The sequence below is a fragment of the Callithrix jacchus genome, chromosome 17, assembly GCF_049354715.1.
Source record: "Callithrix jacchus isolate 240 chromosome 17, calJac240_pri, whole genome shotgun sequence".
NCBI classification, from domain to species: Eukaryota; Metazoa; Chordata; class Mammalia; order Primates; family Cebidae; genus Callithrix; species Callithrix jacchus.
The window spans coordinates 20944464-21521179 of NC_133518.1; the positions used below are offsets into that span (position 1 = coordinate 20944464).

The 576716-nt window shown below is 34.0% G+C and overlaps 2 protein-coding genes, 2 long non-coding RNA genes and 2 pseudogenes across 19 annotated transcripts; 2 read left to right on the forward strand and 4 right to left on the reverse strand.

The window, feature by feature from the left end:
- Nucleotides 1-77067: 77067 nt before the first annotated feature.
- Nucleotides 77068-326516, reverse strand: LOC118148977 (uncharacterized). 12 transcript variants are annotated; one of them, XR_013528880.1, is made up of 7 exons: nucleotides 326301-326516; nucleotides 279039-279134; nucleotides 261986-262065; nucleotides 254791-254871; nucleotides 252024-252177; nucleotides 184693-184835; nucleotides 174813-177277 (listed from the first exon to the last, which is right to left on the reverse strand). It is a non-coding gene; the product is annotated as an uncharacterized LOC118148977 (long non-coding RNA). The 12 variants fall into 12 exon arrangements; XR_013528876.1 differs by lacking the exons at nucleotides 174813-177277; nucleotides 184693-184835 and adding an exon at nucleotides 133393-135532; XR_008477516.2 differs by lacking the exon at nucleotides 174813-177277 and having other exon boundaries at nucleotides 182511-184835.
- LOC144580031 (RING finger protein 214 pseudogene) lies at nucleotides 195267-199550 on the reverse strand (annotated as a pseudogene).
- A 10551-nt stretch (nucleotides 326517-337067) lies between the features above and the next one.
- On the forward strand, nucleotides 337068-347189 carry SLITRK3 (SLIT and NTRK like family member 3). 5 transcript variants are annotated; one of them, XM_002759420.7, is made up of 2 exons: nucleotides 337068-337323; nucleotides 343067-347189. In XM_002759420.7, the coding sequence occupies exon 2, from the start codon at nucleotides 343088-343090 to the stop codon at nucleotides 346025-346027; it is 2940 nt and encodes a 979-aa protein (XP_002759466.1). In that variant the 5' UTR covers nucleotides 337068-337323; nucleotides 343067-343087; the 3' UTR covers nucleotides 346028-347189. The 5 variants fall into 5 exon arrangements, with proteins under 5 accessions (XP_002759466.1, XP_035133730.1, XP_002759465.1 ...); XM_035277839.3 differs by lacking the exon at nucleotides 337068-337323 and adding an exon at nucleotides 337489-338387; XM_002759419.7 differs by lacking the exon at nucleotides 337068-337323 and adding an exon at nucleotides 337489-338336.
- Nucleotides 347190-373072: 25883 nt separating this feature from the next.
- On the reverse strand, nucleotides 373073-398865 carry LOC118148907 (uncharacterized). The gene is made up of 4 exons (XR_004735971.3): nucleotides 398822-398865; nucleotides 397329-397453; nucleotides 376145-376236; nucleotides 373073-373170 (listed from the first exon to the last, which is right to left on the reverse strand). It is a non-coding gene; the product is annotated as an uncharacterized LOC118148907 (long non-coding RNA).
- Nucleotides 398866-416827: 17962 nt separating this feature from the next.
- LOC118149083 (U2 spliceosomal RNA) lies at nucleotides 416828-416975 on the reverse strand (annotated as a pseudogene).
- A 9992-nt stretch (nucleotides 416976-426967) lies between these two features.
- Nucleotides 426968-520436, forward strand: SI (sucrase-isomaltase). The gene is made up of 48 exons (XM_035278127.3): nucleotides 426968-427031; nucleotides 429375-429492; nucleotides 430701-430837; nucleotides 435805-435922; nucleotides 436188-436297; nucleotides 437259-437410; nucleotides 439325-439496; nucleotides 440476-440575; nucleotides 441530-441642; nucleotides 443896-444021; nucleotides 444620-444751; nucleotides 444841-444960; nucleotides 448647-448760; nucleotides 453417-453501; nucleotides 454052-454169; nucleotides 456816-456987; nucleotides 460954-461070; nucleotides 463035-463189; nucleotides 464172-464256; nucleotides 465024-465080; nucleotides 466309-466433; nucleotides 467906-467994; nucleotides 470901-470950; nucleotides 471677-471847; nucleotides 473450-473605; nucleotides 481383-481586; nucleotides 483514-483668; nucleotides 485102-485270; nucleotides 487205-487301; nucleotides 487398-487510; nucleotides 487598-487723; nucleotides 489147-489275; nucleotides 490082-490192; nucleotides 491960-492022; nucleotides 495120-495236; nucleotides 496306-496393; nucleotides 497324-497462; nucleotides 500189-500322; nucleotides 502312-502346; nucleotides 502433-502549; nucleotides 504812-504960; nucleotides 507057-507141; nucleotides 507221-507277; nucleotides 508031-508155; nucleotides 511829-511917; nucleotides 516377-516426; nucleotides 516939-517106; nucleotides 519896-520436. Exons 2-48 carry the CDS (start codon nucleotides 429375-429377, stop codon nucleotides 519962-519964), a joined length of 5481 nt encoding a protein of 1826 aa, XP_035134018.2. The 5' UTR covers nucleotides 426968-427031; the 3' UTR covers nucleotides 519965-520436.
- Nucleotides 520437-576716: the final 56280 nt, after the last annotated feature.

Sequence of the window (576716 nt, forward strand, 5' to 3'; positions counted from 1 at the left end):
ACTATTGTTCCTTGCTAACAAGGTGAGCTAGGCAATGAGAACAAAAACTGTGTGAACTGCGATGGTACCTGCATCACAGTTCCCCTGCACCAACTTTCCACATGTGAAAATATTATATCTGTCACTCCTCTCTGCCTTTCAGAGCTCATTTCAAAGATCTCTTGTATCCATTACTAATTTGGAACTAAGGCAAGGAAAAGGATTCTGAGAAATGTGATTGCCACTTATCTAAATTGGCACAATAATAAATTACCACACTTGTCAGGCAAGAAGTAAGGAATAGCGGATTCCAGGAATTGACACTATGTGTGAAATCCCTGAGGCATGATAGTATTTGGCATGTTTGATGAATTGATAATTAAAGTGACTGGACAATAATAAAGGGGTGGGAGAAGAGCATGAAATGATATTAAGGAGATAAGCCAGGTAGAGATTGCACAGTGTCACAGAGGTTATGCAGATGGCAGATTGTCAATGTTTCCTTCAAAGTCCTCTGCTTTTTCTCACATTAAGTTCAAGTTTCTTGACTTTGGACCCTAGCTGCAAGTGGAGTTATAACAACTCAAACAGTGGCTCTCAACACAGAGTGCTCATTCTTGTCACCTGGAGAGGTGCTTAAAATCCCATTCTTGGGCTAGAGATTGTATTTTCAATTGCTCTGAGCTATGTTTCTTGTATCTATTGAACTAGAGATGAGCTCACATCAGGGTACTTGTGTTTATTTGAGTGTTTTCATAAGCCATACTTTCCCTTGGATCCTAGAAGATGGAAATATAAGACAGTAAACATAGATCTAATTAACTAAAGATAAACTATTGAGTGTTTTGTGTGGTAAGACACTACAATTTTGCTAGCACCTGCTTGTATTCTTAATAGATAAAATATCTTTAGATGATCACTTCAATTTGATATGAATTACTATGTAGACGGATTTGCAAGTACATTTTGTTTTATCACCTCTTCCTTATTCCAATTTTTTGTATAATATAATCATTCCTTACTCTTCCACTCACACCCCACCTTCTAAGAAAACTTTTAAAAGATTGAATGTGAACTGTGTGGAGAATTAAGAATTGTATTTTACTCTCTACTGGAGTCCTTAGATATGCCTAATATTTAAATAGAAAGACTTCGGTAAGTAACAGATTATTCCTTCCTACTGTTCACCACGATAAGTATAGCCAAGATGTGCTAAAAATATGATATTAGAAAGAAGTAGAATTCTTAGAAACCAAGGGTTAGTTTTTAGTTTTTAAGTTTTAAAGTTTTTGTAGAAACTAATTGCCTCCAGCATTTTCTACCCCCTTTTTACTACCCAATGCAACATTACATTTTGTTAACTTTAATAATTTTATAGTAGATTCATATGTAAGAAGTAGATATTCAGTATGTTGATTTATGAGATACATTTATATGGCAATATAAAAACAATCAATAATATAAGAGTAATGTCACTGCAGGCAAATTGCTTCCTCAATCCCTTTACTGTGTGCCTGTGTCACTTCATGGGTCTCAGATTTCTCATCTATAAAATGGGGATAATGATGTCTTCTTATAATTTGCAGTTATGCTTATGAATTGTGAAGATTAAATGAGTTACCATATGAAGTATGAATTGTTTAGAACAATAGTGGAAACTATAAACTGTCATTTACATGTGTATACATTCATGCATATACGTATTTACTGCATATATGTGCCTTTAATGTTGTACATGTATGCATTTATATGTATATGTATATATATATATAACCTTTCATGTAAAAGTTCTTGGAAAATAGGCAAAATTGAAAATTTTTTAATTTACCAAATAATATCATGGCACATTACTCCTGAGGATCTGAACGATTGAGATATATTAGCTGGGTCAGAGAAGGGAAGATAAAACTGCAGGTATGAAGCTTATTTATTCATCATGTCACTGAGAGATTTTGAGGTCTTATGTGGAATAGAAGGGAAAGTGAGATTCTCTCAATTGCCATGCAGCAAGACAGCATTTCAATTATTATGCGAAATGCTGTTTGGGAAAGGTTATGGTCTCAAAAGGTAATTTTTATGCAGCATTATTACAGGGTACGCAACTGATTCCATTCATTTCAGCACAGGGAATCAGAATCAAAGATGATGAATATCTTTTCAAAGAAAAACACTTTCAGCTTTAGAAAGTAATTTATGAGGCTACATTCATGTCATGAACAGAATAAAGAATGGTAAGAGATAGTAGGGCTGCCCCATTATTTATCAATGATCCCCTTTTCTTTTCTTTGGTATCCATTACTCTAAGAAGTGGTGTTTATTGGTCCTTATTTTTCTCTCTCATGTGAACAGCACAATTGCTGTGCTCCTCTTTACAAGGTCGTGTTGGCTTTCCTCCTTCCCTTACTGCTTTTTTTCTGCTGCAATAAATTACACACACACCACTGAACCTCAGCCAAAAGCAAAGATCAGGATAACTGCTTCAACAAGGAATAATCTTTACTGTTGCTTAATTTCAAAAGATACTGTATAGTCAGCAAAAATAATAGTTACCTCTGATGCCCCCAGTTGTTGCAGTGAGAACATAGAGCATAGATCTGTGGAGTGAGATTTTAAAGTCAAAGAATTTAGCTAATCATGTCTCATTTTACAGTTGAAGTAATACAGGTCTAGAGAAGTAACATACACAGGGCTGAGTTTAAGCCTCTTTCTAGGAAACCAGCTTACTATAATCATGAGTGAAAAAGACCAAATATTTTACCTAAATAGGCCAAGTAATTATAATAGGAAATGGAGGATTCTAACAACCAATATTAATAAATAGTGAAAATAAAAAGAACTGGGGGCAAAGAGACACATCGAACACCTTATTCTAAAGAGAGCCATCAGCAAACATGACCAGACATTTCAAGATCTTACTAAGAGTTTTAAATCCATTTCTGCTACAAGATAAAAATATTACTAATACTTTTATTTCTCTTCCTCAAATGGCCAAATATCTAGAAACTATGCCATATGAGATACAGTTGAAGAACTTGATGATGCTTTTATTTAATATATACTTTTAGTTGGTGTATATCTATGCATTTATACTAAGTCTATAAAACAAAGGACTTTGTAAATACAAGAGTAGTACCTGAAAGTTTTGAAAGGCTATTGAATGAAAAGGGTACCAAATAGTTTATGCAAACTGTAGAGAAATCTAGGAGAAATAAATGATAATTACTTTTTGCTAAATACAAAAGAAGGCAGATAGTAAGCAACCCCATCACTGGCAGTGTTCAAACAGAAAAGGAAGACCAAGCTTTAGAAACCAAATGACAGCAGTGCTTCCTGGACAGTAAATAATGGAAAGCTTATTCAAATAAGATTTGAGACTTTTCTCACTAAGATTCTTTGAATCATGACACAAAATAAAGGACATGCATAGTTCATTTGGCAGATGGTTAGTCAAAATGGAGAATTCAACGTAAAAAAAAATTAAAATATCCAATGACATCATCCCTTTCATCTACTTAAATAAGTATAATACCATTCTTTAAAAGCTATTCTAAATTCATTGATGATATTTATTACCACTTGACTTGCAAATATCTTTTTTTTTTTTTTTTGACTTGGAGTTTTGCTTTTGTTGTCCAGGCTGGAGTGCAATGGTGACATCTCAATTCACTGCAAACTCCGACTCTGGGTTCAAGTGATTCTCTTGCCTCAGTCTCCCAAGCAGCTGGGATTACAGGTGCACACCACCACGCCTGGCTAATTTTTATATTTTTAGTTTCACCATGTTGGCCAGGCTGGTCTCAAACTCCTGATCTCAGGTGATCCAGCTGCCTTGTCCTCCCAAACTGGTGGCATTACAAGTGTGAGCCACTACACCCAGCCAACTTGCAATTATCTTAATATCATTTATTGTAATCTACAGTTTAGGCTTTAGAAACATCTCTCAAGATACTTAATTTTCCCATCTGTGAACTCCTACCAAACACATTACCAGTCATGTTCAATTTTTACTATGATCGATCACATTCTGTTCCACCTCATTCTTATAAGACTTAAAACATTTCATTTAATCAGCCATTTAGATGCCTATCTTCTCTGAGACCTCGATCACATCAGGGTCACCACCAGAGACATTGATCATCACCTGTGGAGGTCTGTCCTGCAGACCCTGACTAAATGATGAATGCACTCTCACACCCAGTACATTGATTTTGAGTGGGCTAGGGATGGTCAACTGCTTTCAGAGGGAGACTGCAGCTAAGTAACCATGACTCCCTGTACCTCCTCACATTTATTCAGTATAGATTTAATAACAGAGGTTCTAAGTCAACGTATTTGTAGATAATTAACATGATTAAAAGAGTGGTTTTACGAATAATAACAGGTCTTGGTTCTGGGGCCCAGAATAAACACCATTAATGGGCAAATCCCCTTAGACCTCCGCTGAGAGGACCATCCAGCACAAAGTTTACAAGAGTAAACAGAGTAGAGACAAAGAGATGTGGTGTAAACGGACTTAACTAGGGAAGCTTTTATTGCCCCTATCTTTTTCCCTGTAACTTAAAATTCTAGCGTAATAAACTGGCTGCCTTCAGTCCGTTCCATTAAAATCTGTTGGCCTTCCAAAAGGTTTGAGACTATAATCTCCTAATTTTCCCTGATATTTTCTTAGCATTTTGAAAGCCACTCCGAGTGAATTCCAACACTCCTCCACAAGAGTAGAAGTTCCTTGAAAGCAAAAACATTGTTTTGTTATTACTGTATACTCTGTGCCTAGCAATGTGCTGGCACATCGCAAATTTCTAGTAAATTTGTAAATTAATGTATATACAAATGACTAACAAAAAATATTATAGTGTAGCTTCGAGGGGCACTCTGAAGGGCTAAGCTCATGTCTTATATTTTAAGCTACCCCACGGTTCTTGTGGAATTTCATAGCACATAGCAAATGCTTAATGTTACTACATGTTATAATTTAACTGAGTTAATCTTTAGCTTACATCCACTATGTTGTTCTTCAGTACCATGATATGTTACATTATGTTTGGATTTATATGCTTTACAGATACGCCTATGTAAAGTGAAATAACTTTAGAATTTGCCATTTATAAAATTTATTATAATTTATGGTCTTCCACCATCTTGAAATCTATTGTTTTGCATACTGCTATGTAAGGAACTCTAGGCATGCAAACCTACAGGAGGAAGAATTTACAAATCAAATAACCCTGCCTCTAATGCATGCTTACTGTGATTGGAATATCTCACTAAAACCAGAAAAGGCAACGTGCCAACTGGTATTTATTCTAAGTTGTTATTCATTCAACAAACATTTATCAAATATTCACTCTGAAAAAAATTCTATAGCAGCCACTAAGGTTAGAAAGATAAGACTCTCACTTTTCCTTTTTCTTATGTAAAAATAGCAATAGTAAAAACTAACATTTATTTAGTACTTTTTTTCAGTCATTATGCCAAGCCTTAAATATAAATCATGTTCAATTTCCCTAGCTTTGAATAAAGAGAATCATTACAGTTCTACTGCAACTCAGAGAGATTCAGTGCCCTCCCAATGTCCCACACAGAAGAAAGGCTCTACTTTGAGTTCATGCCTTATAGAACTGCCTAGTGATCGTAGGTCACATCTGCATTCACAGAGAAACTCTGTATCCAGAGCACTCATTTTCCCCAAACAACTTGCATAACTAAGCCATGCTTAAATATATTTCACATGGTATTTTTTTAATTGGACATCTGAAGTTTTATTTTTAGAATTATAAGGAACAAAATGTGACAAGCTTGAGTTGTAACAAAGACACTATCCCTTCTCTCCCCCATATCTGAACAGCGCTCCCCTCTTTCCCAAAGTTTCATTTGGATGTGGAGTTCTTATTCTAGATTCCCTTAGGGGGTCTTTTATTCTTCAGCAGAGATAGTTTAAAAAGCAGTGGGAGAAAGATGAATTCCTGTCCTGCCACCTGCTAGTTCTGTAAATTGTTATGTAACTTGACATACACTTTATGCTCTTATCTGTGAATAGAATAGAAAATGACTATCAAAAATAAGAGATATCAGCCTCATTGAGGGCATCTGGTGACAAGGTCAGGTAACAATATAACCACTAAAAAATTTTCTAATGGGCACATTTTGACAGTGTTGCTGAAGATATTCATTTAATCGAGGCCAGTATTCAGTCAGCATGTCAATGATAACTCAATACTGGCAATTCAAATATTGAAATATTTCCCTAAAATAAATCACTGCTACTCTTTATCCTGTGTGTCTTTTTACTTTCCAGGTTGTTGCCTTCACCCCCTTATCTTGATATCCCAAACTCTCTCTTGTCCTGAAGATTAAAGGTCATGTATGGCCCAGCAGGACTTCTCCAGATCCTTGGTCCCAATCCACAGCTTACATCCTCTTAAACTAAACAGAACTCTTTCTAAAACTGTTGTAAAATTAAAAAAAAAAAAAAAAAAAAAAAACTCTTACTTTTAACTCTTTCTTGAGCATACTAAGTGCCTCTCACAACGATACAAGAATGGCCCTGTCAGAGAATTCATGGTTTTTACACAACCTTTTGGAAAAAAGAGCCCGTATCAAAGAAATGAGAAGTTCGCAGCTGTTTGGGAATATGATTATAGACTGATTTTAGGAAGTGCTGAGAGTAATCATTATGTTACACAGTTTTCTTAACTGTTTAAACTGCTCTCTCTACCACCTAAGTAGCTAAGGTTTAATGAGAATTGAAGATTTAAGCATTCAGTTTTATTCTCTACTATAAGGTATAAATTGTTTGTGTTCTTCTAATAAGTTTATAAACTCACAGGAAGGCATTGTGCCTGGATTCCCATTGACATTTGTTTCTTGTCGTTCTTGCCAAATGTTGCATGTGCTGCAAGTCCATTTATTACTTTACAGCCGTTTTTTCTTCACCTTAGTCACTAATGACTCATTACTAATCCATTATGGCCCAGCTATTCAGCTTCTTTATGGCATAAGCTTGTATTTCATTTTCAAAAAATCTGTACTTTCAATTTAAACCAGAGGAGCCATTCATGTACAGATGCAGAATATGCTTGAGTAAGCTTTCACATGGGAAACATTTTTCTGCAACATAAAACTCGATTCATTAAAAGAAGTGAAAATGTTGACACCCAGAAAGCAACTGATCAGATCTTAGTCATTAACAGATTACCATATCAAGTGTAAGTATACAAGAGAGAACAGTTTAAGTTGAAGAAAATATGAGTGCAAGACTTCTCATATTAATAGTGAAATATATTTTACAGCTTGTAGTATGTTCACTTAATGAATGATAAATTACACATTGAGAAATAAATTCTATTGATAACACCATGTAGGGGAGGAAAGACTTTCCCTCTACTCTCTTGGTTCAATACCTAAAGTATGAAATAAACTGACACCTGGCAGATTAACAGAAGAAAAGGCATACAGACTTGTCAATTTTTAATATTACATCCATGGCGGGGGGAAGTGAATATCCTTCAAATTGGTAAGATTTGACAGTACATGGACCATCTTAATAGGGGAAGGAGAGGAGGCTGTAGGTTACACAGGGAGAGCAAATGACTTTTAGAAAAGATCAGTGGGTCCTTAGCATAACAGATGGAAATTCTGATAGTTTGTGACAAAGTTTTTCTGGATGTGGTGTTAGCTTCTAATCTTTTCTCTGATAAGAGTCATTTTTTCCTGCAGATTAAACAATGGCCAGGCAAAGATTTAGGACAATTTAGACTTCTTTTATCTTCTTTTTTTTCATAGCTAACTTTAAACAGATAAGAGTCTTCACAGAAAGTCTCTCCCTACATTTATTATTTTGCAAGCACCTTCAGCTCAAAATAATCAAGGTGGCATGTTTTGGGGAAACATATTTCAAATGATTTTGTAGTAATATTTTGGGCTGATACATTTTGGTCTACAACTATGGAAACTACGTATTTGAACCTAGATATTGGGTCTCCTACTCATAGATGGGTTCATAGAAAATGAGAATGCTGATGTAATTATTAAAATTGATTAGTTCATTATAATCCTGCAAAGAATTTATAAAGGCAAGTCACCCCTAAGCCATGTTCTCTGCAGCTCAAAGAAGTTTCCAGCTTCAATTACTTTCACAAGATTTAGTAAATTAAATTAGTTATCTCTGTCAAATTTTGTAGTTACTTTGCATAATAATGAATCCTAAGTGGGAATTTAACTGTAGGACCTATATACAAGTAGGTGAATTTCTGTGTGTTACCTCAGAGGGCCTCATGTGGCTATGCAGTCATGTGGACACTGAAGTTGGATTAAACAAAGGGTTTCTTTTTTGATTCTAAATTAAATGTAGAAGAAATTTCAACATGATGCCAGTTATCAGTGTTACCTAAATATGCATTGGCTGTTTCCTGTGACTTTTCAATGAGAAAAGTACAAAATCAGAAATACCTCAGTGATATTATGAAGGTGAAAATAACAGATTGGTGAGAGCCCAGAAGGATATCTGACAGTCAAAAAAGAAAGAAGTATATAAGGGAGCACAGATTCAACTGAATTTATTCTAAAACCTACTGGAATTTGTCTCCACCTAACACTAAAGGAAACAAAGTTTACGCTTCTGATTCACACTTCTTAGGAAAGCTTCCTTCCTGAAAAGAGTGTGTATACAACTGTTAACTATTAGATGTTTGAAGATTGCTATTGTGTTAACATTTCATAAACCATCTCTCTCTTGAGTAATCAGTTGGCTTTTTTCACTTCTCCAAAGTTACTGAAAAATATTTACAATGTGATTTAAAGTATCCAAATATGGTTATTGAAAAAGATTATATAGACTAACAAAATTCAGAGAAAAGTAAAACTATACATAACAAATGATAGAAAAACAACTTGAAATCAATTAATTAATAAATTGATTCTAATTACTTTTCCAAGATTTATAAATTGAAATATTTTTCAAAAGTAAGCATTAAGTTCCAGCTCTACTACTTAATATGAAATGTTTACTCTCTTAGCATCTATTTTTAATGCCAGAAAAATGAAACAATAGACATTCATTGACTACTTATTGTAGGCTAGACACTGATAATTTCTAATGCAATTTGCTATAGTCAAATCTCATGACTGACTTTTGAAATGCTTAAAACATAAGTGACCAAAAAACACAATATGCAATAAATAATAATCTGAAATGTTGTAATTGATTTTGTTACAGGTAATTTATGATATTGGAGCTTTTATGAAAGGGAGAGCTTGAATTAGAAAGAAATACTCAAGGAAAACCAAGGAAAAATGTCATACAAACGGAAGGTAAAGAGATGGAATGAAGTCTGGAAAATTAGCATAATGTCCCTACATGGTAAACATGCAGGAATGGATAAATTCCTGGACACTCATGCCCTCCCAAAACTAAAACAAAAAGAAGTTGAGTTCCTGAATAGACAAAAAATGAAGTTTGAAGTTGTGGCAGCAATTAACAGCCTACCAACCAAAAAAAGGCCATGACCAGACCGGTTCACTGCTGAATTCTTCCAGAGATACAAAGAGGAGCTGGTACCTTTCCTTCTGAAACTAGTCCAAATAATACAAAAAGAGGGAATACTTTCTAATTCATTTTATGAAACCAACACCATCTTGATGCCAAAACCTGGCAAAGACACAACTAAAAAAGAAAATTTCAGGCCAATATCCATGATGAACCTTGATGCAAAATTCTTCAGTAAAATACTGGCAAACCAAATCCAACAGCACATCAAAAAAGCTTATTCATCATGATCAAGTCAGCTTCATCCAGGGCATGCAAGGCTGGTTCAACATACACAAATCTATAAACATAATCCATCACATAAACAGAACCAAAGACAAAAACCACATAATTATCTCAATAGATGCAGAGAAGGCCTTCAACAAAATTCAACAGCCCTCTATGCAAAAACCTTTCAATCAACTAGGTATCCATGGAATATATCTCAAAATAATAAAAGCTATTTATAACAAACCCAAGTCAATATCATACTGAATTAGCAAGAACTGGAAGCATTCCCTTTGAAAACTGACAAAAGACAACGATGCCCTCTCTCACCACTCCTATTCAACATAGTATTGGAAGTTGTGGGTAGGGCCATCAGGCAAGAGAAGGAAATAAAGTGTATTCCAATAGGAAGAGAGGAAGTCAAATTGTCTCTATTCACAGATGACATGATTGTATACTTTGAAAACCCTATAATCTCAGCCCCAAATCTCCTTAAACTGACAAGCAACTCAGCAAAGTCTCAGGATACAAAACCAATGTACAAAATTCTCAAGCATTCTTGTATACCAATAACAGACAAACAGCCAAATCATGAGTGAACTCCCATTCACAATTGCTACAAAGAGAATAAAATACCTAGAAATACAACTAACAAGGGATGTGAAGGACCTCTTTGAGGAGGACTACAAACCATTGCTCAAGGAAATAATAGAGGACACAAATAGGTAGAAAAAAACATTCCATGCTGATGGTTAGGAAGAACCAATATCGTGAAAATGGCCATACTGCCCAAAGTAATACGTAAATTCAATGCTATTCCCATCAAGCTACCAATGACTTTCTTCACAGAATTAGCAAAAACTACCTCAAACATCATATGGAACCAAAAAAAAAGAGCCTGCATAGCCAAGACAATGCTAAGCAAAAAATAAAAAAACAAAGCTGGAGGCATCAGGCTACCTGACTTCAATCTATATTACAAGGCTACTGTAATCAAAACAGCATAATACTAGGACCAAAACAGATATATAGACCAATGGAACGTAACAGAGGCCTCAGAAATAATGAAGACAACTACAACCATCTGATCTTCGGCAGACCTGACAAAAGCAAGCAATGGGGAAATGATTCCCTGTTTAAGAAATGGTGTTGGGAAAACTGGCTAGCTATATGCAGAATGCTGAAATTGGATCCCTTCCTTACACCTTATACAAAAATTAACTCCAGATGAATTAAAGATTTAAACTGGAGACCTAACACCATAAAAACTCAAGAAGAAAACCTAGGTAGTACCATTTAGGACATAGGCGTGGTCAAGGATTTCATGACTAAAACACCAAAAGCAATGGCAACAAAAGCCAAAATAGACAAATGGGATCTAATTAAACATAAGAGCTTCTGCACAGCAAAAGAAACTATCAATAGAGTGAATCAGCAATCAAGAGAATAGGAAAACATTTTTCCAATCTACCCATCTGACAAAGAGTTAATATTCAGAAACTACGGATAATTTAAATAATTTTACAAGAAAAGAACAAACAACCCCATCAAAAAGTGGGCAAAGGATATGAACAGACACTTTTCAATAGAAGACACTTATGCAGCTAACAAACAAATTGAGACACCACCTCACTTTAGTTAGAATGGTGATCATTAAAAACTCTAGAGACAACAGACGCTGGAGAGGACGTGGAGAAATAGGAAGACTTTTACACTGTTGGTGGTACTGTAAATTAATTCAACCATTGTGGAAGACAGTGTGGTGATTCCTCAAGGATCTAGAAATAGAAATACCATTTGACCCAGCAATCCCATTATTGGTTATATACCCAAAGGATTATAAATCATTCTATTATAAAGACACACGCACATGTATGTTTATTGCAGCACTGTTTACAATAGCAAAGACTTGAAACCAACCCAAAGATAAACTGGACCAGCCCTTCAAAGATAGACTGGACAAGGAAAGTGTGGCACATATACACCATGGTATACTATGCAAACCATAAAAAAGGATGAGTTCATGTCCTTTGCAGGGACTTGAATGAAACTGAAAACCATCATTCTCAGCAAACTGACACAAGAACAAAAAACCAAACACCACATATTATCACTCACAAGTGGGTGTTGAACAATGAGAACACAGGTGCATAGGAAGGGGACCATCACATATCGGGGCCTGGGGGGCGGGGAGCTAGGGGAGGAATAGCAGGGGGTGGGATATCTATCGAGGAGGGATAATTAGGAGAAATACCTAATGTAGATGATGGGGCGATGAATGCAGCAAACCACCACCATGGCAGGTGTATACATATGTAACAAACCTGTATGATCTGCACATGTACCCCAGAACTTAAAGTATAATAAAATTTTTAAAAAAGAAAATGTATGGGTTTGGTTAAATCAACAGAAAGCAACAAAATATTTGTAAACATTCAGAATATCAACTGAAAATTTCACTTTTCATCTAAATGTTTAGTATTGTAAAATACAGTTCCTCAATTTCTTTCAAATCTTGGGGGGATTCAGGTGGTTTAGGAGAAACTTGTATGATATCTATTTCACATTTTCATCAGGAAATTACAATTGCACTGTTAACACTTTTAGGATCACATTCTGAGTTTCTATTCTATCTCTACTCATTAATTATTCTCTGATGGAAAATAGTTTCTATATTCACATTTATTAAGAGTTTTCTAGGATATTCCATGTAGGTAATAAAAAAAAATCACATGAATAATTTTTATTTAAATTACTTTTTATTATGAGGTCAGTTTGTGCTATATAAATCTAGAGTATATCATTTTACCATTTATGTAATTGGTTGTGAAATATTCAGCTAAGAATGCTCATAGTAAAATCTCATCAGCTCTAAAAGTATTGAATATCAGATTCAGCCTGTGGGAATTAGTGTTTTCAATAAAATGTCCTCCAACATGAGCAGCTGTGTTTGTCAAGGAATTTCAAATCCGTAATATTCAGTTCCTTCTTCCTTTCTACATGCACACACATTCAGAGGCCAAAATATGTCTGAGAATGAAAAGGTGCAGAAAGTTAGAGAGTACTCAAGAAAGCAATAGAGATTAAGAGAGACAGAGAGAGGAAAACAAAATAGATTGCTGTCAAGTCAACAGTTTTCCTCGAGTTTTTTATAAACTATGTCTATGTAAGAGAACTAATTACAGCAGTAATTTTCATCCATGAGCTACCGTTTTTTTTTTTTTTTTTGAGATGGAGTCTCACTCTGCCACCCAGCCTGGAATGCAATGGTGCAATTTAGGCTCTCTGCAACCTACTCCTCCTGGGTTCAAGTGATTCTCCTTGAATCACTTTTCTTCCTCTAAGAAAATAACACTGCCATATATATAATAACACAGATAACAAAAAATAACTCTGAGAAATTAATAAGTAAAAGCAAGAAAGATAATGAAAGACTTTTCTAGAAAATAGAGCAGTCAAATATAAAAATTAGGAAAGTAAGAATAAAATTATTAAAGAACCATTTTGAATGATCCAAATAGGAATAACAAGAGTTCCAGAAAGATAAACTAAAACACAAGAGAGGAAAAAAAAAGTAGTCTAAAAATGTCCTAAGAAGTGAGAGCCGTGAGTTTCCAGATTACAAAGGACAACTGATTGCCCAGTAAAGCAAATGAAAAAAGACAAGCATCAACACCTGTCCTGAAATTTTTGAGCACATAGAACAGAGAAATTATTCTAAAAGCTTTCAAAGGTTAAAAAAAATTAGTTATTACTATAGAGAATCTATAGACAGAATTACATGGGACTTCTGAAAAAGTACACTGAAAGCTAAAGAAAATGAAGTAAAGCCTTTAAAATTCTGAGGGAAAATAACTTTCACTCAAAATTATATATCCTACCAAATTATTAGATATTAATGTGTGCCAAGGACATTGCAGGATGCCAGATCCCCCGAAAATTATCTATATCACTTTTCTAGACCCTGAGAAAATATCGTGAGAGTAAGTTGTTTAGGCTTAAGTTTTGTTTACCCAAAATCCTTTGTAACTGTAGAGAAAAATGAAGTCAGATTGATTCTATAAACACTTTTCCCTTATTCATAAGCTTAAACCAACACAATCAAGTATCATCATACAATTCAGAATTACCATTAAATGATGGAAAGAGCTGATCCATGTTGAAGAAAGTGACGTCCATGAAGTAGAAAAAGTAAAAACACTGGGGGGACAAGTGACATCAAAATTGTGAGACTTTTTGTTTAAAGTTAGGAAAAAATGAATTTTATGAGATTTAAAGAGTCCGCCATAATTTAGGGAAAAGCTAGTTTCAAAATCCTCTATGCTGAGATAAATAATTGAATTTCAAGGATGAAGAACTTATAAAACATTTAGCAGGAGAAATAATGGAATTCAAGCCTCTGTATTTGCTACAGATGATGATCCACAGTGAATCCTGGACAGCAGTGGAGCAATAATTTTAAACTTCTAAATGCCCAGGAAAGATGTAAATAGCTTTTAACTTTTATTCTATGCTTTTTGCACAATTGAATTTTTTTTAACATATGTATTTCTGGAAGTTTAACAAGTATTGGTATGTTTATTGGCACAAAATTTTGGACCTGTATTTGTTAGCATTAGGTTCAGCTATATGTAACAAAGCAAAACCAAAATGAAATCAATCAAACAAAATAAATACTTGCCTACCCAGCAAGTTCGTTGTCTATCTCTTGAGATACTTTAATCTAGGTTTTCTCTTCCAGAAACCAGGTTTATACTAGCTTGCTATTCCAAGCTGAGTTTCTCAAACTAGGCCATCATGTATAAATTCTAGATGAGAAAAATAATAAAGAAAAAATGAATGATTCATTTTTAAGGACACGTACCAGAAATAACATAATAAAGATCTTCTGACTGGCACAGTGACTCATTCTTATAATCCCAGCAATTTGTGAAGCTGAGGCAGGTGGATCACTTGTGCTCAGGAGTTTGAGACCAGCCTGGGCAACATGGTGTGACCCTGTCTCTCCAAAGATATTCAAACATAAAGTACCTGCTTGTGGTCATACACACTTACAGGCCCAGCAACTCAGGAGGTTGAGGTGGGAGGATCACTTGAGCCCAGAAGGTTAAGGCTGCAGTGAGCTGAGATCCCCCCACTGCACTCCAGCCTGGGCAACAGACCAAGACCCTGTGTCAAGAAAAAAGAAATCCTTACCTCTTACTATTAAAATTTAGTAACCCTTATTTTTAAGGAGACTGGGAAATAAAGGCCTTACAATTTTTTCATGGATTATAGATTCACAAGTATTCTATTAAATAAAATACAATACATAGAAAACTATTTCTATTTCTCAGTGAAAAGGAAAATGTATTAACTTTGTCTATAATAATATGTAAAAATCAAATCTGCAATTGGAAAATGACTCAAATGAAAACACAATAAAAGTAAAACTGCTAAAGTTCTTGAGGGTCATAAAATTGTAAATTTATTTTTCCTTTTGGTCAATTAAAGTTAGTGCTCTACTGTTTACAATAGCAAAGACCTGGAACCAACCCAAACGCCCATCGATGATAGACTGCATTGGGAAAATGGGGCACATATACACCATGGAATATTATGCAGCAATCAGAAATGATGAGTTCGTGTCATTTGTAGGGACATGGATGAATCTGGAGAACATCATTCTCAGCAAACTGACACAAGAACAGAAAATGAAATACCGCATATTCTCACTCATAGGCGGGTGATAAAAAATGAGAACACATGGACACAGGGAGGGAAGTACTAAACACTGGGGTCTACTGGGGGGAAAAGGGGAGGGCCAGCGGGGGCAGGGGAGCTGGGGAGGGATAGCCTGGGGAGAGGTGCCAAATGTGGGTGAAAGGGAGAAAGGAAGCAAAACACACTGCCATGTGTGTACCTATGCAACTGTCTTGCATGTTCTGCACATGTACCCCAAAACCTAAAATGCAATAAAAAATTTTAATAAATAAATAAATAAATATAGTTAGTGCTCTATAGTGAACTTTAAAAAATACTTCTTCAAGTGTAGTCGAAGAGAAAGAATGGATCTGGAAGTTTTATATTTTGACTTTCCTAAGTTATTGAATAAGTCCTTGGAGGTGTGGATGTTAGAGTACTTGGACCACTGAGGGTCTTTCTTTAAGTGAAACGAAGAGTATTACACAATGAACACTCCTCTTTGTTTTTTTAAAGTGTTGTCCTGTAGCTGTGAGCAGCTGATATTTTAGTAGAAGCGTGGATGGCATTATTAAAATCATTTTAGCTATTAAATTATTCTTGATTATTTATTTACTAAAATCAGTAAATTGAAGCTTTTTAAGCTATATGCACCGAATATATTTCTTCCTTTTTACTGTCACAGAAAGTTTTATGATTTTGAGATCCCCAGAATCTGCCTTTTCTATCATATAACTATGAAAGACATTGGCATTGTTCATCAATATCTGAACCCTGCCCCACCTTCCATATCGTGAGACAATATCACTGCCCCTCTTGAGATAAGAAATGGGCATAGAAATAGTTCAGATAAACGGTTTGTTGGTAGAACCCAGGTACTTCACTTTCTGATAGGCGAACTTAATTGGCAGAGATTCTATAGGCTCACTTTCCCTGTTTGGCTGATTGAGAAAGACTCATTACTAAATAACTCTGATGAGCAAAGCCCCTGTTAGCCATTTTGGGCATGTGTTCCCAGTAAGAAATAAACCTTTGTTGTGTTTAACCAGAAAGAAGAAACTGAGGGGACAATGTTTACTTTTCTGAATGTTAAATTTCAAATTTTCCATAAGCAGGTGTAAAATCAGAGTTGTGCTTTACTTTTTTTACATAGGAGAAATCATGAATGCTAGAATTTTAAGCACATTTGTAAATTCCCCTTCTTATAAAATTTTGAATTCCGCTTTAAATTCATAAATTATTTTCTATTGTACAAAATATTATTACAAAACAAGCTTAAAACTGAAAATGTCAACCATATTTGCAGTTCTGATCTTAATATTTTTCTTGAATGTTTGAATTTTCTCAACATGGAGTAAGAGGATCAACTGTATATTAAACAACTATTAATGAATAGGTACAAAAGTGTGTATATGCGATTGTATGTAATTTGGGTATAATTACCACTGTAAAAATATATTTGTTTTAAGTATTTGGTTTGTCGAGTTCTATAAAATTAAATTTGTTTTAGATATTTGGTTTATTGAGTTCTGACAGTTGTATAGCTGTGTAACCACCAGCCAAAACAAGATAAAAAATATTTTCATTACCCCAGAATATTATTTTTCTCCTTTCTGGTCAGTCTACCTCCCTTACTCTCCAGGAAATTACTTACTAATTTCTGACAGATTAATTTTTGTTTTCTGTTGTAACTTTTTTTAATATATGGAACCATAGAATGAAATGAACCGTAGAATGGAACACTTTTTTTGTTTAACAAAATGCATTTTGCATTAATTCACATTATTTCATTTAGTTCATTCATTTTAACTGATGAGAAACATTTCATTGTATGAATACACTATAGTTGGTGTTACCTTTTTTCAGTTGATGGATATTTGGAATTATTTTCCGTTTTTCCCTATAAGGCTGCTATAAACATTTTTGTGCATGTTCTTTTGGCAAAATATGATTTCACATATCTTAAGTATCTGATTGTGAAATTCATACTGTAGAAGAGCTATTTTGTGGTGATATGTGTATGTTAAACAGAATCAGAACAACATTTTCACCGTAAGTTTATTCTCAAATCTGCATATCTTGGGAGGAAATACTATTAAATCAGAAGCCAATGAAACCTTCTCCCTGTTTTGCTTCCTGTGGCTGGCTAGAGGGTGGATACTCAGACTCTGACAATTAAATGCTCATATCTCCAAGTTTTGAATCTTGAGAAAGTGATCAAATGATGTGAAGATATGCAGACAGTTTTCATTTTGGTATTGACATTTGACACTGTGAGAGTTCAGAAATGGAAACAGTGATAAGTACTCAGTGGTATTAGTGCCAGCAGTAATATACCAGTGAGACCATCAGTGAGGCATAACGTTGCCTTTCTTTCCTGCTACCTAGATATTTTTGATAGATGCCCATTCTGAGTTTATTTTTGCAGCTTTCTGTTAGTAGTATGAACTACCACACATCTCTCCAGCAAATTAATTTTCTACTTGAGTTCTAAAATATATTCAGAGAACCGTTGTAGTATTCTGTTGAAACAAGATGGATACCCACTTAAACTCTGGTTCTATGTCAAGACTGATGATACAACACAAAAATAAAAATATATAAAAATATTTATTACTCACATTATGAGGCATTCTGGGAAAAGCGGTACTGGCTTCCAAGCTGTTTGGAAAATGGCTTTAGAGAGTGGGATAAGGACACTGGCTTAGCATTCTTGGTGATTAGGAGTATAACTGAGTGAAGGTTCCCAGGTGTGATGACCTAGGTTACATGGTTTGACATTGCCACAAGAACCGGTGGAGGTCAGCTTCTGAGCTTTATATCAGTCTGGCCAGATGTGAGGCAAAAGGGGAACAGGAGTGGGGAGGCTCAAAAATGGTCAGTAGGCAAACATTAAAAAATAAAGTTAGACTCTTTGTTAGAGGAGTTACTAAAAATATTAGTTGACCAAGATCAAATCATGGAGACCAATATTGTAATAAATATCTTAAAAAGGAGTAAGATTGTTGCCTCATTAATAACTACTAAGTACATTTATCCAAAACATAGTAAATGGCAAGTTTAGTGCCTTTGGAATTAGATAAATATAACTTAAATTCTGGCTCTTCCCTATATTAACTATTAACTTGTGCAAGTTATCTTTTCTCAAGATTCATTTTTATCATCTGTAAGAATGGTATTCAGGATAGCAGCATCACCCAGTAATTAAGAATGCTATCTCAGGAGTCAGAGGGCCTTTGTTAACTACCATTCATTAATTCAATAACTTTGAGCAAATAATGAAACCTCTGAAAGAATCAGTTTCCTCATCTAAAGTGGGGAGAAGAGTAGTACTGTTAAAAATATTGGGAAATAAATGTAATCACAGATTTGGTTCAGAATAAGAATTCACTAAATCTCAGGTGTTAATGTTCTATTCATCAAGTGGATCCAACTCTACCATGTATTAACAAAAATTGTGTTGCTTACTGAAGATCCTCTGAGAATGTAGGTTGATGTTTCATGTTACATACCACAGAGCAAAAACTTTGTCAAACTGCTTATTTTGTGACTTCCTTCTTCTCCATTCAGGTCTTTTCTTTGCAAGCTACTTGTTTCCTCTCTATCCCTCCGCAGACCCCAACATCATCCCATGAATTGATTATTGTAATTAGTTCTTACCTTTATTTCAATACCCTAATCAGACACCTACAATCCCAGGAGTGATGATTGCATTAAGAAGGTATTATCTTTTAACAAGTTTATGGAAGAGGGTTTTATTCGCTGCCACACAATGAGTGACTTACCATATTATTAACTCAACAAAGCATGTCTCTGTGTAAAACAGGATATGTCTCTAAGAAAATGAGTATGTCTAAATAGTGCTATAAAGGAATTATACCTGCCTCATGAGCTTGTAGAGAGGATTAAAGTAGGTAATTTCTGTAAAGAAGTTACCTCAATACCTTGCTCATTAGAGCTGGAAAATTCACATTAGTAATTTATATCAATTACTCCCATTTGTGCTGTATGTAAGAATCCATTTTGTATTTTCTCAGGATAGTATTTAATCTTATAATGGATCTGACATTTTACAATTCTATTTATTAAAAATATTATCTTATTTATGATGCTAGTTTACTTACCAAACTGTAAATGCCAATTCAAATTTTATGCAGTTCAAGGCAAAGTGAGAGTAATTCATTTAAAATCATAGCAGCAAACCCTGGACTGATAAAATATACTATTACTCTGGGCTTTTAAAATCTTCATTAGTGTTTCAACTTTTCTTTTTCTCTTTAGACCTATGAAATATAAACTATTTTGGGAAAGAGTGAGAAAACTATCTGCTTTTGAACCACAGAAAATATCCTGAGATTATAAAATATTTAGTTTATTTATTTGTCCAATATACACTGTTTTTATGCTTTCCAAAGCCTCTAAGTCAAAACTGAAAACAAAATATTTAACTTGTTAGCCTTTAAATGCTTGGAGGGCTACTTTACTTACTTATTATTTTAAAATAAACTGAAGAATGTTTAGAAATATTTAAACATTAAAAAAATATAACCTATGGCAAACAGAACAAAACAATGTACAATTTCATTTCTGAAGGTTTAAAATCTCTACTGCTAGTGATGCTGAAACTGAACAATCCTAAATAAAATCTTATAGTCCCTTTCTCTTCCCAAAGTAAGAATTCAGGCCTAGGCTAAGTAGCAAAGAAAAAGGGAGCAAAAATGTTTGCATTAAGAACATAGAAAAATGCACTACTGTATCCACATCAGGAAGAAAAAAGAAAAGGACCAGGTTATATTTCAAAGGAGAAAATGTTCATAAGGACATAAAATGCTCTTAGGTCAATCTTGAGTTGAACATGCGGAAAGCCTAAAGTTTTGGCAAGAGGTGGGTAAGGCAAGATGTTTGGTGGGTGATTCTCACCCTGCAATCCATTTCTTCAACATCAGACAATTACTAATGCTACATATTTATGAACTAAGACTTTTGCATTTTTATCAAAAAGCACTCTGTTAAGAATATTGTTGAAGAGAAAATGTGTTTTCCAAGTCTGCTTAAATCTGGATTGAAAGATAATCTACAAACACAGGTAAAATCAAACAAAAAAACTATTTACTGAGCAAGCAATAAGCAAATGCATCGTATACATACATTAATGCAGTTCAAGTGAAGTATGTTAGTCATTGCCATTTGCTGAAACAGTATGTTTTTGACTCAGTGGTTACTTTAGTATATGTTAAATTTAGTTGGATAAATCCCTTCCTAGGTTGCGTTGTTCCTGATTTGGTAAATGAAATCTATTTCTCTACAAATAAGACAGGGAAGCAAAACTTTGGTATTATTAGTATGGGTATAGAATAGCTCATGGTTCTTCAATTATCTCATTAAAATATACTTAAAGAATTTTAGGTCTAATATAACATTAGCCTATAGCAGACAGTACTCTCTGAATTGTCAGATGGTTTCATGTCTTTGAAGACTTTTGAGACAGCTAAAATGTTTCCTTTACGAAGAAAACACCATTTTTACAGCAGAACCAGGGACTATGCACATCAGCCAAGGCATGCCTGTTTCATATTGTAGGGACCCATTGTGCTTGTTGAAACAGACATTCCAACCTCCATTTCACACAGCCTACATTGCAGCCATGACATTTTGGGAATTGACTCTTGTACAACACAATAGTGTGACTTGATTTTTCTGTGAATTTCTCTTGCCTGCATTTGTTTTAGATTTAAGCCACATTAAGCCAATAAGTGCCTAGAGACTCTTGCCAGTGGAGCTGTGGTAACATGTGAGCATCACAGTTTCACTGTCCTAGATGTGAACAGGGGCACGTGCTGCCTATATTGCTGCCAGTAGCCATCCTGCAACCATTCAGGAAGTTACCTGATAACACCAAACAAGCAAGAGAGTGAAACAAAGAGAATCTCAGTGTAATAATAAATGAATGCCAGAAAGACATGGTCCCAATAATTAGTCAAACCAGAAAACATGTTTACCTAAGAAAACCTTGGATACCAGAAGAATTTTCTAAATTGTCATAGATGATAGCATGCAAAATCGAACTAAGGTTCGTAAATAGGGAGAGAAGTGAAAACAATGATTAAACAGTGAGCGGCGTGTTTGGTGTTAGCTGATGAAGACAGAATCGAAGAGATCAGGCAGAATTCTGAGTTAAAGTGAAAAACAAGCTGCTTTCAACAACCCTGGGGCCAGAATGGTGGATTAAAATAATAGTTCAGCTCTGAACTCTATTTCAGATATCACTGAGTGTGTTTTACATTTACTTATGTATTTGTTCAACACAAAATGTTTGGGCATTTTTGCTGTGTGAAAAACCACATAAGACATAAAATGGAGAACCTACCCCTTAGGATGCATTTACTCAAATCGAAAATCTTTAATAACCCACAATGGGAGTAAGGTTTTTGTTTTCGATTTTTTTTAATGATTCAGAGCCAGAAGGGATAAACTGTGAATACCTAGTGAGTCAACCTAAAGATAGTTTCTAAATAGATTTGATGGACTTTAAGGTCCAGGACCATGGAGGGAATAAAACCGCCAAGTTGTTGTAGATGAAGAGGGAAATGAGGCTTTTTGATGAAGAAGAAAAAAAACCCTGACTCTCCTTTAGTATGAAAAGGACACAGTTTCAGATGGTGCATCACAGTTTCATGGAATGGAGGACTTCTAAGGAGATGGCAGTACCTTTAAAGACAGAAACTGGATGTTCCTTTGGTGGATAATCAGCAAGGTTTATGATTTTTAAGATATAAAAAGTCACTTGTAGCTGAACAGGGCAAGTGTCAGCACATAAACTAGCATAGCCCACTGGCTAAGGTGAAAAGTCAGGAACTAAAACCCACTTCAGTGACTTATTCTACTTCCTCCAGGTTTATCTATGTTGTAGCAAATTGCAAGATTTTCTTCTTTTTTAAGTCTGAATAATATTTCATTGCATGTAGCTACCACATTATCTTCATCTATTCATTCATCAAATGGACATTTAGGCTGTTTACATGTCGTGGCCTTGTGAATAATGCTGCAATTAACACAGAAGTACAAATATCTCTTTGAGATTCTGATTTCAATTATTTTGGATATCTACATAGAGATAGGGTTGCTAGATTACGTAATGGTCCTATGTTTAATGTTTTGAGGAATCTCCATACTGGTTTTCATAGAGGCTACGTTCTACAATCTCATTAACAGTGTACAAGTGTTTCGATTTCTCCATATCCTTGCCAGAACATCTTCTTCACTGTTTTTCTTTTTTAAATAACCACCATCCTAGCAGGTATGAAGTGACATCTCATTGTGGTTTTGATTTTCAGTTATCTGATTATTAGCCATGTTGAACATCTTTTCATATACCTGCTGGCCATTTATAAATATTTTTTGAAGAAATGGCTATTAAAGTTTTTTACCTGTTTTTTAATTGGGTTGTCCCGAAAGGACAAATATTGTATGATTCAACTTCTTTGAGATATCTAAAAATAGTCAAATTCATAGAAACAGAGTTAAATGATGGTCACTAGCAATTGAAGGGAGAAGGACATGGAAAATAGCTATTCAAATGGCATAAAGTTTCAGATACACAAGATGGTTAAGTTCTAGAGATTTGTGTAACTTTCTTCCTGTAGTTCACAGTACAATATTGCACACTTAAAAATTTGAGTACATCTTATGTTGTTAAATTAATAAAAACCAAACCAAAAGAAAAATACACTTCAACTGGGGCATCAGTGTCAGATTTTTTGATGGCAGTACTGCATGACTGCAAGGAAAAATTCAGCTTCCGTGACCACATCTGGTAAACCTTACTGCCTCCAAACAAGTCCCTTGTACAGACCTAAAGACAGGTCAAAGTAACTGACATTAGATTCCTCTTTGATTTTGAAGATGGATGCTTACGTTGGATTTAATCTGGTTTCAAACTAGACCTTCTCAACTGAGTTTGCATGACAGAATTTCCTTTCTGTACTAGGCGTCCATGTAATAAATTGATTGATCTCTTAAGGATCTAGAATGATCCTAGGTATGCATCTTCCATGGGATAAATGAAAATAATAATGGCCCTTAATTTCCTATGATCTGTGGCTAAAAAGGGCTCTTCTAGAGTTACAAATAAATATGATGTGCTACACAACGAGTTCATATGTGTAGCATATAATTAAATATGCAGAGGTAGCGAATATTAGACACTACATCAGGAACATGAATTCTTCCTTTTGACTTCATCATCATACAGCAAAACTGTTAAAAGACATTAAAGCTTTTAAAGTGAGTAAAATAAAATAGCCATTATTTAGGTAAGTAGAAACAGTTACGTTTTTGAGTAGAGTGTCAGGAGGCTCAGCTAGAGCAATAAGCTCCTAATTCTGTCTGTCTGCTTCTGTTTTCTCATTTTGGGCAGACTTTTCCATGTCCCCTTGCAAACTCTGCTATACGGCCACAGCAGATTCAATTACAAGAAGCATCTAACTTTGGAAAAGCCTCATGCTTGCTTTAATAATATATTGTAGAGGTTAACACAACTAGACACAATCAAAGTTATCTTGCCTAATCCAAAATCACTTATACAGACTCCTTGAGGTAACTACAAAACTATTTTCCTACATTTGACTAATTTTCTGCTCCATCACTTTAAGAAGGTGACAAGCTTGTCAGGGTATCCAACTGTGGACTTAGGCTGATGTCACTTGTATTGATCCATTGTTCATAGTTTATAGGTAGTAAAATGGCGTGAACTTTAGCTAGTACTCAAAAATAGGTTCTTCCCTATTTCACCCAGAAGAGGGAAGTAATGGGATCAGAGCTCCACTTTAAGGGAGACTACTGTAATGAAGGAAGGATAATTACATGTAGGAACAGTTAGGAGACATTTATACTCCAATCAGGGAGATGGGAGCCGGAATTATTAAAATATAAGAGAAGTGAATGCTTTTCAATGAGGAATTTATAATCAAGTTAAAGAAAAATGCATGTACAAACCAAGTAGTGAATACAATGACTTAAAATGTAACAGCTCACATATTTGATACTCTTTCAACAGCAGAAGTTTAATTCCACTAACTAAAATAAATAACCTAGAATTCACTTTCTTGATCTAAAATACAGTTTAAAGTGTTCTTGTTATATTTATTCTGTAAACCAGGAAAGAAAACAACTTCACTGTTGTAGTTAGCAAGGCTAAATTAATGAATGGATAGGATGTGAATTATTTTTCCTTATGAGAAAACATATCACTTGTCTTTATATCTCTTTTTCTGTTTGTTTTTTTTTTTAAATTTTCTTTCTCAAAAATGTTTTCTGGTGATAATCAAGAGTCAATGTTATTGCTAATTATGGTTAAATTTGACACAAATAGAAAAATAAGGAAGAAAATAGACTAGCTTTTCTATTTCTTTTCTTCTTTGAATTCATCTTTATTAGGTTAGACATGGTGCTGGAAATTTACAAGTTTCCCATATGCTGCAAGTACCCTGAAGGTCAGAGCACCAATACATTTTGGTTGGCATTAAATGTCACACTATCCCAGAACAGTGGGACCTCACATTTGTGTATTAACTCATTATCTGAAGGCCGTACTGATGTTGAATTTGCTCACAAACCATTTCATATTGTAATTAAAAAATATTTAAAGATTTAAAACCAAATTAAGCAGTGACTATTGAAAAAACATTCTAACTTGATCTATTTTAAATGAATAAAATTCCTCTATCTTAAATAAAATGGAATCTGAAGTTAAATAAGAAATTTGGTATAGAACTAACACGTTGAGGTAAACAACCTTGCTCACAGCTAACTAAATATATGCATGTGTCCCCAAAGGGAAACAAGTGAACAAGTGATTTAATTCAAAGCAAAGATAACTTTACACAAAAACTATTTACTTTAAATAGCCATCCAGTATTTCATTTCAGCTGGTGATATTCTGAGAATTCCATTATTCTGTAATTTTAATCTTGGATTCTAAAGTGCTGTGTAAATATAAGTAACAAGTTAATACTTGTTTGGTTGAAAGCCAAGAACCAGATTTAAAAGGGTTAGAGAGATTCAGCTTGAATCTTGCTGTTGTCAGAATAAGTACTGTGTTCTTTCCTCTGAAGCTCTAAACATAAAGAGATATAAGATTGCTGGCGGGACCCTTGGAAAACTGTGTAAGCATGATTATCCTCCTCAGAGGCCTTGGTGAGGGAGAGTGGGGTGACTGTCATTATGGGTTTCCTGAGCCCCAGAGATGGCTGGCTTTTGGGAGTTATAGCATTGTCTCTCTAATTACATTCACCTTAGCACCTACAAATTCTGTCTCTAAGAAACAGAAAAAACCTGAGCTTCCAAGTTAATTTCCTTAAAAATACCTTACAAATAGATTTGGGTGATTTTTCTTTTCAAATCTTATAACATTAATATATTTTTAGAAAATTCAACTCCAAGTAAAAGTTGCATCAGTGTTATAATTTAAATACATACTCACTATTTTAAAACAAAGATAACTTCGGACAAAAATTGTTTGCTTTAAATAGCCATCCACTATTTCCATTACAGTGGTGAAGTTTTGAGAATTCCATTGTTCTGTAAACTTACTCTGTAATCCTAGAGTGTCATGTAAATATAGATAACAAGTAAATACTTGCTTGGTTGAAAGTCAAGAACCAGATTAAAAGAGTACAAATTGGCCTGGCACAGTAGCTCAAGCCTGTAATCCCAGCATTTTGGGAGATCGAGGCAGGCGGATCACGAGGTCAATATATCGAGACCATCCCGGCCAACATGGTGAAACTCCATCTCTACTAAAAAATACAAACATTAGCTGGGCGTGGTGGTGTGCACCTGTAGTCCCAGCTACTCGGGAGGCTGAGGCAGGAGAATTGCTTGAACCTGGGAGGCGGAGGTTGCAGTGAGCCGAGATCACGCCACTGCACTCCAGCCTGAGTGAAACTCTGTCTCAAAACAAACAAAAATCCCAAACAAACAAACAGAGTACAAATTGATTAACTTACTAGAAAAGTAAAATATTTGAATCGGTCAATATTTTGTGTGAAAATCTGGCAGTCTTCAGGTAATATCCTCAACATTCACCATGGTTATATTCTCAATCATTTGTTAAATACATTGATTAAGAAAACACTTACAGTTTATGATTTTAATTTATTTTTCTAACTATTTGTTTCTGTAGGTGTTAATAGTCAATATTGAATTAATTCCTTATAAATGGCTTGTTATCGATCCAGAGACAAAATTTGTACATAAATATCATTGAATCAAAATGGTACACTAGCATTTTGCTTTTTAAATTCTCTCAAAAACATACACTTTTTGGACTTTTGGTTTAGTAGAATGAATTGGTAGTGCAACTACGGAAAACAGTTTTCTAAATATGAATAATGTATCCAAAGAATAATAAGCAATCAATATAATTTACAATTCTCTAATTGAAGTAAGCAATAGTAATTTAATTTGTTTTCCTTCAACATAAAATAAAAGCAAATCAAATTTTAATTTTGGACCACAAAATGAGTTATTTAATTGACATATAACTAGCAAAACTCTAGTAAATCAAAGTGTTTCATTATCTATAATCATAGTTTGCAAAAACTCTTATCTTGGCAACTTGGTAAAGTTACATGACTTCAAATTTTTATTTGAAAAGTGCTTTATTAGGATTATTTATATGATGTCTAATTCTTATTTCAAGATTTATATTGGGTAATAATATAGTACTATTATTCCCTGAAAGACAGTAAAGTCATATATTCTTGGAAGATTTTCACCCCTCCCACATCAATGAGGATGTCAACCATGTGTACTTTACATCTATTAGTTCATTGTAGGATGATTGCAAAAATGTATGCCTTTACCCTGCACTAAAAGATGTTGTAAAAAAGTATATATATATTTTTAGTATGTATAGTTACAGTAATTAAGCTATGGTATAATATGGTATAATATAATAATTATGGTATAATATATGGCATCTTTTTTGACAAATTATAGGAATCAATTCTCTAGATACTTGCTAGCAGAGAAAGTGTGATTCATCTTAAATGGTTTATGTTAATCATATATGCACTAAGAATCATTTCTCTACTGATTGTGCTTATCTCTGTATTTTAGCTTTAGTCATCTCAGGAAAGAATGCAGGGGTTTATGATACAGATTTTATGTATTAACTTTACCTTTGGCCTCATCATATGGTGATGTCATGTTAGTTTTTCCTAATCTCATCAAGTTATCACATTAGCTTTCTTAATTGAATGGAATTGTATAGTCACTCTAAACTGTTCCAAATCTTATGAATTTAATTACTATATATATATGTGTATATATAAATATTTAATTTCTACCTGCTTTACTGAGATACAATGGACATATAGTTAACAGCTCACAGCTAAAATACACAGTTTGATAGGTTTTATATTATGAAGTCTCACTCTGTTGCCCTGGCTGGAGGGTAGTGGCATGATCTGTGCTCACTGCAAACTCCACCTCCTGGGTTCAAGTGATTTTTCTGCTTCAGCCTCCAAAGCAGCTGTGACGACAGTCACATGCCACCATTATCTCCCTTTTTCCCTTTCTCTCTTCCTCCCTTCCTTTCTTCCTTCTCTTTCTTTTCTTACTTTCTTGAGACAGAGTTTTGCTCCTATTGCCCAGGCTGGAGTGTAATGGTGCATCTTGGCTCACTGCAACCTCTGCCTCCTGGGATTCTCTTGCCACAGTCTCCCAAGTAGCTGGCATTACCAGCATGTGCCACCATGCCCGCCGCTAATTTTTGTATGATTAGCAGAGACGGATTTCTCTATGTTGACCATGCTGGTCTCGATCTCTTGACCTCAGGTGATCCACCCACCCCCACTCCCTCGGTCTCCCAAAGCGTGGGGATTATAGTCATGAGCCATGGCACCTGGCTTACAGTTGGATAGGTTTTCACTTAAGCACAGACTTGTGAAAGTATGACCACAATAAAAAGAGTGAACATTTTCTTTCTTTTTTTTTTTTTTTTTGACAGAGTCTTGCTCTGTCTCCCAGGCTGGAGTAAAATGGTGCAACCTCTGCCTCCTGGGTTCAAGGGATTCTCCTGCCTCAGCCTTCAGAGCAGCTGGGATTACAGGCAGCTGCCACCACGTCTGGCTCTTTTGTTTGTTTTTCTTTTTGTTTTTTGTTTTTTTAGTAGAGACAGGGTTTTACCATGTTGGTCAGGCTGGTCTCAAATTCCCGACCTGATGATCCACCAGCCTCAGCCTCCTAAAGTTCTAGCACTACAGGTGTGAGCCACCGCGCCCGGCCACATATGCATCATTTTGAAAAGTTTTATGTGCATTTGTAATCCTGCCTTCCACCCTGACCTAATCCATCCACATCCCCAATCACTTCTCTGCATTCTGCCATTATACATTTTCCTAGAGTTTTATATAACTGTAATCCCACACTATATATTTTATATTGCATATTACATCTTTCACTAAACATTATTATATTGAGATTCATTCTTGTTGCTACACATATAAATAACTGCTTCATTTTATTGCTGAATAGTAATCCATTGTATGGGCATAGCACATTTTAAAATTTATTTATCTGTTGGGTATTTGGATTTTTTTCTTCAATTTGGAACTATCACAAATAAATTTTATGTAAATATCAATACAAAAATTTCCATTTAAAAAAGACTTTTCATTTCTTTTGGCTGATTACTTTTAAGTGAAATGGCTGGAATATAGAGAAGATCTAGGTTGGATTATTTTAAAAAGTGTCAAATTATTCCCACAGTGACTCTATCATTTTACATTCTCACCACCATGTATGAGAGTTTCAGTTCTTTCCATCCTTGTCAACAGTTGTTATGACCATATTTCTTAGTTTTAGTTATATATAAAATGGGTAGTAATACATAGATATGATTTAGTTTACATTTTCTTCATGACTAATGATGTTCAGCCTCATTTAATATATTTTTAATCTATATATTTTCTTTTGTGAAATATCTTTTCAAATATCATCTACTTAAAAAAGTTTATATGAATATATATACAAATGCACACACATATATACATATATATGCACATGCACATGTATACTCATACATCTGCATGAACACATATTTATACAAAGTATGTATATGTATGCATATGTGTTTGGGCGTGTATATATTATGCAGTACTGAACTTATCTAATATTTATTATGAGGGTGATTCCAAAATATCTCAATGGTGTTTGTAAAATAATTTTTCTAAATTTTCTTATGCTTTCTTTGTCACATCTTTATATAAAGGGTTATTTATCTTTTACATAATTTCAACTTTAATTTTAGATTCAGGGGTACATGTGCAGGTTTGTTACATCCTAGAAGATAACCTAGGAAATACCCTTGTCCACATTGGTCATGACAAAGAATTTTGCCAAAAGCAATTTCAACAAGAACAAAAATTGACATCTGTGACATAATTAAACTAAAGAGCTTCTGCACAGCAAAAAAGAATTTCAGCAGAGCAAACAACTTATAGAAAGGGAAAAAATATTTAGAAGCTATGCATATGACAAGTGTCTAATATTCAGAACCTATAAGAAAATTAAATCAACAAGCAATAAAACACAAATAACTTTATTAAAAAATAGTCAAAAGACATGAACAGACTCTTCTCAAAAGAAGACATACACGTAGCAAACAAACATAGAAAAAAATGCTTGTCATCACTAATCATCAGAGAAATGTAAATAAAAGTACAATGAAATACCTACATCCCACACCAGTCAGAATGGCGATTTTTTACAAGTCAAAGAAACAAGGTTGAGAAGAAGAAAACACTTTTACATGGCCAATGAGGATATAAATTAGTTCAACCACTGTGGAAAGCAGTCTAGAAATTTCTCAAAGAACTTAAAACAGAGCTACCATTTGACCCAGCAATCCCATTACTAGATATCCACCCAAAGAAAACAAATCCTTCAACCAAAAAGACACGTGCACTCATATGTTCAATGCAATGCTATTCACCCTAGCAAAGATATGGAATCAACCTAGTTATCCATCAGTGGTTGGTTGGATTTTTAAAAATGTGGTTCATATATACCATGAAATAATTCATAGCCATGACAAAAATCATGTCCTTTGCATCAACATGGATGTAACTGGAGGTCATAATCCTAAGCAAATCAACACAGGGCAGAAAACCAGATACTACATATTGTACATATAAGTGGGAGCTAAACACTGAGTACAGATGGACATAAAGGTGGGAACAATAGACACTTCAGACTACTAGAGTGAGGAGGCACAGCAACGGTCATGGGTTAAATACTACCTCTTGGGTATTATGCCTACAACCAGGGTGATGAGATCCATACCCAAAACCACAGCATCGTACAATATAACCACGTAACGACTCTCTTGCCTATTTTTAATGAGATTGTTTATTATCTTTTTATAGAGTCTTGAAACCTTTTTAAAAATACATGTTGTGACGGCTCATCCTTTATGAGACTTACGCATTGTAAATAGTTTCTTCCAACATATACGTTGTCTTTACATTCTCTTAACAATGTCTTTTGAAGAGCAGAAGTTTCTCACTGTTGTGAAAATCTGAATTATGAATTTTTTCCCTGTATGGATACTTTTGGTATAATGTGTAAGAAATATTTGCCTATCACACAGATTTTCTCTTGCTTTTATTTCTGAAAATATTATACTTTTGATTTTTACATTTTGACCTATGATTTATTTTGATAAAATATTTGTAAAAAGTGCAAGATATGAATAAAGTTTACATTTTGCATATTCACGTATGCAACTATCCAACTATCTCACCACCATATTTTAAAAAGGCTGTCATTTTTCTGCATAATTTTCTACTCTTTGTTGAAATCAACTGTCCATATATACCATAAACTGTTTATGTCCTCCTAAAATTCATGTTGAAACTTACAATGCCGTGGTATTAAAAGGTGGTGTCTTTGGGAAAATGACTAGGTCATGAGGACAAAGCCCTCATAAAGGGGGTTAATGCTCTTATAAAAGAAACCCTTGAGTTAGTGGTCCCTTGTCTGCTTCTGCCATGTGAGACGACAGCTGCAAGAAGACAGCTGTCTATGACCCAGGAAGCTGGCCCTCCAGACAACAGAGTCTCAGTTATGATTTTACCACTCTCCAAAACTGTACAAAATAAATTTCTGTTGCTTATAAACTGTTCAGTGCATAGTAGCTTCTCATGGCAACTCAAATCAACGAAGACAATATATATTTGAGTCTACTTCTAGATTCCGTTGTGTTACATTGATGTATTTTTCTGTCTTGATGCCAATACCACACAGGTTTGATTGTTGTAGCTCTATAATTCTCAAAATAAACTAGTGTTGGTTCTCCAATGTTGTTATATTTTTAAAGCAAATATCAGAAGCCTCTGGCTTCATCCATAACTGTTTGTTTTTAATATATAAAACCACTTTGTTTTGGGATTGATTTGACTCTCAACCACTTAATCTTTGATCCCATTTCTCGGTTTATGCTTGTTATTTTTGAACTGACAAGTCTCATTTCCTTAATTGCTAACATTATTAAATATGCATATTCCCTTTTCATTCGTTTTATGCCAGTATTTGACAGTAATGCATAGCAAACTTCTTGTTTCTGCTTTTTGTTGCTGTTCTTGTTGTTTGTTGTTTGTTTTCTTGGTTTGTTTTGTTTAGTTTCATTTTTACAGGGCCTACTTCTGCTCTTAAAAGGAAATATGAAAAATCTAACCCAACATAAAGACAAAAGAAGTGTTCTTCAATTTCTTACAACGTTAGTTGAACCTATTTATAAATTAATTATCCCTGGAATAATCTTCCTTTACTCACATGAACTGTTACCACCCAGAAAATGAAGGCAAATTTACATCAATACTTCCTGTGGCTTACCAGCATTACTCAGACCGATTCAGTAAACTACGCAGGTGTTCTCTTCCTAAGTACTGTTGAGCTTTTGTTCTGGAAATAGGTGATTGACCAACATTTCTAAACAGAAAACATTGATTTTTTTCTGTCACCCTGGGGAGCTAGTGGTAGGACTCAACAAAAATAAGTCCCAAAGAATAAGAAAAGTGAGAGAATGCTAGATGAAAGACCCAGAGAAGTATGAAAGTCAATAAGAAGCCATCTATTTGGAGAAAAGAAACCTAACTGCATATAAAATATCATGATTTATGCTGAACAGAGATATTATAACTCAAATCATACAGGAATTTAAGACCAAGAATGAATGTAAGAGTGGAAAGAGTGAGTGGAAGTCACGGTGGTTGAAGGTTAATCTGTGGGAAGTCATAGGCCTATACTCAAAGTTTCGTTATGAACATCAATATAATTGCTTTGAAGGTAAGTGCTTCCTTGATCTAAACTCATGGGTATATGTAAGTGGGCAAGGTAGATGGACATCATATATTTAAATAATTTAAGATTACTAGTTTTAAGTCTCCTAACAGTACTAATAGTCTACACACATATACACACACACACACACACACACATTGGTATATATTACATATACATGTATATAATATTTACACATATATACATATATACGCATACACATACAATGGTTTTCAGGACACTAGACACGGGATATCAAAGGACTATAGAGATACTGGAAACAAACAAGATAAATCCAATAATTACCCCAGTTTACTTGTTAGGACATTCTATAGACTGCATGCAGGACGGGGTAATCCAGCCAGGCTTGGTAGTCTCCCTGAGTTGAGTAGATATAGCTGGGAGCCCAGGATACCCAAAGGGGCTACAGTTCATGGAAAAATAATACCAAAAATTAGAAAGATGCGAGAGAACCTCAGAGATCTACAAGGAGCCCTCTCTAATATTCAGCTGAATATTTATTAGTGCATGAATTTAGGAAAATCATTAAAAGCAGTGAAATGGTGGGGCAGGGATGCAATCTAAAAGGCTTAGTGAGAACAACCTTGAAGCTTACACATGTTTTGGCATATTGCCTCTTTCTACTATCCTGAATGAAAAATCTAATTATGTTTGGGCACCAGGTTGCACATTCAAAAATGTCTTCCGATAGAAGTGGGCAAAATTAACCCTAGACTAAATATTGCTCTAGTCCTGTCTAAAAAGTTTAAAAGCATGACCTGAGAATATACATATATAAAAGATTTAACTTCGGATCAAATAAAATACAAAATATCTGCTATCTAATCAAAAATTACTGAAATAAAAAGAAGCAGGAAAATAATATCCATGTTTAGGAATAAAATAATCTACACCAACCTTGAAATTACATAAATAAAAGTATATACATAAAGACTTTCATTGTATTATAATTCACATAATTACCATTTTCTGGTTAAAATACTTAAGATCTACTCTTTCATCACATTTGAAATACACGTTATTATTTATTGTAGTCATCATGCTGTATATTAGATCTCCAGAACTTATTCATGTTATAACTGAAAAATTGTACTCTTTGACTAATATCTTCCCCATTTTCTCCACTGCCCAAACTCTGATAATCATCATTCTACTCTAGGATCCTATAAGTTTGACATTTTTTTAACTATACTTTAAGTTCTGGAGTACATGTGCAGAATGTGCAAGTTTGTTACATAGGTATACACGTGCCATGGTGGTTCATCCTCCCATCATAAACACTAGGTATTTCTCCTAATGTTATCCTTCCCCAATCCTCCCACCCCCTACTGCCCCTCTCCAACAGGCCCTGGTGTGTGATGTTCCCCTCCCTGTGTCCATGTGTCCTCATTGTTCAACTCTCACTTATGAGTGAGAACATGCAGTATTTGATTTTCTGTTCTTGTGTCAGTTTGCTGCAAATGATGGTATCCAGATTCATCCATGTCCCTGCAAAGACATGAACTCATCCTTTTCTTTACAGCTGCATAGTATTCCATGGTATATATGTGCCACATTTTCTTTATCCAGTCTGTCATTGATGGGCATTTGGGTTGGGTCCAAGTCTTTGCTATTGAATCACATGCATTCTAAGCAAATGCCACTGGATCACTTTAGTGAAGTCAGCTTTATTAAAGACAATATTAATTTACTATTTGAGATCAATCGATATAATTCATATTAGCACAATACAAAAAAAAAACAAAATGAACAAAAATATGCTAATTTCAATAGATATACAAAAAATGTTGAATCAAATCAGCACCAATTTCTGATAAAAGCTGTTAGCAGTGCACACACACACACACACACACACACACACACACACAGGGTCCTGCAGTTAACATCATACTTCATGATAAAATACTAAATGCTTTTGTCCTAAGATTAGGAACAAAGAAAGACTGTCTGCTCTTAGACATTCAACATTCTATTTGAGGTTCTACCCAGTGCAATAAGTCGAGACTAACAAATATAAGACATTCTAAAATGAAGGAAGAACTACATTATCTGTGAAGAAAATCTAGTGCAATCTCAATAAAAGCTACTAGAATCAGTAAGCTACCAAGATTACAAGGTACAAAAATCACTTGGATGTCCATATACTAACAAAAAATATTCAGAATTTCTTAAATAACTCATTAATAAGAAATACAGAGATAAATGTTATTAGTATTACCTATACCTCATAAACTACAAAATGTAGTACAAATAAATGGAGAAAACCTAAGTAAATTATGACATTTACTAAGTTTATGAATCAGCAAACCAAGGGTTACTGAGGTATCAATTCTTCCCAAATTGATATTTAGTTTCAATACAGTTACAATCAAATTCTCAAGATTAGAGATGTGCAAAAGCTAATTCTATAATTTATACAGAAATACAAAGGATCTAGAAGGGCCAAAACAACTTTAAAAAATAATAAATTTGCATCACTTAGAATACCTAACTAAAACATGTTGGAGAATTTGTACTACTTGACTTCAATACCATTATGAAGCTGCAGTTATAGAATGGCATGGCACTGGCATACAGAAAGACAAATAGGCTTGTATAACTCAATTGATCATCCAGACATAGAAGTACACATTGATTTTTGACATTGTGCAAAGTCAGCTTGGCTGTATATTAATCTTTTGAATAAAACCATGCTAGAATGATTGGATATAAGCATGTCAAAAACTAAGTTTGGTTTTTTTCCTGAGGTGATATACAAAACAAACAAACAAACAAACAAAAAACCCTCTCTAAATAGAATACTAAATGTAAACCTAAACTTGTAGAATTTATAATGGGAAATATAGAAGGAAGTCATTTTGCCCTTGTCTCTAAGTATTATTAGTGTAGTAGGCAGAATAATTAATTGCTTCTAAACTTGTTCATGACCTAATCCCTGGAACCTGTGAATATGTTACATGACAAAGGGGAATTAATGTTGCAGATAGAATGAATCAGTTGACCTTAAAATAGAGAGATTAGGTTAGATTATCCTAGTGTGCACAATGTAATCACAAAGGACATTAAATGTGGAAGAGAGAGGTAACTGAGTCTAAGTCACAGTGTATATAAGAATATATAAGAGAAATCCAGCCAGTCACTGATGACTTTGAAGGAGAAAGAAAACTCATTCTTCCCAAGAGTCTTCAGGAAAGAATGCAGCCCTGCCAATTTCTTGATTTCAGTCAGTTGAGATCTGTCCTGGACTTCCAGAGCTATAGATGATAAATTTATTTTGTTTTAAACCACTAATTTTGTGGTCATTTATTACAATGGTAATAAGAAACTATAATACAATTAGATATGACACTAAAAGCACAATCTTCAAAAAACATGATAAATTAGACCTCATCAAAATTCAGAATTTCTGCTCTTTAAAAATTATTTTTAAGAGAATGAATAGTCAAGAGCCATAGATTGGGAAAATATATAGATGCAGATTAAATGTCTAATAAAATGCTTGTATTCAGAATATATAAAGTACTCTCAAAACTCAACTATTAGAAAACATACAACCCAATTAAAAATAGGCAAGATATTCTATTCTTAAACAGAAAAGATCTATGAGTGTAAATTTGCACGTGAATAGGTGTACAATTTGATTTCTATGGAAATGCAAATTAAGATGACAGTATAATTATACCAAACACCTATTAGAATGTCTAAAATTAAAAAAAAATAAACACTTCAAGTGTTAGTGAGATGTGGGAGATCTGGGCATAAGATTTGAACAGACATTTGACCAAAGAAAATTTCTGAATGGCAAATAAACACAGAGAACAATGCTGAACATTATTAGAGGAATGCAAAATAAAGCCACAAAAATTTGCCTTTGTTTCTTTAATAGAATGGCTAAAATTACAGAGACCAGCCATAACATAAATTGCAAGGTCCTGAAGGAATTGAAATGCTCACATGCTGCTAGTGGAATATAAAATGGTATAGCCATTTTGAAAAATAATTTGGCATTTTCTTATGTAGTTAAACATATATCTATCATCTGATCTAGCTAGTCTATTCCTACGTATTTATTTAAGAAAAATCAAAGCCTATTCTATACATAGACTTCAATGTTCATAGCAACATTATATGTAATAACCCCAATCTGAAAACAACCTAAATGTCTTTGCTAGAAAATGAACAAACTGTGGTACATTCATATAATGACCATTTTACAACTGAAATTGAGGCAGCAGATGTTAAATAATTTTCTTAACTTACTTAAGCTTCTACTTCAAAGGATTATTATAAAAACTTAACACTATTAAGCATTAAGAACACATCTAGCATATAGTAGGCACTGTTGGTTTGTTAAACACGTGTGTCAGAAATTGCCACATTTTATTCTCAGGATTTTTATTAAAATATTATTTCCACATATTGTTCAAATAATTTTATTGCTGCTTTGTTTGAACATATCTAATGAATATATTTCTTGAAATACTATAAAAGGAAAATATAATCATTTGACTCTTAAAATGAACATTAATTAAGTATTATCATTTTGGGACAATCAACGAAGACAGAAGATGAACTGAAGAATAGAAAAATAATAATTTGGTTATCTATAAAATTTTTGTCTTTAGCCAGTAGATAGACCCTTAAAGACAATGCTCAAAATACTTTCCAAGTGAGAAGTAATAAAGAAACTGGATTGTGCAGAACAAAGATGAAAATATGAAGACCAGTGATGCTCACTTTCTTGCCTCATAAGTCTTCAGCAAGGTGTCTAGAATAGTTCTCATATTGGGAATGAATTAATATATTGTAAACTTTTTAATTCATGACAAATAAATATGAATAACCATCCAATGACCGTTAATGGGCAGAATGTAAATATCCATTATAGTAAATAATACCCAGATACCTTAAAAGTGAACCCCACAGTTGGGGAAACCTCAATCTGTGCAACTATAAAAATGAGTTTCAGATACTCCCTAAATTGATCCACAAATTCAATGCAACCCCTAGCACAATACCACCTGGCAGTTTACACACAAAAAGATGACAAGCTGGCTTTCAAATTCACAGAGATATGCAAGAGACCCAGGGTAGTCAAAGCAATCTCAAAAGATAAATTGAAAAATTCACATTTCCTGATCTTAAAATTTAGTACAAAGCGACAGTAATCAAAATAAGTATAATGATTGACACTGATAGATCAGTGGAAAAAAATTGAAAGTCCAGAAATGAATCTTTACCTGAGGTTAATTCATATTCAGTTTGGGTGCTAAGACATTATTTCAACAGGGAAAGAATATACTTTTCAACAAATGGTGCTGGGACACCTGGATAAGGAAATGCAAAAGATCAAATTTAGATTCCTACCTTACACTGTACACAAAGTTCATCACAAAATATGTTGTCACCTGACAGGTCTTCCTGACCACACAGATAAAACCAAGTCACCGAAATCATGGTATTGCAGTAAAAAAGAGTTCAATTAATGCAAAGCTAGCCACATGGAAGACAGAGTTTATTACTCAAATCAGACTCCCAAATGCAAAGTGATTAGGGTTTTACAAGGATACTGAAGGATACTTTGATTGGTAGAGAACTAGGGAATGGCTGTTCCTGATTGGTTGGGAATGCAATCATAGAGATGTGGAAAATGGTCCTTCTACACTGAGTTTCCCTCAGGGTGAGGGCCACAGAAACGTTTGTGTCGGGAGTAATGAAACCAGGTGGGGTCAGTTGGTTACCAAAATGAAAAAGTCTGAAAAACTCCTCAAAATACAAATCTTAGATTCGCCAGTGGTGATGCTACCTATAAGAGCAATTGAGGAAGTCATAAATCCTGTGACCTCTGGCCGCATGACCCCTGAGTAGCAAGGGATTATAGAAACTATGTTTACATTTTAGCAGAATGAGTGCCCCTCCCATAATCCTAATCTCATGGCCTGTCATTAATTTTACAAAGGAAGATTGTGGTGCCTGAATAAGGAAAGGGTTAGTTTTAGGAGAGACTATAATCATCCTGGCTTGTAAATTAAAATATAAACTAAATTTCTCCCATGTTCAGCTTGTCCTACACTCAGGAATGACAGAGGACAGCCAGTGTGTGAGGTTAGGAGCAAGATGGAGTCAGCCATTTTAGATTTCTCTTACAGTAATAATCTTTGCAAAGGCAGTTTCAAATGGATGGAAGATCTAAGTGTAGGAGCTAAAACTATAAAACTTTTAGATAAACACATAGTTATAATTCTTTGTGGCTTTAAATTAGGCAATGTTTTCTTATATTTGACATCAAAATCACAAGTAACAAAAGAAAATTATATTTGATATCAAAAGCACAAGTAAGAAAATAAAAAATAATAGACTTTATCAAAGTTAATGTTTGTGCTTAAAGGAAGCCATTATGTAATAAAATGTAACAATATTTTATTGTTATATTGTTTATATTGTTTATATTTATTCAAGAAAGATACACAAATGACCAATAAGCACATGAAAAAGTGTTCAGTATCACCAGTCACTTGGGAAATGCAAATTGAACTTATAGTGAGAAACCATGGGTGGCCGAAATAAAGAGTCAGAAATTTGGAACCCTTATGCATTGATGGTGGAAATGTAAAATAGCACAGCTGCTTTGAAAAACAATGTAGCATTTCCTCAAAGATGAAACATAGTTACTCTATGACCTATCCATTTTCACCCCTAGACAGAGAAAAGAAAATAATGATAAAATCACATGTCCATACAGAAATTTAGAAAAGAATTTTACAGCAACATTATTCATAATATCTAAAAGTTGGAAACTGCCCAAATAGCTTTCATCTTAATTGAATCATTGAATAATAATTAATGGTACTTCTATACAAGGCAATAATATTCAGCTATTTAAAGAACGATGTACTGATTCATGCTACAACATAAATAAATCTTGAAACCCCAGTACTCAGTTAAAGAGGCCAGATACAAGAGATCACATTTATGACCTCAAATTTAGATCTCAAATTATATACTGTTTTATAACTATATTTATATTTTATTTTATGCACCTTTATCACTAAAAACTTTCTAATTGGGTTACTCAAAATCTATTTATAAGTATGAGCTTATGAAAGAGATTTGGGCAGTTTCTACATTTTGCATATTACGAATAATGTTTCTGTGAACATTCTTATCCAAGTTTTTGTGTGAACATACACTTTTATAATTCTATTTTTATGAAATATTCAGAATAGGCACATCTAAAGATACAGAAAGTAGATTAGTGCTTTTTAGTGGCTGAGGAGACAGGTAGTTGGGAGAAAATGGGAAGCGACAGCTAATGAGTTTGGTGTTTCTTTTGGAGCTAATGAGAACATAGTAAACCTAGATGATGGTTAAGGTTGCATAACTCTGATTATGCTAAAAGCCATTGAATTGTATACTTTGAATAGGCTAATTGTATGCTATAGGAATTATCTCTCAATAAAAGCTATTTTTAAAAAGAAGAAATATGAAAACCAGTGTTTGTTTTCTTTTTTTTACTAGAGTTTGTTTTGTGTCATATATTTTTCCCACAATGTGGAAACTGCAAATATGCTTTTAAAAATTTTGCTCATTCTTATAACTAGATTTTGATTAACCCAATTACAAAATCTTTAGTGATAAAGGTATATAAAAAAGTGTAAAAATGAACTACTTATGAAAATTACTATATAATCTGAGGAAAAAAACAGATATTCAATTTAAGTTGAAATTTAATTAGTAAAAATGGAAAATAATAAAATAAATCCAACTCTTTTAATATGAAATGATTTCTTACTTTTTAGTTATTTGGAAATTAAAAAAATATTTTTCAAAATCTAATATATTAAAGCCAATAAAAATTGTCTGAATTCTCCTTCGTGGAGAAGCATGTAAAAATAACAGTCCTCATTTTAGACAATACGAATTTTCCCTTTTACTGCTTCATATGGTAATTTCTTTTCTTAATGATTTTACTCTTTATTTACTTAGAGGGTTTTCAGTAGGACTTTATTTTGACAATATATTTGGGAAGACTGACAAAATTAGATAAATATTTCTATCTATTATAATTAGAGACATTAAATCTACCAATACCTCAAACATTAAGAGTAGTAAAATAGGTCTTCTAAACTGCAGATGAGCTTTGTGTATTTAAAATATTCTATAATTTATACATTTTCACAAATAAACCTAGTTTTGTGTAAAATATTTCAATTTCAAAATATTAACCTATTAAATTTTTAAATAAATTATTAGATATTCATATTAGAATTATGAATACTAATATGAATTATGAATATATATTCAATACTATATATGAATGTATATAGGTCTTAAGTACAAATTTGTTATTTTATCTCTTGCTTTTGTGGCATTTTCATTTTTAAAGAAATGGAATAATTGTGTATAATTTTTAGAGTAACAAAAATAAAACATTAATACTAATCACACATTGCAAAATAAAAGTACTTAAATTAGACTATATATTACAGTTCTAAAAAAATGCTAAACTTTGAGTGATTCTAGTCTGGTTATTTGACTTTTAAAAAACTACCATGATTAAGATGAATCACTTTTTCTCTTGTTACACTGTTCAATAACTTACTAATATAGCAGATCCCCAAATGTTTAATGAAACACTCTGAATTTAATCAGCAATTGTACATAAGCCTCTTGCCCAGGAAATTCTTATTTCTGAGTTGACTCTTCCTGAAAATAGCAATTACACAGGCAGAAAATTGTGTTGACTTTATTTTTAACCTAACAATTTTCTACAATTCTCTAACAATTACTTGACAAATCCTGCTGATTGTATTTCTTCTATTTCATTGTCACTACTTTCATAAGATTCTATTCTAACAATTTGCACTATGAAATATGACCAGGTACATAGTCATGAAACCCTGTTTTAATAGTGTAGATTTTTCAATTATGCTTCTATATTAATGTGAGTCTTGCATTAAGGATTTTCCACAGTGTGATGTTCACCTATCTTTGCAATTTTAATTTCAAAGTTCCCCTGAGAAGAACCATATGTCCAACCAAATATATGCACATATATATATTTAGCTAGTGATGTATATGTATATATATATATATATATATATACACACACACACACACACACATATATATATCTCATTAAACCTGCTCTGCAAACGTCTTTCTCTCTTCTGTTGCCAATATTTCTCAAAGAAAATCTATGTAACAATAGGTTAAAATATTGGTCAATTACCAATTAATTCGCCATTTCTGCCTCACAGTTTTGGTATGGCTGTGTATATTTACAGTATAACTGGTTGCTCCAAGCCAAGCATGGCACAGGTGAAATATAATTCAAAAGAATTAGGACTCTTTAGCCAGGAGAAACAAGTCTACCTTTTCCCAGGCTCACCTTTATTCCTTTCTGGTCTCATTCCTCAAAAGAAAGATCTAGCAGAGAATTGTTGGGTTAGAGATCTAGGTTAGACCCACTGAAGACAAATAGACTTTCTTACTAAATATTTAAAAATCATTTTCACTTATGTTTAAAACTTTTTAAAAACATTAGTTTAATATTTGTATAAGAATCCATTTTATCTAAATTGTCTTTATCGATGAAAATGTGGAATATTTCCAAAACTTCAATATGATGACTATTCTAAATAATATCTTTGGAGCATAATGTTTTTACTGTATTTTCATTTATTTCACTAAAGTTAGGATAATAGAAGTGAAATGAATCAATAAAGAAATACAAATAATTTTATGACAGAGAAATCCTACAGAATATTCTTCTAAATAATCTAGTGACTTGAAAAATAACTGTTCCCATTCTGGAAAGTTTACATCAGTTATGCTGTGGAATTATTCTAACATAAATATGTTTACATTTTCTCTCTGTTTCTGTGAGATAACAGACAAGTATATTTCTTTAAAAAAAATCCTTGAAAGTATTTCCACCCTACTAGAGACTATTACAGAGGGGATATAGAAGAGGCCAATGGATGAGACAAAGCTGTGGTTCTTGGATATTAGCAATTTCACCAATGAATCAAAAAAAGAAATTAAAAAAGACAACCGTATTTTCTAGCACATTAAAAACAAAAACCCACTTTTCTCGAAACACTTATGGGTTTCAGCCATGGTCATATAAATTGATCATTTAAACACATTAAAATAGCACTAAAATAGCAATAGTGTAGCCAGGAGTAAATTTTATAGCTTTGAATTTAAAACATAAAAGAAATAATTCTTTCAGTAGCTAAAAATTACAGCAATGCTGCTGGATATACATTTTACTGCTACAACATACAGTAACTGCTATAGCACAAAAGCAATAAAAATTGTTGTATTAATGTTGAGTATCAAAAGTTAATGTGAAAAAACAAGTAAGTATGACAGTCAAGTTACAATTAATCAGGATTATTTTCAAGTGATGATCTGAAATGTAGAAGGCAATGTATTATGGATTATTCTTTTTGGAGCCATGAGTGATCAGGAGATGATAGTAAAAACTCAAGATGGGAAAGAGTGGAATAAAGAACAATGCACGGTGAGAAGCTGGCAACAGAAACCTAGGGAATAACACCTTTTAAGGAGGGGTGAGCGATGTAATAGCAGTAATAGAGGCTGACCATATACCTAAAAGTTAGAAAGCAAACCCAGACAGTATAGCAGAGAGAGTTGATATGCAATTATCTACATACAATTTACTTATCAGTTCTTTCTTCTTCTATCTAGTAATAATCTTTCCTTCCTGTGAAGCCCTTTGTCTTCAGGAGAATCTATGTCAAGCACAATCCTCAGGCATGGGCATTGGTTCTAACTGTTTTTTCTCTTCCTTGACTACCATCAGGATCACTTGGAACTTAGGGAAAAAGAAAAAAAGCAATTCCCAGGACCCATTCCAAAAGTTATGTTTTAATTGTAAGTGGAAATACAGAACATACTGTATTTTTAATCCCTCTCCTGCAAGAAGCTCTTAAAAAAACCGTTTGATACGTAGCACCAACTAAGTCCATTAGAATGCCTGAAATTGAAAACAAAACAGAGGATTTTTAAAAATGTCTCTAGGTGAATCTAAAATACAGAGAAGGTTAGAACAACTTTTCTAAAGTAGAATTTTATTCCCCTTAAAAAGGATCAAGTAAAAATGCATATATATGGCCCAAATTCACCAAAAACTACAAAGAGAAATTGCTGACAACTGGAAAAAAATAAAAGTTGTGTTTCAGGAGAAATATTTTTGCTGGAATCAGACTGTCCAATGTGGTAGCCCCTGGTCACATGTGGCTATTGTGTATTTGAAATGTAGCTGGCAAAGCTAATAAATTAAATTGTATTTCATTGAATAAAATAATTTAATTTGATAGAATAAAATTTTGTATAATTTTATTAGCCATAATTAAATGTATAATCTGATACTCAACTTCATTATTGGAAAACTTTTAAATGTTTGGAAAAAAACTAAAATATGAATTCACTTTTTCATCTACACATATTTCAAAATACACATTTTAATATGTATATTTAGATGACAAAGGGAATGCAAAATATCTCAATAATTTGATTGTGAAGATTATGGGTCAGAATAAGAGTGTTTTGACAATTTGGTTAAATAAAATATATTATTAAAATTAATTTTATCAGGTTCTATTTAATTTTTTAAGCATGTTGTCTAAGAACTTTTAAATTATACATGTGGCTTCTGTTATATTTTCACTGGACAGCATTGGCTAGATATAAATGACCTTAAAGGATGCAGCTGTCATAGTCATCTTACTACCAACCAGAGGATAAAGTCACAGAGTATGATAAAGCCAAGCTAAGTACAGAAAAATTGAACAAGAGCCCTGGTAAAAATTCACCAATTTCTCCAGGCTACCAAACATTTTCAGTGACTTCTCCAGCCTTCCTGCGTTAGTTATCTGTTGCTGCTTCAAAATTTACCCCAACACTTAGTGGTCTAAAATAATAGACACTCATTATTTTATGGTTTCTGTGGGGTGAGAATCTAAATATTCCTTGGCTAGGTACTGCTACCTCAAGTTCTCTAACGAGGCTGCAATCGAGGTGTCAGCCAGGCCTCTGGTCTCATCTGATTGCTGGACTAGCAGAGGATCTGCTTCCAAGCTAACTCATATGGTTGCTGCTAGGATTCATTTGCTTGTAGGCTTTTGGATAAGACCCTTAGTTCCTTGCTAGTTGAGGAATTAGCCTCTGGCCTTCCTCATCTCCTTGCCATATGGGCCACTCCATCGACCAGCTCACAACAGGCCAGCTGGTCTCTTCAGAGCAAGCTAGTAAGAGAGCAGGGAGGAAACTCAAGATGGAATTCACCATCTCTTTATAACCTAAATCCCTGAAATGATAGCCCATAACTTTTGTCATATTAAATTCATTAAAATGAGTCGTTAGGTCCAGTCGATAACCTGAAAAGAGTTATTACATAGGGGAATAAATATTAGAAGGTAAGAATTATCAGAACCATTGTAGAGGCTGCAATTCACTTTTCATGCACTTTATCTCCAACCTTAGAGGTGATTACTATCCTGAAAGTGGACAATAATGTTTATAGGCAAGTTTTCATACTTTTACCTCAGATTAGTGAATTCATAAGTAACATTCATTGTTTTGATTTTTAAGTTATATATATATAAACTTTATATATATATATTTACAACTTATTTCTTATTTTCCTCCCTCAAAATTATGTACATAAGTTATATCTATGTTGTAGTTGATGTTGATACTGGATAATGTAGTTTATATATGTTTATATAATGTTTTATTGAATGAATATGCCAGATTATGCAGTAAATATTAAGAAATATTAAGAAATATTTACTCCCATATTTATTCTATTACAAAAAGTGCTGCAATAGACAGTGTTCTAAATGGTCTCTGTGCATGTATGATCCTTGACCCAAGATTACTGGGATACAAAGTATACAAAACTTCAAATGTATTAGATATTGCAAAATTGCTTTCCAAAACATTATACTACTTTGTAAACTCACCAATAAAGTTACAAGTTTGTTTCTCTAGCACATAATTTTTTAAAAGAAATTATTATATTTTAATTCATTTTTCATCCTGTTGGCTATATGGTTCTAATTTGTGTTTCCCTGATTACTCAAGAGGTGTGGATATTCAACTCACTTTTATATGCAAATTTTGGCAGAGTTTTTTTGTCTGAGGCTTGTTTAAATACTTTGTCTCTATTCTCATCTGAACCTAACGTTTTTTTTTTTTTTCTTATTTAATCATTGGAGCTTTCTATTATTCTTGTTACAAATACTCTCATCCAATATATGGGTGAAAAATGTTTCTTTCCAGGATACAGTTTGTTTTTATTTTTTATGTTTCGTGTCTAAAATAATACAAAGTCTTAAATATTAATGTGCTAAACTTACAGTAATATCTCTTTTATGGTTTACATTTATTACATCTTGTTTAAGGAAATATTCCTACCCAAAAAGTATTAAAATATTCTGTCTTTTACTTTCCTCTTCTTACTAAATTATCCACTTGGATAACATCCACTTCCGTTTGCATTAGCATTTCTAGGAATGTGTTGGCAGGAGAATTTTCGGATTTACCTTTATCTTTTTGCCTGACAACTCATGTTAACTTTTAAACCAGCCTGTGATTTTTAAACTACATAAAATCTAAAGCATATTTAATTAAATAAAAGGGAAAAAAGCAAATAATTTAATAAAGAATATAGTATTCAACAACTTAAAGTGCAAAGGAGAGCTCAAGAAACATAAAGTTAAAATGTATTCGGTGACCTTGTTGATAACAGATTTAGCTAGTATTTTGGTTGGAAACTGGACATCAATGAGTTGAAAACCATACTAGTCTCACTAGGGCAATTCTCTGAATATTTTCACCTCTCAATCTTGAGAGACTGAGATTATGCTGTACCACTCATCTGACCACAATGAGGTCAGGAAATATAATGTAGGATATCATGTAGAATTATACTTCCTGGTTCCACTGTGGTTGGATGAGGTATGACTGCTTTTAGCTAATGAGTTGTGAGAGGTAGTCACATGGGCTGAATATTTTCTTGTAACTTCTAGAGCTTCCTCCCTCTGCCAGAGCCACAAGCAAATTTTAGGATGTGCTCCTTCACCAGAGCAAGTCCAGGAGTGAGGAGACCAGCATAAGGGAAAAATGAACCTTTCTCAATGCAACATTGAGATTTTGGAATTTATCATCACAGCATAACTTAGCCTGGTCTGATAACATATAAATGGATAAAAATGAAGTGCAAATTCACATCCATTAGAATAAGAATGGGCTACATTATGCTGTAGTAACGAATGATCTGATAATTTAGCCTCTTTTAAAAGGAAAACTTCATTTTTATTCTCATACAACATGTTCATTATAACTTAACTATGGGCTTTGCTTCATACTTTCCCCACTCTAGGCCTCTAGCCAACAGAGCAGTCACTGTTTGCAATATTGCCAATTGCCAGGGTAAAAGAAAATAGTAAGTAATGAATCACATGTGAGCTGAGCTCCTTAAGCCTGGTATGACACATATCAATTCCACACATTTGTGTGTGTGTGTGTGTGTGTGTGTGTATGTGTGTTTTGTTTTTTTTTTTAGTTTGGGTTCCCAGTTGATAGTTTATGTGAAAGTGATATCAATAGTAAATGTTTGCAGCTAAAACATGTAGGAAATTGAAGACATGGAACTAAAGAAAAAGCCAACTAGGGTAGCATTATCAAGCAGAGTTCCCTAAAGAGTACTTCCGGCTCTATCATCAGGGCAACTCAGGTGACGGGGTAAGTCAAACCTGAACGCTGTCCTGATCATGCAGCACAGAACCTGCATTATTCTATTCCATTATGTGTCAGTTAATTTTTAAGATTTTTAATGTGATTATGTAAAATGCTCAGTTTTTAACAACGTCTGTGGCCCAATAAGACACAGTCTGTATTTTGGCGGATAAAAACATGTAAGCAAGCCTCTGTATGCTAAAACAGCAAAGAGATCCTAGGGGTAAGGTGGTGGGTACACTGACAGCTCTGATGTGTGTTTCTATGGCTGGGTACAATATACTTACGTTTTAGGAAGCAAGCTAGTTAGGGAAAGGAAGGAAATCTCACAGTAATTAGTGAATGGCACTAATGACAACCACAACAAAATGGATGGTCAAAGAGAAAAAAACAAAGCACTCTTAGAAAAAAAATTACTGGACCACTAGCTGCTTCCAAGAAGGAGCAGAGGCAAGAAGGGAAGGAGAGGGGGGAATAAAAGAAGAAGAAAGACAAAATATGAGAAACCACAGGTTGAAGAAGGGTTTTTCTTTTCACTTAAAGTCCATCAGAATATGTAAAGGCTGTTATACCGTTTTAAACTGTCAATATGGAAGATGAGTTTGAAGATGTAGGCAAGAGGTGTTACATGAGAAAAAGCCTCAGGAAAGACAAGAAAATGAAATCAATTGTGTAGATGAAAACTTTATTTTCAAGATTGACAGAAACCATTTACTTAAGTAAGAAAAACAAACAGTAGGATTAGATGAACTGTTGTCGTCTGTTTTTGTCTCTGAAATAAAATCACCATCTCATCTCCTGAATGGGTGGAAAGGGAACCTGGGAGTAAGGATGAGTTTAGAGTGAATACTGAGGGGACTGTATAGGTGCGAAATAGCAATGATGGCCAAATGAGGACCCAAATCGTAAGTTTGGAGTGAAATCAACACGTGGGACTCCATACATTGAACAGATCCAGTGCTGTGTGGAGAAGGGTGTTGCAGGGTGGTGATAAAACATAGCAAGACAGAAACTAAATTCACACTTTTGGCCAAAGGGTGATTAAAATGAGTTCTTTTATGGCATCATCTTGAAAGAAAATGAAGGAAGCCAGAGGGAGTTGAAAGATGAAGAAAAGTATAGAAAGTTAGGGGCTCGATTTGAACAAAGATCAGCCAGAATAGAGCTAATGGAATTAAAAAACCTACAAGGAAAGAAATTGTATACATGTACAGGGTTAAGCTTCTGAATTTCAGAGATTCTGCCATGAAGAATGATAAGGAGATTTAGTGTATGGTATGAAATTATGTTAGAGAAATTATGAGGTTAAGGGATGGTGTTGGGCACTTCATTCACATGTACAATTTGGTTTAGATGATGAGGTGACCAAGAGATAAAATACAATGTTGTTGTAATTTTGGAGCACAATATTCTATAGCACAAAATGCAGAGTTTGTTTTTGAAACACGGCTGTTAGAACACAGATCTCTAAAAGAATGTCTAAAACTACAAAGTGTGATTAATACTATCTCTCTTACCTACGTAGCTAGTTATTATGACTAATTATATTCATTATCTTGATAATTAAACATCATAATCAATGTGATATCTAATGTGCAAAGTGCTGGGCAAATAGTGTGTTGCCCAACTGGGTTATATGTTTAAAATCTTACATAATGGCAAGCATAACGCGGTACATCAGAGCTGCCTAATGTGTGGTAAATTGAATTGAGCCAATATTTGAAAATGCCAGATATCTTTGTCCTTCCTTAAATGCAGTGTGATTAGGGGAAAAGAGGTAGCTGGCCTAAGATCATACTGTATTGATCAATGTTCTCCTTAGATAAACAAGTATAATTTGATGTAAGTTACTATCTGTCTTTGTCTAGGAAATACAATTGAGTAGTCAGCAGGAAAACCAAATTGCAACTCCACTTAAGTAATAAGACACAGCAGGAAATGGTATTGTAACATTAAACACTCCGAAGTGAGTTAATGTGTTATAATACGGTTTCTTTAAACAAACCAAATACAATATGCACAGGTAATAAATTATTATCACTATTAGAATGTAAAGCTAATTCTTTCATTTTCTGTATTTCTTATAGATGCACATTTAAAAATGCTTCTTCTTAAAACATGAATATTGTATTTTTACTGTCCTTAGTTTATCCAGCTAGATTTTACTTTTCATTCAATTATTTTTTTCATTCACTTAAATAAAACTATTTACAAATAAGGCTAGATATGGAATTTACATATAATACATGCTATACATACAGTGCATGTGTGTGTTTTAGTTATTTTGTTAAAAGAAGTCACATTATAACCACATTAACCCATGGGGAAGGAAGGATTGTAATATGACAATAGTAGAATCTGCTGTGTCCTAATATTTAAAAGATGGCAGCCTCAAGGAGTTTATAATATTCAGAACAGCAAGTAAACACCAGGAAAAGATGTTATAAGCTCTAAAGAGAAATAAAGCTGGAGCGTACACATGGAGATTTAGAGTAATAAATAATATTTCCTTAGAAGAATGAGGGAAAATTTTCTAGAGAAGATAATATCTTAAAAGAATTACAATGGATCAGCAAAATTTCTACAATCAGAAATGGGAAGAGTTGTCAAGAGAAGATTATACAGTTAAGCTCATTGTGAATAATTTTGGAAAGTAATTAGCATCCTCTTTAAAATTATTTTATTAATTAAAAATAAAATGGAAGTACCCTCACAGTCTTTTCATAAATCAACACGTACATAATTTTCAGTTGATTGTTGAAAAAATATTCACTGATCATTGATCCTCTTTCATGCAAATGGAGAGAACCTAAAGTAACTTAGTATATTAGTGCTGAAAAAAGAAAAATAATCAGATTTGTAATCTGTTTAGAGTTCTTAGGGACATTTTTTGTTAATGGGCTAAAAGGGTGTAAGTGAAATTAAGAATACTTACAAGGTTTTGATTTCACCAACTGAATGGATGGTGCAGCCAATTACTAAGAAGGAGGACTGAGATCAAGAATTTGTAGACCTGTTAGTCCAAGATACCTGTGACCCATTTCTTATATAAAATTCTATAATGAATATATTTCTGCCTAGAAATAGTTCTGCATTTAGGGAGCTGTCGACTTGAATAGATCTGGATCTATCTTTTTACCTCTGAGGAACTGGGAACTGAAGTGAGCTTGTTCTAGTACCTTGGCTGACTATTCCAACAATGCATCTCTCTCCAGTATCTGTCATTACTACATTAACAATGAAACAGGTCAGCATGCATCTTTTCTAGTATACATTAAATCACATAAAAAGTTATAGGCTAACTTCTCTAAATTCTCTTTCCTCAGATTTGAGTAGCAAAGTCAACCATATGCTTCCCTTCCTTAAACATCTATAGAAAGTGACATCCTGCTTCACTCAAGTTTTCCTGAGAGAGGTGACTTCCTTTCCCTCAGCAAATATCAAACCATTTGGCCACTGTTATACCTGGGGTAAAACTGGTATGGTACTCTTATTATGAGAAATCAGCCTCGAGAAAGTTAATAATTGTATTTTTCACATGAGGCTTTCTGTGTTGTAAACACTGCTCTATTCAACAATTCTAAAAGCCTGAAAATATTGCTTATAGTTTGTACCTGGGGTTTTTCCTCTGTTTTCAGAAAGTGTAAATACCTTTAAATAAGTGTTTATCCAAAATTTTGCATCATTAACTATTTTTTACTGGATAAATAAATAAATATCTATAGACTATATAATTAAGATAATTATTACTTACTGCTCACTCCTTCAGTACTAGAATTCACCGTTGCAACAATAGATGTGGTTTGGGCTTCCAATTCCACTTTTCTTTTCCACATTTAGAGTTGATTATTACCTTGGGTCATGATTATCTGATCTACTCAACACCTTACCCTCCCATGACATACACACACACACACCAAAATATAGAACAACAACAACAAAAATCTGTCACTGGTTTGATTGAAGCCTCCCAACTTAGTGTGATTTTATTTTTACAGTAATTGCTATTACATGTTCTCTTTAGAATCATGCTTTCTCATGGGTTGTAATTTTTCCTTTATATTATATCAATTTGGTTTCACAAATTTTTAGTCCTATTAAAAAGTTTGAACTTACTCCTCATAGTAATAGACAGTTATTGAGGAATGTTAAGCTAAGGAGTGACATGACATATTTTGTGTATTAGAAAAAGTAATTTTTCTAATACACAAAATACAGGTGAAGGGGAGGAAGGTAGTAAATCACACTGCCCTCTGTGTACCAATGCAACAATCTTGCATGTTCTTCACATGTGCCCCAAAACCTAAAATGCAATAAAAAAAAGAAAAATTACTTTAAGTCAACCTAGTGAAAGAATAGGTCTAGAGTTATAAACAAAAATTACTTAAGATTTTCTCAACATCTTATTGCAACCCAAACATTCCTTTCTATTGATCCCAAGTCTTTAGATAAACTCAACCAATTGTCAACCAGAAAATGTTTAAATTTACATTGTCCACTCCCACTTTCAGTTGCCCCACCTTTCTGGACCAAACCAATGTTTTTATTCAATGTACATGATTGATATCTCATGCCTCCCTAGAATGTATAAAACCAACCTGCACTCTGACCATTTTGGGCACACATCTTCAGGACTTCCTGAAGCTGTATCATGGGTGCACATCCTCAACTTTTGCAAAATAAACTTTCTAAATTAATTGAGACCTCTCTCAGGTTTTCTGGGTTTACAGGAAAAAAGGAAACAATGAGCCAAATACAAAGAAATTTTCAGGCTGCACTGCTGACTGCATCAAGTTTAAATAGCATAGATTTATAATTGTAAAATTGATTAGCATTTTCTCTTCCCTTTTCGTTCTTTCCTCTGAAATGAAATGCAAGATAGGCTACTTAATGGTTTGTCAGCCAGTTGAATTGATTTGGTGTTGGAGATTATCTAGGTTGTACTTAAAAAAGATTAATAAATAATAAGAAATGATATTGGACAGTGTCATGCAAGAGGAAATAAATTAGAGATAGTGTCTTGTTTGATAAAATAATGTCAGTGAAAAGAGTCAAACTCTGCAAAATATTTTAAGAGATTTATTATGAGCCAAATGTAAGTGACCATGACCCATAACACAGCCCTCAGGAGGTCCTAAGAACATGTGCTCAAGGTGGTCAGGGGCAGTTTAGTTTTATGCATTTTAGGGAGGGGTGAGACATCAAATACATTTAAGAAATACACTGCTTTGGTTCAGAAAGGTGAAAAAACTGAAAGGGGCCAGAGGAGCAGGGGTGGAACTTCGAGGCTGTAGGTAAATTGAAACATTTTCTAATTGACAATTGGTTGAGTTCCTCTAAAGACTTGGGATCAATAGAAAAAAAAAATGTTCGGGTTAAGATAAAAGACTGCGGAGACCAAGGTTCTTTTGAAGTTTTATAGTGGCTGCCCTTAGAGACAACAGAGAGCAAGTGTTCTCTATTAAAACCTTTAAAAGGTGCTAGACTCTTACCTAAATCTCATCAGGACTGGGAGGGCCTGGAAGAAAAAGATTTAGCTATGTTAATATTCTTTACATATGCACGTGAACCCTCACAAAGGAAGGCTTTGCAGGACCATTTTGAAATTTGGCAAAGAAGCACATTTTTGGGGTAAAATATTTTTGACTTTTTTCTTTGTCACATAATGTTATCCCGGAGTCAGATTGGAAAGTGAGTCATAATACATAGGGTTAAATGAAACCCAGATGATGAGAATTTATGGTTTGTAGGGTATGACTCCCTAGATCCCTTAGGTAGGAATTTGGACAAGATAAAAAAATCAGTTCTTAGTCCTCAGTAATAAAGGTGCCATGTTATCATGCAAGATAGCATTAATTTTACAAATATAAAATATTTTTATGCAAATATAAGATAGCTAAAAATATTGTAAAGTGTGATCTAATCTTGTTCTCTTGATCAAAAGTTATATATACATATATGTTATATATATGTATATATATATATATACAAAAAAATGCAGAAAGAGAGAGAGAGAAAGAGACAGTGTGTGTATTTCACTATATTGCACAGACTGGTTTCACTGTATTGCACAGGCTGGTCTTGAACTCCCAGTCTCAAGTGATACTTCTGCCTTGGCCTCTTAAAGTGCTGTGATTACAAGTGTAAACCACAATGCCTGGCCAGAAAAAAAACCAATTATTTAAAATATCACAATGTAATTGCAGTTTGTCTGAAAAAACAAGTAAAGGAATTACTTTCTGGTGTAACTGAATGATTACTTATAGATAAGTTTTGATAAATGTGTAATTATTTTTTTTTGCAAGATGCTAAGTGATATATTGTCATTTTAATGCTGGAGTTGAAATATAATACATTTTTTCTATAATTTGTGTAAAGTTAGGTACATTGATGTATTGTCCAATGGTGAAGTCCAGGCTTTAAGTACAACCATAACCCAATAGTGTACATTATGCACATGTAGCACGTTCTCATCCTTCATCCCCCTCTCACCCTTCCACTCTCTTCTGAGTCTGTGTCAAAGTAGGCACATTATTTAGCTACCCACTAAGAAGTGAGAACATAGGGTATTTGGCATTATGTTTCTGCACTATTTCACTTGGAATAATGGCCTCTAGTTCCACCCATGTCGGTGCAAAAGAAAATAGTTTCATTCTTTATTATGGCTGAGTAGTTCTATGTTATATCTAAAACACATTTTATTTATTCAATTACTCATTGATGGACTCTTAGATTGATTACGTAACTTGGCTATTGTATGTAGCACTGTAATAAACATACAAGTGTAAGTATCTTTTTGATATAATAATTTATTTTCCTTTAGCTATATATCCAGTACTAGGATTCCTGTATCAAACGGTAGTTCTTATTTTAGTTCTTTGAGAAATCTTCATACTATTTTCTATAGAAGTTGTACTGATTTACATTTCCATGAACAGTGTATAAGCATTCCCTTTTCTCTGCATCTTCACCAGCATCTGCTTTTTTTTTTTTTTTTTCTTTTTGATTTTCGAAAGATATCCATTCTGACTGGTCAAAGATTTATGTCACTACAGTTTTAATATGTACTTTTCTGACGGTTAGTGATGTTGAGCATGTTTTCATATTCTTGTTGGCCATTGTTGGGTTTATTGTTGTTGTTGAGTTGTTTGCGGTCCTTGTAGATTCTGGATGTTAGCCCATTGTCAGATGCATAGTTGTCACCTACTTTCTCCCATTCTGTAGATTATTCTTTTTGCTGCACAGGCTTTGCTTGTTTATTTTGTTTGTTTGTTTGTTTAGTGAGTTCCATTTGTCTACTTTTGTTTTTGTTGCATTTACTGTAGAGGTCATAGTCATGAATTTTTTGCCTAGGCCAATGTCCAGAAGAGTCTTTTTCTGTTTTCTTCTGGGACTTTTGAGGTCTTACACTTAAGTCCTTAATGCATCTTGAGTTAATTTTTATTTTTTAACATAGTGAGAGATAGGGGTCTAGTTTGAGTCTTCTGCATATAGCAAACCAAATTTAAAGCTAGCAAAAGAAAGAAAATAACAAAGATCAGAGGGGAATAAAATTGGAAAAAAAATGAATTAAAAGCTGGTTCTTTGAAAAGATAAACAGAATTGATAGTCCACTAGATAGATTAACCAAGAAAATAAGAAAAAAGATCCAAATAATCATAAGTAGTAATAAAAAAGGAGACATTACAACTAATACCACAGAAATAGAAAAGATCATCAGAGACTACAAACTAAAAAGCCTACATAAAATGTGTAAATACCTGGAAACATACAACCTTCCAAGATTGTACAAGGAAGAAATAGAAATTCTGAACAAATTAGTAACAAGTAGCGAGACTGAATAAGTAATAAAAAATTCTACCTACAAAAGAAAGTCCAGGACCAGAAGGATTCACAGGCAAATTCTACCAAACATGCAAGGAAGAATTGGTCCCAATCTTCCTGAAACTCTTCCAGAAATCAATGAGGACACAACAAGAAAAGAAAACTACATTGCAATATAAACATAGATGCAAAAATTCTAAAGAAAATACATTTTGGAACATACAAACATAAGCTTACATTTTTTGCTTCCAAATTATGCCATATCAAAGGTAGCAAAACTGAATATCTATATTCATGGATTAAAATAATTATTCGGAGGCCTTCTACTTCCCTAGAATTAGTGCATTTTGCTTAATCTAGTTTGCATTTCTTTTTTTGACATAAATAAGTTTATTTTTTATTCGTATTTATTTATTTGTTTTTGAGACAGGGTCTCGTTCTGTCACCCAGCTGGAGTGCAGCAGTGTGATTATGATTTTTAGAGGATGATGAGGGGTGAGTGACTTGTAGCAAAGATGGGGAGGTGGTGTCCTACACCCTAGGGATAAGGTAGGGGGACATAAGCGGAGGCATTGAAAGAGGTACAGGTTCAAGCAGGAGGGCGGCAATGAGGTGTGGCTCATCATATGCTTCATAGCTACTCTTGAAGTTCTTCCTGTAAAAAGTAATTGGTCAAAATTGCACTCTCATAAAGAGAAAAAAAGTAATAAATACATCTCATTCTAGCCTTTTGAGACATTACTATACTTAGATTTCAGGTTTTAATCAGGGGAAAAAATATTACAACTCTTGTATCCACCTTTCTTGGTGATGGTATTTAACCACGTGTGCCAGGTTTTGTTAGAAAATGAAAAATAAACATACAAGAAATAGAGTGGCAAGCTCTTTCTAGCTCTCTGAATTACAAGGTTGTTTTCTTTTTTGCCAAAACTTAAAAAAACCCAGAAAAATAAAAGAAAAACAAATGAAAGTATTAGATTTTCAGATAGGAAATAGATAAACCCAAGAACAAGAACATCTTTATCCTAGCCTAGACAAAGATGTCTGATAAAATTTTAAGGCAAAAGGGTAATGGAAGAAAACTTTTCCTATTTTAGCTAGAAAAACAGACTCCAGTCACAACTGCAAGGAAGTAGCTACTCATCTACCTACAATTTCTATTAACAAAAAATTTTTAAAAAGAGAGAGAGAGAAATTTCATGGATTTGCAAAACTGGATTATTCCATTTCTTGTTACTTCCCAGGGTTACACTCCCTACTATAAACCATGTGAACCTTCCGTTATTTCTGTTTTTAGAGTAACAAAGCTATTTTATTGTAGAAATCTGAGATACCATACAAACTCTAATTTTTTTCTTACTCAGTTTCTTTCTTTCTGGAACTGATCAATATACTTTCCTGTTTAGGGATTTTACTCCAATGAATTTGTAGGAACAAGATTTACTTGAAAATGAGGCGCCATTATAAAAGGTAAAGCAGATGACCTCATTCAGGAAATTCCAGGAGATTAATTCTGATCCATAGTTTTGTAAAAGATTGGATTGATCACTCACTCTGATGCCTTCCCTACCAACATCTCAGACCTTGAATCTGTTCCCAGTAGTCTTTCGGCTACAGATAGTTTATATCTAAAGCAAATGAAAGAGGCTGAAGCGATATAGTTCTTCATCAATCTATGTCTTACTGAAACCAACCTAATATCTATTAATAAATGAGGCTTTTGAAGACCCATCATATTACATACCTCCAAAAAGTACTCAAAAATTTCCTATATTATTATCCCTTCTTATGCCTCTTCTTCCCATCAAAAAGGCAAATGAATGTGGTTACCACCTTGTACAAGATTCATGGACTATTCATTAACAAGTTTGTACTTTCTCACTTCTTGCAATTTCCAACCATAATACAATTCAAAAATTCCTTACCCTCGAGGCAGATAACATCAGTGGTAAATCCATTTTCAGCATTTTGCTTTTAAGTATACTTTTCCATCCAATCTCATTATATATATGTTTTATATTTCAGCAGGAAAATAAACAATAGACATGATAGTTACATTCCACAGATTTACAGAAGTGTTCTATTAGCTTTTGCAAACCTGAGCCAGAACTCCACTCTTATATTATATATGAAAGGTCTTCTGTGCTTTAATTTGAAAGTCTTACGGAATTGATATATTCCATTTTCTGACAAAGCGTTTTTAGAAACTTCGATTTTGTTAGATACAAGTGCATTTTCTAGACCATGACAATATGCCAAATGGTTAATCTTGTTGCCTCAAAAATTGGAAGTTATTTATCATTTCCTCTGATCAACCACTAACAGAGAACTTAGAGGAGATCTTGTTCTCATAAGACACTGCAAAGAAATGCTAACATTTTTAAAATTTAATCACCATATATATGTAATATATATATATATATATTCAAATGAAAGCTGAAAAATATGAGCCTTTGGTTTGGATAGATTCACAAGAGACTGTCTTCAGTAACATTAAGCATTTCCTTCAAAATTCCTTTCTTTGGACTACATAAAAATCATAAAACTTTTCTTCTATTTGTATAGAAAACTTAGGACAAGTTAAGAAACTTTGATCTAAAGCAGACTGCTACACATGGCCTTCATCCAGAGCATTCAGATCAAGACACCTGAATGCAGAATGCCAAAAACTGCTGCAATTATCTTAGTCTCTTTCTCCTACAGATTTTAAATCCCTCTTTTAATTCCCTGTTAGTTTAGTGTTCCTGATTGCCAAGATGAGATTCTACAGGTTATTTTTTTAATCTTCTTTGTCTAAACACAAAAGATCAAACCTGTCATTTACATTACACTTAGCACCAATGAGTCCACACTCTAGTTAAAAGTTTAATTAATCAGATTGCTGAGTTTGTTCCATTTTCCCTAGGAAACTATATCCTTGTGCAAAATAACAATATCACTTTTCTTTCATTATATATGGCTAAAGAGACTTGAGAATAATAATTGTTTTTAAAAATCAAAATAAGTCAAAATCATTGTAGACTATTATTCCCCACAAAGAAGTTCTGTGTTTAAATCTAATGATTAAAGGTACCTGAAAACGGGTTTTACAAAAACACAAAAACTTCCTTCTCTTATCCTTCTGGACTAAATAAAATTTTTTCTCTGAAACTTAAGGACTAAATTTGACCATTCATTAGCTTCTACAACCTTATAAACTACATTCCCATTTGCCCTGTTGATAGACTCATAACCATCTCTACTAAATGTTCTGACACTTTAAAGTTTAGGAGGTATCTTGTTTACCTTTTCGATTTTATTCTTATTAAGTTTAGGAACAACTCTGATACCTGTCTACAACCGGAAATCCCCCAAAGTTCCTGCTTTTCATAAGAAACTAAATGTTTGTGACAAAGTAAGAAACAAAGCTAATCCATTAATTCTTCCTAGTACTTAAATATAGACTTGGGGTCACATTGTTTGAATATTTTCAATCTCTGAGGCCCAAGATTACTAGATAATTCCTACTAATTTGATAGCTATTAAAGACTTTTATAAGTATTTTGGTTTTTGTAATAATCTGACCTAATTCCTTTAAAGAATAAAAAATTCTTACTCTTTTTTTTTTGCAGGTACTCAGATCTTACATAACTATGGCCCCCATATAGAAAGGCATGGTAATAAGTTTCCAAGAGAATATTTACTGGAATTTGAAGAAGTTTAAGCCTGAATGAAGATGTAACAAAATATATCTACCAGTGAATACTGGATAGCTGTTTTGTCTCCTAGTATGCAGCTTTGACAGCCATGCAAAAGCTCAGAAACAGAATTTATTATGCCACAATGAAAACAACCATTAATAACTTAGGCAACCTAAGTGAGACTGTAAGACTTGGTAAAAATTCAACAAGCTGCGATGCAATAAAGAAAGTCTTTAAATATACTCAGCTCACAGAGAAGTACATGTGTTGACTTAGGGAAAGAAGAATACACACATCTATCAAGAGATGTATTGAATATTTTTCAATATAAAAAAAGGTTAGGAAAACAATAAGAAATTAGAGGGAAAAATAAGTGTTATGCAAACATATCAAATTTCTCTTCTCTACAGATTCAAAATAAGAATATATTTTATTCTCTTGGCTTAATTAAGACTATTGACTATAATACATTGTCCTAGGTATTCTGATAATCCTGATATTAATATGCATAATTGTTTGCTCTGTTCACAAAGAGTCTTAAATGCTTCTGCACAGAAACTAATTGATCAGATAATTTAAATTCAACTACAAAGACAAAAGTCACAAAAAACCCTGATGTCTACAATCCAGTCAATCTGGAACCATAATTAATATAAGTGGTATCAATCTAGAATTCTGAACAAATCTAAATGTGATGAAATTATCATACCCAGCAACCTGTTGAACAATAGGAGGGACTGTGAGGGACCTTGAAGACATAAAAATTATTCAACTGAAAGCCTTGTATATTAGCACTTACCTTTATTTGCTCCCATCCTTCTTGGTAGTCTCACGACTTCAACACCCAGGTGGCCGGACACACATTGCTCAAAAGGCTACTATTAACCTACAATTAACCGATGTTCCCTTTTCCAAAAATTGCTTTTGGCCAGTTATTCTCCTATCTAGCTGAATTAATTTTGCTTTTTTCTCTTGCTCAAGTGCTATTAAATTTTATGTCTTCTCTAATTTATACTATATCATTTTTAAAGAAGACGATTGATTTTCTTTCAGAGAATAATTAATATTTTTGTATTATTGATCTTGCCAATCCATGATTATAGTATATGCTTCTATTCAATTTAAGTCTTTAATTTATCTTAAAACGGGGTCGTGGGTTTTAGTGTTGAAATTTTCCACATTTTTCGTTTAGAATTTTTTTCTTACATCTGTCACTTACATCTATGTAAGAGGAAAATTTAATATTAGTAAATATGATGTTCGTTATAATTTTTTTCTAGTAGATGTTGTTCTAAAATTAAAGATCCTCTATTCTAATCCTACTTTGCTAAGAATTTTCATCATAAATTAACTTTCAATTTTCTGTCAAATGCTTTACTACATCTAACAAGATGTTCCAATAATTTATCTCCTTTTCTTTCTGTTAACATGGTAAATTTATAGGGTTTTCAGTATAAGCTACCATTATATACTTGGAATAATTCGGTTTACTTGTGAGGTATTAGCCATTCTACATAACACCAGACTTGATAAAATGTTCTTTACAATTTTTGCATCTATGTTTATGAGATAGATTGCCCATCTTTTTCTTTTTTTTAAGTTTTTGTGGGCTTTGATTTCAGATTTAAGTTGGATTCATAAGATAAGTTAGAATATATTTCCTCTTTTCTACACTCTAGAAAGGTCTGCATAAATCTAGTGTTATTTCTTTCTGTGAATATGAGGAAAAATTTAACTTTAAGACATTCAGGTTAATAAATTTTAATGAATTCCTTATTAACTTATTTAAATAGATAATTTTGTTCTATTTTATTTTACCTTTTTGATAAATTTTGTTTAAATTTTTATTTTAATTATATTTATTTGTTAAAAATAGTATTTTATCTAATATCTCTAGCATTATGGAATGTCTTTTTTTTTATTAGTTTCCTCCCCCTGACCAGTTTTACCAAATTATTATTAATTTTAACAGTCTTGTTAGAGAAAAATAACTTTCGTTTTTGTTGCTTCTCTCTAATTTTGTTTCGTTTGTATTTTGTTAGTTTTTTTCTTATTTTTCCTTCCACTTTATTTGGTGTTAATTGGCATTTTCCCCCAACTTCTTAGAATGCATTTATATATAATTTATTTCAAACTTTGTACTCTTAAAGGTTCATTTAAACTTTAAAAATCTCCTAATATGTACAGTTAAATTCTATTTCTTAAGTTTAGATGTTTTGCAATTTAATGAAAGTGGTGTGGTAATTTGTACTGTAAATACATCTTTCAGTCATGGGTTTTTAAAAGTATTGTTCAATTTCAAACATTATATGTGTGTTTAGTTACACTTTATTATTGTTGTTAATGTTGATTTTACCCTAATTCCTCTTAATCCTACATATGGTCAATTTTGGTAAGTATACAATAATAATTGAAAATAATATATGCTCGATAGGTATAAAATGCAGTGTTCTAAGTTTTCAAATTTGTTATAATTTGTTCATTGTGTTAATCAGATTAGTTCTGTAACAGTGAAATGTGAATGCTATGAATATAGCTTCCATTAAGGTTTTGGACTGTCTTTCTCTTCTTTTGTTCTGTCAAGCTTTGCTTTCTGTATTTTTAAGCAGTGTGACTCAGTGTTCATTTTTACAACCCTACTTGAAGGATTTATAGTTTACCATTATCAAACATCCCTTTTTATCTTTAGTAATTCTATTTGCCATGAGGTTTACTTTCTTAAAATTAATAGATACAGCAGCTTTATTTTAGTCAATGTTTTCATGGTATACTTTGTTCATTTTCATTTTTCTATGTACTTCTACATAATTAATTTACAGATTTTTTTGTTTTATAATGTAATATAACTAAATTTAAATTTAATTGTTACTACCTTTAATTCAGTTACTGATAGTTGTGTTAAAATCTAACATTTTATCCTGTTTTATATTCCTCAAAAATCTTTTAAATTACTTTTCTGTGCTCTATTTTTTCTCACAAATTAATAAAGTATATTTTTTTAACCTTCTCTGTTAGCTTTTTAAATACATCCTTTTATTGTGCACTTAGAGAATACATGGAGATACATTATTATTGAATAATCACTGTCAAATATAAATTGATATTTTTTAATTTTAGGCAACATTCTTTGCTTTAAAATTTTAATTTTATTTACCACTTCCTGACTTTTAAGTTTCTTCATATATTTAATATTAAACATATATGAAAGTTTGCAATTACTAAAATTGTCTTAAAGGTAAATATTTATATTTCTTATACTTAATACATTTTTAGGTTTCTCTATAGAATTATTTATTTTTGCCTAGTGACATTCCTTTAGTATTTCTTTTTGCATAGGACTGCTATTGACAAAAGTTAGCTCATCTTTGCTATTAAATGATGTTTTTTTCTATATATTAATTTTTTTTTTTTTTTTTTTTTTTTTTTTTAGGAGTGTTGCTCTGTGCCCACACTGATTTGCAGTGGGGTGATCTTACTGCAACCTCTGCCTTCTGGGTCCAAGTGATTCTCCTGCCTCAGCCTTCTGAGTAGCTGGGATTATAGGTGTCCACCACCATGCTTGGCTAATTTTACTTTTTTAGTAGAGACAGGGTTTCATGTTGTTCAAGCTGGTCTTGAACTCTTAACTTCAAATGATCCCCCTTTTTGGCCTCCCAGAGTGCTGGTGGGATTACAGGCCTGAGCCACAGCATCTGGCAAACAAGTATTTCTTTCACCACCATTCTAACAGGTAGAGATGAATACTGAAGTTAAAGAGAATTTGTAAATATTGAAGTTATTCAATGGTAAAAAACGTGAAAATAAAGAAAATTAATACTGAACCAAGAGTATTTAATCAAATCCATATGTGTAATAAACTATCCTAATTGTTTGCATTTAAAATTAATGAGTAACATTCCAACTTTAATTTGTTTATGTGATATCTTACCCTATTTGGATAGATCTTTAGACTACCTTTAATTAGCCTTTGGCATACTCAGGAGTCTCATAGGATTACACTATGTGTAGAAATTATAAATTTTAACATAAGTCAGAAACTAGGAAACATTATTTTAATTTTAATTTTTTTTAAACAGGGTCTCGCTCTGTACCCAGGCTGGAGTGTCATGATTTCGGCTCACTGCAACCTCCGCCTCCCGGGTTCCAGTGATTATTCTGCCTCACCCTCCAGAATAGCTGGGATTACAGGTTCCTGCCACTACACCCAGCTAATTTTTGTATTTCTAGTACAGACGGGGTTTCATTATGTTAGTCAGGCTGGTCTCAAACTCCTGACCTCAGTTGACCTACCCACCTCCGCCTCCCAAAGTGCTGGGATTACAGGTGTAAACCATTGCGCCCAGCCTATTTAAAAAATTTTAATTAGAACACTCCCTCTTTTCCCCAAAATTTCCTGTGAATATCTAGAGATGTGCTGAAAGTAGACCTTCACTTGTCTTTTATGACTGCAAACAATGCTAACTCTGAACTAAGAATGTCTTGTTATCTTTGTTTGAGTTTTTAATTCATAGAGACATAAAAGGATAATTTTGAGTTTCATTCAGAGGACCTCAAGTTATCTTTGCACTATTTCAGAATTCAACACATAGGGAATTAAACAGAATGTAAAACTCTGCCCATTTTTTTTCTTCAACTCCTGAATTCTCTCTCAATGTGATTTTTAACAAAGGTTTCAAACTGCCACGTTTAGAAAGAGACCAACCTTAATTTGGGTAGATGATAAAACACCTTGGAAATTTGAAAACCATTAAATTAAAATATTTAGGCAACTTCAAGTTACAGAAGATTGCCTAAATCTTGCCATGATTATTGTCAGATATAAATTGATGGAATCTTAGTTTCAAAAAATATTAATTATAGAAACTCAGAGTGATTATTTGGAAGTAATTTAAAAAACAACTACATCTCAGTTTCAACTGGTGAAAACATGAAATAAAAAATAAAAAAACTGAAGCTGCATTCTTCAATGATTTATCTACATTTATGCCGCCAAAGTTAGATCAACCTTATGCCTATATCCTGAGTCCACTCATGGCAAGTTATGCTCTTTAAAGGTATCTATTTTATTATATAGAAGTGTGGAATATTTCAGAGTTCCTTTAATATATGATTATTTTTAAGTTAAAGGAGTATAAGATCCCAATGCCTCTCAACAGAACCCGTAGAGTGAGTGATTGTGTCAAAGTAAGCCTGTTCACAAAGATTAGTTTTCTAAAACGTTAGAAAAATAGCATCAATCTTTGGAATATATATAATATATATATATATTAATGATGTGTTGGTCTTAAAGATAACAAGAAACAAAACACAAACAAATAGCATCAATTGTCCTAAAAGGTAACAAACAAATCAAGCTCCATAATTACTAGCTATTTCTTTAAATATATTTAAAAAACTGAGAGGTATGGAAAATAACAATATTAATCTACTATCCATAATTGAAAACTCATTGTTCATAATGTTTATAGAAGCTTCTTAAATAATGTATGACGTCACTCTCTTTTTTATGTTACTAGACCATCTACATTCATGGATGTACAAACCCCTACCTCAGGAAGGTTTAATGAAATATTTTAAAACATTTCAAATAAAGACTATCAAATGCCTTTATATCTCTCTATACAAATGGAAGGATGCATAAAAAGAGATGGAGATAACTAAAATCTATATTTTCAGACTTTGCTTTTTCCCAGTTCAAAACAACTCCATGTGATTATATTTTTAACCAGAACACCTAAAGCTTCCCTCAGATTAGTGCTCAATTATGCCAAAAGTGCACTGAGTACCCATTTTTAAATAGGTGTCTATTATAAGAGCTACAGGGACAACATGAGTAAATTGTTACAAAATAAAACACATCTCGAGATTTATTTGTATTGATATACAGAAGGAAAAAGGCTCAGAATCCAGCTGCATAGGATGTTCTTTTCTTCATGACAGCCAAACTCCTTGTTAAATATCTTGAATATAAAAGTCAAGCTGGTAAGTGCTAAAGATTCTTTCTGCCCTATAGCTACAACAACTAGTCAATTGTTAAAATTACAAATGATTTTTACATTTCCTCTTGAAATATAGTTCATATGGAGGAGTTATTGAAGTGGGATATACTAAATTCAAGTTTATGTTCAATGCCCTGTGAAGATGTAGGTTTTTAGCCTGTTTAAAAGTGGGGGTTACTGTGGTTGAGTTTGGTTACAAATGCTCTAGAAGTTTTTTATTACAATACTCTAAAGGGGAGCATTATCCTTGCAGGATTCTTTAATGTCACATACTGGAAGATTTATTCCACAGTGTTGTGCATAACTGCCAAATAACTAAACTGTTAAACCCTATTACCTTTCCTTAAGAAAGTAATCCTAGAGTAGCTAAATGATTTGTGGGTCTCATGGAGACTAAAGATAAAAACCAATTGGCCCAGAAAAATGCCTCTTTGAACGTGTTATAACAGAGTACTCAAACAATTCTCCCATAAATATATGGACTGTAATTAGGTTGGTAACATCTCCACAGAGGTATGAAATGCAATTCGATATTTTAGGTTAACACATCATAGAGATAACAAGTGAGACATAATATTGGACTTTATATGAACATGGGTCAGTATTAATTCACCGTTAGTTTAACAAAACAGGAGTTCCTTTGATAATCATTCTTGTTAAAATTATAACTTCAGGAACAATAATCTAGCAAAATTCCAGAAGATTTATAAAAATATTTTGGAAAAAGAGCAACATATTTTGTTTGTGGCTCTTATTTTTGTTTTTTAAACAATCCCTATAAAATAAAAGTAACCATTTAACCTAATTGTAATAAAATTCGCAAGGGATGTTATTTCATAATCAACAATTCCAAAGATGCTCTCGTTCTATCATTTTATACTATTGCATGGTTACTTCCTCTGTAGATATCTATTTTGTAGATGCCATAAAGTTTAAGTTTGCGATTTACAAACAAAAAAGCATATGTATAATGGTACATCCTCCAGATAGTTTCATTTATCAGACTAGAGAATGAGCATTCATTAAGCAGCTACTGTGTGCATAATCTGTGCTTGCTTTTAAAAATATTATCTCATTCAATTTTCCTTATAATTCCTATAAGTATTATGTAATAATATTCCCACTGTTTTAGATTGAACAACTAAACTTTGGGAGGTTATCTTGTTCAAACAAGTAAAAACGGATAGAGCCTAATTTTCATCTAAGAATTTCTATACCTACAATCATCGCAATTTTTCCTAAGAGAACAACGACCTCTTGGAAGTTGTGGCCTTCAAAGTGAGTCTGTAGCACCGCTCTCCTAGCAAAAGCAATTACTTGATAGAGTTTGATCCATATATAGAGCAAACCTAGAATAAGTTATTTATTTAAACTGATAAGTTTCTGTCTTAATTCACTTCCACAAATATGATATTATGAGTATTTGGCTTAAAAAAGAGTGCTGTCCATCTAACTCCAATTTTAGTTTATTCTTCTCTAAACATGGTCAATGTTTGCCACAGATTTCTTCCTAAGTAATTGAATCGAGGAAGGTAAATAATAAAGTGAGCTAAAAGAAAAAGTAGAGCAGATTAATCTCTTTAGAACTTTGTGTTCTGTTAACAGGGATTGATGAGATACCAGAATATTCTGAAGCAAATAATAAAGTTACAAAACACCTGAATGTTTAGGTGGGGTTGTGTGTGGGGGGGGTGGGGGTGGGGTCGGAAAGACACAAAGCTCAGTTTTTTAGCTTCCTCAGTTTTTATTTAATGTGGTAGCATATAGTGCCTGTATCTACTTAATAGACATAGATAAAGAATTTAATAAAATTCAGTACCCCTTCATGATTAAAAAAAAAAAAACTCAACAAACTAGGCATGAAAAGAATATAACTAGGTTGGGTGCGATGACTCATGCCTATAATCCTGGCACTTTGAGAGGCAAGGTGGGCAGACTGCTTGAGCCCAGGAGCTCAAGACCAGCCTAGGCAACATGGCAAGACTTTGTCTCTTAAAACAAAAAGGAAAAGAAAAGAAAAGAAAGATTATATTTCAAAATAATAAGAGCTATGTATGAGAACCAACTCACAGCCAAAGCATACTGAATGGTGAAAATTAAAAGCATTCCCTGGAGAAGGAAAAGAAGACAAGTATGGCCACTTTCACCACTTCCATTCAACATAGTACTGTAGGGTCTAGCCAGAGCAGTCAGGCAAGAAAAGGAAGTAAAGGAAATTCAAATTGGAAAGCAGAAAGTAAAACTATCAATGTTTGTTAATGATATGATTGTATACCTAGAAAATCCTAACTACTCTTCCAAAAGGCTTCTAGATTTAATCAATGAATTCGGTGAAGTCTCAGATTACAAAATCAATGTATGCAAGTAATTAGCACTGCTACCAGTAATGACCAAGCTGAGAATCAAATCAAGAACTCAATCCCTTTTACAACAGCTGGATAAAAACAGTAAACTACCTAGGAATATACAAATCCAGGTGTTGGGAAAAGCAGCAAAGGAGAAAGGACTTAGAGTGCCTGCATAAATTAGTTCTGAGTAACGTACAAACATGGAACAACACACTGCGCAAGGCCTCAGGAAGCCTCTGAGGAGGAAGGCCTCTCTATGCCTCATGTTCCAGTGCAGAGACCTCTGTTACCATAAACATTGTGCTCAAGGACATAAAACCCCTTCACAGCACTATGACATAGCCAGACTTGTAGGCTCCTTGTGAGGCCCACGTTCCACCAGTTGCACATAGATAATAAACTAAAGATAGCCACACGTTCTTGTTTTATGAAACTCCTAAACCACCACTGTTATCTATCTTTAGAATGACACACCAGTTCCAGCTCACTGATTCACTTCTGGCTCACAGATCCACTTCACCATCAAGTCACCCACTCCCCACCATTACTCCACCCCTACCCTGTGGATCAAAGTGATTGTAATCAATAAACAGTGTGGATGATCAGAGCTTGGGGCATTCACTGTTTCCTCCAAAGTAATAAGTGATGCCCCGCTGGCTGCACTGTCTCTCTTAATCTGTCTTTTTCTCATTCCTTTGTCGCCACTGAACTCAAGGTACCCACGGGTGATGTTGACCTGGCTCCCTACATTCTGGTGCCCAACGTGGAGCTCATGGATCCCTGTGTTCTGGCACCCAATATGTGAGGCTCATGGATTCCCTACAACCAAGGAAATAAAAAATTGCTGCAAGGAAAATTAAAAAACACTGCTGAAATAAATTGGGGGTGACACAAATAAGTGGAAACATATTCTATGCTCACAGATTGGGAAAACCAATGTTGTGCAAAAGATCATACTGGTCAAAGCAATGTACAGATTGAATGCAATTGTCATCAAAATGCCAACATTATTATTCACAGCATTACAAAAAAATCCTGAAATTAATATGGAACCAAAAAAGAGCCTGAATAATCAAGTTAATCCTAAGCAAAAAGAACAAACCTGGACACACAGCACATTACTGGATTTCAAATTATACTACATGACTATAAAGACACCAAAACAGCATGGTCCTGACATGAAAGTAGACACATAGGACAAATAGACCTTAATACTTTCAGAAAGGTTTCTGCTCAATTTAACCATTTTATCCTAGTTGTCCTTACACTATTGTTTTAATTTGCTATTCCATTATCCTTTGGTATCTATGTCCTTATTTTGTGAGTTGCTTTTTTCTTCTAGATTAAGTTTCAAAAATTCCAACACACTGAGTAGTCTGTAGCGCCTTCCGGTTTTAAGCCATTTTTTTATTTACTAACTTTTCCATGCTCCAACAGAGCGTTTAATAAAATGTTCTGAAAGACGAGAAGGAGTGAGGAGTGTCCCATTTTTACCAGAAAATTCCCCTCCCCACCCGTAATTTGTATTCATCCTTACAATATCCTTGAGCCACATATGATTCTTGCCAACAGAAATTTACAGTGAGTTTAGGGATATGTGAAAAATACTTGAAATAATCTCCTGTCTGATGCAGGATGAAGAATATTCTTTGGTTCTCCTTTACTTTATCGTCCATCTTTTAGGCATTTCCTTATGCCCTCCATCCTTTAGGCACTTCCTCATGTTTCACAATCTAAATGGTGGTTTTGTTTCTACTACGTTGTTTCTTTTTCTCTAAGCACTCTACTCTGGACAGAAGTTCTGCAATTTATTGCTGTTTTGTTTTTCATCTTTGAAGTTCAGTTAAATTTGGTATTAAACTAAAAGATAAAATGTGAATACAGAAAATCATGTGAATATAATTATTGGGTAGGATAAAATGTTTTCCTTTAAATATTGGTCACTTGCTTTGTTTATATTAATAATGTATCTTCATCCAATTGAAAAGTATGTTTATATTATTCACTACTGAGGAAATATAATTGAAAATAAAATTTCCTCTCAGCCTAGAAAACTGCTCCACAAAGACAGAAGAAAAAGAAAACAGTTTTTCTTTTCTTTTTCTCTTTTTAATTGAAGAAGCATTAAAGCAGAATACGGTGTGTATCACAGGAAATATCCTAGGAGATTATAACTAAACAAAATATCTCACTCTTTTATGTAGCTAAGCAGATTCAACCGATTGCATTCATGGTCTCAAGATAAATAATAACCAATCTTCAAATAAAAGGACTTGACAACACTATCACATATAGCGCATCATAAAATCATCTCATAATTAGGATAACCATTTATGTAGCTAATTGGTTTTGTTCAAAGGAAGAACAAATTCTCATGATTTTATGGCAGGAAGTTGTTTTGAAGCAAGGAACTCTTTTGAGTTAGTTTCCTATTCCCCTACAAAAAATGGGAGATAGTACCACTTTTCTTGATGATTACATTTCAGAAATGGTGCCCAGGTTCTTCAGAAAGACATTCTTGGTCTGTATAGCTAGCAACAAGCTTATTTAGGTGTTAAAAATATTTATATACATCTCAAAGGGACAGAGAAAGGATTTGTAATTGCAAGTATCTTTTAATAAAATGCTCTGAAAGAAAAGAGGAGAGAGGAGTCTCCTACTTTTACCAGAAAGTTTCCCTCCCGACCTCTAATTTGTATTCATCCTTACAATACCCTTGGGCTATATATGAATCCTGCCAACAATCATTTACACTGAGTTTAGAGATACGAGAAAAATATTTGAAATAATCTCCTGTCTGTAACAGGACGAAGAATATTCTTTGGTTCTCCTTTACATTTGCCTCCATTTGGATTTGTGGAATAAGAGATTCCTCCTGCATCTATTCCATATTTGGAAGGGAATGTCTGTTGAATAAATTGATGAAGACAACTTTAACAAGATTTTCATGCACACACTCAACTAGGATGAGTTCATTCAAAGGAAAGACATATTTATATACTTAACAACTATTTATAGAAATCATTTTAACAAATAAATTGTTCTAATTCTTCTAGGGTTTCTCTTCTACAAATAGTAACTAGAGCACTTTTTTTGTGCAAAGTATTATTCTAGATTGTAAGAACATAGTACTTCTTGCCTTTTTTAACTAAGGTATTACACGTACTTCAGAAGTTTGAAACAGACGTCTTTTTGAAAAGTCAAATAGACAAAAAAGAAAGAAATTTGTGTATACACAGTCTATTTTCAAGTTAGGAGTCAAGACAGATGATCTTTTACAAAGTTCTTAAGTAACTGAAACATAATTTTATTAATATGCTCATTGTGCAAGAGTTAATTTCTTGTCCCTGAGAACAATTTACCATTTGTTCTATTCCATTTTTTTTCTTTCTCTTTGGTAAAATTATACTTTTCAGTGACCAGTCAATGCCATCACCACTTCCAGATGAATTTGAGACATTTGGTGAAAAATATTTTACCATAATAGACGTTTTGATTTTGGCAATACATGTATGTGAGCCTTTAATTTACTCAGTCAAATCCCACCTGACAGAGACAATCCACATTGCACTGACATATTTATTGAGACACTCTACTACTGCAGCTTGGGGATATTTTAATTTTTGAAATTGATTGATTTATATAACTTAGATTATTCACTGGAAAATCTTATATTCAAACACTTTAAGTGTAAAATTTAATTATTCTATATGGTCACTCTTTTTTTTTTTTTTAATCTCACCTTTTTTCCTCTCTGCTTTCCCTATCTCACCCTTCCATTCTACCACTGAAACATTTAAAGATAAAACAAAACCTTAATGTATCAAGAAAAAACACAGGTTTTCCCTAGGTTATTTACGAGTAGTGTTCTGAAAGTTCTGAGTTCTATGTGGTTTTCTATTGACGCAGTTTGAGCTTTCATCATTACTTAATTCACAGATTTAAATGGATTTTATTTTCTTCGATCATCATTTTTAAAACGTATTACTTAATATTAATTGCATTTGCTTACCGAATTATGGAAAATATTTTTACTGTATTTATCTTACTAAAATGAGTCCATTTGGGTGATGCTGCCATTATTGTGATGACAGTGAAATTGATTGCAATAATCATTTCTCTAATTAGATATTAAAGTCTAGTGTTGAAAACCTTTAAAAGCACAGTACAAACTTTCATATTTAAAAATAGTAAGCCCTAGAAGTCTCAAGTAATTTATAAAATAATCCAGTTAGTTAATGAAAACAGTATGCTAAAATATAATTTAAAAATACATAGCAAGTCTCAAATCAGATTAAAATGATAATTTTTTAAATCCTTAGCTAAAGCCAATTGTTTTATTCTTCTTAAAGGAAGTACTAGCATGTTCTAAAACAAAACAAAAATATCATATTTAAATTCAACCTCTCTGTAGCAATATTTGCAAGATTATGGACTTTTTAAGTTAAGTGCATCAATCAATCACCAGAGAGTATTAGCTACCATTAACATGGGCTTTCATGAAATACATTCTCTCCTAAATTCACGGCAAACAAGCTAGGCAGAAAGAGATAGGCAATTTAATAAAAATATCAAATGTTTATGATTTAAAATTCCCATATTATCCAAGACTGTTAAGCTGATGCCTTTTAGTAAAAACTCATAAATTTTATTAGCCATCAAAATGTCTCTTCCTCTGGGATTTACAATCACAGGAGGTTTTATTTTTCCTTTCCTTTCTTTCGTCACTTGATGTTCATTAAAGTTCCTACTTTAGTGTACTCCTAAGTTAAATATTAAGCATAAAATTCTACTGTGGTTAATAATTGTATTTGATCACACAAAATAAAAAAAAGTATGAATTCTATATGACAAAACCAGAAAATATCCCATGTGACATTATCAATCAAGGAAGGTTTGAGAATTTCTATGCTTGTGATATTAAAGCAGTTGTTTTCAAAGTATACTTTGCATCAGAATCATTGGAAAATTATTAAAACATAGAATCCTGGACCTCATTCCCAGAGGTTCTAATTCAGTAGGTCTGGGCAGTAATTTGCTTTTCTGACAAGTTTCTAGGTGATGCTAATGCTACTGGTCTAGAAACCACTCTTTGAAGATCACCTATGACTAGAAACTAGGTGACTTATGTTAAAGTATCATTTGCATAATCTCATTATTAGTAATTAATGAAAAACATTTCATAAAATTTATTTTATTCATATTTTACATTAATTTTTAAAAGGCACTTGTTGATGTTAAGAATTTTATTGTTTTCATTTGATGTGGCTTTGTGCAAAATTTATAGAAAAAGATTGGGCAATAAAGCCTATTTTGGGGATAACTATGGATTTACATTATATGTTTCAGGCTGCTAAGTTGTATTAAGGTTTGTAGGAAAGAGAATTCATGTTTAACGCAGTAGATGGGTATGATATAAAAGGAAGGGAAGACTGTAAAGAGTTTAGTGAATAAGGCCGTTCCCAGGATTATAAAGCTTGATGTCTTGGAAGACAAGTGTCAACACACTCCTCACCTTTGTTTCTAGGATTTTTTTTCTTTTCCTTTTTTTCTGGAATGAAAATCATGGACTGCATTTGAAGGGACCTATGTGATATAAAAAAAGAACTGAATGAGAAATTTCAAAAGCCTTTTTGTTGTTGTTCCAAGGAAACTGTTTTAAACAAGAAATCACAATGTCATATTTAATGAACAATGAACAGAAAAGTTGCACAACTAGAACAAATAAAGAAATAATCTTGTTTAATGAAACCATTGATTCCCCTTCTTATGAACATAATATTTCTACAGACATTCCAAAGATTTCCTGGGCTTAGAAAGTAGAGTCAAAAAGCTAACAGTAATTTTTAAAGAACCAAACAACCCTTAAAAAAGACCTTTAAGTGGTTTCATTTCCCACTCTTCACCAAAGTGTCTGTATTTTTTTTACTAGCGTTCTAATTTTGACATTTTTTGGCATAACAGTTTGATAATAATTATTTAGAAATTTATCCATTTATAAAATTTCTAATATTGCTTTATAATAAAAAATCTTAAAAAATCCATGCATAAACTCTACATAATCTATTACATATAATGTGTGCTATGAAAAAGCACACAAAGAGATCCCTTATGAATTAACAACTTGTTTTCTTAACTTTAAAATTGCTTTCCCAGTTTGGCACAGTGGCTCACGTCTGTAATCCCAGTGCTTTGGGATGTCAAGGCAGACTGATCACTTCAGCTCAGGAGTTTGAGACCAGCTGGTCAACAAACGCTGCCACTACTAAAAATACAAAAATTAGCTCGGCATGGTGGTGCATACCTCTATTCCCAGCTACTCGGGAGGCTGAGGATAGAGAACAGCTTGAACCCAGGGGGCAGAGGTTGCAGTGAGTGGAGATTGCACCACTGCACTCTAGCCTGGGTGGCAAAGTGAGAATTTGCCTAAAATAAAAAAAGTCTTAATTTTAAAAATGATAAATACATGTTATTAGTGTCTTTGAGTCTATAGTTCAAAAGAATAAAATTAGTAAGCAAATTTGTGTTTGTTTGCAAAAAAACCATGGTACTAAATATGTGATAATTTAAATGATCTGATTAGCAAACTTGATGCTTACAAAATCCTCTGAAATTCACTTATTATTTAGAAATATTTGCCTTAGATTCTTTTGAACCAGAAAAATTTAAAATCAAACTATTAAAGCAATTTTTTTACTAATTTTCTACTTAAAACCTTGAAAATGAAATTTTACTAGAATTTTAAAAATAGATTTAGAAGAAAATTTAAAAACTGGTTAGACATCTTGAAATACGAATTATTTCTTTAACATCAAAGCATTCTGCATTCAAAAATATTTATTGTATATCAACTGTTTGGTAGGGGGAATTGTTCTACATATTGCGTCCATAAAAATAATATACAGCTTTTGTTCAGTACAATTTACAAGAAGATAAATCGCAATGATATTAGGCATAAAAGGTGTAGGGCTCAGGGAGAAAAAAACCTGTTCTAGACATTAACATGCTTTCTGCTTTTTCTATGAAACTCTACTTTGTTCCATTCATATTAGAGACCCCTTAATTGCAAGGATTTCCCCAAAGAATGATTGAAATTGAAATTTCTTTAACCCAGTATGGTTTTCTTTGACCAATAATGGTCTATATCTGGGTATATAACCCAGCTGGTACCAATGAGAGCTAAGTGGAAATAATCTAAGTGGGACTTCTAGGAAACTTTTGGTTTCCCAATTAAAGGAAAAATCAGCTGATATTGCTCCCTCTGTCTTTTGCCCATTACAGCAGCTTTGAAAAACAGTTGGCAATGATTAACAGTGTTGAAAATAGACATGTTCAATAAACCTGAAATTCCACTTCTGGGATATAATCTAGAGAAACTCTACTTGTGTACCGGAAGCATGCATAACAGTGCTTTTTACTGCTTTCTCTTCTTTCTCAGTATTCCACTGGGGCCCTGATGTTTAGGTTCTCAAATACTGCAAAGGTTTTGATAGAACTAAAATCATTACTATTTGTATCTCAATTTAAAACCCGCAGGCATCAATCCATTTCTAGTCTATGGTAATTTTAATCTCATTTTTTAATGTGTCTGTGTCTTTAAAAATCTTTAAGCCATTGTCATTGTCTTTCAAAAGCATGAATTTATAATATGCTATTTTGAATGGAAGTTCAATGGAAGTTCAGCTTTTATTTAATTCTAAGGAAGCAAGCCCTTTTAAAAATATTTGAGCTTTAGAATAGAATATATCACCTTGTAAATTAGTGAGACTTCTTTACTGATAGTATTCATGTAGAAATTATAAGATAATGTAATGGAATTTCATTCTTGTGTATGAAGTAAGTGTGAGTCTGACTGCAAGTAATGTAAAATTTGATTAATTTTAGTTTAATTAAGTAGACACGTTGTTATGTGATGCCAAGAATTCTAGAGAGCCAGGTGGTAAAATTGATATGGGGAGTAGTAAAAAATATTCATATTTTCTTTACAATTTCTTTTAAGAGATCATTTTTATTCTACATTTTCTAAAATATATATGTTATTTCAAGACTAGCAAGTAACTGTTTACTTCAGATGTTTGTCTGAACGGGAGTTTATTTTATGCCTAATAAGAGGTAACAGAGTGGTAGCAGTGGCTTACGCCAGTAATCCCAGCACATTGCAAGGTTAAGGTGGGCGAATCATTTGGGCTCAGAAGTTGAAGACCAGCCTGGCCAGCATGGCGAAACCCTGTTTCTACTAAAAATATAAAATTAGCCAGGTGTAGTGCTGCATGCCTGTAACTCCAACTACTCAGAAGCTGAAGCACAAGAATCACTTGAGCCCAGGAGGCGGAGGTTGCAGTGAGCCAAGATTGGGCCACTGCACTCTGGCCTGAGTGACAGAGCAAGATTCTAGCTCAAAAAGAAAAAAAAAGAGGTAGCAACTACTTTTCTCTCTTTCTAGAAGGCAGTTGCTTGAATGCGATTTGCTGAATAGTCCATCCTTTCTTCATTTATTATTTTCAATTTACCAAGAACACATAAATTTGGAAAACATGAGCAATGTTTAACAAAGTAGAAAACCATCCATACTCAATGATATATGGTAAAAACACAAAAGTTCTATTTGTTTTCTTTCACAGGACTGTCTCAGAAAATCCTAAATTTTTACAAATTTGAAATAATTTTATAATCAATTTATCATTTCTCCCATCAAAAAAAATTGGATTTTTAGATATAAATATATTATCTGCATATTTTAATTTAGAGAATTTAACATTTCCAAATTGAGCCTTAACACTAAAAAAAGACCATCTTTTCATTTATTCAAACATTATTTATGTCTTTTAATTATATTTTACAATTTTTTGTCTAGAACTCTTTTACTGAACAGTTCTAAATCATAATTATAGTACTTATTACGTTTTCTATACAGAAATAAATGTATAAACAAGATAGAAATTTCAAGGAACTATTTAGTGCTTTTTTGATCAATGAAGTATATAGTATTCATTTAGAATTAAAGTATTGGACATATATAGTTTGGGTTTACATCAAATATAATAATAGTGGCTGTCACTGGGGATAAAGGAAAAAATATGAGGTGAAGAGGAACACAGAGGACTACAGCTTTATCTATAAATTACTACTCTTAGAAGGACAGGATGGTCTGAAATAAATATATTGTTTCTACTTTTGAATAGTGAGCATACATTTAATAATTGTATACCTGTAATCATCTTTAATTTTTTAAGTAATTAAAAAGAAACATAACAAAGCAGAGCTTTAAAAGACTAACATAATTATATGAAATAAACAAATAAATTAAAAGTTAGCAATAGAATATGCCAACTGTGTATTAGCTGTTGTTGATTTATCTAAGAGATATATTTCCCAGTTACAAGAGGAAGAACCTATCAGGGTCAACAACACAGCTTTTCCATATTCTGCTTAAAATCCTAAAGAGATGCAGTACACTGCTGGTGTTGACAGTCTCTACTCGATCTGTCCTTGTGAGGCCAGTTAATAGCCCCATGCTTCACATCCTTGCACATCTTACATAACGGATGTTCTTACAACTCTGCTGCACTGTGCTTCTCCTCAACCATTTCCTCAACAATTAATGTTACCCCTGTTCATTAAAAAGAGATATGCCAGATACAGGTGATGGGGAGGAAGGCAGCAAACCACATTGCCCTGTATGTACCTACGCAACAATCCTGCATGTTCTTCCCATGTACCACAAAACCTAAAACACAATAAAATATATTTTTTAAAAAAGAGATCTTCCTTCAACCTGCAATTTTTCACAGAATTCTTCCTCTTTGTCCTTGTCTGAGGCTAGCACTTGTCCCTTTCAGTCTCTGAAGTTTTCTTAAGAGGAGGAAGGTATTCATTCTTCCATACTTCATGTACCCCTGGACAAAGAAGTAACTCCATTAGGATTCTTTCAGTGTTTCATTGTCACTTCTAGACAATTTTTTTAAATCCAAAAATAGCATAGACTCTGGGGCCTGAAATCTTAAAAATTTTTTAGCAATGACTTATTAGAGAATTAGCAATTCTTTATCTCCATGCCTTCATATTAAAAACAGAGAGATATAAAATAGTTAATTTGTTGTCAGAATTAAATGAGCTCATACACATAAAGGACATATAAAGTGGTTTCTAAAATGTAAGGTAAATTACAAGGTTTTCCTGTATAATTATTATTATAATATCTACTAGAGGAGCCCAATTTGAATGTTTTTTTTAATTTCCACCACTGATTTCATACAGAATCTCTGTAACAGCACAGAATCTTAAGCATTTTTTTCTCAAAAATAAAACTCTTTTTCCTTTTAGTGTCTTCCAAGGAAAATTCTAGTCATCTATTTCATGTATTCTCTTGTTATATAACTTCAGATAAACTACAAACTTATCTACCCCATATTTGAATGAGGATTTGCTACTGATTTACATCTAAATTTTATAAACTGTATGTAAACATCAAACTACTGATTGGTTATAAGTAGAACTAAGAAAAACTGCTCATGAAATAATCATTTAAACTAGAGTGCTACTAATTTTTAAGTGTAGAGAATGAAGAGGATTTTAAGGAAATGCATGAAACATGGTAAGAAGAAAAATACATTTTTTCTTACCTATAAATAAAAATAGCTTACATTAAGATGCAGATTTAGATATATTGTGCTATAGGTGAAGGCTCCATGACTCAAATGAACTAATTTATATTCTAGTCAACAGGACAAAAATCTCATCCTGTAGGAGCTATGGCATATTAAATAATTTTTGTGTTTTTCCCAGAGTCCACTATATCAGAATAAAGACCAAAACCAGTAAAAAATAATTTTGGGTCTAGAGATTTTTATCTATAAATTCATTCTCTACTATAAATTGAAGAAAACTTACCAGAAGTTGGAAAAAGTACTCATATATATTAAGATTAATAGGTTTAGTCTGAAGCTTTCTAGATTATTCCCCTTGAACGTATAATAAAGGTAAGGTACACATGCAACCATTATAGAGTTAAGACACTTGCACCAATATCTTCAAATATTCAAAGAAGAATTCCATGTTTATAGCAGTCCTAAACTGGCACTGAGTCTATGATAATTACTAAACCATAAAAAAAAATCAATGGGCTAATTTGATGTTTTACACTTGTTTTGTTAAGTCTGTTTCCAATATAAAAGTAAATTAGGAACCAGGTCTCAAAGGTCGCTCTGGGTATTTTTGTGACTGACTCTGCTAATAAAAATACTGTTTTCAACATTTCAATAACAAGATTCATCATCAAGTCTTGATAATTTTTAAATTAGAGTAAGCGTTTCTCAAAGTGTAGTCAGCAGACACCTATGTGTACTCAAAACTGTTCCAGGGTATCCATGAATGTAGGACAATTTTTCTATAATATTAAGACATAATTAGCCTTCTACACTGTGATTACATTTGCACTGATGGTTGTAAAGCAACGAAATATAAAGCTCTGGGTACTTAAGCATGAATTTAAGAAACCTAACTGTGCTAGTAATCATTAAATTCTTTACAGCAACAAATTTGAGATTTAAAAAAAAATCCAGTTTCACTTGATAATATCTTTAATGAAGCACTAAAAATTACTTATTTGATTAGATATAAATCACCTGGTACAATATTTTTCAATATTTTATGTGATAAAATAGAATGTACACACAAAACCTTTCTAATCAGATCTGAATTAATGTTGTCTGAAGGAAAAGTATTTTGCAGTTTGAACTGTGAGTGGAGCCAGCCACATTTATTGTGAAATAGCATTATACTTGAAAGAACTATAAAAAGACAAACTACAGTTGTTAAGTTTAGGATATTGAACAAACATGTTCTTCAGTATGAATTAAATGAGTCTACCTTTTCCAAAAAAAATAAATTTTTGCGTGATTCTTTAAGGGGTTTTTGTTTAGATTTGGTTTTTGACACAAGGTTTCGCTCTGTGCTCAAGTTGAAGTGCAGCTGAATGACCTTAGCTTACTGCAGCCTTGGACTTCTGGGTTCAAACAATCATCCCACGGCACCCTCCCAAGTAGCTGGGCCTATGAGCACCTGACACCACACTGGGCTAATTCATTTTATTTTTTGTAGAAAGGGATCTCACTGTTTCGCTGGCTGTTCTCAAACCCTTGGCCTCAAGCAATCTTCCCACCTCAGCCTACCAAATTGTTAAGATTATGGGAATAAGCCACTGCACCAGGCCTATTTGTGATTAATAATGAAATGTGAGCTTCCAAGTAACACATTGGAAATTTGGAAAATGCATTGTCATCATCATGAGCTTCATAGATTGCCAATACTTAGAGACTTTACTAATGAGATCAATAGTGCTAAAAATGAATGTGATTTTTAGCTTGAACAGTGAAGTATGTCAGCAGTTGGGAGATGTGCATAGTTCTGTGAAACTACATTTTTTAAATGACCAATTATGCATAAAAGGTACATTCAAAATGTAAGAGGAACCAATGAATTTTAATGTAATAAAGCGCACAAGGCCCAATGTTGTAGTTTCAGAGTTCACACTGCAACTAACTTTAAGAAACTAATATTTCTTTAGTTTTTCTACAGTAACAAAAAAATAGTCCTCAATCATGTGAAAAGTTCTTAAAATGCTCTTCACTTTCTAAAATGTATTTGAGCCTGGACTTTCTTCACATTTAAACCAAAGTAAAACACTGTGATAGAATAAATGCAAAACAGATAGCAGAAACCAACTGTTTATTAATCCCAATATTAAACAGGTTTGCAAAATTAGAAAATAATTCTAATCTCCATTTTTTTTTGCTTTGGAAAAGTATAGTCATTTTTGCTTAAAAAGCCTCCTTATGTTAATATTTGGCAGTTTGTTATTGTTATATTTAGATAAAATAGTAAATTTTAAAAATGATTGTGTCATTTAATACTGATAGATACAGTCTTTATATACAAAAGCATTTAAGGATTCTTAATTATTTCTAAGAGTATAAGGAAGTCATTCGAGCAAAACGCTTCAGAAACACTGGTTTAGATCAATGTCATGATCAGTCTGTTTCTCAGCCCTAACGCCTGTGGTTTTTCTGGACGTTTTACTGGTTCTCTGCAGTAACATCAGAAAAGACGGGTTTCCTTAGATTCTGCAGCATGCGATTTTGCTGTTTTCTCCAGAAGTGCGTCCTAGTGTCTTACTTATGGTTCAATGATATGATTACTCCAAACACTTTTTTTCCTCCATCCACAACAAGGCTGGCTCACCAAAATACTATATTACTTTTTCAGCCACATTTCTATAATAAAGTTGCTATTATAAAGCCAAAGAATTTTATATGCATTTTTATTACACCAATTTTTGATTTGGTTCATTGTTCAACTTCTTTCATCTTTTATCCATGGATTTGCTTTTATAATATTACTGTCCGCTAACATTATGTCATCTGAAAAATTTAATTTTAGACTCCTAAATTGTATTAATAAAAGCATTTAATAAAACATTAATAAGAGCAACATTTTTGTCACTCTGTTAGAGCCTATAAGATTGTCAGTAATTAATGTCACTGGTGAATTTTTAATCAACAGTGGAATCAACAATACTATTATTAATAGTATTCCAACATCTTACAAGAAGAAGAAAGAGGATAAGGAGGACGGAAGCAAGAGCAGGAAGAGGAAGATGAAAAAGAAGACTGTCAAACGTTTTTTTTCTCTGGATATCACGATATTACATATAATCTACCAGTCTAAGAGAAACCATTAAGTTTGCTCTGACAGCTCTTCAGTGAATCCATCACGAATCTTTGTGATGCTCATGCCATTATTTCTGAAGTTTTACAGAATTGTGAGATGCATTAATGTCAAACTTCTCCGTATGTCGCTTCCAGGAGATTTCTACACTCAATGAATACATTTTAACAATGTAACTTTTTTAATAGCCCATTTTCCAAAACCTCCTATTTTTACTACTAGTTCCTAAACATCACCAATATTATTAATATTTTTTTTCTGAGACAGAGTCTTGCTCTGTCACCCAGGCTGGAGTGCAGTGGCATAATCTCAGCTTACTGCAACCTCCGCCTCCTGAGTTCAAGTAATTCTCCTGCCTCAGCATCCCTAGTAGTTGAGGCTACAGGCACCCGCCACCATACGTGGCTAACTTTCATATTTTTAACAGAGAGGGGGTTTCACCATATTTACCAGGCTGGTCTTGAGCTCCTGACCTCGTGATCTGCCCACTTAGGCTTCCCAAAGTGCAGGGATTACAGGCATGAGCCACCATGCCCGACCACCAATAGTATTCTTTACTCACCTCTATAACACTTCCAGTGAACTTAAATATAATATTTAATAGAATTTATAATTTTTGTATTTGTGTTTTGTCCTATTCAGACATCCACAATTTCCTAATAGGACTTAGTATAATGTTATTCCAAGTCTTCCCTGAGATGTGAAAAGCACTTGGGCACACAGACTATAACACAGCCCCCGGTGATGCCTGTGTCATGCCCTCATAGACTTTCTTCCCCTTGGGTGTGGGCTACACTTACTGATTAACTTCTACTGAATAGAATATGATAGAGATGATGAAATGTCATTTCCAACTTGAAGTTATAAAAAGACTGTGATTTCTGTCTTGGGCATACTGTCTCACACTTCCTTTTGTATTGTTCAACCTGGAAAAGAATCAGCTATAATGTTGTATGGTATCCCTGTAGATAGATCCAGGTGGTGAAAGGTCAAATCCTAACAACAACCACATAAGTAAACTTGGAGGCAGATCTTCATTTCTGCACTGGATCTTTCAGAGAGGATTACAGCCACAGCTGAAAGCTCGAGAACAACATGGCGATATATCCGGAGCCAGTGGTTCTTGGTTAAGCCATATCCACGTGAGTACTTGACTAGCAAAAATTGTGAGACAATAAATATCTATAGGTTTAAAATGCAAAGTTTTGGGGGCAATTTGTTACAGATTGTCAATACAGGTACTTAAGTGGGTTTTCTAATTGTAGAATCTGAATTTTATATTGCCTTCATCATAGCTTTTCACAAGTTGTATCAACAATGAAAGAGCCAGCTAAAAAAGTCATAGAAAATCAAGTAGAAAATTCCAAATTATCTAGCCAGTATCTAGAGCATTTGTTGAAATCACATCTTAAGGCTTAGGTATAAGAGTATCAGTTAACAAGGTTAAGAGTAGTAAATCTTGAAGCACATACAAATGCTATAGATTATTTTGCTACAGTTTTATACAATTATTGAATTTTCAGTGGCAACTGCTCCTAATAGGTATAACAAGGAAATACTGATTGAATTAAATTTAATATTTAAAAAAATTTTTGATAAAGAAATAGGTTTTCCTTAGAGGTTTTTTATTATTTTATTTGACAAAACTGAGTCCTGAGGAAGTACATATTTATATTATATTGCTTGGTTTGTTTCATCATTTATAACAGAAATAACTAGGATATATAATAGGTCTCTTTTATTCTTTCACTCTAATATTTTGAAGCAGTTGTTAGGATGAATACTTTTAAAAAAGAGACATTGTGATTCAGGGAATTTTAGTAGATTTTGTGGCTGAAGTGTAAAAAAATACAGGAGTTTTCAAATCTCATTAAGACAATAAAAATTGCCATTCCTTAGATATGATGATCCTATTATGTTATTTATTTCCAAAGTGTTTCACAAAACACCTGTTTTGTCAGATGTTAAGATTTGTTGCGTTGAAGTAATAAATACTGAATGTTGGTACTAAATAACTTGGAAAAATACTGGGTTACATATATATTTAGTCTTTGTTGCTTCTGAAACTTTAAACCTGTTACAAATCTACATTGTGAATCATTTTTCTATGTAACGTTTTACATTATAACATACATCAAGAGGATTCTATTACAAATCTTGTGTATGGCATTATGAAAAGTTTACAAAATAGAATATCCATGGTACAGCATCCAGATCAAAAGATAGAATATTGCTAGTAACCCAGAAGTCCTCATTTTGCTGTTCCCATTCATAAAACCTCAAGCCCATGTCTAATAACCGTACTGATTTCTGATGTATTTTTTTAAATATCATTTTATAAATGCAATCATGTGTCTGTCTTTTTTGTTCAGCATTATACTTGTAAATTCATGCATTTTGTGTAGTTTCAGTTCATTCATTCTCACTGCTGCAAAATATTCTAGTTATGAGTATATCACAATTTATGAGTTAATTATTGCAATGGAAATGTGAATGTTTCTAAATAAAAACTATTATGAAATTACAGCTAATGAAAATTCTTGTATGTCTCTCTTTTTGTCAATGTTTGCTTATTATTTATTTTTGCATGTGTCTTTTGGTGGACACATTTTTGATTATCAGAGAGTTAGAATTCCACCTCATATTTATTGAGATGGTTTGAATTTTTATGTTCCCCCAAAATTCACACATTGAAAATTAATTCTCAACGAGACATCAAATCTGCCAGCAACTTGATCTTTGACTTCCCAGCCTCTTGAATAATGTGAAATACATTTCTCTTGTTCATAAGCTACCTAGTTTATGGTATTTTCTTGTAGCAGCCCAGATAGATGAAGTTAACTATGTTAATAGATAGCTGTGTTAATAGAAAGTCCAAAAGTTTTCCAAAATTGCCATACCAGTTTACATCCCAGTGCAGTGTATAAAGAGTTTCCCTTTGACTCATTCTCTTGCAAAACTTTATCTGTCTTTTCTATTTTTAACCTTCTTCTGGTACAGCCTGATATTGTGGTTCAATTTCTCAGGTAACAAATTAAGGTACAAAACTGTATTTTGTAAGTGGCCATTGGATATCATATTGCAGTATCTTTTGATGAACTTATACTTTATTTTTAATTCACCTAATTTGCTAATTTATCTTTGGTAGCAGTTTATGTCCTATTTTATTAAACTTTATTTAGTGTAATGTCATAAATATAGTTTCATCAGTTGTCTTCTAAAATTTACTACCTTTTACATTTCAATCTACAATCTATCTGGAATTGAGCTATGTATGATGTGAAGTAATTCTCAAAATGATTTTATTTCCATGTGGATGTACAATTTACCCAGTAGTAATTATATATTTTCAAAAATCCTGTCTCATTTCACTGCAGTCCGTCTTGTCTTAAATCAGGTGAATGTACATATGAGAGTCTGTTTCTTGAGTCTGTATTCTGTGTTATTAGCTTGTTTATATATCCTTGTTCTAATAATTCATGTACTGTTTTATTTCCTTATGTCCTTTTTATAAATCTTAATTTCAGGTATTCTATCAACTGTGATTATCTTCTTTAGCATTTAATGCCTTGCCTAGTCTAGTCAAGATTATTGCTTTGTCTTGTCTAGTCAAGGTTATTTGCATGTTCATATTATTTTTACAAACAGCTTGTCATTTAAAAAATATCTGCTGAGAATCTGATTGAGATTAAATCATATTTGTGAAATAATTTTTATATTAACAATATGGAGTCCTCTAGTAGACACAATTTGTCACATTGTTTACTTAAGTGTTTGAAGTCTTTTAATAATGTTTTGTTGTTTCCAATATAGAGGGCCTATGTAAGTTTTGCTAAATTTATGACTAGGTGTTTGACATTTTAATGCTATTATAAGTAATATCCTTTAAAACTTTTATTATTTATTATTGGCATATAAAAATATAAATTATTTTTATATATTAGCCTTGCAGTGAGCTAATATTTTCTATTCCCTTGTCAATTCTGATAGTATTTCTGTGGACATATTTGGATTTTCTACATAAATAACTGTAAGTGTTTCTTCTGCAAATAATTATAGTTTTATTTTTATTCTCATTTTTATGTATTCTTTCCTTATTAAATTTGCTAATTTTATCTCAAGGATAAAATTAAATAAAAATGGTAAGGGGCATTATTATCTCCTCAGCTATCTCAACTTTTAATAACACTGCAAAGTAGGATGTTTGCTGTAATATTTGAAAGGTATTTATTAAATTAAAACATTCCTGTTCTAATTCTAGATTACTAAGGGTCTTAATTATGAATTGAATAATATTTTTCTGGTTCTACAGATTTTGGTACATTTTTATACTTCCCCATTTAATTTAATTAAAACATAATATTTATTGTGTTTTAAATCTAAACCTCTCTCATTTTTCTGAAATAAAAACAATTTTGTAGTATTTTCTGAGTGTTTTAAAGTGCTGTTTTTCGTTTTATCTTAATAATATCCAAATTCTTGTGCTGTTCTGTCATGGATCATGTTTTGGTGGATGATTCTACTAATATGCAGCATGGTCACTTGCATTTTCTCTATGTTACATTTTAGAAATTTTACAGTTTTGCATGTTATATTTAGGTCTGCCATTCACTTTGAATTAAGCTTTTGAAACATATAAAGTCAGTGCCTAGATTCATACTTTTTGCATCTATCTTCATCTTCATATTTAAAGTAGGTTTCTTATATACACAGATGGTTAGCTCTTTCTTTCTTTCTCTTTCTTTCCTTCCTTCCTTCCTTCCTTCCTTCCTTCCTTCCTTCCTTCCTTCCTTTCTTTCTTTTCTTTCTTTCTTTCTTTCTTTCTTTCTTTCTTTCTTTCTTTCTTTCTTTCTTTCTTTCTTTCTCTTTGTTTCCTTCCTTCCTTCCTTCCTTCCTTCCTTCCTTCCTTCCTTCCTTCCTTCCTTCCTTCCTTCCTTCCTTCCTTCCTTCTTTCCTTCTTTCTTTCGTTCGTTCATTCTTTCTTTCTTTCTTTCTTCTTTTTTTTTGAGATGGGAGTTTCACTCTTTTTACCCAGGCTGGAGTGCAATGGCGCAATCTCGGCTCACGGCAACCTCTGCCTCCTGGGTTCAGGCAATTCTCCTGCCTCAGCCTCCTGAGTAGCTGGGATTACAGGCACGTGCCACCGTGCCCAGCTAATTTTTTTTTTTTTTTTTTTTTTTTTTTTTTTTTTTGTATTTTTAGTAGAGACGGGGTTTCACCATGTTGACCAGTATGGTCTCGATCTCTTGACTTCGTGATCCACCCACCTCGGCCTCCCAAAGTGCTGGGTTTCCAAATGTGAACCACCGCCCCCGGCATCATGATTAGCTTTATCTTTGTCTGATCTGGCATTCTCTGCCTTAATTTCATATGTAGAGCACTCATATTTAAAGTGAGTACTGATATAGTTGATATTCACCATATTTATTATTCCATTCTTTGCATTCGGTCCTTTATTTTTTAAATATTTTCCTCTTTTTTGTCTTCTTTGTCTTTGGTATAGTATATTATATGATTCCACTTCTCTCTTAGCATATTGATTATGCTTCCTTTTAAATTTTTAGTGATTTACTTATGATTTCTAGTGTCAATTTATGACTAATTCACTTTCAAGTAACAATGTTCCTCTTTATGGATAATGCAGGTTCCTTTTAACAGAATATTTCTGATTTATCCCTCCTGTAATTGCTGTTATTTATTTTACTTATAAATAAGCTATTTTCAATCAATGCATTATTAATGTCATTAATTTGAACAAATAGTTATATATTAGATTAATTAGCATGGCAATTATAAGCTTTTATTTACTTTTATTTATTTGTTTTTTAATGCTTTTTTTGTTGTTGTTTATGGAGATCTGAATTACTAACCCACATTATTTTCTTACTGTCTGAACTTTTAACATTTCTTCCAAGGCAGGTCTACTGGTGACAATTTTCCTGAGTTTTGGTTTGTCTGAGAAAGTATTTCTTCTATTTTGAAGGACAGTTTTACTGGGTAAATAATTTTAGGTTGGAAGTTTTTTCCTCTTTTAATAATAAATATTTATTCCATTCAGTTTCATAGTTTGTAAAGAAAAGACCAAAGACGTTTTTTCTTCTTCCCCTACAGATAAGGTGTTTTCTTTCTTATTTTCTTATGCCTTCTTTTAAGTTTTTCTCTGGCATTGATTTCTTGCAGTTTACATGCTTAAGTGTAGACTTTTTTATATTTATCCTGTTTGGTGTTATCTGAGCCTTCTGGATGTGTGGCTTAGGTTTGTAATTTATTTTGAAAAATTTTCTGCCATTATTACTTCAAATATTTCTTCTGCTAATCTCTCTCTTCCTTCTTCCCCTGATAATTTTATTATGGACATAGTATGTTTTGTGTGTTTGTCTCACAATTTTTTAATATTCCATTATTTTTCCTTATTTTTGCCTTGAATTTTTAGTTCAGAAAATTTCTATTGACATATCTTCAAGATGACTACTTTGCTCAGTTATCTGCCATGTATGACTATACCAATCTGAAACATTCTTTATTTCTCTATAGCATTTTTTTCTTAGCATTTTCTTTTGAATTTTTTCTTAGAGTTTCAATTTCTCTGCCTTTGCTACACATCTATTGTTGCATATTTTTCATATTTCTGTGATAAATTTTAGCATACATAGTTATGTAAGTATAGTTTTAATTACACAGTTGTTTTAAATTATCTGATAATTTCCATATCTTTCCAAGTCATATTCTAATGCTTTCTCTGTCACATCAGGCTCTTGTTTTCTGTCTTTTGGCATGTGTTATAGTTTTTTGCTTGTTTAAGCTCGGTTTGGTGCTCTAAAATAGATCTAGAGTAAATTAAACTTTAGTGTAAGTTATTATGTTTGTCTGCCTAGGAGTTAGGCTATATACTACCTGCAATAGCTGTGGGTATCAGAAACAAAAATTTCCTCTAATGTATTTGTTTTTGTTTTCTTTGTGGTCTTTGGGTGTCCCTAGAGAACTCTTCAAAAAAAAAAAAAAAAAAAAAGACTGAGACTTGTAGTTCTTTCAGTTGTAATAATCTGTTATTGTACAGAAACCTCATTTAAGTGGTTGTAAGTGTTAGATAAGGAAAGAATGCCATAGTCCTATGATTAAGCTTTAGCCTGATGGTGAGACTGTATCACTGATATAATTTTCTGTATCTCATTCATATATGTATGATATATAAGATATTATGTTATATATAAATGATATATGATATATGACATATATGTCATATGTTATATATTATATATAAAGGAGATATATATTATGTATATGAATATTATATATATGAATGAGATATATATTATATTTTGATATATTAAATAATTGTATTTTGATAAAAAATAATATATATCAAAAAACTTGATAAAAAATAATGTATATCAATATATAACATATATTGATATACATTATATATTGATATATATAATATATAATTATATATAATATATAATTATTATAATTATATATTATATATAATATTATATATTGATATAATTATATTTTATCAAGTTTTTTGATATATATTATATATTGATATATATATTTTTTGATTTTCTTATATATATTTTTTGATATATATGTTATATATTAATAAAATTATATATTATTAAATTTTATTTTTGATAAAATAATTATATTTTATCAAAATATAATTATAAATAATTATATTTTATCAAAATTTAATTATAAATAATTATATTTTATCAAAATTTAATTATAAATAATTATATTTTGATAATAAATAATATATATTATATATTGATATATATAATATTGATATATATTAAATATTATATATAAATATCATATATAATGCATATATAAATGAGATACAGAATTCTTGGTTTATATATATATTTTCTGTATCTCATTCATATATATATAATATATATGTGAATAATATATATATGAAGGAGATACAAAAAATTATATATATATAAACAAAGAATTTTCCTAGAATGTGGCTTGTATCTTCACCTTCTTAATAATGTCATTCAAAGACTAAAATATTTGTATTATCTTAATAATATCCAACTTCTCAAATTCTCCTTAGTGTTTTTACTACCCTGAAATGATACAAGAAGGCTAGATGGGACTACTATTCTTCATTTCAGGTAATGTTCCAGTAACGTAGTTTTCCTTGAGACCCATTTCCTTTTTTAAGTTTTAAGTAAATATCTTTACCTTTTAAATTATATTAGGAACACTTAACATGAGATCTACCCTCTTAATAAAATTTTTTTTAAATTTTGAATTGCATTTTAGGTTTTGGGGTACATGTGCAGAACGTACAAGACAGTTGCCTAGGTACACACATGGCAGTGTGTTTTGCTTCCTTTCTCCCCTTCACCCACATTTGTCATTTTTCCCCAGGCTATCCCTTCCCTTTTCCCACCAATAGACCCCAGTGTTTAGTACTCCCCTCCCTGTGTCCATGTGTTCTCATTCTTCATCACCCTCCTATGAGTGAGAATATGCTGTATTTCATTTTCTGTTCTTGTGTCAGTTTGCTGAGAATGATGTTCTCCAGATTCATCCATGTCCCTACAAATGACAGGAATTCATCATTTCTGACTGCTGCATAATATTGCATGGTGTATATGTGCCACATTTTCCCAATCCAGTCTACCATCAATGGGCATTTGGGTTGATTCCAGGTCTTTGCTATTGTAAACAGTGCTGCAATGAACATTCGTGTGCATGTGTCCTTATAGTAGAACGATTTATAGTCCTTTGGATATATACCCAGTAATGGGATTGCTGGGTCAAATGGAATTTCTATTTCTAAGGCCTTGAGGAATTGCCACACTGTCTTCCACAATGCTTGAACTAATTTACACTGCCACCAAAAGTGTAAAAGTGTTCCTTTTTCTCCACATCCTCTCCAGCATCTGTTGTCTCCAGATTTTTTAATGATCGCCATTCTAACTGGCGTGAGATGGTATCTCAATGTGGTTTTGATTTGCATCTCTCTGATGACCAGTGATGATGAGCATTTTTTCAAATGATTGTTGGCCTCATATATGTCTTCTTTTGTAAAGTGTCTGTTCATATCCTTTGCCCTATTTTGAATGGGCTTGTTTGTTTTCTTCCTGTAACTCTGTTTGAGTTCTTGGTAAATTCTGGATATTATCCCTTTGTCAGATGGGTAAACTGCAAAGATTTTTTCCCATTCTGTTGGTTGCCGATTCACTCTAGTGACTTTCTTTTGCCGTGCAGAAGCTGTGGAGTTTGATTAGGTCCCATTTGTCTATTTTGGCTTTTGTTGCCAATGCTTTTGGTGTTTTGTTCATGAAGTCCTTGCCTACTCCTATGTCCTGGATGGTTTTGCCTAGATTTTCTTCTAGGGCTTTTATGGTGCCAGGTCTTATGTTTAAGTCTTTAATTCACCTGAAGTTAATTTTAGTGTAAGGTGTCAGGAAGGGGTCCAGTTTCTGCTTTCTGCACATGGCTAGCCAGTTTTTCCAGCACCATTTATTAAACAGGGAATCCTTTCCCCATTGCTTGTTTTTATCAGGTTTATCAGAGGTTGTATGGTTGTAGATATGTTGTGTTGCCTCCGACGCCTCTGTTTTGTTCCATTGATCTATATCTCTGTTTTGGTACCAGTACCATGCTGTTTTGATTACTGTAGCCTTGTAGTATAGTTTGAAATCCAGTTGTGTGATGCTTCTTGCTGTGTTCTTTTTGCTTAGAATTGACTTGGCTATGCAGGCTCTCTTTTGGTTCCATATGAAGTTCATGGTGGTTTTTTCCAGTTCTGTGAAGAAAGTCCATGGTAGCTTGATGGGGATAGTGTTGATTCTGTAAATTACTTTGGGCAGTATAGCCATTTTCACGATATTAATTCTTCCTAACCATGAACATGAAATGTTTCTCGATATGTTTGTGTCCTCTCTTATTTCGTTGAGCAGTGGTTTGTAGTTTTCCTTGAAGAGGTCCCTTACATTCCTTGTGAGTTGTATTTCTAGGTATTTTATTCTTTTTGTAGTAATTGTGAATGGCAGTTCATTCTTGATTTGGCTTTCTTTAAGTCTGTTATTGGTGTAGAGGAATGCTTGTGGTTTTTGCACATTGATTTTATATCCTGAGACTTTGCTGAAGTTGCTTATCAGTTTCAGGAGGTTTTGGGCTGAGGCGATGGGGTCTTCTAGGTATACTATCATGTCATCTGCAAATAGAGACAATTTGGCTTCCACCTTTCCTATTTGAATACCCTTTATTTCTTTTTCTTGCCTGATTGCTCTGGCTAGAACTTCCAGTACTATATTGAATAGGAGTGGTGAAAGAGGGCATCCTTGTCTAGTGCCGGATTTCAAAGGGAATGCTTCCAGTTTTTGCCCATTCAGTATGATATTGGCTGTCGGTTTGTCATAAATAGCTTTTATTACTTTGAGATACGTTCCATCGATACCGAGTTTATTGAGAGTTTTTAGCATAAAGGGCTGTTGAATTTTGTCAAATGCCTTCTCTGCATCCATTGAGATAATCATGTGGTGTTTGTTTTTGGTTCTGTTTATGTGGTGAATTACGTTTATAGACTTGCATATGTTTAACCAGCCTTGCATCCCTGGGATGAATCCTACTTGATCATGATGGATAAGTTTTTTGATTTGCTGTTGCAATCGGCTTACCAATATTTTATTGAAGATTTTTGCATCTATGTTCATCATGGATATTGGCCTGAAGTATTCTTTTCTTGTTGGGTCTCTGCCGGGTTTTGGTATCAAGATGATGTTGGTCTCTTTTTGGATTATTTGGAATACTTTCATAAGGAGTGCTACCAGCTCCTCTTTGTGTGTCTGGTTGAATTCGGCTGTGAACCCATCTGGACCTGGGCTTTTTTTGTGTGGTAGGCTCTTAATTGCTGCCTCAACTTCAGCCCTTGTTATTGGTTTATTCATAGTTTCAGCTTCCTCCTGGTTTAGGCTTGGGAGGACACGGGAGTCCAGGAATTCATCCAATTCTTCCAGGTTTACTAGTTTATGTGCATAGAGTTGTTTGTAATATTCTCTGATGATGGTTTGAATTTCTGTGGAATCTGTGGTGATTTCCCCTTTATCATTTTTTATTGCATCTATTTTGTTGTTCTCCTCTTTTCTTTTTTATCAATCTGGCTAGTGGTTTGTCTATTTTGTTGATCTTTTCAAAAAACCAACTCTTGGATTTATTGATTTTTTGAAGGGTTGTTCATGTCTCTATCTCCTTCAGTTCTGCCCTGATCTTAGTTATTTCTTGTCTTCTGCTAGGTTTTGAGTTTTTTTTTTTTTTATCTTGCTCCTCTAGCGCTTTCAATTTTGACGATAGTGTGTCAATTTTGGATCTCTCCCTTCTCCTCACATGGGCACTTATTGCTATATATTTTTTTCTCTAGAGACTGCTTTAAATGTTTCCCAGAGATTCTGATATGTTGTGTCTTCATTCTCATTGGTTTCGAAGAACTTCTTTATTTCTTCTTTCATTTCATTGTTTATCCAGTCAACATTCAAGAGCCAGTTGTTCAGTTTCCATGAAGCTGTGCGGATCTGAGTTGGTTTCTGAATTCTGAGTTCTAACTTGATTGCACTATGGTCTGAGAGACTGTTTGTTATGATTTCAGTTGTTTTTCATTTGCTGAGCAGTGCTTTACTTCCAATTATGTGGTCCATTTTAGAGTAGGTGTGATGTGGTGCTGAGAAGAATGTATATTCTGTGGATTTGTGATGGAGAGTTCTGTAAATGTCTATCAGGTTTGCTTGTTCCAGGTCTGAGTTCAAGCCCTGGATATCCTTGTTAATTTTCTGTCTGGTTGATCTGTCTAATATTGACAGTGGAGTGTTAAAGTCTCCCACTATTATTGTGTGGGAGTCTAAGTCTCTTTGTAAGTCATTAAGAACTTGCCTTATGTATTTGGGTGCTCCTGTATTGGGTCCATATATGTTTATGATCGTTAGCTCTTCTTGTTGTATCGATCCTTTTACCATTATGTAATGACCTGCTTTGTCTCTTTTGATCTTTGTTGCTTTAAAGTCTATTTTATCAGAGATGAGAATTGCAACTCCTGCTTTTTTTTGCTCTCCATTTGCTTGGTAAATCTTCCTCCATCCCTTTATTTTGAGCCTTTGTGTATCCCTGCATGTGAGATGGATTTCCTGGATCCAGCACAGTGATGGGTTTTGGTTTTTTATCCAGTTTGCCAGTCTGTGTCTTTTGATTGGTGCATTTAGTCCATTTATATTTAGAGTTAATATTGTTATGTGTGAATTTGATACTGCCATTTTGATGCTAGCTGGCTGTTTTGCCCATTAGTTGATGTAGATTCTTTATTATGCTGATGCTCTTTTGCATTTAGTGTGATTTTGGAATGGCTGTTACTGGTTGTTCCTTTCTATGTGTAGTGACTCTTTCAGGAGCTCTTGTCAAGCAGGCCTGGTGGTGACAAAATCTCTGAGTACTTGCTTGTTCACAAAGGATTTTATTTTTCCTTCACTTACAAAGCCCAGTTTGGCTGGATAGAAAATTCTGGGTTGAAAGTTCTTTTCTTTGAGGAAGTTGAATATTGGCCCCCACACTCTTCTGGCTTGTAGAGTTTCTGCTGAGAGATCTGCTGTGAGTCTGATGGGCTTCCCTTTGTGGGTGACCCGACCTTTTTCTCTGGCTGCCCTTAGTATTTTTTCTTTTATTTCAACCCTGTTGAATATGACGATTATGTGCCTTGGGGTTGCTCTTCTTGTGGAATATCTTTGTGGTGTTCTCTGTATTTCCTGAATTTGAGAGTTGGCCTGCCTTGCTAGGTTGGGGAAATTTTCCTGGATAATATCCTGAAGAGTATTTTCCAGCTTCGATTCATTCTCTTCGTCCCCTTCTGGTATACCTATCAAACGTAGGTTAGGTCTCTTCACATAGTCCCACATTTCTTGGAGACTTTGTTCATTCCTTTTTGCACCTTTTTCTCTAATCTTGGTTTCTTGTTTTATTTCATTGAGTTGATCTTCGACTTCTGATATTTTTTCTTCTGCTTGGTCAATTCAGCTGTTGAAACTTGTGCATGCTTCACAAAGTTCTCGTATTGTGCTTTTCAGCTCCTTTCATTCATTCATATTCCTCTCTAAGTTATCCATTCTTGTTATCATTTCCTCAAATCTTTTTTCAAGGTTCTTAGTTTCTTTGCATTGATTTAGAACATGTTCTTTTAGCTCACAGAAGTTTCTCATTACCCACCTTCTGAAGTCTAATTCGGTCATTTCGTCACAGTCATTCTCCGTCCAGCTTTGTTCCCTTGCTGGTTTGGAGTTTTGGTTCTTTGTAGGAGGCGAGGTGTTCTGGTTCCAGGTGCTTTCCTCCTTTTTGCGCTGGTTTCTTCCCATCTTTGTGGATTTATCCACCTGCCGTCTGAGTAGTTGCTGACTTTTCGATTGGGTCTCTGAGTGGATGCCCGGATTGTTGATGATGAGGTCTTTCTGTTACTGGGTTTTCCTTCTACCAGTCTAGCCCCTCTCCTATACAACTGCTGAGATCCACTCCAGTCCCTGCTTCTCTGGGGTACACCTGTAGCAGCTGCAGAATGGTGAGGGATGCTACCTGTTTCTTCTTCTGCTATCTTTGTCCCAGAATTGTGCCCGCCTAATGTCAGTCTGATCAGTCTTTTTTGAGGTGACTCTGGATATACAGGGATCAGGGAGCTGCTTGAGGAGATGGTCTGTACTTTATAGGAGCTCAAGTGCTGTGCTGTGAGCTCCGTTGTTCATTCAGGGCTGTTAGGCAGGTGTGTTTAATTCTGCTGCAGCACAACTCGTAGAACCCCTTTTTTTCCTCAGATGCTCTGTCTCAGGGGAGTTGGGGCTTTCTTTATTAGTGTCCGTGGCACTATCTTGCCCAGCTAGGAGGCAGTCTAGTCACTATTTGCCTGCCGAGGCTCTCTGCCCCGCTGATGTGGTGTGGGCCCTGTTGCTGCGGGCTCTGCCCTGTAGCCACGGGCTCCACGGCAGGCTCTGCCCTGCTGCCACCAGCTTCACCCTGCAGCGAAGTCTCTCTGTTATGGCATGTTGCCTCAGCAACGGCAGGCTGCGTCAGCAATGGGAGTGTACCTCCGTAGGGGCGGATAGCCTCAGTAATGGTGAACGCCCCTCCCCCACTGAGCTGCACCATCCTGGGTTCAGCTGTGCTCGCAGTGAAACTCTCCACCCGGAGAGTTTTGAGTTGACATTTTGTTTGTCCCTTTGGGGGTGAAACCCGCCGAGCCTGCTTGTCTGGCTCCCTGCCTCAGAGTGCCTTTCTTTTTTTTTTTTTTTCAAGTTGAATGGATGGCTCTCTCCCAGGTGTTTTGGTCGCCCGCTGTTAGCACACTGGGATCTGAGTGATTTCCCGTGAAGCTAGCCACTGCGCTGGCTCAAACGCCACTTCCCAGAAATCTCCTGGTCTGGCTCACTGTCCAAGTCCCATTTAATTAGATGGATATGCTAATCTGCCCTCCCAAATCTCAGATTGCCATTTTAGCAGGGCACCCAGGCCCGTGGGTTTTGTGTGGATTGTTGGGTAGTGCCTGTGCTGCGGCGCCGGATGAAGCGGCTGCAACAGTTGAACCAGCTGCGCTTGCATCCCATGTCTTTCCTACACCTGGGACTTTCCTCCTTCTGTGGGCAACAAAGATCCGTCTGGAAATGCGGCTTTGACTCACCCTCTGAGCATTCCCTGAGAGCTGCTATCCCAAGTAGTTCTTACTGCACCATCTTCCAGGGTTCACCATAAATTTTTAACTATACTTTAACAATACAGTATTGTTAAGTATAACTCCAATGTGGTGCAGCAGTTATCTAGAACTTATTCATCTCGCATGACTGACATGTTTATTGAATAACTCCCAGTTTCCCCACCAGCCAGCCCCTAGCAGTCACTTTTCCACTTTCTGTTTCTGAGTTTGACTATTTAAGCACCTAAGCATAATCAAGCAGTAATTATGTTACTACCAATTTCACTTAGCATAATGTCCATCCATGGTTTTGAATATGCATATACAAAACTTCCTTCTTCTTAAAGGTTAAATTACATTCCTCATAAGTTACAATTTTCTGTAATCTCTACTTTGTTCAGACTACATGGCAGAAGCTGGGGGTTGGGGGGAGAGAGGGATCATGTTCATTATCAATAACAGAACCAAAAAATAATAATAATAATAATTCTCTGGACATATTTCAAAGTGGTGGCTTTGTGCTATGCCTGCTGTACATATGAGGATATTTTAATTCTGTCTTTAAGGTGAGAACCCAGTGAGTTTCTGGATATAAAACACATAGAAGTGTAGGGGCCCAGCTAAGACTGGACCCTCTGAACATTTTAACTCTTAAGCTGATTCAAACGATTCCTCCAGTAATTCATTAATTACACTTTAAGTGTTTCTTTACCACTGGCTCCAGTGTTGAACTTCGGTGTCCAGTAAGAAGTCATTCTCTGTGCACCTCTCTTACCAGGCTTGGGGGCAGTAGTTTGTGCCTTGATCTCAATTATCTGATGGACCTGAAAACAATTGTTGCTTTTTTTCTTCTGTCTTGAAAAAGATGAAACAAAAAAATTCCTCCTCATGCTGCAGAAATTTTAAATATTAAGTTTTCTCTTTCATCAAGAAAAGAGCTAGGTTTAAGGTTGTCAGTGTTTCCAAACTTGGGATTTAATACACCATAAATGTCTCTTGCCAGGAAAGAAGATATATTTTTAGAAGAGATAAGAGATGTGGTTCCTCTAGAGACAGCAATAAAAATGGAATAATTTCCCCTAGGAAATAAGCAGGTTAGCAGTTTTGGGGAAGAGTAACTGGCACCCACTCTCAAGCCCAGAAGTTGATCCTGACGTTTGATAATACTGAGTCTGGAAAGAGCTGCACGAGTGGACCGAGTGAACACTATAAAGACATAAGAAATCCCTACCAGGATGGACACATTGACCAAACACTTTTCAGACTTTAGAGAAAATAATCTCATGGTCCTACACCATAAAATTATTATCATTTCCAAGTGATCATTAGCAAGACCATTAAATAAAATATCCGCTTAATGCATATTTTCCAAATAGCTTAAATAATACATCTCTCCAGATTAAGAAAATGGTAAATGAAGAAATTAAATTAGGACATCTGGAACTTTCAAGAATATTGCCTAGAGATTATATGTAATAACCATTTATTCAGCACATTATTGCTTTTTCAAAGAACAATTAAGCTCATGGTCTTACTTACTGTCCATAATAAAAACTGACAGTATAATTGAAAAATTTGGCCTAAGACTCAGAAATCTCAGGACCAAATTTGGCTTTGTTTCTAAAGACACTTAACTTCTCTGTAAAAAGTCTCTGAATTTCAGTATGCCTTGAGAGCTGAAATGTGGTTTTATTGCTTTTGCCTGTCCAACATCCCACTTATTTTGCTAATAAAACATGACTTTTTTTTTTTTTTTTTGAGATGTACTCTTACTCTGTCACCCAGGCTAGAATGCAGTGGCGTGATCTTGGCTCACTGCAAACTCCTCCTCCATGTTCAAGCAATTCTCCTGCCTCAGCCTCCTGAGTAGCTAGGATGACAGGTTCTCGCCACCACACCCAGCTAATTTTTGTGTTTTTAGTACAGACAGGGTTTCATCATGTTGGTCAGGCTGGTCTTAAACTCATGACTTCATTATTGTTCCACCTCAGCCTCCCAAAGTGCTGAGATTACAGGCATGAGCCACTGCACCAGGCAAAAATGTGATTTTTCTTTGGGGAAAATGTTGTTTCCCCTGGGATAATTAAGCTAATAAAATATAACACTGAAGAAGTTTGAAATTTTGAATGTGGACAGCAGGTCAGCAAAGAAGGGCAATGCAAAGGAAAATATAACAGATATTGGGAAAGACAGGAAATTCTTGATTTAATATGAATTTCTATATTCAGGTATGTTTGCCTAACACATTCTTTTTTTAAAGCCTGTATTAGTTCAGATTCTGTCATTTGCAAGAGGACAAGTCATGACTTATGTACTATCTTTCACTATAAAATCATATAAGTAACTGGATAATAATTTCCAAAGTTAAACCACTATAATGCAAACCCTAAAGGGAGGCAGTTACATACAGAACCTAAACTCTCTAAGCGGAGAGATGTTTTTCCTCCAACTGCTGATTCATCAGCACCAAGAACAGTGTTAAGTGCTCAATATGCATGTGTTAAGTAAATAGATGGATTTTCATCTTAAGATGGGAGATCCTTTTATAATTTTTTCTTCTTTTAATTATCCTAGCAGGAAAAAAAATTCAATGTCATTTATTTACAATTGAGTGTGGTACTCAATTATGTCACATCTTTAATCGCCTGTCCAGCTCCCATAAGCAGCTGGGGATCATGGAAGTCTTTCTTGTCTTTATGAAACTGGCAACTCTCTATTGTTCTTACTGGTGAGGCTGACCAGGAATAAAGTTGTCATACTCTTGAAGCATCTATTTTAACATAATTAAATCTGTATATGAACACATATTTTTGCAGGTCTATATTATGCATGAATGATTCCATGATTGTGAAATATTTGTTGAGCACTTACTATGTGCCAAGAACTGTGCAATTACAATGTGTTTTAAGAGAAGCAGCAAAGTGACTCTTCAATTTCCTTATTTATTAGATATGAACAATATAATATTTACCTAATATGATTTATAAGGGATAAAATGTATAAATATAATAATATATTTGAAAATACTTTGTAAACTGCAAATTAATATGCACATCTAAGTATTTCTTTAAGCTAACCCACATTAGGACTTAAATTGCATCATTATTTATAGACATGAGCATTTTCACTGTTTCAGGTAGGACAATTTCTGAAAAATAGGACGTGAATGACTCCCACTGGAACACAACTCCAGAATGCATCATTCACTGGACTCATTCAAAGCTGTTGCCCTGGGCCCAATCAATAATAACAACTCATTTATCTCAATTGTCCCCTCACTTAGCTGTCACTGAGACCTCAGTCCCTGCTAAAGTTTCCTAAATCATATATATATTCCTAAAGGCTGCTTTATATATATTTATGAACACATGGATTCTGCCCTCCTTTTCATCTCTAGATTCAGCATTCCATAAAAATGTCTGCAGCTAAGATCACTCTGTTTTAAAACTGCAGGAAAGCATTTTAATTTATACCCCGTTCCCCATGGCTGTTACCACCAGACATTGGGATCACCTTTCCTAATTTCTACTGCTGCCACTGGCACTGTCACATCTTCCGTGGGTTTTCACTGTGTCCTCCTCTGCCAGGAGCTTCTGTCTTTGATCCAATGGATATCTCAGAGAGGCAACGTGGTTTTGTAAGAAAACAACAACAAAAGGCATTAGCTCACAACTTTTTTTACAACATGGAAATATGGGAATGGGTCATGACTATTTTGTGGAGAGCAAAAAGTTTAAAGGTTTTGTAAGCAAAATTGAAGATGGCCAGGAAAAGTCAATTTTTTCAGTGAGTTTTAACTATTCAAATTCCTAGAAGGTGTGATGAGATTGAGAATGTGTTAATCATGGGAGAGATGCAAGAACAGCATAGCTGAGTTCACAGTTAGCAGATATTTATAAACCAAATTTAGGAATATGTACAGGAAGAAACACTTGGGAGCAAGTTCTGCTGGTGTCAACAGAAAAGTTTTACTCCTCAGCATTTTGCTGTTGTTGAGACGAAGTCTCACTCTGTCCTTAGGCTGGAATGCAGTGGTGAGAACTAGGCTCACTACATTTTCCACCCCCTGGGTTCAAGCAATTCTCCTGCCTCAGCCACATGAATAGCTGGGAATACAGGCACCTGCCACCATGCCCAGCTAATTTTTGTATTCTTAGTAGACATGGGATTTCTCCATATCGGCCAGGATGGTCTCGAGCTCTTGACCTCTTGATCTGCCCTCGTTGTCCTCCCAAAGTGCTTACAGCCGTGAGACACCACGTCTGGACCCTTCAGCACTTTTAACTCTCAACCTAGTAGATTCTTCATGGGTAACTATGGTCAATGCAGATGTGAAGAATTCCTCCCACTTTTGCTATTAAGAGTTATCATACAGTTATTATATAACTTCATAGTCTACCTCCCTCAAGCCTTCCAGAGGAAATAGACATAAATGTATTGGCATTTGGCATAGTGGCTAATGTTTCTGTACATGCAATACTGTACTTAGAATCATTCTTTATGCCATGGGCTGAATTGTGTCCTGCCAAATTTCTATGTTTATGTTCTAGCCCCTGGTAGCTCAGATGTGACTATATTTGAAGATAGGACATGTAAAGGGATGATTAAGTTAAAATAAGGTCACTAGGGTGGGTTCTAATGCCATACGATTTGTGTCCTCACCAGAAGAGGAAGTTTTTTCATAGCAATGTAAAGAAGAAATATCCTATGAACAGACTGATCTCAGATTTCCAGCCTTCAGTATTGTGAGAAACTACATTTCTGTGGTATTAACCACCCAATTTATGGTACTTTATGCTGATGGCCCTAGCAGGCTAACACATCTTTCTTCTTAAGTCTAAATTATTGTTAATATAGGAGGCCTGTTCCCATGTCCTTCTCATTCTTTAAAATAAATTATCCCTCAAAAGGCATATGGAGTCTTCTGATACACAAATCCCCTTGAAATATCCAGTAGGTCTGAATCCCAGTGTTAGATGCAGCTTAAGTTTTAGATGAACCACATACTCTATTCTCAAACCAAACACTCTTTTGTATATTTAATGAACTGTCATGCCACTATTGCTGGCCCCATCATTATAACAGATGTTCCCATTAAAAATGTAAATATTACTTTGCTATAAGTCAGTTCATAATTAAGGTTCACAGGTAAAGGGAAAACTCCTAAAAAGAGAGAGTAATGAATTTGTTCAGTTGCTTCCACTCTATAATAGCATCTTTAGGAGAACCTCTCTACTGCTCTTCTGTGTGCAAGTTTTGGGCAATATCTGAAGTAATGGTGTTGTCATTAGGTTCCCTTAAACATAAAAGCTTTGAAGTGTCAGAAAGAACATTCATTGAAAAAGACATTGACTACATGGCACACTTGAATGTGCCTGTACTTCTAAAGGAATTTGTAAACTCATCCTGATTGATGACATAATGGGCAACACTTAGCAGACTTGGAGAAGAAAATTAAATACACATAGATTGCACACTGATAAAGGGCAAATGCTCTTTCTATTGCTCAGTGTGATTTAAAATTTTGTTATATGTTAGAATAATTTATTGTGCTCTCACTGTAAATAGACGATGAACATGGGAGTTCAATAGAAATTAATATATATACTAGCTCTCCTACTTAATACTGTCAGACTCCTGCCCCTTTGTTACAAGAATATATTAATCTACAAGCTGGAAATAATAATGTCAATTCTTCAGTAATTATAAGAATTATTAATGTATAGTGCTTAGAAATTTGTAAATGTTTAACAAGAGTTAGTTGCTTCCAATAATGTTGGTCAGCAAAGGCAAAAATACTGGCGTTACAATAAAACTAAACTGAATATAAAATGTCCTTATGTCGCACATTTTCTTTAAGGGTATGTGTTAGATTCCCAGGACTGCCATAACAAAATATCACAAACTGGGTGGATAACAACAACAGAAATTAATTTGTCACAGTTCTAGAGGCTAGAAGTCTGAAATCCAAGTGTCAGTAGGTTGGTTCTTTCTGGAGCCTCTGAGAGAGTAACCCACATGCATTCCTTCCGAGCTGCTGGTGGTTGCTGGCACTCTTTGGTATTCCTGGCTTCTGGAAACTTGTAGATCACTCTGATCTCTGCCTCCATCTTCACATGGACTTTTTTCTTGCATATCTACCCATGAACTTCTTGTAAGAGAAATATTCATTGGATTTAGGGATCTCCTCAATCTTAACTAATTACATCTGAAAAGGTCCTACTTCCAAATAAGGTGAGATTCTTGGGTTACCTGCAGACATGAATTTTGGTGAGACAATATTCAATCAAACATAGTTCATCCTCTTTTATTCCAAAATTCACATATTTCCATTTGCAAGAGTCACTCAATCCTGACATCCCTAAAACTCATTCCAGCATTAATTCTAATCCAAAATTACCAACTCAAAAGGTTCTGAATCTCATCATGTAAACGCAGCAATTTGGGAGGCCACAGCAGGCAAATTGCCTGAGGTCAGGAGTTTAAGACCAGCCTGGCCAATATGGTAAAACCCTGTCTTTACTAAAAATACAAAAATTATCCAGGTATGGTGGCATGCACCTATAATCTAAGCTACTCAGGAGTCTGAGGAGCTAGATTCACTTGAACCCAGGAAACCGAGATCACACCACTTCACTCCAGCTTGAGTTGCAGAGTGAGACTCTGTCTAAAAAATAAAAATAAATAAAAAATCACCTTAATCAAGTGAGGTTGAGACTCTAGGTATAATCTATTCTGAGGCAAAATTCCTGTGGATGTGTAAACCCAGAAAACAAGTTGTCTGTTTCCAAAATACAATGGTGGAACAGCCATACAATTGATCTTATGCTGGGAAAACTGGCTAGCCATATGCAGAAAGCTGAAATTGGATCCCTTCCTTAAACCTTATAGAAAAATTAACTCCAGATGGATTAAATATTTAAACATAAGACCTAACACCATAAAAACTCTAAAAGAAAATCTAGGCAATGACATCTAGGACATAGACCTAGGCAAGGACTTCCTGACTAAAACACCAAAAGCATTGGCAACAGAAGCCAAAATAGGCAAGTGGGATCAAATTAAACTTAAGAGCTTCTGCACAGCAAAAGAAACTATCATTATAGTGAATCAGCAGCAAACAGAATGGGAAAAAAAGATTAAAAAAAAGATCATCATCCCTGATCATTAGAGAAATGCAAATCAAAAACCACATTGAGATACCACCTCACACCAGTTAGAATGACAATCATTAAAAAATCTGGAGACAACAGATGCTGGAAAAGATGTGAAGAAATAGGAACACTCCTACACTGTTGGTGGGAGTGTAAATTAATTCAACCATTGTGGAAGACACTGTGGTTATTCCTCAAGGATTTAGAAATAGAAATACCATTAATCTAGCAATCCCATTACTGGATATATACCAAAGGATTATAAGTCATTCTATTATAAAGACACATGCACACATATGTTTACTATGGCATCTTTCACAATAGCAGAGATTTGTAACATACTCAAATGCCCATCAATGATAGACTGAATAAAAAAAATGTGGCACATGTATACCGTGGAATACTATGCAGCCATAAAAAAGATGAGTTCGTGTTCTTTGCAGGGACATGGATGAAACTGAAAAACCATCACTCTCAGCAAACTGACACAAGAAGAGAAAACCAAACACTACTTGTTCTCACTCATAAGTGGGTGTTGGATAATGAGAACACATGGACACATGGAGGGGAACATTACACAATGGGGCCTGCGGGGTGTGGGGGGTTATGGGAGGAATAGTAGGGGTGGGGGGGATTGGGGAGGGATAGCATTAGGAAAAATAGCGAATGTAGATGATGGGGCAATGGAAGCAGCCAACCACTACCATGGCACATGTATACCTGTGTAACAAACCTGCACGATCTGCACATGTATCCCAGAACTTAAAGTAGAATAAAAAAGAGATAAATAAAAAACAATTAATCTTACCATTCTGAAAGGAACAATACAGAGTAATAAAAGGACTACTGATATAAAGTGAGTTCACAACTCACCAGGGCAAATCTCAATAGGTATACCTATGTAACATATCTGCACATTTAGCACATGTATCCCAGAACTTAAGTAAAATAAAAAAGTCAAAAACAATTAGCTAATACATAGAATGAACCTAATGTATAGATGAATGGATAAATAAAATGTAGTGTCTATATACACAACAGAATACTATTCAGCCATAAAAAATGAAATTCTGTCATTTGCAGCAACATAGATGAGCCTGAAGGACATTATGTTAAGCCAAATAAGTCAGATACTGCAAATTCTCACTTATAGGTAGGAGACTAAAAAATGTACTTTTTTGAGCTCTTGAAGCAGAGAGATAATGTTGGGAAATGTTGGAGGGTGGGAAGATGGGGCCAGGTTGGTTAGTGGATGCAAAGTTATAGCTAGATAAAAGGATTAGCACTGGAGCTCTGCAGCACTGTGAGGTGAATATTGTTAATGATGAGTTACTATGTATTTTTTAGAGGATAGAAGACTGTATTTAATATTCACAACACGTAACAAGGATAAATGTTCGAGGTGGTGAATAGGCTAATTACTCTTATTTGATCATTATACATTGTATATACATATTAAAATATCACTTTGTAGCCCATAAATATGTACAATTTTTACATATCAACTAAAAATAGAACTGTTTTCAGAAGTAAAATAAGTAAATAAATAAATTAAAAAATAATCCTTTGTGGCTTGATGCTCTGTCTTTGTGGTGGAGGCTCCACTAGCTACATCTTCTATGTTACCTTCAAAGTTATTCTTCCTTCATTTCATCCCGCCTTTGTCCTTTTCAGTCTGGCTAGCAGTATTTCTGTTGGTCTAAAATTTTTAAAAAGTATGCCAGCCTTCTGTGTATATGAAGGAGATCCACACCATTAGGAGACAAATTTTCCACAGTTTTCACTGTGTATTTCTGGCCTTTGCTGAGATGATTAATTGGCTCTTTACCAAAAGATTGTCCAGCCATAATCTTAGAAATATATCAATAGCATGCTTTATCATATTTTGTAATGTGGATCAGCTGAGAATTTTCCAAACAATCAAGTTCTGGTTCCTTGGTGTCGAACAGTTCCTTCCTCATCTTTCCTCCTGCTTTTTACTACAAACGGCAAGAAGAAATCAGGTCACACTTTCCTTATTTTGCTTAGAAATCTTCTCAGCTAAATATTAAATTCCTTGCTTATAAATATCACTTTCTACCCAGCTATAGAACACAATTTGGCTAACTTTTCTGCCACCTTGTAATAAGAATCAAGAATTACTTTCTTCTAACGTTCAGTAATGTGATTTTCATGTTCCTCCAAGACCTCACTAGAAGCACCTTTAACATTAATATTTACCAACATTCTGTTTATGATGGTATGTATATTCTCTCAGATGATAGTTTTCTCTGCCTTACTCTTCGTTTGCATGTGAACCTTCACCAGAATCTTTTTCTTTTTTGTTTTTGAGATGGACTCTAGCTCTGTCACCAGGTAGGAGTTCAGTGGTATGATCTCGGCTCACTGCAACCTCTGTCTCTTGAATTCAAGTGATTCTCCTGCCTCAGCCTCCTGAGTAGCTGGAACTACAAGCATGCCACCCTGCCCAGCAAATTTTTGTATTTTTAGTACAGACAGGGTTTCACCATGTTGTCCAGGATGGTCTCAATCTCCTGACCTCATGATCTGCCCTCCCTGGCCTCCCAAAGTGCTGGGATAACAGGCATGAGCCACTGTACACCACCCAGAATCATTTTTAATATCTGTATTCCTATCAATCTTCTCTTCAAAGCAATCTAGGCTTTTTCTATCAAGTGCCTCTAGCCATACCCAGTTCTAAAGCCACTTTCACAATTTTAGATATTTTTCACAGTTGCACCCCAATCCCTAGTATCAAAACCTATATTGGATTTTTAGAGATGCCATAAAAATGTACCACAAACTTGGTTGTTTAAAACAATGAAAATGTATTATCTCACAGTTCTGGAGGCTAGCATTCCGAACCCAAGGTGTTGGTGGGCTTGGTTTCTTCTGGAGAAGCTGAAGGAAAAACTCTCTCATGACTCCTCTACTTTCTGAGAGTTGCCAGCAGCCCTTGGTATTCCTTAACTTAAAGATACATCACTCCTATCTCTGACTCGGTCTTCACATCTTTCTTCTCCATATGTCTTTAAATGACGTTTTTGTTTTTGTTTTTGTTTTTTTTAAATAAGGAAACCAATCATTGGATTTAGGTGCCACCCTAATCCAGTGGCACTCATCTTAATCAATTATATCTTCAAAGTTATTTTTTCCAAATAAGACCACATTCTGAGATTCTGGGTAGACAAGATCTTAGGGAGAAAAACATTCAACCTAGCAGCAGAAGGTCATGTGTTTCAAATCAGCACATGGGTCCAACAGTTAATATATTATCTATGTTAAATGGAGAGCAGTTATTAAAGCATTGATTCAGACAAAACACATCAAAACTACACATCATTCATTCTCCTTCCACTTGCTGCATAAAAGCATTATTTTTAATACAATATGGTCTGATAGAAAATTTAATCTTGTTCCAAAATATTTTCAGGGATTCAGTCTCTAGATAACTGATGTTTAAAATACAGCTACACATATGTGTTAAGTAATTACAAAATAACAAATATTAAAAACACTTTCTTTAATTCTAAGAGTGATAAATGCAGTAAATACTAAAAATATCTTGAAAATCCAAATTAACTATAGGCCAAATCCATCACCCCCTCTAATTCTTTATATGAAGCTTCAATTGCAATGTAACATTTACATGATAGAAAATTGATTTCAAGTTGTTTATTGTTTGATTTTCCTAATTAATAATAATCCTCCTAGGATACTTGTTTTAAGCCCAATAATATGCAGACTTGATGTGCAAAGGGAAGCTGACGGCACTGGTGGAATGTGCTATTTCCCGTGGTGCCAGCTGATTTGAAAAGATTCATCCAGCTGCTTGTCCTGTTCCTCCAGTGAGCAGCGGGACTGAGAAGGGCTCCAGTGGCACCTGGCAGCCACAGTCCCTGCAGCTGACGAAGGAAAAATGACTTTGAACAAGGACTCAGAAGAATAGTAGGACCGAAGCAAGGAGTATTGTGCTGGATTACAATGGTGAAGATGAAAGTAAAATGAAGCTGAAAAAGCCAGCAGGAATGTTGGATCTGATTAAACATTTAAGTGCCACCTGTTTCCTATCGCTCCCATTACTACTAGCTATCCCTTGCTTGGTGAAGGAAAGTTATTCAGAACCACTTGTTTCGAACTTACTCCTGAGCATTTGGTTAGAAGCAAGACTATCGTTAAGTTTTTTTGTTGCTTCCTTTGTTTGTAGAGGTCACTTTTAATTAATTATATTAAAATCTATTACTATCTGAGGACTTGGTCCCAAGCATGAGCACCTAGGTAATTCTGATATATCTTTTTTTTGGTTAAAAATTGCTAAAAATTATTTGTTCCTACTCATGCTGTAATTCTGTCTCCTGATAAAGTAGCTTGAGTTGCACAAGCATTAAACACTACATTTCAACTAGCTTTTGCAAAACCTCTAGTTTTCTGCCAAGTCTTCCCTGGATTCAGGGGCTTTCCAGGGTAAGATTGCAAAAGAATAACCCATATGCTCAGAAACAGGTCCTGACTAGCACTGAGGTGAGTCCAGCTGCTTACATTTTCCTGCTGGGACTTACCTTGTTTGTATCCACAGTTCTTTGCTTCCTGAATGAAGGTGCTCTGCCAGTATGTCCAGCATTCACCCATCAGCCTCCATTTAGACACCATTGCTTTCTCTGTAGGGTACTGACACCCTGCTACACATGCCATGAAGGAGCCTCGCTTCTCTACAGACCTCAGTGTGCCTGCACCCACTACCCACCATATGGAAGTGGAGATCTCTATTCCCTTTCATTTTTATTGTGTTATATTGTTTTTCTAAAGCAGCACTGCCCAATATTCCAATGCCTCCAATGACTTACAGAGTTGTTATTGGAACAAGCTCCCTTTTTCAATTCACTGGGGTGAAATGAGGGCTAATAGTTAATAAATGCACATTTCTGGGCAGAGTTCACAAGGGTTTTTACTTGGCTGATTGTGTCCTTTGCTGTGCAGAATAACAACTTAAAGAGCCTAATTAGATTGTTTGCAACTCAGTGGATAAATGCTTGAGATGATGGACACCCCATTCTTCACGATGTGCTTCACATTGCATGTTTCAAAAAATTTAGAGAACAAAAACAAGGGAAAACAAAGAGTTTTTAGTGAAAAGTACATCTCTCTAAACCATTTAGTTAACTTTAGTGGCAAAAATTTTTATACAGATTTTTTAATTGAAAACATATCCGTGTTTTCACAGTGAAATCACAACACAAAAATCACATTCCTGAAGAATCGTCTTTTTTAATTTAACATAATTGCCATAGTTGTCCTTACTAAGCCATGGTGTGGTTTACAATAGCTGCCTTTAGTATGTTTTTCACTGTATCGCGATAATGAATATTTCAAATGTCTTAATTCTTTGGTATTTCCAGAAAGAGCTAAAATTAATCACCTCATACATATATATTTGTCCACAATGGAAATACATCTGAAAAAACAAATTCTAGAATTATTTGGTTAAATCTCACATTTTAAAAATAATGATAAATATTGTCATATTGTGCTCTATGGAAGCTGTACCCAAATGAGCCTTAAAGTAATTGCTGTTTCGCCACATCTACATGCTTTTTGTATTTGCCCGTGTTTTAGGTGAAAAATAGGATTTTCATATAGGTTTAAGATGCATTTCTGGTTATTTGATTTGCATTGAGCTTATTTTCATGTGTTTTAAAGTTTTTTTGTATCATTTGATGTGAACCTTTTTCATACATGTTGTTTTTTCAAATTTTTTTTCTCATGAATTTGTTAAGGCTTTAAGGGATTTGGAATAATAGTATTTTGCCCATGATAAGTATTCAACATATTTTTTCATACTTTATCATTTTCCTCTTGATTTTGTAGATGTTTTCCACAACAAAGCTTTCAATGGCTTTGGACCATCAACCGTCTACAATAGACTGCCAGCAAAACTCACTGATCAAGCCAACTTGAATGTAATAAACTTAGTGTAGCATGGATAAAATCTTAGCAGTGTCTTAAAAGGAGGAAATTGTGCACTAGGTTTATAGGTTTAAGCTTAAATGGTTTTGGTCCTCAAGGTGATAAACTGTTTGGAATTGGGAAAGTTTATGACATAGTGATGTGGAATTAGTGAACACAGAGCACCAAGGAAGGGTATTGAATCGATTCTTCATGAGGAAATTGTCCGGATAAGTGAGCTGTTCATCCAGGTGAGAAAATTTTTGGCCTAGATGAACTGATTTGCAAAAAATTCCTGAAGTAAACAGAGTAGTTATTGATTTTTATTCTTAACTTTCTGTGCAAGAATTTTCTGGAGCAAAGAGTTACATTACATTGTCAAAGGTGGTCTCAGTTCTCAATCCTAACAATTATATTTATATATATATATATATATATATATAAAATTATAATATATTTATATATTTATATATAATTATAATATATTTATATTTATAATTATATTGATATCAGTGGTGTCAGTTCTTGTGGTTTTTATTAAGTATTTATATCAGTCATCTTCATTTTGAAATTATTTTTAGAAATATTTAAAAAATCTAATAATTTTATAGTTTCCTCTTTCCCTTCCTCTCCATTTTCTCCTGTTTTTTCCTCCCAATTTATTTGCTTGTGTATTAGTCAGGATTCTCTGGAGGGACAGGCTAATAGGATATACATGAAAATGGGAGTTTATTACGGAGAATTGACTCACAAGATCACAAGGTAAAGTCCCAAGATAGGCCCTCTGCAATTTCAGGAGCAAAGAAGCCAGTGGTAAGTCAGTCCAAGTCCCAAAACCTCAAAGGTGGGGAAGCCAACAGTGCAGCCCTCCGTCTGTAGCCAAAGGTCCAACACCTTCAGAGAGAGATTATTTACTTTTACTTCTCTTAGGTGAAATCTCTTATTTTACCTATTTGTAAGGAAAAGTTTATCACAGGTATATATAGACAGGGAAAAACATAGTGTACATAGGCTCTGGTACTATCAGTGTTCAGGCATCCACTAGGGATTTTGGAATGTATCCCCCATAGATAAGGGGACAATACTGTATTTATTTTTCCAACGTCTTCCTCCTCTTATGTATCTGCTGTGAGTTTCTAATTTAAATGGATATATTTTGAATGTCATTTTGTCAAAATTGTGTATCTTTTCCATAGTAGTATTTTTCTGCTATGTCTCCCTTACTTGTCATGTATATTTTTCCCATTATTTATTATGTACCTTATAGGATCTTTGTAGAGATTATAAGCCAAACATTTAAAAGTACTATTTACTGTGAATGAGGGAAGTTCTATCTTTGCCATTATCTTTTGGTAGAAGTGTTCTATGGTTTAAAAGTGAGAACAGACAGCCAGGATGTCTTCCTCATTTATAAAGAAATTTATCATGACACAAGGTTTTAGATTTGTGTGTATGTTGAAAAATCAAATCATTCAAATTTTAAAAATGTACAATCTTATTGTGAATATAAAACAATAGGTTTCAAACTGGGATTTCCCAAACCAAGTGTTAAAAAGCTCACCTTACAATAGCTATGACACAGCTTATAAAGCTTAAAAAGAAAGTGTTTTGGCCTTTTTAAAGATTGGCTGTTATACATGAACATTCACTTTAAGGCAAGATGAGCAGTTTAAGTTGATAGGTCTGTAGCTGATTGGTGCAATTTCACTGAATCATGATGACAAGAACATAAAGCTTATGTCTTCTTGGTTTATGATTACAGCTAGGATTTCAGGAAAATCAGGATAATTTAAGTTTTCCATAGTGCCCATTGTATGCAAAAAATATGTTCAAACAGTATGGCATGATACACATAGGTATCTATCTGCTCATCCAGCTTGCCTGCTTCGAGTCTGTACTGCAGTCGTACCTAAGGTCTCAAGTCTCTCCCAAAATATTGTGTGCTAAATACTGGTAAACTAAAACAGCTCACAACATGCTGTACACATGCTGTATAATTTCCTTCCCTTGAATATGAGTTGCTTTGACTCAATCAAGTGAGTCCTTTTGAAAGAGGATGTGAAGGACAGAGATAAAAGAAGTCTGAGATACTCAAAGCTGCACAGATGCCCTCTTGGCCGCAGGAGGCTTGAATCCTAGAACCGCAGGGCACTGAATTCATCAAACTATCTGAATAATTTTTGAAACAGATGCTAAACCCCAGATAAGAACACTAGACAGGCTGGTGTGTGTAAACACACAGTGAAAAACATGCTTTTCAGTTTCCAATATTGTGGGAATATCTGCAAATTATTAAGATGCAATAAAAGAATATCTATAAAATAATTTGTTGCAAGATGAATTTTGCCAACTAAAATTGAAAAAATAAAAGTACTATAAATGCCATGTTCATAGAGATGTACAGCCGATGTTTGTAAAATGGAAACAACAAATATATACTAAGACCTTGTTTTTTGTGATCACAATATAATGTTTTGTTTCAAATTATAAAAAAAATTGTGAATTTATTTATTCAGTGAATATTTGTTGAAAAACTACATATGCCAGACTTATTATAGGTACTGAACAAACATTTAGAAATTCTTGTTCACATTGAGTTTATATTCTAGTGAGGGAAGAAAAGCAACAACAAATATAAGAAACCCACAAAAATAAAGAAACCCCCAAGAACCAGAGAGAATATTCCTGTTCCTCAGGACAGGCACATTGCTTTTTTCTTGGCACTTTGCTATGCAAACAACATCTGACTTAGAACTTCATTCCAAGGTCACCTGGAGTGGATATTACAGTCACTCTGAATAGGTTTACATTCTACATCTAGGTTCAAAGCTTGTCACAAAAGCAGAGTGAAATTAAAGCTATTCTTTGGGTGATTAAGATCCTGTGCTCTAACCCTAATTCAATCAATGCTTCCAAACATTTTCAGCCACCACATTATTCATATTCACAAAACAGTTCTGTCAGTAAGTTCTTTCCATAGAATTTAATGATTCTCAACTAGGAGTGGATAGACGTCATCTCAATGCGGACAGAATAGGTGGAGGAGGAAAAGGACCTAGAATTTCCAGGGAGGTTTAGATAGAGGAAGTACTTATTTCCCATTCTTCATCTGATGTCACATTTTCACAGTTAAAAGTCAATAATTTAAAATAACAAGCATATCTATCTATTTCATTATTTAAGAATACCTACATAAATACCACAATAATAGCTGTTAATAATAGTGGTTACTATGTTTCAGGCACTGTTCTAAATAGATTTAATCCTCAAACCAACACCTGATTAGAAAACCAAGGAATGACCTTCATTTCTTTTTCTTGCCTGATTGCTCTGGCTAAAACTTCCAATACTTCATTGAATAGGAACGGTAAGAGAGGGCACCCTTGTCTAGTGCCAGTTTTCAAAGGGAATGCTTTCAGTTTTTGCCCATTCAGTATGATATTGGCTGCGGGTTTGTCATAAATAGTTCTTATTTTGAGATATGTTCCATAGATACTTAGTTTATTGAATGTTTTTAGTATTAGGACTGTGGAATTTTGGCAAAGGCCTTTTCTGTATCTATTGAGATAATCATGTAGTTTTGTCTTTGGTTCTGTTTATGTGATGGATTACATTTATAGATTTGTATATGTTGAACCAGCCTAGTATCCCTGGGATGAAGCCCACTTGATTGTGATGGATTACATTTATAGATTTGTATATGTTGAACCAGCCTAGTATCCCTTGGGTGAGGCCCACTTGATTGTGATGGATAAGCTTTTTGATGTGCTGTTGCATTGGGTTTGCCAGTATTTTACTGAAGATTTTTCCATTGATATTCATTTTAAAAAGACGGAGTCAAATTGTCTCTATTTGCAGATAAAAATAATTGTATATTTAGAAGACCAAATAGTCTCAGCCCAAATCTCCTTAAGATAATAAGCAACTTCAGCAAAGTCTCGGGATACAAAATTAATGTGAAAAAATCACAATAATTTCTATACATCAATAACAGACAGAGAGCCAAATCATGAGCGAACTCTCATTCATAATTGCCACAAAGAAAATAAAATACCTAAGAATATAACTAGCAAAGGATATGAAGGACCTCTTCAAGGAGAACTATAAACCACTGCTCAAGGAAATAAGAGAGGACACAAACAGATGGAAAAACATTTCATGCTCATGGTTAGGAAGAATCAGTATCATGAAAATGACCATGCTGCCTAAAGTAATTTATAAATTCAATGCTATCTCCATCAAGCTACCATCTACCTTCTTCACAGAACTGGAAAAAAACACCTTAAACTTCATATGAACCCAAAAAGGAGCCAGGTAGCCAAGACAATCCTAAGCAAAAAGAACAAAGCTGGTGGCATCACACTACCTGACCTCAAACTATATTACAAGGCTACAGTAATCAACACAGCATGGTACTGGTATCAAAACAGAGATATAAACTAATTAAACAGAAGAGAGGCTGTGGAAGTCACACCACACTTCTACAGCCATCTGATCTTTGACAAACCTAACAAAAATAAGCAATGGGGAAAGAATTCCCTGTTTAGTAAATGGAGTTGGGAAAACTGGCTAATCATGTACAGAAAGCAGAAAATGGACCCCTTCCTTAGACCAGATGGATTAAAGATTTAAACATAAGAACTAACACCATAAAAACCCTAGAAAAAACCTAGGCAATATCATTCAGAACATAGGCATAGGCAAGGACTTCATGACTAAAACACCAAAAGCAACAGCAAAATAGTCAAATGGGATCTAATTAAACTTAAGAGCTTCTACACAGCAAAAGAAACAATCATTAGAATGAACCAGCAACCAACAGAATGAGAAAAAATGTTTGCAATCTATCCATCTGACAAAGGGCTAATGTCCAGAATCTACAAAGAACAAAAACAGATTTACACGATAAAAAACAAACAACCCCATCAAAAAATTGGGCAAAGAATATGAACAGATACTTTTCAAAAGAAGACATTTATTCAGCCAACAAACATATAAAAATACTTATCATCAATGGTCATTAGAGAAATGCAAATCAAAACCACATTGAGACACTATCTCACACCAGTTAGAATGGCAATCATTAAAAAATCTGGAGACAACAGATGTTGTAGAGGATGTAAAGAAGGAGGAATGCTTTTACACTGTTTGTGGGAATGTAAATTAGTTCCACTGTTTTGGAAGACAGTGTGGCAATTCCTCAAGGATCTAGACATAGAAATACGATTTGTCCCTGCAATCCCATTACTGGGTATATACCTACAGGATTACAAATCATTCTATTATAAAGACACATACATATGTATATTCATTATGGCACTGTTTATAATAGCAAAGACCTGGAACCAACCTAAATGACCATCGATGATAGACTGGACAAGGAAAATGTGGCACATATACACCATGGAATACTATGCAACCATATAAAAAATGATGAGTTTGTGTCCTTTGTAGGGACATTGATGAATCTGGAAACCATCATTCTCAGTGAATTGACACAAGAATAGAAAAATCAACCATCACATGTTCTCACTCATAGGCGAGTGGTGAACAATGAGAACATGTAGACACAGGGAGGGTAGCATCACACACTGGGGTCTGCAGGGGGAGAATGTGAGGGACAAAGTGGGTAGGGAGATTGGAGACGAATAATGTGGGGAGAAATGCCAGATATAGGTGACGGGGGGGATGGAGGCAGCAAACCGCATTGCCATGTATGTACCTATGCAACAATCCTGCATGTTCTGCACATGTACCCCAGAACCTAAAGTGCAATAAAGTATATATGTATATATAAAAAAAAGAAAATGTGGCACATATACACCATAGAATACTATGCAGCCATAAAAAAGGATGAGTTAATGTCCTTTGCAGGGACATGGATAAAGCTGGAAACCATCATTCTCAGCAAACTGATGCAAGAACAAAAAACCAAACATTGCATGTTCTCACTCATAGGTGGGTGTTGAACAATGAGAACACATGGACACAGGGAGGGGAACGTCACAGGCTGGGGTCTGTTGGGGGTATGGGGCTGGGGTAGGGATAGCAGGGTGTGGGGTGATTGGGGTGCATACCTAATGTAGGTGACAGGTGGATGAATGCAGCAAACCACCATGGCATGTGAATACCTATGTAGCAATCCTGCAAGATCTGCTCATGTACCCTAGAACTTAAAGTATAATAATAAATATATATATATAACCAAAGGCATGGAGAAGTTAAGTGACTTATCTTAGGTCCTACAGCTCGTAAGTGCTCAGATTCAAAATCAGGCAGAAAAACCAAAGACTTTGATACTACTCTACAAAAAAACCACACTATATATAACCATAGTTAAAATATAACATTATTTAATTGTTCATGTATGAAAAATTTAATATATGTCTTATTTCTTTTTGGCATCAAAAACCTATTGTTGAATCTTTCTGATTATGTTAAAAAGAGATAGAGTAAATATGAATTTAGCCAGACCCTCAAGTTTCAATAGCTCTATTTAGTAACAGTGAGCTGTGTCCATACTTGTGAGTTTACTGAAATCTTTCAAGAAGTCTTGTATCAAACTGGGTTCTCATCCTTGAAGTGGCAACCCTTGTTCGGCACAATCTTATGAGAATATGGATCTGAAAGCCTGTTAGTTCTGGAAAATACCAATCACTACAACAAAAACAATACTGAGAGCATTATTCCTTTTCTTTTTTGTTTCTTGACTTGCATCAATGTACATCTGGGAAACATAATGATGGCATTCTTAGGTGCTGTTCTATGTCGTTGTGGAAGCTACTGGAGCTTGGTGTAACAGTTTCCTTGTCTATAAAAGCCAGATAGGCTGGGCACAGTGGCTCACGCCTGTATTCCCAGCATTTTGGGAGGCCAAAATGGGCAGATCATGAGGTCAGGAGTTCGAGACTAGCCGACCAACATGGTGAAACCCTTTCTCTACTGAAAATAAAAAAATTAGCCAGGCATGGTGGTGGGTGCCTGTAATCCCTGCCACTCAGGAGGCTGAGGCAGGAGAATCGCTTCAACTAGGAGGTGGAGGTTTCAGTGAGCCAAGATAGTGCCACTGCCCTCCAGCCTGGGTGACAGAGCAAGTATCCAGCTCAAAAAAAAAAAAAAGCCATATAAGAGTAAGTGAGAAATAAATTATAAACTATGAATGTGAAAACATTTGTCACAGTACCTAGAATAGACAAATGATAAATAAATGGTACATATCAGTTTTATTAATCTAAATGTTATCAGAAATAGGTTTTTTTCTTGCTGAATTATTATATTGAGTACTCCTTAGTAGAAAATCCTTATATTGAGATTAAATATTTATTATTTCAGTTTTTTTATCTTCTCTATTTTATTTATGTGACAAAACTTTTACATAACACATACTAGTGTGTTTATATACACACATTCACACCCTTGCATGTGAACACACATATATCCTTTCTCTCTCTCTCTCACACACACATACTCTCTCTCTCTCTCTCTCTCTCTCTAAATATATATATATATATGCAGGTGGATATATTTTGATATAGCTTGCCTTTCTGTATGTTTGATTATTATGATGCTATTTCCCAAGTCCTAGAAATAGATAATGGGTTTTTCCCCTTTTCCTACTGAAATTTCACTGTATTTCAACATTTTCTTTCTGAACAAAACTCTCCTCTCTGCTTTCAAAGTTGTTAGCTACCAAATCTGATGAAAATGTCCCTGTTAATAGTGCGATGGCAAAGTATTTTAGCACCTATTTCTGGATCCAGATAATACATAACAGTTCCAAATAATACATAGCATGTTCTTGGTAGCTTCCTGATGGCAATAATTTCATGTCCACTGTACTACCCAAAAGAGCTATTTCAATGGTGAGAATTTAAAGCAAGCAAAAAAGAAAATTATGACAAAGGAGGATGAAAAGGATGATTTGTATAGGTTGCTAAGATTCTCCAATTTTATTCTTATCATTTCTTTCATTTTAGCAATAATCACATTTTACATTAATTTAACAAAGTTACTTCCCTCACCCCAAGTATTGTCAATATAATATAGATTTTGAATTTTAAAGCAGAAAATAATAACAATATTTTAAGCACAAAAAGAAAACATGTAATTAGCATTTATTATGTACCCATTTACATGTTTATTCTTTGAGAAAATATCTTGTGAACACTGCAAGATATGAGACATGATAAATCACTCAAGTACAATGTATGCCCTGTGGATGAGTACACAGTCCAATTGAAAAAATAAAACCAAAACAATGAGAGTATTGATTTCTATAGGCAAGTATTAAATTATTAGATTCACATTACAATAACTCTGGATAGCTCTCAATACCTTAACTTTGACATTTCCAACTGCAAATGCCATTGCATGCTATTTAGACCTTTTTACCTGTACCCTACATTTCTGCTATTATCTGTGTTCTCTCAAGTGTCTTGCTTTTCTGCAATTATTTTTCTAACATTAACTTGTCAGTTAAAACAATGCCTAAATTCTACCTCACCTATTTGAATTTTTTTCTGATTTCTATGGTATTTTCAATCAAATCTCAAAAATTCACTAGTACTCCTTTATTACTAGGTATTTTAAGTATTAGTCTTGCTTCTTCAAATAGAGGCAAGCTCTTTGAAGGAAGGAGTCTGGTCTCTAGTTTTTGAAATGTAATTAAGAGTGTTTTAGCAAGTGCTCATACAACAAAATTTTGATAAACACATTAATTGAAGAGAAGAGATTAACAAGCAACATTTATTTCAGCATCCATCCTTTTTCTAATGACCATTAAGCTTTAATTAACTTTGAATCAACATGCTTTGACCACTTTTTTTCTGCTACTTTTGCCTGATTAGAAAATAAAATATTTATCATCATATTACCCCAAATTTACTAAAAATACTAAGGTTAGATACATTGTGTTCCTATGAATTATTCTTAAAGTCATATTACATTGTTTTTTGACTAAATGATACAAAATATATATAGCTTGAAGAATGTGACTATAAATAAAAGTGACTCACAACCACGAGAATAAACATTACTCAGTAGATAACCATGTGGTACCCTACTACCCACAGTTAATATTAATGGTCACGAAGCAACATTCATGTATCACACTTCAACGGAAATGATTGCAATTAGAATAACATGCAATTTAGATGGCTCTGATCTGATGATGACCGTGACTGGTTAAATTTCAACAGATTTCACTGTGTAGTCTTGGACAAAGGTTGGCACCACCCACATTTTTACATATAGCTAGAATATGTTCATGTTGTATAATATTTTCATTTTATGGCTTTTATCCCACAAATGGTATTTTAATAGAGGATTGTTCCATTAGTAAACAGACTAGTCTTGCTGACACATCTTTCCTTTTAAAATATACTTTGGCTGAGTTCTAACAAAATCATTTTGAATGCAAAGGGATGCTTTTCAAGCCAGATGGTTTATCTAATAGGAATGTTTTCTGATTAGAGAAACAGCAGTAGATTCATGATCACAGCAGGTGCCAAACTGGTTCTGTAGTTTACATGAATTTGCAACTGAACAAGTCATGAACTAAAGGGAATCTATTTTGAAATGTGCCACAGTCTATTCTGAGAAGAAGGGGAGTGTAAAAGATGGTATTGTATTAGAGAGGGTTCATATGGCATTTCTTCATATGAATGTGTTCATTATTGCACTTGTGATGAAAGTTATTTGTATACTAAATTTCCTGAGTATGTTGTAGAGAAGATTAATAAAACTTCAAAATAATAAAAGCTTACAGAGAATTTTATGATGGGATAATAATCTAAAGTGATATTTTGGGGGTCAAAATAATTTGGAATCTTTTAATTGGAAAAAAATATGTATTATTGTTTTTCTTTCTTGTTTTCCTTATCCCTTGTATGCGTACTTTGCTTTTGTTTCAATAAACAATCTTATATGTACTGATAATTAGGAAAACAGAGTATTATTGGTATGATAGACCCAGTCATGTCTGAGTATGCATAAAAGGAAACTTCCCAGGCACTGCAGAGTTGGCAACCCCACACAGATTCCTGAGTAATGGACTGTTGTCTTTGAATACAGTACAAGTTGCTTCTGGGTGCTGAGATGACTACTAGGCACAAAAGAAAGTGAGCCCATAGCTTCACACTGAGAATCAGTAGCTTCCCATTCTTCATGGTCCATCAATACCAACAAATTTTGATGTATCTTAATGACAAGCAAAATGAAAACTATGTGGTCTAGGATAATAGATGTACAGCCCTCTATGATAATAGTTAATACTGTCAACTTGATTAGATTGAAGGATGCAAAGTATTGATCCTGGGTGTGTCTATGAGGGTGTTGCCAAAGGAGATTAACATTTGAGTCAGGGGGCTGGGAAAGGCAGACATACCCTTAATCTAATCAGCTGCCAGCATGGCTAGAATATAAGCAGGCAGAAAAATGTGAAAAGAGAGACTGGCCTAGCCTCCCAGCCTACATCTTTCTCCCAGGCTGGATACTTCCTGCCCTTCCTTGAACATCAGACTCCAAGTTCTTCAGTTTTGGAACTTGACCTGCTCTCCTTGTTCCTCAGCCTGCAAACAGACTATTGTGGGACCTCGTGACCCTGTAAGTTAATGCTTAATAAACTCCCATATATACATTCCATTAGTTCTGCCCCTCTGGAGAACCCTGACTGATACAGGTTTTGGCAACAGAAGTGGTTCTAGAGGAACACAATATTAAGAATAGAGTTCTTTTATTGGTTTCAGGTTTTCTGGAGTTGGCTGCTTAACATGATTAAACACAAAAATGCTAAAGACTCTACTTCTAATTGTATGGAGACCACTGATAGTCTTGTCGTGAACTGCTTAGAGAGTTATACAAAATAAATGCATTTGACACTCCTGATTCATTGCTCATGAGACACAAAGAGTTTAGTGACTCTATACACAATACCTTTGACCATAGGTGGATAACCAAGAAATGTAATAATAAAGTTCGTTGGTTTTTCCTAAGTTCAGTGGACAAAGTGATGAAGAAAATGATAAACTCCGCCAGGCGCGGTGGCTCAAGCCTGCAATCCCAGCACTTTGGGAGGCCGAGGAGGGTGGATCACGAGGTCAAGAGATCGAGACCATCCTGGTCAACATGGTGAAACCCCGTCTCTATTAAAAATACAAAAAATTAGCTGGGCACGGTGGTGCGTGCGTGTAATCCCAGCTCCTTAGGAGGTGGAGGCAGGAGAATTGCCTGAACCCAGGAGGCGGAGGTTGTGGTGAGCCAAGACCGCGCCATTGCACTCCAGCCTGGGTAACAAGAGCGAAACTCCGTCTCAAAAAACAAAAAAAAAAAAAAAAAAAAAGAAAGAAAAGAAAATGATAAACTCAGGGATTCTATTTCCTGGCTTCGGAAGCAGATACTGAGCCTCAAATCTTCTAAGATTGCCCTGAATGAGAGTTTTATCTCCTGTGGTGAAAGAGCTGAAATTGTGGAAAAATAGACACAAGCTCTTATCACGTGAGTGGCTGACCTGCAACAAAATGTGCACGCACAGCCTCGCCAGGCATCTATTGCAAATGGGAGGGCATTGATTAGAAAAGAATGGGACCCTGTAACTTGGAATGCAGATGTGTGGGAGAATATCTCATATATAATATATATATGATAATATATTATATATATTCTAATGATATATATTCTGATATTCTTTATACATGTATCACATATAAAGGGGAGTTTATTAAGTATAACTCTCATGATCACAAGCCTTCACAATAGCCTGTCTGCAGGCTGAGGAGCAAGGAGAACCAGTCCACATTACAAAACTGAAAAACTTCGAGTCCAATGTTCAAAGGCAGGAGGTATCCAGCATGGGAGAAAGACATAGACTGGAGGGTAGGCCAGTCTCTCTTTTCACGTTTTCAGCATGCTTATGTTCTAGCCATGCTGGCAGCTGATTAGTTTGTGACCACCCAGATAAAGGGTGGGTCTGTCTTTCCCGGCCCACTGACTCAAATGTTCATCTCCTTTGGCAACACTGTTACAGACACATCTGGGACCAATATTTTGTATCCTTCAATCCAACCAAGTTGACCCTCAGCGTTAACCATCACAGGTTGTTAGTTCTGTTCCTCTAGAGAATCCTGACTGATTCACCCCCCACCTACTTTCTTATCTTATTTACATTACTCACTGACTTTCATTTTCATATCAGCTACTCTGTTTATTTACTACTTTGGAAGAAATCTAAAGTGAAAGTAACCTGGAATTAAGTCCAAGTCATCATTCTCACTCATTGTCACCCCAGGCAAATTTCATGGCCTGCTCTAGAACAGTTGGTTAAACTGTTGGTACCTGGAACATGTTTAAATCAGAGATACACTCCCTAGAAATATCATAATTTTGAAAGCTTTTGGTAGTTCAAAATGCAAATGAAACTAGATTTCTATAGTGATATAAGTGCAGTTATCTAAATCCTCTCCAAATGTGTTAAGTAAGCATCAAAATATGTCTAAATGTAAGTTAAAACTTGAGGTCTCATTTTTAAAGAAATATAATGATTTGGGCCAGTTTTCCATACATGGATTTGTCACTATAGGAATCAGAACTTTCTGTGATTCATTATTACAAGTATCTTTACTAAGTAAATTCCTATGCCTTATATCATTTCCTCTAACTAATCAAACTTCTTCAGAATTTTTAAAGTATTAATTTTGTTTTAGATCATTTTTCCAGTAGTTATTAATACAAATACTTAAAGCCCTATAATGCCTAGCCATTTGATGTAGTAAATTTTGGAAATTATTTAGGTTAGCTAAGAGTTTTTATGGCATATTAGACATTTATCTTCTATATTCTGTTTAATTCCTTCTTAACTCACAGTATGCAGAATAAAACATTAATGCACTTATTTCATTAAAATTATGAGATTGCTTACAGGAGTGTGAAATAGGGAACCTGGACTGAACTTTCTGCTTAAGTTATAATAATCTATAATGAAAGCTCTTCCAGCATTGCGCAATGTTAAGCATCATTCATCGTTGCCTAAATGACCATTAACCTGCTCTTCTTTAACTTTTACAATATTTCTACCATTGTTCTGGGTCAGTGTTTTGTGACTAGAATAGAGGTAAGACAATGTATACAGATAATCTGGAAGTTCTCAATGAGAACAGTTAAATTTCTCTGTCCATCTAAACAATATTGCTTGTGTGTGTGTGTGTGTGTGTGTGTGTGCATGCGCGCACGCACATGCGCGCATACATGCCTGTGCTTATGCATGTGTGTATATGCATACACATGAGCTCATGTCAGATAATCTGAGTGGTCATTATAAACAAGAACTTCCATGAGACTTTGGTTCTCATGCTGTGCATCAGTTTGAAAATGAACTGTTAAAGAACTTCAGTTATATGATCTTTCTGTATTCATCGTGTGCTCACTTGTTGGAGATTGATGGTTGGTGCCACAAAGAAAAATTAACACTGAGACAAAAGATATTTTAGCAAAGTAATTTTTACTTTTTGAACTGCAGGAAGCGTACCCTTGCTAGCCATTTTGCCACAGGAGTAGAATGAACAAAGGAAATCAGACCTATTTGTTTTTTACACATTTGGGGTTGTTTTTACTGCTGTGTTTGATTTTTGTTGGCTGAAGCCAGACTTTACAATTTAAACTAAAACCCGATTGGCTACTAACTTAAAATGTTTTTAAATAGGTAAAAGAAAAGAAGAGCTGGGACATTCCTGTGAGCACGTTTAGCACAAATATTTTCGTTAAAGTACAAGGACATAGAATGTACTATGTGCCTGTAAGCACATCATGTTAAGCAGCTAGATAGGATAGGGCTTAAAGAAGTTATTAGCACACACTTACTCCTTAACAAGAAAGAAAACTTTAAAAGGAACTTTTCTGCTTCCCACATCATTTAAGTCAAATCCAAATAATTCAACATTTTCTGTTCCAAGGGAGTTTTCATGGAAATTTGAACTCAGAAACATGTAGAAAGAACTCAGTCATCACACAGAGTGCAGTAAGAGCCATGTACCAAACTCAAAAGACCGTAGTCATATCAGTCAGCACCATTTTTATGCCTCAAGTACAGAGTCAGTTTGTGCAAAATAACATCAACATTTAATTTATTTAATGTTAATTTTATGTGTGTAATACTTCAAATATGTTTTGGGACAAACTAAGCTATAAAAAGTGTATACCTTAGACATGTATTTATTTGCATTTAAGAAACTATACAATAAAAGTAATTTAAGTCATTACTTGTGGTCGAGGAGAATACTTTGCATTCTTCCAAGGAAATATTTATATTTCTCAAGCCTGAGAAATGCTCCTATAGTCTATCTGTATTCTCTGTGGTTTCTTGGTTTGTTACAGTGATGGGGCAAGACACAGGGTCTATTTGTTCCATTTAGGAGTCAGCAAATATTTTTGTAAAAGGCCAAATGGTAAATATTTGGGGCTATGCAAATCAGAACCTCTGTTGCAACTACTCATATCTAGCAAAAATGCAGCCAGACAAATAAACAAATGAATGGGCATGCTGGTGTTCTAATAAGATTGTATTTACAAAAACAAGTACTGCACCAGATTAGATCTGTGAAGTATACTCTGTGGGATCCCTAAAACTAGCTGAGTGAAGTGTCAGGAAATGCACTAATAAAATATTTCAAAAGTCACCAATTACACCAGGTTCTACAAAGGGTATCCCAGTATTGCTAACGTAATATTCCAAAAGTACACAAGCATAAAACTATCCAGTTGTCTCTTACTTTAACTTAGAAATGGCTGATTATTTTAAAAGGTGAATAAAATCTACCAGAAGTAACAGAGATAATATTCTCAACACATGGAAAAGATAAATAGTAGAGATGATGGATATCCACATATGTATACATTCCATGAATGTAACACAATATCACATGTACTCCATAAATATCTACAAATATTGTCAGTGAAAAAAATTTAAAAATGTACATTTTATACACATCAAAAATTAAGTGACGCAAATTAGCCACCTTATTAAATATTTAAAGATAAACATTCACCACTCCTAAAGCCAGCATTTCATTTTTCTCCTTTAAACATAAATTTTCAGATACCTTTGTCATTATAGTCTTTATGAATGTGGCTACTTTTCCGGAAAAAAACCAGTATGTTAAGATAACACATTTTAGCAATGAGAGCAAATCACGTTTCTGATGTCAGCATGAATGTGTCTAATGCATTTTAAGTACCCTGGTTCTGAACCACAAGCTTCACATCTTTTGAGCAATGATTACCTTTAGAATGAATAAATGTAACATATCAGGTACTTTCTCTTCTTGCCAACTCAAAGGTATTAATTGAAAAGCAACACAGAAAACCAAATAAAGTGCATACTGTTTTTTTAAAAAAGGTTTTATATTAAATATGATTACTTGATACATTGTGAAAACCAGATAAATTCAATTCTTTCAGCAAAACAGCAATTCTTCTACTTAAAATATATTTACAGAATTGTGAGGAAATCCTGATGCTTAAAGAACCCTAATGAATGACATGTGTTATTACTATGTAAGCAATTTTACAGCAAAGCTAATTTGTTGTATCTAATGGCGTACATGATCATGTTTTATTTTGTTTGTAAAATAGACATAAAATCTATTTTACATAGATCATTTTAATTATCTATTTTAATAGATCATTTTTATCAATGCCTAATGGTTATTGCTTCCACTCAGTTAAATTTTGATGTTTAGCTTTCCATTTTATTTTTTAAATTCTTTATAGAGGACTGTAACTTTCTAATTTGCCATACTCATTTTTCTCCTTTACTTTCCCCACTGATATAATTCGGCTGTCTCTCCACTCAAATCTCTTCTTGAATTGTAGTTCCCAAAGTCTCCATGTGTCATGGGAGGGGCCTGGTTGGAGGTAATTGAATCACGGGACTGTTTCCCCCATGCTGTTCTCATGACAGTGAGTGAGTTCTCACTAGTTCTGATGGCTTTATAAGCATCTGGCCTTTACCCTGCTGACACTCATTTGTCTCTCCTGCTGCCCTGTGAAGAGGTGACTTTCACGATGATTATAGGTGTCCCATGACCTCCCCAGTCATTTGGAACTCTCAGTCAATTAATCCTCTTTTCTTTATAAGTTACCTAGTCTTGAGTATGTCTTCATAGCAGCATGACAATAGACTAATACAACTACTGTTACCTTATTATGTTTATACTTTTTTTTTCCACTGGTTAAATTATTTTTTATTTATGTCATTGGCAAATATTTATTGATTATTTTGCATTAAATTAACCATCAAAGGTATTTTGACTTCATAACATGCTTGGCATTTTACACTTGATGCTTACATAAAAAGCCGTAATGTACACAGTGATAAATAATAACAGCAAGAACATCTAGCCTTATTGGGGCAGGGCATAGAGGATGTCAAGCTTTTATTTTCACTGGCTATAATTTGAAGTAAATAATCTTAAAAGAAGTAAATGCTCATTGAAAATATTCAATAATAATTAAATATTAATATATAAGTGAAAAGTACATTTTTCATTCCTGTCTCCTAGCTCTTACACACTACTTGTAATCTGTCAACACATTGATATATTCAATGTACATTCTGCACATGCAAGTGAAAATGTTTATATATGTATCTGTGTCAAAAAATATACATGTGTAAAATATATAACAGTATATTTTTCGTAAAAAAAAAAAAGGTTTACGAAATGAAACCTGACTGTGTATACCACTCTTCGTTATTTTTTTCCCCCACTCATCAATCACAGTAGTGTGGGCATCTTTGTACAAAAGTACATCTCATTATTACATGAGACAGCTACTCCAAATTGAAGATATCGTTCTTCTGTTTTTTCTCATAGGCCAGGGTTCCACTGGAAATATCCAAATGGAAAATATCTTCCTTTGTTAAATTATCCTCCTATTGATGAAATATAAGGCAGCTGCATTTTTTTTTCCTAAAAATGATGAAACACTGAACAGCTATGTGGGGGAGTTTATATAGCTTTGAATTTTGCAAGCAGAATTTTTTAGTCAAAATGTTTGCACGTTCACATGTTGGCTGACAGGAGAAAGTATTTTGTCTTCCAATTTGCTTTCCACCAACTGTATATGTTTTACCACACTGCCACATTCACTAATTTTGAATTATATTTATTTCAAATCAAATACATAACCTAGTCACTAATGCGGTTTCACATTTTTACATGATTCTTGCTCTTATTTATTTCTTCCTCTATGGATTACCTTCATTTTCTTTATCTATTGGTCTGGAATGTTTAGATATTTTTCTCATTGATTTAATGTCGTTAATATATGTTGACCATTAAGCCATAATTTACTATATTGGTTTTCTTTTTGCAACTAAATTGTGGCTATAGTTAGCCATAAATCACTTTTAAAATAATTATATGTAATTTTATTTGTCATTGTTTTGTTTTCAAACCACATATCTTGAACAGAAACAAGTCTCTCAAGAAAATAAAAACATTTTATTTGATTTTATATTTCATTTTAATATATTATATGTAATCATTGAGACCTATTTAATGAGTTGAGTACATTCTTTTTCTCACTCTTCTTTTTCTTTTGTATTTGTTATGACTAGCTAAGCCACAATGATTAGAGTTGTGTTGGATGTATAAACTTATTTGACACACACCTGGTATATTTTTGTTTTTGTATGTCTTATTTAGTTCTTCAGTAAAGGTTTGTATTTTTCACCAAAAATCTTAACTATTTTATGTTTGAAATATATACAAATTTTGTAGTTGTTTTCTCATGAAGGAATTTTTTTTTCTTAATATTGCCTTACTAAGAATCAAAAGAAAACGATGTGAATGTGTTAGAACTTCAACTACTTATAATAATAGTTTATTTGAATATCTTATATTTTCTATGAATCAATCAAATAATCTACCATTTGCCATTGGTAGGGTTTTTTATTCCTTTATTTTAAATCTAGAGCTACTGATTGTATGAAATTTCCAATATACTTGATTAATTCTGGCATTTTTAAGTATTTTTAATAAAATTTCAAAATTTATTTACATTTTCAAATATTTAGAATAAAATTCACGAGAAAGCCATTTTGAAATAAACTCTGATTCTTTGGGGATGTCCCTTTTTTAGTACTAATTGATTCTTTCTCTGTTTTTAATCCGAATTATCTGATGTATTTCTCATTTATATAGGAAGTATACTTTATTTTGTTTCAATTTCATTTTTTTTATTTTAGAATATTACTACAACTAAATTCAAGGCTTATTTGCATTTCACCAGTTTTTCCATCAATATCCTCTTACTGACTTAGGATTTAATCTAGGCTACATCATTGCATATAATTGTTCCATTTCCACAATGTCCTAATATCTGATTGTTTATCTCTTCTTTCTAGTTTTCATGACCTTAAAAGGCATACTGGGCAGGTGTCCTGTTGAAGGTCCCCAATGGATTAGTGTTGTTTTTCCTCTCAGTTAGACCAGAATTATCAGCCATTTGAAATAATATCACAGAGGGAAGTGCCTTTCTCATCACATTGTACCAGGGAGGTAATGATTCCCACATGGAATCTGTGATGTTAATTCCATCATTTGGTTGAGGTAGAATGTACTGTTTCTTGCGCTAAAAAACACACTTTTTTTTTTCACTGCACTATTTTTTGAAAGATATCAGCAAATCTAGCCCAATGTCAATGGGGTGGTGTAAAGAAAGGACAAGAATTAATCTCCAACTCCTGGGAGCATAGTATCTCCATATGTGACTTGCAATTCTGTCAAAAAAAATGCCATTTCTTTTTTATTAAAATAATTGGTTTTAAAATATTTATTGATTTACTTATCTTCCATTTACTGTTAACTTCATGAAATATCTCCAGAAATATTGATCAAGACAGCTAAGATTGTTAGATCTACTGCAGGAAGGAAAACTATCACCTCGATAGAGTACAAGTATAATATGCTTTGCAAGAAGGAGCAGTCAGAGGGAAAGGGAGATGTTTATTAGAATCTTATACCTTCACTGAGTAATTTTAAAGCTAGTCTTGACAAGAGGGCAATTGGTGCATATTTAACAGAATCTAGGAAATAGTTTTTAGATTGATGGGCACCATGAAGCCAGGATCTTGAAATGAATATTGATGAATAGTTTTGTTAGTTTTGATTAAAAACTATTTTAGCTGGTTATTGGTCTTAATTTCAAAGAGCAAATATTTTCTAGAACAAATAATTGCTTTATTTTTTCTTGTTCTTGGTATTATTTAATGGAAGTTCAAAGAAATATTCTGGTTTCAGTTTTATTTAACAAACTGGCCAGAAGTTATGTTAATTTCAGTTCTTAATATTTTGTTGTTTCGCTAGCTTCTTGAGGTGAATGCAAATTTCATTTATCTAAGTTAAAAAATACATTTACAGCTACAAAATTTCTTTAGAGTATGATTTTGATATCATATGATTTGATACATAGTAAGATTCATTTTTAAGTAATATGTAATTTTAGTTTTGATTTCCCCTTTAACACAAATATTAAAATATTTTTTTCAAAGATTAATTTTGGCTATTCTGAATTTCAACTTTTAATTTTATTCCATTAATTCCATTAATATAACATATAAATTTTGTTTTCATTTTTTTTTACTAATATTATGGGTATTTACTAAATATAATATGGGTATTTAGGAAAAAACTATATTCTCTGTTTACGGGAAATTTAAAAATCTATTATTTTTTAAATAATTATATTTCTAGTATAGGTTCACTTTCTATGGTTTGTGGGTTTTGCATGCTTGCAAAGGCTGCATCTTTATGATAGTTTATACTTCTTTGCCTTTTTGTTCCAGCTATTCTCCATTTCTATCTCTCATCTTTATCTCCTAGATCACCAGAGGAAGAACAAGTCCTTCAGGGTCTTAAGACTCTTAGGAAAACAGTTCCTTTGCTTTTTCTCATTCAGCCTCTCATTTTCCATCAATTGTGAACAAGTACTCACCATTCTCCACAGCACAGGCTGTAGTTTTCTAGAACAGCCAAGTCTTATCCTATTAACAACAACAAAAAATAGATATCAGGCTGCAGAGATAGACCACAGTGACCAAATTTTCTCTTATTATATAGAGCATTTTTACTTATTCTAATGAAGAATCTGAAATAGCTTTTCTGATATCCGAGTCTGTCTTTTATTTGTTTAGTTATATCCAATTCAAGTAATTTTGCTAGAATAAAAGAGTCTGTCTTAAAAATATGTGTTACTTCTATTTTAAAATAGGAACCTGATATTTTCTCTAAAAAATCTCAAGAGATATTAGAAATTCTGCTCTCTTTAAAGATGTCAGAAATTCTTGGGGCCATGATGGAGCTCAATTTCAAAATAACCAGTCACGTACCTCCAGCAGTCTGCAAAATATTTCGCCAGGATTCTCCCATGCTCATGAGAGCAATTTAATGTAGTAAGTAGTCAGCCATTGGAAGCAGATGGTGCCTGTTGAATCTTCATTGTTCGACAACTTACTTGGAGGCCTTGTGCAATTTACTTAATTTCTTTACAATTATATTTATTTAAATAGAAAATGAGAATAATACCAGATTTTGCCTGGTACCACTGTTGCCGAGATTAAATGAGATAAAATCTGTGATGTGTTTTGCAAGGGCTTTGCACAGGGTAAGGACTCAAGACAAGAGGCCTATTATTAGTAATGCAAGCTCAATCCTAAGATAATAAATATCTACCCAACTTGTATATCTTGTTCCAAGGATCATTACCTTCTCCGTAGGCAGATATCATGATTATACCTAGAAGTGAAAGCCAAGAACCCATCAGTGTCTGAGACAGCACCTGGGGTAACAGAAGACAGGGTACAGAAAAAGCAGGTGCTGAGTGATCTACTTAATTTTGAACAATGGCATGTATCTGGCCCAGGGCTATTTTTAACAAGCTCAGGAAAACTACAGCAGATCATACTCTGTAGCCTCTTAAAGGCACTTGCAGCTCCTTTCAGGATTCAGGACCAATGGGAACTCTGTGCAAATGTATTTGTTATCATTTCTAGAGAAATATTTTCTTGAATTATGACTGGAATTTCTTGTCACATATTTTAATAACATTCCTACTGTCAGTCTATCCATAATAATTCAAACACTGAAACTAAACTCTACTACTAGATATTTGCCTTCTCTTTCACACTACCTAAATTTCTGAGAGTTACCTGGTTCCTCACACCAGCAAGTTGAGTCAGCAAGTAAGTGACCACATGCATATTGCTAAAGTACCTCTTTCCCTGCTACAAACCATAATTAGCTCTAACTGGATATCTTTTAAGCACCTCAAACTCAGCTCAGCATCTCCAGGCATAATCTCTTGATTCCTATTATCTTCTGCCCTCAAATTTTCTTGTCTTCCAAACCCATGTAGAAAATGGTATCACCATTCACCTAATTGCTCAGGGTTAGAACCTTGCAATCACCTGTCATCCCTCTTTCTCTCATACCTCATAACTGATCCCTCAGTGAACAGCTGTCAGACTAAAGGTAACAAGAGCTACCTTAACTGTATGTTCTTATTTCACCCTTCTTCTTACTTCTACCACCATTGAAGTCACCATCATTTATAATGCAGACAACTTCTGCAACCTCCTAACTTGCCTCATTGCTTCCTCTATTGTATCACTCAGTCTATTCTGAACATACCAGCAATTATAGAATTTATTGATTTCTAAATGACTTCTAAATGGCAAATCAGATAGTGTTACTATTGCTTAAAATCTTTCAGTGATTTCCTATCACACATTGAATGAATTTCTACATTGTTATTATGGCTTAGAAGAATGTCAGAATGGGGTTTTATCTCTAGCTTCCTCTGTGTCATCATTTCTTATCATACTACTTGTTGCCCACTTCACCCCAGCCACAGAGCCCCCTTGCTATTCCTTGAGCACTCTCAGCACACTGTTGTCTGAGGATATTTGCACTTGCTATTCCCCTGTCCCAGAATCCTAGTCCTTACATGGTAGGCTCACTTAATTCACTTCATTCTGATTTTAGTTCATATATCCTCTTATCAGAGTATCTGCTTTTCTGCTTATATGCCCATTTATATAATTTTTCCCCAAAACAGCATCCATGTCTACTTATTCTTTAATATTATAATGTTTTATTTTTCTTCATAGCATTTATTACTCTTCAAAATCTTGTTTTATTTGATTTGATTATTATCTGCCCCTATTCATACTAGAATGCAAGATCCAAGAGAGTGGGGCTGGCTCTTTTTATCCACTTTTGAGTTCACAACATTCATAACACACCTTGAACCTGCCTCATTGTAGATACTCATCAAATAAATCTTCTGTTTATTATTCATTTTAGTTTTGTTTTCTCTTTGCAGTAATTAGTGTATGCTCTGCTGAAGGTCCTAGTGAAAACTGTTATATGGAGCTGATGCTGGGTTATTAGATATATTTCGGCACCTTGTATACTTCAGAATGCTAGGGGCACCCTGTGGATTTGAATTACATAGAAACTCTGCAGCTCTACGCATTGGCCCTACAAGTAAGAATAAATAAGAAAATATTGAACAGGAATCCAACCTTGAGGCTGATAGAGAGAACCAGAGGAAACTGATAAATTTATAGCAAGCGGAGCCAACAGGATTCTTAAGTCTATTGTTGACGATATCATTGTGCAGGTGATGATACTAGAGATTACGATTCTATTGAAAGTCATTCCCCCTGTCCGTGGCCCCTACCTGAAAATAAGCAAGTATAATAAAAGCATAATTTAGGGCCAGTAAAATATATGATTAATGCTTAATAAACAGAATGTGTCAGCAGAATATGTTAGGTAGATGAGGTTAAATTACATGTGAAATTGAATTTATAAATGTACTTGAAGGGATGAAAAGAAATAGCAATAACTGATATCAAACTAAACTTGTCCACAGTGTTTTCCTTTCCCCATGTCTTAGAGACTCTATGAATTGGGGATACTTCAGGAAGAGATAAATGCTCTGTATGGTTTCTTTCCTTCGTCTCCATGCAATGAAGTGGTAGAGATTTCAAATTGAAATGCACTTTGAGGTTATTGGGACAGAAGAGTCATCAATTTTAAGGTCTTTTTCTCTTTTGCTTTCTACTGTTCCTCAGATCGTTTTATGCTCTGGACCATTTAACTTCCACTTTCTTAGGTCTCTATCACTCATGTCAACTTTCTCCACCTTCGCTATTCTGGCATTTCACCTTTGCTTTCCTCCTATTAAACCCACTAAAAGGCCCACAGATCACAGCCTGTGGTGAGACAGTTTTCTTCCATACTTCAGTTTCATCATCTATAAAATAAAAATACTAGCAATCTTTTATGCGTTTTACAAATATAGTATGGCATAAAGCAAAAAATATATGTGGAAAATGATGAAAGATGCTATGAGGTGATGAGAAGAAGGTAAGGAAAGTGGAGGAAGCCCGATCATCTAAAGAGTTGTCACAAACAGAGGAAGAAGATGAAGCAGGAGTCTAAAGAAAAAGATAAGGAGCATGTGGTGGACAGCAGGTGGTAGAGAAAGTGACTGCATCTAGTGGCCTAAGGGAACAGTATGAAAATAAAGGAAACATTCTGTGAAACGTCAAGATAAGCACCAGAAATTATATCATCTTTTGCTCTTCAGACAGAGCGAGGCACTGAGATATGCTAAATATGTGTTATTATTTATTTGCATTGGATATTGCTTAGTAAAAACATGAGCTGGCTTACTAACAGTGAGTTAGGAATTAAAATTAAGTCATGATTCCTATACCTGTGTTTGTACTTAAGTGAAATTGCACTATGATTAGGTTAATAGAATAAGATGTAAGTGCAAAATTTGTTAAAGTCATGGGCTTTCAACTCTTATCAAAGAGTAAGGGAATGAGTAAGAAATAACAGGCAATTAGAGTCTACCAACAACTAATCTCAGAAGATCCTTGTGCAAGAGCCAACAGTAGAGGTTGCTCAGAACAGGCAAAGGGATGACTCAGAGTAGAAGATGGTCTCTGGGCCCGAGGATTTATTTTCATGCTTCCCAAATCAGGAGTACTTTGCATACTTCTCTCAGTAAACTATATCCAAGGAACTCCCAAGGAAAATCAAAGCAGGCTGCAAATACTAGATTATGACATAAACGGATCCCCTGATTCTTTCAGAATTAGATACTACTGAGATTTTAGACTGCTGCCCCTCTTGAGAGAGAAAATCACTAGAGAATTTTCTTTCACTTACTTTGGGATTGATTCTCGTTGAAAAGTGTTATTCTAACTATTTTCGTGCACTTGATTTGTTACGCAGACTTTGGGGTGAAAACACCTAAACTCCAAGAAAATAAAATGAAACTATTTGTCTATCTTATACATCGATTAGATGAAAAGTTGTATCTCTATAATGCCAGGAATCCACATTCCATATTTCAAGACACTGGAGTCTTCTTTTAGTAAGTGCTACCAGTAAGTAAGTGCATCTTCTTTGGAATTTTTTTTTTTTTGACACTAAACTCAAAGCCTGACACTAAAAATTGAAAATTGGCCAAGCATGGTGGCTCACACCTATAATCCCAACACTTTGGGAGGTTGAGATGGAAGCTGAGGTGGAAGGATTAATTGAATCCAGCAGTTCCAGAAAAGCCTGGGTAATACAGCGAGACCTCTACAAAAATTACAAACTTATCCAGACATGGTGGTGTGCACCTGTAGTCACAGCTACTAGGGAGTTTGAGGTGAGCGAATCTTTTAGGCCTAGGAGGTTGAGCGTGAAGTGAGCCACCCTGCCTGGGAAATAACAAATACGTGAATTTTATGTAAAAATTTCATTTTATATGGTTTATTGGCAAAAACCATATAAAAAAAATTGTAGAAATAATCCAAGCAATATAGAAATCAATTTTGTTTTATAAAGTCACAAGATGGTGAACATTTTTCTATGTCAATTTAATGTATTTAATTTTTTAAAAGAAGGTATTGTTTTATGATATGAATTAGATTAAATCTTGGCTTTCTATTTTGCTCTATACAGTAAAGCTGAATTAATATTTATTTCCACTGATTCATTAACTCAACAAATATTTGTGGAGTGCCCACTCTCTGACTGTTCTAGGCACTCTTGTAAGTAATGGAGTTAGGGAAGAAAACAAGATGAACGATACTTCTGTCTCAACAGAGCTTGTGTACTAGTAGTGAAAAACAGGAAATTTAGATTAGATAAACAAATTGATGCAATTTAGATTAGATAGATATAAATTTCATGAGGAAAATAAATAGGAAGATGGGCTAGAGTTTGTGGTGGGTTACTTTAGGTTGAATGGTCAGAGACTCTATTTTTGACAATATTATCTATAAACTTTGATTTGAATTACAAGATTTGGAAAAAAATATTTTCAGCAGGGAGTGACAATGACAAAGCCTGAAGATAAGAATTAGCTAGTTTTAGAAAACAGGAGAAAAGTTAGTGAAACAAAGTAAGCACAGGAAGAATGGTATGACATGACTTTGGGGTGTTGATAGAAACTAAATCTCACAACACTTCATAGGAAAACATAAGAGGACATTCAGTGTTTTATCAATCATATTTTGCTGGGAGGCAAAACAGTCCAAAACTTAGGGCTTAAAAAGCAATATTGGGCTGAGTGTAGTGCCTCACACTTGTAATCCCAACAATTTAGGAGACTGAGGCAAGAGGATCACTTGAGACCAGGAGTTTACAACTGGCCTGGGCAACGTAGCAAGACTCCACTTCTATAAAAAAAAAAAAAAAAAAAATTAGCCAGACACAGTGGTGCATGCTGTAGTCCCAGGTACTGGGGAGGCTGAGGTGGGAGGATCTCCTGTGCCTAGGAATTTGAGGCTACAGTGATCTATGACTGAAGAGTACAGTGATCTACACTGCACTCCTACCTGGGTGATAAAGTGAGACCTTGTCCCAAAAAAAAAATTGTTTAAATAAAACAAAAAACTATATTAATTTATTTTGCTCACAAATCCAGTTATCCATGCAGCCTCAGCTGAAGTGTTTAAACTGAGTCCTGAAAGATTCAAGATGGTTTGCTCACAAGGCTCAAGTTCTTATAGTTTATCAGATAAGAGCTCAATCAAACTGTAGGCCAGGTGCCTACATTCTTCTTTACATGAGCCTTCCTACAATAGGTCTCTTAGACGGGTACAAGCATAGTGGCTAGGCGTTAACAGCAAGCATCCTAAATGAACTAGGAAAATGTATCACGTGTCATGGCCTACTCACAAAAGTCATACAGCATTAGTAGCCACAGTCTTGCCTATATTCATGGGAAATGAATACCTCTTAATGGGAAGAGTATCAAAGGCATATTGTAAGAAAAAGAAAGTAGCTGGGCATGGTGGCTCATGACTATAATCCCAGCACTTTTGGAGGTTGAGGCAGCAGGGTCTCTTGAAGCCAAAAATTCAAGATCAGTCTGAGCAACCAAGTGAGACCCCATCTCTACAAAAAGAAAAATTAAACAATTACCCAGGAATGGATGCATACCTGTTGTCCAAGCTACTTGGGAGGCTGAGGAAGGAGGATTGTTTGCATTCAGGAGTTTGAGCTACAGTCATCTATGAACAAGCCACAGCACTCGAGCCCAGGAAGGAGTCAGACCCTGTCAGAAAGATAGAAAAGAAAAAAAGAAGAAAAGGGAAGAAGGCAGGAAAGCAGGAAGGAAGGAAGCAAGCAAGGAAGGAAGGAAGGGAGAGAAAGAAAGAGAAAAAAGAAAAAAGTGTGATAGGTTGTCTTGTTAAAGCCATCTTTGAAAAATGCAATCTGCCACAGTCTCTCTTTAGGCCATGGTGATTTATATACCTCTCACATGTAAAATGTAGTCATTCCCTCAAGACTGAAAGGTCTCAATTTATAATTACATAAGCTCAAAGTTCAAAATCTTACAATCTTAATCCAATTTCAGTAAAAATAATTGCCATTGGGTGCAATTCCTCAAATACAGTTCATTGAGCACTCTTTTTTTTACAATGTGATACATGTCACACATCCAACCTAAAAAGAGAATTTTTCTAGTTTTCCAAATACTCAAAATCTAGTGGAGGGCCGACATTGAATAACTGCTATAGATACTCCTATGCAAAAGGGTGGTGAATGCTAAGGGGCACAGTAGTTGCCGGTCCATATCAATCCTGAAATGCCAGCCACATGCTGCCAATTCTTTGATTACAGTTCAGTCCTACTCCCTGGAAATTGTTCTCTCTCTGCTGCACTCCACGATCTCCTCATTCTACCCTCTGAGTCCACCTTCTGTTTTATACCTATTCCCTGCTTGTAAAGGTTGGAGGGCTTAGTCATATCACATTTTGTGCTGTTTATTTCCCTTTTTCTTACAAGTTGCTACACTTATTTTAGTATTTGTGAGATTTCTGTGTATTTGTGTACAATTCATTCCATCAAACAAAAGTCAAAACATAGATCTTGTCAAGACAGGTCATTCTCTTATTTGAGAATGAGACTTACCATGAGTCTGCCATGGGACACCATCCTTGAGATTCTTATGAGCTTTATTACATCATGGAGAGAATATTTATAGCACATTTTATGCCGCTTAGAGGGATGATTGTTTGCAAAATTATATAAAGGATAATCTTAGATCTCTCTGAGGTCTTAAGTATGAGTTTTACAGTAGAACTGATTTTCTCCCTTAAGCCAGTCCTTAATCTGAACATCATTTGCAATCTAGAAACATTAAGAAAGGGAAACTGATTTATTTTCAAACTAAGGAATTTCTAAATATTTTATATTTAAGAGTCAAGTTGTAGCTCTTTCCTCTCCTCTGACATGTTACCATAGGCAGTGAAAAGAATCCAGGTGAGACTTCCAATATTCTGCCTGAAAACTTCCTTAGTTTGGTCATTATGCTCATTGGTTTATCGCCCCTCTTGCCTGTTGCTTCAGGTAATAGTGTGTTGTCAAAGTTTCCACCACTACTAAACGTCTTCCAGTCACATTTTTCCTACTTTCCTTGAGCTGTCAGAGAGCTTCCTCAGCATTCTTTGGGCTCCTGGTAACAGTTTGCCAAGACTTTTCTGGCTTCCTTCTAAGGCCCATCTCCAAGTCAATGTTATATGTTTAAGAGTCTTTACAGCAACACCCCACTTTCCAGTACCAAAATTTATATTAGTTACTTGTTACTGCATTTAACAAAAAACTATACCAATACCTAGTGACTGAAAACAAAAACAAAAATTTCCTTTGCTCATAATTCCGCTGCTGGACAAAGCAGGGTGAGGAAAGCCGATCTCCGTTCCACCTGTCAAGATGGCTCAATTTCTTGGCTGGCAAATTAATACTGGCTACAGCCTGAAACTTAGCTGAAGCTGGAGGGGCTATATCTCTCCATATGGGCCTCTCCATAGGTGACATGAATTTATTCAGGCATGGAGACTGGGTTAGAAAGTGTCCTAATGGGATTAGGTATGACTTTATCTAATTTAATTACCTGTAGTGTCACTTCCACTGGAATCTTAGGGCCATCCACATTTAAAGGCAGTGAACATAGACTCTCACCTTCCAGTGGTAGGAATATCAAGTTGCATTCACAGAAGTAAATGTAAATGGGAAACTTTAAGTCTTCTTTGAAAATAAAAGTTGCTTAATGAAAGACATTGGATGGCTTCCAGCTAGATTAGTAATGTGATCTGACTTTTGTTGTGAAAGATTACTCTGGTTTTCTATGAGGAAGATGGATTAATGTGTATCAAGATGAAAATTAAGGATCTCATTAAAGAGGCTATTGCCAAAGTTTAGGAAAGAGATAATGGCAGCTCAAATGGGGAGAAGTAGAATGGGAGACAAGATTAGAGATATGTTGTAGAACTACAATCAGTGGAAATAAATTAGATGCAGTCATTGAGAGAAAGAGAGCAATCAAACATTACTTCTAAATTTTGCACTTGAGAAATTGTGTGAATTATAATTCTATTCACTGAAATGAGGAAGGCTAGGGAAGAAACAAGTTTTAATTGTGTCCTACAAGGAGATGAGATCAAGAGCTCTACACGGTCTGTGTTCAGTTTGAATTCTTTATTTAATATTCTACTGGAGATGGTAAGTAGGCCATTATGTTTACATGCCTAGAATACAAAAGATTCAAGAGGAGATGTCAGGGATAGAAATGCAGGGTGGTAGGGTAGAGGGAGATAACTTTCATTACCTATGTAAATGCCATGGGTTGTGATGAAATAAAGCAATGTAGACAATGTACGAACATAATGGGTAGCCCAGGATTCTGAAACACGCTAATATTAGAAGACTAGGGACAGAAGTAGGAGTCAGTGGAAAAGAATGAGACGGGGCAACAAGTGAAGGTGGGGCTATCCAAAATGCCTACTATTGTAGAAGCCAAGACAAGTGTTTTAGCTATTATGATGGTGTAGTAAAAACACTCCAAATCTTAAGTCATTTAAAAATGTACTTTTTTCTGTGAATTAGCAATTTCAGGTGGGCTCTTACTTTACTCTGCTCTAAGTATAAGCTGGAATAACATGAAGGCAACAGGCTGAAATCATGTGGAAACTTTCTCCAAGTGGCTGGAGCCTGTATTGTAAAGATCCACACCTGGAAGCTGGGACAGCTGGAGTTTCTAAATCCTCCTCTCTATCACTAGGCAGTATTTCCATGTAATTACTCCAGAACGGTGGCTTTAGGGTAGCTGTACTTCTTACATATCTGTTTAGGCTCCCAAGTTGTGTGATCCCGAGAGAGAGACAGGTGAGTACATATCACCCTTCATTACTTAGTCTTATAGGCTATACAACATCTGATTCACCACATTTTACAGGATAATACAATTTAAAGGGTCCAAAGAAGGTGAGAAGAGAAAACAAAGATCCATCACTCAATGGAGAAAACAGAGACCCCCATCTCTCAATAGTACTTTCTCGAGCTATGTTGGTGCAGTTATCTTTGTAAAATATATTCGACTACAACAAACAAAGAAGATCAAGTAAGGTCAGCAGGACTGGATTCCATTAAGACAGCTAGTAAGTGGAGCCTATCGGAATGAGTGCTGAATTTGCCAACTGTTAGAGCTCACTCATAACCCTAGCATGACCAAGGGGAAAGAATGAAAACAGCTTGGGGAAGAGTAAAAAGGAAGGGTGAAAATCTGCGATTATAAGAATAGTGACTATAGATGACATTTAAGAGAGTTTTCTGTGGAAGGGAACTAAGAAATACAGCAGCAGAAGAAAGATACACAAGTTTAAAGAAATTCATTTTTTAAAGAGGGAATATTTGCATGCTGATGGAAATCATTTAAGAGAGAGATAATGAGATGAAAAGAAAAAAGGAAGTGTGGTAGGCACAGAGCCTCAGAGCACTGCACAGTTTAAGATATTGGACTTTTATGCGAGAGTAGATCTGTTTTTTTACTTAAAAGCAGAAACAAACAAACAAAAAAACCTTATTTGTCTTTCTTTCTTCAAGTTTAGTAATTTGCCCAGAGAATGAACTCTATTGATAACCGCCTGAGGAAAGTTAGAGTTGAAAACAAAATGATGGTTTTGTGAGTGCACTGGAAGAAAATACAGCCCAAGACATTAGCAACGTTATTTCTGAGTCATGTATTTTTAAGTTAAAAATTAAGGTAACAGGCAACAACATTTTAATCATATTTCTACTTCTAATTATCTGAAAAAAAACTCTAACTCATCTTCACTCTACTATTTAGTTCTTGTATTTTGTTTTTCAAGTAGCTGAAAGAATACTAACGGGGAGTCAGGCAAATTAGATTTATAATAACAAAAAATTTGACAACATTTTTAGATACATCTCTTTTTGATCTAAATTATTAGGCTCTAAGAGAATGTGCAAATTTAAGGTACTAAATTGTGTTTTTCAATACTTTCTATTTCACTTCATATGCAATATACTTTTTACAATATTAACTTTTAATTAATCTTGTTGTTTATGTGTGAATGTTAAGTTTGATAAATCAAAAAAGTTTGCCTCTTCTTTATCTTTTTCTTTTTTTTACTCTAGAGTCTTGAAAGGCTGTAGCGGAAGCATGTGCTTAGTGATGTTACTAAAGACAACGCATCTATATATAATGTTTTATTTTTATAATGATTATGTCACTTTGTTTGTTCTGTTCACTACTTTCTTAGGTATTTGAAACCTGTTAAGTCATTTTATGTTGACAACAATATGTGATAGGTGCTATTTCTGCAGTGATTAAAACTGAGATGTAAAGAGGTTAACTAAGGCCAAACAGCTAGTAATTTTGGATGCAAAGTCTGATGTTAACCACTTATCTGAACTGTGTCTCTGATAATGATGAACTTATCAATGATAATGGTGAAGAAAATGATGTTGAGAATGGTGTAGCTGAGAGTTAATTAAATAAATGAGGCTTAATTCTAATAATAAAATGCTTAAAGCAAGGTAAAAGAGAACTATGCAGAGGAAATTAGCTTGCAAAGTGAACTAATGCCTGTAGAACACAGGGTGAGTGACAGAGGATGAGACTAAGTAACTAATTTTCTGAAGTAAAGATATAAAATACAATCTCTGTCATGCTATTTATGGTGTATAACTGATCAAAATTTGATTATTAAACAAAATCAACCTCTGAGTCTGAGTTCAAAGGCCAGAAAAAGTTCAATATCCCAGCTAAAGCAATCAGGGAAGGGGAGATTCTTCTCACTCAAGCATTTCATTCTATTAGGTCTTCAGTTGGTTGGATGAGGGCCACCCAAATTAGGGAAGGCAATCCACTTTACTCAGTCTACTCACTCAAATATTTCTCTCATCCAGAAACACCCTTGCAGGCACACAAAGAATAATGTTTGGTCAATTGAATGACCACCCATGCCTCAGTTAAGCTGATACACAAAATTAACCATTACAACAATATGCTGGCTTTGTTAAAAATTAGGAAGATTTTTGCTAATGATCATGCAAATATAAGACAAACATATGTAAATTCACAAATTTATTTTACCTACAGTTAAATGAATACATCTTGTGCCCAATTCAGTGTAGATACCTGTGAAACCATTATCCCAATTAAGAAAAAGAAAATTTTTGTCATTCCTGAGAGCCGACTGTTCAAGTCAATCTCCACACTCGTGGATAATCACTTCTCTCTTTTATTTTGTTACAGGTATGTTTAGCCTCTTCTTGAAAGTCATGTAATAGCACTATGCAATATGCAATTTTTGGTTAATGGCTTTTTTCATTTAACATAATAGATTCTTACAGATTTCACAATATATTAAATAATTCCTTTTTATTACTGAATAATATTCAATTGTAAGAACACTTGGCATTTTAAAAATCTATTTATCAGTTGACAGACATTTAGGTTGTTGCCACTTTGGGATTCTGATGAAGAAAAGCCTCTGTGAACCCTTTTGTACTTGTCTTCTTGAACACTTATGTTTACATTTATCTGGGTACGTACATAGAAGTGAAATTGCTAGGTCATAACTTACATATATGTTTAAAATGAAATGCAAATCAGCAAAGTAATTACTGCGCTTAAATGTCTATCAACAATATATGACAGTTAAAGACATTCTACATACAAAATTTGATGTTAACATTTTTAATGTTAGTCATTTGACCTAGGTGAAACAATGTCTCATTATAAACAATTATATTTTCAATAATCAGAACTGATGTGTTTATGTATTTGACTGACAAAAAGACCTTACAGTACTTGCAGTACCTAGTGGGAATTTTTTGAATTACTGATATGCTTTAGCTGTGTCCCCACCCAGATCTTATCTTGAATCGTAGCTCCCATAATTCTCATGTGTTGTGGGAGGGACCCAGTGGGAGGTAGTTGAATCATGGGGGTGGTTCCCCCATACTGTTCTGGTGATAGTGAATAAGTCTCACTTGTTAAGATGGTTATATAAGGGGAAAGCCCTTTCATTTTGCTCTCGTTCTCTTGTTGCTTGCTGCCATGTAAGACAAGTTATTTTGTCTTTCACCATGACTGTGAGGCTTCCCAGCCACATGGAACTGTAAGTTTATAAAATTTCTTTATAAACTACCCAGTCTTAGGTATATATTTATCAGCAGCTTGTCTTTTGAGTAAAGAATAGAGATAATGAAAATTTACACTATAAATATGAAATTTAGTAAATTAAGTCATCGATAACTCTGACTACATATTTGAGGACTTCAAAATAAAAAATAACTTATTTTTATCTATCTTCCCTCCTTCCTTTTTAGCTTTCTTTTCTCTTACTTTATTTGTAGAGTTTGCCATTAATTTTATGTTTGTCTCACCTCTGTGATTAGAAAAATAAAGTTGTTGAATTCCATTGTCTTTACTAATTGAAAGCAACTACCTTTGCAAGATTTTTCTTAAAGTTTAATTGGTACATTTTTCCGACTCAAATGCACCTTTTGATGACTTCTGATTAAAGGTGTCTTCCCACAAAAGAAAAAGCAAAGCAAAACAAAACAAAACCAAAAAAACATGAACACAAAAAACAAAAAATGTGGAAGGCTGTCGACTTTTAAACAAGGATGCACAATGGGGTCAGGATTCTGTCAGACAGGGGTAGGAAAAATCTGTATAAGTTTTAGATGATCTTTAGATTGATTTTCAGCTTTTCAAGTGCTAGGGGAGTGTTTACACAAAAAATGTTCGCTGATCAGAATAAAACAATTCAGTTGAAAACAAATAAAAAAGATGACAAGATTCTTACCTGTAGTTATGTAAAATGAGGAAAGATTTTGAGACTGATTTACTACAGACATGCAATATTTAATCTGCACAGCGTGTGTGTGTGTGTGTGTGTGTGTGTGTGTGTGTGTGTGTCCCGAGGCCATGGAAACCCAGTGTGTCCTGGATGTGAGACATAGAGGCAAAGGAGATTATTTCAGAGTGTTAAAATTTAATAAGTGTCCCACTGGATTTAGGATCTTTTGGGGCCTGCAGCCCCTTTGTTTTAGCCAATTTCTCCCATTCAGAATGAAAGCATTTACCCAATGTCTGTCTCCCATTTTATCTAGATAGTCAAATACTTGTTTTAGATTTTATGGGCTCTTAGGTAGGAGAGACTTGCCTTGTATCAGATGAAACTTTGGAGTTGGACTTTTCAGTTGGTACTGGAATGATTGGTTTTGAAATGTAAAAAAGAATGTGAGATTTGGAAGGGGCCGAGTGTAATAATATGCTTTGGTTCTGTGTTCCCACTGAAATCTCATCTTGAATTGTAATCTCCATAATCCCCACATGTGGAGAAAGGACCCTGGTGGGAGGTGACTGGATCATGGGGGCAGTTCCCTCATACCACCATTCTCATGAGAGTTAGTGAGTTCTAATGAAATCTGATGGTGTTATAAGTGTTTGACAATTTCTCCTTCACACTCTCACCTGCTACCAGGTAAGATATGCCTTCTTCACCTACCACCATAATTGTAAGTTTGCTGAGGCCTCCCAGTCAATGCATAACTGTGAGTTATGCATGTATATATATATATATACACATAGTCTATGTTAGCCCTCAAATTGACCCTATAAGGTTGTAACTTTATTACCACTGTTTTAAAGGTGAAAAACCTGACTGATAAACTGCTCAAGTGACTAGTCCAAGGTCTTACATTGAGTTTCTAATGAATTGGTACTGGGGCTTAGGTGTTAAAATATTCAGTCTACTAATTGTTCAATGACATTCTAGATGCAGTTTTGTGATTATTGATTTAGTCCTCAGAAAACAATACATTATGACCAGACACTTAAGCTGAGGTGGAAAAAGATGAAACCTAGGGGAATAGATTATTCAATAAAGCAATTTAAAAAGAAAAAGAATGTCCTAGGGAAAGATAAGTATACTGTTTTTTATTTGCTTGGAAAATTCTCCCATATCCCTTTTCTGATATCAGCACTGTCATTTCTTGTTACAACAGAAATGTTTACATGAGTCAGGCTTTTCGGTTTTAGTAAATAGCCCATCTATGATCACATAACCCAGAAGCCACATCCTCTACTGGGATCGATGTTTAGGTGATGGTGGACAGCAGCTTTCTTCTGCTTCCTCCTAAGATCCTAAATAGGCAAACTTGAATTTGGTGCTGACAGTACTCAGCTTTCCCTCAAAGTAAAGAAGCCCTGTCTGTAAGAGGTAACCAAACAACTACAGAGAAAAACGAAAATCTAGGAAGGTAGAAGTGGGGGTCAGGACTGTGGGTGAAAGGTCCAGCTATGGAAACCAGTATTTCTCTTTAATTTTGCTTATAGCAGGTCATTTGAGAATTCAGCCATTTGTCATTGCCATAATATTAGTTAAAACAGTGGAAAATCAGACAAGCTGAGACCCTTGGGAAAGGACTTGGCAGTCCTAAAGTTAAACTGATATAAGCATAAAAATCTAATTACCAACCAAGTACAGAGCCCTAAGAAAATCTAGTTCAGGAGATTCAGGACTGAGACGTAGATCCAGGAATTCAAAGCGGAATCACATAAACCCCAAATTCTGGATAGAATAGATGGAAAAGGATGCAGCCCCTGTAGCATTCACCAATATATTCCTGTGGTTTGACATTATAGTTAGCACTACCCTGAGACATTAGTTACCAAACAGTAGAAGGGAAAGCCTACAGACATTTAAAATTGGAAAGACAAGAGGCAATTTTTACATCCACCTAGCAATGCCACAGCAAATCAATCCCAAGGGAAGGAAGAAAGGCAGATTTAGAATTGCACAAGGCTACTACAATTCAACTAACTGTGAAGAGGAACTAGCCCTACCACGAAACACCTCTATGCCTTTCTGGGGAATAGCTGAAGCAGGTAACAGCATGCTCTGTATTAACATGTTCATGATGGTACATCATTAAAAAATATAAAATAAAGAAACCATCTTTGACCACCAACCTGATGTTAAAAAGTAATTCTCAAGAGTAATATGAAAGCGAATTTAAAATAAATATTAAATTTCCCTTAATTGGTTTCATTACAGCAAACATTGATTATAGATATGGTATAAAATATTCCAGACTCAATTGCTTGTAAGTTCATGGAATGCTTCCAAACTTACCTCTTTTCATGTATTTTAGCTTTTCCCACACATAGGTTTCCTATTAGCCTGGCTTTGCCTCTTACTGGCTTATACTGGCTTTGCTTTTTCTTACTGTGGCCTATTTAAATTTATGGCCAGTGTTTACTTTGGTTACTTTCCCTGTGGGTAGTAAATGCCAACTCCACAATGCTGTTTCTATTGAACCACCAGTAGTTCTGACTTTTTTTTTATTTTGCGAATTCTAGAGAAAACAGAGTGAATAAATATGAATGTAGAAAATTCCAAGCATAATGTAAAACTAGAAATGAAGATTTGCTAATAAGGCAGTATGTACTGTTACAGACAATAGCTGGAGAATTTGAGAAAGAAAAATCAAAAGCACACAAATGAGACTGTGCAGCGAAGAGGCCATAGAGACAATTCATACTGTCTTTTTGTATCACAATAAGCACAATAAGTAGAAATTTCAGCTGAGCATTATTCATTTAAATTTAAGATTTTAAATAATTAAAACAGACTATAAATTCATTCTTTCTAATGACTTATAATGCTTCCATTGGTGTTTTAAATTGTGTTCACTCTTATTCCTTCTTGGAGGTTATTGGGGAAAAAAATGTGTCTACAAGCTTTTAATAGAACAAAGAGTGTAATTGTCAGCTCTACCCACGAGTTTAGGCATTGGTGCCTCTGATCATCAATTTATTTTAGCTTTGCTCCTGACTCACAAGAATGTTAAGTACTCAAGGGATTAAATTCTAGTCCCTTGGGGTTCTGTACACAAATAGGCTGATTTGGTCTAGTAATCAAATGAGATTTGTTTTACAAGAAGATACAAGCACAATTACTGAAACTAAACACAAATAGAAAGAAGAGCTGGTTACTAAGCCAAAAAGAATGTCAATGTTTTAGAACACAGAGACAGGGTCTATCTACGATGTCATCCACTTTGAATTAGATAAATCTCTAACTATTTTCAGGAGAAAATCTTTGGCTAATCCTCTTTGTAAACACTAGTTATTTCATAAAATGCATTGGTACAACCCTGATTGAATTCCTCACTTCTTTTTCACTCCCTACAAACAAACATACTACAAATTAATTCATCAGTATAAGATTCCGCAGAAGAGTTTATAACTGAAAGAAAAACAATATACCCCCAAAGGTGGGAGGGATATTGGAGAAATATAAATAAGTCTTTTAATCTTGATCAGCTTTCCAATATCTTCTATTTTCCTTTTTTAAAAAAAATGTATTTCTTTCTGAGACAAAGTCTTGTTCTGTCACCCAGTCTGGAGTGCAGTGGTGCATTCTCAGTTCACTGGAAACTCACTGCTCAAGCAATCATCTCACCTCAGCCTCTCAAGTAGATAGGATTACAGATAAATGCCATGATGCCTGGCTAATTCTTTGTATCTGTTTGTTTGTTTGTGTTTAGAAACTGGGTCTCAATATGTTGCTCAGGCTGCAAACTTCTGGGCTCAAATGATCTCCCAACTCAACCTCCCAAAGTGCTGGGTTTACAATGCGTGACCTACTGTACCCAGGCCAATATTTTCTATTTTTGAAAAATATTTATATTTTTCTAAACTGTCTACTCTAGGAACTGTTAGCTTAAAAAAGATACAAGGTTTACACATAAAGCTCATAAGAAAGCTAGATAATTTAGTGTTAATTTACATCATATGTTAGCCTAGTGCAACATATATTGAAGGGTTTATAAAATAATATATTATGCTGTAATAGTGTGGTTTATAAATACAAAAAAACCATAAACAGTAACAAAAGCATAAGAGCATCAAAGTGATGTTTCCAAAGTAGAAACTAAGGATATTTAGATATTAATTGTTCTTGGTGTCTTCCTGAAATTCTTTTAGATTTGTTGTTATTGTCATTAGAAATGTACAAATCTATTTTAGAGCTTCATAAAGAGGGAAACTTTAAAGGATCATACCTCCTTTACTAAATTATCACCAATAACTACCCAAATATCTACAGATATTTGACTAGAAACTTTGTCTTCATTTATTTCAAATGGTTGTTCTAGCATAGAAATAGGTTTAATATTTTTATGCAGTATTGTTTTAAATCCACTTAACATTTTCTTTTAGATTACTTTAAAACAGTTTAGGAAATCTGAAATACTACAGTGTACTTGCTTTTTAATTTTAATTGTACGTACATTTTAATAAGTGACATGCTTGAATTTTTTCCAAAAAAATTACAATGTAGTAGAAAAAATTTCTAGACTTAGGTATTTGAAATTCTGTATAACACCAGTTTTTTTTTTTTTTTTTTTTAACAAATCCTTACTTTTGCACTCACTGTCAAAACTTCACTTTACTTTGAAGAAACCGATTGTGTTTACTTTTTGGCAAAAATATTCTAGTTTTTATACAACAAAATAAAACACTGTTGTAGAAAGATAAGTAGATAGAAAACACTTCCATTTATAAATTAGCATCTTGTCTGTAAACTCAAAAAACAAAATCTTATGATGCTTTTTTACCAGCAAACATCTATGTGTTCAGATGACTGTCACAGTCTTGATCTATCTCATTACTAAATATTGGAATATTTTGTGCTATTTAAGATTGTGAAATCTGTAAGTCTCTTTAATGGACACAATCTGATGAAAGCAAATCAGCTGTTTTTAATTGTGGAATACTCTGGCAGTTTCTCTTGCTTCTTACCCAAGGTCTTGATGCTTGATTATCTGATAAATGACCAAAGAAAGACCACTAATAAATTATAAATCTGTGTCTTTTTTTAACAAAAAATAAATTACTAAGATAATATTTTTAAACCTCAGTGGGTTTTCTCTGAACTTTAGCAAATTGGAAAAACATTCTAGGCCAATGGAAAAACATACTAGAGGAGAAAGATGTTTAATGAAGTATGCCTGAGCAGAAAGAAGGAAGGAGAAAAAAATAAATCCCAAATATAGGTGACATTCTCTTAGTTCAAGTTTCAATACAATATTCAACTGCAGAATGAAAAATTAGTACATCAATTTTGGAAATGATGTTTAAAATATAAGTAGAAGGCAGGGATAATCGTAGTGAAGGGGAAAAATATAGTGGATATTTTACTTTTTCACTTGGATTAGATTTGATCAGAATAAGGATCTCTGTGTACATATGCAAAATATAACACTCAATTTTATTCAGCAACAAGTTCTCTTTTACTTAATATGATGCTTTGAAGATTCATTTGCATTGCTGGATATATTAATTTCTTATTGCTGTTGTAATAAAATATCAAAAATTACTGGCATAAAACAACACAAATTTATTTATTTTTTACAGTTCTAGAGGTCAGAAATTTAAAATAGTTTTAAAGAGCTGAAATCAAGGTGTCACTAGAGTGGTTTCTTCTGGAGACTCCAGTAAAGTATCCATTCCTTATTGCCTTCAGATTCCAGATGCTTACAATATTCCTTGGCTCCTGGTTGTGTCATTCCCATCACTGTTTCTATTGTCATATATTTCTCCTCACCTTTTTCCTCTCTCTGATTTCCTGCCTCCCTTTTATAAAAACCTCTGTGATTACATCAGGCCCACCCAGATAATACAGGATGATGTACTCAGCTAAAAATAATTAATTTAACCACATCTACAAAATTTAATTTTTTAGATAAAGTAACATTTACAGGTTCTAGGAATTAGGCCATGGACATCTTTGGAAAGAAGGGAGGGCATTACTCAGTCTACCACATTTCCTGCATCCGTGGTGAGTTCCTTTTCTTTTCTTTTCTTTTTTTTTTTTTGAGGCGGAGTTTCACTCTTGTTACCCAGGCTGGAGTGCAATGGTGCAATCTCGGCTCGCCGCAACCTCCGCCTCCTGGGTTCAGGCAATTCTCCTGCCTCAGCCTCCTAAGTAGCTGGGATTACAAGCACGCGCCACCATGCCCAGCTAATTTTTTTTTTTTTTTTTTTGTATTTTTAGTAGAGACGGGGTTTCACCGGGTTGACCAGGATGGTCTCGATTTCTTGACCTCGTTATCCACCTGCCTCGGCCTCCCAAAGTGCTGGGATTACAGGCTTGAGCCACCGCGCCCGGCCCGTGGTGAGTTCCTTTACTTTGTTGAGTAATATGTATCATTGCATAGAGTTATCTCAATTTATCTATTCACTTGTAGGTAGATGTTTACATTAGTCTTTGTTTGGGGTTATTATGAAAAAAGCTACTGTGAAGATTAGTGTATAAGTCATTGTATAAACATAATGACTGGAATTTTATTAGGAAAACACCTAGGAATGAGATGCTTGGTTTGTAAGGTAAGTATGTATTTAGTTGTATACACAACAGTCAAACTGTTTTCCAAATTGCTTTTACCATTTTCCATTCCCTTCAGCAAAGTATCAGAGCTCCGCTTGCTCAACATCCTCACCAGCAATTCAAATTCTAAGGTTTGGTTTTCCTGTCATTTGTGTGTTCACGATTCTTTTAGGTGTACAGTGGTATCTCACTGGTTTTTTAACTGCATTTCTCTAATGGAATTCTCTGCACTTTGTCATGCAAGGTGATATATAAAGGAAGCCTGTCTGGAGAAAGCAGAATCAATAAAAAGGAAACTAGAAACACACAGAGCATAATAACCTCTGAGTTTCCTCTAGTCATCCCCATTGAAACCCATGCTTTAGGTTCTGAGGCATGTCAATTTACTGCCCTGATTTTGTGAAATTGTTAGCTTCAATCCCCATAAAGAACACAACTTTGTTTGTAAAAGTCAGTTTAGGGGGGTTCATAGATTTGCCCAAAAGTACATTTATTTCTATATGATACCAAAGACTATGCTTTTTCAACTTCACTAAGTCACCTCAAATAACTTTTCTGAGAATATTTATTTTGTCCTTCTTCATCTAATGTCTCTATTTTATACATTGCACTAACTCACAATTCTTTTTTTAAGAAAAAGGTTCTGTTGCTAGGAAAGGTAACACTTGAAGAAAAGAAGAGATATTTAGAGACCAAGAAATAGTGGAATACAAATACCAAAGATGTCCAAAAAGAGGAGATGGTGGGTTGAGGATTACTCATGGTCTAGAGGTGAGCTTACAAAATTATGGACTGGGATATTTTGATAGCAAGCTAACTTTATCTATGATAAAATTATATCATAGATAACATTTATATATTAAAACTGTATAAAGAAGTATATATTAAACTCAGCAGGTATAGAAATATAGTGGCAGAAGGTATAGATTGAAATGGCAGGTCTACACACCACTTTCTATGTGTTTCTTTTCCTTCCCTCCTTCCTTTCTTCCTTTCCTTCTCCTTCCTTTCCTCTCTTTCCTTTTCTTTCCCTTCCTTCCTTTCCCTCCCTCCCTCCCTTCCTTCCTCCCTTCCTTCCTCCTCTTTCTTTCTCTCTCTTTTCTTTCTTTCTTCCTGCCTGCCTTTCTCCCTCCCTCCCTTCCTTCCTCCTCTTTCTTTCTCTCTCTTTCTTTCTCTTTCTTTCTTTCTTCCTTCCTGCCTGCCTTTCTCCCTCCCTCCCTCCCTTCTTTCCTTCCTTCCTTCTTTCCTTCCTTCCTTCCTTCCCTCCTTCCTTTCTTCCTTCCTTCCCTCTCTCTTTATGCATCATTTCCTCAGTAATAAAATGGAGGTAATAGTGCTAATTACCTCTTAGAGCTGTTTTGATGATTAAATTTGTTAATATCTACCAAATATTTAGAATAACATCTACTGCATACTGAGTATTTTATATATGCTGAACAAATAAAGGTTTGTATAGGTAAACCTAACTGCTAATGGCGAGGCAGGAAAAAGTTTGAGGTGAAGGACTTTGTCTTATTCAGTGACTAAAATAGACTAGGCATAGAACAACTATTTGTTGACAGTAGAATTTTTCTTTAATACTTTTTTTATGAAAAAAGAAAATTATTTTTGCAATTTATTTTTTGAAATCATGATTTTAAAACTAAAAATTTTAAACTTTATTTTAAAACTTTAAAATCAAAATTATTTTAAAACTTTAAAAATATGGTTATATTTTATGGGTGAAAGGAATCATGCTGTATCTTTTGTTATTAATCTTCTGAATAAAATAACTGATCACATAGGCAGGAACAGGCTGTATGTTTTAAAAACTTTATTAATAATATAGATAAAGATACATTATTTCATAATCCAGCATACTAAATATTTCCCCAAATGGAATCTGGGAGGAAATTTGGAGCATATATCAAGGCTTTTAAGCAAATGGATTAAGATAAAAGACATTGAAATAATGCATTGCTGAATATAATTTTGAACAAAATTATGTTGATTTTTATTTAATTTCATATTTTCTGTGCTTTGTTGTTTTCAATAAACATTAATTTCATAATAAAAATATGCATGTAAAAATATACACCTATGGATACACACATACACACATATTAACTGGGCTATTATGCTGAAAAATCATTAACCATTATTACCTTTAACAAATTCTATTTCCAATGAGATAGTGATTGTTGAATCTATTGCTTATCAGTGCAGTTCACAATCAGCTCTGCAAATCTGAATATCTGCTTTTGTAACTTTGATCCATATTTCCAGCCATTATTTATTTTCTGTGTGCATAGTTTTTCTTTTTAGTTGAGGTATTGCTTACCATAAGTGAACTCTTTAACATATATATATATATATATATATATATATATACACACACATATATATTCATATGTTCTAATTATCCACCTACCACATTTTAGAATATTTCTAGCTTCCCAGCAGTCCCCCAGTCAATAATAACACAACACTCCTGAGATAATAGTCATGGAATTTTAATACAAATTGCCTTTTTCTCTCTGAGTATTAAAAACCTTCTCATAGCGACTCATGTTTAACTGCTCAATTGAATGGCTACCTTTGGAGGTAAGGTCATACTTCATGCTTCAAATGAATTCTGTATACTCTATGCATCACACTGTTCCAAACATATTCACTAATTTGATGAGAATTTAAGTTTATTTTTTAATGCTCATAAAATATAACTGCCTCCCTTTTTTAAGGATGATCCTTTGCTCCCAAAACAAAACTGAGGGATGCTAACAGCCAGTTATTATACTAGCTTATCCTAAACGTGTTCTTCAAACTTGGTAACAGTATATCTAGCTGATATCTGATGGTGATAAAAAATAAGCAGGGTGAAATTGACAGGCATGATTTATATTACTTGTATGCTATCTATAAAATAGTGGTTAATGTGCAAAAGATAACCATTTCTGATAAAAGTCAAAGACGGTAATGATGAGATAATAAAGTATAAAGGAAAGAGCTGAGGTATAACTTAATAATAATTTTGTAAATATGAAATATTATCAGTAGAAGATGGAAAAATTCTTTTCACTTTTTTACTGAAGTCAGAATCAAAATAATGTTGTTGATGATGATAATCTGAAACTGAAACATGAGCATATTAGATTAGAAATAGTTAAAACATCCCTCACAGTGAATATTGTTAAAAATACAGAACCTCTCATCAGAGATCTATAAATGCAAGAAAGATATCAATCTGTCAGAGGTAATTTAGTTGCAGTACTTCCTGGAAACTGAATAATGACCTCTAGAGATGTCTTTTATAACTAAGATGTTTCAGTTCCTGTTAGATAACGTGTGTTAAAATATTTTTAAAACATGGTTTTAAAAAGTTTACCTTCAGCATATTAATGTTTAAAATTCAGCTTACATATCAATCTTTCTTACCTTGTTAATAATGAATTTATAGAATATAAAACAATAGAATAAAAAATCATATTTACAGTAAGTCACAATTAGAAAGATCAAAGCTTCAGATTTTGCAAAACAAAAGAGATGCTTTTGTTTGTCATAAACTTAAAACCAACTTATCCTTCAAACAGCAAGTGTCATATATACTGTTAAAGTTAAGCAAAATTGAACTTGAAAATCTTTAGGAAAGTAAATACAATACTATTGGTTTTCCTTACCAAGAAATTTTACATAAAATAGCAAATTCCTAATCCAGTAGTAGATATAATGCTATAAACTAAATAGAAAATTGTGGTTGAGTTATATGTTTTGTAGCTGTAGGATAAAATAATCATTACAATACAAAAGTACTAAATATTTTAATAATCATTTTGATTATAACAGTAAGTTAGAAATTTGCTTTATGGAACAGATTGTGAAAAAAAATGAATGCATGAAAAAGTTTATAAGGCAGATTTCTCTAAAAAAATCAACAGAACTTATTACTCAAGTGTATTCTGGCAAAGATGCATGTGGAACTGTTATCATCAGTCCTGAAAACAACTGCAAGGCATCCTAACCCAAGAGATCAAAACCAGTTATGAAACTTTGCATCAAGGATTGGTATGGAAGAACTAAAAAATGTCAACCATGTAACCAAATTTTCAGACCACATACACAAAAAGAAATAACGTATACAGGCATCCCTATAGCCAGTAAAACCTAAAAATGTAGTAACTTCTTAGAGACATGCTATCAAAAACATGACTATAGTTGTGTCTAATAGAGGGATCTTTTTGTAAACTCATCAACCATGAGAACTCTGGACTGAATATGTGCATTTGAAATGAAATGCACATATTCACCTCCACATGAAATATGTGCATGTGGAAATGAAATTAAGAAAGAGATTTATACAATGGACCTCTAAAAACCAAAACTCTGTATCTATCCTTTCATTGTCCCTGGGGTTTAAAAAATAACAGTTTTTAAATTTAATAACTGATATGAATACAGGAATACTTAGATAAATAGCATTGTTTATGATGTTTCAATTGGATATAAAAATAGCGTGGCAGAATTCTGCTGGAGGTCTTTACTATTCTGTGAGGAAAAATTGTATGAAGGTAGCAAATTCTAATAATCATAGAATTTTCATGTACTGTCTGTGAATGATATATTTTTTCCTGGGTCATATTCTTTAGTTCTTTTTTCTACTAAATATATCCAACAATGAGTGGTTCAATTCGACAGGATAAAATTCTAGAACTAAATGTTTTTCATTAAATATTCTGGACTCAGTCAGTGGAGAGTCAGAAATGATGACAAGTGAATCTTTAAAGAAGATTGACTCATGTTCAGAATTAGCATTACTTAATTGGGTTAGAATATTTCAGATACTCAAAGAAGATAATAAAATAACCCAAAGTATTTGAAAACAGTGATATTTTTTTTTTGTATTAGAAACATCTTTAAGAATGATTTGATACTCAGTAAGTTCCACAATGTTGAAAAGTGGGGCCAGGGAACACGCAATGACCCTTAGAGCATATATCCCCAAATTCTGGGAGTAACATGGCCAGTGACAGATAACTTCAAAGAAAACCTAAAAGTTTCATACTTCATGTAATACAATAAAGCTAACCACAGGGAAATCCTTTCTAACTAATATTTATGCAGCAATCTCTGCAAGCACAATTCACTTTACCCTGAATGTAGGTGCAATTGTACTTTATAGACACTTTTCATCTCTTAACATTTTTTGTCCTAGTACAATTACAGTATCTCTCAATGGCTTAAAGTGCTGCTTTATACCCTATAAGCAATTGTATTCCCACATGATGAATTTAACTCACATCTGCAAAAACAATCTACCCCAGAAACAAAATATTTATTAGAAATGCCAAAAAATTTTAAAAACAAACACAATTATAAAACGTGGTACAGAAAGTTACATTTTTAATCCTATAACAACATGAATTTCTTTCATTTCATGACAGCTTGTAACATTGTTAACTTCTACAGAGACCCTAATACTGAAAATATTTAAAGTTGTAATACTCATTATCTAACAAAATTCTAAATATTTTTGAGTACATGATAAGAGTATATAAAAATTTATTATTTCTTCTTATGCAGTATTTTTTCAGTCTTAAAATATATTTTAAACGTTATATAATTCACAGTAACTAATTCACACTGACAAACTTGATATTACATTTTCCCTTACCATGCTTATCCTGAGATTTTCACACTAATAAGAGATTGCTTCACATTTATAACATCAAGTTTCTGTTCACTAATCACAAAAAGCAACTTAGTTGAAATGTTGCCGATAGAGTATAAATTATGATATAATCCTCAATTTAATAAATCTACATTTACTATAAATGTCAGTCAGTACATGACAAAATACATGAACCAACCCAATTTGCACATTTCACGCAATAAAAGGTCTTACAATTATCTTAAAAAAATAAAAATAAATAAAAAGAACAAAATCAAGACACCTCATGGTTACCATTATATCCTAGGCCTTTATTTTTAAGTAAAACTGGAAATTATATTTGACATAGAATAATTGCCTTTTAAATTTTTGTCAAAAAGCAGCCTATGAACAAATGCTAATACCAAAATTCTGTCATCTCTACCACTGACACTGCTACTCTACCATTCACCCAATCTTAATTGGCATCGTCCCTAGACATCAAAGTTTCTCAGATTGCATAAGGTGATGCTATTTCTGTGCTTAACAATAATATGAGAGGCAAGTCTATATTAATAATATGAGCAGAGGTTTACTATTTTGTTGATTCAGTCATTCAATTCAATTCAGCTCATTTTTTTTTTCCTGGTTGTAAAAGTAGTCTTCATACTTTCAAACTGTTCATCACAAACTTCTAAATCACAAACATACAGTTCCTGAAAGAATTTTTATTCTTACATTAAGCCTCATCTAGAAACTACAAATGTGAAAATTATTTCTACTCTGCTGAGTCAGCTCAAGAATAAAGTTGCATTTTTTTCTCCTCATATACTTGAAGTATTCTAAAGATGTGTTGAATCCTTCAGTGTGTACATTTGGCATGATTTATAAAATCTAATTTACCTTTTAAATCTTTCTAGCATAATGAACTGACAAGTCATGTAATTTTCTGTTTCATAATTTAATGTCCCTGAAATACACACCTATCGATACTTTCAGAAAGCTAACTTAGCAAACAGAAATCTTAGCAAAGAGTAATTGAACTATTTACTTTTCTGTAGAAACAGTCAGGTTTGTATAAACACTGGAAGCCCAGTTGAAATTTTTCAGTTATTCTGACTGGAAATAAACATGTATAGTTACTCCTGATCCCATGATAAAATCTTTTTGTGAGCAAGAATTGTATATTGTTATCAGAAAGACAAATGGCTTTTATCTTAGGTTATGTAAAAGTATATTACTGTTTATTGGTTTATCTGATAATTTGTTGTTTCTTTAAATCCTAATAAGAAATTGTGTGGTTTTTGTCTTTGAATTGTGGAGCCATTTCATTATGATTGATGTTAAATTCCCAGTCTCTTTGTCCCTTAATCGTCATTATAGCCTATTAAGTGGCTGGGGAAGGAGAACCTGCAAGGTATCTTTTTAATGCCTTGGCATCTAAGAAGTGGTGGAAATGAAGAAACACTTAAAATTAGGTAAAATAGGTATAGTGTTTCCTTAGCAAGTTTCTATCTTGAGACCTTCTCTAAATTATTGATTGTTAGTTTCCTTTACTTATTCTGACTTCTGAGGACAGAAGAATATCCTACTAACCACCCTACCCAAATCTATACTACTGAAGATGTTTCTATTGTACGTATTAGTTGTATAATACATTTTCTAAAATATCTTGGTTTAAAACAAAACATTTATTATCTCTCAGTTCTTTAGAGTCAGGAATCTTGTTTTGTTCAGTATGGTGGTTCTGGCTCAATGTCTCTCAGAAAATTGCACTCCAGTGTTGCAGTTATCTCAGAGCTCAACTGGGGAAAGATTTCTTCCTTACTCACTCATGTTGCTATTGGCTGACCTCAGGTCCTTGCTGGATTCTAGCTGAAAACGTCAGTTTTTTGACATCTGAGCACGTTAAAATACTTTAGCTTGATTTTCTCAGAACAAGTGAATGACAGCATAAGAGAAGGCACCCAAACCAGACCATAGTCTTTTGTAACCTAATCAGAAATGACAGACCATTACTTCTGTAATATTTTGTTTATTAGAAACAAGTCATTAAATCAGCTACTCTTGAGGGGAAAGAATTACATGAGAGTATAAATACTGAGAGGTAGAGATTATTAGGAGTGATTTTGGGGGCTTCCAACCATACCCATGTTCAAAAAAAAAGAAAAAGAATTTTCACTTCATTCCTTAATTAAATGTTCTCTTAGAATTCAAAGTAAAAATTGACCTTGTTTTTCTAGTTCCTGTATATGCTCTATCTAGGTTCTAGAAAACGATAGAATATGTTTGACTTTCATTGTAGAGTGGGGAGAAGAGAAAAATATCAAAAGACAACAATATAAGTTCCATGAAGAAAAAAAATAAGAGTGATAGAAGAACATGATGTGCTGATGGAGAGACTAATTATTTTGATTAGTTCCACAAGGTTTATATGAGAAAGTACTTTTAAAATGAGAACTGAATGATAACAAGGAATTAGCCTTATGTTTTCATAGGGGGTGTTGTCAGGAGTAGAATATTGCAGCAAGGGGAAGAATAAAGCAAAGATTTAAGGCATGAAAATCTTTGACAGGCAAATTATGGGAGTTTCCTAAGACTGATATAAAGTTAAGAGGATCGGATCTTCTAGAAACTTGTAGATCATGGTAAGGATTTAGAATTAGTAGAAGTGGAAAGCCACTGGATATTCTGAGTGGTTGAATATCTATTTATATTTATATCTATATATAACTATATTTATTTTATTGACTGAGTCTCTATCACTCAAGCTGAACTGCAGTGGCACAATTATAGCTCACTGCAGCCTCAACTCCTAGGCTTCAGTGATTCTCTTGCCTCAGCTTCCTGAGTGGCTAGGAATATAGTCACGCACAACCATACCCAGCTATTTTTAATTTTTGTTAGAAATGGGGCCCTGCTATGTCACCCATGTTGGTCTTGCCTCAAGTGATCCATGTACCTCAGCCTCCCCAGTAGCTGAGATTACAGGCACAAGCCACCACTCTGGCTAACGTCAACACACTTTTTAGAAGACCATTCTGGGACTGTGTGGAAATGTATAGAACAGGGGCAAATGTGGCCACAAAAGATCACATAGCTATATCAATATTCCACATAAAGGTCGAAGGTAGCGTGAACTAAGCAGTAAAGATAATGAGACACAGACAGATATAAAATACGTTTTGAAGGTAAAGCAGATCATCTTTACTAATAAATTAGATCTGAGAAAATATGGTGAATGTTTTTCATATTTTAGCCTCTAACATGTTTGGACATCTTTCTGTAATTTTCATAATGTCCCAACTATGAGTCTTCTCTAATTAAAAGGGATTTGAAAGTTTATTTTCCTACACCCCCTTGGAAGTGAAAAACAAAATTATGAACTAGATTATGTCTATCAGGCATACAGAAGACAGACTGGTACAAAACAGCAAAACCTGAGACAGCAAGTATAAGTGTCATCCTAAAAGCCAGGAGAATGTGTGTCAAGAAGTAGGGAATGTTCAATTATATTGAATACTGGTGAGGTTTGAATACAATGAGAATGTTCTTTGGTAACAAAAAAGTCACAAGAGACAAGTGGACAGGTGTAGGTGGAAGGCTGACTTGAGTAGCATATGGCATGGAAGAGACGTTAGGAAGAGGAAATAGTAATTATAAAGATACACATTTTAGAGTACATTTTGCTATTATAGGATCGGGGAAAATCAGTGGTAACCATGGGAAGATAAAGGTTTATAAAAGATTTTTGAAAAGGCGAGTAGTATTAGAATCATGTTTCTATGCTGATAGGAATGATCTAGAAAAGAAGAATATGCTGGTCATGCTAAAGAAAGAGGTTATATTCATTATGTACTTGTCAGCAACAATTTGCTGAGTAATAACTATGTGCCAGGCACTGTTCTACAAATAGAAAGTATGGAATTTACTTTCTACTTTTGGCTGAAAAAATAAACAAAGATTACTAAGTAAAATGCATGGTTTATATTTATTAAAGAGAAAATAACGCTGGCAATTTTAAATAGAGTGATCAGGTTAGATCTCACTGAGAAAATCAGCAAAGGCCTGAAAAAAAATAGAAATTACATCATGTGGACATCTGAGAGAATAACTTTCCAGGAAGAGGGAGCAGCAAATATAAAACTCCTAATTCAATAACATGGTTGATATTTTTTAAAGTTAATTATTATTTTCAATTGTTATGGGTACATAATACGTTCATGTACCCATGAGGTAGATGTGATATTCTGTTAAGACATACCATCTGTAATGACCACATCAAGGAGAAACATTAAGAAGGCCAATGTGCCTGAGGTCAAGTAAATCGGAACAAGATCACAACATCAAAGAAGTAACAGGCCATGCAAGGTGGCTCATATCTGTAACCCCAGTACTTTGGGAGGCTGAGACAGAAGGATTACTTGAATCAAGGAGTTTGAGGTTGCGGGGAGCCATCATCTGGCCTCTGCTCTCTAGCCTGGGTGGCAGGGGAGACTTTGACTAAAAAAAAACTTTAAAAAAAGAAAACCAGATCTTTGGAGCTTGGTAGATTATTTGAGAACTTAGAATGAGCATTTTTTTTATTGCATTTTAGGTTTTGGGGTACTTGAGCAGAACATGCAAGATAGTTGCATAGGTACACGCGTGGCAGTGTGATTTGCTGTCTTCCTCCCCTTCACCCACATCTGGCATTTCTCCCCATGCTATCCTTCCCCAGTTCCCCCCCACCAGCTGCTGTCCCTCCACTGTTCCCCCCAATAGACCCCAGTGTGTAGTGCTCCCCTCTCTGTGTCCATGTGTTCTCGTTCATCACCCGCCTATGAGTGAGAATATGCAGTATTTCATTTTCAGTTCTTGTGTCAGTTTGCTGAGAATGATGTTCTCCAGGTTCATCCATGTCCCTACAAAGGACTCAAACTCATCGTTTTTTATTGCTGCATAATATTCCATGGTGTATATGTGCCACATTTTCCCAGTCCAGTCAATCATAGATGGGCATTTGGGTTGGTTCCAGGTCTTTGCTATTGTAAACAGTGCTGCAATGAACATTTGTGTGCATATGTCCTTATAGTAGAATGATTTATAGTCCTTTGGATATATACCCAGTAATGGGATTGCTGGGTCAAATGGGATTTCCATTTCTAGGTTCTTGAGGAATCGCCACACTGTCTTCCACAATGGTTGAACTAATTTACATTCCCACCAGCAGTGTAAAAGTGTCCCTATTTCTCCACATCCTCTGCAGCATCTGTTGTCTCCAGATTTTTATGATCACCATTCTAAATGGCGTGAGATGGTATCTCAATGTAGTTTTGATTTGCATTTCTCTGATGACCAGTGATGATGAGCATTTTATCATATGTCTGTTGGCCTCATGTATGTCTTCTCTTTAAAGTGTCTGTTCATATCCTTTGTCCATTTTTGAATGGGCTTGTTTGTTTTTTTCTTGTAAATCTGTTTGAGTTCTTCGTAAATTCTGGATAACAGTCCTTTGTCAGATGGGTAAACTGCAAAACTTTTTTTCCATTCTGTTGGTTGCCGATTCACTCTAGTGACTGTTCTTTTGCTGTGTAGAAGCTGTGGAGTTTGATTAGGTCCCATTTGTCTATTTTGGCTTTTGCTGCCAATGCTTTTGGTGTTTTGTTCATGAAGTCCTTGCCTACTCCTATGTCCTGAATGGTTTTGCCCAGATTTTCTTCTGGGGTTTTTATGGTGCCAGGTCTTATATTTAAGTCTTTAATCCATCTGGAGTTAATTTTAGTTTAAGGTGTCAGGAAGGGGTCCAGTTTCTGCTTTCTGCACATGGCTAGCCAGTTTTCTATATACCATTTATTAAACAGGAAATCCTTTCCCCATTGCTTGTTTTTGTCAGGTTTATCAAAGATTGTATGGTTGTAGATATGCTGTGTTGCCTCCAATGCCTCTGTTCTGTTCCATTGGTTTATATCTCTGTTTTGGTACCAGTACCATGCTGTTTTGATTACTGTAGCCTTGTAGTATAGTTTGAAGTCTGGTAGTGTGATGCCTCCTGCTGTGTTCTTTTTGCTTAGAATTGACTTGGCTATGCGGGCTCTCTTTTGGTTCCATATGAAGTTCAAGGTGGGTTTTTACAGTTCAGTGAAGAAAGTCAATGGTAGCTTGATGGGGATAGCATTGAGTCTGTAAATTACATTGGGCAGTATGACCATTTTCACGATATTGATTCTTCCTAACCATGAGCATGGAATGTTTCTCCATCTGTTTGTGTCCTCTCTTATTTCGTTGAGCAGTGGTTTATTGTTCTCCTTGAAGAGGTCCTTTATGTTCCTTGTTAGTTGTATTCCTAGGTATTTTATTGTCTTTGTAGCAATTGTGAATGGCAGTTCATTCTTGATTTGGCTCTCTTTAAGTCTGTTATTGGTGTATAGGAATGCTTGTGATTTTTGCACATTGATTTTATATCCTGAGACTTTGCTGAAGGTGCTTATTAGTTTCAGGAGTTTTTTGGCTGAGATGATGGCGTCTTCTAGATATACAATCATGTCGTCTGCAAATAGAGATAATTTGGCTTCCTCCTTTCCTATTTGAATACCCGTTATTTCTTTTTCTTGCCTGATTGCTCTGGCTAGAACTTCCACTACTATATTGAATAGGAGTGGTGAGAGAGGGCATCCTTGTCTAGTGCCCGATTTCAAAGGGAATGCTTCCAGTTTTTGCCCATTCAGTATGATATTGGCTATTGGTTTGTCATAAATAGCTTTTATTATTTTGAGATACGTTCCATCAATACCGAGTTTATTGAGAATTTTTAGCATAAACGGCTGTTGAATTTTGTCAAAAGCCTTCTCTGCATCAGTTGAGATAATCATGTGGTTTTTGTGTTTGGTTCTGTTTATGTGGTGAATTACATTTATACACTTGTGTATGTTGAGCTAGCCTTGCATCCCTGGGATGAATCCTACTTGATCATGGTGGATAAGCTTTTAGATGTGCTGTTGCAATAGGCTTGCCAGTATTTTATTGAAGATTTTTGCATCTATGTTCATCATAGATATTGGCCTGAAGTTTTCTTTTCTTGTTGGGTCTCTGCCGGGTTTTGGTATCAGGATGATGTTGGTATCATAAAACGATTTGGGAAGGATTCCTTCTCTTTGGGTTGTTTGGAATAGTTTCAGAAGTAATGGTAACAGTTCCGCTTTGTGTGTCTGGTAGAATTTGGCTCTGAACCCACCTGGACCTGGGCTTTTTTTTGTGTGGTAGGCTCTTAATTGCTGCCTCAACTTCAGACCTTGTTATTGATCTATTCATAGTTTTGACTTCCTCCTGGTTTAGGCTTGGGAGGACACAAGTGTCCAGGAATTTATCCATTTCTTCCAGGTTTATTAGTTTATGTGCATAGAGTTGTTTGTAATATTCTCTGATGGTGGTTTGAATTTCTGTGGAATCTGTGGTGATTTCCTCTTTATCATTTTTTATTGCATCTATTAGGTTGTTCTCTCTTTTCTTTTTTATCAGTCTGGCTAGTGGTCTGTCTATTTTGTTGATCTTTTAAAAAAAACAGCTCTTAGATTTATTGATTTTTTGAAGGGTTTTTCGTGTCTCTATCTCCTTCAGTTCTGCTCTGATCTTAGTTATTTCTTGTCTTCTGCTAGGTTTTGAGTTTTTTTGATCTTGCTCCTCCAGCTCTTTCAATTTTGATGATGGGGTGTCAATTTTGGATCTCTCCACTCTTCCTATGTGGGTACTTATTGCTATATATTTTCCTCTAGAGACTGCTTTAAATGTGTCCCAGAGATTCTGATATGTTGTGTCTTCATTCTCGTTGGTTTCAAAGGACTTCTTTATTTCTGCCTTCATTTCATTGTTTATCCAGTCAACATTCAAGAGCCAGTTGTTCAGTTTCCATGAAGCTGTGCAGTTCTGAGTTAGTTTCTGAATTCTGAGTTCTAATTTGATTGCACTATGGTCTGAGAGACTGTTATGATTTCCATTCTTTTGCATTTGCTAAGGAGTGATTTACTTCCATTTATGTGGTCAATTTTAGAGTAGGTATGATGTGGTGCTGAGAAGAATGTATATTCTGTGGATTTGGGGTGAAGAGTTCTGTAAATGTCTATCAGGTTTGCTTGTTCCAGGTCTGAGTTCAAGTCTTGGATATCCTTGTTAATTTTCTGTCTGGTTGATCTGTCTAATATTGAGAGTGGAGTGTTAAAGTCTCCCACTATTATTGTGTGGGAGTCTAAGTCTCTTTGTAAGTCATTAAGAACTTCCCTTTTATATCTGGGTGCTCCTGTATTGGGTCCATGTATATTTAGGATCGTTAGCTCTTCTTGTTGTATCGATCCTTTTACCATTATGTCATGTCCTTCTTTGTCTCTTTTGATCTTTGTTGCTTTAAAGCCTATTTTATCAGAGACAAGAATTGTAACTCCTGCTTTTTTTTGCTCTCCATTTGCTTGGTAAATCTTCCTCCATCCCTTTATTTTGAGCCTTTGTGTATCCTTGCATGTGAGATGGGTTTCCTGGATACAGCACACCAATGGGTTTTGGCTTTCTATCCAATTTGCCAGTCTGTGTCTTTTGATTGGTGCATTTAGCCCATTTACATTTAGGGTTATTGTTATGTGTGAATTTGATACTGCCATTTTGATGCTAGCTGGCTGTTTTGCCCATTAGTTGATGCAGATTCTTCATTTTGTTGATGCTCTTTAGCATTTGGTATGTTTTGGGAATGGCTGGTACTGGTTGTTCCTTTCTATGTGTAGTGCCTCTTTCAGGAGCTCTTGTAAAGCAGGCCTGGTGGTGACAAAATCTCTGAGCACTTGCTTGTTCACAAAGGATTTTATTTTTCATTCACTTCTGAAGCTCAGTTTGGGTGGATATGAATTTCTGGGTTGAAAGTTCTTTTCTTTAAGCATGTTGAATGTTTGCCCCCACTCTCTTCTGGCTTGTAGGGTTTCTGCCGAGAGATCTGCTGTGAGTCTGATGGGCTTCCCTTTGTGGGTGACTGTCCTTAGCATTTTCTCCTTCATTTCAACCCTAGTGAATCTGACGATTATGTGCTTTGGGGTTGCTCTTTTTGCAGAATATCTTTGTGGTGTTCTCTGTATTTCGTGGACTTGAATATTGGCCTGCCTTCCTAGGTTGGGGAGAATGAGCATTTGTGATAGATTTTTGGAATAAAAGCCCACTTGAAGTAAGCTTATGAGGGAATGGTAAGAGATACACAGCAGACCGGGAAAAAAGTCTACTCTTTCAAGAAGTGTTGCTTTCAGAGATGAGGAAAATGTAATGAGAACTGGAAAAAATATGAAATCAGTATGAGTTTTTTAATGGAAGAAATATCAAAATATGTGTATGCTATTAGGAATGGCCCAGTAGCCCAATGTCTTTTTCCTATTTCTCTGATCACATCATGTCAGGCTCCTTTCTGTCTCCTCTATCAACTAGTTCTTATTAATTTTTTTAATTTTTAATTTTTGCTGGTACATTGTAGGTATATTTTTATGGGGTACATGAAACATTTTGATACAGGCATGCAATGTGACATAAGCACTTTTTGGGAAAGGGAGTATCCATCCCCTCAGGTATTTGCCCTTTGAGTTAGAAGCAATCCAATTAAACTTTTTAAGTTATTTAAAAATGTACAGTTAAGTTATTACTGATTATAATCATCCGATTGTGCTATCAAATAGTAGATCTTACTCATTCTTTCTATTTCAGGTCCCCATTAACCATTCCCACCTCCTTGGCTCCCAGACCCCTGCTACTCCTCCCAACATCTGGTAATGATCTTTCTACACTATATGATGTCCATGAGTTTTGTTTCATTTTTTAATTTTCTTTTAGATCCCACAAATAATTGAGAACATGTATTTCTGTGCTTGACTTATTTCACTTAACATATGTAGGAATGTAAATTTGTATAACCATTATGGAGAACAGTTAGGAGGTGCCTCAAAAAATTAAAAATTAAAATAGTATATAATTCAACTACTTAACTTCTAAAGTGGCCTGAGACCTTTAGAATCATATACTATTTTAATTTTTAATTTTTTGAAGCATTCTGTTCTTCTTTTTACTAACTTTTTAAGTGACTTGATCCAAACTTATGGTGTCCATATGTTAATGGCTCCCAAATGTATATCTCCAGCCCTAATTCTTCCCTGAACTCTAGACTCATACATGCAATTTTGTTTTTAGCAATACTTCTTGGATGTTTAAACAATTTCCTTAAACATAACATTTCAAATTCTGAACATCTAATCCATTCCCATCACCATCATAGTCATCCCCATCATTTAAGTGAGTAATCATTGAATCCTTTTGGCTCTTTAATCTTAGATATTCGAAGTTTTTGTTTCACAGTCTCACCCAGTGCACCACTGGATGAACTCCAGCAGCTTCTTACTACTTCCTTTGCTCCTCTTGGTCAAAACCACCATCTTTCATTGAAATTATTCTAATAACTTTCATCTGGGAACCCTTCATTTGCTCTTACCTCTTTGTAGTCTACCCTCAACCAATAGCCATATATAATCATATTAAGACATAAGGCATATAATTTTACTCCTCTTTGCAATACTTTTATTCAGAATAAAACTCAAATAACTTTCAAAAGCCTGAAAGACCTTACATGCTCTAGAACCCTACTATCATTCTATCCTGTCTCCTACTGCTCTTCTTTTCACCCACACTCATCTCCTTGCTAATGTTGAAACAGTTCACATGTCCATACAACACAAGACCTTTACACTTTGCTGTTTTTCCTTTTTTTCCAGATTTATGTATGGCTTATTTCTATGCCTCCTTTATCTCATTGCAAATGCCACCAATAGAGATGCAGCTCTGACTACCCTACATAGAAAAGTAATTCTTCTTGTCTTAGCATTACAGTTTCTCCTGCTTTATTTTTTTTATAGCACTGATCACCATACAAGCCATTATATATTTACCTTTTTATTGTTGTTATTCTTCCTCATTGAAATGTAGATTCTTTTTTCCCCTGTTCAAGTTACATTCTTAGTGGATAGACTAAAGCCTGACTTATGATAAGAAATCAACAAATAATTGATGAATAAATGAATACATTTCTCAAAACAATCTCTTTATTACCTTGTGTTAGTTGAAAATTGGCCTCTCAAAGTAATAAAAGCTATTTATGACAAACCAACAGCCAATATCATACTGAATGGGCAAAAACTGGAAGCATTCCCTTTGAAATCTGGTACTAGACAAGGATGCCCTCTCTCACCACTCCTATTCAATATAGTAGTGGAATTTCTAGCCAGAGCAATCAGGCAAGAAAAAGAAATAACGGGTATTCAAATAGGAAAGGAGGAAGCCAAATTATCTCTATTTGCAGACGACATGATAGTATACCTAGAAGACCCCATCGCCTCAGCCCAAAAACTCCTGAAACTAATAAGCACCTTCAGCAAAGTCTCAGGATATAAAATCAATGTGCAAAAATCACAAGCATTCCTATACACCAATAACAGACTTAAAGAGAGCCAAATCAAGAATGAACTGCCATTCGCAATTGCTACAAAGACAATAAAATACCTAGGAATACAACTAACAAGGAACGTAAAGGACCTCTTCAAGGAGAACAATAAACCACTGCTCAACGAAATCAGAGAGGACACAAACAGATGGAGAAACATTCCATGCTCATGGTTAGGAAGAATCAATATCGTGAAAATGGTCATACTGCCCAACGTAATTTACAGACTCAATGCTATCCCCATCAAGCTACCATTGACTTTCTTCACTGAACTGTAAAAACCCACCTTGAACTTCATATGGAACCAAAAGAGAGCCCGCATAGCCAAGTCAATTCTAAGCAAAAAGAACACAGCGGGGGGCATCACACTACCGGATTTCAAACTATACTACAAGGCTACAGTAATCAAAACAGCATGGTACTGGTACCAAAACAGAGATATAGACCAATGGAACAAAACAGAGGCACCGGAGGCAACACAACATACATACAACTATACAATCTTTGATAAACCTGACAAAAACAAGCAATGGTGCAAGGATTCCATGTTTAACAAATGGTGTTGGGAAAACTGGCTAGCCATGTGCAGAAAGCAGAAACTGGACCCCTTCCTGACACCTTACACTAAAATTAACTCCAGATGGATTAAAGACTTAAACATAAGACCTGGCACCATAAAAACCCTAGAAGGAAATCTAGGCAAAACTATCCAGGACATAGGAGTAGGCAAGGACTTCATGAACAAAACACCAAGAGCATTGGCAACAAAAGCCAAAATAGACAAATGGGACCTAATGAAACTCCACAGCTTCTGCATGACAAAAGAAACAGTCACTAGAGTGGATCGGCAACCAACAGAATGGGAAAAAATTTTCGCAGTCTACCCATCTGACAAAGGGCTGATATCCAGAATTTACAAACAACTCAAGCAGATTTACAGGAAAAAAACAAACAAGCCCATTCAAAAGTGGGCAAAGGATATGAACAGATACTTTACGAAAGAAGACATATATGAGGCCAACAATCATATGAAAAAATGCTCATCGTCACTGGTCATCAGAGAGATGCAAATCAAAACCACATTGAGATACCATCTCACGCCAGTTAGAATGGCGATCATTAAAAAATCTGGAGACAACAGATGCTGGAGAGGATGTGGAGAAAAAGGAACACTTTTACACTGTTGGTGGGAGTGTAAATTAGTTCAACCATTGTGGAAGACAGTGTGGCGATTCCTCAAGGCCTTAGAAATAGAAATTCCATTTGACCCAGCAATCCCATTACTGGGTATATATCCAAAAGACTATAAATCGTTCTACTATAAGGACACATGTACACGAATGTTCATTGCAGCACTGTTTACAATAGCAAAGACCTGGAATCAACCCAAATGCCCATTGATAATAGACTGGATTGGAAAAATGTGGCACATATACACCATGGAATATTATGCAGCAATCAGAAATGATGAGTTTGTGTCGTTTGTAGGGACATGGATGAATCTGGAAAACATCATCCTCAGCAAACTGACACAAGAACAGAAAATGAAACACCGCATATTCTCACTCATAGGTGGGTGATGAAAAATGAGAACACATGGACACAGAAAGGGGAGTACTAAACACTGGGGTCTATTGGGGGGAAAAGGGGAGGGCCAGTGGGAGGGGGAGGTGGGGAGGGATAGCCTGGGGAGAAATGCCAAATGTGGGTGAAGGGGAGAAGAAAAGCAAAGCACACTGCCATGTGTGTACCTACGCAACTGTCTTGCATGCTCTGCTCATGTACCCCAAAACCTATAATTCAATAAAAAATTAAAAAAAATAAAAAAAAATAAAAAAAAATAAAAAATTAATAAAAATGTAAGAGTGAATTAATTTTGGTACAGCATAGCCATCTTTCAGGAACTAGACCACCAACAGCCCTTGGAGAAAAGCATGTACTACACAGGCCAGTACCACTGCAAATATACACACACTCCCTAACTTTGATGAAGTGCTGAAAATTGCTTGCAAAATGTTTAACTGTCTCCTAACTGCTTCCTCTCCTATTCTGCTCAATGAAAATTTGCTTCATTTTTCTTATGCTCTTTAACAGTCCGTGGCACTTATTTTTAACATATAATTTAGTTTTCTCTTTCACACACACACACACACACACACACACAGAGAACTCTGAGCATGAAATGTCATACTAAAAATATATACACATACTCAACTGTACTACTTTGCCTTGATTTTCAAAGAAAAAGTTTCTGTCTTTCAGTAAAAAGTAGTGTTTGTCGACACCACTGCTGGAAAAATCTTTGCTTTTTCCATAACAAGCAATTCTTGAATTCTGTAACATCAACTAGATGTTCAACAATTCCATTTGATTCTAACACTATCTACAAATTCAGCTGATTACAAATTTGAGGGTTCCCACTATTTTCGTATATGTTCATTAATGATCTAGAATAACTCACAGATTCATTAAAAATATTATCTATGTTTACTCTTTTATTACAAATGTTTCAACTCAGAAACAGACAAATGGATGAGATGCACAGGGCAAGGTATAAAGGCAGAGGGAGGGATTGCAGCTGTGTTTCCTATGCCCTCTGAAGGCGCACTGCCCTTCTGCACTCGCATGTTTTCACCAACCCAACAGCTCCCAGGATCCTTTTTCCTGTTTAAATAAAGGTTTCATTATATAACTATGACTGATTAATCCTTGGGCATTGGTGATTGAACTCAGCCTACACTCCCTCTCCCCTCCCTGGAGGTTAGGGAATTATGCTAAAATTCCAAACCCTTTCATCTTGTCTTAGTCTTTTTGGTGACCAGATCCCATCCTGAAGCTATCTAGGGAATCTTACTAAATCTCATTAAAATAAAAACGACAGTAAATTCCCAGTGTTCTAGAAATTCTATACCAGAAAATTGAGACAAACACTGAATATTTATTTTTTGTTTAGCTACACAGTCTAACCCTATATTACAAACCTCCATTTAAATTATACTCTTGTACATAAAATATTCTCAATTATACCTGCTCTGATTTTTTCTGATAATTTTTTACCAAAATTATAATTCATAAACTTTTTACTATAAAAGTCACCCCATATTGCCATCTAACCATTATTTCCCTAACCCTATTTTCTCCTATCAGCATAAGCTTCTAAAAGGAATAGTCCGCATTTACTCTTTTTTACTTGTCTACCCAATGCATTGCTCAGTACTTTCCATTCTTATAGTTCCACTGAATTCTCTCTTATTGAAGTCAAAATCAACCTCTCAATATGATGGACTTATCTCAGGGAACATGTAATTAATAATAGTAGAAAAAAAAACTCTTTTCAAAACAAAAACTAAAGAAACGACCTCCTGTGCAGTTTCTTAATACAGTATTTAACCCAACTTTATGCTTGAAAGGGATGTGTGTAGAGTCATATTAGTACATGATGGTAGCTATGCAAATAGGGAGCTTTTGGAGTAAGAACAAATGTACTCTTAGTTCCAGTTTCATTTATTTTTATATCTTTCTTAGAAGTGATGAACTATCTTTATCACAGCAGCTCCTGCTCTAAAAAACAATATCATGGATACTTAGAGGTTTGAGATCTGCCTCACTTAAAAGCAGAGATGACTCACATTCTATCAGTGATCTCAAGCACCCTGATTTCTAGATCGTGCCATTTACTGAATTTCCACATGTGTATCTGCTTCTAATAATAGGCAACTTCCTAGAATGTTTTTGAAAACACCGCCCATCCCCAAAGTCAAATTTTCCTTCTCATCTTTGCAGTAAAATGACTGATTAAGGAATCATGGAAATCCAGGTTAAGAATAGAGGAAGCAAATTTGAAAGTGATGACAGTTTACCCATTAGTTAAAGAGACACAGTATTTGTGAGCAGAAGTATTAGCCAAAATTAGGTTCAGATAATTAATTCATATGAAATCATAAATACATCTTAACATATCAAGGGACCAGAGAAGCAAAGTATTTGATGGAAATTCCAGCTATAAATATTAAAGATGTTTGCAAATTTTATTTCTAGTTTTTTTCTATTTACAGATAATCCACAAGTTAAGATGAGATTATGTCACAGTAAATCCATTGTAATTTGAAAATATCAAAGTCTTCTTTTCTTTCTTTTTCTTCCTTTCTTTTTTCTCTTTCAAAAAAAAATTATCAAAATCAAAAATTCAATTAATGCACCCAAACTACTAAATATCATAGGTCAGCATAGCTTACATTAATTACGATCAGATTAGCCTAGACTTGGACAAAATCACCTGGTAACACACTACAGAAGGTTTTGATGTAAGGTAAAGGCAAACTGTCTCTGGACTAAAAGGTTTTCTTTGTTTTTCTTTTGCTTGTAATGTTTAAAACTATTCTGCTTCTTTATGGTCTAAAACTTTAATGGTCATTGTTTCAAACAATCTCTAGATGAAATTGTTCATCTGTTTTTAATTTTGCCTACATAGTTTTTTGTTTGACTTATATGTGTCATCTTGGGTAATTCAAAGACAGTTTGACTTCTTAGCAGTATTACCATTACTACAAACTCAACCCTTCACTCTTCACCTGACTGGATTAATTACTGTAATGAAAACTCAGAAAAATACACAGTTCTTTGTGGGGGAAACGCACACATATAGTTACTAGAAGCACTTTTTAGCATTTACTGGATTCTTGAATATTTAAGGTTAATATGTACTGAGAACTTTGGAATCCTGACCTGAAACTACATATTCTTATCAACATAAGTTTTGGTGGGAACAAAACATATTCAAATTATAGCAGTTTACTTTTCACTCTATTAATTGTGTCCTTTGATGAATGAAAATTTTTTATTTTGATGAAGTCCAATTTATGTTTTTCTTCTTTTTTGTCGTCTGTATTTTTTATGTCACATCTGTAAAATCATTGCCAGACTCAATGTCCTGAATTTTTTTAGCCTTATTTTCTCCTAACAGATTTACATTTTAGCTCTTATGTTTAGGTCTTTGATGCATTTTGAGTTAAATTTTGTACATGATGTAATATAAATATCCAACTTTTGCATTTAGATAAATGTTTTCCTAAGCAAAATTGTTAAAAAGACTGTTCTTTTCCCATTGAATAACTTTGGCACACTTGTAAAAAATAACTAGATTATGTATTCAGGGGTTGATTTCTGGACTGTCCATTATAGTCCATTAGTATTTATGCCAATATCACGCTGTTTTGATTACTGTAGCTTTGTAATAAATTTTGAAATTAAGGAGCATAAGATCTACAAGTATTTACTTTCTCAAGAATTGTTTTGGCTATTCATGTCCCTTGAGATTTCATGTGAGCTTTAGGATATATTTTTTTTATTTCTAAAAAAAAAACCCATTAAAATTTTGATAGGGATTTTCACTAAATCCCTAGATCTTTTTATGTAGTATTGACAGTTTAACATTATTCTAATCAATGAAGATGCATTTCCATTATTTACGTCTTCTTTAATTTTTGTCACCTTTGTTTCATAGTTTTTAGTGTACATGTCTTTATCTGGTTTGGTTACATTTATTTCTAAGTAAGTAAAATTGTTATTCATATTTTCTTTTCAGATTGTTCATTGTTAGTGTACAGTGAAATGCAGCTAAATTTCATGTGCTGATTTTGCATTCTGCAACATTGCTGAATTTAAATTAGAACTGAGCTCTACCAGGGTTTTGCCACATTTCTAGGATTTTCTATGTGTAAGGTCATGAATTTTAAAAGAAATAATTTTAGTTTTACTTTCCCAATGTCTGTATATTTCATTTATTTATTTTTTGCCTAATTTATCTGATGCAGAGTCTATTATGTTAAATAGTTGGGATGAAAGTGGGCATCCTTACATTGTTTGATTCTAAGTTTCTTTTTAAATTATAAACACAGAAACAAAAATGCTAAACGTATTTGTTTGATTTATGTAATTGAATTTTATGTTCTAAAGGTATATATTTTATGTTTATTTCAATTTGCAAAATAATTATAATTATCTTTATTGTGGGGATTTGGGATCAGTTAATCAAGTGATTGCTCAATTCTCTATTTTTACTTCTCTGAATAGCAATGGTATAACAGAAGGAGTTTGTCGAATGCTCATTAGGTTACAAACAGACTGGTAATTTAACAATTGACTGCCAATAGAACAATAAAGCTACACAGGCTTTATAGTCTTGACACAGCACACAATTTTTGACAGAAGCAATAGAGTTTTTTTAATCATTTTTCCGAAAAACTTGTTTTCAATATAATGTTTGTGTAGCTCTGTAGGAACAGACATAATCTGCTGAGAGGCATTCATAAAAATAAATAATGGGGGATTTCCCTTCAACCTCCATACACACTTTTTTTGAAAAGCAGTGACCATAACTGCACTTGGCTTTTTAAGTTGGCACTGTTTTCCTTTTTTGGCAAATGAAACTCAATTTTTCAAACAAGCCAGACTTCGTTGTCTAATCCTAAATATAGGGGCAGCTTTATCACTTACATTTGGCATGGAAGGCTATACAAATCTATTTGGCTGATTTAATTCACTGAAAGAGGTAATTTTCTAAATAACTTCTATTGGCCTAAAGGAGGTAAGTAGCTGCCAGGTGGCTAGTTTATCCTCATTGGCACAATCATATCAGGAAATAAATGGGATCCTTACTCTGGGTTTCTAGACACACAAACAAACAGAACATACAACTGAACAGAGGGATTTGTACTCTTCCTGTACTGGTAGGATTTTCTTAACCTTTGCTATATATATTTTGATATATATGTGATCCTTGAACAACACAGGTTTGAACTGCAAGGGTTCACTTATACACAGATTATTTTAAATCAATATATTTATTTATTAAGGTAGGTAGGAAGCAAATGCATAAAATACACATAGATACTAGTCTATTTATATGTTAATCTCTTACATTATCAGTCAGGCTTTCAGTCAATGGAAGGCTATGGTAGTTAAGTCTCAGGAGTCACAAGTTATGCATAAATTGTCAACTGCATGAGAATTGACATCCAACCCCTACACTATGCAACGGTCCACTATATATTAATATATACAAATGTATACTGTATGTACCATAATATTTATGTTATATTATGATTAGGATTTCTAAATGTTTGTATTTTGAAATATAACATATACACATAAAAATGAATAAAATTCCTTCTTCCATTCCTTCCTTTCCTTCCTTTCTTCCTTCCTTCCTTCCTTGCTTCCTTCCTTCCTTCCCTCCTTCCCTCCTTCCCTCCTTCCCTCCTAAGTTTTACAAGGTGTTTATCAACTGCAAAGACTGTCACAGATACAATTCTGGGGTTTGCTGATCACATTTTTATTTTTACATTCTTGAGTTGTAATCTTATATTGTTTCCTTGCAGATAACTTCTCTTAATTTGCTCCTTTTAAAGCTTATTGAGAAGGAAGCTTAGATCATTGATTTTCAGATGTTCTTTTTTAAGATTTCAATTTAAGCCTATAAATTTTCCAAAATTTTCATTCTGATTTTTCTTTTATTTAGGGTTACATGCAAGTATCTCAGTTCTATACATCTAGTGACTCGTGTTTGTATATAGATATAGAGATAGAGATGTAAAGTTATATATTTATGTCTAGCAGAAATATATCATGATCAAAGAATAGTCTGAATATAATTTCCATTTTTGTAAATGTCATCAAGTTTGAAGTTGCTGATCACAAAACTTAAGTCAATTAGGACAAATTTTTAGGTAAATTTTCGAAATCTTTCACAGTTTTACTATTTTTTTCTGTTTATGTAACCATTAGTAAGAAGTGATAAACTTTCTTTTCTTTATTTCAGTGCTGACATGTTTCAAGGTTTTATTATGGACTGCATTAAAAATTTGAAATTTTAAATATTTCTAGTGAATTATGTCTCTTCTTTAATGAGGTATATATTCTAATTCCTTGCTATGCATTCTGCATTAAAGTTTACTTTTTCAGCATAGTTACGTTAGTGTTCTTTGTCTAATAGTTCATGTTCTAAATTTTACTACCCATTTATTTCAATATTTCCATATTTTTTGATTTATCATGTATCTTCTGTACATTTTTTCTAATTTAGTTTGAGAATTTTTGTTCCTAATTAATTGGACAACTTGGTCCAGCTGATTTAACATAATCACCAATAAACTGAAATAAATCTATTACACTATTTGATTTTTATGTTTCACTTTCTCTCCTTTTTTGTCTGATTTAATATTAATTGTTTTTATATTATTTCATTTTTCTCTTCATTAAATTATCAGTGATGAAATCTTTTATTAACCTTTCATTACCCTAAAAATTATAAATATGCATTACCAATTTATCAATGTCAGTAGATAATGTTATCTGATAATTTTAAGCTTAAGATCAAACTTGGACATTAATACTCTTCAAATGCATTTAAACTCCTCCTGCTCTTTGTGGTATATTCTATTTTTTAATTTTCACAAGGTATTTTTATTGTTTCATGTACTCAATTCTTATTTAGATGTATTTGTAATTTTTACGTATTTTTATTGCTTTTAAAGTTTGCCTATAACTCCGGATTTTTATTTTGAATCATTTTCCTGCTAATTGAAGAAACTCATTTTGCATTTCCTTTATAATAGTATTGGTAAAGAATTTTTTAAAATATTTTTCTTGTCTGAGATTGTTTTTATTTCACTTTCATTGTAAAGTAAATTAAAAAAAAAAAATAAAGACTTACAGGTCTTATGTTGCTCTCTTTCAGAACTTCAAATCTATCACTTTTTTGTCCACTGACTTAAATTACTTCTATGAATAGTTAGCTCCAGGTTAGTTGTTGTTCCTTTAAAACCAATCTGTATTGTTTATCTAGCTGCTTTTTATTCTCTCTCTCTCTCTGTCAATCTCTTTCTGTCTCTGTCTCCCTCCTTCCTTCCTTCCTCAGAAATTTTACTGTGTGAACCTAAGAGTGTGTTTTTTTTTTTTCCCCACTTTTTATTTACTTATTTATTGCATTCTAAAAGTCTCTGTGATTGGTTGATTTGTTTGTTGGGGTCATTTTTGGAAAATTTGCAGAAATTTTATCTCTCAATATTGCTTCTTCCTCATTCTTTCTTCCCTTACTGGGAATCCTTACACATGTTTTTGATCTTCTCACTTTGTTTTTTTAGTCTTTTAAATACTGCCCTGTGTTTAACATACTTTATCTCCTCTTGTTTCATTCTGGAAATTTTCTTGTGATCTATTTCAAATTAACTAAATCTTTCTTTAGCTGTGTCTATTTTGTAGTTGAGCCAGGCTATTAAACTCCTCATGCATGTTCTTATTGTTTTAAGTTCTAGAATGTGTATTTAAGAAATGTAAATTCTTGTGCTCTGCCAAATATTCCAATCTTATCATTTTTCTCCCTGAATATAACAAGCAAAGATGTTTAAACTCTTAAACGTGGTTAGAGATAACTAGGAATCTGGGATTACCTTAATTTAGTTTCCAGCTTGAAATAATTTAAAACTAGGCATCAATGTGTGGGAGAACTACCCTGCTTGCTGTTTACGTAAGTTTTCTTCCTAGACTTGAGAGATTTTCAAAAGAATTGCTCAGCCTCTCAAACACTAAGCTACTTTTAAGAATCAGCTGAAGCTAGTTGAGAAAAATTAGCACAAAATAACAACCATCTTTGGATTTCTACCTTCAAATATTGACCTTGTAATTTTTTTACTGCTTTATCAGCTCTGCAATGCCTTTAGGCTATTGGTTTTTAACTTTATCCAGCTTTTTAAGATGTCTTCAATATGAGTATTGGTCCAAATTACAAAATTAACTGCCAATTTAAAAATTGCAAATCTGAATAATCTGGGTTTTTTTAATCTCTAAAGAATAATGACAAGGCTAAAGGTCTTCACATGTCTATATAATTTTCAAATGATATATTTCTAAAATATTTTTTAAATTCTGCAGAGCATAAATTATGCTTTTTAAAACTATAATATATGAGCACAAAAACGTCCACGTCCATAAATTGTGTCATATCATTTTTATGCATATTATTATAACACTAAATACTGTTCTTGAACATGCATGTCTCTTTCATCACTGTAATATTGACACATTGGATAGTGTCTTGTATATAGTAACTACTTAATACATCTTACAAGTTTAAGGTATTTGATGGAAGTAGAATTATTAAAATCTTTTGTGGCTTTTTTTTTTTAAATTTTTATTGCATTTTAGGTTTGGGGGTGCATGTGCAGAACATGCAAGACAGTTGAATAGGTACACACATGGCAGTGTGTTTTGCTTCCTTTCTCCCCTTCACCCACATTTGGCATTTCTCCCCAGGCTATCCCTCCCCACCTCCCCCTCCCACTGGCCCTTAGCCTTCTTAAAAATGCATATAAAAATAGACATAAATGTAAAATTATATTTTTAAATAGGTTCCAAGGCTTAAAAAAATCAATTTAACAACATTGTAAAGAAACTCACATTGTAAATAGTTATACTAAAAATGTTTTATGTATGTATCCAAATGCATCAGTAAAAATTATTTTTATAATATACAGATAATAAATATATTTAATACCAAATAAATGTGATATTTAGTAATAATTTTCCAGTCTCTCTGTGAGTTCCTGAAGCTCCAATAGCTACTCAAATTAGTGAAGTAATCCCTTTTAAGGGCTTTCATATTCAGATTCAAGGTCCTCTATAGCCTCAAGCATTGTTCTTCTTAAGATACTTGGTCTTGGGCTGGGTTTGGTGGCTCTCACCTGTAATCTCAGCACTTTGGGCGGATCAGGAGGTCAGGAGACCATTCTGGCCAACATAGTAAGGCCCCGTCTCTACTAAAAATACAAAATTAGCTGGGCAAGGTGGCATGCGTGTAATCCCTGCTACTTGGGACGCTGAGGCAGATGAATCACTTGAACCAGGGAGGTGGAGGTTGCAGTGAGCCAAGACAGCACCAGGACACTCCAGCCTGGAGACAGAGCAAGACTCCATCTAAAAAAAAAAAAAAAGATTCTTGGTGTTTCTCTGCTTTCTTTGGAGTTGAGAAGAAAATAGCAATTATCTTTGGCAGTGTATGCAATGCAGCTGTGGTTTATAGTGGAATAATCTCTGATTGTGTTTTGTTCCATTTTGGTCAACAATACACTGTTTAACTCCTTCAAACTATGTTCAAGATGTTCTTAATGGTTTAGGACTACTAGACAGAATTCTGTCTCTATTTGATGGGTAATAGAGTCCCTGTTTAGAGATATGTTATTGCTCAGCTCTTTTTGCTTGTGTTTCTAGCCCTTTAAAAGGAAGATGCTATTTACTCTTTTCTATTCAATGTTTAGTATCCCTTTATTTTTCCAGAGTTACTTATTCCCTGTCCGCCTTGAAATCTTCTATATACAGTTCCACTGTTGTCTGAAGCTACTGTTTAAGCACATAGTTGAATTTTTCTATCACCTATTTAAATGTGAGTGTTTGTTCACACTTTCCAACCCGCAAGATGAGCAGGGGGAGGAAAATGGCCTTTGAAAACAATGCTAAGAGGGTGAGAAAAAGAAGCAGAAAACATGCAGATTAAAATTTAGAGATATAATACTGGTACATACATTATCTTATTTATGTACTTAGAAGTCTGAAAAGAGAGAAAAATGCCTTTGTTTTATTCCTAGTATCTTCCAGACCACATGGAAAAGATGTTTATATGTCACAAGAATTATAATTTGTTTAAGGCACATGTTTATAGATGAGGAAACTAAACTTCAGAGTAGTTAAGTCGGTTTGCCAAATGTCACACAGTAAGACAAATGGTCAGAATTTAAACCCAGGTCCTGTTGGCTTCTAAACTAGGCCTGCAGATTTCTATTTCATGCTTATACTTATGTTGAAGATATAAAAATATACATACCTAAATCTATGTCTTTTCTCATTTTAGATTGTCTATATGACTTCATTTGCACAGAATAAAGTCATGTTCCACTGGGCTAAATATCCAGAGCTGAAGAATTTTTATAAGCAATGAATTAACATATATGAAAACTTAATGAATATTAGTTATTACCGTTAGATAAAACCTTCTTTTCTTATCCCATTTACTCTGCAGAGGAGACAAAGGAGGGACAAAAGAAAATGCTTAAGTCCCCTCCTGATTTACTGTAATTGCCATTTAAAATAATTAGTTGCACCAGAGTTCCCAAGTTGCTGTATAGATATTATTTAAATTGGATTGTTGGACAAGCAGGAAAAGGAAGGCTTGTGTAGAGGAACAGGTTGGTAAGAAATAGTACTGATCATATTTATATATATATATATTTTTTTCTTATTTTTTATTGCATTTTAGGTTTTGGGGTACATGTGCAGAGCATGCAATACAGTTGCGTAGGTACACACATGGCAGTTTGTTCTGTTTGCTTTCACCCCTTCACCCACATTTGGCGTTTCTCCCCAGGCTATCCCTCCTCACCTCCCCGTCCCACTAGCCCTCCCCTTTTCCCCCCAATAGACCCCAGTGTTTAGTACTCCCCTCCCTGTGTCCATGTGTTCTCATTTTTCATCACCCGCCTATGAGTGAGAATATGCGGTGTTTCATTTTCTGTTCTTGTGTCAGTTTGCTGAGAATGATGTTCTCCAGATTCATCCATGTCCCTACGAATGACACGAACTCATCATTTCTGATTGCTGCATAATATTCCATGGTGTATATGTGCCACATTTTCCCAATCCAGTCTATCATCAATGGGCATTTGGGTTGATTCCAGGTCTTTGCTATTGTAAACAGTGCTGCAACAAACATTCGTGTGAATATTTATATTTTATAAACACGTGTTACTGGCCACGTTGCAGAGAGCTTTGCATGTATTACCTAATTAATAATTTCATTATTCATTAAATTTTCACTTTAACCCTATGAAATAGTATAAGTGATAAAACAAAATGGAGAATGCCTAAGTTTAATATAGTGATAACTTGTACTGATTTTAAAATTTAATTTGGCTACCTTTCCAATTTTTGCTGTTCAAGCTTTCGATCAGTGCTTCCCAAACATTTGGCAGCAAAAAATCATTGGGTGAACTTGTTAAAAAGCAAATTCTAATTTCATAAGTGCCATGGCTTGGATATAGTTTACTTCCTCCTGCCAAAGCTCATATTGAAGTTTGATCCCCAGTGTGATGGTGTTGGGAGGTGGGGCATAGTGGCTGGTGTTTGGGCTGTGGGGATGAATCCCTCATTGATAGCTTGGTGCTATTTTCCTGGCATTGAGTGTGATTCTGGTTCTCATGAGACAGGATTAGTTATTTTGAGAGTGATTTGTTAGAAAGCCAGGACACCTCTCAGGTTTTCCCCTCTTTTCATGCGCCTGTTTCTAATCTGATCTCCTCAGCCATATTTTGATGCAGCACAAAAGCCCTCACCAGAAGCCAAGCAGTTATCAGCATCATGCTTCTTGTCCAGCCAGCAGAACTGCCAAATAAGCCTCTTTTCTTCATCAATTACCTAGCCACAGATACTCCTCTACAGCAACACAAATTAAGACAGTAAGTCTCAGGTGGCGTCAGAAACGCTGCACTCAAACAAGCTCCCACAAACCATTCTTTAAAATATAAGACTTTAGGTCACTGCTTTGTCCATCAAGCTAAGTCCAATTCTTAAAGGTCCTTATACTGATTTTACATTAATTAAAAATGAAGTAGGTATTAGTAATTAAATTAATTAAGTAATTCGGTAACCAGATACACACTTGTTACTTGATAACTTAGACTGTGCAATAATAGATGATTCTAAACTTTTTACCTTATGACTATGAGTCAGGGTCCATGTCCTATCAGTGTCTCCAGAAGTCGGTTCATCTTTTCTGGCTTTATACAAACGCTGTACGACACTACCATTTAGACACTGCTCCATGAGGTATTGAATTTGCTCCAGCCTTAAATTAGTTTTCTATAATCATAAATTTAGTGGCTTTAAACACTACAAATTTATTGTTTTAGAGTTCCATGGGTTAGAACTCCAGTGCGCTTTAGGAGAGGTTCTGTTTCCTTGCTTGTTCAGGTTGTTGGCAGAATGTTCCATCCAGCTGGTAGGACTGAGGTCGCTATTTCTGCTGGTTGTCAGCTGAGAGCTGTTACTAGCTCCTGGAGATTGCTTGCACTCTTCAGTTTGTGGCCCCCTTCCTCTATCTTCAAAGCCAGCAACAGCTAATGGAATCTTTCTCATGCCTAAAGTATGTCCTGCCTCTTCTGTCACATCTCTCTAACTCTCTCTTGCACACTCACCAGAAATGATTTCTGTTGCTAAGGATGTATATGAGTAGACTGGGCCTATTTAAGTAATTTAGGATAACCTTTCCATTTTGAAGTCTATAATCTTCATCAAATACGCCAAATCCCTTTCTAACATGAAAATTCATATTCAGATTTTCAGAATTCCCAGAATTGTCACATGCACATATTTGAGGGACTATTATTCTAACACACAAGCCTGTTGTGTGGGTTAGGCTTATTTTAGCTGGGTTTATTAGCTAAAATGAGAAAAACTAAGTGAAACAGAAGAGGAATATATTACAGGTTCTAAGATAGCCTTCAGAAATTCTAGGAGGACCAGAAAACTGGGTTTAGAGATTGTGCAGCCAGATTAATATCTAAGCCAACCACGAAACTATTCCCAGGCTTGATTTCAGTACAAGCATTGCAAACCACGAATATGGGACCCTAAGCCCAGCCCTTCTGCAACAGTTGTTTCTCAGTCTTAGTGTCTGTGCCAATCTCTGACATATTTACTAGCTATGAATTCCTCAAAAAGCCTGTTTCTTCTGTTTTTTCCCTGCAGAACACTGAAGTATTGTGGGGGTACATTTCACTGAGGAAAACAAGTAAATGTCTGTCTTGGTCACCAAGAAGGTGGCGAATTGAATTTTGGATTTTTCTTTAGTATCAGTTTTGCCAAATATAGGGAAAAAAAGAAGTTTTACAAAGTTGTGATCTATAAGTGTGATCTATAACCTATGTAATCCTTCTTAAAAAAAAGCTCTGAGGAGGCTAGTCCTCACCTGGCTCTTCCTCTCCTTCAGCACATAATAAGACTGCTTCTCCAAGACTCTCAGAAGGCCTAGGGAGTTCCACCTACACTATGTTAGTTAATATATTAATAGTCATGGTTGTATTTTGAAAAGATTATGACATTTAAAGACTCAATAACTCATAGAATCATAAAAGTAAAGTCTCACCTATTTCTTAAGAGTTCTTATAATACTGCAGCAGGGATAATTTAGGTTTGTTTGTTTTTTATGTTCATGGAATTTGATGTCAACTCAAGGTGTTTTTCTCTAGTCATAGGGCTCTGGTGCCTGGATTAAATGACCCTAACAATAACCTGTGTTGTATACATTATTTTTAGGTTATAAATCACATTAATACATTAATTTTTGCTCATGTCTAATATCTAGAAATTACTATGACCAGTAGTGCACTCGTATGTTGATATAGTTGGGGGTTGGTTTCAGGATGCTGCATAAACACGAAATTGGTGCATACTCAAATCCCACAGTCCACCCTGTGGAATATACGTATACTAAAAGTTGGCCCTACACATAGGTGGGTTTGCATCCCACAGAGATTTAATTTGCTTGGTTGAAAAAAAATCTGAGTATAAGTAGACTATATAATTGAAACCTGTGTTGCTTAAGGGTGATCTGTATATTTATAACTATCTTTATTTTACTGTAGAATAATCACTTGATTAAGTGTTTAAATTGGGATGACCTTGATCTGAATTCTATCTCTGTCTCATTTTCTGCTAATTGGGGTGCTAACATTTATCTCATGGAAATTTTCAGAAATAAAAGGGATAAAATGTATATCACTTGGTTGCTATTAATACAATGAAATTTTGAACCAAAAGTGTATTTCATATTTAAAAGAAGTTCTTAACAGTGACTCAGTTGATTATCTGATGATTCAGATTTTGAAATGGGAAACCCTCATGTCTGCTCATATTTCATCCAAGATTTTTCATTTAGAACAAGACAGGCATTTCTATCTAGACTTGAGGCTACAAAATGTGGGGGGGAAAGAAGGTTTTCCTGGAAAACCTAATTTTTCCTCTGAGAATTAAATCAGTGGCCCTAGCCATGAACTGTCTAGAATCATATGTAGTATAAACTATAACCTAAAGGCATTTCCATAAACAGCAAACCGTGAAATCATGCCACAAGAATGACTGACTTATTTGATCAAGCTACTCATTTCACACATAGTTTATTTAATAATAATGCTTGAGTTCGCTGAGAAATATATCCACGAATTTGATGCTTATTCCTACCATATTTCAGATTAGTCTTTGCACATGAAGTCAGCAGTTTGGTTTGAATTCCCTTTCTTCCCAGTCACTAGCTATGGACCTATGCATTTATTTAATTAATAAGCAATTCCTTACTGAGGGACTGTCTACCATGGAGGGAGGTGCTGGTGCTGTGGTTCACATGGCATTCACCATTCCCGTCTTCACAGAACTTTTAATCATGGGAATAGTCATTGCTGAATGACAGCCATTAAACAACCAATTACACAATTATTTCATTACAGTTTGAACGAGAGCTACTAAAAGAAAATAATATAACTTTCACAGCAAACAAATTCCTAACTGCAAAATTTTGAAAATATGATTGATTCAAAAGAAAATTATGCCCTATGTTACTCATTCTAAAAACAATAAAGTATACACTGTATTAAGTTTAGTGATGGTTAAACGATGCCCAGTAAAAGAGGTTGCTTTCTAGGATTTTTTGAGTAAGGACTTTTATTAAACATCACTTATAACTTGAATGTTGCTCCTTTCAATTTATTATAAGTAGTTAGAATTTATTCCAAGCCACATCAACACATAGTCTAAAATAATAACTTTATTGACAATGTGCTGTAACAATTGTCATCTGGTTATCATCAGTGATCTATGATGATTGGGCTGATAGTGTTAATGCTGATCTTTTAAAGTGAATGCATCAATACTAATATACTCCAAAAGAGTACTGGCCAATTAAACATTCAATGAATTTTATCCTAGTTTGGTGGCTCTGCATTTCACTATATTTTAATTTCTCAACTGTTAATAAATATAACTTCATCTTGTTGATCTACCTGTCATCAAATAGCACTGCAATTTGAGATGCCAGAATTTAGCTTCTTAAGTAAGTATCTTTAGGATGACCATCTCAATAACAAGATATATTTTTTTTTTTTTGCAGGAACGAAATATTACTTACACTCCACCTGGAGTAATTTCATCAACTCAAATCTATCTTATTGCTTATAAAAATAATCCTTACACCATGAAGAGTTTGTTTAAGAAAGCAACATTCTTTATCACTCTGTTGAGAAATTTTAGGTAAGTCCGTGAATCCCAGAATCTCTTTTCAAATTAAGTTGCTATTACAAAATCTAATTATTCATGTCATCACTCGTAGTGATTCAACACATTAAAACTATAAGCTCTCTGGCACTAACACCAAGAATCATATGCTTCCCTTTAACACCATAGCATCTTATTTTGAAGCTGTTACAATATTCCTGGAAATGGTTTAGTTTGTCTCTGTGATACATTTTCGTTAAAAATACCTCATGTAGAATAAGTCATACTGATTCAAATGATGTCTGCTAAAGACATTAACACACATAGCCAATAAGCTTTAATAGTCTTGTTAATACAGAGTGTTTCACTCAATATATTGGCATCACTTTACTGACAAAAATATTCTTTTGATATTGCAGAAAATATTCATCATCATTTAATGTCACTTAAATATTTTGCATAATTCAAGATGTTAAACAAATCTTTCTTTTAAAGGAAAGTAGCACTTGGCTTTTGTGATTTTTCTTAAGCATTCAAAATAAAATACTCTGACTTTAGGAAAAAACTATCCCTACCACTTCTATTTGACAGCATAACCATATTCATAAAATGATTAAGATTCAGGTCGGTCCAAAAGAACAGAATTAGCTTTATAAGGACATGTTTGGATAGTATTTTTTCCATCATGATATTGCACAAAACAAATACACATACTTCTTAAGTCATTGTAATAGGCATGAGAGAAAAGGGAGTTAAAATACCTATCTGTCATAGTAACTATTAATGATAAAATCTTAGTAATGGGATTCTGTCCAATGAGTTTTTGTGACTCTCAAGTTCTGCATACATTTGATAAAATTTGTTTGTTTGCATCTTGATTTTTCCGAGGCTTTCTTTCCTGGGCAAATCTCCAGATTGGCAAGCTCAAGCAGATTTTAAAATAGCCTTTCCATATATCACCCACACTTGTCCTGCTTGGGGATGGATTGACGTCTGAGCTTTGAGGGTTGTAACTAAGCTGATTTTCTCTGCAGAAAAGTTCATTTTACTTCAGGAGTTGCAGATACCTTCCTTACCTCCCACTAATTCAGTGTTTTCCAATTGTTCCAGCCTGCTTCCAACAGCTCAAGCACACTGTTCAAGGTTCACAGTAAGAGGATCCCATGAAGAGCATCTTTTCCAAACTCATTCTTCACTCTTGACATGTTATGTAACTTTCCTACATGGACAAAGTATAGGAATATATTTATTTTTCTTTCCAGTTCAGATAGAGAACTGTTAGACTGGTCAATTTGACTTTTGTTTCTAACATTTAAACATTTCGTTTATTTTTATTATTGAGGTTTAATCTTTATAATCTAATTTGTTACATAATTTAAAAATTCTTGAACAATCTCAATCCAATCCATGTGTTTTGTTCTTTTCTAAGAGCAAAGCTTTCTAAAAAAGCACAGAGAAGGTAGAAGAGGATCTCAAAATAGAAATTAAAAGTAGGAATCTAAAACCTGGCAGCACCTATCACATGCAAAATGCAACTTAATATATTTCATTTGGTCCTGATTAGCACACCACTAATAGCACACCACTAATGAGGCCTAGATCATAGACTCATAGAATGTTAGAATAGACCTATCAAGAATCTGTAAGCTGGTCTAGGTCAAAACTTCTATCTCTTCACTTTAAAGAAGAGGAAAATGATTCTCATAGAGTTAAATAACTTGGCTAAAGCCAAATAACCACTTACAGAACAAGTATTAAACCCAAGTTTTCCTAACTTCTGTGCCATTGCACTTCTTTCTAAAAATGTTAAGTATAGCTTATGCAACCCTTTATTAACAGCAAAAGCAGTCCCACATACATGCTCTTTGACAGTGTATCAAGATCATCATCTTCATATTAAACAGCAAGCTTTACTGCACGCTGATTAAGAGAAGGACTAAAGCACACGATTTTCCACTTGCTCATTAGGTTACATCTAATCATTTTTCACTGTTTTATTTCATGGCCAAAACAAGAAATGTGGTAAAATAGTATTTAGTTCATATACGTTTCCAGTAAATATGTATGAAAATGGTTTAAATGTGTATTCAAATGTTTCAAACAGTAGTTTCAGTGATGATAATTTGTTTGCTCTAGAAAATAATGTAGTGGTTGGTAAAGCAATTTTGTTTTGTTTTGTTTGTTTTTTTAAGAGGCAGGGTCTCGCTATGTTGCCCAGGCTGGAGTGCAGTGGCTATTCACAGGCGCCATTCACTACTGATCAGTATGGGAGTTTTGACCTGCTCCGTTTCCCACCTGGGCCGGTTCACCCCTCCTTAGGCAACCTGGTGGTCCCCTGCTCCTGGGAGATCACCATATTGGTGGCCAAAGTAGTGCAGACACTCAATCGGCATAGCGCACTGCAGCCCAGAACTCCTGGACTCAAGAGATCCTCTAGTCTCAGCCTCCCGAGTAGCTGGGCCTCCAGGCACGCGCCACGGCTCCTAGCGATAAGGCAATTTTGTGAGCCAGAATCACTGAGTTTAGATACCACAGCCTACTCATATGTTAATGAAAATAGGTTAATGAAAGTACTGACCTCACAGGGGTATTTGATGAAATGTGTTAATATGGCTATGTTGTTGATATTGTTATCAACCATCATTATTATTATTTTTTCAAAAGTTTGTAGTAATAAACCGTTTTTAAAAGATTGGCTACATTGTGTTCACAATAATCTGTTCTCTATAAAGGATACCCTTTTAAATAAAATATTTACTGGCAAATTGCATCTGAGGCATTTTTTGAGTTGAATTTAGAACCATGAGCAATAAGATTTCAACATTAAAAATGTATGGTATATAAATGACTTTATACTAAGCTGTATCTAAAAATAATTGCTGATCAAGGTATTAAAACTTAAAAATGTAAAGTAAAAAGTTTTCTCACAATATCCTCTATTGCTTACTTATTAGTATTCTCCCTCAGTTTACTTGTATGAAAAAAAAAATATTGAGCAAGATAATCTCTAAGACATTTTCAGTCCTAAAGTTTTCATTGCATTTCTTGATTTTATGTCTCATTTTCAAAGGAAACTTTTGCACTCTCAGAAATAGTTAACAAAGTAAATGTTTGCTAAAAAGCATTTTGGCTTTAAGCAATAGATAGATTTAAGTGTTTCAGCTTTAAGGAATAGATAGATCATCCTTTGGATTTTTCTAAATGTTAGGTTTCCAAAAAGAACACTGGTAATTTAGTATAAAGAATAGCTTTGTTGAAAGTGAATGATAGGGTATTTATACAACAATTTAGTGAAATTAGAATCCTGAAAATTATTTTAGATAGAGGAGAAGGTAAATATTGGCTTAAATCACAGGAAACATTTCAGTTTTCTTCTCTCTCTGTAAGACAAAAGATATATCCACACCTGAACAGACCTTGTTGTGAGGTAATGATTATCTCCAAGGATCATTTAAATTTCAAAGAGATTTACAGGTTAATTTATGTTTCCAGATCTATCATTTTCCCTAGTAACCATTTATTGCCCTCCAACAGAGCTCTTCTCCCCCTCCCATACATAACCTGTCTTTCTGCAACCTCATTTTTTCTATCATTTCAAGATAACATCGAAGCTTCTGTACTCCATTAGAAAGTTGGTCTTTCTGAAAGCTCTCTTGTATACACATTAAATACATTTCGATGTCTTTTCTATTAGTAATTAATTTGCCTCATGTCAGTGGTTTTTAGTGAAGCTTTAGGGAGCCAAAAGCCTTAACCCCTATAATAAAAAGTTGCAACACTAGTAGCTCAGAAATAAGCATACATGCAATATATAATTTTAGTAGGCTTTGAGTCCCTCGACTCAAATAAATTAATTATATATAAAGTTTTGGCATTAGATTTTTGAAACCAAAGTAATATCTTGAGGTAGAAAACTATCATATTTATATTTTAAAAATCCCTAGTTTGGGGATTTCAAACCATATAGATCAGGAACCTGAATAGAAATAAAAATAGTGAAGCAACCCAAGCAATTTTCTATTCTTTACCATATACATGTACACTTTATATATCCCATGTGAAAAATAAGTAGAAGAACCATAAAATTTACTGGGACACGTTGGTGGTGAAGAGGGATATGAATAGTTACAATACGATAATAAGTATAAAGCAGGACTATTACAAAAAAACAGGCACATATTATCATCCTAAGAGTTCATAAGGAAATTAGCTCTAATGATTTAAAACTCAATTTATTTTTTCTTTCTATGCTGTAAATACATAACCATGACAGTTCCAGTTGAAAAAGCATTTATTTTTCTACTTGTTTAACAAACATACATGTGTGTACTTTATGCCAAACACTGATCTACACAGGAAAGAGTATTAGTAATTTACTTTAGATGACTATTATTGAATGAAGTTACAGGTTTATAAACACAACTCTTAGTTAAGAAGCACTCAGCTGATATGTTCTGTGACGCCGAAACATAGCAGATGATGATTTCTTAACTAATTTTTATAGAAATCTCAAAAACAACTTATTTCAGTTTAAAAGTCTAAACTATTTTCAGTATAAATTTTAAACCAAGTATATACACATTTATATGTTTAAAATTAAAGTAAATATAAGCAAATTATATTTTTCTTTATGAGCCATGTCTCACTAAAAACTGTTTGATTGCCTTAACCTACTGAATTTAAAAATAAGAACCATGCAACGGAGGCAATTTCTTTAAAAAGCTTCATAATGGTACAGACATTTCATACACAAGCTTAAAATGTAATGTGAAGATTTCTAAGGTAGAATTTTCTAGCTCTACCATTTGTAGGGATCCTCTCTGACTTCCAGAGTTGGCATAACATTTATTTTAAAGTAAAAATATTTGAACTACAGGAGATGGAGAAGAAATCTTGTCAGAACTTCTCTTATCTGATAAAGTTTAAGTTCCTCGAAATCTAGCTGTTATTAACCATCCCCAAAGGGAGTCTCCTGTGAATTCAGCTGCCAAGAAGATAATCCATTTCTGTTACCATTAAACAACACAACAGAATCTCTCATACTCTCTCATTGAAGCCCTAAAAACTTTCCTTTTGTTAAATTGATATATAGAAACTTTTAATTCCAGCTATTCTATGTCTTTGCTCATTATTGGGAGTTCCTTCATAAGCACAAAAATCAACATTGTCTTTTCTCCTGTCAATATGTATATTGTCCTTCAATTTGCAGGCCATCAACCACTGGGCCCAAGTGAGAAGAGAAAAAAGCAATTTTTACAACACATTCTTAGGTCTGTGATATAGTTTTGTCTTTTTTCTTTGAAAAAGCAACATTTTTTCCTTAAATTATTTCTAAATGATTTCTAGATAAGATAATAAGCTGTACTGTGGTCCAAATGTATTTGGACCATCTCCAAGCCTTCCGATAGGTTTTAAATGTAGACATGTGGGGACACATTAATAAGATCCATGTACAAATGAGGATAAGAACCCTCTTTGGAACCTGAATCTGCCAATACCTTAGACTTCCCAGGTTTCAAACTATGACAAACAATTTTTTGTTTGTTTGTTTACAAGCTAACCAATCTACGGTATTTTGTTAGAGCTGTCCAAAGAAATGAAGACAAGGTAGTATTGTTTGAGGCAGTGAGTTTTAAATACATCCACATTACTCAATGTTAAAACTAGGAATATCAAAATTTTATTTAAAAATAGTTATGAGATTAGAAAGATTATATAATTTTAAAATGACATGGTAATTTGGAATGTACAGAGAGTTTATGTAAATGTTTGATGAATGAATTATTGTAATCACTAATTCAGTTGTAGTTGTGAAGAGATTTTTAAAGTTACTCTACAAATATAGCAAAGATAAATTAAGTAGAATTACACAGTTATTCCATAAGAAATAAATAATATACAGAACATAAAATATTCTACAAACTAAAATACAATAGCAGTAATGCTTGACTACCTTTCAAGAACTTTCTGCAACTGAGAAACTTGAAAGCAAGGGGCCTAGCCATTGAACACAAAACCACTAGCTGGTGATAGTCCCAAAGATAGAGCTTGCAGCTAGCTCTCAAGTAAATGTTAAATAACAAATGAGAAAATTCACCTCAGGAGAGTAACCAAGCCAAAAAGTGCCCTTTTATCTGAAAATTATTTTTTAATGTTATCCTAAGAGATATTCTAAAAGTATTTACGAACACTCACCAACGTGGTTTGAATAGCCAATGATAAGCAATCAGGAGAAAGTATTTTTTCCAGCGATAAAACGTCCATGAAGTGTGACAGAAAAGAGACATATGTCATGTCAGTCCAAAGTGTTAGTAGTGCACAACTGGGCAAAATATCAGACTAACTGGAGGTTAGTGACACAAGGAAGAAAATAGTAGGAAAGAAGAGAGGGGGAAAAAAGACTTTGTTCAGTAACTTATTGCAAAGAGGAAACAAAAGGAAGCTACAGATTTAGAGACTATGAACTTTAGAAAAAGATGCTGAAAGGATCTGATAAGAATGACAATAGTATATCTGTCAAGGACAGCAAATCCTACCTTTCAAAGTCATAATGGCACAGGAGAGAATGAATCTGAGAGTGATAAGGATCAATCTTCCTTTACAGTTGTAGGACAAGGTAAACCACAGAGGAAACAACCAATGAAGATACACAGAAACAGAAGAAAGTCACATGTTCTTTATCATTCAATTTCCTTCAGGTTGCATCATACTATCAAATATTTTCATCCTTTATCCAACACTTTCACATTCACATGCCCTTGAGTAAAATGAGCATTTTATTCTCCCTGGCAGCACTCTTCTCATTATTATAAATTTCAACTGAAATTTATAATAACTTTTACTGGGCACTAATTATCTGAGCAGAGTATGGGGGATGAATGGGGACTACTGCACATATGAGCACAGAAGCTACCAATGACAGTGTGGGCAGATGGAGAGGAGCAAGGTCTGAAAACCATGCTTGCTTTCTCAGTGGGGAAGCTTACAGCCTGAGGCAAGGTCTGAGAGAGGTACTCTGGGAGCGAGACCAGCCTCACCAACTGCCTAGGGCCTGGGTGAGGCTTTTTAACTACCATCTCACTCCCTATGGTGGCCATGAGAAACTCTACCTAAAGGGCGTCTTAGACCAGATCCACCTACTCCTTTGTTCCACCTCTCAATAAGTTCTTTATTTCCATCTGAGACCACATTATTATCAGAATTTTGGTCAAAATCATTCAACAAGTCTATAGGAAGCTCCAAATGTTCCCATATCTTTCTGTCTTCTTCTGAGCCCTCCAAACTGTTTCAACTTCTGCCCATTACCCAGTTCCAAAGTTGCTTCAACAGTTTCAGGTTGTCTTTATAGCAATGCCCCACTCCTGGTACCAATTTCCTATATTTGTCTGTTTTCATACAGGCATAAGAATACTACCAAGGACTGGGTAATTTGTGAAAACAAGAGGTTTAACTGACTCACAGTTTCACATGGCTGTGGAGGCCTCCGGAAACTTATAATCATGGCAGAAGGTGAAGTGAAAGGAAGGCATGTCTTAAATGGTGGTGAAAGAGAGTGAGAATGCAAGAGAAACTGCCACTTTTGAACCATCACATCTTATAAGAACCTCACACTATCATGAGGACAACATGGGGGAGACTACCCTTATGATCAAATCACCTCCCACCAGGTCCCTCCCTTGACACATTGGGATTACATTTTGAGATGAAATTTGGGTGGGGACGCAGAGCTAAACCATATAACTAGGGGAAGGAGGAGAGTAGCACATCAAGGAGTCACTCCTTGGGAGAAAAGAATCTGAACAGCAGATCTTAAGTTCCAGCCCATTTCGCTGAAATAGTTTACCCTAATGAAAAGAAATCAGAAAAGTAATTCTAGTAATATGACAAAACAGGATTCTATAACACCCAAAAAGAATACACTGTCTCCCCAACAGTTGATCCAAATCAAGTGTAAGTGTCTGAATGGCCAGATAAAGAATTCAGAAGGTTAATTATTCAGCTATTCAAGGAGATAACAGAGAAAGGGAAAGAACAATAAAAATAAATTTAAAAAACAATACAGGATATAGATTTAAAATGTTCCTGGGAAATAAATAATAAAAAGAAAACACAATCACAACTTCTTGAAACAAAAGACACACTTAGAGAAATACAAAATGCACTGGAAACATTCAACAATAGAACAAGTAGAAGAAAGATCTTCAGAGCTCAAAGACAAAGCTTTTCTTTTTCTGATTGGGTTACAGTCAGAAAAAGAAAAAGCAATAGAAACAAATAAACAAAGCCTCAAAGAAATTTGGGATTATGTTGAATGGCCAAACCTAAAAGTAATTTGTGTTCCAGGGAAAGAAGAGACATCTCAAAGTTTGGAAAATGTATTTCAGGAAATAATCAAGGAAAACTTCCCCTTCCTCATGAGAAATCTAGACATTTCCACACAAGAAGCTCAAAGAACCTGGGACACTAATCATAGTCATCAAAATATCTAATTCAAGATGAAGGAAAGAATTTTAAGAGCTGTGAGGAAAGCATCACAGCTTTGTAACCTATACAAAGAGATGGTTTAACAAACACAAGTCAATGAATGTGATACATCAAATAAACAGAATTAAAAACGAAAATCATGTGATATTCTCAATAGATGAAGAGAAAGCATTTGACAAAATCGAGCATTGCTTTATAGTTAAAATCCTCAGCAAAATTGTCATCAAAGGGAGATACTTTAAGGTAATAAAAACCTTCTATGACAAACCCACAGCCAACATTATACTGAACAGGGAAAAGTGGAAAGCATTCCTCATGAGAACTGGAACAAGACAAGGATGCCTACTTTCACCACTTCTATTTAACATAGTATTCAATTTTTAGTCAACAATTTTAATTTCCTCCTGAAAATTGTGTCATATTTGTCTATTAATTTTAATGGATAAATGTGATGCAGTCTATTCCAACCCAAATTCTTTTTCTCAGTTAAAGAAAAAGATTATCAACTGAACAGTAAAAATATGTTTACATAAGTTATAAACAAAATTATGGAAGTAAATAATACAGTTTGAACATGAAATTCATTGAAGAAGGAAGAATTCTATCTCAAGCAGAGGTTGGTAGAAGAGGACTGCAAAGGACTCATCTTTAGAAGGTAATAAAGAGTGATGGACTCTCTTGCAGACATCTAATATAAGAACCACATATACTTAAAAATAATAGAAATAACACTGGCATTATTAGTTTCTTACAGGTTTTTAGTAGAAAAAGTTATCCAATGCTAAATTTTATATCTGGGCTCCTGTTAAGAGACATCACAAAAAAAAAAAATTGAAAAAATAAATCTAAACAATTACATAGGCAAACATCTGTCAGGCATCTAAATGCCACATTCATAAGCATTACTGTAACTGAATTGACAATATTCTGCTATACATATTATTTAATTTCCACTATTGTATTGGGAAGAGTAGAATAAGCCTGATTGTGAATTTGATGTAATTTTTCCAAAGTGAAGATTATAAGGAGAAGAAAAAGAGACAAACAAAAAGCTAATGAAACAAAACAAAAAAAAATACTTATAGCTCCAGGGAATTTTTGATTCAATACAGATGTCTCTTAGGAATTGGTTCACACAGTACTTTGCCGAAATGGTTTGATGCATATTCTAAGCAGAACATTACATAAATTTTTAACTTCATCTTGTTGTTATGGCAATATCGATAGATAGAAGTAAGAAATTTTAGAAAGATATAATGTGTGTTTAATAATTACACTGAGAGACAAAGAGAGGAGTTTGCTCTTTGACATCCTTTCCTTCATCTAAGCAATGTTCATAATGAGATGGTTAGCTAGGCTGTAATAAAAGATATGGAAGAGGTAAAGAATCGGCTCCGGAATAAAACTTAGTTTTGTTCAAATAATTTCACTAACTGGCTGGACTAGAGAGAGCAAATAAGTGGTAGATAAAACAAAATAACAATTAAGTAACCTATCCAAGGTCATGGATAGTGGATATAAAATTTAAATTCAAGTTCCTATCAATAACCTCTCTCCTTCAGAGGCCTGGCACAGTGGTTCATTCCTGTAATCCCACCACTTTAGGAGGCTGAGGCAGGTGGATCAATCACCTGAGGTCAGGAGTGTGAGACCATCCTGGCTAACATGGCTAAACCCCTCCTCTACTAAAAATACAAAATTACCCAGGTGTGGTGATGCATGACTATAATTTCAGCAACTGGGGAGGCTGAGACAGGAGAATCACTCGAATCTGGGAGTTGGAAGTTGCAATGAGCGGAGATTGTGCCACTGCACTTCAGCCTGGCAACAGAACAGAGACACTGTCAAACATAAATGAATGAATGAATGAATGAATGAATGAATGAATGAATAAATAAATAAATAAATAAATAAAACCTCTTTTCTGCAGATGAAGTGGCTACTCTATATGCCTATGCTTCCAAGTCTATTAAATTGTGCCCATGAACATACATACACCACACACATTTGCATTCCCACACACACACCAATTTAACAATGGAAACCTACTTATATAAGTAATAAACACAGTTTGAAACTAAGTTGTTATATGTGTGTGTGTGTATATATATATATATATATATATATATATATATATATATACATTCACTTCTATTAAATCCTCCTGAGGTTTAGGAATTTTAATAAGCTTTCTCAGTGTCATGAAATTAAATATTAGCAGACAAATTTGAGCTCAGATATTTCTAACTCCAAAAAACCAGTGGCTCATTCTTTGCTATCTCTTTCTTTAGTCTTTAAAAATATAAACAATTGAGGATTTCATATCATAAAATTACATCCCCTTATTCTAAACAATCATTCCACCACATAAAACTGGGCCTAAATTGGGGTAGGCCAGAAGAGTTGCTTTTATATTTTAATTCTAAGTTATGTTGGAATGAACTTTTCTATAGATAAAGTGTCCTTGGACACTACAGAGAATTTTACAAGAAAAGAAATTGAAGTTAAAAGTTGTAAGGGAAAGGTGATTAAATGCTTCTCTCCACAGATATTCATCTCAAGGAAAGCATTACCAACTAATACCAACTATAGATGAATTTGCTTTTCTCTGTTTATGTAATAAAGGGAAAGTATGACTTTACACAAAAGCTAGAGTTGAAAGTTTATAATTTAATGTTATGTCACTTAAATAATTTCATCTGTGGAGAGGACCAACATTTACTATTTTCATATCTAATATTTTTCTCCTCATTAAAGGAATTCTAATATAAAAGTATTTGAGATTTTAACAAATCAGTTTTCTAGCCTAAAAAAGAAACATATTGGGCTACCCAGTCCTATTTATACTTTTAAATAACAGCAGTAGTTAGAGAAAGGTTAATTACCTAAATCTGTTTTTATAAGCATCAAAAACAAACATGATTGCATACTAATGGATATCATGCAAACTTTTAATAAGCAATTAATTTAAAAATGAATTGTAAAACTGGAATGATAAAGAAAAAATGGAGACAGAGAAAACATTCAATTTAGTTATTTTTTCATAGGAATTTATAGTTAAGAAGTAATTAAAAAACAAAAGAATTTATAATAATATTTATTGAATAACATTTACAATAGCAAAAAAGAACAGAAAAATCAGACACATCATAAATAATTCAAAATACCAAATAGCATAATTAAAAAGGATATTAAACAAAATTGTATAGTTAATACAAACTATATTTTTCAGAAATAATGACCTATAGGCAGAAGTTAAGGAGTCTCCTATAACAAAATCATGACAGTGGCTTAAAAACAAAAGAAATGTATTTTTCAAAGCTCTGGAAGCTGGCAGTCTGAGAGTGCCAGAGCTGTTGGGCCTTTGTGCAGTTACAGACTGTCAACTCATTGAATCCTCATATTACAGAAGGAATGCTAGAGAACTCTCTGAAATTTCTTGTTTTTTTTTTGTTTTGTTTTGTTTTGGTTTGGTTTGGTTTTTATATTATATTTGAAAACAGCCCTGGGCAGGGATATCATAATTTCAAAAGCAAACTAACCATCATCTTTCCTACAATCCGCATCCCCCAAAGGAATTTCAAGATGAGGGGGAACAGAGAGTTTCTGCATAATATTCATACTTTCATTTGTGAACATTGGAATACAGACTTTCCATATGCACATTACCTATATAATAGAAATGTACATGACATGAGTATATGTCACTGTAGTTTTAGAAATCTTGAACCCACGCTTCCTGTTCACATCAGTTTCTCCTCTTCTTCCTCCCTAGTGAGGTGCATCATTTAAGAGTTGGACAAATGCACAAGTGTCATTTGTTTTGGTCTGGGCCCAGAATTTGATATACTCCTTGTGTAATACATGGGTACACGCCATTGGATGCAGCTTACTGGGCTGGATGAGTTTCTGGTACATTAGACACAGCTTACAGTTGGTTGGAGTATGTGAAGACTTTCCAGGATATGAAACTTGGGCAGAAGGCAAAGAACATTGGGGTACTGATTTAGGCCAGTGGAGCAGGGAGTAAGACCCAGATACAAACCAGTAGCTGAGTACTTGCTGCCTCCTACTCATGTTCTGCCAGACATGTAGCAACCAACTGGGTAAGTCCCTCCATTGTCAGGCCTGCCATGGTGGTATGTGCTGTCTTGATCTGCTGAAGAATGTTGGTCATCTGGGCCTTATGGCACTGTGGGAACTGAGTCACAACTTCTCCAGGATCTTCTCTAATTTGTCCACTGGTTGGGGCCGGGGAGTTTCAGTAGAAGCCTTATCACCACCCAATCCTAGGGACGGTGGTATGGAGGAAGCAAGGGACATGTGTGGATCATGGGGGCTGACAAGAGAACTGAAGCCAGGGCTATTTCTGCCATGGGAGCCAGGAAGGGGTGAGGAAGGCTGGTTGGGCTGGGAAAGGGCACTCAGAAATTTCTAAGGGCACTAAATTCGTTCATGAAGGTTTTCTACCTAACCTAAATGAATTCTGAGGGAACGTAACCATTCAGTTAATAATAATAGAAAAAATTGTCATTTTTTTTTCCCATTTAACTTCCTTGGAATTTATTCTATGTGTTCCATACATTTCCAATTAATGAAAACATGAATGGCATCCTTTTTTTTCACCTTTAAGTTCAAGGGTAGATGCACAGGTTTGTTATTTAGGTAAACTTGTGTCATGGAGGATTGTAGTAAATAGATTATGTTATTACCCAGGTATTAAGGCTAGTACCCATTAGTTATTTTTCCTTATCCTCTCCCTCCTTTCATGCTCTACCCTCAAAATGAAAATCAAAACAAAAATGAGATACCATCTCACACCAGTCAGAGTAGTTATTATTAAAGAGTCAAAAGTTGCAGATGCTTTTGAGATTGTGGACAAAAAGGAACACTTTACACTGTTGGTGGGAATATACATTAGTTCAGCCATTGAGGAATACAGTATAGCAATTCCTCAAAGACCTAAAAACAGAAATACCATTTGACCCCACAATCCCATTACTGAGTTATAGAAATTACTCTATTGCAAATGCATGTGTATATTCATTACAACACTATTCACAACAACAAATACATAAAATAAAACAAAATTCCCATCAATAATTGGCTGGATATAGAAAACGTGGTACACATACATCATGAAATACTATTCATTACCAAGTTTTAATTTCAATAATTTTAATTTTCTGTGTCAATGTTAATATTTTGGGGTAATTTTATTTTATTTCCAACATAAAAAAGCTTTTAAAATGTTACTGAATAGAAAATACATATGAGAGGCCTAGAAAAAAATTTAAATAAATAAATTTAGAAAAACCATTCATGACACAATTCAATACCATGGTAGGACACTAAGATTGGCTTACAAGGTTGTTTAGTAAACGCTGAACTATTTCTGTAATTTAACTAATGATACACAGCAAAGAGAGAAAGTGTAAAGCTTTGTTTAAATGTGTATGTGAGTTTGTGTATATATACAAGCTGTAGTATATAACTTGTTATATTATGCTGGTTAAATAATACAGCTTGTTGGGATGTTAATAATAACCAATTTCAAATACACTTATATTTTATGCTTTTCTTAATTCTGTATCATGACTTTCGATCTACAAATATTTATGTTTTTATTTCCCTGAAAGCTTATCATTTTAGTCTTCAAGGTTAAAATTTTAACTATTCAGAATAATATTCAACAATTATCTGATATTTTACTGTAGAAAAATCAGCTTCTAAAAGTTTTACTTAGAGTTAATGAACTACATGAAAATATAACTACTATTGTGCTTAATAAAGCTTTCTGTTAGAAACAACTGTTGAAACTAATTTGAACCACACTTCATTTAACTGTTTGCAAAGTTGTTTTTTCGAAAATACCCCTATTCTATGAACAGTTTTCCCTATACTGTTTTCATGCACACAAGAAAACTTGAGACTGAAAAAAAAAGAAAAATAATTTAGAGTAGTCATTTTATCTAAACGAATAGTCACATTTCAGTGACAGCTGTTTTCCATGACTACCTGAATTAAACCAAGATCTATTAATACTGGGATGATTTTTTTTTTAAGTACTAATCATTAAACTCCATGCTGATATTTTTCTCTGAAAATTTATGAGCTGGTTTTTGTGTGGTTTACAATATTTCTATGGCCCTGCATATGCTAAATGACAAACATCAACAAATGTTTTGTAGAAGTTATCTGTTCATCATCAACAGTTATTACTGAATTTTTTATTCAGAGAGAGCAGAGATCCAGGAATTGTGAACATATGGAGGAAATTATTTAAAACAATAATTATCTTATTAGTTGCCTTGCAGAATAAACATTCAAATTTGAAAATTTCTTCAGTAAATACTAAAATCAGGCCAATCCGTTTCTACTAGAAACAAAGAGGTATATAAAATAGTCCAGAATATGAACAGTGTCATGAATATTAAGACTTTGTAGCCAAAACTATTCCATAAATTTAAAGTATTTAATTTTCATTTCTAAATGAGTTAAAATATCACATATGAGTTTTCTTTCAAATAATTTGCTTGAGAAACACTTTGTGGTTGGTACAAGTGTCAACCCACTAATTATTGACATCAAAATAGAGAAATACTCTGAATCCTGGGCTCATTTTACTGTATAAACAGTTAACAGTTTTTCAGTGGAGAAACCAGTATCAATCATATTATTAAATAATAGTTACCTATCTGCCAGGTTACTATGATTTTTTTGACATCATTGGCATACAGTGATATTTGACCAAATATTGTTTTTATTACTATCATTTCATTCCCAGAGGTATACTCTTTGGATTTCTAAATTAATCTGACATTTGAGTGCTTCTAGGAATGAGATTTAAAAATACAACAGTGATTCTGTGGATAGATATACAGAAATATGGGAATCCAAGTATATGCTTTTTTTTCCATTTGGGAGTTCTAATATATTCTCTATTGCAAACTTTTTAAATACACATTTTGCTCTTGATGTAAGCTTTAAAGCGAAGTATAGTCTAATGCTAAAAGTTCAAAGCACTACAGCCATATTGCTAAAATTTTATGTATCTGAAAATCAGATTTTTTGAGAAGTAGATTTTAAAATCTATTTCTTCACATTGTGTTAAATATAAATTTATGGATTTACTACTTTCCATTTAATCTTTTTTATCTCTCCCTTAACTTTAAACTTCTGGTTTTGCATCACTTTCCTATTTTATAACCAGAATATTCATGTTCATGTTATCCCCAGTCTTTCATAGACTTTCTAACACGTGAGTTTTATAATTATTATCACTTTCCTGGCTGCATTACTTGCTATTAATATTTTCTTAATATTACTCTTCTATATCTGGAGTTACTCAAAGGTATCATTATTTTTTTTCTTTTTACTATTGTTATTGTTTTATTGATTGTCAGTCTTGGTTACTTACCTGCTGTATACCAAATTTTCTCTTTAGCATGTTTTGTGCCAATATAGTTATTTCTAATTTACCCAAAATTCTCAAAAATAAATATATGTGTCTTATTTATTGGGACTTTATTTTAAACAACTCTAAAAGAAAATAATTATGTATGTTTTTCTCTTGTTACATTCATTCTTTTCTAAATTGGATATTGTATGAATTTAGTAAAGCATTTCTAAATGTTTTAATTTATGTTAAAAGGCAGAAAAAATTTCAAGGACCAACTAACTTTATGATTCATTTGATTAAATATCATTAAATAGGGATTTTTACTGCAAAAATTTAAATAATATTTTACAGGCTAATGAACTTAATAAATCTCTTAAAGAATCTTCCAAACTCATTTGCCCAAATAATGTTTTCCTGTCCCAGAATCCTATAGATTAGCATTTATGCAAACCCAGTTTAGTAGGATTGTGGATTACATGAAAATCACTTCAGTATTATATTAACCATAACCTCTGTCTCTCTCTCTCATGTGTTATCCTCCCATTCCAATATAAATACCTACTATGTTCTATTATTCTTCTAGCAGGTGGGAATAAAGCGATAAAAAGAATAGAAAAAGTCACACTTCTTAATATAGTACATAGTTAGAGGAAAGAAAAATAATATACAAATAAGATAAATTCAGATAGAGATTAGTACTACACCCTCAAGCACCATATAATACAGCGAAATAGAGAGAACTGAAGTAATTATTTAGATCTCAGGGCAATTCTCTCTGAGATGTCATTTGTGCTGAGACCTCAATAAAAAGAGTAAGTCAGACATGTGAGTATCAGAATGCAGAGAGTGCCAAGAAATGAAGAAAGCAGGCACAAAATTCTAAGGATGGATATAAGTTTAGTGCTTTCCAGGAATGTAGAGCATCTGAGTGTGGTTAGAACAAATAAGTGAGGCAAAAAAGATAGGCGCTGGAGAGTGAGGCAGTGACTGCATCATGGATAGACTGGTGTGGAGCTTTGATTTTATTCGAAGTGCAATGAGAAGCCATTGGAGGGTTTTTAGCAGAAGAATATGACATGAATTTTAAAAGATCACATTGGCAGCTGTGTGAAGAATGGCTAATTAGGGGGAAAAAAGTAGAAACAGACAAACCATTAAATAGACGATTGCAGTTTTTCAGATGAGGGAAGTTTTCTTGGGCAAGAGTAGTAGCAAAGCAAATGAGATGTACTTTGAAAAAAGATAACAGAATTTGCTGATGGCTAGAATGTTGGTGCTGCGAGGAAGAGAATAAATGATAATTCCTAGGCTAGATTAAACACAGAGTGAATGTGACACTATCTGTTAACACGAGAAAGACTGGAGGAGGAGGATGGAGAAAAACACAAGGATAAGAAGGTAATTATGTTTTGAGACCCAATTGGAGAAATCAAATAAACAGTTAAATAAATGTGAAGCTAAGAAGAGACAAAGCCTGGAGAGTGTTCAGCAGAGATGATTTTACCATTTAAGGGACTGGATAGGTGACTTAGAGAGATACAGTTCACAGAAAGAAAAGGATGACCTGTTACTAAGCCCTTGAAAATACGTGTATTTTGCAAATTTTAAGTTTATAAATTTTAAGCTTATGATAGATTATACATTTTATAAATATAATTTATATTTATATAATTTATATAAACTGTAGTATTTATATTTATACATAATTTATATTTATATAATTTATAATAAATCATATATTAAATCATATTTAAGGGAATATATTTTAAATATATAATTTAATCTAATTTAAAATATAATATATAAATATAATTTAATATCAATATAATATATAATTTATAGCAATTATAAATGTATAGCAATTTTAAAATTATAAATTAAAAAAATTACTCTGTAATGAGCAATGAGCATATTTCAAGATGTTTCATTTTCCTCACAAAATCTGCAGACCACAGTTCTGAGGAAATCAAAGTATAAAAGTACTAGATTAGATCCAAATCAGATATTAGAATTATATTCTCAACCAAAAGTTATAACTCTGTGAAGGTAAAAATCTGGAGCCATATCTTTCAGAAGTAATAAAACTGGTACATTTTCTACTTCCTTAATTTCTCAAAATACTACTATTTAATTTTCAATATTATATTAAGGCATAACAAGTTGATTTTCTGAGAGAATAATTGAAATATCATTAACACTGATCCAGACAGGGAAAATTTTCAAAGTCATTCAGGTAATTACTAAGGAAAACTTTACATTAAGAGCTCTACTATAATAGACACTTCATCACTATAGGATCTAGAGACTTCTTTTAAAATGTTGTCACTATTGCAATGCATTTCATATTTGATAAATTTCACCTGTTTCAGCAATTAAAGCAATTGCATAGAAAGCCAGTAAACTCACGATAATAAAATTGATCTGCATAGAAATATTTATCATGTATTTATTTTTCTATCACTTTGAATGCCCATATATTATCTATAATCAATTAGCCAGTTTATGTTGTCCTTCAGACATAATCCATAAATATGTTTTTATTTCTAGAAGAAAATTATTTTCTTGTTTCATTTCTACAAGAAAACATCCTAGTAATGTTATTACATTGCTCCCAAGACAATGAAAGACTGTGTCTGAACATCATAAAATGGGTATCTCCTCTCAAGAGCAAATTTCAACATTTCCTGAAGGTCTTGGTTTTAGACTTGTTTTTTTGGTAAACCTATGTGTTTGTAGAGATTCCAGGCATCTTCTGATTTCTTCTCACCTATATTTCCTGGCTAAGAGGTCTGGGGTAGTAAATGTTTCCTTAAGTTCCTTTCTAAACTTCCCATTGGTATGTAAATTCCGAATGGCAGATGCTGTCAATAATCTTGCCATTGATGACACTTGTATGTGTAGTCCTTCCACCTCATACAGGATAAGCCAATTTTAACCTTCTACAATGGGTGCCTCAGTTGTTTCATAATCTTCATGAAGTTGCATCCTTTGGCAACATCTTACAATTTATTTTCACCTCCAATGTAGCAATAAGATAATAAATATGATCATTAAAAAAATGATGAAATGATTCTATTTAAATATTTGCTTAAATTAGGATAGCTCTTGAGAACGTTGGAGATTGCATAATAAGAAACAAAGAACATAAATATTTATAGTCATTGAGTAATTAATTACTAGATACATAAGAGTATATATTATGTTTATGGCTATAAATGTATTCTACTAATACGTTTTTACTAGAAGACAACTAGTAGGTTTTGTGTCAGCAGTTCCCATGTTAAGAAATATGTATAACTACATTCTGACTTTAGCACACTATACATGGTGATAAACTGTACAATCCATAGGGCTGTATTTCTAAAACCAGGGAGTGCTTCCAAATTGTAGTCTCTTATTTCCAGTCTAAATTTGGTTTAGATCAGGTAAACTCAGTTGTGACTATTCTTTTGAACAATGATGCAGCATAGTGATGGTGAAGAATAGGGGAGTGGAGGAAAATAGTAATAAAACTAAAACTGAAATAGAAAAGGTTTGAATCATTGTAGCAGGTAAAAGGGAGGAAATAAGCTATCACCGAACATTGGCTGGATTTGGTATAAAAGCATGGAACATTTGAAAATCAGCAGCTGTATTAAACAGAAATTTTCCTGTACAGTTTTAAAAAGATATAAAGAAATACTTTCATAATTTCATCAATGTTTTCAAATACACCTCTGCATTATTTGCACATTTCCACGTTTTCTACTTTTGTCCTCTTTAATGAAATTCATATTTATTATTAAATATTTATCATAGCTAAATTATAATAAAAAGTACTAATAAACTGTTGTATCATTCTTAGCTATGAGCCAAACATAAATTTAATGCTTGTGCTTATACTTTTAAAACATTATACCTATATTTCTTTTAGTGTTTATAAATCAAGTGAGGTTAACGCATTTCAAAGACTTTATAAGGCATAGCATCAGCCAAAGTTACTTGTGGTTGTGAAGTATAATAAAAATACTCCTGACCACAAGCAGCTAGTAATTTGGATTGGAAAACAAATTAAAATTATATGAAAATGTAATAATAATAGAAGAATAATTATATTACTGTTCAAATAAATATTTTAAAACATCATTAATAAATAGCAAAACTATAAATATGTGAAAGCCACAAATCTTGACATATTTCACACACATAGAAAGGTTTAGGTGAAAATGGCGAAAAGAGAGATAGTTTTGTTTACCTACAGAAAAGTCAAAAGTTCTAATACTCGTTATTCGTGTTTATGGCTTTCTTTCATTATGAGGCAGCATAGCGAAATAGGTGAAGAAAAAGTAAATTCTACTAAGAAAATCGTTTTAACAAATCCATTTATTATTTAATTGAGGGAAGCTTCAAACTGATTACATTCAACAATTATGCATTTTGTGTCTACTACATGCAAGACAAAATGCTAGGTTTTTTGGATAACGTTCTGAATATACTTTCTTATTTTATTAACTCATAGGATCAAACAAATATAGCTTATTCAAACCATTAGAAAGCCAGACTGACTTAATCCAGAAAGGTCACTTATTTGTTACTCCCTATGAAAATGTTCAGCCTACTTTGCATACCGAACAGCTCCAAATTGAAAAGACTTCTTAATTCCATAGAAACTGAGTCAAAATGTGAATGTAATACAAATTGAAGCTCACCATCGTATTTTATGAAGACATATAAAGAGAATGCCTGTAATTTACAGAATAAGTACCTATTCTAAGGTGTAAGACATTTTGTTGAAATAAATAAAAATATGAATATACAAACTTACATAAAAAGTTTATATAAATTTATATAAAAAGGATCATAATATCACACTCCTATTTGATTTTACACTCTAGCACACTAAAACATATATGAACAATTCTTTTAAACAATTGAAATAATTATGTGTCTGTTTTTAAGAATATTTCTATTTCTTATGAATGTTTGTCTGCAGTCTTGCCCTGTCCAAAATGGTAGCAGCTTGCTACATGTGGATTGGAAAAGTGATTTCGACCAAATTGAAATATGCTATAAGAGCAAATTATACCCAAATTTCATAGACTAAGTACAAATAAAGAGTAAAAGAACCTCTCATAGATGTTATTTATATTGATTACATGTTGAAATAATATTCTCAACATATTGGTTAATAAAATATATTATTAAAATTAATATTACCTGTTTTATTTCCATTTTATAATGTAATTGCTAAAAATGTATGTGTTACACACGTGGCTCACATTATATTTTATTTGAACAATGTTGGATGATATGGTATTCACTTGTTACATTTAATGACCAAATAATATTCTTAAATGATAATTTATGGCAGTATTACTTATTAACATTCTAATATTGCACATTCTGTAGTTTTCAATTAAATTATTCCAACTCTGAAAAATACCACAATGAATAACAATATTTATAGTTTTCTATTAAATTATTTTATGAGAATAAAGTAGAAATGTATCAAGCAAAAGGTCATAGATATCCTTATGGATCTTGTTACATATAAATACATTGCATTTTATGGAAGGTTATATGCATTTATAATGCCTACAGCCAATTAATTAGTATACAAGGTTCATCAAAACCATCCTGAAGTTAGTTGTGTATAAAAAAAAAAGAAAAAGAAAAATATGCTACTTTAATGACTACAAAATTATCTCTCAAAAGTTACTTTAATTTACATTTTTAGTTTTTATAGATGATGAATAGTATATCACTGTATTTACTAATGCATCTTCTGCAGTATTTCTCCTCTTAACCTTTGCCTGTTTATTTGAATTTTTATGTTTCTTATAAATGTAAAGAAAATATGAGCATTTCAGTAAAAGAGCTGAAGATCTAAATTAGATCTGACAATTGTTGAATTCATACTCTTTTTCAGATCCGGTGCTAACAATAGTGACAGACAGAAGACAGACAAATTCCCAGGCAGCCAGTGACAGTCCCTGGTGAAACCTGACTTTCAGAAACGTTTTAAACCTGAAAACTGAGCTGCCACTTCAGGATAGAGACCAAGACTGGAGTGAGAACTTCTATCCCCATATTACCCACACTCCCTTGATTGGTTCCTTCTGAATGTTATCTCTTAACCAATTGAATGGTGCTTTCTATGAGACCACTTGCATTAGTCCATTTTAATACAGCTAATAAACATATACCTAAGACTGGGTAATTTGTAAAGAAAAAGAGGTTTAATGGACTCACAGTTCCACATGGCCGGGGAGGCCTCAAAATCGTGGTGGAAGGCGAATGAGGAGCAAAGGCACCTCTTATATGATGGCAGGCAAGAGAGCATATGTGCAGAAAAACTGCCCTTTATAAAACCATCAGCTCTCATGAGACTCATTCACTCTCACAAGAACAGCATGGGAAAACTCACCCCAATGATTCAATTACCTCCAACTGGGTCCCTTGCAAGACATGTGGGGATTATGTGAACTACAGTTCAAGATGAGATTTGGGTGGGCACCAAGCCAAATCATATCACCACACATGGACAAATCAGTATGCACTCCCCCATTCAAACCCATAATAACCCTGAACTCAGCCCCACAGATGGCTACCCGCTATTGGATTCCCTCTCATTGCTGAGAGCTTTCTTTCTGTCCCTCAATAAAATTTTACTTTGCCTTACTCTATGGTGTCCCTGTACCTTATCCCTCTTGGTCATGGAACAATAACCAGGAACTCAGCAAACTGTGTGAGTGAAAGAGCTGTAACACTCCTGATCACGCGTGACAAGAGTAAAAGAGCTGTAGCACTCCCTCCTACTCACTGAGCTGTAGCAATGAAGATGCCCTGAGCACCACTCCCTCCTGCTCACTGAACTACAGGCACCAAAAAGCCACAACACTAGTAACTTTACATGTTTATTTTACATTTAATTTTCACCTTATCCTTCAACTCAGATATTGCAAATCTCATTCAAGTAACTGAAATAGCAGTTTAAATAAATTTATGAAGAATCGCATATCTATTATGAGAAAAGACCTAGGCAGATTGTTTTCAGTCTTTATTCTTTCCATTATAGAACTTGGTCCCTACATAATAATTACTTTTGTCTATCACATATGACAGATTTTCTACTTTTTCCCTGCCGTTTAAATATCCATTTGCCATGTAAAAATAACACAAATAGGCAAAACAAAAACCCTCTCTAGTGGCAACATTTTTCTGGAAATTTTAATATGGTAAAGGGAGAAATTCTGGAAAATCAGAAAAAAAATGAGATTAAAAAGCTGGATTTGGGAAAATGTAAGAAAAATGGGACTTACATTTCAATTTTGATAAAAATATATAATGTAGGCATTTGTGGAAAGATTTTACTGCATTCATTCAGCAAACATTTGCTGAATATATAAAATAATCTAGCTGCCAAGGAGATGAGGCAGAGTAACATTTTACACAAGTGACAAAGAATTATAAGAACAAAACAAATGGTGCCTAAATCTGTCACTAATTCATGAAAATTCATTAAAAAGTGACATGTAATCTCTATAGATGAGAAACAATTTATTTAGTAATCAAGGTGGAAAAGGATATTCCAGGCAGAGGAAATAGCATGAACATATAGATATGAAAAGACTAGACATGTTTAAAAAAGCTGAAAATCTAGGTTTTATTAATGCTTTGACACCTGGATTAACTGAGAAGGGATGTATTAGAATGAATCTTAATTACTATTTTTTGAGTACCTCCCTTTTCCCCAACACAATGATTTTTTTTTCACATATTTCTTTAATTCTCACAATTTCTTTATGATCCCTTCTACAAATGAGGTCCTGTGCTTCGAAGAAATAAATGACTTAAGTTCACACCCTTGCGAAATGGTTGTGTCTGGTATCAAACCCACGTCTTACTGACTACAGTATCCTAGACTTTAGGTATCATGTTTTCAAGTTTGTGAGGAGAACCTTCTAGATATTGTTTTCCACAGGGTAGAGGAGAGGGGGTGGGCAACATTGAATTAAAATGAACTTTAAGACGAACCTAATTAAAGATGCTGCTTGTGGCCTAAAGACAGGAAAGAGCCAGTTAGAAGGCTACAGTGGGAGATCTGACAAGAATCAATGAACATTCCAAACAGAACCTAGATTGCACAAAATGGGGTAATTTCTAGTCTACATAAGAATTAGAATAATATACCTAGAGACTCCCTAATTTAAAAAATAAAAAGTAGCCAGGCGTGGTGGCTCACACCTGTAATCCCAGCACTTTGGGAGGCCGAGGCGGGTGGATCACGAGGTCAAGATATCGAGATCACCTGGTCAACATGGTGAAACCCCGTCTCTACTAAAAAGACAAAAAATTAACTGGGTGTGGTGGCGCGTGCCTGTAATCCCAGCTACTCAGGAGGCTGAGACAGGAGAATTACCTGAACCCAGGAGGCAGAGGTTGCGGTGAGCCGAGATCGCGCCATTGCACTCCAGCCTGGGTAACAAGAGCGAAACTCCGTCTCAAAAAAAAAAAAAAAAAAAAAAGAAATAAATAAAAAGTAAAGAAATTAAGAACGACTATTTTTCTAGCTTGAAAAATCAATTGCTGGCTATTATGCTATTAATGTGAGAAGGGAAGTAGGAAAGAAAAATTGAGTAAAGACAGTGCATGGATTAGAAGAACTGATGTTGTTAAAAGCTCCTACTACCCCAAGCAATCAGCATATTCAATATACTCTTCACCCAAATTCCAGTATCATCTTTGATAGAACTAGAAATGTCAATCTTAAAATGCTTACAAAACCTTAAAAATGCTGACTAACTATAGCAATCTTGAAGGAAAACAAACCAGACTGGAGGCATTACACACTCTGATTTAAAAATACATCATAATTCTATTGTAATCAAGACATTATGATACTGGCATTTTTTTAAAAAAGATATATCAGCCAATGGAACAGGATGAGAAGCCCAGAAGTAAATCCACACATTTGTGGATTTTGACTTTGTCAATTGACTTTTGACAAAGGAGCCAAGAACATGCAATAGGGAAAGATTAGGCTCTTCAATAAGTGGTGTCCAGAAAACTGTTATACACATGAAATGAATGAAATTGGATCCTTGCGTCACACCATACACAATAAAAGTAAACTCAAAATGGATTAAAGACTTAAAATAAGATCTGAAATTGTAAAACTATTAGAAAAGAATAGAGAAAAAGCTACATAACAATAAATTTTTTACATGACCTCAAAAGCTCAGGCAGTGAAAGTTAAAATACACAAATAGGATTTCATCAAATTAAAAAGCTCCTGTGCAGTAAAAAAACAACAGACAGAAGAGACAGCCCACACAGTGGGCAAAAATATTTACCTATCATACAACTGATAAGGGATTCATATCCAAAATATATAAATAATTCAAACAACTCAATAGCCAGAAAGCAAAGAATCCAATTAAAAGGTGGGCAGTGAACCTGAACAGTCATTGATCAATAGAAGATGTACGAATAGCCAAAAAGCACACGAAAAAATGTTCAATATCACTAATCATCAAGGAAATGTAAATTTAAAACAAAATGGTGTATCACCTCAGAGCTGTTATAGTAGTCATCAAAAGATGAAAGATAAGTGTTGGCAAGGATATGGAGAAAACGATTGTACGTTATTGATGGAAGTGTATATCAATATAGCCACTATAGAAAAGGGTATGGAGATTCCTCAAAAATTCTAAAAGTAGAATTACATATAATCTAGTAATCTCACTTTTGGTTATATATCCAGAGATGAAATTGAAATAACTATGCCGAGTCACTATGCTCACGTTCATTGCAGCACTAGTAAAAACAGCCAAATAATTAAATCAATGTCAGTTTTCATCAATGGATGAATGGAGAAAGAAAATGTTGTATGCATACAGTCTTAAAAGAGAAGGAAATGGTGTCTTTTGAGGCAATGTACACTGGTGGACATTAATGTAAACAAAATACATCAAGCATAGAAAGACAAATACTACATAATCTCACCTACCTGTGGAAACCAAAAAGTCAAACTCATAGAGTAGAGAGTAGAATGGTAGTTACCAGAGGCTGAGGGATGGAGGAAGGAATAGGGAAGTGTTGGTCAAAGAGTACAAAGTTTCAGTTGGGAGAAATAAGTTTTTTAAAATCTATTGCACAGTAGGGTGAGCATACACAATTAATAATAATATATTGTGTATTTCAAAATTTATAATAATTTCAAATGTCTACAACAAATGGTATGTAAGTTAAGTGTTATATATGTGAATTTGTTTGATTTAATCATTTAATCATTGTATACATATATTAAAACATCACCTTGTACCCCAAAAACATACAATTATAATGTCAATTAAAAATAAAAGTAATTTTAAAATTATTTCTTTATCTTGATAGTACTGTTCTTTTATGAGTTATATCTGATTTTGAAAATTAGTAAGGTCTTTTAATAAAAGGCTGTGGCAGAGACTATTTTCATGTGCTCTTCTAGTTACCATTGTAATTATGTTGGTCATGTGATGGCCAATATAATGTAGACAGAAGAAATATTTTAAAATGCACTGCTGTAGCCATTTAAAACACCCCACTGAGCCTATGGAACCTCTCCCTGTCATGTTAATTTTGACAACCATTTTCTTATGGGGGCGTGGAAGAAGATAGATGGAAATAGCTTAAATCCTGGAGTCAAAGCTTAGAAGAAAGTCACCTAACAGAGACACCTGGGGGGCATCACATATTGTCTCAATAAGAAATAAACATTTCAAGTATGAAGCATCTGGTATTTGGGTTTTATTTGATTCTTCAGCCTAATCTAACCTATTTTGAGCAACACAGATATTGAATCAGGAAATGAAGTGAGACTGTTTTCACCAATAGTAAAAACCAGCAATTTGTTCAGCAAATGAATGACAAGTAAGTTAGGAAGCTGCTAAAAGAGGCTGCAGAGATAAAAATACACATTTTGCACTATCGAAACCTTTAGTAATACTGTCTGTTTTAACTTGAAAAGCAGTTCTCATTTTACTAAATTTTATTTAAAGTCAGACTCCTGAAATCCAAAATCTCTATCATTTCTATCATAGTAAGTTATGATGGAGTTTTCACTTAGACATACAATTACATTCTGGAAAGCAGGTGTTCATCTGTAAAATGGGGATTTTAAAATTTATTTCTCAATGTTGAGGAAAATAAGAGCACTTTGAATAATTTGAAAGCACTTTGCACTATCAATATTTAGGTTTTCTTGAGTAACTTAAGTGAAAGTAGGGAAAAATTGAGAAGGAAACTGTGTGAGAAAAATATATTAATTCTAGGAACTATGATAACTCTAAAATATATTTGTTTCAATAATATAAAATTGGCTAATAGAACCAGTACTTCTAAATATACTTTCAATTTTTATCATTAGCAACTTATGTAATTAACATGAAAATGTATAATCATTGATATGGTTTTGCTATGTTTCCACCCAAATTTCATATTGAACTATAGATATTATGGGGGGGACCACACACGTCTTGAGAGAGACCCAGTGAAAGGTAATCAAATCATGGTATGGTTACCTCTGTGCTGTTCTCATAACAGTGAGTGAATTCTCACGAGATCTGGTGATTTTATAAGAGGCTTTTCATCCCTCTTCACTCTGCACTTCTCCTTGCTGAGGCCATGTGAAGAAGGACATGTTTGCTTCCCCTTCTGCCATGATTATAAGTTTACTGAGACCTCCCAGTTATGATGAACTGTGTGTCAAACCACATTCCTTTATAAATTATCCCATCTCAGGTGCATCCATATAGTAGTGTGAGAAGGGACTAATATAATTGTTTATTCGTTTTGTGTATATAAAGTACTACAAATGATGTTGTTTAAAAACACAGATTTTGGAGTCCCAAATATCTGAGTTTAAATTTGTTTCTGATTAAATTTCACTCAGTAACCTAACCCACCAAAGCTTCAATTTTATTTAGATAATTTAAATAATAAAATTACTTCATCTGTTGGTCAAACAATAGAGAATTATATACTAATTATTAATATATTTTCCGAATCATAGTGTTAAAACACTGACAGCTGGTTGGTTGTTGCATCAAACACTGTCATAATCATGATCGCCATCTTTATACATGCTCATATATCTTTCACCAAAAATATTAATAACTGATAAGCAGTTTACAATACTCAACAGGATCCTAGAATTTTTTAAAAATGGAGTTATCAGAAATTCTTATGTTGCACTGAAACATTTCCCCCAAAACTATAAAACAACCCCATCTTTTAGTAAAATGGTTGGCTTCATTGAAAATGGTAGAGGATTTTAAGGTGCTTAAAACAAAATTGTTTCAAAGTCTAGTATACTGGACAAAAAAAAATCTGTTGCCTCATTCTTGTTATTCAATATAAATGTAAAGTTTAAATAACCTGTTTATTGGAAATGGTGAATATAAAATCATACTTAAATAAATAAAATCAATTTTAGTATCTGATAAAGTTTCAGATAGCATTAGCTATCAGCAGTCTCTACATAATTCTCTTTCTTCAATTAAGATTTTAGATTTTAAAACATAAAACCCTTGCACTATTTAGTGAGGTTACAGTTTAGTTCTTTCTTTAATGTTGTTTTTTTTTTTTTTTTTTTTTTTTTTGAGACAGAGTTTCGCTCTTGTTACCCAGGCTAGAGTGCAATGGCGCGATCTCGGCTCACCGCAACCTCCGCCTCCTGGGTTCAGGCAATTCTCCCGCCTCAGCCTCCTGAGTAGCTGGGATTACAGGCATGCGCCACCATGCCCAGCTAATTTTTTGAATCTTTAGTAGAGACGGGGTTTCACCATGTTGACCAGGTGATTTCGATATCTTGACCTCGTGATCCACCCGCCTCGGCCTCCCGAAGTGCTGGGATTACAGACTTGAGCCACCGCACCTGGCCTCTTTCTTTAATTTCGACAGATTTTTTCCTACGGTTCTGAGTGAGTGTTCATTAATTTGAAGCAAGAAGTTGGTGATCTTTTTAATAACACAGGGGGAAATCATTTTGGCTCAATTTGTGATATCTTTTCACAGGATTTTTCATCTGGAGGGCTCCTCCAAATTTTAAACTCTATCATAATTTATTTAAAAGTTTTGTGGGAGGTTTTGAAAGTGCTCAGAAACCTCATGAGTTAACAGAGTGTAGTCTCAGAAAACCTGAGTAGTACTTGACAGGGTAACAATGTTGGGTAGGAAGCATTTTGCAACAGGCTATTACGGGTAGTGAACTTCAATAACCTCTTTGAAACTGGGTGTATTAACTCACACCCTTAATCCTAGGACTTTGGAAGCCCGAGATGGGTAGATCACTTGAGCCTAGGAGTTTGAAACCAGGCTGAGCTAATGGTGAAACCCCATCTCTAGAAAACGTACGAAAATTAGCAGGGCATGGTGGCATACGCCTGTGTTCCCAGCTACTTGGGGGCTGAGGTGGGAGGATCACCTGAACCCAGCAGGGTTAAGATGCAGTGAGCCAAAATCACATCACTGCACTCCAGCCTGGGGAGCAGAGTGAGACTCTGTCTCAAAGTAAATAAATAAATTAATTAAACAAATAGAAATAATTTTTTGATACTCAGAAGAACATTTGAACTACCCTGAATACAAACCCCTGATTTTCAACCCCATGACTGACAGTTTATACTGAATCATATAAAAATTCAAGAGGGAGGCTGGGCGCGGTGGCTCACGCCTGTAATCCCAGCACTTTGGGAGGCCGAGGAGGGTGGATCACGAGGTCAAGAGATCGAGACCATCCTGGTCAACATGGTAAAACCCCGTCTCTAATAAAAAAAATACCAAAAATTAGCTGGACATGGTGGCGCGTGCCTGTAATCCCAGCTACTCAGGAGGCTGAGTAAGGAGAATTGCCTGAACCCAGGAGGCGGAGGTTGCAGTGAGCCAAGATCGCGCCACTGCACTCCAGCCTGGGTAACGAGCAAAACTCCGTCTCAAAAAAGAAAAAAAAAATTCGAGAGGGAATATATATTTTTCCATGTGTGTGAATAGTATTCTTTCTCTGTTTTTCTCAAACGCATGTAAATTATTTATATTTTAAGTTGAGAGATAGTTGTGTAAAAAAAGATTCCTCCCTAAATTAAATTTTAATTATAACAATGCATAATTAATCAGAAAAAATATGTAAACAACCTTAAAAAATCAAAATGGATCTGAGGTCACAAGACCTGATTCTGTCTTGACTGAATATACTAAGATAGGTAGGAAAAGCAGATATTTTTAAGACAAATTAGCTAGTCATATAATAAATCTAAAATCATTGAGCACTTACTACATCCAGGTAATATTTGAACTTTTCAATTATCTTTCATTGAATTCTCAAACAAACACGATGACAAAAATATGCTTATTAACACATTAAAACTAGACACAGAGGAAAATGGACTTGCCCCTGATTACACAACTGGTTAAGTCCTGGAACCAATTTAGAAAAAGAGCTAGTGGCAAAACTACTCAGAGCTCATACTAGCACAGTTCAGAGTAAACATATTCCTGTCCAATGGACTTGGAGTGTTTTACTCCATAGGCAAAGCTATCCCTACTGTGGAAATGGTGGATCTGTTATCTGAATCTGTTTCCATTAGACTTTTCCTTTTTTAACTAATGAAATTCATTTTTTTGAAATCCATACTCACCAAGCAGTTTACAATTTGATTTTCCCATATACAAAAATAGAAAGAACTCATTATATTGAAGTAAGTGTTCTGATTTGATAGTTGTGTCTCTTTATAAATTTATCACATGCCATTTTAAATTTATACACCACTGTTTGTAACAGGCATATTTTAATCACAATGTAACAGGATACCAGACCAACAGTAGCTCTAACTCGGGTTAGTTTTCCCCCATACCAGGAGGACTGAAGGTAGCCATCTGCTGGTGTTGGTTTCACAGCTTTTATAATAATACCAGAATCAGAGTCTCTAAAATTGATTTAGCTTTCTCCTCCTGGTCACAAGATGGCTACCTCAGCTCAGGGCATCATGTCAGCCTTTAAGGGAAGAATTAAGAGGAGGAGTCTGTGTCTCTGATATCTGGATATGTTATCAAGGGAGAAAAGGAAAGGCTTTTCCAGAAATTTCTCAGCAGACATTGGCCAAAATTGTATAACACAACTACTCCTACAAGTATATTAAAAAAAGTGAACAACAGCAAGTCCAGCTTCTCCTAGCATCATGCGCAAAATGCATTTTTAGCAATTTTGAAATTTTAAAATTGCAATTAAAAATTGCAGTGTCAGCAGCCAATTGCAGCCACAGTAGAAACATTTGTCTTGTAATTATTCTAATGTTCTATCAAATACAGTTCTTCATGTCCAGGTATCTGTGGTCCTAGAATGAGTTCCTAAGAATAAAACACACAAGAAATCTGGGTAAGGTGACATTTGGTGGGCACCTAGATCAACCAAAATTTCATTTATATAAACACCAGTGAGTCCTATATGAAAGAGTGATGTGTTGTAGCACGTCATCAAAAATTCAGGGAAAAAAAAAAGACCCTTAATCACTATAACATAAATAGACTGAAAAGAAACTTCATCTGAGGCAGAAAATTACTGGTATGGGTTCCTAGGCTCAAGGTTTTGGTGGATGCCAGGAAGAAGGAATAATTTTGAGGTAGAAGTGGGTAGTGCCAAAATCTGTGGTCTGATAATTAATTCCCAGAAACAAGGGAGCTGTGAACAATCTAGAGAAACAATGAAATTAAAAAAAAAAAAAAAATCTCTGTGAATCGGGACCGTTCCATTCTCCTTTTTATTCTATTCCCAAACTGGAAATTTGCTGAAAAATCATAGTTAATTTACTTGAACAAATAAACAGGTGACTATAGCTAAAGTATTCTCAAACTGAAAGTACAAATTTTGAAAACACAGTTGAGTAGAGTGGCTTCATATATGTTGGAATTACTGTCTTTCCGTAGTCCTGAGGCATGCTTAGAGGAGGACTGTGAAAAAGAAGCTATGGTACTGCCAAAAGGAGCCACAGACTGAGGTTAGCAGCTTTCAGTTTACTGGGTGAGTTTCAGGATCTACAAAGGAGAGGAAGGTAAGGGATTTGTAGCACGGGGTAAAACAAAACAGTAAAAACAAGCCTTGGGTGATAAACATATCTGGTTATGATCCAGCAACCTTGTGATGAACATGGAGACTCTCAGCCTAGATCCTCCCTCAAGGAAAAATGTGCTGCTCCAGCTGTTGAAAGTGCTATTGGCAGAGAGCCTACAGCTTTTAGCCCTTTAGGGGTTATTTGAGCTGGAAAATTTCTCTTAATTCACACTCTTCCTGGGGGCTACATCTACTGACTGTTCAAGGCTGGGGTATAAAAGCTGAAGTATTTCCATTTCAGCTCAACCTAGGACAATTCTTTTTTTTTTTTTAACTTTTTATTTCATTTTAGGTTTTGGGGTATATGTGCAGAACATGCAAGACAGTTGCATAGGTACATACATGGCAGTGTGTTTTGCTTCCTTTCTCCCCTTCACCCACATTTGGCATTTCTCCCCAGGCTATCCCTCCCCACCTCCCCCTCCCACTGGCCCTCCGCTTTTCCCCCCAATAGACCCCAGTGTTTAGTACTCCCCTCTCTGTGTCAACCATTGTGGAAGACAGTGTGGTGATTCCTCAAGGCCTTAGAAATAGAAATTCCATTTGACCCAGCAATCCCATTACTGGGTATATATCCAAAGGACTATAAATTGTTCTACTATAAAGACACATGCACACGAATGTTCATTGCAGCACTGTTTACAATAGCAAAGACCTGGAATTAACCCAAATGCCCATTGATGATAGACTGGATTGGGAAAATGTGGCACATATACACCATGGAATATTATGCAACAATCAGAAATGATGAGTTTGTGTCGTTTGGAGGGACATGGATGAATCTGGAGAACATCATTCTCAGCAAACTGACACAAGAACAGAAAATGAAACACCGCATATTCTCACTCATAGGCGGGTGATGAAAAATGAGAACCTAGGACAATTCTTACAGGTTCACTTTAGCTCTGAAGCTCCCTGTTGTTTCTCCTAAGACTGTCCAGCCTACATTAAAACTGGAGCTCTCATCTACCTAATCTTACTTCATTCCCTTTTCTTCCACAGATGAGAGTTCCAAGGGCAAATTACTAACAAATGTGTTTCACTGTAAACTTTGTCTCAGAGTTGTCTTCCTGTGAACCCAAGTTTGACACACCTCACCTGAGGGGCCCTTCATTTTTTCTTATTTGAAAAATGGAGATAACGGTACCAGCTTCAGAGTTTGGGGTTTCATATTTTGTTTACAAATATAAGAAAGAACTATTGTTCTAATGTTATTTTGTACTCATATTTTGCTATTGCACCTGCAGTCCGGTTAGGTATGAAAGTGTGTGAATAAATAAACTATATAAATAAAAATTAGTCTAATATCACATGAACAAATAGCTCAATGTTTCCATTGACATAGCATAGATAACACTATGGTATAATATCAAATGTATGTGTTTGTTTTGCTTTAATAATTTTAAGTGAATATTAACACTTCTGTTTATGTATCTTGACATTTATAATAAGAAATTTTGTCAAGATTATGCTACCATGATATAAATTATTATGAAATATTTCTTTTGGAAATATTTTTTGTTGCAAGATCTTCCATTAAGCACTTTATTATAGGACCACTATTTATTGCAATTGATACTTTAGTTATTTTTAAATTTTAATTATATTATATCGTAATTGTTTATCTAAAGTGACATCTAAGAATATATTTTTTTAAACATCTGTGGAGCCAATTTTAAATTTGTGTGATTTGTAAAATATTTCTATTTGTTAAAGGAGACAGTAGGTCTTTAAGATCATTTAAGAGAGCATTACTTCAGGTTCTGTGAAGCTAACTACAACTACTACAACTTTTACTGCAATTCTTTCTGTCAAATATTGCAAGCAGTAGAAAAATTCAAAGGTAAGTTTATCAGTGAGTTAATATAACTACAGTCCAAACCAAAAACTATCTTTAGCATATGTAAAACCTTATTTCTAAAGCTACGGAGACCTAAAAAGAAAATGGATAACACTGTGTTAATTAATACATTGCAGAATACACAATATAATCTGAAAGATGATTTGGCTGAATAAACAAAAAGAAGACAGGATCAAATGAAAAACTATAGTCATGATAATAGCAAATCTTCAAACAAATATGTGTGCTTATTTTCTATAAAACTGCATGCTAAGCACTACAAGGATTACGAAGAGGAGTACATTTACAATTTAGTATGCACAGAAGAGAAGTACACAACATCCCAGCACTTTGGGAGGCCAAGGCAGGTGGATCACGAGGTCAAGATATCGAGACCATCCTGATCAACATGGTGAAAACCCGTCTCTACTAAAAATACAAAAAAAAAAAAAAATTAGCTGGGCATGGTGGTGTGTGCCTGTAATCCCAGCTACTCGGGAGGCTGAGGCAGGAGAATTGCCTGAACCCAGTAGGCGGAGGTTGCCGTGAGCCGAGATCGCGCCATTGCACTCTAGCCTGGGTAACAAGAGTGAAACTCTGTCTCAAAAAAAAAAGAAAAGTACACATCAATCAGGATATAGTAATTATAAGAAATAAAACATGTTAATATTAAAAATTACTAACAAATGCTAGTTAAGATCAAGAGAGGCAGGCATCATATGCATTTGGTTAAAGAATTAGAAAAGAATTGAGAAAATAACTTTCATTAAAGCATGGTTGATATCAATAACTAGGATGGAAGAGAGGCAGAACAGGAAGGCATATCAAACAGAAAGACAGCCATTGGTGAATGAAGACCATATAGATGTCTTACATTTTAAATTTAAGAATTTATAGTAATTCAACAAATATGCACAAGTTGGCCTGATTTTGTACGTAGGTATTTTAGAGCAAAATAACATGGAATGTAAAAGAATTTTTTAAAACTAATATTCCCATTGGCTCCAACATTATTTAGGAGACATACTGCTAAAGAAGATGAGAGGGAGGAAAAAGATAGATTTCCAAACTGCAAAGCAGTAATTTATTAACATTCGTCCTGTCTATTTTATCATATTTAAACCTATACTACTTCTTGTAAATTTGTGTGCTTACAAGTTTGCAAGCTCAGCCTTTCCTCTGCTGTCTCAAATTCAAATGGGATTATGATGATCCTTCTAGAAGTCTTATAAACCTTCTCATTTACCAAACACTGAAATTCTTCTAAAATGTGACACAAAATGAATACCTGAATTATTTGTTTTCTTTTTTCCTATTTCTCATCATCCTTTAATTCTATTTTTCCTACTACCAGTCCATCTTCTACCTAGTAACTCCTTTCCTTGACATCTGTTATGTTCTTCAAGATCTAGACGGCAATCCAGTCTGCATGGATATAACACAAATGCCTGAATTGGGTACTTCCTTTATATTAGAAATCCTTTACATTTTCTTTTTTTCAAGCTCACTAAATTTGCTCTTTTTATTCCCAGTATCAGCTCCTATTCTTCAGTGCTGCCAATATACACAGACCTTGAAGCTCTAATCAGAATGGACTCATCAAAAATTTTGTTTCCACCATGGCATCCATCAAAATTTCAGATTTTCCCAGAGTTTTATTTCCCTTTTCCTGTTTCCAGGCCAGGCTAGACCATGAATTATTGGGGATTAAAGACTTAAATGCACAAAGCCAAATTCCTCTAAAAGCAGCTCCATTGGTATTTATATTTCACTGGGAGCACACTATCGCAAAACAGTATTTAATTCATGTACTTTTCTTTTTACTTTTTAGCACACTCCCAAGAAAACACTATCAATATTTACAAATTCTTTTTGAAAACTCCAATTTACATATTATTTAATAATTTGCAGTGTGAACTTCCTCAAGTAAATTCCTCCCGAACTCAGTAGATTACTTTTTTCACACATATCTCTTATTCTATCACTTAGTCTCAGAGAAAAAGTATCTCTTCTGAATTTCAATGCTGACATTTATATTTTAAAAAGCTTGCCTTACTACTCTCGCCTTCCTTGCCAATGTCTGTTTCCCAAAAGTGACGTTTACTTGAATGTTCTGCAGTAAATTCTATCAGGTCAAAAATCTAATTTCCCTTGTCCTCCTTTCTTCTCTGGTACGCAACATAGTCAACCAAACTGTGGTATTTTTCACCTGGTCTCACATTAGTTGTCTACTTGCACTGTCTGTATATTATGATCCTGTTCCCCCACCTTTTTCAACCCCTCTGCCATAAGGAGAAAGAGGCAGGACTCATGATGTATCTTGACTTCAATATTGCAACTGTCTCTGGACTAGTTTAATTGATCCCATTCTTATTTATCTTCCATATATTGGAGCCAAATTAATCTTCTGAAAACAATGCAATGTTAATTTGTTTGTTTCCAAGAAAGCACTCATTTGCCAAGTAGTCTCAATTTATTAGTCTGACCCTTAACACTCTCCTTAACTAGTTGACTGTATTTTTACAGTTTTACCCTATTCCTCAGAAAGGGCATTATATTTGATTAAAACAGAAATAATCTACGCAATGTTAGGGTGGACTATTTTTTGGCCTGTTTTTGTTCTCTATAACCTTTTGAACATACTTCATGTGTCAGAAGAAATTCAGCTTTATGATTCCAGCTTGCATTGCTCTCAGGACACAGGCAATGTAAACTCAGTTTCCTAATCAGATATTATTGACTTGAAACATCAGAAAAGAAAGACAGAAAAAGAAAAAGAAAGACACAAAGAGGACGGATGCAGTGGCTCACCCTGTAATCCCAGCACTTTGGGATGCTGAGGTGGGAGGATCACCTGAGGTCAGGAGTTTCAGACTAGCCTGGCCAACATGGTGAAACCTCATTTCTACTAAAAATACAAAATTTAGCTCTGCGTGGTGGCAGGCGCCTGTAATCCCAGCTACTCTGGAGGCTGAGGCAAAAGAATCACTTCAACCCAGGAAGTGAAGTTTGCAGTGAGCCAAGATTGTACCATTGTGCTCTAGCCTGGGCGACAGAGCGAGACAGTACTCAAAGTAAAAAATATGAACATTTTTCCACAAAAATATCTATTTAGTGTTCTGTGCCAATTATTTTTTATTGTATAACCTTTTCCTCTTAATCTTCTCAATCTGGCTATTCACCCACAGCTGCATGAACATACCCTTTAAATATCAAATTACTTTCCTATGGACCAAATACGCACTTTTAGGATTTAGTTCTTGTAAATTTTACTACAGAATTCATTACCTCTGATCAACTCTTTATTCTTAAAAGTGATCCTTTTTTGTCTAAAATTTCATATTCTTAAACTTTCTTTGACCTGACTAGTCAAGGGGACCTCTGTGTCCCCTTGTATTCTCTCCTCACTAAACCCCCAAATATAGATATTTCCTGAAGCTCAAAGAAAAAATGATGCTCTTTCCCTCTATTTATTTGCTTATTGTTTTGATCCTCAATAATGGCTATATACTAGTGATGCTAAAATATATTTACCTCTGTCTTCTTTTATACATTTCTGTTATATGTCTCCAATCTTTTTGAGAATATTGATACTGAATGTCTCACCATAGTCCTTAATATTCTACAGCTAGAACTTTAAAAAAGCCTTCAATCCCCACTTTCTGTTTTCTATAAGTAATACTCTTATTCTTCCTATAGCACTACTTTAGAATATCTATCCTCTGGGATACTCTATAAGGCAGTCATAACAAAATTGGAACATAAACTTCATAAAATGGTCACATCATTCAGTGTCCAAATAACCAAATAGCAAGTTAATAGACTACTAAACATTCTCTTCTCAATAAGAGTTACTAGGGATAGAGTGATAAGAGCACTTAATATCAAACATGACATCTCATCATATGGGGAGTACAATAATTATATCCAGGGCTGAATGAAAGAGTAAGAAAGGTCTATGTAAATTTACATTATCTCTGCTTGTTTAATTTTTTTTAATATTATAAAACACAATTAAAATAAAGCTTCAAATAATAAAAAAGTCCCTTTATCAAATTTTTGATATATCCAACGTGCATGAGGCCTTGTACTCTTAACTGTTCCTCACAATGTAAAATTTACAATGTGTTTTAAAATTGCTTTCAGTAGGAGCATATAGAAAAATTCCATAATAGCTTTGTTCATTTTATGATTATAATAACTTCTATAAAATACTTTGATTTGGGGTAGCATACAATGTACAGTATTATATGAAAAATATCTATTTTTGGTGTCTGCTACTGACATTTAAAATTCAACATAAGAGGAGGCACAGCAGATGAAAAAGAAGAAGAAGAAAAAGTTCCCTGAATTGTTAGGGAGAAACATGAAGCTTATTGGGAGACATATGGGGGCATATTTGACATTTAACAAGAAAGGTAGAGCTCTAACAATATCTATAGAAAAATGGAGGCCCTTACCAAAGGATTAGTTTAGAAAGAGGAAGCTGTAAGCTTACTTAGAAATAATGGGATGAAGATAAATTCGCTTTGCTACCAATAGAGAAAATAAGTATAGCACTGAACCTCAAAGGATATGACATAGAATACCTTTTGGAATATATATAATCTCTTCTTCATAAAAGAGGAAAAGCCTCACAAGCATAAAAAGAAGTGTAAGTTACATTTCAAATCACCCACTTGTTAAGGCAGGATAAAAACTTATTCATTTCAGAAAGAAGCAGGTCATATTATCAGTACAAACATATTGTAGCATGCAAGGGCATTACATTTCTGACTCCATTGACATAAATTGTAGGAATTCCAAATTTCTAAGAATGTATTAAAATATGTATGCAATATTGGTGATCTTTGAAATTTGCCTCTCCAGTTATGTATAATGTTTAGGGCAGTAAAAACAGAATAATATAAAAACTAACAATGCATAAGAGATTATAATACTGTCTCATATTTTATTGCAATCTAATTATGTAAACATCCACAAATCAATTAAAGCATAAATAATGACCCATATCCATTTCTCTTATTCTTGTTAATGGGTCAGTGCACAATCTTAAGGATGTTGGAATCAGTCTCAAGTTTTAATATTGAAAATAGAATAGGCTGAGCATCGTGGCATACACCCGCAATCCTAGCTTCTGGAGAGGCTGAGGGGGGAGAATTGCTCAAACCCAGGAGTTTCAGGCCCAGGGAGCTGTGATTGCTCCACTACGCTGCAGTCTGAGTGACACAGTACAACCCTGTCTCAAAGAACAAATAATGAGTACATAAAATGTAGAATACTTTAAGAAAGAGAATTTTATTAAAATAAAATTAGCAATTCAAAATCCAGTGCTATTTATACTAAGATTTTGTTTACTTGATGGAAGATGTCTGTGGAAAATGTAGAAAATAAAATCGATGAATAGACATTGTAGTGGCTATGGCCATGAACTATTGAAATAGTTCGATGTTAAGGCCAAGCATGGTGGCTCACGCCTGTAATCCCAGCACATTGGGAGGTCGAGGCATTGGATCACGAGGTTAGGAGATCCAGACCATCCTGGCTAACACGGTGAAACCCTGTCTCTACTAAAAATACTAAAAATTAACCAGGCATGTTGGTGGGAGCTGGTAGTCCCAGCTACTTGGAAGGCTGAGGCAGGAGAATCCCTTGAAACCAGAGGCGGAGGTTGCAGTGGGTGGATATTATACCCCTGCACTCCAGCCTGGGTGACAGAGCAAGACTCCATCCATCGATCCATCCATCCATCCATCCATCCATCCATCCATCCATCCATCCATCCATTTATCCATAAATTAGTTTGATGTTTAATTGAAAATATATAGTTTATGCAAATTAAAACAATGTATTTCATTTTTATATCATGAAATCATCTCTCCTGCAAGCTGTATGATTGATTCACAGCTTCTGCCAAGCAGCAGTGAGTTCACACCCTCAGGTCCTTTTTGTGAGCTGCTTATCTCTTATGTTGGATTGTGTATTCTTTGGTTTTTCTGAGGTTGTATTTTCAAGTTAAGAGTTTTCCTTTTTAAAAAAAAAAAAACACATGGCAAGATGCCAGAAAAATAACTCAAGTGGTTTTTGGATGGCTGAAGTAATTTTTTTAGTATTTTGAATTTTTAAGTTTTCTATATGGGCTTCTCTGATTTTTATAATAAAACAATTTCACTAAAATGTGATAACCTTACTTAAAATCAGCAGGTAGCATCATTCATTGAGCCAAAGAATGAAATCCTGGACTTATTTAATGAAATTAGTACATGATACACCAAATAAATAAATAAATACAATACATACACCTAAAATGGTGTTCAAATATTAATCTTTTCACTCTATTTTATGACCCAACATAGATTAACTCCCAAATAAAATTATGGGCATGAAGACAATATGGTGATTTTAAGATTACTTGGGATCTTAAATGACCATCATCTTTCTGTCTTTCTCTGATTCAAAGATCACTCAGAAATAACTTGAAAATTTTTTAGTAATTTAAGGTTTCAGAAGGATTCTGTACTTTCACAGTGTAGTAAAGCATCAGCTATGCAAGTGCTCTTAGCTTGGATGCTATTAGGATGACATGTTGACCTTAACATCCAGATTCATAGAGTTCCCAACTTTGGCATCTGTTAACTGATTGGAGTCTCATTAAGGATGTAGAAGCAATCAATTAGACTGTCTCATGTACCTGTAGCCCTGAAATCTTGAAAATATATCTAACCTGTTCAGCCATGACTCTGTCACCGGTGTCCTTTCTGATCTTAGCTCAGAAAAATTTAAGATGCTTGGTTCAGCCTTATTAAAATTAGTATGAAATAACCCTTGCTGTTGGTCATTTATGTCTTTATTAAATAGCAATTTATAGAGAAATGACTGTGTGCCAGAAACTGCTAGGTGCTAGAGGTACAGACATCACTAAGACAAGCATAAGTATGGCATGCTATGTCAGTATATAGCTAGGGCCCTTGCCCCAGGTTGAGAGGTCAGGGGAGAATTCATCATTAAGACAATGCCACATGAGATGGGTTGCAAATAATGAGAGAGAATCACTAGGCACAAGATAGGAGGAAGACAGGAATCTGGTACCCCTCCCAAAAAAAGGCACTATGTGAAATAACCCTAAGGCAGGAAGAAAAATGACCCATTCCAAAAATCTGAAGCAGGTGAGGGGACAAATCAGCCCCCAGGGTTATCATTCTACTAGATATTAGAAACCACTCCAGGGATGTGAGCATAGTAGAGACATGTTTATGCCAATTATTTTTAAAAGATAACTCTGGCTAAAATGTGAAGATTCATTAGGCAAGACAAAAGAAGAAGAAAGACCAAAGATAAGGCCACAGTGGAATTCCTGAAGAGGGATGTCCTCTGCCATGGGAGATAGACATAAATAAACTACTGTTAAATAGGTCTTCCAGGTTGGATCAGGTAGACCTGATGGCTTAAAGACGGGTGCTAAGGGTAAGAGAGTTATCAAGAATGGCTGTGTTTCTTACTTAGATTTTTTCTTAGTTTATGTGCTGGCTTTTAAGCCTGGGTGTCAGCTGTATTAAGTGCTTATTTTGATAATTTTCCCCATACTGCAATCTTTTAGGAGTCAGTTGACAGACATCCTCAGGCTGACTACCTGATTGCTAACCGAGACCTTCAGTCGTAGCCTGTTTGTGGATTTTTCCATTGTCTGACTGTTTTAACACCTCATTTTCCATTTTCTAACATTGAGTGACTGCCTCAACAACTGCATTTATTCTTTTTTCTACTCTCTGTATTTTAAATGCTGTTTATTTGTTTATTTTACACAGCTTCATTTTAAAATAAGGATACTTTAAAAATACCTACAATACAACATAAAGTAAGCACTAAGGTGAAATCCAAAATCTAAGGAAAGCTGGGCCAGACTTGTGCAGGTCAATAAGGTGTGAAGCTATTTTTATAAAAAGATATGTAAATTTTAAATATCACATTTTGGTGGGCAAAGCAAAAAAATAAAGTATGATTTATTGCCACGGTCACATTATCTACCAACAAAATGTCAATTATTTGAGGAAAGCAATTGATTTCTTGGCACTTAGGAGTGACGCATTTCTCTTAAAAAAAAAAAAGAGGCTAAATAATGTAGTGATACAGCTCAACATCTCTGCACTAAGTAAAATGCTGACTTTCATATATTGTTTCTTTCTATTAGTCATTTTCCACCTTGTTATAAAGAACTACCTGAGACTGGGTAATTTATAAAGAAAAGAGATTAACTTTACTCACAGGTCCATAGGCTGTACAGCAAGCATGTCTGGGATGTCTTAGGAACCTTGTGACCATGATGGAAGATGAAAGGAAAGCAAGGCATATCTTACAGGGAAGCAGGGGAGGGAGAGAGAGCGCGCGCGCGCGCGCGCGCGCGAGAGAGAGAGAGAGAGAGAGAGAGAGAGAGAGAGAGAGAGAGAGAGAGGGAGAGAGAGAGAAGGGAGAGAGAGAGAGTGGGAGAGAGAGAGGGAGAAAAGGGGGTGAGAGAGAGAGAGAGAGAGAGGGAGAGAGAGAGAAGGGAGAGAGAGAGAGTGGGAGAGAGAGAGGGAGAAAAGGGGGTGAGAGAGAGAGAGAGAGAAGGGAGAGAGAGAGTGGGAGAGAGAGAGGGAGAAAAGGGAGGGAGGGAGGGGGGAGAGAGAGAAGGGAGAGAGAGAGAGTGGGAGAGAGAGAGGGAGAAAAGGGGGTGAGAGAGAGAGAGAGAGAAGGGAGAGAGAGAGTGGGAGAGAGAGAGGGAGAAAAGGGAGGGAGGGAGGGGGGAGAGAGAGAGAAGGGAGAGAGAGAGAGTGGAAGAGAGAGAGGGAGAAAAGGGAGGGAGGGAGAGGGGAGAGAGAGAGAGAGAGTGGGAGAGAGAGAGGGAGAAAAGGGAGGGGGGGAGAGAGAGAGAGAGAGGAAAAAACTGCCAGATGCCTTTAAACAATAGCTTTTCTTGAGAACTCACTCTATATCATGAGAAAAACATGGAAGAACCACCCCCATGATCCATCCAATCACCTTCCGGTGCCTGGCTTCTCCGAGGGAGCATCACATGTGTGCACCACAATTCAAACAAAGCCATACCAAACCATATCATTTTTTAAGTATCTGTTAACATGTTAATATGAAGAGGTAGTGCAGAGTAATGCTACAAATAATTCCAAATACTATCCAAATATGTTATTTGATCCAGGATTAAGTTCTAGGTTATAGAAAACATATTTGCATTGAAATGGAGAAAGCAGAATAAAAGGATGGTACATTTTACTTGGGAAGAATCTAATAATGGGGGATAAATTTCTTCCTATACGTAGTCTTCACCTTTGAGAATCTAGCATGTTCACCTAAGGGAGTATTATCTCTAGTATGTTGAAGTATGATGTACACTTCAGGCATGCTAGAGAGAGGAAAACAATTGAGAAACAATGATACTGGGGTATGGGTATAGGCTATGTCAAACACCACCCTTTTTCCACCACACACACAAATACACCTGCGTGCATCCAGTCACACACGCAAAATCTCTCATTCAGATGGAATTTTGATAAAAATTGTATACAAGGTGGGTCAGGGTCATATATGTGAATTAGCATGAGTGATGTGATTAAGAGCACCATAACTGGATAGAGGTTGTTTTGATGTAATCATCGGCAAATTACCAAATCTCCCTATCAACCAGGTTTCTCATCATGAAGCAAAAGAGATAAACCATATACGTACCTAGTAAGATTGTTGGGAGAGTTAAATAAATTAATTTGTATAAAATACTTAGAAATTGGTTGGCATATAATATGTACATTTATTAAAAAAAAAACCCTACAAGAAACCAGGTGGGCAGGGTGATTCACAACTATAATCCCAGTGCTTTGGGAGGTTGAGGCAGGAGGATCACTTGAGGCCAGGAGTTTGAAACAAGCCTGAGCAATACAGTGAAACTATCTCTATAAAAATAAAAATAAAATAAAATAGTCAGGCATTGTGATATGTTTCTATACTCCGAGCTACTTGGAAGGCTGAGGTGGGAAGATCCCAGGAACCCATGAGTTTGAGATTAAAGTGAGCTATGATCATACTCCATCCTGGGGGGCTCTAAAAGTAAATAAATAAATAATATTTGTTTAAAATTAAGAGACATCTTTGTAAGAATTTGAAGGGACATTATTTTGTATCATTCAATCTTTTTAAAAAATTCAGCATACATCTATTACCTATCTACTGTTCAGGCCCTATAGAAGGATACCTTAAGTCAACTGTAAGTATGGTATATTTTCTGCTGCCAAGCCCTAAGCTCCCTAGATATGTTGATGAAAAACTAACCTTTAAACATTTCTTTCTCTCTCATTTCCATTCTTCTTCTTCCTTTCTCTTCATTTTAAAAACTTTTCTCATAACTCTTCAAAGAAATACTATACATAAGACATAGTTTAGAAAAGCTTGCCTAGCCATACTGTTTGAATATACATAACTTTGCAGATAAACTGAAGAGATAAAAATGCTAAATCTTGTGCATGAATATTTAGGAGCCACATGTATGAACGCACCTTTATGTGGAGGTTGGCTTTTAAGTACTGAGTACTGTCTGCAGCTACAGAGTTAATCTAGAGCCCATAGCTAAATCTGTTCATTCATGGAGGAAGCTTCACTCTAGTCTACAGTTTGCCCCCATATTACTCTACCTCATCATGAAACAGAGTAACATACAACTACTGATAACTTCTATGGATCCAAAAACTAGGAATATGTGTCACAGGGCAAAACCCCACATCGGGATTCAGCCAGGCAGGCCAAGTAGGTTCTTAGCTTCATGCAGGAAGGAATTCAAGAGCAAAAGGACAGAACAAAATGAAAGCATGTTTGTTACAAAGTAAAGGAATAAAGGGTGGCAACTCCATAAGCACAGCAGCCCAAAGGACTGCTGTCAGCTACTGTTATGATTATTTCTTGATCATATGCTAAACAAAGGGTGGATTATTTATGAGATTTTCTGGGAAAGGCATGGAAAGTTCCCAGAACCAATGGCTCCTTTTTTTTTTTTAGACCAATATAGATTAAACTTCCTGGAGTTGCCATGGATTTGTAAACTGCGATGATTGCTGTGAAAGTGTCTTTTAGTATGCTAGTGTATGATAATCAGTGTATAATGCACAGTGAAGACAACCAGAAGTTACTTCCATTGCCGTTTTGGCATTGACTAGTTTTGGCCAGCTTCGTCACCACATTTTGTTTCATCAGCAGGGTTTTCAACCTGTGTCTTCTGAAACAAGTTGGCCAAATTTCTATCTCTTGTGTATATTCCTGGTAACATTTGAATGTGACCAAAACTAATACTATATTTCAGTTAACACAAGTCAGGTATACTTAAGTATTTGGAGACTGAAATCAAGGTATGTTAGCATGCATACTCACTGAGCTCTTAAAATTATATACCAGGATACATGCATATCCTGTATGCATATCTTGAATGCGTATTAGGAAGCTAAGACTTAAATACTGTCTTTGAAATTTGGGGGCCAGAAAAGCAAATTGTGAACTAAATTTTCTTCTAAAATTATTTGTGACATTGTTTTCTCCATTAAAGAAATGAAAATCCAAAAACACTCAGAATAAATGTCATCACTATTTTTCTTAAAGGAAAACATTTAATTTTATGTCAGAATTAAACTGTTAATACCTCATAGGAAAATGTTTTTACATATTGAGTATATGAAAAATTTTAAATATTCAGTTAATCAAAGGGAAGTATTCAAGAAGTTAAAATTGAATTAAAAAATTTTTTACACCAGACATGGTGAGGCTGAGGCAGAAGGATTGCTTGACCCCAGGAGTTTGAGGCTGCGGTGAGCTACTGCATGCCACTGCACTCCAGCCTGTTTGATAGAGCAAGACATCTTTTCAAAAAACACAACGTACAGTGGCTCACACCTGTAATCCCAGCACTTTGGGAGGCCGAGGCGGGTGGATCACGAGGTCAAGAGATCAAGACCGTTCTGGTCAACATGGTGAAACCCCGTTTCTACTAAAAATACAAAAAATTAGCTGGGCATGGTGGCGCGTGCCTGTAATCCCAGCTACTCAGGAGGCTGAGGCAGGAGAATTGCCTGAACCCAGGTGGTGGAAGTTGTGGTGAGCCAAGATCACGCCATTGCACTCCAGCCTGGGCAACAAAAAGAGAAACTCCGTCTCAAACACACACACACACACACACACACACACACACACAATAATTAATTATACTGTTTGTACCCACAATTAACTGAACTTCTTACATAAAATTAAGTGATGCTGCAGAATTAAACTTTTTTGCAAACTATTTGTGCAGAAAAATACATTCACTTTTTCACCTATAATATACTTTAAATAATCATTCTTCATAAAAACATAAAACTTTCTAAGATACTTATTCTGGTAGACATCTTCGTACCCAATACTTTACAAAGTCATCTTTTAATTTTGTTCTAAAGTATTAAAATATATTCTTAAAATTATAGAGAAACATTGGAATACAGTCAGTACTTCATATAGTTTAATATTTAAAAGTGCTTACAAACATATATGCATATCTCCATTTACTTATATCTTTGATATGAATGTAGATGGCAACATGGTAGCTATATGTTTAATTTAATAGGTGCCTGATTATAATAACAAAAAATAGGATTTCATATAGTTTCAAAGTCAGATAGTTTTAAAGAAAGGTAAATTTCATATCAGACACCCATATGGTTTCCCAACTGAGTAGCAGTCAGCCATAGAGGTAAGAGTTGCTCCTGGACACTACTGTGAGTTGCAACTCCATGATCTCAGTTTTGGGGAAAATGGCATAACTTGCTCCTGCGTAATATATCTAAAGCATTCAATAAATATTTTGGGGAGACTATCTAAACAATGAGCAAGCCTAAGAATCAGCTTCCTCATTTGCAAGGTACTTGATAAAGTAGGTAAACATAAAGGTAAAGATTATGTTTGTTTATAACTGTTTATATTATTATTGTTTATTAGATATTATGATTATGGCTTCAATTTATTATTTGATGTTATAAATATTTGATGTTATCATAAATATTAATTAGAAGCCATAATCTTAATAATATCTAACAAATAACAATAATATAAATAACAATAATAAAGAACTACAAGTTTTGCCAGGCCTTCCAATTGGTGGAGCAATGAAGATAGCTTAAGCAAAATTTCTACCTTTAACAGTTTACACTAATGCTATCAGAGTCCATTTTTAAATAAAGTAAAATATCAGAGACAGAATTAGAGCTCTTTAAAGAATGAGGTTAAAGTAACTTATTTTTTAAAATTCTTTGAAAACATTTTAACACCAGTATTCTATTAAAGCCTCCTTAATGTAAAATTCATGTCAATGGGATCTACATTCACAATATTTATAAATCAAATCAGTATTATTTTTAAATGCTAGCATTGAATAACAAAAGAAATTGTGAGAAAAGTAAACATTCACAAAAATGTAAAGAAGGAACATGAGGACTGTAATTTATAAGGAATACCTTTACTTATGATATTAATTATGGTACTTATACAATGTTTTTCCAGAGTGACATTTTTAAATTAAACTGATGGTATTTATGTTTTACCTATAAAAGGGTAGTAACGCTGTAATGCCAGATACATGATTGATTGATTGATTGATAGTTAGATAGATGGATAATGAAAACATGTTATCTTACATTGTAACACATGTCAATGGAACAATAAATGGCATGTGCCCTACAGACTTTATGAAAGAGTGACAACGGGTTTTAAATTTTGTAAGTATTAATTAAAAGTCATTTAGCATTTTTTGTAACCTTATAATATAGAGCAGGGATTGATAATCTACCACCTGGAAGCAAATCTGGTCCATAAGCTGTTTTTCTAAATAAAGTTGTATTGGAACAAAGCCACAATTTTCTTCACATATGGTCTACGGCTGGTATGTGCTATAGAGACAGTTCAGTAGGTACAACAGAAAACATGTGACCTGCAAAATGTAGAATATTTACTACCTGGCCTTTTACAGAAAAAAACTGCTGAACACAAATATAGATCATTGCTATAGTTACTCTATGGCTGCTGACAAGATGATGTAAAATGGCACCTTGAATACTTTTTGGTTTCAAACTTGCAGAAAATATTGCAGGATATTTTTCTTTTTCCAAAGCTTTATTTTCCTAACAATGAGTACAAAAGTTCCATTTTATAACATCCTCTGACATTTTAAGTTTTCCAGAATAAATCAGTTTTTTAAATTTAAAAATGTTTTAAATGTCTATTACAAAATTTCTTCATGTACATACAATTACCTGTGTTTTCACATTTGTTTAAACATGTGTACTAATTTACTTTTTTTTTAGCAAACTAAACATATGCTGTGATTACTATAAGTACATGATTTTATAAATCCTTCCTATATGCCTCAATATTTTTTGTAATTTTCTAAATTAGCAATTCTTCTCTCCTGGCAAACCATAAACTGTTTCAAGAATGTCACTTTCTGCTCTGCTACAGAGATATCTTTGTAAAGAGCATAATTTCTGATAATGTGGAGATTAACACAAGTGAGAGTCAATCATGTAGTCATTATTTAATTTAAATGTAACTTCTGCATAGTTACATTATAATGTAGTTTCCATTCATTGGCTTGGTAATCTTAATATAATGTAATCTCAAGGTAATCACTAACATAAGAGCAACCTCTGCTGGCAAACAGAGGTTGAGCTGCAAGCAGTTTTACAGTAGTTTTACAATGCTAGTTCACCATGCCACATTGACAAGTATACCCTAGAGAGGGCTTTAACATTTTAATTTTATACAGCAGTGTGAAAATTTATATAGTTTCAATTTAAAATGAAGGTAACCATAAATGTCTTTAAGATTATGCAAAAATCAGAAATTCTATGTTAAAAGTTTGATTTAAATTCTCAGTTTTGGAGTTTGAGGGTCATGTAGAAACTACAGTTAAATGGGGATAAGAGCTGAGATTTCACAGAACTCTTCAGAATATTGAATAGAAAATGTTTTATCAAAAAGTTTACTATAAAATATGAAGTACTACATGAATAAGTGAATTCTAAATTTTAAAGATGATTTTAATATAATGAACAAAATAGACATGATTAATGAATTTTTCCAGGTGGATATAATTGTAAATGAGAGGCCATATAGAAGTGACAGAAAAATACTTTTTTTAGAAGCATACAAAAAAAATGTCACCAAGACACAACTTTCAAACATTGCATCTATTAAATATATACTCACTCTTCCTGTATTTATGTTAATAAAGCACACACAGTTGAACCATAAGATGTGAGTTGCATTCTAGTCAATAAGTGCTCCGTGAATATATGAATTTCCTTGTCTTTTGGGCTAGATGCTATGGAATAATTTCATGTAACGTCATACACATCAAGTAGGATAAATTTAGATCCACAAAAATAACACACTTGAACAATAGTGAATAATTCAGATCCACAAAGACTCTATGACCATTTAACTATACATCCGATATCCATATGAATACTATATTTATTTTGTATAAAATTATCCCTCTATACTTCATCAGGACTTCATATGGCCTAGAAAACAGGTAATATTTTATGTCTAGTGACTCTAGTGTTTTATATATTTTCTGTCTGGTGACTCTAGTGATTTTATGTCTAGTAAGACTCAATCTGACTCTTACTTTTCAAATGAATTTCCTACCTGATTTGGTCATTCACATTTATCTAGTCTACCAATGTTTTGCACAAACCTTGACACTTTCTTCTTCATAGTAATAGTAGCTAACATGAAAACCTAGTGCGATAGTTCTCAAAGTGTGGTCAGGACTCCTAAAAGTCCCAAACACATCCATGGGATTTATGAGGTCAAAACCATTTTTGTAATGGTGAAGTGTAGTTTCCAGTTTTTACAGTGCATTCGGGGTGCGAAAGTACTGATGGAGAAAACTGATGGTTTTTGGGCACAAATTAAGGAAGCTGTATCATGCTGTGCTAATAGTCACTGTATTCTTCACCATCACACACTCATAGTTAAAAAAAAAAAGCCAGATTCATATAACGATGTTCCATGAAGCATTAAACATTGTACTAAATAACATGTGTTTAATATGTCCTTTTTACTCTTCCATGTGATAAAATGGAAAATGTATGTAAGTGCTTTTGCTGTATACTAAAGTTTGATGATCATCATGAGAAACAGCAGTTATTCAATTATGTAATTTTAGAGTTGAACTAGCTGCTTTTGCTTTTTACATGGAAAATCATTTTTACTTGAAAGAACAATTGACAGAATAACTACAATTATTCAGAGGATATTTGGCAGAAATGTTTTTTAAAATGAACAAAGTAAGCTTACACTTCAAATGAAACAACCGACATTGTTTGTTGCTAATAATAAAATTCAAGATTTCAAGCAAAAATAAGAAGTATAGAATACTTGCCTCTGTCAATATAAGCTTCAGATCTTTCTAAGAATTCAAGACCTCCCTAAAGCAATTGTTGGTAACAATAAATGTGATTTTCTGATATTGCCTAATAAAAATCTGTTTAACATTTGAAGATTGGCATAATTCAATTAACCAGCATTTCAAATGATCCTCACGTAATAATATAAAGTTATGCTTTAGTAGATGCATTCAGAGAATATAATCGCTGGATTTCAAGAGTTCAAAAAGTTAATGGATATGATTTCATATTTCACCTTGCAGTTAAATATTAAGAAACTACCATATGCCAAGTTTTGGTGTAGCATCAAATGAGAATAGCCACAATTACATGAAAAGCTTTTATTCGTTTCTTTTCCAACTATATATCTGTGTGAGACCAGAGTTTCTTTATTTAAGTCTACAAAAACAGCATTTCACGCCAGATTGCATGCAGAAGCAGACAGAATAATTCAGCTCCGTTTTATTAAGTCAAACAGTATAGAGACTTGCACAAATGTAAAAGAATGCTATTCGTATCAATTAATATTTTGGTCTGTAAAATATAATTTCTTTTTTCCTATAAAATGCTGGTTTAGCTTATAATTACAATTATTATAATGTTAAATTAACTAATAAAGAAATATTTTTAAATTCTTATATGTAAACATTGATAACTATAATCTACATAAATCCTTTAGGGTGTACAATAAGTTTTAAGTTTGTAAATGCTATCTAAAACCCCCAATTTTAGAACTGTTGGCTTAATATGTGCTAGATACTGGTCTAACAACTCTGCACATACTGTTTTGTTTAATTCTCAAAACAACCCTGTGAGTGAATAATATTCTTTTCATGATCTATAGATAAAAAGGAGGCACAGTAATTTGTCATAAGTCACATAGTTAAAACGAAGTAAAGCCAGGATCTGAATGCTAGGTCCCATGCATTTTTTTTTTGTTTTTTTTTTTGAGATGGAGTCTGCCTCAGCCTCCTGAATAGCTGGGACTTCTGGTGCGTGCCACAACGCCCAGCTAATCTTTTGCATTTTTAGTAGAGATGGGATTTCACCATGTTGGCCAAGATGGTCTTTATCTCTTGACCTCATGATCTGACCACCTTGGCCTCCCCAAGTGCTGGGATTACAGGAGTGAACCACTGCGCCTCCATGGTTTTGGTAATGTTTTCCATAAAAGGTCTACCTCATGCCCTAAGTACTCCACTGAATAACACTGTACCACAAATGGTAAAGTAATAAAACTGGGGCCTGAATTTGACTCCCAGCTTTACTATGAAATTCCTTGAGGATCAGTAGCTTAAAAATCAGCAAGTTAGTAATGTGCTTGTGGCATGGTTCTTGCAACAAGGAAATTAAATAATACGTATACAATTTTTGCATAACTGCAAAGCATGCAAAAAAATTACTATTACTGCCTTGGCTTTGTGTCCCATTTGCAGGCATTCCTGTCCACAGTCTTCTTAACTGTCAACTTCTTCTTTGTTTATTCTCTTTCTAAAGAATTATGGCACTTTTTTAGTGCACTCATTTACAACTCACTTTTATTTTATGTGTGTCTTCTACTCTCTACTTAAATTACAGGCTCTACTGGGAAGGGAACCTCTTATACCTAAGTGCATCCTCAGTTCCTTACCTCCAGCCCAATCTCCAGTAAGTTCCCAACAGACATTTTCTTATGAAGTCTCAATCTATTGCTCAGGTTTAGGATTAGCACCTACCAGTTCTTATTTATCTGACCTAGCTTTAATTCAAGGAAGAAAGCCAGGGAGTATCTTCTTACCAAATTAAATAAAAGCCATAGGTGAGTGATTTTAGAAAGGTGTCTTATCTATCTAAATAAATCAAGGGAGACAAAATAAAGCCACAATTAAAAGGAATGCATTTATGAGTTATGCTTATAATAATGTATCATGAAGGCCTATCAATATGCACGTTTTACTGTTTTGACTCGTACGCCCTTATTTATACAGGCTGTAACTATTTCATGCATTGCCTTTGAGGTATGCAAACCTTGAGATTGGATCTTTTGTTTCTGTTCCTACTAGCATTACAATACTTATACTGAATCTCTGTATACCATAGACATGACAGTAAAGGGTTGAAGAGTACACACAATGAAATAGTTTCTTCACAAATTTTATATTGCCAATGTTAATGTCTAGCAAACAAAAGCTGCCCCTTGTCCATGCAGGTGGAGATGTTTTCCATTCCAATAGCCACTCCTCCCTTTATTTTTATTTTATTTCGTTTTTCCTGCTGATACAATATTTTGTGGTATTTGCCAATCTCACCACCCTCCCTTATCTACTGTTTAATACAGTTTATTTTTAAACACTTCCCTAATAGAGATACATTCTCACATTCTTCTTTCTCTTGGATTCATGTCCTTTTATTTCTTCTTCCCAACACTATGAATTTAACACCCATGGTGATCTGATTTTCTCCGTGGGAATACTGTTAAGAGTTGTTTATCCCTTAAGCATCCTGTAAGCACTTGATGTTTGCATCTATATTAAAGAACAACGCATGGACACAGGGAGGGGAACATCACACACTGGGGCCTGTCAAGGAGTGGGGGTCTAGGGGAGGGATAGCATTAGGAGAAATATATAATGTAGATGATGGGGCGATGGATGCAGCAAACCACCATTGCGCATGTATACCTATGTAACAAACCTGCATGTTCTGCACATGTACCCCAGAACTTAAAGTAAAATAATAATTTCAAAAAAGAATAATACATGCTCGTTACACATGAAATGTTTGGATGTATCATTTTTATAACTTCCAAGATTTTTTTTTTTTTTTTGAGACAGTCTCTCTCTGTTACCCAGGCTGGAGTACAGTGGTGCTATTTTGGCTCACTGCAACCTCCACCTCCCGAGTTCAAGTGATTCTCTTGCTTCAGCCTCTCCAGTAGCTGGGATTACAGGCACCCACCACCATGCCCAGCTAATTTTTGTATTTTTAGTAGATATAAGGTTTCACCATGTTAACCATGCTAGTCTCGACTTCCTGACCTCAGGTGATCTGCCTGCCTTGGGCCTCCCAAAGTGTTAGGATTACAGGCATAAGCTACTGAACCTGGCCAACCTTCTGATAAGTTAAAAATGTCACCAATGTATTCAAAATAACTTTTTTTCTTACTTCACATTCTTTTGCAAATCTTTACCTTTAAGTAACATCAGACCTCTTTCAATGGAACATTTAATTGTTCATCTTCAGTTCACTGATGCATCAGAATGTCATTTTTGATAAAATATCAGCTCACTTACAGTATCAAAATAAAGTTATTGTGCAGTAATTTAATGACATAGCTCTTCCCTTTATGAGCTCGGAAAATATCTCATTAAGTGTTTCACAAATTACCACAATAACTTATGCTGACATGCTCATTTATTCTCATTTATGAATAAATCTGGTTGACAAGCCTAAGGACATATTGCAGGGAATTCCCGGCCTCTGATGTATGTTAGGCGTCATTAGAGAATCTCAAAATGGGTATTGTTTGAGCATAACCACTTCACAGTATAAAAGCAAAATATTAGATTTCACAAAAGTTTACACAAAAAAAGTACTTGTCAACTGACACTTGTCCATAGTACAATGTGGAGGTGTTCTTACTTCCCACTCATCAAGAATCACAGTGATCCTCCCCATCTGCCAAATGCCTCAGAAGAGAAAACGGTCCTGTAGTGTAGCATTTTTCTGCTTTAGAATATTATTATGTGATTTGTTTTACTTTTTAATTATGATAGGCCACTCTCAATGTTTATTTTTCAGAAAAGAAGAAATAAATGTAGAAAATTATTTGAAGATTGAGTCCAATACATTTTATAGACAAAAGGTAGATATTAACATTGTTGTGAAAGTATAGACAAAAAACTGTACTTGAATTTCTGGGATTTTTAAAAAGTTACTTTAATTGTTTAAGCAAATGAAGGTGAATGTTTAAAATATAATATGGGGTATATATTTTTATTTAATTAAATATCTATAAAGAGACATTACATACTTCAAAATTAATAAAAACTAATAAAATAATTTCTGTCTTTTAAGAGATTATGATCCAATACATGTTGAGTATATTTAAAGAAAGATTGACATTCACAAAACACCCAGTTTCTTTCCACATTTTAATAGGTCTCTTTCTTTTATAATGTCTTTTTTATTTTCTCCTTTACAAATTTGTTTCATAATTACAAAAGAGCAGTGTGCATCAACAGACTGTCTTCAGTAACAGTCTCCAGTTTTTTACAGCTTCAAACACATTTCATATATTTATGGTGTAAAAAGATTGTCTCTGATGTGGATACTAGTCTATACTGTGCTATATAATATATGAAAGTGCTTTGGCCATTATTAGATTCAAATATTTGAAGCTTATGAATCAAAATCTATTATTCAGTTTCCTTGTTTGTCCAGTGGTCATTACATAGCTAAGGCATATTAAATATAATATTTATATAAACATTACAATAATAGTAAAAATATATTATTTTTTCAGACAGAGTCTCATTCTTTCTTACTGAAGAACTTCTATTAATGACATAGTTAAGTATGGTTCTTGATTGTCCGTCCCATCTCATCGCTGGCTATGCTCCTCTACCTTTACTGTATTCTTGTCACACTGTACCTCTTTCCAGTCCTCCAAATAGCAAGCTCATTCTCACTGTTTGTACCTAGCATATGCCGTTTCCTCTGTCTGAAACTTTCTTCTCCTAGATCTTCAGAAGTAAAGATCATTCAGATCTCAGCTTAAGAGTCATATCCTCAAATATGCTTTTTCTAAACATTTTCCTTGATATAGACCAAATATGAAATCACTTTTTATTACCTTTCTGTTTTGTTTTCTATCACAACCTGGAATAAACTTATTTTTTCCACTTTTTTTTTGTCTCCTTCTCAATAAAAAGGAAAAAAAAGCAACAGGAAAGCATGACCTTTGTTTCTTTCACCAGTGTTATATCACACAAAATAGTATCTGATCTACAGAATGCCTCCATAAAATATTTACTGGATGAATGAATAAAGAAATGATTATATAATTTTGATATCTAAAAGCACATTTTCTAGAACAAAGGGCAGATGACAAAACAAAACACATTTTAAAACATGCTAGATGATGTAAAAAATGCTTTTTTAATGGCCATGGAAACATCAAGAAGGAAACAATGTCCTGCAAATGGAAACTTGTAGAAGCCCCACAAATGCACGAAATACATGAGCCACACCTTATTGCTAGGAAGATTATATAATTTTTCAACCACACCAAGATGTATTTAAAAGCAAAAGGAGTTAAACAATCATAAACTGGGAAATGACAATTTGGGGTGGGGGCAGTATGAAAGAGAGCAGAGAAGCTGAAAAGCAGACTATTTCTGCATAGCAGAGCATAATACAAATTATAAAATGTGTACAAAGAAATATAGATTTTATCCTAGAGGCAGTAGGTTCTATTAAAACATGTGAATGGCAAGGTGACATTTATAGTTTGAAGATTGAGGGTAAACATTTAATGTTTGTAAAACTCTCCTAAGTTCCTGTAAGCAGACTTGAGAGTGGAAAGAATGTAGCAGAGTAGGAAAATAGGGAAAGACATGGAAAATGAGACGGTAAGCATGTGCTTGTGAATTCACTTTTTTCACAAGAAAACTGGCTGCCTAAGTCATCTGGTTTTCACCTACATTCAAGGGTCTGCAGACTGCATGTAAATACAAACAGGTTAAAACAAAGATGTGAAAAGTATAAGGGAAGCAGGAAGAAAAAGAAAGGTAATAAAAAAAAGTCCGGAAGTTCAAATGAGATAGCACCTAAGAAAACATTTTTAAAAGAAAAAATTATTCTGAAAAGACAGAACACACAGAAATTCAGACTTCTCTAAACTTGTTTTAGAACCTCTGATGACAGATTGATATATGCACTGACGCATAAATACTCAATATGTTTTTATAGAACTATGAGTGTATATAATGTCTTTGCCTTTATCCAAAAAGAAAGAAGACAACTACAACAAAAACAGCAAAACAAGAGCAAATTCTCTGCATTTTTAGTTAGATCAGTGCAACATGCGAACATCTGACTCCTGAAATTGTGAATATCATGTTCTATTTTAAACATCTTTTACTGAAAGTTTCACTGGAATTGGTGAAGAAGAGCCATTATCAAGGATGTTTTTTGTTTTTTGTTTTTTGTTTTTGGGGGTTAAGATTCAGGATAACTAATCCATTTAAAGGTAAAACGAAAATAAATAACGAGCGTGTTGGAGGACCCTGTGCCCTATCTGGGAAGCGGGACTCTGTATTACTCTTTCATACTCCTAAGGAATGCTAGCCTCTTTACAAGCTGAGTATAAAGTGGTCCTCTCTCCCTCTTTTAAAATGCAGAGCTGTTCTGTTCTGCTCAAACAACTTCTGCAATAATGGCTTTACTAGTGAAAGTGAAGAATAATTCATCTAATTGAAACTTAGAATGCTATAGATAGGCAGAAAGCAATTACCTATGATACAAACTAGCCAGGTTCCTGGGAATAACATCCATATCTTTATGAGAAATGCTATGAAATTATTCAAGACCATGAACATCAGGACATCCATTTACATCTTATCTGCACTTCTCAGAGTTCTACAGGATGCATAAGTAGGAGTAGAGTAAATATGAACGGCAAGGTAATCCTCCCATTATATGCAGCACCAGTGAAATCCTACTGTGTCTAGTTTCACACCTCAGAACTTAAGAAGAAGGAAGTGAGCTCATGATAGAAGAAAAGAAACAAAGAAGGGTTAGAAAATAGGAAAATTCTAAGAAGGGTTAGAAGAACTTATATCATTTAGGCTTGAGAAGGAGTGATTAAAGGGACATTGTTAATAGTCTTCCATGAAGAGTTGTTCCACAGATTGTGGTGACCAGCTATTTCCCATTTTTGTTGAAAACACAAAAGAGAAAAATGAATTTTAATTGCAAAACAGGGAGGGAAGAAAGAATCTTTTGATAATGGAAAAGGCTGTTCAACACTAAGTGGGTTCCAGAGGATTTCAGAATATTGCAGTTGTGGAAATCTTTTAAAAATAGTTTTAAAACCATGAGGCCTGGAGGTCAAGAGAAGGACAAGGTGACCTTTTAAGATAATCTCTATGACTGCAATTCAAAGACTGTATTACAAAAGAGTACAGGATATCCATTAATCACTAAATAATTTCCCTTCTTGCAGTTATTTATTTAATTTGATTGTATAAAGGTTTTCATTATGTGAGAATGAAGGAAGCAGTTTATTCTTTATTTGTTTCATAAAACATACACATGTAAAAGCTCATTTTGTCCTCCTCTTGACCTCAAGATCCCATATATTTAAAAGCCTGTTTTAAACAGTTTTCCACAATTGTAATATTTTAAAATCCCTTGGGAATCCGCTGAGTGTTGAACACTGTTTTCCATTTTCAAAAGCTTTGATTTCATGTGAAATGAAATCTCCAACATTACATAGCAGAAATAAGCAAAGGAAAACTTTACATAGCTACTAACTTAAACTACCTCTAGCAGTGTGGGAAAGCTTTGGACTGAAAATATAGAGTAAGACTTCTCAAATTTAGCATGCATATAAATCAGTAAGAGTTGTGTTAAAAATGCAGATCCATGGATCAAGCCTTCAGAGATTCTGAATCAGTTGGTCTGAAGCAGATGCAAGAATCTGTATTTTCAGCAACATGCCATAGTGCAGATTAAAGACAATGATATCAGAAACAAGGATCTAGAAACTGGTTCTGGGTCACATGTATATTTGCTCAATATTTTTTTTCTAATAAATCATATAGATATGTAGACAGATAGACCTAACTAAACTATTCTATGAATATGGTCATAAAGTCATTACAGAAAAATTATTTATAATGAAAATTGTTCCTGAAGCTCTTTTAAATCACTCATAAAATACAGTATAATATTGTGGCATATGAAAACTTGTATAGTGATATATACACAACCAATGGCTTAAGAATTACTTTGATATATCAAGGTATATCTAAATACTAAAGGCACTCTTTTTTCAAAGCATTAGTATTCTGAGATTGTATCAAACTAAAAAGCTTCTGGATCCCACAAGAAACAATCAGCAGAGTGAAAAGACAACCTGTGACTTATGGAATGAGAGAAAATATTTGAAACCATTCATCTGGCTGGGTGCAGTGGCTCAGGCCTGTAATCCCTGCACTTTAGGAGGCCAAGGTGGTGTATTCCTTTAGCTCAGGAATTCAACCCCAGGCTGGCAACGTGGCAAAACCCTGTTCTCTACAAAAATGCAAAAATTATCTGGTTGTGGTGGCATGTGCCTGACATCCTAGCTACTGGGGAGGTTTTTAGGTGAGAGGATGACTTTACCCTGGGAGGTGGAGGTTGCAGTGAGATGAGATGGTGCCACTGCACTCCAGCTTAGGTTTCAGAGCCAGAACCTTCCCAAAATAAATAAATAAATAGAAAATAAAAGAAAACCATACATCTGATAAGAGGCTTGCTGTAGTCTGAATCCCCACATCACCTTTAAATTCATATGTTGAAACTTAATCCCCAATTTGATGGTATTAACACCTGGAGCCTTTGAAAATTAATTAGGTCACGAGGACCCCATCATCATGAATTAGATCAGTGCCCCTATAAAAGAGGTACTAGGGAGCTTGATTGTCCCTTTGCCCTTCCACCATGTTAGCATATGGCTAAAAGCCACCATGTATGAGCCTTCACCAGAAACTGAATCTGCTGGCGTCTTGATCTTAAACTTTCCAGCTACTAGAACTTCAGAAATACATTTCTATTGTTTACAAGTTACCCAGTCTAATGAATTAGTCTAATGATGGAGGCCTAAACTAAGACAGTGTTAATATCTTACATATACTGTAACGAATTCAAACAACTCAAAAGCAAAAAAATAACATTGTTTAATGGGAAAATGACTTCAACAAACACTTATCAAAAGAAAACATAGAAATGACCAATAGATATATGAAAACATGTTCAACATCACTAATCATCAAGGTACTGCACATCGAAAGTACAAGAAGATATCATCTCACACCTGTTAGGATGCCTATTTCCAAAAGAAAAAGGTAAGTCTTGCTGAGGATATATAGAAAAGTGAACATTTGTACACCATTGGTAAAAATGTAAATAGGTACAGCTGTTAAAGAAAACAGTATGAAAGTTTCTCTGATCATCAGAGAGATGCAAATCAAAACCACATTGAGATACCATCTCACGCCAGTTAGAATGGCGATCATTAAAAAATCTGGAGACAACAGATGCTGGAGAGGATGTGGAGAAAGAGGAACACTTTTACACTGTTGGTGGGAGTGTAAATTAGTTCAACCATTGTGGAAGACGGTGTGGCGATTCCTCAAGGCCTTAGAAATAGAAATTCCATTTGACCCAGCAATCCCATTACTGGGTATATATCCAAAAGACTATAAATCCTTCTACTATAAGGACACATGTACACGAATGTTCATTGCAGCACTGTTTACAATAGCAAAGACCTGGAATCAACCCAAATGCCCATGGATAATAGACTGGATTGGAAAAATGTGGCACATATACACCATGGAATATTATGCAGCAATCAGAAATGATGAGTTTGTGTCGTTTGTAGGGACATGGATGAATCTGGAGAACATCATCCTCAGCAAACTGACACAAGAACAGAAAATGAAACACCGCATATTCTCACTCATAGGTGGGTGATGAAAAATGAGAACACATGGACACAGAAAGGGGAGTACTAAACACTGGGGTCTATTGGGGGGAAAAGGGGAGGGCCAGTGGGAGGGGGAGGTGGGGAGGGATAGCCTGGGGAGAAAAGCCAAATGTGGGTGAAGGGGAGAAGAAAAGAAAGCACACTGCCATGTGTGTACCTACGCAACTGTCTTGCATGCTCTGCTCATGTACCCCAAAACCTATAATCCAATTAAAAAAAATAAATACATAAAAATAAAAAATAAAAATACATGCTCACAAAAAAAAAAAAAAAGAAAGTTTCTCAAAAAATTAAAAATAGAGTTACCAGGTATCCAGCAATTCCACTTCTGGGTTTATTTTCAAAGGAAATCATCAGTGTGTTGGAGAGATATCTGCACTCTCATGTTCACTGTGGCATTACACCATAGTGAAGACATGGAAACAGCTTAACTGTCCATTGAAAACACATAAATAAATAGAGAAAATTTGTGTGTGTGTACAAATATATATATATACACACACATGCATTTATACATATTTTCTTTATTCATTCATATGTTGTGTATGTATATATGTATGCATATATAAAGAGAGATGGAGAAAAAGAGAAAGTCTTGAGCTATATACACATAATTGCATAATGAAATTTTGGTCACTGATGAATCACATATATGACAGTGGTCCTACAAAATTTTAATACTATACTTTCACTATACCTTTTGTATATTTAGACATGTTTATATGTACAGATACCCCCATTGTGTTACAATTGCCCACAGTGTACAGTACAATAACATGCTGTACAAATTTGTAGCCTAGGAGCAACAGGCCTAGGAGTGTACCTACACAAGCCTAGAAACTTACTACTTATCTAGGCCATAGCTTCTGGGCTTGTGTAGGTACACTCTGATGCACACATAATGATAAAATCACCTACATGATGCATTTAGATTAGAAAGCTTAAGATCAGAAGGTATCCCTATTTCTAACTTATATGTGCATATATACTACACATATACATGTTACATCACACATATATTATATGTGTGCTATACATTACACACATTACATGCATGTGCATACACTGCATATATAGCATGCACACATAAATGTCACATATGTCACATGTGTGTATATCACCACACATTACATGTATGTATATACATGTGATATATATTGCATGAGTGTATATACATTACATATATTGCCTACATTTATGTACATTACATATATATCATGCATGCATATACATTTCATATATATTACATACATACAATGGAATGTTTTGCAGCCTTAGGAGGAAATTCTACCATTCGCAAGAGTATGGATGAAACTGGAGAACATTATACTATGTGAAAAAAGTCACACACAAAAAGACGAATGCTACATGATCTCACTTATATGTGAAATATGAAAAATAGCTGAATTCATAAAAGTAGAGAGTAAAGTGGTGGTAGCAATGGGCTAGGTATGGAAAGAAATGGGGAGATGTTGGTCAAAGGATACAAAATTTAAGTTATGCGAGAAGAATAAGCTGTAGTGATCTAATGCACAGAGCAGTGACTAGCATAAATAATACTTTATTGTATACTTAAAATGTGCTAATCTTCTTAAGTATTCTCATCACACACACAAAATAATGGTAACTGTGAGGTGATGGATATATTAACTAGCTTAATTCTTGGAAGCAAGGTACACATATATTAAATATCATGTACATTTTAAATATATATTATTTTTGTTTGTCAATTATATTTCAATAAAGCCAGGAGAAAAAAAGCTTTAGATTCACACTACACTGCTATTAAGGGAATTTGTAAATTTCAAACCATGAATGTGGAATTGGTGGATAATTCTAAAATGACTATTCTTGCCAACACAATTTAGTATTAATCCTATGTAACTGATCATGTAAATAGTTTCAATATGTTTGAATGCAATGAAATAATAAATGCAGCAACACCTAAAACAGGGGCTGGTGCTTTGAACATGCTCGATATATATATTTTTCTAAATAATAGAAATTTTATAAAGCCTAATTATAAAGACTAGCAGTTTTTATTTTGTTTTATTTTGTAAATGCTCCACAGAACTTGATGACTAGGTTCAAAATTCTCCATCATTGTCTTCTCATCAAAATCTCATCTCACCAAACATCTCTTTAATGAATTCAAGGACTGGTCTTATGACATTTTAGGCTGTCACTACAGAGTTAGACTATAAAATCAACTGTTGATAAATTAAATGCTTATTTGATGTGATCTGTCTGTAATGCCATTTGGCCATTTTCCATTTTGTGTCTCAGTGTTCTCAGTTAGAGGGTTTGGACCATCTGAACTCAACATTTTGTTGACAGCTTTAAATTTCTATGATTTAACACAATTTTTATATTCTTGTATGTTTTCTCCCAAGTTACAAACACCAGGTGACTACTTCCCGTGCCCAATCAGACTATTCATTTCTTCAGTGTGAATGAGACATCCAAAGGCAGTATGAAAAAGGGGTTAGGGTCATAGCTATTAAAATAATTAATATCTGAATCTGCAAATTGACAATAAAATTTGGTTACTGTATGATTTTGTGAACAATTATTAAGTCTTCTCAAAGTTATTCTCAATTTAAATGGGTAAAATGCTGCCTACTTCTCACAGGTGTTGAAAAAAATAGCCACTATAAAGAATTTATGATGCCTGAATTATAGTAAGCACTCACTGATTGATAGACGCTAGTTTAATTATCTTATCCTAAAATAGTCATTACCACCACTCCTTAAACTGACTTCTTTATAATTTTTGTTTATATGAGAATTAAAAGCACATCAGAACAAAATCATGAAAATCTCTGCAAAATTTGAATGCCAGCAATTCAGGAATTAGTTTATGCTTGCTAACAATAAAGACTGTTGGATTAAATGAAAGTCTTTCTACTAATAAAATAAATTATGCTTGTATTTTGAAAATATTTGAAATGCATACATCACATTTGTTTCCCATAGAAAGCAGGTTTTTAAAAAACATTCATCTTCTGTCAATAGTGATTATCTCTCAAAGTAATTTTATGCAAGAAATAAATTTGCTAATAGCCTGGTCATGACCTTATGTTAGCCCTGTTTTAATAAAATAGATTTTATTATTTACATTAATTGTAACAGAAATTATACTGCATAAATTATTATAAAATTCAAACATAAAAACAGTACAAGCCAGTGGCATTATATTTTTCATTTCGGGTTCATCAATTAATACCTTTTTAAATATGAAGTTTATTACAAAAAAATCTTCCTCTGAGTATAGCACAAAATATTCTTACAAGTTAGTTAAAATTTTAAAGATTGCATTTCTAGCAAAGAAAATTTCAAAAAATCAGAATTATATGAAGAAAATTTCTGTTCCAATATCCAGAGATTCACTAGTGGGTACAGAAATAACATACTAAATTAAAGATCCTTCAACAATAAATTTTAAGAACTTTTAAATTTTGTCTATGATTTTTTAAATTTTTGTGATTAGATAGTAGGTTCATACATTTATGGGGGCACATAAGATATTTTGGCACCGTTATAAAATATATAATTGCCACATTATGAAAACTTGGGTATCTCAAGCATTTATCCTTTGTGTAACAAGCATTCCGTTTATATTCTTTAGTTATACAATCTGATAATTCCACTGCTGGGTTATGTGCCCAAAAGAAAGGAAATGCGTATATCAAAGAGATATCTTCACTCTCATGTTTGCTGAAGCATTATGCACAATAGCCAAGATTTGGAAGCAACCTATGTGTCCAATTAATGGATGAATAAATAATATATTGTACTTATAAACAATGGAATACTATTCAGCCATAAAAAAGAATGATATTCTGTCATTAGTAAATACATGGATGGAGCTGGAGGTCATTATGTTAAGTGAAGAAACTTGTAATTTTAAGCATAGGTCAGCAGCCAGCACAACTTTCTTCCCCCAACTAGAGCCATTTGTATTCAAAAGTAAGTTTAAAGAAAGATTAATCTCAATTTTTTTGCTGCAAAATATAGTCATTTCCAATAGGGAGGAGCATAACAGGAGATTCTCAACTTACCTTGCCCTCAACACTCCAGCTCAAGTTTAGAAATGCCATTATAAGCACATATCTACAATTGGTGATTTAGAAGAAATAATGAAGTAAGTCCTACAATTTGGAAGCCTTGTACCACAAGAGATTATAATGGTCTGGAGAATTTATGATTTCCTAGGTTAGTAACTTCCTGCCAAAATTATTTTAGATATAGAAGGGAATAAATTCCTTTGTTTATTATAATAAACTACCCACACAATTTAAACTTATTCATCTCTTTAACTATATATATATATATATATATATACACACACACACACACATATGTATATGGTGTGTGTTTATATAATATATATCTATATTCTTTCTCTATTTTGTGCCAACTACTTGAAAATATGTACAAATATCTGTTTTATTTTCTTAAAATAGATTTTTGTCATCCTTCTTACATTTTCTATTAATGTAGATTTAAATTAGCATTACTAAATCTAATAATATGAATGCATTATATTGATAGTGCTAATAAAATATTGACATGAATGTAATGTATATCATTTCCTAAATTTGAGGAGTATCACTTAATATATGCGTTTTGATTTAAAGAGATTTATGACTGTATACAGATATCAGAACAGTTATGTTTTTGTTCTATTGTATAAATTTTGTCTTAACATTCTTTTGGTGAGTTACAATTCTTTGTATAAGGTATTAATATCTCAAATATGAAACACCATGTGATGATCCTTTGTGGAACTCAGCCTATTTCTTCACAGGAAAAATATAAAAATAGAGGAAAACTTCATATTTTTGTCAGTCCAGAAATGTCAAATGTGAAATTGGGTCCCAACTTTTCCTTGGAGAGGAAGTTCTGCTTCTGGGAAGGCATGGTTCAGGGATAAATAAGAACATCGCTGTTCTAGAGGACAGGCTATTCTCTGTCAGATATAAATGATCCAAGGAGAATGAAGGAGATAATTAAAGGGGAAAAATTGATCTGTCATGAGACTAAAGTAATGCTTCAGACCTCCTGCTGTTTAGATCCCACATTTATGCTCTGAGATTAAGTAGCCTTGACTAGCATCTCTCTGTAGAGTTTAGGTAACTAAGGAAGAAAAAGACTGAATATCAGAAGATAGAAAAGCAGGAAGGCCTCGGAGCAGAAAAGTTTCTGCTTTCAGTATATATATACAAAATGGGAAGATAGCATTTAAATTAATAGAGTCTTTTCTGTAGCAATTTTTTCTGTTTTTTCACAGGCTTCTATTCACCTATATTTCCTCCCTTTGGCAATTTTGAATTTTTGTTATTTTGTTCAGAAAGAAATCAATAAAAAATAAAAACAAAGTAGGCATTCATGAAGTATTCATCCCTTGGAAATAAATGAGCATCACCTTACTGTATACCTCCTAATGAATTCATCAACGTAGCTTACATTTCTATTGAAAATTGCAATATGTCAACTTGAAAAATGTCTTTTATTTATGAAATAAACTGTTTACATTACACACAGATTTTAAAAGGGAAACAATTCCACAACCTCAAAATCAATGTAATTAGAGATCCCACCATATCTTGGCAGCCTGAAAGCAAATTGCAACCAATTTTGCAGAAGCTTTATGTTTGAATACAATAATAGCAAAGTGCTGGATCGTACCTTCAGACCAACTTCAATGCAGCATTTAAAAATTCATGCTAAAAACTACAACAACCTGAATAAACAGAATTTGTTTTCTTTGTAAGATCTCAAGGTATTTCTCTTAAATTATCTCATTTATTCTAGTGACATATTTGTGTAGGGAGAGGAAATTAATTTTGTATAATTTTAGTCCACAATTGACTAGACAAATTTCAGAATATCCTGTGACATTCTGTCACTGAAAGGTGTAGCCAATGACTGTATGCTTGGTAGGCCAACAATAGCTGGGCTCTCTAATAGACACCTTTCAGTTTGGAGAATTGGTTTTATATGGAAGTAGGCTAGGTGATTGCCCAACAGTGTGTTTGAGGAATGCTTGGAATACATTATATTACGTATTACATATAATAATAATATTTTAGCATGTACTCTGGTTTGGTAGAGAGTGCTTTCATATACCAAGGTTAATATATGAATTTTATATAACAATACAGAAACATTTATAATATATTATTAGCATTAATACATGAAATCATGAAAAGACAGTCTTGAATTGCCAGCAGCCTGTCACCACCACCCCCCCGCCCCCAACCTCCTGCTGATCTCCCAGTAGTGACCACATGGTGTGGAGAGAGAATCTGTGGACTTGGCAGAGGGAGAGTGCAGCAGTTGTGAGACATTGCATTGAACTCAGTGCTGCCTTGTCATAGCAGAAAGCAAAATCAGGCTGAACTTAGCCGATGGAAGCCTATGGAAGGAGTATCTAAACCATCCCTAGCTAGAGGAGAATCGCCCATCAAAGCAACTGGAAGTTCCAGCAAGCATTGCCAGTGACGGCTGAAGCGCTCTTGGGGCTCTAAGTAAATTTGAGAGACAGTTTAGGTCACAACAACTGCAACTCCTAGGTGAGTCTTAGTGCTGAACGGGGCTCAGATCCAGTGTACTCGAGGGGCATGTAATCTACTGAGATACTGAGACACCATCTGGGCCAGCTAAAGGAATGCTTGTGTCATCTCTTCCTCAACCCCAGGCTGCACAGCTTGTGACTCCAAAAGAGATTCCTTCCTTCCACTTAAGGAGAGAGGAGAGTTAATGAGAGTTTCTCTTGCCTCTTGGACACCAGCTCAGCAGCAGCATCGGGCACCACAGCAATAAGGCCCCTTTCCAGGACTTGACTCCTGGAAGACATTTCCAGACAATCCTGAAGGGAACCAGCCAGAAGGGGACCAGCTGCCTTAAAGGAAAGGGCCAATTCCCAGCAGGATCCATCATCTACTGACTAAAAAAACCCTTGGACCCCAAATAACCAGCAGCAATACCCAGGTAGTAATGCCAAAGGCTTTGGGTGAGCCTCTGAGATTTGCTGGCTTCAGGTGAGACTCAGCACATTCCCAGATGTGGTGGCTAATGGAAGACACTGTTTGAGAAAAGTTGAAGAAAAAGTAAAGGGGACTTGGTCCTCCATGTCAGGTACCCACTCAGCCACAAGGGTTAGAGAACTAAGTGAGCTCCCAAAGCCCCAGTTCTAGACCTTGCCTCTTGGATGGCACTTCTAGGCCTGCCTTGGGACAGAGGGGAGCCCACTACCCTGAAGTGTGAGTCCAAGGCCAGGGAGCATTCACCACAAGCTGACTGAAGAGTCTGGGCTTTAAGGAACATTGGTGGTAGCCTTGGAGTACTTTCCATGAGCCTGTGCTGGTGGTGGCCATGGAGTGAAGCTCCTGTTCCTATTGAAAGAGGAAGAAAGAGTGGGAAGAACTGCAAATTGTGGTTTGAGTTCCAGCTCAGCAATAGTCAACAAAACATAAGGCAAACTTCTAAGCTCTTTGACTTCAGTTCCTGGCTTCCAGAAAGCACCTCTGAACCCGCCCAGAGCCTGGGTGAACTCACCACCTAGAGAGAAAAAAGCAATTCTGGCTGTCTTCACCACCTGCTGATTGCAGAGCCCCAGGGCCTTGAACAAACACAGATGGTAGCAAGGTAGTGGTTACAATGAGCCTTGGGTGAGACCCTGTGCATTAGGCCTTACCTAGTATGTTACCAGTTGTGGTGGCCACAGGGGTGTTTGTGTCACCCCACCCCCAGCTTCAGGTGGCTCCGAAGAGAGAAAGGGACTCTATTTGTCTGGGAGAAAGAAAGGGTGGAAACAAGAATCTCTGCCTAGTTGGTAGCTGTAAGGAGTAGAACCATCGCGTTACTGGGCTTGGAGTGCCCCCTAATGCAGATACAGCTTAGATCTCAACACCCAAGTATTCTCAAGTGAGTTGTTAGCCTTATAGAAGATGTGGAAAAAGAGATAGGAGCAGAAAGATTATTTCAAAGGATACTAACAGAGAACTTCCCAAACCTAAAGAAAAAAATCAATATCCAAGTTCAAGAAGGTCATAGAACACAAAGCAAATTTAACCCAAAGAAAACTACATCAAGGCATTTAGTAATCCAACTCCCAAAGGTCAAGGATAAAGAAAGGACCCTAAAAGCAGCAAGAGAAAAGAAACAACATGCAATGGAGCACCAATATATCTGACAGCAGACTTTTCAGTGAAAATCTTACAGGCCAGAGGCGAGTGGCATGACATATTTAAAGTGCTGATGAAAAAAAACCCTTTTACCTTATGCATTAGTCCATTCTTACATTGCTATAAAGACTTACCGGAGACGAAGTAATTTATAAAGTAAAGAGGTTTAATTGACTCACAGTTTTGCAGGCTGTACAGGAAGCATGTCTGCGGAGGCCTCAGGAAATGTACAATTATGGCAGAAGGTGAAAGGGAAGCAAGAACATCTCTCATGGCCGGAGAATGAGGAAGAGGGCAAGGTGGGAGGTGCTGCAGACTTTTAAACATCCAAAGCTTGTGAGAAGTTGCAAAATCAAGGGGACAAGATAGACAGAGTTTTAAGTTTAAAATGAGGAGAACAATATTTAAATACCAGATCCATCATTTAAGAGCTGTTAACCTCACGCATTTAAAATCCCTGAAGTTGTTTTTACGTAAAACATGGATAATACCTGTTTTATTTTCATTGTGATACTGTTGTAAGAAAAAAGTCATAGCGGGTTTGAGAGTATTTTAAAATATGCAGCATTACTGTTGTCTTATCATATACTAATTAATCTGCTGGGCATTTCTGAGGCTACAAATAGATAAAAGAATAGAGCATTGGTCTCTGTTTTCAAGGTCCTTAAAAGAAAGCCTCAAAAAAAGAGATTCGTTTGTGAGAAAAATGAGATAATCCAATGAGGTTAAAATGAAACTGTTAAAAAATTTATAAACTCTTGATCTCAGGGTAACAGTCAGCTAGCATCATCTTTTCTGGCATACACAATCTATTATAAAAGTATATGAATAGCACAGAATCATAAACCCTCTGTAGCTTTTGAAAATGACTTTCTCAAAAAAGAAATACTCTGCTTATATACATCTGTACTTCCTGTGCAAATGCTGTTTTTCCCTCAGTTACATAAAAATCTAGAAGTTATCTTTTTCACTTTGATACCTGGCTGTCAGTTTCTGGGACTCACTGTGCTGGAACAGTATCTCAGACTATCAACAAATGCTGCATTTCCAGATCTTTAGCATTTATTGTTCCTGACATCTCTTGGGGCCATTGCCTGTACTTGCTTTCAGCTGCTGTGAATTAAACTGCCCAAGCTTTCATTAGGAGCCAAAGCAGAGGTAGTGGCATTCTGTAGATATCATGAGGTCCCCATCTAGCTAAACATCTGTGCTGAATTTTTTTGCCACAGGGTCTTGCATTGATTATTAGCTGAGATAAATCCCCAAATACTGTGTTTTCTAATGAGAACCAGAACATGACTTTGAACCCGGCGTAGATGAGATAACAGAAATGTTGCATAATTATAATTCATCTGCAGAATAAATTCATCTACATTCATTTTGGGCAGAAAGACCATTCTGGTTTCTTTTATCATTTTCTTGTGCAGTGTGCAGCTTTATGAAGCATAAAGCCAAAGATCATTTGTTTCTGTAATATAAATAAATCGTCTGATTTTAACGAAGGTATCTTTTGGCTTATATATATATACCATTGAAATTATATCATAATATATACATATATTATGATTTGTTATAACATGCTTGCTTTAGGTTTCTTGGCAAATTTTCTTTATGATTTTTGTAATATATTTGTCTATTCAAATTACATGGTAGGATTCTTAAAATCAAAACACTTGAAAATCATTCCTTATTATTTTACAGAAGAAAGTGATCTACCCAAGATTACTCTTCTGGTTAGTAAAAATTTGTCTTCTCATGTTAACTCAATAGTTTTTACTGCAAAATGCTGCCTACCTTGAGGAAGGGAACAGTTTTTATTATTTCCTGAGGTTATTTTCTCTATTCCCTGTATTCTTCACCCTTTATCATGCCAATAAACAAAATATGCACGTTTTTGTGGTATATATTTAAGAGTGGTTAAAAATGGAAAGAAATTAAAAATGTGAGATTAATGGCAAAACTTCACATAGAATTTTAATAAAAATCTACTGCAGACAGACACAAGGACTACATTTTATATCAATGTTTATTCATGAATAGTAATCTATTTGAAATCTTCAATAACAATGTTTATTAACCAAGTACCCTTATAAATGCTTGATAATTTCATTTAGTATCAGGATAATTCTTTTGCTTGGGTTTTATTTTTATTATTTTAAAGTTTTATTTTTAACGATTGTGGGTATATAATAGTTGTATCTACTTATGGGGGTACATGTGATGTTTTGATACAGGGTTACAATGTTTAATGATCAAACCAGGGTAACTGGAGTATCTGTCACCTCAATCATTTATCATTTCTTTGTGTTAGGAACATTCCAATCTCACTCTTTTAGTTGCTTTAACATATACAAGAAGTTGTTGTTAACTATTGTCACCCTATTGGCTACTGAATACTGAATCTTAATCATTCTATCTAACTGTATGTTTGAGCCCATGAACCGTCCTTACTTTATCCTTCTCTTCCCACTACCCTTCCCAGCCTTTGGTAACCAGCATTCTGTATCTCTATGAGCTCAATTTATTTTGTTTTAGCTCTCACATATGAATAAGAACATGCAACATTTGTCATTCTGTGACTGGCTTATTGTACTTAACATAATGACTTCCCGTTCCATTCATTTTGTTGCAAATGACAAGATCTATTTAAAACCTTCAGTAACAATATTTATTAACCAAGTACCATTATGGCTGAATAATATCCCATTGTGCATATGTACCGTATTTTCTTTGTCCATTCATCTTTTGATGGACACCGGTTGGTTCCTTATATTGGCTTTACGAACAGTGCTGCAATAAATATGGGGGTTTAGATATCTCTTTACGTACTGTTTCCTTTCTTTTGAAAATGCACCTAGCACCAGGATTGCTGGATCATATAGCAGTTCTATATTTAGTTTTTGAGGAATCTTCTTACTGTTCTCCATACTGACTGTACTAGTTTACCTTCTCATCAATAGTGTATGAGGGTTCCCGTTTCTGCACATCCTCACCAGCATTTCTTATTGCCATGTTGTGGATAAAAACCTAGCAGGGGAAAGATGATATTTCATTGTAGGTTTGATTGAATTTATTTGATGATTAGTTATGTTGAACACTTTTTCATGTACCTTTTGGCCATTTGTATATCTTACTTTCAGAAATGTCTATTCAGATCGTTAGCCCATTTTTAAATTTATTTTTTATTTTTAATTGTGTTTGCAAATTGCTGAAAAATGTGCTAATAATTGGCTTTTATAGGAGAAAAGAGAAAGGGTAAGACAGAATATAAGACAGAATACAATTAACTGGAAAGAAATACAAATCAAACACTCTGGGTAGAGGCCTATTTGTCAGGCTAATGAATGCCGATTGTTCTTGAAGGCAAAAGTAAGCTAATAGGGAGTGTCGACTACCTTTGTAAAAAGCAATACAGGAGAAGACTAATAAGGGGAGGTAAGTACAAACAGGAAGACTAGGTACACCAAAGGGCAAGCAGTTAGACAAGCTGTAGTGAGAGATTATGAGTTTCACTCTGGCAGTGGTACTGCATGTGGAGAGAAGCCAGGCCCAAAAGACTGTCTTGGGGTTACAGCTCATTCAAAAACAGGGTGAGCACATTGTTGGCTTTTGTGTATGTGTTCCTCTTACCAAAAATCTCTTAAGATTCACCTGGTATGCTCAACATGTTTATAAAGCAGTATTATTTAGACAATTTTAAATTTCCATTTGCTCTCCTACGAACATTTTTCTAACTTCTGCATTTTCTGCTGGTCATGCTACAGAACTAGCAGCTCTTATGGCTGACAACTTCAATCTCCCGTCTTTAGGAAAATCCCCAGTTAACCATGAGATTTTTTTTTATCTCAGCTATATTACCTTGGACATCTGTAGGCGATACTCTTCCTTCTTTCCGGTGAGTACTAGACTGGGTCCCTTTATCATATTGCTTTCCAGTATAAGTTTCAAAGAGGATGAAAATGTTAGGGTTCCTTAATTTAGTTCCTAACTTAAGTTAGGGTTCCTTAAGTTACCAGGAGTAGAAGGTAGCAGAAATCCAAATTTGCATGCAAATTTTCCCAAATAAAAATCTGAGTGCCAAATGGTTTATAGGCAACTAGTTTTCAGCAGTACCTAACTCACAACTGTTGGTAATGCTACATATTTAGTGAAGTAATTGACCTAGTACTTTTATTGAGGTTGTTTGAGGGTAATTGTCATTGCAAACACCCTGTGAAGTTGACGGCCAATGAGTTCATGACAAGTTTGGTATACAGACCAGACCAGACAGATGTTATCAGACTAGAAAAAAAATTATGTAATCACCTTCGTTTTTTGGGCAATATGCAAAAGAACCCATGCAGAAGCTAATTTATCCTATTAACACATTTTAGCCGAGTGCCTCATCTTTACATTCACTGAGCTAAAATTTTGAGCAAGATATCACTTGGATATTTCTTTACAATAGGGGTAGCAGAGACAAAATAAGCAAAACAATAAATAAAACTATTACAACTTGTAACAATGGCTGTAAAGTGAAAGAGAAAGATCAATTAGATCATACTCCAGCATAGAGAACAGTGGGTTGAAGGGAGGCAGACAGCAACGTCTCAGGTGAATCTACTCTCTGCCTGTCAGACACTTCATTTCCCACGATATTAAGCTCATTTAGAAGAAAGCTAATCTCATTCATTCATTCTAAAAATATGTATTGAATTCCTATTGATCATTAAATTCTGAAAATTGAAAAGCTGACTCAAATAGTATGTAGGTCCTCTAATATTTATGCTAATTTATCCTCTTTGATATAGTACATTCATGGCATTCATGGAAATGCAACAATTACACTTTTTTTTTTTTTTTTTTTTTGAGACGGACTTTCACTCTTGTTACCCAGGCTGGAGTGCAATGGCGCGATCTTGGCTCACTGCAATCTCCACCTCCTGGGTTCAAGCAATTCTCCTGCCTCACCCTCCCGAGTAGCTGGGACTACAGGCACGTGCCACCATGCCCAGCTAACGTTTTGTATTTTTAGTAGAGATGGGGGTTCACCATGTTGACCAGGATGGTCTCAATCTCAACAATTACACTTTTTTAACCCCCTTTTCATTTGTCCCAAGAATACTCACCAGTTGTGCTTCCAGCTGCACCATTTACCCCAAGAAAATTTGTCACAATATGTATCATTTCTATTTTTTTTGCATGGTTCTAGTACATAGGATTTGGAAACAAAAGACATCATTCTATTTATAGCATTCTGGTTTTAGTAGTGGGATTTATATTTACAAAATACAGTAATTCTCAATCATTGAAAATGTCATATCCTAGAAAACATAGCATTGCTGTGCATGATTTTAACATCATTTTGTAACAGTTTTTGGCTGAAGATTCACTTGATGAATCAGACTTTTTTCTGAAATAGACAATTGTGATGATTTAGATGACTCTGATGTTTAGAAGTAGCTCCAAGAAAAGTTTGCCTATTTTATTTTCAAAGAGCGTGTTTATGTAAAATTAAATGAGCACCGACAGTGAGCTGCACCTTTTGTTTCTTACTGAGAAAATGGTTAATGGTTTTTGTTTTTGTTTGTGTTTTTTTGCTGTTGTTGTGATAATTAAAAAAGGAAAAAAAAGAAAAAACACACTGTGATGGTTCATTTTATGCATCAACTTGACTTGGCTATGAGAATGCCCAGATAGCTGGTAAAGCATTACTTCTGATTGTATCTGCGAGAGCGCTTCTGGGAAGAGATTAGCATTTGAATCAGTAGACAGAGAAAAGACTGCCTTCACCAACATGGGTGGACATCATCCAATCTGTTGAGGGACCAACCAGAACACAAAAGTAGAAGAAAGAAAAATTTGCTTTCTGTTTGCATTGAACTATCCATCTTTATCTACCCTTGAACATTATTGCTCCTGGTTTTTGGGTCTTTGGTTTCAGACAAGGACTTACACCATTATTCACCCACCTTTATGTTTTCATACTTTTGACTCTGATCAGAATTTACACCATCAGTTCTCCATTGGTTATCAGGATTTTAAACTTGCATTTGAGACTGACTGGCGCCCCCAACATTCCTGATTTTCCAGCTTGCAGACAGCATATCATAAGACTTCTCAATCTTCATAATCACATTGAGTCAATTCCCATAATTCATCTCTCTCTCTCTCTCTCTCTCTCTCTCTCTCTCTCCCCCCCCTTCCCTCTCTACTAATTCTAGAAAATATTGACAATAAATTGACTTAAGTAGAACATCACCAGTAAATATATAATTTGAGAGCAGATTGAACAAGAAAATATAGCATAAAACATTGCTTCCACCTTACTTAAAAAGAAGTAACAAATTCATTGTTGTAAGAGAGTACCTTAATGTATCCAGAATTAGTCTCTTTCTTATTTAATCATACTGCAGTTTTTGCAAAGTTAAAAATAAAATCAAATTTCAAAGTAAAACTAAGTTATATAAAAGTATTTTCAAAAGTACTGAGTTGATTTTAAGATGTGGCTATAAGAACAACTTTTTGTAGCATTATGCAAAGTAGATGCATGTGATTAATGTCAAGAATCAAAAAGGAAGAACAATCTACAAGAATAAAGAAAATACAGTATTACTTAGTCCATTCATTTGATAGCTTTTTTGTATACATAAATTTATTAATTCACTGAAACAACAGTCAACATCTTTTTGATATGTATTACTTGTTAAAAGTAATACTAGTGTTTATCCTCCTGTCCTTAAAAATACATGTTTTTCTGAAGTAAATCAATGTTTTATTTTCTTCTGCTAAGATATAGGACAATGGAGTATATAAATTATGGTTAAACACTTTTCCAGTTGACATAGTTTTGACCTACTCTGAAGTCCTTTAAAGTATCTAAGTGGATAACTGTACAAACAACTACTAGTCTAGTTATTCAAATATTTAGAAATAGATGAAACAAAAGGACCATGCAGGCCAGGAGAGGTGGCTCACACCTGTAATCCAAGCACTTTGGGAAGCTGAGACAGATGGATCATGAGGTCGGGAGATCGAGATCATCCTGGTCAATATGGTAAAACCCTATCTCTACTAAAACTACAAAAACTAGCTGAGCATGCTGGCATGTGCCTGTAGTTCCAGCTATTTGGGAGGCTGAGGAGGGAGAATGGCTTGAATCTGGAAGGCAGAGGTTGCAGTGAGCGGAGATTGCACCACTGCACTCCAGCCTGGAAGACAGAGAAAGACCCTGTATCCAAAAAAAAAAAAAAAAAAAAAAAAAAAAAAAAAAAAAAAAAAAAAAAGGACCATGCAATAGCATTATTGTTAGGTAAATGGAGAAATTGGAAGAAAAAATTTAAGTAGCCTGACAATTGGCAATTTTCTACTCTTGTGAATGTACAACAGCTTGCATAAAATTTAGGTTTGGAACTTTAAGTTGAAAAATGATAGAAACTTACATATGTTCTTTAAAATGAAGAGAATCATTATTCTATATGAAGGAATGTAACTCTGAATAAAAGTCATTTGTATAATTACATTAAAATATTATTTGTTTTAATGAATGACAGAATTTGCCAGATTATAAGAAAATGGTGATTATAATTATGGTAATTTTAGAGGGTTCCCTATTGCAACAGTTAGAATTTGACTTTTTAATTATGCCATGGCAAACTGCCTTACTGAATAAATTCCCTGGAACTAATATTTGAAGGGATCATTAGTATACTTTGTTAATAATAATACCAGGGTACATTATGCTATATATTACATATTGGAATTATATTTTAAGATATTGAATAAATTCATTGTGTGCAAAGTAAAACTTTTTAAAACTTAAATTGCACAATATTTTTATTCAAATATGTTCTGCTAGGCACTTAGAAGTACAGGTCTCAGAAGAAACTTTTTATTTCATCCCAGTTCCTTTACACATATTCAGGACATTTACCAAATATCCCATGAATTGCCCCTAAATGTCCAGCATTTTTTCTCATTTACTTTCTCTGTTATTGCTAATTACTCAATACTATTGGTTCCATAGCTGATGTTTAGCACCATTCCTTGGCTCCCAAACTTCCTCTAGATACTATTTACAGCTGTCAGTACTTGATCTAAATTTTTACATCACTAAAAAAAAGCTATCTGGATCTACCGATCAGCTTCACACAACTTCTTATAAAACTACCCCTGCCTCTTCTCAGCACCTTACCAACAGTTCTCCACATAAAAGGAAAAAATAATGAAACAGAATCCTTTACTTATTTAAATATTTAAATTTTTGTCTCATCTAGATTATATGCAAAAGTGTATAGTAATTTCAGCAAAGTATTTGTAATACATCTTTCGTAATTGTCTTATAGCTATCACTTTTAAATTACAAAACATACTGTAGCTATGATCCAACAAGGGGTTACAAATCGCAGGATTTTTTAAATGGTCTTTTAAATTACAAAACAACTACCATCCAAAGAGATATTCTTAGAATTTTAAAATCTTCTTTCTAACGACAGCAACAAGAACAAAACCCAAATAATTTTAAATATAAAAAAAAAATTGTAAACCAACTTTAGATGACTATGAAAAAGAATAGATAATTCTGCCTCTGTATCGATGGGAATGTACTTCAAAAGCCCTATAATACCACATTGTTTACAATGTGTTACAATGAAATGAGCTTGTTCAAAAAAAGCATGTTTTTCAGACAATTCACAAATATTCACGTAAGAGCTAAAGGTAAAATTCTTTAATGATCTCTGAGAGAACATTTATACATGTTATAAACTTAGTGGTTTCTTAAATAATTAGCATCATTACTGTCCTCAACAATTATACAAGGTTTAATGCAACAATTCCTGATTTGGCATTAAGATTGGTATATAAGAATGATTTTCTTGTATATTTTACTACCCTCAAGTCAATAAACTTTTTGCTCTTGTGTTTGTTTTTTTATACTCATCTCTCCCCTTTCTTATTATCAGCCTATCATCTCTTTACATGTTCCTATAAGTTTTTTTTTTTTTTGCTTATAAAATATCTTACCCAATAGACTTTTTTTTCCCCACATTTATCCTTTACTTTTAGGACTTACAACTTTGAGCAAATTATAAATTTTAGGTCATTTAATCCAAACAAATAAACATTAAGTTTTATACATGTAATCATAAATAAATGTTATATCTGATACTATATAACATATTAACATTTATAATACATAAATATATAGTCTATATAAGTTTTACTTATCTACACAATGTATATATGCATGTGTGTGTGTTCAACAAGGTTATTAAATTGTTTAGGGGCTATTTCCCACATATTTGGGGTTTATGGCTGGGTTTTGGACAGCTGAGTCAGCCAGAAAATGTGCTTCCTGACAAATAAATTGTCATTGCCATTAACTAGAACTATCAAGCTCCACCTAGTTCACCCTAATTAATGCTATCAGATATGGAAAAGTAAAAAATACTCCTAGCATTCATTGTATTTAAAATGTAATTGTATAAATATAAGCAAATACATATTATCTAAATGTGCAATTTAATCTTAGGTTAAAGTTGAAATGCTGAAAGCTTTGGTTTCATATTGACAATATTATTTTAACATCATTATTTTAACTCAGATTCATTTCTACTTTATTTGTCGTTGTTATTACAAAAAAAAAAAAGAAAAAAGAATAAGCCATAAGCCAATCATAGATTTCTTCACTCAGTTGATTAATAGGGGTTTCTCATATTTTTGTTTCAGTAAATCGCTTTGGCCTAATTCAATGCAGCATTATCCTTTATTAGGAAGTCAGGTTTTATGCTGTCAGGTGACATTTTAGGAAAGGACCTCAGAGATCATTCGTCCATTCCCTTTATTTTAGAGATTAAAAAAGGATTTTAGAAAGACGCTGCCTTTGAATAAAATCTCTTGTGTTCTGATTAAAGTTTATCCTTTTTTGGTTCACTGAAATAGGTTTCTTATGTCTTGTTCATATAAACAATCCCACTATTATATAAGATCAGCTAACTGCTACTATGCTTCAATCAGGCATTACCATGTTGGGAAGAGAAAAAAAAAATACCACACGTTTTAAAAAGGTCATACATAATAATGTTCTTAACTTATATCTGTAAGTGATAGTTTTGTGGTAAAAATGTTCGTCTCAATTGTTACCAAGTAATCTCCATAATACCTTATTTTTCCTTTGTTCCATTTTGTTTTTCCATTACTGGCATGGGGGGGATTCTGGAAAAAATTATCTTAGTGGTATTCCTGAAAAAAAAAAAAAAAAAGAACAAGGGGATATTTTAAAGTCCTTTTTTTTTTCTGACCACAAAATTAATGCAAAGTATGACAAATAAAAAAGAGGTGTGTGTGTGTGTGTCTAATGTGTAAATACATAATATATACATGTAATATATACTTACCATGATCTATTATCTCATATTCCAGGGGTTGAGTATGTTGAGATATTTCTGTCTTGTCTTTCCGTTATGCTGTTTGTTTTTGTTTTGTTTTGTTTTCAGATGGATGCAGACATGCATGTGGAAATTGCAAGCCTGGCTACTGTCTTGAGAAAATTAACCTGAATTTGTTTTTTAGTTCTGGTGTAACACACCAGGGACAGGCCTGCAGGGTCATTCTTAAAAAAAAATCTCTTTTTCTGTGTTCACCATTAAGACCCAGCTTGGCTCAGGATAAAAGAGACAATGATTTTGAAGTAAAAGAAAATTTTACTCATTTGAATCTTGGAAAACTGTAAAAAGAAGAAGAAATATTTTGTTGTAAAAGAGCATCAACAGCAAGGCTCTCCCACAACTATCTATTTCAACCACTGGCAGGAGGGAACTGTGTGGTGTATCTCATAAATAGTCAAAAGCAAAATGTGATCATGAAAAAAGTGGCTTTGAAATTTAGGTTTCCAGGATGATTTAATTTCAAAGATAGATTGAAAGTAAATTGAAAGCCAGAGGAACCACCATGATGTATATCGTGATGTGAGGGGGCTTCTTTCAGACCTCAGGATGGGTCGTTGTAGCTGATAGCCCAAGAAAGCTGAAGAGAAGTTGAGTCAGCACTGAACAGGCTGGAAGTCCCTGCATATGCATGCCAAAAAGAGACCATGTGAGTTTACCTGCAGGATGTGTTATAAACAGAAAAAAAAAAAAAAAAAAAAAAAAGCCCTAGAGAGCAGCACTTGTCTGTCTTTATCCACTGGAGGACTAGCAAGAAGTCCCTTTTTCCTCAAATGCAGAAAGACATAAAAACCTCAATCTTCTTTCTCACATAAGATGATGGTAGTTTAATGTAAGGAAATTTGAGAAACTATTGTTTTAGTCCAAAAATAAACAAATACTAAAGTAAGGTTTAAATATTTTAATTGTTTCCAATTGAATCATTAAAATAGTCACTCCCTACCCCTGCCCCTGCAAAGCATACTATTCAGAGAATGGGATTCAGGAAAAAAATTTACAAATAAGATATTGCAAAAATGAGGTAGTTACTTTTTATCCCTGTACATTCACATTATGGAATGATTTATTCACAGATTTGATTCACATGCATTTGTTTTACTGAACTTACTGTGAATAATGTATGCTTTAGGCTGCCATGTCTTCAATTTGTTAGGACATTAGTGAAAGGATCAGAAATTTAACTCTCTTGTCAATCAGTCTGCCATTTGTCTGTCTTGATTTGAGCTGTTCTTAAGTGTCCTCAAGCACAAACAATCACTGTCCCAAATGATATAGAGACAGTATGAGGACAGATTACCTCTACCTATCTTTCTACTATCATAAAGAATATGACACAATCTTATTTGATAAGAGGTCTAGAGCAATTGATGGTTTTATACAAACTTTGCATATAAAAGTTAGTGAAGCCATAAAGTTGTTATTGCCATTGCTTAAAATGTATTTATTTTATTTTATTTTATTTTTTATTTATTTATTTATTTTTCTGAGACAGAGTTTTGCTCTTGTTACCCAGGCTGGAGTGCAATGGCGCGATCTCGGCTCACCACAACCTCCGCCTCCTAGGTTCAGGCAATTCTCTTGCCTCAGCCTCCTGAGTAGCTGGGATTACAGGCATGAGCCACCATGCCCAGCTAATTTTTTGTATTTTTAGCAGAGACGGGGCTGCACCATGTTGACCAGGATGGTCTCGATCTCGTGACCCCGTGATCCACCCGCCTCGGCCTCCCAAAGTGCTGATTACAGGCATGAGCCACCGCGCCAGGCATATTTATTTATTTTTAGCTAAAACCTGAATCTTTTATCATGTGTAGAGAATACTTATATTATGAACATGAACCCAAGGCAAAGAATCTTCATCACAACTGAAAGTATGGTGTATTTTTATATGTTCCATCTTATCTTTATTAATATAAATTTTTCCTAATTATATATTCAGGATTTCTGATTTGTTATAGAGTCCATCTTCTAATTGCATTGTAAACTGAAGCTAGTTGCTGTAGGTTGGTACCACAGCATACACCCATCTGTTTAAGAAGAGATTCAGGGCCAGGCACGGTGGCTCATGCCTGTAATCTCAGTACTTTGGCAGGCCAAGACAGGAAGATGACGAGGTTAGGAATTCGAGACCAGCCTGGCCAACATGATGAAACCCTGTCACTACTAAAGATACAAAAAATTAGCCGGGCGTAGTGGCGGGTGCCTGCAATCCCAGCTACTGGGGAGCCTGAGGCAGGAGAATCGCTTGAACCCAGAAGGTGGAGCTTGCAGTGAGCTGAGATCACACCATTGCATTCCAGCCTGGGCGACAGGGCTAGACTCCACCTCAGAAACCAAGAAGAGATTCAGATATAATTTTCAAGGTAATTCACAACACATGAGACTTTACAATATAAAATCTTGAAAGAACGTGAAAAAGGGAAATCTTTAAAGAAAATATGGAGAATTTTCTTAAATATTTTATTCAATGAATCAATATTTCATTACTTTGCTCATCTATGAGTTGTTCTGTAACTGAACAGATCCTGTGTATTACAAATATTATTTTCTTTAGTGTAAGTGTAATAATGAACAAAGAGTTTTTTGTAACTTTGCATACAAACCTGAAAAATAGAGTCATGTAATAAAGATATTATAAAATATCTGATTAATGTTAAAAAAGAAAATATAAAAAATATATTTGATCCCCTCATTTTTAGAAAAGTTCCTGATTATTTTATTACTTTAGGCATAGCTTTAAAATCTTTTCAAAATATTGATAAATGTTTAAACTACTGTAATTGCTTGGTTTTCCTACCAAAGAAAAAAAAGTTATGAAATAAATCAGTGCCATCCCTAGGCACAGAAAAAGTAAAAAGTACAACATGATATCTGAAATATTGATTCTGGAAATTATGTCTTTTTTATTTAATTTGAGGAATGTACAGATTATTGAATACTAATGAAAATTAGCTAAAATCTTATAAAAGTTTGTTGTTTATGAAACACTTTCAAATTTTCTAAAAGAAAACACAACTTAAATATTCTGAATCTTAATAATAATAAATAACATGAATTTCATGTTTAGTTAGTACTATTTTGATGCCCATTTTAGAAATAGAAGGTTTGGCATGGTGAGTTAACTTGTCATAGGTTGTTAAGTTTAAGCCAATAAAAAATTTGCAAAAATGCAAAATAATGTCACGATTCTCAATAATAATTTTTTATTACAGAAAATAATAATTTTGTTAGGTTTTTATAAATAATTTTTATGTTAACATGAAATGGGTTTATTTTTGTTATTTTGAGATGAATACATAAAGACGTTTTTACAAACTTCTTTATTGCCTTAATATAAAGAGTTTTCATGTAACCTCTGGAAAATTTAACCTAGGAGTATACTCTATGAGAATGAAAGTGTATAAGGAAATTACATGATCTTAATATCATTAAGAAAACAGTTTTGATCCTTAAATTGTTATCCCCCTGCGTTAGAAGATATCTACAGTTTTTATCAATCCTGTAAACTTAAATATTAATTGGTGATTTACATCTCTGCAACTAGGTTTTTCTTTGTAGGTATAATCAGAATGTTTTTAGGCATCTTGAATCAGCATTATAGTAGGGAGCCTGAAAGGAAGAAAAAGAGAATTCAAAAAACTAGAGTAATAAGAAATATGTAATAGTAATAACAGGACTGCAGAGTAGAATACATTCAAAGCCAGTCTAAATAGAATCAGGCCCATACTAGAAGATGAACTGAATACAGGGGGCATAAATGCATGATTGGATATTGATTAGCCCAAAGTCACCAACAGGAGGCTGCAGATGATTAAATGATTGTCATGTAAGTCCAGTCCTATGACATTTAGCCAAATGAGGACCATAGATATTTGCCACAGCACTGTTGTTAGAAAACTGTTCTTAGTTTGCATAGAAGATATGATAAAGTAATTGAAAATCAAGGTAAACCAACCACTCTAAAAATGATACACCTGCCAAACATCTTATACCTTGGAAGAGATAACATGATAAGGAATAAAAAGTCCTCGATAGGAGACATCTTCTACTAACTGCTTAGAAAAGAGTGGTAAAAAGTGTATCTCTCTAGACCTTAGTAACTCTAAGTAAAAGAGATGAACAGGATGATAGATAACATTTTTAAAAGTCCAATATATGATGTAACAAACAGTGGCAAGTCCAATAGATATTACAAAACATCACATTAATGTTAGTAAAAGAAAGTAACAACACGTATTTGATGCCCTTTCTGTTGAACGAGGTTCTGACTATTTAATAATTTTAGGCATAGCTTTAAAATATTTTCAAATTATATACTGAGAAATGGTTAAAATGTTATACAAATTGTTTGATTATCCTTTTTGGAAATGACAAGAAAGTAATCAGTTTAGAAATCTAATACTAGAAATTGGTGGTGGGGGAATATTAAGTAGAACATACATTTTGGGTGAAAAAAGGAAGAAGAAAAGGAGGAAGAAGAAGAGGAAGAGGAAGAATAAGAAAAGAAGGACGAAGAGGGGAGAGAAAGGAGGAGGAGGAGAAAACATCTTAAGGAGTAAAAATCAATCCTTTTAGAGAGACAGCAGGCACAAATAATCAAAGAAAGAGAAACTGGATTCAGTGACTAATTGGGAAACTAAGCAGAGAATCGATCACATGAGAACTTGCATTTCCTGTGGCCAGGCAACAGTGCCTCATCTCTTTAAGTTCATCTTTTGCATGTAATCAATGAGAGCGCTTTATTTTAAACAGATTTATGGGTCTCAGTTCTCATTAAAAAAAATTCTTACCATGGGTATTTTAAATTAAAAATGGTTAATAAAATTCTATATTACACAAGGACAGTCTCTACTTTTAGCTTCATTTAATACATGGAAACTATACCCAAAGTCAATATTATTAGGGTAATGCTATTTTCCCCAAGGAACAATGACGTAATTGTCAATTATCCTCCTATCCAATGATATTCCCTAAAATAAATCCAAGTTATGACCAATTATGGGAAAGTGTTAAACAAATAAAAATAAAGTCTGAGATTACTTAAAATATCAGGTCAATATTCTGTGGTATTATATATGTATTATTTTTCCATGTTCCCCCAGGGATTTGAAACACTGGTACTTTCGACTTTTGTCTTTGCATGCCCTCTTCTCTCCCTGAAATGCCAGTGTCATTCCATCAAATTAGATACTCCTGTTTATTCACCAAAACATTTCTCAAGTGTTCTAGTAAGCTTTCATCTGTAGTCAATCAGTCCTGTAATATAAAAAAGATTTAGCAGTTCAACTTCCCTACTAGATATGAGAACTCTGAAACATTTTCTTGATAAATATCAAACGAATGCTGAAGACCATATAAATCTCAGTGGGTTGTTGTGAAAATTTAACAAGACAGCACACACAAAATACCTAGTATAAAAAGTTCATGAGACTAAAGTTGCCTTCTCATTAATTCCCACTCACAATATGTATACACATAACCCCTCCTCACAATTTCATTTATTAGCATACATTCATTGACTACATATATCTGCCAATTGATAGAGATTTTAAATAATAGATTTTAAATCAGATACAAAAGAGAAAAATAAGACAATTTTTTTTTAAAAAGTCATGAAAAGACAAAAATTCCTGCCCTCATAAAATAACATTTTAGTGAGAAAAGGCTGATAAATTAGTAACAAATTTAACATGTTAAGTAGTGATAAAAATGAAACAGGGGAAAAGAATAGAAAATACAATTACATGGAAATTGAATTAGTTACTCCTGAATGACTTTTGGATAGTAATGAAATTAAAGCAGAAATCAAGAAGTTCTTTGAGACTAATAAGTACCAAGATACAACGTATCAGGATTGCTGGAAAACAGCTAAGGTAGTATTAGGACGAAAATGTGTAGTACTAAATGTCCACATCAAAAAGTTAGAAGGATCTCAAGTTACCAACCTAACACCACAACTAAAAGAACTAGAGATCCACGAGCAAACAAATCTCAAAGCTAGCAGAAGACAAGAAATAACCAAAATCAGAGCTGAACTGAAGGAGACAGGGACATGAAAAACCATTCAGAGGATCAACAAACCCAGACACTGTTTTTTTGAAAAAAGTAATAAAATAGATAATATGGTTTGTCTATGTCTCCGCCCAGATCTCATCTTGAATTCCCACATGTTGTGGGAGGGACCTAGTGGGGGGAAATCGAATTATGGAGGCAGGTCTTTTCTGTGCTATTCTTATAATAGTGATTAAGTCTCACGAGATCTGGTGGTTCTATAATGTGGAGTTTCCCTGAACAAGCTCTCTTTTTGCCTGCTGCCATCATGTACGCCGTGACTTACTCCTCCTCGCCTTCCACCAAGGCTGTGAGGATTCCCCAGCAACATAGAACTGTAAGTCCATTAAACCTTTTTCCTGTACAAACAACCCCATCACAGATATGTCTTTATAGCCGAATGAAAATGGAATAATACAATGACCACTAGCTAGACTAAAAAAGAATAAAAGAGAAGATTCGAATAAACACAATTAGAAATAATATGGAGAATCTTACATATTAAGAAATACAAACAACCATCAGAGAATATTTTAAACACCTCTATGCTCATAAATTAGAAAACCTAGAGGAAACGGATATATTCCTGGACACATACAATCTCCCAAGACTGAGGCAGAAAGAAATTTAATCCCTGAACAGACCAGTAATGAGTTCTGAAGTTAAGGCAGTACTAAATAGTCTACTAACCAAAAAAGTCCAGGACCAGACAGATGCAGAGCTGAATTCTACCATATATACCATATGTACAAAGAAGACCTGATACCGTTCTTACGGAAACTATTTCAAAAAATTGAAAAGTAGTGACGCCTCCCAAACTCATTCTACCAAGCCTGCATCATTCTGATACCAAAACCTGGTAGAGATACAATGGCAACAAACAATTTCAGGTCAATATTCTTGATGAGCATTTATACAAAAATCCTAAAAAAAAAATTGGCAAACCAAATCCAGCAGCATATCAAAAATGTTATTCACCACACTCAAATAGGCTTCATCCCCAGGATGCATGGTTAGCTCAACATACACAAATCAATAAAAGCAAATCATTAAATCAATAGAAATAAAGACAAAAACCACATGATTATCTCAACAGATGCAGGAAAGGCTTTTGATAAATTTCAACATCCCTTCACATTTAAAACTCTCAACAAACTACATGTTGAAGGAACATACATCAAAATAATAAGAGCCATTTATGATAAATCCATAGGCAATCTCATATTAAATTGGCACAAGCTGGAAGTATTCACTTTGAAAATCGGCACAAGACAAGGATGTGCTCTCTCACCACTCCTATTCAATATAGTATTGGAAGTTCTGGCCAGGCTATTAGGCAAGAGAAAGTAATAAAGGACATTCAAATAAGAAGAGAGAAAGTCAAACTATTCCTGTTTGCAGATGGCATGATTCTGTATCTAGAAAACTCCACTGTCTCAGCCCAAAACCTTCTGAAGCTGATAAAAAAAAAATTCAGCAGTCTCAGGATGCAAAACCAAGGTGCAAAAATCGCTAGTAATCTTAATCACCAAAACAGTCAAGCCAAAAGCCAAATCAGAAACAAACTCACACTCACAATTGCCACAAAAAGAATAAAATATCTATGAATACAGCTAACAAGGGATGTGAAAGATCTCTACAAAGAGAGCTACAAATCACTGCTCAATCAGTGATGACACAAAAAATGGAAAAACATTCCATGTTCATGGATAAAAAGAATCACTATTGTTAAAATGGCCATACTCCCCAAAGCAATTTATAGATTTAATGACTTCCTCTTTAAACCATGGTTGACATTCACAGAAAAGGAGAAAACTATTTAAAGTTAATATAGAACCAAAAATAAAAAAGCCCAAATAGCCAAGGCAATCCTAAGCAAAAAGAACAAAACTGAATTCATTACACTACCTAATTTCGAACTATATTACTTCAAACTATGGCAATAGTAACCAAAACAGCATGGTACTAGTACAGAACAGAAACAGAGGCCAATGGAACAGAATAGAGAACCCAGAAATAAGTCCACACTCCTACGACCATTGATCTTCAACAAACCTGATAAAAGCAATGGGGAAAAGATTCCCTATTCAAGGGATGGTGCTGAGCTAATGGGCTAGTCATATACAGAAGATTAAAACTAGACCCCTTTCTTATACCATATACAAAAATTAAATAGAAATGACTTAAAGACTTAAATGTAAAACACAAAACTATAAAAACCTTGGAAGAAAACCTAAGCAATACTTTCTTGGACATAGGGCGGAATAAAGATTTCATGACAACAATGCCAAAGCAATTGCAACAAAAGCAAAAACTTGACAAATGGGATCTAATTAAACTAAAGAGGTTCTACACAACAAAAGAAACTATCAACAGAGTAAGACATCCTACAAAATGGAAGAAAATTTTTGCAATCTATGCATCTGGCAAAGGTCTAATACCCAGCATGTAGAAGAAACTTAAACAAATTTACAAAAAAAAAAAATGCATTAAAAAGTGGGCAAAGGATAGGAACAGACACTTCTCAAAAGAAGACATATATGTGGCCAACAATCATAAGAGAAAAAGCTCAACATCACTGATCATTGTAGAAATGCAAATAAAAACCACAATGAGATACCATCTCACACCAGTCAGAATGGCTATTACTAAAAAGTGAAAAAAAAAATAGGTGCTGGTGAGGTTGTGAGCAATAAGAAACACTTATACACTGTTGGAGGTAGAGCAAATTAGTTCGACCATCGTGAAAGACAGTGTGGAGATTCCTCAAAGACCTAAAGACAGAAGTACCATTTGACCCAGAAATCCCACTACCAGTTATATATCTAATGGAATATACATTGTTCTGTTATAAAAATACATGCATGCATATGTTTGTTGCAGCACTATTTGCAACCATGGAGTGAACCAAAATGTCCATCAGTGATAGACTAGATAAAGGGAATGTGATACATACACACCATGGAATACTATGCAGCCATAAAAAGAAATGACATAATGTCCTTTGCAGGAACATGGGTGGAACTGGAGGCCATTATCCTTAGCACTCTAACACAGTAACAGAAAGCCAAATACTTCATGTTCTCATTTCTAAGTGGAAGCTAAATGATGACAACACATGAACACAGAGGGGAACAACAAACACTGGGGTCTATTTCGGGATGGAGGTGGGAGGAGGAAAAGTGGATCAGAAAAAATAACAAATGGGTACTAGGCTTAATACCTGGGAGATGAAATAATCTGCACAAAAAAACTCCATGACACAAGTTTACTTATGTTACAAACCTGCACATGTACCACTAAATTTAAAAGAAAAGTTTTTAAAAAATGTGGAGATGGATGAGAAAATTAGAATTTTAGATATGTAGGCCAAGGAAGACCTCATGTTTAAGGGGGTGACATTTGAGTGACGATATGGAGAGAGTTGGGAAACCAGCAGAAAGCTGGTGGTATTCCTGGTAAAGGGAAAACCAAATACTCATCCATCAGCATATCACTGCATTGCACATATAGATATTTCCAAGAAATGTATCCAAGAAGGAAATGAGATGAGCTGAAGCAGAAACTGTAATCTACATTACAAATGAATCATTAAAACCTTATTTATATTACAGAGAACTGAAATCCAAACCATTACTATGCTCTAAGACAAAATAAAATAAAATCAATGAAAAGAGACTACCATATATAGCCTAGGAAATTTCTGATTTATGAAGATAAGTAAAAAATCTGACAGGCATCAAGATAGAAAAAAGAACAAAGAACAGGTTGATTTCAGGTCTGCTCATCAGATGACAATGGAGCAATGTTATCAAATTTTAAAGGAAAATGTTAAAAATCAGAAGTTATACAAGCATTCAACTTATTTCCCATTTATGTATAAACTTGAAACAGATTTTCAGTTGTGTATAGGATCAGAAATAATGACACTAATACATCTTCTTAAATGAAAAATAAAATATATGAATCTATACTAACAACAAAGAGAAGATATATAATAGTTTATAAGGATTAAAAATATGAAATAAATAAACATTTTTTTCTGTTTGAATGAGAAATCAATTCTACAGTAATCAATTCTAAAACAAAATCAATTTCTGACCGTTTCTGCAGCCTAAAATGTGAGGCTTAATCCTGTAACATTACCTTCAGCTGTTGCTTTTGAAATATCTCTTGAGCCCATATCCTTCATCAAGAGTACAGATGGAATCTTTTTCCTGAAATGATAGAAACTTAAAGCCTGAAATGATGTTTTTATCTTCAGACTCTTGCTAATAATATCTGAACGATACAGTTCAGCTGTTAGGCTCAGTGAATTATTAAATCAAAGTTTAGTTTTGTTTAATTTGCCTCTTGCAAAGTTATTACTAGTTATTATTAAAATAACATAAAAGTCATTTTAATAGTCAAGCTTAATTAATATTTTTCTTGCTAATTAAAGTGCATATTGAATTACTTGACCCATCCTGTTGCTTTGATTTTAATTGGGAAATAATAATAAATCACTTAAAATGTAGTCTCACCTATCATTTCGTTCCCTTTTTATGCCCACTTGCATTTTAGGACCAGTCATGTTCCTTCAGTAATTATGAAAGATTTAGTATCCAAATGTACCTGTAAAAATAGTTTATTTTAAAAGTATAGCTATTGTTTTTGATGTATATTTTTAGATAATTTCAAATATGTTAACATGTACATTTTTCAGAGTAAAAATTTTGTTTTCATAAATAGAAAACAAGACTTAAAGGTCAAATGTTTTAAAATTTTATATAGAGAACATATCATAATTAAATAAAATTTTAAGACTACACCTAAAATAATATTTTTGACAATGTTAGAATTGTGGGTATTTTTGCAACTGCATTTTTTTTTTTCAGAGGGGGCTACTTTACTCAGGCTGGAGGAGGACAGTGACTATTCAAGGGCTCCGTCACTGACCACTGTATACGGCAGCCTCAACCTCCTGCCCACAAGCGATTATCCTGCCATATTCATCTGAATTGTGGGTATTTTCATTTTTAAAACTTTACATTTTCCTATATTTTTCAATTTTTTCACAATTATAAATACTTTTTATAATTTCAGAAATGCTCTAATGAAAGTAATATATTTTGGCATGTTAGTGTTCGTCTCCTTTTTCATCGACTGGATATAATTGGCATTTTGAAACATGCCATTAGAATCCTTCGTAGGTACTTGCTTGGATCAGTTTTGTACATATTTCTGCTCAACTGAGCTGCAGCCTTTTAAAAGAGTAAATCTGATCTGCCCCTGACAGTGGTAGGATTCAGAACATAAGCATAAGTACAAATATAGAGCCACATATCCTTATACCTTAATATTTAAAACTATAAATCAAAACAACAAACTTTGATATAATACATATTCTGCCCTTTTACATTAGCAAATATAACATCCTATTGACAAATGTTTTAGAAAAGGTCAGGATATTATTTTTATAAGGCTGATGTAAGTAACATATTAAAGACACATATAGCTGTCACCACAAATGCCTGGATACTGTGTAGATGAGATGTTGATGTAAGGATGCAAAAGTATACAGGCACACTATATATACATATATATTTCATAAATTATTACCATTTTATATATGTCTACTTTATAAAGCATATTCTTTTTGTCTTTATTTCACTGAAATTATTTATAATGGTGGTAATAAAGATTTGCACATAAAGGTCTAAATAAATAAAATTTAATTATAAGTATAAAATTAATAAATTTTAATAAAAATGTAATTCAAAGTAAATGTAAAAGTTTTAAATTAGTTATTTTATATATTTGTTACATTTTAAATATCCAAAACACTCTAAAATAAATTAGAAATATAAAATATCAAAATAGTTAATGAAATTATGTTAATATGTTAAATTTAATTTTATGAAATTCTCATTTTGAGCCATTACATATTTTCAGATGTGTAATTAAATGTCCATCCAGTTGCCAATCTGATAGTAGGTATCTTTTATACATATTATATCTAAGACTACATTTATTTAAATTTAAGAGTAACATGAACGGTTAAATATTGGAAAATGCTCCTCAGTTACTATGGGCAACAATTGCAGAAAAAAAAGGTGCTTATTTCTGAGTACTCTAAGGATTAAATAAGAGCACAAGGAAGTACAGAAAAAAGACACTCAATATCCCTGGGAAATTGTGTTTCATTATTTAAGAATATAATGCATTTCCATTAACTGAAAGGAATGATTTAAAAAATTAATTTATATTTTTAAGTGCTTCTTCCTCATTTACTAGGAAATAGTACATATCTGACATTGGCAATTGTGCAACCCACAAATCTTTGAAGCATTTGTATGCAATCACATTTTGTTTGAATAACCTATGCCAAGATACGTAGTACAGTTTTCCTAGGGTCTGAATGGTGTTAATTATGAGAACAACATTTTCAAATAATGATCTCTACTAAGAATTGTCTGTGTGTTCTCTAATTACTTTTATTTGAGTCTCTATGACTTGTGGAGCTTAGGGCAGGTGCCTTTTTGCACTGATCTAAGACAGTACGCATGGAAATCATGCGCATCCCTTCTTGGTCACACTACAGTTACCAAATGAACATCTTATAGAACACTGGAGTAGATGCTTAATAACTTTTGAATTTGTTGAATTAACCTGAAATCCATTAATATAATAATCAAGAAATTGCTAAAGACATACATGTAGAGATTCTTGAACATGTACTATGACGCTTTTTGGAAACCACCAAATGAATGAGTAAATTGAGATAAGGAAGGTGATGAAGTATTTAAGATTGAGTAAAGCAACAAAACAAAAGGTAAAAAGTAGGAACTGTTTGTAATGTTCCCTCTTTTCTTTAGAGTATATACTATGCATCTGAAAGTCTCTAGTCTTAAAAAAGACGAAGTAATTAAAATGATAAGTTAAATATTGACAGCCCTTAACAAAAGCAAGCCCAATTTTACTTCTGAAAGAGAATCTACTTATACAGCATGTGCAAAGCAGCTATCCTTTAGTGAATCTAAAAGCTTATATCTTTCTTGCAATAGAAATGTCTTAATTTTTACAACCTATGAGATTTTTAAATATAAGTTTACTAGTAAGATAAGTTCTAAAATTTAGCCTAATAGTTTTTAAGGCAAAAGAAAAAAAAAACACACATTTTACTGCCAATTTGTTAGAGAAAGTGTCAGGTAATGTCACTCCACTGTGGTCATATCTCAAAAAATCTCTGCTTTTACTTTCAAATAAGACATGATCTATAAAATGTTTGTGAATCTCAAGACGATTTTACTGAAACCAGTGCAGAGTTTCAATAAGGTAATAAAAATTTTCAGAGACTCTTCTAAATATAATTCTTAACCTATAAGGTATTTTATATTCCCTTTAAAAGAATGCCTGACAGAAATAGAATAGGAAAAGATTTTCTCCTTCATCCCCAAAGACATGCAGTAGGTCTGATTCTGTCTCAGCCTGAGTCAACAAATGTATTAATGGAAATACTATGGCTCAGTATGTTCCACATTGCTAAAGTTGGCAAAAAATAGCCTAAAGGTAAAAAAAAAATGCTTGAAAAGTTTAGATTTTAGGAACTTGCTGTGAACCTTGAAAATTACAGTCACTAAATCTGTATTTTGATGATCCCTTTTTGAGACATATATTATGTGAACTATTCTTAACATATTTCTGTTTTATATCCTTATTTTAATGGTTTCAAAATCTACTTTTTTTAGGAATTAGGTTTTATTTTATATTTAAAACTTTTAGTGCCATCTGACAAACGACCATTTTTCCCATTGTGTATGCTCACCTCAAACTTCAGTTTAATGATTTGTAAAATGCAATTTTGTCAATTTTTCTCAATAAAGAAAACATAATATTGCTTTTCTAAAACTTCTAGTGATAATACGAGCTTAAAATGTTATCATTAGAGCAGTTTTCAGATTATTTACATTTGATTCATGGCTTCTTCTGAAATATAGTCTTTCTGCTACATTGCATGTTTTCTGTATAGTGGATTAGTCATACGTGACAGGTAAATAGGAAAACAATGTCAATATAAAGTGGAAATTTCATTGGTTCATACATGATATTCCATAGTATTTCAGTGCTTTGTGCCACCAGATAACTACTAAATGCAGCAAGCCATACGAGGATATATTAAACACGATGCCAACTGATCCCATGAATCTACCTGTTGGCTCAAATTAGATAACCCTTTTCACTTGAAAGTTGTTATTACATAGTTTGCTGCCATAATTGTATATTGAATAAAATGGTGGCTCCCCAGATATATTCCCACATCCCAATTCCCAAAATTTGTGAATATCACCCTATTTGGAAACAAGGTCTTATTAGTTGTAATTAGTGATTTTAAAATAAAGATATCTTACATTAGCTGGATGAGTCCTCATCCAATGACAAGTGTCTTTGTAAGAGGAAGGCAGAGGGAGATTTGAGAGAGAGAAAAGAAGAAGAAAGGAAGCAAATCAAAAGTTCACATAAAAATGAAAGCAGAGATTGGAGTAATGCAGCCACTAGCTATGAAATGCTCACAGCTACCAGAAACTGAAAGAGTTAAGAAGGAGTAGTTTTCCGTAGATCCTCTTGGAAGAAGTGTTACCCTGGTTAATATGACTCCTTGATGTTAGACTTATGGCCAGACAAGTGAGAAAATAAATGTCTGTTGTTTTAAGACTCTTAATTCGTGATACTTTCTTAAAACATTCCTAGTTAACTAATTTATCTTGTAGCTTTCATTTTACTCTTCAAAACAGAGCATTTAACTCAAACTTGTATTGTTCCTCTTTTCAAACACAATGATTAACTATTTTGTTAAATAAAGTTATATATGTACTGTAATATTTTTAATTGTTAGAAAGTAAACATATATATTTACTTATATATATACATATATTTAACTGTACCAGTGTATTTATAAGGAATGTCATTTTGTTTATTGGTTTTTGTGTTCCAATTGCAAAGTTTTACAGATGTTGAGTTGTGTTGCCCATCATTGACTTTACTATAAGGACAGTCATTTTACATGTGAGATTTTGAAAAACAGCTCAGTTTATTTTTAGAAATGCCAATTTTGTGATGTAACAGAAAGGCTTCTATTTTGTGTATAGACGTATCTTTAAAAATGTAATTTCATATAAAAACTGACAGCATAAGATGTCAGTGATTATTAAAAGCTTTTTTCTGCAATTTCTTGGGCACATAATATTACAGAAATAAAAAATTGAAAGCAACCTTCGCTGTCATTTTGTCTAACCTCCAGTCTAATGCAGGAAACGTGTCTATAATATTTAGATTGCTATCCAATGTTTGCTTGAAAATGTCTATTTAAGGGACACACAATTTCACAGTACAGCTTATTCAAGTTAGAGTTTATAACCATCTTTAAGTTTCTAAATTACTACTTGAAATATATTTAATCCTCACTTCGTTTCTACTTTCATTTGGAATTATATTTTTCTTTGAATCTGCATATTTAGATATACATAAAGTAGTCTGTTCAGGTAAAATAAAAGTTGATAAAAGTTGATATGGTGACTACATTTTAATCAGGACAGATAGCTGAAAGTGGTTTTGGGTAAGTGAAATTATAGAAAGCTAGAAGTAATAACTTCTCCAAAGATACATTAGAAGTCACATATATGACCTGGATAAAACAACACAAATGTTCATCACCTGACAAGTAAAGTATGGCATATCACGTAATGAAATATTATTCAGCAATATAAAGGTGCTAGAATATGAGCAAGTCTTGAAACATTATGGTATGTGGAAGAACTCAGATGCAAAAAACACACTTCATGGTTCTATTTATTTCTGAAGAGCCCAGAATAGGCAAATCTATGGAGACAGACAGTACATTAGTGGTTTTCAGGGACTGTTGGGAAAACATCATGTGCAGTGACTGCTAATGGATTTCTTTCCAGGGTGATGAACATTTCTAATATTACATCATTTTGGTTGTGTAACTATGAATATACTAAAAGCTACTGAATTACACATCTTAAAAAGATGGATTTTGTGATGTATTATCTCTAAATAGAGCTGTTATGAAAATACATATACAGAGATAACCAAAACCAAAAAGCAAAGCAAGGTCCACATGGTGTCAGCAGCCAAGAGAAGGGAAGCAGAGAAATGGCACGGGGAATCTGGGTAAACTTAAGAGCCTGAGAACTTAGAAGTCACCTACAGATACTCCTTAGAAACTTGGCCAGCTAATAATTGTATAGCAGCCAAAACTGGGACAGTGCTCTTCATTGTTCAACTCAAAGGTATGTGTAAAGAGACTGTCTGAAGGCTTTAGTGAAAAATGGTTGAGCCCTATGGATCCTTGAAATCCACCAACTAGATACCCTTTCCAGAACACTCTGACTTTGAGAGAAGCTGTAGGCTATAGAAGCTAAATTAAGAAAGTTCAGACAAATTGGGAAAAGGAGAGTCAACCTTTCAAAAATATATAACTGTATTCTTAAAAACATCTGTGAGAATAACAAAAGTTTTTCCAGGCACGGTGGTTTACACCTGTAATCCTAGCACTTTGAAAGGCCAAGGTAGTTAAATCGCCTGAGCTCAGGACTTTGAGACCAGCCTGGGCAACATGGTGAAACCCAAGCTCTACCAAATACACACACACACACACACACACACACACACGTGGGTGCATGCATACACACACAAATAGCCGGGTGTGGTGGAGCACACCTGTGGTCCCAGCTACTCAGGAGGCTGAGATAGGAGGATCACGTAGCCTGAGAGGTGAGGTTGCAGTGAGCTGAGATCTTGCCACTGTACTCCAACCTGGGGGACAGAGTGAAGAGAAAGAAAGAAATGTTCTAATGCCTTTAAATTGGGAAGACTATTTTGATCTATCCTCTTCTCTAAGAGTATAAAAAGACAAATTTCATTTGCATATGAGAAGTAGAAAATTGTAGTAAAAACCATGCAAATATATTATAAACAAAATGAGAATCAAATACAGAATAATTTATCTGCTGCAAATAAAGGCACACCCAAAAAAGAATCTACCATCTAGCAAACAAAACAAACAAAAAGACTTAGTGCTTCAAAACAAGCTAAAGAAACTTAATAAAATTATAGAACACTGAAAAACAAACTTTAAAAACAGGAAAACTCAGAAATGAGGTTATTGAAGAAGACAGGATTGCAAGAAAAATCTTACATAATTTAAGAAGTGAAATAATTAGAAGAAAAAAATGGAATTAGAAACTAGATTAGAAGTTTTATTATTTCTGTTAAGAGGATTAGAATTTGTTTTAATCAAAAAGAAGAAAAGAAATAGATCCAAAGTATTTGACAGATATTAAGAGAGAGGCCAAAAAATTAAATCAATGAAATGTAATATACAGTTAAAACTATGATTTAAAACATTTTTTCAGCCTGGCACGGTGGCTCAACCCTGTAATCCCAGCACCTTGGGAGCTGAGGAGGGCAGATAAACTGAGGTTGGGAGTTCAAAACCAGCCTAACCAACATGGAGAAACGCCATCTTTACTAAAAATACAAACACAAAAAAACAAAAAGAGCCTTGTGTGGTATTGTGTGCCTGTAATCCCAGCTACTTGGGAGGCTGAGGCAGGAGAACGTCTTGAACCTGTGAGGCAGAGATTGCGGTGAGCAGAGATTGCGCCATTAACAAGCCCGAGTACCAAGAGCGAAACTCTGTCTCAAAGACAAACAAAGAAACCAAACAAACTAAAAAACATTGTTTTTTCTAAAATAAAAGAATAGTTGAAACAACACATTGAAAAGATAGGCAACATACCTGGGAAAACTGACCTAGAAGAAAAAAACAAAGCACGCTGCTACAATCATTAGACTTTAACATTTTTTCCTGATAGGCAAAAAAGCAAGTGACTAAAAGAAAAATAATCAGATTGTTACTAGATTATTCAAACTTAACATGGCCCCCAAAATAGAATAATATGTTTATGAATGAAAATGTGAGCTAAAATTTTATTTACAGTCAAGCCTACTTTCAAGCATGTAGGTTACAAACTGTAATGAACAGGGAATATTGTATTCAATGAGCCCTTCCCTTTAAACAAGATTCTTACAACAAAAATGGCTGTAAATACACAAGCATAAGGAATTGTAGCAAATAATAAATATAACCTACACCTAAAATTAAATGGAGACTAAAAGGAAGTTAAATAGTACATAATACATATATACTTAGAAAATGTATAAATATCAAAAAATGATATGGGGGAATACACATTGCAAATGTATAATAAATGAGCTCACAGATTGCCTTGCTGGTATTAAATTAAAGTAACAATATTTTAAATAAGGTGCTGTGGGGATTCATTATACTTTTCTCTCAGCTTTTGCATATTTTTTGAAATTATTATTAAAGAGATAACTTTGGAGTTTCTAGTTTAGAAATCTTGGGGTAAGCCAGATGAGAAACAATAAAAACTGGAAACATAACAATAATGAGGGGACTAAAAAGGAGAGGATGAATATACCGTTAAGTAGAATGAGCAGAAGACTGTGCCTGTGGAGATAAGAAGCGTGGGGACGGCACAGATGACTCCAAGGTTCTAGTTGAAATGACTTGGTAGATTTTGGGTGTCACCATTGCGACATGAGACACACAGGAAAGACAGATACAATTAACTTAGATGGGAGCATAGATGATGATGAGCTGTATCTAGAGAGATTAAATTTACCAAACATCAAGGTAAAAGAAAATAATTAGCTATAATGACATTTTAAATTCGGAGTCCAAACTGATAATAGAGCCTAATGAATAACTGGGAATTGACTCTTTCTTTCTTTCCATCTTCCTTGGTTTCTGAGGAGCTTTCCTCCATAAATTCATCTCTTCTGCTCTCTCTACTCTTCCAATTGAAAACTTTTATTGCTTTTAGCAAATGATTTGTACCTTGTTTTAAACATTCCAATTAACAGTGAAAATAGCTGAAATTTGTTTAAAAAAAAAACAGGCCATTGCCTTATAACTGTGGTCTCCCGAATTAGGGAATTTGAAGCTCTTTTAATTGTTTTTCCTAACATTTATTTTTGTGTTTTCAAATTATATGCAAATTCTACCAATATTATATTTATCAATATATTAATACTATATTTAACATTAGATCCTTTATTATTGATATAAATTAATCAATATCAATTAATAAAAGATCTAATGTATTTCCATTATAGTAAATAGAGGTTTACCTCTTACATTCACTTTATAACCCTGTTAGAGCAGCTACATTATTGTTTGTTTGTTTGTTTTGAAACAATGTCTGTGGCCCAGGCCGGAGTGCAGTAGCGCGATCCCTGTTCACTGCATCCTCGGCAGCCCAGGATCAAGTGTTTCTCCTGCTTCAGCCTCTCAAGTGGCTGGGATTATAGGCGCCCACCACTGCGCCCGCTAATTTTGATATCCTTAGTAGAGACAGAGTTTCCCCATCTTACCCAGGCTGGTATCAAACTCCTGACCTCGTGATCTACCCGCCTTGGCCTCCCAAAGTGCTGGGATTACAAGAGTGAGCCACCACTCCCAGCCCAGGAGTTTTTTGAGAAAGGATGGGTGATAAACTGTTGAGATATTGCATGTTGAAAATACACTTCTACACTTACTTTTGCTTCAAAATAAACTGCAATCATATAATTAAATTAATTAAATTTTAATAATTGAGTAATTAGTTAAAGTGCTTTTAAAGCTCTCAGTTAAGTAAAATAAGGATTCCTTGCATCCGAAATTAGTAAATTCTGCCACTGAAAATTCTCAGTGATTAATGGGAACAAGCCGAACAGTTGCCCCAAGTAATGAGCTTGTAGAAACTCACACACACTTACCTCTACTCTCTAAACTAGCCTGCCTAGAACTTACCATTCCTCAACTACTAAACCATGTCTCCAGGAACTGGAACCTACTTTCATTATTTGTAATTCTCCCTGTTCATTACAGTTTGTAGATTATATATATGAAAGTCAATTTGATTTAAATATCTTTGCCTCTTACTTTACTGAGAAAATACATTCTAGCTATCAGCTAATATCATACTTTAACTTAAATCCTTATACTTAAAAAAGATTAGAAAATTTGAGACACCCACTATTTCAGAGACACATTAAAACCATAAATGATTAAAACAATCTCCACGAACAAAAAGAAGAAATAACTACAGCTCACAAAAATAAAGCTAACAGAAAAAATAAAACTAACAGAAGAAAAAGACTAAGATATTAAAAGTAAATAAATGTAAATGTATAAAATATATATGTAAAGAAGAAAAAATATTAAGATAAGTAAACTTTCATTTTGTATTTAATATTATATAAGGAAAATCTTAAAAAAAAGAAATAAGCTTTAAAGTAAAAACGAGTAAACAAGTAAAATGTTAAGGAAAAAATTTTTTAAAGTAATATAATAAAGATTTCCACTGGAAGGTATAAAGAAGAAAATATTTTTAAACAATTCAGTTTTAGAAACTCAAAATCATAATTAATATTCTCCCCCACACACAACAATACAGAATAACAATAGCAAAGGTAGTTTATTAATATACACACTGAATAACAGATAGGGCGGTTTTGTAGATAAAATTACCAAACACAGAACGAGCAAAAGTGCTACTACAAAGCAGAAATAAAATGCTAAAATAGATGGCATATATATCCTTGTCTTAATAATTTCCCTTGATTAAGACATTCTACAACCTAAGAACAGATAAGATGAGAGAAAAAAAAATCAAAGAATAACAAAAAGGAATCTATGAACTCAAGAAAGATGAATGTTTTTACACTGAAAAGTAACACCAAGTGGAAGAATTAAATTAAGAAAATTATCCCGAAAAATATTCATATGAAAATATTAAATAATAGGAAAAAGTGCAATTTTTCAGGAAAATAAAACACACAGAATTGGTAATCATACTAATATTCACACCTGTTCACTCCCCTTTACATAAATATTTACTTTCTGAAAAGATCCTCCTTCTTAATCTGATTACTTTTTTTTTTTGGTCAGTTTCCTCTTGTTAGAATATAAGATATTTGACAATAGGGAATGTATTGTTGCTGTTTTTATATCCTTATTATATTTAATATTACTGTTTTTCCAGCAATAAGTGTTACATCTAATATGCATTAGGTGTTCAATAAGTATTTAATAAATAAATTAATTAATGAACAGTATGCTATTTTTTCAATGGACAAGAATACTTAACCAGGCATACTCAGTTGCCTAAAAGAAAAACAAAACAAAACAAAACAAAAAACAGCTACATGGGATGGTTTCTGTGGTTCCTTACAGTTTACATTTTTGTGAACCAAGTATGTCTATTTATCTCCAAAAGTTCATTTACAACATTAAATCTCAGCTTCTCAGTCTCTTTAATTGCTTCTCTGTAGCAGTCAATATTTGTCTCCTTGTTGTTACCCTGAGTATAAACTCTGTTTCTATATTGGAACATGGCTGTTCTGTGAATCTTGGTTGCAAATAGAATTGACCCCAACCCTAGAAGCATAAAATCCGAGATAAAGACAACTTATTCTCACTTCCCTTGTTTTTAAGACATGAGCAAGTGACCCAAGTACATCACTCAGATGTCATTGTATTCAGACAACAGAGAATCTGCGGCAGTGGCAGGAGGTGCAGTGGTCTTGAGGAACAGAAGTGGCAGAGACCCCAGCAGCTACATCCAGAGGCCATTGTTGCTGATCAACAAAATTACAGCACAAAATGCTTTGCTGCACTTGTTTTGGTCACAGGACTGGGTATTGCCTAACTTTCTTTCTACTTTCCATTTTCTGTTTGGTTTTGTTAGCTACCCAATACCCTTTAAATACATTTATTTTCATCTTAAACACCTCCACTCTGCTTGTAGGCTTCCATCCAAAATTGCTGACTAATACCTGGCAATAGAATTATAAAGCATTACTGAAACAGCCTCAGAAAATTCTTAGAAATATGTTTGAAAAAGTTATGATTCCTTAATTGTTAAAAATGGTGATATCCAATTATTTTCAGTCAAGATACATGTGATTAATAGCAAAACAAAACTAATGATAGTGAGCTTTTAGACTGGAATTTATCTGTATTTCAAATATTTAGTGTGTGCATGTATATGCATACACATATATTTATATAATAGAAATTAACATTTATTGAACTTAAAAAATAACGAATTATACTTAGAATAATTGCTGAAATGCTATATACAAGTAATTAAATTAGAATGTTAAAAAGGTTGAAAATAGAAGGGAGTACAAATATGCTAAGATAATGTCAATAAAAAAGTAGTACCAGGACTGATGTCAGCATTAGAATTAAAAGCAAAACCATTCAATATGAAAAATAAAAATAAAAACATAAGCCAAGAACAATGGTGGGCCTATAATCCCAGCTAGTTAGGGTCCTCAGAATTGCTTGAGCCCGGGAGTTTGAGATCCAGCTGGGTGACATAGTGAGGCCCTGTTTCTTAAAAAATAAGAACACATAAAATATATTTTAATTCATACATTTGTGATACATATTTAATTTGGGGGCTCATATTAATCTTCATAATATATACCTTACTTCTTTTTTGATTCAGATTAAGTCTTAATTGATTCAAATTAAGTCTGCTCCAGAATTCACATGGGCAAAAGCTGAGAAAGATACAAATCAGACTATTAACAGTAAGAGTAGGATCCTGTGGTCCTTATCCAAGTTTCTGGCCCAGAGCGCCTAAAACGCTTAGGATTCCCTAAGTAACAGGAATGTCTTTTATTATTCAAATTGAGCTCTTTCTGATGACAACTCACTTTACACTCTAACTAGGTTAGGGCCTTCAGATAGCCTCAGGATGGGGCTAGCCTCTGGAAAGACCAAGTGATCAAAGTGTTGATACTTTTAGTCCAACTCGATGACTTCTGGGAAGGCTAGGAGAGGCTGGAGAATAAGGTACGTGAAAACACTTGAACAACTAAATTTTAGGAGCTACCAGGCTGATGAACACATCGAGGTGCTGTGAGTATGCTGCGCTCAGAGAAAACGTGGAAGCTCTATACAAACTCCCACCCCATCCCCATACTTTGCCCTATGAATCTCTTCCATTTGACTGTTCCTGAGTGGTATTCCTTATAATAAAGCAGTAAGTTTATTAGTTGATTTACTAATAAGTAAAGTGTCTATGTAAATACTGTGAGCCCTCTTGACCAATCATCAAACCTTAGGGGAGGCTTTTGGGAACCTCCAGTTTATAGCCAGCCAGTCAGATGTATGGGCAGCCCAAGGCTTGTAATTGGGGTCTAAAGTAGAGTTAGTCCGTGGGCCTAAGCCTAAAGCTGTAGAGCCTGTGCTAACTCCAAGTGGTTAGTGTCAGAAATGAATTGAATTGTTGTAAACTGAGTTTTCTTCCAGAGAATCAGAAAATTCCTTGTTGGTATTGGAAATCAACCCAGACAGAAATATCATTAGGGGACTTACACATTTTACTGTTGTAATCCTACTATACATGTGTGTATGTATGTATTTATAATAATAAACATGCATTTGCTTTTTACTTTAGTTTTAAAATCTTTTAAATACTGTGTAGAGAAATATGGTAAATATAGTTTTAATTTCTTATCATTTTTGGTGCCTTCTCTTTTAGTATTGTTGTTCTCTTGTTTTAGTGCCTATTAGCTGTTCCAGTTCCAATTACTTTGGTACTGCCTTACTAGGTATACAAAATGAAATAAAATGCAGTAATGGTTAGTAAAATGATGCAAAAAGTTTAGGTGAAGTGTTGAAATGAGCAATATCACTAAGCAGCTGAAAATGTGTTGAGATTCACTAAGTGCTATATAAGAGAAAGAAAACAAACAAGACTTCATTACACAGTTGACTAAGCTCTGTAACTGATGGGCAATCCTCATTGCCTTATGACATTCAGCCTTCCATTAGTGATTTCAGGCCAGCAGAGGAAACATAAAATTGAATTCATGCGGCCAAGGTGAAGTTTTAAAACTATGATTTTGAATTTATTGTTAAGAATCATATAAAAGTAATCAATAGTAAATAGACTAGAAATGTCTTTATACAAAATGGTAGAAGGCTGTAGTCCTAAATCCAGAAAGCTAAACATATTCTGAAAAAGAAAATTGTCAAGTAATTCAAACTTATATTTTCAGAGTTAATTGTATAAAAGATAACAATGATCAAAGGAAAATGCTTATACACATAGTTCTCCAGTATTTTTTCATAGTTTGATGTTAAATAAGTTACATTAATGCTCCCCAGAGATGAGATATACAGCAAGAACTACATATGTACTTGTACATAAAATAAAATCTTCAGTAACATCTCTGATTGCCTGAAATGAAATTCAAAATCCAAATCTGTAAATCATCATGAAGCAAAATCTCTCTCTGAGCAAGAGAAACACATCATATGTTATATTTCTAAATTTTAGTAGGAAGAAAGAGACTTGCAAAACTAACAGCTTGCCCTGCAAAGGCTTTTGAACTTGATTTTTATTTTTAATCATAGAAAACTGCCATCTATCGGTAGAAAATCTCAACCAAGGAATTCTTAGAATTTAGCAGACTTGACTAGACTACAAAGCAGTTCACAAGGCTCTCTTAGTCTAGTTAAGAGTGGTGTAACAATATTTTAAAGATATTAATGGGGGAGACATTAAAGCTCGTTATTGGCTTTCTAAATTATATTTATAGCATTTTATTCCAAATAAAATGTATCAGTATGTAATGTATCATATAAATTTCTTTGACATTATTTTCTTACATAAACCTAGACTTTTTTTTTTAAGACAGTGTCTCAATCAGGCTGGAGTGTGATCTTAGCTCAATGCAGCATCAAACTCCTGGGCTCAGGTGATCCTTTGGCTTCAACTCCTGAATAGCTGAGATTAGAGGCCAGGCATGAGGCACTACGACCAACCTCACTGTTACCTTTTTAAGATTCTAACTACACCATATGTGAGAGGGAGGGAGGAATTATAGTATTTTTGAAGATTAAAATAATTATACAAGTACATTGTGTAAAATGGCAAGCAATAGTAATGTTAATAATGAAACAAAAGATATGAGTAAAAATTATACTACTAATATTCTCAAACAACTGGGATCAAAAACTCATAAGATAAAATACATGCGTGTTTTAACCACATAATATTAAACTTTGACTATTTTCCACATATAAATCTGTATTTGAATCACTGTGATTTTAAAATACATTCGGGGTGCTCAGCTTTTTATTTTCATTTGGTATACTAAGTGGCCTAACTATAACCAAGAATCACTTAACAGTTCAAAATATTGAAACTGGAAAGGCCTAGAAGTTAAACCTTGTAATTTTAAATTAAGGTCATTGAAACCCACTGAGGGTTAGCAATTACCTAAAAATTGCACAACTAGAAGAGAAGGCAGCTTTAGAACCTAGTCCCTCACCTACGTCTCTATTTTCTCTCATCCTTTTGAGCCATCATTTCCAATTACATTAACTATGACAAAATGTACACAGTTAAAAAAAATTAGAAACAAATCGTTGAATATCTTGTAAACTAAGCTTTATTATTGCACGTAGTCTCATTCAAAAGCAAAAACATGTATAAATTACAGGCTTATCAGATACTCGGAACTGTCATAAATCATAGCATGGCACAGAAAAACATAAAGCAGACAGACACATATAGTGGAAATTTAAACTCTGGAATCTAAAAGGTAAATTTCATGTTATCCTAGCCTAGCATTCTTAAATTTTAACAAACATCATTAAATATTCTCTTCCATTCATACATCTGGCCTTCTTCAGGTTTGTGGCACTCCTGATCAGTCCCAAAATTCAACACTCTATATTTAATCAATTTAAATCTACTCATTCTATCAAAACAATCATTAACTCTGGAACTACAAAGATAATGTGACTTGAAAGTTAAATACGCACTGAGGCAGAAGTCCTTTTTTTTTTACTTTTCTTATCAGAGATAATTTATTCTGTATATGAGTTAAGACTGAGCACTCTCAAATATGCTTACTAATAAGGAACTGTTCACCTCAGTTAGCAAATAGATTTTCTCTTGTTCTAACTTACAGATCATCTCTTACTTTCAGCTCTTACCAACATTCCACTTAGTCACAAAAGCCATGAAAGGACAGTCTTTTGAGGCAATAATGTAAGGTAAATCTTTTTCCAAATTCAAAGCAAAATAAATGGTGTAGCTCAGTGAATATGCTGACTCAGAGTGATAAATGATTTTGCACTAGCTTCATCACCAGCAACAAAGCGTGTTAATATTAGCCTTATACCAAAAAGGTCAGCGATTCCCAAGTAAACAGCTCCCTCCTCTGGTCCAACCATCATTATATGCTCTGAAGCATAAAGTCCCTGGAGTTCTACTAGCACTTCATGTTTGTAATACAGATCATAGAATGCTAGCTAGAACTATTTAAGAATTTAGAAAAACTGAACCAAAAGGTGGATCAGCCAACAGCTAAAAGGTAGCAATCTCTGTAGAGCAGTAAGACCCCAATGGAAATATAATTAGATGAAAAAATACATATAAATATTAGAAATCCTTTCAGAGACAACAAGACCAGTTCTTGGAAAACACATTATAAAAAATATCTCACAGCTTTCAGAGGATGTGATGAGATGTGAAAGAGAGGAAAAATTATCTCCAAATTGCTGTTAAAGTATAAAGGGTCGGTCTAGCTACTGGGCTTTGTTTTGCTAGTTGTAAAGTTCAAGAAAGATCTGAATTGCTTAGTTATAGTAGAGACTGAATATTTATTTGCCCTTCTTTCATAAAACAGTTATCCTCCTCTAAAGAATATTTTTAGTTCGAGGGGGTTCTCATTATTAACTTATCCAACTTTTCTTTGTGGTAGATATAATCCTCACCTTGTTTTATAGGTGAGGAGGCTCACAAAGGTAAAATAATTTAGTAAAAAGTTTCTCACCTGAGCCCTGGTCATATCTGCAGATGCTTAATGAGGTCTCCATTACTTGACAGTGGTTCCCAAAGCATTGTGCTTGCAATAGCAGCATCAGCACCACCTGGCACTTATTAGTAATACAAATTCTTAGGCTCTATCCCAAGTCTGTCAGTTTAGAAACGAGCAGCTGAAGGGGAAGCAGACTGTGTGGTTTTTTGTGTAAGATGCAGTCTCTCTCTGATGCCCAGGCTGGAGTTCAGTGGCAGGATCCCTGCTAACTGCAACTCCACCTCTGGGCTCAAGTGATTTTCCTCCCTCGGTCTTCCAAGTAGCTGGGACTTACAGGCGCACGCCACCCTGCCTGGCTAATTTTTGTATTTTTAGTAGAGATGAGGTTTCACCATGTTTGCCGGGCTGGTCTCACAATCTGTGGTTTAATAAGCCCTTCAGATGATTATGATGTACATTAAAGTTTGAGAACTTCACTCTGAAAGATGTTATCAAAATTTTAAAGTTAATTTATTTAATATAATGAATGAAAACAAAAAAAATTTTAACAGTGTCCTGTGTACTAAATTTCAGTGAGTATAATCAACTACTGAGTTATGTGCAGATAGATTGCCCTTAGGCAATGAAAGGTGGACAAATTGTTCTCACCCGTGCCTACTGCACCCTTCCCAATATCTCATCCTACTTTGGCCAAAAATACCTGTTTATTGCTCAAGTTCACTCCAAAGATAATTTCGCTTATTTATTTATTTATTTATTTATTTATTTATTTATTTATTTATTTTTGAGACGGAGTTTCGCTCTTGTTACCCAGGCTGGAGTGCAATGGCGAGATCTTGGCTCACCGCAACCTCCGCCTCCTGGGTTCAGGCAATTCTCCTGCCTCAGCCTCCCGAGTAGCTGGGATTACAGGCACGCATCACCATGCCCAGCTAATTTTTTGTATTTTTAGTAGAGACGGGGTTTCACCATATTGACCAGGATGGTCTCGATCTCTTGACTTCGTGATCCATCTGCCTCAGCCTCCCAAAGTGCTGGGATTACAGGCGTGAGCCACCGCGCCCGGTGATAATTTCTATGTGATTTTATTTCTTTTACAATTTCACTAAATTCCAGATCAAATTAGCTTTCTTTTATTATTACAGTCATATTTCTACCACAAATTTTTGTTAAATAAATAATTGGATACATATAATTTACCTGTTTCTCATGGTTTTTAAGATTCTTATCATGGAGATAAAAATCTCTACTGGAAATCACTGAAAAGGAATGGTTCTCTGCCTTAGCTGCATTTAAAGCTGCTCTTTCTAACTAAAGCGATTAGAAAAATACGGAAGTCTGGATCCCTTTCATAAGCCACCAGAAGTCTCTAATTTTATTAAAATAGGAGGCAGCCAGGCTATCAGAACCTTTGAAAGTTTCCCAGGTTATTCTAATATGAAGTCAAAGCTAACATGAAAGTTGAATGTGAATGTTGCTGATATCAAGATGTAGTCACTCTTGTCAGACCCAGAGAAGGTATAGCTGGGAGGTCATGAAGGAAGGGGCTCAACTGTGTTTGAGATAAGAATTATTACAAATGTTTTCCTGAAGTCCACAAAAAATTCATATATGTACTATATGTATTTCACATCTTACCTGACCTGCCTTGCTTTTACTGTATGTACACACATCATTTTTCAACAGGGTTTATCTAAGAAATTCTTCAAGACAGCAGTACTACAGATTAGATGCTCTCACAGGAACACTTGCTTAGCAAGGGGTATCTTTACCAACCGGCTACCATCAGCTCCAGAACGTACCTTCTGTGACCCACATACCTTTTTTCAGAGCAGCTTTCAAGGACTTCTTTTTTCCTTTAAAAATTTCTCATTACCTAAGCTTATCTGGATACACTATGATTTTTTTTGTGTGTGTGTGGACTGTGCATTCTGGATTTCAATCCTCTGTCATTTATTCTCAAGTAAAGTCATTTTTTGGGAGAGCCTCTCTCTTTCTGTTTTCATTTTAGGCTAACCTTGAGAACAGTTGGTGTAATATGATCTCTAAATTGGCATCCAGAGTTGTATTAAAACTGCAAAAATCAACCTGTACCACCATCTCTACAACAAACTTACGGTGTAAATACGTCTGGTTTCAGTCTACTGAATTGGCTTACTGACTTTACCATCTCCATATGAAAAGAAGAAACCTATGTTGAGAAGGATAGACAACTGAGTGTTTGGAAGGCCATAATGAAGGGCAAGCATTTCTACTACTATGGATATATATGAATTGCCTCAAATATCTTACCTCAATCCTTTTCCAAGTCCAAAGCTGCCATATTAAAGTACAACTTTTCCAGGTAAGTATCTTATAAACCTCTGCCTCAGTCAACAATTGCATTTTGGGATTCCATGCAAGATTTATTTGCTTGGCTAGACAGTTTCTTAGAGCCACATTCTGGCCCTTTTATGAAAATGGTATTCTTGGCATATCAAACCCCAGTGGCAACTATTTGAGTAGATTTCTAATAGAACGTTAATATATTCTGACTTAGTACCCTTTGGGAAAAATATCAACATCTGTTTCAGAAGTTTCAAACCAGAATTTTCAGATATGTGTGATGCACTATATTCAAAAAGAAAATAAAAAAGGAAAGAAATAGAACAGAAAGACCCAAAAGGGCATTTAAAAAAAAAAAAAAAGTTTGGAGATATCATTTAAAATATAACTTCTTGATTTGTTAAAACACAAAACTAGAATGTTTAGAAACACTAGGCAACAAACTGTCATAATACAGAAGAATGAAAGCCAGTAGCCACGTCTCCAATGCTCACTGCTTTTAGGGCACACTCTCAAGTTTGTCACAGTTCCCATGAAGGCTGTTCACACATTTGTTAACTACCTGGCTCTTGTTACTAATGGGGTTTAAGACACACTACCTCAAAATATGTCATCCTGGCAATTGTATATTTGAAGAAATTTGAGAAAAGACTCGAAGCAGGAATGTCACCACTGTTCCTCTGCCCTTCTTCCCTGAACCAGGTGAGAAAACATAATAAGGCTATCCTGACTTTCTCCTGAAGCTGATGATAAACCATGTGTTAAGAGTGTGTTCTCTATATCTGGAAGAAAGGTACATCCTTATCTCTCAGGATAAGAACACAGAGAAGAATCTGAACACACAGGTATTGCCAAGCAGGATCTCCCACTTTCCACTGTTTTACTTCCGTTAATCATGTCCTCTATGACCCATCATGTTTCTCCACAACCATTCGTTATTCATTAAATCTACCATAAAAACACATGGGCACAACTATGTTGTGGGTTTTTCATTTTCTTATGAAGACTTCCACGACATGCAAAACTAACTTGAATACATTTGTATGCATTTCTCTTGTTAATTTGTCTTTTATTATAGGGCCCTCAGCCATGAACCTAAAATGGGTAGAAAAAAAGATATTTTCCTCCCTTAGATTAGCCAACGCTTCACTGCGCCTCTGGTTTCATTGATGAGAGTATTAATGCCATGTGGGAAGATGGGTACAGAATGGGCAAATCTAAAGTTAACTTTTATTGGGATATGGTAAAGATTTATTCGTGTGAAGTCAACCTAATAACCACGACTTTGTTAGATCCCTCTTCTACAAAGCAATCTGAGTTCCATGAAAGGACCAACTTTAAATAAATTGTACCCAGTTGAAATGCTTTTTTAACAGTAACTAGAGAAAGGGGAAGAAAAGAAAGAAAATAAAAAGAAAAACATGTGAAGAAAAAATATTTTAATTAAAAAAAACTTGCCTGTGTGAATAGATGGTAAATAAATCCCAAATGTCAATATGTATTATAAATTATAATTCAGAAAGGACTAAATAAATCAGTTGATATATGTACATGTTGTGAAAGTTGTCACAATCAAAATGCAATCACTAATGTTAAAAATAAAATAAAACCCTTACAAATAGAGCTGAAGAAGGCCAAAGTCCATGAAGAGAAGGTTCTTAGGCTTGTGTGCTCAATAACAAAAACTATCACAAAAGGCTGCAAAAGCAACAACTTTTGGCATAATGCCATTACAACCTTAATGCCATTGTAATGCCATTACGACCTTATACAAAAAAGTATTTCTTTTCTGCAAGGACACCTGCCCAGCAGCTGCTTGTCTAACCTCAGACTGGCACCACCTTTGTAATTCATTTTTGTAGCCAAAAATAGTTATTTCAAAACAATTATGTCATTCACTTTTTTCTTTAAAAGTCTTTTAACTTCTTTTACCTCTCTGAACATGCACATAGTTCACTGTAACATGGGTATTTCCAATGCAATGATTATACACAAAGAAGTATCTCTTCTTTTATAGTGCTTCTCTTTTATTCACGTTGACACATATGGTGTCAGAAACGGGAACTGGAAAGGAGCACTACTGGGAGGTATTAGTGATTTTTGGAACCCATGTGCGGTACTGACATGGCTTCTTTGAGCTCTTTGATTTGAAATTATTATTTGATTTCAAAATAATGGCTTTGGTTCAAACTTTAATAATCTGAAAGGTAAAGAATCACATAAATGTTTATAGAAATTAGATCCTCAGATCAAACAGGTCAAAATCCTGTTCTCAGAGCTGTAATATAAGGTATCTCGGTCTGACATAAAATCTTATATTTTCTACAAAGTAATAGCCAAAAAGAAAAAAGCCCCCACCCTAAATCTCCTAAAAAGATGGTAAAATTATTCTCTGTCTGAATTTGGTAGTCTAGCAAACCAAAGCAACAAACAAAAAAATAGATTTGTTACTAGTTCAAGACTACTAGGAAATTTTGTTTTCCATACCCAATTTGGATAAAAATAGCTAAAATGCCAAATTGAAAGAAGAAAGAAAGAAGGTGAAAGAGGTTTGCTTTGTTTTGTTTTTAATTATACTGTCATTTTACTCAAAATTTTGGTCCACAGCCATTATTAAACTACCTATCAAGGCACATGCAGTTTAGTCTCGTGAACAGGTCCTGATTTTAACAAAAATCTAATTTGGTTCAACTATCTTTTATAAACGAGTGTGATTATATTACTATCTCATGACTAAGATTCTAGAATGAAAATCATAAGGTCTTTGTGTATGTACACATGTATTTAGGTGTGTTTATGCATATATACATGTAATATATCTTGTGTCTACAAAATAAATTCTGGCAAGAAAAGCAAAGCACACTGCCATGTGTGTACCTACGCAACTGTCTTGCATGCTCTGCTCATGTACCCCAAAACCTATAATCCAATAAAAAATTAAAAAAAAAAAAGAAATTCTTTAAGGAATTCTATTCATATTGGTTTAGATAAATGGACTCACATCTAAAGTATAAAATACATAGTAATCAACTGAAATGATTTCCAGTTAATATGACTTAAGTAAATTTTTAATAAAGAAGCTGGCTTTAAATAATTAGTAAAATAAAAAAAAGAAATATCTTCAAAATTATCAGTATATTTTTTGACAGGTTTATAGATGTTTTAAGCTCTCAAAGTTTGACACGAAAGTTATAAAAGTTTCATAAAACCTAGCCTAACGTGAAATGATCTATTTTTATGTAATTTTTGATAAGACTAATTTAATATTGTTGGTTTAATAAAAGTGACTGTATTTTCTGAGTTAACAATAAAATATCCATATATTTGAGGTTCTTACTTAGATAAACATCTGATATTCATAGGCTATGATGACTAGTTTTGTCTAATATTGGTTTTAATAGGTAATCTAGGTAAACTGTTTTTAAAAAGTTAATAAATTGAGTAATATGATTTAGCTCTGCGTCCCTGCCCAAATCTTTAATTGTAATCCCCACGTGTTGAGGGAGGGCTGGTGAGAGGTGAATGGATCATGGGGGTGTCCCCCATGGTGTTATGGTGATGGTGAGTGAGATCCCATAAGAGCAGATGGTTTTAAAGTGTGACATTTCCTTGATCTATCTCTCTCCTGCTGCCATGTAAGATGTGCCTTGCTTCCCTTTCACCTTCCACCATTCTCGTTTCTTAAGGCCTCCCCAGCCATGTAGAACTGTGAGTCAATTAAACCGTTTTTATTTATAAATTATCCAGTCTCAAATAATATCTTTATAGCAGTGTAAAAACAGACTAATACATTCAGTAAATGTAAATGGGATTGACATCTGTAAATAAACTTATGAAATTTTAGATTTATGTTAAATTTTAGATACTCATTAAAGATCTGTTTCACTTTAAATAAGATAAAAAAGTAAACAAATTACTGAACAGAAATATGTCTGTTCTTGGCTTCTTAAATTTTACAGAAAAGCTAAATATATTTCTATCTATTAGTATATATAAATATTATGTTATGAGAAACATGGTTCTAAACATTATAAAATGATTCACATCTAAAAATACTGGTGTAATTTTTTAAATTCCTTGCTAAAAACTGAATTACTAATAGTAAAAAATCTGATATACACAATCCACTGCATAAAGTGTACCTAAAAATATATATTTTTCTTTTTTAATAAGTAAAATTATAAGAAAGGCATGAATATGTGTTGTATATTGAGAAAAAATAATAATTTTGTGTGAGTAAAGATTATTTAAAGCTTTTTTTCAAAAATTTAGCATGTAATTAGAAACAAGATTTAGCATGTAATTAGAAACAAGAAAGAAAGGAACTAGTAAGTAGGAGAAAGAGATGTGAAGAAAGTTATGCATATGAAAATATATTTTTGATTAAGAAAGGTTAAAAGTAAAAGAGAATAATTTCATGTGAGAAATAATTTTGTTTGGCAAACTTTTGTCCTGAAGTACAATGACTGGCTATTTAAGAAAGAGGAAGCATAAGACCAAGAAGAAAGTCCAAATATGTCATCAATGGTCTGACTAAGTACTGACAAAGTTCTAAAGGAGGAACTTATGAAAGATATTTCATGTGTAATCAAGGAGCTATAATTAGTATTGGTTATGTCTTCCTAAAGATTGATCTTTGAAATTAAAAATACGTTAATATAAAACTAAAACATGGTTTCCTACGTTAGAAAAACAAGATTTTTCTAAATTATTGATTTGTTTTTAATAAAACTATAAGAGGTTAGGTTTTTAATTCTGATATTTAATTCTTTAATAGTCATCTTTTAAACTACAGCAACTTTCTATTTTTGCCACATTTCTTCCTGAGAACTCTTTAATTTCCCTGTTTTCAGTTGGAAATGCTGTCTGTTTCATTGAGAACTGTAGTTTCATTTATTGAGGTGAAGTTCTTCTTGAAGCTCCTCAGATTTCTATCTCATAAGTTCAGTTTTTGCTGTATCTTGCTGGACATGATTTGCCGGTCATACATCATTGCCTTTTGTTCTTCCTTTTCTTCAAACAGCATTATTTTTGCTTGGGTGCAGTGATAACTCGCTTCTTCAGTCTTTTCTTCAATTCCTGCAATATTTCATTTTCTCTTACCTCTGTCTCCGCTGATATGGCCTGATGCTGAAATGTTTATCTTGAAGTTCTGGAGAAGCAATGTCTTCCTCCAGTATAATTTGTTCCTGTATTCTTGTCTTTTAAAAAAAATTAACTGAATTTTCTCAGTAAGCAGGAAACTTCCCATGCTTTTAGTAAAAGCCATTTATTACCCTGCTCAAAATAGTAGTTTTCTTGTTTACATTCTTCTATAACACAGTTCAAATGCATAAGCCTGGACACCTTCTTACTGTGCCTCATTAAGTTCAAGTACCTTTTTCATCAGATTCAACCTTCAGGTTTTCTAAATGGGCTTCCCATAATAAGAAACAATCTCATTATAAGAGGTTTTTCTTTACCTTTTGGATTAAATCCATGTAAATTTCTGTATTGCTTTTGAAGTTTTTAAATTGTTTTTCTGTTTAAATGAATGAGTATTGTTTAATAGTGACCTGTGAATCTGTTTTAATTAATTGTTTTGAAAATTTTGACACTTTTGATGGGCTTCCCTTGAATCAAAATTCTAAATTAAGTGTTTTTGACCTAGAATTAATTTTGAAATTTCCAAGTAGGCCCCTGGAGAGCATCAAAGAGTGTATCTCTCATCTTGTAGAGATGTTAAATAATTAGACTTAGTTGGTAAATTCTATTTGAAGCATTGCCAAATAATAACTGACACTAGATTTTCTTTCAGTGACATTTATATTATTAATATAAATTTTTCAAAATGCATAAAAATCAAATGTTTACATCATAATTTTTGTTATATAAAATCTTTTCTAAAGTTATATTTGTATGAATACATTATTATTGTGAGTGTTCTAAAGATTGTATGAAATTTATAAAAGTCTGATTGTCCTGATGTTACACTGTCATTATTATTACAGTTATCTTAAAAGGCTATATGTAATAGAAATATTGAATTTCCTTGCCAGTTAGAAATTTTCATATAATTTTTGACTATGGCTATTTTAAGATTTTTACTATCTACCGTTATTGTTTTGAGTTATTCTCCAAAAGTATTTGCAATCTGTTACAGCCCAAACTTAACTTTTTATGGAAAAGATTTATGCACGTACTCTTAAACACAAATTTCTGATAACTCTAAGATTAATGAACAAAATAAAAATTTCCAGAACTCTAGTAAAGAAACTAAAGGTTTCATGAAACTACTAATCAAGCTCAATTAAAACAAAAAGATTACATGAAGTTAAGTAATTGATGAAGCATCCATTTGATGGCTTTTATTTAAAACATTGTTTGTTCTTTACTTAAATAATTTGTTTTCCAGATTTAAGAAAATTTTCTCACATACACTACCTGCAGTTTACAACAATTTGGTAAAGTACACTTTTGTGAACAAATATGGAAGCATTTGCTTTTTTCCCTATTTTATTTCTCCAAAATTCAGGAACTATTCATGAATATTCTTATTTTTTATGACAGTATGATCAGTTACATAATTTTAGCAAAAATATTCTGCCCATTTATAATCAGGATACAATTGGAAGCACTGGTTATATTTCCAAGGCTTTAGCTGAAATTGCATATTTAAAATGTGCATAAAACGCCTTGTTTTAAGAGTCCCTAGATTTACCGTGAGTGAGTACAAATTGTCACTTCCTGGCAGGGTCAACTACTTTAAGGCTGTAAGTAAAATCTAAAGTCTGTCTTGGTTTGGTTTCCTAGCCTCAAGAGGTTTTAAAATCTGAAATTCTAAATAAAGAGAGAAAAAGTTATATTTCTAAAGAAAAATAACTATGATATACCTGCTATTGGATTGTAGCCCTGTGCATTGTTTTCAAGTCCTTTTATCTGTCTATAGATTGGGCTAGATCCTGAACTCTACTAATTTCCTATAATATTTGGCTACAACTCTATGACTAAAATCTACTGGGTTCCTAAAGTTCTGTAAGCTGAAACTAGATAAATTTTAAGGAACCCTCATGCCTGATATATGGGCCATACCTAAGAAAGTTCACCAAACCTCTCAACCTCTCAATGTCATGAACAAAGACTGTAGAAAGCTTTTTTCCAAGGTATTAGAATAAAATTTCCTATCATAATGAGAATATTATCCATCTGAATGCCCATCTTTTCCCTTAGTATATAATGATATAATTGAAATTTCACAATCAATAGCTTTTGCTGGTAACTTAACAGAACCTAACCTAAAAATTCCTTTAATATCCTCTGGCCTAATAGAAAAGGCCTGTGCTATTCCTAACACTACGTGCTAGACCTAGAAAATTCCTCTTGAAAAGTTGAGAACCATATACATAAAATAATGATAATAAAATGGTTACAACAGATCCCACCTAAATTTCTATAATCATTTCACTTTTTCAAATGTTTGCTTTTAGGACTAGGTTTATGGCTCAAAACCATCATGGAAACTGAAGTTATCATATTAATTTTACTTTATATTTCTCCTTTTTAAAACTTTGTATCTATTACTTGCTAAATTTTTTGCAGAAGTACAACTCCTAACAAAATTATGGTGGCCCAAAATAAATGATGACAAACAACCATGAAACAGGCAAAATAATGGAATCCAGGTAGACTTCGATTGAGAGTCATTCTCCTGAAACCTTTCTTGTTTGGTGTGGTTAAAAGGATTTGGATACTGATTCCTGGTCACCAATCACTCCTCCCAAATAGGAGATGAGACCAGCAACCAGGACAGGAACATTCTAGCACCAAGGGACATCAAGACCTAACTACAAGATGTCTGATCAGTGATACTTCCAAAGAAGTATCAATTAAAAAGATTACATAAAATTAAGTATTTGATAAATTAAGTAATCCCCTTTTAATCAAAAGGGGAAATGTGAAAGTTGTCAGAATAAAAATGGGATCACTAATGTTAAAACAACTCTGACAAACAGAGCTGATAAATGACATGAAGAGAGGGCTCTCATGCTTGTATGATTGATAACAAAAAGTATTACAAAAGACTGCAAAAATCACAACCCTGCACAAAGGCCATTGCACCCTTATACAAAAACTCCTTCTGCAAGAACATCCACCCAACAACTACCTGTCCAACCACAGATTGGTGTTACCCTTTTACTTATTTTTCTAGCCAAGTATAATTATTTCAAAACAACTAATTCTCCTTATAGTTTTTTCTTTAAACACTTTGGTCTTCCTTCCCTTACCTGAATACACAAAAGGTTTACTATGACATGCACATTTCCATTGCAATGGTAAGAAATATTTGGGAATATTTATTTTCAAATAAATAAAGTTCTCTCTCTGTTATTTAGGGTGATGATGTGCTTACACAGTAGCAATTATTTCCTCATATTGTCATCTTTTCTTTGTTTTTGACTAAATTTCAGACGATTGACATTTTCCAGTGGCTTTATGTACTTTGTCTTTACAAATGCTCTGATGTGGGTGACTACAATTTTTGAAAAATATTTCTTGTTAACAATACAAAATCTGTCAGATACAAAAATCTAGCCATTTTAATCTTGTTTTGAAAAATCTACAATTCACTGACTACATTTTCTTTGACTGAACTTCTTTGATCATTTGTATTATTCTCCTCCTCCCCAATTTAAATTAGAAAGTCCTTCACATAGTTATGTGAATATCTGAATCTTTAAGTATAGAAAGATGAAAAACAATCCTTCTGTGTTTTTTCTCTCTCCTTCTCAAATGCACCAAAAGAAAAAAATATTTGAGATATATTTTGAAACCATAACTTTCAAATCTTTTCATTGTTTCTTTCAACATTAATAGTCAAAGACTAAAATTAGCAATATTCTAGATATTTAGGCTTTATACTTATAGTATGCCAGCTTTATTCTATCATGCTTTTTTATTTATTATTTTGGACTGAGGATCTAAAACCAAAAGAAAGTCATTTGTTTATTCTAGTTAAAAACCAGAGCATCTTTGCTCCATGAATAATTGGCAACCAAAACTGAGGGATTCTCAATTAAGATTATAGTGATAGATTGTCATGGCTTTTCTACTAGATAAAGAAGAAACAGGGCTTCAGAATTTCCAGAAAAGTATGAATACACACATTGATGCACATTACCCAGTTCTCTAAGGTCATGAGCACATATTCATCTCTATATAAATGTATTTAGGTTGGGAACTTTCATCCTCAGTACTGTGGATATTTTAAACCAATTAATTCTGTTCAAAGTAGGCTGTTTAGCAATATCACGAATTTATACCTACTAAATGCCATTAGCACTCTTCAAAGTCATTTGATGACACTCTAGAATGTTTCCAGTCTCTGCCAAATGTCTCTTGAACAGAAAATCATCTTTTGTTTAGAAGCATTGATATTGACCTCTCTAAATAAGTAAGCATTCTCATCTCTAAGAAATAGATTTTGTACATAAACTTTAAATTAAACTTGCAAGAATATTGATATCTAGTAATATTATTTGAACTAAATTGTAAATCTCTATCATCATTAGTAAATATATATGGTGCACCAACTGCATGCAAATTATATCTTTTTTTGGTACTAAATTCAATATAAGAAACAGGATCAAACAGGTAGCGTCTTAAACAGATATAACATCATTTTAGAGAGTTAGAAAGTTAATTTTGAACTATAAAATATTTGCCACACTGAATGTAATTTTCACTGTTTTTAAACTGTTCAATATCTAAAAATTAAAGACTTACTTTAACTCAAATTTTCTACATTCCAAATATGAAGCTTTGTGATAATGCTAGGTGTTTTATTTATTTTGTGGATTACTTGCATTCTGGTTTGTCTTCTTGATACTGCTATAGCTGTGAAATGCATACAAGTAATACACAGTTTGATAGAGCTGAAAAAATGGTAAGATTGAATTTTACTCTTGTAAGCTCTTCAAAGAAGGGGAAGGTGGTAGTGAAGGTGTTCAATTTTACCTGATCCCCGTGCTTCTAAAATACAGAGAAGGTTACCGTGTTAATCTGTTTTCACACTGTTGATTAAGACATATCCAAGACTAGGCAATTTACAAAAGAAAGAGGCTTAACAGACTTACAGTTCCACATGGCTGGGGACAGCTCACAATCATGGCACAAGTAGGCAAAAAAGGGTTTCCCTTATAAAACTATCAGTTATTCACTTATTCACTACCATAAGAATAGTATGGGGGAAACCACCAGTACTATCTCCCAGGGTCCCTCCTACAACATGAGCGAATTATAGGAGTTATAATTCAAGATGAGATTTAGGTGGAAACAAAGCCACACCATATCAGTTCCAAAATCCTCCCAACAATTTGTCTTCAGAAAAACTGTAAATGACCACTTTAAAAGGCCTACCTCCACTATTCCTCAATTATTACCTTATTTTATATGCCTAGTGATCTTTCTCTGCCAGACATTCTTCATCAGTTAAAGTTCTTCTGATTGCATAGCCAGAATAAAATTATATCCTTAATTGTCTGGTGCATTTTTTCTTTTGTTGTGGCTTTTTAAAATTAATTTTTGTTTATTTGTTTGAATGTTTTTTTTTTATTTATTTGCATTCAGAAAGAGGAGAGTGGACAAGTTATCGGGAAATTGTGGCAATCTCACAAATTATGCTTGAGCCATAAGTAGTCTCTTATCATTTAACAAGATTCCCAGGTTATTTATATGCACGTTTCACTTGACCTGCATTATCCAAACATTTCCCAGATATTCCTTCTGGTAACCTATAGGCTGTTGCATTTCTTGTGTCTTTCCTTACTTCTATCCATAGCTAGTAAATGTCTCTTGTTAGAGTAATTCTAAGGTGATTAACCACAAGAAGTCTCATTATTTCATTAAGATATCAGGTTCTTTCCTGCTAGCTTTTACATGTGTTTCTCAGCCTAAAATGACCTGCTCGCCTATCAGAATCCTACTCATTTGTTATAATATGTCATTATACATACCTGTCTCCTCTAGAGCATATATATGTTAGAAGTTGAGACTGTTTTCTTTAGGTTTCATTTTTTCACCTTATCAATAGCACTTAGGAAAATGACTAGAAAATTGTATGCACTCCTTATATATTTAGGTAATTACATGAAGTGAATGAAGATGATATAAAATAAGAGACTTGTTCATTTATTTATTCAAAAATAATTATGAAGGACTTACACTGCAAACACTGTTTCTTGTGACAGGATTTCAAAGTAAGCAAGATATACAAGTTCCTTGCTTAGAATTAGTGATTTAAGATCATGATCTGTACTTTGAAGTAATACCAACTATAAAGTTAAAATTTAGAAAGTATCTGGTTTGCAAAACAGGTATGCCCTCACAGGACAGGTTATTTGAGCTGACACAAGACAAGTGAAGGGCCTGACCTGTGTACATTGATAAACTAGCAACAATGTGTACAAGCAGAAACAGGAAAAGCTTTGGAGCTTTCTTCTGATAAGATGTGGTTAGATTCTGCAAGCAATGGGAGGAGTAATATGAATGCAGAATGGAAAGGGAGGTTTAAATTTTAAAATATCACTATTACTGCTCTGAGGAGGAAGAGAAATCTTATTACTCAACAGGAGCCTGAATCAGTAAATCTAAAAATATAAAATGGTATTCCCCTCTCAAAAAAAGAAGAAATATGCTGGACAAGGGTAGTAGCAGGGAAAGTTATAGGAAAATGTCATACTTCATGTGTTGCCAGAAAGAGTCTCTTTCTCAGACACTAAGAGAGCCCTTTAGTCCAATGCTTCTCACATTTTAATATGTATAGGCGTTATCTGGGCACAGCATTAAACTGCAGATTCTAATTCAGTAGGTCCTAAATGGGGCCTCAGATTCTGCATTTTTAACAAGCTCCTGGTTGATGCTAATGCTGCTGATCTGCAAAACACCTTTTTAGAGGAAATGTTTCAGACAGTGGCCTGGCCTAGGTATATGCATGTTAAGAAAAGAAGCAGAAAAACAAAATTGAAGGCTGCCATTATGGGTTCAAGAATTCTCTACTGCATCATTGAAGTGTCAGACATGAGGGCATAGACACACTCAATTCTGATTTATGTAGGCAGTAGTTAAATACTGGTCAAATTTGTAATGATCATATTGTCCCAGATATTACAACAGTTATGATTTCTTAAGTCTAAAGTTTTAAGAGAAACTGCTTTGAAGACCTACTGGTGGCTCAGTTTTCTTAGGTTCTTTATAGTTTTGATTGGTGAAATCACTTATTCAATATCACATTTGGAATTTATTTTCTGACCTCTTTGTCAAAAACACATTGATTCTGTTATTCAGTATGTTGCAGTGGAGTTCCTCAACTCTACAAAAAAAAATAATAATCCTAGAAGTAAAATTAAAAAAAAAAAATCCTTATGACTTTGAGTTGGACATAGGTTTCTTATCTACATTTTCAAGAATAGGATTCATAAAATAACATGTTAATAATTAGATTTTTTTTTGAGACAGAGTCTTGCTCTCTTGCCCAGACTGGAGTACAGGTTGCGATCTTGACTCACTGCAGTCTCTGCCTCCTGGGTTCAAGAGATCCTCCTGCTTCACCTCCCAAGTAGCTGGGATTACAGGTGAGCACCACCATGCCCAGCTAATTTTTGTATTTAAGTAGAGATGGATTTCACCTTGCTGGACAGGCTGGTCTTGAACTCCTGACCTCAAGTAATCCCCCCGCCTTGGCCTCCCAAAGTGATGAGATTATAGGCGTAAGCCACCACGCCTGGCCAATAATTTGAATTTTATCAAAATTAAAAACTTCAGCTCCTCAAAAACACCAAAAGAAAAAAATGTATCAGCCACAGACCAGAAGAAAATATTTGTAAATCATATGTCTTATAAAGAATTGGTGTCCAGAATATATAAAGAACTTTTAAAATTCAAAACTAAGAAAACAAACCCAATGTTTTAAAATAGTCAAAAGATTTGAACTTGCACTTCACTTGGAAGATATACAAATAACAAATAAGGTCATAAAAAACACTGACATAGGAAATCTATGGATATAAATTTGGCTTCCAGAGAAAATATTCAACAACATTTATCATTAAGGAAATGCACATTAAAACCATAGTGACATACACTGCATACCTAACAGAAAAGATGAAACTTAAAAGACAGACAATATCAAGTGTTCTGAATGCGGTGGAATAACTAGAATTCTCACAAATTGCTGGTGGAAATATAGAGCAGTACAACTACTTTAGAAAACAATTTGTCTATTTATTTAAATATCAAACATGGACTTACCTATTACATAATACAATCATTTCACTCTGAGATACTTGCCTGAGAATTGGTACAGATGTTCATGCAGTGACCTGTACACAAATATTCAGAACAGTTTTATTTGTAATAGTTTCCAAATTGAAACAATCCAAATACTCAAAACAGGTGAGTATCTAAACAAACTTTGATTTATCTGTTATTTTTTTAATATATAAAATGCCAGTTATGTAGAAGAAAATTTTAGCAAATCTATACAAGGGAATACTACTCACCAATAAAAATGAATAAACTGCAGGTACGTGCAATGACATGAATAAATCTCAAAATATTATGCTGTGTGAAGGACACTAGACAAAAAAAGTATTATACTTTAATATACCATTTATATAAAATTCTAAAAAATTTAAAGTATTACTATAAAAGTGACAAAAAGAACAGTAGTTGCCCAGGATCAGGAGGGAGGGAGAAGCAGGAGATATGGATTAAGAAGAGGCATAAGAAAACTTTTTGGGATGATGAATATGTTCACTATCTAGATTGTAGTGATGGTTCCATGAGTGTATGTGTATGTCAAAGTTAACACCTTGTACACTTTAGATATGTGCAGTTGATTAGATGTCAATTATATGTCAATAAAACTGTTGAAAAAAGTAGTCTTTATAGGATGTGTTTATGGTTTCAATATACAGTGTTCTAAACAATCAATTTATTTCAAACATATTCAACACATTTTTCTTTACTTAAGGAAATATAATTCCATCTCTCAAATAGCTGGAGATGATTGCCTGTGGGGAGGCAGGCATAGTCAGCTTCTTTCTTTCTGAATCAATAGCTGCTGGTTTTGACCTTTTCAAGGGTAGGGTTGGGGAGAGGTAATAGATGTAAAAAATTCTATAGTGGATAATAGATGATAGTGGTAATAGATGATTGCCTCTATCACGTAATGATTTGTAAATTTCTAGGTCTGGCAAATATTTAAAGCTGACTTCTCTCTAGAGACGTTTTTGTCTGTTCTCTAGAGCTGCACTGTTCAATCTACAGACATGTGAGGCTATAACACACTTGAAATGTGATTGTTGTAAGAGTAAAATACTGATTTCAAATGCCTAGTATGACAAAATACTGTAAAATATCTCAACAATTTTAAAATTTTGACTACAATGTTGAAATAAAAAGTTTCTTAAAATGTTTTTAAGTTATGAAATATAAAGTTTAAATTATTAGATTAAGTTTACTTTTTTTTTTACTTTATGAAAACGTGGCTTGCAAAATTTTGAATTACATGTGTAATTCACAATATCTTTTCTATTGGACAGCTGAAGAGAATCTCCCTTTAGGTCTCCCGATATAATTCCCTTGGCTATGACACTGTTCTTCCTTCACCTGGTCACTTCAGATACACTGTTAGCTAAAGCCACAATGATATGCTTCATTGGACTTACTTCTAGTGTCTCCTCACTTTAGGAGGCAGAAGGCTGCAGCCTGACATTCCCTCTGTGGGTTCCTCATGTAGAACTCAGAATTTGGGATGGATATTGTAATTAACCATCTGGATTTCTCTTCAGGAAGAAGGATTTAATTAGCCATTAAGTGAGTGGGTTACTCTTAACTTTCAGCTGTTTCAGATTATTTCCTTCCAAGGGTAAGCAGTGTGTCCTAAGACTGATTAACATGGGGACATAACAGACTTGTCCACTCTTCCCAAGTCATGTAAACTCTGAAGAGCCATTCAACTTCCCAGCTCAACTTCTCTCTCAACTCTCCCTTACACAGCTGTTGATCCCAAGAGTACTCACTAATACATACTTTTGCAAACTTGCTAATCACTCTTCCAGTATCTGCTTCCAGGAGAATGCAATGTACAATATTACAGCACATCTGACTCATGAAAAATGAGTGTAAGTTCTTTGCAGAAAAATGTGTTCACTCTGTTGACACTAGTCCCTTTATCTTTGTTGGTCCTGACTCAAGCACCAGCCTACTAAGCCTCTCAATTACTAAGGATACACATCAAGCTCTTAAAGTAATCTCATTGAAATCCCTCTTATTAGGCTCGAGGTTAAGGCAGACATGCTTCTCTTTCTAACTCAATGAGAAGATGGAATTCATAGTACAACTCTCTCAAAAAAAATTCTTTAAAAATGTTTTCTCTTTGTATTACTGTCCTGTCTCTTCCTTATGTTCTTTTTGAGTCAGTCACAAGTTTTTGGCCATGATATTCTCACAATTCATTTGCAATGTAGCATTTTTCCCTTTCCTGGTAAGTTTATTTTTTTTCTTTATGCCTGAAGTGGAACGAGTTCAGTTGAATATTTATATGCTGATATAAGCTCTGAGATTTCCCTATGTCCTTGTCTTACAAAATAAAAAGGGAGAAGAGCATCACACACTGGGAGCAGTGGGAGGGGTAGGGGAGAGACAGTGGTGGGTGGGGAGGGAGGGGAGGGTAAGAAGGGATAACATGGGGAGAAATGCCAGATACAGTATGCACCTAAAGTTAAATAAATAAAATTTTAAAAAAGAATACAAGCTCAATAAAAATATCATGACTGTAGTAGCTAATAAAGTTTTAAAAATCTGTACTCATTCAAATTACTGTTTTAAACTAGTTTTTAATATGATTGATATAATCAAATGTTTTTCCTATTGAGCATTATCTTTTCCTCTCTGGATTTCGGATACATATAATTGTTTTTATATCATTTAGTATTTTATTTTGTTATACTAACAGTAATTATTAATTAATGTTGTTTATATAGTTTTGCAAACAGTTTTTTATCTTCCTAACTTCTTTATTGTCAGAGTTAAGTAAATTTAATAAATTTTTGAAATATTTTGTATGTATAATATTTCCATACAATTATATATCTACAATAATAGATTTTAAAAAGCTAATCAACTTCTACTTTGTAAAATGCCCATTATAAATCATTATGAGGAGTGAAGTGTACTTATTAAAATATGATTTTGTAAATATAGTAAAACAAAAAAGATTTTAAAAGATTGAATTTTACACTCAGTAACTTTTTGAAAATTAACATGACTCCTTATCTCTCAATTTTAATATCATTACAAAGCTTTTGTGACATATCAGTGTTTCTCTATAGTCTTTCCTTGATATATGAAACATAAGATTAGTATTTAGGTTTGGATATTTTATTTTACTTTTTAAACAACTAAGAGATTACAATGATTTAAACTTTCTCACATTCTATTTATATCACTGTGTATGAAATAACAGATCCCTGAATTCGGCCTATTGTTCTGAGGTGAGAAGTAGAAGACTAGCCCTATTTCTAGAAGAAAGATGATTTGAAATAAAGCTTCTCAAGGACATTCTCTGGTATTTGTTTTTGAAGTCAAATTGTTTATAAGGTATGCCAAAAATATGACAAAGTTGCAACACAATTTGGATTTATAGGTAACATGACTAGTGAGATCAACTATAAAAATACTGCTGATTTCTAACGCAAATTTGACATTTTCTATCTCAGTGCCAGGAAAGCATACACTTTAAATTTCTTTTATTTATTTATTATACTTTAGGTTCTGGGCACATGTGCAGGTTGTGCAGGTTTGTTACATAGGTACACATGTGCCATGGTAGTGGTTTGCCTCATCCATCGCCCCATCATCTACCTCAAGTATTTCTCCTAACGCTATTCCTCCCCAATCCCCCCACCCCTGTTATTCCCTAGCATTTCTTTTAAGACTGACAATGATGATTTGCAGCATCTGATCCGTATACTCTCACAGGGTCCTTCTAGAAAGCACAGAAATTGTCTAGGCAGATGTCTATGTCTATGAAGGGAAGAGAAAGCCGACATGATCAAATCTCCACTACTGGCCTCACTGCATGTTTCAAAGCAGTGAATCATCAGATTCAAAGTCATACTATCATTTAAATATTATGATTGGTAGTAATGTCATTTTGTTATTCAGGTAGATCAAACAACTTCCTAGTTCCCTTGTCCAGCCTCTTCATTTATTTAGGAAACCTTTACTGTGCTATATTAAACTCTATGAAACAAATAAAAGGTATGGATTGTGTTTCCGGAAACTTCTAGTTCCAGCATAAAGCAATATATATGCAAAGGAATGATTTCAAATTATGTGAAGAATAGCTGCTTTTTATACCTATGTCCGTGAGCTCCAAGTCCATTGTTCTGTTTCCATTGGCTAGAGCAGAATAGGGCCCAAAATCCTTAGGTGGCACAGACTAAAAACATATATATCAAGTTACTCAACGATAGACTGTCACATCATGCTATTTCATAGCTTTATGCTTATCCTGGGTTGAAATGTTTGGCCTTACTTTCAGAGCACCTACTTATCCTTCAGGCTTTGTTTACATATGACCTCCACTGTGAAATCATCTCCAAATACTCTGAAAAGAACTAATTAAATCTGAGCTTTGGCTCAGTAATACCAGAGAAAGACCACAAAAAAAAAAAAAGGACATGCATGGGCTTTAGAATTGGATTGCTGTTGTTGATTCTATCTCTAACACATACCTGCTATGCAGTCCTTAGACAAACTAATTACCTGCATGAGCCTCAGCTTTCTATTAAAATGGAACTAGAGACACCTATCTCACAGGACTTGGTGAACTAATACAGGAAAAGCACAGTGCTTGGCACATAAAAAAAACATAGAATCACACAAAATATTATTATACAATTACAATATATACGCCTAAAATATAAACAGGTGGTCAGTAATTCTATTTAATAACACCAATGATAATAATAATAATAATAATGTCTAGGCTTCTATCTCTTTTTTTAGCCTGTGATAAAATTAAAGACAACTGTCTTCCTCACTTTATTTTCTTAGTTCAGCTAAGTCTCTCACCTGTAGTAGATATTCAATGACTGTGGAATTAGTGACTCAATAAATTAGTTATACAAAAGTTGAAATGGTTATGTTTTGATATACTGGGATGACTTTCCAAGATATAATGTAAAAAGAGTATGCTGAAAAGCAGTGTGTGGGGGACATGGGGATGTAGATTGAAGTAGTTGCATGAAATTATGAAGGATGTAAAAAATCTAGTGGCATGAAGGAGATAATATAGGTTTCTTTGAAGAACAATAGGGGTTACATCACAACCCTTGTTCTTAGTGTTATGGTGACTCTCTGTTTCGTTCCCCATTGTATAATTCTTATGTACAGTGATATTCAATATTATTTAAAATAGAAAAATAACACACATTGTAAAAGAGGTATGAATTATGTACTTTTAACATAATAAGTGAGTGCATACCCTTGGCACCTTAGTTGAAAATCAGTTGGCCATACATGCACGGGTTCATTTCTGGGCTCTCTCTTCTGTTCTATTGGCCAAAGTACATGCTGTTTTAATTACTGTAGCTTTACATTCTGTACTGTAGCTGTTTATAGTTTGAAATCAGGTAGTGTGGTACCTTGAGCTTTGTTGTTTGTTCTCATGATTGACTTCACTATTCTGGGTTCCAATTTTTTAAATCAGATACTGTGATACCTTCAGCTTTATTCTTTTTGCTCATGATTGACTTGGCTATTCTGGGTTCCAATATACAATTATGTGAAAATTGTCACTGGAATTTTGATAGATACTGTATTGAATCTGTAGAACACTTTGGGAAGTACAGACATATTAACAATATTAATTTTTCTAATCCATGGGCATAGAATATTGTTCCATTTATTTATATCCACTTCAACTTTTTTTAATCAATGTTTGATAGTTTTTCAGTGTTCAGATACTTCACTTTCTTGGTTAAAGTTTTTCCTAAGTATTTTTGTTGCTATTATAGATGGATGGTTTTCCTATTTTCTCTTTCAGAGAGTTTGTGTTAGTGTATAGAAATGCTACTATCTTTTGTTTATTGATTTTGTATCATGCAGTTTTGCTGTATTTGCTTATGGGAAGTGGAAGCTTCTTCAATAAACAATGTTGCGAAAATTAGTATCCACATACAGAAGAATATAATTGAAACTTGATCTTACACCACATAAAAAAAAATCAACTCATAAGGAATCAAAGACTTAAATCTCTGATTTTAAGGCCAGCAGTACAATAGTAAATAAAAAGTGTCTATTATTTTGAAAACACTGCCACCAATGTAACTCATTCTCTAGTTATTCCAAAGCTATTTATAGGCATGAGGTTCTGTGTTAGGTGTTGGGAGCTATGTAGTTTAAAAAGACATGGTGCTTGGCTTCAAGGGACTGATGCAGCAAAGTAGTCAAACATTCTTTTTTTTCTTTTTTTTTTTAGACAAAGTCTTGCTCTCTTGCTTTTGTCGCCCAGGCTGGAGTGCAATAGTATGACCTAGGATCACTGCAACCTCCACCTCCTGGCTTCAGGTGATTCTCCTGCCTCAGCACCCTGGAGTAGCTGGGATTACAGGCGCCTACCACCACGCCCAGCTAATTTGTATTTTTAGTAGAGCTGGGGTTTCACCATTTTGACCAGGCATGCCTCAAACTCCTGACCTCAGATGATCTGCCCGCCTCGGCCTCCCAAAGTGCTGGGATTACAGGCGTCAACCACCGTACCCGGCCAGTCAAACATTCTATTATATATTAATAAAACACAATACTCTTCCAAAATAGTAATTATAACTTAACTCCTTTTCAACGATACCCTTGAAAAGTAATGCTAATGGCTTTATCTACCAATTTTTACATTTATTCAACTGACTTGATCTTTATAAAAATGCTGTTGCAAAAAACAGACAAGTATGTTTCCCCATCTGACAGCTTTTTCTGGCCTATCCACCCACATCTGTTATCTCTTAGGAGACTTTTTCCATCAGGGTAGGGAGTTAGTGATGGAAAAATCTGATGCAACTTCAACTCTCCTTCTTCATATAAAATATTGAAAACCTAAGGCTTCCTTAGGAAGATTTCTCCTGTCACTAACGTTTAGTTAGGCCTGTTCCTCAAACACTTGTCATCAGGAATTCATGCACTTTGTTTTGTTTTGTTTTGCAGATTCCATTTTACATTGTGTTGATTTAAAATTATATAATAGAAATATATTTTATGATTTATTTTCTGCATTTAAAATGACAAACTCATTATATAACATTTTGAGACAAACTACCAAATGCGATACAAAAAGATGTCAACCATAATTACCACTTTAAAGAACACTATCATTTTGGTGTTAAAACTAAGATTTTGGTGTTCTCTATGTCTATAGTTAGGTCTATATCTATATCTACATCTACTATATATAGTAGATGTCATATTTTATATTCAAATCTGTATCCTGCTTTTATCACTTAACATTATTTTATCACTTAACAAAATCATTTTTCCTATAAATGGAATCCAGAAAATGAAATATAATTTACTTTGCCATGTCTTATGGTAGGATTATATTTGAAGCTTTTATCTAGGAAAGGTGGAAAATAATGTTTCTGCACATAAGTCTGTTTCTATAGCACTCTATAAAAATAAAAAGGTCTTTAAGTAAAAGGGAGCTGGGGAAAGCACTGAAGGGAAAATCCACAGCACTACATAATCCCGTTGTCTCTGAACCTGACCTGCTCAAATTATACTAATGACTTAGATAAATATGACTGATCAACTGTTTAGATGGCATAAAACTGGTAGAAATAACAAACATTCTGTGTGACGAAATCACAGTCCAAAAGGATCAAGCAGGTTGAAATGATTGGCTGAACCAAAGAAGGGTGTATTTTTCAAAGGATGAATATACATGTTCATATTTGAGTTTAAAAAAATCACTAACACCATATGAAATGTGAAATGTTTTAAAAACATTACTAATATGTGATATGAAATGTTAACAGAAAGTTCATGCAAAATGAAACAGCAAACTATGAGAGACAATGGCATACTCTGGCTGACAAAGAAGGTAAGAAAATAATAACCATGACCAAAAATAACCATCAACAAAAATGACTATAACCAAACCATGGCAGATGAAGGCTCAATTTCCTCTAAACTAGAAGTCAAACATGGAGTTTATTCATTTCTTTCTCCATATCTTAAGAATGGCTACAGTTCAACACAAGGTACTCATGATGTGAGAAGTGTCAAAATATAACATATAAAAGAAGGTTGAAAATATTAAAGGTTGTAGTCAGGGTGTAAGAATATTGAATTTTAAAACCTAATTTGATAGTTATATTAAAATATGTGGAGGGATTTAGGAAGAATTTTATTTGTCCTGATAGACATATTTTGTGTTCCACAAAAGCAAAATTAGGACAATAGAGTTATTTCTATGGAAAGATTAATTGTAGCTTAATACAAGCAATTTGGCTTATATGTAGCAGTATGTAACAACAATAATAACATAATATTTGAAAGTATTCAGAAATGAGATGAGCTGACTTAATCGATCTCATGTGTTTAGGAATTTTTAGTCTCCAGACCTGTTCAAGCAAAAATTAGATAACACATAATCATCTGTATTCTTCCCTTGCAGAATCTCATATATTCACATTGCTTAGATTGTCACTACTGATTCTAATATTGATTTCAAGTCTTGTCTGTCTCCTAAATTCTAGACACACAACATCAATATCTTATCTGTTGTCTCTATACCAGTGGTTCTCCATTGGGTGCAATTTTGTCCCTGCTTCAGGGAAGAGCTGGAAAAACCTGGAGATAATTTTTGGTTGGCACAACTGAGAGAGGTACTATTGACATGTGGTGAGAAGAGTCCACAAACATAAGAATTCTACAATGTACAAAATAGTCCCCTACCACCAGAAAGGAACTATCCATCTAAACGTGTCAATAGGACCAAGATGGACCAACAATGCTCTACATGTAGTCCAACAGGTAACACACTCAGCATGATAAACTTCAAACACATTATCTCCACTCCACTCTCCTGCTTCTCCCTTAAAATCCCAAGAATCCCTTCAATAAACCTTGGTTACTATAACCTATTACGACAAATGCCACTGTTAGCTAGCCAATCACGAGTTAGAAATCTCAGAGGCATCCTTAACTCCTCACTTCCCCTCACTTCTTGATACCAAATTCTATTGATCTAGTTCTAAAACGTATTTCTAAATTCACACTCGCTTTTCATTACTGCTGCCACTGGCAGTTTGGTCCCACACTTCCTACCAACCAGATTTTTATTTCTAATTCTTCTTTCAGATAGTTTCTGGGATTATATTTCTAAAACAGAAAAGCAATTGTTCCATTATCCCATGCAGAAACTATATGTAAACCTTGATTGTCCAGTGAATAAATGTTCAAACTTTGAATTGCCATGAAAGATGCTAAACCATCGGTCCCCAGGTTCTCTCAAGCATCTTTCAACCCATTTTTAGACTGCATTCTAGCCTGAGCAACAGAGCAAGATTCCCGTTCTCTCTCCCTCTTTCTCTTCCTCTTTCTTTCTCTCTTTTATTCTTTTTTTCTTTCTTTCTCTCTTTTTCTTTTTTTTTCTTTCTTTTTTCATCCTTTTTTTTTCAAAAAAAAAAAAAAAAAAAAAGAGTCTCCTTTCATACCATTACCTCCTCCTCTTGGATGCTAGATTGTAATATTTTTAATGTTCTTTTAAATACCGAGAATCCATAGCTTAAATTTTTTACTTGTGGATGAAAAAGACAGCAGTGTTAACATTAAATATGTTCCATTGTATTAAGATTTTTATACAAAATTCTATAATCTTGTTTCTTATTAGGATTTAATTTTGAGAGGACATTCCTAGAGAGAAAATATTAAGAACAGAAAATTATTTATTTCATTTTATTTTTATTTTGCTTTAAGTTTGAGGACACGTGCAGAATGTGCAGGTTTGTTATATAGGTATACATGTGGCATGGTGGCTGGCTGCACATCTCAACCTGTCATCTAGGTTTCAAGCACTGCCTGCATTAGGTATTTGTCCTAATGCTCTCCCTCCCCTCGACCCTCATCCCCAACCAGGTCCCAGTGTGTGATGCTCCCCTCCCTGTGTCCTCGTGTTCTCATTGTTCAACTCCCACTTATGAGTGCGAACATGTGGTAATTGGTTTTCTAAGAACAGAAAACATTTAAAGATATTTTATAGTACCAGAGTGATTATAGCTCTTTTATAATTTATGTTAGTTAATGAACAGATGAACAGTAGCAGCTACTCAATAGATTTGCTCTGTGGTATTTTTTAAATATTGAGAATTTTTAAAAATTGTACTTTAGGTTCTAGGGTACATGTGCAGATCATGCAGGATTGTTGCATAGGAAATATTTAGGTTTTTTTTTTAAGAATAAATGCCTTAGAAGACTAGGAATTCAAAACATCAGTATGTGTTACATTCTCCCACTGGAGGAGTGGGAGTATCATTGCATTTGTTATTTTTTTAATGGAGTGTTACAACTTTTTCAGGGAAGATTAAAAATGCAATAGTCCTTTGATGATAGTGCAGAAAGGAAAACAAATATTTGACTAATGCCTGTAGCCAGGGCGAAATCATTGAACATACACATGTTTAAATGTTAAGTATGAAGTTAAGGAAGACCACACGAAATATACTTGAGCATGCACTGCACTGAATATATTAAAAGCATACAAGTATTGAAATTCCTTTTAGTAAGGTAGAAAAAGGTTGTGCACAAAATAATGCACCGAAACCTTTTACATTTGCCTTTGGAATTTGGATTGACTTATACTCAGCCAATACACAGACACTCAGTCTTCCTCTCCATATCTAAGCTGAATCCTTCCTAAGGAGACCATGCTGTTGGCAGTGAAAACCAAAGTTAGGTGTTGCAGGGAAGCACGTCTGGGGTTACAGCCAAATCTCCACAAAGCAGAGAGTTCTCTAAATAATAAAGAGTAGACTGTGATGGCAAAAGTCTTCTTGCAGGTGCAAATGCATGTATTTTGGAATACAATAAACCCTTTCAGCCGCTTTTCCTATCCCACTACCACCACCTTATTCTCATAGTGTTCTGATCATACGGGCATTCTTCACTCAGGGATCTCTTTAATCCAACTCAGTCCAGGTGTAGGATGGAATATGAAAATGACAAAGATAAGGGAGGGCATTGATAGAAATAAACACATAATAACAAAATAGAAATAGGGAAAAGGGGGAATAAAGGCCCTTCTGCAGTACCTAATGGGCTTTATGTTTGCATCAAGAGTATAGTTGATGAATTCTCTTTAGAGTTAGTATCTGAAAACCAACCTTAATGTGTACATTGCTGACATTTTGGGTAGCAACTAAATAAAATGGAATCCAGTCACCAATTAAAATATCTGTGTTATTGCTGCATTAAAAAAATTTCCTGAACTTTGGCTGAAATTATTTTGATTCCATCAATCTACATTTCACATTTATCTTTGTAACTAGCTTTGGCATAATCTAATTTCTTATCAGAGCCTAGGAAACTATTGCACAACAAAAACTTTGTAACCTTTCATTTCCAACCTGCCAAATGAAACATTTTCTCCTCAACAGTTCTTTTTATTATTAAATCAAAATCAGTAATTGATCTGCTTAGGTATGGTTTTAGGTAAAATTAAGCAGAGTCAGTTCTCAAGCTCTGCAGTGTGCTTATCAGTGGCAAGTGAAAGTTAAAAATACAGCCAACTGATTTGCACAGCTTCATTTTCTGATCTCCAACCTAATAATCATACAAATCTAGATTTTTCTTATTCTTACCAATGCTATGCAGACCCTCAAATCAGACAGACAGTATCCTTTTCTTATGGGTGGTATTTTTTATGTCTCGCATACTCAGTAGATAATCTGTTTAGCCATTTGTAACTTGCCCAGTATTGCAGTACTGACAATCAAAAAGTAGGGTGATTCTCCACTTTTATCTTCCAGAGATATTTCAACAAGCCAGACTGAAACAATTTAAACATATTTGCATTAAGCAGAAAATTATTTATTCTGAAAATGTAACAGTGTTAAAAGTGTCTCAAATTGATGTATAAAATCATAAAGTTATTTCAGAATAATTTATCATAATGATTTGCACTCATGCTGAATAAATGAGTACAGATTTGAAAACAGTTCATGAAAAAGTCTATAATGACTCTTAGTTTAATCTAACCTAATATAGCAAATCCACCATAACTGACCTATAGTGAATCTAATTTCCTCTGTGTGAGATACCCATACAATAATCTCCTTTTGACACTGGCTAAAAGATTCTTCATACAGAGTGGCAATCAATGAGACTCCAGCAAACATACCACCTTAAAAATCCATAAATGTGCCAGAACAGAAGATGACATACAAAATGAGAAGAAAGAGAGAGAAACTTAGAAAACTTGCTAACTAGATGGTGCAAAATTATGACAAAATAACTGAAGTATAAATTAAAGGAAGAGACATAAAGTAACATTCTAAACTAAAAGGATAGAAGAGGTTCTTACTTACCAAAAGTAATTACTCAGGAGTAAGATGAATTGATCATTTAGTCAGACAATCTTATTTTTTGAATGCTAGTATATTAATAATATTACCTACCATCAGGACGATCAGAATTCAGTACACGATACATGGGTGGGAATGTGGTTATTACTGTTTGATACAGGCATCCTCAAGGGCAAGATTTACTGTTGTGCATTATTTATATATCAACTTAATACTTGGTACCAAACTTTGCATTTGAATAGTATATGCCGATAGGACAATGATGGTAGGTGTCTGAAATTTATACATAAAATCATGTACTTACAAAAGTATACTGCAAGGTATATACACCTGAAATCCTTCTTCAGGATTCAACCATCATTTTTTGTTTGTTTGTTTCTGAGTGTGGGTGGTCAAGTGTAGAAAGAGGAAAGGCCAGTGTAAAAAGTCAAGCAGAGAAATAAAAAAGAACAGCCAGTTTAGATAAGTTACAAAACCAGGGAGAATGATTTTAAACATAGAATTAAGTAGGCAAGAAGACCTAGAAAAGCCCCTCTTGTAATTCCCTGCCTGTGAAGTATACAGCGTCCTGACCAGCAGAAGGAACTCATCAGGAGAGGATGGACTAGGTTCATAACATGTCTGCAATATTTACTTAAGAACAGATTTCAATAACAACCTCCTAATAGCTAAATAATATGTGTTAAAATGTCAGTAGACCAGTTTTCTCTTTCCACTAAGATCAATGAAGATGTGGGCTTACATAGTAACAAGAAGGATTCAGGGAAGGGTTTAATCAAGAATCTCAAAACAATGCAGGTAACTGATATGGGGATAGATTAGCAAAAGAAATTGTGACATGGCTTTTTCGAAATGCTTTGAAATTGTAGAGATTCTCCTTTCTTCCTGAAAATCACTTTTCAAGCTCTCCTTTAACATTCCAAGATTTTAAGATTATATGTTAAGGATCAATACAAAAATACAACTATAGAGGACTTCAAGGTTAGATTTAACCAAAAGATGCAAGTCTAAATGACTAGTCTCCACTATTGTTTTTATTCAGTGACAGGCCCAGAAAATTAGTTGGCACAACTTGAAATATTGCTGTAGCTGAAGGTATACCAAGAAATTTAATACTATCAATTTTAATTTTAATGATATTAATGTCAGGCAGCTTACTAATTCCTGACAAAAACACAGTTTTAGAGAACATTGATCTCAGATATTAAAGATGTCTTATTTAGTACGCTCTTTAGAAATTCACATCAAATACTCACAATAGAAAAACAAATGTTCTAAAATCCTTGGTATCATTTTAGTTAAATAATATAGTGCATGTCTCCCATAGAGAACTTTCTTAAAGTTAGATGTTTCCTTCAAGTATTTAAAATAATAAAACTATGGCTTGACAAATTCACTGAGAAATTGCTTTTGAGCATTATTCTTGAATGAATTAGGACTCTTACTCTCTGGAAGCTCCTTTTGTAGTAGGCAAAACCAATTTTATCAACTGCTATTCAGTATAAAAGGCTAGAAAAAAATCCTATGGAAATACAGAGAAGGTAAGAGCTAATCCAAATATATCCTGCTCAAAAATAAAAAAGTCAAACCAAAAATTCAGATCAGGTTTCTTAGTTTAAGTAGTGCACATGTGATTGGGATCCACAAGCATCAAGCATCCAGTGCATTTACCTTCATAATCAACCCACTTTAAAGCACATCCTACCTGACAAACCCTTGCTGTCTGCCATTTCTGTTCAGTCAACTTAGTACTGTTTTTGGTTTTAATTTCAAATGCCTTGAATGTGTTTCATATTTCAAATGACCTGAGAAAATAAAGCCTTCAAGTCCTGAGTTGTTTTTACATCCTGACAGTTTCCAACTATACTCTCCCAGAGGAAGTTCCATGTACTTTGAACCAGTCACTGCCAAAGTTTCACGTCTCATCTTAAACTTTTCATCCTCTCTTCAGCGTCACTTTTCTAGTTGCCATTTGAAATATTACCAAAATCACCAAAGGGATTTGTTAAGAACAAAGACAGTGACCTACTTCAGATTCTGGATCTAAATCTTGTAGGTTCATGTCTGGAATTTTGGGCCGTTAACGAGCCTTCTGTGAGTCCCTCAATTCCCAGGAGGTTGTCAAAGTCTATGAGTTGGGGGAAATACTTCATGAAATACCTATCAGCCTCAATGCTAACATCGAGCCCTAAGATAAATTCTGTTGGATCTCAATCTCCATACATTATTCAAGTTAACCATCACAAAATCCTACGGTGGGTATTACCATTTCTATTTTACACATGAGGAAACTGAGACTCAAATAAAGTAAGCGTCAGGCGAGCTATGAGCACTGCCAGCACGCCGTGTAGACTGCGTGGTTGGATGAAGAAACCACAGTGTTCAGGAGTGAGACTTACATTTGAATCCTGGCAGTGACACTAAAACAACCTGATTTTGTTGTTCCTTCCCTCTAAGTCCCAGTCAGTCACAGTAAAATGGTGATTACAACACTGATCTTCACAGTTGATAGCATACCACAGTCTCTCAAAAAACGTTATTCCACTTCCATTTGCCATTCCAATTTATTTCTTGCTATTTCCTTAAATATTAATCCTGTCTTAAGATTCTTTTTTGGAGCTTATTTCTGAATAAAGGTGCCTTGCCACCTTTGAAAATATTAGTTGTTAATTCATCATCGAAATATGATTATTTAGAAGGTACATCTGTCAGATAAAACACCATAGTAAGCTTGTTCGAATAAGCCAAAATGGAAGAGATTAAAATAATTTTTAAAATTAGGAGAATATCAAACAGGAGCAAAACCATTAAATAAAATTATGAAACAGCCATATAGGAGGATCATATTATGCAGGCACTAACAATTACAATTTTCAAAAACATGATGACATAATAGGCACAAAATAAGACATGAAATCATGTGTAACCTAATTTCATATTAAAATGTGCGTACAAATGCATGTGTATATACAAGCGGATATGCATGTAATTTTGTCAAAAAATAGGAAAAAATGTCAAAATGTTAATAGTAGCTAACTCTTAGTTGAGTAATTATGGATAATATTTGTTCCTTCTTTAAGGTTTGTATTACATGTTTTCAACAAAAGGCATTTTATAGTGAGAAAAAAGTAAACACTATAAAATAAATAGAATTTATAAATAAAACAAAGTAAATAAAGAATACTGCAAACTATTAAAATATGTCATAATATCATTTGCTTCTTTTTTTATCTTGAGACTCATATAAGAAGATATTTCCTACAAAGCTTTCTTTAGATCCTAACATGCCCCACACCATGTAATACTCAATAAAAGATAAAGATTGTCTCTGACTGCAGACATTAGAAGTTTTTTGCTAACCATATTGGGCTTTCATAGGAACTCTACCAAAAAAAAACAAAAACAAAATCTGCAACAGAAGGCTCTGAAACCAGAGAACAAACTGTTTTTAACTGTTTAGTGCAATTTCTCATTTACACAGGAATCAGCCTTCCCTAAATAAAATTGCAATAGTCTCAACTGAAGCATTTAGCAAATGTCTACTCTGGCCTGGTCACTTTACAAGGTTTTTTACTTTTATTATTCTTCTCTCTGTGACCTTGGGCAAGGAAGTAAACCTCTCCATGACTCTATCTCTTACATAAAGCATCATGATTATAGTACCAACCTGATGTTTGTCTTTTTGAAGATTAACTCAGTTAATATGTAGAAAAGCTCATAAGTAAATCCTCATAGCACTACTATAAAAAATTAAAAATATTATTTAACCTTAACAACTACTTTTAAGAGGCAAATATGCAATTGTCACAGATAGTACATGAGGACACTAGGACTGAGAGTTTAGGTTCTTTCAACTCACATGTGACGCTGAGTTAAATACCGCCCTTATTGATATCCAAGCCCATACAGCCTATACATAGTCAAAAAACCATCATGCAACAGATACTACTCATCAATATTTACAAACCTACTGTATGCGAGGCAGACACTCAGACACTGAACAGTGTTGGAAAAGACTCAGCTCTTGCCTTTCTTAGCCTAGTGAGGAGGGCAGGTCTTCAAGCAGTAAAGTGTGATGCCAAGGGTGAGAATATGAGGCCGTAACAGTGAAGAGAAAGGTGCTAAATGCATTGCAGAGAGGTCAGACAAAGCTACCTGGAGGAAGCAACACTTCGGCAGAGACCTGAAGAATGAGTAGGAGTTAGCCAGCAAGCTGGTGAGGAACAACAATCAGTTGGCATTCGCTCCTGGTGTTCTGTGCTGGAACTCCAGAGCTGCCAACACTAACTTCATGCCAGGTGACAAATGATCTGAGTGCCCACAGCTGCAGCTGCCGCTTTATATGCTCTCCCTCCTACTTCCATCGTTAATGAGCCCGAGACCAGGAAAGAATACATCCTAGTAACCAAAAGCTCTTCTGTTAGCCTTTGGTCCAGAGACACAAGAGAAGCTTCTTCACTCCTGTTAACAATACAGCCACAGATCCTTTGTTATTTTCCTCTAGCACTTGCTAAAATAGCAGTTTGCAGCTACTAACTCATTTTTATACATTTGGTGGCAGGTGGGGATATGCTCATAAATATGCTCATTATAAAAAATGCATGATTTTTTTCCCCCAGGAACAGCTCTAAAGCATATAAATGCTACTATGCTGCCTTAAGGTTAATTCTTATTGCTGGAAACTCTTCTGATTTGTTCTTTTAGTAGTTCTAACTTTGGAATATTCCACCTGCTCTTACACAACACCCTAAATACACAGGTATGCTAAAAGATGTCTGTTCCAGATGTAAATAGCTCTACCAAGCAAAGGCAAGTTTTGATGCCTCTGTAGCCATCTCCACATTTCTAATAACATTTTCAAAAAAATGTTTTATTTCTCACAGCTAATTAAGAAGAAGGAACTTCTCTTTCTGCTGTGGTGTGTCAGGTATAATATTCTCATATTCTCAGTATATAGAACCACTAGAAAGATTTACATTTTGTCCCTTAAAAGCCACTATTCTATGGCAATATCTATTATTTTAATTTGTGTGAAACAATAATAATTTAATCTTTACTCAATTCTCAAAAAAAAAAAAAAAAAAAAAAAAAAGGCAGGGTCCAGGGTGCTTATACCTGTAATCCCAGAACTTTGGGAGGCTGAGACAGACAGATTGCTTGAGCCCAGGAGTTCTAGACAGTCTGGACAACATAGCAAAACCCTGTCTCTACAAAACATACAAAAACTAGCCAGGCATGGTGGAGTGTGCCTACAGTCCCAGCTACTCCGGAGGCTAAGGTGGGAGGGTCACCTGAGCCCAGGGGATTGAGCTTGCATTGAGCCATGATCGTACCACTGCAGTCCAGTTTAAGTGCCAGAGTGAGACCCTCCCTCAAAAAAAAAAAAAATTATAAACCTAAGTGCTCTTTGTGACTGGCAGTATGTTTACTATAATACAGAAATTCAAAGAAAGCATGGAATTTGTTTCCTGCCTTTAAGGAATTTACAGTATGGTCAGATAGGCTAAAGAAAAATCATGTCAAACTGATTCAGTGTCACTGGTGATTTAAAAAAATAGTGACATTAGGATACACAGAGGGAGACAGGATCATTCCACTGCACCCAGAAAAAGGCATGCTGTATGAATCTAGTTGCAGAAAAACTTCAATTATTTATTTATATTTTGTATTTGCATAATTCTAAACATCCAGACTTCCAAAGAAGAAGCAAAAGCCCTCAGCATGTTGTTCAGGGCATTCTATTGGTACCTTTCAAAGTGATCATTTAACAATAACTGTTTTTTTCTGAAATACGTTTTTAAAAACAAAAGTTAGAAACTATTGACCAAGCCAGCTCCACATATGAAGAAAAGTCTATTTCTATTGTTTTAAGAAAACAACAGCCTTAAGTCAACCACTAGGGGGAAAAGCCTGCAGTACACACTGCAGTATATTTCTCCTAAACTGAACCTCCATCATTATTTAGACAAGGTATCCTTTCCCTGATGGATTATTCTCCAGGCCAAGCCATAAGCTAGGGCTTAGAATAAGGTGAAAAGTCTTGGGCCAGCCACCATGCCATACTACCTCCTCTCACAGGTCTAAAAATAAAGCATGACCAGCTTTATTAATTTGTGTGAAACACAGGTCCAGCAGGATGGAGACCAGGCTAGTGTGGACATTTGTCTTATTGACACTGTTGAGAGAAAAAGCCCAACTGCGCACAGATTTGCTCAAGCTGAAACTAGAAGCTTGCATCCTCAGTTGAACTGACACATATAAACCCCACCGACATATATTTTTAAAGTGAGAAATTCCACCCTTGTATATTTTTAAATGAGTGATATAAAAGTAAATTAAGACATACAAATCATCATCACAGAGGAAAGATCTCGCTTGAGGAGCAGGGGACACTCCAGGGATTTCTTTTTGAAGTTGTTGGTTCAGTGGCATTGTTTATTTGGCCCTCCCATTTGCAAGTCATTATGCGTTTATTTATAATAGAGTTGGGCAAATCACACCTATAAATTCCTTTAAAATGATTGAATATTTTCACCCGGTATCATCCTTTCAAATGACAAAAACTTTTTTCTTCACTGGTTTCTCCACCTATTCCTGTCGTTGTCCATAAAGAGTATAGATATCAGTACACAGGAACAAAAAAGAGGACCACTGCTGTTGCGGTGGCGGGAGCTGTGACCCCTAGAAAGGTACAGTGTCTCCAAACACTATGTAAGCAAATAGATAAGGATTTTCCAAGTGATCACTTTGCATATCTAGAATTATAAAGAGCTCTAGAGAGTTTTGCCTAAATCAAGTTGTAGACAACCAAATATTCTCATAAGGAGAATTTAAAATTCATATGTTACAGGGTGCAGAGACGTTCCTCAAACCCTCAACTCTTTTCCTGAATGTATTTGTTTAACGTGTGTAAGAGACTCACTATATCTACTATGGGGGTATGAAGATGAACTGTTTAATTCTGCCTGACACAGTTTATAATTATCTTAATATCTGTTTTAAAATGAAAAGACAAGACTATTCATAAAAGAGGTTAAAAATAGAATAAGATTAAATATCAATAGTGGTGCTACCAGGCAACTTGCTTAACATTACCTGAGCCATAAGTGGAATCAGCCGATACGATAGCTTCAAAGACTTTGTAAATTCTGAGGATTTTAGTCATTTAAGAGCATCAGGAAAACAAAATGTGAATGATATAGAGCCCCCACCATATTCCCAGTTTGCTATTTATTAATTCATTCAGTAGATAAATTTTTCAAGTACTTTCCAGACTCTGAGGATATAAAATTGAAAAAAGAGTGCTATGTCTTGAAACTTACATTCTAATACGGTAGACAGGCAATAAATGAACCATAAAATTATCCTAAAACTTTGTGCTGGCTCTTGCTGTTATGCAGGACATTGAATGTTTTAAGAATACTGAATGCCCACATTGTTAGTGGCACTGGGAATAACTGATGATGAAATCCACAAATTTCAGCCTGATGTTCAAGATCATCTCCAATATTACACAGCCTATTTATGTAATATTATTTCTTACTGGTCACCCCTGAGACCAATAAAGAATTCGATAGCCAACCCAAATTAACTGCCTGACCTGAATATATCTCTTGCCTCAAACCTCATCACACCTACCAAAATCATTCTTTTAATGTATCTCTTGAGAAGGAGGCCTTCCAATTTGAAGATCTTACTAAAGCCCCTAAGCTAGATCTCTCACTCAATTTAAATGCTACACACCTGTGCATGCTTCTCTTTTACGGCATTGATTTTGTCTTTTACTGTGTATTCACATTCATGAGCATACCTAACCTAGTCATTTGAATGGAAACGCTTTGAGGGCAGGGACTCAATAGTTTCTAACTTTTCTCAGGATTTTAGGCTTTATTTAGCATGCTCTCTTACATAGTTAGATCACAAGTCATATTTCTTGTACTGAATTGTGTTATATTTGCTTGGGTGCAATGGCAGAAGATAAAATTCAGTTGCCGGTTCGTGAGCAACATCTGTTTGAGGGAATCTGTACAAGGTTAAAAGTAGTCTGACATTAATCTTAGAGTAATATTACTAAACATGAAACCTCAGCCTCAATTATGTCCACTTCAGTTCTGAATCTTTGAATCTGTGAGTTTTCTTATTTCTAATATAAACTCTTGGTCAGAATTCTCAAGTTTTCAAAACTCTCGTGAATTCCACATATAACCTGAACTTTAGAGAACCTATATTTTTATGTCTATGCATCCTATTCCCATATAATCACATCAGCCAATATTTTATGTTCAAAATATAAAAACCAACCTTTCCTCAGAATTTAAAAGCACAGAAAACTCAATGCACAACTCAATGAAATTCAACAAATTTAAAGTATAACAGTAAAACAAATATATTCTTTTTAATTCAGATTTAATATTGTGTCAATAGATAATCTGCATACTGTTATCTAGATGGAAATATTGTGTGTGAAGGTGCAAAAATTTGTCTATGTTCAGCACATGCATATTTGTAATCATACGCTAATAATTCTGCATCTAGGTCACATATACATGTCATTGTGTACATACACACAACACACATTCACATAACATATTAGACCATACAAAACATACATGTTCATGACATGTATCTTTCATAACTAGTGATTTCATATCTACACAATGTTCTTTCTGGCACATAGATTTGAAAATATTGGTATATTACAGGTGTGTTTACCTACAGGTAAAAGTCTACTCCACGGTAGTCAAACATTTTTTGCCATTGTCTTTTAAAAGTCCTATCTGGTAACACTGCACAGTAATACAGTTTAGGTTTACTTTCTATCTAACAAAGAAACAGAAAAGAAAAGTATTTTTATACCATTATCATGTGTGTCTCAGGACTGTGACCCGGGTCACATTTCTATTAATAAGCAATGTTCCGTAAAAGGTTTTATTATATCATTTTGGAAAAATGAAAGATTGTGACCCCCCCCCCCCATGTCCCCATGATCCCGGTGAAAATGAAATGGGTGTATACACATAGGCGCAATCCAGAACACAGAACGTTTGGTACACAAAGGACGATCAGACCAGTCCTACCCAGAACAATTCCATTGAGTAGTTTCTGTTCCACGTACCAGCTCGGCTGCCCAGGATCCATTCTGCCTTTAAATACTACAAAGCAATTTACACTCCAAGTGCCGCCCGCTTAAGTTCTTCCTTTTGCTCTCAGAAATGGAAATACTTGTACAGTGAGTGATGCCTTGTTGCAGCTGCTTCGCGAGTCCAGAAACCCATCTCTGAGCCGCGCGGGATTAAGCCCTGCGGCTCCAAGCTCATTCTCCCCAGCAGCTGGCAATTGGCCGGTCGCTGAGAGCCGAGAACGAGCACCAGCGCGCCATCTGGAGGCGTTAGAGGCAGCTGCAGCAAATTTATAACAAGTGGGTGGAACAAGCTTGTCAGAAAATTCTTAAGTAATCAAATGGTTTTATTTACACTTTCTTGTGCATTTTTAAAAAGACAAAAACAATTGCAGGAAGTCCGCATTCTGTTGCGTATGAGTAATTTATGTTTCTCACACTTCACAATAAAATAAAAAAATAGATTTCACGTATGTACAAATACCACGAGATGGCAAATTTTCTTCTTGGTGATACATCTCTAAGGAAGATAATAAACACTGACTGCTATCAGAAGTTTCAGGATTTGGCTATTTAATTTAAAGGCAGCTTTCCAAAAGAGAAATCTATCCCTCTGAACTAACAACGCAAGTGTGTTAGTTCACAAAGTAGCATGCTCTGCTACTTTGAAAAATTATGAACCTTACCTCTGGAAATGTTTAGTCTGTTCTTTATCAATGCATTACACTGACTTCAGTATGATAACAGGGAAAAGTAGTTTCAGCTTTACTACATGTGATCAGGTGTTCATATGACTTTAATATTTAAAAAAAAAAAAAAGCTCTTTCAATTAGTTTCCCACTATTAATCTCCCTAAGCTTCTTTCCCTTAAAGAGAATAATTTGGCATACCTGGATGAGATATAAGCTTACTTAATTGAATAGAAGATTTTATGGCTTATCTACTACGGTATGCATTTAGAAGTATAATCATTAAATATTTCTTAATTCCATATAGATGAACAAACTGCACCCCTGCCCCGATTCCTACTTCCACAACTAGGAATGTGTCATGACTTTGAATTTCACTTTTTTAAAATTAAAATTTCACTTTAAAACTATTTAATCAGAAACTTATCTACAGTGGTTGTGGGGTTTTGTTTTGTTTTTCGGGGAAATGTGAACCAGAGATTGATTATACACTCTGTGGGGCCCCCTTATAGAAATTCTTAATCAATTTCAATTCAGTTTTGAGAATATCTGGCAAAATAAACACAGAAGAAATTTCCCTCAGCAGTATTTTATCTCAATTATTTTTATTTGTTTGATAAGTGAACATATTTTTCTTCAAGCACATACCATTAAACAGATTATGAAGAAAAGTAAAATTTTTATTTTAAATACAGACAGTACGTACCACATATTTATACTATAATTTTTTTGTGAGTTTGTTAAGGGTCTGAAAACAGATGTTCTAATGAGATTAAAAGGAATGTTATTCTTCATGTTGCTTCACCTTCAGGTTTTAGCACTGTGGAATCTGAAAACGATTTTTTATATAACTAACTCTTAAATTACATGACTTCTATGCTGCAGGATAGTTATAGACTTCTTAGAAAGTCAAGACACTCAAATATATTGTTCAAGATAGCAAGCAGAATAAATAGCATTTGGAAAAGTATAAATAACAGAGAAACATACAGTGACCACATATAGATGTGTCTAACTTTTACCAAACAAAATTGACATGTACATTCAGATGTAACATGTAAATAAATAAGGGATAGATTTTCACACATAAATATCTTGACCTTACAAAATCATTGTTTAAGTAAATATTTCCCAAAATTTTAAGAATAATTTTATTGAAAAAATTAAGTAAATTAAATATTTACATATATAAGCAGAAAACAAAGTAAGACATTGTTGACAGGATTGGTCATATGAATCTCGTAGTCAAAGACATTGGGGTTATGCTCATCAGAACCAAAACCTGAAAATGATAGGCGCTGATGCTGTGTGCAGAAGAGAGAGTTATGTGGTGAAGGGAGGAAGAAAAGTATAATGGTCATGGGTTGTCTCCTGAAAGGTCTAAAGCTGGTCTTCAGACACCAGCAACAGGGAAAATATGGAAAAGGAGTAAAATCCCAATTAGAAAGATACTAAGGAAGTGAAAGGTATTATTTCAGTTTTCATAATTTAATATGTAAAATACAAGGAAAGAAAAAATTTAAGACAAAGTCACACTGTTAAGTCTAAAATAATAAGATAATGGACGGAATCCTTAATGTCTGTGTCTTTCAATGAACTAAGATGAGGATCTGTATTAGATTTCTATTACTGTATAATAAATTACCAAAAATTTAGTGGACTAAAACAAAGTACATTTGTTGCATCACAGTTTCTGTAGGTCAGCAGTCCAGACATGGCTAAGATGAGTCCTGTGCTCAATGTCTTATGAGACAGCAATCAAGAGGCCAATTGGACAGTGTTTTCATCTGGAGGCTTGACAGAGAATAATTTATTTCTGAATTTGATCAGGTTGTTTAAAGTATTTATTTCCCTAGGGCTGTAGAACCCATGGTTGCTGGCTTCTTTAAGGACATCAGGAAAACGTGTTTTCATTCACAAAAGGTCACCAATCTCTCTTTTAAGAATTTTCACCTGATTAAGCCAGACCCACCCCAAATGACCTCTCTTTTGGTTAACTCAGAATCATCTGATTAGGGAGTAGAATTATATCTGTATAATTATTTCCCTCTTGCCATATCTTATTGAGAAGAACGAAGTACCAGGTTCCATCCACACAAAACAAGAGGGGATTAGGCAGGGGCATGATTCATTGGGCATCAACATACTGTGTTTCCACAACAGGATCTATGCAAAGGCACATGATATTTCTTCCTTACCACTCCAAAGGTAATTGGAATAACCTTGGAGAAGTGACAGCTCAGGGTCATTTTGTTGTCTTTAGGATCAAGGCAGACAAATGGATTTATTTATCATAGACGAATTATAAATGCATAGTTATATCCGTGATGAAAGAAGTTTAACAACAACAAATTACCTGAAGGAGTCATCTGATGAGGAAGAAACATGGAGGTAAAGATGGATCCAGTGAATTCAGGAGTGATGTTCGACCCATGAGTGGGACTTGGGACAGTGAAGAACATCAGCGAAGATGAAACTGCAACAGTTTTATGTATCCGACATATTTACGTTGTCTGGAAGCTTTCCTACAGTCCCTCATGCCTACTCAGCCATGTTCTGAGGTGGCTCAGCCTTATTAAATAAGTGTATACGCTTGACTGATAAGAATGCAACCAGAGATTGTCCAGAAATTTGCGGCTTAACTGAAAAAAAAAAATTAACCTATCTAATTAGATTTTCAGGAATTTGTACTAACAGAAAAGAGAGAAGCTCTCAGTTGCTAGAGAATGTTATATATGAAAGGTCATGGAATAACCGAGAACTGAGTGCAAGCTAATATAAAAAGTAACTATTTAACAGAAACACAAAAAACTGCAGACTCAGGAAGTAGAGATTAGAAGTAATAGTCCTTCATTTAATTTCTCCAAAACATTAATATGGAGTTTCTATCATGTACTGGGCACTGCTTTATGTAGCAATGATACCACAGTGAATTAAACCAAGTCCCTGTTCTGATGAAACTTATTGTTCTAAGAGGTGGGTAGTAAAATACACAAGTAAATATATATTAGCAGGTAGAGAAACTGTAGGAATAAACAAGTTCTGTAGTTCAAGAGTAATGAGCGAATAACTGCTTGGGATAGCATGGTCAAGAATGCCTACATGACTATGTGTCCTTTGAACAGAAACGGAAACACAGGGAAGGGGGCAGCCATGCTAATGTTTGTCAAAGAATGTTCTGGGCAGCAGCTTCAGGCGTCCTGAGATGTATGTGTTCTCATTGAGTGGAAAGAAGACCAACGTGGAAAATACGGCTGGCACGGTCAGAGCAGAAAAGCAGATGATAGGACCTAGGTCAGATACGGACTGAGCGAAGGAATCATGCAGGGCTTAGGAACCTGTGTAAGGACTCTGGCTTTTACCTGGAGAGATAGAAAGCCAGTAGAGGGTTACTGGAAAATTGTATCATACTTAAATTTGTATGAATCACTCTTCCTTCTGTAAGGAACAGAAAGAAACTAAGGGAAGGGGCAGGGAGTCGACCATGCAGATCCTGAGAAAGACAAAAAAGACCTAATATTCAATATGTTCCCCCAGGAAGTCTGGCTGCAGTAGTTTCAGCTCTTGATTTGTATGAGATGAAGATTATAAATCTTTAAAATAAACAAACAAATCCCACCGACAATCCTCTTCTTAAACTAGTTGTATAGGTCTCAGTTCCTTGTAAAGTGAACACGAGAAGGTCTGCTTGATAGAAAGAAGCCAGTCCAGCCTGCTGAGCAACAGGTGTTGCATTTTGGTTGATTCGTCCTATCAAGCTGGGCAGTATATGAAAGGTCCCTGCATCGATTAATATGTGTTCAAAGCTTTAAGGAACTTTAAAACTATTCAGGACTTGAATATTCTGGATTTCCGTTTAGAGTTAAAAGGTAGTAGACTTTTTAAAACATGTTACATTTTAGTAAATGATAGAAAATATTTGCACACGGGGAGTTAATCTCAGCCTCTTATATAATTCAACAGAGTTATTTTTCCAGGGTATTGGTTTAAACCCAAAGGAAAAGGTCAGTTTCCAAAGATTATCTAATCTTTTGTGACATGAGTCTTCCAAGAGTTTCCAACTTAGTAAATATTATCACTCAATATAAATAAAAATGTGTTTAGGGCATATAATTCATTGTTAATATTTTATAGATAGCTATTCTGTGTGTTTTACAACACAGAAACTTTGAAACTAGGTATTCTCCCCATCTTAGAAATAAAATAATTCAAACAAATAGTTTATAAGAAGTCGATTAATTTTCAACTTTGTATCCTTTAACACACATACATATAGAAACATACACACCTCTGTATCACTTGTATATATGTAGGTATAGTTTGGCTATTTTTCATGGCACTTCAAATGAAATATAAAATAAACTATGATACATTTTAAGGTAAAAGTTGGAAGTATCAGCAAATGCTTTTTCACTTTCTTAACGACATCAAACATTTAATCACCACCCTTGGAATAAAAATATTCAACTGAAACAAAAAGTAAAAAAAAAAAATTAGTTTTAGGTTAGATTCTTTGAAATTATTAAGGGCACAACATAAAATCCATACTTAAATATACAAGTCTTAAATCTGTATCTTCTACTTATGTTTTTGGTGTGTCTTTTTGGAAGGTATTTTATGATTTTTCAGGAGAGAAGGTCAGTTCGTAGCATCTTGGGTTCCACATCATTTGATAGCTTTACTATCATTAGGAAGTAGTGAATGATACCTTCAACATGACACATAAGTTTATTATTTTTTATCGTTAATATTATTTAAAATATTTGCCAAACAATAACATTTGTAATAAACATTTTCCCACTTACAAAGTTTTTTAAAGCCATGCCAACTGAAGTGCCATATTTAGACCATTCATCTGTGAAAGTATTTTGTCAAATATGGTGAAGAAAAAAATGACAGGCATATGGAATAATACATTTATTTTTAGATGCCTGAATGTGAAAAAAAATCAATTTAAGTACCAAAAAGGCAGAGTTACAGATATAGAAATTACTAAACGTTTGCTGTTGAGCAACATAGAAATATAAAGGGAGACTTAGAATATAGAAGCTAAAACAAACTGGAGATGCCTAAGCCTCAGTTGTGATATAGGGGAGGCAGCCAAATTCAAAGAAACTATACTTTTTTTAAAGTTACTTTGGAAATTGCTAACATTAAGAAATATATTCAGTGTTTCACTACACTCTTGTTCTATACTTAAGATCCAGGACTGTACCTAAGATTTTCATTATTTGTGATTTCCAGCACATGATCATATTAAAGCCTTTTATCTAGTCTCCTACTTGGTCTGAAAGCATTTTTCATCAGGCTCTTTCTACTGAAATCAGCCTTATTTCAGAATATTCATTTTATATTTATGTTCTCAAATAGCTCTCAAAAATTCAAAAACCAGGAGAAATTTGGTTTTACTTACAAACATCTACATGTAGAGTTTAGGCTCCCTAATCTTTGTAGCTGATACCAGTACTATCCCTCTATGACGTTGTAGTTGGTGTAAAGTCAGTAGATTAAAAGGACACATACAGAACTTCAAATGTGCTCCCAAAGGGATTCTGATGAAGAATAATTAAAATATGGATGTTTCAGAAGTAACTCTCAAGCACTTCAACGATCTCTAACATTTTGTCACTTTGTGCTTACGACAAATTCCATAGTCTCATGGCTTCAGTTATTTTATCAAGTTAAACCACTCCTTCTCTAGCTCTAACTCCTATCTCAAAGACTAGTTCTGCATTTCTACCTGGCGGGTGAGTTTCTTTGCATAAATATATACTTAACTAAAATAACTAGAAAGTTTATTAGCATAGACTTTTAAACAAGTTCTCAAGGGATAAAACAAAAACAATTTATAGAAAGTAAAAGTTTTAACTTTTTTTTTAATCAGCTAGATTTATCCAAAAATAAAATGGCCTGCCCTGAAATGCCCTAAGCTTCATAACCTATGTAACAAACCTGCACACCCTGCACGTGTACCTTGGATCTAAAAATAAAAGTTGATGAGAAAAAAAATCATAATCTTGATAACAACTTGCCAGAGGATAGAAAAGTAGAGATTCTAATATCACATAATTGGTCAGACTGGATTATCTTCCAAGTCCTTTTAATCCTGAGATTTTATGATTCTATAAAATTGTTATTTTCTTCTCTCATAACATCATATTTAAAAAATATTTTTCTACCACTAAAGCTTATATGATGTACCTTTTTCCCATTACATATAACACCTACCTTTAATTCCTGATGCATTGCTCAATAATCAATTGACTTCAACTTGTACATTTGATTTATTTCTCTTCATCTTGGTCTTTTAAAACCTTTTCCCCGTCAGTAATTTTAATGTTAGTATGTACAACTTATTAATTCCAAATAATTATGAAAAATATCCTTAAAAGAAGTCAATAATCTTGTGCTAAATTCAGCCTATAAAGAACCATTTGTTTGTATTGAATAGTTTAACTCTGATTGTCTCAAAATAGCTCACACAACCTTTGATATTAAAAGACTTGTTTACTTCAAAAAGAAGCTGAGGTTTCATTTAGTAGATGCCTATAAAGTGCTTTAAAATGTTTTAGTGAAACGGGATATAAAAGATCAATGTCTAATTGAATATCTTATAACTTCTTCATATTTATAGCTTGGTAAATCTATGTTGATTCACTACATTTTATAAGATGCTATTACAAAGACAAAATTATCAATTGATTTGGAACTTTTTAATGACATAAAATGTTTCAAAAGTGTTTCTCCTATGGAGATATAGAAAGATAAATCGAAATAAACATTTCTGTAATATGTAGCCCTCAGTCTGAATTGTTCAATCTTTTGATACTTTCAATAAATACTAATAATCATCAAATACAACACGACTAAAATACTAATTCCTGTTTTATCATATTTTTTATTTGTTAACGTCTACAGGCTATATTCCCATTTATAAAATTGTTTGTAACTATATTTTCAATTGTTTCAATGGTAGTATATCAAAAGTTAAGCAAATGAGGAGTTATGTGGTTTTGATGGTTATCAAACATGTACTTTGTGGACCTAAACAGCATGTAAAATTAACAAAGAGAATAAAAAAGATAGGTTTCACCAATGTTTTTACAATGCATAAAAACAGATGAATCCAATATGTAGATGACCCAATATGCTGTGCATAAGCATAGATTACCTCAACTGCATTTAGGGTTAGGAACTTTCTTGAGTGACAACTTCATTATACAACAAACAGTTCTCTAGCCCTAGTCTAATCAGTAGTGAGTCTTTAAAAAGATGTGTTCATTTTATTTAAACCATCAAAATGAGCAAAATACATGCTAGACCAAAAATAAAGCCTATCTTAGTTATTTTAATATCATTGTTTCTCTCTGAAAAATGATGAAATAGTTAAAAGGAAACTCTTTGAAATATTGTAATGTTTATAATTAAACACCAATCAGCAATATAGACATAACTAATACCTTATTGAACTAAAAATGACATTCTATATAATATTTTTATGTTTTCCTTTTATCCATTATAATAAAGAACACCTTTTTTAAAAAACGAGAGTTCTCCCTTTTTTACAATGCAAAAGACGTTTGGTTAAAATAAAACTAGGACATGTCTGCATGAAAAGCACAAAAAAGTCACAACATAAAATCAAGTATTCATCATAATCACTTACTCTACCACATTTTTATCTGGACTGAAGTATTTGTGTGAGGAGTATTCATTTATAACTCTAACATCCCATCCTAGCTATTCAATCTTCTGCAACTCCCCAGTACCATCAAGCCATATCGACATCTGCTCAGAGTAAGTAAATTAATATATTCAGAGCTCTCTCGCCAAAATAACCTTGAAAATAGTTCCAAAAAGTTAAAGAGATTCAGTTACTTTAGCAATGATGTTGCCTAATGCCTTGCAGAGTTACTCTAATACCCTCCAGCCCTGAGGCTCAAAGGGCATGTGTGTGATTTCACACGTGTCCACATAAAAATAATGGTGGGCCGGGCGTGGTGGCTCAAGCCTGTAATCCCAGCACTTTGGGAGGCCGAGGCGGGCAGATCACGAGGTCAAGAGATCAAGACCATCCAGGTCGACATGGTGAAACCCCGTCTCTACTAAAAATACAAAAAAATTAGTTGGTCACGGTGGCGCGTGCCTGTAATCCCAGCTGCTCAGGAGGCTGAGGCAGGAGAATTGCCTGAACCCAGGAGGCAGAGGTTGCGGTGAGCTGAGATCGCGCCATTGCCCTCCAGCCTGGGTAACAAGAGCGAAACTCCATCTCAAAAAAAATAAAATAAAATAAAAATAATAATAATAATGGTGTACCCAAAAGTGATCCTCCTCAAATTTGGAAACCACCTGAAAAGGCCAGAAATATCTCTGTCACACATCAAACTACTGATGCAGCTTGGTTTTCCTGACTGATTCATTTTGGGAATGAACTCCTTTGGCGACCTTGCCTAGATACACCACTTTGAAATCCAATTTGGAGACCCAGTGAGTGAAATACCTATGACAAATATTCTTTGTACATCTGTGTCTTTCTGTATATAAAATCCACGTGCAAGAATGTATTATCCTAGAAAATACTGGAGAGAGGTTTGGAATTCATGCCAGTGAGTCTGAAATGCTGTATTTAAAAAGAATCAATTTTAATACATGGTGCTTTTTATTACTTTCTAGGGCCCTGTAGATAGTTTACTAATCTTAATAATCTTCAAGAACGCTGAGTATTTTAAAGAACAAACGGAAACATTACAAGTATGATATATATATACACACCCATATACATACATATATATATATACACACACCCATATACATATATATATATATATAATCTTATTTTATGCAGAACCAACACAGTTGCCATACTAAATTTAGTGTGTGTGTGTGTGTGTGTGTGTGTGTGTATATATATATATATATATATATCCCAAAAAATTCCACAGGCCCTTGGCTGTCTCTATGACCAACTCCATCCTTTCCTATCTTTCAAGATAGGTAACATGGACAATAACTTGTGGTATTATATGTCTACATATGAACTAATGATGGTATAAATTATAGTATACACAAAATTTACTAAAAAAAGATGTAAAACATATATCCAGGCCTGTCTGTCAAGGGATTTTACACATAAATTAAAAGAGAGTACTGTTTCTTTGCAAAGGATGAATTAAAGTTCTTTGAATGCTTTTAAAAATAGGGTCAAGTTTATTCTACCTCTACAATTAAAATAGCTAAATAACTTTGCCTTGGACAATTTATTGCATTCACTTCAGGGAGAAATGGCAAGAGATACAGAGACAGACGACTCCCCAGGCTACCTCCTATTCACTTTGGGAGTTAGTGGAAGACTGTCCTCTTTCCAAAGCAGCCGCTGATGAAAGGTATCTATTAAAAAGAATTGCATTGGTTTACACTGCAGGTTGAATGGAGCATTAAACGGCTGCATTAGCATGACTGCAGTGGGAGTAATGGTCGCCTCTATAATATGGTACTAATACTTCCACATACGTGTAATGATTGCTCCCTTGTTTTTATCTAATTTGTCATGAAATGGTATCTAGCATCGCTCTGGCAAATGCCCCCCTCCCGACTCCCTGTGCCCTACCGTTTTATTCCCCCACCCCCCACCCCTGGTAAGTGTAAACAGATGAGGAAATATGTGTACTTTCAAATCGTCACCCATGTATCATGAAGGTGGGGGATTACTGCAAATGACTTGGAAACCGCTCCCCGCAGGCGTTTAGCGATACCGCCCACCTATACAGCTCAAATGTTCTTAATTTGATCACTCCCCCCGCCCCCCGACCTTTTGGGCTGTAATTTTCCAAACAGGCATCTCTCTCATCTGCAAATAAAAGTTACAAATCAATCCACAGATACAGAATGCTGACTTGCCGACACTCAATTTCACAGGGTGTCTCTTGAAGAGCTGCCAGATTGGGACTGATAACGGGGGAGAAGGAGATGGGGACCGGGCGAGAGAGAGAGAGAGAGAGAGAGAGAGAGAGAGAGAGAGAGAGAGAGAGAGAGAGAGAGAGAGAGAGAGATCACTTGCTTCCTTGCTTCCTAAGCCGGGATTTCGCCTGCGATGCGCGGCGAGAGGACTGCGGCGGCTGATTTACACAGTTGGCGCGGAGGAGGGGCCGGGGGTGCGGGGGGAACGCGCTGGCGGAGCTCCGGCGCTGGGCTGAACTGGGGGCTCCCGAGCGCCGCTCCCTGGGTGCGCGATTTGGGGGCGGCTGTTGGATTTGCATTCAGGTTCCAGCCCTGCGTTTCCCCTGTAGACTCCTTATACCCGACCCGGCGCTCCCGTTTTGGAGGAGACGTTGGTGAGTAACGTGTAATCCGATTTTAGCTATTTCCTAGGCCATTGAAGTGGCACTTTTAAAGCAGGTCAGTCTTAAAAGATGCCGCCGCCGCCGCTGCCGCCGCCGCGAGCGTCTCCTTGGCCTGAAACGTTCGGCGGTCCCCTCCCCCTCCCGCCCCCCTCCCCCGCACCTTCTCTCGCTCAAGAAGTGAGGCTGCTTGAATGGGGAGCTGTCAGGGGACTCACTCTCGGCCCGGGGATCGCTTCACCTTCGTGCTCTGCCTGAGATCGCCCAAATCCGAGTGGAATTTGGTGTGCACAGCCATACTGTGTGTGCGTCTCCTCTCTCCCTCTCTCCTCCTCTCCCCCCACCTTTGCCGTCTGACCAATGCTGGGATCGAGATCTAGTCGCCCCCTTCCTGACTCCTTTCCGCCTCTCCCCACCCTTTTCTTCTCTGGTCTACACACCGCCCACCCCCTCTCCCACCCACCTAAAGGGCAAAGAGCAAAGACACCCTGGAAAAGCAAGGGCCAATTCCATCTTCTCGGATGGAAGGAGGCCTCGGGCAGGGATTGCGCTGTGAGTGACAACCTTTCAGGAAGAGAGGAAGGGAGAGATCCGGAGATGCGCTCGGGCTTTCGGGAACAGCGAAGCCCTCCACTGACCGAGAGCACCGAGGTTTTAAATCACAGGAACCCAGTCCTGGGACACTCACTCGCAAGCCTGCCTGCCACCGAGGGCACGGGGAGCTGTGGTCGGTCCTGAGCTCCCGTCACTGGCATCGCCGCGCTAGGTGCGCGCCCGGCTCTCCCATTGGTATGCAGCGACCATTTCCCTGCAAGTCTCAAAGGTGGAAACGTTTAAACGGATTACAGGCGTGATTTGGTAGCCTTTCGGAAAGTTGGTGGTCAGAAGAGGAGAAGCTACAAGGCTGCAGTATGATGGATACAATTCAGCCTCCCAGAGAGTTTGCCCCTCCCGCTGGGAAGCCCCTTGGAGCAAACCTCGGAGATCCTGAGCGCTCTGCACCATAGGTACTCGCCGCCATCCTTTCCTACTCTGCCTAATTGAGGCCAGTATTCCTGGTATGTAGGGTGTGCATTGTAGAGCACATCGAGTTTGGTCGTGGTGTCTTCTGTACGCTCACAGGTGCTAGGGGTTTGTTGCAGTTTTGAACAGCATCAGTTAGGTGTAAGGACGTTGGTGGAAGGAGGGGTCCTGGAGACTAGCATACCCTCGGACCTCTTTTCTGGGTGAAGATATCGTAAGTAACTCCAACAAATAGGCCAGGTGGCAGAGCGAAGGACCCCTCCCCCAGTGGATTGCTCGCTAGCGTTGGAAGAGGTAGAAGGAAAAAGGCTTGAGCTTTTAATAATTTTCCATTTCTAAACAGATCATTGTGAGTTTCGCCTGACGACAGCAGATTAGAAAAGGATCTATAGACGGCTCAAAGCTCTTCAGAAAATGAATGATGCAGCATTTTAATTATTTGTTCTAGGGAAGACCGTTTTGCTTCCATATTGGAATATTTAATCTTAGATTAAATATTAGAAGAGATTAGTGAGCTGTAAGATCCAGCATTGGGGAGGAGGAAGTGGGAACGGGGCACAGCGGGGAGAAAGGGCTTCTTGTCCTCCCTCTGGACAAACAAATGGCTCTGGGCGCTCCCAGCAGGACACGGGAAAAACCGGGGCCCCAAGGCTCAACATCCCCTAACTTTTGGAGTCTCCCTTATCCTTTAGACTCACTATCCTGAGCGAAAGGAAAGGAAGAAGGTGAGACAGCCTTTAGAACACAGCCCAGGTCCAGAACTTAAGGGGTTGGAGTTCAGGAAAGAACAGAGACTTCATTGCAGGGACAACGATTTACCGTCATCTGGAAGCTCAGGATAGCCTCCCGGGTTACCCATCGATTCCATCACATCATGGGATCCGATAAGACCCGAGAAATAGTCACCGCCTCTGCACGTTGGGTACCCAAAGTGCTGGGCGGGGGATGGGGGGGTGCAGCTGGGGAGGGAGATGGAATTGCTCTGATTCTGAGCTTAGGCTATCTGTATTGGTTTACTTCTTGGCTGAGACCTATGGGAGCAATAGGGTGGGTCTGAAATATTAAGAGTAGAATGTTAGAAAATTCTGCCCTCCTGCTTACTTAGTGGTATGGTTGCATGTTTCTAATATTAGCTACTGTGTGGCAGTGGACTCATGTGCGGTCATTTTAAATGCAAAATATCATGGAAAATGCCTTTGGCCTTTAAGAAACAAGTAGTTGGGTGATTTATCTGATTTAGAGCGGTAAGAAAGTGATATGTAATCTGTGCTTTGCTTTAAAATTTGCTTTTGTAAAGGGTGCTTTAAGGGAAAACCATCTCTACACACTAACTTTGAGCCCTTGGGCAACTGAGGTTCAGTTTAGTTCTTTAGCAACTAGAAAGTCCCTCCCTTTTCCCCTCCTGGCGAGCTGGTGACAGGATTAGTGTGTGCTGGTGAGGGGAGATGGGGAGCATCCACAGCACAAGGTTCCTGGTCATTGAACGCCTTTGCTGCACACTTGGCGCTCCCCAGTTTCCCCACCAAGCTGCATTCCTTCCCAGCAGGCAGGACTGGGTAATGATATCTGCTGAGCCAAAAAAAAAAAATCCCTCAGAGAGGGTTCCTGAACTATCATCTGGTAGTCCTTCTACAATACAATATCTTCCTTTAACCACCTCCACCCCCACTCCCACTACTCCCTAGTATTTCCTTCCAGAAAATTTCACGGAGAAATATTTGAGTTTTAAAAAATAAGAAAGAAAAGAAAGAACGGACAAAAGCATCCAAATCCTTAAACCCACCCCAATCCCGCGAGGTCTTTCCCGGTGGCAGCACGTGAAATGTACCATTGTTACCCAACTGGTCTGTCTCTCCTTCCCAAGAACTGGCTTGTCTCTGCTTTTAAAAAGGTGGAAGAAAACAAATGCTGTTGAATCCAGGGGAAATCGAAGGCTTTGACCTGCAGCACAACAAAGGAATTCCTGGTGCAACGGGATCGAAGCAAGATGCAGAAGAAACTCGGTCCAAGTCTTTCAGGCTGTCTGAGCTCTTATTCGGGATACCCCAGCAGAATCAGCCAGATTCGGCTTTTCTGCTTTGGGGACCTGGATTTTCCCCTCATTCCCGTCATTGCAGGGAATGGCTGTCCTGTGAAAAGGATAATTCCGAAGGATAGTCTCTCTCACTTTTCAAACCACCTGCACTAGAGAGAGGAGCTTTGGAAACGAGAGGAGCAAATCATCCCGGGGATGGTTTCCTTGAGAGTAAAAAAAAGAAGAAAGAAAATGCCTATCCCCGCCCCCTCCCCCATCTCCACCTTCCCCACCAAAGAACTGTTTCCCGTAGGTTGGTCTCCTCCCCCTTCTCTCTGGTTTCTTATTTTGCCAATTTTTGTTCTCTACCCCATCCACAAATTTTATACACACACACACACACACACACACACACACCACACACACACACCACACACACACCACTCACAATTGTATAGTCAGGGCTTCCTAGCGCTCGCTCCCGAACCCACGCTAAGCGCGTTCCCTTTGGAGCTCATATTCATGACGTGGAATGCCGGATTCAGGATTACAGCACATATATTTTTAAAAAGCCCCAACTAGAGAAGTCAGATTCTGCACTGTGATTGAGCCTTCCTTCCTCCCTGCCTCCCTCCCGCCCTTCCTCCCAGTGCCCAATGATGTGCTGTGGGTACCCAGAGAGAGCAGCCGCGGCGGCAGGGGCAGGGGCCGCGGAGCTGGGAGCCTGCTGCAGCCCCTTCTCCTCCCTCCTCTACTGAGTGTGCCAAGCGGCAGTTCTGCATGCTAAAGAAGCCCATTGAAGAGCCCATTGCATTCCCAGCACGTCTCCAGCTTGCTGCTTTTTTTTTCCTCTTAGTCCCCCCGCCCAACCCCCTTTATCCCCTTTTGCTTCAGCTTCAGCAAAGCGAAGGGAGAGGGAGGGAAAGAAAGAGAGAATCCTAAAACTCAAGCTTTTTTTTTTCTTTTTCTTTTAACTGTTCCTTCCTAATAATTAAATAAACAAACAACAACAACAACAACAAAAAAATAACTCTGGCAAAATAGGTAAGTCCAAGACATCTGGAGCCTTTTTTGCCTAAACCACAGGGACCTGAGAGACGACAAAAATATTTAAGATGGTGAAGAAGAAAAAACTTGAGTAGATTTTAATATTTTATAAGGGAGATGGAAGACGAACTGATACTGCAATGTAGCCTTTTCTGCCTTCTCTCCCTCTGTTTCATTTAATTGTTTTCAAATTGTGAGTATTGCATGTCTGAGGCAGATTTCTCTTTGCTTTCTCACGGGATCACCTTTCTTTACTGCTGTGAACATTATATCCAAGTGTAGTGTGAAGATTTATTTTTTCACTTTTCCTATAAATCATATCATTGTGTTTTAAGTAAACGGTTGATGAAATATACCTTTCTGTGTGCTATCTGTGAGGAAAATACATGCTAGAAACTTTGGTTTGTTTTTATTGATTAAAATCAACTATTCAATTTTGATTGATATTTTAGTGACTCAGGAAGGACACTATAATGAAACTGCATTATTATCATTTATTTATGTAAACATTTTTATATACGGATATTATTAGGCACGGAAAGTGTTCCATAGAGGAAGACTCTATATTATCAGAATAGTGCACTGCATTTGTTTCTTCTGATTGGAAAAGAATATGTTTTTTGAAATGTATTTCATGTGATAGATCATTTACAGCAGGTAAAAATAGAGGTTTCCACTCTCTCTCGACTTTCACTACCCACCTCCCCTCTAACCAGCCACCTGCTATTCCAGCTTTTTACAGGGTTCCTCGGTTGATCTTGGAGGCACAGATACACATTCCAAACTAAGCTCTGCAAATGTTTTAATTCAGGCACTCCCAGACTCAGCATCCTCTAGCTGTCACTGTCTTTAGCTCTGACAATTGCATGGGCATGTTCTTTAGAAGGGCTAATCACTCCTACATGCTTTAAGTAGTCAAATTATACAAGTATATAAAAATTATTTATTTAGTTAAAGAAGATGACAATAATCTATTTTGGGGCAAAAGGATGTGGATGTATAGTGTACATACTGACTATACACTGTAATAATGCATATTATGATCATTTCATAAAAATAAACCTTAAGTTTTCCTGAGATGTTAATAATTTTACACATTTCAACATCTGATATTGAGCAATAGGCTCATACTTTACCATACTAATTAATATAATAGTTTTGGAGTATGTTATGTCTTTGTAATAGTCAAAACCTGTAATTCAAATAACATATTTTTCTCATCAGAGTTCCAGTCAGATTTATGATGAGTATATTTGATGTCAACAAGAGTTTTAACAGGCAAACAGGTGTAATGGCTACATTATCGCTATTATTACTGAGTCTGCCTATGCCTAAAAGGCAGGACCATTTACCAGTTCTGTTGTTTGTCATACAGAGGCAATGCAAGCTGCTTTTGTTCATGTGATATGCCATTTACCAATTATGGCATGGTTCAAAAAAAATGCTACTGCATGGTTCAATATTGCAGAGTCTTCTAAGTTTAAAATATAGGACACACTCTAACCATTAAGCATGTTGCTAGCTCATTTTGAGTGTCACTTCAACAATTGCTGAAGTTTTAATATAGCTCTTAAAATGCCCCACATGTAGGAGTCAATTAAAATAGTACATATGACTAAAAGCTAAAAATCTGCATTTTTATTTCTGTTGCAGTTTTGTAATCAACCGCAAACGATGAAAGCTTCCATAGCTGAGATGCTTCACAGAGGAAAGATGTTGTGGATAATTCTTCTAAGCACAATTGCTCTAGGATGGACTACCCCGATTCCCCTCGTAGAGGACTCAGAGGAAATAGACGAGCCCTGTTTTGATCCATGCTACTGTGAAGTTAAGGAAAGCCTCTTTCATATACATTGTGACAGTAAAGGATTTACAAACATTAGTCAGATTACCGAGTTCTGGTCAAGACCTTTTAAACTGTATCTGCAGAGGAATTCTATGAGGAAATTATACACCAACAGTTTTCTTCATTTGAATAATGCTGTGTCTATTAATCTTGGGAACAATGCATTGCAGGACATTCAGACTGGAGCTTTCAATGGTCTTAAGATTTTAAAGAGACTATACCTACATGAAAACAAACTAGATGTCTTCAGAAATGACACCTTCCTTGGCTTGGAAAGTCTGGAATATCTGCAGGCAGATTACAATGTCATTAAACGTATTGAGAGTGGGGCATTTCGGAACCTAAGTAAATTGAGGGTGCTTATTTTAAATGATAATCTCATCCCCATGCTTCCAACAAATTTATTTAAGGCTGTCTCTTTAACCCATTTGGACCTACGTGGAAATAGGTTAAAGGTTCTTTTTTACCGAGGAATGCTAGATCATATTGGCAGAAGCCTGATGGAGCTCCAGCTGGAAGAAAATCCTTGGAACTGTACATGTGAGATTGTACAACTGAAGAGTTGGCTAGAACGCATTCCTTATACTGCCCTGGTGGGAGACATTACCTGTGAGACCCCTTTCCATTTCCATGGAAAGGACCTGCGAGAAATCAGGAAGACAGAACTCTGTCCCTTGTTGTCTGACTCTGAAGTAGAGGCTAGTTTGGGAATTCCACATTTGTCATCAAGTAAGGAGAATGCATGGCCAACTAAGCCTTCCTCAATGTTATCCTCCGTCCATTTCACTGCTTCTTCTGTTGAATACAAGTCCTCAAATAAACAACCTAAGCCCACAAAACAGCCTCGAACACCAAGACCACCCTCCACCTCCCAAGCTTTATATCCTGGTCCAAACCAGCCTCCCATTGCTCCTTATCAGACCAGACCACCAATCCCCATTATATGCCCCACTGGGTGTACCTGTAATTTGCACATCAATGACCTTGGCTTGACTGTCAACTGCAAAGAGCGAGGATTTAATAACATTTCTGAGCTTCTTCCAAGGCCGCTGAATGCCAAGAAACTGTATCTGAGTAGCAATCTGATTCAGAAAATATACCGTTCTGACTTTTGGAATTTTTCTTCCTTGGATCTCTTGCATCTGGGGAACAATCGTATTTCCTATGTCCAAGATGGGGCCTTTATCAACTTGCCCAACTTAAAGAGCCTCTTCCTTAATGGCAATGATATAGAGAAGCTGACACCAGGCATGTTCCGAGGCCTACAGAGTTTGCACTACTTGTACTTTGAGTTCAATGTCATCCGGGAAATCCAGCCTGCAGCCTTCAGCCTCATGCCTAACTTGAAGCTGCTATTCCTCAATAATAACTTGCTGAGGACCCTGCCAACGGATGCCTTTGCAGGCACATCCCTGGCCCGGCTCAACTTGAGGAAGAACTACTTCCTCTATCTTCCCGTGGCTGGTGTCCTGGAACACTTGAATGCCATTGTCCAGATAGACCTCAATGAGAATCCTTGGGACTGCACTTGTGACCTGGTCCCCTTTAAACAGTGGATCGAAACCATCAGCTCAGTCAGCGTGGTTGGTGATGTGCTTTGCAGAAGCCCTGAGAACCTCACCCACCGTGATGTACGCACCATTGAGCTGGAAGTTCTTTGTCCAGAGATGCTGCACGTTGCACCAGCTGGAGCAACCCCAGCCCAGCCTGGAGATTCTCATCTTATCGGAGCACCAACAAGTGCATCACCTTATGAGTTTTCTCCTCCTGGGGGCCCTGTGCCACTTTCTGTGTTAATTCTCAGCCTGCTGGTTCTGTTTTTCTCAGCAGTCTTTGTTGCTGCAGGCCTCTTTGCCTATGTGCTCCGACGGCGTCGTAAGAAGCTCCCCTTCAGAAGCAAGCGGCAGGAAGGTGTGGACCTTACTGGCATCCAGATGCAATGCCACCGGCTGTTTGAGGATGGTGGAGGTGGCGGTGGTGGAAGTGGGGGTGGAGGACGACCAACTCTTTCCTCTCCAGAGAAGGCCCCTCCTGTGGGTCATGTGTATGAGTACATCCCCCACCCAGTTACTCAGATGTGCAACAACCCCATCTACAAGCCTCGGGAGGAGGAGGAGGTGGCTGTTTCATCAGCCCAAGAAGCAGGGAGCGCAGAACGTGGGGGTCCCGGGACACAACCACCGGGAATGGGAGAGGTTCTCCTAGGAAGTGAGCAGTTTGCTGAGACACCCAAGGAGAACCACAGCAACTACCGGACCTTGCTGGAAAAGGAGAAGGAGTGGGCCCTAGCGGTGTCCAGCTCCCAGCTTAACACCATAGTGACGGTGAATCACCATCACCCTCACCCTCACCACCCAGCGGTTGGTGGGGTTTCAGGAGTAGTTGGGGGGACTGGTGGAGACTTGGCAGGGTTCCGCCACCATGAGAAAAATGGTGGGGTGGTGCTCTTTCCCCCCGGGGGAGGCTGTGGTGGTGGCAGTATGTTACTAGACCGAGAGAGGTCACAGCCTGCCCCCTGCACAGTGGGATTTGTGGACTGTCTCTATGGAACAGTGCCCAAATTAAAGGAACTGCACGTGCATCCTCCTGGCATGCAATACCCAGACTTACAGCAGGACGCCAGGCTCAAAGAAACCCTTCTCTTCTCGGCTGGAAAGGGCTTCACAGACCACCAAACCCAAAAAAGTGATTACCTCGAGTTAAGGGCCAAACTTCAAACCAAGCCGGATTACCTCGAAGTCCTGGAGAAGACAACATATAGGTTCTAACAGAAAGAAGAAAATATATTAGTGCTTTTTTTTTTCAAAAGAAAAGGAAAATAAAAAAAAAATATATCCCTTGCTCCCTTTACACGTGTCCCAATAACTCCATCCTCACGATCTTCCCTACCCTGAACAAAACTGAAACCGCATGATAACTAGAGAATACAGATGTATGCTCTCCCCTCTCAGATGAGATTTAGAGGAAGGGCCATACTCAGATCATTAATCAATGAAGTGCCTTCGCAGACTTTTGCCAGCAAATGTTATCATTATTTTTTTATACTGAAACTTGAGACTTTGACTGTGCCATGTATAAGGTATACTGGGGATCATTGTATTGATCCTAATCAAGTAAACTTCAGTGTGTCTTTTTATTTTCAGTAACTATTTTTTTTTTTAGTTGTAGTTTTGTTTGAAAGGGAGGGGGGAAACAATTTGACATTTGTCATTTGTGGCTTTCTTTCTTCTCATCATGGCACAGATTCTGTACATGTATTAACAATGCAGTTTGCTGCATGCCTGGAAACTGCAAGACGGGGAGGGAGGGGGCGGGTCTTGCTCGAATGTTCTCACTCACTCTCTTGTCTCTCACACACATATCCATCTGCAGATTGTGGTCCCTAAACCTGCAGTTTCTTCCTGCTGGTGCAGGTACACACACACACACACACACACACACCCTATACCATTCCCATTCAACCCAATCTGCTTAGTTCGGGTTGGATCCATTCTCCTCTCCATAGTTCCATCACCCTTCACTGCTAGTGTACAGCTCATAGCACCTCTCCTAACACCCTGGGAAAAGTCACATTCTAGGCTGGATTCTACTGAAGTGGAGGCCTGGAGGTTTAACAGCCGAAGACACGCGCCTAGGGAAAAGCACCCTCTTTGTGACACTTCATCCTGATGCCAAGATTTTTTGGAGAACATCTGCACTTTCTTATATATATATATAATATTAAAAAAAGCAACTGGGTATATATCACTAACAGCTTTGTAGGAAGCACTTTTAATGTTTTCTCTCTCACACACAAAGATTCAAAAGAAATGTGCATATATTTATTCTGTAATTTCAGTGATTATAAATTGTAAAGGTAATGTTTAATCATTGTATAGTGATTATGCGTCTGGTATAGCTTTCCTAATAAAAAGTTTTTGAAAAACATAATACATTATATATAGAGGATACAAAGCTTGAACCTTAACTCCAGCTATGCCATGCCTTTCGTGCTCCCATTTTAAAAAATGTTTTCTTTTACTTGTTACGCAGAAAGTAACTTATTAACAGGTTTGATGCACTGTGATGTTGGTAAATCTTATGTCCCACCATCCCAAATCAAGATACAATTGAGACTTAAAATCTGACTTATAGTTTACATTTTTTTCTTGAATTATGAATTTCAATCTTAATAACCAATGATGCACTTTTTCCTAGGCAAGATACAAGGGGGAGAAAATAAAGTAACTAGATTGCTAAGAAGGACAGGATTAATTAGGAGAAGGTAATCAAAGATCCATATACTCTAAGATAATAAATGACATAAAGAAATCGGAAAGTAAAATTGCTATTGTTTTCGAAATATGTAGTTGAATTACATGCACACCCTCACACACCCCCACGCTTCCATGCACACACACACACCACCCAATAGATATGAAAGGCCTTGGAGCCAATTTAGAAAGTCAGAATCCTGTGCAAGATGTCACTTACTTAAATTTGGCTACCATTTTCCAGCCACTTACAGCAACTGGCCCCAATAACTCTTGAACTAAGACAGAGGATGCTGAATGAGTTTTTCTTCATATAATATTAAAATGACGTAGAAAAGTTAACCTGACCACAAGCGAAGTTTAGATCCATTTTTATGGGAGCGAAACCAAAGAATATCGGATTTTTACGGTGCCGGTATCATGTTGGTGGAGGAAACGAAGAAAAGACCTTTGAGGCAGGCACTTAACTAAGTAGGCCATTAGAGGGCAGCAGAGCTCCAGAGATCCACAGATCCAGGCCCTGCAGAACTGCGCATTGAGGCCAGTGTTCTCGGCTGTGTTTTCTCAAAGAAGTGCCCATAGTAGGAATTATCATTACGTGTTGAATGTAATTCATCACAAGTCACTGATGCCTTACATCACATTTTTTTTCCACAAAAAGAGAATGACTAGCAGCTTCTGAAGGTGGGTGACTAATATAATACGAAGGCATTGCAGTAAAAAAAATTAAAAGCCCCATGAATGTTTACAAGAATATACTTATATGTCTCTTGATTAACTATATGGAAATGTCAGCATAGGTATGCATAAAAACAAAAAATACAAGTATATCCATATAAAATTGCAGTTTTGGGGCACTTGACTTGTATCTATAACTTTCATGCTCAATTATTTGAATATATTTTGAAATTATTTTAGAAGGAAAAAGCCCAAGAACATCAATCACTTAATCTCTTTGTGTAATATTGAAATGAAGCTCTTATGCTGGAGAGTCAGGCCCACTATTAAATACGCGTCATTCTTCTTTTTTTATCTTCTCCTTTAAAAAAAACAAAGAAACAAACAAAACTTTCCCACAAATCACTTTTCTTCTAGTTATCCCACCTTATTTGTTCTTTCTAATCATCTATTTCCTTTTTTTGAGGCATGTAAAGCCAATATTACAACTTAGGTATTTTAAAACATAAATCGCAGAGTCTCTCTGAACTAGCAATATGTCGTACTTCCATTCCTCCTAATCAAATGGTTTGAGGAATAATAGAAAGTATATGCATAGTAAAAACTCAAAGTACAAAGCTAGATACGTCGGATAACGGTCATCATTTCCTTAGTGACCGTGCACACATTCACAACACAGCATATTATAAAAATCAGGTTAAAGTACAATCTCAAAAGTCCCTGGTGCTTTCCATATTTGAAAAACGAGTGTCCTTAAAGGATATCAAATCACAATATAACTTGATGATTATAATGTTTATATTTTACTTATTAAACACAGAAAGTAAGACTGTTTGGCATTAAATATAGGTGGTACTTTCACCCTTGAATGAGGAATAAATTTATTTATTTAGTGAAAATAAATTTATATGAGAATGGAATTTTGTATTTAAGGAAATAGTTTTTTGCTTTTATGGAATTTTCTACCCCCTGGTTAGGACATTTATTTTTGCTGTGCATTAAAATTACCTAAGTTAGTTTCAATTTATAATACCAGATCTGTCTTCATTAGACACAATGGATATGAATGTAGGTACTATGATTATAACATGCTTTATGTTTTTGCTGCAGTAAACATATTTATTTTAAAGAAAAAGTTAGATTACTAATTCACTTGATGGTGATTACTAACTTGACTGAAGCAGACCCAGATCTGACAGGTATTTGCTGTTATTCATCACTATTTTTATTATTAAGTATAGTAATAATATTTAGAAATAATAAAAATATTGTAATATCTCAAACTGTAAGAGGTTAATGAGAAATAATTGGAAATGAATTATTAATTTAATTCAATAACAGTTTTAACATTATGTTATACATCACATGTGGTATTATTTATGTGGATGTTTTTATATTTTTATTTAGAATGCAATATTATTTTATCTAATTGCAAATACTTAAAAATAAGGATGATGAACACTATAATTTTAATAAAGTTTAGAGAGAGAGAATCAAAAGGAAAACTTAATGACTGAGCTTGAACATTTTTTTAAACCCTTGATATTTGAAAAGAATATGTTTAGGATTATAAAAATTTATAATGCAATTATAGAAGAAAATAACTTTAACCATCACAACACATTATTTCCATTCACTTAGTGTAAATTCATTATTTGTCTTTTTGCAATTACGTTGTTGAAGCCAATAAATGGACTTTTGTGAAATGGCTATGACAAAAGAAAAAAGAAAACATTAATGACATGCTGCACGACATTTGAGAAATGTGACTATAACAAGTTAAGATAATGTGAGAGGAAATGGTAATCAACGGACACTCCCTCTCAAGTAATTTGAGCTAGTTTCATTCAAACTTAGACTTACACCTAGCTTAAAATTTCCAACTGTGAATATGCAGGTAAACAGGACATAAATAAGTATCACTAAAATCACCGTTTTCTGTTCAATATACTATGTTCTGTTCCATATTCTATAGGCCTTTTAAAAGTAATAGGAGCAATAACACATGTGTAATTGGGTCATCATGTGTGTGTATGGGTGTGTGTGTATAGCACTATTATATATGTATATACGTTGTATATACATGTAGTTTATATATGCTGAATTTTACTTCTATGTAAATTATACATTTTTATTACATGTATAACAATTTCTCTTTTATGCATTTATTTTTCTTGCTTCTGTCTAGCAACCATCCCAGAGAAGCTAGATGAAATTATGAGTCATCACTTTGGGAATATTCACCTGTAAAAAGTAACACTGTAATTAATATTTCTGAATTTAAAAGTTATTTTATCTTCTAATTTGTTTCATTTTGTTGTTTAACTTATAGGGGATACATCTCAGTGAGACTGTGATTCCTTTTAAGTCTTCAGAGCAAAGGAACTAATTTCTTCCTATAAGTAAGCAACATACGTCTAATAAAAAGCAAATACTTCATTTTTCATATTTCAATTAATAGAATAAATTTTACAGGTAAAAACAATTTTAGTAACTTCATTCATTAGATAAGACCTTTTAAATTTATCTAGGTCTGTAGGAAAAGTGAGATCTTAAAGGTGAAATATAAGAGAAGTAAGGGCCAGTTTAAGACATACAACATCCTGTCTTACTTTCAAAACACCATGCTTAGTTTGAAATGTTTGACAGTAGTAGTAGTAATAATAATAAAATATCATTTTTAGTTTGCTTATAAGGAAACTGAATTGAAGGGACATATTTTTATATGGAGAATTCAGGTGTATACCGGGGTTAGTAGTTGTGAAGAGGCAACATGTTATGGCCATCTTCTTTAATTTTGGTGATTTTTACTCCTGAGAATACATATTCTTGAGAAAATGTATTTTTTATTACACTTACATAGATTATTTTTTACATTAAAAAAATTTCAAATAGAAAGTAGTTTTGTGGTGGATTTCAAAGACGTATAGCCACAAAGGCATCATAGTAGGTTTACAGTTTGAACCAAACCAGCCCCTGTAGTACCTTTAAACATTAAAACCCAATGAATGTTAGAAGAAGAATTTCTTCTTCACCACCCAGTAACAGAAAGGCTCAACGTGCCTGATTAAATGTTTTTTAGTATATTTAGTCTATGCACTTACTGCTAAGATGAGTAGTAAAATGAATTGATGAGTTTGCAATGTATTAAGCTGTATCAAAACCAAACAAATTTTATTAAGAAGAATGTGCTATTGACTTAGATAAAAACAAACATGACTACTTTATTTCGACTCAATAATAATGATTAGGAGATTGGTCTCTTGACAATGAAAGGCATTCTATTACCTGTATTATAGTGTGTTATGGGTGTACACAGAGCTTTTGTTCTTCTGATACATTTTGCTAAGAGGTTCAGACTCTAATCTTGCAAGTTTAGCATGATGAAGAATGAAGAAATACTGCATAATTATTTTTGGTAGCTTTGAAACAAGAGCATAACTTCCCTAAACCTGAGGATGACAAAGTTAGCTCTGAAAAAAGATGCTGAAACAAAGTTGTCACCTGATTGTGCAGAGATGGAAAGAGGTTCTGTTCTTCCTCCAGAACTTACTGCTTTCACTATTCCTGACATCCCTGCTTCTACTTCTGTTTCTGACTCAGTGCTGAGATATTTTTATGACTAAGGACATATTCATTGAACTCAAATCAGGTGTCAAAGCATGAACGGAAATTGATGCCAATTCTTATGCCCAGTAACAAAATGCCTGAGTCACTTATTTTTGTACCTAGGCTGAGAAGATAATTCAACATATTTCCCTTCATTGTGATATCATTCATAAGTCCAATTAAAAAAGTCAGAATCTATGGTAAAACTAACTATTTCTGGAAATTAACAAAATCATTTAAGTGTTTTAAAAACATGAAACTCAACTTTAAAATCTCAAAACCTTGCTTTTCCTTTTCTGAAATGTTCTTTATCTTTGCTGTGGCATCCAAAATATTGGCTTCATTAAAGCTACCAGAATCCACATATTGTTCATACTTTTATTTACAGTGTAAACTTTTGACTATTCAGATGTTATAGTGCTACATAGAATTCTAAGGGTTGTTTTCTCTCTCTCTCTCTCTCTCTCTCTCTCTCTCTCTCTCTCTCTCTCTTTCTCTCTTAGAATTCTGGCAAAACAGTTTATCTTAAAATATGTTTCTTTTTGGTCTGTGGTAACTAACTCTATAATAAAAACAAGTCCATCAAAGATATAAACTATTAACAGATTCTGTAATTTTTGTAAAAAATAGAAGACCTTAAAGTCCATCTAAATTCAATCCTTTATATGTACTAAATCCAGTTGGAATTTTTTTTTCTCTTCAAGTTCTCTGCTTCACCAGATTTGAATTCAAAATTGAAATCTGTTCCTCTGTTTTCTGACACTTCATTTGTTGTCTTACTTTTTTAGCTGTAAATTTAAAACGTAGATAAAGAAAATGTTAATTCCAGGTATAAGTATGAAATCTGTCTATGGAATAACCAGGCCCATGAATCTTTCACTTTTTCTTCAGGAAATCTTATTTAACAAAAATGACAATGGAAAGATGGGGGCAAAATGAAAATGCCTTCTCTTTCTGAAGACCGTTTTAGAAAGGCTTACTGGAGAAAGTCTGAACTAGGTTTGTGTATTACCTCTAGGTGTCCTATCTTTCGAGGGGTTTAAATCCCACAGTAGGTTTACTGTGCCTTTCGATATGATTCTAAGCCACTTCAGTTAGCATCTGTTAACAAATTCACTGAAAATTAAACCTTAATGATAACCAAACACATTATAATTAAAAGTAAACATTATGCAAAAGATCACTAGGATGAACTGAGTTAAGTGCATTAAAACATTTGGAATAGTTCATGGTACACACATGTAAAATAAACAAGGAGGTCTTCTTTTTGTCTTTTCAATATTAATAGCTTCTTGTATATAAACAAGAACTCGTTTCCTGCTGGTTAATATTTGGGCCACCTTAAACTAACTGTGTCCTTAGTCCATTACTAGAATGTTTGTAAGAAACACAACCAATTATTAATTTTAAGGAAAACTTAATTATGTATTAAAATTATTATAATTTGTTGTGTATTTCAGAACAATGCATATTTCAGAGCCAAATATGCATAGCTTAAAGTATTTTTATTACCTGTAATATTGCTCCCCCATTTGTTTTTATGATTTGAATTTCAACAGTATGAATGATACTGACAATGCATTGGGTCATACACATTTCTCTCTTTATAAATGTGGATAACTGATAACGGAACATTGCTGAAATGAATGCTGGAAATATATTTACATATAAACACATATATATCATCCATATTTTTATGAACATCATCTACTAACATCTTTATGAAATAAGGAGTGGTTTACATACTACATTATTGCACAAATGCAGTTTTTAATAAAGGTTTAAATTTAAGGTTCAAAATAAGGTAAGAAGTGGTATGGAATGTTGAACAATATATACAAATGTAATTGGTAGTATTTTATTTGTTAAATGAATCAGACTTGAGTTTGCCTCTTACTTCTCATTTTAATTTAAATGTGGATACCCAGTTGAGGTACACCTTTCACTAATTTTATCCCATTTAAAAAATATATATGTGAGCACTTCCACAAAGCATTGTGTCCTAACTCAAAGCAGGTAGCATGGGGATATTGGTTCTGTGGAACTTTTCTTCAAATTGCACTCTGCCTTTCCTAACTGCAACATGCACAGATCTGCTCTTATATCCACTGAAAGGGACAGCACAGAAAAATGAAAAGAAATGTAGAAAACAGAAAATGACGAGAGAGAGAAGATAATGTGTAATCAGCTGGGGAAAGACTTCTGAGGTAATGCTCATATGCCTGCTCATCAGTCACCATTTTGAGAAGTATTATTCTCAGTAAATATCTTACCAAGCAAATACTTTATCTTTCAGAATATGCAGTTTGTTTATTCCCATGTTTATACAAATTACTGTGGTTATTCTTTTATCTCCTGAAAATACGCATCTTTCATGGATATCAAAATTCAGTTTCAAATTCCCTTCATGCAATAGGGTATTGATACGGTAAACTAAATTTTGACTGTTCTTTCAAATACTCATGCACACTATTTATGCTGATTTGGGTATGCTAGAATATTTTACCCTAAGTGTCCTTCAGTCATTTCGCCTTCTGTGCCAAGAATTCCAGCTTTTCAATTGTGTTGTAAGCACTTGAGAGCACAGATTGGCTTCAATCTTTTGTAGCCCAGTATTTAGGATCATATTTTGCACAGGCATGGGCAATACATTCTAATCAAACTTCTGAGTTTCATGGATCTTATCCTTTTTCTAGAATAGCCACATTACGACCTTTCTTTCCATTATTTCCAATACAGACCCTGAGTAACAATAAACACTAACTAAATATTTTTTGAATAAATTAATGGACAGAGTTTCAAAATATGTGTGGCCTATGGATTCTTGCAAAAGTTGAAAGTCCTTTGTATGCAACCCAGAGAAATGATGAAAAGGAATGGAGTTTGGAGTGTAAGAGAGGTTGTTGGAAATGTGAAAGTATGAGAAATGTGATAATTCCTTTTACTTTTCTTAAATTTATTTATTAGCAATATACATGCTGACTAAATAAGCAAAACACATGCTGACGAAATAAAGACAGAGGAAATTGAGTAATATGAGCATGTCTCCAAAGAGAAACTAGGAAGGAAGGAAAGAAGGAAGGAAGGAAGGAAGGAAGGAAGGAAGGAAGGAAGGAAGGAAGGAAGGAAGGAAGGAAGGAAGGAAAAAGAGGAGCTATCAAACGTATTTAAATGCTCCTTCGTAATAGACAAAGCAGAGGAAGGAACATGGCAAGCACTATGCAGATGTGGTGTAGTGAAGCTTTTGCCCAGTTGCTTAAATGTTTACAAATAAGAGCAATGATTTAGTGAGCTCTGCTGATGTGTCTTCTTTGTTATAATTGCTTAACAACAGGTTCTACCACCTCACTGCAAATTTTATTAGAATGTTAATCCAGCCAAGATTATTAAAATAAAATAGAGCATGTATAAAAATATTGTACATATCACCTTCCTTTAAAAAAAAGAGCAGTTCAAATACATTTTTATCTGTTCTACATAAGACAAATGTATAAGAATTCACAGTTAGATGTTAGAATTTGACTAGCTCCATTCTGTTCAGTTCTAACTGTTGTGGACAAAGGTGAGGTGTAACCAGATTATGCACAAAGGATTGCAGAGTTACTCATACAGATTAATATATGAAATAGATTTCTGCCTTGTAGGATTCAGCTTTTAATGCATATCCAATTACATTTTCACTTAGGTAATATGAGGCCTTACAAAGAGAAGAAAATGCAACTGTATTCTTATTAAACTTTCATTCTTGAAATGCGATCACATTCTCTTCTAGCTCACTGAAAAATATAGTAATCAAACAGAGTTTAACTGATGGTAAATTTAACCCAAAAATAACTATTTAAGGCAGTTATAAGAACAACGGCATACTTTATAAAATAAACTGAGGGTAAATATTTTTATTAAAGATATGAACATCCATGTGAAAATTCAGAGTGCTTTTGGGGTCTGGAAGGTTGGCATGTTGGTCCTCCACCTTGGTTGTCTTGAATGTTTGTGTTAAAACTGTATTTTATTGTCATTTTATTTCGTCTTTGAAATATACTTGTGTTTGAATTCTAATCTTACTAGGGAAAAAAATAATCCTGAACTTTATATTTACATTTTTAATGCATTTAGAGTCTAATTTAATTATTTTAAAAGTTGTTTTGCAAAAGTATTGTATAAAAGGGATTGCAGAATTTCAAATTATTGTCAAACAAAATAAATGGCATGTAACCCAGCATGTCTTAGAATTTAACACAAGGAGTATCTTTCTAGTCAATAGAATCAGGGATATAAGGCTAATAAATGCTTCAAATATAAAATAGGCTTGTATAAAATTAACATGTAAAATATGATCACTTAGGATGATGTAATATGTTGGGATTTTAAAGTAAAAAATATGTTATATACATATACATATGTGCACCAATATGCTACATAATTTTATTACTATTTTTACTAATATAAATGCCATGACAAAATATAAAAAGGTTAATATACAACATACAAAAGTTTCATATCTTAACCCCCTATGAAAGTCAGTAAACCTTTTAACTTGAATTTCTCTGAATAATTAACTGTGGTGGGCTGAGAGAATATCTGGTGACAATTAGCAACTTCTAGGAAAAGGTTTTCCATGCCTTAAACATGTTCACAGTCAGACCTAAGTTTTATTAGATCATTATAAGTTATTGGTATGTTCTTTTTTGTTTGTTGGTAATTCTGATTATAATGTAATTGAAGAGTTGTTTGAAGTAGTTGATGAGCTCCTGTAACTATGATATGCGTATTCTGCTCTGAGTCAATATTTTGCATGAATTACGCTTCTATCTTAAAAGACCAATTTGCTGAAAACAAATGAAGAATAGACAAAGAAAAACTCAACAGACTTTCTCTTTAACGTGAATACTATAGGTATTTAGACTTCCTCTGCCTCCTGCTATTATCAAGTGAAGTGACCACTAGATAGAAAAACACTACTGTAGCCTGTAATCTCATCCTTCTGTCCGTGTTGCTCCAATAATGCTACTATGGTTTAATAGAAAGCAAAGTCTAAATAAGAATCTCATAGATAACCACAGATAATAGGTCTCCCTGCTAAATACCCAATTTCCCATATGAAAACAAGACACAGAATACCAAGATGAGTGGAGCTATGCAATTCAGCTTGAAAATACTCAAAGGTTTCTCATTAGTTTCGGTTTGCTGCTACACTTTAGAATGTGTGGCGTAAGGCTAAACTTCAGAGGGATGTCTTTATCATCCAGCTACCGCTTCATAAGAAAAGGGAGAATGAAGATCTGTGTTAAGAATTGGGACCTCTGCTAACGATAATTCTTCAGGTTAGCCTTTTGGGTCTCAAACTCTGTAAGACATCATGGTGAAGGCAAATGTGATATTTCCATAACGTCACAGGAAGACCTTTTCTCATACCTTAAGAAAATTTCAGACCCTGTAATATCTCAAACCTTTAAAAATGAATTTCATCTGAAGGCATAAAAGACCTGTTATTACTATTCTGGCATATTGGTTTAGAGTGATATTGATAAAGATTTTCTGAGAATCCGTAGATAATGGAAAATACGTAATTACATGTAAAGATAGCAACTGAGTATAGTTTAGCAAATAAAGTAAGTTTAGCAAATAATTGATTTCCCAGGCCAATCTTAGCCAGTGATAGTAGTGTATGAGTGTGACATTTCCTGTTTGAGACAATGAGTCCTAAGGAAACGTTTACAGGACAGAGGTGGTTCAACAGTCTTGATATATATAATATATTTAGTCGTATCAGCTTTTCTCTCCTTCCAGTGTTTTATCCCCAACCCACACATGCACTGCTTCAACATACACACACATTATGTGCTTTGTTGACTATTTTAAAATTACTTTTTCACTTTCAAATTGTCTTTTAAATTATTTCGATCTGATTTAAAATGATAACATACTCCGTGGGTAAGCATCCTGATTGTCCTCCAGGTCTACTTATGAAGATACTTGAATGAAAAGAAAAATATGTGAAACTAAAGTAAGTCACTGGGTGTTTGATAGATGAAAGTAGAGAGAAGGATTTTTGCATATTGAATGACTGATATTTTACATTTTCATCTAGAATTTTGATATTAAAAATAGACACAGATACAATAATTTTGATATTAAAAATAGGCATAGACACAATAATTTAGTAACTAAATTAGATTGTTTTCTTCATGTAATAACTCTTGGAGACTTGTTATTTTAGAATATTTTAGAATGTGATCTAAAATTTGAAGACATTTCTAAATACTAGTAATACCCAAAATGAGCTAGATTCTTTCTTCTTTATTAACTGTATGTGGCAGAGGCCTTAAAGCTGTGTTTTAGAAAAAGTTTCAGCTGAACTGGAAGTAACTTAAATTGTTATGACTGTGTATATATAAATGCAGGGGTTCCTTGAATGTGCAGATTTGCAAAACTGTTCCTATTAAAATGGTTGATAAATATTTGGGCAAAGTAATAACAAATTTGGCATGTATCCATGCTTAGGTTTAATGTAATTAGTGTCCTGGGGTTTTGAATCAGGTCAGATTTAAATAAGGGATGGGATATGTGTGAAGCTTGGGATTCTGGCTTAGTTTTGCTAAGAGCTGAATTCATCACAGAGAGATTTCAGTAGGTGTTATGCTTAAGAGACAGTGAATCCTGGCTGGGCATGGTGGCTCATTCCTGTAATGCCAGCACTTTGGGAAACCAAGGTGGGTGGATCACCTGAGGTCAGGAGTTCAAGACCAGCCTAGCCAATATGGTAAAACCCCATCTCTATGGAAAACACAAAAATTAGCCGGGCCTGGTAGCATGCATCTGCAATCTCAGCTACTTGGAAGGCTGAGGCAGGAGATTCGCTTGAACCTGGGGGGTGGAGTTTGCATTGAGCCCAGATCCTGCCACTGCACTCCAGCCTGGGCAACCGAGCAAGAATTCATGTTAAAAAAAAAAGGGGGGGGGAAGAAACAATGAATCCTGTCATATCTGAGAGTCTCTGTTCAGCCATTAATGCCTACATAATCTCAAACAGGTAGTGTTAATTTTCTGCTCTGCCTAAATCTTTTAATTTATATAGTCAGATTTATATTACTAATAATTTTAGATGTAAAGAAAGATGGCAAAGATAATACAGAGAGTTGTTGTCTACATGCCTTTCAACGAGGCTCCTGGATCTCCCTATGTTAACAACTCATATAAAGATGGTACATTTTTAAAAACTAAGGAATTAACAATGGTACAATACCATTAGCTAAACTATAGGATTTATTTAGATTTCAGCACTTTTTCTCACTGTTTTTTTTTTTTTTCTTCTGCCTCAGGATGCAATCCAAAATATCATATTGTATTTAGCAGAATTTGGTTTTATTGATTTATTTATTTCTGTATTCCAATCTAAAGATACTGGTAGCCTGGACTAGGGTAGGAGTATTGGAGACAGAAGGAAGTAGATGTAAAATATATTTTGAAGCTGGGAACCACAGGCTAGGTTACTGACTGACTATGTTTACTGAAGCAAAGAAAATAATCAAGGATGATTTGTGGTTTCAGGTTTGAAGAACTTAGTGGATTATAGATTATTTTATTGAGACAGGAAGACTTAAGGATGGGATAGGAGCATGTTTACTTGTTAAGATGTGAATATAAGCAATAATGTCTGTAAAACATCTATATCAATGACTTCCATGTACTAACTGTTTAATAAATGCAGCTGTTTGGAAATGGTCATTATCATTATTATTACTATCAATATTAACAAGGAATATTAATATTGCCTCAAGTTTTAAGGAAACTTTCTGTGCAGGTGCCAGTGAGAGAGGCATTTATGTTTGGTTCCACATTGTTTTTCTGTATGCAGTGCTTTCAAAATCTTATCTAATAAGGATGTAAGCTGGAGATGCCCATCTTTGTTTGGGGTTGCAGAAGAATATACTTATGACTTTCCCATCCTTCTCTTCCTGAATTGGGTCCTAACTAAAGACCCTTTAGTACAATAGACTTCATTGTAAGATGCCATATTGAGAGGGCTCTATGCATCTTGGGCTGAGACATCAGGTATATAAAAGCATAAAATGTTAAGAATATGGAAGAAGTTTAGAAAGGTGGAGGGAATGGTTAAAGATGAGATTACTAAAGCAAATTTGGATCATAGTGAAAGGGTTTGAATGTAAGCTAAGAAGTTTGATATTTATCCCTGGAAAAGGAATATCATACAATTTTGTAATATCAAGATCCTAATAGTTGAGAAAGCTTCAGCAAGGTAACAATGAGATTCTAAAGTCAAAATCCTTGTAAGCAAGATCGTTTCCTATATTCAGTTCATTCCTAACCATAGTGCTCTTGAGATGGATATCTTAAGATTAAAATGGTGAGTTTAACAAAGAGAGTCACTTTGGATTTTCATGGAAATACTTTTAGTAAATTCCCAGTCTGAGAAGTGACCAGGTGTGCTGTAAAGTTCCAATTTTGATATGCCTTACTTCCTGTGTTCATCTTCAATCATTTCCGTCACGTTAGAGAGAAGGAAAAGATGTAGATGCCAAAAATGAGGAATTTCCATTTATTTCCTATGCAGGCTGGTAAAATATTTTATAATCTGCTGTGTGTTTTATAAAGAGCAAAGCAGAAGCTAATTCCAGCTGAGCTAAAAAAAAAAAAAAAAAAAAAAAGTGGGTCCTCTGTAAGGTAGGATAGGGCAGCATCTATTCATAATGCCATGGGACACTTTCTTTGTGTTGTACACAGCCAAGTGACACAGAATTTGCCAATTGCATGATTTTACAAGTGTCAGCATGTACCTAGCTTCTATTCCAATAAAAAGATACTCTTTTTTTTTTTTTTTCGTGAGACGGAGTTTCGCTCTTGTTACCCAGGCTGGAGTGCAATGGCGCGATCTCGGCTCACTGCAACCTCCGCCTCCTGGGTTCAGGCAATTCTCCTGCCTCAGCCTCCCGAGTAGCTGGGATTACAGGCACGTGCCACTGTGCCCAGCTAATTTTTGTATTTTTAGTAGAGATGGGGTTTCACCATGTTGACCAGGAAGGTCTCGATCTCTTGACCTCGCGATCGACCCGTCTCGGCCTCCCAAAGTGCTGGGATTACAGGCTTGAGCCACCGCGCCTGGACAATAAGGCAGTTTCAATGTGATGCTAGATGTAAAAATATGAAATGAATTATATACATATCAAGAAACTAAAAATTAAGTGTCCAAATTTTTTTTAACTAAATAAAACTAAAAATTATAAATCATTTCTACCATTCAAGTGATTGACGGTGGATGCATGCGTGTTGGTAGGAGGTCAAATGCATGGGCAACGATTCCTTTACATTGTTAAGTATTCTTCATACTCTGTTCATATTTTCTTAGTGGTAGCATTTTTGGACATTACGCTAATTACCTAAAATTGTTTCTCTGTGTAAGACACAAGTCATGAGACGTACATAGATCTTCAATGCATGGTGAGTGGAATGAAAACGACTGGAGCTGACTTCACTTACTCTTCTGTTTGTGATCTTATGTTAAATTTGCTTTCTTCCATAGGGCCTTATATCTTTTATCTATTTGATCTGCTTATGTTATTCTTCTGAGCAAACGCACATGCCAAGCAGTAAAGAATGATATAAAAAAAAGGCTTAAAGCATTCACACGCAAACAAGAAAATGTTATTAAGAAAATAAATGCTTTTATTCATATTTAGCATAGCAGAAGCCAGGTTCTGAATTGCATTAGTAGATTTTCCCCTTTAACTGCAGCCCCGGGAGACGGATGAAATGCCAATGAAGATTGACTTCACATAGGAAAATGATGGATGAGACTATAGATGTTAAAAAAAAATTCCTACTCTTTTCTCAACCACAGTTATTCAAATTTGCTGGTGTTATTTGAAATAATGGCTAACTTTCCGGTTTGCTTTTCCTGTGTACATACAGCCACTAAAATGCTGATTGGAGGACCTACTATTTTTTATAATTTAAATATTGTTAGAATAAAACCAGAAAAATGTCTTCAGTAATTATTTTGCCATTTAGAAACATCTTCAGAAGTTCTTTGGATAAGTTTCTGTTGGCTTCGCCCATAAAGTAAGAGAATTAAATTGTAAAGCCTTAATTTTTCTTGATTTTGAATTACTGACCCTGCTGGCTGTGATTCCGATACGTGATTCTTAGTTATACTAGTTATGTTTCCATACAAGTATCTAACCCTCTATTTTTATCTTCTCTTGTTTTGAGGGAGAAACTTAATCCTACCCCTTTACATTGTAAACCTGCTATAAAGCAGGTAACACGCGGGTGGGAATTTTATGAAAACAATCATGTAAAATGAAGCCACTTAAATGATGCTGGAATGGTACCTGTAAGGCATGGTAACTGTAAGGTCTAGGAATGCTGCAACGTCACTTAACAAGTTGGTCAGGTACTAACAAGAATATATAGCAACATATTTTTCACAATGTTATTGAATATCTACTGTTTCACAGCAAGTCATTAGGAATATAAAAGCATATGATCTCAAGAAATTACGGAATAGTTTCAGAAGTTGTAACTTAGACATGTAAAATGATTTTAAGGTATTAAAAATTATTAGTATAGACAAATTGTGTGACAAGAATTAAGGAGGGATTAAAATACTGCTTGACAGAAAGGTATCTGTTACCTATTTGATGTCGTCAATACCCGATTGGCCCTTAGCAAGCACCTCTGAAATGTTGAAGATTATAGAGTCATAATTCCACAGCTTTTTGTTCACAGCCCATTTTTGTTTCACTCTGCATTAGCTGAAATCAACTATTAGGTGGATAAAAAACAAAGTTTGGAAATTAAGGAAAAGATTAACCACAATTTTTTTGTTGTTGTTGTTCTGTTGCCAGGCTGGAGTGTAGTGGCACAATCTCAGCTCACTGAAACCTCTGCCTCCTGGGTTCAAGCGATTCTCCTGCCTCGGCCTTCTGAGTATCTGGGATTATAGGCACGTGCCACCATGCCCAGCTATTTTTTTGTATTTTTAGTAGAGATGAGGTTTCACCATGTTGGCCAGGATGGTCTTGATCTCCTGACCTTGTGATCCTCCCATCCCGGCCTCCCAAAGTGCTGGGATTACTGGTGTAATCCACCATGTCTGGCCAATTGTACTTAAAGGTCCTCAGCTGAAGAAGCACTTAATGATATAGTTATAATTATTCAGACTATTGCAATACTTTGAAAGTTCTGGATTTAGACCGTTGCTGACTTGTTCAAACAACTACCTCTGGAATTATTAAGCCTCCTTTTGCAAGTAAAAATATCTCATATAGTCACAATTTAACATATTCATTTAAGCATATGGTATGGAAACAAGCTTTGGCTTCTTGAACTTGATTGCACTGCCATCTTTATCTATCTCTGGGTTGGTTCATAATTATTGTTTCCAGGCAGCCCCTTTAGGAGCGATAGAAAAGGCCCTGCTTATATTGCTCTGAGAGTGGCTGAGGTCATGCTGGTTGCATAGTTTGAAATTAGGTTTCTTCAGAATCCTCTAGGTCATTATGACTGTTCTCTCCACTCTGCACATATTCTGTTAATTTTAATAAAGAATTATTTATCTCTGCAGTAAATCTATAGAGTCAGCAATATTCTGCTCCTCAGAACATTTTTAGAAAGAGAAGAGGTTGTGCTCTTAAAGTAAAAATCAGAGGCATAATGCAATCCACTCCTAATGGAGAATGTTAGTCATCTGCAGAGGAAGCTATGCCATTAAGTCTGTTGAAGAAATCATTATGTAGTAACATTCGGTCACAGTGATTTAGAAGCAGTTTCAGAGATCCACAACAGGAATAAGATCTACTATCAATTCTGTATCCCAGATCTATTTCTGAAATTATTCCTCTCCACCTGTAAGAAACCATTATTTAGTTCACTATAATTTCTTCTGCAGTTTGTTAATGATGAATTATTTTAATCATAGTTACTCTTAACCCCACTCCCATAAACACATTTTTTCACAGTAGCCAAAGTGATAATGTAATTCTAATAAATTTCTTTCTTGCTTAAAGACCCTTCAACAACTTCCTCTGGTTCTTCTTAGAAAGTTCAAAATCTGTAATACAGACAGGAATGCCCTGCAAAGTCTCCACCTCTCAACCCCTACCTCCCTACAACACCTCAATCATGAATCACTCTTCTCTCATTTACTAAGCTTCAGCCACATCTGCTTTATATTAATTATTTAAAATACTCAAGCGATTTCCCACCTGAGGATCTCGTTCCACGTTTCCACCACCTTAAAGTCTCTTACTCTAGTCCTTGATAGCGTCCATTTATTCATCCTTTAAGACCTATCTTAAAAATAACTTCTACAGGGAAGACTTCCCTAACATCCCAAGGAAAACTGGGTCTTTTGTACTGTTGTCAAAAGACTACAGTATTTGATTTTTCTTCAGAATAATAAACAAAGTTGTAATTTCTGATTTGTGGGATTACTTCTTGAAAGCATGATCTCCTTACTCAATTATAAGCTCACGAAGGATAGAAACCATGTCTGCTTTGTTAGGGCGGTCTCTTCACTGATTTGCTTAGCGCTTAGCACATGATCGATGTTTAACAAACACTTTTGAATGAATGACTCAATGAACAAGTGAATGCTAAAACCTTATCAAGTGTACTGTAACCACTTTGAGGAAGAACTGTTAAAATCAACAATTAGTTAAAGAAAATCAGTGAGCAAGAAATTCTTCCTACTTCTCTAATGCTGCCCCAGAGATGTTGGTGCCTCATGAGGAAATAACAGGTCTAGTATCCTGCCAGGAAACAGAATACATTATCTATTAAGATTGTCTGGTTATCTATCGGTGCTTTGATTTTGTGTTCACCAAACAGTACTATTTTCACTTTTTAATTTCCTTTTTTTGTTTTTCAGAAAGAAAAGTCACTGTGCAGCTCATGTAACTATTCTAATATCTGTAATGTAGTTCTCACTGTAAATAAAGATATTGACATTCAGGTTTATATATCAATCCCTTATTATTTTGGTTAATACGAATCAGTCTTATAAATCTAAATACATCTCCTTGGGTGCAGAGAATGGGGCATAGCTTGGAAGACAGAATATTGAACAATGCAAACCTCTCAAACCTACATAGACATTAAATTACAGGTGCGAGCAAAATCTAACAAGGATTAATCTAGATTTCTGGTAACATTATTTTAAAAAAATCTAAAGGGAAATGCAAGTATATATGACAGAAATTGATATCAAAAGCAAGATATGGGGTTAGGAATTCCACAGTCGAAACAGTGAAAATGAGGAAAGGAGGTTGAGTAGAACTGTAGAGGGGTCTGTTCATGGTGATGAGTGCCAGAAGTAATACACGGTGGCCTCTGAGCCTCAGTTTCAAGCAAAACATGTATCAGAGTTATTAAAGATAGAACATAAATGCAGCATCATAGCAAATTTAAATTGAAAGCCACCTATGAGTCCAGAGAGGACACTGTTTAACTGTTCCAGGGATGCAGGAAAATGTGAAATGTGCAGTAGAGTGTGTTGATTAAGAGACATGTTCTGGAGTTAGAATGCCCAATATTAAATCCCAGCACTATGCTTAGCAGCTGTATGACCCCAGGCAAATTGCTTAACATAATATATAAGCATTTGCTTTCCTTTCTGTAAATTGGGAATAATGGCACCAACTTATAAAAGTCAGATATAAATTGTGAAATATTTGTATGCAGGGGTGTTTAGCACAGTTAAATATACAAAGTAATATTATGTAACTATAATATTAATAACAAGTCCCTAAATATACTAACCTACTATGTTCAAAACATTGTAAAAAGGATTCACAAGAGGAGGTAAAATGTGGGTGAAGGAGGAGAAATTATGAGATAAATGAGACTGAATTCCTCTCAGATAGGCATTTATGATTGAAGAAGATATATTTTCTGCTTAAAAATTATCAACAGCAGCCAGGCATGGTGGCTTATGCCTGTTAATTCCAGCACTTTGGGAGCCCAAGGTTGGAAAATCCCGACGTAGTCAGGAGCTCGAGACCATCTTGGCCAACATAGTGAAACCCCATCTGTACTAAAATACAAAGCATTAGCCAGGCATGGTGGTGCGTGCCTGTAAAGCCAGCTACTCGGGAGGCTGAGGCAGGGGAATATCTTGAACCCAGGAGGCGGAGATTGCAGTGAGCAGAGATAGCACCACTGCACTCCAGCCTGGCCATAGAGTAAGACTCCTGGGAAAAAAAAAAAGTCAACAGCCTATCCCGTTTGCACAGAACAAATTCTATTGGCAGTTGGGTTTAATAGTACAAGAAGGAAGAAAGATGCAAGACTGAGATTAACCTGTTAGAACCTGGATAATTTACTTAACATTGCAGAAATTTATTTTGATAAAATATAATTAACAAAACTTACTAGAAGACAACTCGCAAAGAGATTTAGAGACATGAAAAGTGAATTTCCTGTTTAAATAGATATTATTTCATATTCAAATAAAGAATGTAAAGTCTTTTATCAGATAAAAGTGATTTATGTTTTTTGATCTTACTAATGTGTATAATTGTACCATAACAACTGAGTGATGCCCACCTCTGAAAGATTCTGAACAATGATAATGGCATGCTAATGTAATGAAGTTTGACATTTCAAAAATGAAAGCTGTCTTAGAGGAAAGAGAAGAAGCCTTATGATATAAATAAAATATTAATTCAGCTCACATACCCTATTACACATATATTCTGGTCAATTAGATGGCCATTTGAAACAAACTATGACAGTAGCTACTGAAATAATAAACAATAAAAAGAATTCAATATTTTCCTACTACAGCACAAAATGGTGATTTGGTAATGAAAAGCCATCTCGAGCAGTTGAAAGCATCTTGGAATAGTATGTGTTCCCAGTAATGCACAGGAGCAGATTGTAAGTCAGCTGCTACATAAGCAACCCAAATAGTTCTGAGTTCTTGGTTGAAACTATACTGATGAACCAATTACAATGGGATGGAAAGAAGGAATTAATAGTCTATAAAGAGTGTGGGGGTTGAGTGCAGTGGATTGCACCCCCCTTAGCCTCCCAAATCCCAACACTTTGGAAGACCAAGGTGGGTGGATCATGAGGTCAGGAGTTAAAGATCAGCTTGACCAATATGGTGAAACCCCATCTCTACTAAAAATACAAAAATTAGCCAGGTATGGTAGCTTGTGCCTGTAGTACCAGCTACTCAGAAGGCTGAGGCAGGAGAATCACTTGAATCTGGGAGGTAGAGGTTGTAGTGAGCTGAGATAGCACCATTGCACTCCAGTCTGGACAACATAGTGAGACTCCATACCCCCACCAAAAGAAAAGGAAGAGTGTGGCTGGAGGTGGGGGTTGGGGGGGCGGTGTATTTGTGTATGTGTGTGCTTGCAAAGTGAATAAATTAAACTTGACAGAAATAAAAAGTGGAAAATTCAATTGGCTAATAAAAAGCCAATGATAGCAAAAATAAAAAATGATAGTAAGGAATATCGATTGACCACATAAGGTGGTCTTGCAAGTGTCTTAATAATTTCACATTTCTTAAAACTGCTGCAAATATTGGGCCGGAAGAATCTTATTTTATCGGACATCCAAGACAGATGATAAAATGGATTTTAACTCAGAAAAATGATACAGATCTATAGGCAAATCTACTGATTAAAGAAATGCCAACCTAATATTAATGTGTCTAAATGTTGCCAGTTAACAGGGTATTCCTGATTAAGATGTTATGACATCAAAGCATAGGTCTTCATTCTACCTAGAGAGGCCTTGAGAAAGTAAATTCTTGGGCTATTTCATTTTTCCCACCACTGAAGATGAGCTTGGCACCTACTTCTCTAAAATCACAATGACCTCTCTGAATTATGACTGATAGTTACGGTAATGATAAACAATGTTCCACTGAGGGGTATTTATATGTCTTTGAGAAAGTATAGCTACCAAATCAAAACTATACTATTTGAATCCAACGTAAGCAAAGATTCTACCCTAAATATTTCCAAGAGTTTGCATTAAAATGTTTTGGGGTTTTTTGGTCAAAAGCATGTATTTTGCCTAATGAATTTATATTTATTGATCATTAAGTTACATTGCGGGGCACTTGTTTAGGTAGCCTTGGAGTGATCCAATTTTCCCATGTACTTGTTTATACTTCTCATGAATAATTAGATTGTTCTGAGAGCAACATCCTGAGATAAGAAGAAACTAAACAGAACAAACTGAGCTCTGTTCCAGAACCTCCTAAAAACGGGATGTTTTTTCAACACTTTAACCCAGTGATTCCAGGCTTCCTGTTGCATAAAACCAAGGGCAGGGCTGGGCGCGGTGGCTCAAGCCTGTAATCCCAGCACTTTGGGAGGCCGAGACGGGTGGATCACGAGGTCAAGAGATCGAGACCATCCTGGTCAACATGGTGAAACCCCATCTCTACTAAAGATGCAAAAAATTAGCTGGGCATGGTGGCGCGTGCCTGTAATCCCAGCTACTCAGGAGGCTGAGGCAGGAGAATTGCCTGAACCCAGGAGGCGGAGGTTGCGGTGAGCCGAGATCACGCCATTGCACTCCAGCCTGGGTAACAAGAGTGAAACTCCATCTCAAAAAAAAAAAAAACAAAACAAAAACAAAAACAAAAAAAACCAAGGGCAGGCTGCTTTCCAGGGTTCCTTAGTTGTGCTAGAGGAGCAAGGATAGAAGAGAGTCAGTCCACCGGGTGCAGCTCTCCTAAGCCGTGGGCAATTCAACTTTCTTCATAAATTCCAGGCTTCTAGTGTTCCTTGCTCCTTACCTGTAAGTGGTCAGTCAGCTTCATATAGCTTGTATGTAGGTGTTCTGTCTTACAGAACTCAAACACGTTAGTACCCAGGGCACAGTGAACCTGTTTTGCATACATTCTATCATCTAATGTAATAACTGCCAAGTTTAGTGTACATATTTATATTCTAGAATCTTTTCAGTAGTGAAACATCACATTCTGTATTTAAATATTTTTGCTATTCCAGATTATATTGAAACTTCTGCCAAGTTTTGTTTTATTTTTTTTGCTAATGCAACTTGTTAAACTTTTATTTCAGATAAATAATGGAAGTTTCATTTACCCCAAACAAAACCTCACTTGCAATGGATTCTCTTTTCATAGAAAAATCTAAGCCAAAATTCGTTACTGAAGAAAGGACATATACTGCATGTAATAACAAAAATCAAAACATACTGATGGCCTTGTCCCACTTCAGTAACACAGCAGCAAGTAATGATCTTACCTTCCTGAAACAAAAATGTTTAATACATTGCTCAGGAGGTATATGATATTGCTAGCCTCACAGAACTCTGGCTGGATTATTTAAATAAGATTTCAAATGTAAATGGGAGAGAAAAATCTGTCCCTTTATATATATGCTCACCAATGTCCCACCTGAAGAAAAATATACAGAATTTAGTTCTAACGGAATCTGTAACTACAATTAATTCTATTCATAATACAAAATGTACTAAATCTACAAATAGAATTTTTAAAGTTTATTATAAAAGGAATTAAGGAGCCATATTAATTATTCATCCATAGTAGAGCACGGCTTCTGAAAGTAATGTGTTTTTTCTTCCTAACAAACTGCAGTCATTTATGGAATTATGTCATGAGGTAGAGAGAGTGGGATGAAATAATGAATTATTTTTAAAGCCCAAAGTACTAAGGTACTGAACATCATTCTTTTCTATAGACATATAGTTATATTATATAACTGCATGTTATTGTGTAACATTGTATAACATGCAGTTATATAATATATGCATGTGTGTGTAAATATATATATAGTATGTACATGTATGTATAAAAATACATGTATATATATATTCCTACAGGCTAAAAATTCTAGCACAAAAGTACTTCTCAGTTTTAGTTTGTCTTTCATCATTACTATGTTAGCATAGCTATAAAGTGCAAATATGTATAAAAGTTATTCTTTCTGAATGTGTTATCTACAAAGAAATAATTTACCCATGGAGTGATATATTTTAAGGTTTGTTTTGATAATGTTGTTATGGTAGGCCTGTGAGCATATCAACTAGATCACCTGTCCCCATTGTTTGAAATGGCTATGGGTTGTCATAAAATATGCACATTTTAGATGACTCCATTAAACAATGGCTTACTAATTTCTGCTTGAACCAGGTCTCAGTATGGAGAAGCAAGATCAGGAGAACAAGGAAGTGTTATTAAGCCATATAAAATTACATGTGCCACTCTTAAGAGACCAAAGGCTTTTCTGCAAGAAAAAGAAACCTCTGTTTGCCTTCTCTCTCTCTCTCTCTCTCTCTCTCTCTCTCTCTCTCTCTCTCTCTCTCTCTCTCTCTCTCTCTCTCTCTGCCATTTTGTCCATGTGTGCTTAGAACTTTAGGTAAGAATAATGCAGAAGATTATAGATGTGAACAACAGTCCTGGGAAATTTACATTACAGTAGAATAGTTTACTTCCATTGACTGTAGCAATAATACATGGTTACTTTTATCACCACAAAGAATATGAGATTGTATAATTATAAAAACTGTTTGTGATCAGGGTCATATGAAGGGTGAGACATGTGAACTTTATCATACATTGTTCTTTTCGAAGTATATATTGAGGATATAGACATAAGAAAAGCCATAAAAATGTTTAAAAGAAATTTTAGTGTTGTAATGAGCCCTAACTTAAAGTACCATAAAAGGATATCTACAGAGCATGATGACTGCACGTAGGGTACCTGGTGTCAGTGGTTTTCATAATGTAACAGGTGTTTAGAGACCTGTGAAGGGATAGCTTAATGTCTTTAATAATTTTTTCTGTTAACTTTAATAATTTTTTTTCAGAGCCATTCTAGGCTTCCGAGCAATAAACAGGAGTTCTATATTAGAAACTTGAAGGCCATTACCTGTTCTGTTGAAGCTGATATTAGAACAAGTGGTCCTTATTCCAATACCTGTTCATCTCTCAATTTTCAGAGCCATCCACCTGCTAGGTAAGTAGTTCGGGGAAGAGTGTAAATGATGGGAGAAGGCTAAAGAAATGGTTCTGGGCTAGAGGACAGTAGCAGTATTTTTCTGAAGTAGCCGAGAAAATCAGCATGGTTTGTTTCAGATGGTTAAGTTTAACAGATTTGGACAACTGAACCAAGGTTGGAGAATGTGTTGGGAACTGACAATGAACTTTGCCAGAAAAGAAAAGCTTTTTTCAGATTGTATAAGAAAAATTATACTAAAAGGAAAATAGAAAATGGGAGAATATTTATAATTTGGTTTATATGTAATAACATAACTGATAGTCTCAAAGGAAGCAATATATGAAATGAAACAGAACTTTTAATTAAGCAACCACTTTCTTAGTAAATTATTTCCATAAATTGTTAATTAAATATTAGTGATCAGGGTGGGAAAAAAAGGAAAATCAGAGCTGAAGTACAGTGTGCTTTCTGTCTTAAATTGTAAATTTTAAAAATCTGTATTCCTGCTAGATTAATAATTTTTAACACATCTTTGTTAGAATGAGGTACGATAAATACTCTAGTTGAAAATGTGTTATCTGAATTTAATCCACTTGTTTCAGGGAGTGGAAATTTACATTTTTTTTAAGTGTTGCATAGTCATAAAATGTCAATTTGTATTATAAAATTTAGCACTGAACTAATTCAGAGCCATTTAGGTTCACTAATAGGACTGTAGTGGCTCTCTGACTTCCCAATAGCATCTGTTGAGATAGACAATAATAGAAAAAATAACTTTAATGGCATAAGAGATTTTTGTGTTATTTGGTTGCCTGAGAACACAAGTGCCTGTGTATTAAGGAAGAAGCAAGCATGCATAATATAAAAGTCATAGGCTCTCAGATAGAAGGAAGTAAGTTTTTCAGTGCCTGTGGTCAGTAAAGTACATGGCACGCCCACACTAACTGCATGCTGTGGATAGTTTTAGAAGCCATAAAACAGAGGGGTGGGATGCATTCCAATCATTTTATTTGAAAACTGGATGGAGAATTATCTAAAAGAGTTAGCATAACGATTGGAATGCTTCAGTCTGTCCCATCTCCCAATTCTTACTTCCAAGTAAAGACAAATAGGGGACGTATGAGAAGATATGCAATCCTTGTCATTCAGAAGTGCTATGTAGGTCTGGATTTTAGTTCCTTTGATTTTCCAAGTGTCTCTCAAAAGACTTTACTTAATTCTTCTATGAAAATATTAGTTTTTACCCATTTGACTGAGATCTCTTGTGGTCTGCTGTGCACATTCTAGAGTTTAGTATAATTTCTAGCATGTAAAACACTTTAAATACACAGTCTAGGCTGGCACAGCGGCTCACAGCTATAATCTCAGCACTTTGGGAAGCTGAAGTGAGTGGATTGCTTGAGCCCAGGAGTTTGAGACCAGACTGGTTAACATGGAGAAACCCTGCCTCTACAAAAAAATTCAAGAGTTAACTGGGTGTGATGGTATCTGCCTGCAGGCTTAAGTTACTTGGGTGTCTGAGAGGTGGAGGATTGCTTGAGTACAGAGTTTGAGGTTGCAGTGAGCCGAGATTGCACCACTGAGCTCCAGCCAGAGCAGAAGAGTGAGACCCTGTCTCTAAATAAATAAATACATACATAAACATTAAAAATTTTTTAAATATATTCTATTTTTTAATACAAAGTAGTTTTGTTCTATAAAATTTGGGCAAACATTGAGTTAGCAAATACTGAACTGCTGCTCTTAGAGAAAATATATATTATGTATAAACCAAAATACATAGATATATACACACATGCACAGATACACATATACCTCATATTTCACATAGATTATATGTGAAATCCTTAAATCCTAAAAAGAACTCAGCCTGGCATATTTTCATTATTTTACAAAAGAGAAACTGAGGTTCAGAAGTGTTCAACGGCTTGCCTGAGGCCACCCCACTTATAAGTGCCAGTGTTAGGATTCAAAACCAGTCCCACAGGTCCAGAGCTTGGACGTCTTGTACCACACTGCATTTCCCCAACCAGCTGCATACTATGATCATCTCTGAATGAGAGCTAAACCTAAGCAGAGTCCTGCCACTGCTAACGTCAGCTGGCAGCATGTGCTCATTTTTTGCCACTCTGTATTTTTGCCACCTCAAGTATTTGTGGGTCATGAATAAATTTAAGCCACTAGGGGGATTCAAAAATACAGAATCTGTGAATAGTGAGGATTGACTGTACACAAACGAATTCTGTCTTCAAAAGAAACATAACATATAATATTTATTATTTATTTTTATTGACAATTTGTGAACTTCAAGTGGTCTGAGAAGCAGTGTGACATAGTTGTTGGACACACCAATCCTGAAGTCAAGTTACTGGGGTTCAAAAGCCATCTTGCCAGCTTCTATAAGACAGTGGGAAAAAGATCATAAGAGAGATAATATTAAGCCTCCCTTATAGGAATACAGGAATATTAAATAAATCTACCCATTACATTACAAATATATGAAAAAGCTTATAACTGTACAAGGAAAACTGTAATCCTTCTAAGTCTTATATACATTTTAAGTACTGTTTATCCCTCTTATTAATTAGATAAATAGTAGAATTTGCTAATACCTGCAAAGTGAAATGTAATTTTTAAATACATTCTTTGAAAGATCACAGAAATAAAGTACAATTTTTATCCCATCATATCAAAATTACGTATTATTAACATTATTAATGACTGCTTATGTTGTCCTTGATCACCTGACTGAAGTGTTTGCCAGGTTCTCTCTAAAGTTACTATTTCCCCCCGTTACATATTGCACACTTTGGGTGGAAAGTGACCATATACACTCCAACTTAAGAAATAGTAGTGCTTCCCCTCCTATAGGGTGAAGTAGCCACATAATTATTTGGAATTCTGCACAGAGAAATTTTCTCTTCTACCCTATTTGTTAACTTATTCAATAATTTATTTATATCAATATAGACTCATGGATATTTATTTTATTCTTTGAGTCATAATTCAATTACTTTTTATTTTACTGCTGACATCTTTCACTTCACTTCTGTGCCTTTTGATATTCCCACATTAGCATATTTTTTAGCACTTCCTTAACTTCCTAGCACTACAAGATATGCCTGCTTGAGGTTCATCTTGTGTCTTTCTTAATACAGTCCTAGTTCTCAAATCACTGCCACTTCACCAAGGATCCTTGGTTTTTCTTAGTGGCAAGTGGTATTAGAAAGGAATATCTGATTATAAGTGTGTTCATTGACTTTGGGGTATCATTTCTTTAGGCACTTTCAACTGACAGAGTGAATAAATAAATATATGTGTGTATTTTAACCCATGTATAAACACATATCTATGATTATATGATATCTAACCATCTGTGTCTATATTAATTCTAATATAAATTCTTACTAATGACTCCAACCATAATCCATTATATCATAAATAATTCTATCCTCCCCCCTTTGCTAATTTATAAATTTTCCTTCTAACGGTGATAAATCTGGCCTCCACCATCCACCATCCATTTACTCAGTTATTGAAATCAAGTATACATATATTGAAAAATCAGATTGTTAACCCATGCCTCTGAGGGAAATTATCAGTTAGAGTATAGGGCTTTTGTGCAATTACTTTTGCCTTTCACTCACTTCCAAAATTACTTAGGTCAGTACCTTTCCTCCACGTACTTCTGAGAGGATACATTTTTAATTAGATTATTCTGTAACAGGCTTCATTTTCCCCTGAGACTTCCTGATTTCCTAAATGATTTTTTAAAAATTGTACACACTTATATTGACTCTTTGTGTTGTAAAGTTACATGAAAAATGAAAAGTATATAATTTCATACTCACTGTTATGTATTTAATTGTGTCCCCCAACAAAACATGTTTCAGCCCTAAACCTCTAGTCCCTAAAAAGGTAATCTTACTTAGAGATAAAATCTTTACACAAATATAATCAAGTTAAAATAAGGACTTCAGTCCTTTAAAATAGGGAATTTGGACATAGACACATATACAGAGAACACGTGAAGATGAAGGCAGAAATTAGGGCAATACATCTACAAACCAAAGAATGGAAAGATTTCTGGCAAACTCTCAGAAGCTAGGAGAGAGGCATGAAACAGGTTTTTTTCCGCACAACATTCACAAGGAACCAACACTGTCAATACCTTGATCTCAGACATCTGGCCTCCAGAATTTGAAAAAGTAAATTTCTGTTGTTCTAAGCTACCCTGTTTTACTTTCTTTTTCTTTTTTTTTTAAATAGCAGCCCTAGTAAATAAATACATCCACCATTACAGCATTAATCTGAATAATTTTACCATGCCCAATATACCTGTGCTTTACCTACTTATCTCTCATTCCCTCCTCTGCACCATTGGGAACCATTAATCTTCTTAATGTAGACTATGAAATGTATCTTCAAGTATCTCTTTAGACAGTCATGGGAAACCATAGAAAGATATAGATGGGGGCAGAGAGAGAGAGAAAGAGAGAGAGAGAGAGAGAGAGAGAGAGAATAAAAGCATCTATCTAGCTTTCAACTGTGACATTTAAGTATTTGTTAAATGTTTTAGGAATAATTAAATTGCAGAATTAAGTAGTATAAAAAGTTCAGAACAAATAATTCTTTTATTTGGCTGCATATGGAGTAAGGTAAAATAATGGGCATTGCTGACAAAATGGTACAAACTTCGGTACAGAATAGATACAAAATATGTCAGTTGCAAAACTTAGTAATTATTTAGGTCGAATAAAACAGAATAATTATCCTAAGTAATAATAAATTAATTGAATAATTGAATTTGTAGAAAATTAAAACATATGTTATTACCTTTTGCCTGCATCTGCAGGGAACATATAACTATATTGAAGTTGATTAACAAAGAATATAATGTGTAAAGTCTAAAAAATATAATGTTTATGTATAAATATGGATTTGGAATCAGCAAAACATGTCAAAATATATTAATAACTTCCCTTAAAGCATGCATATACATAACAGGGAATAAACGCATTCTCCTAAGGGAAAAAGATAACTTTACAATGATTATTATCTAAATGTTCACTTCTTTTCTCCTCATTTTCATGAATTATTCATTGCAACATGGAGAAACACACCTTAAAGTTTAGTTATCAACTGATTACTTTCTAGAGGTAAATATTGCTTCCAGTGAGCCATGATCCTCATTAAACTAAACCAGAAATAGAAAACAAAGAACTGAGTGTTCTCACATCTAAGTGGGAGCCAAACAATGAGAACACATGGACACAGGGAGAGGAAAAACACTCACTGGGGGCTGTTGGGGGAGGGCAGGCAGCTTGGGAGAGGATCAGACAAAAGAGCTAATGCATGCCAGGCTTCATACCTAGGTGATGGGTTGATAGATGTAGCAAACCACCCTGGTACACATTTACCTACGTAAACAAACCTGCACGTCCTGCACATGTATCCCAGAACCTAAAAAAAAAATTAACAATCATTTCCAATGAAAGCAAACTTAGAAGAAAACAGAGGGAAATATACTTTTGGTTTAACGATTCCATACAACTCATTAGGTTTTCACGCACAATTTGCTATTTTGGGCTTAGCATGGTGGCTCACACCTGTAAACCCAGTACTTCGGGAGGATCACTTGAGGCCAGGATTTGGAGACCAGCCTGTCCAACATGGTGAAACCCTATTTCTACTAAAAATATAAACATTAGCCATATGAGGTGGTGAGCGCCTGTAATCCCAGCTACTGGGGAGGCTGAGGCAGGAGGATCCCTTGAACCTGGGAGGTGGAAGTTGCAGTGAGTCAAGATTGGCCACTGCATTTCCAGCCTGGGTGACAGAGTGAGACTATGTCTAAAAAAAGAAAAGAAAAAGAAAGAAAAGAAAAAAAAAACAACGAAACAAAAAAACACAAATAATTTACTATTTTGTTATGGAATGAGCAATTTTTATTGCTATCACACAGAGATTTCTTTTGTACTATAGCATGGAACCTACTATATTTCACCATAACTAACTATGTTGGTATGGATATGTAAAGAGGGGATGGGTATAATTTTTCTTTTCTGCTAGATATTGAGATTTGAAGAAAGCAGGATGTTCGTAAACGTAGTAGATATTTGATAAACACAAGCTTATAACATTATTTTCTTTTTAATCGAGGATTACTGAAAAAAATTGAAAATACAGAAAAATACACAGAGAAATATTTAAATAATTAGTAAGATTATAAACCAAAGTTAAGTACTTATATTTTAATTTTTTTTAATGTACACATGCCTATATATCTATATGTAGCTATATATTTAAATTATTTGAATCAAATTCTTAGAGCCTTATTTTACTTAAGTTATACATGCACATTTTATAACTTTATTAAAATTACTTAAATATACTTTGAATTATTATACCTTATGTACTCTTATTTATGTAAATATTTTTACATTTTAATTTTTTTTTTCTGAGACAAATTTTGCTATGTTGTCCAGGCTCGCCTCAAACTCCTGGGCTCCAATGATCCTCCCACTTCAGCATCCTAAGTAGCTGGGACTACAGGAATACACAACCATGCCTGGTTTAATTAAAACTTGAAATTAAATGTTTAATGTGTATGATTTGATGGTAAAAAATATGGGCTTAGAGTCTATGAACATGTAACGTTATTATAGACTTAGTAGGAGTTTCCGGTTGCTATGCTTCAATACTTTTTGTAAGATAGTTAAAAGTATATAAATGCATTTTACAAATGGTAGGGCCAGAACCAGGGTGAGGTAAGCAAGGTGTCTCAGTCACAAAATTTCAGGAGGTCCCCCCTTTCCATTGTAAATGCTGACCCTACTTTTCCATAATCCTGAGAGTGAATGTTTTATGTAAATGTGCACCAAATGCCTTGTGTGCCTCACCCTAGTCCTGATGCTAACAAATGATAGTCCTAAGGTTTTGCATTATCCAAAAAGCATACTGTTGAAGATGCATTATCATAGTCAAGGTATTTTGTTCCTAAAACCTATCCATAAACCACATTTAGAAAGCATTCTTTGCAAATAATTTCTCATTTGAAAATAAATTAAGATAATTTAAAGATTTTAAGATTTTTCTGTATATCTCTTTTTAACCCGTAGACGTAGCATAGTTTCTTCAACAATTTGCCACTGATTCTACCAAGTGTGTTCTTAATTTTTTGTCTATCTGCTTGCATCCTCAAGCCTGTAACCATTAGCCAAACGTCTTAAGTAGAATGGTCAACACTCATTACCTTTACATCTTAATCTACCACTCATTTCTAAATATGAGCAAAACATAGTTCTCAAAACCAACGTAAAATGTGCTGTCTTTACCTTTCCTCTCTGTAACGCTGGACTGTTTAACAGTACCTCCTTCAATCCCATTCTTCTTGCCTGGCTTCTCTAACACCGTTCCATCAAGACTGTCTTTGTTTGGCTTGTTTCTCTGTTTTGCATTTGATTTTTTTTTTTTTTTTTTTTTTTTTTTTGGTAGCAGCAATAGACATAGAGTGGGATTTGAAATTCTGAGAGATGGTATATTTGAGTTTCAATTTCAGGGAAGGGATAGGAGCAAAAATCCAATGTAATAATTAAATGACAATGAATAATAAAAAGAAGCATTAAGTGACAATCTAAAATGTTCAAGAAATTTGGTGGTAAAGAATTTTAATTAGAGTCTGAATGGAAAGAAGGATTTCGTTCAATAATTGTTAAAATGTGATCCTGTTTATATATCTTGTTGTAGATAGACATTTGACTATGGGTACATCAAAAGTAGTGATTGGCACAGTTGAGAGTTTCTCTAATATTGTTTACCTGGCTTTTTAGGTGGTTCAGTCAGAAATTAGATAACTTTTTTGTAGTGTTTAAAATCATATGGACTTAAAATGATAAAGATATGAAATACGAAGTCTGTGGAATTAGGTGAGAGAAATTGTGGGAACATGAGAGCAGCAGGAAAATATTCTGAGTTACAGCAGGTCAAGTGATAAGCAGGTCAAGGAAGGGACAGTGCATGTGAGTTGTGAATGTCTGGTATAGAGGACTCCTAAGAACCGTAAAGTGAAGGTGCCAGAAAAGGCATTAAGGTGATGTAGTACGGTAAGTATAACTTGGTTTGGCTGTGATAAAGAAGAGTCGTAGCACATTCTTTCAGTGACAGAGCTTGACCTTTGACATTTTATGACAAATACCTAAGCCATACTCAGTAGATCTGAATCATAAAATCATAAAGCTTTAAAACTGGAACCGATATTCTAGATAGATTTGTTGAACTGACGTCATTTTACAATTGACGTGAAGAAAATGTAGATAATCAAAGTTCACATTGCAAGTGAGTAACAAAGTTAAAGCTACGTAAACATAAGTAACTAAGTACTTGGATACGTGTAATTTATTCTTAATTTCAGTGGTTTTGGGGGTACAGGTTGTTATTGGTTACATGGTTAAGTTCTTTAGCTGTGATTTCTAAGATGCTGGTGAATCTGTCACCTGAGCAGTGTACACAGTACCCTATATGTAGTCTACATTTTCAACTCTCTTTGTCTGAGTTTAGCACCAGGATAAAATTACCTTTATAAAATGAATCAGTGAGTGTTCCCTCCTCTTTTTTTCTGCATGAAATTTTGTTGAATTGCTGTTAATTCTTCTTTAAACATTTCATTGAATTATCTAATAAAACCATTAGGGTCTGGATATATCTTTTATGAGATTTTGAAAATTGTAAATTCAATTTACTTAACAGTTATAGGACTATGAAAATTACCTATTTCATATTGGATAAATTGTAGTAGTTTGTGTTTATTGAGCAATTGGTGTATTTCTTCAATGTTATCTATGTGTGTAAGATATAGTGTGTGTGTGTAAAGTTGTTTATAATATTTTCTTATTCTTTTGATGTCTGTAGGGTCTAAGTTATATCCTGTTTTATCCCTGATATTGACAATTTTTGTGTCTTTTCTAGATTTGTTTTGCTAGAGGTTGGTCAATTGTATTGATCCTTTCAAAGAACCAGCCCTGTAGTTTATTGATTTTTCTGTATTGCTATTTCTGTTTTCAGTTAAATTTCAGTTTAATTCTGCTCTTATCATTACTAAGTTCTTCCTTCCTTCAGCTTTGGTTTTGCATTAATCTTCCAGGTTCTTGAGCTGAGAACTTAGATGATTAATTTCAGACTTTTCCTCTTTTCTAGTAGTGCTTGGTGCTATAGTTTTCCCTCTCAGCACTGTTTTAGCTGTGTTCCAGGAACTTGATATGCTGTACTTTTATTTTCATTCAGATCAATGTAATTTTAAATTTTCCATTGAAACTACGTCCTTGACCTGTGGAAGAGTGCCTGTGAATCTTTAGGCCTTTTCTGGCACCTTTGCTTTACAGTTTTTAGGAGTCCTCTACTCCAAACATTCACAACTCACATTCACAATAACTTCTTTGAGCTAATTATCACTTGGACCTGCTTTATTCCCATTATGTACATATCAGAAGTGTAGCGGCAGGTTGATTTGTGTGGTTTTAAGTTTATGTTCTCCACTGGGACTTAACTAATGTGGAAAGGCATGAAACCACAATTTTTTTCTGTGGTATTTGACCAGAGTAGACTAGCTATTGTCTAGAATTCTTTTTGTCTTGCTAGACTGCTCCTTTCTAGAACACTTTTCTGTCAACCAGAAGTAAGTTGCTTATGGCCCTGTGATATATGAAGGGACTGAACATCAATATCTAAAATGCTAATTGGGATGTTACATGCTTATACTGAGAAAAAAAATTATGTGTACTAAAATGAATTGTAATGGATCTTGAAAATCAGAAACTCATAGTTTTTGTCATCAAGTACTCAAATTCCTGAGATACAAAGAGTGTGAAAGTACCAAAGGAATTAAGAAATCTAGGACCTAATCATATAGCAGGTATTTTACTGTGGGACAAACCATTTAAGCTTTTGTTCATTTAAAGAAAGAAGGGATGGTATTGGTTTATCTTCATGACATATCTATGTAATTCTACAATTCTGTAGTTCTGTAAAAAATTAATAATTTTCTCATTGAGCTTAATGAAATAAAAATAAACATATTCATAGTTGGGAAAAGAGCAACGTGATTTAGAAATAATTCAATATTATTCAATAAAAAATTTACAGGTGCATTTTCAATCAATGTAAGCTATAAATAAAACATTGCTAAACAGTGATAGAATCTGTTAGAACAAATGAAAACTTGCCTGTTTAAAGTAACTAGGGCTTTTACCTAATACCTTTTCAACTACCAAACAACTACAAATCCAGTGAACACTGGATGCAAAGGTCAATAAAACCAATTCCGTTGAAATAACAAATTCCAAATACTCAACACATGAGACAAAACACTCTTCAGTTTCAGTAAGATATAATCCATTTAAATGACGTCTATCCCATCAAAAACTGGGCAAAGGACATGAATTCTCAAAAGAAGATGTACAACTGCCAACAAGCATATAAAATTTTTTTCAACATCACTAATTATCAGGGAAGTGCAGATTAAAACCACTATAACAGACCACCTTATTCCTGCAAGAATGGCCACAATTAAAAAAATTTTAAAAAATAGATATTGGCTTGGATTTTGTGAAATGGAAACACTTCTACGCTGCTGGTTGGAGTGTAAACTGGTGTAAATAATCAATATCAAAAACAGTATGGAGATTCCTTAAAGAACTGAAAGTAGAACTACCATTTGATTCAGCATTCTCAGTTCTGGGGATTAAAGGAACAGAAGTCATTACATGAAAAGAGAAGAAAAATTTCCCCAGTAGCCCACTGTATCTGCCTACATAAACTGTGGAACCATTACATATGTATATGCATACATATTGACTACTTATACATTTGTATATACTTTTCTGAGACTTTAGGAAAACTTCTAAAATATGGAAATAAAAACTGGAGACTAAAACTTATACAAATGGTGATTTTATCATTTTCAGAATATATAAATAAACATAGAGCTAAAAGTCATTATCCAAGATTAAAAAATAAATAGTAAAATAAATATAACAAAAATTGAATGCAATTTAATAAATAATGTTGTCTAAGCAATGACAGCTTCACCATATAAATAATATCTTAGATATATGGTAGAAGCATTCATGTTGCAACATATACTCAATTTTTAATTAGTATTTTGCCATAACTCAATGGCATTGGTTCAAGATATTTTTTCCTGTTATCCCTGGAGGATTGACCTTGCTAAAATAATTTGATTTTTCAATTTTGAAAGCACTTCATTTTCAAAATGTTTTGAAAGAATTAGGGTCATGTTAATAAATTATTCAGCCAATTTTAAAATGGCGCCACTGAAATATTCTGCTAGACCCTCTTTTTACTTCCTGGAAATATCTCTTTTTTTGAGATGCATTGACTCTTTCAGGAAATCAAGTTGCTCTGTAGTAAATGGCTTCAATTAACCTAAATTTCTTTGCAAACCAGTGCAGATTGCTTCTCTTTGCCTTTTTTTTTAAAGCAAAGATAAGAAAAAAGCTGGATTAATTATATACATAAAATATTTTTATTTCCTCTGGTAAATTTGGTATATGGATGTAATACATGCCAGATATATTTTGTATTCTGAGTTTTTTTGCTTTAATTAACACTTTTGCCTTATAAAAACACCTACTATTCACGTGGAGAGAAGCTGACCCATAATTGTGTGTGCTATCTAATAATTTTTATGAGGTGGATTATCATAGGAGTTGTGTACTGGACAAAGATCAATTTAAAATTAGTTAAGGATAATGCAGCCATTAAGAGGCTTATAGTGTGCTTACTAAGTGAAATCAATTTTATGTCAAATCTTGACATCCAAAAAATTTAAAGTACATATTGTAAAAGCTGAATAAATTGTTCATCTGAAAATAAAATGAATATATTACGTATAGATCAAGAAATGCAAGAATGAAGAAAGTGTATAGGGTGGGATAAATGTCAAGAGTCAGGAAAAGGAAAGGGAAAAGATAAAGATGGTAGGCAGAAAATACAACATTATACATAACCAGATTTAAACATAAAATTATTTTGTAAAAACAATGTATTAGGCCGGGCGCGGTGGCTCACACCTATAATCCCAGCACTTTGGGAGGCTGAGGCGGGTGGATCACGAGGTCAAGAGATCGAGACCATCCTGATCAACAAGGTGAAACCCTGTCTCTACAAAAAATACAAAAATTAGCTGGGCATGGTGGTGCGCACCTGTAGTCCCAGCTACTCGGGAGGCTGAGGCAGGAGAATTGCTTGAACCCAGAAGGTGGGGGTTGTGGTGAGCTGAGATCACTCCATGGCACTCTAGCCTGGGTAACAAGAGCGAAACTCCGTCTCAAAAAAAAGTATTGTTACTTCCTAGGTATGCCCTCTGTATTTTACCAGTTTCTTTGGTATCCGTGATAAGGTTGTCAGAAATATAAAATTACTATTCTTACATGTATAATACTCCCATTTCCTTATCTCCACTTTAATACCATCTCATTCATTGTCCACAAGAAATAACTTGAAAAGCTGGTTTTGTGTATGAAGGGAAACATACGTATGTGTGTATAAATGAATATACATATATATACACACACACATATATATTTATATATATAATGAATATATGTGTGTGTGTATATATATATACACACACATACATATATATTCATTTACATATACATATATACACATACGCCACAAGTGACTATGATTTAGCAATTGTAGCATTCAGAGGAAAAAAAATGGTTTCTTTTAGTTTGTGAATCTAGTAATTTCTTTTATGAAGAAGTAGCCCAAAGTCAGTCAGATGGTTCTAAGGCAGCTTTTTCTAAAGATTGTGCTATTATTTACTCAGGGAGATGTGCTTTCAGAGATGATAAGCATAACACTGTCACAGAGATTTATTTGTGCTTCTGGCTATGACAAAGCCACTGTGACCTCAGGAATAGTGTCAGACTCCCATCTTGATCAGCTTCAGAGTTCTTAAAATACAAAGAATTACTCAATCTGTTTTATATATGAATTTTCTAGGGACCTAGTTAAAATAGAAATTCTTGGGCCACCGCCTTTAAGATTTTTAGATTTATTATTTCTGGGGCTGAGCTCAGAAATCTGTTTTGGATGAGCATTTCAGGTGATTTTAATGTGGCTTCTTTAAGGACATCTATTTGAGTAAAATGCAAATAAGCTTTCTGCTAACAAACGGGTTGCTGCTTCTCTGGTAATGGGTACGGGGGTACTAGAAATTTTATTGTCAGCACTTTTAGTAAGTTCAGACAACTTTCTGTAACCATAACCAAAATCATTCAATAATTTAGAATTTCTGAAAATAACAAAAATAAATAGCGAAAACTTACTGAGACTATATTATTTAATAACTGTATTGATTATACATTTAGCATCAATTATTGTTTATAACAAAACAAGTATCATAATGCAATCCTTTGAACTCAGAAATAGGTAATTGCATGGCATTCTAAAGTTATTATTATTTTTTCAAATTTGCAAGTTTGCTTTTTCCAACGACTAATGAAATAATACAGCACTGTTTGGTAATATTGTATGCTCTTGTTTTGTTTCAAAGATATTGGATTACCTTCAAAATGCTTGAAATATATATATTTTTTTAAGCAAATTGCATCATAATTTGGGAGATAGGAACACTAGTATTATTGCTATGTATGCTTACGAAGGTGACATTGGAAGAGCCAATGTCCTATTTTTTTTTCTTTCACTTCATTACCTGATGTAACAAACCAAAATAGGCATTCATTGGTCTTTTCCTGTATTTATTTATTTATTTTTTCAAATCCTGATAAGGATGTCAGCAATGCATATTGTAATATCTACAATTATAGAAAGCAGAGACCCAAAAAGCTTTGGAAAATTCAGAGACTGATAGAAATTCGAGCTGGAAGAAAACTGAGTAAAAAATTATTAGTACAAGGGATTGAGAGAAACAATAGTACTGTTTCTCAAATGTGCTTTTACTTGCAATCACCTGACACAGTTGATAAAATATGTAGATTCAGTCTATTTTAGGTGTGCCCTAAAATCTCTATGTTTAATAAGTAAACAGGACTTCTTATGAACAGGTAAATATAAACACTGAAACCGCATAAATAGTTTGTTAGCTTAGTGAAGGCATGTTTGTAAAAAGTCTTCATAGCTTAATCAGAGAGAAGTTTATAACTAAGAACCAAATATGATTCTTATTCACAGCACATCTGCAAAATCTATAAACTTTCTAAATTCAACTGTATTTAGAGTATAACTTACATGAAATAAAATGTACCCATTTTAAGTATATGTATCTTTGGATGGGTTTTGTCTCTATATAGTTCTAGTGATGAAATAATTGGTACATATTACTGTTTTGAGAAAATATCTATTACTCTTTTTAAAATTGGAAATAATTATCTGTGGTTGAGAAAGAAATAAAATATGTCTTACTTGACAAGATCCCTCATCAGAAACTAGTCTCACTAGACATGTGCTTTCTGCAGGTGCACTCTCCCATGAAGATAATATATCATTATAAATAAAAATGACCTCATGAACTCTGGGACTTCACCCAGGTACTTCAGATAGTTCTAAGGAGCGTATTAATGCCCACGTTGTGCATGATTTTATTATTTAAAATATATGATAGTCTAAACTTCAAAGTTATTCATACTTTCATGCAAAGCGCATGGCCTCTGGAAATAGAAACCTCTGGGTCTTCAGCTGAATGTGAACATTAAACTTCCTCTTCTCCATCTGCAACTCTAAAACAATTGCCCCATTCATGTCCTTTTTTATTTTTTGAGAATGAGGTAAAATAATGAGAAAACATTACAGCATAGTGTTTTATATAAAAGTCTGTAAATGTGAACTCACTTTTTCCCCCTTCATTGGAAATGATTTTTATTACATAATACCAGATGTTTAACTTTGCTTAAAATTTTTATTTTAATAACTCTCCCAACACATCATTATAATTTCAAAATTTTTATTTCTTGAAATCATTTTTGTGGCACCTGGTTTCTTATGTTTTTTTTTTTTTTTTTTTTTTCTTCAAGAGCAAGATAATTTGAGAGGGGTGGGACAACATGGTGGAATAGAATTCTATTCTCCACCAATTGTCACCTCTTTCCACAAGGACATCAATTAATAATCTACATGAATAAAGCACTTTTGTAAGAACCAAAATCAGGTTAGTACTCACAGTACCTGGATTTAACTTCATTTCAATAAAAGAGGCACTGAAAGGGTAAGAAAAACAGTCTTGAATTGCCAACACCACTAATTTTCCAATCCTGGCAGTAGCAGCATGGTGTGGAGAGCACAGGGAGAGGGAGAGCCAGCAATGACAGGGCATTGAACTCAGTGTGAGACTTTATATAGCAGAAAGCAAAATCAGACCCAACTCATTTGCTGCTTGCCCACAGCAGGTGTATTTAAACCGGCCCCAGCCAGAGGGGAAGTGCTGATCCCAGTGTTGGGAACTTGAGTTTCTGCAAGCCTTGTCATTGAGATAAAGGGCCCTAGGGCTTGAAAAGACCCTTGAAAGGTGTTTAGGCCACAAGGACAGCAACATCTAGGTAAGTCCTAGGGCTGAATGCGGACGTGACACAGTGGACTGAGGAAGGAAGTGACCTACAGAGACACTAGCTGGAGCGGTTAAGGGAGTGGTGGTATCATTCCTCCCAGGCCCAGGTTGCAAAGCTGTGGCTCCAAAAAAGATCCCTTTCTTCCACTTGAGGAGAGGAGAAAGTAGAACAAGGAGGACTTTGCCATGTATTTTGGAAACCACCTCAGCCGCAGCAGCATAAGGTATTGGTTAGAGTTGTGAGGCAGCATTTCTAGTCTTACCTTCTAGACATTTCTAGACACACCCTTATCCAGAAGTGATCCCATTGCCTTGAAGGGAAAGACTCAGTCTTGGCAGGATTCATTACCTGCTAACTAAAGAGCCCTCGGGCCCTGAATAACCAGCAGTGATGCCCAGGTGCTACCTCAATGGCCTTGGGTGGCACACAGACTTGCTGGCCTCGGGTGAAACTCAGCACATTCCCAGCTGTGTGACTGTAGGGTGAGACTGCTTCCACTTCAAAAGAGTGAAGGGGACAGTAAAGGGGACTTTGTCTTGCACTTAGGTAGCAGCTCAGCCATGGGAGATAGAGCACTAATTGGCTCTTAGTGTCCCCAGTAGCAGGACGTGGCTCTTGCTTAGGATTTCTGAACTTGTCTTGGGCCAGAGGGGACCCCACTTCCCTGAAGGGTGAGTTTCAGGCCAGGCAGCCTTTACAGCAGCTGTCTTAAGAGCCCTTGGGCTTTAAGGAAACATTGGTGGTGGTGGTGGTGGCTACCAGGTAAGGCTGCTCTGACTTTGGAAATGGGAGAGAAGCCTGGGAAGGACTCCCTCTTGCAGTTTGAGTGCCAACTCAGCCACAGTGCAACAGAATACCAGGTGGAACTTTGAAAGTGTTTGGCTACTTCTGCCCAGGGCCTGGGGGAACTCACTGCCCTGAAGGGAAAGACACAGGCCTGGTTGGCTTTTTCCTCTGCTGATTTTACAGCCCCAGGACTTTGAGTAAACATAGGTGGTAGCCAGGGAGTGATAGCAGGCTTTCTGCCAGACCCAGTGACAAGCTGGCTTCAGTTCTGATCCAACACAGTCCAGGGGTGGTGGCCACAGGGGTTCTTGTGTCATTTCACACCCAGCTGCAGGTAGCTTAGAAACTATAGAGATACTCTGGGAGAAAGTAAATAAAGAGTACAAAAGTCTCTTCCTAGTAATCCAGAGAATTCTGGATCTTGTCAAAGACCATCAAGTCAGTACCTCTATGAGTCTGCAAGAACCACAATGCTACTGGATTTGGGGTCCCCCTAAAGGAGATACAGCTTAGATTACAACACCTATGTCCTTTCAAATACCTGGAAAGCTTTCCCAGGAAGCCCAGACTGAGAAGATGGCATTAAATATATAACTCTTTAGTGCCCATACAAGAGCAAGATAACTTTATAAAGTTAGGTAGACTATCAGGATACTTCAAGCAATTGATTTTATTTCACTCACCATGTACATTTTTAAAATAAAAAGTCAACAAAAGATAGAGTCATATAACATTGTACATTACCTGTGGTTAAATAACTTTTTTGAATCTGCTCATTTTTCTTTCTGTTTTGAATGCTATTATTCCTGCATGTCTACTTTGTATGACTCTTGGTCATTTGCCTCTGCAGGACTCTCTTCTTTTGGCTGCTCTTCTTAAAGTTATTTGCTATTATTGGTATTCAAAAAGATGCCGGCTCAGGACATCTAAAAAACAACTTGGGCTTGTTGTCATTGATTAGTGTTGATGTCATCAGAGTAACAGAACAGACATGGTCCAGATAAATAGCCTGTCTTAATATTTTTCCTCTCCATTTTATAATTCAAAGTGATCGACAAAATACTAAAAATATTTTAATCTGATTTAAATGCAAGTTATTTCTTGTTTAATGTAGAACATACTTAAATGTTATTTATCACTGAAAAACACATGCAGAATAAGATATAATTTAAATTTACACCTCTCCACACTCAGGTTTATTTATGGCTTTTTGTATTCCCTATTGTCCTGAGGCCAACCTTGAAACCAAGAAAATGACAATTTAAAGAAAAGAATATATAATTTATTTGCATAATGGGTTTTCATCCTTGATAACTGAGCTTAGACTTTAGAAACAAGAGGTAGTTTTGTATAATTAAAATTCTCCTATTATATAGTCCCCATCAATAAATCCGGTTTGCTGATCTCTGTTCTTGCCATACTCTGCATGCACAATCTTTCTTTCTATTATTACCTCAGTCACATCTGAACCACATCTGTGGTCTTTCTAATCCATAAAGTGTTCAAGCAATAGTAATCATCTGATTCAATGCCTATTCCCTTCTGCATTCCTCAGTCATGCTAACTGCAAAACTTGACATAATGGTTAGCAGGCATTAGTGGGCATATTATCAGTATACTGATAGGAGAGAGAAAGGAAAGGGATTAGTGAGCTAGAAAGGATAGTTGCATTCTTTTAAAGGACAGAGACATGGAAATAAGAATAGTAGGGAGAGGAGAAGCTCAGGTATCTGAGATTATTTTGTTTACCTCCGATAGATGAATCTAAAATGATTATTTTAAATGCTATTTGGAAATTTATGCAAATACAGCTTACATACAAATAAGAATTTTATAATTTTAGACCCAGAATTTTATTTTGGCAGCCAAGAACAGGAAGAATTAAAAAGTAATATTTATCGGAGATGAAAAAATTAGATCTCATGAAATAACAGCTTTCATTAAAATAGTTTATTATATACATAGGAAAACTGAGGTGAATATCAAATGACTTGCTTAGACTCAAATTTAAATATTCAGTAGTAGGCAAGATCTCCTGTCTCCCAGACCAATGTTTAGTCTGCTGAATCGGATCATCAATTGCCCTGCGTATGAAGTAAAGTGATGTAAATCACCCCAGGTTTATAATAGCTTTACAAACAAAAACAGGAAAAAACAATAAATGAGTAAAACTTACAATTCCTGAAGTGTTATATACAATATGAAGAAAGTATTTAATATTCTGCTGATAGATTATCCTCATTTGACAGACATTTATTGAGCACCTAATATGTTGAGATCTTTATATAATGTTCTTCTGAAATCAGTGTCAAAAGCCACTTACATAGTTTGTGTTTGTTTAAATTGCCTTTCCATTATTTTTAGCCAAAGATTAAATTTTTTGTAAGTTTTGTTATTTAAAACATTATGTTTTTCATCTAAATTCTGGAAAAGTTCAATGATATTAGAAAATTAGTTATAGTCTATTCTATTTTGGTTGGTGATCATTTTCCTAATTGAGAAATCTTTTGATATTTCTAATAAAGGTTGGATGTTTTTTATTTGTTTTCATTTGGCCTACCAGATATATTTATATATAATAATACTCATTTTCTAAATCTAGTCATGCACTGCGTAATGACATTTCAGTCAACCATGGACTGTATATACAATGCTATTCCCATAAGATCATGACGGAGCTGAAAAATTGTTGTTGCCTAATGACACCATAGCCATTGCAAAGATTATTCACATATTTGTGATGATACTGGTGTAAACAAAGCTACTGTGCTGCTGGTCTTATGAAAATATACTACATGCAATTACCTACTTTTCATAATACTTAATAGTGATAATACATGTCTATGTTACTGGTTCATATATTTATCAGTATATACTTTGTATACTTCTGCTGGAGTATATTTCTTCTAGCTATAATAAAAAAGTTTAGTGTAAAACAATATGCTACATTAGGCCAGCAGCAGTCTCATACATCTTGTGTTTATTTTTTCTGTTGATTGCATCATTTTCTTTTGTACTTGATCAAATCTTATGTGGTTTTTCTCATCACGGCCCCTAAGCATACATAATCCACTGCTAAAGTTGCCAGTAAGAAGCCACATTGAATCATTCATCTGAATAGGAAATCAAAAGTGATTAAGGACTAGGAAGGTAGAAAATCAATGATGATTATTGCTCACCAATCATACACGTTTCTGTCCAACATAGCTATGATCTTGAAGAACAAGAATATAATAGCAAAAGCTTTTAAAGAATATGATTTTTCAAGGACAATGGGATAAACAAAAATTTTTAAAGTACTTATGTCAGATATAGAGAAACTTCTAATGATGTGGGTCAAAGGCCAGACACAGAAGTGTATCACCCTCAGCACAATGACAATCACAGCCAAAGCAAAAAGTTTCTTTGCAACATAAAAAGAGAAGACTGGACTTGACTATGATGTTGAATTTACTGCTAGCTCTGAGTGGCTTAAATTATTCAAGAATCATTATTTTTACATAATGTGAAAATGAGTGGTAAGTCTATAAGAGCTGATGTGAAAGCAGCTGAAGAATTTTGAGAAACTGTACATAAGCTGATTGTGGAGGAAAATTACTTGCCAGAGCAAATCTTCATTATGAATGAAACCTCCCTATTCTGGAAACAGATGCCTGAAAGGACTTTCATCTATAATGAAGTGTCGTCAATGCCAGGTGTGAAGGCTTTTAAGGACAGGAAAACAGCCCTGCTTGGGGGCAATATTGCAGGCTACAAATTAAAACCCTTTGTGATCTGGCACCATGGAAACTCCAGGGCCTTCAAGCATGTTAATAGGTGAACACTGATAAAAAACGACAGAAACAGTATGAAGTTACAGATGACCCAGTTCCTCTTCCAAGATGCCCTCTTGAACTGCTATGCCACTAAAATGGAGAAGTGCTGTTTAAAACATTACATACTTTTCATACTTGTGCTTATAATTCATAATTCTCCTGCACATCCTCCTTTTATAGGTGATCTTCATCCTAATAAAGTTGTGTGCTTTTTTCTCCAAACACCATCTCTTTGGTCCAACCAATGGAACAAGGAGGTAAAACAGCTTTTCTTCTTCCTTTACGATTTTTAATTTTTTATAGAAAATTATATAGAAAACAGATTTGGTCTGTCCAGTGTGAAGGATTACTATGCATATACATAGACATGAAGTTATTGCAGATGGACTACTGCAAAACATTTGTATACAGTTTTGGAATTAAAATGTTTAAAATTATTTCTCTTAGTTTTTATTGGATAATTATAGCTACCAAGAAAATTACACTAGGCTTCCTTTTTTGTTGTGATATCTCTGACAGGTTTTGGTATCAGAATGATACTGGCCTCATAAAATGAGTTAGGGAGGAGTCCTTACTTCTATTGTTCATACAAAGAGAATAAAATACCCAGAAAAACAGCTAACAAGAAAAGCAAAGTACCTCTTCAAAGAGAACTACAAACCACTTCTCAGGGAAACCAGAGAGGACACACAAAAAATGGCCATACTTATGGATAGGAAGAATTTTTTAAATGGCCATATTGCCCAAAGCAATTTATAGATTCAGTGCTATTCCATTAAACTACCGTTGACATTATTCACAGAATTAGAAAAGCAAAACTATTTAAAAATTCATATGTAAACAAACAAACAAACAAACAAAAGAGTCCAGATACCCAAGATAATCCTAAGTAAAAATATAAGGCTGGGCGCGGTGGCTCATGCCTGTAATCCCAGCACTTTGGGAGGCCAAGGTGGGTGGATCACGAGGTCAAGAGATCGAGACCATCCTGGTCAACATGGTGAAACCCCGTCTCTACTAAAAAAAATACAAAAAGATTAGCTGGTCATGGTGGTGCGTGCCTGTAATCTCAGCTACTCAGGAGGCTGAGGCAGGAGAATTGAGTGAAACCAGGAGGCGGAGGTTGCAGTGAGCTGAGATCGCACCATTGCACTCCAGCCTGGGAAACAAGAGCGAAACTCCGTCTTAAATAAATAAATAAATAATTAAATAACGCTGGAGGCATTACACTACCCTACTTCAAACTATTCTACAAGGCTACAGTAACCATAATAGCATGAAACTGGTACAAAAACAGACACATAGACCAATGAAACATAATAGAGAACTCAAGCAAGACCACACATCTACAACCATCTGATCTTTGGCAAACCTGATAAAAACAAGCATTGAGGAAAGAAGTTCCTATTGAATAAATGGAGGTAGAAGAACAGGCTAACCACATGCAGAAAATTGAAACTTGTCCCCTTCCGTACCCATTATATGCAAAGTAAATTAAGATGGAATAAAGACTTAAATGTTAAACCCAAAACTGTAAAAACTCTGGAAGAAAACCTAGGCAATACCATTCAGGACATAGGCACAGGCAAAGATTTCATGACAAAATTCCCACAAGCAATTGCTATAAAAGAAAAAAATGACAAATGTAATCTAATTAAACTAAAGCGTTTTAGCACAGCAAAAGAAACTAGTATTAGAAGTAACAGGCAACCTCCAGAATGGGAGAAAATTTTTTGCCATCTATTCATCTGACAAAGGTCTAAAATCCAGAGTCTATAAGGAACTTAAACACATTTATAAGAAAAAAAATTATACAACCCCATTAAAAGTGAGTAAAGGACACGAACAGACACTTCAAAAAGAAGACATTATGTGACCAACGAACATAAGAAAAGAAGCTCACCATCACAAATCGTAAGAGAAATACAAACCAAAACCACAATGAGATACCATCACACAGCAGTCAGAATAATTATTACTAAAAAGTCAAATCAAATAACAGATACTGGCAAGGTTGTGGAGAAAAAGAAATGCTTATACACATTGGAGGTGGGAGAAGAAATTAATTCAACCATTGTGAAAGAGAGTGTGGCAATTCTGCAAAGATCTAAAGACAGAAATATTATTTGACCCAGCAATCCCATTACTAGGTATGTATGCAAGGGAATATAAATAATTCAGTTATAAAGGTACATGCATGTGTATGTTTATTGCAGCCCTATTCACAGTAGCAAAGACATGGAGTCAACCCAAATGCCCATTAATGGTAGACCAGATAAAGAAAATGTGGTACATATACACAATGGAATACTATGCAGCCATTAAAAACTAATAAGATCATGTCATTTGCAGGAACATGAATGAAACTGAAAGCCACTATTCTCACCAAACTAATGCAGGAACAGGAAACCAAACACTGCATTTAACTGGGAGCTGAACAACAAGAACATACGGACACAGTGAAGGGAACAATACACAGTGGGGCCTGTCAGCAGAGTGGGGAAACATCAGGAAAAATAGATAAAGCATGCTTAATACTTAGATGATGGGTTGCTAGGTGCAGCAAAACATCATTGCACATGTTTTCCTATGTAACAAACCCACACATCCTGAATATGTATGCTGGAACTTAAAATTAAAAAAAATAAAAGCATCATTTTGAAGAAAATGAACTACAGACTAGTATCTATTAGGAACAGGGAAATAAATTCTCAATAAAATGTTGGCAATTTTAATCTATCAATGCATACACTAAACAAAATACAAAAACCTCAAAACTTTACATCAAAGTGGGATTTACCTCAGGGATGCAAGGCTGCTTCAATATTCAAATGTCAACAACTGATAACATGATCATATAAAATGCATTTTGTAATTCTATATTTATTTATAATAAAAATCTCTCAACAAGCTTGAAATAGAAGGAAACGTTCTGAGTCAAGATTGTACCGCTGACATCACCCTAATGTTCAAAGATTAGATGTTTTCTAAGTTAGACAAATAACAAAGAGGAACATACACTCTGATCATTCTTATTTAACACTGTTCTGTAAGTTCTGACCAGTACAGTAGATACAGGAATGAATAACTATATGGATGGGAAAAAGAGGAATATAACTGCCCTATTCACAGATAATGTATTATTGTCAACCTAGAAAATCCCAAAGACTCTATCATGGTTAGTTTTATGTGTAGGCTTAGCTAGGCTAAATATATTTGTACCTAACTTAAAAACTAATATAGGTCTCATCATAAAGGTGTTTTGTAGATGCAGTTAACACCTGCAATCAGCTTACTTAAACTAAAGGAGATTATTCTTGATAATGTGTATGGGTCCCATTTAATCATTTTAAAGGTGTTAAAAGCAAACTGAGGTTTTGCTGAGGAAGAAGAAATTTCCCTTAAGACATATCGCTCGTGCCCCAAAATTTCATCAACTCCTGCCCCCAAATTTCCAGTCTGCTGGCCGGTCCTACAAGTTTTGGAATTGTCACCTTCCACCTGCCCATGAGCCACCCGCATCGGTCTCTCTCTGTATTTTTTTTTACTTACTTTGTTTCTTTGGAAAATGCTGAACAATACAGAATTTAAAGCCAAACAAAGCAAACAAGCAACAAACTCCTGAAGCAAATCAGTGAGTTTATCAAGGATACAGCATGCAGGGGCAACAGAAGAAAGTTCAATACTATTTACAATAACTAAGAAATAAAATACTAAGGCACAAATCTAACAAAACATGTAAAACACATATTTGTATAAACTATGAAATAATAATGAAACCAAAGAAAATCTAAATGCTTGGAAAGGCATACTGTGTGCATGGATTTAAATCCATATACTTCATGTAGTAGATAAGGGAAAGCTCCCCAAACTTTCAATAGATATTGAGTGAAATTACAATGAATATCCCTGCAGGATTTTTGCTAGTATAAATAAACTAATTCTAAAATTTTTATGGATAAGCAAAAGAACATTTCTAGTGGGAATGCTAAGTGTTACAGCCGTTTTGGAAAATGGTTTGACAATTTATTCTAAATTGAAACATACACTTACCATAAAACCCAGGAGTTCTACTCTCAGATATTTACCTTAGACACATAAGAACTGACATTAGCCCTAAAAACTCGTACACAAATATTAATAGAAATTCTGTTCATAACTGCCAAAACCAGATTCAGCAGTTGAATGAATAAATGAACTGTGATCCATTTTTTATTATGGAATATTATTCAGCAATACAGAGGAATAGAGTATTGGTATATGCAACAATTCTAATAAATCGCAAAGTCATTATGCTGTGTGAAAGATGTCAATTTTATTTTTTTGAGACATGGTTTCACGGATACCCAGGCTGGAGTGTAAAGGCACTATCACGACTGACTGACTGCAGCTTCCATCTCCTGGGCTCAGGTGATCCTCCCAGGTTGTCCTCCCAAAGTGTTGGGATTACAGGCATAAGCCACCATGTCCTTCCAAAAATGGCAATGTTAAAGGCTACCTAGTGTATGATTCAATTCAAATGCATTCCTGAAAACACAAAACTATAAAGACTGAAAACAGACCAGCATTGGTCAAGGTTTAGGGGTAGGGAGAGATTTCATGACAAAGGAGCAGCATGAAAGAGTGTTTTGGAGTTGATGGAATTGTTCTTATCTTGATTGCAGTTGTGGTTACAGAAATATATACCAGTGCTAAGTTGGAAAAAGCATGTACCAGTAAAAGGCAATTTTCCTCTGTGTTAATTAAAAAAAAAAACACAAAATATTGTAACAATGCTATCCCCTAGCACATACAATCATTTTCCTACTCATTTGTCTGCATAGCTCTTACTGTGTTCTAACACATTATATAATATACTTATTTAGTATGTTAAATTTTGGTTGTCTATTACTTTTCCATTAGAATCTAGGCTCCAAAGTTTAAGGATAGAGATATTTTTGTCCTTCTACTTTGTCCTTCTACATTTTTCTTCCTACCGATTTAGGCATAGTAACTGAAAAGGGCATTGCAAATAGCAGGATCTGGATAAATAGTTGAATGAACAAATGAAGTCATTTTATAACATATTTGAAGGATATTTAAATATTTCTATTTTAATTCAAAAATAATAGGCTTCATAGTTTGTTGAAAACTGGACTTTGTGTTCAAATATTTTCATCAAATACAGTTGCAATAAAACAGACAATCTAATTGAGGAGAAATTATTATTATTGTACCTTGATCCTCTTATCACAGTGAACTTTGTGTTGTAAACCAACTTGCATTTTATGTTTGCTTCTTTCTTAATAGGAAGTCAGTTATTATATAAATTGCAGATGCCTTTTCAAAATGTTATAGTGTATTAAAATGCATGAACTTAAAATATTTGATTGTAATATAGTATGGCAACCATCAGAGCAAGACAGTTATGGTTTTCTTCTCTGAGGCATACATAATTTTCTGAATTAGAATGATCAATATTTGATTGCTTTTCACATACAATCAAATAAACAAGGTTGAAGACATGTTATCTTATTTAAATTATTTCATTCTTGTAGACAGTATGCTTTCAATTATAATTAAATAAGTCTAGTTATGTTAGACTTTAGGCTTTAGGCTTAATGCAATAATTTCCTTTAGAGTTTCCATTCCTTTAATATCAAAGAACAGAAAAGAAAGTTACTTCCTTTTTCATACCGAAAGCATGGTCCAAGTTCATTACTTACTCTATAATCAATGAAAAGTTTTGCCAAATCTATTGGTTATTATCAGAAAGGCATAGTTTACTAACTAGCATAATATTTCATGTTTTAGCAGCTTGGCATGATATAGGAATATCTCTCATCACAATAAGATAATCTAAAAATATTTTACTAACTCATATTAAAACTTTGAAAATTTCACTAGTAAGCTTATTTTTTTAACATTATGCTCTCCCCCATTACTTTGCAAACTTAACTCTGATTCTACCAGGCAATTCTGGTTATTCAGCTATAATGTATTCTTTCTAACTTTCTGGAAAGCATTTATTATTACTTTTTAGCAGATTCAGTTCTATTTAATCCTTGCCACCTAGCATTAGTCTTTGTATATAACAACTGTTTGCCAAATGAAAGAAGAAATGCAGTATATACGTTCATCATTCAATAGCTTCCTTTTGCTCTCTTCCTAAAACCATGCTTTGTGATCATACTAGGTTACAGTGTAATAATACTATACTACTACTACTAATAAAATTTTGTTTAAAATCTGCTTTCATTAACCAATTTTAATTTGTCAAGAATTGTCAGAATTTCGTATAGCTTATTATCTTTCAGATGTTCATAACATTTTTATGGTATGTTTTTAAATGTGTGTTTATAACTATGGAATTAATTAGAATTACCTGTAACAGGTTGTTATATCCAGATGTATCCTAGGTACTTCTGATGCCCTAGGACAGGAGTTCTGCAAGTGTGTTCCAGGATTTTTAGAGGCTCAAGAACCAATCAGGAACTCTACCCTTCAAAACTGTTTTCCCAATAATACAAAAATATTATTTGAATTTTTTCATTCTCAATTTTCCATAAGTGTATACAAAGTGTAATGTCACAATAAATTAATGACAGGAATAAATATAAGAAGCCAGCTATTGTTTCATAAGGTAAACATTAAAGAGATTTGCCAAAATGTAAAGCTAAATACAATTTTTCTAATTTTTAAAATAAGTTTGAAAACATTTTTCCATAAAATATTTACTTTAATGTGTGATGGGATATTATGAATGTTTTTAAATGACATGATATTTTAAATTCTCGTTTTAATGTCAAATATGGTAAATATTGCTAGATAATGTCCACATAAATAAAAACCCTTTAGGTTCTTCACTACCTTTTAACAGCATAGTGAAGTCATGAAAGTAAGTTATTTGAGGACCACTGATCTAGCTAATACAGGAAGCGAGCATAGGAGGTCAGGGTAATAAATATATAACAAATTATATACCTAAATTCGTAATATATCTAATATAAATTTGGTTTCCCAGAGCATGTTAAATTTACATTAAACGATTCATTTAAGTCTTTAATCAATTTTCTAAAACAAAGTAGGCGCTCGGGCAGGGCACGGTGGCTCAAGCCTGTAATTCCAGCAGCACTTTGAGAGACTGAGGCGGGCACATCAGGAGGTCAAGAGATCGAGACCATCCTGGCTAACAACATGGTGAAACTCCGACTCTACTAAAAAATAAATAAATAAATAAATTTTAAAAATGAAAAAAAAGTACAAAAATTAGCTGGCCGTAGTGCTGCACACCTGTGGTCCCAGCTACTCAGGAAGCTGAGGCAGAAGAATCGCTTGAACCGAGATTCCTCCACTCCAACGACTCACTCCAGAGCATGACTCCATCTCAAAAACAACACAAAACAAAACAGGAACAAACAAAAGAGTAGGGGTTCAGTAAATATTCTTTTATTTTATTTCTTTTATTATTATTATTTTTTATTATTATTATTATTTTTTTTTTTTTGAGACACAGTTTTGTCTTGTTACCCAGGCTGGAGTGCAATGGCGCTATCTCGGCTCACCGCAACCTCCGCCTCCTGGGTTCAGGCAATTCTCCTGCCTCAGCCTCCTGAGTAGCTGGGATTACAGGCACGCACCACCATGCCCAGCTAATTTTTTGTATTTTTAGTAGAGTTGGGGTTTCACCATGTTGACCAGGATGGTCTCAATCTTTTGACCTCGTGATCCACCCACCTCGGCCTCCCAAAATTCTCAGTTTACACTTGAATTCTCAAGTAATTGTGTGAAAGATAATAATCTATTTTGTTTGTTATGAATAAAACACTACAAACTTTAATGAAATGGAGCACATTTAAGAATTAAGAGATTTCCTACCTGGAGAAGTATCCTACTTCTGTACAGACGAGGACTTAGTCGTTTCTGTCCATTCAGTTCAACTATGACATCACCACAACGCTCCAATAATTGTAATCATATTGAGCTAAGATAGGATTCTGCATTTTAAAGTAGTAAAAATGGTTTTGAATCAAAATTTGTATACATTTTTATTTCATTTCAAATATAAAGTACCCCTTGGAAATATTTTATTGCTATTTATTTTTTGCAAAGAGAAGGTAGCAGCAAAATATTTTCTCAAGCAGTTGAATGCATTGACATTGGAAGACACATATCAAATGCAAATTATTTTATTTTTATACAGTGTTAAGTCAAACTTTTTGACAATAATAAACTGATTTTTAACTGCAATTCAAAGTTATCAGATGAAGAGAATGATATAAAAGATGGACATGTGCTTTATACAAATCATATTTTTACCATTTTACTTAAACCTATGGAAAATTAAAGGAAGTATTAGATAACACATACAGTAAAAGGAAAGTTTAGAATATATATCTGAAATTTCTTATTTAGCATTAAACATTGATCTATGAAATTATGTGGTATATTCTGAGTTTGCTAATACAAGCTTCAAAGAAATATTAACGTTCCCCACATTTCTACCTATATTATAGAGCATGGCTGTGGAAGCACTAGAAAATCTCAGTGTTAAATTTCGGTATCATTTTACCAGTTTAAAAATTTGTTTCAGTGAGATGATATTGACTTTGCTGGTTAATTCAGAAAGAATCAATGTCTTCATAACCCTGAGTCTTTTTATTTAGAAACAAAGTATAATCTTTGCATTAGAATATCATATTCATTTATTCCTATACACTACAATTGTGATCATTGGGAATCTGACATCAAGAAACTGAGTGATATCTATGTCATTTGGTTCTGCAGGGTAACCCTGACAACTCTACTATGAAATTAAAATTTGATTGTGCTTCCTGAGTGTTACCATAGTAGCCACTATTTTTCCATCTCTGTTTTTTCTATTTTAAAAATTTTAACTTTTGTTTTAGATGCAGGGGGTACATGTGCAGGTTTGCTACATGGGAATATTGCATAAGACTGAGGTTTAGGGAACAGATCCCGTTACCCAGGTAGTGAGCATGTACCTAATAGGTAGTTTTTTGACCTTCATTCCTCTCTCTCCCCCCACCCTTTTAGTAGCCTGCAGTGTCTATTGATCACATGTTTATGCATATATGTGCTCAATATTTAGCTCCACTTTTCGTGAGAACATGTGGTATTTGGTTTTCTGTTCCTGTGTTAATCACTCCCAGTTACAGGACCTTCTTGAAGGCCAGAACCTAAGTCCTACTAGGACCTTGTGTGTTTCTCTGAATCTACATCCAGCGTGGCAAGATTCATAAACAGTATTACCAGTTATTCACTAAATTTCCAACTCTTGTAAGTGCCTTTAAACATGGGATAAAATCTTTAACAGGTCACGACTTCCCGGAACCTTGGAAGCATAGAAACAGATGCATTTAATCATGACATAGAGGATTATCTGATGGCCCACTGTAGCCAGGACAAGAAATATTAAGTGAACACTCCATATTCCTTACCTGTTTCTATTTGTTTTAGTTGTATGTTTTGTTTTGTTTTTTGTTTCGCTGAGTAGTTTTAGTTTCCTTTGTCTTAGCATTGTTTATGATAATAGAAATATAAGTATGCCATACAATTTATCCAGTGTACAGTATTGTCTCATATTACATTTTGTTATAAATATTTTTGAATGTGAGTAAAATATTGTATCATATATGTATTGCAAATATTTTTAATTATTAATTTTTATATTATTTAACTTGTGCCTTTACACTTTCCTAAAGTGTATATACTGGAATAAAAATTAGACGACAGTATTCCAAAGGCATTGCACACATACACAAACAAAACAAAACAAAAAACATACTCTCCTGGATAAGGAGGGAACATAATTTTGAGGAATTTCTGGGCATCTGCTTCCTTACAAGAAGTTTCAAGTTCTCTGGAATCTGGATTTAGTACAGGTAAATTTGACTGACAAAACCAAATTGGGTCAATCTTTGAGCAAAAATGGTTTGACAGCTGAAGAAGTGTTTTAAAGAGAAGATTGGTATTTGGATGCAGACCTAGAAAAGGAGATGGGACCAGGTAGTGAGTTGAAATAGCTGTTTTGTAATATGGATAATAAATAGTTAAATCATATTTTTAGGACGTTTTATGTGTGCTGAGGAAAATCATTCTCTGTCTTCAAAAGTTGTGAAGTTGGAATTCTCAGTGTGTTTGCGTATGTGTTTTTGTGTATATGTATATGATTGTGTGTATGATTACATGAGTGTGCATGTGTGTATGTGTATATGATTGTGTGTATGATTACAAGTGTGCATGTGTATATATGTATATGATTGTGAGTATGATTACATGAGTGTGCATGTGTGTATGTGTATATGATTGTGTGTATGATTACATGAGTGTGCATGTGTGTATGTGTATATGATTGTGTGTAGTGTATTAAGTGCAACTCTACGCTGCTGCCAGCATCAAGGTAGCTTAGCTTATTCCGGTTTGCATACTGTATATTAAAGATATATATTTAATAAAATTAACAATCAAAAAAAGACTATCATATTCACATTTTCTTATATGTCTTTAAGAATAGTCCTAAAGTTTTCTTCAGATATGTCCTACATATTACTTCACTTTATTTTGAATTTGCTTTTTTTAAAACAAAGAATATTTTCTAAATATTTATAGGAATTTATACTCCCATTAAACTTTCTAAATTTACTATTAATATTTTATTAGTATTGTAGTCAGCTATCACTATTAATTTTGTTGTTTCTAAGTGTTTCATTGATTCCCTTGTATTTTCCTGGTACATATTCATTTCATCTACAGTTGATGTTTTAGGAGAATCTTTTCCCATGCTAATAACTTTTTTTTCTATCTTTTATCTAACTGCTTAGATTACTATGTCTAAATAACAGTGTTAATAATGTGCTGGATATTTTTTGTTTTTGTTTTTTGTAACAATATGTTGAAAGTCTCAAATTTCCCATGGATTTGCAATTGCCAAAGCTGACTTTTACTATTGTTTCTTCTTATTATTTCACTCTTAGCAGACTTAGGAAGATATAACTTCCTTGTAACAGACAATATAGTTAGTATACAATTTAATAAGTTTTGATGTATATATATACCCATGAATATATCACCACAACCAAAAAGTTAATACTCCTACCACCCCCAAAATTCCTTATCTACTTGTATAACCTTTCACTCTTGCTCCTACCCTTCTCCTTAGCACTTTTGTCTAGCAAAAATTGATCTACCTTCATCAGTATAGTTTTCATTTTCTAGTATATTATATAAATAGAATCATACTCTATATATTTATTTTGTTTAATCCATAATGTGAATGTATTGGGAAGGAAAAATTCTGTTTTCTCTATTCATTTTAATTTCTTCATAGGGTGCCCTGTAAAGTAGATTAAGAAAATTCAGATTGTACGAGGATGGTGCCTCACACCTGCAATCCCACATTTTGGGAGGCCGAGGCAGGTGGATCATGGAGTCAGGAGTTTGAGACCAGTTTGACCAACATGGTGAAATCCCTGTCTCTACTAAAAGTACAAAAATTAGCTGGGCGTGGTGGCATGTGCCTGTAATCCCAGCTACTCAGGAGGCTGAGGCAGGAGGAGAATCACTTCTTGAACCACTGATATGGAGGGTGAATGAGCCAAGATCTGGCTGCTACACTTCAGCCTGAGCAACAGAGTGAGACTCTATTTCAAAAAAAAAAAAAAAAAAGAAAAGGAAAGAAAGAAAGAAGAGAAAAGTGAAAGAAAAAAAGAGAAGTCACATTGACAGGAGAAAAACAAAAAAAGGAAAAAGTATTATTAACATGCATTATGGAAGCATTAAAAGACGTAGTTGAGTAGTTGAAACTATATTGGCTAGAACTTGGCCTATGTACCATCTTAACCAAAGAATGGTAAGTCCTTAAAGAAAAGGGAATTTATGATTTCAAAGTCAGCAAACTGTAGGAAGGTAAATATTAATATACGGGTTGGGGAAATGGAAACTAATTAGATTATCTGTGAAAGTTCATTTGACACTGACTTTCTGTTTTTTTTTTATGGTCATAAAACTTCCCTGAGCTAGGATATTTATGGAAGTCCTTACTTTTCAGAAATTTCTTATTTTAGTCAGATAAGAGAAGCTCTGAGAAAACTTTTTTCAGTATCTGTTGATTCTCTTTTGCCTCCAGCTCTAAATAACTGTTATGCCAACATGGCATATTTTAGCATGGCATATTTTAGCATGACATATTTTGATCTCTTGCAAATTCATTCGTAGTTCATTCAGTTTTCTTCTTTTTATCATTGAGATGTATTCCATTGTATGGATATAGTGCAACCTGTTATCAGTTCACTTGCTGATGGATATTTAGGTTGTTTCTAGTATTTAGCTATTGCACAGAAAATTGGTAAAAACATTTATTTACAAGTATTTATAGAGCTTTCATTTCCTTTGGGTAAATATCTAGGAGTAAATTGGCTTGGTAACATGGTACTTTTCCATTTAAGTTTTAAAAAAATTTAAACTATTTCTCTAAGTGACTGTACAGAGTTTAATTCTTCCACAAACTTACTATCACCAGGTATGATTATTATTTTTTAATTTTACACATTCTAGAAGGTTTGTGTGAGTATCTCATTGTAGCTTTAATTTGCAGCATTTTTTTTTTTTTTTTTGAGAGACAGAGTCAGGAGGTGCCAGGCTGGAGTGCAGTGGCACAATCTCAGCTCATTGCAACCTCTGCCTCCCGGGTTCAAGCAATTCTGCCTCAGCCTCCCGAGTAGCTGGGACTACAGGTGCATGCCACCACGCCCAGCTCATTTTTGTATTTTTAGTAGAGACGGGTTTTCACCATGTTGGCCAGGATGGTCTCGATCTCTTGACCTCATGATCCACCCGCCTCGGCCTCCCAAAGTGCTGGGATTACAGGCGTGAGCCACTGCGCCCTGCCCTAATTTGCAGCTTTTTAATTACTAATGATGTCAAGCATCTTGTCATGTGCTTATTTGCTGTGGCAAACCTTGGAAACATCATTTCAGTATCAAGGAAAATGGAGAGAAGTCAGCTTACAAGATCAAAGACACCAGTTATGAGGCTGTAAGAATGCAGGCAGGAAATGATGCATGTGTGAGTTAAAAAGAATAAAAAGGATTTAGAGCAAAAAGCAGAAAAGACACAGAAGATACTATTAAATTTTGTTACTCTTTCTGTCTGAAGTACTCCATTCTTATTTGAACTGTTATATAAAATTTATTTATGAAATCACAACTTTATGTTATTTATAAATTTCATTATGGTACCTTTCAGGCTGGTGTGAGCTTAGAAACTGACTTACTTTAAACATACCTCTTCTAATAGCTATGAATCCCCAATTGTATTGTCACATATTATGCCCTTTATATTGCCCATAAAATTATCTCCAGATACATTTTTAATTGCTTATACGTGGACACTTGAATTCTTCCTGATTCTCTCACTCAATCCATTTAGAAACCTTGTCCAAATGGAATTGATATTATTTTTAAATGATGATGAATCCAACAAAGATATTTTCTGATATCAAATTATCACAAATTATTTTAATATTTTCAAAATAATATATTTTGGATTTTTTTTCTCAGTAAATCTGTTTGAACAAAAATTATTGAAATGCTCCTAAACAGTTACAAAATCCTGTGCTGGATCTATATGCAAAGTCAATAGTATTTGATTCATAGATTCAGTTTAGCTCTTTCTTTGAAAACAAAACAATATTTGCTCCTTTTGGTAGCACCACTGCCTTATCCTTCTATAACAATGAATGATTAGCATTTTTATATAATTTTGAAGTAATCTGAGATACAGCCGATCCAGAACATGAGATTTAACCCCATGCTATATAAACATGGCACTCTTCTATATCTTCAGCTATCTTGAGATTTATTCTTCTACTCTACTATTTTAGTGAGAAAGTTGTTTTATTTGCCAGAGAAGATAATCTCATACAAAAGGAATAAAGTAGTGTCTGTCATATAATACTATTTTACAATTTGTCAAAAAGAATAATACTTTATTCACTTTTTAGTCCAAAGGTAGTTTATGGGTCATAGTAATTTTCACAAACTTCTAATTTAGAACATTATGAGTTCATATAGTTATCTTAAAATTCATGTGACTCATCTATTTGCTTTTGTTTTTCCCCTTTGTTTCTATCATATGCACTTTGAAACTTTAAGTTTATTGAGACATGTCTTTGCAATTATTCTTTGTATCTTTTCATTTATAAATAGATTTTTATTTCCATATGCAAAAAATATGTTCATGAGAATTCCAATAATATTGAATCTTATTCTTTGAAGTATCCTTAATGGAATCAAGAAGTTAATAGCATAAAAAACTGTATAGTCATTCACTAATCTTAATCCTCTTGTAAGATAAAAAAATCACATCTGATCAAAATCAAATGTTTGCTTTTTAAGCAAACTAAGAATTTTTTCAGAAGAAAGCTGGTGTAGGTAATTGAATATAATTTTAGCTAATTAATTACCTGCAACTGGAGAGCAATAGAGAGCTTAATACTTCAAATATGCAGAATATTATTCCTTAAGGTTTTGGAGGAGAGATAACTAATTATTTGAAGATTTCATTGGTTTAAATAATTTGATGGGAGCATCATTTAATTAAATAAAAAGACACATCTAAATATAATGCCTATTTTTCTTCATTTTCTTTCCTTTATTTCTCTTTCCTTTTGTTTGTTTTTGCATTTTATCTTTTTTCTACCTCTTTGTTTTTTCTCATTAAGCAAGACTAAATCAGAAAATAGTTTTAATTTTCAGGAATGAAATAAAACTATTTAATAATAGTTTAAAATTAAATGAGATATAAAAAATAGTAGACTATTATTTCTTCCATTATGCACCTGAAGTCCCAGTCTTCTCAAAATATAATTATGATACCAATAAAACAGAATGATAAAATTATATTTGTAGACTGACAAAATTAACATAAAAAGGCATTTGCCTTTATATCTAAAGTAAAAGTTCAATTGAATTTTCACATTAAACACTTTAAAATTTGCACTTTTATGAAAGTATGATAGTTCTGTCGAATAAGAATTTCATCAATTTAAAAATGCTTATATAATGTTCTCTGTTACTGAGGATTAGCACAAATACTAAGCTACATGCAATGGCCGATGTTCACATATAGATCCTAATTGATTAAAAATTAGATAAATAAATAATTAGATTGTAATTGAGGACACAACCAAATAAACTGATCATTACTTCACAGGATCATCATTGTTAGCATGCTGTCAACTTACATTTTATTATATTTCTTTAACTTCAACTTAATTATAAAATGTTAGGAAACACAGTTTTGTTTTGTTTTGTTTTGTTTTGAGACAGAGTTTCGCTGTTATTACCCAGAATGGAGTGCAATGGCACGATCTCGGCTCACTGCAACCTCCTCCTCCTAAGTTCAAGCAATTCTCCTGCCTCAGCCTCCCGAGTTGCTGGGACTACAGGAGCGCACCACCATGCCCAGCTAATTTTTGTATTTTTTAGTAGAGACGGGTTTTCATCTTTTGACTCGGATTGTCTCGATCTCTTGACCTCGTGATCCACCTGCCTCAGCCTCCCAAAGTGCTGGGATTATAGGCGTGAGCCACCGCGCCCGGCTAGGAAACACAGTTCTTATCAGTATACTCAGTTTTAAAGTTGTATGATTTTAGCATACTTCCTTTAAGTGCTTGTGAAGTTCAGGCACTTTAGAATCATGAAGATAATTAGTTCACATTAGTCTATCATTCTTCTCAAATAAAGCTGTGATCCAACTCCAGAGACAAACTTGTGCATTTCTGTCTATATTCCAAGGCTAAGGAAAATAAGCTTTATATCAAAGACTTTAAAAAAAAAAAAACACATTAAGTAACAATTAGAAGTGGAAAAATGAATGTAGGCAGGGGATTGAGATGCAGACTGAAGGGGCATGGCAATGATGTGAAATGAGCTGTTTGTAGAACTGCTAATGCCCCTGAATTTCTGATTGATACTGCTGTATACTATTTTTATTTGTAAGCTTCCTCCTTGATGGAGGCATATTTGTGTTAACTGATGCTGCTCTGAGTTTCTGATGACCTGTGAGGTTAAAAGCTAAAGCCATTCCTGGCCCTTCATCTGGATTATGGCTTAATTGTCTCTAAGTGAGCTCTGAGATGCCATAGTTGCCCAATTTCCAATGATGGAAATTGCCAAGAACTGAATGTCCTGTTTAAGTATATGTTATGTAAAGGACTGGCTCCCTATGTGGGTATCATCAATTTAAATAAATATGCATTGTCACATGATAAATAAATCATGTGACATTTTAAAATTCTAAAGACACTTTTAGAAATTAGAGTGTATTTTGAACATTATCATGTGAATTGAATCATTTTTCATTTTCCAATCGTTTGAGGAGATGTTCTAGTAATTCTTTGTTTCCTTTATTGTTTATATTCAAGAGATAAGGATGCTTACTGAGATCATAAACCTAATTTTGCATGGCCTTTTTTTTTAACCAGAGACCAGACTTCATTTCTTAGTATCAATGAAACATTAAGAAAATGGGTAGAAACCAAAGAATTCTAGGTAGTGCCAGACACAGCCATGATAATGCCCTGAGAATGATCTTCTTAGGATTCTACCAGCACTGCTGGACACACAACTCTGCTGCTTCCCAGTGAATTATCTCTGGCAGTTAATGTTGCCAGAGATAAAGCAAGGAAAGCTACTCTATGCTCCCTTTTATCATGAAAAAGGGTCCTTGTTTTCCATGTCTGGGATCTTTCCTTTAATAGGGAAGATTTTTGAGATTTTGTAACTATGCTTTTTATTTATCCAATCTCTATTGAAAGTAAAAGAGAATATCTTGAACAATCCTCAGTGTTTCCTGAGCTCGATGATCCACTGTGATAGTGACATTAACTAACAGAGGAATTATACACAACTTAAAACTAATCAAAGGCGTCCTTTTTAACACCCTCTCAAATATGTTGTTTATCTTTTCTCATGGTGACATTTGTCAGTCTGCCTTTTGATTCTATGTTTTATTACTTTGTGTTTATTAGTTATGATTCAATGGGTTATAATTATGTCTATAAATAACATAGAATATATTCATATATGCACGATGATTATTCCCTCAGAATGGTGTTGCTTTATTTATCAGTGAATACAATAGTTTCAAGGATCAGGCATGGTGGCTTATCCTAGCAGTTTGGGGGACTGAAGTGGTTGGATCACTTGAGGCCAGGATTTTGAGACCATCGTGGACAACATAAAGAAACCCCATCTCTACTAAAAATACAAAATCAGCTGAGTGTGGTGGTGGGCACCTGTAATCCTAGCTACTCGAGAGGCTGAGGTAGGAGAATCGCTTACACCAGGGAGGCAGAGGCTGCAGTGAGCTGATATCACACCACTGCACTCCAGCATGGGTGACAGAGCAACACTTTCTTTCAAGCAGCAACGACACAAAACAAACCACAACAAAAAGGAATAGCTTCATTTTTGCAAGGCTGATGTCCTTTAATTTACTAATCAACCAACAGGTATTTATTATCTGCTTTATTTTCAGAGTTGGGTACAGTTTAAGAAAAAATAAAATGTTCCATTATATGTTAGGATAAAACGTGATGGTAGAAAGTTTTAAAAACTATAGATCAGAGAAGAATTAAACCAAAGAAGTTCTGTGCAACTTTGACATAGGCGTATTATTATTCTCAGTCTCATTGAACCATCTGTAAAATGGGAATTATGAGTTCTACTTAGCACACATTTGCTAAGATGAAAAATTATTTAGGTAAGACATTTAACACATAATATTCATAGCTAAGTCCACACACATAAAACCATTAGGGAACAAAACAAGATTAACTAATATTAAATGTATTTTTTAAAATTCTAAAGAAATTCTGAGAAGGAAAAAGATTTAAGAACTAAAATTATCGGAAGCTTCATGCAAGATCTAACATGAAATCACCTATCTAATAAAAGATGTTAGATAGGTATTGAAGATGATTACCATAGAAATAGTGGCACTGAAAAGATCTTGAAACATTTTAGGAGAAAGTTGAGAGAAATGATACTCAATGTGGTTTCAGAACTGTTGACTTTGAAACAGAAGCACATTCAAATGAAAATGTGTGGCATTTTGTTAGACATATTGTAGCTTAGGTAAAAAGATGAAACTAGAAAAAAATGTGAAATAGAAAGTTTGGAATGTTGTAGTGTACATGAAAAGAAAAACTAGAAAAACAACTTAAGTAGTTTTCAGCATAGATACAACAATTGAAGAAATAATTCTCTGAAGGATAGGATTTTCAGAAGGAACAGAAGTCTAAAGTAATTTTAAATTCAATAAACCATATTATTTTGCTGTTCCTTTAAGATATGCTCAGCATTCCCTTCACAATTATGAAGGACTCCACTTTCAGAAGGCAAATATTGTTGCCTCTTTGAAATCTTATCTAAAACACACACATGTAAATCTAATCTCATTTTAGCTAATACACTAGTAAAAAGAAATGCTTCATTTATCAGTCAGATAGCTACATGTTTTCTAATGGAATTTTTTTTTAAAACACTTCATTTATTTGATATAACCAATCCTTGCGAAGCAGTAAAGTATCTTTATTTTCTGGTAATGTTTACTTTCCAAAACTGTCCTGAGTAAAGTAAAAAATATAATGTAAAAAAAAGTAAAGACAAATTTTAGATATAAGAAAATGTATTGCTTTCCATTACCTTGGTTTATAATATAAAATATATTTATAAATTTTTATTGCTAATTTATGACATTATATCTGATGTAGATGATTTGTTTTCTTACAGATTATTAATCAGAAATCAATTATGACTAGGGATAGTCATATTAGATGCTTTCCCTTTAGGACAAGTTGTGAGTTCAAGATGTAAATATTATAAGGATCAATATAATCAAGTGCTTTATTCACTTGTAATTTTTGCTGTATACCTAAATATATTTTAAACCACCAGAAAAGTGAGGATGGACTAATCATTTATTATTATTATTTTAGCTTTCCATGTCTCTTAGTATCTTAAACTATATCTAAGTTTAATCCAAATTCTCAATATTACTTTTTCTAAATATTGAAAATACTTGCCTTAATATATTATTTCGATAATTTTCTTCATCTTATAAACTTAATATATGCAGTCTCATAAATTTCTTTTCTAGTATTCTTTTTTTCTGCTTTCCCAAAATCTCTGATTTAAGGAAGGAGAAAAGACAAAAGGGATAATGGATAAGATTTACATTTAGATCTCAAGTACTTGTGCACACACACACACACGCACACACAGACACACACACAAATGTAAAATGAACCTTTTGGGGTATACAGTTGAATTGTTGCCACTCAAATTTATCCATCCTTCACTTTGGAGACCAGAGAACAAGAAAAACACAGAAGGGTGAAATTCAGGCACGTTCTTATTAGACTCCTTTATTCTTGCAAAAAGATGTTAAATATACAGTCTGTTTAGCTGACCACTTAAGTAAATACCACAGAGAATAGTACTTGGAATCCTCTAGAGGAATGAATTCAAAATCATTGCATATTCTTTTTATCATACACTCAGTTTAGAGAGAAAATGAAACTCTGGAGAATGTACTCAATTTATCCACTCTGATAAATATAAAGAGTATCTTATTAATACTAACAATGTAGACCTGATAATGAGTAATAGAGTTAGTCTTCTGGTTTTAATATTTTATATTTCCAGAGATCTAGAACATATTAAATGATCCCAAATTCTTTCTTTCTTTTTTATACCATAGTATGTATTTCTGGAATTTTATGCATATTTTTTTCACATTTCAAAACATGATGAGTTTACTTAAATTCACTGAGCCTTAGATTGAGGAAAATCTTTTTCAGCTTTAATCATATCTAAGGATATCTCTTTCTTTTTTTCAAATAGTTCTAAGTTGACTATCCCAATTGCATATCCTATTTGGATGTCCTAACTATATGAAACCTATACTTTGTGATCACTGATATTAGAACTTGCTCTTTTTCCACGTTCTTTGTCTTTTGTTGTTGTTGTTGTTTGTTTTTGAGATGCAGTCTCGCTTCTGTCACCTAGGCTGGAGAGCAGTGGTGGTATCTCATCTCACTGCAACCTCTGCCTCCTGGGTTCAAGCAATTTTCCTGCCTCAGCCTCTCCTCCAGAGAAGTTGGGATTATAGGCGACTGCCACCAAGCCCAGCTAATTTTTGTAGTTTTAGTAAAAATGGGGTTTTACCATGTTCGTCAGGGTGGTCTTGATCTCCTGACCTCATGAACTGCCCTCCTCAGCCTCCCAAAATGCTGGGATTACAGGCGTGTACTACGGTGCCAGGCTTTCCCCCCCCCCCAACTTTCTACTGTTTTTTAATTTAAAATACGAGAAAAATTCAAGAAAATATTCAAATATAGTAGTTTCACAAAGATTACTCCACAGTTGTTAGGTAGCATTATGTAGCTCACTTTATAATTGCTTAGAATATTTTTTCATCTGCTGATGACTAGAAGTCTAGATTGGTATATAAAGTAGTTTGTGGTGTCACTATATAGTAGAACTTGTAGGAGAATAAAAAATTGAAAATGAGAAAGTTAAGCATTCTACTGTCTATACTTGGATTAAGCAAGATAAGCAGAAATTTAATCGTAAAATGCCATGGTTTTGACCCCTCATAAAATTAATTATACTGAACTACCTCATTGTATAGACCCTTTATTAGTCTGGCCTCACACTGCTAATATAAACAAACTCTGAGAATGAGTAATTTATAAAGGAAAGAGGTGTAATGGCTCACAGTTTCACATGTCTGGGGAGGACTCACAATCATGGCGGAAGGCAAATGAGGAGCAGAGTCATGTCTTACATGGTGACAGGCAAGAGAGCTTGTGCAGGGGAAATTCCATTTATCAAACCATCAGATTTCCTGAGACGTATTACTACCATGAGAACAGTATGATTCAATTATCCCAACCAGGCTCTGCCTTTCACACATGGGTATCATCACAATTCAAGTTGAGATTTGGATGGGGACACAGCCAAACCATATCTGACCCATTTTTCTTTGAGTTATACTGAGAGAACAAATGGATAAAACTTACTGCCTTAGATACTGTAACAAGGTAAGGTGATATATTTTACTTTCCTGTACTGTATACACCAAAACCCATGACAGAACTATATTTACACTCACAATATAAGAGACTGATGTTAGCTTTGTGGACAACTGGTTTGATTTTATTTATGAACTCTAGAAATTACATAACTAAGTCTGACTCATTTGGCAGAGACTACTAGAAAGCATAGAACAAAATTTATTATGCTCTTTTTGAATATTCAGGAAATCACATCATTAATGTTTGTCTTATCAAATCTGATTTCTTCTAATCATATTTAATGTTTTCTATCATCTTTCTTTTTTTCCCTTTCTCTCCTGCTTTTCTCATACACTCATTTCAAATGTTAATCCGTTGCATGATGTTGTTTATATTTGAGCAAACTCTAAGTTCCTTTTGATATTCACTGAGGTAATCATATGTAAACAAGAAGGATTATTTGCTAATACATTGAGTGATGTTTGGTACACTGAAAGAGTGTTATTAAGATGGTTGGCAAATATGCACAAATATTTATAAAAGAAAAAAAGGAAGATAAGAGGGATCTGATGTCTCATAATGGGGTTTCAGAGATAGACACTGCTGTTAGCTAGGGTAGATCAAGTGGGGTGTAGGAGTTCAAAAAGTTTTCATGATAGTGAGGGCATTAGAGCTGATCTTCAAGAAGTGTTAGACTTTAAATATCAGTGCTATGCCATATGAAATATAATTCTTTTAAGTCCGTTGAGATTTCAAGTGAAATTACTTTTAAAAATTTAAACTTACATTTCTTATATTAGCAGCCTGTCCGAACATTTTAAGCTAAGTAAGAGAAATAAATTTCCTCTTACTGATTTTATAGGATTAATTATATTCTCCATGGGATTTCTGTATTCGGTTTGTTCAGGTTTACTAAGTAACTCTGTGTAACATTTATCAATTTCCATGTGTCAGGCATGCCATTCACGATGAGAAATAAAAACATGATAAAAACTATTAAAAACATAAAACATCATATAGTAAATCACAGACTATTTCATGTTTATTATCTTAAATAAATATTTTAATTACAGTAACTTAAGCAAAGAAAATATAAACTTAGAGAAAAAAAATATAGGCAAAACTTCAAATACAAAACCCCATGATTTTATTGTTACACTTTTTGTACACGTATAAAATAAGGAGAAAATAAAAAGTAATAATTTTTTCTTCTTTATTATTATTTTTTCTGTACAGACCATTGGATCTCAAAATTAAGAGGATAAAGTATTAAAATAAAAAAAATAAAAAATCAATAACAATCTGTAAAAGCAAGGACTTCCATTCTGGAAAGCAGTGTGGAAGTCAGTGATAATCAAACCCAATTTTATTTGATCTTTATGTACTTTGCTTTTTATAATACATTATCAAATGTATTTTATTTAAGTACATTATCAATCAAAAGACAAGAAAACATAATCTCAGGATAGGATGAACTGCATAACATTAGAAATGAAGATGCACACTCTCTTGGTTTCCAACAAATTCCTTTGTACTTATTAATGGTTCTAACCAAAACCAAAATAAAATGAGAATATCAGGAACAAAGCAGAGTGAGAGGCAGAAATAATTGAATTTGCGATGTTTGTGTACTAAGTCTTTAGGATATTAGAGTTAAATATTAATCTATTTTAATTACTGATCATCTCTATCTCCTCCATATCAAACCAACCATATGTAATATAAAAATATAATACATATGACCATGTGAAATGTATTCTGTAAATATAGACTTTTTCTGATATTAGTAAACTAATCAAGGAAATTGACCAGTTTGACAAATCATAAAATAAAAGCAATTTGATCCTCTCAATACTAGCTGAAAAGCTTTAGATAAAAACTGGCATCTATTTAGGGAAGCAAGAAGGGTAACTTTTTCAACCTGATCAAGAGTATCTACAAAAAAACAAAAACAAAAACATAAATAACATTGTTTAAAATGATGAATGATTGTAGGCAAAGACTTTGTAAATATGTCACTGAGGCAATGGATTGACAACAAAAATTAAACTTAAAAAAATTAAGGAAATCAAAACTAAGTTACCTGAAATGAAAATTTCACGTGATCTTTGCAAATTAAATATAAACATACAAAATTATATATAATAATATATATTATACAATCACATATATTTTATATAAGCTGAATAATCACATTTGTATACATATAATCCATATATAGTCAGCTATGTAAATGTGTTTTAAATGCATACATTTATTTATATAACTACATACATGAATATATATTGTTATATATTATACATTTTAAATTATGTAACTGATTATACATAACATATATGATTATTATAATTATTACCTGCATTGTAAATTTTTGTGTTTTTTTAGTGGAGACGAGGTTTCATCGTGTTGCTCGGGCTGGTCACAAACTCCTGAGCTCAGGCAATCTGCCCGCCTTTGCCTCCCAAAATGCTGGGATTACAGGCGTGAGCCACTGCACCTGGCCTGGATGAACATTTTTTCTTGTGGCCTCGTTGTAAGTGTACATCAATGGTTGAAAAGTTTCTTTCATTTAAAGTTTTGAATTTTTACATATAAAGCAATATATAAGTTTTTGTTAATAAACAACACAATTTTATTTCTCACAGTTCTAGAGGCTGGAAGTGAGAAATCGGGGGCAGCTCGGTCAGGCTTTGGTGAGGACTCTCCTCTGAGTTACAGACTGCAGACTTCAGGTTGTGTGTACTCACCTGGCAGAGAGAGTGGGGAGCTCTCCATTTCTTTTTTGTTGTTGTTGTTGTTTTCTTTTTTTAAATAAAGGCAATAATTCTAATCATAAAGGCTTCACCGTCAGGTCCTAATTTACTTCCATCTCCTAATACCATTACATTGAAGGTTAGAATTTCAACATATGCATTTTGGGAAGAAAAACACTGTCTATTGCAATTCCCAAGATTTTATTATGTAAACAGCTTTCACTTTCCACCTTCTTGCTCTGCCCTGTGTTTCCTTCCTTAGCCTCTGTCTTTCTCTCTTTACCTCTCTTGTTTCTTTTTCTTTTCTTTCTTTATTTCTTTTTTTTTCTTTTTTTGAGACAGAGTTTCGCTCTTGTTACCCAGTCTGGAGTGCAATGGTGCGATCTCGGCTCACCGCAAGCTCCGCCTCCTGGGTTCAGGCAATTCTGCCTCAGCCTCCTGAGTAGCTGGGATTACAGGCACGCGCCACCGTGCCCAGCTAATTTTTTGTATTTTTAGTAGAGACGGGGTTTCACTATGTTGACCAGGATGGTCTTGATCTCTTGACCTCTTGATCCACCCACCTCGGCCTCCCAAAGTGCTGGGATTACAGGCTTGAGCTACCACGCCCCACCTACCTCTCTTGTTTCTTCCTGTGGCTCTCTGTTGTATTTTTCAGATTGAGGATGTGAGTTCCGATGTTATAAGGTGCCCTATGTGGAGGCTTACATGACAGAGAACCTAGGGAGTGCCTAGACCAACAGACAGGGAGGAACTCAGGACTGCATTTTACTGAATCTTGCCAATACCCACCTGAACGGAAACACCCCCAATCCAGGTTCATTTGAGACCACAGTCCCAGCCTTTTCAGAGACCCTGAGGCAGAGGCATCCAGCTAAGTGGTGCCCAGATTCTGGTCCACACAAATTGTGAAATATTAAGTAGTTGTTTAAGTAGTTGTTGTTTAAAGATGTTAAGCTTCGGGGTGATGTTGTCAAAGAAGAGCACATCACTAACCTCATCTCCCAGGGCACACGATTCTGCTCTCTGCTCCTGCATCCCATCCTCGGAATCTCTACAGCCACATTGGCCCCTTTCTCAATTCATCTGCCAGACTCACTTCCAATTGTGTGTCTGCACCAGAGTGGCTTCTCCTTGACACAGTTTCCAGGGTTGTGCAGGGGTGGGTCTCTAATGTCATTCTGGTCATGACATAAATGCCCCCTCAGTGAGGCATTTGGGGTCCCCTCCCACTCTCCTTAAATCTCTCTCCCAACCTTTTAATTTTTACTTATAAATCAATAGTTTAATCTCTTCAGTTTTTATTTAACATTTAATTTCTTTATAGTTTTATATCTTTATCGTTTTCTTCTGAATTCTAAAAGGACATCTCTGTTTTTCTCTTGTATCTTCTGATTTAAATTTGCCAGTGTGAAAACTAAAGATAAACATAACAATGTTCTTTGAAGAAGATAAACATACCATTTGACTAAAAATTATATTTATTGGCCATCAAAAGTTAAAACCAAGATATCAAATTTGGGAGGTGAGAAAGTTCATTTAAATATGGGTCAAAACCAGTAATCCTATTACTGGGTATATACCCAAAAGATTATAAATCGTTCTATTATAAAGACACATGCACACGTATGTTCATTGCAGCACTGTTTACAATAGCAAAGACTTGGAACCAACCCAAATGCCCATCAATGATAGACTTGACAAAGAAAATGTGGCACATATATGCCATGGAATATTATGCAGCCATAAAAAACAATGTCCTTTGTAGGGACATGGATGAATCTAGAAACCATTATTCTAGCAAAATGACACAAGAACAGAAAAGCAAACACAAAATATTCTCACTCATAGGCGGGTGTTGAACAATGAGAACATATGGACACAGGGAGGGGAGCATCACACACAGGGAGAGGTCTGTTGCGGGGGTTGGGGAGAGACGGGGGGGATGGGGAGGTTGGGGAGGGATAACATGGGGAGAAATGCCAGATATAGGTGAGGCGGGGGAGAGTGGATGGAGGCAGCAAACCAACTTGTCATGTAAGTACCTATGCAACAACCCTTCATGATCTGCACATGTGCCCGAGAACCTAAAGTACAATAAAAATAAGTAAATATTAAACTGATAAGAACAGATACTACACTTGATCTTAGCCAAAAGGCTGGGCACAGTGGCTCAAGCCTGTAGTCCCAGCATTTTGGGAGGCTGAGGCGGGTGGATCATGAGGTCAAGAGATCGAAACCATCTTGGTCAACATGGTGAAACCCCGTCTCTACTAAAAATATAAAAAATTAGCTGGGCATGGTGGCGCGTGCCTGTAATCCCAGCTACTCAGGAGGCTAAGGCGGGAGAATTGCTTGAACCCAGGAGGTGGAGGTTGCGGTGAGCCAAGATCCCGCCATTGCACTCCAGCCTGGGTAACAAGAGCAAAACTCCGTCTCAAAAAAAAAAAAAAAAAGAAAAAATTAGTAAATAAATATGGGTCAAAGGTCTCATTTCTAAGATGATAATCAAAAATAGTGCTTTTACTGTGATAATTTTAGATAGAATTTGATTCTCAAAGCAACATTGATTTTTTAGTAAATAGCAATACAATCTGAATCCCAATATTAGTTACTTAGCATTTATGTATTAGGAATAATTATCCATTTTCTTAATATGTTTTTCTAAATAATTTAGGCAGAAATTGGTAGATCATATTAACAAGTTTTTAAAAAAAACATTTAAAAGTTTATATTTAGTTCAGGTTCGAAATTCTGAATTTTAATGCGACCAGCAATTTGACCCGTGTTGTTTTATTTTTTATGTTATTTATTTATTTATTATTTATCTATTTTTTGAGACAGAGTTTTGCTCTTCATGCTCACGCTGGAGTGCAGTGGTGCAATCTTGGCTCACTGTAACCTCCACCTCCTGGGTTCAAGTAATTCTGCCTCAGCCTCCCCAGTATATGGGCTTACAAGCACATGCCACCATGCCCAACTAATTTTTGTATTTTTAGTAAAGTCAGGGTTTTCCATGTTCTACAGGATGGTCTTCAGCTCCTGACCTCAGGTGATCTGCCCACCTCAGCCTCCCAAAGTGCTGGGATTACAGGTGTGAGCCACCGTGCCCAGCACTTTATTTTTTATTTTAATTTTATATACATAGGAATTTTTTATTGTCTTAAGCAAAAATAGTTTACATGAAGAATTTTAATAGCTACATATATCCATAAATAAGCATGGATTCATGTATATCTCCTGTAGTATAAATTCTGGCATTAAAACTTCATAGAATGTACATATCTCGTTGCATCACCAAAAATATGCCTCAATGCATTTTATTTATTTATTTATTTATTTATTTATTTATTTATTTATTTTTTGAGATGGAGTTTCGCTCTTGTTACCCAGGCTGGAGTGCAATGGCGCCATCTCGGCTCACCGCAACCTCCGCCTCCTGGGTGCAGGCAATTCTCCCGCCTCAGCTTCCTGAGTAGCTGGGACTACAGGCACGCACCACCATGCCTAGCTAATTTTTTGTATTTTTAGTAGAGACGGGGTTTCACCATCTTGACCAGGATGGTCTCGATCTTGTGACCTCGTGATCCACCCGCCTCGGCCTCCTAAAGTGCTGGGATTACAGGCTTGAGCCACTGTGCCCGGCTGCCTCAATGCATTTTAATCAGCTAATATGTCATTACAAATATGTTTTCTCAAGGTAAATAAAGGAGGATCATATTCCAGCCATGTTTTCATTGGCATACATTATTTAGCATTGTTGAAAAATTAATATAAATCTAATAGTAAAATTAAACTGTCTTTTGTAGAATAGTGGAGCCTGAGGTAAACAGTATTATATCTATGCCTGGAAATTGTTACATTTTTGCCTTTGCTAGGCCTTTATTGTGAAATGTTGTGTCAATCTAGCTAGGAGCTAAACTGGGATTGGATTTTGTTGTTGCTGTGAGTGCCTTAAATGAACCACAAGCTTCAAATATCTCTAGAATTACCTTAAGTTTGAAGCAGGGGTGGCTATAAGGATGGTTGGATTCAGACTGTTTTACTCGGTATCTGCTGACTCTTGGCTTTAGGTCATATATTTTTCTCTGTGCCTCACAGAAGATCTCTTTCCATGCCCTTAACCATTCCCCTAACAGTGGCTTGTTGTTTTCTGTTTCTCAGTGCTCCTTACCTGGTTTGATAGGGGTGTTGTTCTCTGTTCAAGTTTGGCCTCCATTTTACCAGGTGCTGTGTTCCTGGGTCTGGATGGTGTGGTCTTCTCAGTAATTCTGCCCAGGTGTAAAACACATTTCTGTCCATTCTCTAAGAGAGGTTTTTTTGTGTGTGTTTGTGTACTTGTTTTTTTGTTTGTTTCTGTTTTATTCCCCTAGCCTCAGGTCTTCAGCTGTGTCTAAAAGACAGCAGGTTTGTTACCCGCTCCCAGCACCCTAAGGCCTTTCCTCTGTGGGGAACAGGGGGAATATTGTGCTTCTCTTCCAGTAGCAGTCATTCTTTTCCCCGAAAACCGTCTCACAAGGGAAGGCTTCTCAGAACTCTCCACCCAGTCTGCAGTTCTATGCATGAGAACTCGTGAATGGGTGCAAATGCCCCTGTGCCTTTGGCTCCCTGAGTTTCCACACTCTCATGATTGCCCACACTCAGCCTTTAGCAATTCATTACAGATTTCAGCAGCATTCTCCTTACTGGCGTGCATGGCATTGGTTTCCATCTGCTTCAAGTACACAAGAGCTGATATCCTGAAACTCTCTGAGTTCTTCTTGATATACTTAGATTTCCAGTTAATAGTTTTCCTGTAACTTCAACTGCCAGATGGGTTTCGGAAAAGTTTTATCTTTGCAGAGTATTCAACCATTTTCTTATAAACCTGGCAGCCTTATGACTTTTCCAGCTTTCAAAATTTTGTGCAGAAGACAGAATCTAGACTTTCTCAAGCATAAATATATTTTTTGAAAAGCCAAATTAATCTATCAAAAAAGTAGAAATTCTTAACAATCTTGTATTAATGAAAGATGTTGTTGTATTATTCCCATTAAAGCATGTCTTGATGTGGTGAGGTTCCATTTTTGTGCCAGGAACCTAGTGCCTATCCAAAGCACATTAGATGTTTCTGGGATCTTTTCGTGGGTAAGAGTGAAACAATTCATTAGGTACATGTATTATGGGTGACATGTGACATCAAGTTTTTTCTCAATTAGGATTTCTTTATTTTTTTATTTTTTTTAATTTTATTGAGACAGTCTCGCTTTGTTGTTCGCAGGCTGGAGTGTAGCGGCACGATCTCAGTTCACTGTAACATCTGCTTCCTGGGTTCAAGTGATTCTCCTGCCTCAGCTTCCTGAGTAGCTGGGATTACAGGTGCCTGCCACCATTCATTCCCTGCTAATTTTGGTACTTTTAATAGAGAGAGGGTTTCACCATGTTGACTAGTCTGATCTCGAACTCCTGACCTCAAGTGATCCACCCACTTCAGCCTCTTAAAGTTCTCAGATTACAGGTGTGAGTCACCTCTCTCAGCCAAGATTTCTTTTAATATAATTTAAATACTGCATTCCAAACCTAAAATGAAACCCAACTATTAATCTGACTTCATATTGTACCTACAGATATTTGCATATTCTGGGGAAAGTAATTACAATGCTCATACTGTAACCTTTGTCTTGAATATTCTGAAAACATCACATAAGCTTATTAACAACATCAAATGTCTTCACTATGACTTATTGTCTTATTTTAATTGAACAATTTTCCAATTTTTTATACAGAGTTTAATAAATTGAGACTCGCACCCAGTAAGTGCAGATTTGACAAAACAAATCAAACCTTTGTAATCCAACAGCAAAGCATGACTGAGACTTCTTTTCATTTTACAGTTACCTATAATGATATCGTTAGTCCTTTTAAGGTTTTGGGGTTTTATTATTTTTTCTTAGTGTTACATATTTATGCAGTGTATCTATGCAAATAGTTTCCAAATTTATAAAAATACTTGGCAAATTACATAATGGAAGGCCAAAGAAGGTAATAGATAATGTACATAATCCAACTAAGAACTGCCAGATCTATAGAAGACATACTCAACATTTTATTGTTAGAATTCATAATTCAATGGCCAATATCTTGTCATATGCTATTAGATGAAAATAAAACATGCCACTCTAAAGAAAAGATTCAAATAGTCAGTGACTAAAATAAGTTAGATTATTTCTTTTTCATTTACTATTCAGAAGAAGGTGAAAGATACAGGGTAGACAGGTAGCCGTGTTCCACATGGTTGTCTTGGAATCTTATGAGCCTTCTAACTTTTTATTCTGCTATCTCCTGGGAAATACATGGTCAAAGCTGACTTACAGAAATACATGTATGTTTGGTCCATAGAAGTAAGTAAAGGATGGGGGAGAGAAAAATGTTTCTTTTTTAAAAAAATGTACTATGGAAGTTACATGCATGAAATCTGGTTTCATCCCATTGACTAGAATTTAGCTACATACACAAAATTAGCAGCATGGAGGGTTTAACAACATAGTCTGGATAGCCACATACCCTATTAAATTTAGGTGGCTTTGGCTAATCAATGAGAGCTTGTAACCTTGCTCAGGTTGGCCTTGAACTCATGGCCTTGCTTCCTCAAGCGCCAGGACATCTGGCCGGAGCCACTACGGTCCCCCATTTAGGTGGTTTTATTGCTAAAAGAAAGAAAAGGCGGGGAACAGTGGCTCAGGCCTGTAATCCCAGCACTTTGGGAGGCTGAGGCAAGCAGATCACTTGAGGTCAGGGGTTCAAGACCAGCCTGACCAACATAGAGAAAGTCCATCTCTACTAAAAATACAAAATTAGCTAGGCGTGGTGGTGCATGTCTGTAATCCCAGCTACTTGGGAGATTGAGGCAGGAGAATTGCTTGCACTCCAGTCTGGGCCAACAAGAGCAAAACTTTGTCTCAAAAAAAAAAGAAAAGAAAATAAAGAAAGAAAAATTAGCTCCGTTAATGTTCAGATTATAATAAATAATGTTTTTAATAAGGCCATATTGTAGCTGCAAAAATTGAGTTTTGTGTGTGTTGCTGTTTTATTAGAATGATATCCCCAGCATGATTTTGTTCCTCCAACATCCTGAATAAACATTATGGTACCTGGCAACTGTGTTACTGAATTGCTCTTGCTTTTGGACGTTATTCAATCCAAAGCTAGCCTTCCTTGCTCCATAGTCACACAGCAAAAGTCTAAATCCGATAACCCTCTTCCAGCTTCCTGTTACTTAGAGACCCTGCCCTTCCTTGTTTTACCACAATTGTGTTCCTTATAGACTTTAACTGATGAACTTTGAAAAGGGAGGATTGATATGGATAAACAAGTGGCAGTCACTGCTGTATTCTGCTCCATACAAAACATCCTGAAAAGCATTGTGATTTAAGTAAAGGCAAGGAAAGCATTGTCTTGGCTTTCTCTGTGTTTCCAGTCTCACATGACCAATTGAAGCAATCATGGATAGCTTTAATATGAGACAAGCTAAGACAGTACTAGTCTGCAAGTGTGAAACACGTTGTTATGAAGGGAAAAGCAGGGGAGATGAAACGACAGGTATGAAAATTATAGGGTTTTAAAGGTAAGATTAAGAAGTTTGGTTCTCTACCTCTAGGCATTAGGTATCATTGGAACACTGCACTGGGAATATAACGAGTTGAATTATTTTACTGGAGAGGTAGGTGAATTGAATTTCGGGAAAAGAGAAAAGTTAAATAAATGGAGTTTGGGAGACCACTTAGGAAACAATTACAATAATGTAGGTTTGAAGTTATGTTATACCAGTAGCAATAAAGTGAATAGAAAGGGTTACATATGAGACATTGAGGAAGGAAACTTGAAGAATTAAGTGGCAACATATAATGCTTAACAAAAAGGAATTAAAAGTCATGAGCACATGTAGCTTGGGGAGAAGTAGAGATATCAATTGAAATAGAGACATAGTAAATAATGGTCTCCATGGAGATGGTAGAGTTCTACTTTAGACTGCTGAAGATATCTGGAAATTTGGGCATGAAACTTGTAAGAATTGTTACATCTAGGGTTATATCTAAAAAGTCTTCTGTTCTGTTATTAGCATGTGTGCTATTATTCATTTATATATGCATCTGTGCATAAGACTGGAATACTCAGCACTTGTATATGTCCTATTTTCTGGAAGCTCTTCACATAACTCTCCATCTTTTGGTCCTTCTAATGGTGCTGGTGTCTCGCTACTGACTTTATCTTCTCCTTCTTATTCTAAAATTTTTGTATCCAATACTTGTTATGACCCAGACATGATCCTTGGTTTCCCTTTTTAAATTTGTATTCTACTCCATCTGCTTCTGTCATCTAGAAGAAAGAACTCAAGCAAATCCCACAACTCTTAGAGCCTTCTTCCATTACTTCTCTTGCCATGTGGCTGTTTGCATTCTAGTTTTTTTCACAGACCTCTAAAAGAAACAGAACATTTATTATTATTTTTATTTATTGTACTTTAAGTTCTGGGGTACATGTGTGGAACACGCAGGGTACATGTGGGGAACACATGTGCCATGGTGGTTGGCTGCATCCATCACCCCGTAATCTACGTTAGGTATTTCTCCTAATGCTATCCCTCCCCTATCTTCCCAGCCCCCAATAGGCTGGCTGTGCGATGTTCCTCTCCCTGTGTTCATGTTTTCTCACTGTTTAACTTCCACTTATGAATGAGAATATGAAGTGTTCGGTTTTCTGTTCTTATGTTAGTTTGCTGAGAATGATGGTTTCCAGCTTCATCCATGTCCTCACAAAGGACATGAACTCATCATTTTTATTGGCTGCATAGTATTCCACGAGGTACACGTGTCACATTTTCTTTAACCAGTCTATCATTGATGGGCATTTGGGTTCATTCCAACTCTTTGCTATTGTGAACAGTGCTGCCACAAACATATGTGTGCATGTGTCTTTATAATAGAAACATTTATAATTCTTTGGATATATTCCCAGTAATGGGATTGCTGGGTCAAATGATATTTCTAGATCTAGATCCTTGAGTAATCGCCACACTGTCTTCCACAATGGCTGAACCAATTTATACTCCCACCAACAGTGAAAAAGTGTTCCTATTTCTCCACATCTTCTCTAGCAACAAGAAACAGATCATTTTTTATTATTTAATATTTTGAAATATCTCTGCATTATCACTGTGAAAATTTGATTTTTGTCTTTTTTGTTATATCCTGGTGGCAAGTAACATATGAAATTAGTACATGAAATCATATACCTTTTAACCTAAAGTGCATATTTGATTGCCATCATTTAACTAATTTAACTATCATATGTTTTAAATAATTTAGACATGCACATTTCAAAGACAAAGTAAATCACACTCCATAAAGATAGTAGTTGAACATTAATCTGTTATAATTACACTACATGTCAATCACCAGTTATGATTCACTTTCGGTGTTCACAACTTACCCTGCCTACTGAACCTCCAACTCAATTTGGGGATCATTTTGCTCATAGAGTTTTAAAGATTTTGGACAATTTTATGTTAATAATTGACATTTTAAGAATTCATATTTGCTTTTAAGTAAAAGTGATATGCTTTAAGTTAAAAAGCCTTTTTAAAACACTGTATGTAACTTCCTTATGCTTGTAATTGAGTATGTTTATTTTGTGATTTTTGTGTGAATTTACCTTCTAAGCAATTTTTCAACACCTTATTCTGTTGATTGAGGTTCACTGATGAAACCAGAGCACCAGGGTGGCAGAAGTATTTTTTTATCACAAAGGACAATTTGTCGCACCAGACAGGGAGGTAAGGACTTGAAATAGAAGCTGCGCAAATTTAAAATCACACAATTTTTAACTGGAGAGAATAGCTGTTACTTAAAATATTTCCTATTGAGATCTTTTGCCCATTTTAAAATTGGATTATTTGTTTTTTGCTATTGAGTGATTTAATATTCTTAAAATGATGTTGGATTCTGATTGCTAATATTTTATTATTTTTGTACAATCTTTGCTGGGTTTCCATATGAAAGTGACCCTTACTTAACAAAGAGAATATGGTGATATAATGATTGAGGATTGCTTCAAAATGATCCAAAGTTAGGGTACAGTGGGGAATCAGAGACTAAAACAAAATTGGCCATGTGTTGATGACTGTGGATCTGAAAGATAGGTACTTTGGGCCTCATTGTAATATTCTCTCTATTCATATATGTTGGAAATTTTCCCAAGTAAAAAGTATATGAAAAACTTGAAAAAAAAATATTTCTATACATTAAGGAACTTGTAAAGGCAGACTAATTAAAACTTGACGGAGGCTTGTTATTTCAGTTCAAAGATGTGAGAAGTAAAAAGAATATTTATTCTCACTTTTAAAGGAAGAAATAAAAAGACAGACCAGCTATTGATTAACGATTTCTCTTGAATCTATCAGAGGACTAAAATTACAGGGAAAACAATTGATCTGAAATATAAGATTTAAATCAGTAGTTTATAACTTTTCATTGCTGAGTAGTTTGCTATGATATGGATATGCCAGAGTTTACAGACATGCCGGTTGTTTCCATTTTGGGGAAATTATCAGTATAGCTGTTATACAAGTTGGTATACAAAATTTACAGTCAGCTTGTTCATATTTACTTCTGGTAGTTTTGATTCAGATTATATTTTATATGTAGATCTAATAGTGGCAAATTGGCAGCTTAATACCAAGTTTTGCAGTTTACGAATATGGTATATCTCTCCATTTTTAAAATCCATAGCTTTTACATCAACATTTTTAGTGCTACTCTAATTGATGATATAGTTATCTATCAACTTATATCTCTGTCTTCATCTATATTTTAGTGTCAGTTTTCAATTGTTCATTTCTATCATGGAAGATCATGATTGGCCTTTGTATGTTCACCTTATATCCTGTGACCTTGCTTTGCTTGCCTGTTGATTCTAGGAACCTGGGGTAGATTTCGTGAGATTTTAGACATATATAATAATGTGGCACATGAAGAGAGAGTAAATCACTGAAAAGTTTTTAGTCATATGTTTACATTGGACTTACTTCTTCCCATTAACTTCATCCTGGAATGATTCTAAACTTCTTGCTATATAATTGATTTTATATACTGAAAGTTTTCCCTTATATAGCTACTGAATCTTATAGAAATCCATGCATAATTTTTAAAAATTTTCTTTTTAGACTCAGATTGTTTGCTTCAAAAACTAATTCTTCTACTTTATTCAAGCAAATTATTTTAATATATATTTTTGTTGAAAATGTAGTGCCCAAATTGCATGCAGAGCTGAGACTCTAACAATTTCAGAGTCAAATTGGGCTCTCTTTTTGATAGTAGATCTAAAATAAAAATAATGAGCAATATTAGCTCATATACTTCTCTTAGTGATTTTATAGGTAGATATTTTGCCCACAGTTTCTTAGATGAACATTGTACAGCCAGTGTTTATACCCAAATCTCTTATATCAAATCCATTGCCTTTCAACATTATGCTAGCTTAAACCAGTCGTGTAATTAATTTTACAAATTTTACTATATGAAATCAGAAGGGTTCACAAAATGATTTTTTCTATAATTTAATGAATGCTATGTATGGTAAATAAATAAATAAAATGTTGATTTCATCTTTAAATTACTGATCTGCACAGTAATGTTTTATACTTAAGGATTTACCAACTTTTCAACCTTAAGTTCGAAAACAAGACACAGGGAATAATTTTTATTTAATCATTCATTTTTATAAAATCCTATCTTCTAATTGTTATATCCTGAAATTTTTTTACAGATTCTTTATGTTTCTACTTTCTAGTGAGAATCTAAATTGCACTCAATGAAACATAATAGTTACTAAAACAACATCCAAGTATCAAAGAAATATAGTTTTGAAAAGAAAAAAATATAGAAATAACTAATTTTATGTTCATAAGCTATTAATAGTTCACAGCTTTGAGAAATCAAAGACTACATGGTAGTACAATTACTAATTAACTTAGATTCCCAGAGAGAAACATTTGTGTAAACTACTTTCAAGGTTAAGGCTTTTAACAATCGCATGTTGAGCAGAAATTATTAAACACTGATAGGGCGGTGAGGCTGCAATAAAATTTTATGAGTCGGTCAGTATATACCTAAGCAACTTTCCTTGATCATTATTTTGGCAGCCTTATCCAACTCTGGTACAACATAGCAAACACAACAGCTTATGAAATAAGGTAAGTCTATGGCTCATATGCTTTTTGCTATTTTCATGTTTCCCACTTATTTAAATATAAATTATAATTCACCTTTTTTCTTAATTTGCATTAGCAATATTCTCATCTATCTGCACTAGGTTAAAATAGCAATATCATACATTTTAAATTGCCATTTAAAATATGTAGTACCTTGTACTAAAACAGGAAAATATATTTCTAATTATTTTTAAATATAGGATTTCTTTTTGGCCCAACTATTCATTGTAACTTTTGAAAGTCTTAGGTGGAATCATAGCAAGTTTTGTTTAATGACTCTATATGAAAGAAAAATCAGTATTGATTAAGATTTTGAAAAATAGATGAATATTCTAATAAAGTATCGTTAAATACATTTTAAGATAATCTATAGAGAGTAGAATGCTACATTTATGAAACATTTATTTTTCCTAGCTTATCTTTTAAAGATAATTCATCAGGTTATTATACAATAAGGTATTATTCATCTTCATAATAATTATTCAGAGTATCAATATATAATTTTCAAGAGGAGTTACTTAAAATTACTGTAATCCAAAATTACAAGGATCATATTTTGGATCACAGTAATTTTAAGTAATTGTTTTAAATTTTGTTTGGATTTTTCTAGACAAAGGAGAGTTTGTTTCAGGTCAAAATGGATTTTTTAAGGTTTCTGTTATCAAAGAGAAAAGAGATTTACACTTATTTAAAATTGAACACTAAATGTGACTTTGTCGTTTCTCAACATAACGTCAAGCAACTGGGCTTCATTTTTTGAACAGCTTTATATATTACCTGTTGCTTTAAGTTTACTTTACATTCATTTTCTTTGATGATTTCTTATGCAATAAACAGCTTACATATCTGTAATGGAAAATTATATGCTAAGAATGAATGCTAATTTGCAGATATTCATTTATAAGCTATACTAAAAATTAACTTTTTGCTTATTTAATATTAGTATCTGACTTCTTTTATGATTCTTGCTAATAAGAATGTAACAATCTGATTGAGGAAATTGACATACACATAAATAATTGCAATGGACGTTTAATATGTATGGTAAATGGAGAAAGGCTAGATTAACTCTGTCTCAGAGTAAAAAGAAACTCACCATGGCATTTCAAATGAGTATAAATTAGAATTCACCTAGAAGAGTAGATGGAGAGGAATTGAAATTGAACAGCAGGTATGAAGGCAACACATTTTCTAAAAATTATGCTGTGGTGCTGGGGAGAAAATGAAGGTATAATTCTAATAATACTTTGAAGATGAAGTTGATAGGACTTATTGAATAATTGAATGTTGGAAAACATATGGAAGAAGGAAAAGAGGTTTTTAGGTTGGGAAAACTGGGTACCTAAACTGACAAAGTCACAGAACAGAAACCATTGTGAGACCAAAAAAAAAAAAAAAAAAATTTTGATTTTAAACCCAGCAATTTATTAAAGTGTTTACTGTAGAAATTCTAAGTTTGTCTTTGAATTAAGATTTACGTAAAAATCATGGAATACACTATAAAAAAATAAGATATGTGTGGTCAAAATTAAAATAAACAAATTTGTTTTCTGATAATTATTGGAGATGTGTTCTTTCTAGTCTACATTTGGGTATCTTCTATATGCTACCTCAGAAGTATAATGTCATCTAATAATAAATATATATTTTTGATGTGAAAGTTTTGTATAGTTCATTTACTGCTGTTTGATGGAGGAATTTGGTGATAATTCAAAGGATTTTTAAATAAAGTAGCAACTCCCAAATATATACTTATACTATTCTATTATCTATATATATATGTTTTTTTCAACAATATTGTTGTGGAAAGTAATGTTGGAATCAGAGAGATGAGTGTTCAAGAAAAGAAATTGAAGTTTTTAACTTTGAAATATAACGTATTATCTCTTTAGCTTGAAGTTCTTAATCAGTAAAATTTGAATAACGATTTCCTTCATAGAATTGTTGTGAAAATTGAGAAACAGTGAAAGTGGAAGTCCTTGCCTTGCAAAATGCTCTAAATGAGAAGGCAAGGCACACCTACTTGGAGATACCTTTTTCCAATCTATATTTTCATCTGAATGCATTACTTTAAGGTGCATCAGTAATTCATTCCTTTTACTTGAAATTGCATGTGTTGCTTACATTTTATATCAGCCTATGTTTCAGATTATTAAGTATGTGCTTAAGATATTATTGAGTGGGTAATTAATTCAGGATATTACATAAGTGTCTGCAACTCTGCATTGTACGTAGTAAAAATGCATATAATTACATAATAATTGATGACGATTTATTATGGTTACATATTTCACATTTAAACACATATTCTTTTCTGTTTTTTAGATGGCAAGAAGAAAATTTAGTGGATTAGAAATCTCTCTGATCGTCCTCTTTGTCATAGTTACTATAATTGCTATTGCCCTAATTGTTGTTTTAGCAACTAAGACACCTGCTGTTGATGGTAAGTAGTACATTAAAACCATGTCTACATTATTATGAAGTTAGGAGTACGCCACCCTACAATAGTTAGTTTTAAAACATAATCTATGTGAGATGAAACACTCATAGAAAAATCTAGGGTAAGCTACACAATTACTCCAACTTTTTCTATTCATTATATTCCAGTTATTTCAACGAAGAGCCTTGTAATTAAGGAATGCATGTGCTTGAACACTAATTGCCTTCCCTAGCTACTTGACCAAGAGCAAAGAGGCAAAGGGATCGAGCTGTTAATGTAAGGTGGAATAATGCCTGCTGTTGCCAGTGAGAGTCTCCTCATTAGCGGGAAAAACTGGGTTTTTACTCTGGCCTTCACACACTTGCAAAGGGAATGAGGATTTTAGCAAATATTCTTTGTTGTGGCTAGATTTTATTTTAAGTAGAGAAAGGTCGTATGAGAAAGGAAAGTAGAGAAAAGGTGAAAAAATGACTTGAATAGTTTAATTATCTTTCTCTGAATATTTTAATTCTAATTTAGAGTTGGTATATATGAAACACTGAATCTCTTTTTTCAGTATTCTCTTGAGCAAGTCAGAATTGCAAAGGCTGTTATACATTATCTTCTAGACCAACTATAGTTAGCATTTCCTATTGCTGTTGACAGTCTTTTGTTTTACCTTCTTCCAAAAACCGAGAGCTTACTGTATTATGAAGCAATAGATTTAAATGATATCTGATTGCTGGAATGTTATTTATATGGAGTTGGTATCTACCATTCCAGCTTTCCCTACTATACCTGTCAAATTATTTTCTTGCAAGTACCTATTTCCACCTATTGTTTTCTTCTCTAATTTCTTCCCACCTTCTCTATACCCTTTCTGAACTCAATATTGCTTCATCTTGTTTATTCAGCTACAAAACACAAATTGTAAATTCAGTATGAATAAATATTTTGTTACCTTTTGAATCTACACCAAGTCCTTTTGTTAATATATTTTGTATTTCTGAAGAAACAGTCAATAGGATTCTACAATACAAATTTTTAAAGCCTGATTGGATCTTTTCCTTTTGGTGACTAGGGCTTGAATTTGTGGGTCTTTTTAAATGCTAAATTTAATTTTTTATTATATATAAATTCATGTATTTTTTCAAAAGGCACGTACTGCCTGAAAGCCTGAGAAAATTAATTTAATGTCATGTTTTATATTATTGAGTTTTTTCCTCCTCCAGAAATTAGTGATTCTACTTCAACTCCAGCTACTACTCGTACAACTACAAATCCTTCTGGTTCAGGAAGATGTCCAAATGAGTTAAATGATAATGTCAATTTGAGAATAAACTGCATTCCAGAACAATTCGCAACAGAGGTCTGCAACAAAAGTCTTTAATATTTTTAATAAATATATAAATTATTATATTAAGATAATTGCTAAATATTGAATCAATCTCATTTATTAAATATCTAGACATAAGTTAGGCTGCATTTATCTTTTTATTATAGCTCTCTATTAAAAATGATAGATAACAGAAGTTACTGAGCTTGCTTCCCTTTATCTCTGTTCAATTTAAATTAACAAGTTAATATTCATCCATGTCTAACAAGTTATTGTTAATTTTATAATCTTCATGAAAGTCTATCATCTCAACTCTATCTTGAAAAATGTACACCTTTGATAATATGAAACATTTGATAATATGTATGTTCCAACAGAGTATTTGTAATGATAACATTAAAAAGTATCTGTGAAAAATAAGGTGATACTAATTTTATGAAAATTATTACTTGTTTTAATTCAGCAATTATAAGTGAAGAAGAGAAAATGGAGAAAATTAGGGGTAACCAATTGGATTCATGTAACCCAAGTTCACTCTTCGTTTTTCTTAACAAACCTGTGTGGGAATAAAGGTCAATGGGTGTGGGTGTATATGCACAGTCCCTCATGGGTCTCCTTCAGAATTGGTTTCAGGACTTCTGAGGATACCAATATCTGCAGACGTTAAAATCTCTTATATAACATGGCATAGCATTTGCATATAACTTGTGCACATTCTTCCGTATACTTTAAATCATCTGTAGAGTATTTATAAATTTAATGCCATATAAATGCTATGCATATAATTATTATACTCTATTGCTTTTATTTACATTATTTTTATCATTGTATTGATTTTTTTTGTTTCTTGAAATATTTCTGATTCACAGTTTGCTTCATCCACAGATGCAGAGGACTATTAGATGTTGACATTTTGTTCATGCAAATATGATATGCAAATATAAATTTCACCTTCTCCACTCCACTTTACCACACACAAATTGACTGATGAGCTATAAAATTTACTTTGTCCCTATCGTATATTTCCTACATCTTAGTTAGCATATAATTTCTTAATTATTTGCCACAAAAAAAAGTAGAAATAGATGAGATTTTCCTTAGGTTAACATTACAAAGAAAAGGTCCTATAGCTTATCCCCTAATAGAAGAGCTAAAGAACATAGTATTTACTGTGATTCACTGAGGGGAGTGGCCAGATATTCTCTTTACCTAAACTTATTCTTTAAGAAATGAAGCTCAACATAGAATTCTATTAGGAACAATATGGGTTTTGAAGGTTTTATAGGGAAACAACTTTGGAAACTCAATGGTTTACAGTTTTGTTGCCAGCAATTAGTCTTTAGTATCAACCTAATCTGTTAGATTGCTGAAGAATGTTTTCAATGTGAAATAAATTATACTTGTGAAGTAAACAAGTTAAACTTCAGACATGCTTATGTTTGCTATTTATGAAAAGACAACTTATAGTTTTAAAAGTTTAACTTTGTATATCTCAAATGAATTTATTTCTGACATTTTTAACTAGGTAAAATGGAACTTAGCAGAATGATTTTAAAAAGAGTATCATTTAAATGATATTTTATTTATGAACTTCTGGATGTATATGGAAGCTTAGAGTGTTTTTTAAGGCTAAAGGAATAGTCAAGTGTCACTTTGCTAGTTTAGAGACAAAGAAATTAGTGGCATGCAATGTTCAATATGAGCTCATGTTTCACGAACTTAGTAGCCACAGTTCATTAATTAGCATGTCATAATTTTCTCTAATTGGATGAATTTTCAAGATAGTATTTTTCTGTTATAGAAAATGGATTTAAAAAGTAAATAATAAATGAATGAAAAATAAAATCTACCTGAATTTAGAAAAGGGCCTAAATATTTGCTTTTTTCTGCTTTAGGGAATGTTACAATTTTCAAAGACTATTTTTATTCAAACTTTGTCTCTCAGGGTTTTTGTTGTTGTTATTTAGAGCTATATGACGTTAATAATGCTTTTCATTAAATACCTTAAAGATTCTTTAAAATACTTGCAATGTTAATTTTCTACTATCTTAAGTGATCAACTATATCAATTATTTATCACCTTAAATGTATATACTTACGCTTTTAAGTATGAGAAGCATGCTGTCTGACTACATATTTGTTTCAAATGCAGTGGTAGATATTGAAGTTGGTTAAGTAATAATTTTCTAAAAATGCCCTTACGTTTTCTTAATTTTAAAGAAAAGATTTCTCTTGAGTTTTCATGTACATGAGGATAGATTGTGAGTGTTTAATATTTGAAAATTGGTTATATTAAACTTACTGTAGAAATAACTTATTGTATATTAGAAAGGTTATGTTTACTTATTGAGTAATGATAAGAAAATATAGAATAATCATATGGTTACCTAGGAAACAGCCGTAATTCCATGAAAAATGCAGTAGCTCAGACTGCCATAACAAAATTCCACAGAATGAGTAGCTTCAACAATGACATTATTTTCTCACAGTTTTTGGAGGCTAGGCATCCAAGATCAAGGTGTCATCAAGGTTAGTTTCTACTGAAGCCTCTCTTTCTGGCTTGTAGACAGCTGCCTTCTCATTTTGTCCTCAGGTAGTATATCCTCCCTATGCACAGTGAGAAAGAGATCTTTGGTGTCTTTTCCTCTTCTTATAAGGACACCGGTCCTAATGAATTAGGGCCCCATCCTTATGACCTTATTTAAATTTAATTGACCCATGCAAGAACCTATCTCCAAATTCATTCACATAGGGGGTTAGAGCTTCAACATATTAATTTCAGGGGCAGAATCCAATGAATATACATGATTATATGTTGTATACACATTATATATTTTTATATATAAAATTATTACATTTAATTATATATAATCACATAATTGTATGTACATACATATAATAACAATATATTAAAATATGATAAATGTATTATACTTTTATTTACTAGAGTTTAACTGTCAAATGAAGCAAGAAGAAAACTAGTTAGATGAGAAATTAAAAAGAATGAGGAAAATGCCTAAAACCCTGAAAAATAGGAAGAACAACTAAACATACATAACAAGCATCAAAATCTTCACAAGATAAACTAAAATTACTAATATATTAAAAGCAACAACAGGAATACACATTTTTAATTACCATATTGTTGTGTATATGTAATAGGTTAAATAATATTTTCCAAAAATTTGTCTCTACTTGGAGTCACAGAATGTGACCTAATTTGGAAATACAGTTTTACAGAAGCAATTAGTTAACATGTAGTCCTGCTGAATTAAGCTTGGCCCAGGGTCAAATAACTAATATCTTTATAAAAGGAAGGAACCACACACAGAGACAGGCAGGGAGAAAAGCCATGTGAAATGGAAGTAGATATTGGAAAAATGCACCTATAAGCCAAGGAATGTCAAGGATTGCCAGGAGCCACCAGAAGCTAGAAAGAGACAAAGGAGAATTGTTTCATGGAGCATTTGGAGGCAGCATGGGTCTGCTGACACCCTTAGTTAGGACTTGTAGCCTCCAGTATGGTGAAAATAAATTTTTGTTGCTTTAAATCACCTTTTCCATGGTTGTTATGAAAGACATAGGAAAACAATAGGGTATATTTTGAGGAAATTAACATAAGCCTATTTTACTATTATATTTTTAATTATTTAAATTGTGATTATAGTGTGCTTATTTCTTTTATTTTTTAAACTGAGCACCTTTATGTGTTTATATAAATGTCTTTAAACTTTTATATAAAAACATTTCATAGAGACTGCTGTAAATAATATTTTTTGTACAATTGTCTCTTTGTATTGCTAAGAGTATTTCTATAGGTTAGATAACTGGAGATAAAATTGCCTGACCAGAATAATTATATCCAGTTGTATCCCAATTTGCAATGTATTTGTGGGTATGTGCATTTGAGTATAAATATATATATATATATATTTATATTTATATATATTTATATATATATGGTGTGTAGACAGATTTTATAATTATATGTATATTTATTACACATAAAAATAAATGTATATTTATTATATATAAAATATATATACATATATTCCATATACTTATCTATTTAAATATATTATAAATAAAATGTATAAATATATAGTATACATACTATATATATTATATGTGTTTGTGTATGTGTGTGTCTGTATCTGATGCCATTTTAATTTGAGGAGAAAATGGAGAAAGGTTATTGCATACTTTCAGCTGATTAAAATGAACACTTTTAAAAAATTATTTTCATGGAAAGTAAGCAAAGGGAAAAATCCTACAAGTTTTCAAATTGTGAAAATGTGTCACACTATTAAATTTACATAGTAAGATTTATAATTATAATGCTGTTTATGCACAGAATCATTATTTTGCTAAATCATATATTTATATAAACATTTATAATTTTTCTTTCACTTCACATAGTATTTCTGTATAGATAATAAAATTACTGAGAATTCAGTAGTTTGCTTTATTAATTGAATGCAGTTGCAGCAACTACTTGTGGTACCTGGCACGTAAACTAGTTAAGATCGTTTAAATAATTCAGTATTGAACTAAGAAGTAGGTGGAACTAAATCACTTACACATTTTAAGTAAATTTTAATTCATGGCCATATTTTCATTCTTCTAGTTTAAACTTCAGCTTGATACAAAATTAGTACAAAATAAATATTTCAGCTCTTCTATATCAATACCATGACAACAGAATAAATTATAATTACCTAGAGAGCAGGTTTCCTTAAAATAGTTGAGCTTACAAACATTTGTACAGATACATAATTTAGTAATCACATTTCATATTATAAATTTCTGATATTGTGTAATTAGTTCAATTTATTAAACACATTTCTTCCAGGTAAAAGAAACAAAAGGGCAAATTCCATTTGGCATATTACATTAAAAAAAATAGATTGTTTAAAAATATTTATTAATTGGAAAAATAGAGACTGGAACATCTGATAATAGTACTAATCATATAATTCCTTTAAAAAATATTTTATCAGGAAACTTGTAAACAGAGAGGCTGCTGCTGGAGGCCATGGAATGACTCTCTTATTCCTTGGTGCTTCTTCGTAGATAATCATGGTTATAATGGTGAAGGAATTACATCAACAGATCTTGGTAAGAAGTGCTCTATCAATATGATATATTCTAAGAGGAGCAAAAATGTGTATTAAATTTTACTTTGGAAAAATATCTTAAACATAATCAAATAAGAAATGTGTTCATGAGAATGTTCACATTGGCTGTATTAAGGATTTTTTGCATGGTTGTAAAAAATTTCAAAAGTACTCATTTGTGGTAAGTACAATAAGATAAATATATAGAATAATTGTTAACATATATAAATCAAGTCACACATGGCAGCTTTTTTGTATTCTTTAAGGACTTCAAGACACATTAAACAGGATACCTTCACCTACACTATTTGGAAATGATATTGGCAGTGTTTCCGTCACAACTCAAAATCAGACATCCAGTCGTTTCCGGTTCAAGGTTTGTTTTTACAGTTTCCAAAGAAGGTTAAATAACAAAAGACATTTGATAAACACACTTTTCGCCCTACAAATACACTTTCTCTACTGAGAAATATTTATTCCAAGATTACGGATTAATTAAACTGCACTTCTTTCAGCTTGTTTACACAAATATAACATGCAAATAATAATAGTTTGTCCTGCACTTATTTTTGAACTAAAATAATATAGTTCATGTAAAATATTTAGCTCAGTGCCATGAAGAAAATAAACATTCTCAAGAAGCGTTTAAAATTTTTTATTGTTTAAACTACAGGCTATGATAGATTAATCTAAAATTTAATTTGTGAAAATTGTTAGTGTTGTATCCATGCAACATTCTATCTTTCAATGATGATCAATTTTATTCATGATTTTAAAAACTATAATTCTTGATTTTTTTAGTAAGTAGTTTTCTAGTATGAATATTTTAAATTTGAAAGTAAAACCAGCACCAAATTATTTGTATATCACCTTTTTAGCAACAATTTCATGGGAAATTTTTTTTTCAGTACTTCAGTTTTATTTCAGTGCTTCTTTTAGTTCCTCTAAATGTTTTTAAACAAAATTTCTTATCTTTATGGAACTACATAAGGACCTGACACTGAAAAGCACTGAGAATGATTAAATTCACAAAGGTCTAGTATTCAAAAATCAATAGCTGGTAATACTGTCATTTTCACATCAGTCAATAAAATTCTGTACATAATTTTATACCTAATACTTCATAACCAACTAATTCTATGTATTTCTTAAAAATTTATATACTCTGTGCATAGCCATTCAACAATGTTAAAATTAAGGTTCTTAATAGATTAATAGTTTTTCTATAAAACTAATCAATGTATTTTTTATTTGAAACTAGCATTTAATAATTCAGAATTGGAATATTTAATAATAGTTTAGAATCAAGTAATGCTAACTTGCTTAAATCTTTACAGATTACTGATCCAAATAATAAAAGACATGAAGTTCCTCATCAGTATGTAAAAGAGTTTACTGGTCCTGCAGTTTCTGACACATTGTATGATGTGAGCATTACAGAAAACCCATTTAGCATCAAAGTTATTAGGAAAAGCAATGGTAGAACTTTGTAAGTATCTTATTTTACATTTATATAAGTTTATTCTCTTATATAGAATTGGAAAGTCTTAATTTCAAGACATTTTCAGAAGGAATAAATTTCCTCCCAAAAGAGAGTAGGTGGATAACTTGTAAAGATTACTGTGATAAAGGTGTTTGGTTTCTTGTGGAGGAAAAATGCTGGAACATAAATTATAACCTACAAATAAAGGTCAAATAAAGAGGAACGTGGAGAGCATCAATAACACAACTCTAGACTTGCATATATTTGTACAGACCTAGAACTCCTCTTGTGTCTTTTCCCCCATATTTATTGTATTCTGTTGCCAATCCAATTTGTAGAATCAAACAGTTGTTATTCAAAGAGTAGTTCCCATGATAATATTAAAATTATATATATATATTTCAATATAGGCTGAACACCTTCATTATGATTGTATGGGGTGTAGGTGCAAGAGATTTAGTAATTTCCTGTGAATGGTTTCAAGATAAATATTCTTGTATCCCCAAGAAACATTTAAAAAGTAATTGTCAAGATTAAATCTCAGCAATTTCTCTTTTTAAATGTATTCTAGTACTTTTGTTAATGACTTTGTGTTAAATCAGAAAAATATTCAATGCTATGTGAAATAAGCCAGGCACAAAAAGACAAATACTGTATTATCTCCCTTATATGTGGAATCTGAAAAATGTTGAAATTATAGAAGCAGAAAGAATTATGGTTTCCAGATGCTGGGAGTGGAGGAGAAGGGGGAGATGTTGGTCAATGGATTAGACAGAAGCAATGTTTTTGAGACAAATTAATGTGGTGACTACAGTTAATAATAAAATAATAACAATGTATATTTCAAAATTGCTAACAGGCTACTATAAATTCTAAATGTTTTCAATAAAATGTATATGGTGTGATGGCTATGTTAATTAGTTTTATTTCATCATTAAATGATGTGCATCAAAATGTCACATTGTATTCCATTTATACAGACCTCTCTCAGTATTCATGGGAGATTGCTTTCAGGACAACCCCTGCTCCCCAACTGAGTATACCAAAATCCATGGATGCTCAAGTTCCTTATGTAACAGTGTGTAGTATTTGCCTATAACTTGGGCACATCTTGTATATTTAAATCATTTCTAGATTACTTATAATAACTAATACAATGTAAATTCTATGTGAAGAGTTGTTATATTGTTAGTGAAGAATGACAAGAAGAAAAAAATCTGTATATATTCAGTATAGATGTGCCACTCTTTTTCTTTCTTTTTTTTCCCCCTCAAATATGTTCCATCCCTGCTTGGTTGAATCAATGAATGCAGAACTCACAGATACAAGGGCTAACTGTATATACAATTACTACTCATCAGCAAAATAGAAACATAAAAATCTTAAATGTCATTTAGCATTTCTTGTAGTACATATTTTATCTGCACAAAACATCAATTTTTTAAGGGAAAAAAACGCTTTCAAACTTAATTTTTAAGTGTGAAAGCCAGTAAATTACTGTATTTTAAAATCCAGTCCCTAGAGTAAGTAGAATTGGGTTTGAAAGTTGGCTCTTCTGCTTGCCAGTTTGTGACTCCTGAAAACTTCAATTAATTTTCCCAGTTTGTGTCATCTCTGAAACACAATTGAAAATGATAGTTATGCTTTAAACTTGAGATGACAAGTAAAGGAAGAAATTGATGTGAAAAATATTGGCAAAATTGTGTTGACGCAGTGGAGAAAGTCTTTCTGTGGGGTAATTTGTGTGTTTCTAAGAAGTGACCAAGCTAACCACTGGCATGTTTAAAATGAAATATTCTGGATGATGTTAACATAAACCTGTATTTGATAGAACATTACACACACACACACACACACACACACACACACGTGTGTGCATAGGCGTATATATATTTAGATTTTTTATTTCTTTTCTTGCAGGTTTGACACCAGCATTGGTCCCTTAGTGTACTCTGACCAGTACTTACAGATCTCAACCCGTCTTCCCAGTGAATATATTTACGGTATTGGGGAACAGGTTCATAAGAGATTTCGTCATGATTTATACTGGAAAACATGGCCAATTTTTACTCGAGATCAACTTCCTGGTGATGTAAGAAACTATCTTTCTTGTTATAAATAAAATCATTATATTGCAGCAGATGGTAATCTTGGCATATTTGAAACCATCATTTATTTTAACTGATCAACTAAACCATTAAATGTCACGGATACCTATCCAGAAGCTTGTTTAGCTTGGAAGTGACAACTGATTGGTTGTAAACTGACTCCAGGACTAACAGAATTTGTGAACGTTTGCACAGGATTTTCCGTTTATAAATGTTTTATTTTGACTTTCATGATCATATCTTATTATTCCTTTTTTCACTCACCCTTGTACTTACATCAATCCTTGGCTAGCCATTGCTAGTCAATGTAAATTTTTATGAGGGTACATGTCATTTTGGAAGCTCTTGCAGTACCTTGGGCATACATGGGGCCTAAATGATAACTACGCCATTACCTTATCATCAATAAGTTATTTTTCTATTATTTATTTATTTTTAATTTGGAGACGGTGCCTCACTCTGCTGCCCAGGCTGGAGTGCAGTGGTGCAATCTTATCTCACCACAACCTCTGCCTCCTGGGTTCAAGCAATTCTTCTGCCTCAGGTTCCTTAGTAGCTGGGATTACAGGTGCTCACCACCACACCCAGCTAATTTTTTGTTTTTTTAGTAGAGACAGAATGTCAGGATGTCACCTTTTTAGCCAGGATGGTCTTGATTGTGATCCACTCACCTTAGCATAAGTTATTAAAACCAATGTAATTATAATAAAACAGGACAGTTAAGTAATATATTAATAGTAACATGTATATTTTATACATTGCAATAATATTAATAATGTTTAGCAGTTTGAAGGTTTTTCTTCTATCTACAATGTTTCATTGTTATATATAGTGAAGACGATTAGTATAGAAACACGGGAGTAAATTATAGAAACAAATTAATTCACGAAGAGCATATAAAAGATATAATCGTTTTGTTTTAAATATATTTAAAAGTTTTATTTTCAAATTCTTGCCTTATAGAATAATAATAATTTATATGGCCATCAAACATTTTTTATGTGTATTGAAGATCCATCTGGAGAGTCATTTGGTGTGTTTTTAATGAATAGCAATGCAATGGGTAAGAATAATTTATTTAGAAATATATTTAAAGATTTCACTTGAAATGTTTTAACTGCTCTTTTTATTTCAATCATACATATTGTATGAGATGTGTGCTAATTTATAGTTAATATTAACGTGAAATTATTGCAAGTAGATTTTGAAATTAAAGAGACAATCAATTTTTGCATACCAGTGCATCCATTTTGGGATATTGGGGAAAGTATGCTGTGTTGGGGCATTCAGGTACTCTATTTTCCTTTCAGAGGAATACTGAAACACATCTATGCCAATGGGTATTTTCATTCCCACAACCTCATTTGTCAAGATAAGTAAACATGCCAGAATAAATGAAAACAAGGATGTCTATGGAAATAGAAGGAAGAGAAATTTTCTAGTTTATTATAATTTATATAATGTAGTCTTTTATTTTTTAATATTATGAGTTTAATATCTTTTTTATAGGTGAATTGGTGATAACAAAAAGTTAAAGAAATTAATCACATTTCAGCAGGATCAGTTTGTTGCGTGGTTATCCAGTCACTGTGTCTTACATTTAGGAAAGTTAAATTAAAACTTTTGACACTTTGTCTTTTAGAAATTAGTATGTGATAATATGATCTTTCAGAGAATCTTCAATGTAAATGACTAATTAAAAATGCAGTTTCAGAGAGAAATCTTTTCGTTGTCAGAGAACTAATCCTTTGCAACTAACCCTTTGCAAGACGATAACCAGGGGAGCTTTTGCCACCATCTGTGAAAGAAAATAGCTGAGATATTTCATTATAAGCCTCAGACATGATGGCATTTTACTTTTTTTCTATGTTATTCTTACATTCAATATTTCATTATTTCTTAATTATTCAAAAATAATGTAAAATAATGTAGTTAATACAAATTAATTAAAATGGACTTTGCAACTAATTACTATGAACTCTTTCACTGATACAAGTTTCCCAATTTCATTTTGTAGAGATTTTTATCCAGCCTACTCCAATAGTAACATATAGAGTTACTGGTGGCATTCTGGATTTTTACATCTTTCTAGGAGATACGCCAGAACAAGTGGTTCAACAGTATCAACAGGTATGTTTCATCTATTTCATATTTTTTTCTGCATACTTTTATTTCATCTAATATGTCCACTTATTTAGATGACTTTATTTTACATATTAGGGGCCTCTTAGCTAAATGTTTTTGAAAATCTATCATCTTTAAGATGCAGCTGGGTGGTTTTCATTTTTCCCTTGTACAGTGAACTCTATATATATTCAAGTGTCTATGGGTCTGAATTCTAAATAATGTATTAGTTCTAGGCAGTTGACTTCAAGAGGTGAATTTCATTGAGATGTTGCATATTAAATATTTACTTATCATGACTTTATTTGTGAAATAAAGCAAAAGGAACAATCTTATTTAACACTGAGAATAGTCAATAAATGTGTAGGTCACATATTCTTTTGATCAAAATCCTAGAGGTAACTGAGTTGTGAGAAGACTGATGAATAGTGCTATAAATTCATAGTAGGTAAATTCCAGAAAAATTGGCTATCTTTTGGCCTAAAGAGGATCCAGTTTGAAACCTAGTCTGAAACACATCTCAAGTTGATATCTAAGCAACTCTTATTTACATATTAAATAACGTCTTGTATTCCTGAGCCCAAGATAGGCTTTAGAGAGGTGGAGAATCCAGGACTTACGCTGAAGATGATTCTAAAACTTCCATGTAATTTCTCTTTTCTAACTGTTACAATGTTGTTATCATGGAAAATAAAATTATTTTAATTGGTATAAAATTCAAGTATTATGCCTATTTTAAATATCTCATTTTCTTAATATACCTTTTGACATATAATTCCCATTTGCAAAAATGATCTCAAAGGAGAAAAAACTTAAATAAATAAAAACTTTTTAAATTAGGGTCCAGAAATCTAAATGAGACTAGCTAAAGTTTTATGAAGTTTAATAATTCACAATGTCTAATCATTCCCAAATTTCTATTTACAAATGTGAAATTTAGAAGAGAAACAAACAGCATTTACAGTCTGTATAAAATAAAATCATAATTACAGTTCCAGGCTGGCCTACATATAGACTTTGTGTGTGGTTATCACATGAACAAAAGGGAGAAACAAATTATTTGACATTCCAGTTGTCAAACATCAGTTGGCATAGCTGTCTCCCACATGTTGAATAAAGTCAATAGAATGTCAAATTATTTCAAAATCAGTATTGTTACACATATGTTGATTCACCACACATACGTGAGAAGAAATTTATGTCAACAGATATGTTGATTCTCACACATATATGAGAAGAAATTCCAATCGCATGTCTAAATCTTTAAAGAATTATTTGGAACATATGGTATTCAGGAGAATACTTTAAACTTACTAATTTTTGAGAGCTTACTTTAATATCAAGTTTGTCTAAGTTTGGTACTTCACTTTAATAGAAAACAATAACCCAACGTGAGTAATTAATTTCTTTTTATTTTTACATAGCAGTTTTTTAGATATAAGTCATGAAGAAATAATGCATCCAATGTGTATATGAAAACCTAAACAAAAAACATTGATTATACCAAGTATGAACATGTCTTATATAACTCAATACTCACTTTTTAGTGAAAAAAAATTGACATCAGTTACATCCAAATTTCCATGTGCAAAATTATATCATCTGCTGTAAAGAGACACTGATATTCTCTTGCACTGAGTTTGCTTGGGCCACTACAGAAAGGGATGGTGATTCATTTGTCCCCAGGAGGATGAAACAAAGCTGAGGCACTGTATGTGAATAAGAAGGGAGCCTATGCAATATCTGTGTTGGGTGGGAGCACTGTAGAGTGTATATTTTATTAATATTTTTGAAAACCAGGAGATAAATGACTGCCAAAATGTAAGGAAACAGAAATTTTGTACTTTTAAACATCTTTTCTGTTTTCATTACACGGTGACTTGTTATAGAAAATAGGAGCGTGGTGGGAAAATTTCCCTTTTATCTTTTTTCTTTGTTTGCTGTTCTTGTATTCTCTTAACTTTTTTTTATGGACAAAACATAGCTTGGCAAATGCTACTTTCTGTTATGTTGCACTTTCTAATTTTTAAACACAACTAAAACATGAAATGCAAGACATAAACTTGTTTAGAGTTTCCTATCACATTCAAATAGAATAGAAATTATTTGGAATCCAGGTAACACTAAACTTTTGTTTAAATTATGTAAACTTAAATGAATATTATGAATATAACAAAATAAGAGGGACATTAACTTTAATTATTAATGCTAAATGTATTTCTTTCTATTCAAACTAATTGCATCCCCTTTTACTTCAAGCTTGTTGGACTACCAGCAATGCCAGCATATTGGAGTCTTGGATTTCAACTAAGTCGCTGGAATTATAAGTCATTAGATGTAGTGAAAGAAGTGGTAAGGAGAAACCGGGAAGCCGGCATACCATTTGTAAGTAGAATGAAGGGTTTGTGGAAATATGTATCAAGTTAAATACTGTCACATAATAACCGTAGGAAATTGTCAGGAATATCTTCTATATATATTATATAATATTATTACAAGGCTGCCTTTTAATTGTAAAGTATATTTTATCTCATACGTAATCCCCTTGCCTCCTGAAAGTACAACTATATGCTTTTGAAGAACTGATTGTTAGTTATACTGGAACAGAATACTTATTTAACTGTAAACAAAATCATATTTAGTTTCTAAAATAGACCTTAATATTAGCATCTATATATTTTTAAATAATTTTCTGAAATATATAAATTTTTATTTACAATGAAATGCACAAATATGAAAACAATGCATATCTAATCATATCACTGAAAAAAATATGAATAATAACTTAATTTTTTTGTACTTAATAATTAGAAAAACCAGTTTTAAAAACAATATAATTGCTTCTTTAGTGAAATGAAAAGGATGGACATTCAGTTTTTTTTAAGGGTTATGTTTATAATAGACATTCATTGGAATTAAGAATTGACCTGATTAGAGAGCTATTTTAGTTCTATGTATTAAAGTGCAATCTGCTCATCTTTAGGATACACAAGTAACTGATATTGACTACATGGAAAACAAGAAAGACTTTACTTATGATGAAGTTGCATTTCAAGGACTCCCTGAATTTGTTCAAGATTTGCATAACAATGGACAGAAATATGTCATCATCTTGGTAATGATCAATTATACATTAAAACATTTTTAGTTTTTATACATGTGTAAGTTAATAGATTTTACATGGTTTCTTCTTTCTATTGTTAGGACCCTGCAATTTCCATAAATCAACGTGCCAATGGAACAGCATATGCCACCTATGAGAGGGGAAATGCACAAAATGTGTGGGTAAATGAGTCAGACGGAATAACACCAATTATCGGAGAGGTAAAACATTATATTCACTAATATTGTGTTGCTCAAATTTTCTTCTCTGAAACAATAAAGTTTCTGTGGATATGAGTGTGTTTGCATGTGTGTGCGTGTGTGCATATATGTCTGCTTTCAAGTCTGAATTTTATATTTTAATTGTGGAGAAAAATATTAGACAAAGAAAGTATTTCAAGGTTCTATAAAACAGTTCTCATAATGAAGTATTGGATGCAAGATTGAAATAATCCACCAAGACAAAAGTATGCCAAATTGCAGGGTCTTTATTGCCAGCGACCACAGAGGACTCACGTCTCTCCAACCTGTGGCCCCGAACTCAGGGGGAGCAGGGTATTTAAGGTGAAAAACCACATAGTGGATGCAGGGCAAGCAACTTTACAGACGCTTATTTTGGTAACTGATAAGCAAAGGCCAGACAGTTCATTCTTTAGAGCAAGCTAGCAGTTTTGTTTACAGAAGCCAAGGTCAGCAGTTATTGCAAGGAGAACGGGGCAGATTTTTGGAAAAACAGCTTTGTCTTATAAAATGGCGTTGCTCTGGTTCTAACTCTAGGCCTGCTATAGCACAATAAGAAGTCATGCAGAAGGTTTGACTTCGTACAGGAAGATCAAACTACATGCTTTGATCTTAGTAGATTGTAGGTGTTTAGGAATTCATGCATTTCTTCTAGGTTTTCCAATGTATTGGCATATAGCTGCTCATAGCAGCCTCTAAAACTATCGGCATTTCTGTGTTATCTGTCATAATGTCTCTTTTTTAATCACTGATTTTATTTATTTTGGTCTTGCTTTTTTTCAGTCCAGTTAAAGGTTAGTTGATTTTATTTACATTTTCAAACAACCAACTTTTCATTTCATTGATATTCTGTACCTTTTTCTTCAATTTCATTTATTGCTTCTCTGATCATTACTATTTCTTTTCTCAAGAAATGGAGTCTCTCTGTCTCTGTGTTAAGCTGCTTGGAGTTAGGCAAGGAGTGATGCAAGCAACCCTGTGGCCACCACCACTGGGACTGTGCTGGGTGAGACCGGAAGCCGGCATAGCAATAGATCTTACTCAAGGCCCACAGTGACCATTACCTGGCTACTGCTTATGCTCACTCAAGGCACAAGGACTTTACAATGGACAGTTGGCAAATCCATCCAGGCTTGTTTCTTTCCCTTCAGTGTGGCAAGTTCTAACATGGCCCCCAGGCAAGTGCAGAGATGCCCTCTGGGAGCCAGGGCCTGGTGCTGGGAAACTTAGACATTTACCTGGTGCTCTATTCTACTGCAGTTGAAGAGGCTAGCACTCAGTCCCTGAGACAGAATCCTTCCCTCTCACCTTCCCTTTTTCTCAGGCAGAAGAGTCTCTCCATGTGGCCACCACCGGCCCGGTTCTAGACAAACACAGATGGCTATAGCTGATATTCACTCAAGGACCAAGGGCTATATTGTCAGCTTGTGGTGAACACTGCCAGGCCCATATGTCTCCCTTTAGCTCAGTTGTCTCTTCTCTGGCCCAAGGCAGGTCCAAAAATACCTTCCAGGAGCCAAGGCCTGATACTGGGGGCAGTAGGAGTCCACCTGCTGATCTACCTCACTGTGGCTGAGCTGATACTCAAGTTGCAAGACAAAGTTCCCTTTACCCTTCCTTCTCCTTTTCGTAATCAGCAGGGTCTCTCCCCACAGCCACCATAGCTGGGAAAGTGCTGGGTCACAGCTTAAGACAGCATAGGCCGGATTCTCACCCAGGGCCCATATTGAGTATGGCCTGGCTATTCAGGGCACAGAGGCTCCTTAGTTAGCAAATGATGAATTCTGCCAGGGCTGGCTTCACCCCTTCAAGGCAGTGGGTTTCCTTCTGGCCCAGAGTGTATTGAGAAATGTCTGGGAGTTGGGTCTCAGCTGGGGGCCTCAGGACTCTGCCTGCTGCCCTATTATACTACAGCTGAGCTGGTGTCCAATTTGCAAGACAGAGTTCTCATTATTCTCCCTTCTCTTCTCCTCAAGAAGAGGCAAAGAATATCTCCCAGAGCTATGAGCTGCACTGCATGGGTTGGGGGAGGAGTATTGCAAGCAATTCCTTGGCTTTTCCAGCTGGTATCTCTTTTGGTTGTGTGTACCCCCAGTGCACTGTCTCTGAGTCCAGCACAGCACAAGGATTTACCCAGGGAATTGTGGTCCATGTGGCCTAGACAGCCTTTCCAGTTAATTAGGACCTCAGAGCAATTTAGATCATAGTAGTGGGGCTTGCTGCAACTTGAGTTCCCACTGCTGGGAAGAACAGTTAGCCTATGGCTAGGGCTGTTCTAAATGCTCCTTTTATGGGTGTCAGCTGATTTCTGCCCCTCGTACTTTCTGCTGTAGCAGGCCAGCAGTGAGTTCCTGTGCAAAAGACCACAATCACTTTGCTCTCCCTTCCCAATGTGCACAGATTCTTTCTCTATGCACCATGGTCACTGTTGGGGAATGTGAGCAGGGTGGTGCATGCAAACCAAGACTCTCTTTCCTACCCTCTTCAATGACTCCTCCCTTGATATGCTAAAACCAGGTCCTGTGATCGCTCACCTGTATTTGGTTCTTAGGAGGGTACTTTTTTGTCTGTGGGTAGTTGTTCATTTCGGTACTTCTGCAGGGAGAATGGTCACCGGAGACTCTTTGCAGCCATCTTGCTCCATCTGTCTGCTCTAAGCTTCTTGCTTATCATGGTCATCAAACTTAAAATTTCTGGTGAAAGTCTTTTAAATAATTATAAGCTCCTTCTTTAAAAAAAACCCCACATTTTTCTTCCCTTAATTAATATTTCACATGATATATGCTAATACCAGCTTTGTTGCTTATGGACAGATCAGATAGTCAATTTGAAATATTTGAATACAAAACAATATAATTTAGTTCAATTTATCTGAAATTAAATTCTTCTTGCCTAATGTCATTATCTTAAGTAATAAGTAAAATAATGTAAAATAATTTCAAGAAGCCTAAATCAGAAAAAGACAGCATAATACACATAGCGTTTAATAGCATGGAATCAGGTGTATTGTTTGGTTTAAAATTCCTGCTGTACCTGTTATTAGTGGTTTGACTTTAAGCAACTTATTGAACTTCTTTATGCATCGCTAATCTGCAAAATGATTTTAATTAGAGTACCTACCTCATCTGTAAACTGGGGATAAAAATAGTACCTACTTTCAAAAATTCTAATGAAGATTATATGTTAGTAATTATGAAAGTACTTGAAATAGTGCCCAGTATGTATCATATTCATGTTTATTCATAAAAAAATAAACATTAGAGAATTTTTTTAAAAAATTGTTTGGAGGCATACACCTTTGGAAATGAACTAATGTGCTTTCTTTTATGGGATATAAAATATACAGAATATGCATTGTTTATTTATTAAGCTAACCTATTGTGAGGCTCAGAAACAAATTTAGTTGCAGTCAAAATAGCAGCCTTATGCCATGTTCTGATAATTTTTTCTTCCTAAATGCTTTATGATTTCACCTATTTTGTTCCTCTTCTTAAATGCGTTTTAAAGTAGTCATGATATTCTTGTAAATTGAGATAATATTTGAGTTGCATATACCTAAAGAAGTATAACTTTAACACTTTTTATATTCTCAACTTTATGAATTTGAAATTTTATTTATTTATTTTTCCGTGTATTTATATATATGTGTGAATTATCTCTCCTTCTAGGTGTGGCCAGGATTGACAGTGTACCCTGATTTCACCAATCCAAACTGCATTGATTGGTGGGCAAATGAATGCAGTATTTTCCATCAACAAGTGCAGTATGATGGACTTTGGATTGTAAGTAGTTATTTTAAAACAGTAATTTTGGTCAGTGACCATAGAATTATTTATCCATAAAAATTACTAAGTCAAGGAAATACATTTTTTTCTGATGTATTCAACATAAAATTTAAAGCTACTGTATTTTTTACTAGAATATATAAGTATATCTATTACACTCATGAGTGAGAAAAAAACATAAATGCAAATCGAGGTTTTTTCCTTTTTAGCAATACACTTTATAAATTTATTTTCATATCCAAGGTTTTGTTCCTTTATGATTAATAATTTACCTATAAATTAATTAATAAGATTTGGTGATAAGCCTATTAAAGTGCAACTCCCAAGACATTTATTAAAGTACAGCAGCAATATGATGAATAAGCTCCTATTCTTTAGAGACTGCTCTTTAGTAAGCTATGGAATAGAACAAATAAAAATAGGTAATAGGTGAAGTTTTGTATCTCAAAAAATGAACAAACAGAATCCTAGTTTGCTAATAAACTTATTAAAGAAAAATACAGCCAGGTGTGGTACCTCATGCCTGTAATTCCAGCACTTTAGGAGGCTGAGGCAGGCAGATAATTTGAGGTCTGGAGCTCAAGACCAGTCTGACCAACATGGTGAAACCCCGTTTCTACTAAAAATACAAAAATAGCTGGGTGTGGTGGTGGGTGCCTGTAATCCCAGCTACTTCGGAAACTGAGGCAGGAGAATCACTTGAACCCAGGAGGTGGAGGTAGCAGTGAGCAGAGATATCACACTACTGCACTCCAGCCTGGGCAACAAGAATGAAACTCTCTCTCAAAAAAGAAAAAGAAAAATACAAATGTTGAGGAGATTCTTTAAGTGAAATTGTACATCTGTAGCTATTGATGGCCTGCTGCTAGGCATGGAAACTAAATTATAACTGCATAGAATTTTGAAAAAAGACCTAATGGACGCCCTAGGGATGGCCGTATTTTCTTTGTTCTTTTAGGTCCACACAATCTTTATTTTCCTGGAGTGCTCATTATTAATTCAATCATCATTCCAATTATTCACTTGTTTATTAAATCAATCATTTAGTTAACAAATGCTTCTTTTGCACCATATATCTATCAGACATGTTGTCAGAAATACAAAAATAGAAAAATTACGTTTTCTGCTGACAACACGGATTTGAATAAAGGGGTTAGTATAATCTTCAGGATTCCTATGATGACAGTAACAAAATGAAGATGAAAAGGCTTCAGTTATTTAACATAAAATCAGTGATATTACACCACTAATAACCAGCAGTTGGTAGAAATACAAATAATTCAGTCTGACCATGAGCTTTATTTTAAATTCTAGTTTTATAGTAGTGAGCCTATACTGCAAGTTTCTTTAGTCTTTTTTATTTCCTACTTAGGAACCACTTTGATCACGGCAAAATTACAAGTACAAATAATACTTTAGGAAGAGTGGGACAGAGTCTGATTGTATTATAGGAAGAGAGAATATGGCATTTCTTGCGTTAATCGAAAACTGAAATTCCTGATTCACCTCCGAAGTGGGGGAGAGAAAATTATCTGAGAAAGGCTGAGTATTTTCCACACTACTACAGAAGCATTGTAACTAAGACTTAAACAAATAAAAAACGACAACAACAAAAAAGTATAATTTCAAAGATCAATGAACATCAGTGAATTCATACATATTATGGATATTCTACTTCTAGCTATTTCTTAAATAGTTGCCATATTACACTGCCAAGTTGTTTATATAATTATTTCACTTTCTTTGGATTATTGTTTCTGATCTAGTTTTAAAAAGTTGTTATTTAACTGATAAAGTTTTATTTTATGTCAAGTATAAAACAGTTTTATAATTTACTAGATTTGTAATTTAGTTTACTTGCTAATAGTCATAAATGTAAGGTTTAAATATTAAAATCACCTTGGGAAATGATATGAGCTTAATTGTCATTGAAGTATAGTTTTTTATAAATTTGAATTCTATTTTATATTTATGAGATAATCCCCTAATAATTGAGAAACAAAAGCCTACTGTACTTAGTATAACTGACACCAAAACTACGATTTCAAAACAAAAGTATTAGTCAATAATTTTTAAATAAAAATATTCATTTATTGAATACATATGGATATTTTTATACCATGTTTTTATTTTGATTCTATTCTTAAAAATCTAATTAGTGGCCCAGAAGTAGTGGCTCATTCCTGTAATACTTGCATGTTGGGAGGACAAGATGGGTGGATCACCTAAAAAAAAATCTAATAAGCAAAATTATTTAATGAAAACTGAATAATTTAATATATAGTATTTTGAAACATAAATTTTGTTAATAAGATATGCCCAAATAAATTTATATTTCCAAATAACTAGAAGCTTATTTGGTTATATTCTTTCTACATTTTATGTGATTCTTATAAAAATGAAATTCTTTTACAAATTCTTTTAAAAATGGGGCAATATTTTTTCATATTTAGTTTAAATGTGAGTAGAAAATGCCATCAGATCACTATTACAATTTTCAAGGAATTTTAAAGAAGCTTGAGGTACATTCTCAGAAGCAGCTGACAGTTCCTTCCTTCCTTCCTTCCTTCCTTCCTTCCTTCCTTCCTTCCTTCCTTCCTTCCTTCCTTCCTTCTTTCTTTCTTTCTTTCTTTCTTTCTTTCTTTCTTTCTTTCTCTTTCTTTCCTTTCTTTCCTTTCTTTCTTTCCTTTCTTTCTTTGATGGAGACTTGCTCCGTTGCCAGGCTAGAGTGCCATGACTGCAATGTTTCAAATCTACTGGTTCCAATAGTAAAAATCCTAATTTACCTAATATACTTCACTTGTATATGATATTAAATAAAAGTAGTTTCACCATGTGCTATGGTGTTGTGTTGCATCCATTCCCCTGTTATCTACATTAGGAATTTCTCCTAATGCTATCCCTCCTATAGCCCCCACCTCCTGACAGACCGTGGTGTTTTATGTTCATTTCCCTGTGTCTCTGTGTTCTCATTGTTCAACACCCACTTATGAGTGAGAACATTTTAAAATTTAAAATAATGCAGCTCACTATTCCTAAATTATACATTTCAGCAGCATTTTTTTAAAATTTAATTTTATTGGTGGAATAATGAAGAAAAAAGTACTTTACCTACACTTATTTGCTATATAAGTATAGAATACCTTTATTAATTTTTACTGGGCACAGGAAACAAAATTGAATATAAATTCCAGACAACTTCAAAACAGTAACTCAATGTAGCTTTAGATATTTTTGTACTTCAGAATAACTATATTAACTTCTCTCATTTCTGCTTACTCTGAAAACATCTGGGAAGTGGAAATATATACTGTTTAAATCTCTGTCATGATAACAAATTTCTTTTTCCCTTGAGCACCATTAATTTATCATTTCAATTCCATGTATCAAATTTCCTTAGCTTATTTTTATATCCATAGTCTAGATACTTTTACAATAATATTTTGAGAATAATAGAGATGAATAATCATATTCAGTGTCCTGGGGTCAGAAGAACTCAATATTCAGGGAAGCTTTTGCAAACTAATAAGTACGTTTAGTTACAATTTTATGAACTATATGTTTAACCATTGCAAAATTAATAAAGGAATATTAAGGTTAAAGGGGGGCTTGAAATCTGAAATAAGAGAGGAAGGAATCAAGAAGGCAAAAAGCGGTGGTGAGTCCTAAAATATGGGCAAGATGTGGCTGGTAGAAGGGAAATGTAATTAAGAAAATCTCCTTTTTCTGAGGGAAATAGAATTAACAGAGTCAAGTATGGGACTGAATGTGATGCCTATATGTGAGAGGAGACAATGTACTAAAGAGATGTGAAAAATAAGGCTTATAGAAGTCTTCAACATAGTTTGCAGAGAAGAAAGACAATATACATATTTCTTGAGTATATGTGCTATGATATATGATTTCATTTAAAAAATATCCTTTTTATATGAGGACTTAACTGGTTAGGTTATGGTTACACAACTAGTAGGTACTGAGGCAAGATTGGGGCCTATGTTAAAATGGCTAGAAAATACATGAACATAATATCCCACCACTATTTCTTCAAGAGCTATTTAGGCCCTGGTTCTCAGAGTGTGATCCTGCTGAGCTAGGGTTTCCTGAATGTTTCAAAGATTCTGTGAGGCCATAACTATTTTAATTAAAATACTAAATGGTATTTGCCTTTGTTAAACTTTTATTCTTTTTGAGAGCATAGAAGCTGTTGGGTAGGCAATTTTTACTGCTAGCAATGTGCTTAGCACATCATAGAAATTAGGCAATGGTTAAATGAAGCAAAGTGTATTGAATAAATGAGTATGCAAGGAATGTGTATAATAATGGACTCATAAAGAGAAGGCTAACAGGTATTTGGAAATGACTTAATACCTATAATTAATGTCATATACATATATTATATATATATATATATATAATAAAAACTAGAGACATGAACTACATTTTGATTGTTTAAAATCATTCTATCCCATCTAAGATACTTATCTGATATAGACATTCTGTTTATTTTTAGCTTGGTAGCTTATATTTGTCCTCTAGAAATGAATGAACATTATAGTTATCTTATATAAAACATTTTCAAACAACTAGAGAGTTTCTGCTTTTACTATTTATAATTATGTAAACTCTGCTGTTCTTCATTTTGTATCTATTCAGGACATGAATGAAGTTTCCAGCTTTATTCAAGGTTCAACAAAAGGATGTAATTCCAACAACTTGAATTATCCACCTTTTACTCCTGGTAAAATTTATTTGGTTCTATGATTACCATTTTAATTAATAACAATTTTCTGGTTGACAGGTAATTTCTAACATATATTTCTAAATTACAATTTTTGGTATAGTTTTAAAACCATGTAATCAATTTGTTTGTTTTTTCCTTCAGCCAAATGTTTCCTGACTAGGATTATATTTAAATAGACTAATCTAGTATAAGGCTTAAAAATGGATCCATAAGTGTATGATGTACAATATAGATGAGGATAGGTATATTTCTATATTGTTAAAGGCCTTTTAAATTAAAATGTTTATTATTGAAGTTAGAAAACAGAGTATTTACCAATTTAAATATAAAGTTAATAGTGAATCCAAGTTTAGCAAGAGTAAAAGATGAGGACCTAATTGGAATTTAATTTAGGTTTAATTGAATTGTCCTTTTTCATTAGGTTTGATTAAGTATGGAATTGCATAGCAAAAATGAAAAGAAATATAGCATCTATAATGGAAAATATATATTATAATGTTTGTAATGAAAAAATATAAGAAGTGTTTTTTTATGTATTTTCTCAAAGATATTCTTGACAAACTCATGTATTCCAAAACAATTTGCATGGATTCTGTGCAGAACTGGGGGAAACAGTATGATGTTCACAGCCTCTATGGATACAGTATGGCTATAGCCACAGAGGAGTAAGTGCCATTTCATTAAAATACCTTTTTTGTGTTTATTGTTTAAAAATGTTTGATAATTTATCAATGTATTCATAATCAGGAAAGAACAAAGTTAAAAAAAAGAAATATTTTATGCCTGCTAAAAAGTTATGGCATTCAAAGTATCATTTCTCTTACTAATATTTATGAATTTGGGACTCATTAATTAAGAATGGCATGGTAGGACGGGTGCAGTGACTCACGCCTGTAATGCCAGCATTTTGGAAGACCAAGGCAGATGAATCACCTGAGGTCAGGAGTTCGAGATCAGCCTCGCCAACATCGTGAAACACCATCTCTTTTAAAAGTACAAAACCGGCCGGGCGCGGTGGCTCAAGCCTGTAATCCCAGCACTTTGGGAGGCCGAGGCGGGTGGATCACGAGGTCAAGAGATCGAGACCATCCTGGTCAACATGGTGAAACCCCGTCTCTACTAAAAATACAAAAAATTAGCTGGGCACAGTGGTGCCTGAGTAATCCTGCTACTCAGGAGGCTGAGGCAGGAGAATTGCCTGAATCCAGGAGGCGGAGGTTGCAATGAGCCAAGATCGCGCCATTGCACTCCAGCCTGGGTAACAAGAGTGAAACTCCGTCTCAAAAAAAAAAAAACCCTCACCTGGAGAGGTGGCAGGTGCCTGTAATCTCAGCTACTTGGGAGGTTGAGGCAGAAGAATCTTTTGAACCAGGAAGGTGGAGTTGCAGTGAGATGAGATCACACCAGTGTACTCCAGCCTGGTGACAGAGCGAAACTCCATCTCAAAAAAAAAAAAAAAAAAAAAAAGAAAAGAAAAAAGAATGACTATATATATGTATATATATATATATATATATATACGTACATATACATATATATGTACATATACTTGTATATGTACGTATACATATATGTATATGTATATATATAGTCATTCTTTTCGTTTTTATATTATATATACATATATATGTGTGTGTATATATACGTATATATATCTATGTATATCCACACACATATATACCATGTACATATGCCATATATATATGTTTTATATATATATATATATAAAATGATATGTGTATTTGAGACCCTTTTCAAACTCATAGATTTAAATTACCCTTCACAATTTTGATTAATTTTACCATTTCTGAATATAACTGTGTTTTAAGCTTGAATCTCACAATTGGCCTGGGGAAATATTGCCCCAAGCACAGGTCTTTTAACTATTTTTCAAAAACAATTACTTTAATTAAAATGTTTTCTAATTAATATCCTCCTAAGTAATTTTCTAATGCATTTTTATAAAATATAATACAAAACCAAAAAAGAAGACAATCATATGTTCATTATCTGCTAATTTTCAAGCATTGTTTATGGTCCTGTGATACAATAGTCAATAAAACCAAATACTGTTGTCAATATACTTATAATTTTCTCATAATTAAACAGTTGTGATTGACTGTTTATTTAAATTTATATTTTCTGGTCCTAAATCACACTGATATCCAAACTCTGAAAAGCTGGCTTTATGGTTAGTTTGATTTACTTTTTAAACTCAATAGAGTATTATATGTAGCAGTGTTTAGGTGAATAAATCTTACTAAAGAAAAAAAGGCTATGTTTCAATATGATAAAGATTACAATATGGAAAAGCACTTGGGAATACTGTTATACATTTCCTAATTGTTTTCAATTATGAAAATGTTATCAATAATTGTTGGGTACCAGTAGCGGTAACATGAGTGATGCTAGTAGTTGTGGATAGTTTCTATGTAAAATTTTACATTTTACATTAAAAATATGTACGTTTTTTAACTATTAAAAAAACTCTTAAATATGTAAGTCTTATCCCAACCTTGCCTGCTAATATTTGGAAATGTAGAAATGCAGATATAATTTGAGTCACCACACTAACAAAGTTTATTGGGTTCAAGTTCAGGTGTTGTATTTATAAGGGAATTCAATTAGTTTGCATTATACATTTCAAAAACAAATGTTGAGTGGATACTTAATGCACATGTTTATTTAATTTGGTAAAGGATGATTTGAGTCGTTCAAAAATTAGTGATTTCTAAAAATTCCCCTTCACTGTATTTTACCAGAATATATTTACATAAGTAAATATTAATACATGTTTATACAAAATGGACATAAAATATTGAGATAATTATTATACATATTATAGCATGGTGTACTAGACCATTTTCACACTGCTAATAAAGACATATCAGAGACTGGGCAATTTATAAAAGAAAGAGGTTTATTGGACTTACAGTTCCACATGGCTGGAGAGACCTCACAGTCATGGTGGAAGTCAGGGGGTAAAAGATAGCATCTTTCATGGATGGCAGCAGGCAAACAGACAGAGTTTGTGTAGGGAAACTCCCATTTCTTTAAAACCATCAGATTTCAGGAATTCATTCACTATCACAAGAATAGTGCGGGAAAGACCCACCCCCATAAGTCAGTCACCTCCCATCCAGTTTCTCCCACATGTGGGAATTGTGGGAGTTACAATTCAAGATGAGATTTGAGTGGGGACACAGCCAAACTATATCATATGGCTCTGGAAATTTTGGAATTTTAGAATTTAAATGCCAACTTTATTTTTTTTAAATCAATTTTACTTACTAATTTGGTTTTACTTCTAGAGCTGTAAAAAGAGTTTTTCCTAATAAGAGAAGCTTCATTCTTACTCGGTCAACATTTGCTGGATCTGGAAGACATGCTGCACATTGGTTAGGAGACAACACTGCTTCATGGGAACAAATGGAATGGTCTATAACTGGAATGCTGGAGTTCAGTTTGTTTGGAATACCTTTGGTAAGGCACAGTGTTATTCATAAAAGCAACAATTACATTAATTTTTAATATAATCTTAATTTTCAGTCAAAGGATCAAAAGGCATGTTAGAGAAACAATTCATTTTTTAAAATTTTATGGAATTTATGAGAAACTTAGGAATATAGATGGTATCTGTAATATTCAAACCATTAAAGTGGGAATATAGAACTAATAAAATTCAATGAAATCAAGATAATTCAGGAAAACAAATGTAAATATAAACAGCATAGAAAAGCTTACATAATTGATATAAAGACCAAAATAAGATGGTGAATAAAAGTTCAAATATATTGGTTATAAAAATACATGTCAGAATTATAAGTCTATTTAAGATAATAGATGATCAGTTTAGATTTTAAAAGATAATCTTTTGTTTAGAATATAAAACATGCTTAAAATTGTTTAAAATATAAAACATGTTTAAAAAGTGGAGAAAATGTGTACTAGGGATTGTAAACATAAAATATCCGAGAAGTCTAGCTACATCAAACAAAAAAGAAATATCCTTGATATTCAAGACTAAAGCGAGACACTGCATAACACTAATGATGTAACAAGTATTATAAAACTATAGTGATTTGTTTTCTTTCATATGCCCAAATAAAACAATCACCAAAAACCCAATCAATAAAAGTAACACCCACCTCCCCACAACCCCATTCCTGGCCCCACAATCTTGCCTTTGAAAATTGAAAATTAGGCTGGATGAGGTGACTAACTCCTGTAATCCTAGCACTTTGGGAATTTGAGGCAGGTGGATCACTTGAGTTTGAGACCAGACTGAACAACATGGTGAAACCCTGTCTCTACTAATACACAAAGCTGGGTCTGGTGGCAAGCGCCTGTAGTCCCTGCTACTTGGGAAGCTGAGGTAGGATAATCCTTTGAACCCAGGAGGCAGAGGCTCCAGTGAGCCAAGATGGGGCCACTGCACTCCAACCTGGATGACAGAATGAGATTTCCCCCTGACAAAAAAAAAAAAAAAAAAAAATCAAAAAACATATTATCAGATGTATTCCTGAGTAAAAAGATAAACTGAAAGGAATTAACAACAAAAAAAAAAACCTTAGAATTTACTGTTAACAATTTTACTTCTTATTAAATCTTGTGTAATTTCAGCTTAGTTAGTATTTAAAGGAAAAATTACAGATTTAAATACTTAAAAACAAAGACTGAACAGTGAGTGAAGTGCATGAATTTAAAAAGTGGAAAAAGGAAAACAGTAAACCTAAGGAAAGATGTAAGTAATCAAAAATAAGAGAAAATATTAATGCAATGTAAGCAAAATCTCTAGAGGAACAATTTAAAAATACAAAGATAACTCTTCAAACATTTTAACAAAGTAGACCAATTAATTTTGTCAAAAAGAAGAAAAAGCAAGCAATATTTGAATGTATTTTAGTATAGGATGCCACTTATTACAGCAACCAATTAATGAACAGTAACCAAGAGTCAATATTAAAACTTAATGTAGGATTTTAAAAAATGTGATAGTTAAGTAAATTAAAGATATACCCTGTTCAATAAGAAGAAGGCTCAATATATTAGGAATAGGCACTCTTTCCAAACTCTTATAAAAATTCTGTGGAATTCCAATTTAAACAACAAAAGGGATTTTGGGAAACATAAAATATTATTCTAAACTTCATGTGGCAAACAATACATTTTAAATAAGTAGAAAAAAGGATTAGTTCTGCCAGATAAAGGTATAATAATTAACACAATGATATTGGACTGTGGATATGCAAGTAGATTAACATGGCAAGATAAGACACAGTCCCATGCAGATACAATTTGTTAAATGGCAGCACTGAAGATCAATGTGGGGAGTATCAACTATTCATATGGACTATTGATTCAGTATTTAAAAAACAAAGTAAAATGTGTCAATGTCTCACATCATACACAACAGACAGTCCCAGACAGATTAGTCCCAGGAACTACGTGTGTAAAATGAACGTTAACCATTTCAGAAGAAAATATGAGGGTAAACTTATGACATTAAGTTAGAGAAATACTTTCTTAAGCAGAATACAAGGAGCACAAATCTAAAGAGAAACATATAAATTTGACAACAAAATGAAAAGTTTTGTTCATCAAAAAAGCAGTTGAAAAGTTAAAAATTAAAAACAGCTCACCAGGAAATGTTATTTTCAATTCACATAGTCTATAAATGATATTCAATTTGAAGTGCCTACTATAAATCTGTAAAAATTAAGAACAATAGAAAAATAAGAAAAAGATATAAACAGGCAATTCTCTAGAAAGAGAAAACTTTAGGGAACCAATAAAAATGTGAAAAAGTTCTCAACTTCCCTGTAATCAGAGAAATGCAAATGTAAACCACGGTGAGATGTATTTTATGAAGACAAGTGATAAAAATTTGTTTGAAAATATCAAGAATTGGAAAGAAAATGAATAGAGGGAACCTACATGTGCTATTATAGTGCTTGCAAACAGCTGCAAACATTTCTGATTAAACAATGCCCATTATAAATATAAATATACCAGAAAAATAATTCTATGTATAAACCCCATAGAATAAGACTACTTTTTTTTTGGGAGGCTGAGGCAGGTGGATCACGAGGTCAAGAGATCAAGACCATCCTGGTCAACATGGTGAAACCCCGTCTCTACTACAAATACCAAAAATTAGCTGGGCATGGTGGCGCGCACCTGTAGTCCCAGCTACTTGGGAGGCTGAGGCAAGAGAATTGCCTGAACCAAGGAGGCGGAGGTTGTGGTGAGCCGAGATTGCACCATTGCATTGCACTCCAGCCTAGGTAACAAGAGCGAAACTCCGTCTCAAAAAAAAAAAAAAAAGTTGTTTTTTTTTGTTTGTTTTTGTTTTTGTTTTTTTTTTTACATATTGAGAAGTAAATCTATACAGATTGGGTATCTCCTATCCAAAATGTGTTGGCAAAGCGTTTCAGATTTCAGTTGTTTTCAGATGTTGTAATATGTACATATATGTAATGAGATGTCTTAAAGGAGCAAATTTATGTTTCATATACACGTCACATACATAGTGTGAAGGTAATTTTATATAATTTTATGCAGGAAACAGTTCTGACTGCAACCTGTCACTTGAGGTCAGGTGTGGAACTTTCCACTTCTGGCATTATGTTGGCGCTCAAAATCTTTTGGATTTTGAAGCATTTCAGATTTTGGAATTTCAGATTAGGGATGCTCAGCCTGTATATACATTTCATGGAAGAATTTTTATAGTCATAAGTTCCCATACATTAGAGAACTAGAGATATAACTGAATCTCACACAAAAGGGAAATTGCATGGCAATGCATGCAACATGTCTTTTATACAGCTAACAAACATGCAAAACAATGCTACATATCATTTATGTATAGATATTTATACTCACACAGAAAAATATAAGAAATGTTTGTAAATGGTAAATGCTAAATTTAAGATCGTGTTTTCTGGAGATTCCTTGAATAAGGATAATGTAATCTTATGTGGGTACACATTGGGCAAAGCTCAATTTTATTTGGAATAATTAATTTTAAAGCTCGACAAGAATACATGATCAGTTTATTATTTTATTCCTACAGTAACATATATTATAAATAAGAAAAATCAAATCAAAGAGGTTAGTTTGGGATTAAGAAGCAACAAATTTTAATATAATAATTTCATCTTTTACAATGAATTAATCAAAACATCAAAAGAAAAAATAAGTAAAAAGTAAATAAAAAAGGCTAAGAAAATGCATAAGGGGACAGTGATGGCAAGAGCATGTAAAATAATGCAACTAGAGACAAGAATGATGCAAAAATGAAAAATAAACTGATTTAAGGAAGCATATATAAAGACAACAAAACAAACTGTAAATAATGCACATTAATCAGTTGAGGCATACAGCGTGATGCTCTAGGCAAATCTGAGAATTGTAACATTATAAATAATAACTATATTTGTTATTTAGGTTGGAGCAGATATCTGTGGATTTGAGGCTGAAACCACGGAAGAGCTTTGCAGAAGATGGATGCAACTTGGGGCATTTTATCCATTTTCCAGAAACCATAATTCTGATGGATATGAAGTAAGTGCCTCTTGTTCTCCATGTTTTGAAACAAAACACAACCGTAATTTTTATTAATGTGCTCAAATTAAATCTATAGAATATATAGTCTGAAAGACTGTTGCATGATTTGTAAAGAATAGTTAGAAGTCCCTTTCCCAAGTCCTATACATATTTTCTGCATTTTTCCATTTAAAGAAAATGGTCAAATAAGGAAACCAGGAAATGAAATGTATTCACAGTGCAAATATTTTAGCTGTATCCAGCACATACACTGTACAAGCATATTGAGTTACACGTATTTTAAATTAGAGCCAAAGCTTTCAGGGTATGAATTCCTGGATATAAGTTCCAGGTAACTTTTACAAAAAGAAAAGTTATAATATACTGTCAGGGATTTTGAGTTTCTGTTTAATTCATGTAAAAAAGAATTTAAAGATGCTCACAAAACAATTAGAGTCCAGAATCTTTCAACAATAAAAACGAACTGGAATGAATACATAGAGGAAAAACCAAAACTAACACTTTTGAAGAATGGATCTGGACTGATAGAAGCAGACGTGCAAGATAATACAGAACTGGTCTACCAGCCATGGGAACTCAGCATACGGTGGACTCATGATAATAGGCATGTTTCAGAGGGAATAGTAAAATTCAGTTAAACCATTAAGTCAATTAAATACATGTTAGTTAAGAAACCATTCAATGTTCACACACTGGTTGCGTATAGGGTTTATATTGTGTTTAAGAAGAGGGACAACTACTCAGCTCAGCCCAGAAGGAGGTGTGATCAAAAAGAATTAAAAGGTACAAACTGGAGAGTAGTTTCTTCCTAATACATCTAAATGATACTTTCAGGAAATGTGTGTCCATGGGAGATGCTGATATAAATTACATGACACTCTACATTCATTTGTGTTCTCCAAAATGCAGACATTAGGACAGAAATAAATTCTGAGATTTATATCAGTGAAATAATGTGAATGGTAAAGGGAGTGGGCATGAGAAAGTAGGGAGAGCCCGCAGATCACCGTTCAGGTCTGAACCTGATCAAGATGAGGGAAGAACTGTGGTTTGGTAGTGAGAATCCCAAATTGGAGCCGAGTTCTAACCAAGTTTCAGTCAGGTGAGTGGGGAGTCCTTAAAAGAGAGATGACCACTGACCTTTCTTGTGTCTCCCAGGAATGAGCCTGCATGGTGTTCTTACTGTGCTCATTCAATGGCCGGGAGCAGCCAAAGGGAAACATGGTTTTCAGTGCAAATAGTGGACTCAGGTAGACAGTAGTTGAGTTCGTCAGTTAATGCTGTTACCCAAAGCAGGAGTTCTAAACAGGCTTGTCCACATGAGTGTTATTGAACTGAAGGAGTCAGTTAATCTAGCCTGAGCTCAGTAGAGAGGCTGTTCAGGTAGCTCTGTTCCCTGTGTTCCTGAGTCAGCAACCTACCTGTAGTAATTCTGACAGCAATGGCATAAGGCCATAAGTCTTCAGGCAAGCCCATTTCAAGCCTCTGCTTGAATGTGTCACATATAATAACATCCTATTGGCCAGAGTAGGTTGCATGATTGTGCTCCAAGTCAAAGGGTGGTTAGGTACATTCCACCTTCACTAATAGGGATCATAACATTCCATGACAAAGGTATGGGGACAAGGAACCATGAAACCTTGATGCCAATGATTCATTCTACCACAATTAAAAGGTAAAAATTCAATTTTGTTAAAAATATTTATGTTTTCTGTGCCAACACCTTAATATGTTGATATAAATATGTCAAAGCATCCACTTCAAAGTAAAGTTTAACTAAAACATCTAACAAAACCTAGAAATATTCATTCATACACTTTGATGTTGAAATAGGAGTAATTTTAATTACTTATAAACAAGCTGAAATTTATGGTTTTCTTTAAAAACAGATTAAAATACTTTTCGTTAATTTTCATTTATATTTTAACATTCTTATCTTAATTTCTCTTTCTGTCTCCCAGCATCAGGATCCTGCATTTTTTGGGCAGAATTCACTTTTGGTTAATTCATCAAGGCACTATCTAACCATTCGCTACACCTTATTACCTTTCCTCTATACTCTGTTTTATAAAGCCCATATGTTTGGAGAAACAGTAGCAAGGCCAGTTCTTCATGAGTGAGTACTATGTACAATAATTATAATAACATCCTTTAAAGTATGTTCAAACTTATACAGAAAAAATTAATGGAGATAAATCAAAATATCAATTAAATTTCTGCTGCTTGTTTTTACATTTATATAAATGATTTGAAAAGCTGTATAATGATACTAGTAAATATAATTAATTGGACAATATTTAGGTAGAAATAAGAGAATTAAGTAGAACTTACAAGAAAAAGATATATAAAGTATGTTAGGAAATTGTATCAGTAAGAAAGATTAAGCATAGAGTTATTAAAATATATCAAGTAAATATTGAAACAATGAACTAAATATAAATCAAGAGTATAGTATATATTGTATAGTACTTACAAAAAAGGGCAATTGTGCTTATCTTTGAATACATCTTTGACCAGACCAGGGCCCTTCTATAGTAAATGACTCAAAGATCCTTTCAAATTCCGGTAAAAACTAGAGTTTACCCCAAAAAAAGCTTTAAGTGAGGAAAATAGAATTAAAAAGTGTTCAATACTTTATGAACCTATCATATAGGTGAAAATAATTAAACAAGAGTTATTTTCTATAAATAAAAAGTAACCTTGTCATCTATGATAAATTTTTCTGAGTATGCAGTAAACAAATTTTTCCTTCTCTCTTTTCTTCCTTCCTTCTTTCCCTTTCCTCCACCCTTTCTGCCTTCCTTCCCCGTTTCCACTCCTTCCCTCCCTCCCCTCCTTCTTTCCTTCATTTCTTCCCTTTCCTTTCCCACTGTTCTACTCCCCCTGTTTTATTCTTCCTTCCTCCCTTCCTTCTTGAATATCAGATAAAGAATAAAGGATGTAAGAACTATGAATTCAAAATGTCATCTGAAACAAGCACAATTCAAGATAAAACAATTCCCAGGGGGGAAAAAAATCTGAAAAGATTAACTGAACCAGGAGTTTGGATAAACTTATGTTTTAATTATTATACTTTAAACATTGGTGACTGTTCTTAGGTTTTATCAGGATACGAACAGCTGGATTGAGGACCTTGAGTTTTTGTGGGGCCCCGCATTACTTATTACTCCTGTTTTAAAACAGGTAGGCTCTACAGATTTAATAACCATTTTGCTTAAACGAAACTTTGAATATCCAATCCTACTGTAAATTACAAAACATCTGAAAAACAGATGTTAGTCAGTGGACTGTTTTTTCAAGCTGACAAATATCAAGTTGAATTCTATAATGTGAAACAGATTTCCTAAAGTTCCAAAAATATTAAGTAGATATATACTTGCCAAATTTATAATATCTAACTGGGGACAAGAAAATTATATGAAATTATTGTTCTCTTGAAAAAAAAACCCACTGTATTATTGAATCAAAATCAAATCATAATGCCAATGAGCTCTAATTTAAGTAGAAATACATATTGAAATTTTGCTCAATTGTAAATAAAGAGGAACTGAAAAACTCACTGAACAGATGAAAATGTTGGGAAAACACTGGAGTGAGTTAAGTAATTATTACCTATTTTTAAAAGGTGTATGTGTCCATGAAAGTATACAGAAATAAACATATTCACAATCACAATGACCATGTGATTTATAACAATATACATACATGCACGCATTATTTTAATTGCTCTCTAAATTAATTCTTTCTTTACCTCTTTGCTTTAGTAAGTTTTTAAAAATGATATTATCTAACGCTAATAAAATAGTTTTTTGATTACTATCTATAGGAAATATTGGAGTGTAATGATAAAGTTTTTTCCCTTGGCTATGAAATCCCAACTTAATATTTGATAAGATCCTCTCTGTTAAAAATTGAAATTAAAACATATGTATTATCTTGCTTTATTTTAGGGAGCAGATACTGTGAGTGCCTACATCCCTGATGCTGTTTGGTATGATTATGAATCTGTAAGTCACCTTAGCATACTAATGGGATCACAAGTATTGTATTTTCTTTTATTTATTTGTTTGTTTGTTTGTTTGAGACAGAGTATTGCCCTGTCGCCAAGTGCCAGGCTGGGTGCAGTGGGGCGACCTCAGCTCACTGCAACCTTTGCCTTCCAGGTTCAAGCAGGTCCTCTGCCTCAGCCTCCCAAGTAGCTGGGACTACAGGCGCACACCATTACGCCCAGCTAATTTTTGTATTTTTTTTTTTTTTTTAGTAGAGACAGTGTTTCACACTGTGGCCAGGATGGTCTCGATCCCTTGACCTTGTGATCTGCCCGCCTTGGCCTCCCAAAGTGCTGGTATTATAGGTGTGAGCCACGGTGCCCGGCCACAAGTATTATATTTTCAAACATTTCTACATAGAAACTTAACTCCATAAAAAACTCACTACATAGCATACATATGATTAAAATTTCCGTTACTACTATAAAAAACATTTCAAAGTTTAAAAATGTGTAAAATTTTTGCAAATATACCTTTTGTTGCACATGAGCTAGACTCTAATATGAAGTTAATTATTTAGTAGAAAGAGATATTATTTATTTTTAACTGGTGGAAATAAAAGGTTAGCAGTAATTTAGAAAGGAGTGATAACTTATTTTAATGATTTTTTCCTATTTTACATATTTATCTTATTGCCAGAAGACTGGAGTACAGAGCTAATCTTATATATTGGTTTTTATATGGTATATTCAAACATTTGAAAAAGCCTTTATTTCCACCTTGAAAAAGCAAAATAACAGCATTCATATACACCTTCCATTTTTTCAACTGAACAAGGCTTCTTGAACAATATTTGTTTTAAGTATTATTTTCCATATCACTTACATTGACTACCTATACCCTTAATTTTTACAGGAATAATAATTTTAAGAAAATCGTTCCTAAAAGCATAGTTAACTTTAAACCAAAATAAATAATAAAAAAAGTTAATGAAAGTATTATTAATTATTGTAGAAAGAAAATGAGTTTTTTGTTGAATTTTTATTTTTCAAAAAATAAACATTTTTTCTCCTTTATTTGGTAAACTGAAAAAAATTTTCTAAAGTTAGAAAATAATATATTAATATTTATTTGGATGACATAAATTGCTTATAATAATTGTTCTATGCATACCTTTTAATTCTTGTGAAATAGAGTTTAAAGGCTTCAATAATATTAGAAATCTTTTTAACCTTCCAAATATTAGGGTGCAAAAAGACCATGGAGGAAACAACGTGTTGATATGTATCTTCCAGCAGACAAGATAGGATTACATCTTAGAGGAGGTTATATCATCCCCATTCAAGAACCAGATGTAACAACAACAGCAAGGTAAAATGAAAAATCATTAACTGAAATCTAAAATAAAATTTAAGTTTTAATATTTCGTATTTGCAGTAAGAATCAAAGACAATGTTCGTTATTTCACATGAAGATATTTGACACACAGAGGTAATACTGAGCTATAACCATCATGGATATAAGAAGAATGAAATTATATATTATAAATATCTTGATTTTTAAAATTTCGAATTTAATTAGAAATTAACTTCCTGAACCAAAAATTTACTCACATTAGCTCAAGAGTATGCATAATTTAAGATAATATTTGATTCTTCGTCAATATATGAAATGTGAATATTTGTTATGTAATTGAGTAATGTATGTGTTAGTTTTTACATATTTGAATTCCATACATAAATAAACCCCAGTGTATTTATTTCTGCTAAAATGTTTTAAGTTCATAAATGAATTGGATATTTTAAGTTTGGTAAAGAGCAAGAGAGAAACTAAATCACTCACTTAGTATAAATCTCGGAAATATTTTCTAAAAATAAAAGAAACTTGAAAATGCTGGTGATCCATGTCTGATCATTCGTTCTGAATACAAGGGTACAGAAAGTGTCCTGTTCAATTCACATACTTTGCCGTATTCTGCCACAACCCAACAGAAAGTCAGTCTCTGTTCCTTTCCCTACTGTATGCTCTTTATAATATTAATAATATCTGAAATTATATTATTTATTCTTTTCTTGTATGTAAAATGTTAGTGATATGCATTAGTAATTAGTAATTTAACAGTTTTGGCATGATAGAAAAGACTATTCTCCTAATGTAACCAACTCATGAGTATGTTCTCAAAAACAATTGTTATACACAAGAGTTGTAATCATTAACAGCAACATACACTTTGGTAAATGGACATTGGAATGAATACATCCTGCACAGTCCAGGAGATACCTGGACTGTGTGGCCTTGGAGATACTATTTTATGGTAAAATGTAACTTAAGAAAAAAAAAGAACAACATATTTATTGACTAAAGTCTCATTTATCCTGTTATAATCACTTCATTCATAAGGTTCTTACAGATTCTACTAAACATCTTTTTTTAATTTGAATAGTTATTGGTTTGCATACAAGATGTAGACTTAATACATTGAAATTTTGGGTTATGCAGATTAAATTGAACCTTAATAATACACATTTAATTTTTCTTGTTTGAATTAAAATATTACATTGTTACAACTTTTTAAGTATCTCAGCCTTCAAAAAAATCCATGATTGCATTTATTATATTTATTATTTTGACATATTTCCTACCTGTATAAATTGTTTTCATAATCACATAGGAACATTAATATCGAAAAATTATTAATACATATAAGTACAAATTTATTGATGTCAATGTTCTTACCTAATTCAGGACTCGTAAAACAGACAGGTTGAAATCGACTTATTTATAGGATATTTTATTATTATACATTTATTTTTAATCATATATGCACCTATTTTCCTTAACAGCCGTAAGAATCCTCTAGGACTCATAGTTGCATTAAATGAAAATAACACCGCAAAAGGAGACTTTTTCTGGGATGATGGGGAAACTAAAGGTAAGTCTGAAAGTGATATGCTTTAAATGTGTATTCTGATAATGGGAAATTTTGGCTTTATTTATATAGGTTGTATTATTTTTAAAATGTCACAATTTTTTTATTTTTAATTCCTATTGTTTTTAATCTCCTGCAGGCTTTTAGGTTATTCAAAAAATTTTAACATTATTATTTGTTTTATCTATTTTTAATTAAATTACCCAGTTTTGTGCTTTTGCTTGTTGTCTTTGACAAGACTTTTTAATCAATCTTTATCTTTTTGATTAAAATAGTCAATAAATTCTCAGATATATAAATTGCATTGTATTTTCAGCTGTTATAAATGTGGTAGTGTTTATAACTAAAATTTTATTACTGCAAACAAAATATAAAACCACCATTTAAAGATTTAGCTAATTAGTGTAAAATTATTTGAGGTAAGAATGTCATTGATTACAATTTATTTTTCTTAAGTATCTATTATTGTAATTCTTGAGCTCCAAATTTGAGAATTCAATATGCCAAAAAAAGTTTAGAAGTCATTTTATGCTGTGACATTTCTAATTATGCTATCGTAAATTTATTTATTTTGATTTAACTATTCAATTAAAATTTTCCTTACACATTTTAAGAAACTTTTCTAATTTCTTCTAATAAAGCATTTTTAGGTATGTGTTTTATATATGAGTAAAAAATTTATAGTTTATCTTCTATTTTAATTAATTACTTCTCAGATATATTAAGGAATATTCTTGTAGGAATGTTAAAGAATTACAGATAAATATAGGAAGGGCAAGAAAAAAAAAAGACTATCCTAAATGCCTTTAAATATGTATGAAATATGTGAATATTTATTTATTTTTGAAAATGTAAATATTTAAAAATTATCACAGGATTTTATAATTCTCTCCTAAGACTTATATTCAACCTCAGTTAACTAACATTCATTTAAATAAATTACATTTATTTATGTTATTATATCAGTGTATTAGCAATCAAACTTATTCTAAGGAAACACCTATTCCTATTCTCTGGGTGATTTCCTCAATTCAGGCTATGAATTACTTGTAGCATTAACAGCTATTAATTATATATGTCCTCTATCTTTTAATTATTATTATTCTTTAACTGTATTCTTTTCCTTAATACGTGTACTCTTTCGTACCATTTACCTAACTTCCAAATTTATATCTCCAAATCAGTCTTCTTTGTTGCTTCTCCATTTGTTTGTGTAATAAAAATCTAAAACATAATCTGCCAAGATAGAACTCGGTTCTTACCACCGTATATCTGCTCCATCTATGGTGTTCCCCTTGTCAGTTGATGGTAACTTCATTGCCACCGATGTCAACACCTTGGAATGGACTATTCTCTCTCACAACCTAAGAATTTTATTGGTTCTACTTTGAACTGAATCCTCTAATCAGTTCCGCCACTATCATCACCATCTTTCATTTTAATTTAGTACAATAGCTTCCTAACTGACCTGTAGCTGTTTTCAACCCCTTTTTAAATTCTATTACAACCCAGCACACAGAGTAATCATTTTAAAAGGTGATTCCAGTAATTGCATGTCTTCTCAAAATCCTCTAATGATCTTCCATTTTACTCAATTAGGAGACAGAGTCTTTATTGAGGCCTAGAGAGCTTATTATTTGTGCTTTAACTTGTGCACACACACATGCACACATACACACACACACACACACATTATTTGCTCATTCTATTTCTCATTCAATTTTAGCTCACCAACCTTCTTCCTCTTTCTTAAACACCCCGGATTGTAAGCACACTAGGGTGAGCTCTCCCATGACATTAGATTTCAATACTATTCTCTGGCTTATGAAGTAAGCTGAAACTTATTACATAGAAGTTTTGCAAAAGTGGATTCCAGCTGAACTTTCATTATTCGTAGGTATCAATCAAACAATGTTGTTGAGATAATACCTCCATCGATGGCACGTGTGGCACAATTATAAGATTATTCCTGTTACACAAATTGTATGAACATTCCAAATACATACTGTCAACTGAAAGATGCATATGAATAGTTTACTTTCATATAAGTAGTTAAGAATATGATGAATAATATTCAGTTATTTAATATGATACCTATGTAATTATGTGCATTTAAAAAGTTAAAGAAAACCAGAATTCAGATTAATGAATTCGTAACCAAACATGGAAGCAGTAAAATGAGGTGCAGTTCAGGTTCTGAATATAATTTTATTTCCTAGGACTGAAATACTAAGCAAATTGATGTTATGAAAAGTATATTATATGAATCCTAGGATTCCCTTTATATTTTAACAGTGTTTCGACAAACTATTTTAGTCCTTCGGTTTTTCTTTTAAAGAGACATGTTGAATAAAAGTTTTATTACATACATAGTATAGAAAATATATTTATCAATTTTCCTCATTAAAGTTTATTTCAATTACAGGTTAAAGTTTATTTTAGTCTTTAACATGTCTCCAGATTTATTCTTTTTGTCCAATAATAAAACATAATAGAAAAATATTTTTTAATGCTAAATATATTATAGTGTGCCAGGTCTTCCTAGGAAAAATTACTATTATGAGATTTACTAAGGAGAGAATAAGATAGCCTTCAAAATAATACATTTTTAATTATATATTATTTACTGTAAGTTTTGCTTTCTCTTAATTTCCAGAAATATCTTGGTAGTCTTTGAAAAAGTAAACAAGGCAAACATATATTTATGATCTCTATTTACTGTGAAAATAAAATACCATTATTATTTTGTTTAGACACAATCAAAAAATGTAGAAGGAAAATCTGTTTGGGATGCTTCATTAATAAACAGAATCTAATTTTTCATATTTCTTAAGTGTTATGTAAGTGTAAAACCAGAGCAGAGAATTTAACATTGTATTTTGTACTGATCACAATATTTTTCATTTCAGATATCTTACAAAATGACAACTACATATTATATACATTTTCAGTGTCTGACGTAAGCATTCTCTTTGTACATATAGTTAAATGTATAATTCGTTCATACCTAAGTTATTCTTTTATGATAAATTTTTTGGAAAAGGTGTTTACATTTGCCTACAGATTTTAATGGAATGTAATGAAATAAATAGTTCAAATAATAGTTACATTTAAGTTGCTAAATTATAAACCAATTGTTAGCTTAAAATTTTATAAAGTTTGTGACCTTGTAATTGATGCAAAGAATCCTTGAGACTTCTTAAATGTTATGTTTGGTTTTAGACACATGCCCTAGGAAAACAATTTCAACGCATGTGAAAATGTTTTAATGAAGTAGTCACAGTAATAATTGGTGTGGATTTTGCTTGGTGATGGGAAAACCTATGCATAGGTTAAATTTTGAATAGTTGACAGAAATAATTTTTTCATAAATGTAGGGGTTTTTTTCTTACATTCTTTTTTGGCAAAGCTAAGTTATTCTTCAACAGTGTTATGGCTAGAATATGAAGGAGTAGATACGTGTTGCATATGAGTAATTAATGTTATCTCTGAAAATAAAGTCTTCTAGTATATATAATAATGACAATAGTTATTAATAAGCATATTTATGTGTGCTGCTTGGATGAGAGAGCTGGTAGGAATAGAGATGTAGATGATGACCCTTTTTGCTATTTCATATGAGTGTTTTTATTTCAGGTTTATATCTGATGACCTAATATGTAATATCATATACTGTTTTTCCCAGAACAAATTAGATATTGTGTGCACACATTCAACATACCAGGAAGGAACTACCTTAGCATTCAAGACTGTAAAAATCCTTGGGTTGACAGACACTGTTACACAAGTAACAGTGGCGGAAAATAATCAACCAATAAGCGCTCATAACAATTTCACTTATGATGCTTCTAATCAGGTAATTACCATATTTGAAATATTGTAACTATCATATAACCTCATATTTAACATTATGTAACCATTCAGGCACTTACTTTATTTCTCTTCACAATGTGTCTTCCTTTCTTTCCTTCCTTCTTCCTTCTCCTTTCATTTATTTCTTACCTGTTTCTGAACAATACTACAATTTATGTTAATTCAATGTGTATTTAGATATGAGCATGAAGGGAACTCCTTGCTATTTCTCTCTCTCCCTATTTTATTTTTATCTTGCATGCTAGTTATCTGGGCCTTGCTAATATTTTCCATAAAATTTTTCTATTTTGTACTCTAACCTACCTATTCCACACAAACAGAAATTCCAAATGTTTTAGCTGCTTTCCACTCTTTAATGTTGGTTTAGTTCATTTATTCAGTCTTTCTCCTGTTTCCTTTCTAGTGAGATCTCATTGTCCTCAGAATATATCTTGTACTTCGCTGACTTCAATTTTGTGTTTACACTTTTCTCTTCCTGTAGAAAACCTTCCTTATGTTGTGATTTTTGTCTCTTTTTACAGTTGTAGTATAGAGAGAAAAAAAATAACAAAATTGGATGAACTATTGTTCAATGCACAGATTCCAACTCTGTTATCTCTGCTTCTGAACACACTAAATAAATCTCTCATTATTTTATCGCCCTCATCAGCAAAATGCAATATTTCAATCATAATGTTGCTTTGGTAGTAGATTGATGTATTTTAAAAGTTAGAGACTATAACAGTTAAAAACATAAAAGCAATTACATTTGTCATTTACCTTTTCTCCATTTGTATAATACTAAATTATTAATAACATTAGCATAAAAAGTTCTAAATTGTTTAAGAGATAGAACATTGTCTTATAATACTTTTGTCTAACTCCTAAGACCTCTGGCCTGGGGATTTTCACTTACCAATTTTCAGAAAATGTCTACTGGTTTATTATTTTTTTATTTAGTAGACATACTATGATTTATATTTTCTAGCAGTAAAATAATAAATTGATATAAATTAAATAATACAAGCTTGAGAACTTTTTAACTCTAATAGAGTTTGAAAGAGATATAATAAAAAATAATTGTATTGGTTATGTATGCAATGTAAAGGTCTATGTTGGCTATTTGTATGTGTACTCTTATGCTTATAAAAATATATACATATACACTAATGGTTTACCATCATATTTTGGCTGTGCATAGGCTGATCTTTATATTAATTTTCATTCTTCTAAGTCAAATTTTGCAATAGTGTTTGGTGGACATCAAAAAGTAAGCTATGTAGATGAAAATCTAGGTATGGGATAAATCTTGCTCACCTTATTCCCAAGGTATATAAGCAATAATTAAACATAAATTTGCAATCCCAACTATAGAATAATTGTATATGTGTGTATATGCATATGTACATATATGTATGTATACATATATTTCATATATTTATATTCTGTTTTTCAAGTATTTTATCAAAACTATTAATGATTTAATGTGAATAATTGCTGTTACCATGTTTCATAAAATGTAAACTACTTTTTTAAGTCATCCAGTGATCAGATACAGTATTTAATGTTGTTGTTTGTTCGTTTCTGTTTTATTTTGCCTTCAAAGGTTCTCCTAATTACAGATCTCAACCTTAATCTTGGAAAAAACTTTAGTGTTCAATGGAATCAAGTTTTCTCAGAAAATGAAACATTTAATTGTTATCCAGATGCAGATTTTGCATCTGAAGAAAAGTGTATACAACGTGGCTGTTTATGGCGAACGGTAATAATAATTTTAATTATTACTCATGATACAGTTTTTACCTAAGCATTTCAATGCAAATTTTACATATTATAATTTTAAATCTGCAGCATATAAATTAGATTCAAGTAGATAATCATTTGGAATTTGAAATTAGCATATCTGATAGGCAATTCACTTTTATCTTAATTAATTATTCAAAGGCATATCTTAGTAATTGCCAGGCTAAATTAATGTGTAAATTGCTTTCCAGGCACTTTGGGTAGTTAACTTTACTTACTATATTAATACTCTATGTGTTACACTTTACTAGATGTTGACTGTAGCTGATTTGCTCAGTTGGGTAAGATATGCCAGTAGTAGACAGTATTTCAAAAACATTGGCTCAAGTTATTAAGATGTATAATGTGGAGTAATGGGCTAGTTTTCTTCCACTAAGGATGATAATAATCTCTGGCCATTATTTTGGCTTTCATTTTAACAAAATGATGACGGCTGAGAATGGCAGATGTTTTTACCAGTGTCGCAGGAAGGAGACACATGTAAAATTTCCTCTTGCTATGCCTGTTTTTCCAAATTCTGGGCTTTTTGTTACATCTTTGGGTTTTGTCAACAAATACACTTATTTAATATAAACAAATAATTAAATGCATTTGTTATATCACCGAGGTGAGTCAAGGCATATCTGTCAGCAATTTCCCAGAAAAATTTACATTTGTACAAAGAGATGCATAGCATCTCTGCCTCCAGAGAAATTAGTCCAGTGTCTCTCTGTTAATTGTTAAAGCAGCATGACCTTTACCATTAGTAAAGAACAGGGAAGAATATAAAAACAGAAAAAGTAAGGAGGAGAAAAGATTCTAAAATCAACAAATATCAAATAGTGAAGTATTGTTCATTTCTCTAAATCTTCTCTTTAAGTTGCCTCTCTAGTCAAATTCACATCTATTCCCCTTTGCATTCAAAGCCTCCTAACTTTATCACAAGTCTAAAGGACAGGTGGGAACGATTCATTTTAATAAAGCATAAATAACTTCTAAACATGAAAATGTGAAATTTTATCTTTCCCAGAACTATTAGCATTAGGTCAAGTAAATTAAACTTTAATGTTAGGATTTGATGAATCAGAGTGTGGATATCCTTTCTGGTAATACTTTAGATCGCACTATTTCTTGATTGATTCATTTAACAAATACTTATTGAGACCTAATAAATTCTAGTTACCACTCTAGGTGAACAAAATAAACAAAACCTTTCTACTCTGATAGAGGTTGCATTATATTGTGGAAAGCAAAAAAAAATAGGAAGAAAATTATGTCTTAATTAAGATAGATACTATAGCTTAAACTCAAGCAGGAAAGGGAAAGAAGGAAAAAATTCCAGTGGTGTGACTTTTTTTTTTCTCATAGATACAGGGGTTAACTGTGCAGGTTTGTTATGTGAATATATTACATACTGATGAGTTTTAGGTTTCTAGTGTCCTCATCAGTCAAATAGTGAACATTAAATGAAATAGGTAACTTTTCAATCTTCGCTTTTCTTCCACTCACCTCCATATTGGAGTCTTCAGTGGCCATTACTCTCTTTTTCCTCTTGTATCCATTGTTTAGCTCCCACTTGTAAATGAAAATATGCTGTATTTTATTTTCTGTTTCTGAGTTATTTCACTTAGTCTAATGACCTCTAACCCCATCCATGCTGCTGCAAAAGACATTATTTCATTGTCTTTTATAGCTACTTACTACTCCATGGTGTATACATACCACATGTTTTGTATCCAGTCGTCTATTGATGGACACTTAAGTTGATTCCATGACTTTCCTATTGTGGATGTTGCTGCAATAAACATACCAGTGCAAATGTCTTTTCGATGTAACTTTTCCTCCATTTGGATAGATACTCAGTTGTGAGATTGCTGGCTCAAATGGTAGTCATATTTTTAGTTCTTTGAGAAACTTCCGAACTGTTTTCCATAAAGGTATATTTCCACCAACAGTATATAAGCATTTCCTTTTCTCTGCATCTTTGCCAACATTTGTTGTTTTTTGACATCTTACTAATAGCCATTCTGACGTGTGAGATCGGCTCTCATTGTGGTTTTAATTTGCATTTCTCTGATGATTGGTGATACTGAGCATTTTTAAAACACATTTGTTAGTGCTCATGTGTCTTCTTTTGCAAAATATCTGTTCATTTTCTTTGTCCACTTTTTAATGACGTTGTCTGTTTTATCCTTAATTGAGTTTTCTGAGTTCCTTATAGATTCTGGGTATTTTGTTTACATAGTGCATAATTCTTTTTCTCCCATTCTATTGGTTGTCTAAATACTGCATCAATTAATTATTTATTTCCTTTTGCAGATGCATTCTAATTCATTTCCATTTCTCTATTTTTGATTTTTTTCCTTTTGCTTTTGTGGTCTAAGGTAAAAATTCTTTTCCTAGGCCAATATTCATAAGAGTTTTTTCTAGCTTTTTTTTCAAAGGATTGTTACGGCTTTATGTCTTACATTTATGTATTTAATCTATCTTGACTTAATTTTTGTATATGGTGAGAGACAGGGGTCCATTTTCATTCTTCAACATATCCCTAGCCCATTTTCCTAGGAGCATTTATTAAGTAGAGTATCCATTCTCCATTATATATTTTTGTCAATTTCCTGAAAGATCAGTTTGTTGTAGGTATGAGACTTTATTTCTGGGTTTTAAATTCTGTTCTATTGATCTACACATCTATTTTTGTACCAAATCCAGAATGTTTGGTTACTCTATCCTTATAGTATAATTTGATGTCCGATAATGTGATATCTCCAGATCTGTTATTTTTTGCTTAAGATTACTTTGGCTATTTGGTCTCTTTTATGGTTCTATGTGAATTCTAGAACCATGGGTTTTTGTTTTTTAATCTGTGGAAAAAATGACATTGATAATTTGATAGAAATTGAATTGAATCTGTAGATTGCTCTGGTCAGTATGGACATTTTAGTTATCTTGATTCTTCCAATTCATTAGTATAGATGTTTTTCCGTGATGATTTACATCAGTGTTTTGTAGTTTTCCTTGCAGAGATCTTTCACTTCCTTGGTTAAATGTAGTCCTAGGTGTTTTGTATATTTATTTTCTGGCACAACTATTGAAAATGAAATTGAATTCTTAATTTTGTTTTCAGTTTGAATGCTATGGGTGTATAGAAATGATACTGACTTTCATACACTGATTTTGTATACTGAAAGTTAATTACCGTTATTGACTAAGTCCAGGTGTCACTTGGAGGACTGTTCAGGGTTTTCTAGGTATATGATCATGTCATCAGAAAACAGAAAATTTGACTTCCTCTTTTCCAACTTCTTTCTCTTGCCTGATTACTCTGGCTAGGATTTTCCCTACTATATTGAAGAATAGCGAATATGACAGGCATCTTTGTTCAAATTCCTAGGAGAAATGTTTTCACCTTTTCTCCAGTTAATGTTTGCTGTGTGTTTGTTATATATGGCTTTTATTATTTTGATGTATGTTCTTTCAATGCCAACATTGTTGAGGGTATTTATTATGAAGAAATATTGGATCTTACTGAATGCTTTTTTTTCTGCATTTATTGAAACAATCATATGGTTTTAGTTTTTAGTCCTCTTTATGTGGTGATTTGCTTATGTTGAACCATCCTGGTATAAAGGTGGTATTGATTGTGCTGGTATCTTTTTGATGTACTATTGGATTTGCTTTGCTAGTATTTTCGTGAGTATTTCTGCATCTGTTAATCTAGAATATGCAACTGCTGTTTTCTTTTTGTTGTTGTTGTGTCCTTGTCTGATTTTGGTATCAGGATTGATACTGGTCTCAGAGAACAAACTATAAAAGAATCAATTATCCTTAACTTTTGGAATAGTGTCAGTAACATTGATAAAAGCTCTCTTTTGTACATCTGGTAAAATTTGGCTGTGAATCCACCTACTCCCGGGCAGCAGTGCTTCTCCTCCTCCTCCTCCTCTTTCTTCTCCTCATCCTCCTCCACCTCCTTTTCCTTCTCCTTCTTCTTCCTCATCATTCTTCTTATTTTTTATGGGAGATTTTTATTTTTGATTCAATTACATTATTCAGTATTAGTCTGATCAGGATTTCTACTTCTTCCCTATGTTTTCCAAAAGATTGTATGTTTTCAGGAATGTATCCATTTTCCCTCGATGTTCTAGTTTGTTTGCACGCAGATGCTTTTGGCAGTCTCTAATGATCTTTTGTGTTTCTTTGATACCAATTGTAATGCCACCTTTGTATTTTCTGATTGTGCTTATTTGATTCTTCTTTTTAGTTTTCTTGGTCAATCTAGCTAGCCATCTATCAATTTTGTTTATCTTTTTTATTTCATTGATCCCTTTTATTTTTATTTTTTTTTAGGTCTCAGTCTCATTTAGTTCTGCTCTGATCTTTGTTTTCTTCCATTAACTTTGAGTTTGGTTTACTCTTGTTTGTCTAATTAATTTAGGTGTGATATTAAGCTATTTTGAGATGTTTTTGTCATTTTTAATTTAGGCATTTAAAACTATAAACTTTCATTTTAGCATTACTTTTGCTGTATCCCAGAGGTTTTGACATGTTGTATTAGAATGTTTAGGGTTTTTTTTAATTGTTTTATTTCTACATTACATTAATCATGTACCCAAAGATTACTCTGAGCAAGTTGTTTTAGTGATATATATTTGTATATTTTAAGAGTTCTTCTTGGTATTGATTTCTAATTTTACTCCACTGTAATCTGAGAAGGTACTTGATATGATTTTTGTTTATTTGAATGTATTGAGAGGGCCAAATATACTGTCAATTTTGGAGGCCACGTATATTCAAGGTTAATATTGATATATGAGGTTTTGTTCCTGTTATGCTATTGTTGCCTAATTTCTTTGTCATCTTAATTATGCAATTGTTTTATAGAATTAGTGAGTTTTATACTTACATCTGCTTTTATGATGGTGAGTATCATTCTTTCATTTCCATATTTAGAACTTGTCGGAGAATATTTTGGGCCAGTAGAGACAGTCTGGAAGTGAAAACTTCACTCAGTGTTTGCTTGCATAGGAAAAACTTTATTTCTCCTTCATTTGTGAAGCTTAGTTTCACAGGACATAAAATTCTTATTATTGCTTTTCTTTAAGAAGGCTGAAAATTGGCTTCTGATCTCTTCTGGCTTGTAAGGTTTCTGCTGAAAAGTCTGTTGTTAGTCTGTTGGGATTTCTTTTATAGGTTATGGATATTTCTCTCTAGCTGCTATTATGATTCTCTTGTTCATGTGGACTTTGAATAGCCTGATAAGTATATGTGTTGGTTCTGTTTGTCTTATAAAGTATCTTCCAGGTATCCTCTGAACTTCTTGTGTCTGTGTCTGCATTACTAGCAAGTCCAGGAAAACTGTTTGGAATTATTTTCTCAAATAAGTTTTCCACATTTTTAACTTCTACTTCTCTCTCAGGAATTCCTGTAACTTGTTGGCTTGGTCACTTTACATAAATTTTTTGAAGACTTTGTCTGTTTTTCAAAATTCATTTAAAAATATTTTTGTCTGACAATAGTTATTTTGAAAGATCATGCTCAAGCCTAAAATTCTTTTCTCTACTTTGTATATAGCTTATAGTTAAAGTTTTTAATTGTGTTTTTAAATTCCTTCAATAATTTTTTTTTCAATTTTCACAAGTTACTTTTTCAAAAAAATTCTACCTTTTATATTTTGTTTTTCTGATTTCTAAGCATTAATTTTCAACTTTCTTTTGGATTTTACTGAGCTTCCTCACAATCCGTATTTTGAATTATTTATCTGTAATTTTACAATTTTCACTTTGTTTAGGATCCATTGCTAGAGAGCTAGAGTAATCCTCTGGGGCGTCACAACACTCTGATTTTTTCATGGTACTAAAGTTCTTACACTGGATCCTTCTCATCTGGAAAAAGATGTCACTTCTTATTTTTTAATTTACTTTCATTTGGATGAGATTTTTTTCCCCCAAAATGGTGTGATTCTAACATGTGCTGGGTAGGGTGTTTTGGCTTTGCTTCTTTGTGCTTTTTGGGGCTGTATGATAGGATGATATCTTCAAGGAAATAAGCTTGAATAGATGAGAAGTGTTCAAAACCTAAAACCTGGGTGATTACAAACTTTAACCAAGGAGGAATGAAAAAGGAAGCTTAGCAAGAACAGCACAAGAGTTGCGTTGGAAAAAAAGAGCATACTGGGTTCAGGAAGCCAAGTGAACAAAGCATTTAAAATGGCAGAAATGATCAACTATGCAAATTGCTTGCCAGCAAGATAAGGACTGGAAACTGACGTGGATTTGGCAGCATGGAAGTGTTTGGTAACTTTGACATGCAAACATTAGAGTACTGGAAATAAAAAAAAAAAACCTGGTTAAAGTGAGTTCAAGTAAAATGAAGGGACAAATTGGAGATAGTGAGTATGATGACCATTTCTATGCCTTGCTGTAAAGAAAGCAGAAAAAAACAGCACAGTAGTCAGAGGTGACAGTTACTTTAAAAAATAAGAAAAATAAAATCAGTTTCTGATGTTAAAAATAACATAATGAGGCCGGGTGCGGTGGCTCGTGCCTATAATCCCAGCACTTTGGAAGGCCGAGGTGGGTGGATCTCGAGGTCAAGAGATGAAACCCCGTCTCTACTAAAAATACAATAATTAGCTGGGCATGGTGGCACACGCCTGTAGTCCCAGCTACTCTGGAGACTGAGGCAGGAGAATTGCTTGAACCCAGGAGGCGGAGGTTGCAGTGAACCGAGACTGGGCCATTGCATTCCAGCCTGGGTAACAAGAGCAAAACTCCGTCTCAAAATAAATAAATAAATAAATAAATAAATAAATAAATAAATAAACAAACAAACAAACAAACAAACAAATAAATAAAATAATGAATCCAATATTCATTATGAGGGTGGAGAATTGAGGAAGAAATGTTCTTATAGGTAAGGAGGGCTGGGATAGGATACACAGATGAAATTGTTCACTTTAGATAGAAACCAGACAGTACACTGTAAAGAACATGAATCAAACAGACTATCTCAATTCACTCAGCCTATACACCTTCCTTTTAAGGAGCTTTTATGGGGACTTGAACAACTTCTTTAAAAGGAAATTGGAAATGTAGATAAACATAATAATTCTGTCCAAAATAATTTAATAAACAAGGATGATAGGGAGAATGGATTGTGTTAAAGCAACTAGCCGTCAATGCCATAGTTTATAATTATTTTTCTTAGGTCTTATCTCTCACTCCTATGTAAACCAATCAACTCTGATTCTTGGCCATGGTTCTTATTTCAAATCCTGGTCAGGATGTAACTGACCAGTATAAGAACAAATCAAAAAGAAGGATTGACAGCTTCATTATAAGTAAAACAACTCTAGCCCATGCTCTTTAGAGGGGGTTATAATGGTGTTTTTATGCACAAGAATCAACAATCAATATAAAGAGTAAGAACAAACATGGGATCAAAGTTTATTACTAATATACTTAATTTTGCAGACAACACAATCTAATGCTATTTTTAGTTAAAAATATATGACTTTTGAATCGTCTCCTCCATTTTTCTTTCTGTAGAGTGAAAATACAAATACTTTGTATAAAATTTTAGTACATGGGATCCCAAATTGCATAAAATGTATTTTGTGTTATGACTGCTATTTCTTTTTGTATTAATAAAACTTGTAAATCATATAATGTGTGACTAAACATCAGTGTATTTTTAAAGAGCCAAATATTACAATGCTTATAATTTCTGGCAATGACCATGCAATGTGTTTTTAGGGTTCTCTATCCAAAGCACCTGAGTGTTACTTTCCCAGACAAGATAACCCTTATTCAATCACCTCAACTCAATATTCATCAATGGGTGTAACAGCTGACCTCCAACTAAATCCTGCAAATACTAGAATAAAGTTACCTTCTGATCCCATCTCAACTCTTCGCGTGGAGGTGAAATATCACAAAAATGACATGTTGCAGTTTAAGGTATGCTTAATAAAAACTATTCCAATGCTTACATCCTCTCTTGAGACAAGAGAGTTTGAATAATCGTGTGATTGGATGTTTAATGTAATCTTAAAGGGTATTAACAGATTTGATATTTTGATTCTATAAAAATATTTTTTTCTACACAACTCATACCTAGGTGCTGAATAAATGAAACTGCTCATTTTTGCTAATTTTGTGATTAATACAATAGTGATTTAAAAATAAATTGAAATTCTTGCAAAATACATAACTCATGTATCATCAAACTATACTGATAGTGTCATTAAAATAAACAAAATGAGATGCCTACTATTTTTATTATTTTTAAGTTGTGGTCTTAATTATCTGGCCAATGCAATAAGACATACCAAAACCATAATTTCTTTCAACATTTAGCAATAGAAAATTTTTTAACTGAAGTATTCCAAAGAAATCCATTAAGAAAACCATTAGAAATTTAAAACATCAGCAAAACAACTGGATGTAAAATGTTTCCAAAGATATTTTCTTGTACATTATTGTTCACTATTTAGAAACAAAAATGGCAACAAATGCCATTATCAAAATCAAATAAAAAATCTAATAATAAAATCATCAAAAATTATAAGCCTAATAATTTTTGTAAGGAGAAAAACTATTAAAAATATTCACATTAAGTATTTTAAAATTATAAATAAGAGTAAATGATAGTTTAAATGTTCATTCACTTTAGATAAATCGATGCTTTTAAAATATTTTCATATAAATCTTAGTGAAATATCTTTTGAAACTTCATAAATTAACTTTTAAGTTCATCTGAAAAAATTAACACCTGGCAATTGTTAACATTTAGCAAGGGGTAAAGAATGATAAAAATTCATATAATTAAAACAGTGTGGAACTGAAGATAGAATTGCTTGATTGTTTATTGAAACAAGATGGCACAAAAGCATAGAAGATTGTGTGTGTCTGTGTGGTGGCACAAAAGCATCAAAGATTATTGTCTGTGTGTGTGTGAAGAAAGGTTCACAACTTAATTAAGAGGTAGGTTATTTAATAATTTATATAGAAAAGTATATGTCTTTAATCATATGCTAAAGTAAAATTCAGAATGAGTTGCATGTGAAATCTAAACATAAGCATAACAAAAGTTAGCTGCATGTTTATTTTGTATCTGGCTAGCAAAGGCCTTTCAAGCTACAGAGAGAAAGGTGTAAGTGACGTAGGTAAAAGTATACACTTCTTCTTACATGAGAAAAAAACATGTTTTCACATCAATCATGTGTTATTTTTATAAAACAGAACATAAATGTTGAATAATAATGTGAAAAAGATGAAACCTCATAAGCAAGAAATAAAATGATTAACAATGAAAAATAAATGCTTTCAATTGAACAAAAATGAGCATTAGAGTACACATTTTGGTGAGACTATTATTCACTAAAAAATTCGGGAAAGCAGTTTGTCAATAGTTGTCAAAGACCCTTAAAGAGTAAGCATACTCAGACCTAGTGGTATTTAAGAAATATTCTGAAGAAATAAAAACACAAATAAACATAAATTAGCATTAGTGTTTATTGTAGAACGATACTTATGATAAAATATACTGAAACAACTCCTGTGTTTAACCATGAAATAATTTTTGTATAACCATACAATAGAATATTTAAATCTAAAATTTTTGTTTTAGTTTCTTATTGTATAGAAAATAAATCACAAAACATTTTTTAAAGATTCAAAAATGCAGTACTCAATTTGGTCCCATTATAAATGTGTATATGGAATTCTTTATTGTTATAGCCATATGGGCCATGAATGAAGAATTAGAAATTATATGGACAAAAATTCTAAATATTCTTGTTGAGCCAATATTTAAATTATTTCATTATATGTACATGCTATGTCAGCAATATGAGTAAACTTTTTTACTACTTTTCTGCAATAGATTTATGATCCCCAAAATAAGAGATACGAAGTTCCAGTACCATTAAACATTCCAACCACCCCAATAAGTACTTATGAAAACAGACTTTATGATGTTGAAATTAAGGAAAATCCTTTTGGCATCCAGATTCGACGGAGAAGCACTGGGAGGGTTATGTAAGTGATTGCATTATTTGATATAAGGGATGTTTTAATTTTGGCTTAGGGAGGGAAAAGTAAAATGATTAACAACCTTTCTGTCCTAGAGTAGCATCACACAAAAAATGTAAGCTGTGTTAAATAACTCTGTCCATTTTAATATTTCTAACTAAATATAGTCCTTGGGACTGTCTTAAAGGATTGGCCCACAGTTTTGTCTACACTGTGGAAGTGTTCAATTTCACTATGAATATCAGACTCATTCTTCTAATCAAGTTGAGAACCAAAACCAAAACCTCTTTTAGAAAGCATGATGAGTGCTGGGAAAGATAAGTGTTTGGAAACAAGTGAATTGAGCATTTTATTTAAACTGTTGAAATAGTTTATTAGGGCTGGAATCTGATAGAATTAATCATTTATCATTTACCTGCCATGTATTAATGAAAATAATGTACAGCACATGAGTATAGATATGTTTTTATGTTACAATGAATAAATTTAATTTAAAAATTGTAGTCTTTATTCAGAAGCTCTATACACTATAATATATTAAAATATACTTTTATATAATTTAAGTTTTCCATGACATTCCTTAGAAGACGTTATCAGGATGCTTTCTGGTATTGTCAGGATGTGTATAAATAATGACCAAAACTATATCTGGATTATTTTAATAATTTTATTGCTATGAAAACATTTTTGTTCAAATACATGGGAAGCTAAGTCATTTTTTGAAATATCCTGGTACAATGGCATTATTTATTGTCATTTGATGAACACTATCTTTGATTAGTTTTCCAAAATAATAAATATAAAAATTTAAAATATGTCCAGATTACCTGTAATACTTATGTTTCCTCTCCATGCCAATGTTACTTTCCTTCCTTTTTATGTTCTTCTCACAAATGAGTTGAATAATATTATGTTCATTGTAACACATATTTTCATACATACCTATTTTTATAAACATGAAGTAAAAGAAGAAACACACAATTGCAAGTAGTAACTGGTGAGCGTTTGACATTTAAATATCTGCTAAGCTTAAAATTCATTATAATATTGATTTCTTTTTATTCTACATAAAAAATGTATTATTTCAAGGAAGCAGGAAAATTGAGAACTTTTAATTTCTAGGTCACACATTACTAAGTCATTTATTATTTTAAATTAGTTTTATTTTTAAAAGAAATACTTGTCTAAATAAAAATATACAATCACATTATTGATACAATGATTCCCCTATAAATATATGAAACATATTTTACGTATTCCTTAGCTAAAAGAAAAAATGTATTAGAATAATTATTTCCATTTTGTAACTGGGTAAAATTAGGAATATAGAGAAAAAAATATTGATTTTTAGATAATCTAAGAAAGAATTACCATTACTATTTGTGATACTACCTTGCATATATTTTGACAGAAATAGTTTTATTTTCTTTTGCTTTCAGTTGGGATTCTCACCTGCCTGGATTTGCTTTCAATGATCAGTTCATTCAAATATCGACTCGCCTGCCATCAGAATATATATATGGTTTTGGGGAGGTGGAACACACAGCATTTAAGCGAGATCTGAACTGGCATACTTGGGGAATGTTCACAAGAGACCAACCCCCTGGTGTAGGTACCAACATGCAACCACTCCATGAGGCAACTAAGACCATGATTGGAATCCAAGCCACTTCTTTATAGGCCTGTGCTTTAGGATTGAAGTAACGACAAGGGCATTAGCTAGAGATCTCCAGAGCAGCTATAGCAATTTTCTGAGAAATAAACCCCAAAAGTCATCGTAAGTTACAGGTGGAAGTAGAGGAGTGGATGTATAAAAATTTGCTCGACTGCTTTGAGAAGCAGGCTTTGATCCAATAACTTGACTGTTTCAAACGCTTAGAAATAACATGATTATCTATTACCTGTCAAGTTTACCTTTACTCCAACTTTTAGAGAATAACTCCCTAAAGGTGTCCTTGATTGTTTTTTACTTCTTGGATACTGATTTGATCTTTTTGCTCTTTATAACCCACAGTAGCAGTTGTGTAATTTTATGTGGCTAAACTGGTAATTATATATATTTTTTTAAATTATTTATTATACTTTAAGTTCTAGGATACATGTGCAGAATGTGCAGGTTTTTACATATGTATACACATGCCAAGATGGTTTGCTGCTCCATCGCCCTCTCATCTACATTTACATCTTTACAATGTGTTTTTATATATTTGTTACACTTTTTCCAAAAATATGTCTTGTTAATACAACACACTTTATGAATATTTAATGTAGTATACAACAAATAATATTACCTATAATATTCCAAACATATCATAAAAATATATTTTAATAAAAATTATCCTATTTGTATTTTTAACATGTGACGTGTACTTAAAAGGATATACTCAGTACTTCACTGTATGTGTGCTGTTGCAATCATTTTTTATTGTTAGGTGCTCAAACAGCTTGCATTTGTTTCATAATTGTCCAAACTTAGGTTATTGAAGGCTGTTTTTTGTTTACACCAACTTGAAATAATATATTTTACCAAAATCAATTTCTTAAAATTCCTTCAGCATTTGTACAGATATAATTAAATTAATATACTTTTGATTCTTAATATATATAATTACTTTCACTAGTAATTTTGCATATTCCTAAAAACAAATTACTATAAAATTACTTTCACTGCTAATTTTATGTATTATATTAACAATCAAAAGTATATTAATCTTTTAATATCTTAAAAGATTACAGTATGGAACAATGAATTAAATATTTTATAAATACAAAAATTTAAATGTTTATAAATATAAAATATATAAAGAAGATATTTTTCAGACAGCTTGATTATATTCATCACTTTTATCACTTCCAGGACATTTTACTACGGGAAAAGTACCAATTTATCAAACCTTTGGAAAGAAACCACACTAATGTCAAAGGCATTCTACGTCAGTTAATGTGGAAGCATTTTTGGTTGTTACATATGTGTATATTAATTTATTTATATTTATAAATTACTCTAAAGCAGTAAAAATTTAAATAATTATTTTCTAGGGAGACACGTATTTTAACTGAAACTTAGTTTAAAGTGGAAAAAGAAGAATTTAAATACCGAGTTTTAATTGTATAATAAAATTTAAAATAACGGTTAAATTCACATGTTGCCAGGTGCGGTGGCACGTGCCTGGATTCCCAGCTATTAGGGAGGCTGAGGCTGGAGGATCTCATTAGTCCAGGAGTTCTGGGCTGTAGTGTGCTATGCCGATCGGGTGTCCACACTAAGTTCGGCATCAATATGGTGATCTCCCGGGAACAGGGGACCACCAAGGTTGCCTAAGGAGTGGGGAACCGGCCCAGGTCGGAAACAGAGGAGATCAAAATACCCGTGCTGGTCAGTAATGGGATTGTGCCTGCGAATAGCCACTGCACTCCAGCCTGGGCAACATAGCGAGACCCTGTCTCTTAAAAAAAAATAATAATTAATTAATTTAAAAAAAAAAAAAATTCACATGCTATTGTTACTTAAATTTATGTTGTGTTTAAATTTTAAATTTCAGTATAAACTTAATTCCTACGGATTTCATCCCTATTACATGGCTCTAGAAGAGGAAGGCAATGCTCACAGTGTTCTCTTACTCAACAGCAATGCAATGGGTAAAACAATCATTTGTTGAATGTCTCTTATTTTATGTGACTTTTTCATAAACGAATATACACAGATTAAAATGGAATCTTATTCTGGATTTCCAGATGTTACATTCCAGCCAACCCCTGCTCTAACTTATCGCACAGTTGGAGGAATCTTGGATTTTTATATGTTTTTGGGCCCAACCCCAGAAGTTGCAACAAAGCAATACCATGAAGTATGATTGCATATTTCTTTTTCTAAAAATAAAAATGTTTATAGCATAAAGTAATCCTCTTAGTTCACACATGATTTTTTTTTAAAGGTAATTGGCCATCCAGTCATGCCACCGTATTGGGCTTTGGGATTCCAATTATGTCGTTATGGATATGCAAATACTTCAGAGGTTATTGAAGTATATGAAGCTATGGTGAATGCTAGCATCCCCTATGTATGTATATCAATTTTTAAAACAATATTAAATATGTAATATGAAAAAGTAGAATGAAATAATTATATGTACTTTACAGTTACTTTAAGCAGCTGGTAATAATGCTTCATTTTTAAGTAGCACCTTATGAATTGGATATGAGAATTATATACAATGTCTTTGTCAAGGGGAGAAAAAAAAAACATTCCTTTTCCTTTTCCCTTCCTAATTGTAACATGCTGAGTTGTGCTAAATAAGTCACCCTGCACTTGCTTTCCTCTCACAAACTCTGGGTTGCACATGTAGTCAGTATATTCTCTTTATGTTAGTGTTCAAAGAAATCTGTATCATCCACAAGAGAACAAGTGGGAGGTGGAACTGATTTTTTTTTACCCTGGAATAGATAATAGTTGTAATATATAATAGCAATTCATTCAATATGCAGAAAACTAAATATTCCAAAGTATCCACAAATTATCAATCACTGAATTTTCATTTTTTAACAAAATTAAGGAATCCTAGGGATGCTGCTGGTAACACTTAAACATTAAAATATAGAAGGCTTGATATATAAGAGTTTATTCTAAGAACAATCAGAAAAACCTAATTATAAGGCATTGGTATTTATAGTAGGATCCAATATAGGGTTCCTGAATAACTATTATTGGAAAATCAATTATATATGTTGATGACATAGACGTGCAAGTGGAAATTTGTTATTAAAAAGGAGGTATAAATTATTTGCCATACTTTCCTTAACACCTAGAAGAAGAAATTGAAATAATGTCAAATAACAGAAAATAATTAAATCCTTTATTTAGGCAAAAATTAAATATTTCAATAATAAAATTCAAGTGTTTGTTAGTTTAAACACACTTCCAAGGACCTGTCTTTAAACAATACTTACTTATATAAACAGGGCCAATATTCTAAAAATGACTTTGAAGGATATTACAAGAATAATACATCAATTATATTATAGTAATTGATGCATTTGTTAAACTCCTTTTGCCAACATTAGAATTATTTGAACTTATCCAATATTTGCTTTATAGTTCCCAGAAACAACACCTGTTTCTGTATATACTGTATGAATTTTCTATTTATTATTTAACATAATTTCATGGTATCATAAAGCCTATTGCCCAGTTTATTTCTGTTGCCTTTGAGAATTACATAATATATACTGACTTAGAACAATTTTCACCTCTTAATCAAAATTACTAAATTAACTGTTGACAAAATAGAACATTTATAGAAAGTTGTTCTTGGAATACTTTATATCTTTACATGCTACTTTTATTCCTTGAACAGTAAGCCACTTAATTTTTTTTAGGATCTAGTTAAGCTTTCATATTGCTGTGATTTTTATAAGTAGAATAAATATGATATACTTACTCTTTTGTATTTTGTACCCTACTGTCATCATTTTTGTATATTTCAGGATGTTCAGTACACAGATATTGACTACATGGAAAGGCAACTAGACTTTACAATTGGTGAAGCATTCCAGGACCTTCCTCAGTTTGTTGACAAAATAAGGGGAGAAGGAATGAGATACATTATTATCCTGGTCAGTACTTGGAGTTTATCTGAGTCTTATTTCTTCTTTCTATTAATGCTCCTAAAATGAGGGGAGCAGGGGAAGATGTCTCATAATACAAAGTGTATAACTTTGGATAATACTCCCAAACCTACAACTTTCTTCTGTTAGCACTTCATTTTTTTTTTTTTTTTTTTTTTGCATGGATTGTCACTAGCTACCTTTGCATTTAGGTGTATCCCTAGAGATTTTAATCCAAAACTGAGTTAAAAGCAAGCTGTTTTCTAGTTATCATCCAAGCTACATATTGGCTTCTATTTATACAAGTTATCAAAAAGTAATGGTAGATTTTCTATTTTTATACAATTCTTAAGTCATTCTCTGGGATTGCTTCTGATGTTTTTCATATTTAAAAATTTGCCTTCACATTGGTGATTCAGTGGGGAATTTTTTTTTTTTTTTTTTTTTTTGTGAGACGAAATCTTGCTCTGTTGCCAGGCTGGAGCGCAATGGCACAATGGAAAAATTTTTAATCACTATCTTGTAGGAAGTAAGCTAAGTAGCCAGATATCTCACAATAGAAATAAAACAAGATAAAAACCTCTACTAATCTTGCTTGCAATGATAGCTACTGTATTTCCAAAAGTCCTTAGAATTTCCTTCTAAGAAATTCAGGGGCAATCTAGCTAGAACACTGATGTTTGCATCATTTGTCCTTTCATGTGAGAGCACAATATTATGATAATGTAGTAATGAAAACTGATGCTTCATAATCGCTATCCAAGTAGTTATGAGTTTTTCATGGGTACCTTATTTATGTTTCATGTTAATTTTAGGATCCAGCAATTTCAGGAAATGAAACAAAGCCTTATCCTGCATTTCAAAGAGGACAGCAGGAAGATGTCTTTGTCAAATGGCCTAACACCAATGATATCTGCTGGGCAAAGGTACTAAAGTGAGATCTCAAAATACTATAAACACAAAAATTATATTTCAATGAAAGTTTCCATTTGATTAGTAAAAGTTAAAAACATTCAGGAGAGCTATATAGAAATGTAATGGTTTAATAACTAATAAAATAATGTGCAGTTGTTGCAGAGTTCAATCCAAATTATTAGACACAAAGAAAGAATTCACGTAAGTCATATGTACAAATATGTTTTGTTTTATCTTTAAGTTGTATTTTGTTATATTTCTTGGTACCTCTTAATTTATTTTAAAACTACCATTAGTAAGATGGCTACTCATTATTCTGTACTGCAACTTATTTAAATGTTCACTTCTCTTTAAAAAGTCTCATTAATAATAGCAACAACATGTTTTGACAGCTATACTTATCATTCTAACTTACATCATGAATTATAATTCACTGTATTTTATATAAGCAATAATATTCAAACCAGATATATAATTATATTATAAAAATATTTTGATTTGGCTTTTATATAAAACAATCAAGAAAAAATAGTCATCATAACTAGAATGAACAACAGTGACAAAACCCTCAAAAAATTTACAATGAGAGATACAATTAAATGAAATATGAGAGACTTTTTGAATCTTGGACCAAAATTAGGACGTTAATGATTAAACCTGTGAAAGGCAAACATGTTTCGTAAATGTTGATTGTACTGTGTCAACATTAATTTCTTGGTTTTGATAATTGCACTATTGTTATATAACATGTTCACATTAGAGAAAGTTGAATGAAGAATATAGACAGGGCTGGGCACAGTGGAGCATGCCTCTAATCTTAGCAATTTGGGTGGCTGAGGTAGGAGGATGGCTTGAACCCAGGAGTTTGAGATCTGCCTGGGCAACATAGGGAGACCTTGTCTCTACAAAAAATTTAAAAATCGATCAGGCACGGTGGGTGTAGCCCCAGCTACTTGAGAGGCGTATTAGTCCAGAAGTTTTCTGTTGTTGTCTTTTAATTTCCTACTTTTTCCTCATTCTGTATTTCTAGACATTTTGCCAGATTTCTACTCTTTCTTCCCTTCCTTTAGAGCACTATTCTCTACAAGTAGCTAATCCCTTGTAAAGAATTCCTTTTTGATGGATTATTTATATATTTTTTATATAGGACTTTCTAATTTCTACAATATAGATCTAAATTTCCAGAGCTTTCAGGATGACTGAATTTGAGCTCTGTTTTGTGTGTTTCTGGCTGGAGTAGAAGAAAGAAAATGTTGGTAGACAGTGAGGTCAGGCTGGGAATAGTGGTGGGATGAAGGGGGAGGAGGATTTAGTATGAATTCTGAAAATCAGTGGAATGTTTGACTTCATACGACAATATTCAATCATATCTTTGCTTCCTTTCAAACAAAAAGTATTTATTGCTTTTAGTTTTTAACCCTGGAATAATTCTAGAAATAGTTCTAACATACTGTATTACATTAAATTTAGCATATATTTTTCATATTATTTTTTGACCAGAACCTTTTGGGTATATGCTTTATTTTCAAAATCACTAACTATCCTAACAGTTGACAATTCTATTTTGTATTTGCCATATTAAAGAGTAGACTAATATGGACAATAGGAATAGTTTGTAAATGATACACATGCCAATAATAATAATATTTAAAGGGATTACAGATCTGAGGACTTCGGGTTATTACTAGTCCTCTAATACTCCATTACACTTCATTTACATAGCAATCATATTATCCTTAGTATGTTTTGATCTGTTTTCCACGTCTTGTCTCTTGTAGGTTTGGCCAGATTTGCCCAACATAACAATAGATAAAACTCTAACTGAAGATGAAGCTGTTAATGTAAGTTTTACATTGGCTAACTATATAAGGAAAAGAAATTTAAAACTTAGACCTGACTATTTTAACTAATAACTCAATTTGAATACTTTTCTTTAAAAATAGATTGCCATTTTAAATTATCTATATGAGACAATATTTAGATCAAATGTAGCTAATTTTCCTAAATAATATTCCTAAGTATGTCAATCACTCTTATTAAGCAATTTTATATTTTGCTTTATTTAATCTAAGCAATCATTTTATTTTTAAAAAATTATAGTAATAACACTTAACCTGAGATATACCCTCTTAATAAATGTTTATGCATATACTAAATCATTTTAAACTATAGGGGTAATGTGGTGTAGCAGATCTCTAGAATTTGTTTAGCTTGCATAATTGAGATTTCGTGCCAATTTCTTAGCAAGTCCTTATTTTCCCCTACTTACTGTTCTGGGCAACTACCATTCTACCCTATGCTTTTATGAATTTAACTGTTTTAGATACCTCATGTAAGTTGAATCCTACATCTGTCTTTCTGTTTTTGGATTATTTCTCTCAGTATATTATCCTCAAGATTCATTCATGAAAGCAAAAAGAATGAATAAGATATTACATGCAATTTTTAACCAAAAGGTAACAGGAGTGGCTACAGCTATATCAGACAAAATAAATTTTAAGTCAAAGACTGTCACAGAACACAGAAGAGGTCATTATATAATAACAAATGTGTCATTTCGCTAGGAAGATACAATGATTATAAATATATGCACCTGACATTAAAGTGCTTAAATATTTAAAGCAAACATTAACAGAAGTGAGATATAGCAATGCAATAATAGTTGAAGACTTTGTGGCCATACTTTCAATAGAAAATAGAAAAAGAGCAAATCAAGAAAGAAACAGCAATCTGTAACAACACTGTAGGCCAAATGGACTTAACAGACATGCATAGAACATTTCATCGAAAAGCAGTCAAATATACATTCTTCTCAAGCCCCCTCAGAATATTTTCTAAGAGAGAGCACATGTTAGGTCACAAGACAAGTCTTAAAAACTGTAAGAACTAGAAATCATACCATTTGTCTTTTCCAGCCACAGTGAAATTAAACTAGAAATCAGAAACATAGGGGAAATAAGTAAACTCACAAATACATGGAAATTAAACAATACACTTGGGAACAGTCAGTGGAACAAAGAGATGAAAGAGAGAAAATTTCTTCAGACAAACAAAAATAAAAATACAGCATAGCAAAACTTCTGGGATGCAGCAAAAGCAGTACTAAGAGGAAAGTGTGTGACAAGAAACACCCATATTAAAAGTAATAAAAATCTCAAATAAATAACCTAACCTTACCTCTCAATGAACTAGAAAAAGAATAAAGTTACCAGAGGAAAGGAAATAAAGATCAGAGGAGTAAAAAATAAAAGAAATGGGCCGGGCGCAGTGGCTCACGCCTATAATCCCAGCACTTTGGGAGGCCAAGGCGGGTGGATCACGAGGTCAAGACATCGAGACCATCCTGGTCAACATGGTGAAACCCCGTCTCTACTAAAGATACAAAAAATTAGCTGGGCATGGTGGCCTGTGCCTGTAGTCCCAGCTACTCAGGAGGCTGAGGCAGGAGAATTACCTGAACCCAGGAGGCGGAGGTTGCGGTGAGCCGAGATCGCGCCATTGCACTCCAGCCTGGGTAACAAGAGCGAAACTCCATCTCAATAAATAAATAAATAAATAAATAAATAAATAAATAAATAAATAAATAAATAAATAAATAAAAGAAATACAAGAGAAATAGAAAGTGGCAACAAAACTAAGAGTTGGTGATCCTTCTTTTAGGCAGATCAATTTATAATCATTAAATTATATAAGTTTAGGTAAGTGTGAAAAGTTTGGAAGCTTGAAACTTGCCAAAACTACTTCTAAAATAGCGTCAAAGAATTGAACCTACTGAACTGTGTCATTGAGGTAAAAAGTTATTTCAACTTGTGTTCTGCCCACTATTCGTGAGTAATAGTGTGTACCATTACAAAGAAGAGCATGGAAGACAGTGTCAATTTATGTAGAATGGCTTATGTGCAGTGGCTTACACGTGTAACCCCAGCACTTTGGAAGGCCGAGGCGTGTGGATCACCTGAGGCCAGGAGTTTATAACCAGCCTGACCAACATGTTGAAAACCCCATCTCTGTTAAAAATACGAAAAATTAGCTGGACATGGTGTCAGGTACCTGTATAATTCCAGCTATCTGTAGGCTGAGGCAGAATAATCGCTTGAGCCCAGGGGGCAGAGGTTGCAGTGAGTCAAGGTTGTTCCATTGGGCAACAAAAGCAAAATTCCATCTCAAAATAAATAAATAATAAATAAAAATTTCATTATCCTCATTTTATAAATCTCTATATTCCCTACTCTCTGCATTTTCTTTATGTCCTCCCATATCCTGTTCTTGGAGAAGACTGTTAAGGTTACAAAAGAATCTTAACATGTGCCAAAAAATCATCCTGGTTTTCATGTTTTTGAGACATATTCAATTAATTTAGCAGCATCTACTGCTAACACAGGGTTGCTCTGACATTGGAACTTTTATATGTGGACTGGCAAGTAGGGAACATTCTTAGTAGAGATTGGAATGAAACACCTCTTCTCTGCTGGGATGGGAAGGGTTAGATGTGAGAGACAAAAAGAAGCAGTTGTTTGAGATGGTGAGATGGTTCTTGGAAGTGAGAAAGCTACATAAAAACAGGTTTTACTGTGGCCCTTTCCTCTTTCATACAAAGATAAACCTGAAGTATGGGCTCTGCAGTAACAGAGCAAACAATGCTTCCCCATTACTATAGGAAGCACTAAAAATATGTTTCTGTTGGTTCTGGTCCGTTTCTTTGTAATTCATACAGGATCCAAAGACTGCCCTCTTCTCTTCACCCATATCCCTCTTTACTTTCCACAGTTGTTGAAAGTGTTGAGGAGGAACCCACACACATTTCTGTAATTAAGGTTGATTTAAATTGCCTTTGTTATCAGTCATACATGACTTATGAATCTGCCAGATACAATTAGATTTATACATATATAATCTCTTATGACTTCCCACATGTGAATCTAAGTTTTTGTTTTACAGGCTTCCAGAGCTCATGTAGCTTTTCCAGATTTCTTCAGGACTTCCACAGCAGGGTGGTGGGCAAGAGAAATTCTAGACTTTTACAATGACCAGATGAAATTTGATGGTTTGTGGATTGTAAGTAAGCTTTGAACAGTGTGTGTTTTAAGTTATTTATTGTGCATGATTATGCAAAATTCTTACTAGGCTAAAATAATGTCAACAAAATATTTTATTTAAAAAATAGTCCACTTTTTCCCCATAGAACTTTCTTATGGAAAGGATGGGTAAAGTTTTAAAAACTAAGTTTACGTGTATGAATGCTATTTCCTGGACGTTTTCAATTTGCAAAATTCAAAAAGCAAAATACCTTCTTATTCTATATATTAAAAAAAATACTTGTAAACATTTATTTTACTGTCATTTAATATAGAAATAAATCTCAGGCTTAAATAACCACTAGTTCTCCCAAAACCTAAAATGCAATAAAAAATAAAATAAAATTAAAAACCACTAGTTCATTGTATAAGAAATAGTAAATTCTTAAATTTGGTAACATTGTCTGTTAAAGTTTCTTTTTTAATGTAACCTTAAAATGATAGTAGTAAGATTTTTAATAATGTATTTTGAGATAGCATAAAAATAATTTACTTTGCCAAAAGTAAATTCTTAATGAAAATGCTATGTAGTGTATCTCAATTTCTGGAGGTAGAATTTTTACCCTGTTGATTTTTCCAGTGGAAAGCATTAATTTACTGATTTTTTAAATTGAAGAAGGCTTTATGCAGGTGTCACTATGTGAGAACTTTGTAGATAAAAGATTGTATTAAATATATATTTTGTTAAAAAATTTATGGAACACCTAAAGCAACTGATGTCAGGCCTAGGGCAGGAGTGGAGGGGAAGAAGATTATGGGACACATACTATTATAATGTATGTCTTGGAAATATAGAAATAAACTCATTTTTATAGATATAATACACAATACAGGGAAAAGAGAACATTTTATTTTTCAAAAGGAAACTGATTGAAAAAGTGAACAGTGGGTTAAACTAATATCATTAAGATGTTTTATAATTTTGTTTGTTTAGAATAGTGAATGTGTGTAACGTTCAAATATGCTAACATACTTTTTGAACTAGCTCTTTTCAGAATGTACATTCTAAATTTATTTTTTGTTTACCTGTCTCTGTCATCTTTTCTAAGGATATGAATGAGCCATCAAGTTTTGTAAATGGAACAACTTCTAATCAATGCAGAAATGATAAACTAAATTATCCACCTTATTTCCCAGGTACAATATTGTAGTATGCCTTTGATATTTTCATGTTATTATTCTTTATTATTAGGTATATAATGTAAACTGATACACACACACACACACACACACACACACACACACACACACATATATATATCAGTTTATTCCCTGCCTTAAGATGTAGGGAATAGGATTCACACACCCAATTTTCATTATCCACCCACACACTGAAACACACCTTGACATTGTCAATATTATTTCACACTATTTTGAGAAAAAAAATCAAGGAATATATTTTATCTATATAAGCACAATTCTAAATTTCTTTGAAGTTGTTATTTTGGTTTGCTTAATTTCCCCAGATTCGAAAACTTTAAATATTTTTTAAGATTAAAAAAGTAAATTTTTTTGAAAGGAAGTTTTTAATAAGTATTTTTTTACTGAGGATAAGTGAAAAAATACTAACATTTCTTTGTTTACCTTTTACATAGAAGGAAATGTGACGTTTTATATTCATCCTCATTCTCTTATGCAGGCAGAAAACCTCACAAACCCATTAGCATATAAAGTGATAGTAAAACTCTGGAAAAAAAGTCTTAAACTAAGAAAAAGTGGATCAAAAGGCAGTGTTATACATTTGCCTAGTTCGTAATTTTTGGGCTTTATAATGCCAAGTGATTTTTTAATAAAGTTCTAATCAGTGTTTTCCATCTACAAGCACTAGAAAGAGTAGACATTCAGGAGTATACTTATTTTTCAGGTTTTTCTTAATTCATGTAATTCAGTTATAATTTCAGGCAAATTTAAGTTTATAATTAACTCAGACAATGTATATAAATGGTTAAAATATAAATAGCTATTATAAAACACTGATTAATATTTTTGCCAAAAAATAAATGAGTTACACATTTTATTGTAGGGCATTGTATGATATTTTAATATTTTTTCATTGATTCTTTCCAGAACTCACAAAAAGAACTGATGGATTACATTTCAGAACAATGTGCATGGAAACTGAGCAGATTCTTAGTGATGGATCGTCAGTTTTGCATTACAATGTTCACAATCTCTATGGATGGTCACAAATGAAACCTAGTTATGAGTAAGCAATGTTCAGAATGATCCCTTCTGACTCTTATTCTTTGGATCTTACATTTAATGCTGTCATTTTAAGAGTCCTGATGATTTTCTCTTGTATCCTTTTACTTCCCAATTGTTCTCTATAACTTTTCTTCATAACATTTAGAAAAATTGTGTTTCTTCCTGTCAAAATACTTATATTGTTTTTGTTTTAATTTTTATACTATTCTAAAATAAATACTAGACCATTTTTATATGATTCCTCACTATGTACCCAGTATCGTGCCTGGAAAATAGTAGGCGCTCAATGAATAATGTTGGACTAATATTAATAAATGAGTTAATAACATATAACTTGATGTCATTAAGACATTAATGTTTGGCTAAAACAGTCATTATCAGGCCAGGTACAGTGGCTCATGTCTGTAATCTCAGCACTTTGGGAGACTGAGGCAGGCAGATCGCTTGAGACCAGGAGTTCAAGACCAGCCTGGCCAACATGGCCAACATGGTGAAACCCCGTCTCTACTAAAAATACAAAAAATTAGCCAGCTGTGGTGGTGTGCCCCTGTGGTCCCAACTACTTGAGAGGCTGAGGCACAAGAATCCCTGGAACCTGGAAGGTGGTGGTTGCAGTAAGCTGAGATTGTGCCATTGCACTCCAGCCTGGCAACAGAGTGAAACTCTGTTGCAAAATAAAAATAAAAACATAAAATAAATAAATTCATTATTAATAAGTTAGAGCAGTTTTAATGATCTTGAGCTTCTCAGATGCTAGTGATCATACTAATTATCTGTGTTTTTGACAAACAGTTATGTAAGGCAAATGATAATAGACTACAGACCATTCAGTGAAAATCAAGTCTTTATTAGCACTAACCGATACAAGTTTTGAAATGATAGAAATCTTCTGTCCAGGCACAGTAGCTTATGCTTGTAATTCCAACACTTTGGCAGGCTAAGATGGGAGGATGACTTGGGCCCAGAAGGTCCAGACGACGGTAGACGGTGCTCCTGTCATTGCATTCCAGTCTGGGCAACAATGCAATACCCTTTCTCAAAACATAAATAAATACATAGAGATCTTCTACAATTCTGGGTGCCATTGTGGTACTCACCAGCCATATGTGGCCATTAAACAACGTGTCCAGTGTGACTCAGGAATGGAATTTTAAATTCATTTAATTTTAATTAAGTAACATAAAATAATTAAATATGAAATAATAGATAACTAGTGGCTACCATATTAGAAACTGCAGTTGTAGATCACTGACTTTTAACAACACATTATAAACACTTCGAGATTTTCTTTTTAAATTTTAGATTTTTTTAACTGTGTATATATATTGAGTATGTGAGATACTGTGATACAAGCATGAGCCACCCCACCTGGCCTATACATCTATTTTTTATTAAATTTTTGAAAAATATATAATGTATATTTAAAATATTACTATTTCCAAAAGGCCCTTTTATATTTGTTATAAAAAAATTAAGTAATGAAGATAGTTTTCTGTTTTTGGTGTTTAAAAGAGGGGAAATTTAGAAGTAGAAAGTTTTAAGTGAACAACATTGCCTTTATTAGCAAAAGATGGTTCAATATATTATGTCTGTTTAATACACTTTTAGTTTCCTGTACTTATGACTTGAGACATTTATTAATTCCAAAATTTGTTGAGCTACTATTACATGCCAAGCATTGTATTAGATATAAGGGATGAAAGGAAGACTAACGCGTAGCACTTGACTTTCGGAATCTCAAGGTGTCATGGATGGAGCTTTATATATATACAAACATTGGGATCCAGCTCTAACAGGGAAATGATTCAATACTATTGATAACGTGTTAGTGCCCAGTAAAGTCTACCTAAGTGTGTATTTGTGGCAACTTCTTCTAATATAGTTCTGTAGCTCTTATTCAGTTCATATTTGAATAATATAAATATAAAATTTTTATTTCCAAGTAATATTATAGTAAAATATTATTAATACTCTTATAATGTAATCTCAGTGTTCAGTCAGAGAGAAAGAGAGCAAAGAAAGGACAATATAGGAAAATAGAGGCAGATGATATAAAATAATTATTGCATTAAAAAAAAAACTAGAGTATATTTTAACGTGCATGTCATTAAACTCATTCTCCAAAGACTGAGGAGGGAAATAAATCACATTATTTCATTTACACAACCCATTCTGATGAGAAGATCTTACTTCCAATAGATTCTATGCTTGAAATGGAGCAATTCTTCTTATTTTCAAGATCCAAGAATACTTTGCTCTCTTTAACCTATATAATAAAGAGTATGATAGTAGGCATTCTCTGTACAGTAATATGTAAATTAAATGTTGACATGTTACAGTTGAGAAGGGATGGAGCAATGAATATCTAAAGCATAGGCCTTTATTAAAAATACATTCAAATAAAATTAAAAGCTCAATGTGATGAATTTATTGATTTCATTCCATTAATACTTGATTTAACTTGTATCCATTGAAGAGATATGTAAAGGCCTCTTACTATCTGCATGCCACCCTGATAAATGTTGAAAGAAAAAAAGATGTCCTTCATGCTTCTGAGGATTTTATAGTTTTTTAATGAGAGAAGACAAATTTATACAGTGCTAGTTGTAATAAGAGAAAACATCAGCACCAAAAATCACTATTTTTTTTTACAAAGTAGTCATAATTAGATATATTTGGAGAAAATATCTCATGTAAAAACTCAAAAATACTTCTTCACTATATTAGTGCACTGCAGAAGACAACCGGAAAAAGAGGAATTGTTATTTCTCGTTCCACGTTTCCTACTGGTGGACGATGGGGAGGACACTGGCTTGGAGACAACTATGCACGATGGGACAACCTGGACAAATCGATCATTGGTAAGTGAAAGTCACCATCTTTACTATTATTTTGTCTTTTGCTGGTGTTAGGTCATAAACTTTTTAAGTCCTCAGAATTTTGTTTTTCGCATCATACTTTCTGACATATAGCATCAGATAAAGACAGTGGGCCAGGAAGCTGGATTGAGGGTGCTGTCCAGAAACTAATGATCTCCAACTAATTCATTTTGTTGTAGTGTCATTGTGTTTGGCCTCAGTTTCCTTGCTGAAAAGGGCAGGAGCTGGAAAAAATAACACCTAGAGCTAACAAAGATAAATAAATAGAAATTCTAGATTTGATGTCTATTATTAAAAAGTCAAAAAAATAACAGATGCTGTCAAGGTTGTGGAGAAAAGGGGACACCTACACTGTTGATGGTAGTGTATATTAATTATACCATTGTGGAAAGGAGTATAATGATTCCTCAAAGAGCTAAAAACAAAATGACCATTTAACCCAGAAATCCCATTAGTGGGTATATACACAGAGAAATGGAAATTATTCTACCATAAAGATACACACATTAAAGTCAATTACAGCACTATTCAGAAAAGACATTATTCACCAAAAACATAGAATTCACCAATTCACTATTCACCAAAGACCTAGAATCAGCCTAAATGCCCATGAATGTCAGACTGAATAAAATGTCTTAAATATACACTATGGAACACTATACAGCCATAAAAAAATGAGATCATGGCATTTGCAGGATCATGGACAGAGCTGGAGGCCATTATCCTAAGCAAACTAACGCAGGAACAGAAAACAAAATGCCACATGTTCTCATTTATAACTGGGAGCTGAATACTATGTACACATGGACACAAAGAAGGGCACAACAGACACCAGGGTCTATATGATGTCAGATTTTGGGAGGAGGGTGAGGACTGAGTAACAACCTATCGGGTTGATAAAATAATCTGGGTTACAAAATAATCCGTACACAAAACCCCTCTGACAAGCAAGTTACCTAAATAATACACCTGCAAATGTACTTCCGAAACTAAAATTGAAAAGATTCTAGATTCTAGGGAATACAAATCACTGATAGATACTAAAACATGAAACATTTCTGACCAAATTTGGAAAGTTTTTTTTTTTTTTTTTTTTTGAGACGGAGTTTCGCTCTTGTTAACCAGGCTGGAGTGCAATGGCGTGATCTCGGCTCACCGCAACCTCCACCTCCTGGGTTCAGGCAATTCTCCTGCCTCAGCCTCCTGAGTAGATGGGATCACAGGCACGAGCCACCGTGCCCAGCTAATTTTTTGTATTTTTAGTAGAGACGGGGTTTCACCACATTGACCAGGATGGTCTCGATCTCTTGACCTCGTGATCCACCCGCCTCGGCCAGAAAGTATTTTTGACAATAGTTGGATAAGTGCTAAATGAGACGTTTTCATTTTAAAAAGGAAATAGATACTTTTCTGCTGTATGTTTAGTCTTAACATTTGTTCACTGTTGGTAAATAAATTCAAGGAAAACAATTCTTAAAAATATTCCTTTAAAAGAAGAGCTCAGAAATCACATTCATTCTATTTTATAGAATTGATTGATTACACTTTAGAGGATTTTGTTTAATAAGGATGATTCTAATTATTTCAAATGATAGTCTGAAGCAAATTGAACCTATAGTACAATAAGACACATAGTTAAGTGCAGAAATAGCATCTTTATTTTCAAAAATGAAGCTGTGGACATCACTTTCTTCTCGCAGTATGTTTATAATGTATTTGTGCTCTAAATATGTCATCTTGCAAGTGTGAAGAAAGCTTATAGTATCTTATTTTTGTATATATCATCAATGCTACACAGTCAAAATGTATGAACATAATGAGAAGGAATAGACAATTGTATTAATAGTCTGAAAAATGTTTCATGTTTGGAGGTTGATATTAAAAAGAGAGCATCTTTATACATAGAAATAAAAATCAATATTAAAATAGATGAAATAATAGCTTTCTACGATTTTCTTTTAACTTTTTAAGGTATGATGGAATTTAGTCTCTTTGGAATATCATATGTAAGTAGTTTTATTCCTTTTATCTTCATAAATTATAAATATTTATAAGCTATTTAAAGTTAACTAAATACAGCAATATGTTTTAGACTGGAGCAGACATCTGTGGTTTCTTCAACAACTCAGAATATCACCTCTGTACCCGCTGGATGCAACTTGGGGCATTTTACCCATACTCAAGGAATCACAACATTGCAAATACCAGAGTATGTAATTGCTACATTTACTTTCAATATTTTCTTACTTGGGCTATGCTTCATTATACTTTAGTGTACATGGCTTGGTTAGCTGGTATATTTATTGATGTTATATATAATTCTTGAGTACTGAGAAAACTGTCTGGAGGAACTTTTTTTGAGTAACCAGGGAGACATTACTAAACATTATGTAAAACTATGAACAGTTAGAGCCAATATCTAAATAAGCACTAAATTTCATGATGCTGACTTACAGTGAAGAAATGCAGAGAAATGATAAATTAGCAAAATGCACATCATGAAAACTTTAGAGACAGAGTTGGTCTTTAATAGATGTATTCTTCCTATGTGATTAAATGGCAGAGCTTATGATGTTCTGTGAAATCTTTATGCCCCCTCATGGGAAACTTGGGTAGAAACAGAGAGTAGGATATATTTTAGAAAATGTGAAATACAAGGATTGTAGGCAGAATGGAAACATGGTTTGAAAGAAGCTGAAAGTTGGACAATAGAGTTATAATTTGATGAAACAGTAATATTTTAACAGGAAAACTTCCTGTCAATAATGCAGTTGAGAAAGCTGTAATAGTGGGAGAGAAGAGCATGAATCACTGAAAGCCTGGACAGAGATTCTTCTTCGAGAGTCTACTATTTTATATTTACCAAGTCTTTGGTCAAATGATTTATATATTCTATAAAGGTATATAAATAGTACACCACTATTTATGTAATACGTCATATACAGATAAATGTCTCTAAGGGAAAAATAGACTAAGCTAAAGTGATGGAGTTTTATAGAGATTCTGCTTTAGAAAAAGTGTCAGGTACTAAATGAAGGAATACTAGAGTAGAGATGGGTGTGGGAAGATTAATAAATATAAATATATGGAGGAGAATTCCACATGGGAGGAGCAAAGTAAAAGACCCAAAGATTGTAATGTGTTTGGAGTTTTTGAGGAAAACTCAGATGCAGAAGGAGGGAAAGACTGAGGAAATATTTCTAAATAAAAATCTAGAGGACAGAAATCTCTACTTAAGTTTAAACATGAGTTGGTACAACTGAATTATTGAATTGTGTGAGTCTAATTACATGGTTTAGAATTAGATGCTTGCGTATCAACATGTTAAAACTAAAATCATATTAATGAGGTCAATAAACAACAGATATTATCTTTGCCCTTTTCTTCTCATTTAACTTTGGAATACTAGCAATAGGATCACATATAATTTAATAGTTCTTGGATCACTTTTTTTTATGTTTACCAATTTATTCTTTGTTCTGTACACTTTCCCTATTTTATTCTTCTTTATTTTATTAATATTATTTTTTATGTACTTTATGTTCTCGGTACATGTGCAGATCATACAGGATTGTTGTATAGGTACATACATGGCAAGGAGGGACAATTTTTACTTTCAAGGTTCTCTCCGTTCTAATACTGCATACAACAGCCATGACACTAAATTTTCATTAAAACTTCCTTCCTCCTGAAATGCAGAAAATTTGGAATCTTCACAGATATGACACAGCTAAAAAAAGTCCCAGTCATGCTGGTGTCCATGAAAGACACTTAAAATGTTACCACCTGAAGCTTTGTGGTAGTCTTGTTTATTCCCCTGGTGCAAAATAAAATATAAAAGAGTACTAACTTTTCTTGCTTATTATTTTTAACTAATATGTGCAAAAGCTTTTTGGTAGACTTTTAATCTTCCACTCTAAATCTTAGACTAAAAATTTTAGTATTTTGAGCTGGAGTGTGTATTCCAGAGCATGCTCAGGCGCGTTCTTTCCTTCCATTAAACTTTGTGTCTTCTCTTCTATCTGTACTATGTATTCTTCGGTACCATAATCTGTTCATTTCACCTGAAGACCACAATGTGTATGGTCACCATCATTTACTCTACTTGTCTGTGTTTGTTTCAACCCACTTTGGAAAGCATATCATTTTATTTCTCTCCTACACTTATCACTTTATCACCTAATTGACAATATATTTGTCATCCATTAAAATGTGAACTCGTCGGATATGGTCACTTAAACTAAATCAAGCCATGGACTTAACTTGAATTTCTCTTATTAAAGTATTGTGTGCCTTTTCTCTTTACCATGTGATAGAAATATTATTGCATAAGATTTTTGGAAAAAAGTACATAGCACATGACAATGAATTAATATCATTTCTTAATTTTTATTTCTTCAAATATGAATTCGAATATTATGATTTAAACATGGAAAAGAGCTTTTAACTATGTTATTTTGCTTTGTTTCAGAGACAAGATCCCGCTTCCTGGAATGAAACTTTTGCTGAAATGTCAAGGAATATTCTAAATATTAGATACACATTATTGCCCTATTTCTATACACAAATGCATGAAATTCATGCTCATGGTGGCACTGTTATTCGACCCCTTTTGCATGAGTAAGTACAAAGTTTGTTTTCTCTTAACACAAAGAGATACTTTCCATTTAATTTTCCCAACAATCTCTTATAGTCCAATATAAATGATTTTAGATTGGTAACTTTTTCATTGTTATTTTAGCATATATTTTGGGTTAATAAAGCATTTACACAAGTGTGTCCACTAATAAATAGTCTAGCATAAGCCATTAAATAGTGAACCATGTTAATTGGTTATTAAAAAGAAATAATTCTATTTCAGAATAACTAATTTATGCTAGGTATTTTTCTAGATGTTTTTTATACATGCTTACATTGAGTATTTTCAAAATTTCTTGGGAGATAAATAATTTCTCTCATGATTTAATTAATCAAGGTTTATTGCAGCTATGTAAATCTACTATACATAAATATCTGACTGAAAACAATCTCACCTTTTCCTTGATGTATTCTAATAAGATACACAGGAGCAGTTCCAACATTATCCTTACAAATTTGTTTTGGATTCACCTCTTAAAGCTCCAACTGATATATGACCAAACCTTGAAAATTCTATTTCATGGAGCATATTTGCAAAAATTTTCACCTGTTTTATTTTTAGTTGAATACAAGCAAATTCTTATCGTAAATATTACAAAAAGCAATGCATGAAATCAAACAGAAAAACAAAACAAACCCTGAATAATCACAATATAGTTAGCTCTTTGTGCACCCTGTATTACCAGAGTAATTCAATGAGATGATTTGCTAGATTTCACTATCGATAAGCCAGTTTTAAAAAAACGTAAATATTTACCCACATTAAAACAATAATACCTAAAGTAAACTTACCAAAATAAGAAGATAATTGATTCAATTTTGATGATAGGATAGGAGATCCAGTTTTTTCTAAAACAACAAGAGACTCCTCTTGGAGTCAAATGATGTTCTGGTTGCTTTACTAATTTATCATCTATCATAATCCCTTCTTTATTTTTGATAACATTTGTTGATCTCCATTTTATTTACAGACTTTACCTCTTTTATTATTCTTATTTGCTTCCCAGGATAATTGGAGTATCAGCTCTGGGCTGAGTCACTAGTTCGAAACATGATTAATTATACAGACTACTGCCCTATTGAGAATACCTGGGTTTCTACTCTCATGAGTTTATGGAGGAGAAAGCCCAGCTTTTCAATTCAGCATTAATCTCAGTTTCTAATAAGGCAAAAGACAAAACAAAACAAAACAAACCCACAACAAAAAAACAAACAAATTTTAAGAAACAACTTTTCTGTTGTATTTCAATTGGAGAAGAAACGTGAACATTTAATAGTGGCTTCTAAACCATGAAAAAACAATCAAAACTTTGTTTTTCCCAATCATTTATATCTCAAATTCAGAAATTCATTAACATGTTAAAGAGCCTTTAGGAGCATGTAAATTCTCTATTCAGAGAGTTATTAAGATAAGCATACTCTTAATGAATTAAGATTCTTTTTTTTTTTTGAGATGGAGTTTTGCTCTTGTTACCCAGGCTGGAGTGCAATGGCGCGATCTCGGCTCACGGCAACCTCCGCCTCCTGGGTTCAGGCAATTCTCCTGTCTCAGACTCCCGAGTAGCTGGGATTACAGGCACGCGTCACCATGCCCAGCTAATTTTTTGTATCTTTAGTAGAGACAGAGTTTCACCATGTTGACCAGGATGGTCTCAATATCTTGACCTGGTGATCCACCCGCCTTGGCCTCCCAAAGTGCTGGGATTACAGATTCTTATAGTATGTCTCACAATTTTCTTCCAGAGTGTTTTTAATATGTTTTTTTTAATTTGTTGATCATATATTAGCCTTCTAACAATGTAATTTCTTATTTAGTTGATGTTACATGTCTATCACTAGTCTCTATTTTCTCAGAAAATTCAGTCATAGTCTAGATTTACTCATAAAGTATTATATTTCTGTGCATTGTACTATCATTGTACCGTTACATTCCAAATGATACAATTTTTTGATTTATAGTTTTGTTTTCATTTTAATCAAAAAGTCAATACTACAAAATGTGATTTGAATAATGATTTTGTGTTATTCAGAAGAAAGTTATTTGTTTTAATGTAATTATTTGTGATAATTTTGTCTAGGTTCTTTAGTGAAAAACCAACCTGGGATATATTCAGGCAGTTTTTATGGGGTCCAGCATTTATGGTTACCCCGGTACTGGAACCTGTAAGTCCTACCATATATTTTTGTTGACAAAATATTCTTTGGTTTACATACAATTAATGACTATTTATTTACATTCCAGTATGTTCAAAGTGTAAATGCCTATGTCCCCAATGCTCGTTGGTTTGACTACCATACGGTACGTATTTAAGACACTCTGGGGAATTGCCTAAACAGAAATGGGTAATTGTTTGGTCCTAGCCGTTTCATTAATGATGTGTTGGATTAACTTTCCACTTAAAAAGAGTGGAAAGTTACATAGGTCCAATGAATTATATATAGCTGGATCAGATTAACCCATGGCAAAAGAGAGTTAATTTATTCTGCTATGGTTTATATGTAGTCATTGATTTATTTTAGCAAATAAACATGGAAATTACACATTACTCACAAAATATAATTGCTTTTACTGGATATATAAAATGATCATTAAAGGTAGTTCAGTCCTTCCAAGAATAATGGAAGTACATGGCAAGTCAAGAAAAGCTTTTGCCACCTTTCAAAAATCCAGATACTTTACGCATGTGAGCTCCACAAAAACAACACTACAAATGATTTTCGAAGCTATCATGAGGACTTATATTTATTTAACTAGATTCTAAAGATACGCTTTTAAAAAATAATAATAAGATACACAGGAACAGTTTCAACATTAAAAAATAAATTTCACTATGTGTATTTAAGGTGTACAACATCATGTTATGAGATACATGTATATTGTAAAATGGCTACTATAGTGAAATAAATTAAAATTTTCTGAATAAATTTTGCTAATTTTTTAGTTGAAAAGTGTACCGTTTGATTTTTATAAATGTGTCTCCTAAATACCAGTGTTGCTGATGATTCCACTTCTTGTTCCACCTGTTCTTCTTTCCATTCTTTTCATTTCCAGAGTGAAGATATTAAGGTCAGAGAACAATTTCATACGTTTAATGCTTCTTATGAGACAATAAACCTACATGTCCGTGGTGGTCACATCCTACCATGTCAAGAGCCAGCTCAAAACACATTTCACAGGTAAGTGAACTGTTTGCAAAGCTCAGGTTAAATTTTGAGATACCTCATGCTAGCAGTGTCAAGAAATAGAAAGAGTTTGAAAGTTTATCCCATTGCCAAGGTAGTGCATTAGCCTGCGTCAGTATCATGAATGTCAGATCAGAGACAAAGGTGTTTGTTTATGGGATAGCAAGAAACAGGAACTTTATCTTAGCATCGGGTTTTCTTTTCCACCAAGTCCAATGGGGATGACATGGAGAGGCCCAGGCAGACGTTTCATATGTAGGAGATCTGTGTCACAAATAAGAAATTCCACATTTAGGAAAACCTTGTCTTTTATAAGACTACAAACAAATTTATCCATTATTTGCTTAGAAGAAAGAGATCATATTTTTTCCTATTGGACAGTAACAGAAATAATAATAATAATAATAAACACCTGCTGTCCAATGTTACTCATTTTTAAAACATTCCTGAAAGACAGCTCAAAAGGCTGTTAGTGCATCTGTATATGACATACAAAAAAAACTGCAAGAGACCCATGGAAAACTGTCTTCCAACATGATATTTCCTCTTAAAGTAAGCAAAATTCCCCCCCGCAAAAAATATAATCTCAACCTTTTCAATCTCTGTCTATAACATGCAGACAACTTAATGTCCTATATTTTGAATGGCTGCCTCAACAAGATCTTTACCTTATGTTTCTGCTTCTGGCATGTGGAAAGATCTAGTATTTACTTTATGAAAACAGGAAATATCTATGAACTTTTTTTTAAAAGACTTGTTTTTTAGAGCAGTTTTTTACAGCAAAATTGAGAAGGTCCAGAGATTTCCCATTTACCAGCTGCTCGCCCACATGCATAGCCTCCACCATTTTCAACATCCCCCACAATGCTAGCACATTTGTTACAATTGTTGAACCTACATTAATTCTTATCACCCAAAGACCATGGTTTACATTAGGGTTCGCTGTTGATGTTGTAGATTCTCTGGGTTTAAAGAAATGTGTAATGACATGTATCTACCATTGATGTCATTTAGAGTTGTTTTACTGCCATAAACATCCTCTGAATGTAGCCATTCAGTTTAACTTATTTCACTTAGTTGTATGTTTTTAAGATTCCTCCATGAGATACCCAGATGGTATCTCATTTCTTTTTAGCCCTTAATAATATTTCATTTTATAAATCTTTTTAATAAACTTTTAAGTCAGTATTGCTTGGGGGTATCTCTTTCCTTTCCATTAGTTTTCTGTTTCCCTTTCTCTGCCTCCCTTGTCTGTCTTGTGATATATTTCCTGACTGATTATAGTCCATAAAAATGTAGACAGTAGGCGGGGTGACTCACAGCTGTAATCCCAGCACTTTGAGAGGCTAAGGTGGGCAGATCACAAGTTTGGGAGTTCAAGACCAGCCTCTACTAAAAATACAAAAGTTAGCTAGACGTGGTGGCCTGTAGTCCCAGCTACTTGGGAAGCTGAGGAAGGACAATTGCTTGAACCCCAGAGGTGGAGGTTGCAGTGAGCTGAGATTGCAGCATTGTACTCCTCCAGCCTGGGCAAGAGAGCGAGAATCCATCTCAAAAAAAAAAAGAAAAAGAAAAAAAAAGTAGATATTCACTGGCAATATCACTACTCCATCAAACTGCTAAGTGTCCTGCTGTCCAAGAGGAATCAGACCTGTTCTTTTCCTTTGATTTTTTTTTTTTTTAGACAGAGTCTTGCTCTGTTGCTCATGCTGGAGTTGCAGTGGCACTATCTCAGCTCACTGTAACCTCTGCCTCCCAGATTCAAGCAATTCTCTTGCCTCAGCCTCCCGAGTAGCTGGGATTACAGATGCACCCACCACCACATTTGGACATTTTTGTATTTTTAGTAAAGCCGGAGTTTTACCATGTTGGCCAGGCTGGTTTCCAACTCCAGACTTGTTTCTAAATGACCTTGTCCCATTTAAAGATGAAGGATATCCCAGATTTTCTGTCTGTCACCATTTATGACTGATCATCTGGCCAGGCCCTTCTCTTCTTTTCCTGAGAACCTTTACCTGGAGGGAGTTCTCTTTGTCTCATTCAGCAATATGTCCAATTTACTGGGGACTGTGGATCAGCTCTCTCTTCTCAGACTGGCCTAGGAGTAAATCTCTGATTCTAGTTACAGTCTTTATTTACTTTGCCAAATTCCTGCTTTGACATTCAAATTCTAGAGGTTTCTGTCTCTGTTTTTCTTTTCTTTTTGTGCTATATTATCTCTTGGTGATCTGCATGCCTACAGCCCCAGTTAGCATAAACAGAATCTTCTAATCTCCTAGACCCACCCAGTCCCATTTCTACTAATATTCTATCCTGACATCAATTAAAGAGGAGAAACATTATTGCACCTGAAAAGTGAGGGCTTCATGGAGGAGACATTCATAAGATGTGCCTTGAATATTCCTTACTTTTTCATTAGAGAGAAGACAGATCATTGTACAGCATAAAAAGTTATAAAACTCTATCTAATCACAAGTTTTAGTATATGTTGAGAAATTGTAGGTTAAGCCAGATTTTTGATGTTTCTAAATTATATCTAAATCCTAGTGACTGTGAACTGAAATGCATATACATATTCTTGCTAAGATACGTTAATATATTTTACTGGAAAATATCAAATTGCTGTGGAGATTTGAACTCTAGAGACTCTAAAAATTTTAAGAGACTTCCATTACCATACATTCTTAGTCATTTGTGATTGAAAAAGGCAGATAGCGGCCAGGCACAGTACCTCACACCTGTAATTCCAGCACTTTAGGAGGCTGAAGTGAGTGGATCACCTGAGGTCGGGAATCCAGGAGCAGTCTGACCAATATGGAGAAACACCGTCTCTACTAAAAATACAAAATTAGCTGGACATGGTGCTACCTGTCTGTAATCCCAGCTGCTTGGGAGGCTGAGGCAGGAGAATCACTTGAACTGGGAGGCGGAGTTTGCAGTGAGCTGAGATTCAGCCATTGTACTCCAGCCTGGGCAACAAGAGAAAAACTCCATCTCAAAAAAGAAAAAAAGAAAAGGGCAGGGGAGTAGACAGCCGAAACCATTGGTCTGAGAAATTCTAAGAATATAAGGCTGCCAAACCAACTTGCTTCTCACAGATGGCTGGAGATTTAACATGAAAGCAGTATTTAGTTCCCAAGTAGCCCTATGTAGGAACATGCATGTATTGTCTATTACAAAGTTAGAACTTAGAGCTTGGAGGGTGCTTTATACATTCTTATTAATTATAACCAGGGATAACTCAGTGATTTGTGTATGGAAATGTGAGAAAGGTCTTAAGTCATACAAAATTTTAAATACTATCAAAATTGTTTCATGTTTAATGTTTAATGACAGGACTGCCCAAGGGAAGCATGAGTAAAGATATTAATAAAATTAACATGTTTGTAATTACTTTCAATAAGACCACTTCTTATTTGTTACATTATGTAAATTCTTGAGATCAAAAGACATACACGATATGTTCTATTAAATATAAAGAATTTTGTTGTTTTATATCATTCCTGTTAGCTAATTTAGAAAAAGGGCAATGCTTTTTCTTAGTCTCAGTCAGTTTGCATTCTCCTTAATGCTTGTGTTCCTGTGGATCCTTATGTGGATGTTGTATCATAACTAGATATATGCTATTCTACACACATGGGTAAAATGATATATTTCCTTCTTATAGTCGACAAAATTACATGAAGCTCATTGTTGCCGCAGATGATAATCAGATGGCACAGGGTTTTCTGTTTTGGGATGATGGAGAGAGTATAGGTGAGTGCTCTATTTTGTAGATAAACATAATTGATGACATATTCTATCACATTACTTTTACTTTATCTATTATTGTTTTTTGGAAGCTGAGTACAAAGCTATTAATATTATTTCAAGGCTAAAATATTTTACTAAATTCACAGAATAAACTTAAATAGATAAATAATGTCACAAACATTTAAAGACTTCTTTTATCCTAAATATAGTCAATCTCTATGGTAAGTGTCTAGGTAAGAAATTTGTGTGTGCAGGGATTATATATCTATAATCTTTGTACTCCAGAAGCTGGCATGATGTCATTCACATAATAGACACTTGGCATATGTATAAAGTTAACTTAGCTGAATAACCACATTATTATATGTGCAAAATAGTGATACTGTAAGGATGAAAAGGGGTGATACATTTCCTCAGTCATCATCAGAGTTACAGCCAACACCTCTATAACAAAACACAAGAGAAAAGTGTAACAAACACAACCAATCACAGTTTTTTTGTTGTTGTTGTTTTGTTTTGTTTTGTTTTTTTGGTTTATTTGAGACAGAGTTTCGCTCTTGTTACCCAGGCTGGAGTGCAATGGCGGGATCTAGGCTCACCGCACCCTCTGCCTCCTGGGTTCCTGATTTCAGCAATTCTCCTGCCTCAGCCTTCTGAGTAGCTGGGATTATAGGCACGCACCACCATGCCCAGCTAATTTTTTGTATTTTTAGTAGAGATGGGGTTTCACCATGTTGACCAGGATGGTCTCAATCTCTTGACCTCGTGATGTACCCGCCTCGTCCTCCCAAAGTGCTGGGATTACAGGCGTGAGCCACCGCGCCCAATCACAGTTTTATGTGAAACAGGAACCTTCAGAATAAAGATACAAAGATACAGAGAAAGCTCTCTGACTTTTTTCTTATGATCAATGAAACAGGAACAGCCATGCAGAAATGTGTTTGGACAAAAGGGGTGGGAAATAGACCGAGTGGGGAAATCTAGAAGAATCTGTCCCAATTCTTTGCTTATTAATTGTAGCACTTCTTCCTCTAAGGTACGGGGTAAGGCCCCTCTGGAAGGAGGTGGTTAATTTCTTCATGGCCAGCTGTTACACAGAAATTCAGGGAAACAGTTAGGGTAACATTTCTAGGCTTTATGGCTAACTTTGGGGGAAGGATTCTATTTTCTATGAGCCACCTTTGGCAAAAGGAATTCTGGTTTCTATGACTAGAGAATAAGGGGCAAGAGACAGGAGTTCAGGATAAGGTCAGAGAGAAAATTTGCTTCTGGGACATTTATTTTGAAGAATTACTTTTTGAGCCTGAAAATTCACAAGTGGTGTCTTCTACAACTAGGTGGTAGTCTAGAAACCAATCTCAAGTAAATTTGATTTATGTGATTTATGGCTACTATTTTTACTTGTTTGCTTTTGTTATTAGTATTTAGCATTTTTTAACATGAGGCAATATATTTTAATTTTAATGGAATAAGCATAGATTGCTCCATTCATAGTTATTCCTCAAGACCATACTAAACCTCTAAACTCCCCACCGTGTGAGACCCCTTAACCATTGTTATCAGAAACACCCGAGGCAGCTTGCAAAGAATGCAGGTCGTCGGACTCTTCTAAGTTTCATTAATTTTATGAGAAACTCAGAAATCTCCCATAGGAGATTTTTATGCCATATGTAAACACTGATGGCGGACAGGTTTACTGACTGCCATTTATTCACTACTACTAGATGAACATTCTGAAGATTTTCTTGACACAAACTTTAGTCATAAAAACTAATATCTGTGTGAAGTTGACAGTCCTCTACAATTGAAATAACTTATCCAAAGATAATCGCTTTTTCATTAATAGCAAAGACATACATCTTTTATCTTTTCAGGTAAATCATAGTTAATATTCTGTAACCGTAAGAAATAACCCATTAGTAAATAAGTATCATAAAGTTGGTATAAGAATTATATGCTAGAGAGAAAGACTCTTGGTAAAAAATAAATCTCTCTTTCTAACATTTCATGACTTAGAAAGTGAAGGTATGAACATGAGTTAGTCCTTTGCTTTTAGACCTCTGACCTTCCTTCATAGACCTCTGAGAGTCTATGAAATTTTCAGTCTCTTTGTGTCCAGCAGGAAATTTGCCTACTGTTTTCCAGCGGCATGAAGTTTAGGTATCCAAAATTTGTCTTGGGATCTTTGACTCTCACAACTTAACAAATTAAGTCCATTCATTTTATCAGTTAGGTAGATAAAGCTTGTCTTAGAATTTTTTTCTCCAGCTCTTCCTATCAAACTAAGGCATAGATAAAAAACATTGCTGTGGCCTTTACCCTATTCAACTTTCATAATGGACTTTATGTAATCACTGGAAAGTACCTGAGCATAATGCAAACATTTCTCTATGATCTCCTCATGGAAGTATAAAGAATTGTTGGGGTGTTTTTGCCAATTATGTCTACTTATTTTGTTATGTTTCACAATCTCAGTATATTTGCTGTAATTAAGTGTAAATATTTTAAATGGTCCCTTGAAATTTCTTGAGTTAACAGCAATAACCATATATAGCAAACGCTTACCCTCTAGATTTGTTAGATCAGAATCTACAAAGACATATTCCCTCACAGAAAACACAACAATCTAGTTGATGGTCATCCAATTTGAAATGATTTTTTTCTTTTAAACAATTAAGTTCAAATTTTGTGATATATTATAATGTGGTAACAAATTATCTTAAAATAATTAAAGGTAAATCAAAATGAACTTCTCCTGTGAGCCTTAAGTAAATTTTGACCATTCTAGATTAATAAAGCTAGAGCTTAGTAAAATGTTAGTTTTTCTACTCATCTTAATGAAATAGATACACGTGTACCCTTGACTAAGATCATATGTGAGATCTTTCTTCCTCTTATTTGTTAAAAACAACAAAGCTGCCCTTATCTTCCTAATAGTTGTCACTTTGGCTTTCTTACCTCAGAATTCTACACTTAAAAGATTGTTTATGAAAGCTTAAGTTGTAATTGGATATTTGAAAATTAAACTAAAATGGCTGAAGAATATCAACACTAATATGCCTTGTAATACATATTAAATTAGCCATATATTAACATATATAAAAATGTTCTTGGCAGAACATCCATTTTAATATAGGTAAAATCAATAGCAAATTAATTTTAGTGAATTAATGAATACAGTCCAGATGCGTGTGAGTAGAGGATTAAAATATGTTGCTTTTTCAATGTTACCCCAATATTTGTTTTATTTATTTGACTCTACTTTGCTCTATCTTATGTATGCTTATAAACTTTTTTTTTTTTTTTTTTTAACGTAGGAACGCAGTCTTAGAAGTCAAGGAAACGGCTTGATTTCAGACCTTGACATTGATTAGTATTTCTTTTTTTGCTTTTGGCAATTTATTTAACTACTTTGAAAGTCACTTTACTCTTCTACACAGAGGGAATAATAATAATCACATATCTTTGAGAGTAAATGTAATAAAATATTTAGAATTTAGTAAGCACTTAACTTCATGAGTTAACTTGCTAAATTAGTAAGCACTAAACAAGTAATTAGCAAACACTTAACAAGTTTTAGCCTAGGATTATTATTAGAATGGATTTTAAATATGGCAAGATTATACTTCTAACTAGTCATAGTGTCTCATGACTGCAATCTCAGTTCTTTGAGAGGCTAAGGCAGAAGGATCATTTGAGTCTAGGAGTTCAAGACAAACCTGGGCAACATAGGGAGAACCTGCCTCTACATAAAAAGAAAAAAAAATTAGAAAGCCAGGCATGGTAGTGCATGCCTGTAGTTGCAGCCACTCAGGAGGCTGAGGTGGGAGGATTGCTTGAGCCCAGGAAGTCCAGGCTGCAGTGAGCCATGATTGTGTCACTGCACTCTAGCCAGGGCAGTAGAGCCAGACTCTGTCTCAAAAAATAAAAAATAAAAAATAGTGATTGTACTTTAGATAAAGAGGCGTTAATAAACCTATGTTTTGTCAGTTTAATTTTAGTTGACCTGTAACAATTTAGTTTTTTTTTTTTCAAATGACACTAGAGTGTGTTGCAACCATATTATTTTTTCTTTATATTATTTTGTCAGTCACTAAGGTGGCAAGTAAGTGTCCACTATTATCACTGAATTCTGTTTATTTTGTACTACTTGTGCACTTCTTGCCACCTTCCCAGTGCTGTACCTGAAAGTGATTTAACCTGTCATGAGTTATTGTTACCCGCTACATACACATACCACCTAGCTTGTGTTTTTAGGACCTTACCTGATGACTCATTTTTTATTTCCAGAGCTCCTTGCATTGTATCTGAATTAGTCAAATAGTCTTAGAGAAAAAATAGGTACACCTTGATATACTATTTGCTACTTTTTATACCGGGAAAGACAAACAAAGTATACAGGTATTAACTATGGTTCTTCTTTGGAAATAGCAATACATCACTTTTTGTTCTCTCTCTATAGATACCTATGAAAGAGACCTATATTTTTATGTACAATTTAATTTAAACAAGGTATGTAAGATTATTTATATGGAATTTTGTTAAAGAATATTTGAAGTTCACAGCTGGGTGGGGTGGCTCACGCCTGTACTCCCAGTTCTTTGAGGCTGACGTGGGAGAATTGCTTGAGTCCAGGGATTCAAGACCTGTCTGGACAAATTAGTGGGAACCCGTCTCTATAAAAAATTAGCCAGGTATGCTGCCATGTTACTGTAGTCCCAGCTACATGAGAGGCCAAGGCTAGAGGATCGCTGGAATCTAGGAGTTCGAGATGGCAGTGAGTTATGACTGCACCACTGCATCCAGCCTGGGTGGCAGAGGAGACCCTGTCTCAATAAATAGATAAATAAATTTAAAAAAAGGAAGAATATTTTAAATTTTATTTATGTTTATTATATAAAATACCTTATACCAAATGCACAAATAATTTATTATATGTGAAATATGTTTGGTTAACATTTTTAAAGATTGAATTGATTTTGTAAATAAAGAGCTCATGTTATTCCTTTTTCTTTATCTTATAGACCATCTTAACAAGCACTGTATTGAAAAGAGGTTACATAAATAAAAATGAAATGATGCTTGGGGTCATTAATGTATGGGGGAAAGGACCAACTCCCGTCACAGCGGTTACTCTAACATATAATGGAAATACAAATTCGCTTGCATTTTCTCAAGACAATAACAAGGAGGTAAGTGATGTAATAAAATATTTTTTCAAAAATATACTATTTAAATCATCTATATGGACTTCTTGTGTCTCTCATCCCTAAGAAACATAATTATGAGTCAATTATGACATTCCTCATGTATTTCTTTTCATTAGGCCTCCATATTTATTTCCTTATCATTATTCTTAGTAAGCTGTCATACAAATCAATCTAATGACATCTTTTTTTTATTATTCTGATTCAGTCAAAGCACAATTAAATTAAAACTTTAAATAACTGTTATCCCTATATGATAAAGTGCCTCTGAATATGTTTTAAATAAGATATCTCTATTTAAACATTACATATGTCTTGAAAATATATTTGAAAATTCTTGCAAACTTAATAGAACTGTCAGCATTCATTAATACAAGAGTGTGATACCTGTGATTGAGACGCTATACGAGGAGTCAGGATTCTTGTGTTAAAGCATCATTGCTGCCAATAATTAGCTCTGTGAACAAAAAACTTCAGGCCTATTTTTTTTTGTTCAATTGAATAAAAAAACATGCAAGTAAACAATCGATCTCTTAAGCTCCTTCTAACTTTTGTGCACCTTTGGCTTGCAAAGGTGAATTTCAAACACATCTCATAGAAAACAGCCAACTGTTGTAAATGTTTGCTTCGAGTTTACTGCTATTTATGCACTTCTAAAACTGTAAACGCGTGTAAACCCACCCTTTCACTTTTAAACTTAGATAAAAACAAGGAGCCACTAATCAGCCACATAAGATAAACTTAACATCCGAAATAGACAGTTATTTGACTAACTTGAACCTTAAAAACAAACAAAAAAAGTCATCTTAAACACAGTCCTCAGTGCCTGTAGAGGTCATGGGAGGTCAGAGTTAAACAGCACCTGTTGAAACGTAACACCCATCCTACTGTTACTCCTGTTTTGTAGATAAGTGTGGTTTTATCTTTAATGTGGAACTATGTTTTCCTTACTACTTTTGCATAAAACTTGCCATTTTTCTTAAAACTATATCAAGGTTGGGAAATTATATTTTATATTTCCCAACCTTGAAATACTTAATGTCCTTCTTTGGTAAAATAAAAGTTGATATGTTAGTGCCTTACACTCATTTTTTTTCTTTTTAAAATTTTACTGGTTTATATAATTCCAAAATAAGAGAATCATTGATTTAGTCCAGTAGTCTTATGTGGCTAAAAAAGAAATTAGGTCCCTAAAGAAGGAAATTAATTCCATAAAATAAATAATAGTTATCATTCACAATTAGAAATCAGTTTTTTTTGCACTATCCAATGTTCAATCAGATAAAGAAAAGATGGTTTGCCTTATATAATATCTTACCCTTTATTTATTATTAAAATGGTAAAAATTAGGCTCACAATGCTTATGGAAAAAATAAAGTAAATAAACAATGCCAGGTAACATATTTTGATATTTTTGGGTGTTATTTCAAGGTCATATTGATCAAATATGTAGCATAAACACAAACCATATAAAATATATTTTTACTCTCTTTAAACACATTCACAAAGAATTTTCAGTGTTCAGAAGAAATATTTGACAGTGTTATGTTACCTCAGTGATGAAGAAATGTACATTTTCTTTAAGCAAGAACTCTGGGCAGTTTCTTCTAAGTGAATTTAAATAAAATCAATATTTATGAGCAATTACCATTTTCTAAGCTTTTATAGATACATAGGAAATTGAGATGGTCTCTTTCTCAATTTCTTTCTCTACCCTGCTTGCCTTTAATTTATGAAAGAGATTATTAAATTGCTCTAGCAATTTAATTTCAAAACATTTTTCTAGAAACAATTATATCCAGCTGATTTTAGTAAAAGGTATTGGAAAGGATGTGGTGTATTTCTTGCTTTCTACTTTTAAGTAAAAAAAAATAATAGTTTAGGTTTTGTTGTAAGATGAATCTGCTTTAAACCTGGCTAATGAATACTCAGGCAATTATTTAACTATTACTTTTTAAATTATTTTATCAAGTGTGGTAAATTAATCCAAATATGCTGTGCTTTAAGGAAGATTAAATTGTATAAAGCACTGAGGAGAGTGCCTGGTATGTGATAGGTAATAAAGGATTCATCTGTCTTCTCTTGCATATTTGATAACTGAATCCAAACTTTCTGAGCTAAAGCACAGAAAACCTTGTCAGTTCATTGGGCAAAATGCAGCAATGTAATATCTCCTGAAATAATTATATCATAAAACTATGACAGAAGATCATTTGGCTACAGCAATTTAATTAATAATTTCCATAATTAGCCTCTCTATAGTCTACTTCAGATTATCTCCAGTGAAATAAAGTAACACATGCAAAATTGAATCATTGGCAGTATATTAAGCATCATAAAGTCTTTTTCGATTGAGGTAAAAGAACACATACTTTTAAATCTCAACTTTGTTTGAAAATGGCTGGATAATACTTGGCAAAGGGTAGCATAGAGATTCATGTATTGCAGTTATAAATAGCTCCATATTTATGAATTATGTAAAGAGTAAAGTCATAGAAATCAATAAATTTGGCTAAGCGTTTTAGGTTTTTTAGTATCTTTTAACAGCAACTCTACCTTTCTGGGATTTATTTTAACCTTAGGTAAAATGGGTAGTTGGGTGAAATTGTTGCTGAAATGATTGCAAACTTTCCCCAAGTAAAATTTCCTCAAGATAGAAAAGAAAAGATGGGTATATATTATTTACTTAGAATACACTTTTCTGAAATAGCATTCATTAAAATAACAGAAATATAGTTCTGATCAAACCAGTAATTATCATTTTAATTTTTTAGATACTAACCATTGATCTGACCAACTACAATGTTACTCTAGATGAGCCAATAGAAATCAACTGGTCATGAAGATCACCATCAGTTTTAGTTTTCAGTGGGAGAAAACACCAGGATTCAAGTTTCACAGCACTTACAACTTCCCTCTTCATTTGGTTCTTGTACTCTACAAAATACAACTTTCATAACGTGGAAAAGCTATTTCACAGCATACATCAATGATAATGCTAATTTTGTTATATTCATGTGACTTGGATTCAATTTTAAGACATTTAATAAAATTTTAATAGTTCTATTTATACTATTAAGTTTCAGCTGCAATTGTAAATTAGTTACTAAACATATATGACATAGCTAAGATATAATTCAAACTACTGATTTTTAAATTAAACCAATTTTTGTGTAATTGTAAATTGTATGTTATATTTTATCAATGTTTACCAGATTTAATATATGTGACAACAATTATCACAAGATTTAATTATTTCTTAGTATGTATATTTAATTAGAAAAAGAGAATAAAAATATGTAAGTGTATAAAATACGCATTTTGTCTTTATTTTCCTAATGGAAATTGTCTTAGCTTGCACTACTATAACAATGTATCATGGACTGGATGGAATAAACAATAAACATTATTTTCTTAGAGATTTTAGTGTCACACTCAACAAGATTAAATAAAAAATAGCACACACTAGAAGAACTTACAGGAAGTATCTTGCTTTCAAGACTTAAAGTTCCTAGAAAAACACTACCTGTGACTATTCATTAGCATCAACATAAGAAATGTTGAATGTGACACTAAAATCTCTAAGAAAATAATATGATCTACTAAGAAACTAGTCAACTTTTGAAACTATGGCACTCTTAAAGATTATTCCTTCTTTCTGGGATAAAGTGTCAAGCTTTTCTTTTTTTCTTTTTATAATATTATAATAATTATCATTATTATTTGAGATGAAATTTTACTCTTGTCCAGACTGGAGTACAATCACATTATCTCTGCTCACTGCAACCTCTGCCTCCTGGGTTCAAGTGATTCACCTGCTTCAGCCTCCAGAGTAGGTGGGATTACAGGTGCACATCATCATACCTAGCTAATTTTGTATTTTTAGTAGAGATGGGGTTTCTCCATGTTGGTTAGACTGATCTCAAACTTCTGACCTCAGGTGATCCACCTGCCTCGGCTTCCCAAAGTTCTGGTATTACAGGCATGAGCCACCACACCTGGCCAAGCTTTTCTTAAGATGCAAGGGAATAATTTAGTAACAACAGTCTGAACTATCCACCTTTTACTCCTCCTAAGTGATCATGTAGAAAATTTTTATCTGAATAACTAGCAATCATGATTATCTAATTATAAATTTCCTCCCTGTACAAAGTACATTTTTAAATAATTATTTTAATTATAATATTTGTCTAATTTTTCTTATCCTAGATAGTATTTTGAAAATTCTTAATATTAAACAGTTGTTCAATTAATTACAAAGGCTTTCTTGCCTCTCAAAGGTAATCTAGATATAATTATGTTTTCCAATATTATAATTAGCAAATAAGAGAGTACCTTTCAGGAATACTTTTTTGAAAGTAAATAATAAACATGATGTTACAATTGCAGAAATAGCTGAAGAAGTTTTTTTCATCACATGTACAATCCAAAATTCACCTGGAACCAGCCAAGAAAACTAAATATATATACTTAATATACATTTAACACACACATAATATATATAGTTTTTATATATGTGTATGTGCATATTTGAGCAGTTAAAATATATGTTACTAACCTCATTTCCCCATGCTAACATTTATAGGAAATGACCTAAAATTCAGCCAGTACACACTGGTTTGATCACAGTAGTTGTTAATTTATTGAATGAATTCCAAATAGTTTCAAATACTCTTCAAAGTTGCAGCTGCCCTTGGCCTATACTCCAAAAACCTCAGTCCTCTTAATAATGCTGCATCCGAAGGACATACAGATGGAGAGTGTCAGAATCCTGCTTCCGTGCTGTGTCTGGTGCTCATGCTCATTAAGCAGTACCCACACCATATTGGTTATTAAGTTTACTGCATATAGCCTGTGCATAGGAGAGCTCTTTAACTCTTTATTTCAAGTCTTTTCAATCTACTTTTAGACAGACATCTAATGAGCTATGTTCTAGTACTGTTCCATGTTTACATTTCTATATGCTTCTGTGGTTAGGGTAAAAAGGGTATAATAACATAGCACCCTCATTTATTTAAGTATTTTGTTTAAAATGTGTAGGCAAAGCAGCCAAGAGAAACTTATAGTCATTATCAATATTAATTTGTTGAATTCAATAGTACTTATATTTTAATTATTTCTGAAGATACTACTGTGTTACACCAATGTCTAGAAACTATCAATTCATCATAAAGTAGTTATAAAACTATGTTCTGTGTCCTTAGTGACAGAAAGAAGTATTGATTCCATTTTACCTATCTTTTATCAAAAATATTCAAAATATAAAAAAACTTTAAGCTTAAATAAATTAGACCTGTCTAGCAGATGACTCTTCAACAATAATTGTTAAACAGGATGTTGCCCTTCCTTGATAACTAAGTATATGGATTGTCTGTTTTACCTTTGAAAGTTCGTATTTCTGGTTTCAAGTACGACGTCTGAATTCAAACAAAAGTATCTAAGAAATGATTGTACCTTAGCAGGAGGTTAGATAATATATAGCCATAATCAAAAGAGAGAATAATAATAAATTGCATAAGCATATGGTAAGCCAAATAGTATGAACTCTTAAAAATTCAGTGAGTTATTATTTAATCATGCATGTTTGTAGGAAATCCATGAGCCCCACATGCTGATGCACCAGAATGTAGGGATCCATGAGCCCCACATTAGACATCAGAATGTAGGGAGCCAGCCCTACATTACCTGTGCATACCCTGAGTTCAGTGGCAACAAAGGAATGAGAAAAACACAGATTAAGAGAAGAAGTGGGACCAGGGGGCCATCATTTTATTCCTCTGGAGGAGACAGTGGAGGCCCCGAGCTCTGAACATCCACACTATTTATTGATTACAATCTCTTTGATCTATAGGGTGGGGTGGAGTGATGGTGGAGTGAATCAGTGAGCCATAGCGAATCAGTGAGCCAGAAGTGAGTCAGCGAGCTGGAACTGGTGTGTCATCCTAAGGACTGCTAACAGTGGCAGTTTGGGAGTTTCACAAAACAAGAACATGTGGTTATCTTTACCTTATTATCTATGTACAGCTGATGGAACACGGGCCTTACAAGGAGCCTACAAGTCTGGCTACATCATAGTGCTACGAAGGGGTTTTACGTCCTTGAGCACAATGTTGATGGTAACAGAGCCGAGGTCACCTGCACCAGAACATGAGGCATGGAGCAGCCTTCCTCCTCAGAGGCCTCCTGCGGCCTTCCACTTTATGTAGACACTCTGAAAGTCCTTTCTCCTTTGCTGTTTTTTCCAGCATATTTACCTATATTTATGTGTTACTTGATTTGGAGCAAAATAGAACAAAAATCCAGACAAAACATACATACAAACAAACCAACATGTCTTACATGCACACATACACACACAAATACACTGACATGTTTTTACAAAGAATGAAGAGGATGCTTTAGAGAAAAAGCTTCTCAAATGTTTTAATCTGTTACTTTGCTACTGTAATAATATGAAGTGAGAATCTCCAAGAAGTAGGCATTCTGTATATTTTCACAAACATAACCAGTGAATACTTTTTCCAAGTTACTCCTTGCATTAGTTTATTTTAGGTGTCAATTCAACTGGACTAAGTAACACCTAGAAATTGGTAAAGTGTTACTTCTGGTTGTGTCTGTGAGGGTGTTTTCGGAAGAGATTGGTGTGTGAGTCAAAACTGAGTGGGGAAGATCCTCCCTCAATGTGGTCAGGAACCATTCAATTGGCTGGGGGCCCAGACAGAAGATAAAAGAGAGAAAAACATTCTCTCTCTCTCTCTCTCTCTCTCTCTCTCTCTCTCTCTCCCCTATTTTGGGACACTCTTCTCTTCCTGACTTTGGACATCAGGACCTCAGGCTCTATGGTCTTGGGACTCCAAGGCTTATACCATTGGCCCTCTGGCTGTTGGCCTTTGAATAACACCATTGACTTCTCTGGTTCTCAGAACTTTAGACTTAGTCTAAGCCACGCTATCAGCATCCTAGGGTGTCCAAACTGCAAGTGGCCCGTTATGGGGCTTCTCAGCATCCATGATTATGTAAGTCAATTCCACTAATATTATTATATTATCTCTCCTATTATCTCTCTGTATATCCTATTGGTACTGTCTCTGTGGAGAAGCCTGATTAATATGCTCCTGTAAACACCTTTCAAACCAAGATTGCTAATTTACATAATTTATGCATTTTATGCAGCTTTAGAAATCAAAGTATGTTTAACATTTACGGATGATTATAGAGCAGAACTTAACAATACTTAGCATAAGTTGATGCAATACAATTAACATGATTAATTACAATGCTTTTTAGCCAATAAAACTATTAAAAGATATTCTTGTCTTTTCACTTTAAAGTACGATGTGAGTGTGCAGGATTAGAGAGAAGACATCTTTTTCTCTCTTCCTACTTCTGATTTTCTATCTCAGTTTTATATCAGAGGCTTCCCACTGCACAGATGGAAAAGGAGGGGAGAAGACTGTAAAAGAGTGAGTGATAGAATGAGAATCATAACACTTAAAATTAAAACAGGATATTTAAGAGCTGAATAATAAACATTGAAACACAGTTAATTAATTTGGTTGGCTACAATCTAATTATTGTAAATGGGACAGGATGGTCGTACACGTTCACCCAGCTGATCCCAGAGACCTCCATGCTCATTAATGCTGTGATCTTAATCATGTCTCTCCAATTTCCTCGGCCATTATAATTTCAACTGTGAAAAGAAAAGAAATTAGCTTTAGCACTAAGAGGCTGGATTAAATAATTTCTTAGGGCCATATTTACTTTTAGTATTAATATTTTTATTCCCTTAATAAATTGAAATAGAAAACATTATTTACAATTTATGTTGTGGAGAACAATATGATTGAAAATGAATATATATTTTGGTTCACTTCTTATAAATAAGTAAAAAGAGGTCCTATAACATCAGTATGTTTTCTCTAAGGTATCATTGATGAAGGCATGTTTTCCAAAACTCTTTGTGTGAATTCTGTGCAGTACTGAGGCAAGCACTATGACATTCACAGTGCATATAGACACAGTGTGACTATCGCTGCAGAGGACTTTTTTTATTGTTTTTACTTAGGTCCTCTGCTTAATGTCTAAAATCATTATATGATTGAATGTATCAGTATCCTTTTAAGGATAAGTAAGCCATAAATGCTCAACTTATGCCTGCTTAGCTAGTTTTTCTCAGCTATAACTTCATTTAATCAGTTTATTTTTCTCAGTTACAACGTACATATTAGGATACAAATACTGGATGAGAATTTTGGTAAATAGTCACACTGCTGAAATTTAACTGTGCTGACTAGACACAAGACACCTAAGGAGATATTCTATCTGTCATTAAGTCAAAACAGCCAGATATGTTGTGCCTATTTCTTAATTTTGCTTCATTTCCAGAAAACTGGAAGAAATATTTTCTAATAAGAGAGGCTTCATGCCTCCCCTTTCAACTTTTGATGAGTCTGGAAACTATGCAGCTTGTTGGTTAGGAGACAATGATGTTTTATGGGAACTCATTGAATGGCTATTAATCAGGTTGCTGTAATTCAGTTTGTTGAGAATACCTTATGTAAATACACACTTTAGCAAAATAACTTGTTGAGTCTCATAGTAAGTCTATCTTCTTAGCATGGTCATTTCAATGATAAACAGTTATTCAATATGTGCCAGATAAAACATTATTTAGCAATTTGTTTCATTCACATAACTTCTGTGTTAATCCACCATGCTGGTAACTTTTTAAAACTGTATATTTATTCATTACTTTTCTCCTGAATTCTGTACTTCTAGATCCAATTGTCTCTATACACATATGTTTATGTCTTATAGATATCTAAAACACTGTATATCAAAGCAGAGGTCATCACCTACTCCTAAAATTTTTTATTCTCCAGGGTTTCCACCTTAAATGATTCAATGAAACTTTAGTTAATCAAAATAGAATTCTGAGAATAATCTTAAATTTCTTCTTCTCCCCTCATTCTTGATTTCAACTTTGTCACTAAGCTGCATTGCATTTCTACCTCATAAGAAATTCTTGAATAAACCTTTCTGTCTCCACTCGTTCAACCTTAGTCTAGTATTCCTTTATTTAAAATTACTTCAATATTTTACTACAAAAGTCTTCTATTTTCTGACTCTAGTCTTACTCCCATAAATTTATTCCCCATACTGAAGCTTGTTTCATTTTAAGCAGACATATAATAATGTTCCACTAATTCTCAGTCCATTTTCTGTTTCATATTTTCCTTAACTAAAATCTAAATGCTTAAATCTGATTATAAAACCTCCAATAACTGGGTTTTCACCAACGGCAGCAACCTCACCTTTTCTTTCCTCCCTTCTAACGCTTAACGCTCTAGTCATTTGGAACTTTTAAAAATTATACCCAATATGCCATCTTACCACTTACTTCCCAAGATTCAGTCAGCTTATGTGAATTTGTACATTGAATTTCTAACTTACTTTGGGGTTTACTTCCTCTCACAAATGCACCACCTTTCATTAATTTTTTTTACACTTGAACATTTTGACACTCTTAATTGGGCAACATGATAAACTGGAATTCTCCTATGCAAATTGGGTTGTATGGTCACTCTGCTTTTAATTTATTCCTTATATTATTTCTACAATAAATTTTCTAAAAGATTAGTCAGATATATTTGCTTCTTCACATGTTTGAAATTATTCAATAGCTTTCTCAAATGAATCCACTTCTCGAGCCATACAAGGCCGTTCATGCCTACTTCTCTACCGTTCACTATTGTTTTTCTCCAATACGAATTTCCCATTGTTTGCTGTTCTCTGAAGCTGTCTCCTTCAGCCACAGCAAGCCTCCAAGTGAAACTTACTCTGCTCTTGCCTCTGAAACAACTTATTTATTCTTTAGTTAAATCTCATCTTACTTTAAAATGTCATTCTCTTTTGTAATTACCTTTCTCTAGTCTTGGCCACATACTCCTTCTGTGGATTAAAATAATACCTGAATATTCTTGTAATTGAGTTTTTTTCAATTCTATTAAATTTTATTGAGGTCAAGATACTCTTAGAGAATTCGAGGAAACAGGCAGTTATGAAATTCCTGGCTTCATTTGTTTTATACTCTAGGAGAGGAGAAAAACAATAAAACAGTTAACAGAAATTATGTAATTTCAGAGAGGAATTCAGGGACTTGGTCTGATAGTAGAAGTGGATAATAAGGGAAAAGCATCAGCTTGTATCATAAACATTCCCAGTTAGCCTTTGGGCACCTTGAGGGTAGAAAATAAGTATTTATTTCTCCATCTTCAGTAAGTAGCCTAGTTCTATCCCTTTGTGAATATTTTATAAATGTTTTATAGTGAGTTATTAATGACTGTTTAAATATTCCTTCAAAGAATCTTAATGTTTTCTTTTAATACTGTGTTTTCTAATGTTTTTACATTTATTATTGCTTTTCACATTTTATGCTTTTGTAAGAGTCAAACTAAAGGCAATAGAAAGAAAAATGAGGTAACTATGATAAAAATTGGAAAATAATGTCAATTAATGTCACAATATGAAAATAATTTTTTTCAAGTATAGGACACACAAGAGTTTTAAAACAATAATATGTAATAAATTGACTTGAATATAAGAGCTTCAGGGTAAAAAAATATTGGAGATATTCTAATAAAAAGTTTATAATTTTTTTCCTAGGCTCGAGTCGATTTGTGGGTTCTTTTATGTTACTACAGAAAAACTTTGCAGAGAATAAACGCAACTGGGAGCATTTTACACATTTGTTAGCAGTAACAATGGTGGAAAAACTACTAGCAAATCTTACAGTTCTAATTAACAAATATGTTAAATTCTCTACTTCTTAAAAATTTAGAAACCATATTTAGTCTGAATAATTATATGTTCTCTTGTAAAGAAAAGCAACTAATTTAAGTGTAGCCACTAATTTTAAGCCTACATAAAATGTGAAAAGTAAAAATTTTCCTATTGCTTAAGAGATAAAATGATAATAGGAGTGCTTGGTCAAAGACAATGGTAAGTTAATTAATGGCAATAATTATAATAAACTTTCCTATTTTAATTGTATATAGTTATACCAGCACACACACAAGATTATGTCTACATATTTTATGACTCATCTGGATTTCAGTACCCCAGTACAATGGTATTATCACTACTTCATAGAAAAATGTTATTTGCTACTTGACTTTTAAATAGCATGTACTCATAGCAAAATGATTTTACTCTCTAATCTTTAGAAATATGGTTTTTAAAATGTTAGAAAAGATTGTTCATGGTTTTTTATTGTATATATATAAGATTAAGCATTCATACTTTATAGAATTTGTTTTAATTTCCTTTCTAATATTTTATGGACTGTCTCACAATAGCATGTAAAACCATTCCAAAAAAAAATATTTTAGGTTACAAATAACATATTACATTTGTTTTTGAAAGAAAATAGTTGAAAAAGAATTCTGCTTGATTCATTCACAACTTTAAATAGGATAATATAGAGTTTTCAACATCAAATTTAAGTTAATAATAAAGAAGAGGTGGAGCAAAATGATAGCATAGATGCCTCCAGTAATTGTAATCCTACAGGAATATCAAAATTCAACAACTATCCACACAAATAAGCACCCTCCTAAGACCTAAAAATCAAATGAGTAATCACAGAACCTGGTTTTGAGACCTTATTAAAGAAAGAGGCACTGAATAGGATAAGACAGTCTCGAACTACATGCACTATCTCTCCCCCATCCTTTGTCAGTGGACTCCTGGTGTGGAGAGAGAATTCGTGTGCCTCAGGCCTGACCTAGCACCTTTGCAGCTGTGGTGGCTACAGGGAAAGACTTCCAATTGAGGCAAAGAGAGAAAAGTGTAAGGGGACTTTGTCTTGCATCTTGGGTACAGGTTGGCCATAGTGGGGTAGCGCACCAAATAGGCTTCCTGGGGCCTCAGTTCCAGGCCTTTGGCCCCTGCATGACATTTCTGGACTTGCTCTGGCCCAAAGGGGTTTCTATACCCAAGAGAGAGCCCCAAGCCTGACAGCATTCACCAAAAGCTGACCAAAGAGCTTTTGGGCTTTGAGTGAACATTAGTGGTAATCACTAGTATTCACTGCAGATCTAAGGCGGTGGTGCTCATAGGGAGACTTTTCTGCTTGAGGAAAGAAGAGGTCAGAGTGGGAAGGACTTTGTCATAGAAGGGTGCTGAGAAGCTTGGTTGCCAGCTCCTCAGCACCTTTCTATTTTGAGATACTGATTTTTCAGTCACTGATTATCCTGTTAAGCATTTAAGTTTTAAATACATACAATTGTTCATTAATTTGTTATTATTTTCAATAATTAAATTTTGCTACACAATATTAATTTCTTTTCTCACTTAAAGTATCAGGGAATTTTTCCAGGTCAATAATATATCAGTTCCATTAAAGGCCTTTAATTATCAATTTGCTATTGGTATTTTAATACGTAACCTGAAAACTCTTAAGAGAGTGGTTCAGTTTATTCTCTTGTTAAGGATCTAATCTTGAATTTACTGTAACTCAAGCCTTAGCAAAATCTGTGCTGGAAAAAAAGAAGAAAAAAAAACTCTGTAGAAAATACATCCTAAAAAATACATTCTGTCCTTTTGGAGATTATGTGAAAAAAGATCCTTGGACTCAGCCATATGATCAGAGAGCTGCACTTAAAGTCAAGTGTGCTTCAAATATGCTGAACTCTGCCTCACCAAGATGTTATAAAGACTCTTTGAAGCTCTCTGCTGTATTTCCTGCAGTCTTATCATTAGAAAACATTCTTTATAACAGTATAATAACTATTTTATGAGGATTTGTAGGGGAAAACGTGCTTCTGCTCATTAGCTGGCTTATTTTTATCTTATGGGTGTAAAATGATCCAACCATTAATATGTACTACTTGATGACTGCTGGTCACACATTCCAAAGATTTGTGATCTTTCTTCAGTCGCATTTTCCAACTTCCTTAGAAATGCCATTCAGTTTAAATTGTAACATAACATGCTCTTATTTTTCCATCACATGATTTTTTCAGTTACATTTTACCTTATTGTATATATTTTATAAGCTATTTCAAATATCTTTTATTGAGAAACAAAAATAATTATATAAAGCCAAGATAAGTTAATAAAAGCACTTCCTTTGTTTATAAAAGAATAACTGGGGGGAAAAGCCCACCTTATGGCTCTTGGGAATTCAGACCATTAGGAAATCATTTAATTTCTGAATGTGGCTAATGGGAACAGATTTATGAATAAGGTAGGAAGTTATGAAGTTTATATTGCAATGACTGCTACCCTTGTGGTATTATGGTATTGTTACAAATATATTGACTTAAAAACTGCCATGCAAGGGAAGGATTAAATTCTAGTGTGTTATCTATTTAATTTTTTAAAATTAATTTATCATCACATTTATCATTTTATAAAGGAGATGTTTTCTAGATTATTCAGTAATACTAATTTGAGAACAGAATTCCATTTTATCTACAAATTCAGTGATTTCCAATAGTCTTATTGTCTTTTGCTTTGCTTTGTTTTCATTTCAGAGTGCAATGTCAGCAAGTGTCTATATCCCTGATAAAAAGTGATATGATGAGGAAACTAAGTAATTTTTAATTGATGATAAGATACATTAAAGATCCATAATAAATTGTTAATATGACAGGTTGGAGTCATATCTCAATCTATAAATACAGAATCCATTATTATTTTATATACTAAAGGATGCTCAAGTGAATCTGAACATCCTGCAACAAAGAAATCAAGATGTAAATTATAAGAGTTTGATCACAAAACTGCTTACCCTCATTGCGATTTGAAAGCAAGCCACCTCCACTCTATTTAGCTTCAAATTCTTAATCTGCAAATGGGGATGATTGTATTTTTCTTTTATATTTTACCCAATAGTTTCAAAGATTAAGTTCATTAGTGGTAGCCTAAAAAAATCCTTTTTAAAAATTCTTTTTTAAAAATCACTGCATGATGTCATATTTTTAAGACAATGCTGACATATTATATACGCAATGAAATACTACTTATCTTTTAAAAAGAACGAAGTTCTGTAATTTGCGACATGCTGAGATTATGCTAACTGAAATATACCTGGCACAGGAGGACAGATGCTGCCTGATATTGTGATACCCTGCTTTTTGCCAGCTAACATTAACTCTACTTTTTTCAGACTAAAAGCTGTTCAAGCTTTATGTTAGCCTTTTGGAGCTGACTGGACTCCATCTTGGCTTCTTCATTTTAGGAACCTTCTCCCCATTAAGTATGTAACTATAGTATAAAGAAAGGTCAGACCGACTCCGGGAACCCAGAAATGCCTTTGTTGATAAGAGGCCGAGTAAAGTGGTATCAGCAGAGCCTGAAAATGCAGCTGCCGTGAGCGCCCAGAGCCCGCCTTATCTATAAGTTGTATGCTTTTCGTGACAGCTGTACTCCTCACACCTGGCACGGTTTTATTTCTTATGTATCAGTTTTTCTTTTTAACTTTTTGCTTACTTTGCCTTTGTGAAAACTTTGTTTCAGCTAGGTTCCCCTCCTCCTGTTAAAACTAGTGTATAAAGGACCAACTAACTTTTTCTTCGGGCTGAGAGAATTTTGGGCGGGCGTTAGCCACTCTCGGTCACCAGCTTAATAAATGACTCATAATTCATTCTCAGAGTGTGACGCATTCCTTGACTCTCTCGGGTATAACAATATAATTCGTATGTAAAATCTCAAAAAGTTGAGCTGAGTGTTGTAGAAATTAGAATGGTCATGGAATAGGCGGTGGTGTGAAGAATGGAAAGTGAGGTGGACTGGGATGGACAAAGAAACAGGAAATGTTAGTCAAAGGGTACAAAGCCCCAACAAGAGAGAAATAACAGGTTTTTGACATCTATTACAAGGTGTAGTGACTAAAGTTATTAATATATTGTACATTTCAAAATTTTTGTAAGTAGATTTTTGAATGCTGTCACCACAAGGAAATGATAAGTATAGGAATGAGGTGATAGATAAGTTAATTCGACATGTTTAATCATCATTCCAAAAAATATGCTTTTATCATAACATTACATTGTACCCCATAAATAAATGCAATTACTATTTTTCAATTAAAAATAAAATAAATTTTCAAAATTATAAACATAGTCACCGGTTAAAATTCAAGTACCCAGCTCGTTTTTGTTGAATTCGGTTACAAAGTTAACTTTTCATATGCTGTAAATACTATGTCAAAAATCAGCTCTGACCTACTCTGTAAAAGCTACAAATATTTTTTGATCTTTCTCTTAGAAAAATGTTGAAAATCCTATTGTTTAAATTTTGTTGAACATTCCTTCTGTTTCTTATTAACTAGTTATGTTTCTGTTTATGCCTTAAAATTTTTGTTTTCAAAGGATTTTACATTGATCCTTTTTCTTCAAACTGTGCTTCCCGTCTCAATTTCTATTACTTTACATAAGATTACCAAATCCCTTCCTCCATTTCCAAAACTGCTTCTCAGTACCAAGTCTATTATCCAATTATGTCCTGAAATTCTTCGCCTCAGTGTTTCTCAGGCATCTGAAAACATAGTGTGTCCCTAAAGGCATTTATCCCCCAGCATTGTGTGAAATGCACACTCTTACATATATGCTTAATTAATACATAGGATTGTATGTCTTTATCTTAGTGAAGTCTACTGAAATTTGTAATCACGATAGAACCCTAATTTCTAAATGCTTGTTTTATGTATTATAAACTTCTAACTGCTTCAAAAAATTACAATTTGTGTAAATAATACCTTTAAGCTCATTTGAAGGATTTCCTCTTGCAAGACAAAGTCACCAATTCAAGTTTATTGTTCTATTTTGCTCATATTTTGTAGGAATTTCTCTTTTTTCTTCTACTCTGATATAATTTCGTTTTATAATTGTGCAAAATGTTTAAAGACTCCTATGGCAAGCCTATGAAACAGGGTAAATTTAAAGAAATCTAGCTTCTATCTGTTTCCTAATTTTTATTTCTGTCTTTCCTGGACCCATTTTACTCACTTGATGAATTATTCTTCCATTTAGGAAAGATTTTAAAAGTATGTATAATTTAAAATTTATTTTTGAGAATACATGTTGCCATAAATACATTCCAATCATTTGCATTCTTAAATATATTTTATAATAGTTGTCAGAATCCCATGAGACTCGTAATTACTCTAGATGCTAATAATTCAACAAAAGGAGATTTGTTCTAAGATGATGGAAAATATAAAGGTAGACATATTTTATATGTGTGTGTGTGTGTGTGAGAGAGAGAGATAGATTGATAATTGTCCAAACAATCAAAAAGACAAGTTATCAAGCACAATCATTTGGCTTTGATCTTAAATTAAGGGTAATAAAAATTGATTTTCATAAGTAGTTTGTAGAATGTTGTAATTACCAAATGATACTGAGTTATTTTACCATGTTTTTACACATAGACATGCAAATAAGTAAATATAAAATAAAGTAAGAATTGATAGGAATAAAATCTAAGAAACATAATTTACCACGTATGCACACATTTACACATGCAAAGATTTTAAAAAGGAGAAAAAATGTAAAAATCAAAATGACAAAAGATTTGTTTTTAAAAATAAGCTTCATAAATTTCTATAATGTTTATTCAATGCAGACTAAATATTTGTCTATAATAATATTCGCAGTCAAAGGAAAGAGAAATGCATGATTAGAAGAAATATTGAAAGCTACTGTCAAAAAATTAATACCAGTTATTCATAAGTGGCAAAACTTTTCTGACATTGACAGTATGGGTTCTCACAGAAGTTGCATTGAAAGACATGGAAAACAATATCTGTAACAATATATACAATATAGGCAGCATCACTACAATAAACATCCAGTAAGTATTGAATGGGTTATATTTGGTGCATCACAAAACAGAAGATGAAAACATTGAATCACATTGACATCATTCAAATAAATTTATATTTTTGTATTTTAAAAAACATGACTCAAACTTTTATAGTCACAATAATGTATTCACATTTATAAAACCAATATATTTAATATAATTTAATTTGACATTACCATGCATCTTAAAGAATCCTAAAGAGCCTGGCAGAATTGAGAATCTATAGAACTGTTATAGTATTCCATTTTTATGTCACAAATGAAAAATCTAAGTTTCAGAGAGAATAAGGTATCAGTAAGGATAAAAAACTGTAATGGTGAAGTTGAAATATTGTGGCTTTTTTTGCTCCCATAGTTCAGTGAGCAGGAGGGAGTGGCACCCAGCAGCTTTTTCACTCCCATAGCTCAGTATGCAGGAGGGAGTGGCACCCAGCAGCTTTTTCACTCCCATAGCTCAGTATGCAGGAGGGAGTGTTACAGTTCTTTTAATCCTGCCACTTGCAGCTTGGCGAGCAGGAGCATTACAGCTCTTTCACTCCCACAATTCTACAAGTTCTGGGTTCTTGTCTCACGGCCAAGAGAAATAAGGTACATGGAAACTAGAGAGTGAGTAAGGCAAGGTAGAATTTTATTCAGCAGCAGAAAGAAAGCTCTCTGCAAGCTCTCAGCGGCAAGAGGGGACCTGAAAGTGGGTTGCCATCTTTGAAGCTGTCTGGGGTTTTCATGGGCTTAGAAGGGTCACGAATCCATAGGTTGGCTTGGAAAAGGCACCATTCAATAGGTTAAAAGGCATCAATCCAAAGGAACCAATTTAGAGAATGTGGGTAAGATGAGGATGGAAGTTCTCATTCTGGCGATAGACTCTAGAATGGACAGCTTGATTTTCAGGCTTCAGACTGTCCTTGGACTAAAGGTCGAGGCTCACCAGAGACCTGTCCCTGTCTGCCTAGGAATTTGTCTTTCTGCTGTCACTGTCAAAATGAAAGCCTAAATTCCTAAATTTTGTTTTCTATTGTACCATGTCATCTTTGTCAGGTGTATGCTAGGAGACTCTGATTCATGCTTTAAAACCGTAGTAGGTGACAAAACAGCTTGAGTTATTTCTACTCATTACAGAAATAAATAATGACTAAAACATTCATAATCACAATTTCAATCTTAGAAAAAATAATTTTGCATGCATTTTCTCATTTGATCCTCACAGTAAACATTGAGGTGAAGCCTTGCTGACTCCATTTATTAGATTAGAATCAGAGAATCACAGAGTATATGTAATTTATCTGACCTTCCAAAACTAGTGAGAGGAGAGAGATTCATAGAGATTTAATTTGAAAATAAGCATCTTTTAGGTTTTGGTGTACATGTGAAGAACATGCAAGATTGTTGCATAGAATAAAAACATTTTGAAAATAATGGCTGAAAATATTTCCATTGTTAATGTTATTTTTATTGCCAAAGCTGTGTAAGTGTACAGTTTTTAACAATCAGAATGTTGTAAACTTAGAAAACCTAGTAATAAAATTTTAAAACCAAAAAAAAAGCCTATTTTTTATATATCCACAATGTTCAGTGTCTATTGATTAAATTATTTAGTCAACTATTTAGTCAACTTAGTCTACTGATTAATTTTTTTAAAATAAATATTCACTAAACATAAGTTTGTACAAATTATGATCTGAAAAGTAGAAAGGCACCTACTTATAATAAGACTATTTCTGCTCAGCAAGAATTCACATTGTATATGGGAAATAAAAGTACAATAGTAATGTTTATAATTAGTTAGTCAAGTGTTCTAGTAATCAGTTTATTTGCTGTCATAAACTTTTTGTAAAATGAGTGATATCAAATGATAACATAACAACATTTGATGGAACTAGCACTGCTCCAGAAAATGTTTCTTCATTTGCTTTAAGATATAACTGTATGTTTAACATTAACATATTGGCTGGCACTGTGAGAACTATTAGCAGTTATAATAATAGTGAGAATTTTTAATAGATATAATAATAGTGAGATCTATTAGTAATTTTGATTAAAAAAATCACTTAGATTAAACAATGTATGCTGAATGGAAGTTTTTCATAAAGAAGTCATTTCCTCTCTCCAAAGAGTATATTGACAATTTAAGAGGACAAGTAAGAACCACTGTGAAATGGGCTGAGAGGATTACTGGCAAAATTCATCATTTACATATTGTATTACTAAAGTACAAGTCTTTTTAAAACTTTAATGAATGCCACAGTTGTTGCTGAAATTCACAAGTGATTTCCCAGTTATGAAGCAAACCCTGATTCGAAATTTCTTTTTCAGTAGAATAAAAGCACATTTAAATGAGTGCTTTAAAAAGTGACTGCCTGCATAAGCTTTGCAGAATTCCTTGTTTTACAATTTAACTTAGTCCAACACCGTCATTTTCAATGCTACAGCACCATTTCCATTTTTTCCACAGTTAAATATCTCGGTAACATAATATTTGATCATAAATATTCATTGTGGAATCAAACAGCCTCAATTTCAGTTTGTAGTTTGATAAAAATTAGTTACATTACTATGAATAAATTATATAACCTTTCTATATGACTCTCTTCTGTCAAATGCTTTTAAAAAAAAAAAAAAGCCTTGCATAGTTGTTACTATAAAACAAATACGTATACTCTAAGTGATACCAATAGCCATTATCATTATTCTCATCATTTTAATAGTTAAATTGAGGGATGCAAGGTTATTTTGATTTGAATTAAACAACAATAAAAGTATCCTGTATTTAAGTACTGTTTTGCTGTGAAGAGAGGAGAGAGAAAGAGAAAGAGCGAGAAAGAGAGAGAGGTTCCTTCTCAAACACGATTATGTTTTGTCTTGAGAAGGAAAGAAAAACCAATCAAGAATAGTGAGTTTATTTCCACTAAAAATTAGAGTATGTATTTAGTTTTGGACTATGAGGGCAAAGGCCCTTGGCCACTTAAAGGTTTGCTGAAAAATAACTGACATGAGACAGATTGATTAACAGGAGCAAAGGCATACAAATTGATTTAATCTACTTGATTAAAGTTGATCCTTCAGAAAGAAGACCCAAAGGTACAAGGGTATAATCTATTTTCATGGTTAGATGTAACAAAATATGGACAGCCATGTAGAAATATGATTGTATGAAAAGGGCATGATCTAATGCTAATTGACAGAGTAAGGAATCCCAGCAAGGTCTTCTGTTCTGGATTCTTCTTCTCTGAGCATGCATTTCTTGCTTGTGGGCTTAGGGTGGGGCCCTGGCTGCAATTGGGGTCTTATAACCCTCAGTCAAACATGGTAGATTAGATAATCTACCATTATAGACAGGTTTTAGACAGAATATTTTTATGTTTTATGGCTGGCTTTTGGGAAAAAAAGCTCTGGATTGTATGACCTTACTTGAGGAAGAAGGACTGTAGTTTCTATGGCTAGCCTGTGGGGAGAATGGGACTGAGAGAGAGGAGAACAGGAAAAGGTTAGAGAGAAGCTTTTGTATCTGAGGCCGCCACTGAGGCCTTCATTTTGGGGTATTGTTTTCTGGATTCCTTTGGGACAATCCTGTCTGCTTAGGAATTTATCCCTAGCACATTTTAGTTAACTCCCCTCTTAATACATTTCTTAATACTAAAAATTAAGATTAGTCTTATAGAAGTTCTCTCGACCTACTCTGAAATTTTTAATCTTTTTTTTTTTTTAATTTCAGGTAATATGGAGAATCACAACTACATTCTCTATGAATTTTCAATCTCTAATATAAGAATATTCATTGAATAAAATGTTTCTTGCTTACCTACATAATTAAAATTTTGCATTTCATGCTGTTTATGTCTTGTGTTTAAACATATGATATATGTTTCAAATGTCACTTAAAATAATATTTAGATGGCTTTTCTATGTCCATTAAACTAAAATTAGTAAGCTAGCTTTAAGTTTTCATTTCACTCATAAACAGACTTTATTTATCCACTTAAATTAGTGTATTTTTAGCTTATTGCTAAGAAAAAGATGAGTACTTGGTAAATTCAGCTATGAAAGGCAAAGATTATTAAAGAACAAGAAAAGAAAAATCCTGTAATGAATTATTAATGAAACATTATAAGCCTTACTTTTAGACATACATGTAAATTGCCTCAATGTACTTTTTTTTCCAACTAGTGAATAGTGACTATCTTTTTATATTTAATGAGATAGAACCATAAAAATGAGTATAGATTGTTAACTCGCTAGGAATTATAGGTGAAAAGCAGAGGCATAGCTTTACTAAGTATTTATGAAAGCATGGCTGACATCTGTGTTATAGTGCCTTTTTTTGCAATGAAATATAATAATTGCTTTGCTCTTTAGTTTTGTAAAACAATTTTATCATTATGGAAATATAAAATTTTGTGGCATCATAAAACAAGCACGCTTATGTTAACGGAGTTCAGTTTATTATTTTTGCAAAGAGAGTAACGTACCTTTGACGGTTGTATTGTTTTTTACCATATGACTCCCCATGGGAAGATGACAAGAGGGCACACTATGTTGGGTTACACCCTATTTAAAGGAAAGTTTTAAGCGTGACATTGATATTGTGGTAGCATTACTTCCTCAGTGATATATATGCCTCCTTTTTTTTAGGTTCTTAATAGATACTCTAATAACTAATACATTTATTTTCTTTCAGAATCACTTAGCTTTTACTTGTGTCTGTTCCCAATATCCTGAAGAAACAAATTTAAGCTTTTCTGACATTAACATTCTTGGAAAATTTTACATCGATTGCAGTGAAAGAAAACAATCAATAAAGCATACCTGCTCCTTTCTTTAATTTTTATATGGTGAATAAGATAAGTAAAATCCAATTAAATATTTTACATATGAAATATGGTTCTAGTTTTCTAGATTTATTGCTAAAATTAACACATACAGAGTGTGTTACCTGCCTTTTTTTTTAACAATTCTAATTTAACTACTTATTTATATTCAATTTGCTATTTTACATTCAAATAAGTTACCATGATTACCATTTCTTTCAATCCACCTTCTGTTAAGATTGTTATATTAATGTTTTTTAATTGATGAAATACAAATTGTATATATTTATGGTATAAAATGTGATGTTTCGAGAAAGATATGTCTACACATATTGTGAAATTACTAAATATAGCTAATAAACATATTAATCACCTCACAAACTTATTATTTTGTGATCAGAAACTTTTAAAATCTAAGATCTTAGATACTCTTAAGTATACATTGTTATTACATTGTTATTAATTATAATCACCATGCTGTGTATCTCCAGAACTTAGTCCTCCTGTCTAATTGGAACTTTGTACCCTTTAACCATCTCCCTATTCTTCCTCTAATCCCAGCCCCTGTTCACCACATTTCTACTCTATTTCTATGAGTTTGATTTTATTTGTGTTTTTAGATTCCAAACATAACTGAAATCACACAGTTTTTGTCTCTTTGTGCCCAGCTTACTTCACTAAGCATAATGTCATCCATGTTTATCCATGTTGTTGCAAATAACAGAATATTCATCTTTAAAAAAACAACAGCTGTATTGAGATACAATTTACATATTATGCAATCTACCCATTTCAAGTGTATAATCCCATGGTTTCTTGTATGTTCACCCAGTTGTTCAACCTATCATCCCAGTTCATTTTAAAACATTTTCATCTGCCTTAAAAGAAACTTCATCACCATCAGTGGTGGTTTCTCATGCCTCTTCCCTATCTCCTGTCCTTTACACTAGAGCCTCAGGAAATTACTTATCTCCTTTATGATTCATATATTTGTCTATTCTGGACACTTAAAATGTGTTTTTCCTCCCTAACTGTAGTTATATCCTTTGACCAACAGGCACAGATAGACAAATACTGCATGACCTCACTCATATGTGAAAGCTAAAAAAGTGTATCTTACAGAGTAGAGAGTAGAATGGTGGTTAGCAGAGGTTTTGGTGGCTAATGGGTGGTGGGGGATAAACAGATATTGGTCAAAGGATATGTAATTACAGTTGAGAGGAATATATTTAAAATATCCAGGATATTCTTTTCTAAGGCTAAATATTATTCCATCGTGTAATATATCACATTTTCTTTATTCATTGATCTATTGATGAACATTTATATTGATTCCATACCTTGTCTATTAGGAGTAACATTACTCATATTCATAATAGGATACTCATACCTGTACTCATAATCACGATTAGCCATAATAGCCAGGATATGGCAGAGAAAATGGGAGTGCAGACATCTCTTTGAAATACTGATTTTATTTCCTATGGATATATACAAATAAGTGAAATTACTGGATCATAGAGTAGTTCTATTTTTAATTTTTTGTAGAAACTTTGTATTGTATTTCACCATTTGGTTAATTATTAAATCACTCCTAGATTCTGTCATTTGTTTCCTTAGCACTCTCTTTGCATCTATACTTAATTTTTAGGATCATTAGCTATATTTTTCTAAAATACTAAATTCATGCAATTATTTACTTTGTAAAAATAGAAAAAGAAAACACTAATGTAGACCCTAAAAGTTTATAGTAGAAAAATCAAAGTGAATTGTACTGGAATTCAAGTATCTTCATTACCTGTGTCCAACAATATTTCGTTTAATGAAGGCTAAGAGCAGATTTGTTTAATGTCACCAATCTATTCATCCAAGCCTACATCAATCATCTTCCAAAGGACCATCATTTGATACAAAATATATGTCAACTGTGTCTATATTTTTTTCTTATCTACTGCCGACACCCTACTCCTGAAACTCGTTGTTTTCTAGGTTTTTCTTTCCAGTTCCCCTTGTCCTTTTTGAGAGGTATTCCTGCACAATAACCCAAGTTATCTTCTTAGAATATAAGAGATCATATTTGGGCCTTCCTTAGAATATGACAGTCTTGTTCTTGTCCTTAGAGCAATATTCAAATTCTGTGATTAGCTGTATAAGGGTCTGCATGATTTGACTTCTGCTTGCTTCTCCAGGCTCATGTCCTAGTCTCATTTGCTCACTTATTTCCATTCTAACTCAAATTATTTCAGTTCTTTCAACATGCTGTGCCCTTTTCTACTGGCAAGTCTTTATTGATCTGTGCAGTGCTCACTGGGAATGACTTTCCTCTCATTTTTTACTTTACTAGTTTTATCTAATCCTTCAAGTCTCATTTTAAATTCAACTGCTCAAAGAGGAATTACCTGTCACCATTCTAAAGCCCAAACCCTTCTCACAACTGCCTTTCTGTTTTCAGCCCATTGTGTATATTTCAAAGTGCATTATGTTTCTTTAGATGTATTATTTATCTATTTTCTCATCTTTTAATTTGTTCCTGTACTGGGGCAGAAATCATGCATGTTTCATTTTTTTTTCTCAACAAATCCTCAGTGGTCAGCACTGTGCCTAATATATAGTAACCCTTAAGGATTTGTTTAGTAAAAGAACAAATGAACCCCTCACTTTCGGTCCTATGACATTGATTTTCTACCTTAATAAAACGATAGAAATTGTCCATTGAGAATTCTTTCACATGTGTCCTTTTCATTTCAAATGTTTCCATATCTTCAAATATTTTATATTCTTTAGTTTCAGAGAAACACTTTCTTTAACAACTGGACTCATCCCTGCTCAATATCCTCAGGATTTCCCTATTCCCTTTTTATCTTTATAGTAGTTTTTCCTCTAGTTACTCCTTTACATGGCCTCTAAGAACGTAACAAATTAATTCCTTGACTGTGCTCTCCTATTAAGGGACTGTGGTAACTTCTCTTCCCAGGTCCACAAGGGGCGTGGTTTCAAAAGGCAAGAATTCCCAGCACCATGCCTCTATCCACCTCCCCATCGGGGGAACCTAGAGCTCTTTGTCTAACTTTCGCGTGGGTAGGTAAAATTCCAGGTGAGCTTCCTGTGTTGAGAAAGCCTACCAAAAGCCCTGGTAGGAGGAGCTCTATTGTGGGCCAAAGCAACCAATCTAGAATCAGGGTCAAAGATCAGTCACTCCAGAGGAAGTTTAAAAGAACTCTCATTGGACAAAAACATGAATGGGGTGGGAATAACTTCAAATTCAAAACCCCACTGCCCCTTACCTGTGCAGACTCCTTCTCAGGATCCCCTCCGAAGGCGGTAAGGTGGGTGGGAGCTGTCTCTCCCTCCCTACCTGTGCGGATTTCCCTCTCTGGGATCCCATTCCACACCAGCATGGGAGCTCTCTCTACTTCTCTTTCTTTCTTTCTCTTTGCCAAATAAATCACTCTTTGCAAAACTCTTTAGGTCCGATATTCACTTGACTGGTAAGCTCATCGTGCTGCCAGGGCCTCTTCCCCATTCCTGGGGCCAGGGAGCCCAGGAATCTTAGGGCACACCCATCCCGGAGGGAGCAGAGTTCTGTCCCGTGACCCAGTTACACTATTTCTTGCCTTTTTAGGTCTAATACTTTGAAAACATAAGTTATCCATGTTCTCTATGCTCTTTTGCCTCTCACTCCATTACATGCTGTGGGCTCTGCCAACAACCCTCATGAAAATATTTCCCAGATAATTAATAGATAAAATTAATTTATCAATTACAAACCATATTCTTAGGATTTATTGCATCTAGACTCGCTATTGCATTCAACTGTGGGACTGCTTGGTAGTTTGAGATTCTTTTGGCAGTTTTGACCCATTTGGCTCCATATTTGTGATACTTTCTTTTCTTTTACCTGACACTTAATGTGTACACACATTTCTATCTTCAATAATGTTCTCCTTCTGAACTAGTCTCACTATGTCAAGCTTTATGTCTACTTCAACGTTCAACTTTATATTAAAGTTTTATTCATTATACTTCACACAAACTAAGATCTCAACAAATGTTTGTCAAATAGGATTGACTTAAAGTACTATATCTTATTCCTAAACTTGATCTCTACAGATCTGAATCTGTTAAGTGGGACTGGCATGGCCATGAAGAAGGGCACTATCTCCTGCAGTGTATCTGCCTGACATATTAGAACAATGGGGCATAATCAGTCAACAAACTCTTCTTCATTTAAAGATCATAGAGTGCACAAGAGAAAGAAAACTATTTTCTATAAATTTTCTACTGTAGTAACCACACTTGTTTCTTCTCTACATTAATGGAGAAAAGGAAATATGAGAGCCAAAAATGCATGCTGGCTTTCTATAAAGAGTGTAAAGTCTTTTTGTTTTCCTTAAAAATGTGAACTATTAAACAAAATTATTACAAGTCAGTGCATTTTTGTTTACTTAATTTCTCTTTGTGATTCTTTCCACCACCCACCAAAGTCACCTTAGTTTCTCTAAAGCTTGAGTCAAGACTTATTTTCAAGATAGTTCTTTTTAAAAGAACTGATGTTTAATCCACACTTGTTCTATAGCTCACAATGTCTCTATTTGTTTCTTTTATCTCCACTTGAATTATAAACATACTGAGTTCCTCAGACATTTTATACTACCTGGTTAAAGATACTAGTAGAATTATTGACATGGAATTCTATTTACAGTATTTATTTTATAGTGATAAAAGCAAATAAAATGTTTATATGTAAAATACATTTCATAAAATATACAGTAGTTCTTATAAACTTTAGCGGGTTAAAGGATATTTTTATTTATTATATCTAATGTTATACATGTTGTGGTTGGAGAAGTGATGGTTCAGAAAAGATAATCTAAGACCTAATGCACATTAACTGCTTTTATTTAATTATAATAATTTTATTTGTTGATGCACAATTGCCTTTTAGACCAGAAAAATTTGATGTAAAATAGCACATGAAGATAAAAAACAAAAAAGCTTTGTCTTTTAAAAATAAAAAAAAAGTGAAAAATGCCAAAAAGAAATCTGATGGCCCAATGTCAGTATATAGTATTAGTTTCAAATGAAAGTCCTTGAAATCTTAAAATTCATAGCATTGAGTTTTCATTAGGAAGTATATATATTTAGAAAAAATTAATACAAATTTTATTAGGTATTACCAAAGTCTATGCTACAAAATTTATTAAGTAAGACTCCCTTTAGCAGTTCCTGTCAATAGTTTAAAGCAGAGTTTCTCAACCAGGACTACCCATTACCACTCCCTGGGGAGACTTGACAAGTATCATTGCTGTGGACCCAGTTCCAGGGATTCCTATTGGATCCACCTGGATGGCATCCCTGGAACGGCAGGTTTTAAAGACTCCCTAGGATATTCTAATGTTCAGCCAGGGATAAGACCCATTGGTTAGAATTAATAGTATGGTTTCTTAGTCACTATTAGCACATTTTAAGTATATGCATAGATTTTATTTTATTTTGTTAAAATGCATAGAAACAAGGTACTAGATGGGACCTTACATATCTCTTACTATATTTCTGCTTCTGCTTTGGTTACCACCAGTGATAAAGAATTCAGTATCCGGCATCTAAATAGTCAATCAAAAAAATACCTGTGAATTGGACCACCTGCTGATGCTGATGCATCATTCTTTTGTGATATTCTTCATCAGTGTTTTCAAACATAAAATCTTTTTCCACCGCATAATCAATGCTATCATTAAAGGAAATAAAAATATTTTACACCAAAATATATTTCTTTGACATATTTTGAAAAAAGCTGTCACAGGGCCAACTGAATGAGGTGGGGAAAATTTGCATCTGTAGAGAATCTTCATTAAATCAGCCAAGCCTTCTTATTCTAGGCCTTTCTTAGACCTAGGAGAATTTAACTGAGACTCTGACGTCTTTAAACATCTGAAAAGAAACAATTACTGTCTAGTCTAACTGAGGACTACCACCTAAGAGGCTTTATCTACATAACAAGGCTACCTTTGCTAGCCAGGCCTCTTCCTTTCTCCTTCTCATACTTGTCTTGCCACTAAAACTTGATTTACCAACATAGTATGTTTTGGGCTGTGCTGTGAGTCAGCATTCTTAAAAAATGATGTATCATTGATGAACCTCACTGGGAGGTTGGGTCTTCATTTTGAAGGCTCCCTTGTATATATGCCAAATAAATGTGTATGCCATTTCTCCTATTAATCAGTCTGCCTCATATCAGTGAGTTTTTAGTGAGACTAAAACTCACCTCGGCTCCCACATCACGATGTGCAGCATTTTTTAAAATAACTTGTATGGATTTATTAAAAACTAAATTAATTTTTACATTTATATTTTATTTTATTCTCCTGGAATTTTAATTCCCTGAATTTTCTTCCCCTTTACCAATATACTCATTTACATTATAGCTACTCATCTCTCACTCCTCCTTCATCACAAAGTAGATCACTTAGGGAAAGAGAATTGGCATTCAAGGTAACCAAACAAAAAGCAAGGCTACTTTCAGACATGAAATAAAATCAGTCATAATCTGCTGAAGTGTTCTTTTGCCCACTGCACAGATAAATCCGATTTACTCTGAGAAAGTATTTTTTTGCAATAAAGAAAGAGTTTAATTAATGCAATGCCAGCCAAGTGGAAAGACAGGTATTCATTATTCTCAAAACAGCCTCTTCGTGAACGCAGGGTCTATGAGAACTCAGGTATCATATACACCTTGTTAGACTGAGGGATAGGGAATGGGTCCTGTTAATGAGATTGGGAATAAAAGTATTAGGTGTGGAAAAAATCTTTGTGCACTGAGTCTGCCTTTGGGTGGGGCCAGGACCAGCTGAGTAATGAGTTGAGGGTCCAGATGAGGTCAGTGGAGTGACAGAATGTAAACACCCGAAAAACATCTCAAAATACCAATGTTAGATCTTACAATAACATTGTTTTCTACAGAAGCAAATAGGAAAGTAAAAAATCGTGTGTCTTCTGGCCACATGACTCCTAAGCAGTAAGGGATTGTAGAAATGACACCGACATTTTAGCAGAATTCAGGCTCCTTCCATAATGCTAACCTCCTGGAATTTCATGAGTTTTACAAAGGCAGCTTCAGTCCCTGAGTAAGGAGGGAGATAGTTTTAGGGAGGGAGTGTTATCAACCTGCCTTCCAGGTTAAACTATGAACTAAATTCCTCCATGGTCAGGTTGGTCTATGCCAACCAACCTGTCAGACCAGAAGCAAGATGCAGTCAGCCATACTAGACTTCTCTCACTGTCATACTGTTTGCAAAGATGGTTTCACATATGTTAATAAGCACACTGATTATTTTATTTTATTGTTTTTAGCATGTGTTTGTGTGTGTGTGTGTGTGTGTGTGTGTGTGTGTGTGTGTGTGTTTGAGACAGAATCTCATGCTGGAGTTCAGTGGCAAGATCTTAGCTCACTGCAAGCTCAGCCTCCTGGGCTCAAGTAATTCTCCTGACTCAGCATCCCGGGTAGCTGGGATTATAGTCATGTTACAGGCATGTGCCACCACGCCTATCTAACTATTCTATTTTTAGTAGAGACAGGGTTTTTTCATATTGGCCAAGCTGTTCTCAAACTCCTGACCTCAAGTGATTCTTCCTCCTCGGCTTCCCAAAGTGCTGGAATTACAGGTGTGAGCCACCGTACCCAACTGACATTGATTATTTTGAAATTCTGATTGTTAATATTTTTCACTATAAGCACTGTGGAGGAGAGCAAGCCATAAGTCAGGCAGACACTCTCTTCTTCCATGTTCTGCTAATATAATAACGAAACACCGGTTTAAATTTTTTTTTTAATTCAACAACCATCAATGCAGAAGACTTTTGTAACCTCTGCTTATCAAGGAATTTGAGTGTATTTCTCCCCACCAACAACCAATCAATCAGGGGATTCTTCAGTGGACACTAACTGGGTGTACTCTAATTCAATTCAGTTCTGACATTCTCTTCCTGAAGATAGCATCACATACTCGACACTGAGGGCTCAATTCCACAAATCTTCTTCCCACTTCTGATGCCAATAAAAAATTCCAGGTTGTTTTACTTTACCAGTATTTGTTACCAACTAGCTATAAATTGGGGTTCCCACAGCTGCCTCCCTGAGTTCAAATAATTTGCTAGAGAAGCTTATATAACTCAGGAAAACACTTGAGTTTTACTTAACAGTTTATCATAAAGAATATTACAAAGGATACAGGTTAAAAGATGCATAGCGCAAGATATGTGGGAAGGAGTGCATCACTTCCATGCCACAGGTGCACCACTGACCCACTGACCAAGAACCTCTACATGTTCAGTTATCCAGAAGCTATGCAAACCTGGTCCTTTTGGATTTATATGGAAGGTACATTACACAGACATGATTAATTAAAGCACTGGTAACCAGTTTAATCTTAAGATCCTCTTCCTTCCTTGGAAGCTAAGGAGGGTGAGGCTAAAAGTTCCAACCCTCTAATCCTGTCTACCTTACTCTTTCTGTCGACAAGCCCCCATCCTGAAGCTACCTGGGGGCTTCCAGTCAACAGTCAACTTGTTAGCATACAAAAAGATATTATGACCTCCCAAAGGGTTAACCTTGCCTGCTGCCTAGACAGAGCCGATTTATCAAGACTGGGTAATTGTAATAGAGAAAGAGTAATTAATGCAGAGCCGGCTGTGCAGAAGAGTGGAGTTTTATTATTACTCAAATAAGTCTCCCAGATCACTCAGGGATTACAGTTTTTAAGGACAACTTTGTGGGCTGGGGGAAGCCAGTAAGCCAGGAGTGCTCACTGGTAGGAGATGAAATCATGGGTTGTTGAAGCTCTCCTCTTGCACTGAGTCAGTTCCCGGGTGGGGGTCACAAGACCAGATGAGCCAGTTTATTGATCTGGGTGGTGCCAGCTGATCCATCAAGTGCAGGGTCTGCAAAAATATCTCAAGCCCTGATTTTAGGAGCAGTTTAGGGAGGGTTGAAATCAGGTAGCTTCCAGCTGCATGACCACTAAACTATAATTACTAACCTTGTGGCTAATTTCTTAGTCCTACAAAGGCAATCTAGTCCCTAAGCAAGAATGAAGTTTGTTTTGGGAAAAGGCTGTCATCATCTTTGTTTTAAAATATAAACTAACTTTCTCCCAAAGTTAATTCAGCTTATACCCAGGGAGGAACAAGGACAGCTTAAAGGTTAGAGCCATCAGGGAGTCAGTTAGGTTAAATCTCTTTCACTGTCTCTCATAATTTTGCAAAGGTGGTTTCAATATCACTTTGAAAATTCCAAAGATTTTCAGAGTTGGATACTAGGAAATAGGGTCAAAGACCAAATACATATATCACAATATCACATATGTATACCCATCTACTTCTACCTCCAGCAGATTATGAAAGCCCAATAAAAGAATTTACTCTTTCATATCAAAGAAGCGAAAAAGTTGTCAGATAAGTCATAAACAACATCTATAGAATCAAGAATGATCTTCTATATTTTTTCTACATGACAGATTATCATAATCTTAGTAGTTTATAATAGCACACATTTAGTATCTCACATAGCATCCAAGTAAAATTTAACCATGTCTTCTACTTATGGTTTCTCGAGGCTGAAATTATAATGTTTGCAAAACTGTGTTCACTTTTGCAGAAATGACTAAAGAAGAATCCACTTTCCGTATCATTCAGGATATTGAAAGAATTTATTTACTTACAGTTATGTAACTGAGAGCCCCAGCTTCTACCTTGCTGTCAGATGGATCTTCAGGATCTAGAGTCAGCCCGCAGTTCCTTTAAGAAGCTGCAAACTTCAAGCCTGCAAGGAAAGTCTCTATTCCAGTCTGCTTACATCACATAATCTAATGTTAAGGGACTGACAACGTAACTCCTTTGCCATATGCTATATGTTATAAGACAGTAACAACCCTGCACAACCACTCACCACCCCCTCAGCAGGAAGGAAGTACAAAAAGATGCACATAAAGAAATGTAAATCATTGGGTCCTTTTCAGGTCTATTTGCCAGAGGATCACCATAAACTTGAACTTGATTGTATCAGGGCTAGACAAACATCTTATCATGAAAGGAATGGGTGGGGTACTGGAGTAAGATGTTTTGAAGAAGACAGAATAAACTTGAACTTGAACTTGATGTTTTTAGGGGTAGGCACTCATTCTATCATATAAGGAATGGGTGGAGTACTAGAGTAGGATGTTTTGAAGAAGACAATATAGGGGAAGCTATCGAAGATTTGCTTCTTGTGTGGTGTAGTAGAGGGAGATCAGTAGGCTCTGGGACAAAACATCTCCCATTCCTTGTCTCTTTATATCCTTGAAATGTGATCATCTCTCTGTATGAAGCTGTGTAACTATTCTCAATGTTCAGTATGTATTTACTTTGAGGAAACATGAATAACTGGTACTTATAATGTAACTGCTCAGTGGATTCTTCCCACCCAGTGCACAGACAAAATCAGTTTGCAGAGATCATGGCATTGCAGCAAAGAGTTTAATTGTCAGAAGCCAGCCATGCAATGCGGGAGATGGAGTTATTACTCGTATCTTTGAAGGAGACTAGGAGTTTTTCAAAAAAGTTTGGCTAGCAGGGACTAGGGTATGAGGAGTGCTGATTGGTTAGGTTGGAAATGAAATCATGGGGAAGCGAAGCGGTCGTCTTGCACTGAGATGCTTCTGAGTGGGACCACAGGAGCAGTTGGCAGTTCTAGGTGGAGCCATTGGTTGATGGATCCTGGTAAAGCCGTTAGTTGTCAAACATGCAAAAACCCTGAAAAGGTATCTCAAAAGGCCAATGCTTAGTCCACAATAGTGATGTTGTCTGCAGGAACAACTGGACAAGTTGCCTATCATGATCTCTGGACTAATGGCTGGCCACCATTTATGTCTCCACCTTAGCAGGATTCAGTCTCCTCTAACTCCCTAGCCTGGTGGGCTCTCATTAGCTTTACACAGGGAATTGAGTTCTCGGAAAGGGTTATTAACATTTAAACTATAAAGTAAATATCTCCAAAATTAGCTTGGCCCAAACCCAGGAATAATTAAGGGCAGCTTGAAGGCCAATGGCAAGATCAGATCTCCTTCACGCCATAATTTTCTCACTGTTATAATTTTTGCAAAGGCAGTTTCAATAACATGGAGCAGACTAGATTAGGCGGTGGTTACAAATAGCCCCCTTCCAAATCTTAGTAAATTAAAATAATAGAGGTTTAAATTTTGCTCATGCTACATATATATCATGGGTCATCTGGGCATTCTTCTTTATGTCCTTCTCACTCTAGTACTTAGGATGGTAAAGCAGCTCTCTGGAAAACTGGTGATCACCTGACAAGGACAAAGAGTACAGGGCACACTGTACGCTGGCTTTTAAAGTTTCTACTGGAGAATAATTGTCACTTTTCCTTAGTTGACTAAAGTAAGCCACACAGCCATACCTAACTTCAAAGCAGTAAAGCATGGAAGATAATTAAAAATATGTAATTAACTGGGTTAAAGAATACTAAAAGGAAAGTTGGGGTGGAGGGTGATTATTTTACAGTAAAGGAGTCTCGATCCAAACACCAAGAGAGGGTTCTTGGTTCACACACAAGACAGAATTCAGTTTGAGTCCATAGAGTAAAGTGAAAGCAAGTTTATTAAAAAAGTAAAGGAATAAAAGAATGACTACTCCATAGACAGAGGAGTCCTGATGTTGCTGGTTGCCAATTTTTACAATTATTTCTTGATGATATGCTATGCCTCTTTTCTTTATTCATGCCTAATTATTCATGCCTCCCTTTTTAGAACATAGAGGAGTCAGATTAGATATAGATATGTTTTCTTATTGTTTGTAAGATGCCACTTGCAGAAAGTTAACTGATCAACTACTTAGATACATTTGATTTTGTTAGCTAGTTAATATTGTGAAAAAATGTTGTCGTTAAGTTTATGTAATAAGTTAGATGATAAGACTTGAAGTTGTTAGTTTAATTACATTGCAGAGTCTAAAGACAGAGAGTCAATCTCAAATTTAATGATATGACTGATTCTGTCTCAAGAATTAGACCCATTCCTGCTAGTTCCATTACAAGTCATGACACTATGACCCAAATACTAACTCTTTCCTTAGCTTTAGATTTTCTTCCCTCTGAAATTTGCAGTGTCTACACAGAAAGATAACAATATTTGTTAAAGGCGAATTCTTCATTTGTGACCTCAAAGATACTAAAGAGGTCACCTGAATGATGATCTCTTTTCAGTGAATAGTCTGTAAATTATTGATTTTATGCTTTGTTTCAGTTATTTGCTCAGCTTAGAAAATACGGCACATGCAAAGCCAGAAAAAAACCCTTCATTTTGAGGAAAAATAGTCTAAGCAGAAGATACATTAGCAAAGTGTGAGGCAAAGGTCCTTAGAGAATGGCAACAGAAAAAAAGCTGAAGTTGTCAGAAATTTACAGAAGGATAATCAAGGGCCTGGCAGGCAGAGGAGACTCAGGTAGATTATAGGGGGCTCCAGCCAGTAGATCATACATATTCCAGTACCAGCAGGAAAACACCTGAAAATCATCTGAAGGAGCAGGATATACAGACTCTCTGTGTTCAGCTCTAACACTTGTTAGCCATACAGAGAGAAATATCTTAACCCAATTTGTACCTCAGTTTCTGCATCTCTAAAATCAGAAAATATCAATACATCTGTGGTTGCCAACAGAATACAAAGTTAATGTATGCAGCTATAACATTCTGCATGGCAGCTACGAATATGGTAAATATCTTAGCCTCAAATATTAGTTTTTAAAATGAGAGAAATAAAATACACTTTTATTTCTGCAATAATGTTCAAATTTCATGTTAGCATAGGCAATAAAATAATCCTAGTTAGTACCTTTATGCAAGAAACAATGTACTCAGATTTATGAGAATCCATAGTTGTTTTTCTTCACTTAAAATGAGATGAGGTTCAAACTCTAGCCATATGTCAAAAAAGGTGGGCCCACATTAAATGGAAGGATAATTATTTCATGTTTTCACAAAAATAAAAATCTTGAAAATAGAGTTACAATGGATATAAAAGCAACCTCCAAATTGCAGAATTCTAATGTAAAGACCTTGGCCTTAGGATTAAATGTGGAAAATTATTTTAAATGATGGTATTCAGTACATTCTAGATATTATTATGAAGGAGTTCAAGATGAATTTCTAAATAGTCTCAAGAAAAATTTACATAAATCATAAATAATGCACTGAGGAAATTATGGATATTTGGGTTACATAATTACATTCCACAATTTTTTAAGGATAATTGCTTAAAAGAAAATAATTCTCTTGCCCCCAAAATTTTTATTGCTTCTGTTAGAGACAAGGCTCAGTTGGATTATTTTAATTAAGAAGAAAGATTATTATGCACAGAGATATTATTAGTGATATTTAACCCTGCAGAATAGCAAAAGAATGGTAAATTTGAATCAGATTTGGGGTGCATATCTCTGTTTTCATTCCTTATAGCTATATGGCTGTAGTCTAAAGACTGAAAGAAGAAAATTTGCTACGTGAAAATTCAGAAGTAAGATACTAATTCACTTATAATTGTTAAGTGAAATTGATAATACTATTTATACAGAGTATTTAAAATTAGTCCTAAGATTAGGAAAGATTTTGGGCCACAAAATGTACATATTATTTCTTCAAACATGTCTACTTTCATAATACTTTTGAAATCTACATTTACATACATGTTCAGGTTTATATTAAATATGTTTATCATTGCTTACATAAAGAAAAAAATTGTTTCCTTCATAATTTCATAATAATCCCTGAGTAATATAAACATGTTCAATCTTGTTTTGTTCTCTTTTTGTCTTACTCTGTGTATCTATACTCAAGGTCCCTGCTGCACAGTGAGCCATATAACCCCATCTCCAGTGTCAGTTCATTCAAAAGGGACAGATTCTGATTCATACTTCATTAGTCTGTGATTCTGTCTACGGCGCTGGAACGTATATCAATGACACCTCAATTCTACTTATTCTGTGTTGACACTAGAAGGGGAAGAGCTTAGCCAGAGAAGCAGAGAAAGAAAATAGAGAGAGTGGAAAAAAAAAAAAAAAGTGAAATCAGACTCAGTAGAGCTGAGCAAAGAAACCAGGTAGTTCTAGAAACTTGACTATTATCCTAGTAGGTTTTGAGTTTCATGTAAGTCCCAACTGTGATTCTGCTCTTGGTTTAATTAAGAGGCATCCTTTTCCCTTACATTAAATTATCCATTTCTATTTAAGCCAGTAGGAGCAAATATTGTTTACCTTCAACAAAATAGCTTGACTCAAGACTAAAAAGTCCCTGACTTGCACAGTTCTATACTTGCAAGTGAAGAAACTAACATTGTATGGAATGAAAGAGGCGGATTCACAAGTTAAACTATTCGTCAGTGACAAAGCTGCTTTAGCACTCAGTTATTGCATTCTGCTGTTCAATATTATTTTCACATAGTCCATTTTATTCACTTTTATACTCTTTTCCTGTTTAGATCTCTCTATTTTCTTTGCCCTCCTCCCCACTAGAACTCTTGTGGCTTACATTTTGGCAAAGTACTGCAATTTGGAGAGAAAAATAAATAAATTCAAGGCAAACACTATGGCATTTCACAGCCTTCAGTGAAGGGAAAGCAGCTTTGAGAGCACACCTTTTTAAATGTAGGAATTTTACTAGACCATAAGCAACAGTACCTTCATGGAGGCTCTCTTTGAAATTTAAGAAATTGTATATTGTTTGTGGTTTATTAAGCTCTAATAGAAAGAAGGGAGCAAAGACAGAAGGATTCACTCATTTATTCATTTATGAAGAGTTCTTACCCATTTTCTTACAAGAAAAGACTACAGATCCAGGGTATAAGGAATATAATCCAACCAAAAAGCATTTTTGGCACCTTACAATCAAGATCACAGCCTTCAAAAAATCCAGCTGTGATTTTCTTTTAATTAGCTCACTACTCAGTATAACACATATTGCAAGTATTCCTTCTTGAATAACTTCCTTGAATAATGCAGCTGGGAGTATAGTCAGTTGAGCATTGATGCAGCTGGGTAGCTGAAAAGATGAAAATCAAATGTGAATTCTGATGAAGTAATTTCATTTTGAGCCTTTCATATTTCTTCCCCCCTAAATTAAAAAGAAATAAAACCTGAGTTCAGCTGGTTCACTACCTACTTCATGCCAACTCACATTTTCAGATAATAGAAGTATTTTGCCCAAAAATGAATACTAAACATGACATTCTATTTTCTCACTTAATGATGAAACATTATATTATGGAGGGAGCCTATAGTAATTTGTTCTGATAATATAATAGCTGACCTGCTTTGTGAAGTAAGATGAACATGTTATTATTGCTCATATAGTTTAAAGCTGCTGTAATTACTGATTATAAAGTGCTGTCCTGTCTAAAAACATTCAGGTATATTCAGTTTCAAGAATAATTCTATTGAGGAATAACTATAATGCTTATCTTGAGATAATCTTTCCATTGTGAAATAGTATCAGTAAGTTTTCAAAGACCATTTTTTCACCTCATACTTATAATGCAATAAATGTCTTCAGGAATTTAATCAGTTGTTAACATCATAATTTTGAACAATAAACCCATGAAATTCAAATAATATAATGGAAATTTCTCCTTGTTCTAGTTGTATATATATATGGCAGTCTATTTTAATTATATTATGAGTTTTAGTTTTATATATTTTTATTTTGCATTAATATAACATTTAAATATATCGGACTTTATAATTTTAGAGAATAAAATATTATATTTTAATTTATTGATTTATTAATTTATTCATCAAACAAATATTTTTTGAGAGCCCGATATGTGCCATGTGGTATGCTAGGTACTGAAAATACAAAAATGAACAATTCAAGTCTTGGCTTTCAGCTTCACAGTTATTTAGAGAATGAGAGACCATCCACAAACAGTGTCTACAAACCTATCACACTGGCTTAAAATGTGACAATGCCGAAAGCTGGCAAGGATGTGAAGAAAGGAGATGATTCATACTATACTCATGAGAATGAAAAATGGTACAGCTCCTTTGGAAACCAGGTAGGCAGTTTCTTATAAAACTAAAGTGCAACTCTCAGATTATTCAGCTATTACAGTCCTGTGAATTTATCCCAGGAAATGAACTTTTATGTTCACATAAAAAGTTGTTCCTAAATGTGTGTAACAGCTTGATTCATAATAGCCCAAACTGGAAAGACTTTAAATATCCTTTAAAAGGTCAATGGTTAACAAACTGTACATACCTATCATGGAATATTACTCTGCAATGAAAAAGAACTAATTGCTGATACATTCAACAACTTAGAAAAAAAAAAAAACAAAAAAAACTCCAGGAATTTATGCTGAATGGAAAACATCCAATCCCAAAGGTTACATACTATATATTTATATTTATATAGTATTGTGTAAGTGACAACATTTTAGAAGTAAAGAACAGATTAGTGACTACCAGGAATCAGGGCCATGAGAGAGAGGTAAATGAGGTTATGAAAGAGCACGATGAGAGATCATTGCGGTGATAGAACTGTTCAGTATCTTGATTGTACTGATGAATGCACAAATATACAGATGTGGTAAAATTGTATGAAACTAAATGCACATACATACTCGAATACAAGTAAAAATCGCAAAATCTGAATAAGATCAGTGGATTGTATCGATTTTATTTTTCTGTTTGTGACATTCGAGTACACTTTTACAAAAGATTCCCACTGGAGAAACATAAAGTCTACATAGAATCTATTATTTCTTAAAGCTGCATGTGAATATATAATTAAAATATTTTCAATAAAAATAGTATAATAAAATGAAATAGCTGCTTTAACAGGAGTCTACATAGGATACAGTAGGACTATAATGAAATTGCAGATACTTAGTATATTTTCCCATTGAATGACTGTTTGATTCATTCATTTTTTTGTTCAGTATATTTATTGAGCACCAAGAATATGCTAGGCATGGGATTGGTACTAGGACATGAAGTACACAGACATTCCTGGCCTTGTATTGCTTCTATGCTAGTGAATAGATAAACATTTATTAAAAAGTGAGTATAAGATATGTTAGATCGAAAAGCTTATGAAAAAAAATGAGACAGAAAATGAGGAAGAAAAATATACAACTCGTAGGGTGGGGTGGTTTCCTAGATCATGTAGTGTCTTGTCAAGCATGGAAAATATTTTAGCATTTACTCTGAGTAAAATGGACAATCTTGGAAAGAAATAGTCTTTTATTGTATTTAATATTATTTTTATCGTGTTCATTCTCGAAGCATAGTCACAGAAAGTTGCCCTTGTTATATATGTAAAGCTGAATGAATTCTGAACTCGTTTTCAACACCAAGAAAAGGGTGGTGACTTGTACCTGTAATCCCAGCACTTTGGGAAGCTGAGGTGGATGCACTGCTTGAACTCAGGAGTTTAAAATCAACCTCGGCAAATTGGCAAAACCCTGTCTCTACAAAAAATACAAAAATTAGTTGGATGTGGTGGTGTGTACCTGTAGTTCCAGCTACTCAGGAGATTGAGGTGGGAGGATGGCTTGAGCCCAGGAAGCAAAGATTGCAGTGAGCCGAGATCATACCACTGTACTCCTGCCTAGGCAATAGAGCCAGATCCTGTCTCTAAATAAATAAGTAAATAAATAAGCACAAAAATATAAAATAAAATAAAGCACCCAAATAAAAAACAAAATACGGATTCCTGCAATTTACTTCAGACTTCCTTCTGGTCACAGCAAATCTATCAGAAAAACATGTAGAGCGATCTACATAAAATTAAATGTTCTATTTCAGAGATTATCTTTGGATATGGAGGCAAAAGATCTGTTTTTGAATGCCTGCTCTACCTCTAGCTATTCACATGACCTTTAGTTTTTTCATTTGTTATGTGAAAATAATGAACTTAGTTCACAGGAGATAATACATTAAAGTGTCCTAAATTATTAAGTCACATGCACCTTAAAGTTATTATTACGATAAACAGAAAGCGTGGGTTACTTAACAGCTACAAGTCTAATGCTTTTTAAGGAGTTTTATTATTTGAATGTTATATTGAGTTACTCTAAATTTCTTATTTAATTCTTACACTTTCCTGGCAATTCTAATATCTTTTAATTTGCTTTTCAATAAATATTTTCCACCAAATACCTACTTAACAACATGACTTTTTCTAAATATATTATTAAAATTAATATATTTTAAATAATATGCTTTTCTTGGGCTGATTAAATGTGGCTAAAGTTTGGGTAAAGAAAATACATTTTGTTCCTTATGTGACAAATCTATTTACATATCTAAAAAAGTCTGTGTCTTTTTTCAAGTAAAATATATTATTTATATGTTAAATTTTTATTAGTTTTTCTTTCCTAACATAAGGGCCTTGATTTCTCACTGAGAAGTTGAATGAAAAAATTTGTTATGTCTACTTATAAAATTTATTAACCCTCTTAAGTCACCTCATTTTCACTTACATGATAGAGTTTCTTTCTTTTGTTCTATTCTACAAATGTAATATGTGTCACAATTTTTTTTTCTGGAATAAAAAATAGCATAATAGCCATATATTACTTCTGACTTATGACTATTAAAAACTATTTTATTTTTGATCAAACTCTAACAACGTGATATTTTTCATTTTTAAGAAATTTAAACTGGAGATAGTGTAAGTAAAATCCCACAATGCGTATTATGTTTAACTGTGGAATGGTATTTTGTAATTAGCACTAAATGTTGGTGCTTCAATTTGAATTTAAGAAAATGAGTAAACCGTTCATTTAGATCATAAACATTCAGTTGTCCCAAATGAGTCTACTAAATTCTTTCATTTTAGAGAACTTCGCAAATTAGACTTGATTTATTTTTCTATGTAAAATTTAAAAGGCACACTTTATGAAGTTAATAACAGTAAAACAAAACAAGGATCCTTAGTGGCACAGAGTATCTGAACTCTGAAATTTTAGCAAACAGTTATCGAGTTAATCCTGTGTATTGGGGGTGGGTAAATAATGAGATAATGAGTAAGTTGTTCCATGGGGAAGCCAATATTCTAGTGATAATTGAGCTTTGACTGTCTTATTTCATAACCAATATCCTAGTGATAATTGAGCTTTGACTGTATTTCATAGGCTCTGAAATAAGTCAGCCTTCTTATAATTTCATCATTTACATAGAATCAATTTAAACCAAATACCTATGTCCGCCTGCTTTCCCATAAATTATTAAAGACAAAGAGATTAGGTATATAATTTTAAATACATTCACAATTTTCTTATGTATTTGATTCACTTCCTTATATTAATCCTAGGAATAAGGCAAAGGAAAATGAATATTTTATTTCTGATTTTAAAAAGTATCATTTTATTTCCAACAGTTATATCATTTTATGTGTTGTTTATTCTTGATGAATGAATTTAAGTAGAACCTGAGAAATAAAAAATCACTCCAAAATTAGATTCAATCTACTTCAATTCAGTGACAATTTTATTCAAAAATTGCACTTGATAAAGATGTATTTAAGTAGTCTCAAACAATGCTAAACATAAAATTTAAGCTGATGTTTTAATAGTGACAAATTTCTCTTTAATTTAGGAGTATAATTTTTAAAACCTTTTGAAAACATTATATTCATCATTCTGAGATAACAGGATTATGTATATCAGAACAGAACACTCTACTTGCAGAAAATAAATTTGATCATGACATATAACTTACATATACCAATGAGAACATTTCTATCAAGCATCACAATAAGCCTACGAAGTGGGGTTTTTTTTTAAACTACGTCATTCTCCTCTGGATAGTCTGAGAATTACAACCTTCATCTAATAAAAATTTCTTAGACCGAACAAGGAAATGACAATAAGATGTTCAGATTTATGTCATCATTTTGTCTTATAACTCCATTATCTATTATAATTCCACTATAACATAGGAATAGCCTCCTAACTAAAAGTCAGCCTATAATTAGTATGGACAGCAATCTATGAGGTAGTCAATAGGAAGATAAGAAGATTCTAGTTCATAAGATTTTCCTGGAGAGATTACAAACTCAAATGCCTGTAGGGATCAAATAACATTTATTACAATGTTTGTAATTTTTTGAAAAATACTTGAGTATACAAAATGCAATATGTATTAAGTTACATTCCAGGTGAATTCATTTGCTCGGATAAGATCAGTCCCTTATCATTTAGGGTAGTTAGCACTTAATCAAAAAGACCTCATTTAACAGATGGCTATTTTAAGTGTTTCAAGCTATCCCTCTACATATGAAGTTTTGTTATTTAGCAAAATAAATGTTATAATCTTCTTGTGAAAATATTGAAATTCATGCTTTTCAGATTAGCTAAAATAATTTTGGAGATATGCCTTATAAGTGAATGTTTTTGTGGGTGTGACGCACCGCACATCCTCTCAGCCTCATCTCTGCTTCCATCAGTCACTGCAATAAACACTCCATTCAGTTTCCATATAGTTTATAATCATCAATATCCTACCAAACTTGATACACTCCTTATTAGGAAGCCTAATAGATCAATAAATTAACAGGAACTTAGAAGGAGCCAGGCTGGTGGAATAGGAACCTACCCCATTTGCATCACTTTGTATGATGAAACCATGGCCACTATCTTGTGGCTCCAGAAATGGACAGTATGTGGGTTGCAACATGGCTAAAAGCAGCAAAGCGTTTCCTTCGGGCACCTGGAGAGGAAAGATTTGGCAGCTAAAAATTCCCCCAACATATTCTTAGCATACAGCACAAACTCACTTGCATGTACCCACTTCCAGCAGGACCTTATAAAAGTTACCTCCAGCATATGCCTCTTTGCCATCAGCCCCTTCTCTGTTATGCTGCTCACTGCATCTTTGCAATGTATCTTTGTATTTTCTCTAATAAATCTGCCTTTCTTTATCTACTACTGATTTGTCAAATTCCTTTGCTGCCTGTGAAACCAAACCCCAAAATTATTGCTCACAACACTTTTTTTTCAGTTTAAGATGGAAATATAAGCAAAGTGTCTTATACTTCAAGCATTTATAGCCATATCTAGCAGATTGGTGATCTAACATTAATTTCTGTCACGTGATACTTTTTTCTTTTACGTGTGCTCAAATATGTTAAGAAAATACACGTTAGAACAACGTTAAGTAGGTTAATTTAAAGGACAACATGGAACATCTATTATTTATTTATTTATTTTTTAAAAATTTATGATTTACTAGTCTGAGGTGAATAATAAGAACTTAAAAACAATAAACGGCTACAATCTTATGATAGATATATTAAAATTTTTCTTTGAAACATCAGATTTTTTCTCTGCATTGATCACATAGGAAGCTCAGGTTTAAAAACTTCTTGAGCCTGAAGCCAAACCAAGACTGACTTCAGGTTTTGGGGCCTGACAGAAAATGACAATTTTCACTCACTTACTTTAAGAGTCTTAAAGTCATGTATTCTACACATTGTCTCAAAAACGATTTACTCAAAACTTTGGTATTAAAACCAGTGTTTCCAACTGTATACTGTTATAAAGAGAGAACAGGCCACGTGTGGTGGCTTAGGCCTGTAATCCCAGCACTCTGGAAGGCCAAGGTGAACAGATCACTTGACCCCGGAGTTTGACACCAGCATTGGCAACATGGTGAAACTCTGTCTCTACAAAAAAAAAAAAAAAAAAAAAAATACAAAATTGAGCCAGGCATGGTGGTGTGCTTGTGGTCCCAGCTACCCAGGAGGCTGAAGTGGGAGAATCACCTGAGCCTGGAAGGCAGAGATTGGTTGACTGTACCAGCTGTGATTGTACCACTGCACATGGGCCTGGGAACAGAGCAAAACTGTGTAAAAATAAATAAATAAATAAAATAAAAAATAAAAAATGAAGAGAAAGTAGATTTTTGTTGAGCATATGGATTTTGTTGAACATATTAGAAAACTAAAAACATTTACCAACCTTTTTGTCCTTCCTTCCTTCCTTTCTTCCTTCCTTCCTTCCCTTCTTTCTCTTTCTTTTTTCCTTCTTTCCTTTTCTTTCTTTCTTTTTTTCTTTCTTTCTTTTTCTTTCTTTGTCTTCTGATGCCGAGGTTGGAGTACAGTGGTGCGATTTTGGCGCACTGCAACCTCTGCCTCATGGGTTCAAGCAATTCTCATGCCTCATCCTTCTGAATATGCTGGGACTACAAGCACACGCCACCATATCCAGCTAATTTTTGTAATTTTAGTAGAGACAGAGTTTCACCATGTTGGCTAGGCTGGTCTCAAACTCTTGACCTCAATTGTTCCACTTGCCTGGGCCTCCCAAAGTGCAGGGATTACAGGCATGAGTCACTGGGTCTGGCCCCAACATTTAATATCCTAAAGTACACAGTGACTCTCAAATAAAGATAATTTACAATATGTATATAATTGCAGCATTCACAGCCAGAAAAATCCACGTAGACAGGAGAAAGCTCTAGCAAGGTATTTACAGTACTTATACATGGCAAGCTATATCTAGTTTCTAGTTTAAAACTTCTCAAAAAGAGCAAATGCTACATTTGTAAATAAAAAACAAAGTGTTACGTATTTTTATCTCCCTATATTCATTATTCTACACATTTTTTTCTTTAATGACAGGCAAACAAAATGATTTGCTTAGGTTAGGGTATTAACCAGGGTTTTCATTGCCATTTACAGAAGGGGTTCATTAAGCGCCCCATGAAAAAAAAAGTAGATTTTTTTTCTGATTAGATTCTATAGAACGTATTTATTTTTCCCTGACAAGGCACATGATACATGATTAAAAAACGGGTCTAACTGAATTCCTCTTTAGAGAACTTGGAGAGTTGTGTATTGCAGAAAATAAAAATATTTCACCCCAAAATACACTTCTTTGACATATTTGGAGATGGCTTTCAGAAGACCCACCATTAGAAGTAACCCTGCAAAGCTGTGTTTTCTGGGGAGAATTGCATCTGTAGAGAAAATCTGCATTCATGCAGCCAGGTTTTTTCTGAGCGCTTTCCCTTGTCTGGCTGAAGGAGAGACACTCAGAGTCTGATATCTTTAAAGGTCTGTAAGAAACATTCAACATCTATTATCTCTAACGGCTGCTACCTGTGAAGTTTATCTATATAAAGAGACCACATTTGCTAGCCAAGCCTCCTCTTTTTCTTCTTCCATAACCTGAGCTGCCACTCTCCAAACCCCATTATTTCTGTAACCTCAAGATAGTACCATAAGCTTTTGAATCCCATTGGGGGATTGGAGTAATCACTGTGGTTCTCTTCCATATGGGCATTAATAAATTTGTATGTCTTTTCTCAAGTTAATCTCCTTTTATGAGTTGATTTATCAGTGGCTGAAGCTTTCCCTTGGCCCCTATTGTGCTTTACCAAGCCGTGATGCTGGAGTGGCCCAGGCAAAGCAGTGAGATTACAGCTGCTCCTTCTTACTAAAGACAGTGCAGCAAGCGAGAAATCAGTAAATCACAGTTCTCCGTGACTCGCGGGATCAAGTTAACTTTTACTGCATTGCTTACTTTTCTTCTTATTGACACCATTCTGTATGGTGCAATCCCCTTCTAATTTCCTCAGTAGATTTCCCTATAATGGAATGAACTAGATTTTATATGACACCTAAACTAATTAATATTTGCATCATAAGAATATTACTTTTAATAGAATTACTTTACTAAAGCAGGGATTCTATTTATCAGGACACTAACAGAGGATTATGAAGATTGCTTCTACATTTAGTCATCTTTGGTAATATGAATAAAATAAGACAATAAATCCATAGCTTTGCTTTCTGTTGTGTTTTGCCCTTTTCTTTCCACAAGCCTTAAATATTCTCTTTAAGGTCTATAAAGCTGTACATTTACTCCTTACTACAGTAATTTATCTGCTTGAAATATTTTATTCTACTCAATAATGCCGAGGTGATAACGTGTGTTTAATGACTTACTGAATTGCAGTACACAATACAACTTGCATGTCTTTCATGAGCTCTTTAAATGGATGCACCAGTTGCCGTCTGTCAGAAACAGGAAATTAGGTTGGATGGACCATTGGTTTGGTCTAATAATACAACGCTCTAAACTGAAGTTGCCTGGAATTAATATAGTGTTTCTAAAATGCTTCATGCAATTTCTCCATTAGCTTTTGTGATTTACTTGCCTGTAATTTAACAAATAAGTACATTTCATAGTCCTAACAAAACCTATGTCCAGTATAATACACCATTCTCTTTGTACGAAAGGATTACAAACACTCATTCCCTATGACTGCATATAGTTCATAAACTGCTGTAGCCCTTCTTGAATTAATTTTTTTTTTTTTTTTTTTTTTTGAGACGGAGTTTTGCTCTTGTTACCCAGGCTGGAATGCAATGGCGCGATCTCGGCTCACCGCAACCCCCGCCTCCTGGGTTCAGGCAATTCTCCTGCCTCAGCCTCCTGAGTAGCTGGGATTACAGGCACCCACCACCATACCCAGCTAATTTTTTGTATTTTTAGTAGAGACAGGGTTGCACCATGTTGACCAGGATGGTCTCGATCTCGTGATCCACCCGTCTCGGCCTCCCAAAGTGCTGGGATTACAGGCTTGAGTCACCGCGCCTGGCTAAAAAATATTTAAAATTGCAACATTTTATCCAAAATTAGCTTCATATTATACCTGTTTTTCTTATTAAATTATCCTTTATAATACTGTCTAGAATCAACATTCCAGGTGTTTTACCATTTACAAAAATTAGACTAGGACCACTTAATTTAAATATTAGTTGTACCAAACATTTGCTTGTTATTCAACATGATAGACAAATTGGTCGCTCATGGTATCCACAGACACTTTCCATATGGAGAAGCTGTACTTTATATCACACAGTTCCTAAACTTAGCACTACAGGTGTTGCAGCTATAGTTGGGTTCAGGTGACCTTTTGTGTAATTGCAACTCAGTGGCTATTGCCTTCATGGATGAACTCTTATTACAACACCACAGATGGCTGAAACATGTTCACTGATTACTAGAATTGACAGCACACAACTCATTGTGATGTGAAATATATAAAATATTTTTGTGAGAGAAAGGGTAAATAACAAGTTGTATTATTAGCTATTTAATTTCTAGACATTCATACAAGAAGTATGCTTTTTGAAAATTTATACTATTGAGAACTGTCATTTATCTAATTAAATAAATACCTGACTTAAGGAAAACTTTTATAAGGCCTATAATTCACCTGTTTGTGGAATAATTTATAAGAAATTTAGTTTGACGAGTTACCTATATATATATGCCAAAGTTAGTTTTCATAGCACAAAAGAGCATATATTTTAATGAGGGTGGAGTATGGATAATATAACTAGAAAAAGCAGTTAACCTACTATAGTAATCATGGAAATAATGCATAGTGCAATAGTCAGTACAGATTTCATGTAATGCATGCTCCATTCTAAATTGACAGTTGAACTGTGAGATGATTGGAGTTGTAAAAGTATTTAACCAGTACACAGGTTTGTTGTTTATGCATTTGAAAATTTATTATGCAGTTTTTATAACAATGAAAACCTTGCAAATAAACTAGGTCAGCTGGATAATTTGAAAAACAATCTGGATGAATAGCTGACTGATTAGAATTATTTATCTATAGCTTTGGGATTCTTCCCCCTCCCCTCCTTCCAATTTATTCAAGTGTAAACTTTTAAAATGTACGTAATTGCAATAATATGATAGTGTTCCAACAGATTGGAAAAGTAATACATTTTGACAGGCAAGGAAGCTGTATTTGGGTAGGTGGGAGTCATGGCCCTGTAAAGGGGACACAGCACGCCATGGGAGGTAAAGGCTTTGCTAGTAACAGCAACCCAGACTTCTTAGATTTTCTGGCTTTTTTGTCTCTTTGTGCTTAGAAGGGCATGGTGAGGGTAAATGGGTAGGCATAAGATTCTGATTACTTTCTTCAGTGCAATGAAGTCTACTTGTTGTTTCAGTGTAGTTGGTCAGCTTGTGGTCTTCCAGGGCTCATCTCAATTCTTTACAAATTGTTGGTTTTCGTCAATGGTAGATTGTACAATTTGCTAATCATATTTATAATAATTAGTTGACTAATATATGTAGTTAGAATTAAGATTTTTCCCTGTAGGTTTATAATTCCTTATTTTTCAGACAGAATTATCTATGAAATAAAAGGCTTAGCTCTTGGTCTTATTTTATCTCTGGGGAGGCTGCATTATCATGCATCTTCCTTTAAGGGAGCTTCCTGGTGGATTCTGTGTTTTCCACTCTAACCACAATGTTGTTGCTCTACAATTTTTTATTCGTTTGTTTTGATGCTTTGCAATTACCCCCTTACCTATCTCTTTCCCTTCAGGCATCTACATACACACGAGGGGCTTAGATTTTCCTGAGAATCTTTTCTTTCTCTTTTTCCAGCCCTGCCAGATCTCTCTAAGGCATGGAGGACAGCTATTTGGAGCAAAGACATGGCTTGGCTATTTGTGTCAATAGTCTTTTAATTACTCTGATTACTGTGCCTGCAATCCACTCCTTCTCTCCACACCTGAAAAGATCTGCCTGTAATTTGGATTTTAGTACACAAAATTTGCTGTGCTTTCCTCTGCCCTGTATTCACTATTGTATTAATAGCCACTTGTGTGTTTCATTTACTAGGAATTCTGAAAAAGTCATTTTTTTATGTTTCCTGTACTGTCAAATTCTCAGTGTTTTTAAAGGACTTTTCTATTGGTACAACTTAAATAAAATTTTGAGAAGTAAATTCGTGTATTTTGTGCAATGTCTTTAGTCAAAAGTTATCTTTTAAGAAATTTAATAATCATCTATTACCTACTTGTTGTTCATCTATTTTGAATATTAAGAAAACAGAAGACTCCCACATAGCAACTACTGGGCTTTTGAAATAGAAAGTTAATTAGTAGAAAGCTTACCCTATACAAAAGCTAAATAAATAAAATAAAATAAATAAATAAAAGAAAAAAAGAAGAAGAGAATTGTCAAGTTATAACAAGGAGAAAGAATAGTTAACTATTTTTGTTAATTATCTTAGCTCAGTCTCAAACTAAGAAGACCTATGCAGAAGGAAACGTCAACATTTGAGTATGTAGGTACTGACTTAATTAATAGTGGATTTTTATTTGAGGATTAGAAAGAATTAGAAAATACCATAATAAAATGATTACTATAAAAGAACATCTATGACAATTTTGTATATCTTATTAAGGATGTCTTATTTCAAATTCCTGTGATGAAGCTCTCTCAGACTTAAAAGATGTCACTTTATAGCAACAAGCTGATAGATTTACAAGAAAGAGCTTTTTTTTTTTTAAATAGACATAATAACAGATAATGAGTTATTATGTAATTTTTTTCCTTTTCTTCCTTGATTTTTGAAAGCTTAGAGCTGCTTTCTGCTCAGTGATGTTTACAGGCAGAAAGTCAAAATTTTACCTTCGTTTATTATTTGATGTTTGTCTTGTGTTTTTACTTGTGTTTTACTGTAAAACCATAAAATGTGTGCTTTACTTTGTCTTGTGGTTTAACTACAAGACATTGTGAATACTGTTTTTTGATATTGATAGTATATAAAAATAGAAATAAATTCTTTTTATACATATAGGTTTTTTTTTCCTGATTGAATAGGAGCTTCACCTTGTTCTTTTTGTATGAGGAAGGGAAATTTGTGACATAATGGGTCTAACTTTCTGCCAAAAAGAGCACCTGAATATATATGTTATGTAGCTAGAGAAGGAAATCATTAGGCAATCTTCTCATTCTCTGCTATGTTAGGGTAGTTTTCATTTTATCATTCTAAACCTTTTGATCTTATTGTATTCACGTGCTTCTCCATCAAGAATAAGCTCCTAAGTTATATCCATCCCCTACACATTTTATGGTGCATAAAATCAATTAAATGTTTTTCTAATGTTTCTGTCATCATAAATGTGCCTAATTGAAGAATATGTTTTAAAAACTTTCATTTTGGAGGAAGATAGGTTATAGTATCATTAACATAAAGTGTTATTTCCACTAAGAGAGCAATTTCACTTATAAATAAATAAAAGAAAATGAATTTTAATGACTGCCTTTACAGCAATCAATTATCACAAATTTTATAGACTGCTTATCACACATATCATGGCAACCCTTTGAAGTAACTATCATCATTTGGCATATATTAAATAAATTGATTCAATATATCTCATCAGTATAATCTGCATAAAAATCTATTTTAGAAATGTAATACAAGCAAACCTTGGATATATTGTGGGTTCATTTCCACCAAGACAATAAAGCAAATATTTCAACAAATCTAGTCACTTAAATTTTTTGGTTCCTGGTGCATATAAAAGTTATGTTTACATTATATCATAGTCTATTAAATGTGCAATAGCATTATGTCTAAAAAATGTGCATACTTTAAAACATACTTATTGTTAAAAAACATGCTATTATAAGAATTCACTGAGACTTCAACAAGTCATAATCTTTTTGCTGTTGGAAATCTGCTTCTGTGTGGATGGCTGCCGACTGATTAGGATGGTGGTTGCTACAGGTTTTTGCGGCTGTGCAATTTCATAAAATAACAGTAAAGTTTGCCATATTAATTGACTCTTCCTCTGATGAAAGATTTCTCCATAGTATGCAATACAGTTTAATCGCATTTTATGCATGGTAGAACTTATTTCAAAATTTGAGTCGATCCTCACAAGCCCTGCTACTGCATCATCAGCTACATTTCTGCAATATTCTTTATTGTCATTTGCGTAATATTTTTGTTTGGCGTTTCAACAATGTTCATAGAATCATAACCAGGAGCAAATTTCATCTCAAGAAACCATTTTCTTTGTTCAACAATAAGAAGCAACGTCTCATCTGTTTAACTTTGATCATAAAATTTCAGCATTTGAATCACATCCGTAGGCTCCCGTTCTAATTCGACTTCTCCTGCTGTGTGTACCACATCGCAGTGACTTCCTCCACTGAAATCTTGGACCTCACAATGTTATGCAGGACGACTGGAATAAATGTCTTTCAAACTCCTGTAAATGTTGCTTCTTTGACCTCCTCTCATGAATTCATTATGAGTGTATTTAATGGCACTTAGAATGATAAATTTTTTCTGTAAGTTTTCAATTTACTTTGCTGTGATCCATCAGAAGAATCACTATCTATAATAACAGTTATTGCCTTATAAAATATATTTCTTAAATAATAAGTCTTATAAGTCAAAATTACTCTTTTACCCAGGGGCTGCAGGATGAATTTTGTATTAACAGGCATGAAGGTAACATTTATCTTCTTGTAAATCTCCATCAGAGCTATGGGGTAACCAGATGCATTGTTAGAAAACAGCAGTATTTTAAGAGGATTTTGTTGTTGTTGTTTTTCTTAGTACGTCTCAACTGTGGGCTTAAAATACTCAGTAAACCACACTGTAAACAGACGCACTGTCATCCCAGCTTTGTTGTTTCATTTACAGAGTACGAACTGAGTAGATTTAGCATAGTTCTTAAGAATCCTGGTATTTTGGAATGGCAAATGAACATTGGCTTCACCAGCTACATTAGCCTCTAAAAATAGAGTCAGCTTATCCTTTGAAATTTAGAAGACAGGCATTGAGGTATCCTCTCTAGCTATGAAAGTCCTAGATAGCATCTTCTTTCAACAGAAGGCTATTCCATCAACATTGAAATCTATTGTTTAGTATAGCTGCCATCATCAATCATCAAGATATCCTGGATAACTTTCTGCAGTTTCTACATCAGCACTTGTTGCTTTACTTTAGACGTGATGTGTGATGTGATGGGATGCAATGCTATGCGATGAGATGCGATGCAATGCGGTGCGGTGCGGTGCTGTGCTGTGCTGTGCTATGCTGTGCTATGCTATGCTATGTTGTTATATGTTTTGTAGAAAGCTTATTTACTTCAATCTCATGAACCAACCTCTGCTAGTTTCTTATTTTTCTTCTGTAGCTTTTTTCACCTCTTTCAGCGTACATAGAATTAAATAGAATTAGGACTTTGCTCTGGATTAATATTTTCCTTACATAAATGTGGCTAGTTGATCTTCCATCCAGAACACTAAAACTCTCCCCATCTCAGCAATAAGGCTGTTTTGCTTTCTTCTCATTTGGGTGTTCACTAGATTAGCACTTCTAATTTTCTTTCAAGAACTTTTCTTTTGTATTACAACATGGCTGTTTGGCATAAGAGGTCTATTTTTGGCCTGTCTCTACTTCTGGCATGCCTTCCAAACTTAATTGTTTCTAGCTTTTAACTTAATGGGAGAGACATGCAGAGTCTTTCTTTCACTTCAAAATGTAGAGGCTATGTAGGGTTATTAATTGGCCTAATTTTAATATTGTTGCGTATCTGGGAATGGGGAAGCCTGAGGACACCAGGAGAGATGAGAGAATCAGTGGAGCTGTCAGAGCACACACAACATTTATCAATTAAGTTCACTATCTTATGTGAGTGTGGTTTGTGGTTCCTTAATAAATTACAATAGTAACATCAAAGCCCAATTGGAGATGAGATCACTGTAACAAAAATAATGGACTAGTCCATTTACATTGTTATAAAGGAATACTTGAGGCTGGGTAATTTAAAAGAAAATAGATTTCTTTTGTCTCATATTTCTACAAGGTATGCAGGAAGCATAGCGTTGACATTTGCTCCTGTTGAGAGCCTGAGGAAGCTTTCAGTCATGGCAGAAGTTGAAGGGGAAGTAAGAAAATCACTTGGGGAGGGAGGGAGTAAGAAAGAAAGAAGGGAGATCCCAACTCATTTTAACAACCAGATATCATATAAACTCAGAGTGAGAACTCACTCTTCACCAGCAGGAGGGCACCAAGCCATTCATGAAGGATCAACCCCCATGACCCAAACACCTCTCTCTAAGCTCCACCTCCAACATTGGGGATCACTTTCCAGCATGTGATTTGTAGTGGACAAACATACCAAACATATTTTAAAATAATCATGAAAAAGTTTGAAGTATGAAAATTACCAGAATGTGATACAAAGGCAGGAAGTGAGGACATGCTGTTGGAATAATGGCACTGATAGATGTCCTCAACTTGTCACAAACCCTGAGTTTATAAAAATGCAGTATCTGTGACCTGCAGTAAAGCAAAGATCAATAATGAGGTACACCTGTATCTAGAGATTTTCTGCCCCCACATCTGCTGCAAGTTGATTCTTTATCCTTTCAAATGCCAATTTTTTTATTAAACACTTAACATTTCACCTGGAACTGAGACTCTACATCTTGAAAGCCCGCAGTATTTTTATATGACTTGTGATCCTAATTTTGCTCCTCTTTTTATTAGCCATGTCTTTGTACTTACTTTATCTGTTTCCTTTAAAAAAAAAAAAAGTTAGATCGAGACCATCCTGGTCAACATGGTGAAACCCCGTCTCTACTAAAAATATTAAAAAAATTAGCTGGGCATGGTGGCGCGTGCCTGTAATCCCAGCTACTCAGGAGGCTGAGGCAGGAGAATTGCCTGAACCCTGGAGGCGGAGGTAGCGGTGAGCCGAGATCGCGCCATTGCACTCCAGCCTAACTAACAAGAGCGAAACTCACTCTCAAAAAAAAAAAAAAAAAAAAAAAATTAGCTTATTGCTGTTTCTCTTCTTACTTTGTTTCCATCTTGCAAAGTACATACTCTAGTGGCTTGTATTTTTATAAATAAGCATTTAAATCAGAAATTAAATATATGCCTATAATCTTTAAAGTTCAAACTTTTTCTATAGACATATTGTATTTATCATAAAGAAGATGTAAACAGTAAATTTTTAGAATTTCTGATTAACAATTAATAATTTTCCAGATAAAACATCTACAGATGCACAAACATACGAAGGCAATTATAGAACTAACAGCTAAACTCACTCTCAGAAAACATATTTTCTATTCACACTATAGCGACTAAATTTAAAACTATTGTCTGGATTAATGGGGAAAAATTCTGAGAAAGAAATAGGGAACCACAGACCTTTTCCTGAACCTATCACATTATATCACTTTGGCAAATTTTTCTTATCTCACTGTTTCTTAATTTTCTCACCTGTAAAATGGAATTTTTTTTTTTTGCGATTAGCCTATAAAGTCCTTATAATAACACACTTTGCTAATTGCAGATATGTTTTGTTATTAGCTTTATATGGGGATTTCTTAATACCAAAAATTTCCATAGGGGGCTATGGCAGTCTTTATCAACTAAATACTAGGACAATAAGAAGTCTTGATTGTTATTTTTTAGCCTTAAAACTCAGACTGATATGATGGATAGTTAAGAATAAGTAAAGTGCAATTTTTTGGTCAGTATAAAGAAATGTTTCTTTTCTTTCTTTTGTTCTTTTTTTTTTTTTTTTTTTTTTTTGAGAGAGTTTTGCTCTTGTCACCCAGGCTGGAGTTCAGTGGCCAGATCACCACAACCTCTGCCTCCCAGGTTCAAGGGATTCTCCTGCCTCAGTCTCCCAAGTAGCTGTGATTACAGACATGCACTACCACACCCAGTTAATTTTGTATCTTTAGTAGAGACAGGATTTCTCAATGTTGGTCAGGCTGGTATCAAACTCATAACCTCAGGTGATTCATCTGCCTTGGCATCCCAAAGTGCTGGGATTACAGGCGTGAACCACTGCGCCTGGCCTGTTTTTGTTTTGAGACAGAGCCTTACTCTGTCACTGAGGATGTACAGTACAATGGCATGAATATGACTCATTGCATCCTTAGATTCCTGGGATCATGTGGTCCTCCCACCCCATCCTTCCAAGTAGCTGTAGCTGGGACTACAAGCACGCACCAACATGCTTTGCTATTTTTTTTTTTTTTTTTTTTGTAATGACAGAGTTTCATCATGTTGCCCAGGCTGTTCTTGAACTCCTGGGATCAAACGAATTTCCCACCTCCGTCTCCTCCTAAAGTGCTGGGATTAAAGACGTGTGCCACCACATCCAGCAGAAATACTACATTTTAACCAATGTACATAAATGTGTAGTTATGAAAGATGTTTAACAATAGAACATGAAGGTTGTTTTGGTCAAGTCTAGATAAAATAGGTTTTGCCTTAATTAAGCATGGCTGTTTATCAGTCTGCAAGAACTGTGTGCTTGTGTCAGCATGGTAAGAGCTGCCTATATTTTCAAGGTTAGTTATAAAGCTTCCAGCCATTTACCTCACTGGAGCAAATCTAAAAACATTTATTTACCCACATTAAAGAGAACACTTAAAATAATAACACAGTACAGCTAGCGGAAACTGTAATCAACATTGTATTCTAAATGTAGCATTTTATATACCCTCAGTTAATACCAGATTATGAGATGTTGTCATTGGTCCCGCTGCTCACACATTCTCTGGTGTTCGATTGAAACTCTTGGAAGTTTGCTCCTGTTGCATATTCAAATTGTTGTCTTTCCTCTGTGGGCTTGCACGTAGTTCTCAATCTATATTCTATTACTGATGCCTTTTATAATATAGTGAATTCTATGAATATGTTGCCTCCATCCTTACAAATATGCTCATAGATTTATACATATGCAGTTTTGCACGTGATTTTGCATGGTTCTAGATATTCTGAAGCCCATTCATGTTTTAAAGTCATAAATGACAGAAAACTATTTTAAAGTGTAAATGACAAGTTTTAATGGGCATAATAAATTTTCATTTTCTGTTACTTGGGAGCAGACGATAAGAATTTACTTTGAAAGTCACTTTCAGTTTGATGATTTCACTTCTGCTCAGGATTTCCAAATTCCATATGTTGCCTTGTGCATAAATCATCCAATCTAGAATTATTGGCCTTTATAAACACAAATATTTTATTTAGGAGTGTGAGGATGAGTCATTCTTTAAAAATAGCTGGATGCTTTTTATAAGATGAGCTATTGATGAACTGTTACTACCTGACTGGAGATGGGAGGGGAGAAACAAGAATAAAATGTAAAGTAAACTTTGTGTAAAATGCTTTGATATTTGGTACTTTTATTTCAGCATTTGCAGACTTTGCATTCATAAATTTAACTAGTCACAAGTGAGTTTTAGTGTCATGTAGTAATTTGTCATTTTACAGAGATATGAAATTAAAGAACTGGTGTGAAAGTGAAAATTATAGCAGAGCTTGAGGCTAGCAATAAGTTCAGCATCTGCTTCTCAAACAAATTCTTATTGCTAGACAGCAGTAAGATTGCTTAGCAAGATTTCAGGGCTTTTTTTTAATAGGGGAAAGTTATTTAATATTCTAGGATTCACATGCATAAAGACATGAGATTTTCAGACATAGCCCATGAAAATCAGTCTATTATAATACCAGCACCATCTTCTCTAAATTGAATCTGGAAGAAAAAAGCCAACTAATCAATCCCAATTAGGAAAGAGTGATGTAGGAAGTTATGCACAGACTCTCAACATTATCTATCAATTCTATATTGTAAAGTATTGAGAACTAAAGCATTAGGTAAAGTAGAAACTATTTCTGTGTTTTTTTTTTTTCATGTATCTCTCATGTTGAAGGGAATACTCCTTCTTCCTGTTATGTAAAGGTGAGTTGAGAATAAAGAAATAATTTTTTTGAGATATTTTGAGTGTTATGAACCCACTTTTTCAGTTCTATTCTATAATGTCCATTAGGAGAGCTACAAAGGAAATAATTTTATTATATAATCTTGTTGAAATACAAATTTTATTCATGCTAATTATTTGAAATAATAGAAACTGCAACATTTTACTTAAAATATATTTTTTAGCAGGTGCAATCTAATGAGATAGATTTGCAAAATAATAAGAAAAAAAAGCTTTTAAATATAGTCATACAAGAGATAAGAAAATGTTACCGAAAATCATCAAATGAAGCCCAAAGATAGATAAATGACAAATATTAACATGAAAATCAGATAACAGACTGTACTGCTTCAGTTAAACAAATTAGTATTTTTAAATAACTGACATGTGAATTCAATAAAATGAAAGTCACAGCACTCAAATTAAAATTTTCACTAGACATTTATTTTCTTATTGACTCAACAAATGCAATCAGTGGTCAATACATGCTAATTATCTGGTAGGTGATAGACAGAGAAGCAGTGAAGAAAATGTGCTTAAAGTATAGATGTGATAAAAAGAAGAAAGTCCAAATAATAAAAGAGGGTAATCAAAGCTGCAACAGAAAATGTGCATTTTGCTTTGGTAGGTCTAAGTCAGATAATCAGGCAAGACTTTCTGGAGGCTCCTTAGGGATATCCTCCTATGAAGAGTGATAGCGGCCGTGCGCGGTGGCTCACGGCTGCAATCCCAGCTATTAGGGAGTCTGAAACAGGACAATTGCTTGAACTCAGGAAGCAGAGGTTGCAGTGAGCTGAGATTGCACCATTGCACTGCAGCCTGGGCAACAGGAGCAAAACTCCATCTAAATATATATCGTGACTTAGAGAGCCTAATACTTCCAAAGTTACACAGCTAATTGGTGGCTGTAGAAGTATTTGTGTTTAAGTACAGCATGTAATTTTATTCTGTGAGGATTGTTTCCTTAAATATTATGCCATCTTTAGGGCATAATTAAGCACATAAATTTAGATTATTCATTAACTGGACTACTCCAAAACATAGAGGAAAAAGAATACTGGCTCTAGTTAACACTGCATTTCCCAGTAAACATCTTAGAAAGCACTTCAAGCAATGCTTCCGAGAAAGAATCATCATAATTTAGTTCCAGCATACTTCAAATGTTGTAGTCTTCATTAGAAACACATGCCACTTTTAAAGTCTTTCTTACCCTTATCACCATGCACTGGTTGAGTTTCCATTTTATATGGTCTTTGAGAAGATGAGTCCTATTAGAAGAATAAGCATTAGCTGATTGACAGCTAAGAGCAAAAAAATGTGGTTTACTTTATATAGTATCTTGCTTTCCACTTTCAGATTGCAAAATAAGCATCTAATAATTACTGGATGTTGATTGAGAAGTCGAGGGCTGACTTTCAGAAAGTTCCCTAAAAAAGGACCTGTAAAAATTTAATACTGAAATAAAATCTGTAGAAAAACTTTTTGAAAAGTCCTTTCTAATAGAGAAAATTCTCATTCAAGAGATTTAAATCAAGCTCAAGGAGTACTAAAAGAAAAATACCTACATGATAACTAAACAGGAATAGTATTTAAGAGATTATATAAAAATGCAATAGTCATAAAATTAAATATTCTGAAAACATTCATTTATCTAACGAATACATTTGAATGTTTGCTGCATGCTAGCAGTATGCTCAGTCCTGAAAATAGAGTGAAGAAAGAGATTGAGCTGAGAAGCCAGTGGAGGATTAAGAGAGGTAAATGGACAGTTTTAATATAAGGATTTAAATGTTCTAATGGAGAATATTTATTGTGTTGACAAAAATTATTTTGTCAGAAAGAATTCGCTTAGACCTGCTACAGTATGCAGTCAGGCATACTATCCTGAAACAGTGATACCTAGGCTGAAACTTGAGTGTTAAGTAGGATTTATACACTTGAAAGGTGGAGATAGTCTTTTTAGTTTGATAGAAAAGTTTCTATGAAAAGTAAAGTGAAAAATGTAAGGAATTCAAAGAACTGAAAGAATTTCACTGCATATAATTAAACCATAACGTTAAGGAAAGGAATAGCAAAATTGATGATAATTCATTTGGTCTCTGATTTAGTTATAACATATTTTAAGCCTAAGAATTTAACTAAAATGATTATTTTTGAGTACAATCTGTTATATTCTTATTTTTATTATTTCTAAATATTCTTATGTATATGGATCTATAATAAAAACCATTATCCAATGAGCAATGAAGAGCTCTTGGGGTGTTTATAAGGATGTATCTTAGAAAGATTTTTATTTTGAAACTCTTTGGTTGCAAGATGGATAATAAATTAGAACAGAACAAGAATGAGAAAAGGGAGCCAATATAGGGAGCTCAATAGAAAACATAAAGGGAGCCTACTGAAATAAGATGCAGAGATGGATGACAAGGCAGGTGACTAGATTTGAGAAAATTGTAGAAAATAATAGAGACATGACAGTGATTGAATTAGGGAAGACCTACGTTTGGTGTACTGGTTCATTTGGGTAGGTGGAGAGATAAAAGTAGAGAATATGAATAAGAAGTAGGTTTGCAACAAACACATGCTGAGTTCAGCTTTTATAAATTGATTTGAGTAATCTGAATAATGCAATAGATATACTTTCAATCACAATTGGTAGGACATAGAAAATACAAAAAGTTTGAATTAAAAAATAACCGTCCATGGGAAAATTCTATTCCAGTGTACAACACTTTAGTTAAAGAAGATGTTGGGCTATTATATCTGATTATTTGGGTAAATTTTTTTTAAATGTGGGCAGTTTTTTATTTTATATATACCCACCGGTCAGTTTATTACTTCACTGTTACGAAAACCAAATGAAAGTTCAGTAAATTCTGCAAAATCATCTTATTCAAAATCCAGACAGAACAATATTTACCAGACATATTCAGCTATGTCTGAATTCCAACTTTAGACAAACTGGGACACCTCCTACATTAACAAATGGAACAAAATCATCAACTGGAACTATATTCTAGTGTGACTAGTTTGAGACGTCAGATAAACAAACTCTGTATTTTTGGTTTCTCAAAAGTTTCAAATTGTCTACTTCATGTAGAGCTATTTCTTTCAGCTTTCTTTAATTCATGTTCCTCAGTTTCACTGAAGTGTTATGGTGACCAGCAATCTGAATCAAACCTAATTTGATGCTAATTTCTTCCTCACAACTTTCTTTACCTCTTAGCAGTATTTTACAGTCACTCTGTCATACCCGAAATCCCCCTGCTGTCTCCCCCATTATTTCTGTGGTATTTCTG

Excerpts from the sequence above, each read along its gene's own strand:
- SI (XM_035278127.3), top strand. The coding sequence starts at position 429,375 with ATGGCAAGAAGAAAATTTAGTGGATTAGAAATCTCTCTGATCGTCCTC. Across the intron at positions 444,022-444,619 it reads GGGAAGCCGGCATACCATTT|GATACACAAGTAACTGATAT; the intron begins GTAAGTAGAATG and ends GCTCATCTTTAG. Across the intron at positions 481,587-483,513 it reads ATGACATGTTGCAGTTTAAG|ATTTATGATCCCCAAAATAA; the intron begins GTATGCTTAATA and ends TTTCTGCAATAG.
- SLITRK3 (XM_002759420.7), top strand. The coding sequence starts at position 343,088 with ATGAAAGCTTCCATAGCTGAGATGCTTCACAGAGGAAAGATGTTGTGG.